The sequence below is a fragment of the Python bivittatus genome, unplaced genomic scaffold (assembly GCF_059951505.1).
Source record: "Python bivittatus isolate LINGU-HERP-01145 unplaced genomic scaffold, Pbiv_v1 ctg000080_np1212, whole genome shotgun sequence".
In the NCBI taxonomy this organism is placed as follows: domain Eukaryota; kingdom Metazoa; phylum Chordata; class Lepidosauria; order Squamata; family Pythonidae; genus Python; species Python bivittatus.
Window position 1 is genome coordinate 52,673,547 of NW_028277035.1, and position 576,716 is coordinate 53,250,262.

A 576,716-nucleotide genomic window follows, 5' to 3' on the forward strand; every position below is an offset into this window, starting at 1 on the left:
CAATTACTGATACTGGAATGTCTGAGTTTTCTCCTGGCTGTCTTCCTGCCAAACAAAGCCTTTAACTCAAGAGTGTCCCACCGTCCAGCATCTGAATCTCCATACACACAGCACAGTCTGTTCTCCTGGCCTTTCCACACACTCACAAGCCATTCCAGGTTTTTCCTCCTGGTCTTCCTCCTTGTCCCAGGGCTGGAATCTCCGGATTTGGCAGGTTGGGTCATTCCTCCACTCCACTCCAGTTAACTTGGTGGTGCCCTCTCCAGCAGCATGTCCTGCAGCATCTGAAATATACACCACCACCACTCCTTTCTCTGTTTTCCCTTTCTTTATATTCTGCATCTAAGGCATGTACATGCTACCTTACAGGTGCATTCTAGCATTTCCCCCATTTTCTGCTTACATGATCTTGGTCTTGTGCTGAATCATCTCCCTTCCCTAAAAAAATCCATGACCCATGGATCCAACTGCTTTCCTCCAGCTGAGCATTTCACCCTGTCACATCGTGCACTACACATACCTCCTGTCGGTGGGATGCTGGTGAGAATATAATGGCTTACTAGGTAGATTCTAGAGATTGTAGTTTGCATGGAATTGACAGCCAGCATGGGCAGTGGTGATAATTATAAAGGATCCATCTGTTAATGACCATGAATTAATGAATGAAATGAAAGAAAAAAATAGGTGTGCTGTGTGTCAATGAAACTAGAGAAGAATGCAATCTGAAAGAAGATTGCCTAATCTTATGGAGTAGATCAATATATCCAGGAAATGAATAAGTTTAATTATGAGTTAAAAAGCTAAAATAGGTAAGAAAATATTAATTGGTATTGTCTTATATTGTTACGGGTGGGTATGAAAATGGGAATTTATAAATTGATGTGTTATGCTCTAGTGAATGGTGATGAGGGACTAGGGATGAGTTTGGGAAAAATTTATCCAATACTCTGAATGAATGTGAGAGGCAAGAAAAAAATATTTTGCTAGATGGCATGAATGGATGGGTAGAAGCAAGGCTAGAAACCAGAAAAAGTTGTTATACAATTCAAGGACTGAATAATTAATGAGAATGATGAGATACTTTGGTGAGTATCTGCTTAAAAAAGGTCTGTTTCAAATGATTTCAGCGTAAGTCTATTCAATCACACAGATGCCAATAAATACACATCTAAAAGCATGATTGATTTGATTATGATGAAAGAATGAGAATTAGTGAAGGATACAAGGCTGATGATAGATTCTGAATGTAGGATAGACCATTTCTTGATAGCATCAAGAGTAGAGGAAGAGGAAGAAAAGGAAAGTGAAAGTAGAATGCCTGCCAAAAGAGTGCAGAGCCTTGTATGAAAAAGTGGTAGAACATAGATCAGTCCCCCAAAAGAATGAATGGGAAGCTGACATAAGGAAAAAGGATGTGGAAGCTGCTTGGAACAGAGTGAAAAGAATTGTGTTTCAGAGCGCCAAAGAAGTGTGTAATGGAAAGCATGAAAAAAGATGGGTGGTGGAACTATCAAGTGAAAGAGACTAGTGAGGAAAAGTTGGCATATAAAAATGTTTGCAGTAAAAAGATTAGAGAAAGATTTACTGTTTAATGTCTATATAGAGAAAAAGACAATTGCAAAAACGTAGACAATGAGAGCAAGGATTAAGAGGGCAGAAGAAAGCTATTTGAACAGTAATAAAACATTGCTTTAGATGTAGGTGAAAGGGGCTGAACAAGGAGTCTGCAACAGAGTGAGCAGAATTACAAATAAGTTATGAAATTCTGCAAGATGAAACTGATAGGGAATGCTGAAATAGTATTTTAGAGATTTTGAATGGGAATGAGAGTCAGTTTGATCTAGTGTTTAAGGCACTGGACTAGGAACAGGGAAACCTGAATTCTACTTCTGCCTTAGGCACAAAGCCAGCTTGGTGATTTTGGGCCAGTCACTCACTCGGAAACAGGCAATGGCAAACCACTTCTGAAAATGTTGCCTATAAAACTGCATGGATGTGTCCCTTAGTTACAAGGAGTTAAGTCTGACTTGAAGATAAAAAAGGGAGCAAGGGGAATGATAATGTTATGGAAAGAATGGAATTGAATGTTACAAATGTTAATGTCCAAGAAAAAAAGTGATTAAAATGAACTCATAAGTGCTATGAAAGTGTTGAGGAATGCCAAGGCTGCAGGAATCACTATAACTGAGAAACTTTTAAATACAAATGAAGTTTGTTTCCAGAGTGGCTGTGCAGCTTGTTAACATTGGTGTGAAGATTATGTCTGTACCTGACAGTTGCCAGAATACTGCTTTGGTTTCCCCATACAAGGGACATTAGCTGGAGCAAATGCAAAAAAGTGTGGGACGATGTGTGTGCTAAGTGTGCCAGGAAAGGTGTCTGGCAGAATTCTGACTGAAAGGGTACAGTGGGAGACAATGAGTGAAGCATGGCTTTGTGCCAGGCAGAGGGTGTAAGAACGTTTTTCTTTCTCTCTAGCAGGTCACTGAGAACTGTTTGAATCTGAAAAAGAAAGGTTTTGTACATTTCTTGGTTTAGAAAAAGTGCATAATAAAGTTAGTAGCCTTAAGTTATGGAATGTTGTGTGGTAAGAGCAGTACATCATGGAAGAAAAACATGAGAATCAATGTAAGGGATTAAGAAATAGCCATGTGAGTGAGTGCTGGGTGAAAATGGATGTGTGAGCAAGTGTTTCTGCCCTTTCTGTTCTGTGGAGGTGAGAGTTGGGTAGGTCAAGAGAAACATAAAAGAAAGTTGAATGAAGTGGGGATAGGTATGGGAAAAACGAGACAGGATCAAGAATGAATGGGGGCTGAATTAATGTGGTTTGTATCCAAAAGTGAGTGGTCTATGAGAAAGAAGGCAGTTTGGTCAAACAGAGGCAAAGAAGGCAGTTTGAACTGCAAAACAAATACAAGAAGGAACAGGAATTGGTTGAAGAGGAAGGGGGAAACCTGAGAAAAATTAGGTTGGATGGAATTAATGATATCCTCCCAAAAGGAGAGCTGAAAAATTTAAGGAACAAAAATCCAGGTAAAATTAATAGATTATAAACGTAACGTGTGAAAATACCTTCCAATCATCAGAAGAACTCAAGCTGAAAAAAATGATGAGGGAAGAAAATTTTGAGCAAGTGCTCAACATCATCTTAAAGCTGAAGTCATATTTAATTTTTAGATTCCATTATTGTTCTTTCTACACTTTGCATTAGTCAACTGGAATAGTGTGTTCATTTATTATATTGCCCATTTAGTATTACAAAACATTTGTTTTTCCCACTTTTATTATGAACTTCAAATAAAGATGAAATACAGAGCCTTCGTTAGTATGCCTGTTAAAAAATCAAACTGTCTAATTAGGGAGAAGCATTAAGCAAGTCTGGGGTTCATTCCAGACCATCAGAAATGGCTGTAGTAGAACTACAGTTTGTCTAGTCTGGTCCAGTACCTGAGTCTTGAGTAGGATTACATAAACTGGAGAATAGTAAACATACAGGAAAAAAACACAAATTATACTTTCCTTTTTTGTTTCTTTTTTAGCAGTATGGGATGTCTTTATTATGTTCTCAGACCAGACAAGCATCATTATAACTAAATTACTGAACTATGTGTAAAAATAGTACCTTTTGATTGTTTGGAGATAAAATGTGTTGATTTTGCAGCTACAAAGCCAGGGGCATCTTCAGGGGGCAATAAAAAAGGCCAAGGTGGTGGCCACCACCTTTTGATCAAAGCCCTGACCCTTTTATTTGTGCATAATTGGGGCCCCAGTTACGCTGCTTTTTACACACCCCAGACACCCCTGAATAATGCCCCTTATGGCAAGGGTATGTTGGGGATACAGATGGGGGGCATCGCTAAAGCAGGAAGGGAGTGACTCAAGAAGCAGAAGAGGCTGTGGACACCCCTCTTCTCTGTTCTTTGCTCCATGTCTCTTTCAGATGCCCTTTGCACAGACTGCAAGGAAGATCCAAATAGCCCCCACCAGCTATCTGATCTGCAAGCTGAAGGAAAACAGCTTTTTTCACAGTCCTGCTTTTGTTGCTGTTCTCTCCTGCTGTGCTATGTTTTTTTCTCTGTCCTTCATTCCTTTCATCTTGGAGCAAATTCAAACTGTTTCTCATTTGTCCCCCTCCTTCCCTCCCTCCCTTTTGCCTTTACAACAATCATCTGTTGTAATGTTTCCTCCCACACTGGACTGGAAACACTGCAGCTCCTTCCCGCTTCAATCACCTAACCCCCAAATGCCAACTTCAACCCCTCACTCTACACACACCTTCTAGCCTAAGGTAGCCTGATAACAGTCTAATCTCAGGGGCTTTTTAAGAAGGATAACAAGACGTGAACTAAGTTGATTCCTCTTGCTGCCTTCACCACCATCAACAAATGGTTGCTGGGTCCTGCCATCTGTGAAGGGCATCTCATTCTCAAATCTTAGCTGCCCTAATCCCTGTTCCTCCTTCCCTGATGAAAAATTGAACCAGTGAGAGCCTTTCCACTAGTCACTAACATTTCTTGTAAGATGCAACACCACTTTTATAAAACTAAGTGTTCCCCCAACTGTATTTGCATCCTCAAAATCCATGCACTGATGCACACCAACCAGTGTCCCTCATCTCTTCCAGCAGAAATGGCAAAAGTGAAAGAATAGATGGGGGGTGAGGGGAAAGGAAGGGATAATTACGCTGGGGAGGGAGAACAAACTTGGATGGGAGTGAAAAGGGAAATGGGAATGGGAAAGCAAAACAAGTGTGTTTGCCCTCAGTGTTGACAGGGTATGTGCAATGAAACAGAAGAGGAGGAGGAGCTACTGCCATCCCTTCTGCCTCACTGAGAGTAAGAATGCTAAAAAAATGAATTGTGGTCCAGGCTGGAGAAGATTCTGCCCCCAGGAACTTGAGATGCACTTTTCTAGAATCCTCCCTCTTTGGTGCCTCCCTTCAACGGCACCTGCTCTCTTGGTTTTCAGCAGAGGCAGGAGATGCTGTAGATCACTGAAAGTGAGTGATTACAGCCTATTCAGCAAGCCTTGAATAGCACAGGAGGAGGGGGAGGGTTACAGGGGTGGGTGGAAAGTTTGCTGGAAATATGTGTTTGAGGGGAGGTGAAGATGGGATTGTTTTAGAGCTGAGTTGGGGATGGATGGATAGGGAAGGAAGGATGGACAGACGGACAACAGAGTTTGCTTTGCTGTCAACTTTTGCTTCAAAGTCTTTGCAACCACAAATCTTAGAAGGTTTTTTTATATATATAAAACACTACCGCAGCTTCCGCTCTGAACTGTTTTCGTACCAACAGTTTAACTGATTTTATTTATGAAATTCAAATGGGAAAACTGCTGTGGAAATTAAGAGAGAAAAGTTGGAACAGGATCTAGCTACAATCTGAAGGACTATTTGTCTAGTCTGGCAGCAAGAAGAATTAGAGGGGGATCAGATTACCATCAGCAATTTATTTATGGAGGAAATGCTGATAAATCCGTTTTCCTTCCTGTACAATGTACCCACCTAATTACTTTGAATTGCTAGATTCTCAGCTTCTGTTACAAAAAGAAAAAAGAAAAAAATCTTTTTAACCAGTGTCTCACCACACTGGGAGGGAGATTTAGAAGATTCTGACCCGTGATCTTTGATACCACTAAGAAACCAGTCTGCTTAACCAGAAAAGAGAAGCTGACTGATTTAGAAATGAGCCTCACTGAAGTTACTGGGGCTTATTTGGAATAGGTAGGGTATTACCAAATTCATAAGCAAAACTGTAATAAAAATATACTTCTTTCTTTTATACAGCTGTGTTCACACAACATACTTACCTTGTTATTTAATTAATCCACATCTCAGTCTGCACAATATATTGGGCATCCTATCACACACACTATTTCTCCAGAATAGCTGAGTTTTCAAAAGTTTCTGGAAAGCCCAAACTATTTCTAAGGAGAGGCTGTTCCACTACATAAGTGCTGCCGCATAGATCCTCTTGCTGTCAGAAGGCAGAGCCCATCGATCTGCACAGAATGAGCCGTAACAGTCACAGCATTGTTTAGGTTAATCCCACGAATAGAATGTGAGGATCCATGGGATGCCATGCTTTTTACGTTCATTTATGTCATGAATTATATGTGAGAAAGCTTTAGCTGTCATGGAATCATTAAAGTAAGAATGAAGAAGGCACAATTCTTGAGTATGTTCCATTGGATCAGGGGTTTCAGAAAATGGGAACGATTTTGGAAAGTTACTCTTCAACAGCATATTATCTGTTAAATACATTGAATCTCTATAATCGAAAAAGGACTTGTGCTGAATTCTCTGCCTTCTTACATGCATGAAGCTGTTTCCAGCTAAAATGGCAAACAGAATAATGTAGACAGTAACAGGTGTCAGTTCTGCCCTTAGCAGCATTCTTCTCAAATAGATCACTGTAGGTCAGATGCAAAGAAATTTAACTGGAGGAGAAGCTCTCAACTTCCACTGATCTTTGAGAGCTCTTCTAACTGTAGGTTTACCTGTTTTGGCAGAAGTCAGAATATGTGCACAGTTCTCCCAATGCAGGTACTCTTTCTGCAAAGTGCACATTACTAAATCAGGCATCATACTAATACAATACCAACAACAAAAACCATGCCAGTCCATCCATTCAAAAAAACTAGTTTAATCTGAGAGCAGAATGGGATGCCAGTCATGCTTCAAACAATCCAGGAAATTGAAATATATAATTAAATCGTCAAATTCTGTTCAACATAAACTCTGAATCTTGTACTTCCTGATAGATTTACAGCTCACAATTCTTACACCCTGTTTGCAATAATCCTTCAGGGCAATCTTGGGCTGGAAGAATATCATGTCCAGGCAGAAATCCAAGAGGAGCAACTTCCCCAGTCAGGTGAAAGAGATGCCGCTGATATAATTTTGCCTAACATATATGTACTTCCCCCAAATTCCACCTACTATGTAACTGTGCAGGCAGAAATCTAACATTTTCACAATCTGACTATAATCACTTGCCGCAGATATACCTGATGAATTTCTGACAAGTGCACGCTGACAGAATACACATTATTCTCAAACTAACAGCCGAATCTCTGCCTAAGTTTCCTTAACAAAAGAGGTGGTATATGTGGCACCAGTTTTCTTGCATGAGTGAGTGGATTAAAATATATGATGTGATGAGTTAATCTATGTAAGTCCAAAGAAAGGGACAAAATTAACAGAAGAGATTGCAGGTGTGCTGTTTCATGTGAAGTATTACTGGGACCCCCTATTTGCTCAGGCAGAGATATGCTTCCAGTTTCAACCGTGGCCCAGCTTTCTACTTTTTCACTGACTCCCGAGCACAGTGGCTTCAGTCCGGCAAGCTTGAAGGCAATGCTAGGAGACGGAGTGGTGCGACTTGCCGTGATATATCCAGAGAGACTCACTTTGATTAAAGATGTCCAGAATTGCACGGTGGGAAACATATTTGATCTCTCTCAAGAGATAAATCTCTTTTTAGTTGCCTGCCAGTATTTTATGTACAGAGATGTGAAATCCCACAACAGGGTTTGGAATGGTGTGTTTTATTCCATTAGCTAAAGTTATTGGGCAGGCAATTATTCCTGCTTTCCTCATTCTGCAGTGGATTTCCCTGTGGCTCTGCAGAGCTCTGTACCTTTAAGAGCATTCTGAGTCCTGAATAGGATGTGATCAAGGAAGTGCTACGTATTTCCCCATTAATGCTATTTTGAGCAGCACATACAGCAGCCTTCAGCACATCTTCCAATATGGAGTAAGTTTTGTTGTTTAGTGAAAATGACTAGTGTTATGAAAGGAAAAAAGAGGAGTTCAGAGAGGAGGGACTGGCTAAAACCTTATGTTGGTGACAAAAAAAAAACCTTCGCTCATTCTGTATTTCCTTTTAAGTAAAAAGGAGTGAACGTTACACCGTTCTAAATACGGCAGTTGTAGAACCTATGCTATAATTTGGTCATATTTGTTTAACTCTTAGCCAAACAGAGTCCATATAAACACACATTTTGAACAGTCACATATTTTGAACAAAATAACTATTCAAAAAGAACAGCCATTACATCTGTATACAGTTTGTTTGTATCCACTGAACACGGAAGGCAAACATATTAATGACCAGAATGGAAACAATGACTCAGTAATTAGCAACTTTGCTTTCCAAACATTCCACCCAAAACTATTTTTACTGAAGGTTGATGTTAATTAAAATCCAGAAGCTTCTGAAGCTGTAAGAGGGAATCTCTGTTCTTCAGTTTAGAATTACTGTTAGTTAAAGACTACAACTTTTGAGCTGTTCTGTGTTGTGCTTATTTTCAGCTGAAAAGTTTTCAATAAGAAATGGCCTAGCTGAACTAAATAAATCTAAATTAATATGTCCTAAAATTTGTCATCTGAGCTTCTGATTTTGATCTCATTATCAGAGTGCTTCAGAATTTTTGAATGGTGTTTTAAACTTGCTGTATTGTTACAGATGACCTAATGTATTATTGTATTTCCTGCTACACACCTTTCCTTCCCTCTGCAGCTTCTCAGTTCTGGTCTGTAAAGGCCATGTAGAAGTTTTCTCATGAGTTGTTCATTTTTCTGCATTTAATCAAGCATAGGACATCATGGAGGGAGCAAACTACCAAAGAGTTTACACAATAAAGGACACTCACACATTCCTCAGGTCCTTGTAACTAAGAAAGTGCAAGAATCAACATTTCAGTGGTTAGAATTTCTTATATTCTTATATAACAAGCTTTTTTTTAAAAAAAATCAAAGACTTTGATGGGAGTACAGTATATCAAGGGTAAGATGTAGACCCTTTTCCCTAATCAGGTTGACATATCTCAGATTAAGAAATAATTGTTATTTAGTCATTAAGTCGTGTCCGACTCTTCGTGACCCCATGAACCATATTGCGCCAGGCCTTCCTGTCCTTCACTGCCTCCCTGAGTTGGCTCAGTTTCATGCTCATTGCTTCAGTGATGCTATCTAACCATCTCATCCTCTGCCGTCCTCTTCTCCTTTTGCCTTCAATCTTTCCCAGCATCAGGGTCTTTTTCAAAGACTCCTCTCTTCGTATTAGGTGACCAAAGTATCTGAGCTTGAGCTTCATTATCAGTCCTTCCAATGAGCAATCAGGGTTGATTTCCTTTAAGATTGACTGGTTTGACCTCCTAGCAGTTCAGGGGACTCTCAAGAGTCTTCTCCAGCACCACAGTTCAAAGGCATCAATTCTTCGGCGCTCCGCCTTCTTTATGGTCCAGCTCTCACAGCCATACATTACTACTGGAAAAACCATAGCTTTGACTATGCGGATCTTTGTCGGCAAGGTGACGTCTCTGCTTTTTAATATGCTATCTAGGCTTGCCATGGCTTTCCTCCCAAGGAGCAAGCGTCTTTTAATTTCATGGCTGCAGTCTCCATCTGCGGTGATCTTGGAGCCCAAATAAATGAAGTCTGTTACTGCTTCCATTTCTACCCCTTCTATTTGCCAGGAATTGATGGGTCCAGATACCATGATGTTAGTTTTTTTAATGTTGAGTTTCAAGCCAGCTTTCGCACTCTCCTCTTTCACCCTCATCAAGAGGCTCTTTAGTTCTTCTTCACTTTCTGCCATTAGGGTGGTATCGTCTGCATATCTGAGGTTGTTGATGATTCCCCCTGCAATCTTAGCTAACTACTGGAGTACTAACTATGCCCATAGTATTTGATGCAACTGAGGACTTCATAGCCACCGTAATAGCCATGTTATTGTCAGGACATCTCTGGAAGCTGATTTTTTAACCAAGCAGGAGGTCAGTTATCCATAGGGTTGACATCTGGTCTTTTCCCATGATCAGATAGTTTTAAGTAGAGTTGACTTACAGTGCCACACTCTGCAAAGATGGGGACCCATTAAAAAGCAGTCCCCAGAAATGAATCTATTTTAATTTACTAGATTTTTCTCTAGTAAATTAAACCTAACACCTATCAGGATTACTCATCTTTCTTCTCCACTTTGATTAAACCAATCATTCCTCCCCCTAAACTAAAATTAGGGAAACCCAACAATTATGCAACAGTTTACATGGGTTTTTTGTTTTGTTTTGTTGCAGTGGCACCAGAGAGGCTAGCCACAATTTGAGGCTAGGGTTTGTTTTGTTACTGTGTTGTTGAAGCTGTGTGGAGGTTGTGTTTGTTGGGGGAATCTTAGAGGGTCTCCATTGCTGCAGGAATTCTTGACTGGTTGGGAAGACATTTGTGGAAGATGCTGGAGATGGAGGACTACATCTAGGTCTAGAAGGTTGGAGTTCAGTCACTGACCTAGAAGGACTTGGGGGCTGGACAAGGAAGTGCAATGGAGCAGGCAGGCTGAGGAGTCAGTGACAGAGATGCAGCAGCAACAGCAGCACCAATCTGTTGTTCGGAGGTGTAGAAGAGGTTTTGTGCAGAGTTAGAGGCCCTGCCAGTCAGCTGCTCAGTGACACCAAGGAGACTTTGTGCAGAGCTCCTAATGTAGCCAATCAGTGACAGGAACTCAGCATTGGGTAGCTGATGTGGAGCTGGCAGAGATCTTTGGCCTGTGAATGATGACAACAAATAAGACGCAACTGTTCTCTTGGGGGTGGTATCTTTCTTTTCAAATTCAGCAGCAACCTGAACAGTTTCAATCTTGGTGTTCTGGAGGATTTGGGGATTCAGGATGGTGAGTAGCAATGGGAGTGGAATTGGGCTGCCTGTAGAGTTGGAGACTGGCCTGAATCTATGACTGCCATGGAGCCAGTTACCCTGGGCAGCAGCCGTCTTGTCCTTCACATATGTTACCTCTTTGGGGCAGGGTGATGGAGCAGACAGTAGTATGTTTTGATGGTGATGGACAGGAGACCCAGCAAAGGATTGAGCCACTTGCAAGGAAGGCATTTTCGATTACTTAAATCAATTCCACATTTCAGCTCCCAAGGTTCTTCCCCTATGCCCAGTTATCAAACCCTCAGAGGCTCTGATCTCCAGCTGCCACTACTGGATGCCAGGTTAGCTTATAATAAGCCTCCTTCATCCATAATGTAATTGTAGGTAAGAAGGCCAACCTAGCAAGTATAACCAAGTCCTGGCTGGGTGTAGAGGTGGTGACTCCTCACCCAGGGAGGTTCCCTCCTGGGTTCTGAATATGGTATCAGCTGCAACTCCAGCACAGAGACAGGAGTATGGTCATTATCAGCAAGGAAACTCGTGGCTTTCAGGAGTGCTGCATTGCAGATCATTGGCTACTATTCCAGTCCAACTACTGTAGTGGCTTCTCTGCCAGAGCTCCCTGTCTCTGCAACTGTGTTGGTGGTAGAATTTCCTAAACTGATGGTTTTGGAAGATTTCAACTTGCCTTCCCTCATTGTCAGAGGCAGCATCAGAGTTCACAGCCACCATGGCATCCAGGTCATTTGAGGGCCTGACCCTCAGAGTGGTCACATGTTGGATTTGGTGGTTGTTGTTGTTGTTGTTTTCCTGGATATGAGGGATACTAGCATAGGCCCCTTGTCATGGTCAGATCACTCTCTGACTGCACTGGTGTTCTGAGCCAGGAGGTAGGACCTATTTGATCTGCCCCAGGCACCTAATAGTCCCTATTGATTCCAGAGGAAGCTTGGAATTATTCCTGAGGCTCTGGAATACAGTTCAACTGAGGGCTTAGTCACCACTTGGAATGAGAGGATGACAGTGGTCTTGGATCAGATTCTGCCTGCGTGGCCTCTCCCTGCTTATGGTTCCTAGACAGCCTCCTGGTTTTCAGAGCTGCTCTGGGAGATGAAGCAGCAGAAGACTGCGACCAGAGGAAGATGAGGAGCAAATACACCTAAACATGGATAAGAGTTCTTAATAATGGATTAAGATGGGGGAATTAGTGAGGTGGCTCCCTTATTTTTAACATCCTTTTTTTCTCTGTTTTATTTTGCTTTTTATATTTTTAATGTATTTATTTATTGTTTTTAGCTTTGTTGTATGCCGCCCAGAGTTGCCTGTGGTGAGATGGGCAGCTATATAAATTGGATTAATTAATTAATTAATTAATTAATTAAAAAAAAAAGAGCTACCCCCATGGCAATAAGAACAGCCAAAAGTGTTCCCTCCCCCCCCCCCCCCCGCTCTTACTGTATTTGCAGATTACCATCAAGTGGCTCTGCTGGGCAGAGGGTGGCTGGATGAATAACTACAGGGCCACTGGGAGGCATACTTTAGACATCTATTAATAAAATTGCTTGGATCTGCTCTGAGCTGGACACCAGCTGTGCGAGCTCAATAGAGTTGACCAATGCACAGTTCTGCCTGATTGGTGAGTTTGTTTATTAAATGGCCATAGACCACAGGAGAAGAAAAGAAAGCAGGATTTACAATAATTAAAAGAAGTAAGAAACAGAAAAGCTGCAGCATTTAGAGCACAACAAAAGTCAAACTCAGCAAAGAGTTGTGTTTATTACACAGATGGCCTGAACTGGGGGAGGCTGGAACAAGGCAGTCAACAGTTGTGGAAGAAAGAGGTAAGAGGAAAGACCCGGGCTTGCTGCTTGTAGAGTAAAACCACTGGTTTCTAATGGCCATAGCTATAACTTGGAATGTTGTGACCTTCTTAGATGTTTTGGTGCAGTAATGTTGCAGCAGCTGATCTATAACTGCTGATCATGATTCCAGATGGGGACGCTTGCTATACATGGATCCATGAAATCACAGTGCCAGGTGTGATGTAAGGAGCAGTCTAGCAAAATGTGTGTCATAGATGTGACCTTGCTGTCTGAGCACATGCAAAAATGATCCTGATACAGATGATTGTGATACCTACCATTGAGAGCATAGGGTCAAATTGAGCCAATATGAATGTCCTTCTATGCAGAGCATAAAGGATAGGATAAAAATATCTAGGTATCCAAAAAGGAGCACAGACAAACTCATGTTAGTGGAGATGTGCCATCTAATGGGAGACAGGAAGTGTACCTCCTCTCTTGTGGTACCTGCCCTGTGGAACACCACACCCCTGAGGTTCAGATGGATCTGGCTTTGCCAGCCTTTCACAACATGTTAAGGACCTGACTCCTCCCACAAGCACTGGGCCCAGGTATTGGGCCAGCCTGTTTGGTTGTGGTACCTGGTGTTTGTTGGTTTTTGCTCTAGGTGCATGTTTGTTTTTAATAGTTTCAAAACAATTAATTGTTCAATACTATGTTTACTGTATTGATTGTTAGCTGCCCAGAGTCATATATAGATTGGTGGCCATAAAAATCTAATAAATAAATAAATAAATAAATAAAATCATTTATAACAGATATGGAGGAAAGTATATGTTAAATAAGACTCATAATGAATCTGAATCCGCTAATTGTTGAATGTACACAACAGGTGTACATTGAAAAAGGCAGACTACATTTTTCTTCATATTAGCACATGCCATATTAGCACATGGGACAGACATATACAACTTCTTTTCCAACCAAGAATTATACTTCATCTTTGACTAGTATGTTGTCAGCACACTACAAAACCTGGGTAGGGTTAGGACACTCAAGTATTACATACAGTATGATTTAATTTATTTTAGTTAAATAACACTAAATTAATATAATAGATGAATATGTATCCTCATATACAGGTAGTCCCTGGGTTAAGAACGCCAAGTTTAAGGGTGACCCATAAGTAGGAATGAAGCCTGTTGTAGCAAAATTTGAGCTAAATACACAATAATTTGAGTTAATTACACAATGGTTCAAGTTCATTATACAATATTACTTATACAGTATTACACAATAATAATGTTCTGGCTTACATACAAATTCGACTTAAAGACAGACCGTGGGAACGGAACTCGTTCTTAAACTGGGGACTTACCAGTACTTGTTTCCCTTTTCTAAAAATTAAAATTAACTTGCCGTCAGCTTTTCAAGGGCTTTTGGTGGCTGCCTGGGGCCTCTGAATTTGCTCTTCTGTGCTAGAAGCAATGCAAATTGGAGGCGATAAATGTCCCTTGACAGCATCTGGACAGCCCCTGGATTCTGCAGGAAACCTAACATCCTGATTCATTTCTTGTTTGGCAAATGGGCAGCAGGCTTTTTTTATAATAGAGCGTACTTCTGCTGGTTGTATTTTTTAAAGCCAACAGCTTAAGCATACAGCTTGGAATTTGTTATATTAATGTCACCCTAGTTCATATTTCCAGTCTCTAAAAGGAATTTGCTGTTTCCCCACTAAGGATTATTCTGCTTCCTTGAATTTCTCTGGTTGTGAGAATCAAACATAACCTGTTAGATAAGATATGTGTCTAATGACATTTTCAATCTTGATTGAACATAACTTCCAGTTGTTTTGAACATGGAATAATAAATGTGTTGTATAATGTGTTTCTTTTTAAAATATTAAAGCATAAACAGCTTGATTCTCAAATGTGTTGTTCTTCTTTAGGTGGACTATTGTAATATTCCAGGTTGCAGTTTTCAGCTTGTTTGTTGTGACTACTGTCATCTGCCTAATCTGGTCACAGTGCTGTGTGGATTGTAAAATACTGCAGCAGAAGTCACCACGGTGTAAGTATCCTCTTTGGTTTTTTCTTCCTTTATTCTACTCAGAGGATGAGTGTCCCTGTCAAATGAAAACACAGACAAGTTTCTAATGATCCAGAACCTCATGCAGAATTAATAGGGGGAATAACGGTTTGCTTACTTGTACAGCTGAGTAAACTCTGTTCACGTTGCCTTTAAAATTGCAGCCTAGTGCAGGTATACTGTAGTTTAAACATTAGCCGGGGGTGGGTGGGATTCTCTGACTCTGATCCTGGAGGAGGAAAAGGAACAAGCCAATGGAGCTGGAAGCTTATTAGGAGGGAAATACGGGACAGAATTAGGTGATAAAAGGAAAAAAAAAAAAGGAAATGGTGGCCTGCTGGGAATGAATTTAGGAGTTCGCTGCCAAAAAAAACAGTGAATGTTTTTTGTTGATTATTCTCTCAAGGTATATTTTAGATCCATATATAACGAATGTTATGAGGAAGTAATGTCCTACAAATGGTTTCCCTATAATGTGAAGACTTTAATTAATTGATTGATGATGTACCATCAAGTCACTGTTGACTCTTAGCTGCCACATCGGTAGATTTTCTCCATGACAATCTGTTCCTACCCTGGTCCATCAGGTCTTCCAAAGGTGCCCCCATCGCCACTGTAACTGAGTCCATCCACCTGGCTGCTGGTCATCCTCTTCTTCTTATTCTTTCCACCCTTTCTAGCATCAGAGCCTTCTCCAGAGAGCTAAGTCTTCACATAACATGTCCGAAGTAAGATAATTTGAGCCTAGGAGAAAAAAAGGTCAAACATTTGTTGTTTTCTGTAGAACATATATTTTCTGGGGAAAAAATACTATATAATTGGGGCTTTATTATTCACACTTGAAAAATGTTACATGGGAAAATAGATGTTCAAGTCTCCTAAGTTGGAAAAAAAAAAAAAAGGACAAAATTACAATGTATTGTTGAAGGCTTTCACGGCTGGCATATGATGGCTGGTGTGGGTCTTCCGGGCTGTGTGGCCGTGTTCTGGAAGTTTTGTTTCCTAATGTTTCGCCAGCACCTGTGACCGGCATCTTCAGAGTGCATCATACCAGGATAAAAGAACACGAAAGACACTGCAGACTACAGCAACCAGAAAAATCTGCAGTAGCTGAACATGCTCTCAAGCACACTGGACACAAAATCCTATTTGAAAACACAGAGATACTGGACAACACCAACAGCCACTATACCAGGCTATATCAGGAAGCCATTGAGATTCACAAACACCAGCACAGTTTCAATAAAAAAGAGGAGAGTCTAAAAATCAACAAAACCTGGCTACCAATCCTGAAAAATACAGCCTGCAAAAGGTCAACGAACTTAGCTCAACCACCAGGACATGTGAACAGTTCACACAATGAACTTGCTAATCACCCCCAGCAGCCCCTCGTTAACAATTCATCAGAAGAAAAAACCCTGCCTAATCCCCAGGAAGATACACGCAGATTCTGACACTAAAACAAGCAGCCACTCAGTAACTCAACCCTCCCCACACACACCCAATCCCCCCCTTTCCCCCCCCCCCAGATCTCTATAAATACCTACAAAAGGGTCACATCACCCTGGGCACAGAGAGAACTGCTCCTGTCTGTGCTCCTGCACTCTGAAGATGCCGGTCACAGGTGCTGGCGAAACGTTAGGAAACAAAACTTCCAGAACACGGCCACACAGCCCAGAAGACCCACACCAGCCGACAAAATTACAGTTTGCTCAAAACTATCGTGCTCCACTCTTTATCTTAAACTAGAATATGATTTTTTCACAATGAAGCCTTAGATGTTTGTGACATGGTAATTAATAGGCTACTGTGGGAAAAATTCTCCCTAGAGTTCTTTAGTAACAGGGTTCAGACACACTTGTTCATTAAAGCATAAATGTAAGCTGCCCAGAGTCACCATGTGTGAGTTGGGCGGCCATATAAATTTAATAAATACAAATAAAAATAAATAAATAATTTATCGATGGTATTGGAGGCAGCTGAACCAAAAGCATAGAAGGGGTGGGGATAGAAGCGCTCTATATGGACATGCTAATTACAGTATACGTGTGATTAACATAGCTTGATCATTGATTGGATCTCATGTGTTTAGTGTGGTCAGTGAAGGTGGAACTATGAGGTAATAAGATGGTATTACAAAGACAGTGATTTATGGAGTTAGATAAAGGTTGTGTTCTTGGAATAAGAATTAATATTGGCATAAGACTTTGCTAGCTTTTATCTCTGAGTAGCCTTGCTTTCCAGCACTGTTTTATCTCCTAACATTTTTTTTAGGCCTAAATATTTCTATTTTTCTTGGGAAAGTCCTGTAGATTTGAGGCAGGGAACAATTGTCTTGCCCTTACTAACGCCATATTTTCTACTACACTCTCATTCCATGCCTTTCTCCTGATATTTTACCTTTCTCCTGATATTTTAAAACAGCCTTGGTTCTGAAATTTACATTTTGTCAACCCTTGATTATTTTTTTAAAATGGCATCCAAACAGAGAATTAGAAGCTTTTAGTTAAATGTCCCCATGGCTAAACAAAATTATAAACCACTCTCCAAAGTTTATTGATTCCACTATTTAATAAGGTGGGGTCTTATCACTGGACCCAGTTTAAATCAGTTGCATGATCTCATATGATGCAAGCTTGGTTTTCTCTATTGTTACTTAGCTCTGAAGGTTGTGATTTAATATAATTTAAACATCCTTTCCCCTTCATGGATCACTGCCTTGTCGTGGCGAAGGGGCTTCCGTAACTCAGTGAAGCCATGAGCTATACCGTGCAGGGCCACCCAAGACGGACAGGTCATGACAGAGAGTTCTGACAAAATGTGGTCCACTGGAGAAGGAAATGGCAACCCACTCCAGTATCCTTGCCAAGAAAACCCCATGGACAATGTTAGAAGGCTAAAAGATATGATGCCGGAAGATGAGCCCCTCAGGTCGGAAGGTGTCCAATATGCTACTGGGGAAGAGCGGAGGGCATTTCCAAGTAGCTCCAGAAAGAGTGAAGCGGCTGGGCCAAAGCCGAAAGGACGTTCAGCTGTGGATGTATCTGGAAGCGAAAAGAAGGTCCGATGCTGTAAAGAACAATATTGTATAGGCACCTGGAATGTAAGATCTATGAACCAAGGCAAGCTGGATGTGGTCAAACATGAGATGACAAGATTGAACATCGACATCTTGGGAATCAGCGAACTGAAATGGACGGGAATGGGTGAATTTAATTCGGGTGACCATTATATCTACTACTGTGGGCAAGAAACCCTTAGAAGAAATGGAGTTGCACTCATAGTCAATAAGAGAGTGGGAAAGGCAGTAATGGGGTACAACCTCAAAAACGACAGAATGATCTCAGTGCGTATCCAAGGCAAACCATTCAATATCACAGTCATCCAAGTCTATGCCCCAACCACTGATGCTGAAGAAGCTGAAGTTGACCGCTTCTATGAAGACCTACAACACCTTCTAGAACTAGCACCAAAAAAAACCGTCCTTTTCATCATAGGGGATTGGAATGCTAAAGTAGGAAGTCAAGGAGTAATCGGAATAACAGGCAAGTTTGGCCTTGGAGTACAAAATGAAGCAGGGCAAAGGCTAATAGAGTTCTGTCAAGAGAACAAGCTAGTCATAGCAAACACTCTTTTCCAACAACACAAGAGACGACTCTACACATGGACATCACCAGATGGTCAATACCGAAACCAGATTGATTATATACTTTGCAGCCAAAGATGGAGAAGCTCTATACAGACAGCAAAAACAAGACCAGGAGCTGACTGTGGCTCAGATCATGAGCTTCTTACTGCAAAATTTAGGCTTAAATTGAAGAATGTAAGGAAAACCACTAGACCACTCAGGTATGACTTAGATCATATTCCTTGTGAGTACACAGTGAAGGTGATGAATAGATTTAGAGGATTAGATTTGGTAGACAGAGTGCCTGAAGAACTATGGACGGAGGTCCGTAACATTGTACGGGAGGCAGCAACTAAAACCATCCCAAAGAAAAAGAAATGCAAGAAATCATGTCTGATGAGGCTTTACAAATAGCTGTGGAAAGAAGGAATGCGAAAAGCAAGGGTGAAAGGGAAAGATATAAGCAACTGAATGCAGATTTCCAGAGAATAGCAAGGAGAGATAAGAAGGCCTTCTTAAATGAACAATGCAAAGAAATTGAGGAAAACAATAGAATGGGGAAGACTAGAGATCTCTACAAGAAAATTGGAGATATGAAAGGAACGTTTAGTGCAAAGATGGGCATGATAAAGGACAAAAAGGCAGGGACCTAACAGAAGCAGAAGAGATTAAGAAGAGGTGGCAAGAATACACAGAAGGACTATACAAGAAAGATCTTAATGTCCCTGATGTCCACGCTGGTGTGATCACTGACCTTGAGCCAGACATCCTAGAGAGTGAAGTCAAGTGGGCCTTAGGAAGCATTGCTAACAACAAAGCTAGTGGAGATGACAGTATTCCAGCTGAGTTCTTTAAAATACTAAAAGATGATGGTGTTAAAGTGCTGCACTCAATATGCCAGCAAGTTTGGAAAACGCAACAGTGGCCACGGGATTGGAAAAGGTCAGTTTATGTTCCAATTCCAAAGAAGGGCAACGCCAAAGAATGCTCAAACTATCGCACAATTGCACTCATTTCACATGCTAGCAAGGTTATGCTCAAAATCCTACAAGCTAGGCTTCAGCAATACATGAACCGAGAACTACCGGATGTACAAGCTGGGTTTCGAAGAGGCAGAGGAACTAGAGATCAAATCGCCAACATTCGCTGGATCATGGAGAAAGCACGAGAGTTCCAGAAAAATATCTACTTCTGCTTCATTGACTATGCAAAAGCCTTTGATTGTGTGGATCACAACAAACTGTGGCAAATTCTTAAAGAGATGGGAGTACCAGACCACCTTACCTGTCTCCTGAGAAATCTGTATGCGGGCCAAGAAGCAACAGTTAGAACTGGTCATGGAACAACCGATTGGTTCAAAATAGGAAAAGGTGTACGACAAGGCTGTATACTGTCACCCTGCTTATTTAACCTATATGCAGAGTACATCATGAGAAATGCCAGGCTGGAAGAATCACAAGCCGGAATCAAGATTGCAGGGAGAATCATCAACAACCTCAGATATGCGGACGATACCACCCTAATGGCAGAAAGTGAAGAAGAACTAAAGAGCCTCTTGATGAGGGTGAAAGAGGAGAGTGCAAAAGCTGGCTTGAAACTCAACATTAAAAAAACTAAGATCATGGCATCTGGACCCATCAATTCCTGGCAAATAGAAGGGGTAGAAATGGAAGCAGTAACAGACTTCATTTATTTGGGCTCCAAGATCACCGCAGACGGAGACTGCAGCCATGAAATTAAAAGACGCTTGCTCCTTGGGAGGAAAGCTATGGCAAGCCTAGATAGCATATTAAAAAGCAGAGACGTCACCTTGCCGACAAAGATCCGCATAGTCAAAGCTATGGTTTTTCCAGTAGTAATGTATGGCTGTGAGAGCTGGACCATAAAAAAGGCGGAGCGCCGAAGAATTGATGCCTTTGAACTGCGGTGCTGGAGAAGACTCTTGAGAGTCCCCTGGACTGCTAGGAGGTCAAACCAGTCAATCTTAAAGGAAATCAACCCTGATTGCTCATTGGAAGGATCGATAATGAAGCTCAAGCTCAGATATTTTGGTCACCTAATGCGAAGAGAGATCTCTTTGGAGAAGACCCTGATGCTGGGAAAGATTGAAGGCAAAAGGAGAAGAGGACGGCAGAGGATGAGATGGTTAGATAGCATCACTGAAGCAATGAGCATGAAACTGAGCCAACTCAGGGAGGCAGTGAAGGACCGGAAGGCCTGGCGCAATATGGTTCATGGGGTCACGAAGAGTCGGACACGACTTAACGACTAAACAACAACAACAACAACAAAACATCCTTTATTTAGAAGCACCATAATTTTTATTTACTTAGTATCTCTTCAGATATTTGGTTAAAGTATTTGGGAAGATACCAGATATGATTTGGAACTTAACAGATTTTTTTACTGACAACCACTATTTCTACATGTAGATCTTAGGAGCCATTCACTAGGAGTTAATGTTAGTTTTCTGAGTAATAACTCAAATGGAAATTGTACAGTAATGGAAAATCAGCTCTCATTAAACAAGTCTTGGGTTAGCATACCAGATTTAGATCAGCCTCAACTACCCTAAGCTGTTTCCTTAAGTCAGTGTTGTCCAGACTTGGCCACTTTAAGATGAGTGGACTTCAACTCCCAGAATTCCCCAGCCAGTTGTTAGATCATTTCTGTTTTACTTGGTTTTTGTTCTTGTTTTTATGCTGATCCTTGACCAAAATATAGAATTGCTTGCTTGCTTGCCTGGCCCCAGAATCTGGCAAAGAGCATTGTCAAAGTCATATTCAGATGTTCTAAAATCCAAAGTATGAATACTTCCTCCAATTATAGTCCTTCTGCCCCACAACTTTGCCTTACTGACAAACAAGTTCTAAAATAGATATTGCAAACCACATTAGGAAACTGAATCGCACAAGGTTTCTGATAACCCAGAGCAATCTCAACCAGATAAACAAGGTTGCAATTTGACTTTAGACTGTCCCCATCAACACATCATACCATCAACAGGGAGAGACTGGGTTGGAAGGAGCTGAATGTCTCTGTTGCACTTGGCTGCTTAGAAATTCATGATGCCAACATAAGATAAGGCTTCAGAAATGGACATATTGCACTGTTAAAACAGTGCTTGACTGAAATTGGGTTTCAAATTTCATTGTAAGTAAATATGTGGAGGAGAATGCAGGCCACTGACAAGTGAGAACTCCTTTGGAAAGGAGGTGCTTCTAGCATTTCTGTATAAATTGGGAAGGAAAATGCCAAAACACTTCCCATGAGACTCTGTGCTGTTTTACTTGTGCATTACATTTGGTGTGCTTGCATGTTAAACCAATATATGTATTAGTAGAAAAGTAAACAGATATTAATAGCTATTCCTTCCCACATTGATTGCACCCTGGGTCCTTCTTTTCTTTATAGCTGTTATGGCCACAGCTTCAGCTCCTGCTGTGGGGCAGGGGCTCCACCCTGGGACAAGACAGCTACAGGGAATTGCAGTCTACTCAAGACAAGAACCTCGGCTATATTCTGGTGCAGAACCCCCTGGAGAACCACCACCCTACCACGAAATAGGGGCGGGTGAAGGAAACTACACCGTACCAGCAAGTATGACAACGAATGACTGTTCCCAGCCCTTTCATTCCTTCAGTAAATCTTCAGGTCCCACAACAGCTTGGTGGTAAGTGTAAGGATTATTTGAGTTTTTAATAGTAGTTAGGTTTTTGGTTTAGTACATGCTTATATCTAAGTGCAGTAAACAGTTTTAAACAGTTGGCCTATGAACTATCCATCAGGTGTAGTCCTGGGCAAAAACTACTGCTTAAGAAATAGGCATCAGTGCTATACATTTGCTGAATGTTGATGCATTTAAAAAGACAAACATACTTTATTAAAATGATACTGTTTAACAGTATGTTAAGATCTTATGCTTAACATATTGTTCTTACATTCCCTTGTTACAACTAAGTTTACAAATGTGCCCTGGGCTGACTCCTCAACTCAGGGTCCCAGATCAGAGAAGATGAACCTCAACTCAATCTCAAAGAAGTGCATATATATTCAGCAGCAACCTATAACAAGCATTCCAAAATTCTTCCTCCCATCAGTGTATGTCCACTAAACAAGTACTGATAACAGCAAATCTGAGTTGGACCCCACCCCTCGTGACAATGTTTGTGATCAAATTAAAAATTATAATGGACGTGATTAATCTTGAACACATCCAGTAAAAATGATTCTTTTTGATGAACAGAAGATAACGGCAGGATGCTTGCCAGAATGCTAGAAGAAAGAAAACACAGGAACCCGTTTTTTTTTTAAAAGATGCAAGTTACAAAAAGGATTAATAAAGAATGAAAAAGGGGGGATAAAATTTACCTTTAGCAGGCTAGAATATAGCTAGAGCACGTATACGATCAAATCCAAACACAGCCAGAAGCTTTACTTAAGGCTGGAAGGAATGGTGCGTCATCAAAGCTGGCCCAAGCGTAGTCAAGCTGTGCTCAGAATAGGAGCCTTTTCCAGAAGAATATAAGGGCATTGAGGACAAGCACAAGGGATAAAGGAAATAAAACTTTTAACAAATCCCTACATCCAAATTTAAATAGCCCAAAAGGAACAGGAAGATTTGAACAGAAACCAAACCACAAGGTTCAAAATTTATACTTCCATAGGGACAAAAGGTAGAGCTAGTGCTGAACAAAAAGGAAGTTACTAAAATACTTTGCAGAGATGCAAGGTTTCAAGCTAGAATATCCATACTAGGGCCCAGGCCTTTACTTCAACTTTTAATCAGGGAACCTTCAACTGCATTCGACTACGACTATTCAATGGTAACAGATGGTGGGGATTGCAATCTGACATCTCAAGAGCCAGATTCTACTTTTCCCTGATTTAAATTGTACAAGTTTATCTTGTAGTTCTTAAGATACTGATACAAGTGCTGAACAAAAGAGAGTTATGAAACTAATACTTAATTTTCCCCTATTAAATCAGAGTCTGGAGACACTTTGAGGCCATATAATGTGGTTGAGTGGTCTTGGGAAAGCATATAATTAATGGATTGGCCCATCACACTATCCATGCTTGCTTGCTTTAAACATGGCTTATCAAATCAGAAATAAAGCAGTTTCTAAAGGCATCAAGAGGCCCTTCTCCCTTAATTACCTTTTAAAAGTATTTTGTCCTTGCATGTCCAGCTGCGGGAGTGAAACTGAGGTTCATAATGGATCCTTGGATTGGTCTGGTACAAAATCTGAGTTCTGAGGAATTAGCATTTGTTCTTATTTATGGAATTCTTAGCACCAAGTAGTTTTTCATTACTCTTTCCAGATATGAAAACAGAGATGGAACCTCGTACCATGTGATCTGCAGCTGGATTTAACATATGATTTGTGGTTTGCTGAGGTTGGATCCCTCTGTTCCAGTGTAGCTGTTTTGGACAGGTTACCTGAAGAGCTCCTTTCAGTTTGATGAGAGGGTCTAAAATTACTATCTTTTCCCAGACATAACATTACATCAGCCTTAGTGTGTCAGTGTGGCCATGGGTTCTTTGGCAGCGGGATGAGAGATGGTGGAAGCTTTTATGATTCTTTTACTACGTACAGCAATTAGGAACTTCCATTTACAAACATGTCACTTTCTCCCTGCTCTTTCTGAGGGCTATTTACCAACAACCCCCTGCTCCATTGCTAATCTACCAGCTCCCCCTGCCCCATTTCTTCTCCTCCCACCTCCTTCAGTTTCCCCATTGAGAGAGATAGGAAGGGAATTGTGTACTGTTGTGGAGTGTGCTCAGCATGTCTTGCATTCTTGGATCTTGTTAGCTGGCCCTCTGAATAGACATTGCATGATGCACCTTCTCCCTCTGGGTCTTCTCCCCAGCCCCTCCTGGTCTGGGACTTCTCCAAAGACTCCAAGTGTCTGTCTGCTTCAAGCCATCACCCTCCTTCCCATTTGCTTTGGGTTTGGGGTGTAGTTCATCCTATCTGGGATTTTGCTTCTCTTCTGCCAGGGGAAGCCTCCCATTGTCTTCTTCACCCTCTACTCCCTCCAGCAGCCAAGAAACTGCAACCACACAAACGAACACTCCCAAAGACTTACTATCATGTTTCTCTCCAGCCAAAACTTCTAACGCAATCTCTCCAACAGCATGTTCTGCAACACTTGCTAAAATGTGGCTGTGCATCTCTCCTGCATCTCTTTCAGGTCAGATAGGCAGCATGTCCCCCAGCAACTAAGGAGGTGGGTCCCCCCCGCCCCTATATACAAGGCTTGACCAATGGAAAAGCTGTCTACATCTGCCCCACGGAGTCCTATCAGCCAGGTCAGCTCATCAGCCCTTGTGGCAGCATAGTTGCACTCCAAGGCCCTATCTGAGCAACTACTTCTGTTCTTCTACTTCTGCTGACTCACACCAGCACCCAAGGCAGGCCACTAAAACCAATATGCCACATAGTGATACTGAACTTTGAACAAACATGGCATTCGAACTGAAGTCTTTTCTTACCACACAGAATCTTTGACTCTGTCTATTGCACAAGCTTATGTTACAGAGATGCTGACATATTCACGCTGGCGCAATCATAATGCCAGTAAGTTGCTGGTCAGTGATTTCCTGGATTCTGCTGCTAGGTAATTAAAGTATATTCTTAATTATTTTAATTAAGGCAAATCCTATCCTCCAGTTTCACTGAGAACTGCACAGCATGAAATATTAAATGTTTGATGATCTTTAAAATGCATACACACATACATATTCAAATGGCTCTCCACTGTGGAATGTCTTCTTAAATTGCTATTCTTAAATTTGTCTAAGAGGGTGTGGAGTAGAGATACCCTTTTCCTTTGGAGTTCCTTAAATGTATTGCATATTGCAGGGGAAAAAAAGATGGCTCAGTTGAACTTTTTTTCCCTAACCCTCAAGGAATGAAAATGGATGGAAATCTTTAAAAAGGGAAGGGAATGCTGTTGGAGTATTCATGCTGTAGAAATGAAATGGTTCCTTAGAAGTGGAACCACTTCCCAGAGTGGGAATCATGGATAGATCATTCAATACCTTAAATTCTAGCAGAAAGGAATGGCTCTAATAAGTAGCACAAACATTACCACAGCTTGGCTGTGGATGACTGGAGTCATAGAACCACCAAACTTGAAACAGCTAACTTGCATGGTAAAAAGTCCTGGGGACTTCATGGACACATCAGTGTTGTCTTCTTGGCAACATTACAGAAACAATCTGCCATTGCCTTTTCCTGATTTTTTAAAAACTTCCCTGTCTAATCTTTAGCTCTAAGATTGCCTCATGGTTTCCCACACAAATACTAATCCGGTCTAATCCTGTTTAGCATTTCAGTATCAGCCAAGTATTGCTAAGCGGTACTCTTCAACTACAGTATGTCATCTACACCATACTACAGTAATGCAAAATAAGAGGCTCTGAAAATTAATATTATGAGGTATATTTCCTCCCATTGAGGCTAAATATACAGCAGAGGGAAGACTAATGAAAGAAGTTGGTTATTGGTTTTAGAGGAAAAATAAACTTTTGATTATTAAGCTCTGCATTTCTTTCTTAAGAAGTGAATGCTGAAATTATGGTATTGTACTACTGTGATACATAAACCACTCTTCCAGAATAAAGCTGCTTCAGCATGTTTTGACTTCATTCCACTTCTAAGGAACCATTTCATTTCTACAGCAAGGAACCCTAATCCTTGCATGGTATTTGATATATTTGAATTAAGGATTAAAAATTTCCTGCTGAGGATAGAAATGAACTGCAATCCTCCAAAAATGACAGAATGGAAACAGAAGAGATAGGATGTTAACTGTAACTACCCGTCACAGCAAAAAATATTCACCATTTATCATTTCTTTCACAGTAAACAACAGATTACAAATACTTAATACCTTGGTCTTCTAGCCTTTCATCAATAGTATTTATAGAGATCTATTCAGAAACAAGCACAAATGATTTCCGTTTTACCCACTGTGTATTCAGTATAAAAATTTGGATATGAAATTGTGTTTTCAAAAACACGAGCATTTTTCTGTAACTGGACCAGTGAAATATACTTTAAAATATCCATGTTGATTAAAACACATTATAAATTTTAAAGAAATCAGATTCATCAAGTTCCTACTTGGAGACTTAATGAGAATAATATTCCTGATACTCACCTATCTCTAACCCTAATTGTAAATAACTCTTCAGGCACACAAATAAAGGTCTGTAGATATTTTTAAGATCACATTCTTCAGGAATTAATGTTTTATTACCCTACACTGGGCAGGAACTTTATTCAGTACAAAAGTAATATATTGGTTGTGTTATAGTTTCTGGTAATTAATATTTGAACATTTTATGCATTGAATTGTAAATTTTAAAAAGTGCATTGAATTAAATTTGAAAAGTAGTCTTTTCTGGAAAGTAAACAGATATATTATTGAAAGAAGATTATCTGCAATCCATTTCCTGGTCACTGACTTCTGGCTCCAAAGGATACAGTTCATCCAGTACAAGTTCTGAAAGAATGCACATAGATTGTATTAGTATAAGATTTTTTTTAAGTATATTTATTCAACACTATCTATATTAAAATACTATAGAGTCAAATTCCTGTTCATCATGCATGCTGAGTAACAATTGAAAGCTTAGCATAGCTGATAATCAGGGTAGGCAACTTGGTGACTTCAAGACTACAACTCCCTGGAATTCTTTGCTGGCTAGGCTTGATGAGAATTAAACAGGCAACATACTCTCTCCTGATTATATATATTTGTGAAAAAGAATGGGCAAAAAAAAAAAAGTACATCTTTGCACACTGAAAATACTAATGTACTGAAAACACATTTTATCATTTATAAGTTGCAGAGACAATCTTCTATATTCATAGACTGCAGATACTTAATAAAGAATAAAAATGTTATTTCCCAAGACTTATTCAGTTCGTAACACTTTTATTTACAAAGTGAAGATAGATATGAGAAACAACTCCAGAACTTTCCTTATTGGCACTGTTCAGATGATAGGAAGATTTATAGCTCAACAGTAGCGCATACTGCTTGTATAAAGTAGGCTCCAAGTTCCATGCCTGGCATCTCCATGGCGGTGGAAGATTCCTGTCTAAACCCCATGAGACCTGTGGTCAGCCTCAGGACAACAATGAATTAGGCCAAGAGTGGGCAACGTTCCACAAATCAGCGGCTGCATTCAACGTTTTTGAGGACTGAAGTTTGCAGTGTATGACACCATGCTGGAGGGTGATGCAAAATGGGTGGAGCCAGGGCTTTTTACCGTATAAGTTAATGAACCTGATGAACCTAAATAACTGATGGAAATTTAATTGTTACATGTATGAAATATACTTTTGCCACTGCAGGCAAGGAAGAATTAATTGATGGTAGCTGATAAAAATGGGACACGATATCTTGAGTAGGCAGAAAAAGGGTTTAAAAGAGAAATATAAAAGTTTCCTGTCTGAGAAGTGAGCACTTGAGTTTTCTCTTTAAAGTTATCAAAAGTAGTTTTCCTAAGACAGAAAAAGGAGCTAAACCCCCTGAAGTTATAAAATAGCTGATCTAATCTTGGAAGGAAAAGATTGGAGGGAAAGAAAGTCTAAATATCCCAAGAATAAGTTAATTTTACAATAATAATAATATTGCAGAGAACTAAGTGGGGGTGAAACTGTTCAATTAAAATAAATAATTTCTAATCCACAGGGATAACTAAGAAAGACCTTGTAATCATATTCCCTTTTTTTGAAAGACTTGAAGTTATTACTATCATCTTATTTGTCTGGACCTCTATTATGTTTAATGAAATCTGCTTGTTTTGGAAACCCCGACAGGATTCTGATTAATACGCTCACATCTACTTCCCTTGCTACCAGTGAAACTAAGAAACTATTCAGCAGGCGAGGTTTCAGGCAGACAGAGGTGGGTCTCAGCAGTGATGCTTAGCAGTGGGAATTCTACTGAAGGAAGAGCTTGACTCAAAGGATGAAAAAAAAATCTGTACCTTGGATTGCAATAGGAAGTTTGGGAGATTTGTTTTTAATTATAGCAAACTTGCTTTAAGGTTTGGGCTACAGCATTTGTGCATTTTTCACTTCAAAATGGGAGGACACTGTCACCAATTTTCAGCAATTGGGACTTGAAGGCTACAGAAAAGGTCTACCACTAGAGTTTGAGGGTGCCATCCCTGAGCTGGATAATTCAATCATCTCACTTGAAGAAGGCAATCTTCTGTGTCTACCAACAGGGAATGCATACAACCCAACAATAGTCTATAAGGGGGACTTTTACCAGTCAGAAGAGTATTTCCTTCCAAATAGATACAACTCTGTACTAAATACAAATAGTAGTAGTAGCAGCAGTAATAGTAATAGGTAGATAAAAATGCCAAATCCAGTCTAAACAACTGGCTGACTGTGCAACCAACAATAATAATCAGTATTAACAAGTAATGTTTGACACAACTACCTTTAGGAAATTCTCTAAAATATTCCCAATGTTTGGGGGCCAGTGCACATTTCTGGAATTTAGAGAGGATGTTATAGGTGCATTCACAAAAGGGTGCCATGGTCACAAAACACCAACTGACCCAGAGGCAAAATAGCAAAATGCTCCTTACAAAACATTCTTGAAAACAAAGATGGTGTTGGAAAATAGCACTTTGCAGCATGCAAACTTCCTATCTATTTTTTAAAAATTCAAAGAGGGCAGAATGCCAGGTGAGTGCTAGACAATAAGATCACCTTACAGCTCAATTACAGTGATGCTAGAACTCTTTAAAAAGCTATGAGCACACCAGTAAGAAACAAAATATGATCTATAGGAATTTAGGAAGAATCAACATTCAGTAAAATACATCTTTTATGATTCTTGAGCCTCACAGTGGTTCATGATATCTCAATTAATACATTTGAAGTACTAGTCCCAGGAAAGAATATGGCCCTCAAAAATTGGTTCTGACTTTTCTAATTTGATGCCAGTCGTTGTTGACAGCATTTGATTAGTTAAAAGCAGTCCCACATGTCTTATTATATGAAATTTGTGAATCAATTAAATTTGAATATAAACATAATATACATTCATGACAAATCAGACAATGCAGTTGCAAACTGTAGAAGCAGCAATGACAGTGGACACAAACAGCATATGTTCTGTTTGCATAGTTCTGCATCTGTTGCCTTTCTCTGCTATATTACAACAGATAGAGAAAATGAAAGCATGCATTTCTGAGTAATCATGTGCTGGACCAGGTTGCAGGTCACTTTAACATTGGTATCCACATGTTTAATGCAGGAAGTCTCACCTTCACAAGCTTTTAAATGTTGTCCTTTTCTGAGGACTGCTGTAACACCAGGCAAGACACAATCATATTGATGGAGCACTTCCAGGCAATGTTCATGGAAAAGTCTATCTTTCTGAGAGAGACTATGCAAAAGCAAAACAGCTTCCCGCAAAAACTGTACAACTTGCTTTTCGTGTACATCGAACACAGTTCCTTCCATTTTTCTGATCATAAGCCATTGCCTATGTAACATCACTATCAGGGCTTTCACCACCTGCAAGAAAACAGTATACAGTTCTCATACAGATTGGGGTGTGTATTGTTACATTTATAACTCTTCTGTTTTGGAAATTGTACCATTGTAATTCAGACATATGAGATTCTTATTAGAGGAGCAATCTTTGGAGATCCAAAAGCATATTTGAACAATATTCCCTGACTATAACATTGTGCTGATAACACATCAGAGACATGCTGATTTTTCAGGTGAAAAAAGCATTTGATATTATTTTATAATAAATAACTAAGATCATAAATGTAATCTTTTACGGCTTACCTCAGAACTGCACCGACAATCCGTTCCCACAAGCAAAACAGAGGGTCTACAACACTGTACACACTTGGTCAGAAAGCGAACAGTCTAAGAAAAATTAACACAAAAGATTTTAAAAATGTTATTTTAAAAGATAGGCAATATAGTACCAAGATATAGGGATGGCCCTGCCCCCTTCTGGCCCAAAACCCACTAAACAAATGCCTTTAATGTTTGGAATAACAGCTGCAATAGGAAGGAAGGAAGGGAGGGGAGGGAGGGAGGGAGGGAGATGTTCTTTCAAGTAAATGTCCAGAGTATCAGACTTTTAAATTCAGTTTAATCCCTCATACTAGCATAACTAATATATTTTAATTACATTTCTCTGATATGCCAACTTGGTTCCAGTTAAGTTCAGAAAGAAAAGCCAGGGCTGTATCATACATAGCCCTTTAAAAACACCACACACACACACACAAAGCTGAAGCCATAGCTCAGATGTCTTTGGTGGCTTAGAAACTAGGTAGTCTTTGAGTTACAACTGCAATTGGGACCAGGATTGCCATCATTAAGCAATGCAGTCATAAAGCACAATGTCACTTGACCGCATTGCTTAGCAATCCAGGCAATCCCAGTTGTCGTGTTGCTAAGTAGGAGGTGGAGGGAATCCCAGGTAAGGAGCGCAGGAGTGCTACAGGGGGTGGAGGAGGCCCTGGGAGGCCCAGCTCAGGCAGCGTGTGAGTCAGAGGAAGGGTGTTTGATGTGGCATGAGCTCCGAAAGGCCAGACAATGAAGGCACAGGGTGTGTGCAATTGCAGGGAGGCTGGAGAAAGAGGGTGCAGGGTGCCTGCAATCGCACATGCATGCGTGTGTGTAATCACAGGGAGGCAAGAGACAGAGGGCACTGGGGTGCACATGAGCATGTGTGCAAGTACAGGGAGGCGAGAAGAGGGCACAGAGTGCATGTGAGTGCAGGGTGCCTGAGGAAAGAGGACGTGGGGTGTGTGCGATTGCAGAAGGCCAAGGAAAGAGAGTGTGGGGTACATGTATGTGATCGCAGGGAGACCATGGAAAGAGGGCACAAGGGTGCAGGGAGGTTGTGGAAAGAGGGTACAGGTGTGCGTGTGCAAGCACAGAGAGGCCACGGAAAGAGGGCACGGGATGTGTGTGCGTAAAGGGAAGAAGGAGGGCATGGTGTGTGTGAGTGAAGAAAGGCAGGGGGGAGGGGGGAGACTTACCACAGCGACTTGCGACCTTCCTTGTTGGCTTCCCATTAAATTTGCTTGGGGGAAGCTGGCAGGGAAAGTCGCAAATGGTGAACATATGACCGCGGGACGCTGCAACTGGTTGTAAGTCCCTTCGTTCAGCATCCATGTACCTTCAAACAGTCACTGAACAAACAGGAATGGTCGTAACTCAAGACTATCTGTACAAATATGTGGCTTTCAGCTGGAAGGCAGGATTAAGATAAACTTGTATTTTTATTATATGGTTAATCAAAATGCTCATATTCTCAAATCCAAAATGCATTTAATGTCTCCTATTCAAAGGCCTGTTGTATTTTTACCTTTACACATGCACAGAATACATTTTTTACCTCTTGTTCTAACTGCAGCCAAAGCCTCTCAGATGCTAATTTATCAGGGCGTGTTGTGATGTACATATATAATGCCAAGAGAAGGCAAGTTTCTGTGAAAAGAATTAAGTACGACATTTCAGCATTATTAATCATGTGACTGCAATGTCTTATAACAACAAAGTTTTTTTGAATACAGTGTGCACCTTATGTTCTGTATGTCAAAAATTAAATATTAAAAATTATGGTTTCAATTCATTTCAAAGTGGATGCTAAGACAGGACAAATGGTTAAGGGAAATCTACAGAAGAGGGAAACATTAAATTAATAAATTCAAGATGGTGCCCTCCAGATGTTTGGAAACAACTTCTATATTCCTTGCCACTGGCAGTGCTGGCTGAGGGTTAAGTTGCCTACTCCTACCATAAAGCACATTTGAAATAAACAGTTTCAGGCAGGGTTCCCACAATTTCATTTAGCTGACTGTGCCTGTCTACTCCTTTTCTTCCTCACCCCACTCAAATGTGTCATTTGCTCAAAGATGAAACTATGGCCTAGGAGGAGTTGGGTTGCACCAAAGGTCCTGCACCACAGTAAACAGTGTGTGCAGAAATTATAACTCTCTTGGCTGTCTTGTGGTGAGTACATGAACACTTCAGCACTTTCAGGTTCCATATTTTGTTTTTCTCCCAGAGGGACTGAAAGCAAGATAATTTGCTTGGTCTCCTACATCAGTTGTGCTTCCTGGCCTAAGAACATAGCAAAGTGTTCCAGTTGATGGAACTAGATGTTACCATACCAGAAGAGTCTTTGACTGCAGTATGCAATTGCAAAATATTTGTTCAATTTTTACAAGTTTAAGGAAAATAAAACATAAACCAGGCAACAAAATATAGACTCTCCTCCTGCAACTTCCTATGTGGTTGAAAGGTGAACAGTAATTCCTTCCAAGCTAATAGGTTGCCAGAACCATCTCTAAAACTACTACGTTACACAGGACGATGCATGCAACCAGTCACAGAGACCCTAACTGTTGATAAATGTCAAAGGATTTTAAAATAAACATGAGAACTGCAGAAATCTTCAGGTAAACAACACCAACACTTTAGAACCACATTTTAAAACACCCAACTGGCTTACCTTATGAATTCAATGTTTTACTAAAGCAATAGGATGGCTAAGATGTTCTCTTTCTTACCTGAACATGAACAAAACTGAGCAGCCAGCTCCTGGTGCTCAGCAAGTAAACTTAACATCCTAACAGTAAGATGGATAGCAGACAAGGGGGTTTCTGAAGATATGCACCGAAGCAGGATCTGCGACTGGCTATTGAATAAGCACTGAAAACTTTATAGAAAAACATATGAAAATAGCATTCAGAGTCTGATTTTTTCAAGCAATTTATCAATACTGAGCATTCAAAATTAACTGTGCAGAGAAGAGAAATGAAGCACTTCAGATCCAAAGAAGACAAGATGCTTCATGAGATGTGGGTCACACACCATACCTCTTGGCCCTGCCTTAAATCAGCTGTTTTTCCTGGACTCACACAAGGTGCTTCAGCATTGATGTGCTATCAGCATAATTTTGCCATGAAATATTTCAGAATAATGCTTAGAAAATACAGAACAGCCTGAGTGACTTCCAGATGTGTTAGCTTTGATTCCCTGAGTTCTCAGCAATGGAGACCTTGGCTGGCCAATTTGTAGAGTTGAAGCCACACATCTGGAGGATGTCCAGATTGGGAAAGGCTGTCTTAGAACCCAGACAAAACAATCAACCTGTATGTTTTTAATTAACTGGGCTATATCATATGAGAATACCATGAAACAAACAATTATTTGAAAATAAAAGTGGGGTTAAATTCAAGCTGTACTTTTACCTTATTAGTAAGTCAACTGTTGACTTTTCAGCTAATTTCACCAAAACTTTGAGGCACTGATTTGTGATATGGCATCTTTGGCATCCTGCTGTCGTTACACACAAGGTTAAAAGTTGCAGCAGCTTTTTAAACAAAGGATGCTGGGATTTGTCTGAACTGGCAACCACTAATTCTGGGAGGGTTTCCTGAAGATTAGCTGTATCCTGTTTACCACAAGCAACATTCTCATTCTTCTCCAAAATGTCTACAGCTCCTGGATTACAATCTGCTTTCATATCGTGGGACAGAAGTGTATAAATAACTTCCCAGCTATAGAATACCAAATAGTAAAGAATGCCCAGTGACACGAGTGCATACTCTTCAAGAGTGGATAAAGCTTCCTCTGCACTTGAAGCTGCACTTGAGGACGTTCTGGAGGAGCAGGCAGTTTGGTTTCCAGAAGAAATGCTTCCAGTCTTCATCATTAACAAGAGGGCTTGGCTATATGCACCAATGTGAAGTTCCAGAAGGGGAAGAAGGTGTACCGCTCCAGGAATTTTATAGCATTTAGGGTGGGGTACTTCTCTCCTGTTTGGTTGTCCTTCCAATGAGCCTTCATCTACAGCAATCAAATTCAATCCAGTTAAGGCAAGTTTTTGAGCAGTTCTCAATGAAGTCTCACCTTCCTGAGGGCTTGCAACCTCCTTACTGAAGTTTTGTGTAGGTCCTCTAAGCAAACAAGAGGAAAAAAATCAGTATTGTTTGTGATGCCGTGGGTATCTTCTGAAACTATGAACACATATTACGCTCCAGACAAATGGGCTCAAGGAGAAAGAATCATCACTGCCACTTCTTGCAAAGCAAATTAAGAACATACTGTTATAAGGGGAGTTTTTCTTAATTTAACGTTCTTCCTCATACAGAAACTGCTGTAAATTAGTCTCAACATAAGCATCTTGGTTTGTTGCTGCCTATGGCAGAGTGAGAGAAAAAAACATGTCTTTAATTTGTAAAATACATTAAGGATATAATTATATCCTTCATTAACATTAACTAGAAAGGATTTCTTACAAATTCATCTGGATGAGGAGATCTGATAAATATGCTATGGTTAAAATCAATAGGGCAAAGATATAAAAGATACAAAATGTTACGCCAATATAAGACCACCGGTGGCACACTTTAATCAGTGGAGAGGCCAAAAATGAATGGATATTTGTCAAGACTTACTCTGAGTATTAAATTCCCTAAACTCCTGTATCTGACTATGATGCTAGAATAAAGTTCCACTGAGGGGAAAAAGTTTAACATTTCTCAGTAGAGTAAGATCAGGCTTACTTTCTAGATTCACACAATCAAATTATCTAAAAACAATGATTGAAAGGAAACCTCCCTTCGCTGTCCCAAAATGTCAACTCATCTGCTTCAGCAATCTGATTTCTACCTCTGCTTCAGACATGTGAACAATTATTAATGGCAAACATACACACTGAAAGAAGCAGACGGCACAGCAGGCCCAGACCAGGCTTCAGTGTTACTGCTAAGAATGTTGCAGATTCCTAATGATGATCCTGGAGCAATTGGTTGCTTCATCAGTGCATTTAGTAAAAGGGAACCTGCAACAATAGATAAATCCAGGCTGAAGACATACACTGAAGCAGGATACTTAGTGTGTTAAACAGCTGAACGATAACATGCCTTGCTTGTTTTTAGCTTAATGCATTATTATTTAGCTTTATTTATTTATTTACTTATTTATCAAACTTATCCCTGCCCATCTCCCCCCAGAGGGGGACTCTGGGCGGCTTACAACAGATTAAAACAATAAATAAATATATAGTGAAAATTTATAATAAAACACATTTACACAAAATAAAAGGAAGAGGAGAAATCCAGGAGGCTGATGGAAGCAACACCAGGCCTCTAGGGGGCTAGCCAACCCCATATCTGATGACCTCCCTCCCCACCCCAGGCCAGATGGCAGAGCCAGGTCTTCAAGTCCCTCCGAAAGGCTGGGAGTGAGGGGGCCTGTCTCACCTCCAGGGGCAAGATGTTCCAAAAGGTGGGGGCTACAGAAGAGAAGGCCCGCCTTCTGGACCCCGCTAGTCGGAGTTCTTTTGCCAAGGGGGTCCGGAGCATGCCCTCTCTGTGTGATCCGGTGGGACGAATTGAAATCGTGGGGGAGAGGCAGTCCCTCAGGTAGCCTGGCCCCATGCCATGTAGGGCTTTAAAGGTAATAACCAACACCTTGAATTGGACCCGGAAGCAAACCGGTACCCAATGCAGCTCACAGAGCAATGGTGTTATATGGGTCCTTCTTCGGACCCCAAAAACAGCTCGCGTGGCTGCATTCTGGACCAGCTGAAGCTTCCAGATACTCCTCAAGGCTAGCCCCATGTAGAGTGCATTGGAGTAGTCTATCTAGGAGATAACAAGGGCATGAGTGACCGTTCGAAGGGCATCCTGATCCAGGAAAGGGCGTAACTGGCCACAACCCGGAGCTGTACAAAAGCCCTCCTGGCCATGGCTGTCACCTGCTCTTTGAGCAGGAGCTGAGTCCAAGAGGACCCCCAAATTACGCACTGGGTCTGTCTGGGGCAGTGCTACCCCATCCAGCACCAACAATGACAACATCCCGGATACAGAGGAGCCATTAACCCACAGCCACTCTGTCTTACCAGGGTTCAGCTGGAGCCTGTTGTTCCCCATCCAGACCCTCACAGCCTCCAGGCACCGTGAGAGGGCAGTCACGGCATCACTTACCTCAACGGGGATGGAGATATATAATTGAATATCATCAGCATACTGATGATACCTCATCCCATGATGACGGATGATCTCACCCAGCAGTTTCATGTAGATGTTGAAAAGGAGTGGAGAGAGAACCGAACCCGGCGGCACCCCACAGAGGAAGGGCCAAGGATGGGACCTCTCGCTCCCTATCACCACTGACTGGGACCGGCCCCGAAGAAAGGAGATGAACCAGCACAAAACTGTGCTGCCCACCCCCAAGTCCCTGAGCTGTCCCAATAGGATACTGTGGTTGACGGTATCGAAAGCCGCTGAGAGATCAAGGAGAGCAAGGATGGTCGCACTTCCACCATTCCGCTCCCGCCAGAGATCATCCATAAGTGCGACCAATGCCGTTTCCATTCCATAACCGGGCCTGAAACCTGACTGATAAGGGTCCAGATAATCCATTTCCTCCAGAACCCTTTGGAGCTGTGATGCCACCACTTTCTCAACCACCTTCCCCAAAAAGGGGAGGTGGGAGACTGGACGGAAATTGTCCAGTATGGTAGGATCCAGGGAGGGCTTCTTGAGGAGGGGGTGCACCAACGCCTCTTTAAAGGGTGCTGGAAACACTCCCTCCTGCAAGGATGTATTAACTATCGCCTGGATCCAACCGCATGTTACCTCCCGAGCTGCTTTCACCAGCCAGGAAGGACATGGGTCCAGATGACAAGTGGTGGTCCTCCCAGTCTGGAGGATCCTGTCCACTTCCTCAGGAACAACAGGATCAAACCGTTCCCAGATAACTGGGCAAGAATGATCCCCTGGCATCTCCCCAGACCCTGCGCCACGCTCGGAGTACTTGGAACGAATCCAAGCGATTTTATTCTGCAGGTGCTCTGAGAATTCCTCCATGCGGCCCTGCGAATGAATCTCCAGATCCCCCTTACTGAGGAGGGTTCTAGTGATCTCAAACAGGGTCGCCGGGCGGCACTCTGCGGACGCAATAAGGCCGGAGGAGTATTGGCGCTTTGCCACTCTTATCGCCACAATGTAGGCCTTAATAGGGGCTCTAACATTATGCAAGAACCAGGCTGCTACTTCTGCAATAAACCATGATTAAAATCCTGGCTTAGAGTAGTAAGTGAACATAACCATTATATATTCAGTAGCTTTATATAAATTCCTTATAGCAAAGTATTCCCCTACCTCCCCACCATAACCCAAGCTAATGTACTTTCTTCTTTTGCATTTACTTAACAAGAAAGAGCAACAAAGATTTAGGGAATAATACTTGGTACGTTTTATAGTCATATTCACTATACTGTATAGTGAAGAAATAGTGTATGCTTTAAAGTTGTGGCATTTGGTTTGGGGGGGGAGAAAGAACAAATATGTATAGCTTGTTTTCAGAACACAGTGCTTGTGAAAAGAAGCAGGTTCAGACACTGTTCACACCCATTTTTTGGATGTTAGGTGAAACATTTACAAAATGCCAAGTGAAAGGCAGGAAAGATCCTAGACTTAACATTACCTTACACAGAATAAGCAAGACTATTACATTGAGAAAAAGAACAATTAGATAGTTAATTTTAATAACCATTTTTGGAATAAGATTGCTAATATTTATAGCTGCAGTACTGTCCTAACTAATAAATGTACTCTGAGCTATTTAACCCTAACTGAAAATTCAAAATCAAATTATTTCAAAATTTTGGTTTTTTTTCCATTTCTGATTTCATCCTTTAGAAGACCGAGTAGGGACCGGTCAAGCAGACATTTATTAACCAACCCTAAGAGATAATTGAGAGCCAGTTTGGTGTAATGGTTAAGAATAGTAGTGGCTAGAAAACAGGAGACTGGAAGTTCCAGTTTCGCCTGGGCACAAAGCCAGCTGGGTGACTCTGGGTCAATCACTCTCTCTCAACCCTGGGAAGACGACAAAGATAAACCACTTCTGAAAAACCATGCCAAGGAAACTGCAGGGATTTGTCCAGGCACTCTTCAAGAATCAGACAAGATTGAATGGATTAAAATAAAAAAGATGATTATGCCAGGGTATCATCCTAAAACCTATATAGTTGGTAACTAGAACAATCTTGGACAACTTAGTTGAAACTATACATCAACAGAAATATAATGTTAATATAGCCAGAAGCTGTGATTTTAATACTAAGCTAAACCTGTTAACATTTAAAGTTAAGGTGATGTTATTTTTTTTTGTTTTGTTTTCTAATGCAGGTTTCTAATCCTAATAAATAAATAAACAACCATGAGTTCTCTTAGTTGAATTTACCTTGTCTCTGAGGACAGCTGAAACTTGTTTCTTGTTTCACAGGCTCAGTTTCAAGGGCAGATATCTTGCTGTCTGGATGGAAAAATTTAATAAATCAAGTAGCAAGATAAACATAGTTTTTATTTTAGTCTACTCTAGATTGCTGTTCTATCACAATGCAATCAGTTCTGGGGATTGACTTAATTGATACAGGTTTGAAATGCATTTTGCAACTTCAGAAAATAAACAGGGCAAGTTTATTTTCTGAGGTTATTTTCCCCAAATTTCAACACTTTTTTATTACACAAAGCACTGCAACTACTACATTTCAGAACCATACATATGATGGCCGCAATTAAGAGAATCCAGTTGTACATTCACGTAGAGCAGTAATGGAATCTCAGATGCTATGATAGAGGCCTTTTTAGAGAAAGACCAGACAACTGCTTCACATCTTCCCTCAATGCCTATGCAGACTATGCTGGACCCTATTCACTGAAATCCACCAATATTTGTATTTTCCTAAATGAGGCAGAGTTAGATACAGTGAAATCTTGATTTAATGGACCAGCTGGGGAAAGGAATATCTGCTATTCCCAACTGTTCATTAAATTAGAGGGTACATCATACACAGTGATGTCATTACACAAATTATATCAATTGTATAATGACACCATTACACAATTGACATAAAATGATGTGAATACCACAGGAATTTTGTCCCCTGCATTAATGCTGTCAAGCCCCACACAGCTGGGCAAGATCAAGGAAGCAAGCACTATATAGATTACAGTAAGCTATTGCTAATGGTATTCTTGGTTAAATACAGAATCTTGGAATTCCCCTGTAAGAGGAATTTTCCAACCTCATCAGTTAGTTATGATGAATTCTCTTTGAATAATTTGAAACATTTATTCTTTGATTTCTTTCTCCTTGGGTTAAATTGTTATTTATGAGATAAGTGTAAACTGACTCGCTGACTATCTCTTGATTGTTTCTGTCTGCTCTCTCTCCCATTTCTTTCCCAGTCCTCCTACAGTCTCTCACAGAGATATGCTAAATTGAGGTTTACTGTTCTACCATTACAAGATGTACAAAGGTCAAATACAGTTTACCAAAAATCTACCTACCATTATTTTGCTGAGGAGCTTGGATGTGGAATTGAGTCCTGGAGCAAGATGGTATTGGTAATATCTCAGATCCAAAAGACTCTTCTGTGGGATAACTTTTTTTTTCAATCTGAGTGCATCTTTCAATTTTCACAGGATTAGAAGAACTTTTCTTAGGACTAAAAAGTAAAAATAAAGTCAGAATTAACTGCACAGAGGCATTTTACTTTGAAACTTCAAAGTTTTTTTCCCAAAAATATTTAGTTAAAATTTTTGGGGGAATTATACTTCCTAATGAATGAATCTGAATCACCATTTTAGACATTCATGATGGAGTAAATACAAGGCGACTCTTTCATGTCAGCTTATCCTCTAAGCATAAAAAGACCAATCTGTGAATTCAACCACTAGAAAACTAGTCTCTAAGGAGTTTATTCTATGTGTTCAATTACAGTATTTGCTCTATAGCTTGTAAAAGAAGCAGTTCTGCAATTCATTATTTTCAGCTATAAAGGGGTGGAAAGCAAATTTTTCAGTAACCAAATTTCCTGAAACACATTTAATCTTATTTTATACCTGGCATATGAAACAGGTATCACAGGTTTAATCCTTTCACAATTCAAAATCTTTGTTCTCAGCTCATTCATTTCAGCGTCTCTGAACTGTAGCTCAGATTGCAGTGACTGTAACTAAAAGAGCAAAGAATCAGACATTTTAAATTCCATTGAGCACAGAAAAAAATATGCAACCATGAAACAAACCTGTAACTCTTTTCTCAATTTCACTTATATTTTTGCTCCATTCAGTTACATCAGAATCAATACCAATAGTTTATTCATCAAAACAGTGAAAAGGTATTTGTAATATTCTGCCATTCTGAAAAAGTGCAACGGCAGCAGAAAATGGGCCACGATTCCCAGGCAAACCCTAAGCAGCATTTACAAACAGTATAAGTTTAAGTTTGTCTCTTAAAAGCATAAGTCTTTGTTGTGCTTCACACATACACATACAATTCCAAAAAAGAGACAGAGTGGCAACAATTATTATGGCAATATAAGTAAAAATATTGTGTAAATTATTCATATTCAACGTAACAGTATTGAGTGTTTGTACAATCACCATGCTCTAAACTCCAAGAGGATCAAGGATGCTTGAGAGAAGATGTACTAATAGCTTCACAAGTGTGGTAAGACATTTGGCTTATCTTTTAGATTTCTGTATTTAGAAGGCTTAACTAATTCTTAAATCTTTCCTTATCCATTAACATGCCATTCAGGGCAATTAACTTTCTAAAAGCTAACATTTTACATGAAACACATATATAATTAAAGGAAAAGTAGGTTGTGTAAATATATTACTTAGTTTTTTAAAAAAACCACACGCATGCGCGCACACACGCACACACACACACACAATCAGGCTGTATTCCTGTGGTTGCTGGAAATCTCCCAGAGAACCATCACCTTTAGGACATTTCCCTCTAGGAGGCCTGAGACAGAACAAGAACACTGACATCAGAGAAAGAAATCTGACTTCTAAAATCCCCCCTGCAGAGTCTCTGGATAACATTAGCATTGACAGAGCCAAAAGGAGGAACTCTGGGCTTGGACAAGGGGCATTACAGTAAGGAACATGGATCCAAATTCCTTCTGGACATATGATGAGCCTCTCAGATTGGCACGTAATCTATGCCAGGCTCTAGTGCTTGTGCAGAATAATTTCCCTCCATTGGTTTCAATTGAAGAGTTGCTTTTTAATAAATACATGAAAAAATAAGAACAGAGTGGAAATAAAACATCAAACAGTGTTTCACTTGCACAATTTTTTTTTCAACGTGCCTTTGAGTTAGTCTTGACTCCTGGCAACTGCTTGGATAAGTCCCTGCAGTTTTCTTAGGAACATTGTCAGAAACAGCTTGCCGTTGCCTGCTTCCTAGGGCTGAGAGAGAAGGACTGGCCCAAAGCCACCAGGTGAGGCTACAACTCATGGTCTTCTGGTTTCTGGCCTGATGCTTTTATGCACTATGCCAGACTGGTTCTCACTTGTCCTTTTACCATTGGAAAAAGCAGTTTGTCTGCCATTGCTTGCCAGCAAATAGGCTGGTAAAATTATTCTGCTTGATTTTTTTCAACAAGTATCTATGATTATAGGTCATTCCAAAAAGGGGAGAAAAAAGAGTTTTAACAAAGGACTTCTTAGACCTCAGACGTTTTAATGCAGGTAGTATTGATTATTCATTAAACAATACCTTTCTGGAGAATTCCTTTTCTTTTTCACTCAAACACTGAGCTTTCTCTCTTTCTAGTAGTATGTATGATTTCCGCTGGTCCTCCACAGTAGATTCCATCTGCTGCATTGAATCCCGCAAAATTTTTATTTCTCCATTTTTAATAAGGATTTCATCCTCCATTTCCTTCAACTGCAAATTCACAATAATTCAAACATTAATGTAATTAACCTATTTACAGATGACATGCTAATTTTTACTCAAAATCATAATAGAGATATAACTCAACTGCAAGTTGAATTCAGTTTTTTTCTGCAATAGTAACTTAGAAGTTAATTTTGATAAACTGCTACATTACTCAATTCTGACAAAGGAATCACAGAATTTACCAAATTTCATACCAATCCAGATGAATTTGGGTATTTACAAATAATTATTACAAAAGGTTGAGATCAATTTAAGAAATGCAATTATGACTTCTTTAAGCATAAGATTAAAATAGAAAAACTTATGGCAATAGTTTTAATTATTATTGTTTGGTAGAATAACTGCATTAAAAAGACTATTCTCCCTAAAATGTCCTTTTATTTCAAACATATCAAAGCCCTACTACTTTATTTCATACACGGCAACCAACCTTTTCTTCATTTATAAAACTATAAATAAATTAGAATTACAAAAATCATACAATATAAACAGAAGTGTTGTGAAGGATTAGGAATACTAAATTTGAAACATTGTTTTGATACCCTCCAATTAAGACAATTAATTTATACAATCAGGAATTCAATTAATTGCAACAGGTACAGATTAAATTAGCACCCTATTTCCATCCTGGGCAATATGATTTCTCTCTGACAACTTACAATTTCAAATTGATATTTAAGAGAACAGAAGCTTGGAAAAGATCATTTTTGGCTCCTGGTTTCTTTTCCCATTCTTTGTTAATTCTTTTCTTAAGCATAAGGATAATTTGATTAATACAAGGAATGGAAATATAGAGAATTTTACAGAAGGAGAGACTTGATTATTAAATGTAATTTTGTGACTAGAATATATTGTGGAAGAGGATTGGTTACAAATCCTGACTTGATTTTAAATGAGTCTTTCAATCACTGTTTCTTATGCTAAGTATATCTTATCAATCACAACTGTTAAAACATTTGTAGAGTGCACATCTCTTCATTTTTATATAAATCTCTTATATGACACACAGCATGTTCTGTTGAAAGTCTCAAAAACTACCAATAGAATCTGATAAACACTGATAAAGAGTTTATAATTTAGAATCTTGATAAACGCTAGAATCCTTTGTGGCACAGAATTCATTTCAGCAAGTCATATCATGAACTCTTTTCAGTAAGTCAGTCATAGAATTCATTTCAGCAAGTCAAGCAAGTCATATTATCAAGAAAACCTATAGCTGGTACTGGACTCTGTTGAAATTACTGTATTTAACAGGGCTATGCAATGTTTTAGATTTAATTCCAAAAAAAATGCTTCAGAGTGCAAATGTAGCCCTTGTCTGCAGCTCTTTAAAGCAGCTGTAGTTTCTTGGAATGATGTGACAATTGCAGAGGGCAGCCACACAATCTCAAGAAAAAACATGGCTACTTTAAAGGGTTTAAAGCTCATTCTGTGCATTCTAAAACACTTTTAAAAAATATTTACAAAGTGCTACAGCTTTATTATACAAGTTATAACTATTTGTGATTGTGTTACTAGAACTGTAAGCAAATTGGTATGTGTTACTATATTTGGTATAATGCCCAATTAATCCTTTTTTTAATTAAAAGGTTTTGAGGAATTTGTGAAAATCACCTGTCTTTCACTATGAATCCTGCTAATGCAATGATTCTCAAACTTCATGGCACTACAACTCCCTAAATACACCACCTCCATGTATTACAGCAGCTCTATGTGCTTGCACAGGTAAAATGAGGAGCAAAGCCCAGAACAAGTTCTTGGCAGTGCTCTCATTTTGCTAGGGCAAGGCTGACCAAGTTTTAAAAAATTAGTAACTCCCTTTTCTCTCCCGGAAGGGTCCTGACCCAAAGTTTGGGAAGACATGGCTCTGCCACCATGCCTGGGGAGTCCAACAACGGTGGGGAGCTTTTCAATGGCTGTATTGAGCTAATGTAGAATGAATTCTGCTGATGATCATGATTTTCTGTTTTTTAAATTGATTATGGACAGTTTTTATATGTTTGTATGTTGGTTTTTAACTTGCTTTTATTGGAATTGTTTATACCTGTTGCGAGCCACCCAGAGTCTCTTAGATGAGATAGGCGGCCATACAAATCAAATAAATAATAATAATCCCTTACACTAGTTTATTGTCCATATCTCCTAATTTATATAAAATTATCCATCATAAGCAATGGATTTAATTCAGGTTGTTACTATATTCATTACCGCAACAATGAAAAGCTAAATTAATATTTGAGGTTTTTAAACTATGGAAGATTGCTTTCACTGAAAAATCAATAGAACAAAAACAGCTTTGAAAAATCCTGCAACTGAGGATGAAAAGCACAATCTTCAAATCAAGTTCAATTCCTGGTAATTTCATGGCAATAAGTTTGCCACTGTCTTCTACTGGGATTTTTTTTTTTCAATTTCTAAGTCTAGCCTACACCCCTGAAATTCCTTGGAGTTCTGCCTTCCAAATATTAACCAGGCCCAACCCTGCTCAGCTCCCAAGCCTAAAAAATTGGCAAGTGCTGCCAACTGTTGAGGCATTCATTAAAATCTGGTCTTAATTTCTTCCTTATATTAACAATATTTTTCCTAATAGATTACATCTGATTATTATTTTGGACAGAACTAACAAACAGGGATTTTTAAACTGTATTTTACATCACAGATATATAGTGCAGCTGTGCACAATATCAAAATTATTTTAAAGTGCTTTGGACTTTGCATGAGCACACGACCCCTCTGCTGTTCATTAAAACAGCCCCTTTTCTTCAACCTCTCGTGATTTATGTATGTTGGAGTGTTTGTGTACACGCACACAGATATATTATTTTCTTTTCTAATTGTCCTTTTTTCTTTTTAACTATGTAAGCTGTTCAGTCATTTGGCAGTTAGACACCCTTCCAAATCTAATGAATGCACAAAAGAAAGAACGTTGTGTGTGCGCGTGTGCACATATGTGCACTTGTGGTTTATCTTCCTTTTAAAACTGTGCATATTTTCATTACTTCTATGTTTAGGTTACAATCCTATATACAGTTAGCTCAAGAATAAGTTCCACTGAATTCTATGAAGCTTTCTCCTGAATAGCACGTATATTACATGGTCAAGAACACAAGAGAAGCTGCATCAAAAGCTTGTTTCAGGACAAGAACGTAATCCCTGATACATTCCAAAAAGCATGGTTGAGTTATATCCAAAGCTCGCCTTTTTCATGGCTTCCTTGTATTGTGCTTGGACCGTTTCAAGTTTAAATCTTCCTTTAAGTTTCATTTCTTCTATGCTACTTCCTGTAAATAGAAATTAATCTGTTAATGAGATTTTAGTAAGGGGCTAGGTCAATTTTTTAGTCTGTTTTTTGGCAATAGTGGGAATAGGAAATTCCCAATGGTGTGAATAGGAATGGAAGGCTTACAACTGCTTGCATCAGAATCTTTAAAAAACTCCCCCCAACCCCCCAAGTTGCTATTTTAGGATCAATTTCAAATGGTTTTTCAGGAGAGTTAAAATTAGGGATGCAAACAGTTTGTTTCTTAAGGACCTCCTACTCCCACCTCACCCTTATAATCCTTATAAAGTGCCAAAAAGACATTGTAATCAGACTGAGAAAAGGTAATTCTGGTCTGATTTGGAGTGGGAATCAGAGCAGTTAAGTGTTCCCACTACCATTCCCAATCTTAAGCTTGAAGAAAAAAATCACAGTGCCAAATTGTGGTTATTTTGGTGTCAAAATTCAGCAATATGGTCTCAGAGTGGTGATGGGAAATTATATGTGGCTAATAGATTGCCCATTCGTACCTTAAAAAAAATACATTTCTTATAAACATTGAGTTTTCATATGTAGGAATTAAAACTGTAATTTTAGACCGAAGACAAATAGGCAAATACCAAAAGCAGACAATCATATGTTCTGCCATGTTTGTATCTTCTTGCTAACAAAGTGGAAGACATTTTTAATGGCATATAATTCCATGATATCTTGTCATTGGTGCATGTTTTTTTTTACTGATTGTTTGCTAATAAAAGATTGATAAGTGACAAGCACAAGTCTGCATTTATGCATATAGTAAAAACACTGTTCCTTCACATAATATTATTTTTTACTATGTTATCCAACACGGAAATGTAGGAGAGAAGGAAAATAGAAATGAACTAAATTAATTTACCAGAAGATAAAAGTGGATTTGTTGCAATTTCTTTCTACATATCTATATACTTGCTTCATATCAATCCACTGCCCCTTACTGATCACTGTATTTATTGTCTACATACCAAATTGGCCTAATGATTTTGTCTCAGTTGTCAGAGTAATATCCCATTGGTCAGACGTTTTGAACTGATTGGTGCTATTTGGCAAGACAGACAGCTTAATATTTTGCTCTGTTTTCGACAAATTTGTTTCTGAAGAAACATCTGGGGTCAATGCCTGGGAAGCAATAATGTCTATCTCCTTCAAGTCATCTGCTGTAAAATCATCATTATCCCCAAATGGATCTTCCATTCCTTTACACTTCGGTGAAACAACACTTTTGTATCGCTTGTTTGGTGGGAAGCCATCACTGTGATTTCCAATATTATTATGGCCTATAGACCTCTGGAGAGATGAAGATGAAGAAGTAATTTTTGTCTGATCAACATCATATAGTTTGGAGCTGTTTCTCTTCTTATTTCCAAAGAAGTTATTCACTGACATTTTCTATAACATGGGCCTGGCAAATAGACAGAATAATATAAAATAGTTTAGAGCTCAAGCAAATGTTAATAATGAAGGGGCAGAAGATATCAGCAGAGTGACATAAACAAACTATATTAGGGTCTCATTCACATATTTCCTAGGGTCAGATTACTTAAAACCCAAGGTCATGCATATTTACCATGTGCACACAAGTAGAACTTCAAGAAGTTTATTTGTAGGTCCAATGATTTGCCCATAAAGGCAATTAAAGAAAAATCCAACAATTTAAACAGAATTATATTCAGGCCACAATCCTATACATGTTTACCTGGGAATAAGTCCAACTGAACTCAGGAGAGCTTATTTCTGAGTAGATATGCACAGGACTGCACTTTAAGCCATCTGCATTCCAGAGAAAAGCTGTAAAACAAAATTGATAGACAAACTTCTTAGAGCAGTGGTTCCCAAAATAAAGGATTTGGATTTAATATGGCACATTAGTGCAGCTTTTCTCAACTGAGGTTTCATGGAACCCTAGGATTCCATGAGAAGTCACTAGGGATTCCACAAGCAATGATGATTTGGGAAAAAAAATGTTTTTGAACTCTGTGCACTGTAGATATAATAATTTTTATGCATGGGGTCCCTGAGACTTGAATATTATCCTCCAGAATAAAAAAATTGAGAAAGACTGCTCTAGTGTGTAGGCAAGACACAAAAAAAGATCTTTAGGCACTTCATACTTCAATCCTTTACTGAAAAATAACTCCACCAAGTTCAGTAGTATTCACTGTAGAATGAGAATATTCTTAAAAGATGAACTATTGCAGCATTATTTTCATATGTAACAAGCTATTTATTCAGATGCCAATTCTAGACTTTCTGTTGCTCAAGTAATGTCGGTTTTAGTTTTCCAGTTATTAAATCTCACAATCTTAGGCTTTATATTAAAATCACCTTATTGTCACGTTTTTCCCTCTATCTTAGGTTCCCACTTACATGAATAGTCCTTCAGCCCCTTGAAGCTTTTACCTACATAAATAGCCCACCCTAACCTCCAAAAATATGTCTGCAAAATGAATTTATATTTATAGTTAACTGATCATTAACTTAAGCCCGACTTAATAAGTTACTGAGTTTTCTGGGCTCTTATGCCACACTGAACCATAAACTAGCCACAGCGGCTGGATTCGCTCACCCACTGGTTGGTTATTTTATGGTTCACTGTGCCTGAGAACACGGACATCCCATCCTACCATTTTTCACTTCACCCGGGTATCTAACTTGCATACTCGGTTTTTCTTATTACGGAAAAACGAGATAAAGTGGAAGCGACGAAGGAAATGGTTTGGAGAGAAAACAGGGTTACCTCCTCCACTGTGAAAAGAAATTAGAAACAGGCGGAACGCGGAAATCCCCCTTCGTGCATCAGAGAAGGCGCGCCGAGGGTCACGTTCCCTGCTGCAGCGCGGCGACGGCTTCCACTTCCCCTGCAGCTCTGCATCCTACCCGCCCTTGTCCTTCCGTCTCGTCTCGTCCTCAGCACTTCCGCAACATCGAGACCGACTGGCTAGGAAAGCGAGGCAGCCGGGCTTCAACGAACAGCACCGCCTGAAAGAGGAAAATAGACCGCTGGAGCGTGTCCTCCCGAACAGCGCGCCTGATAGCCGCCACGCCCCCAACCCCCAGCGACCAATCGCTAGCTGGCTTCCGACCAATGACAGCACGTTTGGCTCGTTCTACCAATGGTGTTAAGATCCGATCGGCTTTCCGGAAAAGTAACGTAAGTCGCCGCGCGACAGAAACGCGGCAGCGTCAGAGCGTGAAACACCGAAGAAGCGGAAAAAGGAGGCGGCAGTGGGCAGATTTTCTTTCGTGGGTTTATTTCCAAATAGTTTGTCTTCATTATTATTCATCTTTGCCTACTTTCTGGGTGGGGTGGTAAAAATGACAACGTCGAAATCCAGGCCTTTAAGGTGCAGCCACTAAATTCCCGCCTTCCACAATAAAATGAAAAGGAGCAGCCACAAAGTCAAAAGTTCTCCGGATCTGAAAGGGAGAGATTAAGATGGAAATACAGTTTGATTGCTATTTACTGTTTGTGTCTACACAGTAGCTTCCTGTCTAAATACTGTAATAAAATCACAGTACAGCACTGCAAAAATGTACAATCAATGAGAAAAATAAATGATAAACTAGGAGCAGTCAAATCCACAGGTTTTTGGCATTCTTAAAAAGGGAAACACATACTATTTAAATTGATATGGCCCCTCTCTTACCATGATTGTAGGTGGATAACAGTCAATTTAACAAGTCAACAATAATTTAAAACAACAGACCACACTCAGAGCATGTCTTCAACACCAAGATAGGCTGGCCCAATAGCCTGGCCCAAATGCCCAGGACAAGAACAAGGTCTTCAATGTCTTATGAAAAGCCAACAGTGAGGGCTGTCTGAATCTGCAGGGTCTGTTATTTCATAGGGCAGGCCCTGCAATAGAGAAGGCTGGTTTTCATTAGAAGACATTGTTTAATACAGGGGACCTGGAGCCTATCCTATCAGATCTTATGGGACAAACAGAAATGGTTGGAAACAGGCAATCCTGCAGATAACATAGCTCTATGCCACAATCGGCTTTTTAGGTAATGATCACCACTTTGAATAGCACCCAGAAGACCACTGGGAGCCAGAGGAGCTCACAAAATAGAAGTGTTACATGGGTATACCAAGGCACATCCATAACTACCCACGCCACTAAAACTTCCAAGTTGTCTTCAAGGGCAGCCTATGTTGAGCACACTGCATTAATTCAGATGGGAGTGACCAAAGAAGAGTGACAGTGAGTAAAGCTGCCTAATCTAGGAATTGGCACACAAGATGGAGCTGTGCAAAGACCTCCTATTCATGGATGCTCCTCAAGGAACAGCTGAGTCTACGAGCCCCCCTCCCAATTTGTGGACCACCTGTTTCCTGGGAAGTGCTATCCCATTCAGAAACAAAGATATTAAGTCCTAAGATCTATGAGGATCCATGAGAGCATCCATATGCTATCCCTGCTTAAATAGTTTTCTCACTGGCTATGTTTGCATAAGACAATCAGGTATGATGAAGCTATGTTCATGTCACACACCTATCCATAGTTAACTGAACCATGCTTTATTTAATTTTCTAGATGCACACAACACTCTGAACCATAAGCTAACTTTCAAAGATGATTGGATAGTTTGTGATTCAGTGTGTTATGCAAATGCAGCAAGTCCAAAACCTGTAGTGTAATCATTTCCAGGACTAACCCTCCACCTGGAGCATGCAAGGTTTATTAGTGGATGGCCAGCATAACTATGGCTTATCTGAGTTTCAGATTATCTGAAACTAGAGGTGAAATATGAGGATAGCCCTCTTGTCTAGTCTCTGGCTACACTAAATGGCAGTTTTTCATAATATATTGTCAGGATCTGCGCAAGCTAGAACCTTCGATTGCTTTTTATTTAGTTTTCACAATGTATATTAAATGGTTAATAGTAAAATGGTAATTGCAAACCGCTTGCTTGACCTGCCATTGAAGTTAGAAGGAAGGGGGGGAGAGAATGCCAGGTGCTGTTATCTTTACACAGGCATCTCCAAGGCCAAGCGTTGTGAGAACCGGAGCAAGGCCGAAGAATTTCAAGCGGGAAAAGAGAAGAACAAGGGGGGGGGAGAGTTTGGGCTTAAAAAGGAAGGGTTTTGCTTTGTAGAATTAGACTCAACAAACTATAGCTGCTGTGCATTTCTCCCAATAAAGAAATCTTTGATGGAACTGTTTGGTCTCCAGAGGATTTACTGAACTTTGGGAATGAGTGTGCAGACTCTGACATTTTGTTGAGTCTCACCATTCCTAGCGAGGGATTTACCCGGGGGAAAATCCCACTGTGGAAGTCCCTCTCAACAAAAGCCCAGGATGAAGGAAGAGATTCTTGAACTTGGAGCAGAAGGGGGGTGCGAAGAGGAGGAAGAACCCCTAACAGCCACCTATGCGCGCCTTCCTCCACCCCGCGACCCCGAGCGGCATATAACCAAGATATGGAGCCTGGAAGAGTTGTTCGGGGGACCATCGTTCCTGGAGATGGGTCCCGAAGAGCGTTGGGCTCTAATTACGGGGAGAGTAGAATCCACCCGCATGGGAGCCATAGAGGAGGGCATGAGCATGCTGCAAGCTGAGAACAGCATGATACGAAATGAATTGAGAGGTCTGAGTGAGATAATAAGGCGTTCAGGTATGTTCCGGGGCCCCAAGGCAGAGGGGGAGTGCGGAGAAGAGAGGGTGGAGGAGACGCAGCCAGCCACCTCCCCTCCTCCCGCGGCGATAGCTCCAACCGCTCCGGCAGCCCAGGGGCCTCCACCTGCTCAAGCCGCGCGGGTTGTGCGCCTCCCGGCCGCCCGACGACGGCTCGCCCCACCTCAAGGCAACCAAGACGCCCTCCTAAAACGCTGGGGGTTAACCGAAAAATTTAACGAAGAACGGAGTGAATTGCCTAACTTCATGGCCCAAGTGACAATGTGCATGGAGCAAATGGGCCACCTATTCGCCTCCGACCGAGAGCGCGTGATTTACGTTTGCAGGGCGCTTTCCGGGAAGGCAGGGGAGTGGCTGATCGAAATGCGCGAAGCCCAAGCACCCGAACTGCACCACCTCGGCCGGTTTCTAGCAGCCCTACGGAGGAGATTTGGGGACCCGGGAGCAGTCACGAGGGCTCACTCCCAATTAGCGAAAGTGAGGCAAGGATCTCGCAGCGTCGGAGACTACGCTTTGGAGTTCCGGAGCATCGCGGGGAAGTTACTCGAATGGCCGGAACAGTTTAAAATCACCTGCTTCCAGCAAGGTATGCGACGCGACCTGTGGCAACTATGCTACGCGCGAGCAAGCCCACGTACCCTTGACGGATGGATCGAGCATGCCGCGGAGATGGAAGCCAATTGGATGGCTGTGGATCCGGAGTTCAGGCGGAAGTTCAGCGGTTCTGCGCAGGGGCCTCGGAAACCACCAGCGAGAGACGAGAAATTTCCTAGAGCGGCAAAGCAACGCGTCTGTTTTCGTGCGGAGAGCCGGGGCATTTCGCGCCAGCCTGCACCAAGTGATGCCTGCGCGTGCGCGGGAGCCGCGGAAAACCTCCGGAACGGCTCAGAAACCTACCGGCAGTAAAGGGAAGAAGGGAACCGCGGCTGGGGGAACGGGGTCACTGTTCCCAGATCTCATCCTTTATGAAGAAGGCTTGGTGGGGAAGGAGCAGAAAACCTCAAACGGCAAGCTCCTGACAAAATGGCGGGCGCGACGGACGACGAGGACGACGATTCCGATGAGGACGAGGGGGTTTTCTTCCGAATGTGAAACCATTCGTTTTGTTGAAGGGCGGCATGTCAGGATCTGCGCAAGCTAGAACCTTCGATTGCTTTTTATTTAGTTTTCACAATGTAAAATGGTTAATAGTAAAATGCTAATTACAAACCGCTTGCTTGACCTGCCATTGAAGTTAGAAGGAAGGGGGGGAGAGAATGCCAGGTGCTGTTATCTTTACACAGGCATCTCCAAGGCCATGCGCTGTGAGAACCGGAGCAAGGCCGAAGAATTTCAAGTGGGAAAAGAGAAGAACAAGGGGGGGGGAGTTTGGGCTTAAAAAGGAAGGGTTTTGCTTTGTAGAATTACTCAACAAACTATAGCTACTGTGCATTTCTCCCAATAAAGAAATCTTTGATGGAACTGTTTGGTCTCCAGAGGATTTACTGAACTTTGGGAATGAGTGTGCAGCCTCTGACATATATTATGGCTGACCCAGGGTAGGTAACATGATATCCCTGATACTAATGAGCCCATTCACCTACTTTAAAAAAAATTTAAAAAGATAAATGGAGAAGTAGTATACTACATACAAAGTATTAATCTTTATAGGTAAAGTTAAAATCTCTCTTGTTAAGCTCTACTGGTGACTTCGTGGACACATTCTTGTAATTTTCTTAGCAACAGTACAGGATATCAGGCCTTTTTCCATTTTTTTAAACTTCCTCACCTATAGCCCTGCATGTCCAGTCTCCTGTTTAAACACTAAGTACTGTAGGTAAAAATCTACTTAATTTTTTGAGATCATCTGAGGTTGTCTAGATGCTGCCATCTACCTGGGCATCAGCCTCAAGGATCCTGTTTATATTTACACTTCCAAGCTACCACATAGGTCTCATAAACATTCTAAAAAAAGAAAAATGGGAAATTAAGGTGGGGGTGGGGTAAGCATCGTCATCAATTTGTCTTTTGGTAAGTTGATGTTTTGTGATTAGCCATCACCACTCTGGCAGCCATTCTGTGCAAAAAAAGTAGCCACTCTTCTAAAAAGATTGCTTTCCCTGACAGTCAAAAAACATTTGTTTGGCAAACTTGGCTAATATTGACAAACTTATAGTCCTTGAAATGTATTTCTCACACGCACTAGCAAAAGCCCACTTAATTCCCTCTAGTTAAGTGCCTAAAGGAGAATTATTGAACTCTCTCTAGCCCTATATCTTAATCTAGGACAACAGATAATTGTCTACATCTGGTGCCTGTGTGCAGTAAGAAACAAAGATAAATGATTAACTTTCTAGTGATAACGATAGAAAATACCCATACTTCCCAGGCCATAAATGTATTGCTATGCTGCCGTTCAAAGGTATAAACATAAATGTGGAAAATAAGCCTATGCCCAACCAGACAGTAGATCAGATAGCACAAAGGTGAGGAACCCATGGCCTAGACACTGCTGAATTACAAACCAGCTGTCAACCAACGTGACCAAAAGTGAGGGATAAGAACTGTACTTCAATAATATCAGGATTGTCAGAGATTTGCTACTCCTAACAGCATGAGATGCTTTGATCTTTAGAGGAAGGATACTTGAAACCACTGGACAACTCCTGGCCTTTCTCAATAGCACATCTTGCTGAATGTAGTTTGGGTTTTATGCAACAAGGCACTTTTTACATTCTCAGATATCAGAAAAGGATTTGATTAAACACATGAAACAATGATACAGCTTGCTAAAAGCTTTTTATTTGAGACTTTATTGAAACCTGCCATCTCTTATTTCATTCAAATCTCAGCTCTGCACAACTAATAGGGCCATAGAGAAGTGAAGCTCCCTCAGTAATATTTTCAGTCCCCATGTGTTTTATCATTTATTTACATGCATTAAAAGCCTTGTTCTTTCAAATGCCACAGCCTTGCATGAAATTGTGCAAAGTTCTCATTCAACATCAGAATAAGCACCACACAGAAGTGCTATACAACTGATACTAATGCAAGGCATATTTCTGAATCACACCTCTTTTCATCTCCCCTGGAATAGGAGATGATGTACAGCAGCCCAAATAAAGTTGCTACCCTTGATAAAAGCATGTGTATATCTAGCTTCCTTACACTACACAGCAGTAACATTCGACTAGTTTATTAATAGTACAAACCAAAGGACTGCCCAATAATGTTACTCCAAAAGTACGCAATACATTTCCTGAGTGGTAAATGTGTCCACAAACCTTGGAAAAATCATTTACAGATCTATTACCTTTATACCAACATATTATTTGTGGATACGATTACCTTGCCTAACACCACTGAACTTTTAATTCAAAAGTTTATATGAGCAATAATCTTTTGTTACGGCTTCCTTGGATTTTCAAGATGCACTACAGTCCTAGTGACAGGAGTGGCAATCAGGCTAAGAAATGTATTACTGTAGATTTATATCCCACTTTTTGTACAGGAGCTCTAGGGGATGTACAGAGAGCTCCTATTTTTTTCCCAAAACAACAATCCTGTGAGGTAGGTTGGGGTGAGAGTGACTAGCCCAAAGTCACCTGGGGAGCTTCCGCGGCTGAAGGTGGACTAGAACCTGGGTCTCCTTGCGTCTACTCCAATACCTTAACCCCTCCACCGCATTGTCTGATTAGATTTTTACTCCGCCCTTCCGCAAGATGTTCAAGGTGGCATTTCTGGCGCAGTAGTCCTGTGACACATCCAGCTCTCGCCACATATTTCAACTACATGGTCACCCGATTGCACCACCTTGCCCACAGTTTCCCAGGTGAGCAAACTCCTACCCCATTTCCTGTGTGCTTTTGCGAAAACGCATCACGCGCTTTTACAACCAACTCCGGGCTGCCTCGCCGGCTAGGAGACGTAACGCTCCCCCTCCTCCGCTCACCAGCCTGTAAACACCTCCGCCTCCGAACTCTTCTACTTTCCGCGCGGAGGAAAGCGCCCGTCTTCTGCCCCAGCACCTCCCTCCCGCGCTGACGCAGAGAACAAACAATCAGTGGGCCCTTGGGTCCCGCCCCTCTCTAACTTTCCGCGCGGGGAGAATAGGAGACAGCGGCTTCCTTTTCTCCGACCCGGCCAATCACGAGACGGCGTGTCATTTCTCACCCAATCGGAAGACGCGGTTTCGCGTCCTCCAGACGGAACCCCAGTTTCTGTGAGGTAGCCGCCTGCCCTCGCCTCCATTGGCTGTTGCTGGTCACGCCCCCCGTGTGTGGAGGCGGAGGGGACGGCCGCCCGTCTTCTGTGTCCCCGATCTGTTTACTCCTCGCGCTCGGCTCCCCAGCGGCGGCTGAGTGGGTGGCGGCGGCGGCGGCGGCAGCAGCAGCTGAGCCGGCGGCGCCGATCGGCAGCTGTGTCACCCCTCCCTTCCCCGCAACATCTGCCGCCTTCGCCGTTCCGCAGCCCGCAGAGAGAGCGAGAGAGCGAGAGTTGCCTGGGGAGAGCCATGAAGACGGAGATCTCCACGGCCGCGGGCTTCATCACCCGCCTCCTCAGGACGCCCGGCGGCATCGACGACGAGGAGCTGCGTTGCTTCAGCGAGTCCCTCCAGGAGGCACTCCGAGGTGAGGCGGCGGCGAGAGACGTCTCTGCCTCCGCGCCGCCGCCGCCGCCGGGACGAGCAAGCCAGAGCCCGGCGCCCCTCAGCTGCCTGGCGCCGTTGCGCGGCAGCCCGCGCCGCCGCCTGCCCAAAGAGGACGTCCGTCTGTCCGTCCCGTCCCGTCCCGTCCCGTCCGCGGCGCGACAGCAGCCTCCCGCGGCGCCTGTGCCGGGCTCCAAGTTCCCCGGGTCCCGCCACCTCCTGCCCCCCGCCGGGCATCCCTTCCTGGCCCGCGCGCCGCTCGCCCGTTCCCGGTCGGCGCCCCTGCGTCCCTGGAGCAGCTTCGGGCCCCCTCCGCGCTCGGCTGCCCCAGCCCACCCACCGTTGGGCGGCGGGACCTCCTGCTCGGCGTCGGACTTGGCCGAACGGCTCCTCCTGGTCGACGGGGGTCGTTCTCCTTGCAGTCCCCACCCCCACCCCGTCCCTGCTTGCGGTCCCCGGCCGGGGGGGAGCCCGGTTCGGCTCGTTCTGGAGCGCCCGAGGGCCGGCTGCGCAGGCTGTAACCCTTCTCCCGTTTTTCCTTTGTTCCTGTTTGCAGACCATTATAAGCACCACTGGTTCCCCCTGATGCCCTCCAAAGGCTCTGGGTACCGCTGCATTAGGATCAATCACAAGATGGACCCCTTGATAGGCAAGGCAGCAGGCATGATTGGACTAAGCCATGAGAGACTCTTCCAGCTCCTGCCCAGCGAACTAACTCTCTGGGTTGACCCGTTTGAGGTGTCCTATCGTATAGGAGAAGATGGGTCTATCTGCGTCCTCTACGAAGGCCCTGAGCCAGCCATGAAGAATGCCAAAGCTCTGGAGAGCAGAAGCAGCTGTAAAGAGGAGTGGAGAATTGGCAGAGCCAGCCCTTCCAAGAACTACAACATGATGACAGTTTCCAGTTAAAAAAAAAAAAACATTCCCTGTACAATGATGTATGTATGTATCCCACTTTGATAATGAAGTTAGATGATGTAATTGATATGTTGATTTTCACCCCATAGTCATTAAAGTTGTAGTAGTACTGCCAAACTCTTTGTTTTGTGGCCAAGGGCTAATGTATAAAAACAGTTCTTTTACATGTTTTCTGGATTGTATACTGTAAATGAAATTGTACAGTCAATGCAATTGTTTTACAGATTTATATTTTGGAAAAAAATCCTTGGCTATTTGTAATAAAAATGAAATTAATTTCATTTATTTTTTATTTTTATAATGACTTTTACTTTACAATAGTGTTCCTCCATCATCGCTGCATTTCTTGAGCAATAACGTAGGGATGGACATAAGAAAGAAAACAGGGATAGGGAGGTGGGTGGGCACTAGATACTCCAATCAATAGGATTTTTTAAACTTACCCAATAACTTGGCTGTACATACCATTCGGGGATGTAAATACTGCTGTGCAAAACAAGTATGATTTGATTAAGTATCCAGAATACTTTTTAAAGTTTCCCAAAATTTGTCAGCCATGGAATTTGAAAATTGTAGAAGTGTGCTCAATGGTTTATTCCTGCCTCTTCAGTCAAATATCTTTTTAACATAGCTTTATACTAAAAATATCCAATATATATTTGTTAAATTTAACAATTATTCAAGCCTTCAGAATATAATTGTGAATGCTTTCTTGGGATTAAATAGTCTAACAGTTTGTTTTGATCCAAAATGTCTAATTTGGATTTATTTATTAAATATATCTCTATCTTTCCCAATTCAAAAGACTCAGCAGCTTATATGAATGGAATTATGTTCCATTCATGTCAGTTAGAAGTATTCTCAAAGTAGTTGTGATTTCACTTTAAATATGTCAATTTGATAACACATTTTAACCAATATTTAAATCTATTTACCTACTGTCTCTGGGATATTTAAAAATGTTTGCTACTGATCTTTTCAAAATTAAATTTAAAAAGAGCCTCACATTCAGTGTTTTAGAATCCAAAAAGCTATTAAAAACTCTCCTAAGGCTTGTCATACCAAGTAGAGTTCTGTTTTGTATGTAATGAATGAGAGCATTGTAGGTTGTTAACCTCTAGTGTATCTTACTAAATGTCACATTAACAAGGCCCGGACAGATTCAAAGTGACACATAGAATGGATTGAAAGAAGGGGATCACAACTGTTTTAAAATTTAGTAAATACAACCCATATTTACAACTGAGATTTCTAATAAAAACAGTTTAATAAGCTGTATAACATTTTAAAATATGAATTTTAATATATTAACGTTATTTTAATTTTAAAATATATTGAGAATATAGTTTGCTTTTGAAAGCAGCTGTTTAATTTACAGGGAATAAGCTTGTTTCACTTCTCTTTTGGTCAGTGCAACTCAGGAGTATTTTATACTCCAAATCCTGGTAAGTTCTTAGGAAATTAAGAAAGTTCAAGTTTTTGAAAAAGATTATGTGCCATTGGCTGAGTGTCGACTTTAGCCACCACAGAGATAGACCCTGTCTAAGATGATCTGGCCCTTCAGGCCCTCCAACAGGGCACCCATCATTGCTGTAGTTGAATCTATTCACCTACGTCATATAGATCATACATAAACAATTATATTTTCAAGGATAAAAATCCACTCCCCAAAAATTCTCTGCTTGGAATCCAGAACCATATAAAATCCCAGAACTAAACTGTCCCAGAGAAAGGATTTTATATAAAGAGGGGAAAACTACAAAGTACTACTTTTCTGTACAGTAATATAAACCAGGTGGGTGGAGATGAATCTAAATTGTCAGCATTGTATATTCTTTGTGCTTAGAAGAATACTGCTTTTTCCTTTCCTCTTCCTTCCCCCTCCCCCCACAAGCAATTACTGTATATTGTTCCAAAACTGGGAGTTAAGAGAACGTGTATTAGCTACTAAATCATTTAAAGTATTCACAAAGATGTTTGGAAGATAAAAGGTTATTATCAACAACATTTGTTTGAATGTCTTGATGTGTGTTCTTAGCGCGCCAGTAACATGCATGCCAAAGAGCTCTGTAAATAAACCACTGAAATACAGACTTCTGAAAACTAGCCTGCTAAGGGGCTAGCAGTATTATTGTGCTGGCCATGGAGAAAGGGAATGCCTGTCAAGCTGGAAAATGCAGGCTAGTAGCCTCTTAGCAGGCTAGTTGAAAAAAAAAAAGGCTGTTTGTCAAGTTGAGGGAGGAGGGATGCATAGACCCATTAATTTCTCTCTTGCCAGTCAGCTTGGTTTTCATGCTGGCTATGGAGGACACTTGGAACAAACTTCAGTTCACACAGTGAAATGCAGTCCCTAGTCTCCCATAGGCTACCAGGTGAGTTGTTTAATATAAGTCTATGGAGAGATTTTATATGCTAATCATATATTGTATATACTAGGTATTTTGGCCCTATTGATTTTTTTTATTAAACTAAGTCATAACAGTTAATTTTATTTGATTTCTAAAATGTAATTTCTGAGCCACAGTATATTATTATTCATACTGATGCAGAATTCTGCATATTTAAAATGCTATTTGACCCCTTATATGTGTAATATAGAATTCAAACGTACTTATCCTGTGGCATGTTTGCTGACCTATTTCTCAGTAACCCCTCTTGAACTATGACATCTACTTCTGAACAAACTTGGATGTATAGGTTTCTATTATCAATTTTATGGTGCAAAAATGATTTTGCCACTGTAATTTCACATGTAACTGCAATAAAAGAATTCTTGGGCATTTGGAGACATAGATTTAAACAATGTATTAGTGCTGAACTGTACGCTAAAAATAAAAAGACTATTCAGTAAGAAACACATGGCACATTAAATCTACTTCTCATAATCATGCTTAATGTACACATGATGTATGTAACATGATGAACATTGTGTGAAAAAGGAAATGGTAGATTAGAGCCCAAAGCGTTCTAAATAAGTTACTTGGGGTTCAGCTTCCCTCTTTTCTCTGCCATGCTCCACATGCCCCAGATCAACTTCAGAGTGAGTAGGAAAAGAACTATAAAAGATTGTATTCTGTAGTGTAAAATCTACATTCAAAATTGGAGGCTATTTTCCTTTTAATAGACTTTTTGAAAGTATGAGCAAAGGAGGAAACCTCCACAGGTCAGAGGCAGTGATCCAATGTTAAGCCCAAAGGAGGAAAAAAGGTGTACCTGGAAGCCAGATGTATTCAGTTAAAGAAACATACTTAATTATTTTGCATCCTTCCACATGGGGTATTTCACATCAGGTATTCCCAGCGTGGTTGATAACAAATTAAAATCACAGTATAAATGGTACCTATATCAAAACTATAATTAAAACTGCAGTATACAAACAGTAAAAGTAATAATCAAGCAAATTCATTAAAAATCACCATGTAGTGTTAAAATGTCTGGAAGAATAAAAAGCTTTTGGCTTGGTGTAGAGAAACAGCACAGCAATTGGGTCGACATGCCAAGATCTGTATGCAAGGGGAGTGAATGACTGCTCCTCAGCCAGGAGGGCGCACACAGCAGGGCCCCCAAGGATGACCTAATGCAGTATTTTTCAACCTTGGCAACTTTAAGATGTGTGGACTTCCAGAATTCCCCAGCCTGGAATTGAAGTCCACACATCTTAAAGTTGCCAAGGTTGAAAAACACTGACCTAAAGGAAAGGAAGCTGGTCTTCCCTAGCCATAGAGGGCTGGCTGGTTAATATCTGCACCTTAAATTAGAATTGGGAAGGAATGGGAACCAGTGATTATTGTCTAGAACTGGGATAATACAACTATGCTTGTCAGCCCCGCAGCATAGGCCAGACCTGAAAATCAACTCCACAGGAAGACTAGAATTCTCCTTTATTGGGATTGGCTGTAAGAACAAAATCTTGCAAGTCTGATGGTGCTTTTTCTCCCCTTCCTGTTATGCCCAGCGAACCAGGGAGAGGCCATCCCAAGTCTTTTCTTAATACTATCTCTGTTCTCAGAACATAGGGAATGTTTCTGTCCTTTTTGCTTATATAAGTATTTGCTTCAAGGCCACCTCTCTAGCTCTCTGCAAAGCTCAGGGCAATATTCTTGTTGCACCAGTTTGTACTGAAATGTCTAGGCCATTTTCAAGAACAACTCCAGTATAATATAAAACTTATGTTGATAAGCAGATAAGATTATGTAAATGTCAAGGCTTTTATAAGATATACATGAAGCTTGACTAAAAATAAATAAAATACAAGTATTGGGGAGTGTCACAATACAGTTAGAGGTTATGTGCCATTATTCAGGTTAGCAGCCCGTTATCAGTTATAAATGACTAATTTACAGTAAAATGTCCCCCAGGATAGTTTTTAATGCACTTGGAAGAGCTCCCTGGAAAAAAATTCTATTGATAAAAAAACAAATGTACTCCTACATGAAAAATTACAGGATTTATCTCCATATTGTAGTATTTTGTTTTATGGAAATAGGTTTATCTCTGGATTATTCTTCCTGTGGCAATTCATGACCATCTAACAAGTTTTCCTCCTCCCATGCTATTATTCTACAAAATAGGTAGCTGAAAATTACCGGAGACTTCTACCTCCATTCATTCCCAGTTTAAAGAGTAACCAGAGATATCTAGTAACTAATGGGTTTTTCCTGGATATGGAGGTCATCTTAGACTTCTGAATCATCATTAGAATCCATGGTCTGCTGCAATTGGAGGTCTGACTGGTCAGAATATGAATCAGAGCTTTTCTTGTCATGGTGTCAAGAGGCAGCCCAGTTGGTTCCCTATTAATGACAAAGTGTTAAGACCTTTTCCCTCCCCTCCACTGCTGTTTTATAGTTCACTATCCTATAAAGTTTTTCTCTATTCTATTTAATATTATTTTGTCACTGAAGGTAAGTTGTGGATAGTTTAATTTATGCTATGTGGTTCTTTGGCTTGAAAAACAACTTAAATGTGCATTCAATAAGTAGCCAACCAATGTTTTAATCAGCCTCACCCAATTTGGCTTTCTCCAGATGTATTAGGACTGTACAAATGGGAATTCTGGGAGATGCTATCCCCAAACAACTGCAGGGTGTCATATATGGAAAGGGTAGTTAAAAGAATCCTTAGGTACAAGAACTGGTAACTTCCTTAGCAGGAAAATGGCAATTTGAGGATTCTTCAAATGTACATGCAGATAAAAACCTGAGAGTCTTGCTGGATCTGACTATCTAGTACAACATTCCAGCTGCAAAACTACTGATATCACATACTTGCTAAAGCTAGAATTATCAGACCGGAGTTGCAAAAAGTTGGTGAACCACTGGCTAGCATAAATTACATGTTTCTGTGCCTCCTTGTTGCCATCTAGTGTTCCACTGGTTTTTTGTAGCCCTAAAAGCTACATTTGGTTACTTCATAATTTCATCTCATTGTTGTCACTTTCTTCTGTCACTTTACATGGCATCAGAAAGTTTATAGATATAGGAGTATATTAATGAAAAGCCAATTCTGGGGTATATTTCCAGGACAAAAAATTAAAATCAAACAATTCACTTGAACACTAAGGGACAAAAATTAAATTAAATGGAAGGTATCAAGAACAGTGGACCATAAACACATTCCTGAGGCCTTCTGTTAGGAGCTTGGAGTATAATTTTTGTATGTGGAAAAAAATATCTTACTGATTTGGCATTATTTCTTTCCACCACAACCAAAGACTAAAGGGGAGGGAGATTAGAAGCTATAAACAAATATTACAAATACCCAAAACACCTAAAAGTGTCTTTTTTGAAGGGTCAGTACTGGTCTTTCAAAAGATAACACTTTAGAAATGTTTACATCTGATTCATATAAAGGAAGCGCGTAAGTGGCACTGCCTTGGCAGTATATGTGTGGAAACTTCCCTTACATGAAGCTTCCCCTGAGGTTTTCTTGCAACTTGTTGGCATCAGTGAAGGGGACATTTAGAAAAGATTTTTGTTATTGCTGCTTTTGTTTATTCCTTCCTCTTCTTTCCATCACATTGGAGTTTCTATTACTGGGATATTTTCCTGACGTTAAGTTTACTACATGGACAGGAGAATTCTTGTCTCTCTTACTTTCAGGAAGCCCTTTGCCCAGCTCCCCTGGTATACTAGTTATGGCTGTACCTGAAGCAGGAAGACCTTGCTACAGTGACTCATGTCTGGACTATTGCAGTGCACTCTACATGGGACTGTCTTTGAAGATCACTCAGAAACTGCAACTGGTCCAGGATGTGTTGGCCCATGTATTGGTGGGTGATTGATACTATGACCATGTGATAGTAATTCTGTAGCCTCTCCACTGACTACCAATACATTTCTGGGTACAATTCAAAGTGCTGGTTTTAACCTATATGACTTGGCACCTGGGCATCTTTGGGACTATCTCTTCCAACCAAATTTGAACCATCCAAGGCATCTCTCCTGGGAGATACTCTTAGTAGTGCCCCATTTCAGCTAGTAAGCGGTCTGAGGCCTAAAGGCATTGTTTCTGTGTGATGGTTCCAGTCCCTTAGAATTGCTTCCTGTTGTACACAAAATTGCGCTCATTATTAATAGTCTTCTAGAGGCTAATTAAAACTGAATTATTCTGGCGGGATTAGGAATGAATTGTGACAGCGTTAGGGATGTATTATGACATTTTAATGTTAATTTAATTTAATTTGAACTTCAATTTATTGTGAAGTTGTTATTGTATTTTATAATTGTTATGAACCACCAAGAGCCATAAAATGAGATGGCATATTAATTAAGTGATCATACATCTCCATACTTGTGAGGACTGATATGAATCATTGTCCAGTATCTCTAGAAAATACCAGATTAGGGAAGTCTGCATTAATGAGAAAAGTGGCTTCAGTCATTTGTCATTGTGAGCAACTTTGTGTTTATTAAAACAAAGGCAGAGGCATATTGTGAATCAGATATTATGTGTTACTTAACATTTTTTTAAACTGAAGGGAAACAAAAAAATCCGGGTTGGACAGGGAGAAAGGAGAAAGATATTTCTGGCAAATGCCCCATCTCCAGTGAGCAAGTGCAGTATTAAGATTTAGGAAGTTTTGGCAAACTAAATACTTAGTTTATGCCAAGCACATAAGATCTCATTTGCACAAAGGCAAAAAAAAAAAAAAAGAGTATTTGCCAGTCTCACTTTGAAAATATAAAAGCAAGCAAGGGCTTGCTTCATTTAACACATTTTAGCCTGGGGAAAAGTACTGTGAAATTGAAACTTCTTCCTTCAGGACGGCGCCATAGAGCTCCTTATGTTAAAATATCCAGACATCAGAATAGTTTTTTCCCTCGTGCCATTGCTTTGCTGAATACCATGTGATCTTTTTTTTGCTCTTATCCAAACGCACCGTTGATTTTGCTGTTATCACCGAAGATAAATTCCTTGTGTATGTTTTATACTTGGCCATTAAAGTATTGGTAAAAGCTAGCTCACTGTTTGGGACTTTCAGTTACTCCTAAGCTATTTTTTTTCCTTTTCAGCAGACCGAAGTAACTTCCCATATTTAATCCATCTGTTAAAAGTATGGCTGGAAAACTCCTTCCTTCCTTCCTTCCTTCCTTCCTTCCTTCCTTCCTTCCTTCCATCCTTCCTTCCTTCCTTCCTTCCTTCCTTCCTTCCTTCCTTCCTTCCTTCCTTCCTTCCTTCCTTCTTAAAATTATAGCAAAACATGCCCACAAGTAGTGTTACAAATAGATTTGCATAAATCACATAATCTTCTCTGCAATTTAAACAACAATCTGGATCACATCCATAAGTGATACAGTTCACATTTATCATGAACTTGTACACTTATAGTGAAACTATTGTCTGTAGTTCTAATGCAGCTATAAGAACAGTCCATCCATCTTGCAAGCCTCAAGTGAAATCAAGTCCTTCATCTACTCCACCCCTTCATACAGGAGACTACGTGGGGGATAATAGGACCTTCTTCCCTATTGTTTGCTGCTCAGAGCAGCAGAGTTCAGCATCTGATCAACTGCTAATCAGACACAAGGGCCTTTGCCTCTCTGGAGCTGCAGGTAAATAGGGATGATGAGGCATGGGCAATGCGTCTTGGAGGTCAGTTTTTCAGAGATGTTACATGCTAGGGATTTCTCTTATTTTTTCTTAGCTTTTTAATTAACTATATATATAAAAAAAGAATTCTCAAGATTATAAAAGAAGAAAGAAAAGCTAAAAAAAGAAACAAAAACAAACAGGACCTATATTTACAGATATACAAATATCAAAAAATTGAAGCCATGATTCATTATAGTCATCCAGAACTAATCTATATTAATCACTTCTGCAAACCACTGAATAGTTGGAGTTGTATATTTGCCTTTTCAATGCTAAAGAGTAAGTCTTTCGGCTATAAGTCCATTTTCTTTGTCCAGATGCCAACTCCCATGTGATAAACTTCAAAGAAGTATAAACATCTGAAAATATTAAATCTCAAAGTTGAGTTAATGCATATCATTACTTCTTACCCAAATGGAACAATAAATTTAAACAAAGCATTAATTTCACTGCATCTCCAACAACATAAATGCAATGAGATCATTTCTAAAATATTATTTCTTATTGAAAAGGATATATTCTAAAGATCTATTGTAATTTTTGTTTTTTTTAAATGGTGCCATTTGAAATAAATTTATCTTGGGTAATGCATTCATTTTATTGTCGCCAGAGATCCTAGCCAGGAAAGTTTTAAGCTTTTTCACCTTTTATTTCTTTCCATCATTTATCATAATTGTTTTGAAATATGGCTTTATTGCATCTTGTCAAGTAAAGTCCTAAATGCTTCATTGGATCTTTTGCTATATCACAGCCAGTCTCTTTTGTTCACAAAAGTTTCTTCCTCAGAAGTTAAATCCTTTGCTATTATCTTTGTTTTCTTTTCACTGATTTTGTATCCAGAAAAGCAACCAACATCTTTGATTAGTTTCATCAACTGCCGTATGGAGTTTCTTGGTTTCATAATTGTTAATACTGCATAATATTTCATCTTATATTTGTATCCCTCCCCTTAAATTTTGATCCCAATTATCTGTTTTTATTTTTTTCAGATCTTGTTGGCCAAGACTTCCAGAATGATTATAAATAGTAAAGGGGCAACCCTTGCCTTGTGCCTTTGCTAACTGAAATTGAAAAGTTTGCGGGGAGTGTTACATTCACTGCAATCTTTGCTATTTGCTGTTGATATATGCTCACCACTCCAAGTTTTGAATTCTTCTCCAGGATTCATTTTAAGACCTCAAATAAAAGCTTCATTCCAAATTGTCAAAGGCTTTTTTCACATCTAAAAATATTACTGCTGCCTTTTTCTTAATATTGATGCATTCTAGTGCATTTATGATAAATCTGCTATTATCTTTAATTTTCTTTTTTAGAAATGTTTGATCTGTGTATATAATTTCAGAAATACACTTCCTCATATGTTCAGCTAGCATAGTGGTAATTATCTTGTAACTGATATTTAGTAAAGAAATTGGTCTATATGACTGAGGTTTGCTAGGCACTACCAGAGCTACTGGTAACATGGCTACTTTCATCTGATATTAATCTGGTTTTCTGCTCAAAGTTATGAGAAAATACATGAGGGTCACTATCATAAGTGATTCCTGGTGAAAAATAGGTAGAGAAAAGAGAGAAAAACAGAATTAAAAATTCCCTGTGAAGGCACTGAAAGAACATTTTCATGTCAACATGCAGACTGTCATCCAGTAGGATAATTTTCTATGATCTACTTGACAGTATGATCATCTGCCATTTGAAAAGTAATCAAATACAGGTCTTCATGTCAGCAAGCTGTCTGATATTATTAGAAACTGGAATCACCTTGCTATTTTAATAAATATGCATATTGTGCCAATACAAAATCAAAAGTTTAGGTTGTGAAATAACTGCAGCTCTATGGGAGCTGTGCCTGTTATCCAAAGGCTTCCAACGTGAGAGTGGTCAGAATTCACAGTCATGCCATTGAGCCGACTATAAAATAAGTCTAAAAGGGAGGAAAGTTTTTGTTTGTCTTTAGTACCACTGCACCCTGGCATTACTTTTAATGAAAAACAGCACTCAAAAGTTGTTAGTGTATTGGATCCCAATATGAGTCATGCTAAGTAAGCTTATTGGGACCCAAAAATTAGTCAGGGATTCGGAAGTCTCCAAAGTTCCTGGGAGGGAGAGAGACTTCAAAGTCAAACTGATCACCTGGCCTTGAGTAGCCAGGTCCTGGATCCTGCACCCTGTTCTCATGCACAGACAGGGTCTTAACCAGTCATAGATTTAGCAGTCCCCTAGTCTTGATTGGCCATGCACTTGCATGCTGGTCCCAAGCCTGGATAAATGGTGAGGGCTGAGGTAAGACCTGGTGACCTACCTTGTAAAAACCTTGCCAAGAAAATTTTATGGAAAGGCTCTCAAATTAATCAGATTTGGTGCCCAATGGTAGGACCCCCAGGTCAGAAGGTATCCAACAAGCTACTGGGGAAGAGCAAGGACCTGCGGTGAGGCATTAATGATGCGCTTGGGGCAAATCCAGCAGGAATCCCAGTTGCTGATGCAGCCATTGGTGAAAGCAAGGGGCTGTGCTCCACAAAGACACATTGGATAGCAAAGTGGAATGTCCGAGGAATAAGCCAGGGTGAATTGGATATCATCAAATGGGAGATGACCAGGTTGAAAATCAACCTCCTTGGCGTCAGTGAGCTACACTGGATGGACAATGGCTGTTTCCAGTCTGAGGAATTCACTATCTATTACTCGGGACATGACACCAGGAAAATGAATTTATCACAAACAAGAAACCCAAGCAGTGGAAAGTTTCTCAGTTAATGATTGCATTATGACCATCCAAATCTGTGCCATGCCCCTCAAAATCACAGTTGTCTAAGTCTATGCCCCAATGACTGATGTAGTAGAGCTTGAAATAGAGGGTTTCTATGCCAGCATCGAAAAAACTCTGAAGCAAGTGCCCAAAAAAGACACTGTTTACATACTGGGTGATTTCAATGCAAAAGTTGGCAGCCAAGCAGAAACAGACATCACTGACAGCTTTGGATTTGGGGAGAGGAATGATGCAGGCAATCGTTTGGTTCAATTTTGCCATGAAAATCGTTTTTGAATCATGAATACCTGTGTTCTAACAGCACAAGTGTCACTTATACACTTGGACCACACCAAATAAACTGCACTGAAATCATGTGCTATATAGCTATTGATGGTCCAGTTCAATGCTTACTGTCAAGACATATCCGGATGCTGATTGTGGTTCAGATCATGAATTGCTGATGGCTAAGATCAGAGCCAAATTATGCAGCATCAAAAAGACAGCACCACCAAAGAAGTTTGACATCACCAAAATCCCTTCCAGTATGTAATGGAGGTGAAAAATAGGTTTGAACTGCTGGACTGCTGAGAAGATGTCCAACGAACTGTGGCAGAAAATTCAATCAACCATCATTGAAACAGCAGTCGAACACGTACCATACAGAAGTCAGAGAAAACGTGCAAGTGGATCTCAGATGAAACCATCAGAATAGCCTAACGAAGAAAGGCAGCCAAAGCAGCAGGCAAATGGGAGGAAGCAAGGAGACTGAATGCAGATTTCCAAAGAGCAGCAAGGAAAGACAACAAAGTTTACTGGGACCAGCACTGAAAGCAGCTAGAAGAGGACTGCATGAAAGGCCATACCAGGAATGCATTTGCGCAAATCAAAAGGATTTGAACACCATTTACTGCTCATAAAAGCATCATCAAAAACAAGCAAGGGAAAGAACTGTCTGACCAACAAGGTGTTAAGAACAGGTGGGGAGAATATGCAGAAGAGCTGTATGCCAGCAACAAAGAGGCCCAGCCTTCTCAGGATGTGAGGAAAGGGTAGCAGAAATAGAACCAGGCATCCTTCAGGAAGAAGTTGTGTGGGCAATGAGCCAACTGTCAAACAAGGCCCCAGGTGTTGATACCATCCCTGCAGAATTGCTGAGGCCTGTACCTCCCACAACCATCACAGCCTGTGCCAGAAAATTTGGGAAATGAACACATGGCCACAGGATTGGAAATGATCAGTGTTCATTCCATTGCCAGTGGAATTCGATTGCTCTAATTATTGCACAATTGCCCTCATCCCTCATGCTAGCAAGATTCTCCTTAACAACATACAACAATGTCTGGGACCAACCATCAAAAGGGAATTACCGGATGTTCAAGCTGGCTTCAGAAAGGCTCATGGAACTCATGACCATATTGGAAATCTACACTGGATCATGGAAAAATCTCAAGAATATCAAAAGAACATCTACATCTGCTTTATTGACTACAAGAAAGCCTTTGATTTTGTTGATCATGACAAGCTATGGAGAGCCCTAGAAGATCTAGGGGTACAAACATATCTGGTCAAGTTGGTGCCACTGTACATAGTGTACATTGTATATACTGTACACAAATCAGGAAGCTACTGTGCAAACACCATATGGAGTCACTGATTCGTTCAAGATAGAGAAAGGAGTACGGCAAGGTTGCATTCTTTCTTATTCAACCTGTATGTTGAAGTGATCATGAGGAAGCTGGAACTTGAAGAATCAAAAATTGGAGTAAAGATTGGAGGAAGGAACATCAACAGTCTTTGATATGCTGACAAGACAACTCTCCTTTCAGAAACCAAAGAAGGCCTGAAACATCTGATCAAAAGGATTAAAGAAGAAAGCGAGAATTTGGCCTCTTCCTGAACATCAAAAAGACCAAGCTCATGACCACTGCAAGGAATGGAAATGTCAGAATAACTATTGACGGTGAAGAGATTGAATGCATGCAAGAATTCACTTTCCTAGGATCACAGATTGATCAAAGCAGTGAATGCAGTCCAGAAATAAAGTGTCAAATTGCACTGGGTTGCACAGCAATGATGAGCATGAAGCAAGTATGGAAAAGCAAGGACATCAGCCTGGCAACTAAATGCAGATTAGTCTGCACTATCGTGTTTCCCATAGCTACCTATGGTTGCAAAAGTTGGAGAATGAAAAAACTTTGCAAGAAGAAAATCGACTTGTTCGAGCTGTGGTGTTGGAGAAGGCTCCTGTCCATTCCTTGGTCAGCAAAGATGACGAACAAGCAAGTACTGGAGTGTATAAAACCAGACATATCGCTGGAGGGCAAAATCACAAAATTCTGGCTTACTTATTTCAGCCATGTCATGTGATCAAACTCACTGGAAAAAGCAGTTATGCTCGGAATGGTCGGTGGTAAAAGGAAACAAAGCTGCCCAAAAACATGGTTGCTACACACCATCAAAGCTGACACCAAAATGACTAAAAGAAGCCATACAAGATCGCAAAATGTGGAGAGTGCTGGTCCATAGAATCACCGAGAATCGGACATGACTGAATGGAAAGCATCACCATCAGTCATCACTGGCAACTAAGAATTGAAAAAAGGTGACAACGGTGTGTGTGTGTGTGTGTGTGTGTGTATCTCCCTTCTCATGAAACAAGATGATGGATCCTGCTCATGTCACTAGTTTGTTTCTATTTTTCTTAATCCCAGCCCCTGCAAAGCTCAATGGTCAATGAGTGCTAGACAAAAACTCAGCCCTCCCCTCCAAATCAGTGCTGCAGACTCAGATTTGGTGTGGGCATTCCTCCTGGGATTGCTCTGGTGATCTCATTGTTACATGGCATCCATGGTAGCTATGGCAACCTACAGGCCCAAGAAGGAAAAGATGGATGCATTTAGAGTCCTACAATTGCCCATTGTGGCTGGTGTTCGGGAGGCAGCCTGTGAGCCAGAGGGTGGGGTTGGGTGTGGCTCATGCACAGGGAGAAAAGAAGCAAATGGGCCAAAAGTGAGGGGAGGGGCTAAACTCTTAACCCCACTCTCAGGGGGTGGGGCTGCAGTATGGAAGAAAGGTGTAGGAGGGAACCCCACGAAAGCAGCATTGGCTCTTGTGCCCCACAGCTTGACGGGGCATCACCGGCTTTTCCCGCACCCTCTTCCAAGCTGGATGAGGTGACAAGACTCACACCATCTGCTCTCCCCCCTGCCACCCACCCAGGAGGCTCCAGCACTATCTCTGTCTGGCAAAAAAAGTCTAGCACTGAAAGCAGAAATCTACATAGTCTGGGAAGTGGTGCCTGTAAAGAGCAGCAGCAAAGAGCCAGCAAAAGCAACTTGTGTTGCCAAAATTTTGGGCGTCTGCAAAAGAAGGGGCTCTCAAAATTGACCTGAGGGACCTTAGTGAGCTTAGCAAGTAGAGGGAAGAGGTAGCATTATCAGGCCTTCGAGGTAATCCAGTCAGGAAACCAAAACCATGAGTACTAACATTACCTTATTGTAAAGTTACAGTAACAGAATCTTGCAAATCTGAAAGCACTTGCCCCCTCCCCTGCCATTACTTTCCAGAGAACCAGGGAGGGTCCCTTCTGAGACACTTTCTCTCCCCCCTCCCTTCTATGGGCTGAAATACCACTTGTCTGACTGTTGCCCTGGATGCGGCTCTTCCTCCTGTCTCCTGAAGTTATTTTTGCAGCCCATGTCAAGCATTGACCATCCTCCAGTGGTCCAACTGGTTAGCCAAGATCTTGGTTGGCCTCAGCCTCTTGAGGTACAGGATCCTCAAGAATGGAGGATTTCAGTTGTGCTCCATTTGGTCCTTCCTGGATTAGGATCCAGTTTCCATCTGGCTCATCAAAGTGGCAAATGTACCAGTGGGACAAACACCTCTTAAAATACTTACTGGAGCCTTTGTTGAAAACTGAAACTAAAGATTTGTCTCTCACAATCCAACTCTACTACAACAGACTTCTCTAAGAAGAAATACCATGGGCACAACAGGAAAAAACAAAAGGACTTTGAGTTTCTTAATTTTAATTATTTATATACATTTGCATATTGCTTCAGCTGTATCAGAAATTACAACATGTTTCAATTTGCTCTGTTAAGTCTTGTCCTCCATTTTTGGGGTTCCTTGAACACTTCAGGTGGCCACTTAGGGGATGTGCTTGTATTATTTGCTAAATACACTGAATAAAGAGTTTTTGTTTTTAAAAGAGTTATACTTGATTGAAAAAAATAACAAAACCCAACTTAAGATATGAACAGAAATTTTTGGGACTAAGTGATTAAATTTGATATGCAAATTAATATGCAAATATCTTGTTTTGGGACCTTGAAATCTGGTAGCCCTAACTACTTATCTATGACTATGTTCAGTGCCTCCTACCATTATTTTTCCCCAAATTGGTGAAATGGGAGGATGGAGAAAAAAAAACATGCTGCCAAACAGAGAGAGAGAGGGGGTGGGGGGAAGAGAAAGAAAGTACTGGGTAGGGAATCCCAGTATGAATGCTTTGGACAATTAGTTCCTGGTGAATTTTCTTCCCCTTGTGGCTGATTTTGTGACAATGCAACCTTTTAGCTCCTGTGCAACTGAGTGGTTCAAAATCTCCCAGAAGTCTCCATTTTTAGTTTTGGGTCACCCACATCCCAGAAAAAGCCGGATAGGTTACAAAAGTCATTGAATCTGCTGATTGTTACGTACTGCTTGCACATAATCCTGGAAGGCAAGACCGAGATATATTTACTTAAGCCTTGTAAACACAGTTCATAAAATGTGGAAAAGTTTGGCTTAAACAAACATTAAGGAAATAATCTGAGGCTGCTTCCAAATAGATAGTTGTGGAAAATATTTGGTAGTTCCATAAGGTAGAAAAAATGAAAGAAGAAACAATGTAAAGTGAGAGAAGGCACACAGTGGGACCCGGCTTAAAAATGCAAATATAATGAGAGTATAAACTGAGTAGTTATCATTAAGAAAGGCAGAATAGAATTCTGGAGATAAATGTGTGTAACAAAATTATTGTGGCTAAATAAGGTTGATGAAATTTTCTGAATAATATCTGAGTTTCTCACAACCTCTGTATTTAATGTGGATTTGCAAACTTTAGTAGCAGCACTAAACCTATTATTAAAGCTACCTCATTAGTGTAACCCAAAGCCTCTTGTGATTTCCATCCTTCTATTTTTCCTCTGTGTTTGTTTTTAATTCAGTGCATCTGTTCATGGACTGATGAAATATTGCTGAAAACAGCACGGAGCCCAGTTCTGTTCCACAGCTGTTGTGTTGAACAATTGTTCTGTTGAATGGAACTTCCCCCACTTTGTGCTTTGCTACACTAAATACATTTGAAGAACTCTATACTTCACTAGCCCAATGACCTTAATAAAAGTACTTATACAAGTGATAACTTTATTTCATTCAATTTACTTGTATTTTAGGGTATTCTGAAAAATGTAAATAGCACAGGGTTGATATTCATCATGTCAATAAATTTCCACTCATGACAGAGCTTCCTCTTCCATCTCTGCAAACTCCTGCAGTCTCAGATCTGCTCTGAAGTATCCTCCAACATTTGAGAGCAGATTAGGAGGGCACATGATAGGTTTTAGAGACAAAATGAATAATTTCTAGTGATGGATAGTAGTCTGTTGGTGAAACATCACCATTTATCTTCTCAGAAGAATGAAACAGAAGATTCCTCTTTCTTTAGTTTCATGAGCAAAAGACAAACATGAAGGATTTAGGTTATATTACATCTTATTATCCGTATGTGTTCCATTTTTACACAAAGAAAAAATTACTATTTTCATTTCTTTAATTTAGGTGTCAAGTGATACTGAGAATGAGGAATGGGAAAAAATAACTGGCTAATATCACTCATAACATCAAAGCCATATGACACTTTTCAATCATATTTGTGTAATTATATTGAACTTGTACATTGAATACCACCATCTTCTAGCCAGAACCCAGTACCATAGGAGTTCAGAACAAAAATGGATTTTACAAAAAGGAATCTAGCATTTGTTTTATAATGATACTGATACTGATGCAGTATGCCGTTATTTATTCCCTGGGGCTTATATGCCACATTGGGGTCAAAGACTCTGAGCACATACAGACTTTCTCACAGTAAGGAGTCTAGAAACAAAGCAGCACGATACAATTAAATTACAAATTCAGTCACTCTGGCGCTCAAGGAACATTCAAAATTACAAACAGAAAAAAAAAAGCCATAACTAGAGGAATCTACTTCTCAAAGCCATTTCACCTCCCAAGGCTCTCTAGGACAGCCATGTCTTAATGGCTTTCCTAAAAGGAAAGAAAGGGCAGAGAGGAGTCCAATTTCAGAGGTCTTCTGTTCCAAAGAAGCAGGGCTGTCAGTGAGAAGGCTTGTCTCCATGTTCCCTTAAGACTGTCATCTTAAATCCTTCTAAATCCTAAATCCTAAACCATGTTCCCTAAAGATTGTCATCTTAAATCCTTCTAAATTCTAAACCATGCGAGCTAAATTATGGAAATGATAGGGAAATTAAAGAAAAAAAAAGTTTCTTTTATTATAGAAGATCTAGCTATCGATCTGCCTTTGTTTACCTACATCTATTTTCCACTTAACAATAGTGCTTGTTGACTCTTTCTTCTTCCACAGGAATCTTATGTAATAACATGAACTGATGCAGTATGCTGTAAACTGTGTTGCCACATATAAGAAATCGTCATACACAAAAATTTAAGATAAACATGCTTAAAAACCTTTAAGAAAAATACTACTTCAAACTGCCCTATATGTTTGTACTTTGGTTAGGGGAATAACCCAAATGAAGAAACATGAAAGATTTTAGTCTATGCAGCACACAGAAATTAAATCAATTTAAAGAAAAAAAAATTTGGCAAAATGAACAGCAAGATTCAGGCAGTGAGAATTATGTCACAGCAAGGGGTGCCAGTATTTGGAAATTACTGGTCTTTGTGGATTATCTTTGATTGCCAACTGACAGGAATCCTTTTTGTTAATAGCATTTTGAAAGATGGTGGTAAATCAAAAAGCAATCAAATTTCCAAGATTCAGGCTGGTTGGGAGAAACTGTTTTTTGCCACCTTTATATAATGAATTGAAGGGAATGAGTGCTAATTTCTTTGAAGATGACAATAATTACTATTTAATTTGTTCCTGATGAAGAGCAATTCTCTGGTTTATTTGTGATGTGTTCTTGTGATAAAATAAAACAGTTCATTTTGCTACTATACCTTTTATTGTTTTGAAGGAAGTAGATTTTTTTTTTTATCCTATGACATTCTCTGCTTTTCTTGTTAAATTCACCTGCAAAAAATCAGCAACTGTATAATCTTAGGTTCTCTATATATTTATGTCAACCTTTGTTTTGTAAATTGTTTCCTTTTGTCTGAGTGATGTTTAGAGACAGCATTTGATCTCTTTAGGAACTGATATTTATTTATTTAAATTTATTGGCCACCCAACTGTAGGGGACTCTTATGTGTGTTGCTGTGAGGTCGGGAAGAGGGGATGGAGGTAGTGCAAACATTGTTTGGAACCTCTCAAGATTAAATACAAATAATACTTGGACTTTTGTGTTTATGTGTGTTTGCTTTCCAATGTAAAGTTTTCATGTAACATATAGAATGGTCAGGTAATGGCTCCAGAGAGATAGTTATGTTAATGTGTTGCAACAAAAGCAAAATGTGGGGCATCTTGAAGAATAATAATATGTTTATTGTGGCACAGGCTTCAGTTCATCACAACATGGACTATTATACTAGATGGATGGGTAGATGGATAGAGTATTTGTGGGGAGGATATAAGCAGTAAAGTTAATGGGAAATAAAAAGCAAAAATGCAGATGGTGACGTTTACATCTATGTAAAATCATGATGTTGTGATGATGTGGCCAAAGGGGAAGGGGACGGCAGAGGATGAGATGGTTAGATAGCATCACCGAAGCAATGAACATGAAACTGAGCAAAGTCAGGGAGGCAGTGAAGGACAGGAGGGCCTGGCGCAATATGGTTCATGGGGTCACGAAGAGTCGGACACGACTTAACGACTGAACAACAGCAACAAAATCGTGATGTCACAGGAAATGGCAGCAGTTAAGCAACCTGAATCAGATCTAGGTAGTATTTGGAAAGGAGACCACCAGGACATCCCAGAACTGTAGGCTAGTCTAGAAAGCTGAAAAAAACATCCTAAAGGAGTTGTACAAAATAAAGGTGGGATATAAATTTAATTAAGAAATATCCATATTGCTGCCAAGAAAATTTCAGGAATGTGTCCATATGGTCACCAGAGCTGCCATATGCTCTTGAAAATCATTATAATTACAGTTTACAAAAGCAGTTGCTGGAGATAGCACAGATATTCTGACACTGATAAACTAATTCATACCTATAACATGGTTAAAAACAAAGCCTATTGTTGGAGACATCTGAGATCAAAAAGAAAAAATAAAGATCATCTTCCCACATAACTGCCTCACTTATAGATAAAACTATACTGGCTTTCTTTCCTACAAATAGATACCTCTTTACAAGTAAATTAGACTGAGTTCAGTTGTGACCTACTCTTGGGTAAATATGTATAACTAAAATCGCCATCAGGGCAAATTCATTTTCTGGTGACAGATTTATGTTGTTTTCTTGGCAAGCAAGAACATAGACATGGTTGCTATTGTTTTTTTCTGGGAAATATGTGTAAGACCAGTTGTATGTAAGAACAGAGAAACAATCCCGTAGCTTTTAGAAAAGAGCCAGTTTTGTAGGATTTACTTATTATTGATTAGATTTGTATCCTGCCTTTCTTCCAGGAATCCAAGATGCCATAGACTGTACTCCCTCCTTGAATTTTTCTTTACAACCACTACCCTGTGAGGTAGACTTAGCCAAGAGGGAATAAGTGGCTCAAGGTCACCCTGTGAATTTTCATGGCTGAGGATGGATTTTAACAGGTCCTAATTGAACACTGTAACTACTACTCTACACGAATGTAGTAATAATAATAGATGTAGCACTATTGTGTGTCCTCAAAACATTCAAAATTGGTCTTGTGGACTGTGCTTGTGATGTACGGATAAAATGTACTATATAAAAATGTGGCCCTTAGCTAATATGATGTACGTGGTGCTGGCTAAGGGCCAGATTTTTATACTGTACATTTTAAAAACTGCCTCTTCCTCCAGAATGCATAGTTCCTCTTTAATTCCTTTTTAAAAAAATAAATTTATTACACTTTAAAAGATTACATTTAACATTTCTTTAAAACATTGCAGATTAATATGCATATATCTGGGAGGGAAGGAGGGAGGGAGGGACTATATACTTTCAAGGTTTCCTACATAGTCAAGAACCCCAATACCTTTGCTCATCCTGCTGCTCGTGTAGATACCAGGAGCTGATTGTTGAGGATGCAGATCTTTCTCCATTCACTGAGCAGAGATGCCCATGATTTGTACCAGGTGAAGGACCAAGGAGGTGGTAATTCAACAAAGGCTCAAAGGAAAAGATGGATTTATCAGGGCTAGCTCTTCTTCCCCTTCTTATATCTTTGGTCGCTCACTCTTATGGGACTTCTTTCTTTCCTTCCTTTCTCCAGAATAGACATGTCATGATAACATTCCTAGCAGCTAAGCTTCCAAGCTCTGGCCTCAGGGAGCTGTGAAATGAAGGAAGATGTGGGATGTCATAATATATTATAGAGACCAAAAATATAGGTTGGGCTAGAATGAAAGTTCCATGACAGGTATGGGTTTCTTGCAGGCCTCTTCCTTGTGGGAATGGGTTTGTTAGTAGAATTCCCCTCTTTCCTTGAAACAGGAGCTGGAACTGGATCCTGACAATGTTGACACATGTGTGAGTGTGTATACGTGTGCAGGTATAGCAAGGGATGGTACTGTACAAACAGGGCTCTCGTCTCAGTATTTTTGGTCTCTATCATTTACTGTGTTTTTAATGTAACTATTCCATTTTTATCTGTGAATCTAAAAAAAATACTCAAGACAATGTGTATGTATTTTAATGCCTCTTTTTCTCTCAAACTACTATTTAAACCTGCATTTTCTCTCTCTCTGTAAATAGAAGCTTTTTTTATAACAGTTAAAGAAGATTCAAATCTAGTGGGGCACTTTAATTTTTGATTTCCATGTAATGTAAAGAAATGTGAATTCAGTTACCATATTGATACAATAATTAGGATATATTTTCTCAGATATTGATACAGCGGTACCTCTAGTTACAAACTTAATCCGTTCCGTGACTCTGGTTGCAACTCGAGTTGGTCGCAACTTGAGGTAAATTTTCCCATAAGGTTCAATGTAAATACGGTTAATCCATTCCGCCCTCCAAATTTGGTCGCACCATGAGGCAAATTTCCCCATAAGGTTCATTGTAAATACATACGGTTAAATAGTTCTGAAACATATGCATTTTATTTTTAAACCACAAAAACATGAAAATAGTCGAGATGGTCGACTTCACCATCTTGTACTCCAAGACCAGATCAGTCACACCAATACCACGATCGTGCTTTTCTATAATGTCCTTCTTAAGTTCGATCGTCACTTTTTTCTTCAAAGCCTTATTCTTGCCAAGCCTGCTCTGCATTTTCTTTAGAGCCATGCTGACAAGCACACCAAACACCTTCCAAACGCCACAAAACACACCACAAGCCTCACCGAACGTCTCCTTGCTACCGCGATCTCGCCCACAGGGAGCCGCGACCGCGTGGCAGCAGGGAAAATGGCCGCGGATCCGGTTCGTAACTCGAGGCAGAGTTTGCAAGTCAAGGTAAATTTTTGGGGCCGGAGCTGGTCGTATCTCGAAAAATTCGTAAGGAGGGGCGTTCATAACTCGAGGTACCACTGTATATTTAAACACCTGATATTCTAACATTCAGTTATTAGAATAGGTAGGAATAACAGAACCAAAAGGTACAGCTAATGCATTGAACTAGGGAACTACTGACCCCAAAGGCTAAACTGAACTAAACAGTTGATGCTGTTTGCAGACTTTCTATAAACTTGGGGCTGGGTGGGCCTCCTTTTGGAATTAATTCCCCAGTATCAAGGCTCATAACAAGAATGCTTGGCTAGTTTCCTTTCCAGATATTATCTGGGACAAACAGTATTATTAACGCAATGGACAAAGTTGACTTCGAAGGCACATTTGGGAAAGAGCATGCCGATTATATTCCTTTTAAAACTTTGAGGCTTGGGTCAATGGAATTTCCTGTCCTGTTCAGCAAAGTTCTCAGACAGGCTTCATACTGAGGGAGCAATGGATTTAACCAGGGCCACCAAATTAAACCCTCCAGACTATGTAGTACTCAGTTGCTTCGTTCCCATGGAGTAGACTGACACCACTGCTAAAAAGAAACGGTCCCCAAAACTTAATGCCATAACAATTATAACAAAATCTCTAAGGTGCCCCAAAACTCTTTTAACTGAGAGGTTACTATCTCTAGAAAGCTTTGAGAGGTGAAATATATAAGTTATAATAGGAACTCAGCATTCTTGTAGCCAGTAGATGGTGCTTTTTTTTTTTTAACATAAAATCGATGCCAGAGAAAGGTATTGAAAATATTTATTCCATTTGGAAAAAATGTCCTCATGGTTTATAGTTTCAGTCAGTGGTTTTCAACTAGTAATCTAGGTGGGGCATGGGGTAACTTACAGAAACTTAATTCTTTCAAAATTACTATAAATGATTAAGTATAATAGCAGAATGCCTATAAAGATATACATGTTCTGTATGAACTGATATAATTAAATTAATTTATAAATTAATTTATAATATATTAAATTAATTAAAATGAACTGTATAATTCTTTTATACATTTACTTACAGGAATCACAATAGAGTTGGGTGGTCTATAAATTGAATAGATGCAAGAATTCTGGAAAACTCAAAAACTTGCATATTTTTTGTACTATAAGTGGGTCCTTATAAAGGCATTACCTAACTACAAACTACAAATCTTGGGAATTCTCCGCCCCTTCCCTAAGACCAATACAGCTATCGTTGTTGTTTTTTTTAGGCAAAATATATAGTAGTACCTGTTGCTGGAGTGCTGTTTGATCAACCTATGCTGTATAACATTCTAAGCAACCTTGAAACATTAAACTCTATAGACATTTTATTCCTAAAACCAGGGCACATACTGTGGGAGGGAATAATGACCAGATTGAAATAGTGAACAAACAATAATTAAGATCAAAATCTAGAAGTAATCATAAATAGATCTCTCTTGCTGGAATGAATCACAAAATTGCATAGAAACATGCATAAAGGTTGCTGTTGATAATTAAAAGAAAGCTACTTTGGGAGGGAAGGAGTTTAATCTGAGAAACAAGAAGCAATAAAAACAGAATGCCGGTTACCATTTAGTCAGAGACTCAAGAAAAATGCATGGCATGGGGCTGGGTTATTTGAGGGACCGCCTCTTCCCGATTACATCTGCCAATCCCATCAGGTCTGGCAGAGAAGGCATGCCGCAGGTCCCGCCTGTCAGGAAATTACATTTGATGGGTCTCAGGAGGTGGTTCTTCTCTGCCATGGTGCCCGCTTTGTGGAATCTTCTCCCCCTGGAAGTGAGGTTAGCTCCATCCCTCTTAACATTCCGCAAGTCCTTCAAGACCTGGCTGTGTGATCAGGCCTGGGGGTCCCAGGGGACTGGGGAGATTTTGCGACTGTTCCTTTACTGTGGTTAACATTATCCTCTCTTGTTCCATGTGCTTTTTTATAGTTTTTATAGTTTTAATAATGACTGTTTATATGTATTTATTGTTTTTCTTTTTTAATTGAGTGTTGTTCACTGCCCAGAGTCGCTTTTTTGTGAGATGGGCAGCTATACAAATATGATAAATAAATAAAAAATAAATAAAATAAAAAAAGGAAGCATCTCCAGAGGACTTTGAGTGGGTTAAGATACATGAAGAGAATGATGATGTTTCTGGGACAAGTAGGGGAAACCATAGAGGAGATCTTTATCCATATACATTACAGAATTCTCTGTTTAAAAACAATACAAGAAGGTGATGAACAGGCTAGGGTAGGGATGACAGGACAGATGAATATCCATTTATACTAACCCATGTCAATCTAATTACATAGTGGAAAGAGAGGAGACTATAGCTTCACGAAGTAAAACATTCAGACAACAGATCAGAAAGATGCAATTCTGAGCTGAAACAACATGTGAGGGGTAGGCTAATTTTCAAAAGGGCTATCTTAGAGCTGTCTAAAATGGGGCTGTGGTGTGACAATGGGATCTATTCCACAGAAGAGATGCAGACTTGTTGGATGTTACAACCTCTCAATCTTGTAGCTTTACTGCTACAGTTCCTCTCCTGAAATCAGGCTGGAAGAAAACCATCTGAGAAGTGGGGAAGAACTAGAGAAGGAAAAGATTACTGTCAGGAGCAGCATTTAACCCTACTCTGCATACAAAGTCTCATATAAACATTGAAATAACCCTGGTCGAATTACATGTCAACGATGTGAACAGAAAGCTGGCACAGCCCTTACACTATACAAAGTTAAGCAGGGCATTTTGAATGCACACTATTTTTATGGGGATTTGTTTAGAGCTTCAAAACAAGGGAACTGCAAATATGGCAGATACAGATGTTTGAATGCCCTTTTCAGTCACTACTCTGTAACATCTCCTTTGGCAAAAAATAGCAAATTCCAAACATTTCCTGTAGCCAACTAAGGGCCTTTTTCTTTATGACTTTATTTCATGGCTGACTGTTTCAGATGGGGTTTCTCCTATCCCATGCAGTTTGGGAGAAGTGATATCGTTGTTCGGCAAGGTAGACAATGGAGTTGGAGGGGAATTACAAGGGATGTGGCAGTGCTTTCATTGTCTTCTGAAAGTGCTCAGGGATGACTTTCACTATGTATATGCTAAAACATAAATCAATATTCTATATTGATTTGTCTTGCTTATAGGGTCTATAAGCCAAATATATAATGAATATAAGCAGCAAATATGGTAAATAAAATATCACCCTTGGTAAGCATTGTACTAACCTTAAATACAAGGACAAGGACATTCTAGTTGCAACCTTTATTATGAAAACCCATAATAGGGCTCCTCTTGGAAACAAATAATGTATTTGTAGACTTAGGCTTTGTGATGCTTCTGTGCAACTGAATTCTCCAGAGATGTTTATTGCTATATTATGAAATTCTTTCAGATATGAAACTACAGACCTAATAATATATTGTTCCTCAGTTGCTGATTAGCTAAACTGAAGATTTCAGCTTATCAAAATGAATCCTTTAATCACCTTAAGGTTTAATGGTCATAGTACAAAAGAGACCCAAAGACCTTGGGTGGGATTATTTATCCTAGGAATCTTCTTAAGGTTTCTGTTTACTCTCCTTAATGCAAATTGGAATGTATTGCTGTAAGAAACATTGTTGTATGATGATTCCATAAAACCATATAAATAAATAGATTTAAAACAAATGTCTAACTTATGGACAAGGATGCACAACATATTTTGTGTTGCTAAAAACCCGAAGAAAATCTATGTGGTTGCTAAGAGTGGACACTGACTTAATGGTACATAATAAAAAAACCCTGAAGTTTAAGTACCTTAAACAATTTATTTTCCCTGGTCACAGAAATGCAATATCCTTAGTCCCATTTTCCCCTATATTGCCCACAACAGTCTGGACAAACATTTCACATGTTACTGAAGTTAGACTGTGCAAATCAGGAAAACATGTAATTACATAAAAAGAACTCTGCTGGATCAGATCCTAGACCTAACGTTTTGTTTCTACAATAGACAAGACAATGCCCATGGAAAGTTGCTGGATATGAGTGCTTGTTTTCTGGCAACTCACATTAAAAGGTTAGAAGAATGTAATGGAAGAAACACCCAGTTATCATGTCTTGTAGCCGCTGATAATCTATGTTCCACTGATTTATTTACCACCCCTCCCTTTTAAAACTATTCAAATGGTGTCAACCTTTACATTTTGCAGTAGGGAATGCCAAAGTTTAGCTATACGTTATTTAAAGAAATACTTTCTTTTCAATGTTCTGAGTTTTTTCCATTCAGATCAATTAGATGACTTGGGGTTAGTATTAGGGAGAAAAATATCTTCCTATCTAGTGTGTTCATGTCAGGCACAAATGTAAAAAGTTTGATGATGATCTCTTTTACTAGCCTTTTTTTTAATTAAAAATTTCAAGCACTGCAAACTTTCCTTATATGGATTAGTTTCAATTTCTCAATCATTTCAGTTGCCATCTTCTATATCTTTTTTCTGCAGTATCTTTTTTGAGATGCGCTAATTTGAATTGTACACACTATTTCCAGTATAGTTGCACCACAGAATTTTATTAAAACATTATTGGGAATTTTATTATAGATTTATTTTTCAATTTTCTCCACCCAAGAATTCCCCCTTTTCAGAAAAGCTAAATCCTGAGTCATTTCATATGTAATGTATGTAATTTCTTGGAATCCAATCTTTGAAGAAACACATCTAAGAAATCATAAAGGAAGAGCAGTACTGTATAACGTATTCTTGCAATAGTTTTGGTAACAGGTCGAACTTCTGCCCGGCCTATTACTGTTACACAAAACCACAGAGACCCATGAATGATTTAGGAATAGTTCTTCTATTATATCAGGCCTCTTTCCTTTGGTCAGTTGATCAGACTTCCAATTTTTACTTCCAATTCTGAGCTATTAGTGACAATCATAAAATAAGGTTTCTAGATGTGAGTGAATGAACTTCCTTTCTGTCTACTGAGACTTGAACCTTTGAACTACTGTGTGGCATTTTATATAAAAGGTGAAAGAGTTTGAAACCCATGTTATCTAACCTCAGTAGTGACATTCAAAGTACTGGACTGGCATTACTGCATTACAGATTACAAAACTAAGCACAGCCTTACAGAACTAACTAAAATACCACTTTTCAGTGGAATGATCCCAGCCCCTATTAACTTTTCAATAGCGGCATTCTTTTCTAAACTTTCTGGTCATTTGCTTCTACATTCAGTGAGAATATTTGTTTGATGGAAATGTGTATACTGAAGTTAATTTTTAAGAAATTTGCATAGTACAATCCAAAGAATCTACAGAAACAGTAAATGTGATTTTGGAAGTTTGGCATCTTACTAGGTATAGGTAAAAGCCCAAATCCTTTAATTTGAATTAAAACTCAAGTTTTATATGACTCAGTGTTAGTTGTATGAAATTTAAAGTCTCAATATGTACTTGAGAAATGTAGGGAGGTCTAGCTATTCCTTCTTTTCACAAATTAATAAGGAGCAAACATGTATAAGGAACTCTTATAGCTTATCATAAAGATTTTTAATAATGATAACAAATGCTGGAAGGCACAATTTTGGTCAGAGGAGCATTATAGGAGTGTTTAATCTTTTCTTGCTAAGTTTCAAAACCTCAAATACAAAAGAGCAAACAACCTGCAGGTAGAAACCTACTTATAATCTCCATTTAATGAACCTAATATTGCTGATGCATTCTGTTGACACTACATGGTATTCCATTTTGATGCAGTGTTTTGTTTTCCAAATTTTAATATTTTACATGAAAATACAATATGCACAATGAAAATGTTTTGTAAAACCTGAGGAATCTATATTCTGATGTAAATACTGATTGACTATTTGGCAATACTGGGAGTAAGGCAAAATTCTGATAAAACCATTTGGGATCAAAGAGACTGAGATTTCAAGAGTTGTGGTGATTTATGATTTAGCAAGTCCAAGATGAATGTTCTACAGAGTTCTACAAGCATTTAGTACAGTATTTGGATCAAAGCCTGTTCACTGGGTGCTAAGTAGAAAGGATTTGGGGCTGTAAGGCAATCATCCATTTCCAAGCAGTAAAGATAAATAGAAAATAGGACTAATCTCAGGTAGGGCTTTGCTTATCCACTGTGGGATCCACAAAATTGCCACTGGAATTTTATACATTGGGTCCAATTTAGAATTAGTATTGCCTGCCAGGGTGTCTCAGTTGTCCCCACTTTTCCTACCAGTATATCATAAATAATACAGATTCTAGTGCCACACTCCACCTGCACCCTCCCTCTCTATTTTTGCACCAAAGTAGTCCTATGAAATTGCTTTGTGTTTTCTGTTGCTTAAGGAAGGGGGAAGTAGCAGAGAAAACTTCTGGAAATTGTTTGATTTACAACAATAACAATGCTGAAACCTTGGAAAATCTTAAATATTTTTCCAACCCTAAAAAAAGATTAATGTTCTCATGCATTTCATATACACTCCCACAGATGACATTAGATTGAGGACCCATCCTTAATTCTTATTCACTTCCTCAAATATTCAAAATATCTCACTGCATTCCTTTTAAACAATATGATCTAAACTGTGAATTTTGCTGTTTGCTGGAGCTGTTATTTTTAGGGATATATTGCAAAGTAGCTCATTACATTGAGTACATATTTTATTACAACATGTTGAATTATAATCACAAGGTCCAGCATGTTTTGGAAATAACTATCTGTATTAAAAATGGAAACATATTGTGAGTGCATTGACAAAATACCCCAAATATCCAAACTCAACTTGTGAGAAAGGCAGAATTTACAGAATTAAACTCTGGTTCTTCAATTGAAAACAAAGGAAAAAATACATTTATTCTTTTCATGTTATTTTTGAGTCCAATTAAATTTATACAGATTTGTAGCTTGCATCTCCCTTTCAGAAAGAAAATGTCAATTTTGTATGTTTTGTTACTTATATTGGAATTTCCCACTTTTGATATTTAAAACTAGGGTTCAAGCCATTTTCTGAAGAGTTGCCTCATGACAGTGTTTTGGAAGCCAGTCAATTCACATATAAAGACTGTGTACAGCTGCCTTAGAAATCTGTAATGCATCAAGCAGTGCTGCAATTTCTTATATCAATCACACAGCATTACTGTGATCACCCACAAGATTCCCATGAGTGGCTAAGTCATATGTCTACAGGATATATTTTTTATTGCTACAGTAACCATACACTTGTTATTGATATAATAATATGGTTATTGTAAAGTACAGCCTCCTCTGTTACCACTTTTATAAATCCATCCAAACCCCATTAAGTGATAATAAGAGAAGGATGCTATGGTGATGGACTACCTTCAGGTGCACTCAGGTGCATTTTTACTCAGAATTCAACCAAATTGAGATACCCCAAAGAAGTAGCCTGCCACCTGAATTTGGAATAATCCAACAGCCCACTTGTTTTTGTTTTACCTGTATTCCTTTAAGAAAACAGTCAGACCTTACATAAAGCAGTCATTTGAAACTGCATATACCAGGGTTTGTACTTTCTAGTACAGGTGGTCCTTGGTTAACAACCACTTGTTTAATGATCATGCAAACTTACAACAGCACTGAATGAGTGGTACTTACAACCAGTCCTTAAAGTTTTGGCTGTTGCAGCACCCCCACAGTAATGTGATTGCGATCTGGGCTCTCAGCAACTTGCCCGGATTTCTGACCGTTGCAGTGTCCCATGCTCATGTAATTGTGATTTGCAACCTTCCCTGCCAGCTTCCCACAAGCAAAGTTAATGGTCATGTGAGGTCTTCGTTTAATGATCTGCAGTGATTTGCTTAACAATGGTAACCGGGGACTGCTGGAACTGCTGTCACTAAGTGGTGCAGTCACGTGATGTTGCACTTTATGACCACATTGCTTAGCAACAGAAATTCTGGTCCTAATTACCATTATTAAATAGGACTACCTGTATAGTGAAACTCATTTAGTGAACCCTGATTTAGCAAATTCTGGAAACTGACAAACTATATCTGGACATCATCTCAAACAACAAAGTCCATTGTAACGGAAGTAAACTGAATGATTCACATAAATTAATATGTTTTGAATAATTATATGCAACTGGCACAATTCACATAATTTGCCTTGATTTACATCAAAGTGTAATTACTCAAATAGCATAAATTGATGCAAATTGTATCATTTGCCTAATTACACAAATGACCTAAAATGGTTGAAATGATGTACAGTGAGATTTTAACCCATTTCTTTTTTTTTATAATAATTTGTATTGAAGTTTAAAGATACAAAGATAAAAAACCAATATGAGTGCTGAGAAAACTAATATAAGTGCAAAAACTAATACTAGTGCAGAGAAAAAAAGAAAAAAATAATAAGAAAAAAGAAGAGTTATATAAAGAAATGACTTCCCCTTCATCAAAACAAGTACAAACAATTTCAGTAACTTATCAACTTCTCTGATATTTCAACAAAATATCTCTTCTTCCTATATCTCATCTCTTATCTATAAACAAATTTTAAAGCCTCGTCATTCTGTCCTAATCAGCTAAAGAGTTACCAGAATTAACAACATATATATTTTAACCTTAATCAAGTAAACCAGTTTTATATTCCTTTCCTTTCCTTTTAACACAGTAACTTATCACTTTCTCTAAAAATACAGCGAAAGATCTATTCTTCCCATATCTTGTCTCTTATCTATAAACAAATCTTTAAAGCCTTGTTATTTGGCCCTAGTCAAGAAAAGTCCATTAAGAGCTATCAGAAACAATTTTAACCTTGATCAAATAAACCAACTTTGTATTCCTTCCATTTACTTTTAAGAATATTGATCTTTAATCCCTTTAAATAACATGCCAAAAGTTGATTTCTTTTCATTTTTCTCTTTATCTTTTCTCAGAAACTCCTTCATAAATTTAACATGTTTTTCTTGTATATCCAAGATAAGAAAGTTGTCCAAGTCACTCTTCTGATTTATTATATGTCCCTTTTAGTTATTAAGACATCAGCTGGTTTAATTTGTAAATCCAGTGTAACATCCTTTTCCGTATCATTCTTTTCCCATATCATTCTGTATCATTCTTGTAGCCTGACATTTTTAAATCCACTTTCAGATCCACATTCAAATCAGCCTGAGTCTCTGTTTTATCCAGTAAAATCTGTTACTCTTCTATAACCTCTTTTGAATCCATTTTATAGTAGCAGACAATCTTAAGAGTAATTTCTGAGTGCATTCTTCCCAAATACCCTTGAATTCTTCCAAAGTCAGATTATTTGGCTTCATTCTGTATTAATGGGTCTCTTCTCCTTTAGTTATAATCTTTAGGGTTTTTTTGTTCCCTCTGGTGTCCAACCTTCAAAGTCCCCTCTTATCATTTTTTTTCTAATCAACATTTTCTCATGGGAAGGTTTCTTACACTTAGTTTCAAAATCTTTATATTGTTTAAATAAAATTTTAAACAATCCATAGGAATGATTCTTGTAATAAGTTTCAAAATCTTATTTCAAATCCCTCTGGCTCCTTAGTCTGTTTATAACTTTCCAAAATCAACATTCTAATCACCCTTCTGCTGTTTATTCAAAAATAAGAATTTTTTAAAGTTCTTACATTTGCATAAAATTTCTTTTATCAAGGATAGAAGGAATCTCACCCAGTGTAATGAAACTTGCCTTTTTGAAGGTTCTTAATATTGAAAAATTTGTTAACAAGCAATTTTCAGAAGTGATTAAGAAAGGAAACATGCAAACCAGTGTCCTTTTGAAGGCTCCAAACTGTGGCTTAGGCAGAGATGGTTTTCTCTCAGCTCCCAGAGCTCTAAAACCTGCTAGAGACTGCTATCTAATAGTCTTCTCGTGGGGATCCACTGTATGGAGCCCTTGTGGGCAATCCTGGTCCTCTTCTTCCTCCGGAGAGGAATTGATCCATTAGCCAGCTCCTTGTTCTGCCATGGTTGTTGGCTCTGTTCTCATGGAGCCATCTTCAGTCCACCGTTGCTTCCCTGGAAGTCTGGATTTTAACAAATGTTTCAATATGATGGAACCCCCTCCCCCAATGAACTGTTACACTGAACTTTCACTGCATGCAAATAATTTATTAAATAATGCAAAAGCCAGTTTCTTTTAGCAATGATGTCATATCTGAGCTGTTTTGAACTGTTTCAACATTTTTTTTTCTCATTTTCCATTCCAGGAAGTGAGTCATAGCAAGGGATAGATGTGTAGCATAAAGCAAAGGGCAATTGTTGGGAAATATTTAACTTAAAATAAATAAAGCACTTGGAATTCATGTCTAGCAAACTGCAGCAATATTTTGGCCCAGGACCAATGCCTGAAGAAGTTTAACTGTGTAGTTGTTCAGGAAAAAAAATTAAATGCACTGCTGAAGAATATGGCAAAAAAGTTACAACCAGCTGGTTTCTTCCCAATTATGGTTATAATGATTGAGTAAACCCACTAGTGACTTTTGCCAGCTGCTCTCTTTTGGCTCTTCTTGCCAATAACAGTAGTGCAACAAATCAAGCAGTCAAGGACATGTATTTGCTTAAAATTCTGATTTGGTAGAAGAGAAAGATGCTAACATTTGTTGCTTCAATGGAAGGTTATATAAATCAGGTTAAATGTTCCCAGATTTGTTTGTTCATATTGACAAGTCACGTGGAACAATAGGGCAGAACACACTAGCCTGCTTATTTAGAATAATCCTGAATTATGGAGAAGGTTAGCTTAATACGACTTGTAACTTAGGCCCCTATGAACAACCATATCTGAAGCCCAATTATTTTCATTATGGGATTGAAGGGTATGAATTAAACCAATATATAGCAGGACTTAGTCCTTTCATGCAGGATTACATGTCATTTCTTTATTTTGCCCAAATATAAATAATTGTAGGTAGTTATTAGAGGTATGCTTTGTAATACCAGTAAAGATATCTTTAACAACCAAATGTGCCATTTGTTTAAAAATTATGTCATCATATATTCTAGTAGTGAATCCAAAATTACGTGGGTAATCTATGTTACCCATAACATTGAACATATTATCATCATTATTTTGTTTTTTAATTATGAAAATGGCTGTTTTCCTCATGTTTAAAACCACAAGATAATATCAATTGAAGTTACAGCTTTTCACAGCAAAAAACATGTTTTAAAGTAGTCTTTCACCAAAATTTTTAAATAATTCCTGTCTGAAGTCTAGGCACAACTATTTGGATTTTGCCTCTTATATCCAACATATGACTTGCTCCATTGTTGATCTGAAATCCATTTCCTTTAAATTACAGAGCTATTCCAGTGCAGAGTTTAAACCTGAGGACAAACAAGGTTTAGTATTTTACTGATCTGTAAGCTACTCTGAGAGCCTTTTTAGCTGAGGAATGAAGAAAAAATGTTAATAACAACAACAATAACAATAATAGCTTGGGCAAGCCCATCATTGTATTTTTTTCTGACATGACTGAAGCTATGTGGTTTTAGTTTGATTGCCTTTGGGTGCCATTCTGCTATTATCATGTTATTATTGTTTTGCTATTATTTATTCTAGTTCTGTGGGCTTCTAATCTTAAATTGACTGCCCGGAGTTACAATTGTGAGATGGGCAGCTATATAAATCACCTTGATGGATTGGACCCCTGGCCCATCTTGTCCAGCAGTCTGTTCTCACAGTGACCAACCAATTGCACAAGGAAGCCCGCTAGTCTCCCAGCAGATGGCCTTCCGAGGCAGTCACACAACCCAGCCAAGCCAGTAGCCAGCACCACGTGTCTTTATTTACACCAAAGAGAAACGTTTTCAGGACAAACATTTTACCCAACTCTTATCTAGATTAAGGAGGAACGATAGCTTGAGGCTTCTGGCACGCACACCAGATATTCTACTGTTGCCATCACACTTTTCTTAAATAGATTGGACCAGTGTAGACTACAGGTGGAGACCTCACATTTGAATGTTCATCTCTGGAAAAAGCATTTTTTTCTGCAAAAACAATAACAGCGCACTGAAGGTTTATACTAAAATGCTGTTCTTTTGTTTTGCAGCAAGTAAAGACAGCGTCCACTCTTCCCTCTCAAAATTTGATTTCATGTTATTGTATCCATCACCCTCGCCAGCAATGGAGCGGGGAAACAATTCTGCTAACATTTTCCAGAACTGCTATCGAAACAGATCATGTGTGTCTTGATGGACAAAATGCAAGACTCTATATAAGATACTTTCACATAGTGCTACCGCTGTAAAGTCTTGTGTATTAAGTCAGTTCTCAAGGGCTTGGGATTATTTATGCAGGTTAAATGCTTTTTAAAATCTGTCGTTACATTCTCTAAACCTTTAGAAAGGGGCAAAATAATATGAGCAGCATTATATAGCAATTTATACTTGCCTATTCAGAAGTAAATTCCACTGAGCCTTAAATTCTGTCCCGTGTCAATCTTCACTGCTGATTTTATTTACGTTGACTATATCATCCTATGACTTAAGAATAAAAATATGAATATCTGAAGTTAATGAAGAGAACAATCATTACCCTTTCCAAAGTAATTGCATCGTTTAAAGTAATCCAGCTTCTCGTATACATTAGCGCAATATTCTTGTGCGCATACTCAGTAAAGCTGGTGTAGCCTTCTCTTTTTTCCAGGACTGTGGATGGCGTTTATTACCGGCCATATTCTTTCGACCACGGCAGCGGAAGCTTCAGCCCTCATTAAAGATGGCTAGCCAAGGAAGTCCCACCCCTTATTCCTTGCACTATTATCGTGGGTTGGTGACCTCCACTTGCCCGATGGCGGAAGGTGGAACTTCCTGTTCTGACCCGGGCGGCAGCTTAGTGTGTGTTGAAAAACTACTGAGTGGTTGACTCGTGAATGACGATCAGAGAATCGGAAAAGGTGCTCTCATTGCTATTTGGGCTTGTGGGCGGGCGTAGGAAGGCGATAAAAGCCGCGGTTGTAGCCGAGGTGAAGAAGAAGAAGAAAGAGAGAGAGAGAGGAGAGGAGAGGAACGGAACGGAACGGAACCCGCCCGGAAACCGTAAGGAAGGTGCCATTGACCGGAGGATGGAAGCGGAGAAGATGGATGAGAATGAATGGCGATACCACGGGGAGGGCAACAAGAGCCTCGTCGTCTCCCACAGACAGGTAACGCCGCTGAGGGGGCCCGCGCGCTGCCCACTGTTCACCTCGCGCCTGTCTCGAGACCGCGGCCAACGGCTCTCTGGTCTCGGGTAGCGCTCCGCCCCCCTCCCCCCCGCGCGGCTCCGTCTCTGCTGCGGCCGGCGGCCCCGCAGTCACGCTAGCGGCCCGGGAGGAGGAAGTCGTCTTCTTCGTCGGATCTCCGGCCCCCCCGGGCCGGAGAAAGCATTCCTCCTGCTCCCCTCAGACCGGCCGGGTGCCTTTCCGCTGCTCTCCCCGTTCGGCTGGTGGGAACAGTGGGAAGTCGCCGGAGAATCTCCTGCCGCCCCGCTCTCACACCCTGGAAACGAATTTCTGCCTCTTTCCACGCTCTTGCAAACTCTGCAGTCTGGTTTTTTTGCAATAATTCAATTCTGCTTTCCGTAAATATAGATACTGAAAGTTAGTGTTGGAATCCAGAGTAGAAGCAAGATTGGAAACGATCAGAGAAAGCAAACTGTCATCAGTTTGGGAAAGCATGCCTTGGGTCCCCCTGAGACACAGAGGAACCGCTGCGTGCCTGATCGAGATTAAAACATTTTACTCCACCCATATCTTGAATGTGAAGTTGTAGTTTAGCATAAATTGAGAGTCCTTAATCATTCTTACCGGAATTCTTCTTGTAAGAATTCCTAAAAGTTGGTGCAGGAAGGGAAGCAGGTTGAGAGCAAGTCCTTTAAAGCTGAATGCGAAGTGCCTGAGTCATACTTTTAAAGCAATTGCATTTGACATCACAAGCTAAGTATGTGGGAAAGCAAGCCGTGATGTCCTAGGAGGGTCATGGCAGAATTCAAGAAGCCTGATATGTTTGGGTCAAGGTTCCTCTATCCAAAAATATTCAGAGAAATATGAAATAATTCAGAAATACTGAAAAGTAAATGTAATGCATAGGCCCCCGTTGGAAGCTTCTGAGAGCTGTCATGTGATTGTTTTATCTTTTGGCATCTTCTACTTTCTCTTTTAAGAAGAAATATACTGTAGAGGTTAAAGTTTTGGGTTTAAACAGGCATTTTGTATTCTGTTGAACTACAAAGAATGCTGCATGACTTCAACACATTATTATGTCTCAGATTAAGAGGTAAATGATTTCTTAAATGAGGAGTTAACCAATAAATAATTTGTATTAAATAATCCCTGCATTCTTTTAATTGTTTATTTTCTTCAAAGTAGACATTCTCTGGGACAATATGTAGAACATGGCTTTTGGAATTCTTTCCAACTCTGTTATCAGCAGTCATCTGTAGTTCCTTCTGTGTTACAATGTCTCTCTGTGGTCCCCTCATGTTACATCTGTGTGGGTTGTACAGTATATATGTGTGCATTGGGAAACATGGGGCAGGCTGCAAAGGCTATGTTCATGTGACTGGGAAGGAGGAGGGAAGGACTTAGAATAGCAAAGTCACCAACATTTGGAGCCATTGCCCAACTGCCTCTCCCTTAGGCTTGCATTGAGGGAATTTTCTGGAATTTTTTCTCTGTAGAAAAGATCAGTCCAATTTTTGAACCTGATCTTTGTTTTGCTGGCTTCCCTTCATACAACAAATTGGGTTCTGCTTAGATTTTGGAGGGTTATTGTGTGGGTGTACAGACAGAAGCTTTGCCCTATACAAAATTTCTTTCCAACATTCTTTTGAGTTACAAAGAATAAAAATATGTTATGCCATTATGATAACTTCTTTCTCATTGGGAACCACATTACAATGTTATCAATTTTTTTCAAGCTTTGGAGGAGGCAAGGTAAAAACATACGCGGTAAAGTTCAACATTATATCCAATTGTGGTTTGTAAAGCTTAGCCAAAGTTTATTGTATTGCATGAACCAATATCTAACAAATCTTCCTGAGGGAAACTCTTGTGATAAAAACATAGTTCAAGTAATTTGGGTTGCTCTTATTTCAAAGCCATCCCCAAAAGTGGCTATTTGTAATAGCTCCTTGAAATTCTTAACATGGATTGGGAAGGAAATCATATAAACAGTGGTTTATCTACTGTATACATCTGGAAGATGCATCATGACAACTAATAATTAATGTTAAGTCTGGATCAACCAATATCCAGCATTTAGTATTGGTACTTTTCTAGGCACAAAATAGTTTTGTTGATATGTGAATGGGCCTCTGTGGAATAGTAGAAAATAATAATACTTAGAGAAGAGTATTTTACAAAGTAATTTGTATTAATTGGTACCAAATAGCAAAAAAAGAAAAGAAGAAAAGAAACAAAAACAAAAACAAAACTCAAGAGTATAGAGAGTTTGCATTGTATGTCCTAAATGCCTTATGCTGATTCTGTTCTTTTCTTTGTAGCAGAGGTTGAACATGCATACTGAAAAGTTCAGAGCAGGTTCTGCTGCTTTTTTTTCTTAATGTTTAAAGTTTATTAACTTAACAAATGCCATTTCCTCCCAAGTGTGTATTTAACTTATATAATTTAGGAGCAGTGCTAAATGTTCAGAATCAAATTGCACTCTTCTCTGTTCCAAGCACTGGGATAAGTTGGATATGAGATTTATAACTGTCTGTAATGCCAGGTACTAGCTTTTAATATCTAAATGCAACTGTTTTTACTTTTAGTTATCCACAGTTTTAGCTACAAGAATGTACCTTTACATTGCAATTCATCTTTATCAAACACCTCTTTAGACAATGGTGGTTTTGGTTGCTGCAACGTGGTAGGGCCAAGCATGAAATGGGAGATGTGTTTTATTTGAAACAAAATGTTGCATCTCAAAAGGTTTGTTGAATGGGTTTGGATTGGCCACACTCCAATGGGATAAAGCTGAAACCAGTTTGGGTTACTGAGTGTTTTAGTTATGGGAAGCCTCTTGGACTGCAGAAATGCAGATGGCTGCTAGTTGATAGAAAAGAGATATAGAAAATCTTTAACTCATTCCTGCCATTTAGAAGTAGTTGTCTGGATTTTTGCAGCCTAGATCTGGTAGCTTATCCCTAGCCTATCTTGAACTCAGAGTACAACAATAATTTGTAATGGGTGATATAAATATTCTAATTGAAAGGAATCTAAGGAGAGGGGTTACTAGTAATCTGGCTTTGTGTTTTTGATGCATCACAAACATTAACCATTTCCTCCAGAGTATATTACATTAAATGTGTGTAGTCCATTAAGAGGTTATTTTAAACATGATTGAAAATAAAACTTTCTATGTCATCTGTTCCAAAACTTAAACTAGCTAATTATCAGAAACATGGACTATCTCCCTCCCTCCAAATATTAAAATGTTTACCTGCACATCAGTTGTATCAAACACTTTTGATATTACTTTCAGTGCTTCATTTGTTTTTTTTCAGCATCCATGCACATTAATTCACCCACATGAAGTCCAGAATTATATGGATTACATCAAGCTTACTTAGATCACACTCTGATCTAGTCGCTTGCTGACTGGAGCAAGTCATGTTCTGATAGGTTTCTGGCTCATATCATCTGAAAGCTGCATACTGGATAAAATTTACTTGCCTATATTCAGTCTAAAAGAAAAGGGATTTATTTTGTCCAATTTTATTTTTATCAATAGCAGCCTATAGTCCAAATTAAATAATGATGTTAATTCTGCAAATTTTTTTTACATTCCAGCATTGCATAGTACTACGTTTCTTGAAATTTCCTCCAAACCGAAATAAGGTGAGTTATTATGATTGTTGTTTGTTGTTGTTTTGCTAAAGAGAGACCGTGCTTATTTTACATTTTCTCCCAAAGAAAGAGAATTCTGTCCAACTGCACAGTCCATTGCTTATAGTTTTTAAAAGAAATACTTTAAAAAGTTTTTTTATATTCTGACTTTCTAGATGAAAACATAAAATCAACAGCAATTTGATTAAAATATAAGCTTAAATCTAAGGACAACAACATTGGTTCATCTTTTTAACCAATTAGTAAATTACATTTTTCAATAAATTATTTGTACATAACAATGAGATACTGATAAAGGTATCTTTTTTGATGGTCCTTAACAAAAGGCACTGCATAATATTTACATCAAATATAGCTTCCACATTTCTAGAAATATTATTTCACAGTAATCAGTTCAAATGGTTTCACCAAGGAACCATTTTTAAACCATTGATATATAACTTATATTATTAGGAAAAGGCCATATGTTTAATCTATAAAAGAAACAACCCATCATCTTTTGGCAGTCCTATGTATATCTGCTTCTGGTAAAACAACAAACATTCATAATTTGTAAATATGGAGCTCAACTCTGCCTTACAAATATGCCTGGGGATAAGATCTGCTGATCTCAGTGTGAATATTATTATTATTATTATTATTATTATTATTATTATTATTATTATTATTATTCATATCCTGCCTGACTCCCAGTGACTCTGGGTGGTTTATAAATTGTTTAAAAAAACCCATTAAAACAAGAAAACAACACAAAACAAAAAAGAACAAAGAACAAAGAGGACAAAAATAACAATCCCAGATGGAAAAAAGAAAAAAAAGACAAGGGGATTTCAATCACACTAGCCAAGGGCCTGGGCGAAGAGCCAGGTCAGGCTCTTGATTAATTTAGATTACAAATATTGAATATTAAAAAATCCAGATGTTGGAGCATAGCCAATTCTAGATTCAAATATAATTCCATTGTGTTTTTGCATATATTAGCATACTCAACATATTAGTTTCTCTCATAGCTCATGCCCAATATACCCAGACTTGGAAACCTTACCATAGCAAATTAAATAGTAATTGTTTCTTGAGTGGTGATAAAAAACTTCCTCTGAATTTCCTTTGAATTCTTAGCTATATATTAAAATGCATTAGTTATAGTTATTAATGTTGTGAGAAAAAGCACAGCACCTGTATTCATTGAGTAATTAAACAAACATGGCTTTACCTTGCAGCCTTGCAGTACTATTGTATGATAAAGGATAATATCACAAATAGATGAAATGATAATAATTTGAAATAATTATTGATAAATAATTGAAATAATAATATACAGCCCAACTCTCAATTACTCTTGGTGGCTCACAATAATCAAACAAAGAAATTACAATCAAATCAATGAAACATAAAATATAAAGATAAAAGATGGCAAGCATGATGAAGTGAGGGGTCTCACTCTTCAGTATGTTTAATTAGAGATGGGAATAATGCAAACAATTTGCGACCTTTTAAAAATTAATAAGATATGGAGGTTAAGCACATAGAATATCCTAAAGCATAGGATGATTGCTAAGTACTTAAATTTTTTACATGAGGACAGTGCAAAAAATAGAAGCTATAGAAAGAAGAGGAGAGGAGGAAAGAATCCACTGAGGAAGCAGAATCTTGCTCACCTGATGTTGGATTTTGCCCTCTATAAAGGGACTCATGGGTAAAGAAGAAATGAGATGGCTTCAGTTTACCAATCTAGAATTATGTTTAATTGCTCTGTTTCAAAGTTCACTTCTTCATATACTTGGTTCTTTATGCATGTTCCATTTATAAAACCTGTAATGAAGTTCAAAAGGAATTTTAATTTCATTATTTTATGTTAAGATTCTAAACAAATAAAATTGTTCAGGCCAGTACTGGATTCCTTAGATATGCATATTTAATTTCTGACCCGTAGGCAAGAATGCTGCTTAATATTCAGTAGCAGAGTTAACTGCAATATACTATGGAATGGGACTCTTCGAGTCTGATATTTGGTTGGGGTGCTTCTTCATGGAAAAGTTAGTATTACCCATTTCTTAAGCTAGCAGAAAACTATATCCCCCCAACATAAGGTTAATACTAGAAGAGTTAATGGTGACTTTAAGCTGACTTGGTTAGTTAAGCTGACTTTGGATGAGAGAAAGGAATTGTCATGAGGACAGTGCAAAATAAAAAGGTGCTGGGCCATGTCTGTACTAGGTTAAGTACAAGTGGGGAAATGCTCTTAGTTTCCCCAGCCAGATATCCAATGGCAGTGACATTTAAGAAGCCAAGGTACTGCTCCTGTGCTGCTTTGTCTCTGGTTTCCTTCATCCTAATTTATGTTTAGATTCTTAGTTAATTGAGTGGGAGTAATTGGCCCCGTTATTTTCTAGGCAGGGACTTGATTTTACATTAATTTCTGAACACAGTATGGAAGGCCACATCTTGATTTTGTGCTTATTTTGCTATTTTCTTGATAGGAAAGGTCTTTTGTGGCCTGATGCGCTACTAAATTTATCTAAGCACGCAGTTGCCCTGAACGAACTGTAACTTTCCAGAAGAGGTGGACTGACAATGTATTCAGTGAAATGCTGAGTACTGATGAATGTACTGTTTGTCTTGGTGGATGCTATTGTCTCTGTAGGCATGGATGGGTACAAATATGAATCTGACTTTCCCCTTACATTCATTTCAGAAAAGAATAGTCTCTCTATTTCTAATGTTATCCTAACCTCTTACTGTTATAATTGCAAGTGTTTTGATAAAAGGTATCATATCAGACTTCATAAATATAGTTTGAGATTGTAATATTTGAAAACGTGATGTAAGCTGATAGAAGCAGTATAAAGCTCATGATGCTGAGACAACAAACATCTTTAAAAAGAGGAGCAGAAATAGATATTCTTTTTGGAATACTCACAGTACTGAATAATGAAAATTGGCGTATTTTTATTTTTTGTTCAATTTATTCCTCAGTTCTATAGAATGATGATGATTCTTTTGATTGAGATTTAGTGGGTTTTGAGTTCTTGTTGAGTCCTTATTCTAAATTTCTTTAAGAAAAATGAAGCAATTATTTATGTACATTGAGCTTCAGAACCTACTGCATATTATGCATTCACATTTAACTTAGACAAACAAAAATCTGCTAGTATGACATTGGCTTCTGTCTATAAAACCTCAAAATACATTTATATTTTGAAGGTTTGCAGAATATGAAAGTTTCTTCCAAAGCCTGTTTAAAATTAGGTTTGAATTATTAGTCATGTAATACATTTATATTCCTTTAATTAATCATTTCAATAAAGTTGCCTATTTATTTTATTTGTTTATTTATTTAATTATTTATTGGATTTCTCCCCCCCCATCTCCCCCACAATAGGGGACTCTGGGCGACTTACAAAGACATTAAAACTATAAATATATATAAAATACATACTATATATACAATTAAAACAATGCTAAAAAAGGAAAAAATCCAAGAAGATGGAAAATCGGGTTGGGGACAGCCGGCCACTATGGGGCTAGCCATCTCCCTGCTTGAGATATTCTCTCCCCACTCCAGGCCAAGTGACAGAGCCAGGTCTTCAAGATCCTTCGGAAGGCCAGGAGTGAGGGGGCCAATCGCACCTCCGGGGGCAGAATGTTCCAAAGAGCGGGGGCTACTGCAGAGAAGGCCTGTCTTCTGGACCTCGCTAGACGGAGTTCTTTTACTGAGAGGGTCCAAAGCATGCCCTCTCTGTGTGAACGGGTGGGATGGGTTGAAGTCATAGGGGAGAGGCGGTCCCTTAGGTAACCTGGTCCCATACCATGTAGGGCTTTAAAGGTAATAACCAACAACTTGAATTGGACCCAGAAGCAAACTGGTATCCAATGCAGCTCGCGGAGCAATGGTGTTACATGGGCCCTTCTCGGGGCTCCAAAAATAGCCCGCGCAGCCGCATTCTGGACCAGCTGTAGCTTCCGGATACTCTTCAAGGGTAGCCCCATGTAGAGTGCATTGCAGTAGTCTATCTGGGAGATAACAAGGGCATGAGTGACTGTTCGAAGGGCATCCCGATCCAGGAAAGGGCGTAACTGATGCACAACCTGAGCGTATAGGTAGATTCTATAAGTATTATTGCATTTAAGTAAAATCTCTTTCAGGTTCACCTTCTGGTGATTTCATGGACATATCCATGTTTTTTGGCAGCAATATGGAAGTGGTTTGGCATTGCCTTCATTTGTGAATTTTTTCCAACTTTCCCATCAAGCCTTCAGCCTGGTATTCTCTTGATGTCTTCCTTTGAAATACTAACTAGGGCCAGTCGTGCTTAGCTTCTGAGCCCAGGCAAGTTCGATGAGGTGTTGCCATCTTCTGAGACATTATTTCTTGGTTAATTAGCCAATCAAACATGTTCTCTGCCAAGTAAATAAAGCATTTTCATTCTGAGTATTGCCCTTCCAGAGGAGCTGCTTTACAGTATTTCTGTTCCTTCTTATATTGCATTATCTTCTTGCTATACCTACCATGCTAATCCTATACCAGAAAGAGACTTTGTTCACTTTGACTCTTGTGTTTTTTATCTAAGGATGTCTGAGAATACATTAACTCTCCAGAGGCTAGGCCTGATCGTTACCAAGATAGAAGAGTTTATTTTTATAAGATGAATAGCTATTATTTTTGCTTGCTTAAAGAATAAATATTTCAGAGCTGGACATGTACAAATTTTAGTTTAGATAATTAAAGAACATTATAAAAATAGTTACCCAAATAGGAAGAGTAGATGGAGCTTTCTGATATATAGGAAAGGATTTCTGGAGACATCCAGAAGCTAGTCTGCTGAATCAGTTAATATAGTTGTATTCAGAGTAGGGCTATACAAAATGTTCCATGCACAGATTGGTCCATGCACAGAATGGGTAGTTCTGGGCAATCAGTGTCCAGAAAGAAACTTACGTTTCATATGGACATAGTCCTAGAACATGTATGTGGCAGGCAGAAGTATTCTGAAATAAGGACAGTAAGAAAAAAGATGTTAGAGGTTGTACACAACATACAGCAACTAGGTGGAGGTAAAGGAAAGAAAGGAGTGGTAAGATTGAGGGAAGAATGGGTGGGTGGATGTGATGGGTACATGCAGCAGTAGTGGGCGCACCAGCAGTGTGCAACTAAGGGGAGGTAAGAGAAAAGAAGGCATGGAAATACCAGGTGAGGGATGGGCAGCCAGATGGCTATGGTGCCCTTGAATTCAAGTGCATCAGTGGCAACAGTGGCACACAGCAAAAGGAAATGTAAGGGGCAGGTCCACAGGCCTTGCAGAGGAAGAGATGAGAGAATGGTGAGATGCAGAAGCCTTTTCCTTCTCACCTGGTAAGAGTCTTCTAGATTTGCCTTGGCCAAAACCCAGAACAGTTCCAGGTTCCACTTCAGCTAGACAGTAACCCCACTTGGAATGGTCCAGCTGAACCACCTGGTCATAGTGTTCCATGCATAGAAGAAAACACATTTTTCATTTAATGTTTGTTCCTAGTTTGGAGTTGATATTACTGAAATGTTAAAGAAAGCACTTCAGGAATTAATAATTTGCAAGAGTTTTAAAAAGTGCTCATTAAACCGTAATGCTGATCTAACAATACATGCTGTTAGCTTTTTAAAAATACACCAGCAGAGAAGCTGCAGATTTATTTTGCTTTTTCATTGAAACTTAACTAATTTTTTTACATCTTATTTGCTGTTTCTTATTCCTTTCTTCTTTTATAAATCAGTGATATCTTTGTTTCCTTTGGTTATCATTGTTACCAAATTGCTACACATATAGATTTTTAAGGATTTATTAGTTGTATACTCAAATTATCAGAAAATGGTCTCTCTCGCACTGAACAGCAGCTAATTGATATGTAAATAATAATTGCAGCATGTTGATTATGTGAGTCTAAAATATGTGTGTTAAAAGGAAATACAACTTGGGAGAAAACCAGTCATGGTGGTGATGTTGGCTAAAGGTGTGAATGATATTAAAAATAAATATATTCCCATTTTCAGATAAGGAAAGACAGAGTGATATAAATTTATATTTTGTTTGCCAATCAATTCAAGGAGTTGTGTTCTCTGCATATTTGAAATAACCTTCTTATACATAAAATGACAATTCCTTGATCCAGATTAGTTAGAATTTCTACCTGTTACTGTTGCATATTTTGTTTCACTAATTATTCATATTTGGTTTTTAGACACCAGAAGAAATTGCTCATCATCTTCAGAACATAGTGTATTTTGGCAAACACATCATGAAGCATTTTTTTGGGGAGAAGTATGTTCATCATGGGGTAATTATTATTTTCTTGTTTTTTTAAATAGAGCTTTTTTGCAGTGTTTTATAGCCTCACCTGGTTAGTTTGGTTTGGACACAAAGAAAAAGGATGGAAGAAAACCTTTTATATTTAACCTGTATTCAGATCACATACATAGAAGATAGAGCAGTGGGCAAAACTTCTGTTGTACACATTCAGAATAGTTGCACTAAACTTAACAGTTTAGTGGAGTAGCAAGAGGAAGAGCACAGGCTGCGCGTGAGTCACGGAAGGCCGATGGAGGCTGCACGTGGGTGGGTGCTGCAGTCACAGGATTGCCATTTGTGACTTTACCTGCTGGCTTCCCACAAACTCAATGGGGAAGCCAGCAGGGAAGATCAAATATCGCTCCAGTAAGTCACTTCCACCTGCAGCACCCACCCACACGCAGCCTCCACTGGCCTTCTGTGACTTGCGCGCAGCCTGTGCCATCCCTCCTTTGGCCGTCCCTCCACCTCCCCATCCCCCATCCCCCCCCCAGCACCTCCACGCTCCTTACCTGGGACTTCTGCCTCTTCCCGCTTAATGAGCTGCGCCTCTTGGGGTTACGATGGCAAGTGGGACTGCCCTGGATTGCTCTCGCTAAGCGATGTGGTCACGTGACATTGCACTTTATGACTGCATTGCTTAGCAACACCAATCCTGGTCCCAACTGCCAGCATAACCCGAGGACTACCTGTACTCACTAGAACAGGGGTTGGCAACCTATGGCCTGCAAGTCCAGTGTCCATATGAAATCATCCAGCCCGTAGTCCCAAAAAGAAATATATCCAACCTGCCCATGTGAGAGAGGGAGAGAGCAGCTGTCTGTTTGGCTGCTCTTGTGAGCACTCACTGCCTCCTTGGGTGGCCATTTTGGCAACAGCTTCACTACTGCCTTGGCATGGGCAGCCTCACTTCGTGCATGCTAGAGTAGCCCAGTCATGATGCAAATTAGGCGTGGATTCCTTTGGCTGGATCATAGGGCATTTTTGGTATTAGGCCCTAGGTGAAAACTGAACATTCAGGCTCAGGGCTGAATTCAAGAGCCTAGCAGATTTGCAAATCTGAATCTTCAAGGAGGGAATAACCCCATGGAGCACAAATTGATCCAGCTTCCCACACTTCCTTATTTGTCTTTGATTCGGAGCATGTTTTTCTTTTTTCCAGATTAAAGTTCAGTTTGTTTCTCCAATTCATTATTGACATCAGATCACAAATCGACTCTATCCAACATATAAAAAATATTCCTGACAGTGTTATAGAGTTGATTTCAATCCTTCATCAAAAAGGCCTTTGTTTGTTAAACACTGTTGAATAAAAAAAAATACAGAAAGCATATTTAAAGTTCACATTTGCTTAAAAAGACAACCCCCTGTGCCACTTCTAGAAAAGGGAGTTGAATATGGGGGCCACCTCCTCTAATCTTATCCTTCAATTGGAATGTTGAATTCTGTAGATTCATGTTTTAGTGCTGCTTGCTCTTGACTAATAAACTTTAAGGAGCTAAATATTTTTTTAATTTTGTTTGTTTTTGAAATTGTGACCACATATATATTTAGCAATGAGGGATGGGTGGCAGTTGAGAGAAAGGTATAATCATGTTTAGTTATAGTAACAGTTGGAATTAGGAATTATTATCCCAAAAGTTAGTAGATATTACTAGGAGTTTTATATAACTGAAGAGTCTTTGTATTCCTTTTCTAGCGAGAATTGTTATTCAAAGCTGACTTTTTCATAGAATTTTAAGGCAGTATCCTCCTCTTCTCTCAACATTATCTCACCTTTTCACCCCCAAATTCCTGAAGGTGTGTTTAGCTCAGCAATCAAACACCTTTACTTGAAAAAAGTGTTTCCTTGCTATGGATATATGTAGCAATTTCTTCTGTAAAAATATTTTATCACATAGTTCTTAATTATTTTACTGGGCTTATAGGCAGCTCCAATTATGAGTGGTGTTTGTCCCAATCTCTGTTAATTGGTTAAAAACAATACAATAAAAAGAAGTTAGTTATACAAGTAGTCCTTGTTTAGCAACTGCAATTGCTTCTGGCAAAGTGGTGGCTAAGTGACACGGTTGCTAAGCAAACCACATGCCAGAGAGAGAGAGAGAGAGAAAGACGCTGTGAAGCTCACTGGTTCCTGCCATCTCATTTAGATAAAGTTCTCTCATGCAGCAATGCCAGCGTTACTCTCTCTGGCATGTGTTGTTGTCACCTGCAAAAATTGGGGCGTAAGCACACACATTGGTCAGAAAATGTTTTTTCTTTACTACTGTTTACTACCATTTATTACTATCATATTTGCGAATGGTTGCTATCTGGGGCAGTTGCTAAACGAGGACTACCTGTATTGTACAGCCTACATATAGCAATGGGAACACTTATCAGAGTACAGTAATAAAAAATTCTAAAAATCTCTTTAACCTTTTTAGGAAGTTGTCCAGCTACCTTTGGACTTTGTGAAACAGCTTTGCTTAAAGATTCAGTCAGAGAGGCCAGGTAAGAAATTAAAAGAACGGTATGGCTACTTGAACATAAAATTGAAATGGTATTTTCTGAAACCTATTTTAAAAAGTCTGTTAGATCCCTTGCACAACTGCCTGGAAGGTAAAGTCTTCAAGCTAAACTCAACTCATTTGCAAGTTGATTCAGTTTTCTTGGCAAGAGTACAGAAGTGGTTTGCCCTTGTCTTCTAGGTTTTTTTCCAATTTCCCAATCTAGCTTATCACCCTGTAATTCCCTTGCAGTCTTCCATATAAGGTTTATTGCTACCTGTGAGAGCACTGGTAAGGGTAACAAAATTAGCTTCATGTAGATTGTAACCACATGATTCTTGTCTTGTCCTTAGCCCAAATATTTTTTAATGGTATAATTACATAGTATGAAAAAACAGATCTTGTTTATGAAATTAAGTGTTCAGTTATTAGAATAAACATTGGTGTTGCCTTTGGTAATCTTTTCCTGCAATGGAAGTAAACATTTCAGAACTGTATATATTACCTTCTAAGACTCAGCTCTTGAGTCCCTCCAAAAATTGCTAACAAATTTTAGTTTAGTTTTTTGTGCTGGATGGAACAATAACATTAATTATATGTACTGTAATTTTAATTCAGTACAAATTAAATTATGCCAAGTTTAGTTTTTGTTCTTGTTAAATTTTTGGAATTTGCCCCTGTAATGCCACTTAGCTGCCATGTATGGTTCCTGAAAAAGCTTGTGCAGCTTGACTTATGTGCCTGTCTTGAATATATTAGCTTCTCTTTTCTCCTGCTGTCCCATGTTCAATTGGATTTTCCGTTGATATTGAGTGTTGAACACCTTAACTTGGACACAAATACTTTATCATAATTATGAATATATATTTTCACATCCCTCAGGCATGTCTCTCTTCTTTTAAAGTTTTCAGGTGGTTTCTCTGGAAAGTTAGTCAGGACAATAAAACAAGTTAGGCCTTCAAATTGGTAAAGAATACATTTCCTTTTTCAGAATAACTTATTTATTTGTTAAATTTATATTTCACCCATCTCCCTCAGAGAGAAAAGAGAAAAAAGTAGCAATATAATGGCATATTGTTTAGTGCTAAAGCTGGTTCTGCTTCTTTGGTTGCAAAATAATAAAACAAAAAACCCACAGGCCTAGCTGCAGCAGGAAGCACATCTCGTAAGTATTTCACAGTCAGGTCAAAATCTCAGTTTCTTTAGTTAATGGAGCGTAATTTATTTGTGCCTATTATATTTCTTGGATGAATAATTCACATCACTTTTGGGCCCCCATTGTGTTTTGCACTATATATGGCATAGGTAATTTGTTTGTGTGTTTTTACATTAACTAGATACTTTTCTCCAGCATAGTATAAACCAAAGTAAAGACTTTCGTGGCTTGAGTTTGGTTGCTAGTAATTAAAAAAGCATGTCCATGTTGGTGGTTTGGTATCAGTATGGAAGTGGCCTACCACTGCCTTCTTTCTGATATTTTTTTTTCAGTTTTGCCTAGATGTAGGATTTCCCAGTCTTCTGTCCCAGGATTAATCAGGGCTGACTCGATTAATCATTTAAGTTTTTACAAATCACCCAAGGTCGATTAGAAGATACTCATTTACTTTTGAAACAGGATGATAATTCAAGTCTTTTTGACACCTAATCTACCTACCATGCTGCCAAGCTTCATGTGATGATTCAGGGTCCAAAGTAAATTTTAAGATCTTGTATTTTGCAAATAACTACTTCAGAGAATTTTTCAGCACAATTGCTGCATAGATGTTGGTGCACTTGTATAATTGAACGAAACCATATCCTATTATTTTGGGAAACATTTCCTTTTCCCCCCCAAGACTGTATATAATTTTTATTGAAGATTTTTACGTGAATAAAAGACAAATATGAAAACATAAATAAAGAAAAATTAAGAAACACGAAGAGATAAAAGAAAAATTGTGAAAAACAATACAGATAAAGAAGAAAAGAAAAAAAAAGCAACTTCCAGTCTTCATTGCAGCAGTTACAAATGAACTTATTATCCCTCCTCCCTCTCTAAGATTACATTGCATAGTTTCCCTTTATCCCATATCCAGCACTTTTTAATCTACAAATCCAAAAGTTCATTTTTTTTCCGTTTTCAGCAAAAAGTCCATAAAGGGTTTCCAGTCCTTTATAAAGTACTTAGTTTTATCCCTGATCAAACAGATCAATTCTGTCATCTATGTGAACCCTGCCATCTTCACAGTCCATTCCTCTGTTACTTCTGGGAAACATTTCAGACATGCATTTTAAACTGTAATAACATGCTTTGGGTAAAATGCAATTTGTATTCTACTTAGGAATGCATTTGATTGAAATGTGTTTTTGGCACTTTTAGGAAGGCAATAATAAAAGTTATTAGTCTCCTGTATTGAATAGCATGGAAAGTTTATGTGTGTCAAGCACAATAGTATGTCCTGTGTTTGTATTCCACCCTTCCTTCCTTGAAAGAGTTTAGAGCAGGACTTACATTCTCACAACTGCTCCTGTGAGTCTGTGCTCCTTTGGTAATATTGAAACCCCGTAATGACACCACTCAACCCCATAGGGTTTTTTCTCAGATTAAAAACACTGGCATGCCAGGGGTTTATTGCTTTGTAGTTATTGTAGAACTATCAAGAGAGGAATGACATTTGCCGTATCTTCTAAAAATCTCTGTCAGTTAATGTATTATGCTTTTATTCTGTATGTACCTATCATGAGCCTGGATGTCTGTGTATTCCTAGTTTGAGCCTGATTCCTTGTAGGGATTTGACTGATTATAGAAAATGGTGATAAAGAGAGGAATTCTGTTAGTATAAATGGCAGGGCGGGCACGACAGCCATTCACATTAACTACATGAGGAAGTAATGATTTATTTGTAGTACTGATAAAGTTGGAGTATTAAACATGGGTGCAAGCAGTTATTTCTCCTTTTTCTTTAGAATCACGCTGTGATAAAGATATGGACACTCTTAGTGGTTATGCTTTGTGCCTTCCTAATCTCACTAGGCTGCATTCTGTTGAACATCGCCCCAAACTTTGCATAGAAATTAAGGTGAGTACATCAGGAGTTCCATACAATATCCATACTTTGTATTCATATTGTAGCTATTATGCCACTTTAATTTTATTAGCTGAATGGACTAAATGCTAAACAGTGTAGAAATATAATTTTAACATTGAAAATATGATTATTAATGGTATATCTCCATTACAGGAAGTAGCTATAAAAGATGAAATGGTATTTTATAACTTATTTAAAATCATAGAAACTTTTGAAGCTCATTTTAATCAGGCAGAAATATTTAGAGTAGAATGATAATATAGGTCATTTTGTATACCCATCTTGTTGGCTACCTCTCATGAAGAATCAAACAATGCTACTCAAGTGATTTTGTTCCAGTATTTCTCCTTAATCACGTCAAATACATTAATAAATGACCTTTCTTTTTTTTGGGCACTGATGCAGATTTGAATATTTGAAAATTTGAAATCTGAGCAAGTGAAAAATGTTACAGCATTTAGATTTATGCCAAATAATTAGGTCAATACTTTTGGGGATATATCAGAAGTTTTGTAACAAACGTAAGAGAAATATTTCTGCTGTTTGCGTGTATTAGGGCTGGAAAGTCTGTGCATTGCTTTTCATAAGACCTTGCAGAAAGGTTGGAAGACCCTGAAGGCCTTATTAGATATGGAGGGGGGAGGGGGATTGGTATTACTTCTAAATACAAAGTGAAGATGTCCTAATTTTTAAAATGCATTTATTCCTGCAGCCAAAATGTGGATTCCTCCCCTTTTCCAGCCATGTTTCACAAGAGATAAAATATAAAGTTTGTCGTTACTGCATGCACCAGCATCTAAAGGTAATGCACAACTTAACTGAATTGTAAGCTTTTGATAGCAGAGTGATATTTAGCACACCTGATCATTTATTCATAAGGCAAAACTCACTCCTTTTTTAGTTGTGAGGGCCATTTTGTTTTTGCTAATCATGAAAGTGGAGGGAAGTGCTTTTATTGGGAAAAGTGAGAAGAAGGAGAAAGATGGAAACTGGAACTTTCTTAAATTGAGAGAGCAAGGAAACAAAAGGCACTAGTGGAAGTGTCTGGAGATGTTGATGAACTCCCAGCTTGAACAGTTCCAGAAACTGAGTTAACTGCAAATTTGTTTGAGAAATAAATGAATGTATATTTGGGACTTGGCCTTGAACTCCTATGTTTTGTTTGTCAACAGATAGCAAAAGGAAAGTGGAAACATCTAAGTAAATACTGTCCTCTAGATCTATTCTCAGGGTAAGAAAGTGTATCTCAAATTTTATGTATCTTTTCTTTACTAAGCTCTTACTGTTACTAGTGCTACTTCTTTTGAACAGTTCTGCTATGCCAAATGTTACATCTATGTGAAATCTAACAACTATGCTCCTAACTTGAAAAGTTTCAGTCTGTTAATCAGTTCTGAGCTGCATGATAAACACTCTTAAGGATATGGAAAGAAGCTAGTAAAGTGCTAGTAGGAAGAATAGTTGGAACAATTTTCAGGAAAAAAATGTGGAAAATGTGACAAATGACTTCTAAGTAGAAGTATGAAGTTTCTTGAGGATTAGAGTGGGGAATAGTTCCAGTTATAAGGTCATAGAGTTAGAAATAAAATACAGACAGGTTTGAGACTAGATCAGAGAGAGCAAGTGTATTTTAATGACTGATTGGTTGCACTTCATTTTAAATATTCATGTTAATTTTTTTTTTAATTTTAGAAATAAACAGCGAATGCATTTTGCCTTGAGAAATCTATTATATGAAGCACAGAATAACTTAAAAATATTTAAGGTAAGGGGCACTGAATGTTTCAAGGAGGCTTTTGTTCCTCATCCTGCCTATTTCACTTTGGTATTTTTTTGCTAGTGTGCTTAATCAGGTAGCAGTTCCTGGAGGTCCTAGCTGCCATCTCTATGATTTAAATAAAACAATCAATGCTTCGCCTACTGGGCAAATTACTTATAGTGATGTTGTTTGAAATACTCCTTTTCTTTTTTTTATTTTCTGAAGTTAATTCAGGAATGTGTTTAATGAACATGATTTGGAAGTTGAAAGTAGAAAAATTCTTTAGAAGAGGAATAGTGAATGTAGGTCTGCAAATTTGGACAGAAGTATAAAAAATAATGATGAATCTGGTTGAGAATTATTAAGCTCATTTAAGAAAGCATACAATAGTTAGAAGCTATAGTGAGCACACATTTTGGAAGTCTGTATGCCCCCTTGTGACAGTCTCAAATTAAAGTTGAGCAGGAACCAGTTACATCAGGTTGCCATTTCTGCAATCCTTCAGAAGACATAAATGTCAGAGATGCTAGGCTTCTTATTTATTTATTTTTTTTACAAAGAGGTGCTGGAAGAAACTAATTTACTTAGCAACATAGCTTATTACATAGGCCCTTTAAACTGGTAAGAATTCATAAAATCTGAGTGGTTACATGGACTTCAAGTGTTTGAAGTCCAGCATTTAAATACAAGAGCTGAGATTGATTACTGGCATAACCAGCCCCTCTTTTCATCCCAGCTGCTCCTGTCTTCCCACTACCATTTGTGTGACCCATTAGGGTTGATATGCTGGCCTAGCTGCCATTATCTTCACTCTTGCTATGGAAGGCTGGGGTCTATAAAGTGCTGATTTGCTTCTTTGATGGAGCAGTTCCCTCCTGTCAATTTTTTCAAGGTTTGGAGGGCCCTGCTTCATCCTCCTTTCTCCTTCCTTCCCTCTTCCAGATCAGTTTCAGTCCCCCAGCTTCTGTGCTGTTCTTCAACCAGCTATGCTAGTAGTTCATATCTGATAGTGAATGAATGCCTGATGAACATCAGTCTCCACTTCAGCTCAAATTATTGCTGGCTGGCACTCCATTCCTCCTCTTCCACAAGCAGGATGAAATCAAGGTAGCAATCTCTAGCATTTGCAGACCTACATGCACATTCAGAAGGGTTGTTTCATTCCATTTTTGGTTGATTTCAGACTGCTGTGCTCTTAATTAAGTATTTCTTCTCGTCTGTAAATTACATCTTAATTTATATATTTAATATTTTGTTAAAATACAAAGCGGTTTGTTTTTAATTTAATGTTTGATATAAGTATCTTTTTTGAAGAACTGTATATTGCCCTTTTCTCAAGGAGCACAGATTGTTTGCCAGGAGACCTAGATTGGATAAATCAGGTTTGCTGACTTACAGCTGAAGAAGCAGAGGCTGTGATTTGGAGGAAGAAATATATAGAGGCCTTGGTAGCTGTTCTCTGCTATGATTAGGGAAGAAAGAAGCATGGGGAAAGCAGTGAATTGGGCAGGGTCTTAAAATCTCCTCTCTGCTTGCTGCTTTCATTTTCCAAATCATGTATTTCTCCTGCTATATACCCTTTTAGCCTTTTGGAAGGCCATTAAAACCTGCTGAGATAGGATTGTACAGATAGAAAGTATGGAATGAGGGCAACTGGAGGGTGCTGTGGGGCATCCCAAGGGGAAGATTAAGGCACAGGTTTTATTGTTTTACTGTTTTGCTGTTTTATGATTGCTTTATAGTTATTGGTTTTATTGTTGTTGTGAGCTGCCCAGAGTTGCTTAAGATGGGCAGCCAAATAAATCTTTTAAATAAATAAATAAATAAATTTGTTTTGACGATCTAGTACTTACGTAGGGATCTGCTGTTTATCACTGAGTAAAATCTTGGTGAGGTAGTTTCCAGCTAAGAATTACTTACTGTCAGTTTTCCAGTTGCAAAATGCATAATCATGCACTGATTATAACTCAGATTGTACTAACATGCATATATAGCCATCACAGTATTCCCTTTCAGGATAGCAACATTATCAAAGTACAGAAAAAGGACAAGAAGTAGTAAGCGAAAGAAGGCAGGAGAGAAGAAAAAGAGAAGGAGTCTAACTAAACCTAGTTTACATCAACACCATTCACTTTACCTGTCCATTCCTTTCTATCCTTGCAATCCATCCTTGCTTCCACCATGCCCAAACATTAAGTCATATATTGGCTTTAGCTCTTTAAATTTCTCACCTGTCTTTGAGGATCTCATCAACTTTATTCAACCAGGATTTTCTCAGTCTTCCCCACCTCTCAACCATTTCCCTCATTTCTTTCATAAATATGTTTTGAGATTTGATCCTCATTCATTCTCTCTTCAACATACAGTGGTACCTCGGGTTACGAATGCCTCTGTTAACGAACTTTTCAGGTTACGACCAGCTCCGGCCGCAAAAATTTACCTCGGTTTGCGAACTCCGCCTTGGGGTACGAACAGGATACGCAGCCATTTTCCCTCCCATGACATAGTCCGCGGCCATTTTCCTGCCCCTGACACGTGGTCCGTGGCCATTTTCTGCCCCTGACACGTGGTCTGCGGCCATTTTTCCACCCCTGACACGTGGTCCGCGGCCATTTTCCGCCCCTGACACATGGTCATAGGGAGGGGGACTCTCCCTCCAAGCAATAGCCGCCTCCCTGTCCTCCACACCAGAACGGATTAACGGTAATTACATTGCACCTTATGGGGAAATTTCCTTCGGGGTGCGACCAGAATCACGGAACGAATTAAGTTCATAAACCGAGGTTCCACTGTACTTCTTTTATACTAGTTACTCACTTCTGTGCTCAATTTACAATCATAATCCACTCTTAATATTATCTCTTACTGTTTACTACACATAATTCCATTCCCATTGTATTCAACTTAGTTTTAAAGTTTCTTTTGACATATACAACTCTCACTTCCCTGTTTTGAGGCAGGTGGATGCTCTTATATACAGAAATATTAATGTTCACTAAACATTAATTCCATACAGTCTTCCTTTGCACCAGCATTTGCATGTCTTACTATTGCTCCATCTATTTTCCTATCTTTAGTAGCTATACAAATTCATCTTCTTGCTTTTATTATCATTTATATAACTTCCAATCATTCACTGTATTTTCTTTGGTTTTTGATATATTAATTTTCAGCTCCATACCCCTTGAAGCACTGTCTAGCATTCTCTACAATCAGTAATAATTCTCAATCAGGTCCATTATTAATTTTTTTTATACTTCTGTCCAAATTTGTAGACCTACATTCACTGTTCCTCTTGCATAGAATTTTTCTTTCAATTTCTACATCAAATTCATTAACTATATTCCTGAATTAACTTCACTCTTCATTTTCTCTGACTTTTTAAATTTTAACTTTTTTGTGGTGTTCCGCGGACCACGTGTCAGGGGTGGAAAATGGCCGCGGACCACGTGTCAGGGGCGGAAAATGGCCGCGGACCACGTGTCAGGGGAGGAATTTCCTTGGAATTACCCTTTTCTGTGCATGCCCATTATATAATACCTTTCATCATTCTACCATTCTACCATTCGTTTTCATACTTCTGCAGCACTCTGTGACATAGTTCTTTTCACTCTCTTCCAGTTTCCTCTGTCCTTACATTTAGTTGCCATTCATTCTGTTCAGTAATCTGTCTTCTAATACTTCTTCATACACATCTCATACTTTCTCTTCCTATAGTTCTATGTTCACCTAATTTCTTTCATCTTTTTTGTTTCCCTTTACTTCTATGCTATTTTTTCTCCAAGTTCCATTCTTGACAATATTAGAAAACTATTTGCACATATTCAGAACCTTTTATTACTCAGCTCAGGTATCCTTTACTGTCTTTCATCTTAAATAATTGAATCAATCTTTTCTCTTGGACCACATTCATTCAGAATTTTGCACAGCTTTCCCCAAAACTGGTGCCATCGTTCACTGAAATGTAACTGTGACCCATTTATGAATTTATATCTTCATATATACCCACAACAATCTTGATGATGAAATATATTTTAGCCTTTTCATTCATAATTAAACCTATACCTTCACTTCAGTGGATATTATTCGTCAATCCTGTGTAAGTAAAAATAAATAAGTAAGTAAGTAAATAAATCCTTCTCCCCAAAATCAGACCTCCTTCATTCAGATCTATTATCTTTATATCTTTCTCCTTTCATGTAGTTTCATGGGCACACAACATACCTGTTTTTTTCCCCCTTTTGTTTCCTTCATTAATTTATGTACTCTACCATTTATTCTTCTTACATTCTGAGTTGCAATTTTCCATATACCAGGTCATCACCCATAGATATCACCTCCACTGCTCTTCATGGCTTTGTTCAGCCAAGGCTTTCAGACAGAGAAGGTGTAATCTACTTACCAGCCAGAGTTGCTATGCAGCATATTCTGCTAATGGTAAGGACAGGACCAGGCAGCTTTTTCACATATTGGCCAATATGCCATAAATTCAAGAAAATCCTGGTTTTACCCCAAAATAAACTCATGCTATTCTGTGCAAACTAGGGTCTCTAATTTAGAGACTATCTGGAAGCCAACGTACTGTTCTCTGCATCCCACCTATGAAGTACAGGGGGTATAACCAGAAGGTACAATTGGGATACAACCAAAATTGGAATGATTTTTGTTACTATTTTAAAGATATTAATTAACTTCTTTTCTGTTACAGAATGGTGAACTAATTTATGGTTGCAAAGATAATGAGGATTCTCTCTCTGATTTGAATGAACTTGCTTGCCATCTGAAACCTTTTTTCTTTCCTTCAAATGGCCTGGTCAGTGGGCCTCATTGTACAAGGACGATTCTGAAAGAATTGATCCATGTAATAACAACGATTCTACTGAATAATACAGATACCTGCAAAGCAGGTGATTTGAAGACAGTTCCCAGCTCACAAGGAAGATGCTATTGTGAAGCCAGTGCTTTCAGTAAAGAGCTAGTACGGAATGGTAAGAATTGTTTTGCTTCATTTGCCATCTGGAAATCAGATGCCGCTCTTCAGTAATTGGGCAGTGCCTTGAGCTGCAAGATATCTGTCATTCTGGCCTCTTCACATCCCAAAATATACTATCTAAAATTTGCTTTGCTTTCAGTTTTAATATAGAATTTACCCTACCCTGTATGTATTGGTTTAGGACCCCAAAAACTGTATTTTTAAAAAAGCATTAACTAGTCACTCTAAGGATGGCTGAGCTACCTTCAGAGAGAAGGGAATCAAGTACAAAACTATTAATAGTTGTTTGTCTGACTGTTCTCATGATTAACCTGAACTACTGATAAATATCTAATGAGAATAAGCCAATTGCCTTTTTGCAAAAATGACATTTTTTGCATTTTGTATGGTGTGAAATAAGCTACCCACCCTCCTAGTGCTGTCTGTAGTTAGATTTCCCTTCTAGTTTTTGTTGTTGTTGCTACCTCAGGTTTTGAGTTATGTATTAAGCACTACATTGTGACATAAATCTGCAACATGAAGGAAATATCATTTTTCAAGAAGTTAATGTATATGCCAGTGTAGAAAACCTAAAATGTATTCTAGGTATCTACTTTTCCATGCCAGAAGCACTTAAATTATTGGTTTCTGTCAACCCAGAATATTTGCTTTATAGCTACGGTTAACAAAGCTGTATTAATTATAAAACTATAATATGAAAGAGATAATTCCACTGTGTAAAATGTACTTTCATATACAGATTAGTTAAAACAAACAGTCTGTTTTGCTAATTACTCTTTCTCCTGAATAATCGTGGGGAAAAATTGAGCAGATAGAAAATAATTAAGTATTTTTCTAGGAATATTTTCCATAAATTCTGAACAAATTTAGACCATGTTTTAAAATATGCTATTTAGGATCATTTTCATAGACCTTCCTCTCGTATAGGGAAAGAACAATACAAATCTGATGTCACAGTTTCTCCTTCTGAAAAGTTCTTTCATAGAAGAGCAGTGGCTTCTTTGTTCCCATTTTTGAAATCTGTGTTTATGTAGTAGAAGGATCACACCTAAATTCTCTCCTATTTTTATGTCCCCTGCTATTTGTGATCAGAGAGATTGGTATATCTATTGTAAAAGCTGTTTGAAACTTGTTCTTCTTTTTAGCTAAAAATAAAGTAGAGACCTCTGGCTTGCCAAAGGGATGTCTTCTCTACAAAACACTTCAGGCTCAAATGCTGGATACACTGGATATAGAAGGTGTTTATCCTTTATACAACAGAGTAGAGCAATACTTGGAAGAGTTTCCCAAAGAGAGGTAAGTGATATTAGGTTTCAGATCAGCAAATTGGTATGGTCAGAGGAGACCTAAGAACATAGCACCTCTTAAAAACAATGGCGACTTAACCCCTCACATTCCTAGAGTATGACTTTAGACTTGCAGAGATAGTATGGACCTATCACCTGACTCCAAACTATTCTATCCAACTATATCGCCAATTATATAGTATCCAACTATGCTATCTCTGGTAAGTCTAGAAGTTGTATCCTAGAACTGGGAAATTATACAGCACCTAGTATTTTGTCATAATAATGAGGATCTGATTTTTCTCTCTCTATAGGCAAAGGAAAAAAAAGGAAATCAGTAGTTTCTATCACAAAATAGCTTTTTTGCAGACACATCTGAGTCAACTGTTTAAATGTAAAGTCCTGGGAAAAAACTAGAAAATTTAGCAAACTTTTTTGTGGGGTGTCTCCCTCCTTCAATATTAGTATCAGAAAAAGTGTCAGAGAAAGACTGCAATGTGTTTATAATTCTAATTGATTTTAAGAATGGAGGCTTCTGCATTCTTGAAGAAAATTATAGCTATCTGGTTTTTTTCATATGCAGTCACTGGAGAATGAAAACAATTCTTGCTATTTATAAAAAAATTATTTTTTACATGCTCAAATCATATAGGCAATATGCCTGAACTTTAGGGAAAATGGGGATGACAATGAATCTAGCGTAGGAAGAATATTTGTTTCTAATCATTGGTAACTTTCCAAACCATATTGAGCGAACATCACAGTACAAACTCTTTCTACTTTTTTAAAATTGCATTTTTGTCTCCCTTGCTTATATACTTTATTTATTTTGTTCAAATATTACATTACATATAATTTGGTGCAAATTTATTTATTTATTTAGGATAAGGCCACCCAACTCCCAGTGACTCCAGTGGTGTACAGATTAAAACAAAGTAGCCCAAGTATACTTTTCAAAGATAATTTAGAACCTCTTGGAATGGAACTGTGGCACATATATTTTACACAATACATATTTTGCTTATAGTATCAATAGTCATAAGTTGTACAGTTCTGAGGAGCCAAAAACATTCATAAACAAGGGAGAGGCATTGGCTTAAGGAAACCCCAAAATATAGAGAAGAAATATATTAAGAAAAAAAATCTGATGGAGGGTTCTTCTCCCCCAAGTAGCCCACTGAGACCTGAGGGTATTCAGTGCACATGGAATGTTAGCTTACCATTAAATGTGGGAAGTAGAGTACCTGGGGGGTAAGAACATTGAACTTTGGAAAACAGCATGGCAGGAACCTCTATTGAGGGCATTCAACACTGCAGATATTCCTTTGCAGCCCTCACTTGTCACTGCAAAACCAAAGGCTAAATACTTATTTTGGAGAGTTCTTATTTTGCAATGTTGCTTTCTTGACTGTCTCATGTAATTTTAGGCAGCAGTCACTAGAGGGGACAATATCCTCACTTGTTACACTTGAGTTGTCAGATCTGAGTTAAACAAATAGCAAATGAAACAAATTTGTTGCAGTTGTTTCATGGTACAGAAATGTGATTGACTTTCAATTCTGTGATTCTGCATTTTACTTTATTTTCTGAATGTATTCCTTTTTTCTAGGAACGTGTTACAGATTGATGGGCCTTATAATGAATCATTCTATGAGAAGTTATTAGATCTCTCAAGTGAGGATGATGGAACAGTAGCATATGCATTGACAAAGGTACCTCATATCAATCATATATGTGCATTTTGTACATTTACAATTGTATGTGCAAAAGCATTAAGGTCTTGCTAAAGACACAGGAAGATTAAAATGTAGTGTAGTGGAATTACTATAGTTAGTAGCATATATTGTCCTTTGGAAAGTAGGAAACCACACAGGATATCTAGTTACACCATCACCTGTCTATTAACACCAGTTACCCTCTTTAACAAAATACTGTATGATAAGGAGGAAGAAATTAAAACAATACCTAGGCATGTACTCTTGGCTTTGTATTTGTGTGTAATATTTTTATTTTCATTTATAATTTAACCCAGTCCTCTGGATAGCTTTTACTGCATTTACTTACAAATATTGTGCACTGGAATATTTGGAATAGAAATACATTTAACAAACCTCTATTCACAGGAAGCAACATACAGAACCCTTTGCATATAAAACCAGACTTTTTCTCCACCTAGTCAGTTTTTCCTAACTGAACTTACATTGTAATTTTCATGTAACTCTTAAATAGGGAAATAGAAATTCATATATTTCATATATATTTATATATATGAATGAGATAGCTTTTCAGTTCTTGTTGCCTGATAGATGACTATAGATTTGATTTCTGTTACAGGTTCAGCAGTATAGAGTTGCAATGACGGCAAAGGACTGTTCCATTATGATTGTGCTTTCACCTTGTCAACAAGATGAATGGTAATATCTAAATATTTAATATAAATATTTTGTAAAACCCCCCCAAAAACCCCCCAACATTTTTCTATTTTAGTCTGTGAACCAGTCTCTTAAATTTGAGGATGGCAAGCATTTATTAACTGCTTCTAAAACAAGAATGGGAATGCTTCTTTCCCAAACTTCCCATTTCCAGGGATAGTTGAATTTCCCTCCAGGGAGCAAAGTGACTTCTTAACGTCCCTCTTTAGTGATGCTGTGAAGCTTCCAGACAGTTAAATTTGTTCCCCCTTAGCTTTTTCAGGTGGGAAATGTAATGGGTGTGATGCCTCTGTTTTGAAAGAGCTGCTAACATCCAATCATTCCTGGGAATCTTGTGAGGTTTAGCAGTCTTGAGAATGACGGCCATTTAAAAAAAAAAAAATAGAGCATAATGGATGCTCTGGTACTTGATGGGTGCAGTGTTTTCGATCACCTCGTATCTTAAGAGTTGCACTGTGGAAAGATGAGTTCTCCTCAAAAACTTTTTGTCTGATACCTGAACAAAAAGTGTCGCTATGCTTAGGAGCTTCTCATGATGAAATGTCTAATTTTGTATGCAATGGAGAGTTTCACTTAAAGGCTATGACATACATATGTGTATGTTTTATTTCTCTCTGTGTGTAATAATCTGAACAAAACAGAGAAGAAATATAAAATAGAAAACTTTCCACAAAGGTTTGTGTGCACGTTTACAACTGACTTAAACATGATTAATCACATTATTGAAAATTAAGTTTATTTTTTCATTCATTCATTCATTCATTCATTCATTCATTCATTCATTCATTCATTCATTCATTCATGTACTGCTTCATTTGAAGAGGCTATAAGTGGTGTACCAAAAGAGCAAGAGTAAAACAATAGCACAAATGCTGTAAACATTCATAAGAATCGAGCCATTTGTCTATCAGAGCCAATGAAACCAGAATCAATCAACCTCCAAGAGCATTCTGAAACAGATAAGCTTCATCAAGCTTTCTGAAGGCCGTGAGAGTAGGAGCCACCCTTGCCTTGGGAGGGGAAGAGCCCTCACAGGGAGTGCCTCTTTTCATGCCCCTTCCTGTTGAGCTTCATGGTAGGTGGGGACCTTTAGTAGATATTGTCTGCCATTTGGACTGGGTGGGCAGAATCTATCTGGAAAAGATTGATTCATAAATACCCTAGTCTTGAGCCATTTGTAGCTTTATACTTGGAACACCCTACTAGCCAATGCAGCTTTCACAGCAGCGGTGTTATACGGCAGGAGTGAGATGTGTTTGTTTTTTCAATCTAGTTTGTATTATTGCTGGTAAATTTTAAAGTCCAGACATTCAAAATGTGGGAAGTACCTCTGGAATTGTGGTTAGCAGCCAAATTGCTTTCTAATCATTAACTGTATGTTTTCAAACTGCTAAATTTGAGAAGCACATATGAGTAGGAAAGTTGTATGACAGTAACAGAGATAGCCTCTTTACTTTCCAAAATATCTTAGAAACAATTAATTCCAGCAACATGAGAAGTTCCAAGATATAATTTCAATAGTAGATTAAAAGTTATATACCAGTTTATGTTTCTGGGTTCATAAATATCTAGATCTTTATTCAAGTTTAGGATCTAGGTGCATTTATTAAAAAGAACAGGAATAACTTCCTTTATTCCTGGGTTATAAGTGACAAAATAAGCTTTGTGAAAATTGTTACTTGAAGATAAACATGTAGCTAATCTCTCAGTGTAGTTTATTCACAAAGCAGTACTGGTGATATAATAATTTAAGGAAGTTTGAAATAAACAGAGGTAAAAACTAGTGGGAAAATGATAATCATGATCAACCAAATTCTTTTTGCACCACGTTTTGGATTGGAAAAGCTGTATTTTACTTAAGACCACAAGTACTTTAAAAATGCAATGTCAGCTGTAGCTTGTCGCCATTAGGGTATAGGTAGAGTTTTCATATATAGAGGATGAACAGTAAAAGTTAAATGACTTTTTTTCCTCCCGGACAGCAAATAATAAATATTGTTCTTATTTCAATTTCAGCTCTGAACAGAGGTCAGTGGTTCTAACATCAAAATCAAGATTCACCTTTTCAGTGTCTGTCTTGGATCTAGACCTGAAGCCATATGAAAGCATTCGTCATCAATATAAGCTTGATGGGAAGGTAGTGAACTATTATCTGAAGAGGACGCAAGCCAAAGACGACTCAGTGATGTCAAACCTCTTAAAAGAAAATGAAGACTGCACGCTAGTCCTCCATAAAATGTAACTGGCTAAATATTTATTTAACACAGAGGAAAATTAAGTTATGTTTTTTTTTTTATTATTTTCAGTTGTGCTTTCAATTTATATGCCTTTCAGAAACACAAAAAAACTGAAACTGTCTTGAAGAATACATTTACTGTAAGAGAGACACGTACTATTAAAGTAGTTTGAATGAAATGACTATTCTATGAACAATGGAAGAGAATTTGATTGTTCAAATGCAGAAAACCAGCATCCTCATTAAAATTCTAGATGCAGCTATAACCATATGTGAATTACTAAGTATCACTTGTTCAAAATAAATGTGATCAGATCAAATTCTAAACAATTCTTGAGCTAAACAGATTCTTAATGCTTCTTAGACTGTGTCTTGCATATGTATTATCTCTTATCTTCAAAGTGATATTATGGAGTTCTCAGAATTGCTCAAAACTTATTAAAAAGATTTAATGAAAAATCCCCCTTTCTTGAATAATGATAAAAACAATGAACGCAAATTAGCTCCCTTATTAAACAAGAGGTGACTTTAGAAATTGCATAATTTAACTGTAAACAAACAATTGCTATTACAATTAACTGTTAACAATTAACAAATTAACAATTTTTAGCTGCATATGCCTCATTCATATTTAGATCCTTTCCAGTATCAAACCATTCTGAGGCTTCAATGGGAAACAACTTGAGAAGTTAAAAATTGAATTGAATTTTCTCTGGGTGATAGTTTTTCTATCTGCATTTTTGCTTAGCTCCTTTTTAGACCTTCAACAGCAGCTGTTTGTTTTTCTAGGGCTTACAAGTTCAGTAGCAATTGGGTGTTTTATCCTGAACTCAACATTATTAAGGCATTAAAAGTTCTCAGCAAAGAGCCATTTTTCTCTCTCTCTCTTTGCAGGGGTTGTTGGGATCTTTTACCACACATTGCACACAAAACTAGAAAGTAGTGTGATATGCCTTAGAGTTTGCTGAGGAAGGCTTAAATTCTCCTTGCTGTGCTGCACGGTGGCAATAAGGGTGACTTGAAGTGACACTGACATGTCATTTTCTAATGCTGGCTGTGTAATTGGACCTCTGAATTCAGAATTTGTGAATCTATGGAATTACTTATAGGTTTATTGTAAAACAGGAAGAGAAATTCTAGATTGTCTTAATGGCAAAAGTTAAATGTTAATGTCAGTAGACAAAGGATTCTTACGTGCTGTGAGAGAATTCAAACCAAAGCTGCATCAGCTATTCAGAAATTGCTGGATTGGAGCCAAAGGTGTCTTGCACCAGAGGAGCTGTACAACATAGGCTCTCTGAATCATGTCAGTGATGTGGATTCCTGCAGATGTGATTTTGGTGCGCTTTGCAGTGGGGAAGAAGAGTCGAAGAATCTCTTTCCCCTCCCCCTCTCCCCCCTTTTGTAAGAATAAGTTCTGCAATTGCTTCTTTGAATCTTACCACCTTTTACAGCCTGGGCATTTAGTGGCATAATCTTATCTTTTGATTTTCATGTATCATCACTGAAATATTTATCTGTCTGAAAGTATTCCTAAAGATCTGTAATGATACTTTGTGTGGATTCCAGTTCATCTGCTATTATAACGTTAAGTATAATGTCAATATTTTATGAGTGTCTCTCATGAATTCTGCTCCTAGATCCATTAATTCCAAAAAAAGAAAAGAATCTGTATCTTGTGATATTTATTCAGCTTAATTCTAAGGTTTTGTCCTCCTGAGAGAGACTCTGGGCTGCAAGTCAGAGGATGTCAAGGGCATAGTTCTAGAATGTGATTTGAATCTAGTAAATATGTAATGAACAATTAAATGAACATAACTCTTAAACTTATTGGTAACTGTGAATCTTGCTAAACTTGTTCAAAAATACTTTATTGAAATATGCTCAATTATAATACAAAGCATCTTCCAGAAGGGCTACCATTCTTAAAGCAAATAAGTAACTAGAGGTGTGCAAAGCATTTCAAATTTCAAAATGTTTTGTATACCCTAAGTAATACTAGGAAATGATACAAACAGCTGTGCAGCATTGGGCATTTGATTTGGAGAAGTATCACCTGCAATAGGCAATCAGCAATAGGTCAGATTCTGCATTTAGGAAATATTTACATGGCAAGCTAAGCTAAAAATCTTGCTTAGTGCTATTTTGCTCACTGTACTGTGCAGGTCTCCTGTGGCATTCCATGTGTGAATCCAAAACTTGCTTCCAGAAAGCAGAATTTGTAATCTTGAGTAGAAATCCTAGTTTTGGCAAACCTAAGATAGTAACCATTTTAGGTTGGGCTGATATGATAAGCTGCTAAGCTTACTTAAAGCTGCATTGGCAGGTGTAAAATGATGGTGAGTGCTTATTAACCAAGCTTTTTAACTTAGATTGTTGCATCTTACTGTCTATAACTAGGAAGGCATGTGATGAAAATGTTGGTTGAGGTGCTCAGTTTGAGTCTTCACCTTTGAAAACTGATGTAAACTTTGCTTTTTCTAAAAAACTTACAGCACTTTAAAAGAACAGTGAGAACTTTACATAGCTACTTATATACTTGAGTTGCATTTTAAAAAGTTGATCCTGGGAGATCTAAATATGGAAAGTGAATACTGGAATATTTGGGCAAGTTATATGCAGATCAATGCCATCATTTTTGCCCTTTTCTGTACTCAGTCTTCTTGGAGCATGTGGTTAATAAACTGCAGCTTATGCTTTGTAAATTAAAATGTCTCAATTCTGTTTTATGAGAGAGGTATGATAAACCTGGTTTGCCTTCAATCACTGATTGTGGAAGAAGTAGTAGGTGTGCTACCGTATGATGTTTCTGTAGCTTAATTTTGATTGTCATCAAACTGTTCTGTATCATTATTATTCTAGAATCACTGTTACATATACAGCTGTGAACTGAAACTGCCACTTTTTTTAGACTTGAATTTATCAGGCTGATCTGAGGAGGTTCTAGGAGTTGATTTAGAAGGGGAAAAACCACTTTGATTCAGAAAGTTAATTTTTTAATGAAATGCATTTTACTTGTATCTGATTTGACATTTTGTATTTAAATAGCTGTATTTATTTGTCATGACAATTTATATATATGTGCCATAATTGTACAGATAGCATGTTTTATGGGTATGGTTTCTAAATGGAAAATAACTTAATGTTTATATTCAATAAAATGATAGATGCGTAACTGGTTTTCCTGGCACTCATTTGCCTTTGGAAATTGAACGGATCACAGTTTCAATGGAGGCCTGTATCCCAACCACATGCAATAGGCTTCGGAAGCAGCATGGAGCATCAGATGCAAATCTGTCAGCTATGGCACCTATCAGAGGAGAAGAAACAGAGAGTTAAAACTGATTTCAAGTACAAATAGTCTAGGCTTGGAATTTTAAACAGCTGCTTTCTTCCCTGGCAGCAATTGGTGTCAGAAACTTGTTTTTTGAAAAAAGTCTAATTGCTGCACAGAACTGAGAGGATGCAGAGAGGTGTACTTCCCTTTAACTGAGATTCCTCATGAAAATTGCCATCTCTGGCCTGACAAGAATAAAATGTTCAGCCCGCTGGGACTGTGTTGTATCTTTTTGCATGTTTTCAGTGTCTCCAAAAGAGACTGCTGAGTGGCAGTCAACAAGATAAACATAGAAGATTGTCAAAGTGAAAACAAAGCTGAAGGAAATGGTTGTGACAAAGGGAAATACAAATTTTTACCTTGTAGTGGTATTTTGTTCAGAAGATCCAAGATTGGTGTAATGGTTCCTTTTTCATCTACCTGTATCTTCCAAACAATCATTAATTCAAATCTATAAAAGTCAGAAAACATAGTTAAAGCAAGAGTGCATATAGATAGGGACATACTCTCACTGGCAAAATAGAGAGAATGTACCTGTATCAAAGCCTTTATTTTAAATGCTGGAACATCTCATGCAAAGACGGTTTGGGGCTCATAATACAAAACACTGTTTTGAATTTCTGAGCTTGGTACAGTCTTCTGGAGGATGAAACCTAGAAAACTCTTGAAAACGCAGAGTTCCTCATTTAGCTTTTGTGCAGCCATATTGGCTGCTTCTGGTTTCCCTTGTTATTCTTTCCGACCCAAGAAAATGTTGGAAAGAAGCTATGCAAAGGAGATTGGGTGTCAGCACAAAAACTCTTTGAAACTGAACAGAACTGGGCCAAATTTGGGGGTGGGGTGGGGGGACAGAAGTCAACAAAAGGAAGAAGTTCAAAAATGGGCCAAATGATCCCAGGGGCTGTGTAGAAAAACACTTCCCCCCAATTCCTCCCATGGGAGAGGCAGTTGGACAGGGGCTCAGAATGTTGCTATCTACTTTTATTCCCACCCGCTGGTCATGTGACCCAGAGTAACACAAAAGCAGCTTACCCCGGACTTCCTAATGCTCACATACCCACAATATGGGTCCCGCTGGTAAAGGAAAAAAATCCAGAAGCCATGCTCCGCATGCTTTCCCTGCCTTGTTTTTGTATTGGAATTGTCTCATTTTGCTTTTAGTTTCACCTTGTTTAGAACTCCCACCTATCTTGAGCTCCTTTTCCCATTCGCTTTTCCTGCCATGGAATTATTTCTTTGAGTTTATTAAAATTGTTTATTAAATCCAACATATAGTGTTTCCAACTGCATGATATCAAATCAAGGATATCTGCTACTCTTATTGCAGTCTTTCACGCTTTAAAGGAGAAATCAGGAATTTCTGGAAGGACCACACTTGGCAAAAATTTCCTCGCAGATGGTGCGGTATTTAAAGTCCATCATCATTATTATTTCAGGCCTCTTTGAAGGATCTGCAAGTTGTATTTAGAGAGCAGCTTCTACATCTGCAAGGTTGGGTGGACAGTAGTAGACACCAACAGTGTTGCTTTTATTCTTTCTTCCACTTATTTTAAACCAGATGATCTCCATGGTATTATCAAGTTCACTGATTTGGATTTTTTTAGATAGTGCGGAGATTTTTGTATATGCAGTGCATTTCTGTTTCTGTTGTGTTGATTTCTTTTGAACATTTTTAAAAAGTGTATTTGTTTTTTTAAATAATTTATTCAAAAATGTTTATTTTGTTTTGGGAGAGGTTTATCTTGAATTTTTTTTTTCTTTTAGGGGAAAAATAATGTGCTTTCCCCCATAAGCTATGGCTTTTCAGTATTTTAAGGTATATTATGAGTTGATTAATATGATATCTGAAAAGTGCTTGTGCTTCTGTATGGCTTGGGAGAGAACCTAGTTCTCAGCAAGGTTCACAATTGTTCTTGCTTCCCTTAAGTACATTGCTTTAATATCCTTAGGGTCTTTGAATGAGAAAAATATGGCTATAGCTAAGCTATTATACCTCTGCACCACCAGCTTCTATGGATATCTGCTACCACTGATCAACATGAATCAGTTAAGTTGCCTTACCCAGGAAGTTGAGTGCTTCTTAAGATCATGTAATCTCCATATAAACCTTCAGGAAGTACTACAATATCAGGATACTTATTCTATTAAAATTAAAAAAAGAAATGATGTAATCTATTCAGTAGTCTAATATAAATAGGATACTACAAAAATATCAATTTTTATAAGACATGTAACTAATTTGTTTATGTGAAATTTAACCTCTTATGTAAATATTTGACAGCCTTATCATAAATATTTCAAAGCAGGTCATAGTAAGATGTTTGGTTTTTTTGGTTAGCAACACTGGAACAAAGATGTCAATGATGCCATCTCAGAATAACTGAAATAGGTCCGATAACACTGTCACTTGACTTCTGCTAATACTGGTCGGGGGAGCTGGTTGTAGAGATGAATAATAGATGAGATTTTATTGGTGCTTCAAAGTTGATGAAAGAGAATAATCTACCTGTAACTTTGTGATAATAAATAAATGACCACTCACTTTCCAGTTATTGACTGACTGATTATGTGCCATCATGTAGTTGATTCTTAGCGAACACATAGGTAGATTTTCTCTTTTCCAGTTAACATTAATAGGCTACCTTTTGGCTGATGGGCACATCTGGAATTTTAAAAGGATAGCCTGGACTCTCACAAAAAAGTGCCATAGAATGACTTGCGGATTCCCCAAATGGCTGGAATCTTCTCACAAAATACCCCCTTTCCAGAAAACCAACACTTTTAGTCCCTTAGACATTCTCTATTACCTGAAGCTTACTACTTTTGTTCCTAAGAAAGTGGTACACATCTCTAAATGAAGTGTGGAGTTCTTGGTGTTCTCTGAGCTTGGTTGTTTGCGTGCAGATGTTTCATTACCCAATCAGGTAATATCATCAGTGAGACTGAGTCTGGGGTTTTCTGCCTGTTTACATGCAGTAGCTTGCCCTGGTAGTTTTTGTGGGAGTGTAGTTTCTACCTTGTTGGTTCCTTGATTAGAGTATTGTTTTCTGCTTTGTTTGTCTGGTGCTGATCCCTGCTTATCTGAGTGTTGGCTGCTGGAGAGGATGTGTTGTAGTCTTCTTGTTTCCCTCCTAGGTTTTTTATTGTCTCTTTTGAATGGTGTGTAAATGCGGTTTATCTCTATGTAATGATGATGTTACCTAGTTGGGTAATGAAACATCTGCAAGCAAACAACCGAGCTCAGAGAGCACCAAGGACTCTACAGTTCAACCCTGAGCTACAGATATGCTCTTCTATTGGATCTAAATGAAATGCTATATTGCAGCCATTTACCATTTTTATTTTTTTAGAATGTATGTTGAATCTGTAAGTAATAGGAATGATTAGAAATCAGGGTGATGATAGAGATGCTGATGCTTTGCAGAATGTTAGGTTCCTGTGCCTATTTATTTATTTGCATTTTATTAAAATAATTGAAAGGAAAAGACAAATGTTACAAAGAAAGTATTCACAAACATATTTTTGTCCAGAGGTGCTAAGTCACCTGTCCCTATTCTCACCCAGTTCAAATAAGGCACAAGACTCAACTGTTCAGTTTGTCCAAAGGGCACCCACTGGAATGCCCTTGAAGATACTTTGCTATAGAAAACCTTCATCACAGTGAAATATCCCAGAAAAGGGAGAACAAAAAAGAGGAGGGTAGATCAAATCAACCTAAATGATGCAGCTAGAATTTTTAGGTGAATATTCATTTTTATATAGCATGCAATCTTATACTCTTTACTTTTCTTGCTTCCTACATATTTTAAACAATATATTACATTATTACTTGTTTTTACTTTATTTAAAATATTTTTATCCTTCTATTTCATTTGAAATTACTTTTCAAAAATTGTAAAAATCACAGAATATATTAGGGAGGGAGGGAGGGAGGCACTGAACCCTACTTTTTGTAGCTAATCCAATTTATCAAGCAAGCTCATTCAATCTCATTCAGATTTGCAGAATGATACCATCTTTAACTTTGCACCATATAAAGGTTGTGTTAGTTTCTATACCTAAAGAATTCATTGAAATATACCATTTGACAGGGGTGCCTACACTTTTACATACAACTATAAGTTCTTCACCCATAACTTTTATGCTTTAGTTATTTAGGTGCTAGGTTTAACTCTAAACACACATAGCAAACCTCAGTGATGATTTAGCTTAGCTTGGTACATTATGTCAAGGATAGAGAATCAGATGCAGATAAATTATTTAGCATGCTTTAGTTTGATTCTGAAAATGCAAGGGATATACGAGAGGATGTTATAGAGATTCTTCAGTTTCAGACCTGACATGCATAAAAAATACAGCAGAAATACACATTTTCTCAAATTTATGTTCCACTTCCTGTAATTGTTTCCAACAAAATTTGAGATAAATTTTAACACTGCATGGTTGATGTAATCACTATGCAAGCTATTAAATGATAAATGTTTGACACTGAAACTTTTGTAATTACTTTACTAAGTTTAGATGGTGCTTTCGGTATTTGGAGTAGAAGCTGTCTCATAATAAAACAATCTGATGGTATGCAGACTATTTTATCAAGTCTCCATTTAAATTCTTTAGGGTGGAACTCCCCAAGAAAGAATTTAAAAAGGAGCAGGCAATTGATAATGGTTTCATACTGGATTCCACTATCTGCTTTAAGAAGTGTCTCAGATATTTAATTAGATGGTAAAAAAAAAATTGAAAGGAAAAGTTAATGAAGGAATGAGCAATTTCTTTTCCAATGGTCAGCAAATGAGTCAGGAAAGAAAGATAAAGGTTAGCTAGAGATATTTCCCCAATGTTTCTAGTTTCTTTACAGATTGTATTATAATAAGCTCCTTTCCAAAATGGAAATAACTGGACAGGGAAAGCACAATGACCCAAAGGAAAGGGTGGGATGTTACCCTGAATGATAATTCAGATGAGGTCCACAGGTCATAAATACAGATCAACTTTCATTTTTAAGATAATTGTTTACTTTGGGTGACATCTACAACTTCAAGTTGCTCAGTATTTTCCTCAGACCAAGGGCATTGATTTTTCAATTCAAAAAAAAAAAGGCTAATGCATTCATAAAACATTTCCCAGTAACAACTTAGAAATGTGTGCTGTGGGTCACTGTAGTTGTGAGTAGCCCTGAATAGAAAATAGGATCATGTTATGATTTCCCTGTGCAAATGGAAAATACTTTATAGACTCATAATGTAAAAATATCATTCATCACTGCATATTTTTATATCTGCAAGAGACTACGAAATGTCTTCAATCCATAGTGCCCAGAAAAGGGACGAAGCTTTTCAGTAACAGAAAACACAACTTTCAGCCGGACCAATTTTGGGTCTTACCTAACTGCACGAAGGCTGTGAGATTTGATGCTGCTGCCACATCCAAGAGGGAACCTGGTCTTTTACAAGGAACTTTCTCTCAGGTTCAGCTTATTTCATCCCTAACCTGATGACATTCTCCTTTCCACATTAGTTGTTGGCATGCTACATTTCAAAAAACACAATGAGCAAGTTTTGACCTGTGTACATAGATTTGTTTGGGTTACAAGAGTAGTAGTAGAGCTGGGTGCGAATTCCCTAACACAGGTGTTCACAAAAATGCGGGTCACAATTCTGGGGAAGGCTGTGAGCAATTTAGTGTTAAATCAGTTAAAAAGAAATTGCTGCAAACATGGGGGTTCAGCTTGGATTTTGAGTATTACTAAATTTCCAAATGGCTTTTCTACATGCTTAGTTTTTATAGTTGAAACATAACGGTTCTATGAGCTGCCAACAACATTGCACTGTTTAAATTAGATTTATTTTATAGAATGTGTTTTAAAATGACATTTTAGTAATGGCAGTTCCTATCTATTTTACAAAATTTTAAATTATCCACTAAAATGCATTCTTATATCAACAAGGTAGATCATTTTTATTTGGTTATTTGGTATTTTATTTGGTTTCATTAAAGCAGAATTTATTCCTGGATTAGAGTTTTTAATGCAACTAAAATGAACAAAACTCTCATTTCTGCACAAAAAAATTCTACACTGAAAGTGAAAACTTCACATATGAAAGTAAAAGTGACAATTCTTGATTGTGTGACAAATTATTATTGGATATAGGCAACCACTTAACATCACCTGTTGAGCTTGAAATTTTAGAAAAAGTTGTGTATTATGAATCTATAGCAGAAGTATATATGTCAGTGAACACTAATTCTATCCATTAGTTTAAATTTCTAGTCTCTGAGAGTGGAAAAGATTTTGTTGGATGGTAAGATAAAAGCTAAAGGTGATCAGAGTAAGCCCAAATCAGGTGTATGATAAAAGTTACGTATCTTCTGGCAATATATAAACACTACCCCCCCCGCCCCCCGCAAATCCTTCGTTTTATTTAGGGGAGGTTCATACACATTCATTTATCATATTAGGGAGTCAACAATATTGCAAAATCTAAGAATTCCTGTCCTAACAGCAAAAACATGTTACATATTTTCCGTGCATGACACTAGTTCTTAGTCTCTCTTCAGGAGATCATAGCAACTGAAGAGTACAGGAGTATCAGGGTAATCTGTGAAGGCTGTATATTGTTATGCCATTTGTCCACATAATATTTCTCATTGTTGAGATGTATTACAATTGACTAATCATTACTTTTTGTTAATTTCATTTATTAGGCTCTGATTATTAAGCTTGTGAGTTCATCTACCTATGACACCTGTCAAACCTGGTCCCTGTTTCTCTTGATCAGTTTCCTCAGACACACAACTCAGTTCAGACATAATGGCTTTGGGAGATGCTTAGATACCTTCTGATTATGAGTTTTGGGTCTAGCTCTCAGTTTTTCTATTTCATTTCCACCTGATATGAATGAGTGAATGATAAAGATGGTCAACTATAATGACTGTTGTTTTAGATGTATGAACATTTTACCTCTTCCAGAAAAAAGTGGGAAGTAATTTGAGATTGTTGTAGGATCTGAATCCAAAAAAAGTTTCTACTGAATGTTCTGTCACAACAGGGGTACAGGAAGAAAGCTTGGGGGCTGCTCTGGGAACTTAAGTAGAGTAACTCAAACGGGGATACTAGTGAAAATAAAGAGGTTTCTATTGGGTATCCCAAAGGCTGAAACTGAGTTTTGGTAGTTAGATCATAATTCTTATAATCTTGCTATGAAGAGAGAAGATGGCCATAAGTCAATATTAAAGAATATTTGAGCTAGTGGTATACAAAGCAATCCAATAACTATTTAATATTCAAACCTTCAATCAATAGTCTATAGGCTAACACAGATTCTTAAGCAGTTAATACCTAAAGGCTAACATAAATTGTCAGTGAACACATCTTAACAAGCTTGGCATCAGGATATCTCCAGGATTGCCTGCTCCAACCAGAATCAGCCCAACATATTAGATCTTGTAGGAAACAGCTGCTTGTGATCTCATATTTCTAGGAGGTAAGGGGAGTGAAATTAGAAGGCACTGCTTTTCTGTAGTACCATCAATGCTCTGGAATGGCCTCCCTATGAAGATCAGATTCATGCTTTTTGGAGAGCATTCTCTTGATTTCAATGGACTGTGCCTCATTCATTCATTCATTCATTCATTCATTCATTCATTCATCCATCCATCCATCCATCCATCCATCCATCCATCCATCCATCCATCCATCCATCCATCCATCTCTCCATTCTCCCCTGCTGTTTCTAGGGTTTTATGAAGTACTGTTTTAAGATTGTACCATAGATATTTTAATTTTTTATTATATTGCATATGCTGTAAACTGCCAAGGGACACTGGGATTGTGGCAAGGTACAAGTTTAATGAATGGATGGATGGATGGATGAATGAATAACAACATGAAGGAAAGGGCATGCAGCATGGCAGCTGATGCATTATAGTAATTGCAAGAGGGCAAAAGACAACCAGATAGCAAGTTCTGAGAAAGAAGGAAGCTGGCAATGGAACTGAGAAGCTTTTGGGTTTAATGGAGCATAGCCAGAATTCAGCTGTAGACAGGAAAGCAATAAAATAAAATCAAAAATGTAAAAAAGAGATTAAATACACTGCAGTGCTTCTGATTAAGGCAAGAGGTTTCAAGAAGACTAAAAACTACAAGGCTTCCAAACACACACAGAAGACTGCAGGCTTAAAGATATAGGACTCCCACACAAACATGCCGAGACATGCTAACGGAGACATTTGCTATGAGCACAGCTTAGCTTGGAAAAGGGTATGGAAACAGAAGGTTAGGTTCTGGCAAGAACAAGAAGCAAGAATTTCTGGATAAAGGAGGGAAGGAAGGCAGGAAGAACAATCTGTTCTGGCAGTGCCAGCTTGCCCTCTTGTCATAAGATGCTACCTAAGCAGGAAGGGGAATCCCAAGCAAAACAAGGGAGCCAGAACACAGAACATCGACTTTTCTCTCTCTCTGAATCTCCTTTTTATAGGGGAGGGAGGCAAAGGATTGTTGGTTCAGGAGTACCCGTCCCCTGTGTCTGATTTGGCTAAAGTCTTTGAGGAAACAGAGCAAGTTAAGCAAGTTCTTAAGCAAGTTCTTGATCTTGCTAAGATTTTTCAGGCTCTATCTTTTTTTTTTACCAAAAAAGCTCCCAAGAAGGCCAGTAGATCAGGGCAAGCCAGCTGCCAGATCTCTCATGGTTTTACAAAGATCCCAGTCAGCAATTTGAATGAGAAGACACTGAAAGGGCATTTGCATAACTTTGGGCACTCACATAAAGTAGCTTGCATGGAAAGCTCAGTGCTGGGTCAGTTTAATATTTGATTCCCCAATTCCTGCTGGAATTTGCTGCCCCAAGGGGTCACACAAGAGGGCTTTAAGGCATCCGCTTTTCTGCCAGCCTAGGGTCCCTTTACTAGCCAAACCAACCTGGTGAATAAAGGTGCCAATGTTTGATATAAGGATAGGGCCTTGGTGTAAACAGCATTTGCCCTTATTTCTTGACCAGAGCGTTGAAGCTGCACAAGCACCATGTCAATTAGGGGGTTAGCTAAGGCAAAGTGAAGCCTTATTGCAGAAGAGAGTAAGAGATGAGTAGTGATTATATCTAGAGTATACAAATGATCACTTGGTAGCTAGTCACATTTCATTCAGTAAACACCAGCAGAATAGGCAGAAAGCAGGATGTGAGTAAGAATCCTATCAAAATGTTAAGTCCTGACTGAGTCATTGTGTGTAGCAATGCACACAGACCTCCAACCTAGAATAATTATATATTATTATATGAATAATGTCATTTCTAATTACTTCTATTGACATTTATAATACAGTGGACTGGGTGAATACTTTCATTTAATTTAGAGCCAGGTTAAATGGAATATTATCGGGAGCTCAATTTTAAAAACAGAACCATGAACGCTCCAATAGCCCTTAAAATATGTTGCCTAACTTGAGTATCAAAGTATTAAATAGTCAACATTTTTTTTTAAAGTAAGGAAATTCAATCAGCTTCTGTGATTGCAACAAAGTAGCAATTAAAGGGAAGGCAACAGATTCCTCCTGCTCTTAGGCTGGGTTAAAAAATAGCATGTTATAGACACCATATTTATTCTTGGTGTAGTTGAGGAAATGGAAAGTATGCTTGACTAGGCCAACATGTTATATCACTTGGAAATTCATTATTTTTCCAGAACCTGTAGCAAGCTAAGAATTTAAATAGATGTTCCTCAGATTTTAGAAACATTAAGTCATTGCCATGTCTGGAATTTTTTTTTTTTTTTTGGAAGCCTCTCATAAGCAGTCACCCAAGAAACATGCCAAAGCTAGTGTGCTGGGAGCAAGGATACATCCATTTTGGTTTCTTCTTGTCAACTAAAGCATTTTTCCTCGCTTATGTCTTTTTTTTTCTTCATGCAGTTTATATAATGTATAATATGTTTTGGAACATAGTTAATGGGCTAATCACATACTAATTGGATAGCCCAGAGTCTTAAATATTTTCTTTAGTTTCCAGATGCATGAAATGTTTGCAACTTGTTGATTACAACAAGCAAACAATTCAGAACAAACCAGTGCAACAAAGACTAACATCGTACTAGCATAGCTTACTGTAATGTTGAACATCAAAGATAAGCAAGTAATTACAGGAGTGGTGATACTGGGAAGTTTGCAACACTATTCAACTCATATAAAGAAGAACAGAGAAAAACTTATGGCTGAAATCCGCAGCTAGTAATCTTCTATTCAATTTTATAAACAGTAAAAGGAAACACTACCCATAGAAATAAAACTTCTATAGCAGCCAAGACAACTGAATGCGGGTAGTGAAGATGGGCCCCCAAGTTCAGATTGTCTTTCCAGCAAAGCTGGCTGCAAACCAAAAAACCCATGACCACAATTCAACACAGGGTAACGTCGTCCCATTATTCCGGTAGCCTTGCATATCTCAAGCTCCCAGTTACAGACTGTGACCAGTAGCAAATTCCCTTGGCTCATGTATGTCCTGAGCATAGAAAAACAGCTAATCAGAGCACAAGAGCTCTCTCTAAGTGGGGATGAGTGATGAAGATTTCCCAATGCCTACATTGGCCGCTCTAAATATATGAGAAGCTTAATGGGTGCTTCAAGTAATGCCCTTTTATTGTAACTTATTTGCAGTGTATTATTTGCAGTGCAAATCCTATTACCATCATAATTAGAAACAGGTTTCCTAACTTGCTGGACTTCAATTCTCATATCCCAGGAATTACGGGTGTTGAAGTTTAATACATCTGGAAGCTACAAGCCTGTGTTACAGATTAGAACCAAAGCAAAGATGTTTGAAATTTGACTACATAAACTGCACACCACAATTTTCTGTTTCACGTGTCGCAATGAATGGAGCTACTGAATCAGCAATAGAGAGGAGGAAAGAAATAGCAGAAGAAAAATGTCTGTGTGTTTTGTTGCTGGAAAAAGTGATGGGTTAAGTCTTAAACCTCAAAGGTTTTTAAATGAAAATCAGCTGAACAAAGAATGTAAATTAAAAAACACGGATGTTACAGCTAAAATGCAATTAACATAGTCAGCAATTTTACATAAGATAGACTCAGATATTGTTTACTATACAGCACACGGAAAATATTAATGCAGAATCTCTACCATCACCTTCAACATTTTTACAAGCTACAAAAAGAAACAGATATTGACACACTTTCTTTAATGGCATTGAAGAAAAGGCATTCTGGAACTTGGTGTGTTGAGTGCTTTTTCCTCAACTTTGAAACATAGTGTTAGTAATAGGTTAACTTAATATCATATAGCAGTGGTGTCCATAGGAAGGGTCAGAAAAGTCAAGATGGCATGTGTCACCAAAGCCCTGCTCTTTTAACATGCATTACACACTAAAAAGGGGTAGGGCTTCAGCTGTGTGGTTACAATTGCCAGCTTGGCTTTTTTGATGCCCTCCCCATGCAGACATCCCTGCCTTATCAAGAGAGATAAGTAAGCCTAGAAGCTCAAGTCACCACAGCCAGGACTTTCTCAAGCTTTCCAATAACAATCTGTAATAGAAAAGAGGTGGGCCTTATTGAAATGGATTAATAGAATCAATCTGATTATGCAATCATACAGGTTTAATTAAGTTTGTTTTTAATGGACTGTCCTGTATCTAGTTCTCTTATATAAAAAAATTAGGAAATCCTGTTCTCATATTTCTTAGTTTTATTTTACAAATAATTAGATCACTATAAGTTGATTATACAAATTCGGGTGGGCAAAGTCCACATTACTTTTCCTGCAGCCCATAGAGCTCCCACTGTCCATATCTGCTGCAAATGGGCAGAACAGTTCATTGATAATTGGAGAAGGGTTATATAAACAGGTATAGAACCCCCAAATTAATTCCAAAATCCAACCTGACCTATATGTGTGATGTGGCACCACCCACCTTGAAGTCCTCAGGCCCTCATGTTAATTGCGGCAAGACACAGCTCTGCTACAAGATCAGGAGAGGAAGTTACAGATCCAAATTGTAACAATCTGTTATTAAGTAACTAGAACCTGACACAACCTCTGCATGGTACAAAGATGAACATGGCAACCTGTATTTTAGAAAGTAATATCCCACAGTCGATGAAGAAATGCAGCTGAAAAGAAGTTGGATATTTCAGCAAGAGAGCAATCTGGAACACAGCTTCAAATCAACAATGACTATTTACAGGAAAGAAAGAGACATGTTTTGGAATGGGCTTCAAGAGTCCCCAGAGTTGAATATTATTGAAAATCTGTAGGTAGATCTTAAGCATGCAGGGCACGCAAGGACACCTGACAAATTTCTGAACTAGAAGAAATTTTCTGCAAGGCTAAGTGGGAAAAATTCCAAAAGCAAGAATAGAAAGCTCCTTAGCTGGCTACAGGATACATTTGGAATCTGTTATTTCTGCCAAAAAGATATTACAAAGTAATGGCTGAAAGAGTGTTCTAAATTCTGCTCCTGCCATATTCACTGTTTTCTGATTTTGAACTGTAAAAATTGGCACATAAATAGTAAATATGCATCAAAATTGCAGAAATACTGTACGTTATGTTTAACTTTGTACCATGTTCAGCTTGTGTAAGTTACCATTCACTTAGGGAAGCATGGAAATATAAAATCTGACCAGGGTGCCATGCTTATTACAATAATAAAGATAGCAACTCTTTCAAAAGAAGCCCAAGTAAGATATGCTAAATATCTTAGACCTGTTTTGACACTATTTGTGAACAACAGACAAAAACAACACAACTGAAAGAAAAAATATTGCTCCTTTTTTCCAGTATTCTCAACTAAATTTCAGTGTGTGATGACAGAATATTGTTTAGCAACCTGCTATGAAACTTCTCTAGAAAATGTTTATGTGCATGTTCCTAATAATAACTTACTGGAACTGAAGAACCTTTTTAAAATGAAATTTTATGGTCTGTTTTCTAAAAACAACAAAGGTAGCCTGCCCTATTTTATTTAAAGCTTTGTACAACTGCAAGGGCTGAAAATTAAGATTTCACAAGAAACAGTATTGTTCTACAGTACTTTATTTCAAGTAACACATTCATCATACACACACACACATATTGTAAGTTATGTAGTTAGAAAAAAAAATACTCACATGAAGAATGTATGAAGGAAGAACAGATGGAGCTCAAAGGATTATAGCCTAAAGGCTCTTAGGTAAGTAAATAATCTACTCTCTACCTCTTCCTTTTTCTATTCATAAATTAAGGGTTAAAACAAATTTTGTCACCAAGCAAATATGTTTTTGGTTTTAAGGGATTACAAGAGAAAAATGCAACGCCGAGCCAAATAGGCCACCTTAGATTTCAAGATAAACCACCGGTTGCAAACACAGATTGAACACCAACAAGTTTTTAAACTCCCCTAAATTCAGAATTGGGGTGCAATCTAAGAAACACACACTCAGCTTTGCTTCAGGAAAGAGCTGTGGTGTAAAACTGCAGTAGATTTAGAGCTTAGTAAAAATTTTTTGCATGCAATTAATATTTTCACTTAATGCTGTTTACAAAGATCAGCCTATGAAGTAAGGTCTACAAATCTAGCATCAGTTCTGTACAATTAACACATTTTATAATATGCAATACTGACTGCATGGCAATACACACTTGGTGGCTATTAATCACTCAGAACATAGGATACAAAGCATTCATATATGTACTTTCAGACACCCTGTTTCCTATACTGTGAGCATAATCTGACTTGCCAACATCATTTTGCGAAGAAGCATATATGTATTGGAAAAGTTTTACAACGCTGGTAGATCTTTTCTTATTGTTAAACAAATGTTGGATTGGAAGGCACTACTTTCTTAAAACTTGTTTGAAGTATCTAAGTGTAGATGAATGCCACTGCACTTTTGAATATCACATGTAAGAAAATACAATCACATCTACTTTAAAAAGAGTTTCAGTAAAGTAATGATTTCAGAACCTCACTTTCTTGTTAGAACCTGCCTTTATGGAAACAGATATCTTGTGAAAAGCTAACCAACCTAACACTAAAGATATTGTCACAAAACGGTGAGACTTTTAGAACTGAGCAGGTTCTCAGGAATGCAATCCACTTCCTTTTCGTTCCAAAGATGACTCTGATAAGATTGTTTCCTTACTGCTGTTTTATCAAGTCTATATAAATCAGTTCCAACTCCTCCTACCCCATTTTTAAAAATCTCTTTAAGTTTCACACCAAGAGAAATAAGATAGAAAGTAGAATGTAATCAAATAAGGTACATTCATTTTGAAAACACATATCTATGAAGGCAAGGAGAAGAGTCCATTTTGACATCAAAGATGTTGAGCTTCTTTCTTTTTTCTCCATAAATGTGAATCATCTGCATTCAGACAGAAAATTGCACAGTTCACTTCAGAAGTACATCAATCCATATGTTTTCAGTTTATTTCACATAGGCCAAGGAATATTGTTTGCAAGCTTAAAAATAGTGTCTGTAAAATTACTACTCCACTTGTCTTGCCTAAATTAGTAAGAATTAAATAACGTCTTGTTCATCGATGAAATACAACCAAGACATGATTCACAGCAAGCTGAAATATATATCACCTTCTCCAGTATAAACAGATGCCTTACTACTTCAGAAATCATACTAATTTTGAAATGTAAAATATACTATTTTCATAATATTGTTTAAATAGTATGAACACAATGCTATAATAGAATTCTTGAAGCTCAAATGACATACTATTATAAACCTTAGAGAAGCATTTTTAATAGTTTTCTCAAACTCTATAATGTATTGTATAAGGGAATAAAACTTAAAGGTGAAATAAAACCAATGTTGACACTGTCAACATGCTACAAAAAGTGCAGTACAAGATCATAAACTAAGAATTGTGCTAGACTTGTCCTCCTTTCTGTAGAGAATTATGAGCAATGTAATGATGTGTGGATCTTCAACCATGAGCCATTTTGTCAAATCAGCTTAGGGAAACCAGTACAAGAATGTGGAATTAATGCAAAGAGGGTTTAAGCCAGTCAGACATTTCTGTTCTCTTCCAGAGAGGAGGAGGAGGAGGGGGAGGAGGAGGAGGAGGAGGAGGAGGATCATCATCTGACACAGAGCCTGATCTGGGTGACAAGTTTTTGCTAAGAGGCCAGCAATTTTACTTTTGAGTTAAGAACATATGGATGGGTGCCATCAGGACTGTGATTTGTTATGATGTAATCTTTCAAGATGTCCTAAAATATATTTTCTCTTTATCTCAATGTGCTTTAGTTGCTACTCTTTCCCTAACTATATGTCCTGTATCTTCTGTAGTAAAAGCAGATGCAGAGAATTCATATCTTCCTTGAGGCTCCTTTTCATTCCTTTATCTTCTAAAGGTCCAACCACTTTCTGGCTGTTTCCTGCTTCAGATATATTTAAACAAGATCTTATTGTATCCCTTTGTATACCCATCTTAAGTGGCCACCACGTAAGATTATATGTAAGATGGCAACCTTTCTGGTTGGTTCCAAGACCATCTATTGTAAGACACAATCACTTAGGATGTCCATCTCATTCCAGCCATTTTTCTCCATGACTTAAATGAATCTCAGATTCTTTCATTAAAATTAACGTTGTTAATTTTGTTGCTATTTATGATAACAAGGAAAGGCAGAGTCCAGTTAGGGTGAAGAGTGAGTAACTGAGAAATGTGGCTCCAGGAAATTTGTCGGTAAACACAGAGAAAAATTGGCACAAACAGAAGTGGTTGTGCAGGAAAAAAAAAGACTAATGGAGATATCTACCCAGAGTACTATATATATGCTAAATAACCCATTGATAGAAGAGTAGGCAGCATTGTTAAGCAAGGGAAAAAACTATTCTGGTGAAGTAAAATCAGGATTAACATAGAAAGTGTTAACAAAACAAAAAACAAAAGTTACAAATGTAAACAAAACGATGTAATTCTCTTACTTTAAATTCAGAGAAACAACATGTCATTTCTGCATGTTAGTAAATGTAAGTAAAATATTATAATACAGCCTTCTTCCCTATTTTTTTTTCTTTTCATCCAATCAGCTCCAGAAGACCATAAAATCCATACAGAACCCTTAAAGGGTGTTAATGAGGGGATTTATATGAATGCATAATGGAGATTCACATGTGGAGTTGACAGTAGTGACATTTTGATTCACTAACACACCTTGTCTTGTCTACCACATGAGCAGCTTCTATGAAAACTTCTAAGAATCCTTTGTATGTGAGGGTGGTTTTTGTTATAAAAGTATTTGTATTTAACATTTCAGGTACTTCTTAATGTTCCAGAAAGTTGGGAGGACAGAAAACAAGAAATGGAACTAAATGTACACTTCCATTAGTGGAAGCTGTTTCCACCAAAAAAGGATTCTACTTTCCTCATCCCCAGATCTCTTCAAGAGAGTCCTCCAATCCTCTTGTGCATATTGAGGTGTGTAGAGGATTGCAAGGGTGATGTGATCCTGGAGTCCATTATAAGAATTTTAGGGTTTTTTAAAGTAATAAATGCAGAAAATACAGCAAAGATAGAAAATGATTCACAGAGAAACTGTACAAAGTTCATAAAATAATACTTTAAGCATAAGCAGAGCTTATGGAATGCTAGTAACAGACAGGATACTTTACCACAACTTGAAGTCCAGGAACAAAAAGAACAGTACAATTATGTGGCTTAGGGGTAAGTATGTGTATAAGAAGAATAGAAATTATAAGAGAGAGGGAACAGACTAATTTTCATTGTAATTAAACTGGTTCCAGATTTCTTCAATCTTAACCACATTTTTTGGAAGAAAGATCTCTGCATTAACAACACACATATATAAACAGGATTCAAATCCAGCATGTTCCTCTTTCAGCAGTATCATTTCACCACATTGGGTTTGAGATAAAATTATGGCTTGCTCCAGATAATTTGTTAGTCTTAGGAAGAGTAAACCATTTCTAACATCCTTCCAAATCAGAGTATAATGGGTAGAACAGCATCTGTTGTGAAGATATCAGGATCACCTGGATCATAAAGCAATCCAGATCCAAAGTGTGTTACAGTATAGGATATTTTATTACATATAGATTTATACATACATACACATACATACTGAAATTCATATAGATTTCTAAGTCTCACTTGTCATTTAGCACCTGGTGAAATGGGTTCAATGACTCAGTTGCAATAAAAATGATTTTGCATTATTCAAAATGTATTTAAAGGCCAAAATCAAGGTCTGGAGTATTAAAAACACAGAATCAGAATGTATAAACCTTGCACTTAATTTGGATGAGAAGCAAGAGGGCCAAAATGCCTCATGCTGCAGATTGTAGTAGCTGTAGGTTCTCATTTTCTGGGGTCAGAAGAAGAGGAAATACAGTCTTGCTGACACAACCTAAGAACGAGTGTTACATGTGGCAAAAGAGTATCCTTTTTACTGTATGTGTGTCTTTGGATCTTTAAGTAGAGTTGGACCTGATTAGTATTTGGGTGGGAGACCACCAGGAAACCCCAGGTGGCTCAGAGAGTCCTCTCCAACTATGACTGCCCCTGGACTACAGCTGTCATTGCTCCCAATCATCATAGTTACCATGGATCCTGGCCTTGCCAATGTAATCCAGAATTGTAATATGACAAATCTGGAAAGGAACGGGTTGGAGAGGATGGCCTATCATTTCTAAGCCCGGTTTTTTCAACCAGCCCTTTTGTGACATGCTTTCCCTGACCTATTTATTCAATATTTTACAAAGAGAATATACATTTTTATTCTATAGAGTACTTGTGGATAGTTAAGATGTATTGCTAGAATTTATCATTTTTCCCTGGTGTGATTTGTTATTGTATTTATCATTAATTTCTATGTGAACAGTTTCAGGCAATTTTACTCAGGAGAAAAGGTAGTGGATAACTATAAAGGGTAATAATTGAATACAAAGTTTGATGAAAATTATTTGTTTGTGACACAAATACTTACATTAAAATGCTACAAATGTTCTCCTTTGAATGTATAATACTATACAGTCTTGAAATAAAAAATACTGAAACAGTTAAGAATATTTTGTGGTGAATATTTTGGTCTGCTATATTATTAATCTCCTTCCATTCCCAAGGGACTGACACAGAGCAATTTTTAAAAGCCATCTGGAATTTTCCTTTTATCCACAAAATTATTTTCCAATTTAAAGAGCAACAATGATGATCCTATGTTAGATAATATGTTTTCTTTCTTTTAAAAAATGGTACCAAACCTCTGACTTCACTAAAAATAGTGAAGTAGATAGCTCACTAATCTTTGGACCATATACAGAAACCAAGGATTTAATCAAACAACAGAAAAGCAATTTAATGCTATTGATTTCAATTAGAAAGTGAGTTTCAACATCCCAGTAAAAAACTAAAAGCTAGTAAGTGAATCTCTCTACTGTGTTGTCTAATTATTATTATTTTTTTAATCCGTTCAATTGTGTCTGATTCTTGGAGACTGCCTGGACAAGTCTCTGCAGTTTTCTTGGCAAGGTTTTTGAGAAGTGGTTTGCCATTGTCTCCTTCTTAGGGCTGAGAGAGAGTGACTGGCCCAAGGTCACCCAGCTGGCTTTGTGCCTAGGCAGGACTAGAACTCATGGTCTCCCGGTTTCTAGTCTGATGCCTTCATCACTACACCAAACTGGCTCTCTTTTTAGATATTATATATTAGTATTAGATATTAGATAATATCTAATGATATGATCTTGTTCCTATATCAAATTTGCCTCCACATTTGTGCAGCCAACTTTCTTTCTCATTTCTAGTGTGTTGTCAGGTTTTCTATGAAGAAAAATAAACAAATTCTTGTTGTTCATTATGCTGAGGCTGTATCACTGGAAAGTAACCCTGATTGCTGTGAATATGACTTGAGCACCAATTTCTGGAACATATCTAGGTCAGTTTTTGAGATCATTTTTCATATTTGAAATGAAGAAGTAATCAGAAATTCAAGTTAGTGTGAAGTTATTGGCTTTGGGGATCATAAGGAGGTTGACAATTTGACAGTGCAGCTACTCCTTCAAAACACAGATGAAAAAAAGACAAGAAAGCTTTGAACGCACATAGACTTTTCTTCTGCAGTTATGTCACATTTTTCAATCCAAATCCACATTTATAACATAAGCAACTACTCATGTGAGCCCATACCATACATGAATCATGTTAAATCCCCATCAACACGACTGGAGATATTGAGAGTTAGGATGCTAATTCAGGCAGCCAAACTGTATGAAAGGATTATTAGCTGGCAAGAACAAAAAGATATGCCTAGAATTAATTTGGTCCCAATGATACAGAAAGTAGGTACGTTTGCATGTGTAGCAGCAATGTTGGTTAGAGGTGACGCAAGTTATTACCAACATTTCCAGTGGGTGCAGGCTGGGAAAAGCTTCTATATCGTTAGGGTGGGAAACATACCACATCTGAAGAGTGTATGGATACAGTATCTGTTTCAAAAGTTCACTGGTGTTAACATGCCAAAAGGTGGTTCAATTATGAGTGACCATAAAATATTTTGCATATATTTGGACTCTTCTAGATTTCTTTTTATTCAAAGAAACTTAGCCTGTAGAAAACGTTTAATGTTCAAGGAGTATGTCTAGAGCTTTGATGAGAAACACTTTCCAAACTCTTCCCCCGTAACCTTTTGATCTCATAATTGATACTTGTGCCTCAAGTAGCAATTGTAGTTTATTTTGCCACAGTAGAAAAATGTGTCACAATTGGAATGTGAACTCAAATCTCCTCTTTTTAAATAAGAAGAGATTTCAGTTTGATACTATCTTCAGATTTTAAAACATGCCAGCTCAAGATGGTAACAGGATCTACTACACAAATACGCCTCTGAAAAACTGAACAAAAATCCTCTTGACTCAGTTAAACTGCATGTAAACTGAATAATAACAAAACCAGTCATGCTGACCTATTAATCCACAAGGAAATATAAGATTAAGTATTAACTGTGTTTAGTATTTCCTTTCAACATAGGAAAAAACAACATTTTGACCAAGTTTTTTTAAAAATTGGTGAATCATTATTTATGTTTTGATCCTATGACATATTAAGCAATATAGAGTGGGAGATCCCAGGGCTCAGGAATGTCACTTAACTGTTAGTTCAGAATGAGAAAAAAATTCATGGGTGGTTAGCCTAAAACGTGTGTGTGCGTGTGTATGTGTGTTGTTATTGCATTTGTATTGTGGTGCACTGGGGAAGCTACTGGCTCTTCTTTTAATATCCTCTAATGGTCAACACCATAGCACCCACCACATCCATACACATTCTATTCTGATGGGATAGTCACCACCACCATCTCCCATATATGCACAAAAAAAGGGGTGCAAGTAAAGCACTCTGGGAGGAAGGAATGACAGAACAGGAGATCATTACTAGGAGCCATGCTAGGACACAACACATCCACCCAAAGCTTTTTAGTTAAGTGTCTTCATGAGAGACTAATGTTGAGGTCTCTCTCTCTCTCTCTCTCTCTCTTGTTTCCTGGATGGGAAGCTGTAAACAGAATTCTATCCAGTGCTAGTCAAGTGTTTTATGGTTGGCCAATGTTGTTACAGGATTATTAATATGAAGGACAAGACTGCCTGCTGGAAATAATGGAAGCAATTCCTCTCCAGCCCTTCACTCTGTCCAGTCACACTTATCCTCTGAATGTTCATACATGACTCACTCATGTTTATCTTGAGATGGGCAGCTATATACATTCAAACAATATAAATACAGTAAATGAATAGCTTTAAAACAGACCTAAAAAGGGTGGAAGACTTTATCACTGTTGTTTCATCTCTTGTTGGAGAAAACCCCAAACTAGAACAGCTTCTGACTGGCAAGCGGGGGTTAGGTACACGGCCAGGAATCCTATAAGCTTACTATCATGAAGGGAAAAAGTGACCTAAATATTTGTTAAAAAAATTATGTTATCAGGATTTTGTGAGAGATCTTGAAATCAAACTAAAGTGGCATTAGGGTATATTTAAGAGAATATCCTGCTGCTACTGTTACTGACTCAGGCCTTCCTTCAAAACAGCACCCTTAGACTGAAGAAGTGATTCTTGACTCTAGAAACCTGCTACTATTCTGCCAGGAGTCGTTTCAGAGGTATTTTTCTAGGTTCCCTATGAACTTCTTTTCTCTTCCAGCTGTTCATTCTTTAGTACAGGAGTTATGAACCTGAATCCTGGGTTGTCTATAGCAGAACAGCAAGTAATTTCTAGTTTGGATACCTATATTTATATGACCAGCATCAAGGTAGACTGAAAGCTTTCAGTGGGAATTTAAATGGCTGAAAGTGTACAAGATTGTCATAGATCCAAAGCTTGTAAGATTTTACACATTTGTGTGATTTCAGCCGTTTAATTTTTTCAAAATGAATGTTTATATCATTTTGGGATCCCACAGATCTAAAGGAATCCCATCTGTCATGGTCTCCACACTGCTGAATTTCTGCTTATGTGGTATTCCCCAGTAGCTTAAGATTTTATTTTATTTTATATTTATCACATTTATATAAGATGAATTGTCGGGAAGCACTGATGAATTCCTAGAACAGCCTTTCTCAGCTGGGGTTCCAGGAGAGGTTGCTAGGGGTTCTGTGAGAGATCATGATTGGAAAAACCCCCCACAATTTTTTGAACTTTGTGTGCTGCACAATGCTAGAGCTTGCAGTAGTGGGGATTGTTACATGCCATGACTCAGCTGCTGGTCTGCCTCTTTGCTTGTGTTGTAAACACTGCAAAACATGGTTAGAATGTGAAGTTTTCATATTTTTTGCTATTTATGTAGGGTTCCCTGAGATCTGAAAATTATTTCAGGAGTTTCTCCAGGGTAAAAAGGTTGGGAAAGGCTGTCTTATTTTAGTGTTTAATTTAGGAAAGGAAAACTTTTTTTCTTCCTACCATTAAGTACACAATTTCACTCCCAAAGGATTCTGGGTTGATTTTATTTCTATCCCTCCTCCTCATCAGATGCAGCCTCAGCAGCAAGATCTTCCAAGCAAAATAAAGACTGCTTGTCCAAAACAAATCCCATACAAGGAATAAAAACAGTAATTCAGGAACTTCTATAGTTAATCTAGGCTAAACTATGCCTATTCATTTAGTCCAGGCACTCACATAATAGTTTACTTCATATTGCCCAATTTAATACTTTTATAAACAGCTTCTCCTAAACCAGAGATATACAACTTCTATTGGCTCAAAGGTCACACATTATTATTTATTATGGTTGGTCACACAATCAGCCAGATATTTAGACTGCATTTGGCATTTTTATCCATCTATCGAGTCCTTCACAAGGACCTGGGATAGGCAGATGTTGTTTGATGGTGTTAAAGGTATCACTGCAAGATATGAGCTGTTCCAAGTAAAGCTGCCTTTCCAACTGACTGATGGTGATTTTGTCAATGCCGATGGTCTTCAAGTGCTACTCCAGATGTTTTGGGATTGCACCTCAGGCACCTATAACTATTGGTATTATCTTTGCTTTCTTTTGCCATAGCTGTTCTACTTCTATTTGGAGGTCTTTATATTTTGTGATTTTCTCCAGTTCTTTCTCTTCTATTCTGCTGTCTCCAGGTATTGCAATGTCTACTATCCACACTTTTTTGTCTTTCTTATCAACAATTGTTAAATCTGGGGTGTTGAGTGGCAAGTGCTTGTCTGTCTGAATTGTAAAGTCCCAGAACACTTTAGCTTCTACATTTTCTATTACTTTGTCTGTTTTGTGGCCCCACAGTTCTAACCTGCAGGCAAATGGTCTTGCAGATATTCCAATGCACATTGTTGCTACTTTGTCATGCTGTTGTTTGTAGTCAGTTTGTGCGATCTTCTTGTAGCAGCTAACTAGGCTTCTGCTGCTGCTTCTGATTATTATTATTAGATTTATTATAGCTGCCCACTCTAAAAGACTCTGGGTAGCTTACAACTTATCAAATATACAATTAAAACAATTTAAAATATAACATAACAGCCCAGACAAGAAAACAGCCATAACAGTAAAACACACACACACAGAGGAGGGGGTCTACTCCAACAAGGCCTGAGAAGAGAGCCAGGTCTTAAGGGCCTTCTGGAACCCCAGGAGAGCGGGTGCCACATGTATTTCTTGGGGGGGGGAGTGCTATTCCAGATGGCAGGGGCTATGACAAAGAAGGCACACTTCCTTGGTCCCACAAGATGACAAAGTTTAATTGAGAGGACCTGGAGCACACCCATTCTTCCTGAACATACTGGGTGGGCAAAAACAACTAGAGATAGGTAGTCCTGGAGATAACCAGGCCCTATGCTGTGAAGGCCTTATAGGTGACAACAAGCACCTTGAATTGCACCCAGAAGCCAACTGGCACCAATGCAGCTCATGTAGCAGCAATGTCATATGGGTATAATGAGAAGTGCCCATTACTACTCATACCACTGCATTTTGGACCAGCTGTAGCTTCCAAACAGTCTTCAAGGGTAACCCCATGTAGAGCACATAGCAATAGTCTGGATGCAAGGTGATAAGGTGTAACTGTCTGAAAGGCCTCATGGCCAAGGAAAGTGCACAACTGGCACACAAGATGAACCTGTGCAAAGGCCCTCCTGGCCACAGCTGCCACTTGCTCATCGAACACCAGTTGTGAGTCCAGGAGTACCCCCAAGCTGTGCAGCAGTCCTAGATGGGGAAGTAAAACTCCATCCAAGACTAACAGTGAAAATCTCCCTGAGCAAGGGGCCACAGCCATTCAGTCTTGTTAGGATTGAGCTGAAGTCTGTTCCTCCTCATCCAGATCCAAACAGCCTCCAGACACTGGGCCTGTGTATTGGTAGCTTTGCCTGTGGAGCCTGGGGTTGAGATGCCCACTTGGGTATTATCCACATACTAATGATACCAAACCCCAAACTGACAGAAATCCCACCCATTCATGTAGTTATTAAACAGGAACAGGGAGAACATAGAGCCCTGAGACACTACTCACATGAAGGGCTGTGGGCGTAATCTCTCCCTTCCTGTCAACACCAACTAGAAACTACCACTATGGAAGGAGGCAAATCCCTGCAAAACAGTGACCCTCACTCCTAACTTCTGCAACCAGTCTGGAAGGAAACCATGCATCCAGACTATTGCTATGTGCTCTACATGGGGTTACCCTTGAAGACTGTTTGGAAGCTACAGCTGGTCCAAAATGCAGTGGTATGAGTAGTAATGGGCACTTCTCATTATACCCATATGACATTGCTGCTACATGAGCTGCATTGGTGCCAGTTGGCTTCTGGGTGCAATTCAGTGGTATTGAAAGCCAGTGAGAAATCAAGGAGCACAAGGATGGATGCATCACCCCCCACGTGGCTCTGCCAAAGGTCACTGACAAGTGTGACCAGCGTTGTCTCCATACTATATCCTGGTGTGAAACCTGACTGAAATGGGTCCAGATAATCCATTTTTCTCTGCAGCTGCCTCTGTATATAATCCAAGATCCTCTGTAGCTGCCATTGGACCACCTTCTCCATGAAGGGAAGATTGGAAACTGGATGGCAATTGTCCAGGATGGAGGGGTCTAATAATGGCCTCTTGAGAAGGGCACACCATCGTGTCCTTCAAGTCTGGAGGGACCACCCACTTCCTCAAAGAGGACAATACCATCATATCACCTTAACCCTAACCCACCCTTGTCAGTTCCCAGGCCACTGTGACAACCCAGGAGGGACCAGGATGGAACAAATAGGTGGGTAAACTGACAGTTTAGAGGACTTTGTCCATTTCATCCAGTTCTGTGAAGTCCATTGGATGTCACAGAAGTGAACTCAGCCCAGCTAACCTCACAAGATTATGTCCTGGGCAGATTGCTTGGACTTGCACAGAGTCAAACTCCAAGGAAATCCAAGCATGTTAACACCATACCTCCAAAGTGTAGGAGATGATTTCAAGAGTTTTAAAGACTAAAATGGGAATTTGAAAAATCTGCAAGAGTAATATATAGTATATATATCACCTCCATTGAAGACATCTGTTTTTAATAGAATGCCTTTCAATGTTTGTTTTTTTCTCAGAATCTTCCTATATTTTTGGTTATAAAGACATTAGAGACCATTCATTATACAAAGAATGCAACTTTAGGGCTCATATTTGTAGTTTACTGTGCCAAGCCACTTCTTATTGGTGCAGTTTGCTGACTCTTATAAAATGAAATCACTTTGGTTTGTGCTCCCTGTAGAGACTGCAACATCTTTTTTCTTTTGGCTAAAAAAGTCTTCCTTTTCTTCTACATTTAAAGAATATTTCTTTATAATCCACCATTGTTTCATGACAATTTACCATTTGGCTGTATTAATCTTAGCTTCCAATGCTAGAGATGAAAATGTCATGTTGACTGGAATGTGATTACAAATACGTGACATAATTTTTAGCCTGCTATTAGCAGTTTCCTCTCCACACTGCACTAATTTGGCAGATTTACTGCAGTATAATAGCAATATTGGGAGAGATCAAAATACATGTCTTCCCCCCACCCCAAAAAATAGGTCTACTTGGCTTCACAGCATTATGTTTGGATAGTTTTTCATCCACTGGTTTAGTAAATGGTGCAGTTTTACAGAGAGCTTTCTGTTGATTCTGCACCTGCTTGACTAGCTTTTGATCAAAGAATCATAATCTATACTGGCTTATGTGTGTATGCTTTGAAGAAGAACAAGTACTGAGCTGGCTGTTAAGCCTATATGTTATTCACTGGCTTCTGACCCTTCATTATCTGATGGAAATCATTTTGCCAGAACTGTCTGTCAATAACTTCTCTAAGTTCTTGTAAGCTCATGCCTAGGTCATCAATGATAGCATCTTGTCTTCTGTCTGCTTTTTGTTTCCTTTCCATTTGTTTCAGACATCAAGGTCTCCAACGACTCCTGTGCTCACATTATGTGCTCAAAATATTTAAGCATCATCTGTTGACATAATCTTAGGTTTTTTGTTTTTGTTTTTTTAATGTTGACCAGCAGACCAGCTTTTGCACTATATCCTTTCATCTTCAAGAAGGCTGTTTAAAATCTTCCTTGCCTCCAGTGGTCAAAATTAGAATATCTGAAATAGCTGATGTTTCTCCTGGCAATTCTAATTCCAGTTCCTACTTCTTCTAGACCAGCATCTCTCATAATATGTTTTGCATATAAGTTAGATAAATAAGGGGACAGTACACAACCTTGGCAAACTCCTTTCCCAATTTTGAACATTTAGAGTTGTTGTATATTCTTTTCTAATGATTGTTTCTGGTCAACATACAAATTCCTCAATAGGCAAGTGAGCTGGCCTAGTACACCCTGTTTTCAATCCACAATTTGTTGTGGTATAGTCAGATGCATTTTGTGGAACTCCCTTGTCTTTTCCATTATCCATCAGAGGTTCACAATGTGATTTTGATTGCCTCTGCCTCTTCTGAATCCAGCTTCCACATTGGATGGTTCTTGTATTATATACTATTGAAGTTTAGATTGAAAAATCTTGAACATTACTAACATTACTAACATGCGGAATATTTGGTATTTTGAACATACTTTTGTTCCTTAAAATACCACCTCCATCTTCAATAGGCAAATGCAATAGTGCAAAAACCTCATAAACTCTTAATCGCTATAATCATAATTTATCAGTGTAACGATGATGAAGAGAATGAGAATTATAATGACACAAGGATACCAAATATAGATTACATGGAAGACACTTCCTGAATGATCTAAATAATTCTTGTTATTGAAAAACTGCTGGCTCTCTGCTTGAGTGTATTTTGTTGCTGTATGATTGTATAGACGTTTATATCCTGCCTCTTTCCCTTCCTGCCAAGTTGGCTCAGAATTACCATTTTGTTTCCATTTTTCTCTGGACAAGGCAGCCTGAGAGAAACTGTTGAACTGCCAGGAGCAAAAGGCTGTTGTAATTCATGTACCTCGGCTACTGAGCATTCCTTTACCAATTAAATTGATGGGCACTTCCCTTACAGATAACAGATTTTGCACTGTGGACCAGTTATGAGTCACCATCCTGCTTGTAAGCACACTGGGGAAACCTTTCAGTTGGCCAATCCACAGCTCTGGCAGGAAAGATAATCGATTGCAAAGCATTACTACTCATCCAGTAACTCTTGTGATTACAATGTCAAGACTGTGCATAATCTACCTCTTCTGTCTTTAGGAGGTTCGTGGATGTTAAACAAATATATAAGCCATCCCATTAATTTGAATTTCTTTTCACTGTTTTTTTCCTTGTCTTGATTTATCTTGAGCACAATCTAGAGTTGTTATTTTTCTCTGAAGTCTCCTAAAACTGTTCAACTGCCACTGAGATAGAGTGAGGGCTTTTTTTTGGTTCCTTTTTCAAACACAGCAGTCTGATTTCAGCCTTGTTCCTCAAGGCATGAGGAAAAGGCAAGGTCTCTATATCTTTTCTAAAACGTTAAGAAAAGCCTCAGCACATAACGCAACCATGCATTGAGGCCTTCCAGTATGTTCTCCACCTTTTTTTCCTGTTCAGTGATGGTCAGTGAAGATACAAATGACACCTAACCAGTTGAGATTTCATTGTCACCACGGTAACCATGTACACTGCCATGGAAATTACTCAGTGTGTAGTCAGGTAAAATTGCATTGTTTAGATAACAGAAGATGGAGGACCAGCTTGAAAACTCCAAACTGCACTTGTGCTGGATGTCACAGTGTTTCTTAAAGACCTACAAGAAGAAAAGGAGAGCTTTCCTTCTTCCCCTTCCTCCTAATTGTTTTATGCTGAATAATTTTTCCACACATGAAGTTAAAAAAAAACTTTTTTTTTTTACTTACATGTATTGTTACATAATCTCCTTGTTGTGGGGATCCTCTCCTTTATTATTCTTTCTATTCTGCTGTTCCCACTACATCCCTTTGAGTTTTTAGATTTTTTTAGGGCTTTCAAATAATGAAATTGGGTGGAATGTGGAGAAGATATAGGATAATATAGTGAGTGACAGAGATGACCTTGAAGAAACTAGACAGAGGCAATGATTGGAAAAACATGTGTTAAGTCTGGGAAACAGAGAGCCTGAGAAAGAAGCTCAGACTGACTCTTCCCTATTTCACCTGAGTATGAGAGAGAGACAGAGAGAGAAGAAAACTCAGACTTTCAAGATCCTGTTACTGTAACCTGTATCACTAAATGATACTTCTAGTCAGACTTGGGGGATCTGTTTTCTAACTTGGCCTACCTTGAAGTACTGACAGATGACATAGATACTTGGATAACATAGGGAAAAATGGACTTCTATTAAATGACTAAAAACATGAGTTTTAAAAGAGGTTCAATTATCTCTACAGCTCTGTAATTATTAGCTCACTCTGCCCCTCAAATCATTCCTAACCCTTCTTCTCTGACAGGAGAACATATTCACAGGCTAGGACTCCAAGCTAACCTCAGGCCTGTCCTTCCCCCTGCACCCCTCTCTCTGGGCCCTTCCTCCTGCTGCCATATAACCTGGGAGGAGGTACTGTACTCACTGCTGCTATTTTTCTGATGGGCGGTTTTGCCACCCAGTCATCATATTCATGGACCAAATAAGCTACCTTCCATAAAATTGTCACAACTGTTTGGCACAAGTAATTCACCTAAGGCTCACTTTTGTTCCTTGTGATCCTTTAATCTGGAACCTAGTCCCATTTCCCAGACTCTTGCTTTTTACTTTAATCCACAGACTGTTACGCAGGAAAAAAAAATTACTTTCTATTTCTCTAATGCCATTTTCCAGGCTATATTTGGTACATGCAACTTCATTTAACTCTTGAACGTTAAGTCTGCTCAGGATTATTAGCCAAACATGAATGAGCATATCAAACACTCCCCAAATAAAGCACATTATAACCTGTATAAGGTTTGGGGTAATAACAGTTCATCTAAGATGTTACTGGTTTTCAAGTTTTATACAACTCTTACAGTATATTGAATGATGTGGCTTCAAACTAAAGTGTTCTCAAAGTTTTATGATGTATATAAAGCACTCCTTGGGAAACTTAGTAGATTCAAAGAACCATGAAGCTGTGAGTCTCTTTGGAAGCACAAGCCAAAGAATGAAGGAATAAACCCCTGAGACAAAAAGAAAATGTGTGGCAATGCACATTTTCCTTTCGGCTAGCAAGCCATGGCCTGTTCCTCACAACTATCTAAGTATATTATTTCAGCACTCAGTCAGCATTTAATGTATAAATAACCAAATAAAAATGTGTCAGCCTGTGCATAATTTCTTTTATGAAATCAGCCCCAAATTCTGACATATGAGAGGGTGGTGGGGAGGGAGAGCGATTATTAGGATAAATTGCCACTAAATTCTATCTTTAAGAAAGAAATGGCTTTTGAAAGTGTTTTTTTTTCTTGGAAGCATAGAGAAGCATACAATTTCTAACATACAATAAACCTCCACTGACTAAATGTGTGGAAAATGAACAGAATGGATTAAATTGTCTTGCAAATGCCCAAGTTTTTTTTAAAGTAATCCTGTTTATTTTGGTTCTGAAAATATCCTGCGTAACGAGAGCTCCCATTCGTGCCTTGTCAGCCTAAGGACCAAAAGTATTGTGCTGCTTTTCATTTTCTTGAAGGGAAGATTGTATAGCTGAAGTAGCAGAAATTCTGCACACACCAGGACAGAACAGTGCCTTCTCTTCAGGGAAAGGAACTATTTAAGGAGGCATCTAATATGTTTCCTTCCTTACTGCCTCTTTCATTTGAAATATAGCAGCAGATTCTTTTGTTTTCTTTTCTGCAGCTGGAGTTTAAATGACACCAAACAGAATCTACTATTAGATTAGATTACCAGGTAACGTATTCCATCTACATATTAAATTACTACTTAAAATATGAGAGATTGACTATCAATATATTTGTGTGTGTGTGTGTGTGTGTGTGTGTGTGTGTGTGTTAGAGAACAAATGTAAAATGTATTTGCAGAAAGTATACTGTATTTAATTTCATGAAGTTTAACTAATATGAATAAAACCAATTAAAACCAATTGGCATAAAAGTAATAAAAAGCATTATTCACAAAGTTTTATGAAAAATATTAACATATTGACAATTCCTTAACAGTAGCTTATAAGGCTATACTCATAGCTATGAAAGTACAATGGCATGAGATAATGAATAAAAATATTATATTGTTAACAATCAACTTCTTTTTCCCAAATGCATTTGGAAAAATTCTCTTTCTACTGTTTGGAGAGTAATCCATTAGAATATGGATTTAATGGAATAATTTGAGATGACAGATTATCTGAATAAATCAATCATTTCCCCTGCCCTTTCTCAAAACAGAATTCTTAAGGACAGACTGTAAACATAATGCAGTTACCTGAAAAAATAGATTATCCCTCTCTCCTATTACATTCAGTGTGTGGCATGCAATGTGCAGAATATACTCATGCAGTGTGTGGCTCCGCCAGATGATACTTCCTTAATGCAGTCCAAGAGGAAGCAACCTCTTGTTCAATGTATATCCACCCATTATTGGTCACCCATCCCTCTTTCCTGAACATAAAGACTGATTCAGTGGATCCAGATGTCTTTTTCTTCATGGTCCAGAAATAGCAATTGTTATTGCCATGCTCATTGCTTTCACCAGGAGTATGTGATGGACATGCAGCATTTGTCGGGAGCTTGTTTTGTTCTTCTTATACCTTATACAGAAGGCAAGCTTTAGACCAGACCCCATAAAGGGCATCTACCCTGTATTTTTTAGGATTTAAAAAATCTTTTGGAAGCTGTGTCCAAATCCAGTAAGGGAACAACAAACATGCTTTTGTATGAAGCCATAAAACAAGAGAGAGTATGTAGAGATCTTCTTTACAGCAGTGGATGTAGGCAGTGTCTGTATTCTTCTGTGTAATGGAATGTGTTGCAACTCTATGGGTGTTTGTGCACTATTTCTCCCAAGGACTAATCAGGGTGGGTATATATGTGCAGCCTGTGTGTGTGTATATTTTTGCTCTCTCCTCATATTGTACATGCATATGCGCACAGGACGGCATGGGATGGGCTCCATATGCTCGTGACTGAGTCACATGATCAAGAAAAAGGGGGGAGGGGTGGAACAATCAGCAACATACCAGCTGATTGCCTAATTTCCTCTCCCGTAGGGATGCACTGGGGGAATTTTTCTGGACTTATTTTCTGTAATCCCTCAGCCTGATCCAGCTCGCATTTTATTTTGCTGGTTTCTTCCACCATTCCAAATTTTGCTCTGTTCTGTGTTTGAAGAATTATCCTGCTGATAGCCAGAGAGACAGAGTTCCAAGTCCTTTTACTTAATTGCTTTCCAACATTTCCTTGGGTTGGTAAGAATAAAAACCACCAAAATTTTCCCTGAAGAAAACGTCTGCTAGTCATTTTTAATATATTGACAGGGTAGCATGGTTATATCGCCTGTATTCTGTTACATTGCTTTACTATAAAGTGATAAACAGAGTATTAACAGCCTTATGTTATTAATAATTCCCAACATGTGACCTAAAATAAGAGCCATCTTCATAAAAAAAGATTAGTGAGCTCCCAAAGATTGGTAGATGAGAATTCTGTTTCAACTGATTATGAAATAAAGCCAAAGAACTTGTATTTGTAGATGACAGTGTGACATTCACAAAGGATAAACTTGCAGCAATAGGTCACTTATTAATCTCACCAGATTAAATTCAGAGAAATCAAATATCTAAATTATTTAACTATTAGTTGTAATAATTAATTTCCACAATCTTTCTGATCATTCATTAATTGTGGATTGTGCTTGTCTCCAGAAGGATTGCAGCTATTGTAATAGGTTGATAAAATGAAGTTCAAACATTATTTATCCTATTTATTTTATATACTTACATGAACCTTTCCAAGAAAAAAAGAGACTTCTACATTTACTTGATAGTTATAATTTATAATTAATCTTTTCCCTCTGGATACACACAAGACCCTAACCACTGTCCCCTCTGACATGCTTGATAAAACAAAGTATTTTAGGGAATGTTAGCAATCATACTCCTAACTATAATCAGGTTAATATTTCATTCCATATCTTCACAGGATATACTTTAGATGTTTGCAATAAATGTTTGTTCAGATAAATAGGGCACTGCACTAATATTTCTAGTTATCATAATTCAGATTGGAGCTGTGTTAAACTGTATTTTTCCCCCCACTAATCAATATGGTTCAGAGCAGATGGCTCACATCTGGATCAAACTGCTGTTCGAAAGTTGGTGTCTTGTCCTCCCACAGACCTGCAGTGGTAAAAATGAGATTCCTTCCCCTCCAAAAGTATTTGCTTTCTTGTGACTTTTCTTTGGAAATGGGTACATTGCTTTATCTAGCTTATACACAGAAGATTCCCATCCCTTTGTAATTTTAAATAAAAAACAAATAGTCATTGGCCTTGTCTTAGACTTAATAGGACCTTGTTAAAAATGAAAAGTGCATTATTTTTTATTAACACAATATTCTAACCTCTTTAATCTTCAAATGATCTTTTACTTCTTTTTTGTGCAGCACTCCGGGGAACAATGCAAAAAACAGCCCTAGTCTATTATCTTCTGCTTGTTTATCTGTGCATTGCTCTTGCCCAGAATAAACGCAATGGGATGCCCGGAAGAGCAAGACGAAGAATAATCTATAGAAGATTACGAAAGGACCCTTTAGGAAATCACAGATTAAACAAGCAGTCACAAATTAGACCTCCAATCTCTAGTACTCCACTAATGAGCATTCCACTTACAAATATGGATGGAGATATTACTGGAGTATTTAACTCTCTTACCCATTTGGATGGTCAAGAATCTAATTACAATATTTTGCCAGGTAAGCAGGGAAAAGTGACTTTTTATATTTCTAAATCATCCATGTAAAAGAGAAAACTATTCCAAATATATGAATTCTTCTCACTTAAGTTCATGTATCATATATGATTTTCATCCACTGTAGAGAAATACCAGAAGTCTAGTAGTGGATTCAATGCTCTTCATCTAAATACATGTTCCTTAGAAAAAGATTTTACTTATTATTATTTGTTCTATTTCCTCCAAATTCATACTGTGTTGATTCACAATATGAGATCTCAATAACCTAAAACTTAAAACATACACAAGCATGATTAAATCAAAAATACTTAGGGAAATTAAAATGCTAATGTGTAGACCAAACATTTTTCTATTACCAGGTCAGGTCAAAATGTACAGCTACATGACAACGATTAAGGTAATGAGTCAATTAATACGATCTTTCAAATACTGTAAAACAAAGGAACATCAGCCTCAGGTGATTTTTTTTCCAAACCAGATAACAATGTACAAGTATTAGCACTGTAACAACTTTATTATCAGAGCACATGGAATTGGATGAATCAGTGAGTCAGCATTATTTAGATGTTGCAGGTTTAGAACTGAAATTGTCCTAGTGATTGAACAATTCTTGTAATTGACATTTTCACTCTCAATGGATGTGCAAACTGATTCTGTGAATGTATGTTCCAAAGTGTTCTCATTATTTTTAATGCACTGAAACCATCCTTTCAACTTTGTTCAACCCCATGCCACAGAAGAGATGGAAAGCATTTTTATTTCTATCAATTTCAGCTGACCTGAATCAAGGCACCAGAAATAGACTATTGTAAAAGAAATTCATACCTGAGAATTCAGAATGAGAAATTCAGAGAGTTAAGATATTAGTGATGTTTTCAGTTGAAAAGCATTTACAGACTTATACATTATAGAGCTCAGAACACAAACAGTATCTCTACTACTTCCTATGATGAAATACGTTAAATCCATAATATGTTAAGTCTCTCTATGCTAATATGATACATTTCGTAAGCTAAGTCCAACGTTACATTAGCAGATACCTCAATTGTGGTTCTTAAAATGAGAGTTTTCTCAGTGCAGCCCATTATACCTTGCAAAACTCTTCTGGAAAGTTCCATAGCCCTCTGAAACACATCTGAGTGATACTGGCACATGGGGAGAGAAAGATACATTTGATCTTCCAATGCTGTTCATTCTATCAGTACAGATACACAATTAGATGAAACTCTATATCTAATTCTCTAATGTATTCAAAACTAAAATGTTTGGGGCAGCAACAATTGGCTTAGCCATGTACCCTGAAAACATGGCATAGACATATTTGGAATAAATCAGTATAGTTTCATTAATACAATATATAAACTGTAAGTAGAGGTGAAAGCAGGGCTTCTACTGATTTCATTGTAATAAACATTCACACTGTAATATGCAGCAGCAATCTTTTGAACATGTTGCTATTGAACATCTAAGTCCAAACATTTAAATACCAACTCATGTAATATAATTGTATTATAAATTGATAAGGACTTACTAATGGAAGTAGAGATGCCTGTGATTTATCTAGTTCTGATCACACCAGAAATGAAATAATATCATAGTCAGCCTGGCTGAGAAAACTTTTTATGGCAAATAGTTATTTTAGAAAACAGTATATATCAGAAACTAGACTATCTATAAACCTGGCACATATATTTTCCAAATCAATTATTCCTCTGTTTCAGGGTGAACACAATAAATTCAATAAATAATCTCAAAGTGAAATTACATAGAAAAGGCAGGTAATAAAGTAATTTTTATAAAAGGCTAATTAGAATACCAAGAAGTATTATTATAGTTCATTTTTAATAGTCTGTCTAAAGCTGTTCATTTGTAAGCATTTTTTTTCACATTAAAGGAAATATGCTGGTATATATACCATGCCTTCTGTATGAAGTATTTTAGATCTCCCTCTCAGGAATCATCAACCATAATGAAGCAATATGTAGTTTCCTCATTTTCCCCTTGATTCTTTTCTTTTTATCTGGAATTTTACCCAAAGGTTGAACTAAAACCACTAAACTCAAATTAGTTGGAGCCCAGTATTGAAACTGCACCATATTTCTGAAGCTGAAAGCAATGAGGTATCTGCCAAGGATTTCAACCACAAGGTATTTTTTAGTCTAGTATTTAGAATAATTGCAAGCAAAGATCACATTTGGAAAAGAGCCTACTTATCTCTAGCTTTACAGTCAATCAAATGTTCAGTTAGGATGGCCATATATTTTAGAAGCTGTTTTACAAGATTTTTATATCTTCATTTTCTAAATTATGTTCCAAGTATCATATGATATATATTGATATATGTAGTGAGCATATGACAAGTAAGTCATTCAGTCACTGAATGACTGAAAGATATCAAGTTGTATAATCACCTTTTTTAAACTTGTGATGAGAATTCTTTGAAGTGAGTTTGAATCTGGGTCTCTGCAGATCTAATCTGGCAATCTAATTGTTACATCATCAACATCTCATGTGGAATAATATTCTGTTGCATCACCACTGTCTGACATTGAATTAAATAATAAGTAAGCACTTACACCAACATTTAGAGTAAATTTTATAGTTATCATTATTTTTAAATTTAGATTTACATTTTAAAAACTGCTTTTGGCTTCCATTTCTCAGGAAAAGAAGGACGGTGCTTTGCAAATGGAATGATTATGTTTGATAAAGCTGTGTGGTCTCCTAAACCCTGCGTTACATGCCTCTGCTCAAAAGGAAAGGTGTTCTGTGATGAAACTTCATGCAATCCTGTGACATGTCACAAACCTATGATACCCGAAGGGGAATGTTGCCCTGCGTGTATGGAGAGTGGTACAGTATATTAATCTTTTATATACATTAAGTGTCATAGGCACATGACATACATTTTGGTGTATATTAATTTCTTACATACATCAAACAGTATGGACACAAGCACATTTCAGCATATGCCTTCAATTATAGGCAAATGCTACAAGGCAATGAAAAGGGAAATAATTCAATAACCCTTGAAACATTATTTCCCAACTTACCTTCTAAGTTCACATCTAGCAGCCATTAAATAAAAGGCACAAAAATTGACATATTTTTACACAATTACATTTGAAAGCTGTAGCACTTAATTATATCTTACAATTCTGGGATAAGAAGTTCATTATGTAATTGCTAGCACTACCCACGACAAGGACAATCAGCTGCAATCTTGATAGTCCCTTGCTCTTAAGAGTACGGTATTCACTGAATTACATTACTCAGAATATAACTGGAAAGGTGTGTTTAGATATTATCTAAACTTTTGGAAAATATTATTTCTTATTCACAACTTTGTTTACTAGCTGCTATTGTTGTTATGGAACACATGCTTTATACTGAGTTCAGAACAAAATAGACTGACTCAAAAAGTCTATTGGAACATTACAAGTTGGTTGAATTCCCAGAGGAAATTTTTTTTGAAACTATTTTAGTAATGGGAAACAATGGAGACTTGTGACAAACTCTATACTCCCTTGCTTTTTACCAGGACACACAGGTAAGTGGAGTTGCTGTCCATGCTAACAGCTACTCGAGGGCATATTCTGTGTGTGTGTGTGTGCGTACAGAGATTAAGGAAGGTGATCTTGACAGAAATATGCAAGAACCATCACCTGGCAGAAGGGGCTAAAACATTTTTTAAGTCCTGAGAAATGAGATAGTATTTTGAAGTGGCTCAGACAGACGCCCGCTCGATTAACTGCAGTATAAGAAGAGCACAACACAGTCAGAGCTGCCAGATTCTGTTCTTATAGCCCATCTTAATAAGGGTAGTTTTAGCTCTCCTGGGGAGTTGATTTCCTTGTCTGGTCTACTTAGTGGCGGGGAAGGGGAGGAGGGAAGGAGGGGCTTTGATTGCACAGTTGTGCTTGCCATCTTGATATTTTTAACTTCACCCGTTGACGCCTCTGCAATGACTAGTCTGTTATATGTTTTTGAAAATATTAAAATATCTGTGTAAGATAAAATTGAAGCAGCAATTGAATTTGTTTTCAGAAAAGGCCCACACAGGTTTTCAAGGAAAAGAGTCTTTCAGTTCCTTAAATTAACTTTTATCAGACATATAGCCAACATAGTAACACAGGGCAAAAAGAACTAATCTTTCTTATTAACATCCTTTCAGTTATTGCATACTTATCAGCTAGCACAACTTAGTAGCAGCAGGATACACTAATGCTGTTCCTGTAAAACAACATAAGAAGCAGCCCAATCAGTCAGACTACTTGCTATTTTCTACTATTTTCAACAAGTAACTAAATTCAGTTTGCACCCTTATTGTAATGCCTATAACTCTTGCATTAATAAGTATAGTTTTATGGTACAGCAACACACCAAATCAAACATGGCATGTAAAACTTTCTGAAAAGCTCACATGACAAAGCACGCAATCACATACATTCAGATCTGAATCAATAAAATTCAGCACAGGACAGGAGAAAAGAAAGCAGAGCTGACTTACTGCTAATCCTAAAGCAAGTCTTTAATCTTGCCATTTTGGAAACTTTACAATAGGCACAAAACCATACACAGATTCAGTCTAATCCGAGCCTTAATTAAAGCTGAAACTGGCAGAGCCTTGATGTTTTCAAATGTAGCCTGAAGCTCAGAACTAACAGCTCAACAAACTAATCACAACAACACTGTACTAGTATCTTTGCATTAGCATGACTTTAACAGTTTTGGTAAAAGTTGTTTTATGAAGCACAATAATGCACATACTCACATATCTTTGCATTGTCTGTCTGCAAAATAATGTACACGCAGGGTATCCTCTCACATGAACTCTAACATCCATAGCAAATAATTTTATAAAAACATCAGTAATTTACCAGCCATGCCTCTGCTGTGAGTAGCCTTCTTGTTCAGCCAGGTGTTTTACAGCTGCTTTCCTCTAAATAATCTACTCCCCTATCACTCCACCCAATCAAACTGATAGCAGCACGGACATAACTTAACTGGCTGATTTTTTTTTTAAAAAAGCAACCCAATGACAAAGCATTCAGAACAGTCAGAATGTTTGAAGCAACACTGTTTGAAAGTTTTATTTAATGTGCTTTGTTTCAACTTTTAAATACAACTAGTGAAATAGACATGTTGTAGAAAACTCTTATTAGCAGTTTTTGAGTCAGAATACTTTGAAATCAATGTGTTTTGCACATCTATATTATATCTTAACATGTTACACCTGTTTAAAAAACAAACAAACTTAAAAATCTGGAATTTTTACGAGAATTTTTATTAGAATCCAATCCATAAATTTTCTTTGTGTGAAATATATTTGAACAAGGAAAATAATTAAATAATGCTTATAGGACTAACAAATTAGGACTTTAATATTTAATTGAGTTTAAATAGAATCACTGGTTCACATATTCTCTCTTCTCTCTCTCTCAACATAAATATAGATATAAGTACATTCAATAAAATAGGTTTATTGGATGTACCCATAAAACCACAGAAAACAAATTAGTTCAATTAAACTTCTAAAATTTCTGATCTTGTATACAATATTGTTTGTATGCAATATTGATTTGGATAAATTTTCAGCAATGATAACAATAGGCATAACCTCAGATACATCTTTATTGACACTTACTATAAAAATGGCATTACTGTCCTGTGTTAAATGAGCATTAACTCTTCTTTTTGGTTTTTTTATATTCAGTACCAAGTACAATTTCTCAAGGTGACATAGCTGAAGTTTCTGGTGATTCTCCTGGGCCAAATGATCCCAGTGAACCAGTCTTGCATGATATACAGACTCAGGATCCAATGCAAAAGACAGGGGAAATACTTGAAAAACATGTTCATATAAAAAATAAAGCAAAAAGGAAAAAGAAGAGAATAAAAAGCCACAAACCAAGGAGAAGACATGAGCATATCAATGATCAAATGGAACAAGAGGAAACCAGATCAGAGGAAGAAAAAAGAAGAGCTTATGAAGAAGAAGAGCTAAGAATTGAAAAAGAAATGAAAAAAAGAGAGCAAGAACAAGAGCCAGAGCCAGAGCCAGAGCCAGAGCCAGAGCCAGAGCCAGAGCCAGAGCCAGAGCCAGAGCCAGAACAACAACAAGAAGAAAATGAACAAGAGAAGGAAGAAAGTGAAGAGGAGGAAGATGTATTGCGTGGAGATGTATTCAGAGTGCCCCCGCATTTCCCAATTCCTGAGCCTTCTCCTGAAATTCCTCCTTTACCAACCGGATGCTCTATTTTGGAAAATACAGTAAGCTGCATTAACACCAAACTCAAACATATACCGATAATCATGGATGAAGAGCTTACAAGCATAGAGCTTGAAGGTAAGGATTTTTTTTTAATGCATTGAATGTATTTTAAAACCACTCTTCATCCAAATGAAACCCAGAACTGTGTTCAAAGGCATTGATATAATTAACCATGACAATATAAACACAGTAAGTGGAGCATCAAGGACAGAATAAATAAGAAGCAACTAGAATTCTACAGGCAGAGGCATAATTATTATTTTAAAACAGGTTATCTTTTGAAGAGAGTTGAAAAGACTTCTCCTTTGTATGTAGCATATTACTGTAAAGGCAAGCATTGGGGAAGATCTTGAGAAATTAACCTATTCATTCTCCAGATTTCAAATGTTGCACCTGATAAAACAGTCATGCTTTTTGTAGCTGCATTTTCCTACTCTGAAAACTGGGAAAGAGAAAGAGAAGGGATCAGTTTTATTTCCTGTAGTGTTATATTAAATTTTTAATTTTGTTTGCTGTTTAACGAAGAGGCAATATAAATCCTCACTAAAAAAATTCCCAATATAAAAAAATTATCACTGCCTTTCCTTGCGTTAGGCTTCTTGAACTGTGAATTTAACTAAATCTATTTAAAAAGGAAATGGTCAACAATTAGAGATAAAATTCTTAACTTTTCTGTTACTAATTTGTATCTTTCTTTTCCCCAGGGAATGACATCACTGAAATTCCAGATGCAGCTTTCAACGGGATGCCTAATTTGGAGATAATTGATCTTCGAAAAAACAAAATCACATCATCTGGCATTGGTCCACAGGCATTTAAAGTAAGAAAAATCTACACACACACACTAAGTAACAATACAAAGACTTTGTGCCTAAGGTAGGACTAGAATTCACAGTCTCCTGGTTGCTAGCCTGGTGTCTTAACAACAGTACCAAACTGGCTCTAATTTACATTAGTTAAAAACAGTAAGAACATCAAAATGTCCCTGTACTTTAAATGGTGTACTACTGCCTTTTTGCTTATTATGGATTGAATAATCTTTGATTCATCAAGCTTTTTCACTTTAGAATTTTTTAGTCATAAAATCCCATATAATTTTCCTGAAGCCTTTTGAAATTATTTTTCATAATCTTTAAGGTATATATCGGATTACACATTTTTGCTTTCTTTGCTATCATGAATTCAAGAGGAGATAGCCACTTTCACTTCAACGTTCTGGCCACCTGCACTTTATCAGCCAGTTCTTTCTGTTGGTCAAGATTAAATCTAGAGAGGAAATCTCCTTGTTCTTTATTCTACTTTCTGACATAGGAATTTGTCAGCATTGCAGAATATGCCCCAGCTCAAAATAATGGTTGCTCCATTTTTAACAGAGTTAGACCTCCAACTGATGTCAGGATAGTACTGTTCTATGTATTGGATACATCATCCCTATCCACCAAATTGTTTCCTCCACGGTGCAGAATAGAAGGATAACCTGGTGTCCTACTTTCCATCTCTATTCTGCTACTGTTATGTACATAAAAGTGTTAAAGCTGGAATAGCCAAAGGTCACTCCTTTTGGAGTTTTCCATGCTAATTAGCCACAGTATTGTTTCTAGTGGGTCTGGGAACCCTATAGATATAGATATATGGAGAGGTAAAGTAAAATGGTTGCCTGTTGTTCATGTCTCTGTCTCTCTGCTTTTGCCTGCCTTTTGTCAATTAACTTTCTTGATGTTTGCTGATGCTTAATAAATAAACATCAAGCTATACTGTTGGCTACTTGTATTGAGTAGCATGTGTGCTTGCTCTAATCTGGCTATAGGAAATGATTGGGAGTGTGCTGAGTGCAAACTACACTGGAAATTACTTCCAGTAATTTTCCAACAAAAGTAGTATGGGTGTAGCAGGGAGTTATAGCTAAACCTCAGCACCAAGAGCACCCCAGTCATAAAACATCCCAATTTATTTCCAGGTGCTTGGTCAAGCATCCAGCTGAACCAGCATTCAGAGGCTACATATTGTGGGTATTTATTAGGACTTAAAATATCCTAATAGAAGAGTATTTTTTCACGCCTTCAAAGCTATCATAAAGTTTTTGGAAATGGCAGTGACATTGGAATCAGACCATCTCATGCTTGAAGATGGGAAAAAAATACACTCCTGGAACATGAAGATGGAAGTGCTATTTGAAAAGCTGGACCTCTTTGGAGATATCATGTCCAGAAAAAGCCCAAGCCAGAACTTGGATAAAAACAGATTGATTGCTTAAGTCTGAAATCATACTGAGGTTGAATGTGACCACCTGTAAGTTGATTCAAAAGTGTGCTTCAGAAAAGGAGATCCATGACAAACCAAGAGAGACGTATACTCAGGAATGAGCAATAATACTTCAGTGTTCAGGAAACTTGTAAATCTGAAATGATCAGGAAATGGAAGTTGAATGGAACATGTGTCAGAATATCTCTGTATTTAGAAGACACTGATGTGAACCTTTCATACATTTTAATCAAGGAACTGTTATTGATATCATTACTAAAAAATTATATAGTATTGTTAATCAAACTTCATGATAAATTTCCTCTGGGAATGTAATTGTCAAACTGGAGGCATACCAGTATGATCTGAATGATGCAACTGAAAGGAATTCTCTAAACAAGATAAAAGGGAGAAATGTAGTCTGTCATTACTGTAATAGAAAGGGACATATTCAAAGAGAATGCAGACTTCACAGAACTAAGACCCAGACAGCAGAAGGATAATGAAATCAAATATCTTAAATGAAAAGTCAAGCTTGCACAGGGATTGCAGAAATAACAAAGTACAAAGAAAGAGTATTTATGTTAGCAAATAAAGGCTTTCTTGAAACTGGACAGGATTCCAAATTTGAAAAGAAAACTGTTTTGCTGGATAGTCAATATATCTGCAACAAAGATGTGTTTATAAACCGTGAAAAATCTTATCAAGGAAAAGTTAATTTAGCAAATAGAATGCTGATGAATGTATGTGGAAAAACAATATTAAAATGAAATGCCTAATAAATTATAATGAAAACAGGAATTTATTTCAAGAAGCATATAATGTATCTGATGTAATTTGGATGTAAATTACATAAATCTGTGTTATTTTATGCATTGTAGTTGTAAAATTGTGCTTAAAAATGGACTTTGTACTGTTACAAAGGGACACTAAGTAATGTTAATGGGAAAGCACAATGAAGCTAATTTGCTGCTAATGTGTGCAACCTAAAGCAAAAAAAGTAGCAGGATGCATGCATAACGATAATCTTGCAAAATGACAGAGATTTGATATGAGTGTGTTATTAAGAAAATAAAGAATGATGATTTAGCAATTCAGCTGAATGTTTGTCCTTGCGAGAAGCAAAGGGAATCACAATGTGACTACTATATAAAGGCAAAGAGAAAAAGGAACAATTTTGCCGTGCTTGAATTCAAACAGCCAGCCAGTGATCAGAAATTATTTTTTCAGACATTTATGGTCCATGCTAATCAGAACAAAGGGCGGGAAAAACTATTTTATAACATTCATAGACTATTACTCAAAATATATCTGCATCTAATTTTTAATCAGAAAGCAAAGCATAGTCTAAAAAACTAAATATTGCAAAACATGAGCTTTAAACAGGGAATCCTGAGCCATGCTTATAGACAAGAGTTAAAAATGGAAGACACACATACATTCTTCTGTTATGATTATTTAATTGTAGGAGTAGAGAACAAAAGAGACAGCTTGGAGATAGTGAACAATTTAAAAAAAGAAGTGGAAGCAAAACATTTTGCAGATATTAGGCTCTGTCCTGGAACCGAAATATAAAACAACAAAAGTAGAAGGTAGTTGATCAACCAAAAACAAAAAATAGTATATCTAACAAAGTTTATAGGTCTCAGTGAGGCAAAAGACTCAAGTACACCAATGGAAGTTGGAGACCTGAATGAAGGAGGAAACCAGAATGAGTTGGCAAGTAATAAGCAGTACAGGACAGCTGTGAGAAAGCCTACCTTGCATCTGTGAGGAGATCTGTTACAGCCAAAGAAACTGGATTGCTATCTAGAAAGGTCAACAAGCCAACACAGAGGACTGGACATCAGTAAAAAAGATTAGGCAGACACTTAACAGGAATGATGGACTTTAAAACTGTCTGTAAGTAACTATCCAAAACTTATTGGATATACAGATTAGAACTGAGCAGGAGATAAACTGACAGGAAATCAACTACAGGATACATATTTTTTACTGGAGGTGCATTATTTACCTGCTGCAGCATGAAACAAAGGATAGCAGCCCTAACATCGGCAGAAGCTGAATCCTGTGCTGTGGAAAAAACATGCAGGGAACATATGTGGCTGCACAAATGATTGCTAGACTTCAAAATAAAAGAACCAATCCCAACCACGTTATTTGAGGACAGCATGAGAAATGCAGACACAAAGCAGTCTAAACCTGAAAAGAAATACATGGATGTTGAACTGCACTATGTGAAGGACGTGCAAAAAAAGGGGCAGATAAAACTGAAGAATTGCCCGACTGATGAAATGATGGCAGCTGTGCTTACCAAGGACCTGCCCAGAGCCTGCTTCCTCAGGCTGGGAGAAGTGCTGGGACTCAATACATGAAACAACGCATCTGGTAGAGTTCAGTGCACAGAGCTGATGCAGAAGGGAATGCTGGCTACATCATACCTCTGCACCAGACTCTTTCCTTCCTGGTGCAGAACAGAGGACGGATCACTTGGGGTGCTGCTTCCCATCGTTATTCTGTCCTTGTTAGGTACGCAAAAGGTTGAAGCTGGAATAACCAAAGGCCACTCCCTTTGGGTCTGTCCATGCTAAGCACACCCAATATTGTTTCCAGTGGCTCTGGAAAGTTGATACAGAGATAGAGATAGAGATGGAGATAACGTGAATTGTCACCTGCTGTTCATGTCTCTCCCTGCTATTGTCTGTCTTTTGTCTGTTTTTTGCCAGTTATTTTTCTTAATGTTTGCTGATGTCTAATAAATAAATATCAAGCTATGGCTTTTGCTAGCTGTACTGAGTACTGAGTGTGCTTGCTCTGGTTTGGGTATAGAGATTGCTTGGGGGTGTGCTGGGTGCAAATTAAACTGGAAATTACCCACAATAATTTTCCAATGAGAGCCAGTTTGGTGCAGTGGTTAAGGCACCAGGCTAGAAACCAGGAACCTGGGAACCTGTCTTGCCTTGGGCCCGAAGTCAGCTGGGTGATTTTGGGCCACTCACTCTCTTTCAGCCCTAGGAAGAAGGCAAGGGCAAACCACTTCCAAAAATGTTGTAGTGATTCAAAGGCACACATACACACAAGCATTCGTCCCTAACTTTCTGCTGAGTTTATTCCTTTCAAAACACATGAGAATGTACTTACCACCCAATATTTGGATTTCTTCCCAATTTCCCATATTCCATTATTTTAATAAATTTATTTTGCTGTGGTAGTTTTCCATGTTAATGTTGCATGATACTAATACCTTTTTAAAATATTTTTATTTTATTATACACATTTTCAAAACCATCTGTCTCAAAACTCCAGCCAGTGTTATACATCGTTAATTTCAGCATTTAAATTACTACGTTGCTGTGTTTTATTTCGGCATGTATTGGAGGTTCTTTGGCCACTGAATCTATTGTCTCCAGAGAGCTGCAGCAGCACCACACGCTGCCCATGTTCTTTGGACTATTAACTTAGCTAGTGTAGATTAATACAGCAGAGGTTTTCAAAATGAGTATTTTCTTTTAATACAGAACTTGAAGAATCTGCAACGTTTATATATGGATGGAAATGCACTCGTTCATATTCCAAATGCTTTACCATCAACTTTGGAAGAACTTAAAATAAATGAAAACGAAATACATGCAATTAATGAAGATAGCTTTCAAGGTATTTTAAAAAATATTAACTGAAATCATGACCATCATGAGAGCTTTTAACTTCACGGCAAGCAAAACTGAGATCATTGATTTTGTGGGAAACAACTTTTTTTTTCCCACTTAGGTTCTACAAATTAGAATTACTTCTAACACTCCTGTGACACACTGTTATGCTTAGGCCCAATCAAAAATTATAAGAGTGCTGCAAACTGAGAATCACAGTATATGAGTCAGACCTTCCACGTCGTGATAGACACCATGAAAGTCATTGTCAGGAAGCCTTTTTTCTATCAATACAATGAATTCCTAGGAGCAGTAGAGGGTGCATCACATTGACCCTTTTTAAACATGGGAATTGCACCTAAGTCTTATGCTACAGTGCTATAGACTTGTGTTCAAAGTGGGATTTCCCAATGTAGCTACCTCTGGCAACTACATACCTACAAGAGCCAGCTAACCCGTTACCCCAGTAATACCTATTACTGCCCCTCAAATATAGAGTCACTGCTTGAGGCCTCATTCAGTTATTATTGGATGACTTACGGTCTCCTACTCCCTAGATTTTCAGTGTTTTGGTAATTATGGTGATGACTTCACACTTCAGCTGCCAATTCTGTTGCCATATCCTGTTGATCACTGTTGTGTGGTGCATAAGGAATACAGCAGGAATTAAAACTAAATGGTGCAGTATGTAATTAAGAAAAGTGTTCTCCCATCTGTTAAATGACAGATCCTAGTTTCCTATAGAAGACCAGGTTCAGTAGCTTACTGTTTGTTATATATTAAAATTGTTTCTGATCAGTATTAGCAAATTTAATAAGACCTTATATCACATAGACTCAGGTTTAAATTTTGTATTGGAGAAAATTTGTTTTGGATATAACTATACATTTCCTCCTGACAATATTTGATTGATTGATTGATTGATTGATTATGTGCCATCAAGTCATTTTTGACCCCTAGCAACCACATACATAGATTTTCTCCATGTCAATATTTATCTCTCAATAATTCTGTTTTGCAAGTACTTTGAATGATGTTGTTGGGTCACAGCTGCAATTATCAACAGTTACTAGCATTATATTACTCGTACCCTTTGTAATTTTGAAGTTAGTTCTAGATTATATTTTTTACTACTTATTATGATCCAACACATTTCTCCCACATTTCAAAATTTTATTACATGTCATCCAATAGTCTCTTAAATGGGATCCATATTCACTTACTTGTCAGGTGATCTCAAATCATTCAGTGGGTCATATATATCTTATTTTTGACAATGTGACCTGGATAGCTGTGACAGAAATGTGTGTGTGTGTACACACCTTGGTTACATATTAGCCTAAAATACTACTCTTAGCTGAGGATGATACATAATACATTAACACTTTACTGAACTTAATTTAAACTTTTTTTTATTTCTAAAGGTTTAAAGAAGTTGCTGACTCTGGAATTAGAGAGCAACAAACTTAGTGAAGCAAATGTCAGCCCTTTAGCTTTTCAGCCTTTGAAGAGCTTGTCATATTTGCGCCTTGGGCGAAATCAGTTTAGGACTATTCCACAAGGTCTTCCCCATTCTATTGAGGTAAAATCATTTTAAAAATTTTAAATCATTCATTTCCTTTATTTTGTAATGTTTAAATCTCTGTTCAGGGGATAATTATAGATTAGTAATGATCAATTAAGTTCACAGACCATTTGGCATGTTAAGTGTAGCACACATTCAGGATAATGTTTCTTCCTCTTTCAATTATAACTTATATCTCTTTTGCAACTTTGTATAAAAATAGAGAACAGCATTTTGGTAGCTGGAATCAGTTTTAAATCATAAATAATAGATTTCAAAGAACTGTTTTAAGGTTTAATATACCAAAACATATGATTCCATATATTTATTTTTTCTACCATGTGTTTAAGTAGGAACTATACCTTGACAATAACCAGATTGAAGAAATTACAGAAATATGCTTTAATCATACCAAAAGCATGAACACAATTGTTCTAAGGTACAATAAATTAGAAGAAAGCAGAATAGCCCCATTGGCATGGATCAATCATGAGTAAGTACAAATTATACCTTTTCCTGTCAGCAATATTTACAGTAGCTAATATAAAAATAAAGAACATTAAAAATTGAACTGTGTAGAGGGCAAGTTTTCCACAACTGCATTGGAGTTCATGATTTTTTGGTTAGTAGTTTGTCTTCCACCTGTGGTATAGTATGAGAGAAGGGGAATACGGTTTTCTCACTTTGAGATAAGTTTTGGAACAGACAAGCAGAGAAAGATGCATCAGTGGGCAGGATGAAAATCACCTTCAGTGCCTGCTCCAGTTGATATATACCATAAGTAGCAGAGGGAGGTCCAAAGTATTTTTCATCATATTTCACTGGGTTTTAAAACAAAAATGACAGCAGCAAGTCTTTTCACTATTTTCCCTTTGTCATAATCTAATAAGATATGAAAGGTAAATGGTTTCGACCAGACATTTTCAAACAAGGAGTCTGTAGAGGGACCTTTTCCCCCTGAGAAATTGAAGAAAGGAACACCTCTGTGTATAACAGGACTTTAAGGAGGGGTTTGATTTTTGTTTCATATTGTACTAAGTTTTAGGGATGTGTGAAACTGACCATTACAGGAATGGAACATTCTGGAGAACTCCAATATGTTTCATTCCTTCTCTAGAGAATACCTACCTGGCAATTTCCCAGAAGTTAGAACATATATGGAACTTCATGAACCATTTCCAATTTGGAGGAATAACTTCCAGAAAATTGCCAAAACACCTCTGTAATAGCCAGATCAGTGTGGTCCAGAGGAGGATGGAACTTTCATGGGATTTTTGGAATAATGCCTGGAACAGTAGGTTTTGCACTTCCCTACTAAACTTCCTGTAAGTCTCTGTAACAGCCCTTGTCATCTGTAGAGCCCAGAACATTTATCTCTTCTTTGCTCTAGAATTAGCAGAAAACTTGGGTCAGAAACAGTTTCCAGAAAGAACACACAGAAACACCATGAAAAATAAAAATAAGAAAAGTTTTAAAAGGTTGTATGCATGAACAGTGAACTTATTGACAAGCTGAGAAACAAGCTGAGAATTGTATAAGAAATTGAAGTAGGGACTCATAACTAAGAAGGAGTAGAAATTGGAAGTGTTAGTTAGTGGGGATGGTGTCAGAAAAGCTAAAGCTCAGATTGCAATGAGACCAGTGAGGAATGCAAAATGTAAGGAAAATCATTGCTTGAACTATGTCCCTAGTAAAAGAAGAGACAAGGAGGCTTTTAGTTTATTGCACAAGGAGAGCTGCTTATCACTTTCTTTGCATCTGTCTTTTCTCAGAAGAAAGCTTCCTAATATGATTGAGGAAAGGGGGGAAAGCAACCATGGCTCAGGATGATAACTATATAGTTAATAACTACCAAAGTTATAGTTAATACCAACAGAACAAATTCAGATCTGCAGTTCCAAACAATTTACATCTCAGGTGTTGAAGAAGCTGGCAGAAGTGGTCTCAAAACTATTGACAGTAACCTTTGAAATGTTTTTTGAGAAGTGATAAGGTGCTGGAAGAGTAGAGCAAAGTAAACATAGTTCCAGTATTCAGAAAGAATAAGACCTGGGAAATATAGACCAGTTAGCTTATTGTCTGAACTGGTTTCTCTTCAGATCAAGTCTTATAAATGAAACCAATTTCTTTTTATGACATAGTGACTAGTAAGGTACATCAAGGGAATGTACCTTAATCTCAGTAAAACATTTAACAAAAACTCTCATGATATCTGTTTAGACAAGATAGATAAATGTGTACTACAAGGTACTGCAGTCCTCTGGATTTGCAACTGGTTGAACAGAAAACTACTGCACACTCTGGAGTCGGTTGTCCCATTCTGGAGAGTACACCATAAAGGGGGCATGGAGAATCTGGAACAGGTTTGAGAAGAGCTAAGGATAAGGAGCCTGAAAGCTAATACCTATTAGAAACAGTTAAAGAAACCATACATCTTTAGCCTGCAAAAGAGAATATTCAGGAGAAATACGATAATGATCTGTAAGTACCTAAAAAGGTGTCACTGCAAGAGAACAGACTTGTTCTCTGTTGATACTGAGGACAGGACAAGAAACAACAGGTTAACATTAAAAGAAAGGAGATTCAGGCTGTATATTATGAGGAATTTCCTGATGGCAAGAACTGTTAAGCAGTGGAATAGTCTACCTAGAAAAGTGATGAGTTCCTCTTATTGAAATTCTCCAAATGCCCTTGTCAAAGATGGTTTAAGGGACTGAAGCACTGAATGAAAACTCATAAGATTCCCCCCCCCCCCCGCCACAGCTCACACATTCTATATATCTGTGAACTAACAGGCAGTCAATATAGCATCCTGACAATTGTGTATCTATCATCAAAAAACCATAATCTTTTAAAAATGTAGAATTAAAATGCTATCCAAACCTGATTTTTGTTGGATTTTCCCAACTGAACATATTTGTTCAGTTTAATTAAAACAAAAGTAAGCATTTGAAGCACCTTCCTCCTAAATGACAAAAAAATGAACCCTCATCATTTGAATATTATCCTTTAGCTCAAACACTGAATCAGTATAATCAAGTTACATTATATTACTTCAGCAGAGTTGTCATGAAATAACTGAAGGAGGAAAATTAAGAAGCCAGTTCTTAATAAATACTTCCATGATTCTTTTTTTTTTTCCCCCTTACGTAGCTCTGAATCTGCTAGTCCCTGAATACTGGCAATTGTTAGAAATAATTTTACAACAATGATGGGAAAAGAGTAGGTGGTACAAAAAGTTCTCTTTAGGGAGTTGAGAGGTTTATTAAAAACAAATGGCTGGCATTTCTCTTTTTGCAGTCCTACCTCTGTATTAAATAGTGCAGAATCTGTTGCAGAACCGCAAAGTTCCAGATTTTTGAGGCATGAAATAATTACACTAGCACCATCATGAGATAGAGTCACTGTTCTTCCTTATTGTTTCATCACTGTAAGTAGGTCTTTTAGGCTAGAAAGCTGCATGCTAATTCTCTCTTTCTGGAAGGTGAAAAATGCAACAAAATGAAAAAAACCCTTCATTTTTGAATCTAGGTCTTGGGGAATCTCTAGAGCTAAGCCCTTCTGAATGTGCTGCCAGTTTACATCCTTTGAAATACTGTGGGTCACTAGTCTCTTTCTCTGCGAAGAGTACATACAGGGTTTTCAGTAGTGTCCAAACAATTTTCCTGCTAAACAGATATTATCCTTTCCTTTGGGTAAACTAAAAGGCAGAGGAAGGTTCAAGCATACTCCCACTTTTTACATAAATCTTAATCTGAAAGTTCATTGATCGTTGTCCAGGGCCTACTGCCTAGATAGCTATAACTGTCCTAAAGTTCTACTGACTTCGTAACTGGCTAATAGCCTTCAACAATAAGAAAGCTGGGTGGAACAGTGGTGGACAAACATCTGCTGTAAGCATTTGCATCATAAAAATATCTCTCAAATCATTTTTAGTTATTGTGGTTACACATTTAACTAAGCAAACTTGTTCAACAAACAAGAAACAGATCATAGTCAACCCTGGTTCTTGTATGACAATGAACCATAAATGTAGCTTTTGTTTCTTGACTTAGTAGAATGTGAAATCTCCCACTTGGCTTACTACCATGTATGACCCAGGCCACAGTGGCTTGTGGAACAAAACATGGTGTCAAAAATTTCTGGTTTGATATTATACATTAGCCAGACCTTAATCCTGCAGAATAATTATACTGTTTGCTTGCTTTCTTTTAAAAAAACTGTTCCTTCCTTAAATTTCTGTGAATTTATTAGAGACTTGGGTAGATAAAAAACAAAACAAAACAGAAATAACCAGAAAACAACAGACAAACCATATCTCTTCATTCAGACAACATACTAAGCTACAGCTGCAGTCAGTAAGTCAGGAAAACCCATCTCCACATTCTACTATGACAAAAAACCACATTATGCCCTAGAGCAGTATTATGTGAATCAGCAACATGAACTCAGCCACGCAGTTTGAACAGATGAGACTGCATGCTTCAATACGCCTAACCTTTTGCTTTAGAATGTCTGTTATCTTGCTCTTTTAACTTTTGTGTACTTTTGTCTTTATGTAGGAACTTGGAATCTATTGATCTTTCTTACAATAAGTTGTATCAGGTTCCCTCCTACTTGCCAAAGTCATTAGTACATCTTGTACTTATAGGGAACCAGATTGACAGAATTCCAGGATTTGTATTTGGACATATGAGACCAGGGCTGGAATATCTCTATCTTTCATTTAATAAACTTGATGATAATGGGATAGACCCTGTGTCATTCTATGGAGCATACCACTCTCTCAGAGAAATGTTTTTAGATCATAATCAGTTGAAGTCTGTGCCACGTGGAATTGCAGAAATGAAAACATTAAATTTTCTAAGGCTCAACAACAACAAGATCAGGTAATTAAGCATTTTTAGAAGTTAATTTTAAATACAGCAATTTGGGAAAGCATAAGATTAAATGTATTAATGTCTTGTTCTACATTTTCATAAAGTGTGTATCAATTTATAAAATTCTACTTTGATTCTTTGAACATGAAGAATTAGTTCTTGTTAATCCAATCAGATGATAGAGGAAAATGTTGGCAATCTTTTTAAAAATGGTGCAAAATCTCTTAGGACTTCAGCAACCTCAACTCCAAGTTCTCCCACAAGAATAGTTCTTGCATGTGATCTTATTATAGAACACCAAAATCCTTCAAGAGTTGGCAATCTTGCCAGATTTATCCCTTTCTTTAAAAAAATAAACATTCTGAATGCCAAATAATGGTGTCATATATACTCTAGTATCCATGTGTGTCATGTTACTACTCCCTGATATAGGTTGCATTGAAAAACGACTATATGGTAGGCACTAAGTTATTATTCAATAGGAAAACAGTTGACTATATCTAGGCTGAATATTGTATGTACTCTGAGGTGCTACCTGGCTCCTTAGTGGCCAGCTTAGAAGCTACTGATAATTTAGTTCTAGTGGGAAAATATTGTTACCAAAATACTCAGAAAAGAGTGCCAGATTTGTTTAAAGGTTTCCGATTTCCGTTCTTCCAGGAATAGACTGGGATGGAATTTGATTGCCAACAAAGACAATTTAATCATTTGAGCATGAAAAAAAATAAAAATGTCCAAATACACTGAAAATATCCCAGGACTACATTTAAAGATAGCACAGTTAAAAGGCCAAACATAGCCAAATCTGAATAAACACCACATGACACGATGTTCTACCACATAAAAAGCTAAAAGTGAGTTTATGAGTGAACTTGACTCCTGATTGCTACAAAGATACATATATATCCTACAGCAAATATTAAAAGCAACAGCTAAGTATGCTTTGTGCAGTATCTTCCTGCATCAACAGTCCTAAAACTGAACCCAGCGAAGGACTGCCAGTGGATTTATTTCACTATAGCTGATGGGAAACATAGCAGTAGCAAAAAAATATACAAGAAGTTTCCAAATATATCCTGTTATTCTCCAGACATAATGCTGACCTAGATGGGCCTTGGTTTAGCCTGGCTGGAAAGGTTCATCTTTGTATCCCATTATGAACAACATATTTACATGGTAGATTCTTCAATCTAACTTTTCCTTAACTCTCTAAAGCTTGACTAACATTTAATTCTTTATACATTTAATCATCAACATTTAATCAGTGAGAATGTACTGCTACTAGAGTAAGCATTTCTGCAATCATTATTGGGGGAATGGGTGGCTCCCTGGTATGGTGAAGGAAAACCTCCTCGCTGATCAGGTGTGAGACCGAATGACTGATTTGCCATTTTTTGAATCCTGTATAAGGCACAAGCCAACTAGCGCAGAGTAAAGCACACTTTCCTGTTAGCTTTTTTGGCTGTCCATTAAGGTTTCTATCTTGAAAATTATCTGGAAGGACAGATGAAATTTCCTAGCAAAATATAATAATTACCCTTGTTTCACTAATTCTGGTATGGTTTTACAGAACTGTCCCTCCAGAGCGAATCTGTAGATCCAGGTTAAATAATGAGGAGGAAAATGATGACAGTGACGAGGAAGAAGACTATGAAGATTCACAGTTAGAACATCTTCATCTTGAGCACAACTATATTAATACAAGGAACCTTTCACCCTATGCTTTTTCATGTGTAAGATCATATTCTAGTGTGATTCTGAAACCTCAGAAGATTAAATAAAATGTTTTGTAATACAAATGTATTTTATATGTAAATAATACAGTTCGAATATTTCTTCTTCACCAGCAATTAATATGTCATAAAAAGTATCTGAATACTACTATTTCTTAATAATAATAATAATAATAATAATAATAATAATAATAATAATAATATTTATGGCTAATGAAGAATGAGAGGTAAGAGTATGAATGTCTCCAAGAAACTGGTAGCATACTACAGGTAAGATGCTATATCCTAATATGCATATAAATATAAATGTTTTAACAAAGCACAATAAAGCTGGAATTTATTGAATTCCGAATTAACTTTAAACAGTTGATTTAATCAAGACAGTTCTCAGTACAATGGATTATAATATTTCACATCCTTCGAAAAGTGCAATTACATTTTTAAAAATTCCCAAAATATGTCAAAATTAAGATGTCATGGTAACAGAAAATATATGTCCTGTTAATATGAAGACTGTTCATCATACTACATTTAAGAAAAACCTGGCTTCTTTCCTACTATTGCAAAATGCAGTCATCCTAGCCATGCGACATCCCAGACATCATCCAAGAATTTTTAGGAAAAAAATTCTGTACTGCAGTCAATGTAATTATATGTTCTAATGCTTGAGAAATCCATTAAGCATCATCTGGAATCCTAAAACCACATACATTCTTTATTTGCTATATGATTATCGTTTCTCATTTGGACAGAATTTGTTGAAATGTGTGATTAAAAATACAGTACTAACATTTCAGCAACCATTAACCAAGAATAGTTTTATAAAAATTAAAAAATGAAAGTTGCACATACCCATCAGAATAAAAATGAATTAATTACTGAGACACTCATACCTGAAGACATGCCAATTATTGCAATAAATATGTGATTGTATTTGTCCTTATAAAAAAGGCTAGCCTAATATCTTTGGAAGCTAGATTGCCTGAAGGCAGGGTACAAATTGTCAGGAATGTTTTTACTATACTTTCTTCCAAGCGCAACTGCTCTTTACTATACCCAAAGTCTTTAGGGTTAATATGTCAGTTGTAGACAATTTCACAAGCTTGTTTACAGTAAAAACAAACAAAAACAGAAAAGCAGACTTAGTAACTGTACGATTTTAAAAAGTATGCAAAGTTTTAAAAATTCTGAATGAATACAGCTATTTTGAGGAAAAGGAAACAAATAGTCTGACCTCTGCTTCATAGAGCTCAGCACTGCCTCCAAAGTTTTAAGAAAGGTCTGAGCCTCTGGGGCTCCAGCTTTCCTAGAAATACTAAGATTGAACCTAGGGCTCTCTTTGTGCTAAGCATGTGACCTATTTCTGAACTATGGCCACTACCACTGTTCGATGCTTCCTGCTGATCATCTATTGCAATCTTAACTGGCTTTTATTACAAAGTGATTTAAGCCTATTTCTGTGCCTATTTCTTCTTTTTTTTCCGTTTTGCAACCATAGGTGATGTAACAGGTCTTTATGTCCAACAGTGGCTAGACCACTGTTATCAGATAACTGAAATGGCAGACACTGATGATGACACTGAAGGTGCTATAGATGGACAACTATCAGAATCTTGTGTTTTGAGGATGGAGCCACCTAGCAGAATAAGTCAATGCAGTTAGTGTACCAGCTATTTGTTTCATGTTACTAAGGAGATGTATTGATCAAAACAGGGCTATGAAAAGAATACCTGTCTTAGTTAACTTCATTTATTTATTTGTTTGTTCATATAAACCACTTCAATCATCCAAGCACCTCTAGGTGAATTTACATAAAATTACCTATATTTTAACTAAATTAGGTAATTGAATGTAATAACTCACCTAGAGTTGCTTGGATGCTATTAAATTAACTATGTTTTATTCAAAAATAACAATTCCAATAGTAACTTGAGAAGTCCATACAAAACCTATGTCCAGAGAAGATAGAGTCTTTAAGGGAAAAGATGCAGAGTGACATCATATACCTTATTTATTATCCTGAAAATCCTGCATGTTCTTTTCAGCATCTTCAAAGCAGGAGTGATTCTCATAATGGTGCTTACAAAACAGTTCTGCGTACTCACAACCAGCTAAATATGAAAGCAAAAGTAGTTTCTATCCATTTGAGGCCACAAGAGAAGTGATTACTAAATCATAACATGCATCACAATACCTAATTCTACAAAGATCCAAAATATCCTAAGCAGAATCCCTTTTTAAATGTGATAGTTATACTATACACATTTAAAAACTATACTATAGTTTTTTTCATGAATGTATAGATGAGATTAAAGAAAAATCTGCAAAAGTGGTTTTGAAAAAATGCTAGTGAACAAATACAGATTTTTTAAAAAAAAATCTATGTTTTATTTATTTTACTTACATTAAAAAATGATATCCTCTTTTTCTAATGCATACACATTACTCAGGTGGCTAGGGTTTTTTAAAATTTTAAAATAGTATATATTTTTATTGGCAGCACTATAAAGTGCCTGGTTATACATATGGGGTTATCCTTACAGATGGTTTGAAAAACAGAAAGCAGTGGGCATCAGTACAGTACATTCCATGACTGAAAGATCTAAGTTGAAAGATCTAATGATCTGGGGGCGGGGGGGGGGGAGCAGACCCTGCACCTGCGGGAAAAACGCTAGGATGAAAAAAGAAAATAGGAACACAACATGAAAAGACAAAGACTAAGCACAGAGCTCAGAAACTGCACCTAGTGGCTCTGCTGGCTTCTATTTTGCATGTTTGCATATACAATTATAACCGATAATTCTCCATCCAAAATAAAAATACTGCAAATCTGGTAAAGGAAAAAATCATGTTCACTAAATTACAATGATAATTTTCATATCTCATAACCAGTTATTCAAATTCATAGGGAACAATTAGATGGGTTATTTTGTAAATATTATTACATTACATCATAAAGTCAATTATGAATACTTCTATTTTCATAAATAGAAATAGATCTTCTATTTTCAGTAAGAAAGCAAACACCCAAAATAGTATTATTTCTTTTTTAGAATCTGTAAGAATCTGGGGGTCAACTACCCCATGTAATTCTCAAGCTGATGGTTAAGTGGAGAGAATGAATGAAACTCTGAGAACCACATTAAAAAAGTATGCCAGCCAAGACCCAAAGCACTAGGATAAGCGGTTGCCCTATCTGATGTTTACATATACGTAGGTACCACAGGCATCAACAGGATTCAGTCATTTCTTTGTAGTGTAGTGTATGGTAGATGACCTTGAGGGATATTGGATGTACAGTAATTAAGGTAAGTTGGAGCAAAGAAGCAGATGCCCTAGGAATTTAGGGAACTGAAACAAGCCCTAAGTGTTCTTCTCTCTTGACTCTGCCTTTAAGGGAATTTGCCAGTACTCTTTGTGAGATCTAAGGTTGACATGTATTTGGCTCTACTTAATAGATTTACCAAATCATCTATATGAGGCATAGAGTAGCTATCCAATTATTTGCCTATGTCATATCAGCACAAAATCATATTTTACATTAGGTTTAGGAGCCAATAAAATAGGAGAACACCACTCACTATGATGGCTATAATTTCCAGTTTCAACATCTTATCTACCTCTCTCGTCAAGGTGGCTTTCAAACATTCTGGTACGCTATAGAGTCTTTTCCTAATGCGGAGAGATTCTTCTGTGTGAATAGACTCATGTCTATCCAGCGCTCAGTAAGATCAGTAGTACCAGGCCTTTAGTGAATACCTCTTGAAAGATTTTTAGAAACTCCTTTAAATCTTATTTCTGGAGTGGAATTAACTCAGGATTCACATGCACTTCTCTTTTTTCCTGTCTTCCCCTCTTATAATGTTCTAGGGGCTTTTTGGTTGGATTCTGTGAAATCACCAAGATAGAGTTGGGTTCTTGAACATACGATTTTCAAAAAATGTTCACATGTTATATTTTTGTGTTTCCCCCACCTAGAGTCAGTAGGAATTAGGTGGTAGCTAAATTTAAATAAATAAACAAGCAAGCAAGCTATTTGGTTTGCACAGAGCTTCTACTACCTTCCTGATAGAGGAAAGTGGTGTGAGGTTTACTTAGACAACATTGTTATTTACAGCCAAACGTGGGAAGATCATCTAAAGCATTTGAGAAAAGTGACAAGTCTCCAAAAGGCTGCCCAAGCAGTAAATCCAACAAAACAGGTTATAAAGAAATAAAATATTTAGGTTTTCTGATAGGGAATGAAGAGATAAAATTAAATAAAAGAAAATATTAGCTCTAAAAGAAGTCAAGGCTCCAAATACAAAGAAGGAAGTTAAATCTTTTTTTGGACTAGTGTGGTATTATAACTGGTTTATTCCCCATTTTCCATCCACACTCAAGCTTTGACAGATCTTACCCAGAAGGCGGAACAAACAATACTGCTGTTGGTTATATTATGTATATTATATTACATATTTTATTTGTTTTTATCTATTTTACTGTAAGCTGCCCAGAGTCACGTATGTGAGATGGGTGGCTATATAAATCAAATAAAAAAATAGAAAAATTGACACCAGAATGTCAATAAACCTTCAAGGACTTGAAAGAAGCTTTGTGTCAAGGCCTCATCCTAAAAGGGCCAGACTATGAAAAGGCTTCCATCATATAAATTATGCTTGAATTTGGTGCAGCCTTAATACAGATTTATGGGGATGGAGATAATCCAGTGGCATACATAGACAAGAAACTGTTCTCACAAGAAGCTAACTACACTACGATTGAAAAGGAAGTGTTGGCCTTGAAATGGGCCATAGATGTACTCAAAGTATATTTATGGGGCTGAGAGTTTACAGTTGTAATGGATGACCCAGCCGCTTGTCTAGATACAGTAGATGAAAAACAGTAATCCCTGAATTACAATTATAAGTCTTTACAAACCTACATGTTCACCATACAACAGAGAGCAGAGAAACAAAACATTCTTTCAGACTTTTTATCCTGTCAGGAACAGATACAGAAATCTCTAGTGAGCATGGTCTGACAAGAGTGTAAAGAAAGGATCTCATCTCTTAAAAGAAGGGAAGGATGTGGAGCCTCCCAGATTGAGCAGGCATTTCTCCTTCCCATCTGGAATCCAGAGTTTCAGTGCTGCCTAGGGAAGTGGGTTAAAATAGCCCCACCTTCTCCTTAATTGGAGAGAAAGCCCCTTAAATGGACCAGAAAGCCAGCATGTGTGTGGCTGTAGCAGAAGAGGACTTCAGACAGGAAGACTACAGAGAAGCAGGGAAAAGTCTCCAGTTCAAAGGCAAGTAACTCAGCAGCAGTCCCAGGAAGACAAAAGCCTTGGCACTGCAAGACCGGCTGAGACAGAGCCAAAAGATGGGGGGAAAGAGCCCAAATAGCGTCTGCAAAGAAGTGACTGAAGCAAGCCCATTGTATGCAGCAGCTCAAGCGCAGTGTTTTACAAACCAGCTCCCGGAAGAGAAGATTGTGAGTGTTGGGGAGGAGAGAAAAGCCCCATATGCAAGTCAACAGAGAAGGTGTGAAAAGGACTTTCTAATGTACATGGACTGAGTTTGGCTACAAGAGCTGAAGACTTGGGGAAATAAATACTCAAAGAGCTAGGAAATAATTTTAAAGGAAAATATAGAGCAAAATAACACAGGCATGGAGATAGAAGTAGTTATAAACTTATAGTAATGGGACGCTAGATTAAGATAGGTAATAAAAAATTAAGTAGGAAATAGGCATAAACATAGAACTTCTGTCTCTGTGTATGTGTGTGAGAGAGATTGAGATTGGTTGTCTAATATTTAGTACATGAGAATCAATGTGAGGCAACCTTCTCTAAGAGTATGGGAAAGTGGCAATAGAAGAAATGTTTTCTCATTAGGAAGCTATGCAACTCAATTATTTTTTTGAGGCATTGTAAATGCCCTCATTTACAAGAATGACATGAAAGTTTTCAACAAGTTAAGAGAAATATCTTCTATACACTGTATTGAAAGGTTCAACTTTCCCAGAAGACATTAACAATTATTTATTGAAGCAGTATGCCATCATAAGATCTTATAAGGGTCAGAACATTCCATGTGAAATTACATCAAATTTTCCCTATGCTTGTTACAAAACTAAAAATTATAGCTCAGGGACTATAAAGATGATAGATTATTCCCAAGGATACGTTTCTCTGCAAAATGTAGTCAGGATATTTGTAGAGCTGTAGTACACCTTTGCAAGCAATGTGGGCTATGCCGTTTTCATTACTATATAAATCCAGTTGAGGCTTTTGATGGCTTTTAAAAAATATTACACATTGTGGGCTTCTTGGAAACAACCGACTGGCTGCTGTCAGAAATTGGATATTGAACTAGATGGCATTTGGCCTGATACAACATAATTTTTAAAAACTGTTTAATTCACAGAAAGCACTCCTTTTAATCTGCCAACTAATACTTTGCATTAAGAGGCAGTATATCTAATTATCAAAGACCACTGACTGAAGCAGAATACTGAAGAAAAGCACCCTTTGTGTTATACAGCAAGGCAATCCCAATTACTTATGTAAGTATTGGTTACTGGGGCTGCATGGACCTGAAGTACAGAGAAGACTGGCTAATTACAGCCTCAAAGAGGTTTGAGTTGGAGTCAAAGAGGCTTGGTTTTATTTTCCTTTTTAAAAAAACAGAACAAAACAATATAGGGTTGCTGAATAATGGCCTGAACTGTGTATCAGACAAACTCTGTACAAATGATAAGGATAGAAGTGAATATGTATGCGCCATTTTGATCTACAGTTTCATTACCCATGGTTTTGTGCATCTGTAGTTGCTATACGCAGACCACACCTTGTTATTCATGGGAAAGGGGGCTGCATATCCACAATTCATTTTCTGGCGTGTGGTTTCATTGGCAGACTTTTGGAGTGTTCTGCATTTTACACACCACAAAATGGGACATAGGCTTTTGCACTTGTGTAACTTGTTCAAGCTCTCATTATTTGTGGATATGTTATTTTCAGTTGTTAACCTGGAACAGAACGCCTATCAATAACAAGAGCTACCTGTATGTATTTACAAATGGCATTACAAATAGTGAAAGATCAAAAATAACCACAGAGCTGAAATTAATTCTCCATAACCACGCAACATAACAATGTCCTACTGAGTAAAAGAAGCTAGACTGAACTAAAGCCAAAGCAAATTGCTAAAAGACTATGTCATGTATTAAAGCATTTGGCCTATTTCCCAAAACAGAAGTTTGGGGCTTTCAAGTTATAATACAGTCACAAACAATTGAAAAAATGTTTTGTACAGTGTTCATACAGAAGCATGCCTTAATAAATGGAATGCTAATATAACTTGAGTGTTTAAAGAAAAAGAATGAAAAAAAAATTCTCAAGAGTCTCTTGACTATACATTGGTATTTTTATACAAAGACAGGTTGACTATTTATGAAGCCAGGACTGAGCACTGGGTCTGCAGGCTGTTTCTTGTCACCTTACAGGCCAGTTTTGACATACAGATCTTTTTCACTAGAGATCCCTGAAAAAAGAGTTCTTTCCTTTAATTAATCAGTTTGATAAGCCAAGACAGGTATACTTAATACTTCTTCCCAAATTTATGAATCAAATATTTTAAAGTGGTGTTGATCTTCTAACATTGTTAGAAAAATTACATTTAGCTTAAATTACGTACAATTAGAATCAAAATTCTTGTACCTGCCCCAATGATAAGCTGGTTAGTACTTATAAAGGAGACAATGAGGAATACCAGAGCTGCAATTTAGATTAAGAAGCTGAAAAGGCATCTTGAAAGAAGATAATGCCAACTAATTTCCATATTCTTGCCAAGAAACTTCACAAGAGTACAAGTACCAAGAAAATTACCAGGAGCTGAGCTTGACTTGAAGGAGAAATTAATTTACCATTATAGAAGCAAACATGGATTTTAATGTAGTGTTCCTTCTTCATAAGTCTGTTGTACCCTGCTTCATCTGTGAAATTTAAAAATCTGCACCAAAATTATTTAAAAACACATTTTTAGGAATTTCCTCTCAATTTACCTATTTTTGAATGGATTTTGCCCCAAGTACAAATTTTTAATGCATTCTAAGATACGTATTTTAATTTTTTGGTACCTTATTTAATCTAAGAATTACACTGCAAAATCTGGAGTAAGAAATCTGAAGGATAACTGTCTTTTGATCTGCAGTTACTCCAAAAATCAAGTTCGTTATTCTATTATGCAGACAGACCAACATCCCTGAACAACCCTACCTGGAATAAAATGTTTCAGTGTATCTTCTTCAGGGCATGAACATCTACAACACAGACAAGAACCAACCACTGCTCTTCTTTGCCTATCTCTGCATTTTCCTTTGCCCTTGCTCTCGATGCTCTGGAAAGCCCAGAACATGCTCATGACTTTAAAGACAATACCAATGGCAATTATGTCACAAACTTTTTTTGCCATGAGGTGAGGGTTTACTACTCTGAAAGAACACCCCCAAAGCATTAACTGACTAGTTCATGAGATTTAAGACTGTATGTTTTTAATTACACTGATGGCACAGTTAAGATAATCAGGATAAAGGAATCACGTTATGTCTTTTCAAGTAAAAAAGTTAATGTGGATATCCTAACTTCTTTTGTGTTGTCTGAAAATGTAACGTGATGGTCCTACCATTCATATGCAAAGGATCGTATTTAGTTGATGTATTTTTGGAAAGGCATTTCTGAAAAATTGTTACGCAACCCAATGGGCATTCTTTCCCTGTTTGACAACCACAATCTCCTTAGCAGAGTTTTTAAAATAAATGTTTATTTTTTTTCTGTTACTATACAAACCTCTCTATCCTGTCTTTCTAATACATATGCATCACTCATAGCCGGTTTATTGAAATATTTCCAGACACACCTCATAAAGAAAAAACAAAAAACCAAGAAACTCCTTCAAGTAGTTTTCTGGCTTCAGTATGGAAACAATTGCTCCCTGCCTTCTTCTTGGATGCTTTCTCAGCTTCTACAGCCTTGGATTAGCTGTGGTTGCCCTCCAAGTACTAACTACATCTGACCCTGCTTAGCTTTTAGGGATCAGCCAAGGTTAACTAGGAACTGCCACTAGCTAGTCACTTAAACAGTATCACTATTAGGATCAGCTATCAGATTGCTTTGGATAGACAGTACATTTCTAAATGTTATACAAGAAAATGTATGTTATAGATTGTTTCATAAGGTGTGTACTTGTACATCAGAAATTGACTTCAATGAACCATCCAGGGTTTGCACTGGCTTTGTGCCATCCATTATTCAGGTTCAGATTTAACCACATCTTTTGCTAAGACGTCTAGAGTTAGCTAGAAGTTTTGGCTCAGATACAGGCAGTGATGAAAAACACATGAGCAATAGCAAGTTTTCTTAGCATTATTCTTCAGTGCTCAGATAGACTAATCCACAGAAGGAGTTTATTCAAGTATTACTCAGGGTGCCAGGAAGAACAGGACCTTTAAAGGGATTTTTAACCCCTTTAAAATATTTACTGTTCATTTTATAGGCTCAATCTGTCTTTTATACATTATGAAGTGGAAATAATTTCCTCAGGTGGAATACTGTTTTTTTGAAGGACTTGACAAATTTGCAAGGTAGGTGTTTTTTAAAAAAAACTTTTTATTAATGCATCAGTGTTCTAATGAAGTAATATTCTTTTGTTATTATTAATGATGTATTTTAAATACTGTTCAATGTTTTACAGCATATATTACAACATAATGCACTGTAATTTAATTGCTTTTATCCTGTGAACAGAAAAATATAAAATAATGTTTTTGAACAGATCTAGTAAAGGACAGTAATTTTTATGAGAGAAAAAGCATATAATAATTTTATGCTTGATGGACTCAGTTGCAATCTTATATGTGTTTATTCAGAATTCAGACCTACTGAATTCAAGAGAACTTTCTGCCAAGTAAGTGTACTGCAGACTCAATATTTGTATTTAGCCATATTTTCAGCAATTCACAGTCACCCCCCTTTGGAGTACCCTAAGGGATGAAAGAGAATGGGGGTCAGCACAGAATGCCTCCCCTATTCTATCAGTAGAGTCCTCTACTGTATAAAAAACAGAAAAGTAGAACTGGATTGAACTTCCTGTAATTAGCATTTAGAAATTAGCCAGTAGACGAAGAAATAATATGTATTACAAATCATTGTGTTTATCATTATTCTGTTTGGACTGTTTGATTAGGTCAAACAAAAATGTTGTGTATCTAATGAAAACCATTTAGGCTGCAATCCTATAATACCTGGGGATGCCATTGAACTCAATCAGACTTACTTCTGAATATACATAAGGTAACACTAGCAGACAATCCATCATATTTCATGTATATTTCATGTTATTTGCTTTATAAAGATTCTATGTTCAGTTTACTTTGCACATATAAATCTGTGGCTTCACAAATATTCATGCTTTTAAAGTAAGGGTATATGAGTATTACCTGGCAAAACTAGACAGAAAAGCATTCTGCCTTATGCTCTATGCATATGCATTCTCTAACATTTCAAATTAAGCAACTCAGCTCTCTGATGTGAACTTAATAAAGTATCAACATTATTTCTGGCCAAGCTGGCAGCCTGAATCAAAGCATTTTCTCTTCCTTTAAAATAGTGATTTGCTTTGCCAAAACAAAATTTCGGAAACTTTTATCCAGACAGCCAATGAATTTAATTGGAATACTTTTCTTATTATTAAGATAGTATGTTAAAATTACATTTTAATAAGATGCAGAAATTCTAACCTGAGCTTAGGTAAAGTTTAATATTATTCAAAATCACCAATGATTTACTTCAAAACAGGGCCTTATTCCTTAAAATATTGGCAACTGTTAATATTCTAATGGTTTGTTGGATAGAAAAGACCACCATACATACATTATTTTATAATACTGAACGTACATTTTGAGACAGTTTAAGAATAATCTTTTTTTAAAAAGTTAAGCAACCTGGTGTCCTTCAGTTATTTGGAACTAGGGCGGGCAGAGTCAAGCGTAAGCACCTAGATTGAACTAGTCTACTCATGAGGAAGCCATGCTTTGCTCTATTCCTCTGCTGAACATATAGTCATGGGCAAACTTGAGTTTGTATTAAAGTTATATATGAAATGTATCTAATACAAATGAAAAGATGCTAACGTAGCAGTGTCTTCAGTGATTTGGAAGGGAAGGGGCTGGGAGTGTCACTATGGGTCAGAGAGGGTGCCAAGATAACTTAACAGAGAAACAGTTGTTAAAAGGGAGCTTTGGTCATGGCAGCAGATACCACAGCAGACGTGTCAGCCTTAAAACTGCCACAACAGTTTTTGTTGTGGTTACAGACCATGATATGGTAGTCATTTCCCTTAATCAGTTAATTCTAAACTATGCAGTGTAACAATATACACATCCTTAGGGGGCAGGGCAAAGACAGTTCATGAAAAGGTACTGAGAGTTTCAGCAGCTCACAGAATTTTTCCCTGTCTGCTTTCATTTTAGTGGCTCAATGAAATTCAGGATTTTATTGGATAATTTAATACTTCCAAACAACAATGTAATGCAATTTTTTGTCAGCAGAACAGATGCAGCATCCTGTAACAGCATAAAGAAATGCCTAGATCCAGCTATTAAGCTGCTCTTCTAGAATTCCCTTTTAAAATGCTATCCATGATTTAAGATATGCACAGCTAGGACACTGATAAGGCATCTAGTACATTAGAGAAGTTAAGCATCTAGAGTTTTACAAAATGCAATTTTTCTCTAAGAACTCATATGTGCACACTCATACACACTTTAATTAGGAGGCCAAGCCAAAGTATAGAGAACGCAGAATTATACTGCTTATCAAGTTATAGAGAATTTAATATAATCTCTTCTGTTCCAAAAATCATACCACCAATCTTCTACTATGTATCTTAAATAACTACATCTTATTTATTTTCCACCTTAATTTAATGCACATATTCAGATTACTGAGAGATCATAGGTGTTGGACTATTATGCATTCATTTTATCTTCATCTCTTATGAGTTGGATGAAGTATTTCCTCTACTCCATGACTTTATTTAACTGCATTTCCACATTGTCCAATAACTGAGGCTCTCCAGTTTTGCACAAAATAGCCAGATGGAATGCATCTTAGATCCCTGAAGGAACTAGCTGTGGTCTAAGTATAATGTATTGATAAATTCTGGAGAATGGCAAAATGCCAGGTTACTGGAATAGACAAATATTCCTATTTTGGAAAAGGTGGGAACTGAGGATGTAGAAAAACCACAGACCAATCAGTCTAACACTGATACATGGAAAGATTCTAGAGCAGCTCATAAAGAGATGGATCTACAAGCACCTTAAAAGCAACGTAGTATTTACCAGAAGACAGCATGGATTTTTCAAAAACAAGTCTTGCCAGGCTAACACCTCATTTTAATAAAGTGTGGGAATGCTGCAGGCACACTTTATTTTCTTGCAAACTCTGCCAGAAAAAAGGAGGAGGAAAACTGTAGCTATAATGACTTTTTTCAGATTTAACTCTTTCCAATTATATCATAGAACTATATTCTGCTTTTGGTACCCTGCAGACTAAACTATGTCAGTAGATTATGTTCTGGGAGAACTGCTGGGAGGAATGATTATGATTTGCAACCGGGACTCCATTCAATTATCTTTCAACTGTGTGCTTCTTTACACACAGAACAGACTGGACTCTGAGTCAGATAGGAACTGCTATAAGTTTTTCTAAACTTTTCCAACCCAACTCAGTAGCCCTAGTTTCCTTCCAAGCTACAACATTTCATTTCTAAAGGCCAAACGGATAATTTTGGCAATAGAGACTGACTACTCTGCAACAATCAAACCCTTTATATCAAAAGTTCAAATTTCTAAGAAAAAACTAGTGTTCCATATAATTCCAGAAATAAAACATTTAAACCAACATAGTTGTTCAAATGAAATCTCAACAGATGAATTAATATTTATATTCTAGACATTTATGTGTGGCAACTTTTTAATCTTTCTGAAATTACAAGATCAATGATGGTATTTTTCTGTTTGGCACTCATTTATTGTATTTTGTTCTAGGGATGTGCATTCTGCAAATATGAAGGAATATATACTTCTGCTTCTTGTGGCTTTGGGTTCTGCTAAGCCTTTCCAAAAGCCTTCATACTTCACCTTTAAGAACATAATGCTCATGGATATGGAAGACCTGGATGATGATGACGACGATGATGATGACAATGATGATAAGGATGAGAATTCCCTTTTTCCTACCAGAGCACCCTTAATACCATTTGACATATTTCCAGTATGTCCCTTTGGATGTCAGTGTTACTTAAGAGTTGTTCACTGTTCTGATTTAGGTAAGGATAATTTTCATTTAAAGCCATACCTATGCAACACACTGGTGATGTAGAAATTTGTAGTTAGCTTTTCTTAGCTTCCTAAGAAGAAAGTCCAGAGATGCACTGACACCATTTCAATGCCCACCTTAAGCTTTAAGGATTTTCCCATCAATTGATCTTGAATGGGAGCTGTAATTGGCCTACTGACTTAAGGAGATCCAAAATGGGCAACCTCCCCTTTTGCTGTCTGGAGTCAACAAAAATGGCAATTTTGTAACACTCCAGAAAGCTAGCTTTGATGATTTGACAGAATTACAGCTCCTTTACCTCTGACAGGGTACATTATCTGTGGGAGAGTATACTGCTGATTTTCAGTTGTTAGCTCAAAATATGGACTGGAATGAAAAAAGCTTAACTGACCAGTTTAAATGGGACAAATTCATTCATCAGGGAACCCCAGCAACTTTACTGTATCAATCCAAGTCTGCTTGGGTATTGACAGGAGACTCAAAGAATTATGCAGAGAATGAATGGGAGAGCAGGCCCCACATAGTTGGGCAAAATCAAGGAAGCAAGAATTACACAGATTTCAGTAAGGTATTTGCAATGTTTAAATAAAGACTGTTGGAAAATATGAGAGAAATTTTTCACTCCCATTTACTGCATAGTGAGTTAAGTAAGGCGAGATCTCTTTGAATGATTCTTCTCAGGATTCTTGTCACCTGAATTAAGTTGCCATTTATGAGATAAGCTGTTACCTGAATTAAGTTGCCATTTATGAGATAAGCTGTCAACTGTTACTTCTATCTATTGACTATGGCTACTCTTCCATTACTTTCTCAGCCTCCCCACAATCTCTCATAGTGCCAGTACACGCAAGGTCTATGCTTATATTATGGGAAATCTTTGCATGGAAGTGCTCTCTCTGACAAAACATCAGTTAAATGTTATAGTTGGGGTGGATGGGGGGGTGGGAATTTTACAAGCAGATGACCCAAGTATTAATTGGGAAGTTATTTAGTCCCAAACTTTTAGACTTCAGAGGCTAGAACACTCAGAAATTAAGGCAAGCACACTTTGCAATTTAGTCACTCCTGTTACTCTACAAATCCATACAGGCCTTGAATACAGCTGCAGGCCTTGATAGCTTCTGGTTCTAGAAGGAATTGAATATGACCATCTGATGCATATAAATATAATGCTGCATATAAATATAATCACTCATTTTGTCAACCCCCCTATGAAATAATAGAAACTGCTCTGCACAAAGTAAAAATTCAGAACTTTTGTCAAGAGTTGTTGACAAAGAAATGGAGGAGATGGAAGTTCTTCCTTCCTAGTACCTGCATCAGAATAATAAGAGAATGAAATTCCAAAAAGGGGGCAGCCTCTCAACTTGGAAATTACCCCCCTCCTGAAATCCACAGAGAAGGGGTAGGAGGGGTAGAGACTTTTGAAAGGTTGGAAATTTTGTCAGCTCCAGCCAGTAAACAGATACAAATGGAAGGAGAGACACAATGCCTTCCAGTTTCTCATGACCAGGGAGAAATGCTCCTGACATCTCAAGTGCAAGGATGGAGGGAAAGGAGAATAAAGAAAGGGAGATGGTGTGAAGGTTGAATCTGGAAGGCTGGAAGAGCCTCAGAGCAGATAAGATGGTTATGTGAACTTGATGCCCTCCAAATTCCAATGTAAGAAAATAGCAATAAAAAATCTATTGCCATAAATGGCCAAAAGAAAGAGACCTGGAATTAAAGTCTGGGGCTGATACCCACATCCAGAGCTATATTCCTTTATTGTGTAGCGGCTGATCATCTTAGTAGAAATAACTTCATGTTTGCAATAAAGCTCTTATTTAACCATGGTGACTACTTAAAGATTCTGCTGTTCGCTAGTTAATTAAAGGGAAAAAAAAAAACCTGAAATAAGGTAATGGCAAACCATTGTTGCCAAGAAAACTACAAAGATACATATCCATTATGTCACCAGGAGTCAAGCTTGACTTAAAAAAAAGATGCTACCTTTAATGTTTTGTTTTACAGTTTGTCTTTTTAATGAATTAATTAATTTTAATTATCTATGTGGTATTTTTTAATTGTTCATGGGTTTTTGGTTTTAATTGTGAGCTGCCCAGAGTCACCCGTTGGGGGTGATGGGCAGCATACACATTAAACAAACAAACAAACAAATGTACAAAATGATCTTCTAGGTGAATGATTACATACATTTGAAGCTGAGAAACAACTTTTTTTCATAGAGATCAGTTATTTTATTCTGTAAAGTTACTACTGAGATCTTTCTATAGTACTTTATATGTTATATATAGAACATAGAAACGCAGAAGTAATTCATAAAATAGTTAATTTCTAAAACAATGTCAATATTGAATGGAGCTAATACATGATTAACATGATAAACAAATAATTTATCTGGATTCTATAATCTACCTGTAATTTACCTTTAATTGAAGCTCTCCATGCAGACTTGTGAAAAGGTTTGTGTAATTTATGATTTTACAATGGCCTACCATTTCTATATTTTAAATCAATATCTTCAAATTATTTCATTTTTTCTGAAGCTTACCAACATGCCACTAAAGACTAACATTACATGTCACATAATCCTTGATATGGGTATACACAGATTTAATAGTCTGCTCCATGTGTACTTCGGAGAATTCAATTAAAAAAAAATACTATACAGCTGCATATATGAATGGGCAAAATGCCTGTGTGCGCGCGTGCATCTTAAGTGCTGCAAGATGCTGAGTGTTGGGAACCCCTTCATAGGGCAAGAAGAAGTAAAGCTAGAAGAACAAATGTGGGATTCTCAATGCTTGGGAATTTAGGAAAGGATGTTTTGACACCACTCTTATTTTTATGAATATGTCACTGCACATCTTGTTCTTCTTAAACACTGTTCTTAAGAACCCTCTGAACAAAAGGCCATCAAGAAATGGGAGAAATTAGCTTTTTATAGTAATAATAATTTTTTAGACTTTGATGTATTTTCTATGCCTTGTAATTGACCGTACCCCACCCTCCTTATGCTGGTCTTTGACCATAATAAAGGTTTGACTTGAAGAAAGGGGAGAATGTTTATTATTATTATTTGCAAATTAAAAACACAAGAACATTATTTTTATCTTTTGGAAGACGAGTTAGAAAATGTGTTGTGCTCATTAAACAAACAAACCATCTAAACCTTCAAAAATAAGTTTTTGATAGACAACAGAATTACCTATTCCTCACTGCTTTATTTACTTAAAAATATTAATTATTTGGAAATTAAATTTTGCAAACAAATTGATTACTTGATACAGCATTGTCACTTATTGCTGATTATGTGCCATCAAGTTGTTTTCAACTCCTAGTAACCACATAGATAGATGTCACTTATTAAGAAATGAAAAAGAGCATTTGACTTTACTGTAATGACAAAAACATGGGATATCTATGTGTTTTTGTCCATGTAGATATATACCTGATGGATCCTATTGGTTTTCAGAGGGTGTTTGGGGATTTTTCCAGCTCTCTGATGGAGCCTTCTGTTCAGGCCCTGGTAAGTGGCTGATATCAGACAGTGAACCAGGCAGGCACTGGATGCTATTGCCACTGAGCAGCCTGTTTCTGGAGTCCAATCATGGATGGCACCTTGGTTTACCAAAGTCAGCTGGGAGGTGAAGTGCCACAAACAATACCTGGAGGCCACTGGAGGAAGCCCAGAAGTGAATCTAACCAAGCATGGATATGTGCCCATGTTCAGGTGTACTTGTGGTGATAGGAGAGGTGAAGCATACCTACTTCTCCTCTTGTAGACAGAGTCATTGGTGGTGACTCAGGCATTGCCTTGTCCTGTTATCTGGTACTTCTTTTGGTTTGTGATCTCCAAGGAAGTGGATAGATGTGTTTCGGTTGCCTTCTACCACCTTGCCCCTCCCAGCTTGTATAGGAAGCAGACAGGAGAAGTGACCATTTGAGTCCAGGAAATTGTGGGACTAGGAGCTTCTGGCAGTCTTGATATGATGTAATGTGCCTCAAGTATCCTTAGACCCAATGGTGTTAGAGAATTACTGATCAGTCGTCAACCTTCCCTTTTTTAGGGAAAGTTGTTAAGATGCTAGGGGTGGATCAACTTTGCAGCTCCTAAAGAAAATGAATTATCTGGATCTTTTTCAGTCAGGGTTTAGGCCTGGTTTTGGGACAGAGATACTGTTGGTCAATCTTCTAGATGACCTACTGTGTATTGTGACTTGGATGGGGAAAGTGTGCCTTTCCTGGCCTTATTAGACCTCAGCAGCTTTTGATACCATCAACCATGGTATCCTTTTGGACTGCCTGCGAGGGTTGGAGATAGGAGTGTTGTTTTACAATGGTTCCACTCCTTCCTTAGTGGGCAGTTCCAATCTATGTTGGTGGGAGAGGTTGGCCCAGTGGCCCAATTTGTGGAATGCCACAGGGGTTGGTCCTGTCTCCTCTGCTTTTTAACATCTATATGAAGTCAGTGGGGGAAGTTGTCTGTAGTGAATAAACAAGACATTTTCCAACCGTTTAGGGAGGGGTATTCCCAACTGTGCATTGCCACCCAGCCTGTGGGAGAGATGCTGTTGCTAACCTTTTCTGGTGCCTAGAGGCTGTCAGGTTCTGGATGGGAAAGAACAGACTGAAGTTGAACCCTGCCAAGTTTGGGTTGCTGTTGATACATCAAGGTCCTCTGTCGCAGTCAGACTTACTCCTTGACAGGCAGGCACTACCTATCAGGGAGCAGGTTCATAACTTGGAGGTGCTTTTGGGCTCCAGAGTGGTCTATGCCCAGCTTCAGCTGGTGTGCCAGTTCTGCAACAAAGACAGGAGGTCCTAGCTACTGTAACTCATGCTCTTATCACCACCCAGTTAGACTACTGTAATGGACTCTACTTGGGACTTCACTTAAAGAGTATTCAGAAGCTACAGTTAGTTCAAAATGAAGCAGCTGCATCTTTTGGCCTCTCAGCATTGGGAGCACATTACACCATTTTTTGGACCTTGCATAGTTTGCCAGTTGTTTTCTGGGTCCAATTTAAGGTGCTAGTGCTGCCTTATAAAGCCCTTTATGGCTTATCACCTGGGTACCTTCAGGACTACCTACTTCTGTCAGTATCAGCCTGATCAGTTAGAGCTACCTGAAAGAAACTAATGAAAATTATACACTTTCAAGAGGCTTGGCAGTGCTTCTTTGTAGAGAGCCAACATTGTGAAACAGCCTGACCATGGAGATCTGACTGGGTCTCTCTTTGTTGGCCTTTTGGAAGCTCTTGAAGACCAAATTATTTCAGACAGCTTTCCCCTGATGTGAATGTTACCATCTTTATTTCATTTGTAATTTATGATTTTTACTTTTAATGGTTTTTGTAGCTGTATTATTTTTACTGTGGATGTTTTAATCCGTATGTGTTCTATATGAGGCACCAAGAGTCTCCTTTGCTTGCAGTGCACAGAAATACGTTTAATAAATAAATATTAAAATTTATTTCTTATTTTTATTATAAATAGGCTTGACTTCCGTACCAAGGAATATTCCATTAGATACTCGTATGATAGATCTTCAAAACAACAAAATAAAAGAGATCAAGGAAAATGATTTTAAAGGACTCTCATCACTATACGTAAGCTTATTTTCTGAACTTCCTCTCAGGACACTCTATCATGCTTTATTTTGATGTATAAAAGCTGAGTAATAGCATAAAAGTCATACAAATCAATGTTCAAACAGATAAATAAAAATAATTCTTTTGGAAAATTGGTTGTTATTTGATCTATATTAATCACATTTTCAAAATTGATCAATGTGTGATCATTTTATCAATCTACAGTGAAACCATAAAAGAAAATCTTATATGTAATATTAGAATTAAGTCCTATTTTCCTTTGGAAGTCTTGAGTGACTCCCTTTCCATGTTACTTGTGCTTTCTTCAATTTCATGTTGGAGCTTTCTGGCTTGCAAAAGTTTGAATACTTAAAAAAAACAAAAACAAAAATAATACATTCCCATTTGAAGAATATCATATTCGCCTTTTAAGCGAGAGCGTGAAAATAAAACCAGTGCTTAACTTTATGTTCCTATTTTGTATAGGCCCTTGCCTTGAACAACAACAAAATAACAAAGATCCATCCCAAAGCTTTTCAGTCAACAAAGAAGCTGCGGCGCCTCTACTTGTCCCATAATCATTTAACTCAGATCCCAGAAAATCTGCCAAGAAGTTTAGCTGAGATAAGAATTCATGACAATAAAGTTAAAAAGATTCATAAAGACATATTTAAGGGAATGAAATCTTTACATGTTTTAGGTAAGTATATCATTTATTCAAAATTGCTGGATAATAGCGGGGTGGGGGGGACAAGTTACTCTGTGAACCCCCCAGAGTTGCCAGGAGATGGGAGGTATACAAATTGAATGAATGAATGAATGAATGAATGAATGAATGAATGAATAATCCATCCATCCATCCATCCATCCATCCATCCATCCATCCATCCATCCATCCATCCATCCATTACAGTAGAAATTTAGATTGAACAAGCTAAAATGAAAAAAGGTCAGAGCAGTAATGCTTGTTGGTGGATAGTAATAGAACTATCTGCATGCTGAAGGATGCAAATGTATAAATAAGCATGACAGCTATGTGATTTAGGATTTACAAATTATTTGTGAATACACACACACACACACATATATATATATATATAATTCAGACCATTAACACAATAAAAATCAGCAGCTTCATTATAATATTCTCTGTAATAAGTTAAAAGTTTCATTTGTTTATATAGCCTCACTATAATATTCTCTAGATTAAATGCTTAATTTGTTTCTATCTGATTACCTACCTACCTACCAATTTTCCACAGTATATATTTGGCAATTTATTCTTGTAGCTTTTGTTGAAATGTTCCCAGGTTCAAATTACCATGCAGAATTTTGCTTGCAATCTTCATGACATTTTCTGTTGAAAGCTGAAATGTCATTGCTCAGACAGAAGAGTTACTGGATTCTGACACATGAGTTTATAGTTTAGTAAAAGAATCACTCAAACCTAAGGTAGACTACATCACACAGCACGGATGTGGACACAAACCAACAGTTCTGTAACATTACAACAGCAAGTCTTGCCTCCTCATTTCGAAATTCCTCAAAACCTCCTTTTTTGTGAAACAATGTTCTATTTTGCAAGGATTATGTAGGTTTAACATTTTTATGGGAGAGTGCAGTTTGTAATTTTTATTTAAAGGTGAATAGCAGGTACTGAGCTGCTTCTATCACCAAAACAATGTGACCTTGGGACAAAAGAAGGCAAACAAGCTAATCTGCTTCAGACATAACACAAAGCCATACTTCAATGAGTTTGGGTCTTAATTGTGATATATGTAATTTACAGTTTGCTTGCCATGGTTTCTATTTTTTCAGACTACACGAAGCCAAAAACAAATGAAACACACATATAAAGGAAGCACTCCTTTAAAAGAATTAATGCTATCTTTTTCTAGTTAAAACTTCACAGGTAGAACATACATTCCTATTTGTGCTGCAGAGCTTAAACAGAACAGCTGCCTCCTGGAATTGAGAGAAAACAGATCATCATTTGTTTACTAGAACTGAATATGTGGAAAATTCTTGTTTGGTAATAGCCTACGTAGAAACAGACTTGAGAACCCAAGTCATTCTGACTGCTAGTCACCAACTAGCAGTCAGAAGACATGATGAAAACTCCTTAATCTCACAACACGTGGACAGACTTAACCATAGTTTCAACTGGGAAACTGTCAGCATCTTAGGGCAAGCTAAATCCAAAAATGCAAGGGAATTCCTGGAAGCTTGGTACTCAGACAAGGCAGCCATCAACAGGCACATAGAGATAAACAACGTCTATGCACTATTCAAAAGAGACAATAAAAAGGAAAACAAAAGACCAGAACATCTCCTCACCAGCAATCATCACCCAGATAAGCAGAGATTAGCACCAAGATTATCACCAGATCTACAATCAAACAGTGAACAATACCCTAATCAAGGAACTACCAGAAGGGGGAAAATGAAACAAAACAAAACCCCCACTAACAATGGAAGGACATGCCACTGTATATAAACAGAGAGCAAACCCCATTCCATTCTAGCACTGAAGATGTTACCTAGCCGGGTAACGAAACGTTTGCAAGAAAACAACCAAGCTCAGAGAACACCAAGGATGCCACAATGTTTGTTTTTGAAAGGGTGAAGTGCACCAACATTTCATCATTTTTAGAAGTTTTGACATATATGATTTTAGTTTATCACATGTGTGTATTCCTCCAAAAATGAATCTGTTCAAGAATTTATGTCATATGACACAGTTTACTTTGTAAATTAGAGGTGCTGGGAAGGAAGTTTCTTGCACCTACTTACAAAGAAGCCATTTTCCTTTATTTGTATAAAGATTAACAGGTGATTTTAAAGGATAAATCATGGCACTCTTTTATTGGAGTTTTAAAAGTTCTGATGGGGGGTGGGAGAATTTGAAAAACTATAGCCCCTGTACCTCCAACTAATAGAATGTGCTGTCTTTCTGCAGAGATGAGTGCAAATCCTCTTGATAATGACGGGATAGAACCTGGGGCTTTTGAAGGTGTGGCAGTCTATCACATAAGGATTGCAGAAGCAAAATTAACATCTATACCAAAAGGTATAACCTATTTTATTTTTAAAAAATGTATTTAACATTTTATCATAAACTATGTTCCAAATTTGATATTAATATGTTGTTTCAGTTAAAACAACATAATCGACTTGTTTAAACAACACGTTGTAAGAATTCAATAATGTCTCTTTCTGAAAGTGTGATCCAGAAGCTTGGGAGCACATCAATGACCATTCTTGGAAGGAAAAAATACCTATGCAACTGAGCAAACAATAAAAGTAACAAACCACCCAATCCAGATTTAAAGCACCCATGTTATTGAAAAATCACTGTCCAATGGTTGAGGATCAAGCTATGCAATACATGCGATCAAGGCAAATAAACAAGCCGTGCAATTCATTTTCCTGACAGACACCAAAGAAAAGCACATCGTTTTATGCTAGAACCCAGACTTGAAATAATGCTTGCTGGATCTGGAGGCAACATTAAGCCTAAGCAGTAAGCCAAATGGCAAGTTATTTGTAGAAGTGCTCATCTTAAACTTGCTGAGCACTGTGCCACAAGGAGAAATACGTGCCATGCCTTTTTAGAGTCTGTCATTCCTATTCAAGAAGTACAGGTAATACTCTCCTTTTGAGATGTGCACTCCAACAAATTGGATTTGATAACGAAGGCAGGATAGCCAGCACTGAGTGACTTTCTAAGCATCAACATCTATGGTGGTCAATAAAAAGACTTCATGGGAGCAGCAGTTAAAGAAAGTATGGTCCCTAATCCACATAGTTATTAAGATGGCAAATCACTATGAGATTACCCTAACCATTTTTTTGACAACCTTCCAGGAACTTTCAAACACTGAAAAAAGTAGTTTCCTGTCAAATGGTAAAAACAACTTGCCAAGGCTTCAGAAGTACTTATTTCCCATTTCAGCAAATATTTTTCTTCCTAATTAAATAATCAACTGTAAAAGTACAAAATATTTTCATAACATCTCAAAAAAGAAAACTTAAAACTGATATTTATTCAAATGTCAATTTTCACTATATTCTGTGTGACTTGATGCTATTAAATATGTGGAGGATTGCAGGGAAAGGGATTGCAATAACATTCAGTGTTTCCTAACCTTCATAATTTCAGGATGAGCTGAGAATGTTTATGAATCTGCAGGTTTTCAAGGATGGGAAACTGGTATAATCAAAGTTATAGTGCAGCCCTATATATAAATGGTCAAGAAATCTTATTGAGCCATAGATGTATAAATCTATTCACTTCAAGGGGCTCCTCTAATTCTGTGCTTAACCTAATATAGAAAAAAGTATTAAAGCTTGAGGTCAATGTAACAGTAACAATCTCAGTTAAAATAGGGTTTTCTACCCAGGAAAAAAATTAGTTCCCTCACCTGTGTAAAAAAGTAAGTTAATCTATTTTGGGTAATAAGCTGTTTTGCAAATGAACCTCATAGACTTACATGAATGAACGTTTGTGACCAATTTATGAATCCAATAAACAGCAATGCACATATACTAGAAAAATATAGGTAGAACTGGAAACCGACAAGAAGAAACTGTTCTTTGGCATTTCATAATAATGTTGCCAAAATGAAACACACTGGAAAGCTAATATTTTCTTAGACCATAATGGAAACCAAAGGCATGCTTTTGCTCATAGTATAACAAGAAAACAGACACATGAATATAATGAGCAGTAAGATTTTAAAATTTATAAGTTAATGCCTCCATCTCTTTAATTTTATGTGGTGGTGTATTTGTTAGTTTTAAGATGCCACAAGATTCTGTTGTGCATGCTGGCCAACAGATCTAAAATAGCAAATGTTCCTTATATTTAACTTGGAAAACAATTTCTCAGATCAACATGAGAATAGCATAACGAGAATACTGTTACACTTACCATTTTCCATAACCTATGCTGGTTTGGGTTTGTTCTGCATAACCTATGAGTTTTAGCAGTCATAAAAGTTGTTACTGCGATTTCCTTTGAAAAAGTCATATATGTGGCACTACTTTTCACAAATTGTAATGGGGGAAGGAGATATTGCCACCAACTGCTTACAGATTGCATTCAATTTACAGATCTCTTTTCCAGATTTTAGGAAGTACCAGTTGAAACCTGAAAACCTAAACTTTATAATGAAAATAAAGAAGTAGGTAGGCCAATACTTTACTTTGGCATAAGGTGATATTCTATAGTGACATGTAGTGGGACACCTGCACATATGGGATGTCATAACCTTCCTGCTTGTGAATGAAGCAGCCCAGAGGATGTGGACTTGTCCTGATGCAGCAATATATGCAGTTTTAATTCCTGTAATGAGTATTTGTACAAGATAAGCATCATTGCTCAGTGGGACTACACATTCCTATCACAATGATAGCTGCCATAAAAATATTTGCTAGTTCCACATTTAATCTCCACATCTCTAATAATGCATTAATACTGAATTTTTTAATGTTTACCTTAAGCAAGAGACATATTTCCCTTTTTAATAGGGTTGCCATCTAGTCTACTGGAACTTCACCTAGATGACAACAAAATCTCTGCAATTGAACTTGAAGATTTCATTCGATATAAAAATCTTCAGAGGTAAAACTTATGCTTTGGAGTGAGGTACCACTAGTATACCGATAACATTTAGCACTACTGATCCTGTCTGTAGGAGTAGCAATGAGAAAGCAGTCAATTTCTCTGACTGTTGCCTAAGTTCAGTAATGTTATATGAAGGAACATGTTGAAATGAAATCCTCACAGAGACACTATTGTTATATAGAAAACCAGAGTCTGTGCCCAGAAATCAGCTTGTTCTAGGAGGTGGTTGCACTTTTTACCCCAGTGGTCTCTGCAGATTGCATCAGCTGTTGAAGGGCATTTGCCCAACTATTTCTAAGGCAAACTGCAACTTTTCTTATGCTATGGTTTGATCATGGTTAACCAATTGCAATATTCTACAGAAGCCAGAACATGTAGAAGAGTGTCTTGAAACTTCAACTGGTACAAAAATATGGCAGCTAAGCTACTAACCAGTGCACAAAAGTGGAATATTATTTCCATGTTGAAAGACTTGCACTGATTGCCATTTGTTTTTAAACACAGTCCAGTGTTTTTTGTTTGATCATAACTGACTTAGGGCTTGTATCAACTGACTTATATCAATATTACCATGTTTAAGCATTAATATCTGCAGGAAGACACACTGTTCAGAAGTGTGGGGATAGAGGAGAAAGCTTTTTCCTGCTTTACTCCCCACAAAGGGAATGCATTTCCTTGGGAGGTGCATTTAGCTTTCAGGAAAGAATTTAAGATCTTCCTCTTCACTCTTTTAAGTTGACTACTTAAAAGGGTGATGAAGAAGGTGAATAAGAAGGATGAAGAGGAAGTTGATTACTAATAATTTGTTTTATTTGCTTTTAATTATTTGCATTTTATTTTAATGTTTTAGGTGCACTGAATGCCTTCTGGACAGAAAAGCAGGATGATTAAATAATAAAATTTAAAAATTGTTGATAGTATAACAATTCAATATTTGATGCAATAATTTGTAACAATAATTCCTTAGCATCATATTAACTTATTAAGAGCACTTTCATTCATTCCTATTCCTTTGAGGTCTCCAGTTTCCTTTGATTTACATAAATACATTTCAACAATATACTGTATTGTTGAAGACAGGTACTGATTTTTTTGAACCTAACAGGAGTCAGGATGACCTTTATTCTGAACCAGGCCAGGTCTTGGGAACAAGGATACTCCTGTTCCTAAACAGATGTATTGAGGTGTTTTGGCTGTGTCGATAAATAATAGATGGAGAGAATAAAGTCAAAAAACAGAATGGCCTCCAAGACACCTGGAAAAAGGATGCAGGTAGTCCCCAGTTTAAGAATGAGTTCCATTCCCAAGATGTGTCCTTAAGTCAAATTTGTATGTAAGCTGGAATAGTATTATTTAATAATATTGTATAAGTAGTATTGTGTAATGAAATTGAGCCATTATGCATTTAATTCGAATCATAGTGTATTTAACTTGAATTTTGCTACAAGCTCTGTTCTTAACTATGGGTCATCCTCAAACCAGGTGTTCTTAACCCAGGGACTACCTGTACATATGGCCTCCACTATGTATACCTTACGTTAAATTAAATTGCATTAAAGGAGGTAAGATAACATTAAAAGAACATGAGAGGTGCTAGTAGAAAGTTAAAGAAGAGATGCAAATAACGGGCAATTTGAAAAGTTATATTTAGCAGTATTCTGACAGTCCAGTAGAATATATTGGAAAGCAGTTCTTGAGAAAACATTTTTGAAAATGTAGTGCTGAAATACACTTTAAATAGTTTAAGCAGTTTTCAAGTTTTGTTATAAAACATACTGTCTGAACTGTTTCCATTTCTTAATTTACCACTAGGTTGGGTTTGGGAAACAACAGAATCAAAGATGTGGAAAATGGAAGTCTTGCTAATATCCCAAATGTTAGAGAAATCCATCTAGAAAAGAACAAACTGAAAAAAGTACCTTCTGGTCTTCCAAATCTAAAATACCTACAGGTAATATACAACTTAATAGGCTCTGCATATTTTGCTCTAAGGAAGTGGCCAAGTTCTTAACAATATCCATGGCTAGCAGAAGTCAATTGGGACCTCATTTTCATTACTAGTTGTTTCAGTTCTAGACTAAATACTTCTATACTAAATACTAAATTTTGTATTGGTTTGTATTCTGTTGAGCTGGGCCCATTGATTGCTAGCATATCTGGCAAATACCAAACTTGCGGTGGTAATTCTAAAGATATTGTATGGTGATTACTGAAATTTCTTTTCGTCCTCTCATAGGTTGTCTTCCTTCATTCGAATAGTATTTCAAACGTGGGAGTGAATGATTTTTGTCCAACAGAAGGAAGGCTGAAGAAAACATTATATAGTGGTATAAGCTTATTCAAGAATCCTGTTAAATACTGGGATATCCAACCAGCAACTTTTCGTTGTGTACTAAATAGAAATAGTGTGCAGATTGCAAATTACAAAAAATAAAATAGTACAGGCAAAGTATCATTGAAATAGTATTATTAAAATCAGCATTGCAATACTTGAAACTTCTGAAATCTGTAAATTACATTGCCCAATTTCTTTACAAAATAAAGTTATACAAGATTTAATAAATTAGAAACATAACATCCCATTAAATTCCTTCAATTTATTTCTCTGTATTTTCAAATTGTGTAATGTTGCCTTTTTTGTAAGAGAAAATAATGTTATGTTTTAAAACAATTTTCAGGGGATTAAACTAATTAGTTATGTGCTGGAAAGAACTATATAAATATTTATCATAGCTCAAGAGAAAAAATTTTGAGCATTTAACAAAAGTAAACCTAACTGGCTAAAAAAAGTTCTAAAGGGTGCTTTATTATTAATCTGATAATCTAATTCATTATGAGACTAGATCATAAAATTGAAAGACAAACTTAATATCATGCCCTTTAGCATCAAAGCCTTTAATATTTATTCATGTGGTGAAACTGTACACTACTTTTATATCAAAAATATATGTATGCTGAATATTAACCATGTCAAAGTATTTTTAAAAGAAAAATGAATATATTCTCTACAGAGAGCACAAATATACAACTTTGTTGTTCCTGTATAGGTTAGTCCAATTAGGATAGAGTTTAAAGATCTGAGATCAGAAAAGTATTATATTTTGTGGTAAAATGAAAACTTTTAGGCAATTAGGGATCCTAATCATGTGCAGCATTTCTTGCTCATAAAGATGAGAGAGAGAGAGTGGTCACTGCATGCATTACAGCCAATGGGAGTCATAGACTGTCATAAGTAAATCCATTTAAATTAATTGAAAATTTAGTTAAAAGAATTTAATTTACTTTCCCATAAGCAGTTAGAGAGATTCTGGCTAGCCTGCCTTTCACATGTGTTCTCACTTGGTACAGACAATATACTTTCATGGCTAATTTAAGACCACTTTTCAGTGTGTTGTCTCTTATTATTAATGCTGGATCCAAATCCTTGTATATTACTGCTTTAGTACTGTAACTCGGCTGAATCCAACCTGCATGTATACAAACTATTTTGTTATGGTTGATTAACTGATGATAGTACTGTATAAAAATAGCTATCTACTTCTATATTTAATGTAGATGCATTATTCATTTAAGTTAAGAGAACAGAAAAAACTTTCAGTTGTTTCATTAAACACGCTGAATTGAAATCTTGTACTACTGTCATGCTGCTGTTTCTTTTGTTTAAAATAAATATTCATAGTATAAATCCACACGTAAGACTGGATCTTAACACTTCGTTGATGGGAACATTCTTTCAGTGGATTTTCCATTTCCCTTATTGACTCTGGTACCATTAAAAACTCTGTTTTGGAGGTCTGGGGTCAATGAATACAGAAAGGGAGAAGACAATGACATAAGAAGTTTCAGGAGAAAAAACACAGTATGGATGAAAGGAGGACTTCCATTCAGAGAGGAAAATTATTATTAACTTTACTGTGTGTTTTTTTAATAATCTTTATTTAGACCAGTTCAAACAAGTTCACTAGGTCTACATTCCTAATAAGAATGACTAAGATCATTAAGGTTTTGTCGAAGGCTTTCACGGCCGGCATACGATGGCTGGTGTGGGTCTTCTGGGCTGTGTGGCCGTGTTCTGGAAGTTTTGTTTCCTAACGTTTCGCCAGCACCTGTGACCGGCATCTTCAGAGTGCAGGAGCACAGACAGGAGCAGTTCTCTCTGTGCCCAGGATGATGTGACCCTTTTTTGGGTATTTATAGAGATCTGAGGGGGGGGGAAGGGGGGGATTGGGTGTGTGTGGGGGGGGTTTGAGTTACTGAGTGGCTGCTTGTTTTGGTGTCAGAATCTGCATGTAACTTCCTGGGGATTAGGCAGGGTTTTTTCTTCTATTGAATTGTTAATGAGGGGCTGCTGGGGGTGATTAGCAAGTTCATTGTGTGAACTGTTCACATGTCCTGGTGGTTGAGCTGAGTTCGTTGACCTTTTGCAGGCTGTATTTTTCAGGATTGGTAGCCAGGTTTTGTTGATTTTTAGACTCTCCTCTTTTTTATTGAAACTGTGCTGGTGTTTGTGAATCTCAATGGCTCAATGGCTTGTGGTCCCGATGTATACTTGCCCGCAACTGCATGGTATTTACCACAAAACGCAGCATCCATACCAGGATAAAAGAACACGAAAGACACTGCAGACTACAGCAACCAGAAAAATCTGCAGTAGCTGAACATGCTTTCAAGCACACTGGACACAAAATCCTATTTGAAAACACAGAGATACTGGACAACACCAACAGCCACTATACCAGGCTATATCAGGAAGCCATTGAGATTCACAAACACCAGCACAGTTTCAATAAAAAAGAGGAGAGTCTAAAAATCAACAAAACCTGGCTACCAATCCTGAAAAATACAGCCTGCAAAAGGTCAACGAACTCAGCTCAACCACCAGAACATGTGAACAATTTACACAATGAACTTGCTAATCACCCCCAGCAGCCCCTCGTTAACAATTCAATAGAAGAAAAAACCCTGCCTAATCCCCAGGAAGATACACACAGATTCTGACACCAAAACAAGCAGCCACTCAGTAACCCAAACCCCCCACACACACACCCAATCCCCCCTCCCCCCCCCAGATCTCTATAAATACCCACAAAAGGGTCACATCACCCTGGGCACAGAGAGAACTGCTCCTGTCTGTGCTCCTGCACTCTGAAGATGCCGGTCACAGGTGCTGGCAAAACGTTAGGAAACAAAACTTCCAGAACACGGCCACACAGCCCAGAAGACCCACACCTGCCATCATTAAGGTTGTTTCATTGATTGGAAAAGATCGCTGTATATACCTATACCAAAGAAGGAGATACAAGTTACTGACCCATTCCAGGAATTTTTCACAGAAGCAAAGGTCATCTTACAGATAAGAATAAAACCCTACATGCTAGCTGAACAAGCTGGTTTCAGAAGAGGCAGAGGAACATGAGATCAATAGGGAGAGCAAGAGAATAGTATGAGGAGGTTTTCCTTTGTTTTATTAAGTATGGTATGGATCACGACAGAATGTGAAACATATTAAGGGTAATAGATGTGCTATACCACCTGATTATTCTTCTAACAAACTTTTGCAATGAGTAAGTTACAATAAGAATTGAACTTGAAACAGAATGATTCAGAATAGGTAGGGGAATGAGACAAAGATACATTCATCCTCATATATGTTTACATTTGCTCCATAAGAATGGAAGAATTATAAAGAATTTGAGGTGGTGACAGGTGAAACAATGATATGCAGATGAGCTCACTGCAAAGGTGAACATAGAAAATGAAAAATTCGGGTTAATGATAAATATTAATAAGAGAAAAGTAACATTTTAGTAAGCTTGCATTTGATTCCAAAGAAGTGAGGGTAGTATATAGTTTTATATTCTTGAGGTCACGAATAAATAAATATGAACAGGGTGTTTGGAAAAGCAAAGAGGAGAGTAATGCTAGGGAGGAACACCATGATAAACTTATACCCGGTCATGAAGGATGAGGCCATTTCAGTAAAAACAAAGATTTAAAAATAGTCTGTGTATAGAGTAAGAGAAAAAAGGCAGGCTGTGCAGCTGTGAAAGAGCAAGAGAAAAAAGACAGGCAGATAGGTATGAGGTACAGATCTAGAGATGGTTAATGACTGAACCCTTGAGGCAATGATCAGCAAACAGAAGCTCAGTTAATTTGGGCATGCAATGTTAGGGGACAATGGACTAGGGGAAAAAATAATTTTGCATACAGTTTCTTTGCCTATTGATCTGATCTCTTCCATCCCTATTGAACAGGCACAAGTACTTTTGTTGTTTTTTCAGACTCACCACTCTTTTGACACCCAACGTTGTGTTTGTCATTAAATCATGTGTCACATCACTCTGTAGAGTGCTACATACAGCTCTATCTCTCTGCCCACTCTGTCATTTTGGTATAAATACATAGTTCATGCCCTAATCACTTTCTGGGTTGATTGTAGCTAAACTATCCACGTTTTGTTACCCTATTCTGAATTCATAAAATAACTAAGTTGGAAAGGGCCATTTTTTGGACATTGAGTCTAAATTCCTGCTCAATGCAGGAATCCAAATTAAAGCATTCCAGACAGAAGGCTGTTTAACCTCTGTGTAAACGTATCAGTTGAAGGGGAACCAAACACCTGTGTAATTGGTTCTGCTGTTCAATTGATCCTAATGATTCTTCTTAAATTCTTAAACTATTTCCTTATTTGTTCCAGTTTCTAATGAAACGGTAAACTTGTTTTTCTCCTACTTACCATACAATTACTTTATTATTTTATTATTGCATTTATAGCCCACTTTAAGGTTCTCTTCCCACTTTATTCCTGGATCTATTAAAAATAGCTGTGGGTAATAGCCATGATAGCTAAACGGAACCTGAAGTTTCAGATGTGGCATTCCTCAGATTCCAGGTGGGAGTGATAGCAAGGGAAATACTGCTGTCTTAAGGAATATCTTGTAGAAGGTAAAAGAAGAGATACAAAAGACACTCTGCTGCCCAATATTAAAAACAAAACCAACCAACCAACCAACCAAAACAAACTAAGATAAGATCAATTGGCAATGCTAACTCAGTGCAAATAGGTAAAGAAAGAATAACAGATTGGACCCTCCGAGGCTCAAACTTTCACAGAGAAGGTGACTACAACTACAAAATAAAAACATGTCTGCTGTTTGGGAGAAAGATTATGACAGGCTTAGACAAAATATTAAAGAGCAAAGACATCACACTGATGTCAACACAAAAGCTGAACAACACAAAACAAGTGCCTTTGAGTTGTGGGGCTGAAAAAAATGTTGAGAATAACTTGAAACAGAAGAAAAGAAGAACAAATAATTCAACTATATGAAGTAAAACTAGACTGCTCACTGGAAATACTAACACTGAAACTTAAATATTTTGGACACATAATATAAAGAACACATATTAGGAGTTTTTTTTAAAAAAAGGTATTAAGTACAATATACTGTAAAAAATTAGAAATAGTGGGGTGTTCTCCAAATGTTTGGGATTGCAATTTCCACAGCCTGTGCTATTGGCTATACTGACTAGGCTGATGGGACTGCAAAACAAAGGGTGCCAAGTTGCCTGTCCTTATGAAGGAGGGCTAATTACAATAGCATAGCAAGTTAACTAAACAGGTGTTCATCCCCAGAAAAGAAAGCATTGATAATAATAAAGGTTGAAAGGTCATTATAAAAGATGACATCAGTGATACATAAATTATTTTTATACTATAGGTTTAAAATATCTAACAATTAATTTTTGTATGTACATTACTCCTACAGAACTTTGATTCTTGGTAAAATCAAGAGTTTTAACAATGCAATTCAACATTTATATTTTAAGTATACTTGTATTTATTTATCCATCCATCCATCTAATTTATATGGTTGCCCATCTCAGCAAGTGACTCTGGGTGGCAAATAGAATTAAAATAAAATAAAACAATAACAAACATTATAAAAATTAAAAATACAGGCAGCTGAGAAATAGTAACCCAAATCACTAACACAACCAAGAAGAGGACCCTTGCACACACTTGGGGCCCCAGGCCCAGGCCTTTAGGGCCTTATGAAAGGCCAGCAGAGTTAGGGCCATTCTGATTTCTGAAAGGAGAATGTTCCATAAGGTGGGCACTACAGCAGAAAAGGCATGCCTTCTAGGTCCCGCAAACTGGCATTCTTTGGCCAATGGGACCTGAAGAATGCCCATCCTGCCTGACCAGATTGGATGGGTAGAAATAACTGGGGAGAGATGGTGTCTCAAGTAACATGGTCCTAAGCCATGAAGGGCTTTAAAGGTGACAACCAACACCTTGAATTGCACCTGGAAGCACACTGGCAACCAATGCAGCTCACAGAGTCATGGTGTTACATGCGCTATTTACTACCCAGGTTGCCACATTCTGCACCTATTGAAGCTTCCAAATGCTCTTCAAAGGCAGTCCCATGTAGAGTGTGTTGCAGTAATCCAGATGAGAGGTCACAAGGGCATAAGTGACAGTGAGCAGGGCCTCCCAGTCCAGGAATGGGTGTAGCTGGTGCATAATTCAAAGGTATACAAAGGCCCTCCTAGCCTCGGCTGCCACCTGCCCTTTGAGAAGGAGCCATGAGACCCCCACATTACGCACCAGATCTGTCTGAGGTAGTGCCACCCCATCCAGGACCAAAGTTGAAAGGTCCCCAGCACCAGAAGGTCCAAACACCCAAAGCCACTCAGTTTTGCTTGGGTTGAGCCAAAGACTGTTGCACCCCCACAGCCTCCAGACACTGGGATAGGATGTCCATGGCATCGCACAGATGGCCTGGGGTAGAGATATAAAGCTGGGTACCTTCAACATATTGGTGATACCTCATCCCAAACCACTGGATGACTTCATCCAGTAGCCTCATGTAGTTGTTAAAGAGGCGGGGAGAAAGGACCAAACCCAGCGGCACCCCACAAAGTAGGGGCTGAGGACTGGACCCCTCCCCCCATCAACATTGACTGGAACTGGCATGTGTCATATTTGCAATTACAATTTAAGTAATATCACAAGAAACTTGGTTGTTTGCTTATACATTTTAATGAATAAAGGTGGCTTATTTATATCAATATATTTTGTAATCAAGAAAAATGGAAAGATTTATGATTGGTGCAAAATATATCAGCTGCACTGGTTGCAATTGCTTTTGGGGCTCAGTGGAAGAGATTTCAGCAAGCCTTGCCTGTCTAGTTATTAAGCCAAGGAGGCCCCCTTGAGGACATTTATTACTTAAACAGGCTAGGTTGTAAAGTGAACCAGGTTGTTTTTTTTCTTTTGAGTTGTTTCCAAACTCAGGAATGGATTTCCTCCAAAATTACCCCTGGCCCTCATTTTCTCTACTATTAGAAAAGGTATTAAGTCACAATTTTTTTCATTTGATCTTCCCAAATTCTGCGTTTAATTTTTCTACTACTGACATTTGTAGTTTATTGTATTTTTAAATATGAATCTAAAATCACTAGTTAACAGAAATGTTAAAAATTATTATTATATTTACCCAACAAAAATACAAGTCCCTCCCCCAATAATTATCTATAAATTGGGGGAAAGGTTTCCATCATACATTAACTAAGAACAGAGAAACTATTGAAAAGAAGCAAATGATGAATGGATAGGGGTGCCAATGGCTGTAGACAACATTGCCCAGAATTGTGAATGCCTTTGAAGATTAGCCTGTATAGTAAGCCATTGCTTGGGAATGGTTCCTTGCATGATGAACATAATCCTTTTTAAAATAAAGTCTAACCAGTTTTCTCTTTTCTTCCATATCTAATTACCTCTTTCCTTTGTCTTATCGCCAACTTTGTTCCCCTTTCTTGCCTATTTCTTCCTCTTTTTTTACAGTTTCTCCTGTATGCGCACTAATTTAATATGTTTCTGTTTGTGAGGGAGAATAATTGTTATATGCAGAAGGGGGAATCAAATAACTTTAATCACTGGGTATATTATTTTATAGGCAATTAATTCTACTTAGCAGTTTTTGATTCAAGTAATATACTTTTGGACTAGCTCTGTTTTTAGGGGAGAATGTAATTTCTAGCAGGGATCTAAGCAGACAAATGTATACAGCCATACATTTCAATATTCAACTATATAATATGCATATGTTGGGAGGAGGGGAAAAATTTCTTCAGATTTGGTTTTATCTGAAGTTGTCAATCAGATTGTCAAAATGAAGCTCGGCATGGCACTTTTGTCAGTTCCCTCCCCCCTTCTGGATAAATATATTGTATTTATTTTTGGATGATGATGATGATATTATTGTATTCTGGATAAAAATCATTGCAGATATTGATTTTGTGTTTGTCAAGATGCATTTCTTTTTTTAAAAAATTGCACCCACTATATTTCTGTGTTCCAACAACATATCTATAGAGCTAAATAAATTTGATTTATGGATTTATAATTAACTTTATTTATTCTAATATGATTGCATTTTTTTTTCTCAGAACCTGTATTCCTGCCCTGTCATATCATACACACCAATTCCTATAGTCTGCTAACCAGGATGCACATTCTTCAAAGACAATAAATATCCTTAGATCACTTTCTAAAAATAGGTCAGTAAGCCAAAATCCAACAGGCAGGTTCAGCCCTTGGTACACACTATCTACATATGCACAAACTTCATTTCCTTCTGGTATGTGTATGTGAGGTAGAGAGAGGTCTCTACTTTCTTTTATAAATTGCTATTCTGTTTTAAGATGTTCCTCCCACCTATAGCACACCTCCTTGTCCTTTATTTGTTTTTTTCTTGGTTTTAGCATCTTGCAAGTCAGCATAGCTAACACATAAACAAGAGAACTGTTATACACAGTGTGTATTAATTTTAAAATGAATATATTCCAGATAAGGTTTTCTTTTGTCATCCTTCTTACCTGAGTGAATACAACACAGCATGGCATACTTCAGACATATCAAAAGTATCTCTCATATCCAGTACTTCTTTGTCCACAGTTACATTAACCATCAGGAGGCACTACATGACTGGTTTCATTCTTATTAGGAATTGTCAGACATACACAGCCAGATCTTGTTCTGTGGGGACAAGGGAAGGTGGACTCTATATACCATTCCAATAGATTTTACAGCCATTCCTGGCTAGCTCCTAAGGCTAATGCACTTTATATTGTCATCTAAACTGCAAAGGTCTATAAGTTCAATTCCCAATAAATCTGACTTTGTACATCTGACAATTCCTAATAAGGATGAACCTGGTCATGTACTGCCTCACAGTAGTCAATGTAATTGAAAACACCTACAGAATATATACTGTGTAAAAACAGAAAAAGTCATGTAAAACCTTGTATTTGGGACATGACATAATGCAACATCTGTATCTCCCTCTCTCTCAGAGGTTAAGGGAAGGTGGACTCCATATACTATTCTGATAGATTCTTCGACCATATATCTTGTAAATTCCCACAGTAAGGTAACTGTACTCTTTTCTAGATGTAGTTCTTTCATGTAATAGCATCACCTAACTAAAGAATAGTTACAGTGACATTCTTGCTCTTGTAAAGATACAGTACAGTTTTAAAAGAAATCAATATATATTTTACCTAATATCTCAGTACTGATTAAAACACACACAATCCCTTCACCCCTATGGGTGAAATCTTGGCCCTCTACCAGAGGCCTGGGAGTTTGAGGATTCTGTGTAGTACCTTAGCTGTTCCTAGCACTGCACTCTTCTGGACAGAAAGCTCTGATCTTGTTCCTGGGATCTGTTGGAGCCACTCTCCCAGGTTAGGAGTCACGACCCTGAGTGCTCCCACCACCACTGGGACCACTTTGGCCTTGACTTTCCACATTCTCTCTAACTCCTCCTTCAGACCCTGGTATTTCTCCAGCTTCTCATACACCTTCTTCCTGATGTTGTTGTCACTTGGCACTGCTACATCTATCACCACCACTTCTTCTGCTCCTTGTCTATTACCACAATGTCTGGTTGATTGGCCAGTATCTGCCTGTCTGCCTGGATCTGGAACTCCCACAGGAACTTAGCCCTGTTATTCTCCACGACCTTCTGTGGAATCTCCCATCTGGACTTGGAAGGGTCTAGACCATACACTGTGCAGATGCTCCTGGACACAATGCCAGCTACTTGGTTGTGCTGTTCAGTGTATGCTGTTCCTGCCTGCATCTTACACCCTGCCACTATGTGTTGCACTGTCTCTGAGGCTTCTCTGCACAGTCTGCACCTTGGTCCTGTTTAGCGTGATAGACCGCTGCTTCTATGGATCTGGTGTTTAGTGCCTATTCTTGTGCTGCTCTGATCAGTGCCTCAGTGCTGTTTTTTAGTCCAACCCTTTCTGGCCACTGGTAGAATTTCCCAGTGTCAGCCACCACAGCTATCTGTCGAAGGTAGATCCCATGCAGAGTCTAGTCTTGCTATGGCAATTCCTCTGCTTGAACTTCCTTCCACATCTGCTGCTGCCTCAAGCATTCTCTCAGCAGTTCAACTTTGGGTGCCATCTTACTGATGTACTCTTGGGTGCTCTGGGTTTCATCCAGGACAGTGGCTTTGACACTCACAAGACCGTGCCTCCCCTTTTTCTGGCTGGTGTACAGTTTCTGGGTGTTGGACTTGGGGTGGAAACCTCCGTACATTGTGAGGAGCTTCTGGGTCTTCACATTAGCAGCCTCTATGTCCTCCTTTGGCAGTTCATTATATTGGCAGGGTATTTGATGACTGGCAGGGTGTACTTGTTGATGGCGTGGATCTTATTCTTCCCATTTTACTGGCTCTTCAGGACCTGTCTTATCCTTTGGTGGCACTTGGATGTTGCTGTCTTCCTTGCCTCCTCATTGTGGTTTCCATGTGACTGTGAGATACCAAGGTATATAAATATATATAAATATATAAATATTATTATAAATATACTTATATATACTTATATATATATAAATATAAATAGCTGGTCTGTATGTCTGCTATGTGGCCTGCTGGTAGTTCCACCCCATCAGTCTTAACTACCTTCCCTCTCTTTACTACCATCCAGCCACACTTCTCCAGTCCAAATGACATCCCAATGTCCTCACTATACATCCATGTCAGGTGGATCAGCGAGTCGATGTCTCGTTAACTCTTACCATACAGCTTGATGTCATCCATGTAGAGGAGGTGGCTGATGGTAGTTCCACTCTTGAACTTGTATCCGTATCCAGTCTTTGTGATTATCTGGCTGAGGGGGTTTAAGCCTATGTAGGAGACAGTGCATTACCTTGGTATATGTCACACTTGATGGCCACTTGTCCTGATCCTGCTCAGCACACACATATACACACACATATACACACACACACACACACACACACAGAAGTTTGCTTGCCTTTGTACTTTTAAGCAACACTTATGCATAATACAGACAAGTTCCCAACAAGTCCCAGAGTCTATGAAGCCTGCCTTGAAATAGGATTTAACAAACAGCGAAACAGGAGGAGAGTCGTTGAATGCAGTCCAAGGTCAAAACAGGAATTGTCGGTCATCAGCCAGTCCGGGTCTAGGTGTCACAGGAGATAGGTTCTAAGGCACACGATACGGAGCTGGGTAACCAGACGGTTGTTGTTACCAGAGAGGCACTAGCTTGCTGAGCCTCTTTTAAGGTAGCCGCCCTGGTGTTATTTCTGAGGGTGAGGCTCCCTTCTCGCAAGTAATCTTGCTGAGCGTCATTGCTGAGCAATTTTTTCTGCGCACCTCTGCCTCATTATCGGAGAGTGGGGCTGTCTGTCTCTGTTGTTCACTGCCCTGCCCCACCTCCTCCGGCTGCTCAGCCGGCTGTCCATCTGGTGCCTCTGACTGCACCGGCTCTTCTTCTGTTTGTATCTCTGGAAGAGCCTGCTCCTCAGATTCTGGCTCTGAGTTGGAGCTCCCCATGACACCACTTGTGGGAGCTATTTTGAGTTGACTTCCAATGTTGTCTTCCACAGTCCCACTGAATTCTTGAGGAAGGTCCCTAGTGTCCTGTTGACTTTGTATAGTGCCAGGCATTCACAGATCCACATGTGTGGCATTGAGTCGTAGGCTTTTCTGTAGTCAATCCAGGCTGTGCTCAGATTGGTCTGTCTAGACCTTGAGTCTCAGGTGAATGCTCTATCTATGAGCAATTGGTGTTTTGAGCTGTGGTCCTATAGCTTGGCAGCTATGATGCCTGAAAGGACTTTCCATGTTGTGGGGAGGCACGTTATTGGCTGGTAGTTGGGTGGTGCTATTCTCTTGTGGGGGTCTTTCATGATCAGTGCTGTCCTTCCTTGTATTAGCCAGTCTGGGTGGGAGACTGCTGCTAGCAGCTAGTTCATCTGTGTTGCTAGGCGTTCATGCACTGCTGTTAGTTTCTTTAGCCAGTAGGCATAGATCATGTCTGGGCCAGGTGCTGTCCAGCTCTTCATGTTCTTGAGCTGCTATTGGATGTCTGCTACTGTGATGGAGACCAGTTCCTGTTTTGGTAGATTGCTGTGGTCTGCTTTCAGGTCCTGCAGCCACTTTGCACTGGTGTTATGTGTCTTCTCTTTCTCCCTTATGTTCTTTCAGTACTGTTCAGTTTCTGCCATTTGTGGCTCTGCTGTTACTGTGTTGTTGTACTGCAGCTGGGAGTACACCTTGGATGGTTCTTTGGAGAACAGGATATTTATCTTCTTGGCCTCTGCTTCTCTAGTATATCTCCTTAACCTGGTAGCCAGTGCTGTGAGCCTTTGTTTAGCAGGTTCTAGAGCTTCAGATGAGTCAGCCCCTTGCATTTTTTCAGTAGCTGAGTTTTATCCTTAATCTCCACACCCTTCTCCACCAGCTGACTAACTTCTCTCCAAGTTGACTTGATCTTAGCCTCCAACCTCATTTTCTGGGGTGGGGGTAGGGGTAGGTACTGCTGTTTTTCTTGAATATGTAGCCAAGCACCTCCAGGATTACAGAGTCTGTAGTGTATACCAGTTCATTGGTTTGAGTTTATGGTGGTGGTAGGGATTGTTGTGAGGGCTCTATTAGCATCTTCTAGCATACTATATCTGATGGTACTTCTCCACTGAGCCTTGGTAATCAGTCTTGAGGGTTGACTGTAGCTAGTTTATCCATGATCTTATGCCTCATATCAGCTGCTGTGCTCTGTAATGGAGGGGTGGCAGTGACGTTCCAGCTTCAGATGTTGGCTGTACATCCAGTTGTTCTTCCAGGTCTTCTTGAGTCCAGGTTGTAATGTGTAATTGGTCTATCTCAAGTTATGAGAGCAGCTTCCTCTTCACTATATTGAAGTGTTGGGTAACTAGCTGCTTCTCACTTAGTGTGGATGTAGGTCTTCTATCCATCCATAGTTCCCTCATACGTTTCATATGCCTTCTCTCATTAGGTATACTGTTGTAACAGCATTCCATCAGTTCCAGGTTCTCTTATCTTATCCATGTATGGATATATCATTGCTCTAGGAATGACTGGTAATAAATAGAAATATCACATTTTAGTCCTCAAAAGTGGTTTAGAGTGGCTGGGTTCATTTTAACAAATCTATTCCTGCTGCTCTGCTGTTTTTTAAAAAAATGGAGAATTGATTACTGACTAAATGTTTGCTGTGGTTCAACATAGAGATGCATAAGACATATTGCCTGAAAGCACCTTTCATTTTGTTAATCACCTGGCTACTAGCATATCTGCTTTGCACAAATGGTCTACTGCCCCAGACTTGGAGATAAAGAAGTACATAATATTGCCATGAGTATTCAACATGTAACTTACTTTTTCTACCTTAAGGGCTCCACTTTGCCATCTCAGCTCCAGAGAAAGTGGTGTGAATGGCTAGATATTGCTGCTTGTTGTATTAATCTGACAACTGAGGGGCTATCTGTGGGTGTTCAGGAAAAAAATGTCCAAACTTTTTGGGAAGAGGTATCTATTATTAGGGCCCAGAGATTAGGTGTTAATCCAGGCTGCAAAGTATGAGAAAAAAATCTGTTTAACTAGAAATTGTGCTTTATTGTATTTGTGGAAATGTTTTGTTGAGATTAGCAAAGCAGTGTTAGGAGATAACAAGCAACTTTTGGATCAGAAAATTACTGGTTTGCCTGTCCCTCTTCTATAGGAAAGAATGCGCTTATATAAATTGAGATACAGTTTGGAAGCCAAGAGATTTTATACAGTCCTTGTGTGATATATAATCTCTCTAAAATTACCCTCCCCTGCAAAGGCAGGGAAAATGATAGGATGAACAAAGTACCATGATTATCATGATCATGATCACTGATCCCAGAGCAACACACATTCCAACATAGAATCATAGAAGATTAGCACTAGAAGGGATGTTGGAAATCATACAGACTGATCTGCAGGCTGATGCTGGAATCCGCTGCTAAAGCATCCCAGCAGATGGGTATCCAGCTTCTGTTTAAATGCTTCTACTGAAGGAGAGTCCACCATTTCCCTCAGTAGTCTGCTTCATTGTTGTACAGCTCCTATCATTAGGAAATTTGTCCTGATATCCACCAGCACCTTCTTCCTTGTATTTTAAACTATTTTTGGTCCTGTATTTTTCTCTCTTCTTTTTGTTATCAAGTGACACCAAAGGATGGCAGTATAATCCTATTGTATCAAAAGCTTTTTAAAAAGTGAAAAGAATGGACTGTAGATAATTTTTAACAAGATGGGAGCTACTTCATATGCACACACACACAAACATATATATTGGGTTATTTCAAAATGGGCGGCATATAAATTTAATAAATAAATAAGCTTACGTGTTTAGAATAAATCTGGATTCTGAAGTGGACCCTGGCTGATATGAAGACTCTTCTGATACTTCTGTCACCCTCACATTCTGTACAGCAGTGGCTGAAGAGTTTGGTAACTAGATGCCAGGAATTTGCTCTACTTCTAAATATATTTATTATGGAACAAGGCTTCCTGAATATAGTGGGACTAATCCAGAGAAAATACACATAGCATTATGCTGTCATCTGCACAGAATGTGTGTTCATGAAAGTTCTGATGAATAAAAACATTTTATTAAAGTGCCAAACACTACCAACTTCCCATGAAGTAACAGATAAAATTTAACTCTATAGTTAAATACATAAGTATCTGAAGATACCCAATTATACATCTCTGCCCCTGGCAAATTAAGTGATGCTGTGGATATCTTATCCTGGGGTCTGGAGGCTGGGAGGATCTGGATGGGGAACAAGAAGCTTCAGCTGAACCCTGGCAAGACTGAGTGGTTTTGGGTTTGGGGGCTTGCCAGTTCCAGGACTATGCCATTTTTCATGCTGGATGGGGTTGCACTGCCCCAGACACACCCGGGGTACAATTTGGGGGTCCTCCTGGACACACAACTCCTGTTCAAAGAGCAGGTGGCAGTTGTGGCTAGGAGGGCCTTTACACAGCTTGTGCACCAGTTGTGCCTGTTCCTGGATTGGGAACTGTCCTGCCCTGCTCACAGTCACTCATACCCTAGTCACCTCCCAATTGGATTACTGTAATAGGCTGCCCTTGAAGAGTATCCAGAAGCTTCAGCGGGTGCAAAATGCAGTGGTGCAGACAGTTATGTGTGCTTCTAGAACAGCTTGTTACACTTCTGCTCCGCAAGCTGCATTGGTTGCCAGTCTGCTTCCGGGTCCAATTCAAGGTGCTGGTTTTGATCTTTAAAGCCCTTCATGGCATGGGGCTAAATTATGGAACATTCTTCCCCCCAAAATGAGGTCATATCCATCCCTACTTATTTTCCAGAAGTCCCTCAAGACTTGGCTATGTCATCTGGCCTGGGGATCTCAGGGGACCAGTGAAATCTTGAGGTGGCTCCCTTGCTGATCTAAACTCTTGTGTGTTTTATGCCTTTTTTTACTTTTGATATGTTTATTGTTTTTATATTTTTTGCTGTACACAGTTCAGAGTAACTTCTTGTGAGATGGGTACCCATATGCATTTGATAAATGTATTTATTTTTATTTATTATTAAATTTATATGCTGCCCATCTCCCCCAGATAAATAAATAAGTTCAAAATTATCCAGCTTTGGGGGGCCTCTAGCATAGATTTTTAAATCTGAAAAGATGCCATAAGCACCATCACAAACTGAATGTTCTTGGCTAGTCCCAAAATGACTGCAGGGAGAATAGTGCTGTCTAATCACAAAGAACATGTGACTTTCATAAGCTACTGTAAGCAGAATCTGAGTTTAAGCCTCAGATATCAAATGCTTTGACTGTTATGGATATTTTTGTTAGCTGTTTTGTAAACTACTATGAGTCTGTATTGCTTTACCAGTATACAAGTAAAATGAATAAGTGGGTGGGTGGGTGGATGGATGGATGAATAAAATGTACTTGTTGCATCCCTATTTTGCAGAATACAAACTGGATCACCAGACTCATGTCCATCCTTTTACACCCAGAATCATCAAGCAATGCACATGACTGAATTCTTTGGCATGACTTCTATCATTCCATGAGGAGAGAAAAAAATCGTATGGCTCTGATCGAGCCATATGTTGACTGAAACAGTGATACTCTGTTGATGTTTCATTTGCTAAGAATAAAGTATCCTTTAAGAAGCAGAACACAAGTGTTTATTGGTTTCTATCAAAGCTTCCTCCATTCTCAGTAGGTCAACCAGCAGCAAGGTGGATGGGTTCAGTCACAGTGGTGATGGGTGCACTGTTGGGAGACTTGAAAGAACAGGTTAGGGATAGATCGTCATGGAGAAAATCTATCTACATGATCACTAGGAGATGAAAACAACTTGATGGCAGATAATCAATCTATCAATCAACCCAGACATTTTATGGGGCAGTTATTGTTGTTTTGCCTTTGAGTCAGTGTTGACTCTGGGCGACTGCCTGGACAAGTCCCTGCAGTTTTCTTGGCAAGATTTCAGAAGTGGTTTGCTATTGTCTGTTTCCTAGGGCTGAGAGAGAGTGACTGGCCCAAGTCACCCAGCTGTCTATGTGCCTAAGGTGGGACTAGAACTCACAGTCTCCCAGTTTCTAGCTTGATGCCTTAACCATTACACCAAACTGGCCCTCTTTAAGGGGCAGACTTAAAGCATTTTGGTTTGTCCTGGTAGCTACTGAAAAGGTTACATTCATCACCTCATTTCTCCCTTAGAGCAGATGTTTTGGGATTTTACCTGTGATACCACACTGAATTTCAGAGGTATTTGAAGCAAGGTTCCTCTTAGGATCTAAGCAGGGACATCAGCCTAATCTCATTGCTTTCTCAAACCTTTCCATTTCCAGGTCAGGGCATGGATGGATGGATAGATGGACAGAGAACAACAGGAATTGGAAGGAAACCGTAATAGGAATTTCCCAGCCTTAGTTATAGTGAGGCAATGAATGCAGAGTCTTTTTGAAATGCTTTTTCCCACCTCTCTCAGCAGCTGCACTTAGTTGCCTCTTTTGAGATAATCAGAAGGCCTGAACCTTAGCCTTCTCACAATATCTCCTAGGTGAGGGAGTACTGGCCCAAAGTTAAACAGAGAACTTCCTGGTAGAGGGTAGACTTGAACCTTAGTCCAAAATCTTAACCATATAATAATATGTGCTATCTTTCTGTTTTTATGCTGCTTTTAAAATATTCTTGGCCACCCAAACTCATGAATTTGAGATTGGGGGGGGGGGGGCATAAAAATTGAAACAAACAAAGAAACAAACAGCCTCTATATTACAATAATAATAAAAAAAAACTGCTCTTGACAGTGCCAAAGTGAAAACCTACTTTGGGAATGTGATAAAAGCACACATGCTAAAGAAATATCAATTTATTTTCCCTACCACATAACTTTATCAGCATATCATTCATAGAGAAGTACAAATTTCTCAATGGCCAGAGAACAACATCAACATTTGCTGCTCAGTAAATGTGGGGTTAATTTCTAATTGCACTGCTAACTAATGCTTCTCAGCTAATCAGATTGCTCTGAAAGGACTGTGTCCTATAATATTATTCCTAATAAACAAGAGAAGTGCCAAAAGAAGTAAAGCCAAAACAGAGCAAGTGAATAGCATGATTTTCTTTTTAGAATCTTTGCCCCTCACTAATTCTTGTACCAAAAGAGGCCAAGGGGGTTTAGTGTGCTCCATTTATTTATTATTTACTAGATTTATAAGGCTGCTCAATTCAAACAATGTGACTCTGGGTGGTGTACAACAGAGAAATAAACAATAAACCAGAAAAAAACCCCAAATAACATAAAGCAAACACATTATATAAATATAAAAAGCAAAATCTAAAATGGCAACCAAGCACAATTTTAAAAAACAATAAAAATGATATACTGAGCATAAGTTAAAGAGAAATCAGAAAAACAGAAAGGGAATAGAGTATCCTGAACTCTGAACAAAGTTCATTTTATGAGACAAAAATATATTCAATGTTTTAGTCGTACAGTTGTGTACTGTTTCAACGATGAAAATGTGTGTTCTGTGTGTTCTTTGTGTGTGTACGTATACATGTATATGTGCATGTGTGTGTGTGTGTATTTATGTGCTTGTGTACGTATGTATATATATGCCTTTGAGTCACTATTGACTCCTGGTGACTGCCTGGACAAGTCCGTGCAGTTTTCTTGGCAAGATTTTTCTGAAGTGGTTTGCCATTGCCTCCTTCCTAGGGCTGAGAGAGAAAGACTGGCCCAAGGTCACCCAGTTCGCCTTGTGTGTGTGTATCTTCATCTCAGAAATTACTGTTGATGGAGTGGAGCACAATCATATTAAACTGAGCAGTTTTTTGCAACAGTGTTCTCTTTTGTAAGCTGCTATGTAAATCAATAAACTGCTACAATACAGGTAGTCCTTGCTTAATAACCACAATAGGGACTGGAACCTGGTTGTTAAGTGGGGCAGTTGTTAAGCAAATCGGACCCGATGTTACGACTTTTGTGATGGTTGTTAAGGAAATCACTGTGGTCATTAAGCAGTCATTAAGTGAATCCAGTTTGTCCAATTGTCTTTGCTTGTCAGAAGCCCCCTGGGAAGGTCACAAATGGCGATCATGTGACCCTGGGACTCTGCAAGTGAGAGCTGGTTGCCAAGTGCCCAGATTGTGATTGCATGACTACGGGGGTTCTGGGACTGTTGTAACTTTGAACACCGGTCATATGTCATTTTTTAGCACCACTGTAACTTCAAATGGTCACTAAACAAATGGTTGTTAAGCAAGGGCTACCTGTAAATTCTTGGGGATCCTTTACAGTGTTAAAGCTTGGCACAGCAGAAGCTACTCCATCCAGACAAAAGCATGGGATTGTTTTTTAACAGCTTTAGAGTATATTCAACATACACACAGCATACATCTTACATTCTTCTCACAGATCTAACTCTTCCTGCTTATTGACCAAACAAGGCAAAAGGTAATGGAATTTCTAAGGAAAGAGCTCTTTGTCCATAAGTTTTGTTGATTTTCAACTCTTTAAAATTCACACTCCCTTTGCTCCTTTTAATTCTACTGGTCCCTAAAATAATATCTCTATTTCCAGGTTGCCCAATTTTGTGCCACCATTTGTGCCATTTGTCTTGCCTATGATTGAAAAGTAGTAAAAATTTTGGTGATTGCCACTGTTATCTATATTATTGTTACTTTATTAATTATTTTATGTAATTTTATTGTATTTTGTCTATTTTTTAGTTTTATTAATCATAGGTTTATGTATTTTATTGTAGTGTTTTCTTGCCTAAAGGTTGTAATAATAAAGGTTTTTTAAAATTGTATTATATTTTCCCCATCTTTGTACCTTAGAATTATATTCTGGGTTCATGACTTTAAATCAACTACTATGTAACGAGTATTTTAAGGATTTTTCCTGACTTCAAATTGAATTTGGTCTTCCTAATTCGCAACAATGGAGGTATCTTCAGCTTAAGCATGTTCTAACGGATCAATATGGATGAGATGCTTTGGCTGTCTCAAAGGCACCCAAGTTACTTTCTTACTTGATGGAATCCATGATAGAAATAAAACCTGTAATATATCTCTCTCAAAAGCTCAAGGATATTTTTAAAGTATACATTTCTGGGATATTTCAGACATGGACTGGAATTTCCAATAAAGCCACATCAATGGCTTCATCTCCTTAAAAAATGTTAAAATGGTATCTACAGATTTGAGATTAAGGATGATTCATCAAAAAAGATATTTAGGGCATATTAGACTCCCCAAAGAATGTATCTGAAAAGATGGACATCAGATTTTTTATGTTGGATGTGTAAAAAATTTGAAGGCTCACTGACCCATGTGATATGGTCAAGTGATCATTTAGTATCTTTTTGGGATAGTGAATGCATATTACAGATTTATGGGAGAATCTTTAAATGTTAAATGTAATGTTGAATTATATACCCATCCTAACACTTAAAGTATAAGAGCTCATCCACTCCAATCACATTTAAATCACTTATTTTAGGAGACAAACATATGCTCAACAGAGTTTCAGAGTTTTGTAATTCTTTTAACAATGACAATATTTTTTGCAACAGTGATTTATTCTGAAAGCAGCTACATAACTCAGTAATCCTCCAGTAGTATCACTTTGTCATTTCCTTGACCACTGGAGCTTCTACTGCGCAAAGAAAAAAAATGCATTTTTAAAAATGCAAGAGTATAAAGACTGACAGATTGTCCACTATGTTCTAGATTTAAGTTATTTACAGTCTCAGACCAATAAAACACAAATAGAGAATTTAAGATACTGAACAAAAAAACCACCTTGAAACAATTAATGAGAAGAGGATATCACGTATAGCTATTGCAAGAAATCTGGCAATCTTTGCAGTGGTTGTCCAAGTTAGGTCTTGCAAAAGAAAAATTGTAATTTCTTGATGAGAAAGACAACTAAACTTTCTGATAATTGGCTTATGAGTGCCAGATGCCATGGGTGGTACAATAGGTAGTGTAGCAATACATGGGTTACTGACTCTACCTCTGTATCTGAACAGAAACACATATGATTGTTGTATGGAAGACTAGTACATTTGCCGAGCAAGGGCATCTGAAGTTGAGTATGGGACATGGAGTGTGGCTTTCAGAAACTTAGACTGAACAGCTTCTAAAGTAGGGGCATCCTTATAAATATAGAATTGTGTACCATATAACAAGACCAGGGCCTTTGCTTTATACAGTTTTTTTTTTTTGGCTGCAAGAACATAATTATTGCCATGATGACTAGCATATTTTAAGATTTCATTAGAAACTTTTTAGAGCTCTAAGTGAAAGCTTGCTCAGTTGGTTGTTTTGGTGGGTGGAGGGGTGGAAGTAGATGCCTAGGTACTTGGAAATCTTTGACCTGATCAATCGTTCTACAGAACTGAACCTGTAGGCATTCCAGACCTGTTATTTAAATCTTTTAAAGATAATAAATACATCTTAAATTCCTCCCCTAAATTGGGAGTTAGCTCTATCATCACTCAAATAATTTAAATGGAGACAGAAACAGCCATGTAAGTCATTGGATTCAATCACCTGCTGAAATTTAAAGCACTCCCAACAGAGGGCTGTCTAGCCTCTATGCACTGGAGGGAAGTTCACCACATTTCCGGATAATTGCTTCCATCATTAAACTGCTCCTACTGTTAAGGAAGTTATCTATCAAAACATAGATAAAGTTACTCTGGAAAGATTTGTACTTGATAAATCCACTCTGAGTTCTGGCAATTATTGCATTGTTTTCAAGGTACCTATAGACTGATCGTTCAAAATAAATTCATGAGTATTTTCTATCAATTTCAGTGATCCTGCTCCTACCCAGCGGAACATACACTTCTATGTGGAACACCTACTTCCTTTCAAAATAGGAACTGAGAAATTTCACTTTTCTTTCTTACCTGTTAGCATTCTGCCAACTTTATTGAGCAGCTGGTGCTGTTTTTTTTTTTTTTTTAATATCTAAAAAAAGCCCTTTCTGTTTTTCTTTCCAACTCAACAGAATATTGAAAAGTAATTATATAAAAAGGCTTGGCATTTTGTCTGCCCATCACCAGAATAACTACCATAAAACTAAATTGAACGGGACAAAAATTAGTGTGGCAGAAAATTTAAAATTAGAAAAATTAGTGTGATTCAGTTACTTGAAGTTTTTTCTTCTCTAGGCTAAATACATGCAACACTTCTTCCTGTTTCTCATAAGTTGTTCCTTACAGGTCCCTTATCATTCTGGCTGCTGTCCTCTGGACACACTCCAGTTTCTCAAGAACTGGATGTAATATTCTAGGTGTGATCTGTCCAAAGCAGAACAGACAAAATAATAACTTTTCTTGGTCTTAATGCTATACTTTTTTTGACCTAACACAGGACTGCATATTTTTTTGCAGCAGCATCACATCATTCACTTGTGTTCACCTTGTGATCCACCAAGACAAAGAGATCCTTTTTGCATGTACTGCTGCCCAGTATGGTTCTCTCCCCATTTTATACTCATAACTTTAATTTTTCCTACCCAAATGTAGGATACTGCATTTGTCCCTGTTGAAATCTGTATTGCTGCTTTCTGCTCATTGTTCCAGCTGGTCAAGATCCTCCTGAATTTTGATTCTGTCCTCTTAGATCTTTACTATCTGTCTTACCTTTGGGTCATCTGCAAATTTGATGATTATATTTTCTAACATCTCATCTAAGGGGTGGTTACTTCAATCCTCCCTTTCAGATTTTCTTGCCAGTTGATAGATCTTTTTTGTTTGCAGTATTTCAGCAGAGGTGGAACACAGGTTCTCTAACATAAAATTGCTCTGCAGGTCCTGCACTTCTATCCACATGCTTCCCAGGAACAAGGAATTCTGTAGATAGGGGTAGTCCAGTTAATAGCAGAAACTAAAAGGCCCTAGCATACTTAGCACACTTTAAAAGAATGTTCAGTCCTCTGAATTCCAACATATCTTTTGCATTTTGGAGTTGCAATCTGATTAGCAATCTCCATGTACAAAAAATGTGGACAATTAGGAGAAAAATGATAATATAGATTTACAATTAATATCTTTAAGATGACATGGTATCACTTAGAAAGTTATATGCTACATCCAATTTTTGTTTAAGATCCGATTATATAATTGTGACCACTGTCACTATCACATGCTCTGACATACCCCAAATCTGTTTGGGGGAGATAGACACCAGACAATTGCAGAGTGAAGCATGCAATAAGGAATTTGCTCTAATGAAAGTGCATCAATAATGGAATTACAGCAATGAATCTAGCAATAAATAATATATAATGAAATAATAAATCAAATTATAGGAAAGGGATTCTTATGTCGATCTCCACATGCTAGAGAATTATAACTATTTGCAGCCTTCAACACTGGCTCCTTGACTCCATCTCTTAGGAGCTATTGTTCAGCAGCATTTGGAAGGAAAATGTTTTTATCTCTTCCTTAGGTTAATTTAATAGGGCTCAAAAATTCACATATGACCTTTTTAAAAAGATAATGCAATGTCTTTTTTAGTCAAAATTCTTGAATGTTCTTATTATGAATTTATACAATTTGATATAGGTACGAGAACTGGCTGTCAGATGGTCACAAGTAAATAGACAGCCAGTTTGGTCTAGTGGTTAAGGCACAAAGCTAGAAACCAGGAGACTGTGAGTTCTAGTTCCACCTTAGGCATAAAAGCCAGCTGGGTGACTTTGGGCCAGTCACTTTCTCTCAGCCCAACTCACCTCACAGGGTTGTTGTTGTGGGGAAAATAGGAGGAAGAAGGAGTATTAGGTATGTTCACCGCCTTGAGTTATTATAAAAATAATAAAGGCGGGATAAAAAACCTAAAAAAAAAAAAGAATGATATCAGATCATCTGCCACCAATACAGGTAGTCCTTGCACTGGCAACTCAGTCACTAAGTGATGCAGTCATAAAGCGCGGCATCACATGACCACGCCAACTTACAGTATAACAGCAATTGCGGCAGTTCCAGTTGCCATTGTTAGGTGAATCCCAGGGATTGACTCTGCTTGTTGGAAGCCAGCAGTGAAGATTGCAAAAGGCGATCCCATGACCATGGGATGCTGCAACATCATAATTGTGAGCCAGCTGCCATGTGCTAGAATCACAATCATGTGACTGTGGGGATGCTGCAATGGCTTTAACTATGAGGACCCGTCAAAAGTCCCCCTTGTTCAGCACAGTTGTAACTTCAAACAGTGGCTGAACGAGTGGTCATTCAACAAGGACTACTTGTAAAAGAGACAGGTGAAAGAGGTGTTCCCTCCCAAAACAGACTGTCTTTTAGCACGTTACATCACACAAGCAAGATAAAGATGCAAGAATCTGAATTTAGATTTCACTATAAATAGAGCCCACATTTGGTACACCGCAGTTGCTGCAATTCTTTGTAATGTCTCCTTTAGCTTTTCTACAATAAACCAATTTATTTGCGCTTTTGTGTATCGGAAATCTATCCTTAAAGATATATTTTTTTTTTGCATAGGTAGTCAAGGGAAGTCTGATAGCAGGGAAGGAATAGAAGGCACATAGACCACAGCCCTATTTGGGCTTCCTCACATCTTCTCTGAAGGAGGAAGAAACCGGGTAATCAAGATCAGGAAGAGGCATCTTTGCAGTGATTCCACTTGCACATCATAAAAGGTAATCATGTTTCAGCTATTCCACAGCTCCCTCGATGGGGGAAAATGCAGGTCAGCCAACCTTATTTTCTCAATTAAGGTGGCAATTTTGAGTAAAGGATCCCAGTTCCTCCCTGCATGAAGAATTAGACAATCATACAGGATAAGATATTAGCTTTAAGATGCATGTCATGACATCTCATCTACTCAGACAAGTGCAGGAGTTGGATCCAGCCTCCAACTCCAGACAGACCTAGTTCCCACCAAAGGGTCAAACTATTCCCAGGCTGGGTTGTTGGGAGATCTATGCCTAGCCAGAATGACTGGCATCTCTCTCTCTCAAACACATACAAAAGAGCTTTTCAAGACCATTTTCTTAGCTGATCCATGTACACCATGAGGTGACTTTTATCTGCTCAGTGTGGTCTTCTATAAAGCTGTGTTTTACAATGCTGGGGTGAGAAAAATGACCCACTTATGTTTCCTTCAATATTGGGGGGCGGGGGGGAAAGGCTATTTTTAGAAAGCTACTGAATACTGAAAGAGGTGAAACAAGCTTTTCCCCATGCCCTAGATGTAGCAATGGAAACAGGCTTATTGTGACTCTTACTTCTGAGTGGAAGAAAGAAGCAGGAGATGGAAAAGAAACCCTAGAACTGTTTGGCTTATGGCCAGGTATTCTCATGCCTGATAAAAAATTGCTTGTTATTTTATTTATTTATTTATTTAATTGATATGGTTGTCCATTTACCAAAAGGAACTCAGCATTGATAAGACGAGGTAGTACACAAACGTCAGCTGATAAAGAGCATAGTTAACAGGGCTGCTTTGTGAAGTACCTCTCTGAGTCCTTTGTGTGAAATTGACCAAATCAATAATGGACCCACAGGGTGAACCAGTGAGGTGGCTCCATTATTATTAGCATCCCTTCACCTACTATTTCTTTGTCTTAGCTTTATTTTTTATAGTTTTTAATGTTTTTAATAATAGTAATGATAACTCTTTTCGATATTTATTAATTGTTTTAGCTTTGTTGTATGCCTCCCAGTCACTTGTGAGATGGGCAGCTATATAAATTGGACAAACAAACAAATGGTTCAAAGGTGTTCCAATGTCATCTGAGCATGCTGGTACCTGTACAGATGGTAGTTCTGATGGCATGTGGCCACCAACAGCAGACAAAACCCAAAGTAAATTATTTTGGGCTGAGCTAAGTAAATGGAGAATCATTTAAAATTGTCTAAATAGAGTGAACTTAGAACAGTGGAAACTGTTCAAACTACAAACAACTGATCAGCAGGACCAGGACTAAAACCTATAGATTAGCCTGCCTAAAGCTGCAATCCAGTACTCACTCATCAGAAAATAAGTTCAACTGATTTCAGTGATGTTCACATCTGAGTGTTGGAGTGTGTATGAAACTGCACAACATAGGGAGAAATCATTTTAAGATTTTTTCATACTTTTCTAATTTATGCAAATATTAACTGTTCTCATTCAAAGTTTAAATTGAAGTCTGAGTAATATTTTACTAGAAAATCAATAGAAGGGATATCAGGTATGCTGACTGTCAAATTCTGGAGCAGATTATTGAAAGCATTTTCATACTTATTTCTATCTGTATTACATACACATTGCTAAAAACTAAAGTTACTCAATGAAAATAGACTGAGAACATTTTTTGCACTCATTCCTATTCAGTAAAGTTTGAATCTGTTTTTTATTTGTTTCTGGAGAGACTTGAGGTCTGAGAACAAAGCTGCTAACAGGAAACATATGGAAAAGTTCTACAGTAAGTGAACAACTGACTTCAACTCCAAATGCCACGTATCACATTCCAGTGTCTCAAACAATCTGGGGAAAAGCTTGTAGCATTTACCTTACAAATTCAATCATACAAGAGTCCGGTTGCTATATGAATTTTAAAAGGTTAGTAAATATAAACAAGGGGAAAAAAATAAACAGACTGCTAAACTGATATAGCTAAAAAGATTATTCGGATATTAAATTAACTAGGTGGCCACTATAATCTTAAAAATTCTTTCATACAACTATCTCAACAGCATATGTTGCCAGGGGAGAAATTTGCTCTAGTTTGTTTATAAAATGAGAACATTTTAGTACAGATGTAAGTTAAGAGTCATTAACCATACAATTGCTGGGCGCTACTCTTCCCTGGACTTTATCTGACACATTAACAACAGAATGCATGTTTTAGAACCCTTCAACAGCACGTATAGAGTTTACAATAAAATATGACAACTTCTGATTTAGTACTGCAAATGTTCAGTACTAAAAAATGAGGTCACAAATATTGGTTTGCTTCATACCCAGCCAATTTGGTGTTCACTGCCCTTATGAAGGACAAGTATTAAGTTTGTATTTGTGACATTATCCCATGTCTAAGGAATGTTCAGAATCCTCAATGGCCAAGAGCAATAGAAAGAGCAAACTTCTGCCTTCTTTTTTTTCTCTCAGGAGCAGGACTCTGCTAGAGATGTTCTAGTTTTCTGGTTTTCTTAGATTCAGAAAAAAAAACTTTATTAGAATGAGAATTCTCTCAAAAATGAAAGTAATAAAAACTTCTAGTATGGACAGAAAGGATGATTACTTTAATAAAAGTTCCAGAAAAAGGTGCATAGTTAATGAAGAATTTCAATTTCAGCTACCAAAGCAGAGTTGTGAAATACTGGGAACACATACACAGTGAAATATTTGTTTGCAACGCACCTGATTTTTCTCAAATAGGATAATCCAGAGGTTTTAATTAGTTTTCTTCATGAATATAACATAAAGAATGTATTAGTTCAATTTAAATGAGTGAATTTAATTAGCAAAGAATTTAATTTGTTTAATTAAAACTAGTGAATTTAAAGAGCTTTTCAAGTTATTCTGTTTAGAAAAAATGAACGGTAAGCAACTGATTATGACCTTTAATTTATAAAAATGTTCTGATTACATGCTTGATGTTTCAATTCACTTTTATTCAGTCAAACATGCTGAATTATTGTTTTCCATTTTCTTATTCTCCCACCATATGCAGGAATGCCAGCAGTCATAACAGAACTGGTCTCTTTATCCTTTACCAAGAAAAACGATCACATTTCTTTTTGAATTTGCCAGTCTTACTACAAATTATGACACTGAGAAATTCTACAACAGTTCAGATCGTAACAAACACAAAGCTAAGTCTGGCAAACATGCCTCCCTACTTTTTCTGCAGTTAGTGTGAGGGCGCAGTTTATATTAACCCTAGTCATCTTCCCCTCCTAACAGAAGAATTTGGACAAATGCTCTTTAAGTTTGCTCCCCATGGCTAAACTATCCCAGAAATATTCATCAACAAACAACAAATCCTTCAGAGCTGACTTACTGCCAAGTCTTGCATTCTCTCTCCTTTTGTGGCTGTTTTCTTGCCTGTTATATCCTAGGCTATACAGCATATATACAGAGAGATACAAAATGTTTTGACTTTGAAATATTCTGACATCAAAGTACTCATTTTGAGTGTTTTATTCCAGGCAGTAAAGAAAACTTGGTCTTTCAGGAGGCATTTTCAGTATTCCAACTGTTTGAAACACTGCAACTGGGCCTTGTTTTGCAACATGTGACTGGACTTTTCCCCAAAGCCTTTTCCAGCCTAGAAGTTCAATACAACTCATGTCCCTACTGCTACTGGGATGACGTGGGAGTAGAGGAAAGAAGTAATTAAGCACGTGGCCAGATAGAAGAAGACTGCTTGCAGCTGCATAATTGTCAAATTGCCTAAGTTACTCTTTACAAAAAAAACAAAAAAACAAAAACCTTTCACATGGGTGGATGGGTGAGTTATATGATGGTTGTGCTTATCTTTTTCTGCAGAAAGCTCATTCAATAGTGTTTGGATTTGCACATACACTAGTTTACTTGACATACAATCATTGCTAAAGCTGCTGATGTTATATAAATGTAAACAAATAACAGAAAGAAACAGTTAATAGAAAGTTGATTTGTTGAACTTTTTATATGAATGTGCACTCTATGCAGGCACTGAAATGTTTGCTTGTCTCTGCAACAAGTAGCTATTTCTATGTACAAGCAAAATAATTAGGAAAAAACAACATAGTTACTTTTGTATGGCTTGCACCTGGAAGGCAGGTGTTGGGCGGGCAGAACCCCAAGCAGTGCTTCATTAAAAGAATTAAGATGAGCTGTTTTTTTGTCCTACAATATGTTGGTTGAGGGTTTATTTTTAAACTGCCCAGAGTCTTTGGGACTTCAGGAGGGATATAAATTTAATAACAACAACAAGAATATCGAAGTAATGTAATAAAAACATGAACAGACTGCTGGCAAGGAAAAGCATTACACGATCAATTTCTACAAAAGATCAGGGGGGAAGTGGATAAAGAAAAAACCTGGTAATGGCTTACAACTGGAACATTAAAAAAACTGTGATGTGATGTGTATCTATGAAGAGGAGGGTGATGTGAGAGATCAAGGCTATCAGGAAGAAGGGGGTGTATTCCAGGAGGGGAAAGAAGACAAAAGACAACACAACCTGCAGAGGGAGTGTGGGAAGTGAAAGAGGTTCAGGATAGCCACCCCCTAGAATCTCCCAGGGTATATCCACTAGTTGATGTAGTATAGATTTAGCTTGGCAAGATTCTGTCTTTAAGGTATGAGCAAATAAAGGAGCTGGACTGGACTTTCACCGTTGTTTTTCGGCTGGGCCTAACAGAAACTGAAGGCTTGATTTTGGCTGCTCAAGAGCAAACTATGCGAACTAATCCAATCAAGGCCAGACTTGAAAAATCATCAAATGATTCACAGTACAGATTGTATCAAAATCCAAAGAAAGTATCAAAATCTGTAAATCAAAGTTGAAAGATTATGGCATAAAGCGGCAGTGGTGGTCCCAGTGGTTATTGGCACACTGGGTGCCATACCAAAAAGTCTAGGACGACACTTAGAAAATCTGCACATTGATAAAATTTTCATCTGTCAATCAGAAAAGGCCACATTGCTTGGATCCGCATATATACTACACCAGTACATTATGATATCCTAGGTTCTCGGGAAGAACTTGATGTGAATGAAGGCCAATACCAGCTAAAGAACTGGCAGCTGTGATTTCACGTTGATGTGTATATAATTTTAAATTAAATTAATTAAATTATTAATAATTGAAGAAAGAGACAGAAGGGCTAATTCTGGCTGCACAAAACCAAGCCTTAAGAACAAATGCATATAAAGCCAGAATTGAGAAGACAGCAACAGACAGCAAATGCCATCTCTGCAAAGAAGCTGAAGTAACAGTGCACCACCTAGTTAGCTGTTGCAAGATTGCACAGACTGATTACAAACAATGGCATGACAAAGTAGCAACAACGGTGCATTAAAATATGTGCAAGAAATACCACTTGCCTGCAAGCAAGAACTGGTGGGACCACAAAATAGACAAAGCGAACTGCAACAGACCCCGGCACGGCACACTGAGCTCCAGGCCCAGCGGGCCCAGCAAGCCCCGGACGCAGCATACCCAACCCCAGGTCCAGTAGGCACAGCAGGCCCTCAAGTGGCACAGCAAGTCCTAGGGGCCCCTGGAGCAGCGCTGCAAGTTCCAATGACGCCAGGGCTACATGTCGTGCCTTAGTGAGCCCCAGAGCAACACGGCAAACTCCAGGGATGTGGGAACTTACAGATGGCTGGAATCCTGGGAGCTTGGTGGTTTGGTGCAAGGACGCTGGGTGGGTTGGGGGGGCTGAGGCTGTAGTGGACTTGTAGTCTGGCTGTGGAGGAAGATCGTTTGGCTCCGGAGGAAAAGCCGGACAGGGAGCAGCCGGACAGCATACGAAGCCAACAGCCCTTGGTTTTAAGACTAGTGAACTGGGGATTAAGAATCTAACCACCCCCATTTAACGCCCCCCAGGGCCAGTGGAGAACCACGGGGTCCCTCCAGTGTGAGTCTGGGACTCCCTCCTGGGAGTGAGAGTCTGGGAGGGAGTCTGGGAATGCATGAGGATACCAGGATCCACCTTCTGGGTGGGAGACAGGAGGTGTGAGGGAGTGAGTGGGATGCCCACCCTGCTGACTAGTGAGAGAGGTCGTGGAGGGTGGCAGAGGGTGTGTGTAAGTGTAAAGTTCGGTGGCGGGTGGCTCCTGGCGGCGCTGAGAGCATGAGCTGGTGTGCCAGGGTGACCCTCTCTCATCTGTGAGTGTTTGGGTATGAATGAGGATGACTTGTTGGAAGGAGGGACCCTTGCCCCGGATTAGGGACCCCGGAGGTCCAGGATTGGGGGTATTTGGGCCCGGAACCCCTGGGGACTATGCAGTGGCCTACACTATTGAGGTGATGACGGGTAGGGGACGATATGGCGGGAGCTGGAGGGCGGGCCATCTTTGGGGAAGATGCCCCTGGCGTGGGTTACCGGTGGTGTGTTCCGGCCCTCCTGGTTCATTCCCAGGCCTGTTCAGCAGGTTCATAGGGGCCCTGGCCTTTGGCTGCTGCTGCTTAATGCCAGGTCAGTTAACAAGGCCCCCCTCATATGTGACTTGATCACTGAGGAGGGGGCAGACCTGGCATGCATTACCGAGACCTGGCTGGGGCCCGAGGGGGGGGTGCCCCTCTCGGAAATGTGCCCAGCTGAGTTCACAGTGTGGCACCAGCTGAGATGCCAGGGCAGGGGAGGAGGGGTGGCTGTTGTGATCTGGGAATCTCTAGTGGCCTTCAGGGGCATTGCTCTACAAGTTTCTGGCTGTGAGACATTGTTCTTTAGGTTGGGTTCCCGTGAACAGTTGGGAATTCTGCTCTTGTACCAGCCTCCCTGCTGCGTGGCAGCCTCCCTGCCTGAGCTGCTGGAGGCCATCTTGAGGCTGGTGGTGGAGTTCCCCAGGCTTATGGTTCTGGGGGACTTCAACCTGCCGTCCCTGGGGCGGTCTTCGGATGCGACTCGGGAGTTCATGGCTGCCATGGGCCTGTCTCAAATTGTGCGGGACACAACCCGAGACAGTGGCCACATGCCGGATTTGGTTTCTTGTCGGAGCAATGGCAAAGTGATCTGAGGGGAGATTTACAACTTTCCCCGTTGTCATGGTCAGATCACGTGCTGGTGACCCTGAATTTCCCCTATATCACCCCCTTCCACAGGGAGGCAGGACCCATGCGATTGGTCTGCCCCTGGTGCCTGATGGACCCATCAGGGTTTCAGAGGGAGCTGGGGGATATTCCCATGGATCTGCTGCATGGTCCAGTGGAGGCCTTGGCTACTGCCTGGAATAGGGAGGCAGCCAGGGCCTTGGACAGGATCACGCCTATGTGACCTCTCTTGCCACATTGGCCCTGACACTCCCCGTGGTTTACGGAGGAGTTGAGGGTGCTGAAGAGGGTCAAGAGTTGTCTAGAGCGCTGCTGGAGGAAGACAAAGACCGAATCCGACCAAACACAGGTTAGAGCCACTATCAAGGCCTACATTGTGGCAATAAGAGCTGCAAAGTGCCAATACTTCTCCACCTTATGTCCGCAGAATGCCGCCTGGTGGCCCTGTTCAGGATGACTAGGTCCCTCCTTGGCAAGGGGGATGTGGGGGTTCATTTGCGGAGCTGTGCAGAGGAATTTTCGGAGCATCTGCAGGACAAAGTCGCTTGGATTCGTTCCAAGTTAGACTCCGAGCGTGGGGCAGGATCTGGGAAGATACCGGGGGACCGTTCTTACCCAGTTATCTGGGAACAGTTTGATCCTGTTGCTCCTGAGGAAGTAGACAGGATCCTGGGGACTGTGAGGGCCACCACTTGTCATCTGGACTCATGGCCCTCCTGGCTGGTGAAAGCAGCTCGGGAGGTGACATGTGGTTGGATCCATGCAATGGTTACTACATCCTTGCAGGAGGGAGTGTTTCCAGCTGCCTTTCAGGAGGCATTGGTGCACTCCCTCCTCAAGAAACCCTCCCTGGATCCTACTGTATTGGACAATTTTCATCCTGTCTCCCACCTCACCTTTTTGGGGACGGTGGTTAGAAAGTGGTGGCATCATAGCTCCAAAGGGTTCTGGAGGAAACGGATTATCTGGATCCCTTCCAGTCAGGTTTCAAGCCCGGTTATGGAAAAGAAACGGCATTGGTCGCACTTATGATCTCTGGCGGGAGCGGGATGGTGGAAGTGCGACCATCCTTGCTCTCCTTGATCTCTCAGCGGCTTTCGATACCATCGACCACGGTATCCTGTTGTGACGACTCAGGGAATTGGGGGTGGGTGGCACAATATTGTGCTGGTTCACCTCCTTTCTTCAGGGCCAATCCCAATCGGTGGTGACAGGGAGCGAGAGGTCCCATCCTCGGCCCCTCCTTTGTGGGGTGCCGCAGAGTTCGATTCTCTCTCCGCTCCTTTTCATATCTACATGAAACCCCTGGGTGAGATCATCCACCACCATGGGATGAGGTACCATCAGTATGCTGATGATACACAATTATATATCTCCGTCTCAGGTGAAATAAGCGATGCCATGACTGCCCTTTTGCGGTGCCTGGAGGCTGTAAGGGTCTGGATGGGGAACAACAGGCTTCGGCTGAACCCTGGTAAGACGGAGCGGCTGTGGGTTAATGGGTCCTCTGTATCTGGGACTTTGTCATCTTTGGTGCTGAATGGGGTAGCACTGCCCCAGACAGACCCAGTGTGTAATTTGGGGGTCCTCCTAAACTCACGGCTCCTGCTTGAAGAGCAGGTGGCAGCCGTGGCAAAGAGGGCCTTTGCATAATTTCGGGTTGTGCATCAGTTATGCCCTTTCCTGGATCGGGATGCCCTTTGAACAGTCACTCATGCCCTTGTTATCTCCCAGATAGACTACTGCAATGCGCTCTACATGGGGCTACCCTTGAAGAGTAGCTGGAAGCTACAGCTGGTCCAGAATGCAGCTGTGCAGGCTATTTTTGGAGCCCCGAGGGCCCATGTAACGCCACTGCTCCACGAGCTGCATTGGGTACCAGTTTGCTTCCAGGTCCAATTCAAGGTGTTGGTTATCACCTTTAAAGCCCTATATGGCATGGGACCAGGTTACATAAGGGACTGCCTCTCCCCCATGACTTCAACCCGTCCCACCCAATCACACAGAGAGGGCACGCTTCAGACCCCCTCAGTAAAAGAACTCCAATTAGCAGGGTCCAGAAGGTGGGCCTTCTCTGCGGTAGTCCCCGCTCTTTGGAACATTCTGCCCCTGGAGGTGTGATTGGCCCCCTCACTCCTGGCCTTCCAAAGGGCTTTGAAGACCTGGTTCTGTCACTTGGCCTGGGTGGGGAGGGAATACTTCAAGCGTGGGGATGGCTAGCCCCATAGAGGCCTGCTGTCTTCAGCCCCAGATTCTTCATCTTGGACTTTCCTTTTCCTTTTTCTAGTAATGTTTTTTAAATTTTGATGTTTTATATATTTATATATATTTATGGTTTTAATGTTGTGTGAGTTGCCCAGAGTCCCCCATTGGGGGGAGATGGGCAGGAGAGAAATTTAATAAATTAATAAAATAAATAAATAAATAAAGTAATAGAAAATGAAAAGCTAAAGTGCTCTGGGACTTTAGAATTCAAACAGACAAGCATCTGCCATACAACACCCCAGACTTAACAATTGTTGATAAGAAAGACAAAAATCTGGATAGTGGACACTGCAATACCTGAAGACAGCAGAATAGAAGAGAAAGAACTGGAGAAAATCACAAAATATAAAGACCTGCAAATAGAAGTAGAATGACTGTGGGAAAAGAAAGCAAAGTTAGTACCAATAGTAATAGGTGCCTTGAATACAATTCCAAAACATCTGGAGCACCACTTGAACACCATTGGCATTGAGAAAACCACCATTAGTCAATTGCAAAAGGCAGCTTTACTTGGAACAGCTTACATCCTGCAACAATACCTTTAATATTATTAAACAACATGTGCCTATCCTAGGTCCTTGGAAAGGACTTGATAGGTGGATAAAAATGACAAATCCAGCCTAAACTGGTTGACTGTGCAACCAACCATAATAAATATTTTTAATCTGGTGAAACGGTTTTCTACTGTTTCCTATATTATTTTATTATCTTCATAAATATAGTAAAAATTATGCCCTTGGTTGAAGGGCAAATTGGCTGATATATATCAATCAGGATGGAGTATTGTCCTACCTACTTTCACAGTTCCGGGGTTAAAATAAGTGAGCAGTAGCAGTTTCCTATGACCCAAACATTTCAAATATTTCAAGTTTTATTTCAATAGAGCACAGGCAACTTGAAACATTTCAGCTGTGTATTTAAAGTAGGGTTGTTCTGTTCCACCCTTGAAACACACATGTTTTGTTTCATACATTATAACCTGCCTGTTCCTTAGTAAAAAAAATTTCCCCTAAAAGAAGATTTGATGGTATGCTTAGAAGCAAACCATATCTTTGTACAGGTATGTTTCTCCTGAAAATCACTCCAATTACTTAGTAAAAGCAATAAGATCAAGATATTGGATATACCATTAGTTAGGAGAAAAACTAATTATTTATGGTGATAATTGTGATAGTTATAGTGATCTGATTGAACTACGAAAGAAGAAGGTAACTGGAAGCATAAGCAGAGTAGCTCCTCTCCTCCGGGTTGCTGTCTTTTATTTATTCTATTTGTTCGTTTCCAACATTTACTACTCATTATACATAGAATGAATAATCAATTATTCTACATAGAATAAACAATCAAAAGCAGTAATTAGTTACATGGAGCTGAAGCTAAAGCAGACATTGCAAAATTTTAAAATGTGGCATGTATTAAGATGTTAAATTATTTAAACACATGCAGCAAAGATACACAGTTATTTAAGGATCTGAAAACATAAAAAGGGATGGTCAAGAACTGAAAAGGTATGAAAGGAGAATCTGGGTAAGGTATTTCATCAATGGAAGGACTATCCTGGCATGATACTTGGAACAAGGCCTCTGATGGTAATCTCATCATGGCCCATGTAGAATATATAAACTCTGTGGCCATAAGCCATGAAGGCCTTTATATGTCAAAACATGACCTGTATGTTCATATGTAATGTATACAATTAACAAAATGAATCATAGTACCACAAAAAAATTACAATGAATTAGAAAGTTGGTATAAAGCACAGACATTACAAAGGTGAGTTGAAAGGGGAAAAATCATCCATGGTATTCATAGGAAGAAGGACTGGATGGACATATGAATCTTCAATATAGATCTAAAAGACCTCATAGGAGATGGCTCCAATATTAGGGGAGGTGGAGAACATTTCAAAGAACAGATTGCAACTCAGAAAGGATTCTTCAAGTAATACTGTAGTGCAAGCAGTAAGTTTCTGTTAATGACCTGCTCTGTTTCTCCATTCCATTACTTAAAAGTAGGTATAACAGGTTGACTAGCATTGGCTGCTAGGAATTCCCTTGAAACATTTAAAAATCTACTGGATGCCATAAGTCACTGGGGTTGGATCATTTTAGTGGGTCTTCCACACCTGCAGGAGAGGATAAATATTATTCTGTATTTTAAACTTAATATAATCATAGGACTCATTTCTAATTAAATACCCTAGTGGTTAAAAGTCCTTAATTTCCTGGTTTCTCTTCAGTGGTACTCAACATACAATACATTCTAACAATTAAAGGGGAAAGTTAATTGGACACGGATCACTAAATCTGGGCTTGTCTCTACCTATATGGAGTTTCATAATCTAATATCCAGAACCATATGAAGCCCCTCAAAGCTTTATGTATTGACCCCAAAGCTGCTTTGAAAGTTGCTGATAAATTACAATGTAATGTGACATGAAGGGATTTTTTTAAATACATGGGAGAATAATTATATTGTTTTAAATGATATAACTAAATTTGAATTTAAAGTTAATAAGTTTTGTTTTCAACTTTCCACACCAACCTCTTCACCCAATTTTTGGAATATAGCCTTCACAAGCCACTGAGAGGTCAACTGTGGCCTTGAGTCATAAAATGAGAATGCAACCTGTTGTATCAAAACAAGTTGAGCAGCAACAACCTGGACAGATCTACTAACCTCCCTGTTTCATCTGGATTAGCTTCATTTATTAGTCCTGATCCATTAACTTCTTGTCTTAGTTTATTAAAAAGCTAGGCTTCATGAGAAGTCAGTGGAAATCACAACAAAGTACAGAAGATGAAAAACCCAGCTTGTATGCGGCCACAGGCCCCATGTGAAAATACCGCAGTAACGTAGATTTTGTTCCTATTCAGCAACACCATTTCATCTGCTCAGTGTCATCCAGAGGAGCTTTCCCAGGTGGTTAGCACATTAATGAATCCTAGCTGAATCAGACTGTCCATCCAAAGATAAAACCGCCAAGATTCTACTGTGGTGTACAGAAATTTTCCAACATGAACTGTAATTAATATAGAGTACAAGCCAGAAGAGTATTTATTTTCTTTTTATTGTGTGTGTTTGGTTAAATATCAGTTTGTTTCTCTCCAATATTGACAGAGTGCTCAGTGAGGTATAAGTCGATGCATGTGCCTTAGCATTGTGTGCATCACAGTTGGTGTAACAAAATACTGGGCTCATTTGGCAAATACAACAACATTGCTTTCAGCAGAAGTTATGCCAGCTCTACTATATGAAGAGGTAATTAGTTCCCTCCCTAACATGTGTCAAAGTCATCCTCTGCATCATTTCCCATATCTCCTTTTGATAAGATTTGCTTGTTATCTTATAATTTAGCTCCAGAATTTCTTAGTTTCTTCCATAAGTCTTTTCTAATTGACTATCTATAGGTCCCAATAAAAAGAGTTCTGGTTTCATCTCAATATTAGTCTTCAAAATTCTCTGTATCATCATATGTATTTGTTTCCTTTTTTTTTTTTTTGCTTTTTCACAAGTCCATCATGCATCGTAAAATGTCCCTTCAGGTTTTTCACATTTCCAACATTGAAGTACCTTTATATGTCTTAGATAATTTCTCTGGTGTCATATACCAATGGTACATCATTTTGTAAAAGTTCTCTCTTAAATTATAACACAGTGTGAATTTCAGTCCCTTTGCCCACATTTTCTCCCATTGATCTATCTGTATATTGCAACCAAAATTCCATTTTACCATGCAATCTTTAACTTGTTCCTGTTCTGTTTCAAATTTCAAAAGTTTATACATTTTTGCAATCACATATTCATTATTGGTTCACAACTCATTTTCAAATTATGTCTTAACTTGTTCAATCTAAATAATACAAACTTTTAATTCCTTTCCCCCTTTTTTCCCAGTTTTGTCAGAGACACATTTCAGCCTGAGTGAAAAACTTTACCTGAAGAATTAGAAGGGAATTACTTTGTTGAATATTGTTAAGCACCTCAGCAGTGTTTCATACAATAAATAGTGGATTGTATTGTATAACTCGAGATTGGAGCCACTTAGAAGATATGAACAGAACTTGCGAGTAAGCTGCACTCTCACTAGGACACTATGCAAACTTGTCATATCATCTCCCTGTTTCTCTATTTTATTTATGAGACCAATTTCACCAATGAATCTACCCCCATGGGAGTTGCATGGTACATAAATACTAGTAAATAAATAAATTCAAAACTGTCAAATGAAAAACTATGTAACTATAACCGTATATCAATTTAATTTTGAGTAAACTTCACTGACCTTAAAGAGTATTATTTTTTATAGGATAAAATAGTAATATGTTTACTATTCTCAGTCATCCAGGTGAAATTGTCTGGAGGTTGAGTCATGGCAACTGGACTTCTTTTCTTTTTGGTTAGAAACAGTATATCAGAGGAAGCTAATAAAGGACTTGAGTTCTCAGGTATCTAAGCTGGGAGAATTTCTAAGCTGTTTCCTTGTTCTGCTCTAATTAGTACTGATGGCAGATGTATGACACTAAAGTCAGATGAAGGAAATGGATGATGATGATGATGATGATGATGATGATGAGCCACCATTGATATAATGGATCTTAGTTTAGCAGATTTGGAAACAATGGACAAAGCCTGCATCTGGAATCACTTCAAAATAGTCCAAATTTATTTCTTTATTTATAGAAAAAAATAAAACAAGGGAAAAAAGATGACAAAAACTGGGCAACAACAAGAAACAAACCCACACTATCCAGAAGGGAGCTTCAGTACCCTCGCCAAAGGCTTGGGTTGAACAGTCAGGTCTTCAAGGCTCTCCAAAACACCAGCAAGGGGGAACCTCATTCCTGAGGACAAGCACTGCAACAGAGAAAGTACACTCCAGGGTCCCAATAGATGGCATTGTTTAATTAGTGGAACCCGGAGCATGCCAACCTTTCCAGATTGAATCAGTTGGGCAGATACTATGGGAGATAGACGGCCCCACAAGTAACCAGCACTATGCCATGTAGGGCTTTATAGGTAACAAGCAACACCTTGAAGAGTAATGTAGTATATGCAATCCAGTGCAGTGAGGAGTGTTCAGAGCTGTACACTGGAGAAACCTTTACACAAGAGGATGGCCCAGCACAGGAGGAGCAACAACACAGGACCAGAATCAGCAGTTTACCTTCATCTAAAGGAAAAAGGACACTCATTTGAAGACAATAATGTTCACATTTTGGACAGAGAAGATAGGTGGTTTGAGAGAGGAGTGAAGGAATCCATTTATGCCAAAGTGGGAAATCCACCTGAGGTGGAGGCCTCAGACACAACTTGTCTCCCATTTTCCATGCTGCCCTTTCATCAGTCCCCTGAAGAACAGTTCAAAAGTTCACCAGGAAGGCAACACTTAACATCCCCTTGGGGATGAGTGAGGGAATAGGAGTAAGACATCTACATCTCAAAGACTCTAATATCACATCTCCTATTGTCCCTTCAGCAAGCCCATCATGTTAGTAAGAAACACAGCCACCCTGGAAGACTTTTAATGGGGTCCTCCTCAACCAACTTTTTAGACTGAAGAAGCTGCTTGGACAAGTAACAAAACGTCTTTCACCAAAAAGAAAAGAAGTCCAGTTGCCATAAAATAGTAAATTAACCACACCAAAAATCCTGAGATTAGATCCAGATAATTCATTCACATATGCTACTGAAATACTCCTGGTATTGTTCTAGTCTGCTTTAAAAGGTGGTTCTCCTCCTTCCTAAAGTAGCAGTTCCAGTTGGTGGGATATGGGGGAAAGATTGAAATCCCAGACTCCTCAGCTGTGGGATGCTACAATGTCTGATGCTCTCTCCAGTCCTGTTCATGAAGGTTCTGGGTGAGGTCAACTGTTCATATGGCATTAAGTATTATCAGTGTGCTGATGATACTCAACCGTACATCTTGACCATAGACTAAACAGGTGATGCTGTTGAACGCTATCTGGAGGACTCTGGATGGGGAGGGACAATTTGAGGCTTAATCCCAGAAAGACAGTGTACACCAAAGATGGTGAGTTTGAAAGCCACCTGATTCCAGAGAGATGCCATCTATAGTTCTAGTCAGGGTCAGGCTCTCTTATATTGAACTCGTTTGTACCTCTAGAAATGACAGCTCTTGCTCAAGGAGCAGGTAGCAGCTGTGGCCAGAAGGGCTTTTGCACAGCATAATCTGTTGTGTCAGTTATGGCACCTCCTAGAACAGAAGGCTGTACTCACAGTTACTGAGGCTTTAGTTACTCAGTTGCACTACTGCAATGCATTCTTCGTAGAGCTGCCCCTGAAGACCATTTGGAAGCTGATCCAGAATGTAGCAGCTCAAATAATCATAGTGCTCCTCATTGTGCCCATATAACGCTGCTGCTTTGGGAGCTACAGTGGCTACCAGTTGGCTTCAGGAAGCAACTCAAGATGCTACTTGTCATCTTTAAAATCCTTCACAGTTCAGGGCCTGAATATCTATGAGTCTGGACGCTCCCAATAACATCTGCCCACCTTAAGTAGGATAAGCTCTCTCTAAGTCCCATCACTCAGGGACTGTGGAAACATGCTTTCTCTATTGCTGCCCCCCTCTTTGGTATAGCAGCTCCTGGGACATTCAGATTGCCTCTTCCCTTTTGGCATCCACAAAGTCTATTAAAATTTGGCTAAAAAGGCCATGGGGGTGGAGCAATTTGTTCTCTCTAGCAATGGAAGCTGTTTTAACTATAGCAGGGTTAACTGTGATTTATTCCTAGGGTCTTATATATGTGATTTTATCAGTTGTATTTTATATGGTTTGTATCCTGCTTTTGTTTTTATTTATTTGTTTTTATTCTGAATTATGGATGGGGAATTATACACCACTCAAGTCAACTCTGATTGGAACAGCCTATACACCTGGGATGGATAGATGGACGGACAGACAGACAGACGTAAAAAGTTAATCATGACTAACTTAACATCCAGCTCTGAAATTAATGAGATTAGAGCTGCAAGGCTAAACATACTTTACTTATTAGGAAATAAGGTTTACTTAGTGTTTGAAAAGTATACATAGAATTACACTGTCAACACAATTATGTTAGCTGTTACTTGTGTTTTCACAAAATAAGCTCATACACTCAGTGACTCAGTTAAGTTCAGTTGTTACAACTAACAAGAAACAGAAAAAAAGTTCATGCTTGTTTGTAAGAGCTACAAAACTCAACAATCAGAATGTCAAATATTTAACCATTTAAAATACTAACATGAAATGCCCTTGCAAAAGATTGGATGCTAATATATTTTCACTGGACTTTCATGGAGTAAACAAATTCAATGAACGTAAGAACTGGCACTGACAAGAAAACAAATATAGTTTGATGGTCAGTGCTAAAAATAATCTTTAGCCATCCCCTCCAATGAAGGAAATTCCTACCACACCTCAAACCAAAAATTAGAGAAAGAGAGTTAAGCCACATATTTTCACCAGAGTAAAATTATACCCTTACTCATATAATCTATTCTGTTCAACAAGGAATACTTCATTCTCCAGAACCTTTTGCAGAAAAATTATACTTCATGAAATGCTTATATGTACAAGACAACACCTATCTTGAGGGCATCACCTTCTAGACTCCCTGGCATATTCATTGGCAGAAAACCACCAAACAATTTTCAGGTAGGAAATTATTTGTTTTTAAAACTTCTATTAACTTTGTGGTAATGTGCCTTTGATTACTATATAAATATATTTCAAACCAATTTATCTACTATTGTTATTTAATTTTACTCTTAGTAATATCATACAACTTTGAACTAAAAGGACATACCTTATAATAAATATAAATCCTTTATAAATTAGTCTGATTTATGCATGAAGTAAAAACATTGTATGGAGACTTCTTAAGAGACTCCTGATTATTCTGCATAGGTTTGGTAAAAAACAGATTATTGGACAACAGTAAAATTACTGTTTTCTGCAAGTACTGCAAATTTCCTAAGAATTAGCTACAGTTGAATCCTATCTTGCCCTGTTCCAGCACTAACATAGCTTTGAATCTGCTGCCTAGCTGCTTTGGTGTAGCACTACAGCAGGATATTTTTCCAGTTCTCTTAAGCCACTATTCCAGGAAGCCTGCCTATTGCTCAGCTGCATCCAGAACAGACTTTGGAGAGGACAAGAATATATTTCAGAAGGTGAAGTATACAGGAACAGAGCTGACTGCCTTGCTTTGCTCATCTAATACAAGATACTGCTTTAGTTATGGAGATGCAGGCTTGTCTGCATTACTATCCATTGAAGGAGCAGACATCAAGCTATTACCCTGTTATTCAGGACTCAACTTCATCTAGTGGTTTATATTTAGATCTAATGGTTCATATTCTTAAATTAAACTAATGTTACACTTTTCCAGTTCTTTTAATGCAATTGGTAAAGCATTTCATTTTTTTGAAAATCAGTTCAAGCTCAAAAGATAGTAAAGCAAAATGAAAAATTCTTCTAGAGATATTCAAAGCTGATAACGTGGCCAAATCTAGATACTGAAAACATGAGGCATGAGGAAACTGATTTGGACATGAGGGAGTGTGTGGGTGGGTAGTGTTTTTGGTAGCAATGCTGGTGAAAAAAGTGTACTTATCTTCTTGCTTTAGAGAAGCTATGCTGAAAAGTAAGCATTAATTTTCTTAATAATTTTAGGAAAGGTGATTAAAATGAATTAAACAAAGAAAAAAACATAGGAAGAAAAGGAAAACATTCCAGGAAAAATATTTCCTGTCTCCCAGGATACATGAAATACATGTTATAGACTTTTATAATAAAAGGTATAGAGACTGTTCTGATTTACGTATATGAAAGAGTTCCCTAATACCTCTATTACAGAAAATTGCAAGGAACAGAATTTATCCAAAAGCTACAAAAGTGAATGTTTATAAATTAATATATCTATGTCTCAATTAATTTCCTAATTTATATTCTGCTTAGAAACTTTTGCTCTTGCTTTTTTATTATTTGAGCAAATAATAGTGGGCATTTGCTTGAATAGAAAACAAACCTACTTTCTTATCTGAATTAGAAAGAAATTATTACCTGTTTAGATTATTTTTCCATGTTTCTTGTATTGATTTACTTTTGTAAATCAATACTTTTGTATTGATTTAGCATCTAAGAGTTGAACACTGGGAGGGAATAAAGACTTATTTTTTGTATATAAGCAAGAGCTTGTGCTATTTGATATTGAAGTTAACTGTTTGATATCATATTTACAGAATTTCAGCTTGTACATATTGATCTTGACTTGACATTTACTGATTTATAGAACACAATCTTGCATAATATTTAGTCCTTTAACTATGCTAGCTGTTTTGCCCATCATTATGCATTCTCTCTTCCTAAGTTAACTAATTTTTTACTCAATTTATGAGACTAAAAAGTAATATTTCTACTGTCAAGGGCAGTTACATTGCAATAGTTCCATTTCAATTTATATTATAGGATAGTAATAACTTATTTTGAATGGAAGGACAGCTAAAAGAAAATACAATTTCCCTGACTTCTGGAGCCTCTGCATTCTTATGCTTAAATAAATTACTAATACTTTAAAAATAGTGTTGTTCATGAATGTTGTAATCCAAAATCAGCGATGAGGAAAACAACATAGAGAGTGCAAGGATTGACAAGTATAACACAAGTTGTATGAATAAATGCATATCTTTAAATGTATTAATGCAATATTTTGGAGCAATAGTGCATATGATTGAAGTTCCTATATATTAACCTATGGGGTTAAAAAAAATCCCAAAACAACAGAGAAGAATTCTGAAGAAATTAAGCCTTTATAATGGTGAAGAGAAATGATCATTTCAACCAAGAGGTGGAGATATCATAAAGACTGTTTTAACTGAATTGTGAATTCTGGCAAAGTGTGATATTTTTGCCCAATTTTGAGAATAAGTGCCAAAATGCAAAGTGGGCCACGCTACAACGGTACGAAACTAAACATCAGACTCTACAATCTAGAAAAATTGGAAAGCATGTCAAGCAACTTTAACTTCACTATTTCAAAAAGTGAAAACAATAAATCACTGATTTTGTCTGACGTGGCTTCGACTCTGTTTTTTATCTTTGTACACTATATTATTAAAATATTTTGTTGCTTTTGCTGAATATTATATCATTCTTCATTAAACATTGTTTACATAAAAGAAAAGCATTCCCAAGGCAACATGGCAAATTATATAAAGTTCAGCTGTCTTGTTTTTTGCTTTTATGTTACCTCCTCTTGCTAACCAGTATTCCACCAAAAACTCTAATTGTAAATATTCAAAATATATAAAATCAAATTCAAACCTGTATCAGTTACTACTTTCTTCAACTTATGTTTCTTTACAACTTGATGTTTTACTACCAATGGTTTGTTTAATCTCTGCTGTTCCTGTATAAATTAATCTGATTCACCTCATTTATTACTTAATTTTAGTCATCTCAGTATTAACAGCATATTTCTCTTGTTTTAAACCAATAAACTCTTCTTACATGCCATCTTTTCTTTAGCTTCATTTTCTTCAAGTCTTCTTGAAGTTGCTATTTTGGTATTGTTATATATTTAGTGTAATATTTGCAATTAGCATAGCTGCGTTTTTTAAAATTGCTGGGCCCTGATCTTTGAGCACTGATAATACCTAGGAAAGGAAGCTAAATAGATAAATCTTTCTTTTGGTCTCTTCTTAATTACTAGATGCCTCTCTCGTATTCCAGTTTAAATGCTGCATTTCTACAGCCTTGCCTCTAAAGTCTTGGCTCCAAACTTTTCCTAGGATCTCCACAAACTTGTATTTCTAGTCTTCATTTCAGCTCATATATCTACTTTGCCTAGAATCCACATGAGATTTAAATGCCAAATTTTTAGATTATGAAAATATGTTCTTCAAAAAAGAAAAAAATTGGATTCTCTGAAGTGAAATTTGCTATTAGGAACCCTGAGGCTACCTCAGTATTGTGCAGCCTCTTCTCCAAGATATGAGGGACAGCAGGGGTGAGGCAGCTTGGAAAACTTGCAGTGTTCTTTGCAGAATAAGTTGACTGGATACACCTAAACATGAATTCCAGGATTGTGGCAAGTCATAAGGATATAACCTAAGGAATTGTCTGTCCCAATATTTTGGATTTTTCTTTTTTGCTGGCAGTTCTCAAGGATGTGGACAAATTGTGTAGAGAAATAAAGGCTTACTCAATTCTTGCCCTCCTGGCTGATTAAATAAGCAAGGATGGGAGCAGCCCAATGGTTAAGGAGAACACCAGTGCCTACTTGTTTGTGGGGTATGTTCCTCCTGCCTAAAGAATGACATTATAAGATCCCTACTAAAGAAAACTTTTCTTGACTTGGGTGATTTATAGGTCAATCTCAAATATTCTATTTCTGGGATAGGAGACTAGTAAGACAAAAATTACTCTTATTTCAGAAGGATGCTGAGCACCAGAATCAGAGGGTGCAAGTTCAGTTATCTGCTAACCATTGACTTTTGTTTTTAAAAGAGCACTACTACTTGTATATAAGGAATTTCATAAGCACCAGTCTGATGGTCTGTTCTGAACTTGGGTGAGACTCTGAGAACAAAAAATATCTATTCGCTAGAAGCCCAGAGTTGGATGATAACTAAGAGGTCATAAAATCCAACCCGTTGCACATTGCAGGATTCATTAACCATCCCCAATAGATGACTATCTAGCCTCTATTTGAAAATCCCTAGTGAAGGGGAAGAAATCACTCCATAAGTGGTATTCCACTGATTGACAGCTCTTACTGCATATTGGTATGTGGGAAAGACCTTGGGAGATTGGGCAAAGAGACTCTGCCATGGGAATGGTCAGATAAGAGGCAGCATAGCCCACAACTGGATAGTGGGTGGGGCAAGAGGCTCAGAAAAGACCTCTCTACTTTCTTGGGTTGTAAAGGAGATGGGAGGGGAGGATTGTACTTTCAGACTTGCAAGATTTTGTCAATGTAGCTTTACAATAAAATAGAATTAGCTCATTTGGTTGTGATTCCTATCTGGTTTACCCTGTGAGTGTTATGCTCAAAATCCTACAAGCTAGGCTTCAGCAGTACGTGAACTGAGAACTACCGGATGTACAAGCTGGGTTTCAAAGAGGCTGAGGAACTAGAGATCAAATTGCCAACATTCGCTGGATCATGGAGAAAGCACGAGAATTCCAGAAAAACATCTACTTCTGCTTCATTGACTATGCAAAAGCCTTCGATTGTGTTGATCACAACAAACTCTGGCAAATTCTTAAAGAGATGGGGGTACCAGACCACCTTACCTGTCTCCTGAGAAATCTGTATGCGGGCCAAGAAGCAACAGTTAGAACCAGTCACGGAACAACCGATTGGTTCAAAATAGGGAAAGGAGTACGACAAGGCTGTATACTGTCACCCTGCTTATTTAACCTATATGCAGAGTACATCATGAGAAATGCCAGGTTGGAAGAATCACAAGCCGGAATTAAGATTGCAGGGAGAAACATCAACAACCTCAGATATGCAGATGATACCACCCTAATGGCAGAAAGTGAAGAAGAACTAAAGGGCCTCTTGATGAGTGTGAAGGAGGAGAGTGCGAAAGCTGGCTTGAAACTCAACATTAAAAAAACTAAGATCATGGCATCTGGACCCATCAATTCCTGGCAAATAGAAGGGGTAGAAATGGAAGCAGTAACAGACTTCATTTATTTGGGCTCCAAGATCACCGCAGATGGAGACTGCAGCCATGAAATTAAAAGACGCTTGCTCCTTGGGAGGAAAGCTATGGCAAACCTAGATAGCATATTAAAAAGCAGAGACGTCACCTTGCCGACAAAGATCCGCATAGTCAAAGCTATGGTTTTTCCAGTAGTAATATATGGCTGTGAGAGCTGGACCATAAAGAAGGCTGAGCGCCGAAGAATTGATGCCTTTGAACTGTTGTGCTGGAGAAGACTCTTAAGAGTCCCCTGGACTGCTAGGAGGTCAAACCAGTCAATCTTAAAGGAAATCAACCCTGATTGCTCATTGGAAGGACTGATAATGAAGCTCAAGCTCAGATACTTTGGTCACCTAATGCGAAGAGAGGAGTCTTTGGAAAAGACCCTGATGCTGGGAAAGATTGAAGGCAAAAGGAGAAGAGGATGGCAAAGGATGAGATGGTTAGACAGCATCACTGAAGCAATGAGCATGAAACTGAGCAAACTCAGGGAGGCAGTGAAGGACAGGAAGGCCTGGCGCAAGATGGTTCATGGGGTCACGAAGAGTCGGACACGACTTAACAACAACTCTACAATGTGACAGCCCTTCACATATTTGGAGACAGCTATCGTGTCCCCTCTCAACCTCTCTCTTGCAAGCTAATCATACCTAGGTCTTTGAACCTTCCTTGTAAGACTTGGTTTCCTGTCCTTTCACTATCTTGGTAGCACTTCTCTGGACTTGCTCCAGTTTTATTGATATCTTTTTAAAACCGGGGTGTGCAGAACTGAGCACAATACTCCAAGTGAGGTCTGATCAAGGCACAGTAGAGCAGGATAAATTACTTCCTGCTATCTGTACTCTAAAGTTCACTTGATGCTCTTCAAGATGCCATTGGCCTTCTTTGTAGCTGCATTACACTGTTGGAACATGTTGAGCTTATTATCCACTAGTACACCCAAGTCCTTCTCATATATGCTGCTCTTGAGTCAGATTTCCCCCTCCTGTATATGTTTGTGTTTTTCTTACCTAGATGCATGACTTTACATTTCTCTTTGTTAAATTTCATTCTTTGTTTCAACTCACTGTGCTAACCTGTTGAAGTCTTTCTGAAACTTTTCCTGTCCTCCCAAGTATTACCCATCTCTCCTAGCTTCGTATTGTCTGCAAATTTGGTAAGCATTCCCTTGACTCTCTCATCCATATTATTTATAAAAATGTTGAACAGCAACAGGCCCAGGACAGAGCCCCTATGGCACCCCACTTGAGATGTCTCTCCAGACAGATTTGATACCATTTATAACTACTCCTTGAGTATGATCCTTGAGCCAATTATGGATCCACCTAACTGTCCTCAAACTCATATTTAACCATTTTGACAATAAGGATGCTATGAGAGACTTAGCTAAAAGCCTTGCTGAAGTCAAGATATACTATATCCACTGCACTTCCCCAATTCACCAAACTAGTATCTCTATCATAAAAGGAGATCAAGTTAGTCTGGCATGACTTGTTCAGCATATATCCATGTTGGCTCTTGTTAATTAATCAACTCCTATCTTAAGTGCTCACAGATACTAGTCTTCTGTCACCTACTTAGCTGTCAGTTTCTTTGCTGGACTCTGGGTTTGAGCCCTTGGATTTCCTTTCGGCTTTATTTTCATTGACCAGATAAAGCTTTCTCCTAGATAAAATAGCTTACCTTATATCCTACAAGCTGAAGAATAAATGGGGTGATGAACCCTGAGTCACAAGTAGAAACAAGAAGAACTCTTTACAAGTCTATATATTTCTCTTAGTTATGTATTGTATTTCTTATCTGAGAGAACAGACTTTGTATTATCTTTATATTGCATCTTTTGTAAAGCCCAGCCAGAGAGGGGTTACATCAACTTAGTTTAGAATGCCAACAAGGTACAAAATTCTTCTGTGACAACCATATCTCTATTTTCTTTTATTTTCTTTCTATTGTTACCACCAAATAAAGCTTGGATTATGTTTTTCCTGTACATTGCTCAGTATTGTTTTTTTCATTTTGTAATTTAAGTGGATACAAAAATCAGTGCACAGAATAATATCATACATAAAATCCTTTAAACCATATAGTAGAAGAAAAATCTTGCAATCTACTTCCTGATTTACTTAAGTTTTTGTGTATTTCTGTTAAACACAGAAAATTAGATCTACAAAAAAATGCACATGTCTACTAGATGGCAGCACAGAAATATAGAATACTGTAAATCTTTACTTCCATCTAGTGGTTGTCCAGATTTTTTTTTTTTGGACTATAAATATAGCCTGACAGGAAGTACTTTATAAAACTTTACTATTATTAGAACAATATACTTTAAAACTTCAGCCATTTTTCATTGGCAAAGAAATTCCAAAGGACACATAGTATTCAGTGTCTTATTGTGCTAACACAAATGTTTATAATATGAAATATAACAGTTTATGCTATTAAGTTGAACACTCATATTGGAGAACTTTAACTGAAAGAAGAGGTTAAAACAGACAATGGGAAAATATATTTACAGAGTCCTAAAATAAGTTAAATATGAAGGCTGTATGCATTATCTTCTGCATGTCACTAAGCACTAACAAATCTTTTCAATGCTACAGTATTTAACTAAGTCTACTGAATGTTGTACGTATTCAAATTGTGTACAAATGGAAAAAGAATTTTAATTCCAAGCTTAGAATGATTTTAAATCTTAAATATGTAGAAGTGTTAAGTTCTAGACAAAACAAAGACAACACTGTTCTGCTAACTGCATAAATACCAGTATTTCCAGTATTATCATCTTTTTTAATGTCAACATATTTAATCTTGTTTTCTTCTTTCTGCAGGATACAATATGCAGAAAATGAATGTGGCAAAACCAATCCAACTGTTAACTATTTTTCTTCTTTTTGAAGTATCAGTATTTGGCCAATATGACAGTGATGATTTTGAGGATGAATATGAACGTGAAGTGGATAGTGAATATCCATCTATTTTTCATCAGATTCCTCATGTAGAATATAACATTCCTTACGCCACCATACCTGTCGAGTGTGCCAAAGAATGCTTTTGTCCACCTACTTTCCCAGTATCCATGTACTGTGATCATCGCAAGCTTCTGACAATACCAAACATTCCTGCTCACATCCAGCACCTTTATCTGCAGCATAATGAGATTGAAGCAGTGCCTCTGGAATCCTTTGTTAATGCTACAGCTTTGAGAGAAATTGATCTCAGCCACAACAAAATCAAGTCTCATAAGATTGACAATGGTGTATTTGCCAAATTTGCACACCTCAGGCAACTTCATTTACATCATAATGAGTTAGAAGAAATTCCATTCCCTTTACCCAGAAGCTTAGAACGGTTGATCCTGGGTTTCAATCAAATTTCCAAGTCACACAGCAAAGCCTTAGAAGGTTTAATGCATTTAACAATGCTTGACCTCTGCAATAACTGTCTTGAGGATTCCCAGCTCAAAGGAATAGGCTTTTCAAGCATGAGAAACCTAATGCAGATTAACCTCTGCAACAACAAACTAGAGTCTATGCTTCCAGATCTACCACCTTCAATTATGTATCTTTCACTTGAAAATAACTCAATTTCTTTCATTCCAGATAATTACTTCCACAATCTTCCAAATCTTACTGCTCTGAGAATGTCACACAATAATCTCCAAGAAATTCCGTATAATGCTTTTATTTTTTCTAATCTTCTGGAACTTAATCTTGGACATAACAAATTGAAACAAATATTCTATATTCCAAGAAGCCTACAACATTTATACTTAGAAGATAATGAAATAGAAGGTTAGTTTAATTGCTTTTATAAATGTAGTTTTTCTAACATTTACCTTTGCTTGAAATATATTTTATACACTGTAAAATGTGTATTAGTTTTTAAAAGGTTCTTATGCTAAAACACATATGGCACTAAATTAGTTAACAATCATATGGTATTTTAACTAGAGTATCAGACATGGGATAGGAGCATCAGATAAGATTTTAACTGAGGGTTTGAGAAATTGTGGCCATATTTTACTAAATACAGTATAATAGGAGCTGTGACCCAATATATTTCCTATGTTGCAGTTAGCCTTCTGGTTAAAATCCCCTCACCCCTATGGGTGGTATGCATCTTCCTAAATCTTGGGTCCTCTACCAGAGGCTTGGAAGTTTGAGGGCTCTGCGGAGTAACTTAGCTGATCCTAGCACTGCACTCTTCTGGACAGAGAGCTCTGATCTTGTTTCTGGGATCTGTTGGAGCCACTCTCCCAGCTCAGGAGTCACAGCCCCAAGTGCTCCTATTATCACTGGGACCGCTTTGGCCTTTATACATATATAACTGGCAAAGAAAGGAAGATGAGAAGGAGGGATTATCTGCCTTATTCATCTAAAAATTGTATCCTGACATTTGAAAAAAGATATATATGCAAATCTATATCTTCCAATATCAACAAACCCTAAAGTAGGATTTGTTGTGCAAAACAAGATAGATACAGATAGATACAGGCATACAGTTTATACTGTATTTAGTAAAATATGGCCACAATTTCTCAAACCCTCAGTTAAAATCTTATCTGATGCTGTTTTTTGTCCCATATCAATGATTGAGGAACCTAGCTTAATGAAGTAGTAGACATCCTCATTAAGATTACTAATATTAGTGTTTTATATATAGTATAATAAATATAGTAATACTGATAAAGTAAACCCCCAATTTAACAGACCATGTGATGGAAAGGGAGTATCCATTTACTTCATTTGCATCAATTTATATCATCATTGGGAGGCCCTTCAGAAAGTCACTCACACTCTGGTCACCTCATGGCTTGACTACTGCAATGTGTTCTACACGGAGCTGCACTGAAAAACTACCTGGAAGCTTCTATTGGTCCAGAATGCAGTGGCACAGTCAGTGATGGGCATGCCTCGGCATGCCAATATAAAACCCGTTTCATGAGCTGCACTGGTTGCCAGTTTGCATCTGGGTGTGATTCAAGATGTTGTTATCTATAAAGCCCTACATGGCATAGTGCTGGTTACTTGTAGGGCCGTCTATCTCCCATAGTATCTGCCCAACTGATTCAATCTGGAAAGGTTGGCATGCTCTGGGTTCCACTGATTAAACAATGCCATCTATTGGGACCCTGGAGTGTACTTTCTCTGTTGCAGTGCTTGTCCTCAGGAATTAAGTTCCCCCCTGCTGATGTTTTGGAGAGCCTTGAAGACCTGACTGTTCAACCCAAGCCTTTGGCGAGGGTACTGAAGCTCCCTTCTAGATAGTGTAGGTTTGTTTCTTATTGTTGCCCAGTTTTTGTCATCTTTTTTCCCTTGTTTTATTTTTTTCTATAAATAAAGAAATACATCTGGACTATTTTGAAGTGATTCCAGATGCAGGCTTTGTCCATTGTTTCCAAATCTGCTAAACTAAGATCCATTATATCAATGGTACATCATCAACATCATCATCATCATCATCATCATCATCATCATCATCATCATCATCATCATCCATTTCCTTCATCTGACTTTAGTGTCATACATCTGCCATCAGTACTAATTAGAGCAGAACAAGGAAACAGCTTAGAAATTCTCCCAGCTTAGATACCTGAGAACTCAAGTCCTTTATTAGCTTCCTCTGATATACTGGGTGAACCTTCCCCTGAAGTATCATAGTTATATACAGATACATAATTCTACCTTTCTACCTACAGGCATTATTACCATACAGTCTATGGTAGATTCACCTCACCTTCATTCACCTCCAATGAAGCTCATGTTTTGACAGGCACAGGCTGAAAAAGTCATATTCAGCCAGAATAGCACTTATTATGGCTTCTTCTCTAGAAAAATTTCATCAGGATACCTCCTTAATTTTTTTTTTTAAATACACATTATTCAAGTTAAATACAGACTTCTATTGAACATGCACAATCCTTTCAATCCCTCCTTGCTGCTGGCATATGTTATCAAGTAGGGAACATAGATAGGAATCCTCCTTATATAGGTATTGAACCTTCAGAGTCACTTTTCTAAAAAACTATTTTTAATATAAATATGATAAACATCTGTAAACAATTTGTTTTATAGAAAATTCTTAAATTGCAAGTCATGCGCTTTCTTTTGAATTAAATAGGGGTGCAAACTAGTTCTGCAAAGTTAGATGAATTAATCAAAAGAGCTTTACATTAATTAAAAAGGTGCATTACACAGGCATTAAAAAGAGGGCCAAGTGGGGGGAAATGATGACACACATATTATGATGTCATTGTGCAAATGATGTGATTTACATACTTGTATCAAAAGTCACACATTGTGTGCAATGACATTGTAACACATGTAACATCATTTTAATGTCTTTATGGCTTGTAATGGACTCTTAAATCTTTGAAATACTACATCTTTAATAGATTTTTTTTTCTTCCACAGAAGATAACCTCTTCTAAGAAAATGCCTGTAACAATATTTGAGCATTTAAAACCTTTCAATTATAATTGCTTTAACTTTTAGCAATTTCCATATAATTTCAAAATTATCTCTGTCAAAAGTTCTTCTAGATTCACCCATAAGTCAGAATGATAAGAGGTAGACATTTGTAGGGAATATAAACATTTTAACATCAATGTCTCAGAAGTTCAGTCCTATTTGCTCCTGTAAGATACAGTTGAACCAGGAATCATTTGTTAAATAAGAGATGGAAGAAAACTGAACATCTTAAGAAAAACTGATTAAAAATCGTTCATTATTTTACATTAAAACTCCTAGAGAATTAGATGCCAAAAAGCACAAGTACATATAAAAACTACAAATTATATAATATACACCTGCAATCTCTATACACTATATACCGCTCTATTATCTCTCTATATAATATATACCTCTCTATCATCTATACACTATATACTATACAGAGGTTTTATTACATTCACTAGAGCTTTACCTTACCTTACCTTTAACATACCACCAGGTAAATGGATTTAGGATTTCAGCTCAGCATTATTAATGCTAAAAATTTATTTCACTTTAACACTTCAAATACTAATGTTTAGGATAAGATTAAATAAGAAAAGTAATACCTACAATGAAAAAATTGAAAAAATCAGTTTCAGTTTAAGTAAGTAAACAATGATAGAAAATTTCTGGTTATCAGTTTTGCTCTCATAATAGGAAAACAGTATTTTGGAATATTCGGCAAGAACATCTCTACTTTAACAAACATTGTTTTTGTCTTTTTACAGTCATGAACGTTACTTTAATGTGTCCCACTATTGATCCGCTGAACCTCAGTCATTTAACGTATATACGAGTGGACCAAAACAAGCTTACAGCTCCAATAAGCACCTATGCATTCTTCTGCTTTCCACATGTACGGAGCATTTATTATGGAGAACAAAAAATTAGCAAAGATCAACAAACCCAATTGAGAACCCCTGTGTTCCGAAGATTTCTAACTCCAGAAGAATATGAAGAAGCAGAAGATGTTCATGAAGAACAAGATGAAAATCATGATCACGAATCCAGAGGAAGTGACAATGACAACTACCTTGATCCTTACTTCTATTAATAATTTTAAGAGGTAGTAAAACTAACAAACAAAAAAATAATGCCAACTATAAAAGAAAACAGAATTAACTGGAAAATGCAGTAAATCATCTGAAGCCAATCAATATATTTTGTAGCATGTAGAAACTATTTTTATATAGCAAATCTCAATAGCCATCGAAATAGTATTTCTCAGATTTTCAAACTATTAATAGCAGACTATGAAAATATTTTAAATATCATAGAAACATTTAGGTGAATAAAACAAATGCCATGACAATTTTGCTGGTATAATGTTGGTATGATAATGATAATGTCTAAATCCTGATATATTTGAAATTGCAATGACATGCTAAAGTTATCTAAAATACATGTTATTTTTAGTTTGAATACATTTTCGAAGTTACAGTTTAGTCAGAATCCCAGTTAGATTTGCAGCAAAACCATTAGTAGGTTTAAAAGTCTCTCCATATTTCAGTTGTCAGGCATTTGACCATTTTATGGTGTATGTATGTAGGGATGTGTGTGTAACATAAAATCCATATAGTAATACCTTTTGCCAAAATTCACATTTTGCCACTTCATAAATATTAAATTATTTAGGAGATATCCATTGACTCAGAAGAATATACTGAAGTAATACTCAAGTGAAACAGCTGGCTAGTAGGAATTAGTTCACTTAAAAACCACAAAACAATTTGAATCCAAAGATATATTAATAATATCAATAATAAAAGGATCAACGATCTTCTCAGTTGACAGGACTCCAAAAAATAAAAATGAAAACTGACTAAAATCTTAAGACATCATCAGATTTCACACAATCTTACTAACCTTACTCCTGAGATTTAAGATTTGCTATCTCTCTTGAGAAATAATCCATAATTCATCCTGCTGTATACCATTTCAGGAGATTTTGGTCCATCACGCCATCTTTTTGCCCACAGGCATTACTGACCTTTTCAGGTCCTGCAAAACCATTGTGGATATCATGAGCACTTTGCCACAAGTCCAACTGCTCACTCTGGCTATAATGTTTCAAGTACATTTAATAAGTAACTTATGTTTGTTACAGAATATAAAATATATCTAGGATGCAGTCTACATCAACTAAACTATCAACAAACAACATGCAAATACACACATATTGCAACACAGGGAAAAATCAACAGACTTGGCTTATATTCACTTCAGGCTATTAAAAGTGTTATTTTAAAAAAATACATGGTATTTTTAATCTCACTTTTATTTCACCTTCATATATGGATTTTAATCAGATAGATAACAACAAATATTTAAACATATATTGTGTTTAGAAAGTTATAAGATGTTACAAATAAATTAATATATGATTCAAGAACATAGATTTTTTTTCTAGCAAATTATGTTGCCTCTATATTAAATTGAGATAACAATAAACACTGGTGCACGAAAAAGATAGAATTTAATTTTGGTAATCTTTATTTTCCTTTTCTAAATACTAAACATAATTTTTGTGATCTTGTTTTGAAATGCTTAAGAAACCATACTAGTTCATAAAAATGACTAACATTTAACAGATATTCTGTATTCTTAAAGATTACGTATAATGTGCTAGCATTCCACAGAAATAAATAATCAGCTTCTTTTCTGTTTATTGTTTTATAAAGCTATGAATTGAAAACTGAACATATCCTTTTGGGAACACTTCAGAAGACTGATGTAAGAGCTAACAGCAAAAGCCATTTAGAAAAATTGGATTACATAATTGTACTTATAGAGATATATACAATATTAAATCATCTGACTAAGTATCTCTGATAATACATGCCATAAGTTGTAGATTTTGATTTAATGAGGATGCTATCAATAAATTTTGTTAACTACAGTTGTGTTGTTTTAAGAGCTTAGCTAAATTAGCTAGTATATTTGAGGGAACATCTTGGTTCTAAATGTAAGGTTTACCCCGTTCAGCTCCAATGAAACTCTTGTGACACGCAGGTTCAGCAAAGAAGTTTACTAGAGTGTAAGGTAGGTACAGACAAAGCCAGGGTTGGCTTGGCATAACTTACATGGTGTTTTATAGTTTCCCCGTTCCCATGCTTTACCCCGTTGCCTAGTTACCAATTACCCGCAGTAATCCCCCCTCGCCCAAATGGCAGATTCAGTCCGGTTCTTTTGTCTTCTTGATTGCCGTCTATTGTTTGTGTGGTTGTTGCCTTTGTTGGGTTTTCCTGTTGTGCATAAAGCCAGGAGTTCTTAATTGCGCGCTGATCGCTGCGCTTCCGAGCCACTGCGCTTCCCTTTGTCTGCAGCGCTCGAAGGAAGCTGGTGGTGATACAATGTATCCGCTCTCGGCCAGAGTTAATTGCCGCCACCTGTTGCCCATTAACTTGCGGTTTGGCTAACTTCCCCTTTTTTGCTGCCTGCGCCGGTGAAATTGACTAGGTGAAACTGAGCAGCGGCATTTGCTGTGCCGTGCCGGCTGAATCTGACACTAAAGATATAGTCATTTTTGTTTTGAAACAAATATATGAGATATAACATATATGCCTATAAATTATACCTATAAATCAAGACTTTTAATTTTCAGCCTGCAGATAATTTTCAAGATGAAGCAATATTTATACTTTATCTATCAATTGATTTTAATGTTCTGTCATTTCTATCCTAGCAGTTACCAAAAGAAAAAAAAACTTTCTTATTCCATAGTAAGTATTATCTTCATCAAAAGTAAAGAGTAAAAGCAAATTTTCAGCAAGTAGAATATCATATTATCTGATAATCTCTAAAGTCCCCTACTGGATTTGTAATCAACTGAATCAAATGTGGATCAATATCTTTTATGTTCCACATCCTCTCCAACATTTAAGAATAGAGAACAGAACATATGGTCATTCATTTCCAGTAAATGAAAACCTCATTGTTATCAGGCAACATGCACGGCTCATGGTTGATTCCTCTGTAGTGACACTATTCCATATGCAGGATATTTGAACAGTTGAAGTAGAATTTTAGTTTTTAGCAAATACATGTAATTAATGTATCTACAGTCTATAAAAAAGGCAGTATTTTCATAAACAAGTAATGTTTAAGTAATCCCAGCAAAGGTTAGATATTTTCTAAGTACTAATTTAGTTAGTTGCAACTGCACAATTTCTTTCATTCATTTGTTCACTGAATGTACAGTATGGTGAAAAATCAAAGAAAACACATATTCTATAGAAAACAATAAATCTCCTTAATAATTTAAGGAACTGGAAATGGTAGCAAACAACCACCACCACCACCACCTTAGAGGGCTAATATAAATAACCAAACCATACTCATCTAAGTATGATTCAAACCCAGCACCTTCTGAGAGTATTTGCAACTGAGCACAATTTATCAACTTTCATAGAAACGCTGATAAACCGATCTGCTAGCAGAAAGTGCATGACCTCTATTTCAGGCCAACCTGTGCAAAGACAGGGGCTCTGAATATGAGAAGTTACTGAAAATCCCTTTCAACACCTCTGAGAATATGGCATTAAATTTTGCTAGTATTGACACTTTACTACATGAGGTGGAGAGTATGTTAAAAAAAATATAATGGCAAATAGTCTACAGTATTGCAGAGGACCCCTAGTTGGAAGCTTTGGAACTACAGTATCATTCTAACTCTTTCTGTGACTTCCAACATAACTTTCTCTGGTCCAAGTGTTAACAGAGACTGGATTAAGAGTCTGCAACAGGAGAAATTTCAGTGAGAATTAGATCAGGGACTCACAGCAGAACACTTGCTTCATCCTCTACATCCAATGTCAAATTCTCATGTGAGTCTCCACAGAAGCCCAACCAGTACCAGCCAAAGAAATATGTTCAGTAGAGTGAAAATACATTCAGTACAAAGTGAAAATATGTTCAGTACAGAGTGAATTATTTCTAAACCATTATATCTGTAGATAAGCAAAACTATGCACACATTGCTTAGCACCTTGGCTAAAAATGTGCAACTGCTGCAACTAATGAATCTAATTATAGTATTAGAGGCCTTTTCAGCATACATTGTATCCTCTCAAATTTGTGGTTTATAACAGATGGAAAATTAAAAGTGGATTCCTAAATATCTGAAACCCTTCTGCTTTATAATGGAATAGTATGAGCAGCCTGTTCACTGTGAACCAGCAAAGCCCTTCTGGGATACTCCTTTATACAATGAATAAAAGAACAAATTGAAGCAAAACAAAGGCAAAGGATGGAATAATGTCATTGCAAAGATGTAATTGTTATTGGTTTTCTTCCCCAACCAGCAATTCAAGGTGATGTTATCACCTATAAAGCTCTACAAGGCACAGGACTGGGTTATTTGCAGGATGGGCCCTCACAATGATATCTCCCAGTCTCATTCACTATATTGGATAGGCACACTTTGGGTCCCTGCCCTGAAACAATGCCACCCAAAGGAACCCAGGAAGCATGCTTTTTCCATGGCAGTCTCTGCCCTGTGAAATGATCTACCCACCCTCTTCCAATGTTGAAAGCCTTCAGAAAGCCTTTAATAACCTGACTATTTCCCCAGATATTGGGGCTGGGATGAACATGATTGTTTGCCTTTTCATTAAAAAATGTTCTTATTTTCTTGGCTGTTGTAGGTCACCCAGAGCTGCAGTGTACAAGCTGGGCAGCCATATAAATTATTTAAATAAACAAACAAAACAGAACAAGTTCATATACTGTCTCAATTCTGTACACTAATAGTGACTAAAATCCAAAATTAGGTTTATTCATGTGGAGTACACACCTCTGAATGAAGTGTTGCTTATTAACTCATTCCGTAGAAGACATGCTAAAGATTAGAAGATGGATAGTCTCGAAGTAATAGGCCCTAGGCTAAGAGCGCATCGATTTAAATAGATGGAAGCTACATTTGTTATGTACTGTGACTCCTGATCTCCCAAACTTCAGAAGAAAATTTCAGGAGGAAAGGAAATATGGCTTGCAATAGGGAAGATGGGATGGGAATTTTCCTTCCCTGAATACTGGCTTGGAAGCAACTGTGTTTATTTCCATTCTTCCAGACTTCAGATCTGGATGAAAGGACAACATAAAAAAGAAGAGGGCTATATTCAGTAACCACTGAATTTATTAAACAGAAGACAGAATAAATGACAGAACTCTAAAAAAAAAAAAAAATTCATATGCACCGATAGTCAAAATCAACAAAAGACCAAAAACATTTTTGCATAATGTGGATTGATTTCAGTTTTGCATTTAACAACACTCTCGGTCAGCACAGTGAATGGAGAGAACACAGTTATGTTAAACATGGATCAAGATGCAAATGAGCACAGATTGTAAACCAACAGATGTGCTGAAATCCAAAGAATCCAATTCCAACTGAGATGGTATTCCAGAGCGAACAGCTGGTTTCTGAACTCTGACTTTTGTGGAGCAATAAGCAGTGTACAACTGAAAACCTTCAGGATAGTTGTTGTTTTAAAAAGCTCTCTAAAGTTAAGAAATAAAAATCTCAGCTGATATTTTTAGCGGAACTGTCAAACAGAAAGATGTAACAAAAATCAATAAATAAAAAATTACATTCTTCAACATTAAATGTTCCTTGTACATCCAGTTCCTGTTTATCTTCACTGCTTATGTATAAAATAGTGAATGTTCTGAAATAATATTTCATATCAGGACATCTCAAAGATTTTCACTGAAATCCTTTATAATGCAAACCTGCTTCTCCTAAAAATTATACATTCAATGAGTATTTTTCACTGTTTTCTGTAATGATCTATTAAGGTTGGAATGCTGGCCAGTCTTCCAAAAAGTTAAAGTAATTAACTCCGACACTGCTGAAGAAAGACCTCAAGATAGTGAATGGAAAATAGTGCCCACCAACTCATGTTTAAAGGTTTATGCTGCAAACTTAAACGTTTTGCAACTTTTTCCTGCACAAAAAAATTGGAATGCTTATGCTTTATCTGAAACAGAAGTCAGTTTCTTTGTTTCTCATTAAATGCTAGACTAAATGAAAAGCATATGACTTTGCTAAAGCCTTTATTGCATGAAACTGCAGTTGCTTTAGTAAATGCTTTCGACAATGAGCAACTAGATTAACATATCTTAAACTGGATTTGTTCCATATCGTAGCAGAACAATACTGATTTATCATGTAACATTTTACACATAAGCCTGCATGCTGACACAGCTCTCTTTACCCGACACTGCATCTAAAGTCTATCTATCTTTGAAGCTGCATCATTTCAGTTTCTTGAAAATAATCCATAACTCTACTCTTCTCTGGCCATTTGGAATTAATGCACAGAGAACTATATTGCAAACAGACACACAAGAGATCTCAATCAGCAAAACGGTAGGTGTTGTTTTCCAATAAATTATCTCAATGTATACCAAATGGTTACAGGTTACTGTAAAAGTATTTTGATCGCATAATACGTTATCTGGAAACTGTAATCAGTATACCGTTCTTGAACTGTGTGTGCTTTATATTTAAAATATGCATTTTTTATTCATTTTATATACATTTCAATTCCTACTTTCCTGGAAAACGTAGATCTTTAAGAGAATTCAAAATATTATTTTCACTCCAGGGCTGGGTTTAGCTTGGCTCTACTTTTTAACTATTTCTTCACTGTATGTATCAGATCGCAAAATATGGGGTTTCAATTACCTCTAATCAGCATGCAAACTCACCAAGTATCTGAATCTGAAACAATATCAAGTATATATTTTTTTGTTATACTGTACAGTATCAATTTTTTAAACAATAGAAGGATTTAAATGAAGAATACTAAGAGTTAAATCATCTTTCTACATTCCCTGAGCATTAGAAAATTGCTGCCAGCTACTCTTCTAGGGCTTTAAATATTGTTCTGACAGATTGCTTTTCTTGTTTCCAGTTACAAAGAATCATTCTCCTTAGTTCTTTCAACAAAACTCAAGTCTGATCTCCTGAAATGAAGACTTCACAGAAATTTTATCTCTTCTGTTTTTTTATGCCCTTGGTGAAGTTAGCACCACCTAATCAACAACACTCAGCACTTTTTCATGAAATATTCCAGCAAGGTTATGAAGATGCATTATTTCAGGAAGATTATGAAGACAATCCACAGGACGGGGTAAAAAATAAGGTAGTTTACAAGTTCTATATTCCTTTTTCCACTCTGCCAGTGTATGAGTTAGCCAAGTATGCATGTTTCATGGCTAAATATAATAAAAAAAGAAAAAAGTAATGCAGGGAGATGCAAAAATAAGAGCATAATACATATATACTATTGTTTTATTTTATATGCTTTATTCCTTTATCCTTTACCCTAATCCAAACCCTATGCTTGTAGAAATATGTAATATGGCCATGAGCTCAGCTTAAATTTGTCTCAATCCACTATAATTATTGCTTTGTTCCTAACATACACAGTTATAATGGTATGTGTCACTGCAAGGAATGATCAATGTTCACTTGTACACCAAACATTCAGTTTGGTCTCCTGAGAGTCATAATTGACTTACCTGGGAGACCTGCTGCTATTAACTAATTTTTTGGCCTCAGAAAGTCATAGACTAATTCCCCAACCACATATAGGAAATATATTTAATAATGAACTACTTTATGTGAGGCAAATTAAAATAAATGCATAGTAGGTATATTACATGAATAACATACTGCTGCAATGTGATCTTCACTTATTCAGACTGAAACAGAATATTGTACTGTTCGCAAGCTGCATTAACTCAACTGCCTTTGGATAAGAATAAATAGACTAGTTAACACTGAATTAACCACACAATAGTCTAATCCTAACCAACAGGATTATGTTATCTACCCATTCACAATACACCCAGGTGGAATTCTACAGTGTAATGAGCCCATATAATGATGCTGAGCCAATACCAAGAAGAAATAATAGATAGAATTTATACTGTGTGGCAGAACATGTTCATTTGAAACACATAACAATAAGAAAATGATATATATTTGCAACAGCATTTTCAAATTAATTTTCTGAAGAGAAAGCAGTTTAATGATTATATATACCCAAATAGCTTTTACTGTTCATTCCTTGAGAATACCTATTTGCTATCATTAATCTAAAAAAGTAAAAACATTAATAAATCACTGCCATAGCTTTTCACAGTAATACAACTCTTTTTTGGTGGGGGGGGAGGTGCCTTCAAGTCAGTGCTGACTCCTGGCGACTCCCTGGACTAGTCCCTGCAGTTTTCTTGGCAAGATTTTCAGAAGTGGTTTGCCACTGCCTCCTTCCTAGGGCTCAGAGTGACTGGCCGAAGGTCACCCAGCTGGCTTTGTGCCTGAAGTGGGACTAGAACTCAAGATCTCCCAGATTCTAGCCAGGTGCCTTAACCACTACACCAGAGTGGCTCTGTTACAATTTTACAGCTCTAATAATTACTCTGACCTACGAGAGCATATATTGTGTGCTTTCACAAGATGCCTGCCATGATAAACATGCCCAATTCCAAAATCCGTTTTGGCAAGCTTATGAGGTTGCTTCTTGCCATTCCAGCTTATCTTTAGTTCTTCTGAGAAACAGGGCCACATTTTCAAACCAAACACTGTATTGTAGTCACCCACCATTTTTATTTTCTAAGAATGTCTATGGAGTCCATAGGTAAGATTAAACATAAAGATGAGGCTAGAGACTCATCGGCAAAATGGCTTTTCTATTAAATGAACAAAAATGATACCTGAAGCAAACCAAAAGCTTACTGAATTCATCATTCTTTTATCAGAATGCTTGTGGAGAAGCCCATAAACAAAACTGGGATACAGTAAACCCTATGGTTTAGCGGACTTTGAATTTAATGGACAAAAGTTTTGACCAAATCCAGACAATAATGGACTGTACTCCAGACAACAGACAAAATCTGTTTAGCATATCAGTACCCTTCCTCTCAAAAGGGAAGTTCACAGTTGAACAAGATATAGTGGGTTCATGGGATCTGATTCAATTTACAGCACACAATTCATTTTTTTGTGATTTTCTTTTCTTTTCTTAGTAACATCAAAGTTAAGCATTTATTTTCCATGCCTGGAAAATAACTTAGGCACTATAATTGCATCCCCCATCCCCCTTTGAAAAGCAACAGGAAAAGACATTGAACAAGCTTGACTTACTACATCTAGCTAAAATTAAGTTAATTCTCTTTCTACTGAATACGTATGCAAATTACAATGTTGCCTCTAGGTATATGTATGAACGATTATTTCCACACACTTTATTCTTTTTCCTACATAAGAGTTAACTAAGGGACAATCATGCTGACTAGCTTTATGTCTCACTTAGGCCGATGAACTGACGGGCAGTTTGACCAAAGCTTTAGTTGCGGCCTGGGATAGGCATCTTGGATTGGATTGCTCCTTTGTGGCCTCTCACTGTACGTCAATTCCAAGGTGCACCTTGGTTTTCCAAGGAGCTCCAGGAGATGAAACGTCAGGAGAGTTGCCTCAAGTGCAAGTAAGAGGCCCTATTAGGGATTATATAATGGAGGTAAGGGCAGCCAAAGACACTTAATTTTCCCCTCCTAGCACGTCTGCAGATGGCCATCTGGCAACCCTGTTTAAGATGATTCATTCAGTGCTGAGGAATGAGCTTCAGGACTATCTGCAGGGCTGCAGTGAGGAATATTCTAGCTACCTGAGGGATAAAATCACTTGGATTCATTCAAAGTTGGACTCTGACTGGGCAAGACCTGTTGAAGTGCATTTGGCAGTCTTGTGGGTTTAGACCGGATGACTTTGAGCCTGTGACTGTTGGGATGGTGACCCCACTCACCTGTTTATTAGATCTTTATTCCTCCTGGCATGTGAAAGTGCTTGGGAGGTGACCTGTGATTGATTCTATGTGGTAGTGTCATCCTCCTTGAGGAAGAGGGTTTCCTGCCAGCCTTGAATAGGTAATGTGCACCTCATACTCAAGAAGTCATAATTGGATCCAACATTTCTGGACAAATTTTGCCCAGGCTCGAACCTTTCCTTTCTAGTGGTTGGACTGAGACTCCAGAAGGTCCTGGAGGAAACAGATTATTTGGACTCTTTTCACTTAGACTGGAGCATAGTAAAGAGACAGCATTGATTGTGCTTGTGCATTACTTCTGGGATGGAGGTGGTGTCATCTGTAAATCTGATGAGCAACACTTGTCTAAGTAATTTATGAAAATGCTGAAGAGCACTGAGCCCAGGACAGAATGCTAAGATACTCCACTGCATACCTCCCTCCATTTAATTGTTCAAGCTCCAATTTAATTGATATGCTTACAGAGTATGGTTCCTAGCATGTGTTTTTAAAGATTCTTTTCTTCTTTTTCTAAATTCTACAGTGTGATTCTCTCATTTCCCCCCCCCAAGTGCTATTGTGTTACACATATGTTTTAAATGTATTGAAGCCTATTCTCATATTAGGCATTTGTGTATTTGAAAAAAAAAATGTATCTTTTGTTGTTGATCAATGTACTGTGAGTCATCTAATAATACTACTCCCCACTATTTGAACTGTTTTCCTGAAACTAGTCAGTGTAATGGAATTCTCTGAGCCTGGCAATGTAATGATATTTCCAAAATATTGTAGGAAAAATAAATCAGATGGACATTCCTTTTACACCTTCTAAACAGGTAGCAACCTTCCCCTTGAGTCAAGGGTCTGAAAGATCAAAAGTTTCAAGGAGGCCCTGCCTTAATATACTGACTGATAAATGAGGGCTAAAGTAGACATATCCGATTTCCAAGATTCTATAACCTAATCACTTTTTCCTTGCAATAAAGCTCACTACAGAGATTCTGAGAATTTAGCTTTCTTGGTTGTAAGCACTCTTAGGGACCTGGCAGTGATACTGCTACCAATGCATGATCAAAAATTGTAATTGGTCAAATACTACATTTGTTCCTTAACTAATCATGCACAGGATACTAAGAAATGGTCTAGTCATGAACACGTGCCATACAAAGTAGGTAAGAAAGTATATTTTTGCTTGTTTGAATTTAACCTGTTACCAAGTTTCAACTAAATTAAATTACTAGATGCAAGCTTGAAAAACATTCCAGCTCTGGGATTTTTTTTAAACTAGGAACTGGACTTCTTTTCTTTTGGTTTGATACATTTCGCTGCTTGTCCAAGCACCTTCAGTCTGGATAGTTGGTTAGGGGGGACCCCATAAATGTCTTCCAGAGTGGCTGCGTTTCTCACTAACATGATGGGCTTGTTGAAGGGACAGTAGGAGATGTGATTAGTAGAGTCTTTGGGATGTGGATGTCTTGCTCCTAATCCCTCACTCATCCCAAGTGGGTCATTAAGTGCTGCCTCCCTGGTGAACTTGTGAAGTGGTCTTAATCTTCCTGGGGACTGATGAAAGAGCAGCATGAAAAATGGGAGACAAGTTGTGTCTGAGACCTCCACCTCTATTGAGGGAAGTATTTTCCACTTTGGCCTAAATGGATTCCTTCACTCCTCTCTCAAACCACCTGGTTAAAATTATATAGTGTAAATTAAAAATCTAAAATTTCTTTTTCAACTCTAAAATTAAAAGATGTCTTAATTAAAATCATTACCCCTCTAGCAAATTTTGAATTTCCACTTATATAAAGCTGCACCACTTATTAGTTTTTCCACTATAATGCTTGCGATATGTAGTAGTATGAAAGCTAAAATGTATTCAGGCAGCTAAGGATTTTTTCTTCAGTTATACACAGAGTCCCTAGGTTAGGACGCCCAGGTTATAGACAAGCCATAGTTAAGAATGGAGCCTATTGTAGTAAAATTCAAGTTAAATACACAATGGTTCGATTTCATTACACAATACTACTTATATAGCATTATACAATAATACTCTTCTGGTTTACATATAAATTTGACTTAAGGACAGACCTTGGGAATGGACTTGTTCTTAAACTGGGGACTACCTGTATTACAAAAACATATCTAATTCAGCTAAATGTTGTTTAAAATCAGGATAGCAAGTTATGATTTGATCCTGCAAAGTATTTTCAAATAATGGCTATACATTAACTCTCAACCCCAAGGGTTGACAACTCTTATCTTGCAAGACAAATTCCAATCTACTTGGAAACAGCAAATGGGGGATAAAGTTCAGAAATTATATTTTGCACCAGAAGCACATCTGACACTGGCACAAGAGCAGGCTATCACAACTCTTAGGCAAAGGATCCTTGATACAGAATTGAAAGCCGAATACGGCACAATACCAGCTGGAATGCTATTGGGACGCATGAGATTTGTTTCAAGCTAACTCGGTATCTTAATAAGTTCACAGTTAATTGGTTTCTTAGGGCCTTCACACTCCTGCGCTTTGACCTCCTGCCATCAGCTATATTGGAAGGCAAGTAAAAAAAAAAAAAACCAATGCAGAAAGTCATTGTTCCTTGGTTGGTTAGGAACAATGACTCATATATTACTCAACTGCAACTTCTATAGAGAGACATCAGCTTCCCCTTATTAGGCCATTCCACAGATGTCCAGATGAATTTTATGGAAAACTCCTTCTGGCAGATAAAGACCCTAAAACAAAAAAAAGCCATTGCTAAATTTGCATTTGCAACTTGCAGAACCTGTGCTTTACTAATGGCAATTAATTTTGGATTGATTACTGGTTATATTGGGTAGACTAGAATATTGTGTTAGAACATTAGAATGCTGCATGGTTCTGATTTTATTGTATTTTTTCCTTTTCTCCTCTTTACATTATTTTTATTTTGCTATGTTTGGTGGGTCTGATATAATTACAACCATCCATCCATCCATCCATCCATCCATCCATCCATCCATCCATCCATCCATCCTCAGTGCAAACTATCTCATGGAAACTCACCTAAGAAGGATGAGTTAAGTTTACAACAGAATTTTCTACATTGTTTTCAACCATTCGGCAAAATGTTAAGACAAGTATATTTTTACTGACATGTAAAGACTTCATTACCATTATAGCTGAAAATTATTGTATTATTATCAGCTGTACTACATACATTGTATATTATATGTTATATATGTTATATGTTATATATTTAAAAGGAAGGCAACACTTTCATCGTTTTCAATGAAAATAAAGTACAAATGCAGAGAGATGATGCAAAACGTGCAGAGGGAGCAACAAATTATACAGGTATGTTTTTCAAGCTTATAATAAACAGAACAAATCCCAAAGCATGACAGTATTAGGGTTAGCAACATTATTAAGCATATCTGTTGTCTTAAACAAGTAAGAACTATTTACTTAAGCAATCAAGCAGCAATTAAATGGATGTTATACCAGTTCTATACAGGGATTCTAGGTTTTCAGTAAACACTTAAAAAATGTAAAGTGCAATGACATTCTCACAGATACCACAGAGTTATATGTTAAGACTTCCAAACACAAGTTCTGTCAGAAATTATAATTAGAAGCCTGAACCTCAGGTAAACATCCCCTCTCCTTTTGACAGTCAGACTTTTAATGTTGAGCTCATGAAGCAGCATTTGCTACACAGATAGTTCCCGGGTTAAGAACACCCGGGTTACAGGCAATCCATAATTAAGAACAGAGCCTATCATAGCAAAATTCGAGTTAAATACACAATGTTTTGAGTTAAATACACAATGGTTCAAGCTAATTACACAATACTGCTTATACAGTATTATACAATACTGTCCCAGCTTACATACAAGTTTGACTTAAGGACAGAACTTGGGAATGGAACTCATTCTTAAACTGAGGACTACCTGTGTATGCAAGCTGTATGTTGCTGCACTGCAATGACTATGGAATTTCAACGTCAGTTAAAAGGCAAACCATGGATAACTTCAGCCACTGATTCAGCAGATAACGGGGGAAGAGTTACAATCAGAATTCCTCTAAAATACATACAGATCTATATAAATAGTTTTTATGTCTTCTACCAAGAAAACCTACAATATACAGCTACCCTGCAATATATATATATTGCAGATTATGGCCCATAACATTCAGTGAAGAACATTCTGCAGTGGATTGATTTTTCCTTTTTTATTTATATAAAAAATTCCCCTCTCACCCCTACGGGTGGTACGTGTCTTCCTCAATCGTGGGTCCTCTACCAGAGGCCTGGGAGTTTGAGGGTTCTGCGCAGTATCTTAGCTGTTCCTAGCATACACACACACACACACACACACACACACACACACGCGTGCGCACGTGCACATGCATGCAAAAATCAATCCACTGCAGAATGAAGGTTCTTCACTGATTGTTATGGGACACACACACACACACACACACACACAAATCAATCCACTGCAGAATGAAGGTTCTTCACTGAATGTTATGGGCCATAATCTACCATACTAGTCCAGTCCTGATTAGTAAACAGATGAAGACATCTCATCTATCATATCACCTGTCACCCTCCCAGGCTAGGAAAGGTAACAGCTTTGCCACTACAACAGGACTATATCTAAAGACACTGGATGAGGTTTCCACTAGCACAGTATGAATTTCCATTTTTTTCACCATCTTGCTATTCTCACATGGCATTGCATGGAAATTCACTGTCCAAAATTGCTCTAGAGCCTAGAGGGTCCAGCAACTATTCTGAACTATTTTGCAAAGAGTAGAGGAAAAATAAAATCTGATCTACCAGCAACTTTTAACACTGGCAGATTGATCCAGTTGGATATAACTTTTAGATTGCTTTATTTTACAGAGAACCAACATATTGAGAGAGAGACAGAGAGAGAGAGAGAGGAATGAATATGTGTATATGTGTGATATGTGCGTCTATTGCTCATTTGAAAAGTTAAGCAGGGAGATCACTAGGACATATCATTTGTATATGCTAGACTGAAATAAAAAAAGAAAATCCTGGATGAAAGCAATAGGAACCACATTATTGCCAAGAAAACTACATGGACTGTGTGTATCATAAAAAGATCAGGAGTTAAACATGTTTTTCTGCAAATCTGAATGCATACTTTCTCTTTATATGCAGTTTTTTATAGATTCAAAATAAGAAAACAATGACTAAGGCAGGTGCAGAAATTTAGCCATTCTTCCAGTGGATTTGGTGCTACTTTTTTTTACTGTAAAGTTGTTAATAAGGCCCCAAAATGTGATTGACTTGTAAGGCTTACAATTATCCAGGAAAAGATGAATGATGAACAACATTCTGACCCTTGTAATCTTCAAACTTGTAATTATTGTTCTGTATACTTTCAATAATTAGCTGTTGGGGCATTTGAAAATGAAGATAATTCACTCTTACAATGCAGAGGAAGGCTATAAAAAAATTCTATAACACTTCCATTTCAACAGTGAGAAACATGGAAGTTATATGGAATTACTGTAGTCAAGGGAAGATCTGGCCCATCAGGAAAAAACTAACTTCCAGAAAATTGGTCATATTTGTAAAACAGAACCTGCAGATCACTGCAAAAAAACTGCTGAAGAGTTTAGCTGATTTTGGAATAGTCCACAATACAGTGTTGCTTATACAATAATTTTCTGCATGGAGAAGTTTTTAGAAGGAAACTTTCTCTGAACTTATCACAAAAGTCATCCTCTAAAATATGCAAAAGAAAACCTCTACAAGTTTAAAGGATGTTGGAACAAATTGTCCTGGACTGATAAAACAAACACTGAACCACTGTACCACAACTACACAAGATTTATTTGGAGAAAAAAAGGGTGAATCCATTGAAGAACAGAACACCTTGTCAACCATTTAGCAACAGGATGACTCCTATGATTTGGGAGGCAGCTAGTGGCACAGGAAATACTAAATACAGAAAACATTATGAAGCAGTTATTTCTGCCAAAAGAAATGTTATAAGGTACTGGCAGGAAGGCTTTCCAAATTTCTGTACCTGCCATATTCAACTGTTTTCTTATATTGTACCTCTAAGCAACAGCACATAAATATTAAGCATGCATTTACGTTTGTAGACAGATGTTAACAAAGATAAAAATGTTTAACTTTGTAGCAAGTAAAGGTTGTGCCAGTTTCTCTTCACTTAAGGACTCACTGAAGCGTACAATCTGACTGGAGGTGTCAAAACATCTGCATTCAGTTCTATATTCCAAGCAATTTTTATATTTACTGTGTATACGCTTTTTTCCCCAAAGGACAGAGCTGTCAGAAGGCATTATATGCATCTGTAACCAAAAAAACGCCAAAAGGATGTTTGCATAACCTAGATTCTGCAAAAAAGTATGGAATATAATTTAATTATAAACTGTTGATACTTTCATCAGGCTTCTACTTAAACTGAAACAACATTATATACTTTCAGAATTGGCTACTTGTCTACTATGTGTTTGTTTAACTGGTTCAGTTTACTGCGAAGAAACAGATATTGAAGCTATCCCTGCTCTGCCAAAGGAAACAGGCTACCTTTATGCACGATTCAATAAAATCAAGAAGGTGAAAGTATCTGATTTTGCTGAAATTCGTAAGTATACCATAAAAATAATTTCTTTCTTGGAAATACCATAATCAATCATTGGAAATACACTTTGGTTATCATTCAGTTACCTGTATTTTCTGGACCACTAGACATTACAGAAAGTAATAACAGTTTTTTCAGAGAAAATTAATTTTAGTGGCCAAATTAATTCAAAAGTCAAATTGATGTTTGTTGTATATACTGACTTCTGAAAATTATTTTAATCTATAATAATACTTTAAAACACTCCAAACTGCTGATGATTATATTCCTTTGGAGGTGATTGGTGAAGGGACGGGGTGGGAGTTTACAGGTCAAGGGCAGATGAAGCTCCAGAAAGTAGCATCCAGGACGAGATGCAAAATAGGTGAAATGATTCATGATGTCTCTTTCTAAATTGCCATTTTTCATTCTTCTCTCCATGTTGGATGTTAAGACAGATCATTCTTACCAGAATCCAGATTATTTATGTTTACAGGTTATGACTGCAGTTGAGACCAGGATTTCCATTGCCAAGCGATGCATTCGTAAAGCGCAACGTCATGTAGCCGCATTGCTTAGCAATGGCAATCCCTGCAGTCCCAGTTGTCATCGTAACACCAAGACATGAGGGTTGTTAAATGGGAAGAGGTGGGAGTCCCAGGTAAGAAACACAGGGGTGCCATGGGGGTGGGTGGGGGAATGCCGGCACAGGCTGTGCACAAGCTGGGGGAGGCCAGGGAGGGCTGGTACAGGCTGCGCACAAGTTGGGGGAGGTCCTGGAAGAAAAGGTGGAAGTGACTTACCAGAGTGATTTGTGACCTTCCCTGCTGGCTTTTCCAGTGACTTTGCTTGTGGGAAGTTGCAGTGAAGGTTGCAAATGGCAGTCATGTGACTGTGGCTCCCTGCAACATTGTAATCACGAGCTGGTATCCAAGTGCCCTGATCGCAATCACATGCCCGCGGGGGTGCTGCAATGCTCAGAACTTTGAGGACTGGTTGTACGTCCATTTTTTCAGCATCGCCATAACTCTGAATGGTCACTGAATGAATGGACATAAGCCAAGGACTACCTGTATATGCCTTTAGAATTTAGGCAAAAGATTGAAGTTAGGTTGACGATTGCAAGTGGCCCATTGCAACTCTTGATCTAAAAGAAGCACAAATTAAGCAGACTAAATTCCTGTTTCCTGTGTGAATCAGCACTGTGCAGTTGCTGAGAGCTGGAACACCTTGCTGGCCCTTCTCTTAGATAGTCACAATTGGCATTAAGCAGCACATCAGAGAAAGACCACAGGGAAAAAGGATTTTTTAAAAAGGTTTGTCACTAGTGAAATTCATAGCCCAAAGCTTGAAGAGCCTTCTAAGGTTTTTGTTTCATGTGGTCTAGAGCCATCAACTGGAGGGTACCTTTAAAAGGGAGAACACATGCTTTTGCTCCTATATGCTCCCTCTAATTGTAAACACAGTGGTTAACTGCTGACAGGATTAAGAAACAAAGGGGAATTACTGAAAAACAAGACAGAAGTATTAACTCCATATTCCCCCAAGTTAAAAAAAAAAAGGTGTAGCAATGCCCTCTCCTTCCAGAAATCAAGAGTGATCACCAGGAGCCACAGAATTGGAAAATAAAAATGGCAATCTGGGAATGCAGAGGAAGTGCAAGTAAATTTACCTGAGACTTACCATTTGTATCCTGGAGGAGGACATGGCCAACAAGCTTATATCAAAATCGAGAGGATTGATATTCACTTTTATTTCAGATCTCAATTGTTCTATAGTTTTGTTTAAAAAATATCACTACTTTTCTAATTATTTACAGTTGTTGGTGTTGTTTTTGTAAAGGAGGAAATTTTCAGTGCCTGTGCTGGAAAAGTCATCTACCTTTCAGGCAGAATCCAGAGAAACCATCTCAACCATACATGTAGAATTGAGTTCTGTTCTCTACTTGGCCAGTCCAGCACATTCTATAGCATGCCTTTAAGCAGTAAATGCCTGTAAAAAGGATATTTTAACTGTAATATTGTTTATTTTTAAGCCACCCTAAGAAGAATTGATTTGACTGGAAATGCAATTCAAGATATTGAAGATGGAGCCTTTGGAAAGCTACTACTACTAGAAGAACTTTCATTGGCTGATAATCGGCTTGCCAAGCTCCCCGTTTTGCCACCCAAACTAACTTCACTGAATGTAAATAACAATAAAATTAAAAACAGAGGAATTAAAGCAAACGCTTTCAAGGTAAAATAATTTATTATGTACGATCACTACTAAATGAAGCCAGTCTGAATTATTTTTTAAAAAAAGCCACTTAGAGACAATTTTATTTCATTTTTAAAAGAAAATTTGGAATGTATCGAAACTAGTAAGTGCTAAAAGAGTCCTTTTCATTTTTGGACTAATATATTAGCATGATTACCATTCTATGAATTAAATGTTAAGCTTGCTGAATTGACTGACTTGTGCTGAAGGGAGCCCCTTTTGTGGATCATTACCTTATAGCAGTGAAGGAGCTTGTCCATCCCCATGATTACAGAACTACAAAAAGCATTTGGGAGAACAAAAGCACAATCCTTTATGTGTTTACATGGAAGTAAATCCCACTGAGTTCAACAGGTCTTACTTTTAAGTAAGAAAATGTACTGATATACAATATTATAATTTTACTTTAAGCCTTCAAACAATACTGCAAAATTACAGTTGGAAAATAATGCTGTGTAGGCATAAAAAGTAGGTTTGCAATAAACACAAAAATATTATTAGCACTCTTGCATGTCTGTACTTATCTCAAGTACTGATTACTTAGGTCTTGAGGTAGAAGTAAACAATTTAGATGCTGAATACCATTCCATAATCTTGTGTGATAGCAAAGGAACAGAAAAAAAGCTGTTTTTTATTCCTAAAGTTTTGGTGTGATTATTATATCTCAAGATTCTACATCTCTTGAGAGACTAGTGATTTTGTGAAATTTCAACAGTTATTTTTACATTTTTATATTCTTTTAAATTAATTTTGAGGTTCTGTGTGTACCATATAAAGATTTTGTGAGTCCTCTGCTGTATATCCAGATTGATGTCTATTTCTCAATATTGGCCAGCATTTTTTTTTTAAAAAGCAATTTTCCTTTAAGGTTATAGTTCTTAAAAAGAAGCCTGCCATGGTATCTTGCTTTAATTCTCCAAACAGTATTTAAAAACAAATTGTAATAGCATATAAGATTGCAGAAGAAAAATCCTTCCGGAATTTCCTGTCATTTTAGATAACTAAAATAGTTCATTATCCCAGCCTTAAGTTACTTCACTTAGCAACCTCATTGTTTTCATTCTATACTATTCTCTTCTCTTCTCACATTTCTGATTTTCAAACTTATTTTTCTGAAAGTGTCTTTCACCTCTTCCAAAATTTAATGTGAAAATATCCCTGAACTACTGCAATTTTACCTTGCCTACAGTTTCTATATTTGCCTCTCACTCCTCTTAGTAATTAGTAATGGATGATATCTAAGGCTGTTCACAAAAATGTGTTTTGTTTCAAGCTTGGAATAAAACAGCTCCACTTGAAGTATTCCATGATCAATCAGAGATCCCTAAACAGTTCATGTTGTTCCAATCTTACCAGAAGTGTTACAGTACTGTTGTGATCATTCTGGGACTATTCTGAACACAAAATGGTTCTGTCTATCCTGTCTATCTAGCTGATTTCCTCACATTTTAAAGTTCTTTTTAATTAATGTTGAGGTTCCATATGCACTTTATAAGGATGTTGTAAGATCCTGTCTCTAAAAATCCCTTATTTTTCCATATTCTTCTTCCATTGCTTCTCTAAGGACAGAGGGAAGCTCTACCCCCCCCCCTCAAAACTGTTGAAGTGGTGGGGGAATATCCTTTGTGTTTGGAGTCTTTATAGGGAGGAACTTATTAGCTGTCTTTCTTAAAAGCAACAAGAAATTAAGGAGGCTAACACCCTGTGCCATCACATGAGCATAGTCAGAAGTGAACTGGTAGGGACGAATTAGCATGCTGGAATAGTGCTCCAAATGACTCAATGGGCCAACATTTACGATTATTACTTCTGGGCATCTAATCTGGCTCTACATATCTGTTAGTTCATTTTGTGTGGGCTTAATTACAGAACATAGGACTACTCCTCATTACAATTTAAGAGGGGGGTTCAAAAATATAATTTTTCAATTAGACCTTTCAGAATTTATTTTTTAATTTTATTTTAGAAAGGATTTTATCATTGTACCATCAGAATATATTTTTATAAATCTCCCAGAGCTTTTTGGATTGTGTAGCAGATAAACTGGCAAAACAAATAATTAAAAGAAATAAGAATGCAGCTATACTATATAATGTTTATGCATGGAATGCATTTCACGTCCATATTTATACAGGATCAAGCAGATTAGTCTTGACCCAATTTAACTGCTAAACAATACAGTAGTATTTAGGAAATAACTTTTTTAAAATGAGTATGTGATTATTAATCTTTAATAATTTTTGAGTAATTATTCCAGTCTCTCTCTATATATATGTATTTATGGTAGATGAATTTGGGTATGCCTATGAATTGATTTTAAACAATTACTGTTTAAATGTTTACCTATTTTTACTGCTTCTAAAATATTATCTTCTTCTTTTCACAGAAGTTGACAAAGTTGTCCTATCTCTACCTAGCACAGAATGCACTGGAGTCTGTTCCTCTTAATTTGCCGGAAAGCCTACGTATTCTGCATCTTCAGGTTTCTCAACTCTTTTTTTCTTTTTTTTGCTGTTGCCCAAACATTACTACTACAAGCTTAGTGCTTTAAAATATATTCCCAATATCTGAGAAAAGCTTGCATGATATCATTCATTATTGTAGTTTTGCAATGTGCTGCAGTGAAAAAGTGGCAAAAATACATATGACAGCACTTAGAAAATTATCATACTGATTTGCCTAACTGACGTTAAAGGTTATGATATAAGCACATTGTCACACACTACTATAGTAATTACAATATATGGATGAAAAATGCTGGAGAAAGCTATGCAAACTTCATTTCAAATAACTGAAAATGCCCTAAAAACAGACATTCTTAGAATTATATTTGTGAAACTTATTTATTGCTAAACCGAGGAAGAATATCAAAATTCCCATATCCATGTTAAATGCAGCGCTAATTAGGTTCCTGAATCTTCTTGGAGAAAATGTAAAATAGAACTTACGAGTATAGTAATTAACCAGATACTTCCTCGGAATCAGAGACCACAATTCTATCCACCTTCACCTGGGAGTAACTTCTCTTGACACAATGAACTTTACTTCTGAGTAAACTTTCAAAACAATTCTAGCAACTTTCTTTCCTAAAGGCCACTTTAAAAAGTTGAATACTTTAAGGGAAAAATGAAAAACGCTGGCAAAGAGCTCATAACATCAGCTCCTTCAGAGGCTTCTGATGAGCCTGAAATTCTGTTTTTCAGTGTTTATTCATTTTATTTTTGTTTTGTTTTGGTACTTCATAAAATGCAAAGAAAAAAAGGAGTATAGAAATACAGTAGATAATTCATGCAGTGCACAACAGATTTGGTTAATACTAAATAACCTGTTCAGCAGGGAACATTTGTCTCTGGTAAGATACAAATTTTCATGAACTGACATATCAGTGGAGGAGACCCAGCTATAATTTTTGCTAGTTGGTAGCTTCATAAAAATTTGACTTACTATAAACCAATAAACTTTTAGATTACATGATTTGAAGAAATATTGCATAGGAAGAGCTACTAAGATGTTATTAATTCATGAAAGCTGTTTGAGGAAATAATGCTAGCATACATTCCTGTATGCTTTGCAAAAAATATTACAGAAATATTAATAATATCTGAATAAAAGAAAAAAAAAAAACAAAATTTCAAAGGGGATGTTTGGATTTTTTAAACCCATTGTTTGATTTACAGTTCAACAACATAACCAGCATTACAGACGAAACCTTCTGCAAAGGAAACAATCAGACCCGTTATGTTCGTCAGCGCATGGATGAGATCAGAATGGAAGGCAACCCAGTCATCTTGGGAAAGTACCCCAATGCTTTTATTTGCTTGAAGACTTTGCCTATAGGCCAATACTTTTAGTTACTAACAAAACTGAAACACGTAAAAATTAGATAAAGATTACTGTTATATCACTGTTTAAACATGTCTTCATATTAATTTCCTCTGATATATATTCAGAACTGTTAGTGGTAATGATGTATTCCTTAATTTGGTGATATTGCACCTTCAGATTTAAAAAGCCTGAACATTTTTACTTCCAGACTATAGACTCAAGTATGAAACCAGGAAAAGGCATTGACTCCTTTTGAGTAATCAGATTACAAAATGAATTAAAAATTGGTTTTAAGACATTACTGTTATGAGGGTAGATGCATTCTTTTAGGGGACCAGTGTAATTTGATTTGATTAAGGAAGTACTGTAAATAGGCTATACAATACTTTGGATTGAAAGAGGAAAAGGTGCTTCAGAACACATACTGTGTGTGAACACATATAAGACCTCTTGCAATGCTTTAAATTAAATCCATTTTTCTCAGGATCATGCTGTGGCTGTGGAGGGCAGCCATGTGATCCTGGGAAAAGACCTAGCTGTTTTAATAAATTGCTGACAGGTGCTACATGAGCATCCCTGCACAGCCCAAACTATCTTTTCCCCTTCGAATCCAAGTGCTGTACATAATGGGAAAATACAGGGAATATGGGGCAACAGGTAGAGCAAGCCTTTCATACTTTCTTAGCCAGTGCAGCACACAGTCTGGATAGGAAGGGCAAACAATTCTTAGACAGCTTTCCAAATGCTAGATTTTGACATGATTGGGATTGCTGAAAGAACAGACAAGGTTATGGGTTCATGCTGCTGACAGGCACAACTATTTATGCAGGAAAGAACCAATGTAATACAGAGGGATATAGGCCAAAATTGCAACACAGATTATTTAAACCGAACAGCCCTCCCCAGTTCAACTTCTGATATTGATGAAAGAAGATAAATCATTTTCAAATACATTAGCAACCTATTCTAATCTTATTGGCAAATGCTATTTATTAGCTTGGCAAAACAACAGCAAATGAAATCAAAAATTAATCATGCTGTTTCAGTCTGATCTGTACATTACAATTATTGGAATAAAACTATTCAATAAAGAGAAATGCAATGTGTTCTAGTTTAAATTTTCTAATATATTTTAAGGATATCAAAAAAGTAACCCAAACTTATTAAAAGTGTTTATCACGCTGATCAAAATGAAAGGAAAAAAACACAGATCAATTTATGCTATAGCATGGAGAATTTCACTTAAATGTTAGCCATTTAACATAGTATTAATAGTATTAAGCTGTTTAGGAAAGTTGTGAACTGGGGGCAGAAATATCCATCAGAAGGATAGACTGACATGTGTTTAGAAAGTTTAGGCTAGGGGTACAAAACTGCAGCTTTGGAACCACATGGGACTGGCCTGCATCCCATTTGTGGACCCCAGAATAGGGTCTTTTTGTGTATTGGGGGTGAGTACAGAAGTTTAAAAAAGTAAAAAGACGACTTAAACCTTAAAGATTATACACTCCTAACTTAGCTTTAGTGAGTTTGTGGAAATTTGTCTCCAACCAACCATTGTGGCATGGTATTTGCAATATGAATAGGTAACATTTTTGAAATCTTTGTTGTATTTAAAGCATGTTCACTTAACCAACATCATCTTACAATTTTGGTGTGATATCTGGATTGTAATCAACTGAATTAACTCATAAAAGTCAGCTTGGCTGATTTCAACACAGTGGTCAAATAATTTGTATGCATGTATCAGATGAAGGCTTTTTCAGAAACACCATCAGTAAGTCTTATTTGCACTCATTCTCATTCTTTGCATATGTTTAAGACAGATATATTATTTCTGAGTTAATTATTCACCAATATTGAAGACTATTTTACAGCTATGAGCCTTTGCTGTAAGTATACTCTTTTAGCAATTTGACATATCAGACTTCAAGTATATGGTGAATGTATATGATGTGAAACCTTTACAGAGATTTCTGACTGATTTTAGTCTGCACGTGCTTCCTGTTGTCTAGAATTCTCCGTGCCTAATAAACAAATAATTATAAAGAAAAAAAAGTCTTACTATTCTTTTGTAGGTGTCTTGACTTAGCATAGCCAGGTAAAATGATAAATCCCTATAGTTTCCCCATTTCTCCCACCCCCTACCTCAAACAACATTTGAGTGAATCCATCTGTTTGAATTCTTCCTACAGTCAGCGGGATAAAGCTACAGTTTAAGCTTCTTCCTTCCTGCCTTCATTCAGACTGAAATCACATGATTTGCCACTCTTCCTACTGCACTTTCTATGGGCATTTTGGGGATATTCTTATATTAATCACTCCCTGATGATTCCAAACAGCAATTGTATACTCTTGAGAAAACCATGGATAACCAAGAAAATAAATAAATGGATCATAGAACAAATCAATCCAGAGTTCTCACTCAAGGCACAAATGACCAGACTCATATTATCATATTTTGGACACATTATGCAAAGATCTAACTCTCTTGAGAAGTCTGTAATTCTGGGAAAGATGGAAGGAAAGACAAGAAGAGTACAATGAGCAATAAGGTGGATGGACTTGATTACAGCAGTGATGGGGGTACCGTTGGAATACTTGACAGGCCAAGTTGGTGACAGATCATTCTGGAGAAGGTCTATTTATGTGGCTAAGAGTCAACACCAACCTGATGGCACATAATCACATTTTTATTTAGGCAAACTAAATCTGACAGAGACAGGGTAGCTACAAATGTCTACACCCCAATGATCTCATGTTTAGGCAGCAATCATGTGTTCTATATACAGATACCTCTCCACATGATCTGAAAATTGAACTCGGTTATTAATATATTAACACTTCTGCTGATGCAACTAAACTGGCTCCTAATTAGCTACTGAGTCTAGTTCCAGAGTGTGTTTTTGACATATAAGGCCCTAAACCACTTGGGACCAGAATGCCTGAGAGAGTGCCTATGCAGTTACAGAACTGATCTGTAATCATTAAATGATCTGCAATCATTAAATCTTTAAAATTATCAGAAGTCCTGCTGTGTGTGCCGAGATTGACAGAGTCATCTTGTGTTACTCAAGGGAGGGCCTTTCTCTGTGGTGGCAACTACACTCAGAATGTTCTTCCTCCTGAAATTCATAAGGCATCTACTATTTAAGTGCAGTGGCAGTATCATAGCCAATGAGGTTTATCTGAGGTGTGATTATTGCTAACTTCTCTATATGAGTGAATCAATGAATTATTGATTCAATTTTTACTTAGTGAGATACATGAATACAGGTCTGGTTGGCATCTGTCCTGCAATCCCTTTATAAGGCTATAAAGATTCAGCTTTTTCCATAAAATTTCTGGGATCTTGCTGCTATTAAAATATGTTGATGCCACTGTTGTATTTTGTGATTGCTATTTTATTGTTACATTATGTTATTTTATAGATTATTATTTTACACTTAGATTTTATTACTTGGTTATTTTAAATTGTTTTGTACAATGCCCAGAGTTGATCTAATGATGGTAGTCCAGCTATATAATAAATAAATATGATAACATAATTTCTAAAATTGTGGGATTGCCCAAAATATCATTTCATAGTCTTCAATGCTACATTGGCTGAGACAAACTTCCGGCCATTTGTTTTTAACACAGTTCTCAGGCTAATGACACAATATTCAATCTGATGCTTGGTATAGTTACTGGAAGAGAAAAAAATCACACTTCTACTCCAGGAAATCATAAACAGTATAATTTTGAAGTATTGCAATCTCTATAAACATATAACCTAATGATTATAAATATATTTCTGATGAATCCACAACTCATAATTTCAAAAAGGTACATTAAACCAATGCATCGCTATGCATTCATTTAACTGCATTGATTAATGCAACAACAAAACTAATGTTTCAAAAGCACTACCTTAAAATGAGCGAAAGTACGTTTCCGATGTTCACAACATTCAGAGATACAAGTGAGACTTCTGAAGAACAGCAAGAGATTCCCATCTTCTTCAACCCTAGAATGCATTAATACACACACACACACACATATACGTATGTATATTATTTTTTTGCATGAATAGCTTTTGTCCACATTATTTTTCTAAGATCTTGAATGCAGAAAAAAGTGGCACAAACTATTAGTCTGAAACATTTTTGCTTAATTAAATTGCTGAACAGTCTCATTAAGTTGTGAATATTCTATTTAGAATCATTTATTATTTTAATAAATCTTGATAATTGAGGCCTAGTTTGAATATATTAATATTTATTTATTTACTCAGTTTAGCTCTAATTTATTTACATGTACGTCCAACCTGAGCAGGCTAACCAACCAGTATTACAAGGTCTGAAATTAAGCTTTTTGAAAGATTCCATTCCTCAGTGCACTTGACATCAGATGCTACAGACCAGAAACTAGCAAACAAAAGGGCTCAAACAATTCCATTCTCACAGTGGCACTTTAGAAAATGTACCGTATTTTTCTGTCTATAAGACGATACTTTTTTTCTAAAATCATTACACTAAAAATTGAAAGTCGTCTTATGCAAGGAAGTCAGCCGAGGAGAGAACTGCGCGGTTGCGAAACTGCCCATACTTTGTCTCTGCAAACAGGCTTCCTCCAATCATGAGCCTTATGTAACTGACGTCAGCTGATGCTGGACAAACCAATTGGAACACATCCCGTTGGAGGTGGAGAGTGTGTAGGGAGTGCACAGATGCGACAGGGACCAGTAATGTCAGAGCATTCCGAGCCCATAAAGATGTCGGAAAATAAAAAAACAAATAAGCGAATGTCTTACTCTGCAAAATTCAAACTGAATGTAATCAGTTATGCAAAAGAGCATGGAAACAGAGCTGCAGAGAGACAGTTTGGACCTCCTCCCACTGAGTGTATCATGTAAATGTTACCTAATTACTAAATAAAAATGTGTTCTGCTTTATCTTTAAAATATTGATTTCTTAATTTTGGGTTGGAAAAGTGGGGGTTGTCTTATACATGGGGGCGTCTTATTAACGGAAAAATACAGTATTTGCTCCCATCATTTCATCCCAATATCTCTTTTCCCTTCCAGACTTGTCACTTACAAGCAGTCCACAGCAATAATAACAACAGCAACAACAACAATACTCTACACATATCTAATATGAGCAGTATATATTAGCTCTTAAAAAGCTAAATCCACAGTTAAAGAGACATTCAATTTTACCTCCCCAATTTTACCATCCACTCCCTTCCCCAAAAGGAACAGTATTTGTTAAGCAAATACTGATTTTGGCCTCTTCAAGAGACAATTGTTAAAACAAAGTATTACTTAGCATGATATTTTAATCAGGTCTGTGATTGGATTTACATACCATGCTAAGTATGGTTTACTAATAAACCACAATTATTGGTTTTATAAAATCAAACAAGCCACATTTTGCCTTAATGCATGCTGTATAATTGCCTAGACATGTTCTTTTCTGAAAGGCAATAAACAATACTGTTCTCTCCCTGATTTACTGAAACACTGAACGCCTGACCTTTAAAAAGACGCAGAAAAAGTTTGTATTGCGTTTTAGCAATATGTATATTTAAGCATTACCTACTCCAGGCCTAAGGTTAAAAAAGCAGGTAGCAATTAATGCGTATTATCTTTAAAAAGCAGTGAAAAAGAAGGTAGATGTGTTCAGTAACTCAAAACCAGTATAACTGAATTGCTAATACAGTGGTACCTCGGGTCATGAACTTAATTCGTTCTGCGACTGGTTGCGACCCGAATTGGTTGCGACCCGAATCAAATTTTCCCATAAGGTTCAATGTAAATATGGTTAATTCGTTCTGATCCCTCCGAATTTGTTTGCCAACCGATTTTGGTTGCGATCCGAATCAAATTTTCCCATAAGGTTCAATGTAATTACGGTTAATCCGTCCTGAACCATATGTATTTTTTTTTTAAAACCACAAAAATATGACACAAAGTACAGTACGAAGAGAGAGAACGCTAACCTTGCTCGACGCGACTTCTGGCGTGGAGGACAGGAAGGTGGGTGGGGAGGTGGTTATTGCTTGGAGGGAGAGTCCCCCTCCCTACAGAAAGCCACGACCACATGTCACGGCAGGGAAAATGGCCACGGATCCTGTTCGTCACCCGATCCGGCGTTCGCGAACGGAAGCAAAATTTTGCGAACGGTGCTGTTCGTGACCCGAATTGGTCGTGAACAGAAGCGTTCGTGACCCGAGGTACCACTGTATTAAAAGTGCTTTGGAGATGTGGCACCTTTTCCTTCCAAATTACTGCAAGAACAAGTGTTCCAGAGCATTGTAAGATCAGTGTGAAGCCACTGTACCAAAAATTTAACAAAAGAAAAACCAAATGCTTGAGTATTAAAGCAAAAATAGGGTAAGAAAGTGTGTTTGCAACACCTTAGGGAGAAGGCAGGAGAGAAGAAGGCATCACAGAGAAATATGATTTCAGTTACAAATATACAGTATAACCCTACCATGAAAGACCTTGTTAACACAGTCCTGCTAGGTAAGATTTGCTTAATCTTTAACTCCTGTTAAAAGCTGAAGGAAAGGAAGAAGAGGGGAATAATGAAGAATTTAAGGAACAAAAGAGATAAGTAGATGGCATGATAAATGCCTAAAGAAGACTGGTATGAGCCAACTGTGAATCTACTCTTCAGCTGGCTTCTCATCATGGACCACTATGAAGAAATCTTAGCTGACACTGAATGGATGAAAGTTCAGTGGTTGTCTCAAAAAAAGGAGGAGGAGGAGGAGGAGGAGGAGGAGGAGGATGATTGCAGGCAGTATATTCCTGAAAAGGTCAAGTAGGTGTTTCCGATTCTGTTGGTTTTTGGTTTTTTGCATTGTAATTTTTTTTTGTATGCTGCCCAGAGTCCTAGCTTTATAAATCTTTTAAATAAATAAATAACTGCCACAGCTTTTGGGTTCATGCAAGAAATTTGAATTTGTGTTGCTCCTAATAATATATTTCCCTTATGATTATTCCCCACCTACCCACCCCTGTAGCAACATGTTCAATAATCTTACCTTGAAACAAGCTTGCTTAAATCACAATACGTGTCACATGCTATTATAATGTTAAGGTCAGTTACTATAGCTGAAACATTTCTGTTCATCTGGAAAAAAAAGTTTAATTATTAGTAAAAAGTGAAGAGCAAATCAAATTTATATATAAATCTGTCAACTAGTCACAACTTACTTAATATTTAATAGCAAATATTAAGAGAAACTTCAAATGAATTTGAGATTTAAATGCTCCCCAAAACAACTGTCGATTGGTGAAGTACGATCAGGTTGATTATGACATAGCAGCAAAGAGCTTCTGGATGTATACTCAGGTTTGTGCATTCCTTTGATCTAAGATCTTTACAAAGCAAACTTTTAAAAATGTGTAGAAGGGATAAACTGATTCCCCAGTTCCCAGTAATAAATCCAAATGATTGTTTCATAGACAGCTTATATTCTATGTGGTACCCGATATCTCCAATTATAGACAGGTAGTGCATTTAAGGAGCGCCAGATACTAGAATGGACTAGATGGACATCTTCATATTTCATATGGACCCAATATTGGGGGGGGGGGGAGAGAAAAGAAACCACAAATTGCATATTAAATCTAGCTTTACATGCAGAACTAGTACGCATATGGATGTTAAGTCATTGTTTATTAAATCTTTATTTACTAAATGAATTCCAACTCAATAAGCCAAAAATACACATTTTTCAAGCACCTGAAGGCACATTAAAACTCACACTCCCAAAAGCAGGTGTTAAAGAATGCACAATTAGCTGACTTGCTGGTGTCCTTAAAGTATGTAATGTATAAAAGGGTTAGGGTCCATGAATACCAGTATTGGGATAATTAAAGGCATTAACTGTGCAAGATTGTTATGTAGTGCCATTAGATGCTGTTGTCAAGGCCAGAGATTCAGCCTGCAAATATTTCAGATCCTGTCTGTGAAAGCATTTGTGTGTCCTCGTTTAGCAACTGCAATTGGGACTGGTGCCTTAGTCATTAAATGAAGCGGTTGTTACATGAAAATCATGTGACCGTGACTGCACTTACGATTTTACTTCACTTTCCCTTGCTTTACAGCAGGGTTCCTCAACCTTGCTGTATGGCTGGCTGGGGAATTCTGGGAGTTGAAGTCCACCCATCTTAAAGTTGCTAAGGTTGAGGAACCCTGCTTTACAGCATCAGGATACAACCTGGGAAGGTTTCAGGAACTCAACTCAAGAGAAAGCTGGGTAAAAGAACAAATCTTATAGCTCTTTTTTCCCCACTTCCCTGTCCTTTGGAATGCTCACTTCGGCACTGAGATAATTAGCAAGAAGAGAATTAATGTTTGCATTTACATTCATTGGAGATGAAGGGATTACAAGAGAGTAAGCAGGCACACAATGAGGAATGCACATTGAAAGGAATGCACTAGTGCTATGATTGTAGGCATATGACCATGTTTTGCGGGGGGGGGGGTTGGTTGCCATAGTATTTTCTTCTTTTTTAAATTTTTTTTTATTATTAAGAGTTCATTGTGAATTTATAATGGAATATATTGGAATCCATATTTAGATATTTTGCATAGTCTCATGTTTAATTTTCCAGAGTTTATTTTTATGGAATATGTATTAAATTCAAACAGGGTCATATTTTATTATTTCATTAAAAATATGACAGAATATGGCATTTGCAAAGAATTGCATTTAATATTTAGATTTAAAAATATTTTAATCTATTTATGAATCCAGCAAGTTTAGTAGTCATTGCCATACTTGTATTGTCATGCTTCTAATTACCAGACAACATCAAGAGAAGGCAACTGACTCAGGATCATTGTTGCTAAAATCAATCTTATTAAGAAGGTATTGTGGACTCTGTCAGAAAACTCCTCTTGTCCACACGGTTTACTTGTTGTTTGGTAAAGGAAAAACTTAAGCCTAGTGAGTGTCATTTGCTCTCCATACACAGGATCACCTTTGCAGGACATGTCTTAGGTTCAAAATCCTTGTACTAAGCTATAAATAATCAAAATAAACTATCTTTTAGAACCACAATGACTGAATTTACAGCATACTAAACCAAAAGCAAAGATGATATTTTTATTCTCACAGTAAACTTCTGCTGTGTGAAAGTGTTCCTGTGTGCTCAGAGAAGCAAAACTTACCAATGGTACAATATTTTAGATAAACTATAGATATTTGAATATAATAGTTTATATCCAGATGTCATCTTATGACTGAAGGATCAAATAACCAAGAAAGGACAATTTAATTCGTTTTATATAGGTATCTTCAAAGCAGTTCAGAGCTTTTATAATATACTTCTATTCCATTCCAAAGATTTTAAAAATTAAAGCAGTGAAACCAAATGGATCCTTTAGAAAAAAAACGGCAACAAAACAAAAAGAAATACAAAACATTTCAAAATACCAAGACTTTTGATAGATGTTTATGTACTCTGGGTACATACTGGAGCTGTGCAGTGCTTCAGATTCAAAGGAAAATGGGTGTTGGAGTACAAGTGTGCAAACAATTTCTATTGGCAACTCCTTAAACCAAACACATTTTTTCTTGGGATCATGCTGCCACTATGGAAGGCAGCTGCGCAATCCTAAGACACACAGCTGCCTTAAGAAGTTGCCAACAGATATTATATGAGCCTCTTGGGTATTCTGAAGCATCTTTTCCCCTTCAGATGTGAAACACTGCATAGTCCTGATACACGTGCATATGCTATGGGGAGACAGAAAGTAATAAACCCCAATGCTACAGGAATGTGAATACTGCATGAAGGTGATCTTCAGCTCAATAGTTATATGTACACAGCTGGTTCTGAAGGATATGATCCCATAACAACATTCAGATAGACAAATCCCCTTGAAAAATTAGATTTGGGAATGTTTTTGGAAACAAGGGCTTATTATTTAAGATATTTTCAGAAGTGATAAATTAGATATCTTCAGAACCCAAACTAATGTATATATGCAATACACACACACACATACACAGCATTTTCCTTTAGTGCGCACTTGAAAAATGCTAGCAAGCAATATACTCAGTAAACAACTTCTACCAAGGGACTGATAGGGAGAATAATCAGCACTAAGGCATACATCCAAAAATGGAGCAAAAGAATCCATGCACTTCCATAATATAAATGCTTGCTCCTTCAGCCATTTCATACATTATAAAAGAGACAAAATGAATTCTTAATCATACCAACAACTTAACATAAATAGTGGAACTTGGCTTCCTCCAGGAGCAATACGCAGCTTCTGAACCTCATCTTTCTCACTATTAGCAAGAACCAACATTCCTTATCCAGGAATAAGGCCTATTCTGTTTAATGTAAATTATCAAAAAGCACCTAGTTGTCAAGGCACTTCCAAATATTATTTCTGAAGTCTGTTTCCCAAGTACAGAAGAAAAACTGGCTCTTCTCTTTCACCACTGTTTGAAATTGCATAAGCTGTTTTGTATTCTGAAACTTTTGAACACAAAATCTGAAAATACTTCAGCAAGTTCCTTTTAGACCACAAGATTTATAAATAATCAATTTGAGCACAATCATTGTCAGTAATAACACACATCATGTTTGTTAAGTTGTGGGGGTGGAGGTTACTTTAAGAGAAGCATGCCTGCTCTTGGTATCTTATTGTAAGTGATAAAATTCTATTTCCATACAAGTGTTGCATACCACAGATTACCATTACCATAATCATAATGGCCGAGATAGCTTATGATGTGAGAAATATTAATATTTCATAAACTTACTATAACCAAAAAAAAAGCTGTCTATGCCTTGTGAGACTTTTCAATAAAGGAATTATAAATGATTTGACACTTATGAAGAAAAATTGTAATGTAAGAGCCATTACCAATTTATAGAACCCATTTTTAGAAGATAATGTATATTTTTATGAAAATTAACAATTCTTCATCAAAAAGACAAATTCATAGGATGTATAATTTAATATTAATTTTATGCTGTCATAGATTAAAAATAATGCCACCTACTGGCAATTTAGATTTCTTTACAATGGTTTAGCCCTTGCTTGTTTATCAATTTAACTTGTTTCTGAGAAATCAAGCATAATGTTGCATTGCTAACTGAAGAAAGGATTATCAGAACTTATTTTTGTGTGTGTTTCCAAAACAAACAAACAGAAGAATACATTCAAGTTCTAAATTTTGGCAAAATTGTATCTATTTAATTTTATCAGAATGCATTCTTGTGCAGAACTTCAGGATCCTCTGCAGACATCCCTTTGTCTCCATTTCTTCTCCTTTAACTTTTTCCAGTAAAGATGACTGTTCTAAAAATTATAGTTAAAAAAACTAGGAAATTAATCGCCTTATTTTCCTCTTTCTTCTTCATCTCTTTATCCTACTATGTTGTGTCTTTAACTGTATAAAGATTTGTCTTATATTAATCCTATATGAGGGGGGACCCCCCCCCCAAAAAACAGAATTATCTTCTGGAGGGCGGGCCCCTTGTAGTACAGGCTTCCTCAGCTAGGTGAGTGTTCTAGGAACCCGTCTGCCTCAGTGTACCAACTGAGTTGTTGTGAAGGGCTGCGTTTGGCTTCAGTGAGTTTTTTTTAGAGACTCTTTCAACGCGTTTGCCTATTTCATGATGGGTGATTCGTGCCCTGCTTTCTCACGCCTGAACAAAGAGACAATCACTTGACTGCATGCCGTGCTTTGAAGGAGCAGTTGGAGGCTGAGCCTGATTTTTTTTCAAAAGTCATAACCAGAGATGAATCTTGGTGCTACAACCCGGAAACGAAACAGCAATCCAGCCAATGGAAAACTGCCACATCCCCACAACCCAAAAAAGCACAAGTGAAATCGAACGTGAAAACAATGATCACCTGTTTCTTTGATGTGAGAGGGATTGTGCCCTTGGAATTTGTTCCTCTGGGTGAAATGGTCAACAAAAGTTTTTATCTGGAAGTTTTGAGAAGGTTGCATCGCGATTTGCGGAAGAAACGTCCTGAGTTGTGGCAAACAGGTGACTGGTTCTTCCACCATGACAACGCACCTGCATACATCGCGCTGAGTGTTCAGCAGTTTTTGACCAAAAACGGCATGACCCTTATTCCCCACCCTCCCTATTCACCCGATCTTGCCCTGTGCGACTTTTTCTTGTTTCCCCGGATGAAAATAGTCCTCAAAGGGAAACATCTTGCCAATGTGGAGCAGGTGAAAGAAACAACAGCAGAAGCACTAAAAGGCATCAAAATCAATGAGTTCAAAACCTGTTTTGAGCAGTGGAAAAACATCTCGATAGGTGTATTGTGTCAAACAGAGAGTACTTTGAAGGTGACTAAAGTTTGAACATGTAAAAATAAATACATGATTTTTTATAAATAAATTCCGGGGTTTTTTGCCCCCCCGGTATATGTAGGATTAATTCTCAAATATAATTAAAATACAATGTTTGAAATAAAGTAACATGTTTCTGTTACACACAAAACTTATACTTATCAGTACAGAAAAGTTATATTTTAATACATATTCATCAGCATGAAATTATTAGGCTTTTCAGAAAAATAAATAAATGTACCAAAATTACACTGACAACCACCACGGATGCTTTCAAAAGAAATCTCACAAATTCAATTTGTTTATGCTAGTTTTTGAAGCTTAGTAAAATACTCTAGCTTATTTTAAAAACATATTCCATTACCTGACTTTCTTCCATGAGTTTAAATTCCAACTGAAATGAGATTGGCTGACAATTTCCTGACAGCCTATAACTTTGAATAGTTTTAGATCCATCTATAATAAAGAGATAATAAAATATATACATTACAGTCATTAGCTGTTTAATTCTTCTGTCATATGTAATCCCTATTAATACATAAAATTTAAAAGCTAACCATATTTAATATAAGATACATAGCCAGTTCATTAATGCAGCAGTCTGTCTTAAATACAAATAGGCAGTGTGATGCTTATGGGCACCAGTATGGCTGGACGGGCTTCCTCCAAGTTTGCTATATCTGACTTTTTTTTAAAAAAAAGATTCTTTTAATTAAAAAAATGGGAAATTAGCCAGCTGCAAACTATAGCCTCCAGCAACTTTATTTTATAAAGTGCCTCTGGCATTTTAGACAATGAAAATGACACATAGCTCGACTCCATTACTTTGTTTGGAAACATGCCTGCTTGCTGAAAAAAAGACAAAAAGACTGGTAGAGAATACCTTGGGTGGCTATAGGAAGAGAGCAGCCTCACAGATTTGCCTTCTGTAAATGTAACTGGCCACACCTACCGTTGGCTATTTTATGAATAGGTTAGTTCCCTTTGGCAACTGTGCTCTCAAAAGTCCAAATACAGATAGTCCCCTACTTGTGAACTTTCATGTTGCGAACTTTCACCAATACGAACAAGATGGACCCGGAAGTCAGAACTGGAAGTCAGACTGGAAGTTGGACCCTGCACGCTGCAAACTAACCCTTTCCCACCTTCTCCCGCCTTCCGTTTGCAACTGAGGTTTGCATTGGAGTCGGAGTTTCCAGAAAGGGTTAGTTTACGCTGTTTACGCTGTAACCTGTTCGTAAGTAGGGGACTAACTGTATGTCTGCCTGACAAAAAAGATACAAACATAGCTTGGCTTTAAATATTCTGTTTTCTGGGAAAGGTGATTAAGCTGGTGGTGGCCTCAAAACTCCATAGCCATTTCAGTAATACTGATTAACTGCACCCATTTCAATTGGACTTTTGGCTGAAGTATGGTACAGAACTTGCTTTCATCACCTTGGTGGATGAAACTGGTTAGGGGAATGCAACCCAGCCTGCCTCTTTGCAGTTTTTGATACCACTGACCATGTTATCATTCTGGATCATCTGTCAAGGCTGGGGTTTGGGGAGGTTTAATTGTTCTTCTCAGGCTTGGGTGGGGCTGGAAGACTACTGTTCAATCCATGGTATCTCAATATTTCACCTTGTTCCCTGTGCTGTTCAATATCTAATGAAACTGTTCAAGTATAATAATAATATAAAATTTATATGCTGCCCAACTCTCAGCTACTCTGAGCGGTTATGTCTTCCAGAGGTTTGGAATGGGATGACAACCAACTCTATTACTCCTTCTTATCCAACTCCAATAAAACAATTGGTAACCTGGAATATTGGTATGGATTAGTTTGTGGCTAGAAAATTCCAACCTAATTTAGTGGACTCTTCTGAATGGGAGAGCAAGAAAGTGCAAAGAACAGTTGAGAACAAATCTGCACTACTGCTCCTGCTCACTTAGAAACTGTTGTGTTTGGCACCCTTTAAGATAAGGATGAACACAGATAGCTATACCTTTCTGGTATTCCAGGAAATCATGTAAGTTTCCTTGGAACCATATTTATTATTTATGAATGAAATTTATGTACCACCTCAATCCAAATTAGTTGGCAATGACCAGAAACATAGTTCAGAATTTATATCTGAGGATGTCTCAAACTTTTTATGCTCTCCTGCATTGCTGCTCTCTCAGAAGAAGGGACTTGGATTTCTTTGATCTCTAGTCCTCATAGTGTCCACTGATGACAAGTGCTTGCTTACACTCTCTGCATTCCTGCTCTCCACCACGAAGACTCCATTGCGTAAAGCTGGAATCTTCCAAATGATAACTGAGGTGTGTCAAATATTATTAAAGTTCGATAATGGGCTGGATGATGGAAAACACATTGAAAATAAATTCAGAAAGGAAAGAGATACTGCTGGTAAACAGAAAACTGGACTTGGGGGCTGTGCTTCAGCCTGTTTTGGATAGGATGCATTCTCTCTGAAACAAAATGATCATGGTCTGGAGAGTTTCTTGAACCCTTTATGAATTCACAAGTGGCAGCTGCGGCAAAGATAATGTGTTCCCACAGCTATATTTAGTACACCAGTTGCAAGCTTTTGGATTTGGAAATAAACACCCGTACTTTGTTTATATTACTGCAATGCCTTCAGTAACCATGAACAAGAATCAGGATGTTACACTAGTGTACAACATAGCAATAATGCTGCTAACCAGTGCAAGGTACTGGTATCATATGACCTTGCTGCCAATTGCTTTCCAGGCAGAGGCAACAGTAAGCCAACCTTGGCTGATCTCTAAAAGGACTAAGCTAGATCAGACCTGCTTAGTACTTGGATAGGAAATCTCAGGATTATAGGCTGGACTGGGAAGTTGAAAACATTTTCCAGGAGGCAATGACAAAGCATTTCCATTCTGTCACCAAAAAATGTGCTGCTATAACCACCAGGAGTTAAGCTACACTTTAGACAATATTTACCTTTATGGACCATTAAAACAACTGGGGCCTAACTATCTAAGAGACTCCCTTACTGTCATGAACTTGTTAAAATCTGCACAAGAGCCTTATCTATCTAACTTTCTGTATAACAATCACAATTGGAATATGGAGGAGAATTTGGCTTCCCCATAAGAGATGTGATCTTAAAATAAAAGAAAAAAGTATATGAAAGAAGTTGATGACTATTAAGAATGGGGCAGAGAATGAAGCAAATCTAACTAATATCTCCTAAAGAACTGAAGCCTATGCAAAAAACAAAAACAAAACAAAATTAAGTTTGTTGTTGTTGTTTAGTCGTTAAGTCATGTCCGACTCTTCGTGACCCCATGAACCATATTGCGCCAGGCCTTCCTGTCCTAAATTAAGTTTAAAGTAACAAAAAAGGAATAGCTCTTTATATAATGCTTTTTTAACATATGGAAATTGTAGCTAAATGAAATATATATACTAAAACTCTTTTTAAAAGGATTAATCAAATTAATAAAAACAGCAATATCTACCTACATCAATTAAAATTAAACTTCCTCAATTAAAAAAGCACAAATTTCTGCTTCATTTATATGCATTTCCCCTTCCCCACAGATTAGAAACAACTGCATCAGTTTTAGATTAGTATGTTATCTGAATCCAGAATTATAGTTATTTAATTAGGGTTTATTAAAACAAGTCAGCTTTCAACAAACCATAGTTGAGATTGTTTAGATTTGGAAACCATAACAAACTGTGGTTCATCTAAAGTAGAAGTGAATATTTCTATCCTCCTCATAATCATGGCATCAAAAAGGTGTCTCTTGCTATACCTTGTCTCATGACACTGAAACATGACTTAGCATTACATGAAAACAAGGCTAATATCTCTTTAACTATTTGGGACAAATAACTATTGACAGCTTTCACTAATATGTGAGCATTCTAGAATTTGTCAAGCTATTCTTGAATATTATAATAGTTTTGGGGATACTTTTGATATAATGAAGGTTTTTTTTTTAAAATTCAGAGAATGTCCTAATCAACTTCAGACAATTTTAGTCCTATTTTGTGACTATGAAATGCAAGTAGATATGTAGTAATTGTCATGATTTCTGAGCTAATACTTTGATAAGCCAGTTTGATCCTATTTGGTTGACAGAAATAACCAAATTTGAATTGTCTTAGCTAGTGAATAGTAGCTAATAATTTTAATATTAATTATTAAAATACAGCAATAGCAATATTTGAGATATATTAGAAATACAGTGTTGAACCAGAACAATGTATGAAGTGTGAAAAAAGTATATAAATAACATAATAATTGTTAAAATACCTACTTTTTCCTGCAAGTTTCCGGGAATAATGTGTAAAGAAAATGCCTGTAAGTTTCATTAGAAATGAGAGATCAGCTTCTAACAAGTTGAGTTGAGTTTCCTGATCTGGAGAAGATTCAGATTGTTTCAGTTCTTCTTCAGGCTCTTTTCTAAGTAATTTCCTACAGTAAAGAAATATTTTATGAGCTAGAGCTAAATGAGAAAACTCTAATACATTGGCACAGAAATTAGGTTTATGAACAAGCGATTTTATTTTTCCACAGTCTTTTTACCTGTGTGAGAAGGCCAAAGAAATTTAGAACACTGATGGGTCTAGAACTGAACAAGTGATGTCATCTACCTATAACAGGTAGATGGAGCACCCATGTATCTTACAGCTCTTGCAATGTCCTGAAGAGTGCAACAATTATTCTCTTTATATATTTTTGAGAGTTCTAATTGAGATACTTGAGGCCAAAGGTCTTGCAAAATTCCTATGTGGAATATAATTAATTCATCTATCAATTTTACCACATGAGATTACTCAATCCAAATTTTTGAGGATATTAATGCAGGTGTACCAAACGTGGCTCTCTGAGGATTTAATTAAGGTTGAGACAAGGGAATGCTCTATTAAAATTCTTACTAAAGCTGTTTTAACCCATAAGATCTGGTCCCTCTAAATATTGGTTCTCAGAGAGCTTGAAGTTGAATAAAAATGTGTGCACTATGAATTTTCTCCCATAGTGATTCAGGAAACCAACTAAGTAGTATCAAATCATTAGGTATTTTGGTCAACTTACTGTACCTAAATATCACAGAACTCTTATGCCACTTATGCTTTAATATTTAATGTTCTCGAGGACAGATTTAAGAAGACTCCTTAGCCTTTGGGGATGGAACACTCCAATTGCTGGCCTACCTTTTTGTGATTGCAAGCCAAATATGTGGTAGCACCGCCCTTGTGGAACAGCATTCCCCCCAGAGATCCAGATGGTACTGATCCAATTGGCCTTTTTTGTAAGGCTCTGAAGACCTTGCTGTTTCCTCAGGCATTTGGGTCAGGAGGTTAGGCTAGTCATATTGTTGATGATGTGTTTTTATGATTGGAAGGTGTCACTTAACGTGGGGCACCATGGGTTATCGTTTTAATTGTTGGGTTTTAATCTTTGTACGCTGCCCAAAGACACTGCTGCGAGATGGGTAGCCATATAAATTATTTAAATAAATAAATAAACAAAAATTACCTACATAGTCTCCATTATTTCTGCATCAGTGTATGCCATTGATTGATGTTGACTGTGTTCATATTCTTCTGTTAACGTTTTAATTTCTTCTTCCAAAGATTTAATTTCATCTTCACAAGCCTGAAGTTCATTGCTATTCATTTCTCACACACTAATCTTCCTAGAGAGAAAAAACAAATAATATAAATACAGCAGTTAGGCAGGGTTTTTTCCCCCTCCTAGAGCACTTTTCTAACTTAAAAATTACAATTTGTATACATTAGTCCACTGAAAATAAAGAAGCATTATTATTTGCTTTCTTGGAAGATGTTGTGATAAGCTATCCTGAAAATATCACTAAAATTATAACAACATCACTCTAAAGATCTTAGCAAATCATTCATTTGGGTATTAAAATATGAACTGTGTAATACTTCATGCACCTAAGTAAGTTGTCAGAAGCAAAAAGGTGATTCAAATAAAATACAACTAAAGATGGTGTTGGCGTATCTGAAGCAAATTTAGGACATGCATGTTGTATTTGTCTGCTCACATTCATTTTCAGAAGCCTAAAAATTTTACCGGCATATATACGTACGTACATACATACATACATATTTACAGCTATATGATCCAGAGTATTACAACCCTAATTCAATACGGCGGGTCTGTGTTTGCTGGACAGCAGCTTCCAACTCCACGACTGCCAGTTTTGACAGGAGACGGACTTTCAAAAACAGACCGAGTTGTGAAGCCAGTAATCTGTCACCTAGGTCTGTGGATCCTCCCTAAGAAACAGTTGGGAGTTTGGGGCTGAGGGAAAAAAGCGAGGAAGGGGGAAACATCCCGAGAGATCTCTGTACCGTGTGAAGAAAGTCCTGGAAGCAAAACAATCCGCAGCGGAATATGCTCAGAAACTACCTTGCCCGCACTAGACGCCGCCGGTCGCGCGTCCTCCGCCTCTCCGAAACCCGCCGACCAAAGTACCCGAGAATCACCCAGCCGCGCTCTGCGCCTGCGTCGCTTCGAATGAGCCGCCAAAGAAAGGCGTCTCGGGCGCCACCATTGTCCAGAACACAGGGGGGAGAAGTGGAGACGGAGAAAGACAAGAGAGGCTTCGACATAGAACCAGTTGTAGGTATCCCCCTTCCTGGGTCACTTAAAGTTATATTTCATACTATTCCGCAGCAAAAGATTTCTGCAGCGGAGAAGAATGTGCCTACAAACCCCTTCCTCCACTCCATCTCTCCCGCTGTATTTTCATCCGATAGTTCGATCCAACTGTGCCTCAAAAAACGCATCCGACTAGGAAACGGAGAACATAGAGCTTCAAAAATGTTGAAGAGTGATTTATCATCTGAACTTCCGCTTAAAAATACAAAGCCGCTCAGAGACCCATGCGGTTAGACTTGGGCGGGGAAGCGTATCGCGCCTGACTGAACTTAATCGCCGCTGTCAATCCGCAGTTCAAAGACGCAAAAAGTCTTGTGTCTTTTTAAGGAGAAATCCAAGACTAATAGAAACGTCCACTACGATACGTTAAGCCAATGTTTCTCGACCTTGGAAACTTTAATATAGGTGGACTTCAACTCCCAGAATTCCCCAGCCAGCATGGCGGAAGCGGGGTGAGGGGGAAAAGTAAACCACGAGCAACAGTTGTGCCCACGCTGGGCGCCGCGCTGGGTCGCGAATCGTTCGGAGGTGGCGTATCTCGAAGCGCGGGGTCGCTTAACGGTGGCTGGACGTGGCTTTCTTCTCGCCAGTAAGTCCGATGCGTTTAGTGGCGAGTTACAATGCGGGCTGATGCCCGATTCCCATCGTAGTGTTCAGACGTCGCTCCACCGAGCAAATGCAAGGCAACATTACCAGATCTGAAAAGCAAAAATCCGGGCGACCTCTAGATAGCGGCAGCGGGAGCATGCCCTATTTCTTTGCTGTGCTACCACCTCAGAGTCGTCCGGATCTTTGCAGCCCGATACGATGCAACGTAGATATTTGCAGACTTTTAAATTTAAAAGGTGGGCTTTTAAATGGCCTGAGTGGGGCCATTGCAGCTTATAAAAGCAGCATCAGCAGCTGTGGGGGCTGCTCTCGTCTGTCTGGTTGAGGCTCAGTAGAGCCTCAGAAACTCTTGGTGTGTCCTGTATGATGATACCAAAACTTGAAGGGCTCTCTTGATAAGATACGCCTCAGAGCAGGCTGGATGACTTCTGCTAAAATGTTAAACTGTTGAAGTTCTGAATGGGTTGAGCTAATTACTCTCTCTAGAATTCTGCTTCATTACTAGGATGCTTTTTCCCCCCGCTTTCTGCAAATGATCATCAAAAACTGTTCTTTTAACGTCCCACCCTCCCTCTCCTTAGCTTGAATTGTGGCTATCCTTTGTGTATACTTCTCCTCTTCCATGTTTTCTTCCCATTATTTTAACTTGAGTTCCAAAACCTATATATATTTAGCTGGAAACAGTCCATTTGAAGCATCCTGAAGGCTCAGAGGGATATTTGTGGGCTGTGCTGAACAATGATTTAGTCATCCAATACAGGCAATAGCAGGAGAGGAGCTGGTATTTCTTGTCTCCTACCCTCTTATGACTGGAAGCAGGTCCCTAGCTTGCCACTATTGCAAGTCAGGGATTTGTGTTAACAACATTACTGTAGTGAATTGCTAAGGCAAAGCCTATGTTTTTGGTGGTGTTTTAGCTCGTTTAACCAGAATTTGGGTTCATTCATAACAGTAAACTGGAAATCTGTTGCATTCAAGCAATATTGAATGTTGGGGTTTTTTCTCTTCCTGGTCACACATAGGAGCAGTGGACAAGCCTGGCATTTTGTTCAAGGTTCTTTCTGTTCATATATGTAGCACTGAATTATGGGTAATTGTTATGTGAAAAAGTGATAGAACAGGGCTAGGTCATCAATAATAAGTTGTTTATAATACAGAGCTTCTGTTCTCATGGTTTACAGACAGCTAAGGGTTAGAGAATCATCATAACAACAAACATTAAAGTGGGGATCTTATAAAACTATGAACTGGACTGTCCTGATGGTATTTTGTATCACAGCAATCCTTAACATTGTTCAAAATATTTTTTTGTTATGCATTTGTCATTTTACAGAAAAGTTGTAGTTGAAAGGACAATGGTAACCTTGGACATTTGTTGAATTTTTGAATATGGAACAAATCTCACTCGTAAGGCGACTATACATTGGAGGACTTGGCCATTCAGTTTCTGAAGATGAACTGTGTGAAAGGTTTAGCAAGTTTGGAAATGTTACAGATACGGAAATCATTAGCCGGAAGGATGAACATGGTAATACTTTAAAATTGCTTAAAAATAATTTCATCTGTTTTGTAATGGCAAAATCAAGAATAAGCTCTGTTGATCAGGTATACTACTAAGGAAACTTACATTCAATGCTGTTAATTTCTTATTTCTGCTTTCCTTTTGGCAATGATTATTTATTTATTTTAAAAATGCAAATATCATTGTTTTTGGGAATAATCAGATTGTTATACTTGAACAGGGAAACCTATCAAGACATTTGCATACCTCAACATCCTCCTTTCAGAAAAAGAACTTAAAAAATGTAAGTATACAAACTGTGAATGCTTTTCTTGGTCCTTGTGAATGTACCAAAATTGGCCCTTGTACCAAAATTGGTTAATTACAGTGGTACCTCGGGATACGAACTTAATCCGTTCCGTGACTCTGGGCGTATCCCGAGTTGGTCGTAACCCGAAGGAAATTTCCCCATAGGGTTCAATGTAAATCCGGTTAATCCGTTCCGCCCTCTGAATTTGGTCGCACCCCGAGGCAAATTTCCCCATAGGGTTCAATGTAAATCCGGTTAATCCGTTCCGCCCTCCGCCCGAATTTGGTCGCAACCCGAGGCAATTTCCCATAAGGTTCAATGTAATTACCGTTAATCCGTTCTGGCGTCCACGGACCACACGGAAAGCGGCCGGGCGCGGCGTGGTGCGGCGCGAAAATGGCCGGGTGCAGCGCGGCGCGGCATGAAAACGGCCCGGCGCGGCGCGAAAACGGCCCGGCGTGGCGCGGCGCGGCGCGAAAACGGCCCGGCGCGGCCCGGCGCGAAAACGGCCCGGCGCGGCCCGGCACGAAAACAGCCCGGCGCGGCGCGAAAACGGCCGCGGACCACGCGGCAGGGCCGGAAAAACAGCCGCGGACCACGTGGCACGGGCGGAAAAATGGCCGCGGACCACATGGCACGGGCAGAAAATGGCCGCGGACCACGTGGCACGGGCGGAAAATGGCTCGTACCCCGAGGCGGAGTTCGCAAACCGAGGTAAAATTTTGGGGCCAGAGCTGGTCCTAACCCGAAAAATTCGCAAGCAGAGGCGTTCGTATCCCGAGGTATCACTGTATACTGAAATCTGGACAGGAGAAGTCTGATGAAGTTCACAACTGTTTATTTTTAGTTGGTTGTTGAACTCCTAATCAGTATGTTATTTATCTTTAGTTTTAGTACAGGTCACCCTTAAACACTTCTGTCTTCATGTATATCCTAATGATAAGGGCAGAGCAATGTCATACACATATCTTTGAAATAACCCTCTAATACACTCCCACCATCTCCACTCATTTAACTGCATGCATTCTTATGTGATCGTGTTCCACCCAACTCCTTACTGATGCATTCTCTGTTGGTATCAGCCTTCCAAGCCTGCTGTAAGCATTTGTCCTTTAACATCTGAAGCATCTTCTTCTTCCTTTCTGTTGACTGGGTTTTCATGCTGAGCATTCTCCTTTCCCATTATCTAATCAAGAGAAAATTTCCTATGAGGCTGAATCTAGCACCATATTTCCCAAATGGCTGTTTGCTGTACCACACTGGCGCTTGCTCCTCTCTTTGAGACATCCTAGAATTTGTGGTTTGTAATGTCTTAATAATGGGCAGATTAACCATTTTTTTGGTATTTATTTTTTGTCTTTAAAGGTATATCTGTTTTAAATAAGACGAAATGGAAAGGTGGGACGCTACAAATCGAATTAGCAAAAGAGAGCTTTTTACACAGGTAGTACTTAGCATATTGTATACAGTTTCTGGTGAAAACCATTGAGTTCTGCATACATGTGAACAAATATATAGATTTTCACAGAAAGATATAATTTCATCTGTATAAATAAATCAGAGTGGAATCCAATTATATGTTTCCATTAGTGGCAGGAAACAGGATGGAGGCAGGTCACTCCCAGCCATCCTACATTCATCTCAAGATGTATTCTTGAGTATCCCTCAGTCCTTTGGAACAGATTTGGAGGGATCACATAGAACTGAAGAATGGAAGAGGAGACCTGCTTCTCTAGTTAAAGTTCTCAGTGTGGTATTAGATTCTACAATGGATTTTAACAAAAGTTTAGAAAAATATAGTGGATGCTATATGAGTGGCATCGGAGATATTTAGTGTGAGAATTACTTCTCACACAGGCAGTGAAAAAAACAATAGCAGATCTGTCTGCTGCAAAACAAAGGACTGATGCAGAGTCTAGCCTGCTCAAAACTGGGTGTCAATCAGCCAGTTACACAGAGTGGGAAAGAGAAGGAGGTGACAGGTGAATATTGCTACTCTCTGTAGAACTTGTTTGTGAAACGTAGCAGTTGCTGAAATTCTTTGGTTTTAACTTACTAATTATGTATAGGAAATTCTTGGATTTCTTGTGAGCTTGCCTAACTGGAACCACTAAGCTGGGTAAAACCTGACAGTTTGTAACATAGACTGGGATCATTAATTTGTGTGGAAGGAAGGAATTTGCATGAAATGAAGCTTGCAAGATTACAATAGAAAGAAGAGTCCATGTGCAAAATACAGTTAATAGGAAATTATTTACTTTGAATTGAGAATAAGTGATCTTTCTGCTTTCCACTTGCAGAATTAAACTCGCACTTCGGTCCCAAAGAAATCCATCTATTTTTAGGAACCTCATTTAGAGGATGGGTGATGGGAGAAAACTTGATTGTGAATTGACACTGCTGATATCGTTACAATTATGGTTGACAGAAGCTCTTGGTAATTTTTGCAGATACAGAGTTATCAGCCAGTAGGTCCTGATCTACCTTCTATCCACTCCTAAGATATGTTGTAATATTGTAAAGTAGAAGGAATTACCATGCAAATATGAAATAACTTTTCACTCATTTTTTTCTCTTTCTCACTGTGTTTTATCAGTGCTAAACTGCAATCATGTTCTGTTATGCAGACTGGCACGGGAGCGCCAAGAGGCGAGTATGAAGAAGCAAAAAACAGATTATAATGGTATGACAGATATTCAAGAATCTCTGAAGAAATCTGGAATTGTAGATTTCCATGTGAAAGCAGTACCAGGAACAGAAATACCAAATCATAAGGTATGGTAAATATAAAGAAGAGAAGTGCTATCAATTGTTCACTAATACTAGTGGGCTAAATTCCAGATGTTATTGCGTAGTTCATAAAAATAAATATTTAAAGCTGCTACACTGCTTAAATGCTTTCTTTTTGTAAAGTTGTTTTGTAAAAGTTGTTGCAAACATTTCCAAAAATAATACATATTTTATTTGTTTTAATAGGACTGGGTGGTTAGTAAATTTGGCAGAGTTTTACCTATCCTTCACCTAAAAGATCAACACAAAAGCAAAATATCCTTTTCTGCAAGCTTTTACTACCCCAATTCTTAATATTCTCGAAATAATAGCATTTCAGGAGTACTAGCTTGCTGCCTGTGTAAGAAAAAATACCAGTTGAAATATCTGTTCACTGGCAATGGAAATTTATAAGAACACAGTCAGTAGTTCTGTTGGGCTTCACTCCACAGACAAGAATTAATCATTTAGGTTTACCATGAAGCTGATAAGAAATCCAAGGACTACAGATAAATAATATTTATTGAAAAAGTAGGAAGTCACATCAAAGAATTTCAGAACTGCTGTGATTCAAGAACAAGTCCTGTAGAAAGAGGCAATACTCTAAATCTCTGGCATTTCCTTCTCCTTTTCACCCAAGATCATGGGCTGCTTAGTCCCCTTCTTTGGATTGTCCATTCATCCTTTGTTTTTGAAACGATCAGATTTGATAACATGTTGTTTTTCAATGACTGAAGACTAATTCTCATATTTTAATATTGAAATTTTCCCAACTTAAAAAAAAATCTTTATTACTTAGACTATCATGGAATATCTTTGTCCTCCATGAACATTTTTAATCATGTGCACTCAAAAAATTTAGCTTTTGGATGCACTTTAATGAGCATGGCTTATTGTTCTTTTAACACCATTAGGTGATGTTGTCAATGGCTATCATGTCCTAAATGATATTTGGACAGCCTAAATATGGTTCACTGCAGTTCTGCCACAGCTGAAAGCACGCTCAAACATGCCATGAAATGGTGGGTTTTATTAGACTTTATTTCTGAATTGTATCGTTTATTGTTTTTGTTAGCATTTATCCAGCATGGCTGTGGGCCTGCTTGTTTTTGCACTGTGCTCACCTGGTTCTTACAGCAAAACTGTCAGTGCATGATCCAGTGAGAGGTTTGGTTTATCAGCCAGTTTGTTGCAGAGCCTGACACTGAATTGGACTGAGAAGGAGTGACTGGCCAAAGATCACCAATCAGGCTTCCATGCATAAGGGAGGACTAGAATTCAGGTCTTCTGCGTCTAGTCCAGCACCTTAACCACTGTACTGCAGTGGCTTTCTTTTCTATCAGAGAGATAACAACATAATAATATATCAAAATCTTACTAACTTCAAGCAGACTGCCTTTTTTTATATAGCCGCTTTCCTTTTTGGATACAGCAAGGTATGTTATTTGTAGGATTTAAAGTAAATGGTCTGTCTTTTATTTTTTTTAAATCTCTCTAGAATTTCTGAACTTTTACTTGTAGAGTGGTATTTAGATTTTCCTTAATTCAAAAATTAACATAATGAAATATGACCCTTCCAAATATTGCCACAACCTTAAAAAACTAGATCAAGATCTTATAGATACAGTTCCCATTTCGCAGCTTACTTGGCATCTGGAAGAAGCTGACAGTAGTATGAGTAAGAAACGACAAGGACAATTCTCTGAAGCTAAGAAGCCACCAAAAAAGAAAATGAAAATACAGAACAGTGACAGCCTAAGCAAAGTTGAATCAAATCCAGGAAATGTGGTCCCTACAAAACTAATTCAAAACTCTAACTCCAAGAAGCAACATAATCAGCACCCTTCAGGTCAAAAGCTTAAAACGGAAGCCATATCCTCTAGGCATATAAACAGCCTGTGTGATGATGAAACGGATTCAGAAGAAATAATCAGAGCTGTAGAAGCAAGAGAGGAAAAAAAGTACAAAGATGATTCTAATATTGAACATGAAGATAATATGGAGGTTGTTGGTGATGACTTTAAGCTGAAATACAGTACTCATTGGTCTTTACAGAAAGCACACAAGCATATATCCCAAACATGCAATGGACTGAAAAGGCCTGCAGAAAATGAATCTGATTATGATTCAGCTGACACTGATGAAATTATAGCTGTGACTAAATTGTCTGATAAAAAAGAGAGAATTGAAGCTCTAGAAGGCTCTCAGGAAACAGAAGAGCAGAAGGGTGGCCAACCAAAGAGAGCCATCTCTGCTGCAAGTTCTCCATCTTCTGATTCAAAAGGGTCTAAAGCAGGAGGAGGAAAAAGAGCAGAGTCTGAAAAACCATCAGATCCCCAAGCTGCTTTCGACAGATGCAGATCTGAAAGTGAGGAGAACTCAGATTCATGTTTGGACACAAGTGAGTCTGAATGGGATGACGATTATGAATCCATGATGCAGAGTGGCTGCCGATTAGATCTTACCTTAGAAGATTTAGAGAAATTAGCTGATGAAAATAATGAGGATTCAAAGGAAGATAATGAAATCATTCAAAGAGCCACTGAACCCCAAACTAATCACTGCCCAGTTAATAAAACTGATACTACCCTAAAGACACCCACAATTACCACCACTCCCAAAAAATGTATTTGCCCTGAAGAAATACTTTCTGCCATTTTAAAAGAAGGGCGTTCTGACAAAGATGATTTGAAACAAAAACAGGCAAAAGCGAATATTCAGCCTTTCAAGGGATTGAGGTCACTTATTGGAGCACTGCCTGAGAGTGAGTTGGATGTGCATGTGGGTGAAAAGGACCACGCTTCTTTTGAACTTGAACTGGAGTCTCTGAAAAGTGTTACAGAAGTGAGACGCTCAAGCTCTGCAAGTAAGAAACTCAACTCCAAACCACTTTGCTTGAAAGACTTGGACTTGGGCATTCACAAAGGAAGTCTTCCTGGAAACTCAGGTGAGACTTCTAACCACCTCCCGTACAGTATTGAAAAGGCAGAGAAAAGAAACCATGATGTGAGTATTATACCTGAAAGTGAACCTGCCAAACGTGGGAAGTCTGTTTCTAAGGGACCAACAACTTCCAATCTGGTACAGGATAAAGACTTAAATGGCTGTCTGAAAAATGAAGAAGGCTGCTCAGGTTCTTCCAGAAGAACAAAGAAATCAGAGAAGATGGGAAACCAACTTCAGGACAATGAGAAAAGATTGGCAGCCCTACAAGAGAGACAGAAAGAATGGGAGCTCCAGAAAGTAATTATTCAGGGAGCTTTGACTAGCCAGGTAGTTTTGTTTTATTTACCTATGTGTTTCATTTAATTTGGATTGACTAATGCTGGGAGGAATTGTACAGTACTTACATAACTTGGAACTTAAATGAATAGTAGTATAGAAATATTTTTATAAATATATGTATGTGAAATAATTTTTATGGTTCATCATAACAACCTGAATTTAAGAGTAAACAGGTTATAAGTAAAATCTATTATAATAAATAGGGTTTAGTTTCAATAATGCTGCATTCCTATGCAGCATATTTTAAATAGAAACTTAAATACATTTGTTAGAGAGGAAATGTGATTGAACATAGTGGCAGCATTTGGACATCATCAAAGCCAAGATAAAGGCTTAACATGGAGTGCACTTTCTATCTATTCTATTCTATGCAGATAGAAAGATAGATGCAGATAGAAAGTGCACTCTGTCAATCAGCACAGGTAGAAAACAGCCTTTTGTGGTTGTTTTATTCTTAGCAAATCATTCAGTTGCAAGATACTTCTTTCTGTGGAAGTGAGAGTTGTTACAAAATTGAATAGAAAAGTGAGTGACCGATATGAAAGAAGTTGAGATGGTTTAGTTGAGATATAGAAAGAATGAACGAGGATTGACTCATAAAAGAAATTTATGAAGGAAGAGTGAATGAATGGAGAGGATGGTGAAGATTTGAGAAATGTGTGGTTCCATGGAATTAATTAATGAGATCTTTGAAAAGAAAGAAACAAGAAATTTAAAGAACAAAAGGCATCATACAAAACAGATTTGATAGAAGCAAAGATAGGCATGTGGAGAGGTGTGAATAATTTTGGTATAAAGTAGATTTAGCTATATGTTCTCTCTTTATCTTATGCCTTTGATTTCTTTGTCCTACTATTTCTTATTCCACTTCTGCATTTATGTTGCTTCCCAAAGGGAATAGAATAATGAGTATGTATGAGCCTTATATACCATGTCTAATGAATTTGACCCTGATCCACAAAAAAATATACTATTCTTGTTTTTTAAGATGCCACAAGATCCTTTGTTAATGGGTGCATCTCTGTTTCTTTTCCTTTATCGGTATTATATCATTTATGTCCCTAATAATCTCTAGTTAATTTTTAATGTAATTTTAGCAAATTCAGTCAACAAATAAACAGAAGCACATCGTGTTTGATTCAGATAGTGAAAATGAAGTACAAGAGCATGCTAAAGAAGAGTCTTCAGGAAAGATCCTAGTAAAGGTGAGCGAACTAAAAGGGAATTTATTCTATCCCTAGAGATTACCTTCACATCTCCAAGAATCTCCTCTGTAACTAATGGTGGAGAAAAAAAATTGCATACACCCACCTATTTTAAATTATCGTTGCCACCAAAAATACAGTCAGACCAACTCAAAAGAAAGGGGTAGAAAAAACCAAAGCTAAGCAATTAAAACAGGTACTATAGAAGAGCAGAGGCTGGGCTACCAAAAGACACAAGCAAATATAATAAGATAACTTAATCCAGATTTTTAACAAAATGTAGTCCCAAATGCCACTGCTGTTACTATTTTAATAACAAGTCTTTCTCCCAAGTTGGGGTGAAAAAGTTCTGCAACATTCCATTGAATTAAATCAGAAATTACTTGAGTCTTCCTTTAAAATGCAACAGAAAAGTTCTGTTCGTTTCTGCCAACAATTCAGGAGCTGACAAGCAGGTACCTTCTATCTCAATCACCATTATCATGCAATTTATGGTGGAAGCTTGCACCTTTGGTAAAGGAAGGAGGAAAAGATGTTTGCGGAGGGGGGGAGGAAACTCTCCTCACCTCTTATCTTGCCTCTTTGTCACCCCCTCCCTGCATACTAACTAGTGGAATGCTTGCTAAAACATTTGGTGTTACTTCAAGAATGAGCTGGTTCAAATGAAATGTGTGTGTTACTGTGCCCAAGGAATTCATCCCCAAAACTTCTGGGAAGCTGTTTGAGAGCAGTGATGAAGAATTTGACACTGCAGATGAAGAAAATGATCGGTTCAAAATCAAACCTCAGTTTGAGGGCAAAGCTGGAGAGAAGGTTAGTACACTTGTTTAGTGTATTATTTTCATGGCTTCTTATATATCTGGAGGTATTTATCTCCAGGTAGAAGACTTGCAATCCATATACTTTGGTGTTTAAGCCAGGTGCGTGCAATCTGTGGCTCTCCAAATGTTCCTAATATACAGTTTTATCCAGCGTGCAAACATCTGGAAGGCCACAAGTTCCTATCTCTAAGCTCCAGATATAAATCTTGTTCATTTCATCAGTTTTTACCTTACATGACGGTAGCATTTTTCTATAAGCCAATACATCTCTGGCAATGAATAGTTTTTCTGTCCCTTGATTTCTCTTTATGTTACAGTGACCATATTTTCTTTGGAAAAAATGAAGGACAAACCTGAAAAAGGGGCAAATCTGAAAGAGGTTCATAAGGATAAAAAAAAAAAATTACTTGTTTACGTTTATAACTTTGCTTTGCAAAGGAAAATTCAAGAGCAAAACCAAGAAAAAACTTTACAATAATGCATATTCTGATAAAAATATCTAAAAATCAAACAGTATATGAAAATTTATTTTAAAAAGACAATTCAGATTCCACATTTTTCACATGAATGTGGAAGACTGCATTAATTGGTAGCATTTGTATGGTAAAAGTTAAATGACCAAAATAAATGACAAAAGTGAGTTTTTGAAAAATAAATCTAAAGGTAATAGATTTATCTAAAGGAAATAGATTTCAGATTTAATAGTAATCTGAAATTACTGTCCTTTATAATAAAAGACGAATGGTCACTGTGCTTTACATACATTGCTTAGTCTTTTGGGAACTCAGCTGTTGTACTTTATTTTAATCTGTTCCCTAAAATTAATTGTACTCCTACAGCTTTATCTTTTCTACTCCATCTAGAACCTGTTGATCCATTCTTACTCAGGATTATTCCTAATTAAATTATGTTCTATATGTTGTATTTAAGTTGTCTGTGTGAGCCAGAGTAGGCAATGTATATGTCAGGTTCAGCCCAAAGAACTCCACGAGACAGTACAGTTACAGTTCTATTGCATTTATTAGCTTCCACCTACGAGACAGAATCTTGCCAGACTGAATCTAAACTTCTCAAGCCAGCAAGCAAACACTGTGAATTCCTTAGGGTGGTGCCAGTCTCATCCTCTTCACCTTCCCACGCTCATTCTGGGGGCTAAGCAAATGCTTATCTCCCCGAGCACGGCCTTCGCCATACCATTCCATTACAGTATATCTCCCAGTGTATTATGCCAGTCTGCTGGCCATGCAGGGTGGAGCCTGCTGGACTGTAGTCCAGAATATGAGTGCTGTTAGCTTTGTTACCCCTCATATATGTCCTGTGGTTTTTTATGGCTGTCTTGATTGATAATTTGCCACATGAATAATCTTGATCAGCATTCACCATATAATAATGTCAAGGAGCCATTATTGAAGGTTGAATGACTATCTGAACTAGGCAAGAAAGAATACAACCCCTCTGTTACTGTTCTTGTTGCAGCTTATGCATTTACAGTCACGCTTTGGCACAGATGAAAGATTTCGTATGGATGCTCGTTTCCTTGAAAGTGATAGTGATCAGGAAGGTAAGAGATTGTCAGCCTTACCAGGTAGACCAGACAGGAAACAAGACCAGATAAGCTAATTCTACTTTGTTGTAAAGCTATATTAACAGAATCTTGCAAGTCTGAAAGTACAATTCTCCCGCCATCTCCTTTACAGCCTGAGAAACTAGGGAGGGTCCCTCCTGGGCCTCTTGCCCTGCCCACTATCCAGTTGCGGGCTATGCTGCCCCTTATCTGACTGTTCCCTAGGCAACATGTCTTTGCCCCATCTCCCAAAGTTTTTCCCACATACCATTATAGATATACCCACCTGTTGGTTGCCAATAGAACGCTTGCAAGACTTCGTTACAATAAACTTTTTCCTATAATTCTGTTGAGTATTTGTTACCCAGTATTTCACTTGTATGGATCAAAAAGTCCTTCAGAAACATTTTGCCCATGACTGTAACAAGGTACAGGGTGGAAAGAGGAGTAACATATGTTTCCATTGAAAAATATTTTTTTCCCTGAAAAATCACTAAGTGTATTAGTATACATACATCTACACATTCTTTACAGTTTGTACTTAAGAGGGACTAACTCAAAATATAAAAGAGTATTTCACAGAATCTCTTAAAAATATCTTCTCCTGTAAACTGGGAATAATGAAAAATGCTTGAAAGCATTTACCTGGATATATGTCTTAAATTATATGTATTAGGCTATGGATTATAGCTTTGGAAGGTGATCTGAGACCTTCTAGTTGTTTTTGGATGACACCTCCTATAATGCCATGCTCTCTGGAGAGCCAGTGGTTAAGGTGCTGGCCTAGAAACCAGGAGATGGTGAGTTCTAGGCCTCCCTTAGCCATGAAAGCCAGCTGGGTGACTTTGAACCACAATCTCTCAGCCCAACCCCCCTCACAGGGTTGTTGTGGTGGGGAAAATAGAAGGCTGGAGTATTAGGTATGTTCACCACCTTGACTTGACATACATACATACATACATATAATAAATAGGCAGGATAAAAATCTAATAACAACAATAATAATGATACATAAATGGATGATGATTATTGAGGACCTATCTTTGATATGAAAAATAGGCATTTTAAATTAAACCTAACCAAAGTATGAAGAAAATATATCCAGAGGGGAAAAATTGGTTTACTTCTTCATGTTACAAAAAAGTTACAGTGAGAATCAGACTTCCATGCATTCACTCTCTCCTTTCTTGACCATAGGTAATGGAGAAATTGTGGCTAATCTTAATGAAAGAAGGTACTTTTAGACCATGAAATATAGTTTAATCAACAGAGACAAATTTGGAGCTGCTTCTCAGTCTGAATCTGCTTTGCACCCAGATTCATAAGGTTGTACGTTGTCCTGACACAAGCAGACTGTTAAGACTGGGCAGGGGCTATAATTATTACTTTATACTTACAAGCAAACCACAGTTTACACAATCAGTATCAATCCATTATGTATCTTAACTTACTAAGTAAAGACTCCTTCAAGTTGTGCTTGGTTCCAGGTGATTACAGGGATCCACCCATGCACTTTTCTGGTAACAATATAGAGGTCAAATTCTAATCTTTATTTTGGTCATAGGTCAGTATAAATAACATCAATAATAGTTACAACCATTTCAGGAATAACAATGAAACCAATGAAATAGTAAAAAATACCTAAAAGGTAGCATTACCAACACAATACTATAATATTAAAGCACTAAGTTCTTTATGTAAGAATTGTTAATATTAAGACTAAAACTATAAACTAAGATGAAAAATATAGCATATAAAATAGATGGCAAAATGATTAAAATCAAACTACAATAATATGCGTATGTAAAACCCAAAAAGTGGTTTGCCATTTCTTTCTTTCTGGATATTCTTTCAGCTTCCCATTCTAACCTACAGCCCTGCTGTTTTTTTGGTCTCTAATCCAAGTACTCACTGCGCCCTGACCTGCTCAACTTTAGAGCTAGCATAGATCCATGTGTTAAAATAACGTGTGATTTGATGCTGAATGCAGTTGGTATCAGTTCTGTGCAGTCAGTGACTAAGTCCATTCCATTTTTTTCCTGTTAGAGAAATCAAAGAAGTCAGTAACAGAGGAAGAAGAGGAACTTGCTTTAGAAAAAAAGAAGAATCTTGAGATCTTGAAAAGTTTTCTACATATCGGTATAGAACCTCCCAAACATAGGAAGCTGACTGCAGATGCCAAGAAATTCAGGTATGGAAGGTCTTATTTAAATAAGACTAAGGTCTTATTTAAATTTGTACAAATTATCATTATTCTTGTAGCATTCCCCTAAATTAAACACTAATTTAACATAGAAATCTAGCATAGCAGGCAAACCTTTTTTGGAAGTTTGGAAACTCTGAACCTAAGATGGTGAAGTATCATAAAGCATGCATTTATGGCCAGTCCTGGAGCTGTCTCTCAATTTAGAAATGTTGCGCCTTTTAACTGGTTTTCTGGGATACCATTATGCATTAGAAATACATAGTGCAATAGCAAGAGCTCCTAATATTAAAGGAGCTTTAACATTAGGAGCTCTTGCTCAAGGCTGTTTTTAGCAAAGACTTTAATGACTATCACTCTGAAGATTAAGGGTGCATATTGTGCTTATTTGCAGACTAGAAGTCTGGGTGCAGGGCTTGTTTCTTTGGCCCCAGTGTATTATTTACTTATGAATTGTTAATTTTATAGGGTTTCTTCCTCTTATATATGTATTGCACGTATGTATGTATTAATGGTGTGCTGCATTTAAAATTTTTGTGACTTGCTCTTGGATCGTAAATAAACAAAAAAATAAACTGCCTCCTTTGGATATTAACAAGTTTTAAAAAATCAACAGATTTGGATTTGACGGTATATGTACATCTTGTTAAAACCAAGAATACTCTAAACTGTGTTCTTACTGTGTCAGCAGACTTTCATCCAGCAGCACTGTAGTTTTGGGATAATAATGGTAGAAAAAATATTCCTGTGGGTTGTTGTGACATGTTTGTGTGATTCTTCACAGATAAAATTGGTCACATTAACCCCAACTTAGATGCTCTTTATACAGTTTTACAAGATGACTTGGGTAGAGGTCCGGACCCAGTTCTGGATGCTTTGAAAGTCTGGATGGGTCAAAACAAAGTGATAGTAAATTTCCACAAGATAGGCTGGCTAATCTTTAGCCAGTAATTAGCTCTGGATGGGGTTGTAGTTCTCCTGAAGAAGCAGATCTGTGATTGGAAGTCCCTTCTGGATGTACGATTCCTGCTAAAGCAGCAGGTAAGTATTACTGCCAGGGGACCTTTGCCCCACTTCATCTAGTGCAGTAATTGCAGGACTCCCTGGACTAGGATTCTCTTACAGCAGTGACCTTGGAGTTGGTGCCGAATGCAGTGGCTAGACTACATGGTAGAGGGGAGTCATTTTAGTAACATTACATCAGCACTCTGGTTCCTGCACTGGCAGCTGCTAAGCTTGCAGATCCAGTTCAAGGTGATAGATAGATAGATAGATAGATAGATAGATAGATAGATAGATAGATAGATAGATAGATAGATAGATATCCCTACATAAGTCAGCACCAGTGTACCTGCAGGGCCACGTCTCCTACCATATTCAGCCTTCCTGGGTGCTCACCTGAGAGGAGCTGCTAAGGGTCTCCACTCCTCATGAGCTGACAGGAGGAGGGACCTGGTGAGCAGGCCTTTCAAGTGTGGGGAGCTTCCACTTTATTTGGTGTTGCATGGTGGTTGCAACCACCCTGTTCAACTGAAATTTTGGTATGGATGGTGGATTTTTTTAAAAGTCTGATTTGAAGTTATTTATTATTTAGTATTGTAGGATTTTGTACTGTAAACATCCTGAGTCCTTGGAAATAGGGTGACATAGAAACATTGGTATAAATAGTTAAATAATTATAATCCTTTCTAATCTTATAATCAATATCACGTGAAAGCTTATTATTCCCTGACATTTACAGAAAAACACATCCCCAGCTGATTGTGAGCAAAGATAGCATAGCATTGTTAACTAAGGCTACAATCCTAAACCCATTTTTGTTAGACCAAGCCCATTCAACTCAATGAGCTTACTTCTGAGCAGAAATGTAGATTGCTGTGTAGATTTTGTTCAACATTATTTGACATTTTATTGATATATATACAGTTTGCCTCATCATACTGAGAAATGTTGTCATAGAATGAAATTTTTCTCCCTCAGAATTTTTATGATGATATCTAAATTTATTTAAGGGTACTTAATTCTTATTCTTATTCTTATTATTTATAGAGATATGAATACCTTACGCTACGACCCTACAAGGCAAGATCATGCAGTGTTTGAAAAAAAGCCAGAAAATACTGAAATAGAGAGGTAACGATTCCTTCAGTAGCTGGTTGTGAGAACTATGCTGTCCTTTGGTTGAGCAGTTTACTGTTTCAACTCTGTGACAGTTTAGATTCAAATGCTTATTTTATTCAGCAAATGACTGGAGGTTGGAGTTTTTAATCAAGAGTTGGAATGAGAAAATGAGAGAAAGAGAAGTTTCAGAGGAAAGTTGTAATTTCAGAATGTCTCTTGATTGTCAGTTGGGAGTTCCAAAGGGGATGGACTCCTCTTTTGAGAAGTCATATTGGTCATCCATCAGATGTTGAAATTAAGTGCTGTGCTTTTTTTGAACTGGGTTATAACCCAGTGCAAGTATTGCACTATGTGAAAAGATAACCAAAGTTAGTGAGGCAATTGTGTTACAGTTTCCGATTTATATATTGAATCTATTAACAAAAATGGATTGTGGAAGCTCCTGTATTTATATTTCTTTGTTGTAAGCTTCTGACATAATTCAAAGTATTTGTATAAAATGTTATATTTGATCTGTCAAATATTAGCAATTAACACATTCTTATTTACCTCAAATAGTAAAGCTAAAAAGAAGAAGAAGAAAGAGGAAGCTCAGAAACTGCCTGAGGTGTCTAAAGATACGTTTTACAATGTTGCCGTGGACTTGAAAGAAGCACTTGGATCTACAAAACACGATGAGAAAACAGAAATAATACCATGGGACCAGCATGATGATGCTGAACAAGCCCCTTCAACCAATATATCAAAATTCAGTGCTGGAAAACAAGAAGAAAACAGTGGTTTTACATTTTCCTTTTTTGGCACTGAAGTGGCGAGTTCACCAATTAAAGAAGGTATCTTTGCATATTCTAAACCATAGTTTCAATATTTCCAACTCATGTTTTTGCATTAAGACCCTTTGAGACTTGATCGCTGTATTGCAATTTAAGTAGGTTTTTTCTTTATACATTTTAAAAGGACATAGAGTGATTTCATTTTGATGACATAGATGAACAGGAACATATTATACCAATACTGTACTACCCGCACTGGTTGCTAGGCTTAGTGGATGGAAATGATCCATAATATTCTAAATTTGCTCATATCTAAAAGTTGCTTCCATCTTTTATTTCTTTAAGAACTTTAATATTATCCAGAAATATTATAAACATACAAGGACTATCAGGAATATACCCTCAGCAGCTTTTCCATGGTTTTTAATGTGTGGTATCAGATTGAAGCTATTGGTGGCTACATATTACCTTCCAGTATTTGAAGCCATATGACAAGTTGCTTGGGAACACAAGATGGGGGAACTAATATATTTAAATCTGACTTGAAGGTTTCCCAGAGCTATCTTTGAGAATACAACCCTGAACAACCTGCCATGTGAAATTATGAATTCTTCATTGGAGGTCTTTAGTAAGAGGCTGGAATGTCATCTGTCAGAGACACTTCAGTAGATCCTGCTCTGAGGAGGGGGTCGGACCAGGTGACTTACCAGGTCACAACCAACTCTGTAATTCTAATTAGACCTGTCAGTGGGATTCAGCACAACATCACTTAGTTGTTAAGGTTTATGAAATTGTATGTTCTAGGCAGCTAGAGAATAGACTTATTAGCATATTGATGTCAGGTTCAGCCCAAGAACAACAATGAGGCAATCCAATGCAGCTCGTTTCCTTTATTAGCTTGCATCTAATAGACAGAATCTTGCCAGACTCAACCTATGCTAAAGCAACTAATGGCTACAGTATACCCTGTGAGACTCTAGGGAGGGGCCAGCCTCATCCTCTTCGTTTTCCCACACTCTTGCTGCGGGCTGAGGAGGCGCTTGCCCTGGAATGTCTCTCCCCCCTCCTGACAACCTTGAAATTCCATTCCAGAATCTTCCCCACTCATGCCATACATTACAATTGATTATTCTTAACCAACAATATCCTAAGCCAGGTTTTGCACACCTAGAGTCCAATATGTAAAAAATTAATATGTAATAACCTGGAAATTAATGATTTCACTTTGCAATGCTATCCTGCTTTACAAGAAGTATTTTCTATATTGGGGTTCTTTCTACATAATGCTTTTGTATACTGAAAAGGGTTGGGTCTTTTTTTTTTCTTTCCTTTTTGTAGATCCCTACGTAGTTGAAATACTAAAGCCTTCACGGGTTGCCTGGCAAGAAGATCCACGTTTTCAAGATAGTAGTTCAGAAGACGAGGAGCCAGAAGTAGCTGAAAGACAAGATGTCAAAGAAAGGTAAATTATACTTTTGAAGTCTTCATAGAACATTAGAAGGATGGACCTCAAATTTAACACAGTGAGTCAAGTACACATTCTCTAGGACAGCGTTTCTCAACCTTGGCAAGTTTAAGATGGGTGGACTTCAACTCCCAGAATTCCCCATCCAGCAAGAACTGCTCTAGGATGATCAGCTGCCAAATGCCCCCCCCAAATGAAGCCAATTATTTTGATTGTATATTTTCATTAGCAGCAGCCAGAAAGCCTTAAACTAACATTGGGTGATTTCCCCCTCCCATTGCATTCTCCATATCATACCCCATGCTTTTCCTGAAGATTATATGGGACTGCACAAGAAAGAGGATGGGGCAGAAAACTCCAATGTCTGTGTGGCCTTGCATTCCCTCACAATGTATGAGTAAAGCTGCTAAATATCTACCTTGTAAATGCAGTCAGTTGGCATTACTTTATGTGTCTTGCTGTTGAAAAAACCAACATGATTATCTCCTGATCATTTCTGACAGTCTGAATTCTTCAGATTTTTAATGCAGACAAATATAAGACACCAAATAGTTTGTAATTTAATCATCTCTGAAATAAAAATATATGCTTCTTCCTCACAATGAATATATTGTTCAGGCTTGAAAAAGCAGTTTTTTCTCTTTGTTTTGGAAGATAATACTCTCATTCCTTTTGCAGTTCTCCAGCTGAACCACATTCAGATATTAGATTTTTCTTCTTCTCTCAAGATGATGACAGATTAAAAGGTGAAAATCAGAAAAATTCTTCTTAAATATGTTGGTTACCAATATGCTTACCCTTCAGATTTATTCTTAAAATGTGAACACCAAAGTTATTTCATGTCAGAGGCTCATTAAGTCTTGTTTTGTTGTGGGTTCAATACACATGGTTTCTGTAAGCTTTTCTACATTTTTGGACAGTTTTAAAGCTGGAGTTCAGATTGCTGTTGGGAAATATGAACTATTTTAGTTGCAAGAGAAGTCTGGCTTAAGAACAATTAAAACTAAGATGTGATTTAAAAAAAACTTTTATCTGGAACAATAGTTGCAGTTTCCTAGAAAGATGGTATTAGGTGATAGTAGGCTGTGATTTCTCCAATCTTGTAATATATTGTATTGCAGCAACCAACAGTTTTTAAAAAATCAAGTACAATCTTAGGAGCATCCTGTGGCTGATAGTGCCTTATGATTTTGCCTCTATCAGTGGCACTGGAAGGGTAAAGTTTTCTATCCGCCTCTCCCAAGTGCTTCCAAACTCTGCCTCAAAGAATTGGGGAACCCTTTGAAGCAAATGTTGAGGAGAGAGAAGAATATAAGGATAAGAAGAAGAGGGTATATTTCTCTTGTAAAAAAGAGAAATATTCGTGCAAACCTTAGGTTTCAAGCTGTGTTAAGCCTGATGGTCAGTGAATTTTATGTATGCCATTTCTTGTAGCTGAGAGGATGAAAGCAGATGATGGCAACAGCAGGACAGAAAACACCATCAAACCTTAAGCTACCAAAACACAACTGTGTCATCTAGGCAACCCCTGAGACCTTGGCTTAGCAGGGATCTTCTTCTTCTTCTTACTTCTTTCTTGTTCACAGGGCAGGCAGATTACAAATAGAAAAGGCTTAAACTTTTCTTCATTCCTTTCCTAGAGGGCCCCAAGCTCTTCTATAAAGCTTCAGATCTTGATGAAGAAACAGAGGATTGGGAAAGCAGGCGCCAAATATTACTTGAGGTACGTGGTTAAAGGTATTCCTGATATTTGGGCCAGAGCTGTTTTGCACAGCCAGGAAGTCCAGGGTTTGTCATTAAAACGGCAATGCTGCTAGTCTTAAAAAGCGAAGGAAAAAGTCAATCATTCTTGCAAGCTGGCTCATGCAATTCAGACTAATTGCATAGAATTAAAATATACAATTTAACTATATTCCTTTACTTTGTATTAACTTAAATTAAAATGAGTATTCTATGGGTCCAGTTTTGTTTTATTGCAGTAATTACCAAGACATATTTACATGTATCATACCTATCACTTTATAATATAAGCATTATGCAGAGTACATAAAAGGAGTAAGAAATAGTAAGCCAAAGAAATTAAAGGTGTGACATAAAAAAAAGATTAAGAAATGTAGCTTAGTTTAAACCAGTGTTTGGCAACTTTAAGATGTGTGGACTTCAACTCCCAGAATTCCCCAGTCAGCTTTATAGAAGTTGCCAAGTTTGAAAAACACTGGTTTAAACCAATATCATTCAGTCTAATTCTCTATACCTTTCTATCTTGCAAAAAATCCTTGCTTCCACAAAGTTAGCACACTGTTGCATAGATTGCCTTTTGTTCATTAACCTTCTTCCTTTTTCAGCATCTTATCAATTTCATCTAGCTATGACTCCTCCTTCATATATTTGTTCTGTAATTCGGTTCTCATTCATTCTCTGTATATGGCCAAACCATCTCCATGTCATTCTTTCAAAATGGTTATTTATTTTTGCATTCACTCTGCATTCATTTTTTACCTTGTCTCCTCTACCACCTGCATTTCTGAAGTTTCCAAATCTTACTGCATTCAATTTAAAATTATATTTTTCCATACCCAATTCTCAGTTCTGTATAACAAAGTCAGCAAAAGCATGTACTTATACACAGACATTTTACTCTATTTCAGCAGACATTCTTTCAGCCCACTTAGCACTCTAATCCTAATCAGCATTTACACTTCTGTAATTCTGTAATTTCTCCAGTTTCTATTTTTCACAAACAATCAACAAAAGTATACAAATTCTCCATGTTGCATCGTACAATCTAGCATTTGCAGCAAATCATTTGTATTATTGTATTATTGATCAACAACCTAGCATCGTCTGAATAAGAACATAAATATATATCTCAACTAACCCACCTCTAACATCACCACAGGTGTTCCTGATAAATTTATCAATAAATACATTAAACAATCAAAGGAACATCACGTATCTTTGTCTTATTTCCTGCTCAGTATTGAGCCATTCACTAAGCATCGCATTTATTCTTATGTCTCTCCCATATACCACTCTTATTGCATTCAGAAACAAATTTGAAATCTGTATCATTGCCCATTCCATAATTCAAGCTACTCATATACCTATTGAATAGTAATTGTGAAAAGATGAAGAGTAACTGTTGAAAAGCAGAGTCAAAAGTCTTTTTCAGATATAGTCTTGATCTTTAGTTGAATTCTATCTTATCAGAATCAAACAAGTGTGCTGGTGCATGACAGCCAATAACTCCTGCTTGGTTCATCCTGCCCAGTGAAGTTGAACAGGTTTGCAAGTTTCTGGCTGTGGTTCATTTAGTATTACTTTTGATCCAGGATCCTGGCAAACCAAAGTCACAATCTAAGATTCATTCCACTTTCCATATCATTCTTTGCATAATATTCATTTGTCAGTATGTCCTCTAGTTCCGCTTTGAAACCCAACTGGTAAGAAAGCTGCATTATGCCCATGTTGATTCGCTGTGAAGTATTGCTAGGAGAAGAAGAAGCTGATTTCTATCCACATTTTCAAAAACTTGCTATCCATAGTATTGCGGAGCTGCTTAGATGCTAAAGCTGAAATGCTAATTAAATGATTTATAATACTGAATCTCTCATAACTACATTAAATTTTCAACATTTTCAGGATTGTCGGAAGAAACATAAAGATGCAAGAAGGAAAGTTAAAGCAAAACATTAACTATAACAGTTCTGCTAAGGAAGGATGATTCAGAAAGTTGAATATACTCAGACTGAATCCTGGGATAATGGAAGCCGTTGAGAAAACACATCTACAGATAACTTGGAAGTATAAATTGGTGCTGAATAAACAACTTTGTGAAATCAGAGAATAGATTTGTAATTCTGAAGTTTCCAATGCTTACATTTGCATTATCCAGTATGAACATAAAATATACTAAAATTCTAGATTATGATAGGCAATCGACTTCACAATTAGCACTTATGCTTATTACCTGTCTTTTATAATCCTCATGTCATGTATATTTTGAAAGAAGACATTTAGGATTTCATATGCATGCAGGTTCTATGCCACCAAAAAGCAATATTTGATGGTCATTAGTATAAATTGATCTCTTTTCTAGCAAAAACTAGGTAAACAAGTGAGGCAAGGATCAAATATAGAGAGAATGAGTGAATATTAAATTTGTATAAATCAAGTGCAATTAAAGTGATAAAAGGCAGGCAGTTTTTGTGTACATAATTACCCAAATATATTTAACCTATCAAATGTATTCAGTTTAAATTGTACAAAATGGTTTGTTACTATTTATGTTAATATGAAATTATTTTTGTACCTTGAAAGATTGAATCCAGGTCACTGGGAAAGGAGAAGTTGAAAAAGTTAGATTCCTGGAAGTTCCTTTCATAAGCATAATGGTGCCCATAATACATCCCTTGATGATTTTCATATAGCAAAAGTTAGATCATTGAAAAATAAGACTGTAAATTGCATTGTTTCTATTTAAAATGGTATCAAAAACAGAATATGTAAATAACTGAACATCTTTATGGAATACAAATGATATTTCTGAATTTTAATCTCATTATGGAATTTTGCTTTTGGATAGAGAATCGTCAAGCATTGTAGATTTCTTTTCCTCCAAATAGCATCACACATATAAATTGTGGGGTCCTTGGGGCTCTCTGCGCTTGATTGTTTTCTTGCAGACGTTTCGTTACCCGGCTAGGTAACATCTTCAGTGCTAGATATAAATTGCCGTGTCTTTGCTTACTGGTATAGTAATGCTGGTGTGCCTTCTGATGTGATTAAAGGCTTCAGTAAAGGAGCGATCCCAGGTACAGGAGAAGGAAGGTTGAAGTGAAATATTTGAAGAAATGTACTTGAACAGGGAGGCTATAGTTTTTGAACTGCTTAAACTGCTTAGAAAATAATGGGTTTCCTTATTAGTTATATTAATCAATTATTAATAATTAGCTGATTTCACTTCACCAAAAGGAAGTGAAATCCAGGAATCAATCATTAAGTTTAAAAACATAGGATTAATAAATGCTAAATTTTCAGAAACCAAAGCTTGTTACATGATCTTTGGTAGGTAATTCATTGTTTTTTCACCTATTATTCTGAAGGTTTAATCTAGATATAAATACAGCAGGCCCACCGTTCAAATCATTAGTTAAATTCCACCCCCTACCCCCCATCATAACTCGTAGTGTACAGGGTGGATTTGAAGGAGGGTGGGGATGAAAGGAAAACAGTTAGAGGGGCAGGAAAATGTTTGAAACTTTCAGAATTTCAGTTCCTCAGTGGAACAATTGCCATCTGGCTGGGTTTGCAAGCCACACTAAGCCATAATTCATTTCAACATAATATAGTGACTAAACCACAGCAGCTGAGTTCACACAACATGCTTTGTAAAATCAAACAAACTGTCTTATGGCTTGATATGCTGCATAAACTCAGTTATTCCATAAACAATGGTTACAGTAAATCATGACTTTATGTGATATAGATATCAAGGCTATAACTGCACCAGCCAGTATCTAAGGCAGCTTACTTTATCTGATCCAATTAAGGCTGAAAAAAAAAGATGATTTTTGTCTCCTCTAATGTGTTGTTTTTAAAGGCCCTCTCTGGCTTGATACATGTTTCCAGAACTGAATGGAAGTCTTTGCCATGGCTGATACTTTCCATGCTCATCTCTAATTGTTTTCAACATAATCAGATAGCAAATTGTTCTATATTCCTTCAAGAATTACAAAGACCTGACAGTAAAAGTTTTAAATGGTTTCTCTTACAAGATTTTATCTACCTTACTGCAGATGTGTAGAAAGAATCTTGATGCAGTTCTGGATAATACAAGCACTACCCAGGAAATAATTGGCTATTGCTTAGCACAGAAAAAAGGTTTCTATTGGGTGCTGATACTCCTCATCCAAATCATTTAAGATATATGACAATATATCATCTCCTCATTTTTATTCCTGCTTCAGTGCTGTTGGGTAAATTAGACTGCAGATCGCTGGGTTGGGCAAGCCTCTTAAAAGCTGGTAGTTCTTAATGAAGATTACAATATGAGTCCATCTCATGTTACAGCACTGGCCATTTTAGCTTCTTTTATCTACCACCATAATTCAGGGAAAAAGGAAATATGACAGAACAAAAAGATAGAATTAAGAGGCATTTTTAGGCTTTTATTTCTCCCAGCTACTAGATAATGCTGAACAATTTGGCTTTGATGGATTTTGGGGCTAATTCATTACACAAAAGTAAACTCTGGTTGGCTTTGCTAATGCAAAGACTGTTTCTCTTTACTGCTGTTCTCTTTCTTGTTTGGAAGTCCATGTGTTTTGCTGAAGGCAAGAGACAAATCTGGGTTACTGTCAATCATTGTTTTTAGAAATGGAAATCAGCCATTGGTTCATTGTCCTGGAATGCTAGGCGTGAATGCTTGCCACATCTACTCTGTTGGCTAATACCTTCAACGGCTGCAAATCACAAACTATCCTCGCGTGTTGTGCAAACACAGCCAGTGAGGTTAGCTTATGGTTCAGTGCCAGTGGAATTGAGTAATCCATATTCAGTTAACCACAGCAAAGTGTCAGGTGAATGCACCAGTCTACAGTAGTCTTACTCTATCCTTTGAAGCTGCTTGTTGAGTTTTCTGGGTTTTTTGGTAGCCCCTTCATCTTTCCAACCCATAGAAATGTCGGGGAAAAAATTATGTAAAGGGGATTAGGACTCTGTCCATCAGTGTATCTGTCAGCTGGATAATTCCCCCCAAACTGAACCAAAAGTGACCAAATTTGGTTGTGGGGAAGAAACTGGCAAAAGAAAGATGAGTGTTCAGAAAGGGGCCAGGCAGACCAGGGCTGCAAAGAAAAAAAATCCAAAGTAATTCCTCCAGTGGGAGAAGCAGTTGGGGAGTTGGTGCCTGCCATTCTTAAGTCCCCCTCCTGATGACATGACCCAGGACAGAGGGTATAGCCTATCCTGTGCTTTCCACAGGAAAGGGGTAGGAAAAAAATCCGAGAGCTATGCTCTGCAAGCTTTCCGTACCTTGTTTTTCGGGTTGGTGGTGTTCTTTGCACCCCCTAGCCTCTTGAATTCTGGAGAGCTCAAAGGCTCACATTATGTTTTGTGGCATTTTGATACATTTTAATTCCCATCCCCAACTCGTCCATGCAATTATTGTTGTTTTGTACTGCCTTTAATTTATAAAAGATCTGTTTGGGCTAGTGTCCTGATATGGAGAAAGTCAAAGAAATCATTATGAGGCTCTTTGCTTAACATGCAACTCTTCCTCCTCCTCCTCTTGATTTAGTAAATTTACAGTATATGCTGCCTGACTCCCAGTGACTCCAGGTGATTTACAAATAGTTAAAAAGATTTAAAAACAAGGAAACAACAATAACAACAAAAGTAAATAATAAAGATGGCAAAAATGACAAAACCGGATGGGAACAAAGAAAAAATCCCCACAATTGAAAGGGGGCTTCAGTCACCCTCTCCAAAGGCCTGGTCTTCCGGGCCCTTCGAAACACCAGTAGGGTGGGAGCCATTCGAATCTCTGGGGGCACCTCATTCCAGAGGGCAGGCGCTGGTCCACAGAAGGCACACTTCCAGGGTCCTGACAGACTGCCTTAATTGTGCCAACCTGAAGTGTGCCAACCCTGCCAGATTGGATCAGCTGGGCAGGTGGTCCCTCAAGTAACCAGGCCCTATGCCACATAGTACCTTGAAAAAAAAGTATTTTTTTATTTACTGATGCTGAACACAATAAAATAGCTGGTTAAAAATATTTATTCCATGGTCTTCTAGCATCCCACAACCTGATAACCTCCAAATTTGTCAGCATTGTAACTCCCAGAATTTCCTAGCCATACTGGCCATCGCTCTATACACCACCACAATGGATTTGGAATGAAACAAACACAATGTGCCTTAACTGCAGACTGTCAGCTTTAATTTGAGGGTATGTACATCCAACTCAGGTGAACGGTGTAGGAATTACAACAGTTTGCATATGTGCCTCCCGCTTGGTAAGGGACCAAAAGTAATGGGACAATTGGCTTCTCAGCTGTTCCATGGCCAGGTATGTGATATCCCCTCAGTACCCCAATTACAATGTGCAGATAAAAGGCCCAGAGTTAATTTCAAGTGTGCTATTTGCATGTGGAATCTGTTGCTGTCAACTCTCAAGATGAGATCCAAAGAGCTGTCACTATCAGTGAAGCAAGCCATCATGAGGCTGAAGAAACAAAACAAACCCATCAGAGAGATAGCAAGAACATTAGGCGTGGCCAAAACAATGTTTGGAACATTCTCAAAAAGAAGGAACGCACCGGTGAGCTCAGCAACACCAAAAGACCCGGGAGACAATGGAAAACAACTGTGGTGGATGACCGAAGAATTCGTTCCCTGGTGAGGAAAACACCCTTCACAACAGTTGGCCAGATCAAGAACACTCTCCAGGAGGTAGGTGTATGTGTGTCAAAGTCAACAATCAAAAGAAGACTTCACCAGAGTGAATACAGAGGGTTCACCACAAGATGTAAACCATTGGTGAGCCTCAAAAACAGGAAGGCCAGATTAGAGTTTGCCAAACGACATCTAAAAACGCCTTCACAGTTCTGGAACAACATCCTATGGACAGATGAGACCAAGATCAACTTATACCAGAGTGATGGGAAGAGAAGAGTATGGAGAAGGAAAGGAACTGCTCATGATCCTAAGCATACCACCTCATCAGTGAAGCATGGTGGTGGTAGTGTCATGGCGTGGACATGTATGGCTGCCAATGGAACTGGTTCTCTTGTATTTATTGATGATGTGACTGCTGACAAAAGCAGCAGGATAAATTCTGCAGTGTTTCGGGCAATATTATCTGCTCACATTCAGCCAAATGCTGCAGAACTCATTGGACGGCGCTTCACAGTACAGATGGACAGTGACCCAAAGCATACTGCAAAAGCAACCAAAGAGTTTTTGAAGGGACAGAAGTGGAATGTTATGCAATGGCCAAGTCAATCACCTGACCTGAATCCCATTGAGCATGCATTTCACTTGCTGAAGACAAAACTGAAGGGAAAATGCCCCAAGAACAAGCAGGAACTGAAGACAGTTGCAGTAGAGGCCTGGCAGAGCATCACCAGGGATGAAACCCAGCATCTGGTGATGTCTATGCGTTCCAGACTTCAGGCTGTGATTGACTGCAACGGATTTGCAACCAAGTATTAAAAAGGGAAAGTTTGATGTATGATTATTATTCTGTCCCATTACTTTTGGTCCCTTAACAAGTGGGAGGCACATATGCAAACTGTTGTAATTCCTACACCGTTCACCTGAGTTGGATGTACATACCCTCAAATTAAAGCTGACAGTCTGCAGTTAAAGCACATTGTGTTTGTTTCATTCCAAATCCATTGTGATGGTGTATAGAGCCAAAGATGTTAGAATTGTGTCGATGTCCCAATATTTCTGGACCTGACTGTATCTTTCTGAACGTATTGAATTATATAAATGAAGAAAATGTTGCCAAAGGCTGTACTTAGTCAACTGGAAAATTGTCCTCCAGAATTACCAAATTAGTTTTGTTCTTTGCCCTTTGCAAGTGTAAAATTGGAAGTCAGTGAGGATGAAAAAAGTGCTAGCAATAGCAAAAGTAAAAATGCTACTTCCTTTTTTAAGGGCATGCCTGCTGTGCGTGCACACACGTGCACACACAGAGTCAGAATTCTTTGCTTTCTGTTGCATAATTAGAGGGTGGTTGTTTCAAAGTCAACATATTGCTCCAAAAATTGGTTGATCTATGCTCCATTTTAGAAGGCAATTGTTTTTAAAGCATGCTGGTTTTCCACTCTAGTATTTATGATCTGCCCATCTCCAGCAGGGGTCAGCTTCAGTCACCATTGGTCTATCAACTCATCCTAAAACTCTTACTACAAAGTCATGTTATAACTATTAACCCTTGAAACAGAGTTCTCTAGTGTTGTTGTTGTAAACTTTATACAACGAAATTAAATGCCATCCCCAGCGCACCTTATATATATAAAAGCCATAAAATAAAAACACACATCCTTCGCATTCTATTCACCATTGCACAACCCCTGATGTTACATTAATATTGCACTATACAGTCGAGTTCAATATAGTTGCAACTCTGGGATAAAAGCTATTTTTCAACCTATTTGTCCTTGATTTTATTATCCTGTGTTGACCACCCTGGCTGGGAGTAATGCAGGTTGACACCAACAGAGTCAGAGAGCACCAGATTGGGGAATAGTACTCTGGAGCGGCACGCGTTCTACATTGCAAGCCTTAAAATTCGAGGAATACCGTTGGCTTCCTTCCAGATCAGTGTTTCTCAACCTCCCCGACTTTAAGAAAAGTGGACTTCAACTCCCAGAATTCCCCAGCCAGCATTCTGGGATTTGAAGCCACGCGTGTTAAAGTTGCTCAAGTTGAGAAACGCTGTTCCAGAGGAACAGCATTAAGCATCGTGAGTCTGTGCTGCCTCGTGGCCATCGGGATTCTGGACCTGTTTCTTACAGGGAGTATTCAAAATAAACAGAAGAAGGGCAAAGAGTGCGGAAGACAGCGAGGTGTTCCCTTCCTGCCTGTGCACCAGCGAGGCTGAAATACTGGATTGGAAGACGCCTGACCAGCCCAACGCGGAGCAAAGCGCCAGGGCTGCGTCCCTGCTCCGAAACTCCCCCCCCCCCCCCCCCGCTGGCCCAAGCCGGCGCTCCGCCCTACGAGTCGAGCTATAAGCCCAGGGAAAAGCAGCGGCATTTTCTAGCCTCCGGTGGCTAAAAGAGGGAAGCCGAATCGTCCCGCCACGGGGCACGCGCGGAGGAGGAGGAGGAGGAGGAGGAGGAGGAGGGGCCTCCTCTCCACGCTGGCTATTGGCCCGAACGCGCCACGCCTCGCTGCTTTCGGGCGACGGCCCTGGGCTTGCGACTGAGGCCTGGCGGGTGGCCAGCTGGAGCGCGGCTTGTTTTCCTCCCAGGGAAAAGGAAAGGCGATCCGGGTGGAAACGGGGTGGCCTGGCACCGCCTCCGGAGCCCGGTCCGCTGCTCTGGCTGGAGCGGAGAAAGAGCAGTGGCCAAACGCCTTCGCTGTCCTGTACCCAGAGCTTCGTTTTTTAAGGAAGAGCGAGGATATTTTCTGCCTTCCCTTGACGTCAGCGTTTCCCAGCCGGCTTCTCTCTCCAATACGAGGGATTAATAGTAAAATCACCCCTAGCGACTACTTTCCTCCGTTGTCCTGGCAGTGTCACCATCGTGGTTTGCCATTGCTCTCTTTCAGGACATTCTACCAACTTCAGTCTAGTTGCGGGCTTCTCAACCTTAGCGACTTTAAGATATGTGGACTTCAACTCCCAGAATTCTGGCTGGCTGGGGAATTCTGGGAGTTGAAATCCATGCTGCTTAAAGTTGCCAAAGGTTGAGAAAAACTGGTGTAGCCTTCAAAGGCACTGCATGCACCATAGTTCATGCAGGAAGAGGATTGTAGTAATTGCAATTAAATTCCTAACTAGAAGTTGACCAGGTTGGACAAGGCCTCTAGTAGACATTTAAAAATTAACTATTCTTGTATGTTGTTGTTAAGTAACTTGAGTTGAGGAAAAGTGTAAACTTGATCTCTAAACCACATTTCCTTGCCAGGATGGTCAATCTTTTGTTGTTTATAGGAGTGGAAAATGGGGAGCAATTTTTATGGAAAATTACCTGTTAATTCTCGCAACATTCCTTGTGACATCTGAAGAAGAGACAGAATATTTCCAGTCAGAAATGATTCGGTCATCTTTTCCTTCTCCCAAATACTTCCTTTCTTGTTTTTAATTTTGAAAACATTTAATTACGAAGTACAAAGTTTTACATTTTCCAGTTATCTTAATTGAATTACATTTACAATTTTTCAATTGTCTTAATGGTCGTGATACTGTTTTAATTGTTGCTGGTTGTACGCTGCCCAGAGTCACATGAGATGGGCGGCCATATATATTTGCTAAATTATGTAAAATAAAATAATTTTACAAAATATTTGTGCAAATTAAAGATATATAAAGAAAAGAATTGAAACAAGAATAAAAAGATACAATCAAGTTAATATTTCCAAAATGCATAAGGAAATAAATAATTATAAAGTAAACATATTGTCATGAAGTATATCATTCAAATAATTTCTGAATGGATATCATTTTGCTATTAATTTGTTTAAACGCTCTTTTAACTTCTTGAAAAAATAATTGTGAAATACCTATCTCCATCACAAAAATTAATGGTTAGCTATTAGAAATTTCTTTGTGTTTATTTCCAGCAGAGAACAATCCAAGTTTTTGATGCTGTTAAAAGGTTTGCCACTAAAATTTTACTATATATTTCTTCTTTTGGATTTATGAACATAGAGATGGCCTAAAAATCTATCTACAGTAAACCCTCAATTTAATATATTATGAGAAGGGGTGTCTATTAAATCAGAACGTCTGTTAATTCCAAATGGGATATCATGCATGAGTATTTTACATATTTTATGGATACATAAAATGGTGGAAGGGATTTTATATAGTGTATGGAAGCATATAGTGCATGGAAATATTTTCTCTGTTGCATTCAAAGCCTGCTAAACCAGTGTACATTAAATCAGGGCTTTACTATGCATTCATCGATACCTGCCAAGCTACTCCTTTTGTGGTAAACAGTGTTATGCAAAGTGCAAAAAAGGAGTAGAAAAATGGTGAGCCAAACGCATGAGGTATGAAAAAGAAAAGATACCAGTACCATTTACTATCTCTCTCTCCATGTCTTTCTCTCTTTGCAAACTCTGTTCATCATATCCATGCATTCAATCATACGTTGCCTTCAGTACTTTAGGCTTATTACTTCTCTTTAAGGATCTAACCAGACCCATCTAACCATGACTTTCCCTTCCTCTTGACCCATTCACTCTTCCTCCAGATATTTGTTTTGCAGTTCAGTCCTCATTTATTTTCTTTTTATGACCAAACTATCATAACATACTTCTTTCATGCTGGTTACTCATCTGTGATTCAATCCATATTAAATTACGAAAGTTCTGTTTTACTGACTGATATATTAATATTTTTTAAGAGCCAGGTTGGTGTAGTGGTTAAGGCCTCAGGCTAGAAATTAGGAGACTATGAGTTCTAGTCCCGACTAGGCACAAAGCCAGCTGGGTGACCTTGGGCCAGTCACTTTCTCTCAGCCCTAGGAAGGAGACAATGGCAAACCACTTCTGAAAATCCTTGCCAAAAAAACTGCAGGGATTTTTCCAGGCAGTGTCCAAGAACTGGACACGATTGAACAGAGATAGATAGATAGATAGATAGATAGATAGATAGATAGATAGATAGATAGATAGAACGAACGAACGAACGAACGAACGAGGTTGGTGTAGTGGTTAAGGCATCATGCTAGAAACGAGATAATGAGTGCTAGTCCCACTTAGATATGAAAGCGAGCTGGCTGACCTTGGGCCAGTTGCTCTCTCTCAGCCCTAGGAAATAGGCAATGGCAAACCACTTCTGAAAAACCTTGCCAAGAAAACTGCAGGGGCTGGTCCAGGCAATCACCAGGAGAAAGACTGACTCGAAGGCGCACACATATCATTAATGTTTGAGAAGGTCACTCTGCTTGTCTTCCAAGCTTCAAAATGATACTCTAAATAATGTTTTAATTAAGCTGTTTTTAATTTTTTATTTCTTGCTTTCTCCTATTTCTCTGGGATGATAATGGTTATTTTGCTTTGACCTTTATATTTTATTGTAAGCCGATTCACACATGCCAGTGCAGCCAACAAATGCTGTAATATTACTGAGCTAGGAAGGTAGGCCTTTCACTTAGACCAAGCATCCAAGATCATACAACAGCAAAGAGCAACCAAAAAAAAGGGGGGAGGACTTTCCCTCAAATGTTGCCAGGGAGCAAAATTGGCAATGAGCTGTCATGCCAAGATTCCGAAGATGGCTGTCTGAGCTGTGCAAATACCCTGAAGGGAAAACCCACTGCAAATGTGCAGGATATACACAGAGGCAGCTTAGCAGCTCATCTAAAGGGATTGTTATCATCTAAAAACTGGGAAGTAACTATTGATCTCCACTGATCTCCACCAGCTTAGCAGAAGCTCAGAATTTGGAATTCATCTGATTTAAAAAGCTGACAGCAAAGAGACTTGGGAGATTTTTTTGCTGAAGGAAACCTTTTATTTGCAGGACACTGTTAAAGAAGCAGAAAATGTACTGTTTTGCAAGTGGTCTCATACATAAGGTGGCTTATTTTCACACCATTTTCACGCTTTGCATTATCTCCTAGATAATTAGAATATAGATAATGCCAAAATACAAAAATGGCATTTGAATTATAGTTAATGACTGATGTGCTAAGTACTGTATCAGTAAGAGTGACAAGAATGAACAGATTCTGTCTAGAGGTAGTCCTTGGGGTAAGAATGCCCAGTTTATGGATGACCCATAGTTAAGAACAGAGCCTGTTGTGGCAAAATTTGAGTTAAATACACAATTTCTCTAGTTAAATACACAATGGTTTGAGTTCATTACACAATACTACTTATACGGTATTACACAATAACACTGTTCCAGCTTACATACAAATTCGACTTAAGGGCAGACCTTGGGAACAGAACTCATTCTTCTGCCTGTACTTATTGTCATCTCACTGGAACAGTACTAGTGCAACTCATCATCTACCCCAATCTAAAGCACACTTTTGCTGCAGCTCCTTGAAAGTGAACAAAAAATATCTGGCAATACATTCAAGATGTAGACTATGTTGAATGATCTTGGAGAAAACGAGCATATGGTGTTCTTTCTTCACTGAGAGAAACAGATGTCCATTTAAATAAATGTATACATTAACATTTCAGCTTAATCATAAAAAAGAACATCCTTAATCAAGCCACTATCTTTCAGATTTAGACCCTTCTCGCTTTCTCATATATAATACAATGATAATAATATTGGCATACTTTCAGAAGTTGAGCATGTGAAGCTCCTTGGTCATTTAAAGTAAAAGAGTTTTACAAGTTGCCACCACTGGGTATTATCACATTTCAGTAAAGCACATTGGAATTATTCAAAGTTATGTTCTGCTTTCAAATAGTGCATTTTTTTGGAACATGCACCCAGGGGCAGAGTCTTACAATACAGATAGTCCCTGGTTTAAGAATGCCTGGGTTACAGACAACCCATAGTTAAGAATGGAGTCTATTGTAGCAAAATTTGAGTTAAATACACAATGGTTTGAGTTCATTTCACAATACTACTTATACAGTATTATACAATAATACTGTTCTAGCTTACATACAAATTCAACTTAAGGACAGATCTTGGGAACAGAACTCATTCTTAAACTGTACTGTGGAGTCCTTGGAGTTCTCTGAGCTTGGTTGTTTTCTTGCAAACGTTTTGTTACCTGGCTAGGTAACATCTTCAGTGCTATTATGGAATGGGGTTTGCTCTCTGTTTACATACAGTGGCTTGTCCTGCCAGTGTTGGTGGGGGTGGGGGTGGGGGTTTTGTTTTGTTTTATTTTTTCTCTCTGATACTGTAGTTCCTTGATTAGGATATTGTTTACTGCTTGAAATTCGCTTCTATTACTATCTGTACTGTATCTGCACTGTTGGCCAATCCAGTACACAAATTCCATACTGCAACAAATAAATGTAGCTAAATGTTTATGGTTAATTTGTACATGCTCTAGGATCCTAGAAGAGTTTATTTAAGAAGATACCAAAGCATTTATTTTCCCCTCTATCATCTCATACTAACAGTCCTTGTTCACCTACTTGAATTTCTCAAAGAGCTTTGCAGGAAGCTTAGTTCCTTAAAATGTTAAAAATTAAACCACCAGTGGAAACTGAAGTCATTGGCTGTAAAAGACACAGACGTGTTGGCCTTGAGAATTAAAAGCATTTCATAACAATCTCTAAATAATATTTTAAAAACTCTACTTAGTGGAAGGGGAAATAAAGTATTTGTTTGCCTGCAGCAACCATATAATGGTTTAAAAAGAGTATACAAATCAGCTAAGATTTGGTTTGATTTTGAGATTTGAAGATGATTAAATCTAAATTTTAGATTCTACTTTGGAAGGCAGCAACATTTGATTTGAACTGAATCAAGATTCAACTGGATAAAAAAAATCAGATGGTAGGCTGTAAAAGGGAAGCATTTGAGAACGTGAAATATGCAAAAAAAAAAAAAAAGCTTGCAGTGCATAGCCTCCAAACAGTCCACGAAAGAGCCTATAGAGAATTAGTGCTCTTCCAAATTGCAGAAAGTGCCCTACTGCAACTTAAAAAAAAAAACTTGTTTAAAACTATTTTAAAATATTGTAATGAGGATAGATCAGACAGCAGTTATGTTCTGTCAATACCAGGGTAAAGAAATATAAAAGGAAAAGAACCCTCTGTCCTACCCAGTTGGTACAAATTTCTTGTAAGGGTCATCCCGGAGAACAGATACTGTTAGCTTTAGCTTTATTTATTTTTTTAAATCCAGAATCTAAAGGTAGATAGGATTACCAGAAATCTGCAAAAGGAGGACATGCCCTCCTTTTTGTCCTCATGTACTATGTCTAGGAGCATAGTCTTAAAATCAAATATTGTCCCACTTTTTGTGTATCTACAACCTATCTCTTCCTGAGCAGCAGCACTAAGCTCAGACCTTAATTAGTTAATTAGAACCTTCAGGCCCACCTTCCTGCTGCTTGAAATTGACAAGATCTTAATCAGTTACATGCTGAAGGCTTTCTGCTTCTTGACCGGCTGTGGCACATGCCTGTGATTGAAAAACCAGTCTTTCTGATGCTGGAAAAGTAATTTCATATGCATGTAGGCCTAAGTGGGTTTCTTTGTTTTTTTTTGCAGTTTTTCACTGTAATTTTTGTTGCAGATGCTAAGAAAGTTCAATGGTTAGTGTGTCTTCCTTTCCCCCCATTTGTCTTCCTTTCCAACTTTCCACGTCCTCTTTTGCCTGTTCAGGTATCTGGCAACCCTAATCTCAGGTCAACATCTTGAACTGTCATGAGGTGAAAGCAACTCCAATCATTCCCCCTATCATTGATCTGCCACTCCATTCATTGTACTTGGCAGGTCTTGGCAACAGAAGAGATCCATACATGTTACTGTCTCTTATGAAATAACAACAGTGTATGTTTCATTTGTCTGGAAATTGCACCTGCCCAGTATTTGGCTGTGTGGGTGGAAAGGGGTGTTTCCATGGGGTGCAACATCATTATGGGTGAAAAGCTGAATGGTTGCTTTCTGAGCCCAAGAGAAGGTGCCCTCTATGATCTCTAAAGCTTTCTGCAGCTTAGGCCCAATTACTTGCAGAGTTACTTACTCCTGTACAGTGTACTCTGCATGGTGAGATCTCTAGTTATTGCTATATTTATTATATTGCTATACCACCACAATTCCAAATAACTCCCAGTGGTTTACATAATAAAATCTACAGATGTACACAATTGATACAAACTCAAATATTCTGGCAAGTAGATTTTTCTGGTTGGCTGGAAAAGAATCAGACAACACCACTATTGCATTACTCAGGCTACTCCTGTTGAAATTAGGTTTGCAAATATGAGGCTGTAAGATTGGTTTAACAAAGCAGTGGAACATCATTTGTTGAACGTTTGTTGTCTGTCTCCCTAGCATATATGAAAATATAGGACTTTTTAAAATTACAAAGGAAACAACAGGAATGTATTCAGGCTTACAGGATTCAATAACCTTCTCCCACATGCATGTCATTTTCAAAAGGCAGTGTGGATTTGGAAAAAAGGAAGCCCCCTCTCTTTTCAAGGGCACTGCTGAGTGGCACACAGCTTGTGTCACGAGTGCTCGCTGACTTCTGTTAGTATATTGTTGATAACAGCAGTCTCCCTTGGCCCTTTTTCCCAATTTTTAAAATAATGATCAAGCATTTTTTTTCTTTTCAGAAGGAGTTTGATCTGTTGGTTGCTTTAGAAACAGGCAAAACAAGAGAACTTTATAGGGCTTAACATAAAAGCTTCATAGCTTCAAGGCTTTTCTCCTACTACTGGGCCTGAATATATTGGTGTGTGAGTGTGTGTGTGTGTGTCTGTGTCTTGTCTGTGTTCATTCTCTCTAAACAAATCTGTAAAGCAAATATTTAAACACTTTAAGGAAACAGCAAATTGCAACTGGTTTAACATTATGGAGAAACTAGAAAGCAGCACAGTGCAGAACATTGTGGCAGAAAACCAACATAACCACTAGCCTACTAGAAATTTTGTTACAATTACATCCTGCAGAGTCTAAACTTGTCCTGAAGAATCAACTTTCCCAGTTTTTTTTCCAGAAGCAAGTGGAAATATCTGAGGCGCGAATTTCCTCTTTAGTCTTAGTCATGTTGATTGTAAGCACACACCCATTCAACCAAACAGTTCAGTGCATTATGTATGCCAGAAGGCCCTTTTTCCACCCCTTGAATAATTGAAAGGAAGAAAGGAAGCTGTACACTCTGGTGAAAACATGTCTGTATTCAAATGGGAGAAACTTGAAATGGGCAGTTTGGAATGGATAACTGATAGTGAAAGGGTTAAGCTGTTTACTCTCCAATATATTTTCCCAACAGAAAGCAATTACAGTTTGCAGTTGTTAAGCAATCAGGGATGTAACATAAGCTTCTATATCAAATCCACCCTTCTGCAATTTTTTTTTTCTTCAGCTGCAGAACAGACATAAGCTGCCATCCTTTGAGTCTAGTATGAGTAGGGGTGGAGGAGAGAAACAACTGTTTAGTTCACATGCTGTATTAAGCCACTGTTTTGCTAACCATGGCTTGTTGAAAAGCCACAATGGCTGCATGCACACATAATTGTGGGTTCTGCCCATGCATCTTGCCTGTGGCCTATTTAGCTATGAAGACCTACCCTTGCTGAAGCACCTATAAGCAAGATCTCAGAGCTTCACATTATGAAAAGCCATGGTTTAACAGAATAAAGGGGATGGGTTTGCATAACACTGCAGCTTTATGCGCCATGTGAACCCAAGATCTCTTTCTCTCGCAAAGAAGAGGAGGAGGAGCAGCTGCATAAATATTTACCTCTTTATTGTTAGAAAGAATCCCTCATTGGCTTTGGTAGTTAGACATGTTGCCTGATTGGTGAAGGAAGAATCAACCAAGAGCTTCTTGAAAAGTGAGATTCGGCTGTAGCCCTGGAGAAGCTGACATGACTCAGCTTGCAGAAAACCGCCTCAGTCTTGTGATAAGTAAATGCACACAAATAGTTTGCCTTGTACTGATAACATCACTGGGAATTGACTGAAATGGCCTCTGCATAGTGGCATATGCACCAGGCAAAGGTGAACAGCCATTGGAATGGCATCAAATTGTGCAGACCTTCTGTATCTTTTTCTATCAAAGGGATGTGAACAGCACTGACTGAATATCTGGCACCACCAGGCAAAATCGTAAAAAGCAACACCAGTACAATTTGGATTCCTGTAAACAGTTTGTCATAGCACTGGTCTTAATGTAACTGCTTGGTTTGAAAAGTAGAGTCTGGAAGTACTTAAAAGCAAACTCCTGGGAAGTGATTTTATTTTTTATTTTTTCAATATAAAGTATAACTTAAAGTATAGTATATATAAGGAGAAAAAATCAAGATGATTGCTAGACAGTGGTAAAAAGTTAGGGTTTCTGTATCTCTTTGCTGCCATCTAATGAGAATCTAGGTTTTTGCAGCAAAGATCTGGCAGCCTTAATGTAACATTGGTTACCTAATATTACTGTAACTGATTAACCACACCTTACTTTGGGTATACCTAACAGTGTTTTGCTAGTGGCTTTGGACCTTGCTGATATGAACTCTGGATAAAATCTTGACTGCACTACTGTCTGCTGTAAGTATTCTGCACTGTTTTTTGCCCCTGGATTTTTAAACAAACTTCTCAGCACCTAACCATGGTGTAAATATGCCCTGGCAACATCCTTTTTTCGGGTGCCCCCTCTCCGCACATAGCAGTAATCTTGTCCACAGCTTATGCATGAGATAATAGTGTTTCCCTCCTTATTCTGAAATCATCCAAGAACATCCTCAAGATGCAACAAAATGGCTTTTTCAACTATTATCGTGGAAGAAAGTTAGGTGATTGGCAGTCAGTGGATAAAGGCAAGGGAAACAGGATAGGGATCAGAATGGAGACAGTGACTATACTATACCAAATAGTTTACTGTCAACTAAAGAATGGATGGACAGTATGATGGCCAAATCCACATTGACCTAATTGGGACTGGCAAATCTGTTGCTAAACAAAGCAGTCATTAAGTGAAACATCACATGACCGCCTTACTTAGTGACAGCAGTTCTGGCAGTCCTGGTTGTGGTCATTAGGCAAATCACCCACAGTCATTAAGTGAGACATTAACATCGCGACTTGTAATCCCTTGCTGGCTTCCCCATTGACTTTGCTTGTCGGAAACCAGCTTGGAAGGTCACAAATGGTGATCACATGACCGTGGGACACTACAACAATCATAAATGCACAATGGTTGCCAAGTGCTCAAATTGTGATCACGTGACCACAGGGACGCTGTGACGGTCATGGGTGCAAGGACTGGCTGTAAGTCACTTTTTTCAGTGCCATTGTAACTTCAAACAGTTGCTAAACAAATCCTTGTCATTAAGCAAGGACTACCTGTAGTCACTGTGCCATGCTTCCTTCCCATTCTGGAGTTGGTAGGAAGTCATGTTGCCCTAAACCTTGCTGCCCCCACTGTGTACATTGCCACACATCCAGAATGCATCTGTGCTGCTGTCCATATTACTTTAACACCCAGCACTCTTAAGAGCTGCGATTGGCTGTTTCCCAAGCTGACATTCCAGCCCTGCCCAGCATTATCCATCATGCAGAAAGACTCCTCCAATTAGCATGCCCAAAGCTCTGGTTATCCCATGCGCTCCATTTTTTTTTACTGTTAGAATGTTGACTGGATGAACTTTTAAAAATTATTATTCCTTGAAACTGTGGTCAGCTGGTCAACTGATCAATCAACCACTAGGTGACAGCAAAGATGTAGAGGGTCTGAAACTCTTATCTGCCATCTACAGTAGTTGTCACCCTGAAGAAACTGGACTACCAAGGACTATTTATAAAAGATAACTCCATTTTAGTTCAGCTTGTTGGTCTCTTCAATGGCATTATCTTACTTCCAGAGAGGTGTGTGAATTCCTTACTTAAAGTACTATCTAGCAGTCCTTAGCTGCCAGAACATTATATATACATAAAATTTGATGACTTCACTGCTGATTCCTATCCTGGTGAGGACATGATGCCAGCAACTAGCGGATTCCCTTGGGTGCTTCTCTGGAAGTCACCAGCTAGTGAGAAAACATCCATCAATTGCTGTCTTTAACACAGGTGGGGGCTAGGGAAGGAAGTGAGTTTTGACATCTGTATTTTTTGATATTACATAGTTCATTCAAAGGGAGCCAAACTATCAGTGGATAGTCAGGCTGTTTCTGAACCTGGGTTTGGTATTGTTCCAGAATAATACTAAAACCAAGTTCAAATGCAGCCCAGCAACAGCTGAGAAGCATGGGGAGGGTTGTGCCCTGAAGCATCAGAGAAAATTGGCTCTCTCTTCCTCTTCACTATGCAGATCCTGCCAACCACCATTGCTAGTCACAATGGCCCTGGCAGACAATCTCAGGGACCAGACGGGAGGGGATACCTGCACAAACCTAAAGCAGCCAATTGATGCAGGATTCATGTCAACCCCTAGGAATCGTCTGACTCCGCCATCAGCAGAGTGGTGGGTGAAGCATGTCAGGTTGCATCCATAGCAAAACCTCTGTCAGGATATGAGGAAAAGGACTACCTCAACAGTTGTATGGCAGAGGTGACTTAAGGCTGCTTCAGGCACTGGACAGTGAACAGATGAAGGCAGCAGAAAAAAAGAGGTTGCCATGACAAGTTTGTGCCATAGTGAGAAGCAAGTCAGGAAAGGCTCTAAGATTAATAATTCAGCCCTAAGGATAACGTATGGGTGTAACAGCTAGACGCTGAGAAAGTAGGAGAGAAAGACAACAGCTTAAAGTATAGATTTTGAGATGGTGACTAAGGAACCATGAACTATAAGAAGAAACAATCAATCAGTCCTAGAAGTAGCAAAGACTGACTCTTCCCCAGAGGGGATGCTGAGCCAATATTTTGGGCCTGTGAGAAAATGATGTATTAGGGAAAAAAACAGTTATGCCTGGCAAGGTTGAAGGCAGTAAAAAAAGAAGGTGACAGACAAGATGGATGGACAGTTTTCGGATATCACTGGAAAGTACCAGAAAAAGCTGTGGATTATCCCAACGATAGGTTGAAATGGAGAATATTTTCCATATAGTCCTCAAGAGCCCATTACAATGGCACTTAATTCATGAATTCACTTGGTCTTACTCCCAAGTTAAAGTCCTAAACAAAACTGGAGGAGGAACCATTTCATGAAATCCTTTTCCTCAGATCATTAATTTGGATTAATTATTCTTTCCAAGCTGCCTCGAGTCTGTCCTAATTAAGGCAGGGGTAACTCACATAATTAAATATTAAATAATATAATATTAAATTAAAATTAAATAAATAATATTAATTAACATAATTAAATAAATAATGAGCAAACTGAGGGAGGCAGTGAAGGACAGGAAGGCCTGGCGCAATATGGTTCATGGGGTCACGAAGAGTCGGACACGACTTAATGACTGAACAACAACAACAACAAACTCACATAATACATAAATAAATAAATAAAATAAAAATTAATCTGCTTTATTATTATTATTATCATAAAGCACTTTTGGTTGATAACGCAAAACAATGGAAAAGTGCTTTTAATAAAGTTTTTGTTTTTGTTTTTGTTTTAAAAAGCAATCTTGACAGTAGAGAACATTCTAGTTTTTAGAATATATCAGGCAAAAGAAAGATGGGATCCCAAACGTTCAATTAGGAAGATCTTCTAGCAAGGATCTTCTAATGATTTTCTCTTTCTTTTCATGTCCCACTAATGTTACTTTATGGTATATATTTTTTTAAGTCCAAGAACATTACCATTTTAATTTTCACCTTTGATAGAAGTGCCTAGCTAGATTAAGAGCGGCAAAAAAGTGCCTATTATCACAAAATGATCTCTTGGAAATAGTAGGCTGCTAAACAAGCCATACTACCAGCTGTTTTGGCTGAGTGTCTGAATTTCAAGGTTAGAAGACCTGGCTTTTTGGTCTGCCTCAGTAAGTTTCCGTTGGTCAAGAGAGTAAAACAGCAGCTTGCTGCTTGAGGGCAATTCACAGGGAAGAAACAGAATGCTCTGCTACTGTATTGATCAAACCTTCAAATAAATACATGCTGCGGCTTCTTGCACACAGCTTTGTAACCCCCCCTCCCCCAATTCTATTTTCCTAGTAGGTCTGGAAGGGCTCCTTCTTCAAATGGTGCTGAAATCACTATAAGCTCATGTTTTAGGCTCCTGGTTACCATCCTAGTAGTAAGCATACTTTGGAATCCTGAAATTTATATGAGAAGATTTACAGTTCTATCAACACAAGTGAAGCCGGTAATATTGTAGTTTTATTTTACTAATATGTACTTGCACATACTGCAGGAATAAAGCAAGATGCAGTATTGGAGTGCCCAAATATTTATATACTCAGCTAAGGTCATTTCCCTACTAGGGGAAGTGTCTTTAGTGTCTTCAGTCATTGTTGATAATGTGAAGCCTGTCCTCATTACTGTTATTTTGGCATGAGAATGGCTGGATGATTCTGGAAGAGGCTGTAGTCCAATAGCTTGTTGGAATAAGAGGATTAGTTTACAAAATAATATGGAGAAAGTTTCTCAGTTCCTCATCAAGCACCCTGTTTGGAATCCACTAGGGGAGGGGCACAAAAAGTGTGGTCCGGGAGCTATATATGACCCACCAATATACCTTTTGTAGCTCCATTGTCCAGTAGAGTAGCTGGGGGGAGTCCAGGGATGTTTCAGCTCTTTGAAACCCTGGATTTTCCACAAATCTGGCCCCTGGCCCCACACATTTTTGAAGTGCAGTCCTTGATATGGTGCCTCAAACCCAGTGTGGTCCTTAAAAGTCAAAGGAAATTATGCATTAGTTTGTTGGTTAATATTATACCCATTTCTTTCAATACTTTTTGGAGGGCAGTGGGCTAAGATGATAAAATGGAATATTAGCTTAGCTGACTATCTCTTTTTTTAAAGTTATAGAAGCAACTGATGTAGCCAGACACATTCGGCCAAACTCATTCCCAACTCCTCCACCAACTTCAGAGCCTCCTCCCTGCCTACAGATGGTGAGGGTAGGGTTTATGAGCATGCTTGCCCCTTCACAACGTTTTAAAGCTGTGCATGTACAGGATGAAGAGAAACACCCCCCCACCCCGCGCAACTCTGTTTCACTCCTTCCTTTATACAAATGCTTACAAAAACCAGGACGAGAGAGAGCTTAATGGGATGTTTGACCCCCAAGCAATATAGGAATCTCAAGCTACTAAATCAAATCAAATCTTTATTACAGTCATAGACCAGCATAAGGAGGGTGAGGTACAGTCATTAAAAACCATAGAGGATACATCAGAGTAAAAATAAAAATCTAAAAAAATTATGAAAAGCTAGAAGATATAAAAAAATATATGAATTAAAAACAAAGTATATATAGAAAACAATCTAAAATAATCTAAAGGAAGGGGGAGGAGCATTAGATGTGTGTAGGGGAGCATAAAAGATTAGCATATAGAAGACTGTATCTATGAAGTTACAGAGCACTCTTATATGGTGAACTAGGTGCTCATTAAATTTATTAAGCAAATAGCCACCCATCTCACCAAAAGCAACTTTGGGCAGCGTACAACTATCAGATAAAAAACAAATATAAAAACATGAAAAATATTTTAAATATAAAAAACATTTAAATTAAATCTAGTTTATAGCACAGGTCATTATCAAGCTAATAATAAATTCTGCCTTAAACCTGGTAACCTGCTCAAAGGGAAGGGTGAAGTAGAAGACAGTGGGCTGTGCTGTATTTGCACACTTCTTCATATTTTTTACTTATTATTACTCATCAATGCAGCCAACCTGTTGTGATAATGATAAGGCCCTAGTCTTCAACACAGTGTGGGCATAGGCCCATCCTTTCATAGCTCCTTTTTTAAACAGCACATGTGTTTTGGCCCAGCCTATCACTACAATTCTTCTTTTACACATAGGATTGCCCTGCCAGTCACATTTATTAGATTAACGTCATTAAGCTGCTGAATAAAGTATGGAATATTGAACAGAGGAGTGATCTGTTTACTCAGCAATGCTCTATTAACCATTTCTTAGGATGATAAGATAACTGGGGTTAAGCCATAGTGTTAGCACAGAGGAAGTTTCTAGTTTTTACTACATCCTTTCATTTTAATTTCTGTACAGAAGAGCAGAAATATCAAGATGGTGAGCATGCCACGAAAGCAAGCTGTAATAATAGAATTTCTGTCTCAAGTATGGATTATTAAAATATATTTTCCTGTCTTCTTTCTTGCAGTTTTCTTTAATTCCCCTCTCGCTGCTAGGCTATTTGTACTTGCATTTCTCAAACACACATTCCTTTCCCTGGCAATTTCCAGGATGTAGGGACAGCCCATGCAGATTTTCTCCCTCTCCCCCCCACCAGCTTATTCTGTCTTACTAACCATCCAGGATAGCTAATGTATAATAGCTGAGATCTCTACTCTTAATTTCATTCTATCGTTACCTGATTTATCTGCCTTTTATGCCCTTCCTTCACAAATGCTTTCAGTTGAAATCTGGAGTTGACCAAATGACCACACTAAATGATCTGTATGATTGACAAACCACAGTAGCAGGGTTCATATAGCACAATAAGCCCAAACCAAATAAATTTCATCATGAGCACACAGTTTTCACACATGATGAAAAAACAACAACACACATTTAACATCTGTTCACCCTCCCCCCAACATTCTCACAAGAGCTGCTGCAAAGCTTCATGGAGCATCACTCCCCCAAAGAACAATTTTTTTAAAATTGTCTCTCCACCTAACAGATGAAAGCAAATGCATCTGCTTGTGAGTTGCTCCTTCCCTTTGCTTGCCTACTGAAGAAATTGCTTCCTGCCAGCTTCCCATCTCTGCAAGCACTTCTCTGTCCCCATCCCACCCCCGGATCTTCTGGATCAGTCCCAGAAAATACTTTCAAAACTTCCTGGTGAATAAAAAAAAGAAGTTTCAAAACTTCCAAAAGGAAAGTCTGCATTCTCTTCATGGATGCAGCTAGGCAGTTGGCTTAGCAACCATTTAGAAGTGGTTTGCTGCTGTTCCTTGATTGTTTGGTCTAGAGGTAACATCTCTGTTGGGAATGGCCTGTGTCCCAGACGGGTCACTCTGTGGCTGTAGAGTTTGAGGTGATTGATAAGAATATCCAGTCATTGTTGTTACACTTGAAATTGGGGGGTGGGAGGTGATTTTAATCTGCGGACCAATCTGGGAAATGTCTTCTCTCATTTTTGCCTTTGCCAGATGGAGTGGTATGGTGGGCAGGAAATGAGTAATTTCCCCTCCTTTCTTAATGCTGTGTTCAGAAAAGTAGGCATTTAAAGAAATACACACCGCGTCCACTCAACAGCCACCCTCCACACCAGTCAGTTCAGTTGTATGGACTTTGTTTGCCTCACTGCCCTATGGTTTCTTGCCAGCCTCCCAAAACTTGAACAGAAGGGCTGAAGGAACTTCACACAATCTCCGTCATTCTACAGTCAAAGACAAGGGCTGGAAGTCCATCCATCTTTTTCAAGAGCTTCTCTCCTTGGAACCATTTCTAACAGGAGGAGGTTGACAAACATGCGTCCACTGGCATGAGTGCTAACTCAGCACACATTACCTCCCTGAACTATCTGTTGTTGTCATAACCACAAACCAAAAATGGCAGAACTATGGAAATGTATCTGCAGTTTTATTTTTAAGAACCAGTGGCACAATAATGTCTTAGAAGCAGTCCTTCCCAAGTTTTTGGTTTAATTTTTATTTTATTCTTGATCTATTGTCCTTTACAGTATTCTGCTTCCCCCCCCCCCCCCAATCCTTGATATTCCCTTCAGCAACTGCACTAAATGTGTGATTTCTTGGCTTTGCTCAGTTGCAATGATTGAATAATTTCCCCTCAAAAGTTAAATGCTGCTACAAAAAACATTCTCAATTTCCTCTAGTGTGCCAAAGAGATGATCAGCTGCAAGATTTTAACTTTCCACAAAGCTGATGAATGCAACCTTGCCTGTCCTCTGTAGCTTCAGTTGGGCTGGCACTCTTGTGAAGAGCTGGCATGGCATGCTCCCCCTTCTGACTTTCCAATCTAATGAATAGTCCTGGGATCTCCCATCCAAGTATTACCCAGGTCCAACCATTCTTAACTTTTCCAGGACCAAAGTTGGGTAGATATTGTCACCTCTTGCTCTCAGAGCACTTCTTGGCCTTATATTCTTTGAGGTGCTCTTTTCTGTAAAGTAGGAGAGCCAAGTTCATCACTGGGCTTTAAGCTGTAGAAAAGGAGAAGCCAAAGTGGTCGGACCAGTTCTTCCTGTCGCCTCTAGCTATAAACTGCAGCTCAAGCATAACCCTGTGTTGTAAGTTCCTGCCCAGCACCATTAGGAAACATGAAAGTGCCCTCCCTCTATTGGCAGCCAGATTGGAAATGTTGGTGTGTGTGTGTGTGTGTGTGTGTGTGTTTAATACTGCTATCAGTAGCAGTTTATTGAATAATAGATGTCACCTGGTTAATGCTGGTGCTGGAATAGTGTAATTCCTGGAAGGGTTCAGCACTGCTATTGTTTTTTATTTTTATTTTTTAACCACAGATACAGGATTGCACCATTAATTTGGTCTTGATGTAATGTGGCATATGAACCAGCCATGGAGATTTGTAAGCCATATGGCTTATCATATTTTGTGAGCCACCCAACTGCATGTATTTCAACAAAAATGGTTAAGCAAATCCTGACCCTATGTGAAACTAACCTTGTTCCAATTACAAAATGCACAGACACATAGGAATTGCCTCTGATAAGTTGTGTCTATATTTCTCCCTAACAAACTGTGAATGGAAGTAAAGATGATTCCCTGGCAAAGTGGATTTTAGAATGGGAGCAGTTCTTTGGAATAGTACATCTCCGGGGAAGTTTTCCGGTGGGGGAGGAGGAAAAGGAGGTATATCACACCCTCTTTATGTGCTACATCTCACCACATCTCTCTGAAAGCTTCAAGAGGACTCAGGTTTACTCTGGAACCATTTGTGAACTTTGGTCTTACTTCGGATGAATTCCAAATCTGCTTAAAGCTGCCCGGTTCCAGCCGAGGGAGGAATATCCTAGGTTGAGAGAACTTGCTTTGAAACTTCTGTGCAATTCTGCAGCCTGTTACTTTGCTTAATACAGTTAATACCACCTAAACCACTGTCTCTCAACCTTGGCCCCTGGAAGATGTGTGGACTCCAACTCCCAGAATTCCCCAGCCAGCATGGCTGGCTGGGGAATTCTGGGAGTTGGAGTCCACACATCTTCCAGGGGCCAAGGTTGAGAAACACTGACCTAAACTATTCTGCTTGCCCTTCTATGTCAATAGAAATAATTGGTGAGCTGCCTTTAAGGCTTGTCATTAGGTTTTCAAGATATTTCCTCTAAGCAATGCATTCTGCAGAGTTTAAAGACTGCAGTCCAAATCATATATATCTGGGGATAACCCCATTGGATCCAGGAGTCTTTCACACTGAACATATGTCAGATTCACTACTTTCACTCCATAGATCAGCAGCTGTGGTCTGATCTATGGAAATGAGGAATAACTAATAGTTATATAGATATCCCCGTAAAACAGAATCATTCCCTACTCTATATTTGTCATTTTGCCCCTTTTTTCTGTGGTGTAACTTTATATAAAAGCATGTTAGACCTGTAATGCAGACCTGTATGATTAGCTCATACAGCAGACGAAAGGAGTGCATTTTAAAAATGCAAATGAGTTACAAGCTGTTATGACTGATGTAATAGAAATATCCTTATTACTATGTAGGGCTGCTAGATGAAGTGTTAGCTAACTGATACATATTAAAGAGTATGTTCTTTCCCCCCATATCTACTTGTCAGCAACTTCAAAGATTAACAACAAACCTTTATTACGGCCTTTAGGCCAGAAAACGCTACAGTACATAGAAATGCATAAACCTAAAATTGTACATAGGAGTAAAAAGTAGGCATGAAATGCAAAAAATAACATAACTGTATTAATATAATAAAAATATTATTATATCACTGCTAGCACTAGTCTTCAGTTGTAGCTGGGACGAACAGGACAGAGGCACACAATCTGGCAGCCTGGGAAGATACGTCAGAGTCCCGGTCAGGTAGAAGATGCAACAAATATGCTTCATGCTCTCTGAAGATGCTACCTAGCCGGGTAATGAAACGTTTGCAAGAAAAGAACCAAGCTCAGAGAACCCCAAGGACTCCACAGTTCATGCCCTCTGCCTGGGTATTTCTTTAAAGTGGGATTGATGAATGTCATCCAAGATTCCCTGTAAAGAGAGCAACAGAGGAGCTCAGGGACTCCACAGAGCTGTCCCCACACAGGCATCTGTGCTGTTGTAGAGGGAGGTATTCAGAATGCCCACAGAGGACTGCAGGGGGTAGCGTGTCCAACCTGGCCAAGGTAAAGGAAGGCCCAGTCAAATTTCAGAGTTAAAATGGAGGAGAGATAGGATGATGGTATGTGCCCATTTGAAAAAAAAAATCCATGGACTGTGGGGTTGGATACTAGCCTTAGACTGGCTTGGAAATCAATATCCCAGATATGGTCCTTACGATGATTCTTGGCATTTTCAAACTCTTATGGGCAGAGAGTTTCCAAAGAGAGACCTAAAGAGCAGAGTTTGCTATTCTTGTTAGCCGGGTTGATTTGAAATGATCTGTGAGAACTAGAGGGGCCAGACCCACAGGGAAAAAAATAATTTTAACCAGAAATTAATGGGATAGTACCAGGGTTAAGGCATCCATGGAAACCAAACCTGGCTCTAACCGTAAGGCAGCATTCTTGATGCATCTCAGAACTGCAAGGATATATCTTATAAACTTGGACTGGGAAGCTTCCAGGATATCAAATTTAAAGCTGTGGGAATACAATGCTCCCTTTGAATGAAAAAATCTCAAGACAGCTAAGGAGCTACATTGAGCAACACTGGTCCAATGGGAGAAATGTGTGCTCCAAGATAAGGAGGCCTGGAACTGCACCCCAAGATATTTACAAGTACGCATCTGCTACTTTGGGGTCCTGTTCATTTGCCATCTAGGCATCCTATAGTTGTGTTGTGCAAAAATTAATCCTTTAGTTTTTTGATAATTTATTGCAAGTTGTCCTTTTAGGCAAAAGGAAGCCAATGCCCTCAATCCCCTTCTTATTCCTACCTGGCAGACAGACAAAATTACTACGTCATCTGCAAATAGGAAAGCTGGAAGTGCACAATCTGCTAACATTCTGGGAACAGCTCCAGAAAGCAGCTCCCAGGGGGAACATCTGATTCTCAATGAGGTGTCAGTATAAAGATAATAAGGAACAGTCTTGAATCCATCAAGGACCACTGTAGTTTTCCCCATAGCCTTTCCCTTGAAATCAAATCAAAAGCAGTTTTGAAATCCACAAAAGCTACCAAGAGGGTGCCTTTAGGCAGTAAGGTGTATTTTTCAGTTAAATGGTGCAGGACCAGACAGCGGTCTAAGGTTGAACCACCCCTCTAAATCCTGCCTGCTCCTCAGCAAGGATATTTTTACTTTGGACCCAATCCAATAGCTTTAAGTAAAGGTATTTTGCATATAGCTTGTTTATTGTATTAAGCAAGCTGCTAGGTCTGTAACTGGCAGGGTCAAGTCTATTTCCTTTATTCTTATAGAAAAGGACGACTATGGCCTCATTCCACTTGGATAGAAAATGTGCTGTGCTGTTAATATAAATAAATAAAGCAGCCAGCATTGGAGCCCACCAATCTATTTTCCTTTAGTAATTCTGGAGGGATGAAATGTGTGGTTTAAAGTGAAATAGAAGGGCCAGGGCCATCCTGGCACATGGCTCCAACATACCTGTAGTCCAAGATCTGTAAAGCTATTACCTCAGTATTGGTTGAAGATGCTTTTTTTCCCAGAAGATGAAGTTTACACAAGGATACAGTTATCAGTTAATAATCTGGAAACTGTGATCAAATCAGTTCCAGTACAAGTCTTCCATGTGAAAAGAAAGAAGGAAGGAAGGACCCATAAAAATCCAAGATAATGATGTCAGTAAGGCTCAGAAGGACAAAAGTCCAGTACCTATAATAACTTGACACTTTAAGGATTTGTTTCAAATGAATATAGTGTTTATTTGTATGTGCTTATATCTAAGCACAAGATAAAACATTTTTGCATATAATCCTTCAAATGAATGCACATAATTTAACAGTGATTCAGTTTTGTAGACTTTTTAATAACTACTGTACTTTATTTTTATTTATTAGATTCATGTTGCACTTGGCTGCTCTCATGGAAATTTCCTTTTGTTTTATCCTATAACAACACTGGGAGGTAGGCTGAACTCAGAGAGAATGAGGATTGACCCCAAATCACCCAGTAAGTTTTCATGGCTAAGAATGGATTTGAATCTGGGTCTCTCCATTCCTATTCCATCTTAACCACCACACAACACTGGATCTCTATATAAAATGACGAATTATTACGTAGTGTCAGCATAATCCCACTTCATTTATAAATGTTACTAATTTTTTTCATGCTTTTCTTTGCCAACCTCTGAGACTGCAATCTGTCCTTTTGAGAATGCAATGTATAACAGTAGGAACAGAAACACAAGGAGTCTTGTGGCACCTTAAAGACTAAAAATAACTGTTAATGTTTAAGGTTCTATGAAATTCTTTGTTGTTTTTCCTCCCAAAGACTTACGTAACTATTCCTCTGGAGACAATATTAAATTAACACTATTTTAAATCAATTTTAAATTTAACAGTAAATCAGAACAAACTATAAATACGCAATGCAAGCAGTATGTATAATAAACTCTTTTAAAGTTAAAAGGTAAGTGAACTTTAAAAAGTTCTACTCCTCTTTATGGAAGGAAGGAAAGTAGGGTGCTTCATGACAGTGTTGTCCAAACTTGGCCACTTTAAGATGAGTGGACTGGGGAATTCTGGGAGTTGAAGTCCACTCATCTTAAAGTGGCCAAGTTTGGACAACACTGCTTCATGATATCATAAGAATAGATTAATTGTGATAAAAGTCAGGAGTGGGGAATCTCCAGATACTGATGAACCGCAGTTGCCAGCGTCCAGGCTGACTAGGATTCAGGAGCATCTGCAGGTGGAGTCAAAGGTCAAAATGGCACCCATGCCTTCATGACTGAAGTCCTGCTCCTTGATTAGGTATGCCATGCATGCAACATCTGTCACAGGTTCCCCAACCATTTAGGGTTCCTTGATTTGATGCCAGGAATTTCACCTGGGTGTTTCAGTTAAAAAAACCTAGACGGTGTATTTTCTGTTCCAGAAAAGAGGGATCAGCCTTTCCTTGTTTTCCTCTTCAGAGAGGAGTTCTGGTATTTGATGTGTGCAAGAATAGAAGTCATTATAAGTGAGCTCAATAAGTAAAATGTTGGTAATTGCAGTTGTTAAACTGGACACTTTTATCTAACTAAGCATTCTGAGTTGGTTGCTACATGCGTGGACTCCCCTCTTAATAAAAATATTTGGCATCTTAAAATAAACAGAATAAGCAAAATACTTTTCTGTTTTATTTAGGCTCCTAATGCTATAATAAAACAGTAATATAAAGACTAACAATGTACCTAAGAGGATACCTATGATAGTAGGTGGAAAATGCAGAAATCCTTTGGAGACTAAATAAATAATCTGTTGAAAACTAAGTTCAAGTTCCTTTTCATGTTACTGTACTGTACATTTTATAATGTATGCTACAATTCTTCAATTGTACCATCTTTCAGCAGCAACTTCAATAAAAGGGAGAGTATGGAGATTTAGTTGTAATGCACAGCAGATTACTTTCAATGTTATCTTTCACCCAGGAAAAAATAACCAGAACAATCATAGAAATGATTGAATACTGAAAAGGAGTCACTATTTCAGAATACTGAAAAGGAGTCCTAATTGCCACAAAAATCCTGTTGAACTACCATTGATGAGAAAGCAAATGAAAATTTAACAGTAGAATGCAAACTGCTATAAATAAGGCAATCAGCTTTATAAAGGCGTGCTTCATTATCATTGAATTTCACAATTCTATTTGCTACTATTTGTAAAAGGGTAGGAACAAGCTGAATTTAGCATTCTTTATAGTACAATATTAGAGGTGAGCATGCAGACCAAATGCTGTATCAAACAGATAACATGACATTTTATACTGATTGATTACAAACAAAACAAATTTTTACATTACACAGGTCTTTCCAAACTAACCTTTTTTCTTATTTACTCAGCAATGAATTGGACTGTGTTCAGGAAAATCTGCTCCCACATAAACGTGCACTGAATTCCATCTTGAATCAGGCAGTGATGGAAGGCTTTGAACAAGTTATTCAATAGATTATTTACTAAGAAGAATGAAAAATAAGAATGATATGAAAAAGAAAGTTTATTGGATATATGCTGATTTAGAAAAAGTATCTAGGCTTGGATTATGGAGTGTTTTGTTCAAATATAGAGTTGATGGTTGGTTGTTGGCTGCAATAAGAGCAGAACATGATCAAAATGCACCACGTGTGGCTAGCCTGGGGAGATATGGTGGGAAACTGCTGCTCGCAGGGAAGGCAGCCTTGGTGTTTGGCACTGATGTCATATTATAGTCCCCTGTGCTCAGCCCTGAGTTTCATCACTGGGGCTTTGGTGATCCCTCATAATCACAGATGAGAGAGCAGGCCAGGCATGAATTATCGAGATCTGACTGGTTGGGGGGGGGTGGTCCTCTCTTAGAAATGTGCCTACTTGGGGTTTGGGTGTGGCATCAGCCAAGACTTTGGAGCATTAGAGAGGATGTAGCTAGTGGTGGCTCTGGTGGCTTCCAGGGATGTTACTCTGCAGATAACTGGATGGGAGCTCCTGTTTGAGATGTTAGACCATAGGGATCATGTGAGGTTGCTGCTTGTGTACCAGCCTCCCTACTAGCAGCCACTGCCCTGCCTGACTCAGTGGTTTATGGTGCACATGTACCCTTGTCTGGAGATATTTATTTTCTTACTTACTCCTTACTTTACAGACTGATGTACTATAATCAGAATCAACTCCCATTAGGCTGCCAAGTTGTTGGCTGAGAATGGAAATGATTTGTGGTGAATGTTAAGCAGATTGCATGATGCAATGAGGAATAGGGATCTGACAATTAATATATGAAAGATTAAGGTAGTTGTATTTGATAGGGAAGTGGAGTGGACAACAGCAAGTTAAAGATAAATGACAAAAAACTAGAGCAAGTAGATGAAACTAGTAGAATGTTTACTAAAGATGGGAAAATATTTGGAGAAATCTTAAGACATGCAAATGCTGATACAAAGATAGTGGGTAGTGTGGGGAATGAACATGTACAGTATTGAAAGAAGCAAAATTGGTAATGTATACAAGCGTACTTTTTCTCACAGTTATATGGAAATGAGCGTTAGTATGTCAAGAGATACATAAAAACATTTTGTGCAGTGGAAATGAGATACTAAGGTAATGCATATGATAATCCAAGGAGAAGTAAGATCAAGAATGAACATATGATGAAGAATATGGATTGAATTCAAAGATGAGGAACCAGTGTGAAAGTATGTTGAGAGGTGATTTGGTCATATAAACAAAATGAATGAGGACTGAATAGTTAAGTTAATATATTGTTAGGCTTCACCCAGATCAGTACTGGAATTAAAAGAGTTGCAAGCAGAAAATCAAGGATATAGTTCTGATAACTGCAGATACTAGAAATGCCTTTGACAATAACAACAACATTGCCTACTACAAACCTTGGCATTCAATCCCTACTTACAGTACTGTGCAAAAATTTAGGCAGGTGTGAAAAAATGCTGTAAAGTAAGAATGCTTTCAAAAATATGTACTGTAATTGTTTATGTTTATCAATTTACAAAATGCCAAGTGAGGAAACAGAAGAGAAATCCAAATCAAATCAATATTTGGTGTGACTACCCTTTGGCTTCAAACCAGCATCAGTTCTTACACTTTGTACACTTGCAGAAAGTCAGAGATCTTGTAGGATTAGAGTCAGGTGTATGATTAACCAAGTATACCAAGCAGGTGCTAATGATCATCAATATCATATGTAGGTTGAAACACAGTCATTAACTGAAACAGAAACAGCTGTGTAAGAGGCTTAAAACTGGGTGAGGAACAGCCAAACTCTGCTACTAAGGTGAAGTTGTGGAAGACAGTTTCATGTTATAAGTCATACACCATGGGAAGACTGAGCATAGCAACAAGACACAAGGTAGTTATACTGCATCAGCAAGATCTCTCCCTGGCAAAAATTTCAAAGTAGACTGCGGTTTCAAGATCTACTGTTCAAGCTCTTTTGAAGAAGCACAAAGAAATGGGCAATGTTGACCATAGATGCAGTGGTTGGGCAAGGAAACTTAATACAGCAGATGGAAGACACATCATGCTTACTTCCCTTCAACACTGGAAGATGTCCAGCAGTGTCATCAGCACAGAATTGATGGAAACCAGTGGGACCCAGGTACACCCATCTACTGTCTGGAGAAGTCTGGCCAGAAATGGTCTTCATGGAAGAATTGTGGCCAAAAAAACCATACCTCTGATGTGGAAACAAGCCTAAATGACTCAACTCTGCATGAAAACATAGGAACTGGGGTGCAGAAAAATGGCAGCAGGTGCTCTGGACTGATGAGTGAAAATTTGAAGTATTTGGCTGTAGCAGGAGGCAGTTTGTTCACCAAAGGGCTGGAGAACGGTACAAGAATGAGTGTCTGTAGGCAACAGAGAAGCATGGTGGAAGTTCCTTGCAAGTTTGGGGCTGCATTTCTGCAAATGGAGTTGGAGATTTGGTCAGGATCAATGGTGTCCTCATTGCTGAGAAATACAGGCAGATACTTATCCATCATGCCATTCCATGAGGTGTGTGATTGGCGTTAAATTTATTCTGCAGCAGGACAATGACCCCAAACATACAACCAATGTCATTAAGAACTATCTTCAGCTATCCAGGATCCTGGAGATGATGGTTTGGCCCCCACAGAGCCCTGATCTCAATGTCATCGAGTCTGTCTGGGATTACATGAAGAGACAGAAGGATTTGAGGCAGCCTACATCCACAGATCTGTGGTTAGTTCTCCAAGATGTTTGGAAAAACCTACCTGCTGAGTTCCTTCAAAAACTGTGTGCAAGTGTACCTAGAAGAATTGATGCTGCTTTGAAGGCAAAGAGTGGTCACACCAAATATTGATTTGATTTGGGTTTTTCTTCTGTTTGCTCACTTTGCATTTTATAAATTGATAAACATAAACAATTACAGTATATATTTTTGAAAGCATTCTTACTTTACAGCATTTTTTCACACCTGCCTAGAACTTTTGCCCAGTCCTGTATATCAGCCCCTGATGAAAATCCTACATGTCTTTCCTCTGCTCTTATGCCCTAACAGAGTGAGAGCTGCTCATTTCTCAGTAAGAGCATTGTTTTTGTAACAAAGATATTACAGTAGTCTCAGGCCTTTTGCTTCTGACTTTCCGAGCTCCAGCCCACACACGTATGAAGGAAGACGAAAGAGATCAAGAAGAACAGGAAGTTGTGGTAGAATGGACTTGATGAGATCCTCAAAATAAAGAGGTGAGAAGTTGAAAGAACAAAAGGCAACGCAGTTGCCTATAGTTGTGGTAGAAGGAAGGACGGCTTGAGAGAGAGAGAGGAATAGTGTTGGTTTCGGCTAGGTTTACATGTATTTTCTTATCTCAATACTTTTAATTTCTTTTGGTTATTATTTCTTAGTCCCTTTCTGTGCTTTACATAACACCGCTTAACCCAAAAGGAAAGAGTGTGCTTGTATATATGTACTAAGCAATTACAGTTTTTAAAGGTTAATATATTTACACAATTTTCTCTGAGGAGTTAATTAATATTATATGTACTGTATCTTAATACTGATATATTGAACCCTCCCATTGATTCGCTTTTTACTTTTATTTTTTCTATTTGGAAACCCTCTGCTCTGTTTTTTTAAATGTAGGAGTCATTTGCAGGTAGTAGCCCTTTGGTTGTAATGTATAAAATCATTAAATCTTTCTGACTCTTCATATATAGGGCCCATTCTTAACACCAAAGGCAACTGAAATGTAATAATGGAAAGAAATGGAGGATAACCAGTGTGGCTGGAAAGGGATGTTAAGAATCCTGAAAGAGCGAACATCTTGTGGTATAACATAAAGATAAAATAAGCACCAAGTTCACTGTGTTTTGTTTGCGCTGAAGTGCCACTTAAGCACATCTGCTACTGTAATGAGAAACTATTAAACTGAACAGCTATGGTTAATGAAGATGAGGCAATTAAAGAAATGGAAAGTACCTCTTACATTCATGGCAAACACAAACCACTGTAAAGACCCTGTTTTCTTCTCCCATGGCAAAGGCCACAATGGGTTATAGAAAAGAGCAATTAAACAATAGAATTTCCTTTAAAATGCATTTTGGATGTCATTTGTGTTACATTATATGTACACAGCTTGCTTGATTAAAATATATATATTGGAAAAGTGGATGGATTAATAGACTGAAAGCCATTTCTGTGTACCAGGTTCTGGCAGGTTGGGTAATTCTCTTTTTCAATAAATTTCCGTAGGCACTAGACTGATATCTATGTATTCACAAATTCATGTTAAAACAGCTCCAGCTAAATGACAACAGCTTATGCTTTGGCATGAATCCAACTTATGCTATTATTTTGAAAGCCATGATGTACAAGAGGAGAAATAGGGAGTACATTTCCAAGTCTTTTTTCAGAGCAGGAGAGATAATGACTTGGGGGCATCTGCAGGGAGAGGGTCAAAACAGTCAGGATGGCAGTCACAAATGTGTGATCAACTCCCACCCCTTTTTATGTGTATTGCAACATGTAAAAAGGGGTGGGGCTTTGATTGCGTGAATGTATCTGCCATCTTGCTTTTTTTGACCCCCTTCCTGCAGACACTCTTGGATGATGTCATTTATAAATCACTTGGAAGGGGGATGTTGTGCATGGATGCTGTATACAAAATGTGGCAGGACTTCAATCACACTGCTGCCATCTTGACTGTTTTAACTGCCCCTGCAGACGCCCTGCTCCTGAGTAACTGACAGACCCTTATTGCTCTGGAAGCAAATGAGGTCATAAGAAGGTTTGCATCCCCTGTTAGGGGATGGAGAAATTTTCCAGGATTCCCATCTAAAGTTTGGCTCAGTTTTCAAAATAAGCACTCAATCCAAACTTTTCATTCAAGGCAGCAAAGCTAGACAAATCCATCCCAGGTCAAGAGTTAATCCAATATTTTGTGTTTTTTCATTTTCTGGAGTATGTCTTGACCCTTATCTTCATGGAAAAACAGGGGATCCTAAGAGGAGACAGATATTCTGACCTCAGGCCACTTTTAAAATGTCCTGGACGTTCAGAGCTGACTCCCAAATAGTCCTGGATATTCAGAGCTAACTCCCAAGCAGCTTTATTTGTAAAATTAATTGTGAGTTTCCACGTTTTTTGTGTCTGTGTGCCTTTGAGTCAGCATTGACTTCTGGCGACTGCCTAGACAAGTCCCTGCAGTTTTCTTAGCAAGGTTTTTTGGAAGTGGTTTGCCTTTGCCTTCTTCTTCCTAGAGTTGAGAGAGAGAGAGACTGGCCCAAGGCCAGCCAGCTGGCTTTATGTCTAAAGTGGAACTACAACTCAGTCTCCTGGGTTCTAGCCTGATGCCTTAACCACTACACCAAACTAGCGGTTTATTTATTTTGTCTGCTTTTTTTAAATGGGGATTTATTCAGTATGGTAGGTTGTTTGAATATAAAAGTATTGCAGGACGAAAATTTTATTTATTTATTTATTTATTTATTTATTTATTTATTTATTATTAAATTTGTATGCCACCCATCTCCCCCAATGGGTGACTCTGGGCGGCTACACAATATAGCCATTTTGTACAAAATGTACAAAAATATAGAAATTTATTTATTTATTTATTTGTTGGATTTCTCCCCCGCCCATCTCTCCCACAATAGGGGACTCTGGGCGACTTACAAAAAACATTAAAACTATAAATATATATAAAATACATAGTACATCCAGAATTAAGAACAATACTAAAAAAGGAAAATCCAAGAGGATGGAAAATCAGGCTGCGGACCGCTGGCCACTATGGAAATACAGCTGGCCGTATAGAAATACATATCTTGGCCTGTGATCATGGATTTTCCTTGCAGTTGTGGCTGTGAGGACTATTCCAGTTCAAAATACACTGGTAGGATATCTAATAAAACCTCAGCAAAGTTTAATGCCATAAAGTATGTGATAACTCCTGTTACTGGCAAGCAACCTGTATATTTCAGTGAAAAATATCAGTAACTTCAGACCCATTTGTAAAGTACACCAGGTACGGAAAATGCAAAATTATGATGAGGAGGTGAAGAGTTATTTTCTTAAATGCATATTAGGTGCAACAAATGTGTTTCTGTGCTTTCTTGTGATTCTATTTCTTTTTTTAAGCTGACTTCCATTTGAGTTGACATTCTGTCTTCAGAGTCAAACTAATGGCATGCGTGCAGTTAACATAATTTGTTTTTGTCATGTAAACAATAGTTGGAGAAAACAGCATCAAGACCTCAAAGTCCCCTGTGAAAATAGGTCGCTTCAAAGCTGCTATTTAGCTAGGAAAGGAAGCCTCTACTCTCTTCTGTTGCATTGATGTTCGCGCCTGTTTCTTCCTGTTGGAAGGTCTTCTTTGTGCTATTATTCCTCATAACCTTTTCTCTCCTCTATAAAATATAAAAATTTATACACAATGGCCTCCCTGCAAATAATACATGTGAAAGGTCTCTAAAAGTCAGTTTAGTCAGTTTAAATGGCAGTAAAATGTGTATGCCTTATATGCAGCTCAGGTATTAGGTCTATGAAATTGCATACTTTACATGAACTAAAGTTATAAAAAATTATTCTGCTAAAAAGTGTTTGACAAATATTTATGTTTCCTAGAGCATAATTTGCTTAAATTGGCTAGGAGTAAAACTTTTGGCCACAGAAGGAAGGACAAAGGAAATTTTTAAATAGATTTTTAAAACTAAGAAGTTTCATATGCTTTACTCCCGGTTCAAAAAGTTGTATTAGGGAAAATACAGCCAGGCTCACAAAATTCAGCTTATGTCCACATACTGCAATAAGTCCTGCAAAGTCACGGCCCTCTAAAAATAGATGAGTTAAAGATCCTGTCCTAGATGATGGAAGTGTTGTGGTATGTACTATGTGCAGACCACTGCATTTTGCACAAGGGAGCAAAGGTCTGTCTACGTTAGCCATTTCAAAGTAATAACAAGGTACAAAATTCATCTGTAAGGACTGACATACAATACCAATGCTTCTCGGCCTTAAGATTGTCACTGTGTTGTAAATGGATTGGACAAATCATGGGATAATGTTTCACTTTAAGCATTTTGCATTAGGAAGAAGTCACATCACATTAGGTCTATATCGTCTGTTTCTGCAAAGGATTTTTCAAAACAGATTGCAAAGCATTAAAATAATTAGAGCCATGATCAAGCTCAATTCAAAAAGAAAAAGGGAAGAAAGAAGAAAGGGAAACATGTTTGAAAGAATTGGGCAATTCGTTTAGATTATCACATTTCTTGGGGAGGGGGAATAATATATAATATAATATAATATAATATAATATAATATAATATAATTATAATATAATATAATATAATATAATATAATATAATATAATATAATAGTAACAATATTGTGGAAACCAGTGTTGCCTTCCCATTGTTCACTCTGAGTCCTATTGGAGGAAAAAGAACAAACTTTTTGGAATGCCCTCCCGGATAACTCTGCTTGCCAGATATTCCAGGTAAGGTTTAAGATACTAGAAACTAAAAAACTTTCTAAGAAAGATTCATGGCCAGATAAATGGAAACAAAATATGTTCTGACTGGAATGAATGTTGCCACCATTCACTGAAACAAGTGGCTAGCTTCTGAGCCATCTGTTTGAATATTAAGTGAAGCAAAATCCCTAAGGGAAAACATTAATATATGTTCCTTTTCTTTCTTTTTTCTTTTTTTGCATACAGTTGAGCAATTGGCTGCTCTGACAAAGGAAATAATGAGATGAGTTTAAATTCTCGAATGATGACAATACCTTATTAGCTCTATTCAGGAGCTATTCCTAAATAGGTGCAGCAACACATAGGCAACATTGTGCCATGTCCTTGCACCATTCACAAAATCCTTGTTTGTACATGCCCAGCCTCCAACATCTTTGGCCTTCCTGTTTTCTGGGTAATCATTAGTGCATCACATATAGAAGCTCACTGCCATGCAGAAGCCCCATCAAAAGCCTTCTATAGCTGTGATGAGTGTTGATGGGAACCATGCCTCCAGGGTGGTTCTCAGCAGTACGTTACAGCAGTGGAATTGAGCTGATGCTTGATAGCGACCATTGGGAGGTTGAAATGGAGTATCTTTCATCTAAGGAAGTCACAGATAGGTCTCTTGGACAGCCTGTACAACTGGAAACCAAGCTTTCTTGGGCACCATGGAATTACTAGAATACACCATGGAATTAGCAGAATACTGTGATCAAATGCATCCTGTGGAAAACTTTAATAATTATTGGAATGGGGGAAATGCATACTGTGCTTGTTCATCTCAGTCATGGAGAAATGCATCACCTAGAGAAACTGAGTAATGTTTTGCTTTGCTGCATAAAGGTGCCATTGCATAAAGGTGCTATAGAAAACAGTCTGTTGTGGATGTCCCTCAACTGCTGGGAAATGTCTTGAACCATGGTAAGATGAAGTATTTACTTGTAAGATATTGTATGCTGCTGGCAAAAGACAACTGCGGGTGTATTGTTGGAACCCACAAATACACTGCTACAGAACAGATGCTCCAAGCAATGTACAAATTCCAAAGTTGCAGAGGTTGCAAGAACAGGGTATCTACCATGCTTTTTATATAATGGACCAATAGTACTGCAAGAGAGACTCAAATCTCTCAGAGCCTTGAAAAGCAGAAGTTCCAGATAGCTGATACAATATGATCTCTCAGCTGATGTCCATTAGCCCTGAACAGTATGATATCCAAATGTCACTACATACTATGAATAATTATTTAGTTAGGAGCCAGACTTGCAACTGAAAAGCTGATATTTGACACCATGGTCAAGAGTTCAAAGGCCCTATGATGAGGAAGAAATGTCCTTGCCATCCTTGAATCTAGATGGGCTCCTTCAATGCACAGTAAGAAGAGTTCAGAGATTATTTCACCCTGCTGAACAAGTTTTCAGGAGCTGGGCATGGTGGAAAAAAAAAAGTTTGAGGTGGGGGCCACTAATAGCCAGTTGTTCATGTAGGGCATAATAAGACTATAAAGCAGATAAATATGTGTAATGATCACTGCCATGAATTTAATAAATGCTCAAAAGGTGCAAAGTGTCTGCACAATAGAGTTATCGCTTGTGCTATGATCAAACTGCTATGTGAAAATAGCAATCTTGAGGACCTACTCAGGGAAAACCAATCCCTCAGTGGAATAAGTGTAAGAGCAACCATCTTGAACTTTTACGTACATTCAGCTGTATTTGTTGAGCTCACAACAATCCAGTTAAACAGATTTTGTGAGACAGCAAAATATCACAAAGAGAAACGGATTCAGACCTGGGATGTTGAATTGGGTTCAATCACCTCCTTGAAGAGTAAGACAGTGACTTCGTCCAACTGTGGGGGACAAATAATATTCTATCCTTATATAATTGATGCTGAAATGCATGTTAGGCAAAGCAGGCAAACTGAAATTGCTTGATGACCTTGGAGAGGAAGGAGACAGATAACAAAGCCCAGGTTGTTGTCTTTTCTGTGGTGGGAGGGGAGTCAATATATGGATACAATAAAGGACACTGTTTATGTTAGAAGGTGCTAGTATCAGTAGAAAGGATGGGTTTGGAATGTCCTTAGAAGAGCAGAATGTAGAGGCACCGGGTCAGCCTGTAGTAAGGTTACCCAGTGTAGTTGTTATCAGATCTTACATACCTGCAATAAATGACATGTTATAATTTACACTGCTTTTGTAAGTCTTGTGTATCATTTCCAGAGGTATAACCTGTAACCTTGTGGGCTTTAGGGCTCTTCTGTGTTCCTTTGACAAGGGGCCCAGTGATCACTGTACTTGTACATGCAAATAAAAGATACTTTCTTGCCTCTATCTCCAGATGCTTTGGTTCCTTATTTAAGTGGCCATTTTTTTCCACAACACAACAATGGTCAAGTTGCTTGGGAAGGATTCATGTAAAATATGCTTTTTACTTGCCTGATTTGGTGAGCCCTTCTTTGACTCAAATCTTGCACAGCATATTAACACATAGGAATGTATCATGATACTCCCATGGGTCTTGATTATAGCAGGCTGGGGATATATGACAGAACTTGTCAGCCCTTCAAGGTAGACCAGACTAGGAAACTAAAGTCATGTAGACCAATACTACTTTTATTGTAAAGTTATAGTAACAGAATCTTGCAAGTCTGAATGTGGTTCCCCCCTTCCATCCTTTATCTTCATGTGACCTAGGGAAGTGCTTGTCTGAGGCATTTGTATACATTACAGTTCTGCTCTGGACTCAGATTTCTTTTATTTGACTGTTGCCTTGGCAGTGGCTCTTCCTCTTGTCCTTCAAGGCCATTCCCTCTTCCTTCTACAGGACTACTGCAGGACCCTGTATGTGGAGCTGACTTTTGGAGACAATTCAGAAGCTAACACAAAATGCCTATCCTGCCCATGTAGAATTACATCAAATTTAAAGTCTCTGTGCTAGTTATCAGTAGGCTTCTGGATTAACTTCAAAGTGCTGGTCTCATGAGGCATATCTCACAGATTATTAACTAAAAAGAAATTTAGTGTAAAAGACTTGTTGGAAATAATGTCAATTTTGCCACTAATTCTAATAGGAGATGACTAATGTTGCCATTCAATTATAATGTAAAATTAGGAAATGTGCAATTTAGGCAATGTGAGGAAATGTGAGGAGAACTAAAAGTACTCCTGTCTGTATGTTAGCTAATATTGCTCTTAGTTTAAACCAACTTCATTCAGCTTGGTGTACTTGGATTGCACTACTGTACATGACAGCTCACAGAATTTCCAGTTAATATGGCCACAGTTGTTTGGAAGTTCTATTGGGTTGTGTAATCCAATCTATCCTGATGGCTTAGCTTGAGGAAAACTGCTGCAGACAAACCTGGAATGGTCATGCTTAGTAGGATTAGTAGGATTAGTCATAAAGGCATTATGAGAGGCAACTCGGTGTAGTGGTTAAAGGCACCAGGCTAGAAAGCAGGAGACAGAAAGGCACAAAGCCAGTCCCTCTCTCTCAGCCCTAGGAAGAAGGCAACTGCAAGCCACTTCTGAAAAAATGTTGCCAAGAAAACTTCATGGATCACCCAGGTCACCTGGAATCAAGACTGATATGACAAAGAAATATCTGATGAAAAAGAAAGTTACATATGCATAGAAAGAGGCCCAAACTGCTTTATCTTATTTATAATTATTGAAACTACTTGTTTATTAATTTAGCAATTTATTGCCACCCTGCTTTTTTTTTAGATCTCAGGTTTGCATGCAGCTCTTGAGAAATAATAATAATGTTAATGACAAGCCTGAGCAAGCGAACAGAAAAGAATTCCTTCCCACACAAGACTTCCCAAGCTTTCTCCAGTGGTTTAATTAATTAATGATTTAAGACCATTGCAGCAATTCCTCCTTTTTTATTTCCCAGTTAGAGCGATGGGTCTTTCAGACGATTGGAGAGCTACTTGCTTTATTCTAACAGGAACTGATAAAGTGGTTGATTATCAAGTTAAATCTATCTTGAGTTTGTAAATGAGTGGATGTCTGATTTCCAGTTCATAAAAAATTACATGTGCAGAGACCTTGTACAATGTGCTTACTCTTGCTGAAGAAGTCACATTAAAATGCAAATTTGCACTGATTGTTACCTAGTGCAACCAATGTCTGTCAGAAATACAATTCCAAGTTTTGTAGGGTTCCTGGATCTTGATGCCAATTAGGTCCTACATTTGGTTGCATTTTATTAGAACTAAGCTTTTGGTCTACCCTCAGTCATAGAAACTCATTAGGTGACTGGACTTTGGGTCAGTTTCTCAGCAAATCCTACCTCATAAGATTTTTTGTTGTAGGGATAAAGTGAAAGAAGATCCCAGTGTAAGCCCCCTTGATCTCCTAGAAGAATGGCTTGGTGTAAATTTAATATATAAGTGTGTGTGTGTGTGTGTGTGTGTATACTGTATATGCATAAGATTTTTCAGGGCTGAATCTATCTCATGGGATGTGTAATATTGCACAGCATTACTAGGGAAATTATTATTCTCAACTCCTCCTAATAAGCACACATTTGTTTGATATTATTTGTAAACCACTATTAGCAACAAGCAACATTAGATGTTAAGTGAGAAGTCCTGAAACATGTCCAGATTGAAACTTGAAAAATGGCTCAAAGATAGGTTAAGCAATCTCAGTTCAGTTGGCATATATACAAGAGAGCCTGAGGGATAAAAGGGCTTGGACTACGTAGTGGGAAGACCCAAGTTCCAGTCCCCCCTTTGCCATGGAGGCTCACTGGGTGACTTTGAGCTGGTCAATCTCTGAGCCCATGCTAATTCACAGAATTCTTGTTCTGGAGAAAAAGAGGAGGAGCCACTGCTGTGTGCATTGTCTTGGGCTCCTGGAGAGAAGCAGGATGTAAAGCAAATCAATGAATCAATATAAATAAGAAGAAATACTAGAACATTTCAAAACTGTGGGAAGAGTTTTTGGAATTGTACATAGACTACATCAGTGTTTCTGAACCTTGGCAGCTTGAAGATGCATGGACTTCAACTTCCATGATGGCTAGGGAATTCTGGGAGTCCAGGTCCATGCATCTTCAAGTTGCCAAGGTGGACTAGATGATACTTGGACTATACCTTATGGGATATGGTGTTTTTTATTTACAAAATTAGGAAGAGTTTTCTGTTTCAATATAATTTTTTTCTTTTCATGTTCATTTACCTGCTATATTTATTTTGTATCATGTGCAGGAAATGTTTAAAAGTATGTGGAGGTTGCTTACCCTAACACTAGATGATCCTTGGTGACTGCATTAACTGTCATTCACACCTCATATTGTGGAGTCCTTGGTGCTCTCTGAGCTTGGTTGTTTGCTTGCAGATGTTTCATTACCCAGCTAGGTAACATCATCAGTGCTGGTGAGTGTGGGGTTTGCTCCGTTTATATACAGTAGCTTGCCCTGCCAGTGTTGGTGGGAGTGTGGTTTTCTCCTTGGTAATTTCTTGATTAGGGTATTGTTTTCTGTTTGATTGCTTGTCTGGTGTTAATCCCTGCTTGTCTGGGTGTTGGCTGCTGGAGGGGATGTGTTCCAGTCTGTTGTTTCCTTCTTAGCTTTTTGTTGTCTCTTTTGAATGGTGTGTAAATATCGTTTATTTCTGTGTCTATCAGTGGCTGATTTGTCTGAGTGCCAAGCTTCCGGGAATTCCCTAGTGTTTTTGGATATGGTTTGGTCTAGGATGCTCAGTTCCCCAGTTCTCTTCTATTGACACCTCATGTTATTAGCTTAGATTGCCCTGAAGAAACAAGTCACAAAAACTCAATTTCAGAGTCAATGGCTTCACCATTTCTTTGCTGCTGCTTGCCAATCTCATTTGCCTGCCTGTCATATAGCAGGAAATTATGCAGTGCCAGAGAAACTGAGGGAAAGCTTCTCTGGAAGACCATAAAGTAGAGAGGTTGCATTAATTTTAGTAAGATTTGTAAGAACTGTTTAATTTTTTTTTACCCTTCCTTGCTCCAGTTCCAGAACTTGCTAACACCTTTACTTGCATATTTTGGCAGACAGTCCTATTTCTTATTTTTCATTCCTATCACCTCCCCTGTTTATAAAAAAATTAAAACATTTCTCATATAGATATTGCAAAACTAACTTCAACTGAAAAATATATTCTGCACTGAAAACTAAACTAGGTATCAGGAGTAGATTTATTTCACTGCTACATGTCCAAGTGTTTGCTAATATGTGTTTATTGTTGATAATTTGTCTTTTATTTTTTCCTCTAGTGTTCAGAGCTGGGTCTTGGCATGCTGGTTTGCTTTTGTCCATTCCATTTTATCAACAGCGCTTAGCACAAACCATGGTTAGAAACATGGCCAAATATAGTAAGGATATTTCTAACCTGAACTGGATCACTTATCTAGCAGAACATGTATCATAAGCAATTTGGTACATATTGTTTTAAGCAGGCTAGGATTTCCTATCCATCACTGTCCTTACCCACTCCAGTCCATTGCCTTGAGTCAATGGCACCATTTGCTTTCTTCTTGTATCTTCAATATTAATCCTTTTACACCAAGCCCTCATATGCCCAATTTCCAGTATATAATTCCTTCAATTCACAGAATGAACCTTGCAGCATTGGCAAGTCTCTCCTACATTTTTATAGTTCTTAAAAAAAATGTTTCAATCTCCAGCCATGGATTTTCCCACAGAAAATAAAGATCACAAAACATTCACAGCTGATTTGCTTTTATTTTTTTTTTACAGTCATTATTATAGAATTTGCATATCAAATGACCTGGCCTCATTTGACAAAAATGCAAAGAGGTAGCAGGCAAGTATTTTAACTGCCCCAGTAGAGCCTTTTTCTATCATTACTCCCCAATTCAAGCGTTTGGGAGTTAAAAGGTAAATGGCATATAGTTGCATTTTTCCTGATTATCTTAAAAAACCCAGACCAATAATAAAGACCATAATAGATTTAAATTGCTTCTTTTAACTTAATACATCAAATGTTGCTGTTTAAAAGGAAACAAATGCACCTGCTCCAAGTGTAGCATTAAATTATGAATTCATAATGGGCGAAATACACAAAATCTGAGCTTCAGTATAATATTCTCTCCATCCTACCCTCCTTTTCAAAATGTAAAATAAATTTAAAAAATTTATTGGCTGGAATCATATCCTACCTTTCATTCAGGAGTTCACGTATTTGGCCACAATATATTTTTTTGAGAAGATAGTGGCAACTCGTTGCAGAAATGTAACAGAACTGGCATCAATCATAATTAATTCTACTTAATCATTTTCAGCAACTAACCGTATCCCGCATGTATTAACAGCAGTATTATTGTGCCTTCACAGGGATAGGAGACATGGAAGATCAAAGAACTCTCAACATGTGGCAAATGGGGTGGGTGGGTTCCTTTTTATTAACTAGCTGGTAGGACCATAAGACAATCCTTATCATGTATTTACACAGAAGCTGTCATCTCACCATTGGTACCTTCCCCTTTCTCCCACTTCGGATGCAAAGCAAATTCAAGGGGGCGTTTTTAAAATCCAGCAGGAGTCAGCCCTACAGACTCACTCTCCCCGATGGCTTTCAGTTCCCCAAATCCATTCGGACCGAGGGATTAAGGGCAAAGTAAGAACATTACACGTGATTCACCCCCCTCCCCGCCCTCCTCTTTCAGAAAAACACAGGTGGGTCAGGCGATCGTGCTACAAAACTCGTGGAAGTCTCTCTCCATGAATATCTCGCTCTCAATGACGTCGTCCTCGGAGGGGAAATACTGCAGGCTCTCCTCTTGGAGGACGCCGGCCTCCACGCAGCCTCCGAAGAAGCGCAGTCCCGGCGCCTGCTTGGGGAGGCCGGCGGGGAACGGGGAGAGCGGCAAGGCGGGCGGCGACGGCGACGGCGACTCCTCCGCGCCCGGGCAGTCCATCAGCGCCCCGCGCGCGTTCTCCAGCACGCCCAAGTACGAGTCCATGTCAAGCGGGTCCATCTCGCAGTCCGAGCCGCCGCTTTCGGTGCCCACCGAGTCGGAGCGGAGGTGCATCAGCTGGTACTTCTCACGCATCAGGAACTGGTTGGTGTTGCGAGGCGCCCGCATGCCCATCATGTTGACGGGGCGGAGGGAGAGCAGCACCCTGGACCGGGTGGGTCGATAGCAGCGGGACCAAGCCTCGGTTTCTTGCCGCTTCTGCTGCTGGTGGGAGCAGTACTGGCGGCAGTGCGCCCGGGCGAAGCTGGGGTTCCTGCCCCGCCTCCTGGGGTGCCCGCCGGGCCGCCCCCGGCCGCCCCCGAAGACCTTCTTGGGCTGCTGCTGCTGCTGCCCGTCCTTCAGCTGTTGCGCGCGGTGGTACGCCCCTTCCGGCACCCCTCGCGCTCTCCTAAGCGGGGTGGGCTCCCAGCGGCGGCTGCCGAGGGCTCCTTGGCCACACATGAGCAGCTCTTCCCTTCTCAGCATAGCAAGGGCTCGCTGCTCACATACTCCGGGCAGCCCGCACTGGACAGCTGTCACAGGACCCCGATGCCAACCTTCCGAACTTTTTCCGCGCTGTCCTACCTTCCTTCCTTCCTTCCTTCCTTCCTTCCTTCTCCGGGTTTGCTTCGCGGGAGCTTAGAGCCCCTTGGACAAAATCCCCACAGCCAGCGGGCCTCCACCTGTCTCCTTCTACCTTTTCACAATCCGCTCCGATTTTTTCTTGACCAAGGCTTTTTTACAGCGCATAGCCTGACGGAGAGGCAGCTTGATCAGCTTCAGGCTGCCTGATGCCGAGGGCAGGCTCTCCCCTCTCCTTGCGGTTTTATTACTCAGGTCCCAAACCCTATTTGCAAGAATTGGCTTAAAATGGGGTTTGCGCCCAGGACACGGGGGGAAGGGGAGAACAGAGAGAAGAAAAGAGCAAAACGTCACTGAATTGTGCCTGTCCACTGCTCCGCACTTCCCATCCCAGCAACTCCTGTTTGTGACTGTTTAACACGCGGCCTCGCCCACTTATATATACGATTGGGATAAACCATTATTGGTTACTGAGGAGGGGCGCGCCGTTTGCTCTAAAATCAAATCTTTTTCCATTCCTGGAGCCGAATAAAAAAGCAAATAACCCAGATCATACCAACGGAAGCTCTAGGTACTATGAAGGCAGCTGCAAGCTCTCTTTCCTAGATCTGGGTTGGTGTCATATATTGGTTTGAGCGCATCGTCAGGGAAGTGATTTTTGCTGGAGGTCCTATTCACAAATCGCCTTTACGGCCGCGCTTCTTCCTGAAAGCTATTCTTTTCAGCTCTCTTCCGCCACTTACTTAACCGACGGTGGAAGCACAAACAAGTACTGTACTGTAGAGTGGGTGGGTAACGTGGCTCAGAGCGGATCGCGCTCGGCCAGGGCAGAGAGATGGGCTCCCCGAAAGTTCACCAGTTCAGCCCAGCAGCGGAGAAGTAGCGGGGGGAAGGGGCGAGCCGGAGAGCCTCGTCTTTGAGACGAGACAGATGGTTCGCTATGCCAGTGACTTTCAGGGGCAGGACCTTGAGCCCGACCTTATGGCTCCCTTAGCTCCCAGTTCCAATAAGAGGTATCTCCTCCTCGCCTCTTACTCTCGTGCGAGGAACCCCAGGAAGGGTTGGGGGGACGGCTGCGACGTCCCGTCTCCTTGCTACGAAGCAAAAATGGTGGCTTGTATTTCTTCGTGGTAGACATATTTGCTGGACTGTTTTCATCCAAACCTCGATCCTATGGACATGGACGCGCAGCCAGCCCCTTTTATTTCAGCACCCCTCACGTTTAAATAGGGCTAAGATGGCGCCATTCTCAGTTTAAGGGACGAAAGGCAACGACCTTCCCAAACATGGCTTATCCAGACGCGGTCTCCCCAGATGTTTGCCTGTTTTTTCTTTCCAACAACATGTAGGCTTTCCCATTGTCGTTTACAAGCTCGATCCATAGGATCGCAGAATCCTGTGCCCTAAAGCAGAGTAAGCCTGCAGTCTATGCGATGGGATTCCCCCCCCCCCCCGCTCCGTAAAAACAAATTGTTACGTTGCAAGACTCGGGACTGACATTTTGGGGGTCGTCCAGTCGCATTTAAAGGACAGAAATATGCTTCGCTGCTCTCCCCTCCCTGGTTAGACAGGGGTGTGTTTTTTTTAAAGATCGCGTGTCGTCCTCAGATCCGTGCAATGGCGCTGGCAGCGAAGGCCTCCGGAGTAAGAAGCTGCGTTCAGATTAGGGCCGGGTGAGCCCGAGGGGACGTGCGCCTCGTCTGGTGTGTCCGCGGCCCGTGTTTGTAATCATCACGTGGCTCCCTCCTTGCACACACCCACCCCGAAAAGAGGAGTAAACAAACTGGGAGCTCGCAGGAGATTCCAGCGTTAGGGCGGCGGAGCGGGCTCTGCTTTCCTTCCTGCTGCTATTCCGCGCTGCTGCTTGGAGGTTTAAACACGGCATTTCCCCTCACCCCGCAGGGACTTCATTTGCACATTCTACTCGAATTCTTCCAAAATATTTTTTAAAAAATTAATTATATTAATTACAGTGTTGCTGAGTGTGCTGTTAACTGGCTCGGCTGTTTTAGGATCATACTGTAGTGATGATAGTGGTTTTTTGAAGGAGGAGTTTTTGGGGCGGACGGCGGGATAGAGAAAGAAGAATAAACGTTTTCCTCAGTCTGATTTCCTCCTTCCAATTCATTATTTTTTTAAAACAAATGTAGAAACAAATACATTAACAAATGTAACATTAAATGTACATCTCCCCTTTTTTGTACAGTAACTCAAGGTGGCATACATAGTGCTCTCTCTTCCTATTTTTCTTCACAACAACATGAATATGCACTCTGGTCAACATTAACAGTAAAGCATCTTTGCCTTTCTTTTTTCAGACAAATAACTATAATAACTGAAACACTGATATATATTTAATAATATTAAATAACTTTAAAAATGAAGTTTTAAATTGACTTACTCCTCTTGAAATTGCCTGTATTTTGTATACCATTAATTACATTATAAGCTCTTTCACAATGATGCAGAACATAGGTTCCTTATGAGCTTTGAAGCAAGCATAACGTTAGGCATGACAGCAACTTCTAGCTGCCTTGAGAAGAAATGAATGTCCAAAGAATCCCTTTAATTTTTTTCATTCATTGGTTCAATTTATATGGCTGTCCAATTGACATGCAACTCAGAGCACTGTAGGCAGTTAAAAGCACCCAAAGAGAACCTACACATTAAACGTATTAAAACATATTGCTCCAGAGACAATCCGAACAACTAAAATCTCCTGACCCAGTGCCTGGGGGAATAGCCAGGTCTTCAGGTCTTTGGAAGGCAGGCAGGCAGAGTTGGGACCAACTGGATCTCATGGAGAATGCTATTCCATAGAGCAGGTATGGCGACAAAGAAATGTTTCTTGGGTCTCACCAGATACCTGTATGTTTTTATACAGTAATAGTGACCAGTAGTGACAGATCCTTTAATGCCTATTTCTAGGTAGTCCAAATAGCATCATCTGTACATACTGTAAGTGAGGGAAGTTGAGAAAAACTCAAGGATTGCAAAAGTGAAAAAAGGGGGAAGCACCTTCTCAAAATAGCTGAATGAAAACTCACTACATAAGAAGATAGATAAAAGGAAATACTAATAATACTAATAATAGCAGCAGCAGCAGCAGCCACCAATTGGGTGTAGTGGTTAAGGTGCTGGGCTAAAAACCAGGAGACAGTGAGTTCTACTCCTCCCTTAGACATGAAAGCTGCTGAATGACATTGGTCCAGTCACTTTCTCTCAGCCCAACCCCCCTCACAGGGTTGTTGTTGTGGGGAAATGGGAAGTAGCAAAATAAGTACGTTTGCCACCTTGAATTATATAGGCAGGATAAAAAAACTAATGAATAATAATACTAATAATAACATCGAGATTGGTAGAGGCAGCATGAGGGACTCATTAGCCAAAAAACTGAATGGATTTTGCCCCTATAACAAAATGCTTTATGGATGCTATGATAAGGTTATTCGTATAGAAGGTTAAGCATATCAAGGTCTTTAAGTACCCAATTACTTAACTGTCGTGGAAGATTCAAAGCCCCAATTGCTGTGTCTGATATGTATTAAAAATTATGAAGATTGTGGTTATGCCTTAGTATTTGGTGCTAAAAATAACAACTGTCAGAGAAAGTAAACTACAAAGAAAGCAACATGGGGTAATGTCAATTTTGCACCAGGTGACTGATGATCAATCAACACTTTGCATGTGTGAATGGGCCGTCATATAAATAACTTACCACTTCAATCACACTCTTTGTCAATAGCTAGTTCGCACAAACATCTGCTTGTAAATCAAGTTAAAAAAAAATCAAATGTGAGAGCCAGCTCTTAGTTACAAAGGGAAGAAGCTTTATGCACACAAAAAAGGTATACCCCATTTGCCTTGAATACTGGTATTCAGTGAATGTTTCAGGACTAAACCTTGAAGTCAGACCTAGCAGTAATTCAGGGCTGCTTTGCATCACAGAAACTTGGGATCATCTTCAGAGGGTCTATTCTGAGTGACCTCCCATGCCAAGGGGTAGCAAAAGGCAAGAAGTGGGCCTTTTCAGTGGTAGTACCCACACATATGGCTGGTACTGCCTTTGCCTTTTGGCTGCCAGGAGAAGATATTTTTATTCTTCTTGGCACTAAGAAATTAATGTGTTCTTTTTAAACATATTTGCTGCTTAGAAACTTTTTAACTTCTCTGGCTCCTGATTTATTTAATTATTTTAGAGGAATACATCTTGTGTACTGTACTTGTGCAGATGTTTTTTTTTTTTTTTAGTAATATTAATGTGTTTTACGTTTCCCTGAAGAAATCTGGTTTTGAAGGGATGCATACAAATGTTAAACATACATGGTGATATGATATGAGCAAAGATTTCACTACTTGCCCTGTATATTTGGATCAACTTTGTAAGATTTGCTGTTCAAATAGATGGCATTCTCTTGATAATACAATTTTCCATAGTAGTCTTGTATAATTTTTTTCTTGTCCTCATTACCAAAGCAGATCTGTCCTTCTTCATTTATCAATTGATTAATCCTTTTTGATTCTCTCTCTTTTCTCAGTTTATAGGCTAGCCATCTACCTGGTTTATTTGCATCTTCAAAGTAATTCTGTTTAGCACTTCTAATTTTTTGTGCCAGTTCCTCCTTTTCCATTAATCCCATTTTATGTTTAATTAGATCCATTTTCGCTTTAATATCTTTTTTTTGCGGGGATTTCTGTAACTCTTCTTCCAATTTTTTATGATCATTCTCCAGTAGTTTAAAAGTCTTTTTCTGCGTTATGTTTCTTTTCCTTGTATAATCAATTATTAAACCTCTTGTATAAGCCTTCATTGTATCCCAAAGATTCTGTAATGATGTATCCTCTTTTTATTTTCATTAAAAAATAAGGTAAGTTCTTTCTCTATTTTTTGTTTGAAATCTTTTTCTTTTAGTATCCTATTATTTAAAGTCCATCTAAATCTCTTCCGTTGTCCTTTCCAAATAACTACCATTGGGTTGTGGTCGGCCCAAGTACTTGTTTGTATTTCAATTTCTCGAATGTTAGCAAATAAGTCCGCTGACATCCATATCATGTCAATTCTAGACCAAGATGTATGTCTGTCTGAATAAAAAGTATATTGTTTATTTGCTGGATTTCTTTCTCTCCATGCATCTTTCAAGTCTATTTCTTCTATCATTCGAAGGAAGGATTTTGGCAATGTCTTCCTAGTTCTCTTTGTCGATTTCTGTGTTTTATAGTCCAATTGATCATTCATTATTCCATTAAAATCTCCCATCATACAGATGTTAACATAGTCCAATTCAGCTATTTTCATATGTAATTTCCTATAAAATTCTTCTTGATTGTCATTGGGAGCATAAATTGCAATTAAAAGAATTTTAACATTATTATCTATTATTTCAACCATCAAAATCCTTCCATCATCATCCGCATAGATTTGTTCTGCTGGCATTGTATCTCTAATATATAGGACCACTCCTCTTTTTTACATTGTGTCAAGGAAGTAAATAATTTACCCAGTTTTTTTTGCTGCAACAAATATTCGTGTTGTTTTTTGATATGTACTTCTTGCAGACAAATTATATCAAACTTTAACTTCTCTAATTTATGAAATACTTTCCTTCTTTTAATAGCCAGATTAAGTCCATTTATATTGATCGTAATCAATTTTCTTTCCTCCATGTTAGGCTTTATACGAGGGTTTAATTGCTCTAGTAGATCTTACTTCTCGTTGTTCTCTGGGAACACCATCTCCCCCACTTTCTTCTTTTTCTTTTCCAGTTGCTGCTGCACCTTCTTCTTGAAACTCAATTAACGATTCTTCCTTTTGTGTGTCTTCTTCTTTTCCTTTAAAGAATTCTGAATAGAATAGCTCTGCTTTTTGGACTGTATCAACTCTTTGTCTTTGTTCCTGCCAAGTGAACTGAAGACCTTCTGGAATCAACCATCTGTAATTTACTCCTCTTCTAAGTAGCTCTTTAGTCAGGAATGAATATTGCCTTCTTATATCTCTTACTTTTCTTGGCACCTGCTTCAGAACTACGATTTCTTTATCTTTGTACTTTAGTGTTTTCTCTCTTGCCACCTGGAGTATCTGTGCCTTAATAGTTTTTTTAGTAAATCTTATGTGTACTTCTCTTGGTAGTTTATTTCTCATTGCGTATCTCGTATAGACACGAAAAATTTCATCCATCCCATCTGACATCTTCTCTGTGGTTATCTCCAATGCTTCTGCCAGTATTGTATTATCAAGAGAATGTACAAGAAGAAGAAGTAAGACAATATTTACAGAAAGCGAAATTGCCTCAGATACCTAAAGACATTGAAATAATGTTAGAGGGGAATATAACTATGATGGAATTAACAGAAGCTCTAAAAAAGCAGAATGTCGGGAAAGCCCCGGGTCCAGATGGACTGCCAGTGGAATTTTACAAAACCTTCCAGGACATATTGAGCCTTCAACTATTGGAAGTTATGAATGAGGTTATGACAAAGAAGAGGATACCCCAAACATGGACTGAAGCATATATTACACTTATACCAAAGGAGGACGCTGACCCACAACAGGTTAAAAATTATAGACCTATATCCTTATTAAATTCAGATTATAAAATTTTTGCTTCAATATTGGCAGAAAGACTAAAAAGATATTTGAATAACTTTATCCATGTTGATCAAAACGGATTTTTGCCAAAGAGACAAATTAAAGACAACATGAGAGTAATTCTCGACACATTGGAATACTATGAGGCACATCCTGAAAAGCAAATGGCCTTGATATTTTTAGATGCACAAAAAGCCTTTGACAACGTGAATTGGCGATTTATGCTACTGCAATTGGAACAAATGGGCTTTGGTAGAAAATTTACCCAAGCCATTGAAACAATATATCACAAGCAGACTGCAAAAATTATGATAAATGGAGATTTAACAGAACAGATAGTCATAACAAAAGGGACGAGACAAGGTTGTCCACTATCGCCCTTGTTGTTTGTCTTAACATTAGAAGTGTTGAACAGGAATATAAGAGAAGAGAAAGAAATAAAAGGAATGAAGATCAAAAAGGAAGAGTACAAATTGCAAGCCTTTGCAGATGACCTAGTATTTATACTAGAGGACCCACTGGAAACAGCACCTAAATTAATTGAAAAGATAGAAGAATATGGAAAAGTAGCAGGATTAAAAATAAACAAAGATAAAACAAAGATATTAACAAAGAATATGTTAGCAAGGCAAAAGAAAGAATTGGAAGAAGTCTTGGAAATACAGGTCACAAACAGGGTTAAATACCTAGGGATATATATTACACCAAGATGTAGTACATTGAAGGAGGATAATTATGTTAAACTTAAACGACAGATTGCAATAGATCTGACAAAATGGGAGAATTTACAATTATCAATGATTGGGAGAATATCCACTATTAAGATGAATATATTGCCTAGGATCTTATATCTATTCCAGACAATTCCAATTCGTTTAGGGAAAGAGTTTTTTGATGATTTAAATAAAATTGTATTGAAATATATCTGGCAGGGTAAAAAGGCAAGAATAAAGCTTAAATTACTACAAGATGCAAGAGTAAGAGGTGGGTTTGCCTTGCCTAACTGGGAATTATACTATCAGGCGACAAATCTGATGTGGGTAAAGGACTGGATAACTTTAAGAAATAATAGACTATTGACCTTAGAGGGACATGACCTGTTGTTGGGCTGGCATGCTTTCTTATGGTATAAGGGAACGAAAACACAGGGCTACTTTAGAAGGCATTATATTCGAGAGGCATTGTTTTTAAACTGGGAGAAGACAAGAAGACAATATTATTTAAAAGTTCCACGATGGATATCCACTATTGAAGCCTTTTCTTATTCAATAACATATAAAAAGGAACAAACAGTTAGATATACTGAGATATTGAATGAAAAGGGTGAACTTAAAACTATGCAAGCGTTGGAAGAACAAGGTATAAAAATGAACTGGTTCTCATATTTGCAAATACAATCTAGATTCGATAAAGATTTTAAAGCAGAAGGTATTTATGATGAGCTGACTGTTTTAGACAAAATTTTGATGGGTACTGATGAAAAGGTGATTAAAAAACTTTATGGACATTTACTAGAATTTAAGATGGAGGAAGAGCAGGTTAAAGATACAATGATCGCATGGGGGAAAAATTTTGGATACGGAATTGATTTAGAGAAGTGGCAAAAATTATGGTCTCAAAACTATAAAATGACAATGTCAACTGCATATAAAGAAAATCTGTATAAGATGTTTTATAGGTGGCATTTACCTCCAGCAAGGATTGCGAGAATGTACAAGAACAAGTCTGATAAATGTTGGAAGTGTCATCAGAAGCCCGGTACATATTACCATATGTGGTGGACATGCCCAGAAGCTAAAAGATATTGGATTAAAATCCACACATGGTTGGAAAAAATGATAAAACAACATATAGATTTTAAACCAGAGATATTCCTATTAGGAATTATACCTGAAACATATAGTAAAGAACTGAAATATTTGATTGTAAATGTTCTGACAGCGGCTAGAATTGTATTTGCTAAAAATTGGAAAAATGAAAAAGTACCTATGCAGGAGGAAGTCATTAAGAAAATTATGGAATGTGCAGAGATGAGTAAATTAACATTTGAAATTAGAGAGCAAGAAGATAAACAATTCTATATGATATGGGATTTGTTTTATCAATGGTTGGATGAAAAGATATAGTAATGTAATAGATCAGCAAATTATATAATAGAAACTTGACAAACTGATATAAATTACTATATATATATATATATATAATCAATGGATAAAAATGATATAAATCCTATTATGAAAGCTGGTGTTATAGACTAGTAACAAAGGAATAATAATTGATAATTGATAAATATATAAATATGTGTTAGATAGATGACATGAGATTTTATATAAATGATGAGTGAAGATTATGAAAGGATGGCACAAATGATTGGTAACTGGCTGACACACGGTTTAAAATGGAAGATGGTTTTTTTTATGCTTTTTATGTTATTGTTTGTTTGTGTTTGTTGTAAAAAATAAAAAATTTATTAAAAAAAAAAATAGATGGCATTCAATTGTCATGCCTCATTTTCTAAGGCATATCCACATTAGAATTCTGGAAAACATTTTCATGTTTGGGTAACTTGACCAAAATATACTATGATTTAGAAGCAGAGTGTTTAATCTTAAACTTAATGCATTCTTGGATCCAAATATTGTACTAGTACAATCCATTATTGTACATCACAAAGATGCTATTTTTGTTCTTTTTTAAAAAGTTACTTGTTCTGACATCAACATTATGATGAGGAACAAGTAGCATTCCTGCTGGGAAAAAATAGGACTTAATCTGTGACAGGGCTTTTTCGTAAAAACACTTTTTAGTTGAATTCCTGAGATGTAAGCAACAAGAAATATGCATAAGAGCATGTTCAAACTGCTTTTTATATTGCTCATCATGGAACAGACACACCCTATGAATTAAGGAATATGTTTTTTAGAACCAAGGACAAATTTCAAGCAACCTTGACCTCTGTGTGACACTTTTTGCAAGTTTAAGTTCAGGGAATTTCAGGAGATTTCTTTTCAGTTTCAATATACAACCCCACTCTCCTTATTGTTATGCTTAAAATTATCACTTGAATCGTGGTGTCATTGTTGGAAGACTAGTGTTCTTATTGTGAGAATTTGGGGAATCTTTAGATTTACTGGTTAACATGCTACTTATTTCTGTATATTACAGTTGCTTGTATACCATGTAGTCCGTAGACGCAAGATGGTTTACAACATTTGAACAAGCAAAATATCCTACAACTACCAACGTTGTCAGTTTCGGCAGCAGCCCTGGCGGTGAGAGCACCGGCTACGGCGGTGGGATGGCAGCGATGAGAGCACCAGGGGCAAGGCTGAGGTGGACCCGACTGCGGCGGTGGAGCAGAGGCCAGAGTCCGAGGGCCCACAGTACCTGAAACCCATAGAGACATTAGGACCTTGGGGTCTAGGCTTTAGCCCCTAACGTGGCAAGGGGGCTTCCCTTACCCCCAGAGAAGAGGCCGGGGGGACTGGAGTAGCTGTGGGGTCCATTGGTGAGGGGTGTGTGGATGTTGGATGAATGTGCTTCCCTCTGCCCGGGTGTGAGGCGGGAAGAGAGTAGGAGTGGATGTGGCCCTCTTCTCACCAGCTAGTGAGAGAGGCCAGTTGGGAGAGGGAGTGTGTTAGGGAAGGGGAACTTGGGGTGACTAAGCCCCTGTTGGTGCTGAGAGCAGATAGCTGAAGTGCCACAGGGCCCCATTCCCCCCCCCCCAATATTCCTCGCCCTGTATGGTTTGTGGTATGGCAGGCCCCTTAGGTCATAGGCCAGGAGGGTGGGTGGAGTATCACCTTGGGTGATTCAGGGCAGGTATTCAGGTGGTGACAGGCACGGGACGTTATGACGGGAGCCAGAGAGCAGGCCGTTCCAGGGAAAGACGCTCCCGATGAGTTATACTGGTGGCGTATTCCGGCCCTCTGGGCTCAAGCCCAGACCCTGGTCAGCAGGCCTTCAGAGGCCCAGGCTTTCAGCTACGGCTGATGAATGCCAGGTCGGTCAATAATAAGGCCCCCCTTATTCACAGCCTTATTGGGGAGGAGCAGGCTAACTTGGCATGCATTACTGAGACCTGGCTGACACCAGAAGCAGGTGTTGCCCTTTCAGAATTGTGTCCAGCCGGGTTTAGGGTTTGGCAGGGGAGGGGGTGTGGCAGTGGTCATCTGGGAATCTCTGCTGGCCTTCAAGGGCTCTGCTGCACAAATTGCTGGATGTGAGAACCTGTTCCTGAGGTTGGGCACATGGGGGATCAGTTGGGATTGTTGCTTCTGTACCAGCCTCCCTGCTGCATAGCAACCTGAGCTGCTGGAGGCCATCTTGGGGTTGGCAGTGGAGTTCCCCAGACTTATGGTCTTGGGGGGACTTTAATTTGCTGTCCCTGGGCTGGCCTTGGAGGCGGCTCAGGAGTTCATGGCTACCATGGCGGCCATGGGCCCATCCCAGGTCATCTATGGCCCGACAGTGGTCACACTCCAGACACGTTGGAGCAGTGGCAGCATGATCTGGTGGGGGATTTGATATTATCCCCTCTGTCATGGTCAGACCACTCCCTGGTGGCTTTGAGTTTCTCCTATGCTGCCCCCCTCCACAGGGAGGTGGGACCTATTCGAACGGTCCACCCCTGGCGACTGATGGACGGCATACAAATTTAATAAATAAATAAAAATAAATAAACCATAAGCATTCCATTAAAAATACAAACTTCTAAAAACTCGCAAACCCCATGACACCATATGATGTGGCTTAGCTTTTTCCAGAACATGCATTCATATTAAGCTCTTCAGAGATACTGCCACAACTTCCTGCTTCTTGAACTAATATCAGCTAATATTTTCAGCACCTTTTGTCAGGAAGCAGGAATTGTATATGGGTACAATTCACATATTCACACACTGCAATTCTCTATAGATGTGTGTGGGTGAAGAGAACTTTCTGCATTATGGTACTGTAGTGGTGTGCTGAATTAGTTCTAGGTTACCAGAATATAGAAAACATAGTGGAGTATTTCAAATAGTGCACATTTGCTATCAAGCAAGTATTCTTCTGTCTGCAAAAGTATGATAATTAGCTATATTATCATAACTAGTCAGTGCATTTGGGAGTTATATTCAATTTAAAATTCTGCAACACACATATATAAAAAATGAAACTATTTGTATTATTGATCTTTAGATAATGGTTTTTGAACTACATTGCTTGAAAGTGCTTCTGGGAATGTATAAAGTTCATTTTAAAATTAGTGGGTGTCTAGGAAAAAACATAGAACAATCACAGCTCTGCCTATAATTTGTATAGAATGTAAAGATTATTATTAGAAATAATGGAACTAGTTAATTCTACATATCTCCAGAAATTTTAAAAACCTTAAAGTTTAAGTGCTAGATATTTTTGAGAAAGGAAAAAGTAATTACCAATTGCTTGAAAATACATTCAAAACCAAGCTGAAATGAATATAAAACCTACCTACTCATCACACTCTTTTCTTTTGGGGTAAGCAATATTTGCAAAGTGCAGAAAAAGAGTGAGAAGTACTGCACAAAGACATAAGAAAAGGAAATATAAATCTAGTTTACGCCTACAGTATATCATTTACTACACTCTCCATACTGTTTTGTCCTTGCGAATATCTCCCTTTTTCAGGTTTGTGTAAATTCCATCCAACTATAACTTTCTTATATGTTTCTCCTAATATAATCAACTCACTTCCACGTAACAGAGTGGGGAGAAATATGGACAATCACGTAGAGTGACTGTAGCTTCTTTTGATGCACATTCATTTCTTGCAACATACTACAGTCTTCAAGCAATTGTTCCTGTTTTCTCTGACACACAGTCATGTGAAAAAGTACACCCCATTGAAATTTTTGACTTTTTCATTATATTTCAATATACAGATATTTGATTTTCATTTCAACAATACTGATAAAGGGGATATAACAAATATCATGCACCACTTAAATGTTGTAGTCCATTGTGTAATTTGAATAAATGTAATGCAAATATCGTATGTGGAAAATAAAAGTACACCCCTGCATTTATCACTATTTCAAATACTGAACAGAATCCAGTGTACTAGATCAGGTGCAAATGATTAGAACATTGTTAGGATTCAGGAGGAACCTGTCTTATTTAAACCTGAGAAATTTTGTTTGATTTGCTCTTTGTTGTTGAAAGTATCACCAAGCCTAGATCAGAATAGGTCTCTGAGGCCTTCAGAGAGGAGGTTACAGATGCTTATGAGTCTGGGAGGGGGTTTAAAAAGATCACCAAACAATTGAACATCAATTATTCTACTGTCCGGAAGATCATCTACAAGTGGAGAAGATTTGAAACAACTGCCAACTTTCCCTGGTCAGGCCACCCCAGCAAATTCAGCCCGAGATCAGAATGCAAGATGCTGAAAGAAGAATGCTAGAATTTCATCATGTCACCTACAGGTAGCTCTCACCACTATTGATGTCGAAGTGCATGAGTCTACCATTAACAAGAAGCTGCACAAATTAGTTCTACATGGGAGGTGTGCCAGGACAAAACCTTTGCTGTCCAGAAAGAACATCAAGACAAGACTAAAGTGCTCATGAACAGCTAGGCAAAGACCAGGACTTTTGGAACAATGTGCTCTGGCTAGATAAGGCAAAGATAGAGTTATTTGGCCACAGTATCAGAAGACACGTTTGGTAAAAAACAAAGACAGCATTTCACCAGAAGAGTCTGATACTAACTGTAAAGCATGGTGGTGAAAATGTTATGGTTTGGGGCTGTTTGGCTGCATCAGGGCTTAGGCAGCTCACCATCATAGAATCCATGATGAATTCTTCACTGTACCAGAGGATGCCTGAGGATAATGTGAGACCATCTGTCAGAAGATTGAAGCTCAACCAAAAGTGGACCTTACAACATGACAATGATGCTAAACATTCTAGTAACTCCACCAAGGAATGAAATGAAGGGAAGGGAAGAAGAGAAGAGAAGAGAAGAGAAGAGAAGAGAAGAGAAGAGAAGAGAAGAGAAGAGAAGAGAAGAGAAGAGAAGAGAAAAAAAAGAAAGGGTTCTGGACTAGGCAAGTCAAAGGCCAGAATTAAATCCCGTTGAGATGCTGTAAGGCGACTTGAAATGGGCTGTGCCTGTAAGAAAGCCTTCAAACATTGCATAGCTGAAAAAATTCTGCATGGAGAAATGGGAAAAAATTATTCCCAGGCAATGTAGACAGTAGACAGTTGCAAGAAACATCTACTTGAGGTTGTTTCTGCCAGATGGTGCAATACCAGGTATTAGAGCCAGGGGTATATTTTTTTCCACAGAAGGGAAGGCTATCTGTTAATTTTTTGTTGAATAAATGATTGCAAAGTAAATTTTTCATAGTTTTTTGTTTAATTACATCACCTTTATATATTGTTTGATTGAAGGTAAAATATTGAAATGTCCACACATCTTAGAAAAAAACTTTACATGGGATGTACTTATTTTTCACATGACTGTAACTGCCTTAGTCTTTATTATATTAATTTTCAGATTTATACTTCTCTATACATCATATAGTCTGTCATTTGCTATAAGTCATTTAAGTTCTGAACCAATAACATGGCATTATTTCCATGTAAAAGTACATGCACATGTTCAACCACACATGTCTAAGTATTCCTTATACATTAAAGGACTAAGGGGACATCACACATCCTTATCTTATTCCCTGCTCAATGTTGAAGTATTTACAAAGCATTGCCTTTATTCTCATGCATACTTTGCTTCCATGTTATTATTTGATTGATTAAACACACACACAAAACTCCAATCTCACAACTCTGGGTAGTGTACAAAAATTTTAACAGCAATCTTAATATACAGTCACAACAAGGAAAAAATTCCTTCCCCCTAACTGGACCATATCATACAACTATCACCATAAAATCACACCTTTAGTCAGATTTGTTACATCTTTCCTCTTTAATAAGCTTCTTTTTCTTCCATTGCATTTAATAAGCCATGCTCTATCATGACTCCTTTCATTCTAAGTCAGAATTTTTTATATACTATGCTTGTCATCAGATGGGCTCATATTGACCTCCATCCCTCATCATGGCTTTGGGCAATTAAAGTTTTTGCATCCTGAGTGTGTCAATACACTGCGTATACCTCCTAACTGGTAACACATGGACAACATTTTTGTTTCCTTGAAAGGTAGTCACTGGATTAGAGATCTTAGCTTGCAACAATAGTGTCAATATGCATAAGATAAAAATGGCTTCTTGTGGAACTTGTGGCATGATGGTCAACGTTTTTCAAATCTGACAGCTACCCTTACCATTAGCATGGAGTGCTACAAGTGGTATGGGTATCATTATATTTGGTAACCTACTTTACTCCTTTCTTCTCTTACTAAAAAGCAAATAGATAGCAAATACAGAGAAGGCTAAAGAAGAGAGATTAAGTTCGAGTTGAATGACTTTTCCCTGAAAATATTGCCCTCTGCTGGTTTCTCTTTTCTATTTAAAACAGACATATTTTAATCACTGTTATACTTCAGAATGCCTTCAGGTTTAATCAATTTTATTGGAAGATGACAAAATAATTTATGAAACTTTGAAAATGCTAAATTAATGAACTTTCTATTAACACCAACACCTTTTCCCATGTTTTGGCTTGTTAACAATGTTGCATTAAAGTGTTTCTATGTTTCATTCATGCTCTAAAATGCTACTACAGGTAATCCTCCGGTTACAACAGCAGTTGGGACCAGGAACTATATCACTAAGCAACGTGGTCATAAACTGTGATGTCACATGACTGCATCACTTAGCAACAGCAATTCCAGCAGGCCGTTGCCATCATTAAATGAGGACCAGGCAAGTTGTTAAGGGAGGACCTCACATGATTGCAATTTTTGAAATCATGATCACATTTCAGGTTGCAGGCGCACACACACACATGCAGACACAGTTGCTAAGGAGCTGAGATTTTACTACAGTTAAGCAGATAAGATCGTAAGTCAAGGACTTTGCAAAGAGTGTTTGCCTGAATAATTCCATTTCAAATCCAAGTAGCAAGAGAATGGTCTAAATATGTTCCAGGAGTCACAGAGACCTGAATCAGGTAGTCAGACAGCCCAAGAGTCAGGGATTCAAGAACAAGAGTGATGAGCTAGAATTCTGAATGGTTGATTCCAGCAAAGGGTGAGGGTAAATCGGCTACATAAATCTATCTGCAGACAGCTGGCTGCAATTGCTCAGGCTTCACCCTTTGCCTAGCAAGGAGCCTCGTTGAGTAGTGTTGCTCTGCTCACCACTGCATGCATCAAGACCTGGGGCTTGGAGGTTGTGCCTCATCATCCAGCTGATCAGGAGATACCTGTGGTTGATCAGCCTCAAATGAATCATGGCTTGATGATTCCTAAGGCTGACATTCCTGAGGCTGAAGAAACTTCATCAGAGTCAGAATCAGATTCTGAATCGTGGCTCATGACAGTGGGGATGCTGTGACAGCTGGAACTCTGAGGATCCATTGTAAGTCCCCTCATTCAGTGCCATTATAGCTTTGAACAGTCACTGAATGAATGGTCGTAACCCAAGGACTACCTGTGCACTGTTTTTGTTAAGGTGTATTGAATGGTATCCTATCCTAAAGTGGTGAATCTAAGATCCAGATTCAGGTGCTTATTGGAATATACATTTGGAGTTTATGCAGTTGAATCTACCGTTACTAGGGCAGTGTTTTTCAACCTTGTCAGTTTTAAGATGTGTGGACTTCAACTTCCAGAATTATTGACTATATTTAACAACAACAACAAAAATCCCCCAAATCAAGGTTCGAAGTGTCACTAATGTTTGCAAAGGCAACTTCTGGTGAAAGTTGAAAATCCTGGTGGGGAGTGTGTTATAAATGTTTTAATTGTTTGTACTTCAGTTGTCAGTAGTACATACCAAATTCTTTGCTATTCAGGTGCACTGAATGGCAAGGAAGTTGCAAATTATCTCACTGAAGAAAATATTTTTCTATGAATTCAAAGCAAGATATTTCAAAGTGAATTTCACTCAGATTGTCCATCTTAGGTCTGAATTACATAAATGGAAGACTCCGAGGAATGTAAGTTTATTTTCATTTCAAATGGTTTTGTACAGATTTTTTCAGTGGTGTCTTGATAATTATTATATATATTATAGGTACCCATGGAGACATTTAATGTACCAATTGTGCCATCAAGTCAGGTTGACCCTTAGCAATCACAAAGATAGATTTTCTCCAGAATGATCTGTCCTCAACCTGATCCTTCATGTCTTCCAATGGTGTATCCATCACTACTGTAGTCACATCCATCTACCTTGCTGGTTATCCTCTTCTTCTCTTTCCTTCCACCTTTCCCAGTATTAGCATCTTGTCCAGAAAATTAGGGTTCACATAAGGCATCTGAAGTATGATAATTTGAGCCTGGTCATTTGTGCCTCAAGTGAGAACTCTGGGTTGATTTGTTTGATGATTCATCTGTTTGTTTTCTTAGCTAAATTACTCATGTGGATGTTATTTAAGAAGAAAAACAATGTGCTTGTTATTTAATAAAAATGGCATTGATTCCATCTTTACTCCCTCCACCCACTTGTATAAATCCACCCCTCCCCCAAAGCAGAGTGCACCACTGCACTTTTATCAGAAAGACTGGAAATTAACATTTGGAAGGCCTTTTCTGTAATGAAGCAGCTTTCAATATTTCCAAAGACTTCCTGTTTCCAACTGTGCTCTTACATTGTGTGCAAAATGATAATTTCCTTTATTTATCAATCAGAAAGTGGAGAATGAAGTAGATGTCTTTCCACCCCCATCTCCTTCTACCAAGAGATGTCTTCAAACCTGTAGAATTAAACTAAAAACAGGCACTACCAAGAAATACAGATGACTTCATGCTGTTTTAGTCTGTATGTTATCTGTGCTGTGCCTCAAGTGTGTGGACTGAATGAACTGCGAGCACAATTGTTTCAGGGTTGCACCACTCATGACTCAAACTTTGCTGCTTGCACGAGGTTGCTAACAATGATTAAAAAATTGTGTTTTATATTCAGTGACTCCCCTTGTATTTATGACATCACTGCTTGAACAATACATTTACATACCTGGCATTTTTAAGTATATTGCCAAGTTTCTCTTGAGATTATTCTTCTGAGATCTTAGACACCTAATATTTATTTTTAAGTCATTTGCAAGGCAAGAAGTGTCTTCCTTTTTTTTTTTATTGAATCAGTTCTACCACAGATTAAAACAGGCAAAAATTGCATCAAAAAATTAAAGTTTAGCATGGCACAGCACTTGCACCATTGGCCTGTGGGGTATAGTAGTTAAGGGATTAGACTTGGTGACACAGCTAAAGCATTACAGCTGGGTAGCAATCTGAATTTGAAGGAAGAAAGGGAATATGGAGCACTTGGATATACTCACATAGCACCTTAAAACAGGTTATATCTTTTCCTGCAGCAGCCTGGGAAAAGCCATATTTAACAAACATCTGCTGGTAGGTCTATGTTTGCCCAAATATGCTCCAAATCACCATTAAAATGCTAATCACTGCCCATCTATATTAAACACCCTTTTCCCATTTTTTGAAGGAAAGACAAAAGTTGTGCTCTTTTTTACCCTATCATGTTTGAATTGTGACGATTGTGTTTGAAACAAAAACATGTTGTTTGAACAGCTAAATGTTTTGAAAATATTGCAAATGGAATACAGCCTCTAATGATTAGATTACTTCCTTAGGGCAAATGGAGATCAGGAAGTACTAAGATAAATAAGTTTATGGCAAGCAGGTAATACAGTCAAATGTTAATACTGTAAGTATGAGTGACAGTGGCAAATGGCAGCTCTTCAGAATATACCCTCGATTGGTAGTCCCATATGTGTGCAAGCACACATGGAAAAAGCTCTAAGGTGACAGTGTAATAGACACATATCCTGTAATGCACAGCTTACTTTTAAACCTTTTAATAGGTTACCTGTCCTTGATAAGAGTATAGGAATGTTTGCAACAACAATCAGCACAGACGTAGGGCAAGGAGAGAGAGATAAACTCTGAAGTTTATTTTGGACCAAAGCCAAGTGCCAATATAAATTACTCTGCTTGCTTCAGCAAGTAAGTAAAATAAGATTATCAAGTATTTCTCTGGTTTGGGATAAATTAGTTTAGAAGAAATCAGGAAAAGTAGCAAATGTATCCAGCAAAAACTTGGCTTAAAGAGTGGCAGATAAATTATAAAAATAAGAGGCTAGATTCATTTTTTTAAATTGACGAGGTTCCTACTTCATGCTGACAGTTAAATTCTCTACAATATTGTTTGCATTCCCTATCCAATTAGCGTTATATTCCAGCCAAGAGAATTTTCGTTTTTGCTAAACCTCGGTACAGTACTTAAAAAAAAAAAAGAGCCTTTATAGCTAGAAGTAAATACTGGCACTATGTAAAGGAGACACTGAATCACAAAGTAGTCGAACCACATTTTTGTCCGTGTACTGTGCAAGCACAGCTTGTTTCACTAGCTTATGATTCAAGGTAATGTGAGCCTAAAACTGGGTTAATTGAAAAAACTATAGTTAAGAACCTTAGATCAGTGTGTGATGCAATGAGTTTCTTTACCCAGGTAGTCACGTTGAAGGAAAGATAAAAACTCTGTTCATCTGATTGTGTTTGAAACACAAATGTTTTTTGAATAGGTAAATATTTTGAAAATTTGTTGCGAAGGGAAATACTGCTATAATGATCACTTCCCATATGGCACTTCCATATGGGAAATACAGCCTATAATGATCACTTCCATATGGCAAAATAGTGTTATTTTCTTTACCGGATTATGTTTTATTGTGCAACTTGGAATAGCGTTACCTTCTCTGAATACCAATATGAAAAATGTTTATGTTATATTCATCGTTCTCCGGCGGGGTACAAGTATGTTTTTTTTTTCCTCTTGGGGACAGTTAGGATAAATCTCAGCATTTAAGACTTATCCATGCATCTCTAGCGATCAGGATTGTGAAATGACGTCATCGAAGCCGGCCCCTCCCCTCCCAGCAAAGAACGCTGGGAACGTTTCCGTGTTCCACATCGGTTTCATTTGCCGCATTCCTCGCCGCTTTAAAGCGCCGTCCAGCAGACGCATCTCTGCTGCGTCTTCTTCAATGTAAACTGGTTTTCCTCGGCGAGTAAAATGGACGGAGCGGCCGACGACTTCAGCCATGCGCACCACCGCCGGCGTTGATTTCCATCCCCTTGGCTAAGAGTTTCAGTTGCTGGGGCACTCCCCTGCCCAATCCGGGGCCGTCTTATTTGCAGCCTATGATCAGAGAGATTGGAGCGGCTGCGGGTGAATAGGTGTGGATTTCTTTTTCGACTTCCTGTCATACTTTCTCTTGCTCTTACGTTGCATCATTTCTAGCCGGTCGGTTGCTGCAGCTGCTGGGCCTACGGGCAGGTGAGGAGAGTGGTGTCTACTGGAGGAGCATTTGGGGAACTGGAGAGGGGGAGGGAGGGACGGACGGAGGTTGTCTTTTTCATTATTTGTATCGTCTGTTAAGTGAGTCAGACGGCTCTTGTCGCAGTGTAGGGTGAAAGCTGTGCTGGTGGGGATTGTACTATGGGCGCTGTCCGAGTTTCTAGAGGAATTCTAGTGCTCTTTCATACAGTTGAAGAAAGGTTGACATTTCATTCATTATTGGGAATCCAAACTTGGATCAACTCCTAACTCTGTAGTAATGCTGATTGGAAATTATGGGAATTAAATTTTGATACATCAGATTGGGCAAAAGCACTGCAAGTGTTAATAGATACACACACGCTGACACACACACACAGAGTGTGAGTTCTAGGTTACTAGTATTAAGCTGACGTGCAGTGATCCATACATTTTGTCTTGTTTAGTAGACAGACACTATTTGCAGTCACTGCTGGTTGGTCCCCTAACCTGAATCTTCTGGTGTGTATAGAAAACCTGGAGGAGAGATGATTATTTTCTTACAGCAAGCTTTGGAGCAAGAAGAATCTGTGGAAATATGCTACTATGAAAACCAAATTTTTGCTACTATGAAAATCAAATTGTGCATGCCAAAGGGCTTGAAAGTAGTTGGTCTTTTGCACCCAAAGATCTTTGTCCCCAGAGTTTATGGGGGATTCATGTGGAACAGGATTGGGGAGAAAGATCACTGCTTTCAATGAATATTAAGCAGTGCACAAGGCAGTTAAGAATAAAATACAAGTTGACTTCTAGATTAGATATCTTAATCAAACCCTTAACTTTGGTAATTACAGATTGATCAAAATAGCAATTGAGGTACCATAATGTGTTTTTCCTTTGGTTTTTATTGCCCCATCATATGTGTTTTCTTACTGAACAAACTAGTTCTTACAGTTGTGAAAGCTGTATATGTGTGTAGTGTTATGTACAGTTTGTATGTTGGAGGAGTTCCCAGAGTCTGGGAAAGAGAATGGCAGTATATAAAATATTACATCTGCAGAATATCTGCATATTCTTCCTTTTTCAGGAAAATGGATAGCTACCTCCTCACTACATCAATGGGTAGTTAGCAAAAGATCAAAAAAGCTCCACCCTAACAAATTAAGAGATAAATTGAATACTAAAGTAATCATCCAGTTGCCATGATTTCTGTCATGTAATTCTTTCTCCCTTTCCAAATATCAAGAATCTTCTTTTTGGTTGTGAGTTACTACTAAGGTCTTACAAAAATGTATTTATCAAATTTATATTTATATTTACCTCTACATTGAACTGATTCTGTGTGTGTGTGTGTGTGTTAGTTAAACTATGTGCCCTGTGGTTCCTGAAAGCTGTTGTCTCAATACAGTGTTTCAGTTGATAGAAATGGGCCAAAAATAATACTCTGGCATATGCATGGAGCCTGATATTTTAGCAGCCTCCATAGCCCGGTCATTGTTACATTGCATTACTGTTACAGGTGCAATTCTTTACTGTGGCAAGAACAGTGCTTGAAGAATCATTTAGAGTTGTGCCTGTGTGTGTTTGGTTTTTCCCTTTCTTTTTTCAGGAAAGGAAAAAAAAATCCTATCAATAAGCAACATGGGGATATTTGAGATCAAACCAGTATATCTAAAACCTATAATGAAGGGCTACTGTGGGAAGAATGGCTGCATCATGTTTGCTTTGGTGTGCAGTGCTAAAGCCATTGCAAATGTGCAGGTGTGCTTTGGTATGCCAAATGGTTGCATCTGCTTGGTCTTTCTCCTTCCGATGGTGATAGATAAATAAAACAGGAAATTTTCATTGCTGGTTTGTGGTATGTTTAGCATTAAACCTGAATCCCTGGCTTATTTGTTTTGTAAGGAGATGGAATATGAAGTCAGCCTTTGGCCTTTGCTTCCAATTTCAGGCATGTTTGAAAGCGACAGGTCTGGAATCTTAGTTTGCATGAAATATTTAAAAAATAAGTGCTTAAGATTTCCTGATTTTATTTAGTGCTGAAATGTATAGCTGGCACCTGGACTTGTTTTTACTGTAAGGGGCCACGATGTAAAAGTGGATGGGCCTAGCTAATTTTTAGCACAAGCTGTGGTGCCAAATAGCTGGAGAACAGTCTGAGTACTCATGTGGGGGAAGCTATGGCAGTTTTATTTGGCCATATATGCTGTTATTTGAACGTGTTGGTGCTAAACGGTGGCAAATCACATCAGCATGGAGCTCCAGAACTGTATAGAATCATTAGGTGGGCTGATTGTGACTTGCGTTCCTACTGACTAGACAAGCCAAGTTGGAGTGTTTATGAAGCATGTGCCGGTATACTTGTTCATTCTGATTAGACAAGCCAAGTTGGAGTGATTATGTAGCATGTGCCAGTATACTTGTTCATTCATATTAAGTCCAGATTCTGAATGGAATGGTGCACATTTACAATTCTGGCTTTGTATTACATGCAGATAGATTGCCAGCAGAGTCTTTGTAACAGATATCTAGCGTTGTTGTCTCAAGTACCCAAGCTTTTTTGCTTATAATATTTAATCAGAAAGCTATTAACTGCTAGCTGTATGTTAGCTCATTTTCCCCACTTTGGGAATTGCAGTCCTAAACACTAAGGAGAAGGATAATAGACGGAATAGTCAGTAATTAATTCTAGATATGGTAGGACTTATTTCTGACTAGACATAGAGGTGTACTTTAGTACTCTTGGGATACTACAGCTGTGGTACAGTAATTTGAAATACACTTCTGAATTATTGCCAAATTACTTGCTGACATGCAGCAATCTGAGACATCTTAACTTTTTGAGTATTGCTTTGTTTTGTATAGGAAGACGATGATTCAGCAAGTCGCAGAGAACATTAACTTTCCAGAAGAAGAAGAGAAGATACTGCAGCTTTGGAACACACTTAATTGTTTCCAAGAATGTCTCAAACAGTCCAAAAATAGACCTAGGTAAGATAGTACATCTCTAAGATTTCCATAATTCCTATAAGTAGATAACAGCCGATATCTTTACTCATAAGTCTTTTCTTTTGAAGGTTGACATCTGAGTTTGTGTGATACAACAGCTCAAATATAATTTTTTGGCTCTCAAATTAAAAATCTAAATGCTTCTTTGAAATAACAATCAGAAGGCTGAAGTGCAATATGTTAAAATATTTCTATATTTTTCATATGCAAGAAAGATGTGTGCTTCTAAATATGTGCTATGCATTTCTTTTCTGTGTCATAGGTTTACCTTCTACGATGGACCTCCATTTGCCACAGGGCTTCCGCATTATGGTCACATACTTGCAGGAACCATTAAAGACATAGTAACTAGATTTGCTCATCAGAGTGGGTTTCATGTCGACAGAAGATTTGGTTGGGATTGCCATGGTTTGCCTGTGGTATGTTTAATTAATTAATTAATTTATTAAATTTATCTCCCCCTAATGGAGGACTCTGGGTAGCTTACAACTCATTAAAACAATAAATAAAAATACAATTACATAAAACCTAAAAGCTTTATAAAACAATTACTAAAGAAGAAAAAGTCCAGGAGGCTGATGGTTCAGAGCAGCAAACGCTAGGGCTCTAAGGGGCTAGCCAACCCCACACCTGATGTCTTCCTTCCTTCCTTAATATCTTCCTTTGTGTCTATATATTATTGTTTTGGTGATTAGCTGTCTACTGATTCCAGCTTTGCAAATACACCGATGGAGATCACTGATTTGAATTGTTTTAATCACAAAAAGGACAATTTTTAATTGTTTTGATGCCAGTTCAATTTCTGTAAAAATAGCAATGGCAATCCTGCAAACTGGATCCAGTTCGATCAGAGTCTGAGTTCCTTATTCAGTTTATTATTTGATAGGTTGGAAAAAATAAATCTTTTAAAGGACTTCTTTGAATTTGTTTACAATTAGTGCTTCAATTTATGTCTCAAAAAAATAACTTATTTTTATATTATTATTAAAAGTTTTAATTTCAATAGTAAAAGATAATGCAAACTAAAGAAAAGAAAAAGGTGCAAAAAAAGAAAAAGAAAAAAAAACCCTAAGAAAGCAACTTTCCAATCTCATTACAAGGATAAACAATTTCACAATCTCTTCACCTCTTATCTAATAGATATAAAAGTCTTCATCCCATAACTCATCTCTTGACTATAAGCAAATCCAATAAGTAACGTCTTCTCCAATCCAGGTGTCAGTAAAAAGTCCAAACAGAGCCCTAAAATAGTAACATTGATTAACATATATAAAGCTCAACATTCCACATCTCAACTCTTAGCTGTAAGCAAGTCCACATTAGAAGGCATAAAGTGCTCCCGGTATCCAAACGTAATCAAAAGACTAACGTTTAACATGACAACAGGAAATTGTTCCAATTGCTCTCTTGGATTGTCATTTTTACTTCCTTCTTAATTTTTAAAGCTTCATCCATTTTTTTTTTTTTTATGTCTGGTGACAAATTCTTATTCGTGTTGATCTCGTGGTAGTTCGTTGCATATATTTTTCTATAACATCCACTTCTGGGAACAGACTGTTCCCAAGAAGATACAACATAGCTGACATTGATTCAAGTTCCTGATGCAGTTCCTCAAAAATATCTCTGAACGCCATTATAAGTTACTTGTCTTGCTATGTCTCCAATGTCAAAAACAGTTTTTCTTTTCCACAAAAATAAATTTATTCTTTAAAATTAATTTCAAAGTCTTAATATTCAAAATCCAGTATTCCAACATTTTCTGAGCCTTTAATCTGTTTAAAAGTTTCTATAGCCCAAATCTTGTCTTGCTTTTTGCTGTTTATTTTAAATTCTTAAAGATTATAAAGATACATCTTCATTTTCTTATATTAAGGATTGAAGGCACTCACTTGGTGTTTCCAGCTTGCTTCCAGTCATTTTGAAGGTTTCTAACTTCTTTAAAGCAGTTAATAGGCAATTTCTGAAAGTGGTTAGCAAGGGAAGTGCGAACTTAGTGTACTTTGAAAAGGCTTTGTTTGCAGCTGGAGCAATTCCCTTGGCTCCTGGTTCTCCCACCCTCCAGAAAGTGCTGCTTTGCAGTCTCTCATGAGAAACAATTGTATGGAGCATAGCTTGGGTGATCTTGTGTCCTCTCTTTGTCCAGAGAGGGTCAGAGGGACTGATATGCTCATTGGCTCCCTATTCTTGGCTGCAAATGTTTTTGCAGAGCTGACTTCAGTTTGCCATTCTTCCCCGGAAGCCCTCAAATAAAAAATAACTTCTGAAGGATCAGTGACATCCAATGCTTTGTAACTGAGCTTTTATTACCTTAGTATTACTTTCCTTTGCTCTCCTCCCTACTATGCCCACCCCTTACTATCTGCTCTTGAGACTTTACCAACTTTCTGACTATATTTGGGGTATACTGTGGGGGTTGACCAGAACTTCAGGGATCGGTCATAAGTACCACTTATTCAGCGCTGTTGTAACTTCAAACAGTCGCTGAACGAGTGGTCCTTAACTGGGGACTACCTGTCTTCTAGCTCCCCCGTCTTAACTTAAGAGCCAGGGTGTTCCTGGAACAGGAGGCACTCATTTCCTTGTCTTCTCTTGATTGGATTACTGTAATTCAGTTTACATGAGACTGCCTTTGAAGACCACTCAGAAACTTCAGCTGATGCAGAATGGGGCTGCCCATCTGATACTGAGTCAGATCTGTTATTGCCATATTGCATCTCTTTTACAGGAATTGCATTGGTTAATAGTTTGCTTCTTAGCCTACATACTCCAGTTAGGGTTGTTATGAATAAAACACTGTATGGCTTGGGACCTGAATATCTTCAAGTCTGCCTATTCCAGATAGAATTTGCCACCTGATACATACAGAGAATGGCTTCTGGTTACCTCTTTTTGGGACATCTGATGAGAGGGTACCCAGAAGCAGGCTCCCTTTGTAGGAAGACCTTCTCTCATTCTGGAAGGCCTCTGAAGATTCAGTGGAATGACTGCTATGTGAATAAGATACTGCATGTTGAATGTTGTATTGTGGGTTGATGTACCATTACATCTATGGTACTAGGTTGATTTTTTTAGTGTTACAGTATATTGTTTTAGCATTATATACTGCAATATATTACAGTATATTGTTGACCATATGCAACTTTAGAATTAATCAGATTGAAGCAATATAAAAATCTTTGTTAATAAATGAAGTACAAAATATTTTTGAAGGATCATATTTAATAATCTGGAAACTGTTAATATATAAACACCCATTTCAGGACATTGTTGGTTAGTCTTTTATAAAAGCTGTGTACCATGTGGCCTGTGTGTTTATGGTTTGTTTTTGCAAAATGTAGTAAAAACTTTCTGTTTATACTTACTGAGTTATGCTCTCTGTCTGTCTGTCTATCAGATTTATATCTTGTCTTTCATTCAAGAAGTCATGTTTTTGGTTTCCTTAGGAGTATGAAATTGACAAAGCACTAGGCATCAGAGGACCAGAAGATGTTGCAAAAATGGGGATTGCAGAATATAATAGCAACTGTCGAGGAATTGTTATGAGATATTCCCAAGAATGGAAAGTAAGTAAAATATATTGTGGTTTTGTGATACAGGCTTATTTTGTTCTTTATCACATTTTTAGGTGCTTATTAGCTGATTCAAAAAAGTTATTTTAGGCATGGTTGAAGATTGTTGGGTTATTAATGTTAAATAGGAGACCAATTGCTTTTGTAGTGCTACTTGCTTTCAAAAGTGGCTAACCATAAGTTGCTGAATTGTAAAATATTTGCACACACACACATACACTCACATAAACCAAACCCCCCTGGATGCATAGAATTAGCCAGTTGTTAAAAATCCACGTTCATTTTCAATGAGTTGTGATTGTTGTGTATTAATTATTATGGCATCAGAATACCATTTGTAATAGTTTCAGTGGGATAGGAGCACTGGGCACCTTTCTGCTCCTCTCTCAAGAATTATGCTGCAGTGTAACATGGTTCTGCAAACTCTGCATATCTTGTGGAATTTATTTTTGTACATTTCAAAACAAAGTTGGTTCCTGAAAATATTTTTATTTTGCCACCAAAGAAAATTGGTTCCCGCATTTTCTCTTTAACAGAAACAAAAAAAGTAATTAATCATGCTATGTCCGTTGAGCTATGATTTGTGTTACATTTAATGTCTCTTCAGGTCAGTGTTACAAGACTGGGACGGTGGATTGATTTTGACAATGATTATAAAACTCTTTATCCAGAATTCATGGAGTCTGTCTGGTGAGTATCCTTTGATATATTGAACTGTTTATTGTGGTGTTTATGTGTCTCTTAAAGCCAAATTCCTCCATCAGCCATGTTCTGGGACCTGTTGCTTGATGGCTTCTCCTTTAAGGGGAGTAGGATTAGCAGCAACAGTCCTGTGAATCCAGATAATTGGGCAATAATAGGAGGAGAGGTTGTTTTCCCTAAACCTTGTTTACATATTTCTCAGAAGTGGCATAGTGGGAAATGGGAGGTCTTTTGTCTCATCCAGCAGGACTGTTCTTATGTATTTCTTGTGCACAAAGACCAATAGACTATTCTTCCTATTTTTTAAGTCTAAAAAGCAATTACATAATACACAGGTAAAGAAATTGGTATAACTGCTGTGATAATAAATAAAAATTATGGATATCAATTAGAATGGCATAATCAGCAGCCTTGTCTTTTGCCATTGGGAGAAAATTGGATATATGCAGTGCCTTTTTACTAATGAAATGTTTTATACATCCCTACTTTTTAAGACTGAGATGCCTGGGGACAGAATGGTCATTATGAGCCACCTGCCACCATTCTTATTATTGCATCTTATGTTAATACAATTCTCTCTCTCTCTCTGTCTCTGTCTATTGACTTCAATGACCCAGTGAGAAAGTTATTTCCCATATTATTTTAGTAATCTTTGAACATATATACTTTATGGTAGGTTAAGTTTTATACAGATCTTCCAAGTACTGATGCTAATGCTGGGAGCTTTTGGTACTACTTGGCTTTTTCACATTGTACAACCAACCAGAAATGGGAAATAAAGGTATAGGATGGCTGAATGAGCAACCTTTAAGTGGCAGCTGTGTTGGAATGTTTGTTTCATGTCCTTTAGCCAGAAAGCTTCTCAGAGTATTTCTGTAAAATAGCATGACACAGAAGAAAAAAGGATGGGAAGGTAGAAAATGTAGGCATCCTTTTTTGATTTTAATTATATAGTTCTTGTAAGGAATAGCTGTGATGGAAAGAGAGGGCTTATTCCAAAGCAATTCTTGGCCAGCCTCCAAAAAATAGCCTAGTGACCAATCCCGGAATGACTGCAGTGGATTTGAAAGTAGTGGGTCTCCCAGATTTTTTGTGTTTGATCTTGTGATGGATTTCTTTTTAGAATTGGTTGTAAGATGATTTGAGCATGTCATAAAAGGAAATGCAAATAAAAGTATTCAGTGTAAGGCTAACATTTAACGGTTGAATGATAGGAAATATATTGAAATCTTGAAATGTGCCCCAAATTTTGGAAAGGATTAGTAGTAGTAGAAGTGTTGTGTGCTTTTGTTAACCATTTGAAAAAGATACTGCATGCTTTCTCGCACCAACTGAATGAAATAGTGTCATTTGATATTTAAATTTGTGAAGTACTTAAACAGAATGCTGGTTGAATTTTGACATAATAAGAGGACTGTGTAAAAACTATGTAAAAACCCAGATGATGTAGTAAGCAACTCTTGTCATTAGAGGATAATGCAACAGTGTGAAAATTGAGTAGAAAAATGTCTGATGAATTTGAATATTAGCTTGATGGTTTGTCAGACTCTGAATTAAATTAATTCATCATTAACCTTCTGTAGTTAAACTTGTGTGCCTCTCCTATGACTGAGAGGTCAAACTCAGCTTCCTGGAAGAAGGTAGTGGCAGAAATTCCAGATTGTTGCTAAGATAACTACACAGACAGGAGCACTGTGCTTGTGCTTAAATATCTGCTGCTATCAGCTGATGAAACTACTTTTAAACTGGAGGAACATGGAAAAGCTGATGTATAACGTGGTTGTTTTTGTTTAGTTACTTCTGACTCTTTTGCCAGGATTGTCTGTCAGTAGCTGCTTCTTTGAGTTCTTGCAGGTTTATAGTTGTGTCATCACTGATAGTATCTAGCCAGCATTGGATGTTAGCATTGTGATCTCTGGTGCTTCTGGCTCTTCTGAATTCAGATGGTACATCTGATTGTTGTTGTTGTTTAGTCGTTAAGTCGTGTCCGACTCTTCGTGACCCCATGAACCATATTGCGCCAGGCCTTCCTGTCCTTCACTGCCTCCCTGAGTTTGCTCAGTTTCATGCTCATTGCTTCAGTGATGCTATCTAACCATCTCATCCTCTGCCGTCCTCTTCTCCTTTTGCCTTCAATCTTTCCCAGCATCAGGGTCTTCTCCAAAGAGATCTCTCTTCGCATTAGGTGGCCAAAATATCTGAGCTTGAGCTTCATTATCGATCCTTCCAATGAGCAATCAGGGTTGATTTCCTTTAAGATTGACTGGTTTGACCTCCTAGCAGTCCAGGGGACTCTCAAGAGTCTTCTCCAGCACCACAGTTCAAAGGCATCAATTCTTCGGCGCTCAGCCTTTTTTATGGTCCAGCTCTCACAGCCATACATTACTACTGGAAAAACCATAGCTTTGACTATGCGGATCTTTGTCGGCAAGGTGACGTCTCTGCTTTTTAATATGCTATCTAGGCTTGCCATAGCTTTCCTCCCAAGGAGCAAGCGTCTTTTAATTTCATGGCTGCAGTCTCCATCTGCGGTGATCTTGGAGCCCAAATAAATGAAGTCTGTTACTGCTTCCATTTCTACCCCTTCTATTTGCCAGGAATTGATGGGTCCAGATGCCATGATCTTAGTTTTTTTAATGTTGAGTTTCAAGCCAGCTTTCGCACTCTCCTCCTTCACACTCATCAAGAGGCCCTTTAGTTCTTCTTCACTTTCTGCCATTAGGGTGGTATCGTCCGCATATCTGAGGTTGTTGATGATTCTCCCTGCAATCTTAATTCCGGCTTGTGATTCTTCCAGCCTGGCATTTCTCATGATGTACTCTGCATATAGGTTAAATAAGCAGGGTGACAGTATACAGCCTTGTCGTACACCTTTCCCTATTTTGAACCAATTGGTTGTTCCATGACCGGTTCTAACTGTTGCTTCTTGGCCCGCATACAGATTTCTCAGGAGACAGGTAAGGTGGTCTGGTATTCCCATCTCTTTAAGAATTTGCCATAGTTTGTTGTGATCCACACAATCAAAGGCTTTTGCATAGTCAATGAAGCAGAAGTAGATATTTTTCTGGAACTCTCGTGCTTTCTCCATGATCCAGCGAATGTTGGCGATTTGATCTCTAGTTCCTCTGCCTCTTCGAAACCCAGCTTGTACATCCGGTAGTTCTCGGTTCATGTATTGCTGAAGCCTAGCTTGTAGGATTTTGAGCATAACCTTGCTAACATGTGAAATGAGTGCAATTGTGTGATAGTTTGAGCATTCTTTGGTGTTGCCCTTCTTTGGAATTGGAACGTAAACTGACCTTTTCCAATCCCGTGGCCACTGTTGCGTTTTCCAAACTTGCTGGCATATTGAGTGCAGCACTTTAACACCATCATCTTTTAGTATTTTAAATAACTCAGCTGGAATACTGTCATCTCCACTAGCTTTGTTGTTAGCAATGCTTCCTAAGGCCCACTTGACTTCACTCTCTAGGATGTCTGGCTCAAGGTCATTGATCACACCAGCGTGGACATCAGGGACATTAAGATCTTTCTTGCATAGTTCTTCTGTGTATTCTTGCCACCTCTTCTTAATCTCTTCTGCTTCTGTTAGGTCCCTGCCTTTTTGTCCTTTATCATGCCCATCTTTGCACTAAACATTCCTTTCATATCTCCAATTTTCTTGTAGAGATCTCTAGTCTTCCCCATTCTATTGTTTTCCTCAATTTCTTTGCATTGTTCATTTAAGAAGGCCTTCTTATCTCTCCTGGCTATTCTCTGGAAATCTGCATTCAGTTGCTTATATCTTTCCCTTTCACCCTTGCTTTTTGCATTCCTTCTTTCCACAGCTATTTGTAAAGCCTCATCAGACAGCCATTTTGCTTTCTTGCATTTCTTTTTCTTTGGGATGGTTTTAGTTGCTGCCTCCCGTACAATGTTACGGACCTCCGTCCATAGTTCTTCAGGCACTCTGTCTACCAAATCTAATCCTCTAAATCTATTCATCACCTTCACTGTGTACTCACAAGGAATATGATCTAAGTCATACCTGAGTGGTCTAGTGGTTTTCCCTACATTCTTCAATTTAAGCCTAAATTTTGCAGTAAGAAGCTCATGATCTGAGCCACAGTCAGCTCCTGGTCTTGTTTTTGCTGTCTGTATAGAGCTTCTCCATCTTTGGCTGCAAAGTATATAATCAATCTGGTTTCGGTATTGACCATCTGGTGATGTCCATGTGTAGAGTCGTCTCTTGTGTTGTTGGAAAAGAGTGTTTGCTATGACTAGCTTGTTCTCTTGACAGAACTCTATTAGCCTTTGCCCTGCTTCATTTTGTACTCCAAGGCCAAATTTGCCTGTTATTCCGATTACTCCTTGACTTCCTACTTTAGCATTCCAATCCCCTATGATGAAAAGGACATCTTTTTGGTGCCAGTTCTAGAAGGTGTTGTAAGTCTTCATAGAAGTGGTCAACTTCAGCTTCTTCAGCATCAGTGGTTGGGGCATAGACTTGGATGACTGTGATATTGAATGGTTTGCCTTGGATACGCACTGAGATCATTCTGTCGTTTTTGAGGTTGTACCCCATTACTGCCTTTCCCACTCTCTTATTCACTATGAGTGCAATTCCATTTCTTCTAAGGGTTTCTTGCCCACAGTAGTAGATATAATGGTCACCCGAATTAAATTCACCCATTCCCGTCCATTTCAGTTCGCTGATTCCCAAGATGTCGACGTTCAATCTTGTCATCTCATGTTTGACCACATCCAGCTTGCCTTGGTTCATAGATCTTACATTCCAGGTACCTATATAATATTGTTCTTTACAGCATCGGACCTTCTTTTCGCTTCCAGATACATCCACAGCTGAACGTCCTTTCGGCTTTGGCCCAGCCGCTTCACTCTTTCTGGAGCTATTTGGAATTGCCCTCCGCTCTTCCCCAGTAGCATATTGGACACCTTCCGACCTGAGGGGCTCATCTTCCGGCGTCATATCTTTTAGCCTTTTAACATTGTCCATGGGGTTTTCTTGGCAAGGATACTGGAGTGGGTTGCCATTTCCTTCTCCAGTGGACCACATTTTGTCAGAACTCTCTGTCATGACCTGTCCGTCTTGGGTGGCCCTGCACGGTATAGCTCATGGCTTCACTGAGTTACGCAAGCCCCTTCGCCACGACAAGGCAGTGATCCATGAAGGGGGGTACATCTGATAGTTCTTATTTATTGTATTGTTGAGGTCTGGATTGCAAAATCTTGAGCATTACCTTACTAGCTTGTAAAATAAGTGCAATTTTGCAGTACTTTGAGCATTCCTTATTACTTTCCTTTTTTATTGGAAACCTTGGCCACTGCTATCTTTTCCATACTTGCTTAGAAATCATAAGTAGCACCTTAACTTAAAACAGTTCTACTGATATTTCATCAACTCCTGCAGCTTTGTTATTAGAAATATTTCCTAGGGTCCATCAACTTCTCTTTCCAGAATATCTGGCTCCAGTTCCATGATCAAATGTGATCATCAATTTTGGAATTGTTTTTGTGCAGTTCTTTGATACCTTCTGTTATATCTTTTTCCAGTAAATTTTTATCTTCTTTATATTGAGCCCTCTTTGCACAAAGTTTTCCTTGATTTGAGTAGTTTTCTTACATGCTTTTTCTGTTTGATTGTTACGCTGTACATTGTAGTTGCTGTTATTTAGCAAGGAAAAAGCAGTAAAATATCAAGCTGGAGATTTCCCAAGTAGCACTGGTTTACAATTAACAGTTTGGCATGAAAATGCAATCATACTATATGTAATATACATATTGAGATCTATTTATTTAGTTATGTATATTGCCTGCTTAAGATAGCCAGTTTGGTGTAGTGGTTAAGGCATTAGATTAGAAACCAGGAAACTGGGAGTTCTAGTCCTGCCTTAGACATGAAGCCAGCTGGGGGACCTTGGGCCAGTCATTCTCTCTAAGCCCTAGGAAATCATGAACTTGAAATCAACAGCCATATACAGGTGGTCCTCACTTAACAACCACTAATTCAGTGACTGAACTTGTGACAGCACTGAACAAGTGATACTTAGGACCAGTCTTTGAAGTTCTGGCTGTTGCAGCATCCCTGCGGTCATGTGATCGTGTTCTGGGCACTCAGTCCCCAGCTCATGATTATGACGTTGCAGTGTCCCATGGTCATGTGGTTGCCATTTGTGATCTTCTTTGCTGGTTTCCTATAGGCAAAGTCAGTGGGAAAGCTGTCAGGAGATTGCAGATGGTGACCATGGGATGTCCTTGCTTAATGACCTGCAATGGTTCACTTAATGATGGCAACAGGAAGTGCTGGAACTGCTGTTGCTAAGTGACATGGTCACATGACATGCTTTATGACTGCATCGCTTAGTGACAAAAATTCCAGTCCCAATTGCTCTAGCTGAGGACTACCTGTAAATTGAAATAATAAATAAATAAATAAATAAATAAATAAGGCAATGGCAAACTGCTTCCAAAATTGTTGCCAAGAAAGCTGTAGGCACTAGTCTAGACAGTCACCTGGAGTAAACATTGACTCAAAGGCACAAATACCTATATATCTACTGTGTGTGTGGGTATGTGTGCGTGCGTGCCTTCAAATCAGTGTTGACTCCTCGCAACTCCTTGACGTCCCTGCAGTTTTCTTGGCAAGATTTCGGAAGTGGTTTGCCTTTGCCTTCTTTTTCCTAGGCTGAGAGAGAGTGACTGGCCCAAGGTCACCCAGCTGGCTTTGTGCCTAAGGCGGGACTAGAACTGACAGTCTCCGGGTTTCTAGCCTGATGCCTTAACCAGTATACCAAACTGGCTCTCATATCTCTTTCTCTGTCTCTGCTTCTTGCTTAGAAAAAGGACTCTTGAAATGTTAGGCAATAGTCTGCTTGTTTTTGCAAATCTGACATTATTCTAATGCTATTACAAGTGAATATTACAAGTGAGTTAAAATGTTAAAATAGTTGCAGAAAGTTGGGGTGGAACTTCATTTTCTTGTACTTGGAGAAAATTCCACAAGAGGGAATAGTTGATTTAAATTTAGCTTAGTACATTGCTAAGCGTTCAGTCTGCAAGTGTCCCATTATATTTTGCCTTTTTTCCCTCTCTAGTAGCCATTTATTCTTTGGAAAAGGGATATAAAATCACCTTCATATTTCATAAATGTATATTGGAATATGCTGATTGTATTGCTTTGGAAATGTAATTTACTGCTGCAGAATGTGATTAACAAAAGATGAAACAACTAACTGTGCATTTAGGGGGCAGCATTTTAAATGCAAATAGCATTAAGCAGTAGGAGGCTGATCATTATCAGGATTACAACAGGCATGGAAAGGGAATTTAATTTCCCCTGCTATGGTCCTAAGGAAAAAAAAATTCCCATGAAGCCACAATTTCAATTTGGAGGATCTCTGTTTTCTTTGGGATTGTACCAGGAGAGGAAACAGTTGAATTACCTTTCTGTGGTTGGCAGTCATAATAATTATCAGCCCTGTCTATTAAATAAAATCTGAATAATAAATGCAAAGAATATTTAATCTTATGTTCATTAAAAGTGGTTTATGTGGCTTCTTTTGTTATTGTTGGGTTCATTTTTATGTGTGCCAGCAATAAAAGCCATGTTTCCAGCTTACCTCAGATAGTTTCAAACTGGAGGCCCATTAACTGTGTGCTCTGCTGCCTTAAAACTTGGCCAGGCTATCTTTACCATTAATTCATTCTAGGATGGCTGCAGAGGGCAGGTGGGAATATGCTTTTCTACTTAGGAAGAACAAGCCAAAAGAAGGAAAGGTAACAGAAAACAAAGTGTAAGGATGAGATGAAAATTGAGAAATGGATAGCAAAGCAGCAGCTCTGCAAAGGGATGTGGTAGGACTCATGGCGAGGTATGAGGAAAATTGGATAGTCAGGGACGTGATAGCACTCCCATCCAAAGTTACAGAATTAGCCAGGATGAATGAGGAAAAGCTTTTATGTTTGAGAACAACAGTGGCCTTTTTTTGTAGGATAACAGAACCAACATAAAAACAACCCCCCTTCCTGACTAGAGCAGCAGTCATGTCATTATAAGATGAGAAATGTTCCTGTGATATCTTGTTCATAGTACTCGTGCTTTCATACAGTATAAGATGATATTTGAAAATTAAGATATCCAACTTGTTATATCCTATTTTTTCTCCAGAAGTTCCAGGTGGCATACATAGCACTCCTTCCTCTTGGTTTTTCCCCATAACAACCTTGTGAGATAGTTTGGGCTGAGAGAGGGTGCCTGCTCCAAAGTAGTCCAGGGAGCTTCCATGGCAGAGGATGGACCTGAACCAGTTGTTTCCCTGTTCCTAGTCCAGTGCCTTCACCACTACACCACACTGGCTCTTCTGTTATACAGCCAATATCATGATTGTTCTTTCTGGGGGTCCGGAAGATACATTTTTCAAGATATGATATTAAATTGAAAGATGCAGTTTTTAAGAAAATCATCATATTAAATCTGTTGAGGAGGAAACCTGCTTGGAAGAGATTATAAGTTTGCTTTCTACATGTTCTCTATTATTTCTTTTAAGCTGACAAGTCTCATTCTGTTTTTGAATACTTCAATTGTGTTGTTTTCGTAGGTGGGTTTTCAAACAGCTATATGACAAAGGATTGGTATACCGAGGAGTTAAAGTCATGCCTTTCTCAACTGCATGTAATACACCCCTTTCCAACTTTGAGTCTCACCAGAATTATAAGGTACAGTGCCTTATATCTTGAATGGAACTGTGTAGTAGCAAAGTCACATATAAGTTTGAAAACATTCAATAGCCTTGTATTCTAGAAGCTGACATCAAACATATAGGTTTGAGCCCAAGGGAGAACAGATATCTGTATTTCAGATGTTTAAGATTCTGCATCAAATTGTTAGGGATCTAGGATTTTGTTTGGGCCATAGCACTCCTAACCTGTACTATAAGGTTACTGTAAGTCCATGAAGATACTGTAAGTGGTCTCTGGGATGAGAAAAATAAATAAAATTAAATAAAAAATGTTTAAATAACCACATTTCATCAGGCAGGAAGTTAAAATCTTGTGATATTTTTAATCTAATAAGATTTCAGCAATTTAAAAAACTATAATTTTTATTCAGTTGTGGGGTCCCATAGATACCATTGGGAAAGTCATGTGTGCCATGTTGCTCAGAGGATTGTGTTTGGTACCACCTATTTTATGTAGGAATTCTCAAAAGTTGTTGATGAAAATATAACTATCCACATAAAGGAAAAGCTTAGGAATTGTGGGCCTAATGTGTAATATGATTTGTATGGGGCTGGGCTTGATGACTGTTTCAAAGCTATTGCTTTTTTAAAAACATAACAGCCTGTTTCCAGTTTAGTATATAGCATATGAAAAATATTCCACACTATTCCTTTCTCTAGTGGTGCAGTAAATTTTTCTCCTAAGTGTCTCATTTGATGCAAGGCCTTTACATTTTCCCATATTCTGAATTCTGGCTTCTCAATCAATTGCTTTTATTTCTTTTTTTCATTATGTTATATCTTGTATTAGATTTTTATTGTGAATCAACCTTAGAACCATCAATTAAATAAGAAGTTAAAAGTATGGATAGCAGTCTTCTGTGTGAGAATCAGTGTCCCTGTGGACAACTCCCATGATGCCTCTCTTGACTTTTTCTTAAAAAAAAATTAAATTAAAAAAATTAAATGGGAATCTGACATATTCAAACCAAAGTGCCAATGTCTAGCTTCATCTTTATTTAAAATGATGCCTCAGGGTTCCATACATGCCCCAGAGGCATTATTAGAGAACGTTATTAGAATGATGTGGCCAACTGATTTGTTCAGAAGTATGCCCATCTATGAAGAAAGAAAGATAAATATAAGTTGAGCAGAGGGAACATACTGAGAAGCTAGAACAGGTGCTGGGGAAACAAGCTTTGCAACTTTTATTGTTTTGTGAGAGGCTACGCCTGTCATGACAGCCATTTTGTGAATTTGAACTGTCCTCTCATGGTAGTTGTATATAGCTACCTTTCTTCAGATGGAAGTCATCTACAAATACTCATAACATGCATTTAAATTCCATACAGATGGTCCCTGCTTAGTGACCACTCTTTCAGTGACCATTTGAATTTACAATGGCGCTGAGTGATACTAATGACCAGTCCTTGAGGTTCCGGCTGTCATAGTGTCCCCGTGGTTGCATGATCACCATTTGCGACCTTCTTTGCTGGCTTCCTCCAAGCAAAGTCAATGGGGAAGCTGGCAGGAGGTCACAAATGACCACATGATGTCCTCATTTAACAACTGTGGTGGTTAGCTTTACAACAGCAACTGGGAAGTGCTGGAACTGCTGTTGCTAAGTGACACAACCACATGACCTCATGCTTTGCAAACATGTCGCTTAGCAACGGAAATTCTAGTCCCAATTGCTGTAGTTAACCAGGGACTACCTGTATATGGCAAATGATCCTTGGATTTTTTTTTTTTTTAATATATATATATATATATATAAAAAAAAATAAATTGAAGGTCCATAATTTATAATATGCTTCATCCAGGGTTTTGATATTGACTGAAATCTGTTTTGGTAACAACTTGTGTAATAAGGCCTTACAGTTCATTTTCACTGGCTGCTCTTTAATATTTAAATTCCTTTTCCAGATATGCTTGTGGAGTTCCAAGACTAAACAGGTTACAAAAATGCTCTTAAAACCTCAGTCATGTCAGCTTTTAATGGCTAAAGGTTACTAGGACCTTCTGAGAGTATATTTGCAATTTTTCATTCCTTTTTTAATTTTGAACTTTTTAAAAAATAATAAACTGTTTGTCAACTGCTCCTTCAAAGGAGATTTTCTTAAAGTTGTAGTTAGTTAGTTGTAGTAAGTAGTAGTAGTTAGAAGTCCTGAGTTCAAAGGATATGGTTAACTGAACAAAATATATCTGAAAATAACATTGCATTTCTCTTCTATATGGAGATCAATATACATTGTGGACTTGGTGTAGAAAAAAGGTCTCCCTGTTGCATTACAGGTAGTCCTCAGGTTATGATGACAATTGGGACCAGGATTGCCATTGCTAAGTGATGCAGTTGTAAAGTGTGATGTCACATGACTGCATCGTTTAGTGAGGGCAATCCCAGCAGTCTGGGTTGCCATCGTAACCCCAAGACACAAGGGTCATTAAGCAGGAAGCGGTGGGAGTCCCAGGTAAGGAGCGGGGGGGGGCCACGGGGGTAGAGGAGGCTGGGGGAAGGCTTCAGAGGCCTGGCAGAGCATAATTACTGGGAGGCTGCAGGATGGGTGGCTTAGCAGGGCTCAGGAAGACTGTGAGGTGGATGGTGCGGTGTGAGTACAAGAAGGCTGCAGGGTGGATGGCACAGTAGGGTGCAAGTGCAATGAGGCCTTGGGGTGGATGGTGCAGTGCGAGCGTAGGGTGGCTAGGGGGACTTACCAGAATGTCTTGCGACCTTCCCTGCTTGCTTCTCCTTGACTTTGCTTATGGGAAGCTTGGGGGGGAAGGTTGTAAATGGTGATCGTGTGACTGCAGGATGCTGCAACCATATAAAGGCAAGCTGGTTGCCAAGCACCCAGATTGTGATTACATGACAGCAGGGTGCTGTAGCTGGTGGAACTTCAAGGAGCAGTTGTATGTACCACTTGTTCAGTGCTGTTGTGACTTCGAATGATCACTGAACAAGTGGTTGGTAAGTGAGGACTACCTGTATACTGGCCAAAGTTTGTTTAATCATATCAGATTTCCTGTGAACTGATCTGGTATGTTTCAAGTGCTTGGACTGAATATCTTAAACATATTTTTTCAGTTAATTTTGGGAGAAAAATGGAATCTTTTATTTGCTTTAAAAAGCAAAAGCTTAATTTATAAATGTGTGAGAAGTTCCTCTGGGGAAATGGTACAGACCATAAACAAGCAAAGTTTTTGGCTCCCTTATCTTGAAGGGGAGGATTTAATAAAAGGGCCTTCCAAACAAAACTCAGGATATCTACCTGCTGTATTTTCTAAATATTATCTGTGTATCTATATGCATCTTGTTCTGTGGATTTTCTTTGGGTTTATTCTTATAGGTTATCTTTCTTTATATGCTTCTATACATTTCTAAATAATTTTAATTTTATAATGTATTAATTCAGTGTATACAGCTGCCCACTTGACATGTGACTCAAGGTGGCATATACCATTAAAAGCAACAAATGGCAACCCCCAAAATATGTCTGTATGAGTGATATTTTTTAAAAAATGGAAAAATACAGTGGTACCTCGGGATACGAACTTAATCCGTTCCGTGACTCTGGGCGTATCCCGAGTTGGTCGTAACCCGAAGGAAATTTCCCCATAGGGTTCAATGTAAATCCGGTTAATCCGTTCTGCCCTCTGAATTTGGTCGCACCCCGAGGCAAATTTCCCCATAGGGTTCAGTGTAAATCCGGTTAATCCGTTCCGCCCTCCGCCCGAATTTGGTCGCAACCCGAGGCAATTTCCCATAAGGTTCAATGTAATTACCGTTAATCCGTTCTGGCGTCCACGGACCACACGGAAAGCGGCCGGGCGCGGCGTGGTGCGGCGCGAAAATGGCCGGGTGCAGCGCGGCGCGGTGCGAAAACGGCCCGGCGCGGCGCGAAAACAGCCCGGCGCGGCGCGAAAACGGCCGCGGACCACGCGGCAGGGCCGGAAAAACAGCCGCGGACCACGTGGCACGGGCGGAAAAATGGCCGCGGACCACGTGGCACGGGCAGAAAATGGCCGCGGACCACGTGGCACGGGCGGAAAATGGCTCGTACCCCGAGGCGGAGTTCGCAAACCGAGGTAAAATTTTGGGGCCAGAGCTGGTCGTAACCCGAAAAATTCGCAAGCAGAGGCGTTCGTATCCCGAGGTATCACTGTATATCACTCCAGAGACTATGGGTGCCAGGCTCTGCTTCTCTGCTCATTTGGGGGTTACTTGCAGTTTTGACCCAGCTCTTTTTTCCTATGTGTCTACGCTGCATGCTGGCTCTGGTCCCATCACTTAGCAAGCTGGATTTGTCCTGGGGATCTTTTACTTCACTCAGCTCTCACCAGCAACGTTTGCCCACAAAGGTTGATGCTCTCCTTCTCTTCCAACACACCGAAACATGCAACATCTTTTGATGCACCCACCTCCAGGTGTAGAAGGCTTTTCTTGTAATAACTGGAAAACAGGCAGAGTCCGGCAAATTCAGCAAGTCCTGGACGGAAAGAAAAGAAAAAGGGAAGAAAAGGCTCACCCTGACTGCTCTATGATATAGCAAAATGAGTTATTCAACAAGCTTGTGATGTCTTTGACCTTCCCAAAATGAGATATTCAATGCCTTCCCAGTATTCTCTGAAAATGGTTTTGTCTGAATACAATGTGCACAAATAATCATTGTCTTGTTTTGACACAAAGTGTGTGTTCTTGAAACTGGCTTATTTTAGAAGGAGACATGCAAAGAAAAAAATACCGTAACTTATAGATATGCTACAAAGGTAGCATTCATTTTGCAGTAAGGTATGTCCAAAAATGTTCAGCAAAGATGCCCAGCTATTGTCGTTGCTCCTTAAATCAATCAAGGCGGCTGGCAGCATACAGCATTGCTGGGAAGTCAATGCAATTGGAAATCATTATGTAACAACCAGAAAAGTGTGTTGGTGTCTTGGTTGTTGGTTTTGGCCTGAGCTCATAGAATGCCTACACTCTGGAGGAAGTCCTCAACTCTGCCATAAATAGCTTCAGTCTCAAATAGAATTACTCAAGTTAACCTGACAAAATTCAAAGGAGAAAAGGACTTCTTCATTTTTTAATGTGTAGAATGAGGAATTTCAGCAGATACCGCTCGTCATGCAAGCAACACCTCTTTTTCAGAAACCATTGCAACTGCAGAAGTTGAAGTCATAATGTAACTTGCTTGCCCTTCCCTTAGTGTGATGTGTGAATACAGTGATTATGGCTTGTTCAGTAAGTGTTTAAAACAAGCCATGGCTTAGTACAACATTTCACTGTTGCAACCAAATGCATCTTCTCCTGGGATAGCATAGTAACTGCAGTTTACAAGCCTGAGAAAAGTCTCAGCCACTTAAAGGAGTCACAGATAAATGATAGATTTGCATCCTGCATGCAGTGAAACATGTCTTGCCTTTGCAGAGCTCTAGTGTTTATATTTTGGCCCCAATTAAGATCTGATGGGGTGCTGGACAGATACAATTCTTTGGCCAAATTATTTTCTCTGCCACAAATTTACCTGTTGGCACTGGTACAGAGATTTTAATTTGAAGAATTTTTAATTCTTGTGAGTAAATAGACATTAAATCATATTTTTAGGAGAAACATACTTGATTTCTAAGTGCCACGTTGAGTCAAGAACAGAAAACACATGCAGTTTGCAAAAGGAGAATGTTGTTTTTGTAATGAACTTATTCACTTATTTATACATTTATATGCCACCTACTTCAAAACACTTGAGTTGGTTTACAGTGTAAGAAAGGAAAAAAATTCAAATATAGAAATAAAGAACTAACATATGATACAACTAATTACCAAAATCTGTAAGGAAGTCCTACCACACGAGACTGCAAATCTCTGGAAGACATACTATTCTGACTAATTGCTAACGTGTGGCAAGAAATGGGAAAGGAGAGTTACTTAATTCTTTTGTTGATCTATAATATGATTTATGGGATAGAAAAGCTGGTGGATTTACAGCTAAAGTTGGGAATTTTTAAAAATAAAGAGAAAATGCATGACAGAAATGTATTAGAAAAAGGAGTAGACCTTCAAAGCAAGAGTTTTGGGTATGATTAGATCTTGGTGTATGGCATCTATCTATATTCATTTTTTAGATGGGTTTTTGGGTTTTATGCTCTCAGTGACATTTCAGGATTTCAGAGAACATTTTCCAAATCCCAACTCTAATTGCTAGGAATCCTACAATAGAAGGAAGAATTTACATGGCTATTTGAACAACAGTGGATCAATCTTTGGATTCAAGACTACACACAGTAATTACTTGCAAAATCTATTTTAGATACATAGGAATAGTCACTGATTTTGAAACTACACGTTGGTTATTCCATAGATTTCTTGGGTGTTTTAGTTTTTTGTTGTGGATAAGATTTAAATCAGTGCAGACTTCTGTGGCTGTAGGTTACATTATTTTTTTGCTTCCAATTTGAAAATCCTCTCTCAATTTGCATAATTAACATGGAAGTTTTTTTTATTTTACCATGGGACCATCCATCAGTTTAACACACTTTTAAAATATTTGTTTGCTTTGATATGAGTTATGAATAGTCATAAATAATGCAAATATTGATTATAACAATACCTTTTTCTTAATTATTTTCTGAAGTGTAAAATAAGTTTTTTTTTTTTTCTGTTTAACTTCACCTTTTCCACATTTTTATATTGAAGGATGTTCAAGATCCCTCAGTCATTGTTACCTTCCCATTGGAAGATGATGAAAGTATATCTCTTGTTGCTTGGACAACAACTCCGTGGACTCTGCCTAGCAACTTGGCCCTCTGTGTTAATCCAGATTTGCAGTATGTGAAGGTGAAAGGCAAGTGTAAAACATGAGATAGCATACAGTTAATGTGTTCTTCTAATAAATACAAACTGTGTCTTTATTTGGAAAAATATCCTACTTAGTTCATTGGATCTTGATCATCAAGTTAGAGGATATAGGATTCTAGATATTAAGGACAGTAGTTAAACAATCCAATCATTTTATTATAGAGGTGCAGAACTTTGAAATATCTTGCATTTGAAACCCAGAATAGAGTTGTTTCAAGTTTGAAATGTACTGTTCCAACCTTACCAGAAGCGTTCAGATGGTGTGCTGACCATTCTGGAAGTTTTTCAAACTGGAAACAGCCCTGTTTCTAATTTGAGACAGGTGTTTCAAGCTTGAAATATGGTTGTTTTGAGCTTGGAACATCTCTGGAATGATTGGAACAGCACTGGAATATTTCTGATAGTATTGCTATTTAAATCTCCTGATTTTAAAATGTTTTTCATCCCTTCTTTCATGAATGGCTAAATTCCATGAATGAATGGGTTTACTGTCTGGCAGGAGGAAAGGCTGTTTATAGGCATATGAACAAGTGGCTAACTTCAAAGCTGACTGACTTTATATATTTGTTCTATCACCTTCATTTAACACCCTTTCTCCCAGGAAATTCTAGCTGGTGCCATAATAAACCTTAAGGAAGGTAGAAAATTGAGAGATAACAATGGTTATATAAAGTGGTTTCCTTCCATGCCTTCTGATTAACCTATTCATGATGATTCAGATGGCATTGTAATGATACAAGCCTGACTACTTGTAGGGAGCAAACAACTTTGACCTCTTGTCAAGTATAGTTGTCTTTTGTCCACTAATGCTGTGAGCAAAATAGTGAACAGGTGATACTTAACTTGAGCCCAACATTTTCCTTTGCTAAATACTGCAATTCATTTTTAGGGGCCAGGCAACTGCTTGGAAATTATGGATCAGGAATAAGCAGAATAGACTAAACCTCCCATAATCAGGTTTAGAATGCATTGAACTGTGGAGTCTAGACATATGAGTGATGATGACACAAACTTTTGAATTGCAAAAAAGAGAAGAAGTGCCAGAAATTTGAGGACCAACATTTGTTTTATAGAAATTAAGATCCATTGAAAGCATTTCACTTCGTGAACTCTCAGGTTGACTAAGCTTAACGCCACTCTCCTGTTCTTTTATCCTTGGGGGAAGTGCCACTGATTTCTGTAGATAGAAGCACCTAGTCAACCTTGGGTGATCTTGAAAACTAAGCAGAGTCTAATCTGGTTAATATTTGGATGAGAGACCATCAGCAGAACAGAATGGGATGTCTAAAAATATTTCAGAGGAAACTTAGCAGATCACTTCTGTACTGTTGCCAGTAAGTGCCTATATGAATTGAGCTTGACTCAAAGGAAACTAAACTTAGAATACAGTAAGCCAGTCTCAAGGAATTATTAAAAAATTACTCAGTGCTAGATCCTCAGATCAGCTGTTAAAATTATCTTTGCTTTCCTGAGATGGCATCTGATATTCTCTTGTCCTACTTTTACTTGCTTGCTGCTTCTATCCACCAATAATCTTGCCTTCCCAGCTGGCAGCTCTTTATTCATCCTACATCAAGCATTCCTTAGAAGTGTTAACGTATTTTCAGTTTGTTTAAAGCAGTGTTTTTCAAACATGCTGGCTGGGGAATTCTGGGAGTTGAAGTCTACACGTCTTAAAGTTGCCAAGTTTGAAAAACACTGGTTTAGAGGGAACAGTTTTGCTGATAAATACGTGCTCAGTGATTTCAGTGAACTGCTCTGAAAATTCTGAGTGCTGCTCTGCCTTAAATTCTGTCCAGAAGCTCTGTGAAAGAAGGAACCAACAAAGGCTCAACCCTGGTTAATGAGAACAAGAACCCTGGTCAGTAAGAGTCTATAGGACAAGAGCCACCAACCAAAACCTCATGTACTGCAGGCATGCAGAGAAAGCCATTGTTATGGTTCATCAAGTCAGAGGTCATGGCTGGTTTGTATACCTGCCCTAAATCATGGTTTTTGATTAAGGAATAGCCAATAAATCAATCACAGCTTTTAATATCATACTCAATCACAGTAGCATTTCTTTACCAAAATTGGCTGTGTTGACAATAATTATGCAAATGTATACCAAAGCATGGGCTACTTTTTGGCAAGAAATCCAAATTTGAAAACATAGTTTGAAGGTGTTTTATTTATTTATTGACTCATTTTAACCATGACGTATTGAAATATCTTGGCTTATTTCTGCTTTGCTTTTGTCCTCCTCCCAACCATCTTCTTAGTTCACAGAAGTGAAGGACAAGGGTAGCTAAAAATAAAGCAAAACAAACTAGGAGTTGTCTGAATGAGCATGATTAGCTTATATTTTTTTAGCCATACCTGAAATAGAATGAAGATAAATCCTTGCTTAAAGTTAAATATGAACATAGCCCTAGTGTCTGTATTTACACTTCAATTTGTATTGTCAATCTGAGATTTAATAGTATTCCCATTAAGATTAACTTTGCATATTTATATTTATTTCTGTTCTAGCGCAGAAACTGAATATTAACATGATTTTTTTTTCAGACCAGAATACTGGAAAAATTTTCATATTGATGGAAGCTAGATTAGCATCCCTCTACAAATCTGAAAGTGAATATGAAGTACTTGACAGGCAAGTCAATGGATTATTGCGTGCTTTTAAAATCCTGTAATTTAGAAATAATTGCTATGGAAAAGGCAAGGAAAGCAAAAAGTAATGATTTACCTAGTCTGTGGTATGATGTATGAAAGTACTTGTATGTACTGCATTCTCTCAAAGGGTTTGGTATTCAGGACTGAGGATTGCACTAACTTGAAAGTTTCATCTGTAGCAAAGCATTCACTTTATGCAGCTGCTGTCAATCATGATAAAGTTTGAAAACAGAATAGGGACTGTAGTGTCTGCTGCAGCAGTTAAAGTTGCTGCTTTCGTCAAATCCTGACCCTTGTACATGTGGATCAAATTGCAGTGCTGTGACACTGTTTTTGTCATTCTGAACCACCTTCTCTCCTCCCCCCCCCCCCATCAGATGCTGTTGAATAGGGCAGAAGGGATCTACAGCTTTCATTCTATCTTCAATAATTCTCTTGTGGATCTGTCTTCTTGTCTTTGGAGCATTTTTTTTTTTTAATGAAGGAGTCTGAGGTACTATCCATTAAACCAAAGTGAAGCTCCCCTGCTTGTAAAGAATGAAAGATGCACTATTTTGCTTTTCCTTCCCAGTTATGTTAAAGCTATTGAGTATACATATACATCAGACCAAATAATAATATTTTGCAGCCATTATAATTGTTTATCAAGCTGTTAACTACCAACTTTGTGGGATAGTTTCTTACAGTATGGATCTTACTCATGCTGTTCCTTTGCTCTTCTTGATGCAGTTTTCTCTGACATTTACAAGACAAAACTAGGATATGTTCTAATTTAAAAACAAACAAAGGAGGGCTTAAAAGAATAAAAGGACCTATGCATCAAAAATAGCCTCCTCAAGTCGTCTGCTACAAGTGCTCAGTTCATATGTAATTGTTTGGATTTCACAAATATCTAAATCTGAGCTAAAGAGCAGTTATTTTAGTTTAAATACATAATTATTTAAGCTAAATTTATAATAAATAAATTTATATTATAAATTTATGATACATATATTTTAAGTAAGAAACTATATAGTTTAATTTTTCCATGAGCTTTCAGTAAATTTTATGAATTGATAAGTATTTTGTGTCCTGTTGCTTCAGTGATTAGGCTTTAATTTTATTGAATTTAATTGTATCTATCAAGATATATATGTATGTATACATATATAAATGTTTATTTTATTGTAATTTTTATTGTCTGCTGGTTTTGGTGTTCTCTTTTGGCAGAAAAGCATTCATAAATATTGCAAAGAATTAAAAGTTATAAACTATAACTAATCTGAGAAACTGTATTTCAGGTTTACTGGTGTTACACTAAAAGGGAAGAAATACAAGCCTCTTTTCAATTATTTTATTAAGGTAAAATACTTTAATGGTTAATCATTTGCTATTTCCAGTCTCATAGCTAAATATCTAAAAAGTGTCCATATTGGAAAAAAAACCTAGAACTACATTTTGCATTTGGCAGCAAGGGAGGGAGCAATGGAGAAATCAGGATCTTAATATTCTATGATGTTTTCATATCTTTTCTTAATGTTCTTTTCTATATTTTGAAAACTCCTGTATTTTTCTTCCAGTGCAGAGAAAACGGTGCCTTTTCTGTAGTGACTGACAGCTATGTGAAGGAAGAAGAAGGTACAGGGGTTGTACATCAAGCTCCTTACTTTGGTGCTGTAAGTTTAGAACCGCTGATGACTTTATTGTAGCTCTCATTCTGGTACTTCTTTATTGAGATTCAGGATCTCTTTTTGAACTACTAATTTCTTACATTTTCTGTCTGACTCTGTTCTATCTGGTACTTATACTGTAGAAAAAGAGTCCATATTTATCTTAGCTAAAAGAAAAGGACAAAAGATACATGCTTATACAGTCAGGTCCAGAAATATTGGGACATCGACACAATTCTAACATCTTTGGCTCTATACACCACCACAATGGATTTGGAATGAAACAAACACAATGTGCTTTAACTGCAGACTGTCAGCTTTAATTTGAGGGTATGTACATCCAACTCAGGTGAACGGTGTAGGAATTACAAGAGTTTGCATATGTGCCTCCCACTTGTTAAGGGACCAAAAGTAATGGGACAGAATAATAATCATACATCAAACTTTCCCTTTTTAATACTTGGTTGCAAATCCGTTGCAGTCAATCACAGCCTGAAGCCTGGAACGCATAGACATCACCAGACGCTGGGTTTCATCCCTGGTGATGCTCTGCCAGGCCTCTACTGCAACTGTCTTCAGTTCCTGCTTGTTCTTGGGGCATTTTCCCTTCAGTTTTGTCTTCAGCAAGTGAAATGCATGCTCAATGGGATTCAGGTCAGGTGATTGACTTGGCCATTGCATAACATTCCACTTCTGTCCCTTCAAAAACTCTTTGGTTGCTTTTGCAGTATGCTTTGGGTCACTGTCCATCTGTACTGTGAAGCGGCGTCCAATGAGTTCTGCAGCATTTGGCTGAATGTGAGCAGATAATATTGCCCGAAACACTGCAGAATTCATCCTGCTGCTTTTGTCAGCAGTCACATCATCAATAAAAACAAGAGAACCAGTTCCATTGGCAGCCATACATGCCCACGCCATGACACTACCACCACCATGCTTCACTGATGAGGTGGTATGCTTAGGATCATGAGCAGTTCCTTTCCTTCTCCATACTCTTCTCTTCCCATCACTCTGGTACAAGTTGATCTTGGTCTCATCTGTCCATAGGATGTTGCTCCAGAACTGTGAAGGCTTTTTTAGATGTCGTTTGGCAAACTCTAATCTGGCCTTCCTGTTTTTGAGGCTCACCAATGGTTTACATCTTGTGGTGAACCCTCTGTATTCACTCTGGTGAAGTCTTCTTTTGATTGTTGACTTTGACACACATACACCTACCTCCTGGAGAGTGTTCTTGATCTGGCCAACTGTTGTGAAGGGTGTTTTCTTCACCAGGGAAAGGATTCTTCGGCCATCCACCACAGTTGTTTTCCATTGTCTCCCGGGTCTTTTGGTGTTGCTGAGCTCACTGGTGCGTTCCTTCTTTTTGAGAATGTTCCAAACAGTTGTTTTGGCCACGCCTAATGTTCTTGCTATCTCTCTGATGGGTTTGTTTTGTTTCTTCAGCCTAATGATGGCTTGCTTCACTGATAATGACAGCTCTTTGGATCTCATCTTGAGGGTTGACAGCAACAGATTCCAAATGCAAATAGCACACTTGAAATGAACTCTGGGCCTTTTATCTGCACATTGTAATTGGGGTACTGAGGGAATATCATACGCCTGGCCATGGAACAGCTGAGAAGCCAATTGTCCCATTACTTTTGGTCCCTTAACAAGTGGGAGGCACATATGCAAACTGTTGTAATTCCTACACCGTTCACCTGAGTTGGATGTACATACCCTCAAATTAAAGCTGACAGTCTGCAGTTAAGGCACATTGTGTTTGTTTCATTCCAAATCCATTGTGGTGGTGTATAGAGCCAAAGATGTTAGAATTGTGTCAATGTCCCAATATTTCTGGACCTGACTGTATCTCATTGAGACTCAGCCTCCTTTGAGAATGATTGTGGTTGGGACTTTCATTGTGGGTGACTCAGGATCAATTCCCTGTTGATTACAAGAAGACATCCAGCAATGGGTTGTGTAAAATAAGAGGGTGGATCATATTATGACAAGAGTTTTATCAACAGAGAACCACTTGCATTTGGACTGATCTCCTAAATTCAGAAATAAATGTGTCTATTTTGTACTCTTCCCAAGCCCTGCTGTGTGTGCCTCATCATGGTGGGAGGGTGCTCCTGGGACGGATGAGTGAAGAACACTAGGAATGGATGCCAAGAGTATGTATTCCCAGCAGGTTCACCCAAGGTGTGAAGTTATACTAGCTGCCCAGCTAAAGCAAGCAGGCACCTATATTGGGCAGCAGTGATATAGAAAAATGCTGGAGGTGGATGATACTTTAGTGACAATGGCAAAAGCATCCATTCTTACTGCATGGGAGAAGGCAATGGTAAACCACTCCTGTACTTTTGGTAAAACAGTATGGATAGAAATATAAAATGATTGATGGAAAAAGATGAGCATGGTTTTAAAATTGGAGGAAGAAACAACAGTAATCTGTGCTATGCTGATGACATTGCTCTGACAGCCAAAAATGCAAAGGATCTGTAAGCTCTAGTAATAAAGGTCATGGAGTACAGTGAAGAAATGTAATATAAAGAAGACTAAACTAATGACAACAGATACAACAACCAGCCTTGGAATTGACAATGAAGATACTGAAGTGGTAGATAGTTTCTGCTTTTTAGGGTCGACCATCAACAGTAAAAGAATAAGCAGTCAAGAAATACACTGCAGACTAGCATTTGGTACAGTAGCCATGAAGGCCTTGGAAAAGATACTCAAATGCTGTGATGTGGCTATACCTACCCACATCAGAATAGTACAGGCAGTGGTATCCCCTGTAACAACAGGGAAGAAGCAAACGTTAGACATTGAATAAGCAGGATAGAAACAGTATTGACACTTTTGAAATTTGGTTTTGGAGAAAGCTCTTGAGAATACTATGGACAACCAAGAAAACAAATGGCTCATTGAACAAATCAATCCAGAGTTCTCACTTCAGGCACAAATGACCAGATTCAAATTATCCTACTTCAGACACATGCAAAAACCTAGCTCTCTAAAGAAGGCTGTAATGCTGGGAAAGGTGGAAGGAAAGAGAAGAAGAGGACAACCAGCAGCAAGGTGGATGGACTCGGTTGCAGTGGCAATGGGTGCACAGTTGGAATATCTGAAGGGCCATGTTAGAGACAGATCATCAGAAAATGTATGTGGTTGCTAAGAATCAACACCTACTTGAAGACATATAATCAGTCAATCAGTTTTGTACTACCTGCTACAGATGTCGGGTGGATTTTTGATGGAATGGCATTTGCACAGAATTGTGTAGAAATGGCTGTTGTCCTGATGTGTATTTTCAAATATAATGGTCAGATGCTATACTCTGTGCTTTACATATGCATGCCAAGAAGGGCAAAATGCATGGGACATCTAGAAAGGATGTTTCTTGTTCTCTTGGCACATAGAAAGCTGTCTTAAAAAAATGTTAATTTATCTAGTTTTACCACTGAGCAACAAAAAAAGCCCTGCTCCTTAATTAGTGCTAGGAACCCAGCTCAGCCTTGTTGTTATTAACCCATTCCAGAATTTAGGAAGTTGAACATCATGAAAATCTCAGGACCACTCTATACATTCTTTGGATAACTATGATGTTTTTACATAGTAAGCTAAACCCAAGCAAATCATAAAATGTCTCAGTGTATTATGTTCAACCAGTTGTGGCTCTGTCAAAAAAACTTGATTAAATAAAGTGTAAATTGCACTGTGAAGATAAACCCAGTTAGTATTTGATTCATAACAATATAACCTTGAATGGAAGTGCTTTTCTTTTATGGTAGGGTACAGGAATGGAAACTTTATTTGTGTTGATAACTTACTGGCACATCCAAGTGCACCTGAAAGTGGTGAATGTGCATGTTGAATCAGTTCTCAGTATGATTAAATAATATATAGAAAACTTTTGCAAAATACCTTTTAGTTCTGCAATGTGAAGAAAATACTTCTCATGATAGTATTGGAGAATTTAGTTAGCACCCTGAAGTACAAAAGTCTACCTCAAAAACCAAAAGACAAGAGTCTCAAGTTATTTTGTGTTTCTTTACTCTTATAGGATGATTACAGAGTCTGCATGGATTTTAATATTATTCAGAAGGATTCAGTGCCAGTTTGTCCTGTTGATGCTTCAGGCTGTTTCACAACAGAAGTGACAGACTTTGCTGGACAGTACGTCAAGGTTAGTTGTCCTGAACAAGCTTGGAATTCTGCTTGAAAGAGTATTCTGGAACTGAACATGTAGCTGTCTCAACCTTCCCTCCTTCTGTCTCTCCCCCCACCCCCAATTTTAATCCTTAGCGTCACTTGTGAGAATGGTAGAAAAATCACTGTCCATTTTTTCCAGTTGTTATTATAATCATCTGTGCTATATTCTGTGTTTTCATATTTTGGATTCATTTCCTAGTTCCAGTACAGATGAAAGGCAGTCTCCTGCTCTTGAGACAAGCTACCAGATCCATCTGCTATGCAATAATAGCTTCATAAATGACTCTTTACATTCACCGAATTTGCACATAACGTTTGTTTTTGGCCTAGTGGGTGTTTAAATTCATTCATGATGATGTTATTGACTTTATTTAACCTAAAACATGTAGCATGATGTGTGAACTCAAGCACTGTTTGAGGAAATAGTTGAATGAGGTATAGTTCAGTTTACCTGCCTTCAAGAACTTGAATCATAGCTGTAAAGCATCTGTTTTCAGAATTTTGTTTTTTACATAGTACTGCTTTTCAGTAAGTCCCAGATACATTGTGTATTATAGTAGAAATAGCTATCAGTTTACAAACTGCTTTTTCTCTCTAAAATACTTTGGCTTAATGTTACCTTAACATAACTTGCTTTGTTAGGATGCTGATAAAAATATAATCAAAGCTCTAAAAGAACAAGGAAGATTGGTCCATATCAGCACTTTCAAGCACAGCTATCCTTTCTGCTGGAGGTAAGAAGTTTTAATTCAACATTAGTTTAAAATGGGCTTCCTGCCTAATCACACAGTTTTGAAAAAGTTATCCTTTATTCTTATTCAGAAGTTAAAAATAATTTGTATTCAAATACCTATGCATATCTGAAAGTAGAATACTGTTATTGGTGTGCATGAAATGGAAAGTGTGTTTTGTCTGTCTGTCTGTCTGTCTTTTTGTGCCTTTGAGTTGTATTGACTCCTGGTGACTCCCTGGACAAGTCCCTGCCATTTTCTTGGCAAGGTTTTTCAGAAATGGTTTGCCATTGCTTGCTCCCCAGGGCTGAGAAAGAGTGCCTTGCCCAAGGTCACCCAGCTGGCTTTGTGCCTAAGGTGGGACTAGAACTCATGGTCTCCAGGTTTCCAGCCTGATGCCTTAACCACTACACCAAACTGGCTCTCTTCAGTTTTATCTCAGACTGGAAGCAAAATATTGCATTTCAGAAATGTCAACCTATTCAGGGCCAGCCATAATCTAGACAGAGGAAAACCTGGAATGATTTGTCTCTTCTTGGTTCAGCTGAAACAAAACATGAAATGGTTTTGGAATTCTCATTTCCCATGGGAAACAGAACCTTGGCTGCAAAAATCTGGATAATCACAGGACAGCAGCAGAGGTAAAAAAAATTAATACTTTCCAGCCATTTAATGGTCATCTGGAGTTTTACAGCCAATTGATTTTAGCAGCTGGAGATGGGGGACCATTGAATAAACCAGAGATCATGTAAATTGTATTCAAAGAACATCATCCAAACATACAGTTATGTAGGTCTTTTTATAACTTTATACATTTAATGTTAGATCCTTTAAAAAAAATAAAGCTGCTCTAGGTCTAAAGATTATGTATACTGTTGGGTTCTCACCTTGTTTCAGCTTTCAAAATATGTATCTAAACTTTCTGAATTTAGTGGCATAAAAAGATTATAATGAGATCCAGGTGAATAGAGCAGAGACACCATCACCACCTGCAAACTAAACACACAGATACAAAAAGAAGGAAATCAAGATTTTTGCAGCCCAAATCTGGTAGTGTTAACTGTTGTTCTTGCACTACAGCAACCAGGGAGATATAGATATGCTGATGAAAGGAATGTGAGGGGAGGACAGATAGGCTGGCTCTGTGTTTCTGATCTCTAACACAAGAGGCAACCTTTTCAGTCAGTTACCTTCTCCAGGGCATGAGGGCTTCTTGGCAGAAAATATTACATTAATTCCAGTCCATTAAAGGGTAACTTTAATAAATGGTAAATGGTAAAAATAAAAGAAACTTCCTCTTCTAAATCTATGTTCTCTATGCTTTAAACTTAACCTTGCAGAGAGTCAGGAATATGCTGTCTCCCTCCATCATAGTATTTAAAGATATTTCATTTTATCCTGGTTGGCAGCCAAAAAAAGAATTGCAATTTCTTCCTCCTGGTAGAATTAAAAAAAAAAAAAAAAAAGCTGCTCTGCCTAAGAGAGAAGAGGTCCTCCTGCAAAAATAAAAAAAAATCTTTTCCTTCATGGCTCCCAGCATTTATGTTCTAAATGTAAATTGCATGTACATCCTCAATACTCAGTGGCATACCGAGCAAAACTCAGTCATGAGTCATGCATGCTCTCTTGCTGATCAAAACAACTCTTCTGTTTCTACTTGCATTGCTAAAGAAAACTGCAGCAAATAGAACAAGGTCAAAAACCAACAAGGTCCAACATGCCTGTGTAGCACAATGTACCATAGACTACAACAGTGCACCGACCAAGCTCAGCAGGACAACCAGTATAGTCTTTTGCATTTTTAAATTTACTCTGATTCCTCCACAAACAGAAGAGCACAATGTACATAATGAAAAAAGATGAACAATGATGCCAAAGTTAAACACCACCGTTGTCACAGTACTTACTGTATTAATGATGGCTTGGTCAGTTTAGGTGTGCATGAGGTACTCTGTGCCTCTGAAGGTTACCCAAGCACCACATGGTTTCCTGAATCTCAGCATCAAAAGGAAACAAGACCATGCAGAGTACACATGAACTGCACAAATATACCAACAGACTAACCAAATTAACAGGCTGGTACTTTTGCAATTCCATCACTTGCGTGCATACACACAAACCTTTAATGTAATGTTGCTGCCCTCAGGCCTCCTATTTAACATTGACATGAAATTTCTGGGTGAGGTCATCTGTTGGCATGGGGTCAAGTACCATCAGCATACATCTCAGTCCTGGCTGCCCAAGTGATGCTGTTGAGGCATTTTTCCCCAGTGTCTGGGGGTCTTTCCCCAGACTCTATGGGTCTGGATGGGGAAGAACAGGCTTTGACTCAATCCTGACAATGCTGTTTAGCTGTGGGTTTTAATGTCGCCCCCCAATGATCTCCCATCATTGACTCTGAATGGGGTAACACTCCCCCAGGGAGAGTTGGTGTGCAATTTGGGGGTTCTCCTGGATATGTGGTTCCTGTTCACAACAGCTGTGGCCAGGAGAGCATTTGTATAATTACATCTTGTGAGCTAGTTTTGCCTAGATAGAGGTACTGTTTCCACCCATTCTATGTGGGGCTGTCCTTGAAGAGCATTTGGAAGCTTCAGCTGTCCAGAATGCAGTGGCATGTGCATTATTGGGCATTCTGTGAGTTGTATTGGCTTCCAGTAGGGTTCTGGGTGCACTTCACAGTGCTGGTTGTCACGGGTGCACTTCAGTGGCTCCACATGGCATGGGAACAGATTACTTATGGGACTGTCTTTCCCTGATAGTGTCTGCCTGTTCTACCAGATCAGGCAGAGTGGGCATGTTGCAGATCCCATCAGGGAAGTTGTATTACCTGGTGGGTCCTAGGAAGTGTGCCTTCTGTATCATGGCACCTATTCTGTGGAACAGCCTTCCCCCTGAGATATGGATAGCCCCAACCCTGCTGGCCTTCCCAAAGACCGTGAAGACCTGGGCTTTTCCCCAGGCACTGGGGCCAGGGTGCTGATGGCGTTCTGATGTGGGTGCAGGTATATCTGTTATGTTGCTAGTGAGATATTTAAGTATATTTTTAGGGTATTTGGTATTTTTTATGTAACAGGTTATAATTTTGTTCTATTTTTATCTGTTCACTGCCCAGAATGCCTTTGATGGATGGGCGTCGATACAAATATGCTAAATAAATAAATGCTTGCCTTGGAGGTGGTGGGCACTGCTGGTGAATCTGTGTCACCATTGCCACTGTGTGCCACAGACTGAGATCCAAGGGGGACTGCTTGCCCTCAATTCTTGGACTGCTAACAGAGGGGAATGGTCTGACTGCCTGAAGTGTCAATATGTCAATTTTCTGCTTGTTTACCATTTCCTCTCCCCAGCACTGGCCCTTTCTATTATCCGCTAGGCAGACACAAAATGGTGATTAAAATGACTGCAGAGTCTATGCTGTTATGGGGGAGGTTTGAACATTCTTTGCTGATAGGATAGAATGCAAAACTAAAACTTTCACTAATGAGGAAATGAATCAGAATGATAGGAAAGAATATGGGTACCTCTAACTCATTCCAGACTTAGCTTCTTTATTCATATTTTTTTTTTCTCTGCAAGTCTCATTCTTTTGCCTGCAAGGTTTACTGCTTCTGCCTCTAGTATGCCAGTTTCATTAGTCAACAAACAAAAGGTTCAGAATTATTCATGACACAAGAGACAACTTAAGAGCTTTTTGTCATTCATGCCCATGTTGTAATAACATGTAGTAATGTGAATGAGACTGAAGATGGGCAGTAATGAGCAAGACAGGAAGATGTGGAGAACATGTGCTCTGTTTGTTTATGTGTTTTAATCAAGTCAGCTGTAGCTAAATACATTTGTCTGCAAGATACAAACAACACATGAGTGATGTTTCTAAGTTTGGTATAATGAATCTAACTCATAGATAAAGCTAAAAGAGCATCTGATCATGTGCTAAATATATAAGCAATTTAGTTAGATTTGGCTGCAAGAGATACAGTAACATTCCACTTAAAATCACTTGGAGTCCATCCATTAACTTGTAGATGGAAACCAAAGATGGTCATTCAAACTTTGCAGGATAACTTTGAAGAGATACTTTGTTCTCTCTATTCAATTTCTTTCAGGTCAGATACTCCTCTGATATACAAAGCAGTTCCAAGTTGGTTTGTTCGTGTGGAGCACATGGTGGACAAGTTGTTGGAAAACAATTCTCAGTGTTACTGGTACTGTAATCTCTCTCTCTTTTGTTTAACAATGAATTGCATAAATATCTAGTTAACTCTTAACTCTGGTTGCCTTCAGATGCCTTTTTAAAGATGCATTGACAATGCTTCATATGGTAAACTCACAAAATCAGATGTCATCCTTTGGTCTTTAGCTCGTGTTTTATCTCCTTTTCATCTTATTTTTATGTGTTAATTAGTATAATGTGCTTTTAGCCATAAAAATCTATAACAGAAGGTGCTGGTGTTTCATCGTGCTTCACTCTTTTATGCTTTGAAGATAGTTCTGTGTTGACAGTGGTGCTCATTGCTTTCTCCCACCCCCATATTCTCCTGAGTGTGCATTTAATTGTTCTTTAGCAAGAATTCCATAATTTTAAAAGGGTTTAAGAGCTGCATTTTGGCACTGGTTCTCTGTCTTGTCTCTGTCATTTTAACTTTCCCATTTAGATTAGAAATAATGTTTTTCTGTATCTGTACAGAGTTAATCTATCAACTTGCATGATTTATTTTTAAAAAATATTCAGGTATGACAAAACTGATTCTGAGGAAGGGAAAGAGATGCATTAATCAATAGGTAAAGTTTAGCACATAAAGGCCAACCTGCTGCTCTTCAAAGATGGTTCCTGTGAGAGATTGTGGGGAGACTAGAAAGAGACTGGACATATTTAGCTCCACCCAGTTCTGTAATATCACCTTCCAGTTGGAGTAACAAGAAATCTTGATAAAATTGCCCATTACTGATCTAGTACTTCTGAGTTAAAGCAGCAATTGGTTAAGCAAACATGGGACAGACTTTTTTCTTATGTTTCTTTGGGCATCAGTGATAGGAATTCCTGCTGCATCATATCCTTTCCATTTGGAGTTTAATACTGCTGTGCTCTTTGCAGCAAATTTTGATGTTCACACAACTTCTACTCTTTGTTGCTCTAACTTTTTGTTGAAGCAGATTGCTTTGCTGCAGAACTTCTTATGCTGAATATGATGGGCTCAAAAGTGCTTCTAAGAATATTAGTTAGGCAGTTCATATTCTAGTGAATGCTTGAATAGTTCTAGGATGTTACAGATATTCCCAAAGGTACATAGGCATTTGACATGTCTGAAATCAGTCTTGATTAGAGAAGGATTCAGAATGAGGTTCAGGACCAGATTACATCTGGAACACTGCAAACCACTTCCTGTACTGGAAGATTCATGTTCTGGAAAATAAGGAACCACCCCCGAAAAGGCCAAATTGGAACAATGTGGGAGAAAAATAAAATGTTCTAGGGAATGTTGGAACATTCTGAGTCTGGAATTAGGAATTTTGCACACAACTAACCAGTATTCCTGCATTAAGTTGATAGGAACTTTTTTTCTCCAAAATGTTTATACTTTCACCTCTTGCATCCTGTGGAACTGTATAAAATTGCTGCCTTTCACTGTTTTTTTACATGCCAGGCAGTGGCATGGGAATATGGCATGTGTATATTGCCAAGTGAACTTGATCCTTGTCTTCTCTGAATTTTGTCCAGTTGAATTCTTGACCTGGGAAAGTCCAGTAGGATGCCTTTTGGCAGTCTTTGTAAAAGTAATCTTTCCTTGTTTTGACATTCATAATACAATGAAAACAAAGGCACGTACTAGTTATCAAGAATGTGAGAAATAAATATATGAAATAGTCTTACTGAACAGAGCTTGTTCACTGATACCTTGCTGTTCAACCCTTATAGCATAATGCTTGCTTTGGGTCTGGAAAGGCAACTAATGCAAGGGGATCTTTTTTTTCTTCTTCTTAATGCTTCATGATGTCAGGGAAGAAGAGTTGTTTTTTTTTTTTTTAATCTACAGGTTTATCTGTTGATGAGGGTAGTATCTTGTAATGATAGAAATATTTTATTGAGCTAAATTTAAAAAGGTCTTTTGTGTCAGATTCCACAATTGCTGCCAGGGCTACTCACTGGCTTATGGTAAGCAGAGGAATGACTGAGATTTCTAAAGAGTCTATAGAAAGTAAAGCCTTTTATACTTATTACTGTAGTGATAATATGCTAACAGGAAAAATAATAGTACTAAATTATTTATCTTGTACGTTAATTGGCATCTATACCATGCTTTAAGGTTTAAAACTATTCTGTGATAGCAAATGATATTTCTGCAAGTAATCAAGGCCTTAATTAACTGGCATCTAATATTTTTATGAGATATATTTACACATAAAGTTTACATGTATATGGTTATGATTTGGGGTCAAAGACAAATTTTGACAGTCTAATATGCTATTTTCTGATGTGTTTTATGTTTACACATTCATTTTGGATGTGTATATATTGAGACTTGGACTAAATGTCATCAAAATTGTTGAGGATGCTCAACATGTCTACAGTTTTATCCACTTTGGTACCATGTAAAAGTACAAGGCCACTGCCTGATAATTCAGTCAAGGCTCTTGAGGAATTTGCAGTGTTCTAAATATAAAAATTCCGGAGGAGCAAATGCCTTCCAGATTCTGTCAGCCTTTGGAATTTATCGTGATGCTTGCACTGCCTACAGAATAATTGCTGATTGTTAGAATGTAATGTCTCTTAGGAATCCTTTTTATTCCTTATAGGTGTTTTCTCTGATGAACTAGATTTAATGTAATTTGATACATTTTATAACATAATTGAATTGCTAATGAGTTTTTAATGAAATAACTTAATACTAATGTATTTTTGAACTGACATATTTTAAGATCTAGGAATAGCTGATCTTAAACTGTGACAAACAATCCTGCTGATCATTTAAAAATGAATAAGCAAATGAAAGTTCTAGTAATAGGCTACTGCAACACCATAAAATTTCTTTTTTAAATATTAGTTTTCACCCTACATTATGTTTAGGAATTTACTAACTGAAATCAAGATTCCAATTAACTACAAGTAGTCCCTGGGTTAAGAACGCCTGGGTTACAGATGACCCATAGTTAAGAATAGAGCCTATTGTAGCAAAATTTGAGTTAAATACACAATGATTCAAGTTAAATACACAGTGGTTCAAGTTCATTACACAATACTACTTATGCAGTATTATACAATAATACTGTTCCAGCTTACATAAAAATTCAACTTAAGGACAGTCCTTGGGAAGGGAACTCGTTCTTAAACTGGGGACTACCTGTATCTAACTTGAAGGAACAAAATGCAACTAGTCTGAAATGTCAAGTTAAATAGAATTGTCACACAGCAAGAATCAAAATCCATTTTTGTGAATATAAACAATCTGAGTAAAACGATTTGGAATGTATAAAAGGAGAAGTGACATACAAATATTTTAAATAAATACAGTATTTATTTTATAAATGACATACCTATGACCTGTTTCCCTCATCCATAAGAGCAACTGTGCCTATAATTCTAAGATGTTGTAGAGAGTATAGAGGATGACCTTGATGGAGAGAGGGAAGATCTGTTACCAAGGCAACAAACAGATAAACTTGGCTTAAGCCCATACAAAGATAGAAATTTACAAAACACCTAAGACTGGCACCCCCTAATTCACATGAAGATGCAAGAGGGAGGAGGGGAAGTGCATTCAGACTTGTAAGGTTCCATTACTATAACCGTTCTAATAAAAGTAATTTTAGGTCTATGCAGCATCTTGTTTCTTGATCTGGTCTACCTTGAAGGGCTGACAGATTCCCAATGTGATACCCATGGGGTCTGAGATATATGTAAATAACCAACAGTATATCTGTCCCATCTCATTTTTAAAAGCTGCTTGTAATACTTGTTTTTAAGTAAAGCAATCATGCTCCAAAGCAAAGTGTCAGTCTCCAATATTTTTCTTTCCAAGAATGCCTGTGGGCTGATAGGTATTCTTAGAAAACAAAAATGGCAACTGGTGACAACTTGCTCCTTTGCTTGGGATTGTTCCTGTCTTCCCAGAAAATAGAAGCTAAGCATAAGTTGAGGGACCAAAAGGGACGGGGCACTTACTCATCAGATGACTTGCTGATTAATGGGTGTTTTTCCACTGGCCCCACTGTCCATGACAATCATTTGGTGAAAGGGGAAGCTTCCCCAATGGTACCTGTTTTGGAGACCTGCTACAATATGTTTTCTGCTTCCCAGATGTGCCCATTATCTGAGAGGGGTTGGAGTTCTGAACTCTGATTTGTCCAAGCTGGGGTTCCTAAGCTTTTTGCCAACACACCTCCCTTTAGTGTAATCTTAAAGTACATACCTTCCCTAAAAATCCAAACACCAAAATGAACAAAAATGAACAAGGAAAACAATACAATGAATTTTGGGAAAAGTGGATTTATTGTAACAATGTACAACTAAAAGATTCTTCACACCTCCCTGGACTCATCTCATTTCCCATCTCACAGTTTGGGAAACCCTGGTCCAAAGCAAGTTGTGAGTAGTGTGTTGGTTAATAGGGATCCCACCAACTGAGTGCAGTTGAGCTGGACAGGTTTTATGGTCCAATAATTTAGAAATGATTATGTTTTCCCAAATGAACATCTTGCAAACAAGCCACAACAAAACTGTGGAGTCCTTGGGGTTCTCTGAGCTTGGTTGTTTTCTTGCAGACGTTTCATTACCTGGCTAGGTAACATCTTCAGTGCTAGAAGGGAGTGGGGTTTGCTTTCTGTTTATACGGTAGCTTGCCCTGTCAGTGTCGGTGGGGGTGTTGTTTTTTCCTTGGTAGTTCCTTGATTAGGGTATCGTTACTACTTGATTGTTTGTCTGGTGTTAATCCTAGTGTTAATCTCTGTATATCTGGGAGTTGATTGCTGGCGAGGAGGTGTTCTGGTCTTTTGTTTCCTTTTAATTGTCTCTTTTGAATAGTGTGTAGATGTTGTTTATGTGCCTGTTGATGGCTGACTTGTCTGAATACCAAGTTTCCAGGAATTCCCTCGTGTTTTTGGATTTAGCTTGGTCTAAGATGCTGACAGTTTCCCAGTTGAAACTATGGTTAAGTCTGTCCATGTGTTGTGAGATTAAGGGGTTTTCATCATGTCTTCTGACTGCTAGTTGGTGTTCATGGATGTGCTCTGCTAGCCTTCTGCCTGTCTATCCTACATAGTGGTTGTTACAGTCTTTACACTGTATGTTGTAGATGACTCCTGTTTTTTCTTCTTGGGCTACTGGATCTTTTGATTTACTTAAGATATTTTGGAGGACTTTAATTGGTTTGTGTGCTACAGGGCTTTAGTTGGTTGGTGTAACAAAATGTCTGCAAGAAAGCAACAAAGCTCAGAGAACCCCAAGGACTCCACAGTTCAACCCTGAGCTACATATATTCTCTTTTATTGGCATAACAAGACTGTAAAACTAGATGGCAGTATATACTGGAGTAAATAATTGCTTTTTAAAAGTATCTCCTGGTAGGACATAAAACCAGAAATGCACATAAATTCCTTATATGTGTCCCTGCAGGGCAAAGCAACTTGCAAGATTTGTGTAGTAAATACAAGTCCCCTTTTAAATCTGTTTTTGTTATTTGGTTATGGTTAAGAATAAAGTATACTGACCATAATTATTCAGTAAAGTAAAAAAAAAAATTGTATTCTAAAGATAAGAGCATATAGAACTTTTGCCAAGATACAAATAAGTATAAAAGGGGGAAAGTGACTCTAATGAAGGTGGCAGAAGCCCAATTTGTTTTTTCTGTTATGTTACCCCCCCACCCCACCCCCCCAATATCCCTGTTAGGTCCTTAACTTAGAATTTCCTTTGAGATTTCAAATCTTTCCTGTGGAATAGCCATTACTATTTAACATTACTTTACGGTCAGTCAAGATCTTTGATTAACCATTGAAAAAATTGAGGCATTAGAGAGAGAAAAATAAACATTCTGGCATGCATTAAGAATCTTGCATCGAGGCCACTGAGTGAGTTACAGAACAAGGTCATGTTCACCCTTGAGCAGCCCAATGGATGGCTAAGATGTGGAAATACCACAAACACTGGGGTAGGGATGATGCTCCTGATGGGCCAGTGTTAAGTAAGGTTGGTAGAAATATAAGTCTTCATGGCTAAGATGCTGGAGGAGATTTCATTAGGACTGGGAGAGAAGATTTCTCCTGACAGTTAACTATGGTTAAATGAGCAGAGAAATATCAGCCAACCCTGGTAAAGAGTATATACATAACAGTGCATAAAAAAGAATCTTTTTTAAAACAATTAGGGTTCCTGATTTCGTAAGAGAGAAGCGGTTTGGCAACTGGTTGAGAGATGCACGGGATTGGGCTATTTCACGAAATCGTTATTGGGGAACACCCATTCCGTTGTGGGTCAGTGATGATTTTGAAGAGGTATGTAAGAAAAAGCTATACAAGAATGAACTTTATATGATCTGTGTGTCATCCTTATGAACTAAATAACTTGATAGGAGCCTACTTTATATTTCTTGCTCGTGTTCAGAGATGACTTTTTATTAGCCTAGATTGTATGGCCTTGAAGGATCCATTTTATAAAGATTGGCGACACAGGAGCAAACTCCCTCCTATAGCTGGCTTTTTTTGGTGCTTAATTTCTGAGCCTTGTCTGAGAATAGGCTCACCTGCAACAGATTCAACAGCCATAGGACCCTTCTGCATGTAAGAGCTTAGCCTTTGTCAGTACAGACTGTCAAATATAGTCCTTGTTGTTAAAAGGATACAGTATTTGATTTTGAAAAATGTTGTTTTCATATTTAAACACACTTTTAAAACATGCTGGTTATACCCATGACATCAGTTCCTATTTTGCAATTACTGCTTCTACTTTAAATTTAGAGAAGTGTTTATTATCAAAACAAATCAATAAATATGCAATATATTGAATGTTGACAGGTGGTTTGTATTGGGTCTGTAGCAGAACTGGAAGAACTGTCGGGAGTAAAAATTACTGATCTCCACAGAGAAAGGTTAGTGATTATAGTAGAAGCAAGTAAAGCTCCATTACAGCTTATCACTTGTCCATGTTGAATTGTTATTTTAAAAAAACCCACAACCTTAATTATGGAACACATATGGGCAACCAGGCTCGTCCTTTTATCAGTTTCTCCTGCCATTGCAATGATGGATGTGCTGGTGGAGAGAGTGTTTGAGAAGAATCTTCCTTATGCCCTCTCTTGTTCAATGAATAAGAATTCATGGGGAGAGGGACAGGATTAAAGGCTTTCTCCCCCTGCCCAGAGATTATGATTGTACTGCTTCCTTGCTGCTAATTACAGTCTTCCAGGTATTGGGAGTGCTGCTATCACTAGAGAAAAAAACAGTCATAATATCAGTGGAGGAGAGATGGAAGCTTTAATTTCCCTTTCCATAGCTTTTCCCTGCATTATGGGAGGAGGAAGCAGCTCTTGTCTACCCCCATGGTAATCCTGATAATGGAGGATGGGGGGAAGTAAGTTTACAGATTCCACTAGCAATTGTATGCTGTGATCTCAGCTACCAGACCTTCCTCTTATGTAGTCCTTGTTACTAACTGTTCAGAGAGGACAATATGGCTTTCCCCCCAAAAAGATTGCCTGCTCATGTTTTAGATCCTACAGTTTGGCCAAGTCAATATTAGCTGGGATATAATAATTAGCTGCTGCAGTCGTGGATTCCTTTATTGGGCAGTGGATGAGACTAGATCATCTGTAAAGTGCCTTCCAAACCCTTGCAGTCTATGATTCTATAACTTAGAAAAAAATTGCTTATGACACTTCAAGTTATTGCCAGTCTACAACACTCACATTAAGTCTGCTGCTACCTTCTAATAAATTCTAATGAGTAGAATGAGAGAAACAGAGTTGCACTTAAAAGTGAATGTTGGTATGGGGCTTTGGCTATTTTTCTGCCAAAAACCACTCCAGTCTGTATAGCAATATCTTGATGGTGGACCACTGTAATAATTTTTCTTGGAAGACTGATTCTGGATTGAGTTGAATTGTGTAAGATTGCATAGGGGAGCAGTTCTCATGTAATTTAAAAGGAGATGATTCAGTGAAAAACAGTTTATTTTTAGTATTAATGAGCTAGCATTCATTCATTCATTCATTCATTCATTCATTCATTCATTCATTCATTCATTCATTCAATTTCTATGGCCGCCCATCTCAAACAAGTGCTACTACTAGCATAGTACCTTTCAGCAGTCATTCCTGTTCAAGGCTCACAAGCAGGAATGAATTAGTGTGTTGGTTCTAAGTGCTTTATTAGCTTAGCTGTAGATCAGTTCAGTGTGGAAACAGAGATAACATTCAGGCTGAAGATTGTAAATAAGGCTGAGGCATCCATGCAATAAAAGTTATGTTAGAGAATTCTTGCCTCCAGACTAGAGCAGAGAGTAAGTCAGTATGTGAACTTACTGTGGGAGATAAAGCCTGGAAGTCTGGAATTTCAGAAGCTGAACTAGAATGCAGTCTAAGGGTTGAAAGCTAGTGATAAATCCACACCCCAGAAAGTCAGGAGGAACTAGGAACTTGAAGCTAGCAGAATACAGATCAGGAAATGAGGGAATTGTTTCTGACAAAGAGCAGGCCTTAGAGATGTCTTCCTACTGCAAGAGGCCCTGGCCTTGATGGATTAAAGGAGCTGATGCCTTCTCCTCTTAAGGAGTCACACAAACTCCACTGCTCAGCTCTTTTCAAGAGCCATCTTGCTTTAGGGATGACTCTGAGAAAGTGTGCCTTGTTTCTCCATTATTTATTAAACTTAAATACACCGATTTCAATGAATTGATTCACAGCAGTTTTCAATAAAAAACATCTGCAATATGAACCATACAACATCTATGGTAACTGAAACAATAAAGCCAACCAGAACTGATGGTATGTATACACTAGGGAAAAACCTTATGGGAAAGCTCTATCTTTAGCTTTTTCCTGAATGTTGGCTGGCAGGGAGGGGAGGCAAGGCTGCTGTCAATGAAGAGGCTGTTCCATGAAGTCAGTGCTGCAGCAGAAAAGCAGCAGCAGCAGCTGACAACAGCCCCCCGCAAACTGTTCAGAATTGGAGTATCAGCAGCAGTTTCTCTTGAGATTATGTTCTTGGTCAGGAGAATTCTGACTGGAGAATGTGATCCTGGAGATATCTACTGTATGTGTCAAGCCATGAAGGGCTTTATAAGTTACATCTGGACCAATTATAGTTTCTGAGTAATCTTCAGTGATGGCCCGATGTAGAGTGCATTGCAGTTTCATAGTGATACTATCAGAGTCAGTATCCCTCTGTGCCAAGCCAAACTCATCAGTCATGGTAACTACCTCAGGTGACTGCCTGCCTGATTGGTCCTCAGTTATTGGCTGAAAATCCATTAGGTTCTCTTCTCCAGGTTCAGAGTCTGAGGTGTCCATAACATCCAGCTCAAGACTTCATATTTGGCTAAAGTGAAAGCTTATAATCTTGAGTTGTCTAATTAGGTGTGTTTTTTTGAAAATACGAAAGTGCATTTTAGTAAACAGAGAATTGCCAGCCATCTCATTTACAGAGTTAATAAAGGCATCCTCAAGTTTTGCTTGAGTCCTGGGGATTATGTCCCACTTTTCATGGGAGCCATCGAATGGTGTCTGCCATTTCCTGCTTTTGGGATTTTTTTCAGTTGCCGAATCTTAGTCTATAGCTCTGGTATTTCCTGGTAGTTTTCTACTGAACTGTTAACCAGGTCTGACCCTGCTTTGCCTCTAACTTCAGAGAAACTTCACCAAGGTTAGGGACACTTGTTAGTTTCTACTTCTGAAATAAATATTCAGTGTCTGTTACTGGATTTTTTTTCTCTTTAGTGTTGATCACATAACTATCCCTTCACGCTGTGGCAAAGGTGTCTTACATCGTGTTTCAGAAGTGTTTGACTGCTGGTTTGAAAGTGGGAGTATGCCTTATGCCCAAGTCCATTATCCATTTGAGAATAAGAGAGAATTTGAAGATGCTTTTCCTGCTGATTTCATAGCTGAAGGCATTGACCAAACCAGAGGATGGTAATAGTTTTATTATTTATTCTATGCAAGATTTTATAAATGTAGTAGTGTGTTGAGAATTCTGATCTTCAGATAGCACTGCATTTATCCAAAAGGAAGATCCTGAATCTAAGACAACACTTTCAAAAGGAAGCATGAATGATAACAACAACATAATGTACACAAACCAAAATCCTATACGTTGCTTTTAGTGCCAGCAAATTCCATCTGAAAGCAATCCTTAACATTTCCCCCAATCAGTGTGTCTTTGTGACACACTTGTATATGTATGGATAACTGTATTATGTATATGTACATATACCTGCCTGAAATCACAGTTCCAAAAAGGCCAAGGGTAGGACAAAAATAATAAATATTAATTGTATTAGTAACTATGTATTAATATTAATTGCTTGTAAAATAAAATAATATATAAAATGAATTGGTTCCACATCTGGTTTTATCAACCTTCCTGTCTCATTTGAAAATACACTATAACATACTTAGAAGCACTTGGAAACAGAAAAGTACATACCCCCCTTTCTCCTTCCAGCAGAAGCAGGAACAGAGAAGAAAATGAAAACGTGATTAGTTGCACTGATAGAGAAATGGGGAAAATATAATTGAAGATTGGTGGGGGGTAGATAAGAAGACAAGGAATGAAAGAAAAAAGAGATGTCCTGCTCAGGTTATTACAAGGGTTAAATTTAATCAGGCGAGCAGCAAGAATTAACCTCACCCCTCTCAAGTTGGCTGGTGACACTGACACCCTGGCTAGATGGCTTGGACTACTTGCATTTCCCACTAATTTGCTTCTTTGAAAAAGCATCTTCTATTCTGAGCAAAAGTAGGACAACCCACTTCATTCACAGTAATATGGTGGGTGGGAATTGTTTATTTATTTATACAATTTATAGGCTGCCTGACTCCCAATGGGCAGCTTACAATTAAAAGTATAAAAGTATAAAATGCAAAACACAAAAAAGAATCATGAATGCCCCCCACACCAATATATAACCAAAGAAATCCAGCAGGGTCTCAACCTCACTTTCCCCCAGAGTCAGGAGAATAGCCAGGTCTTTACTAGCTTCCTGTGTGGCATCAAGATGGAAGCCATCTTGGATCTCTGGGTAAATATCATTTCAGAGGGCAGGCAGGCCCTGGGCAGAGAAGGCAGCCTTCCTGAGTCCCGCAAGATGGGTAGAAACAGTAGTTTAAATATAGTTAAATATAAATATTTAAATATCATTTATAGTGAGAACTCAACTAACAAATGTTTCTCATATATATATATATTACACACACACACACACACACACACACATATATACTGGAAGCCAGTAATTGGAAAATGATAATGTTTCATACACACACACACACACACAACCACACACACACATATATACTGGAAGCCAGTAATTGGAAGATGATAATACCAGTTGATACTTGCCCAAGATTCTGTAAGAAGAATATAATTTTGGACAATAAAGAGTTGGATTCTTAATATCTCCATGCTTTCAAATGTACTAGAAGGAATTAGGTTGGTTTCATTAAAAATTGTAAGCATATAAAGAATGAAAGTATATTATTTTAGCAACCACCAGCCTAGAATCAGCTAGTATCACTTTTTTCCCCAGGTTTTATACTTTGCTGGTGTTATCTTCAGCCCTCTTTGGAAAGCCTCCTTTCAAAAATGTAATTGTAAATGGCCTAGTTCTTGCCAGGCAAGTATAATATTAATATTTTGCTTCTTATTAAATTTCTGCTGCATGTGTTGAAAGTTTTTATGTGGGTGATCCTTGATGTCATAAAATATGTATGAATTGGGCTTCTTAGAATAAAGTAATGGTTCCTTCAGGAGGGAGTCAGGTTTAACTATAATTTCAGAGTGGGTAAAATAAAAAGGCTTTGGTAATGAGACCTAACCATGGATTTGAAATATTAAATGTGTATTGCCAAAGTTATGGTTGTATTTTGTATCTGTATTTTGCAGCACATTATCAAGCTTTTTAAATGTAAATGCTTCCTATCTTTTGTCATACAAATGTTGAACAGATTTCTCATGGATAGTTGAGTTAATGTGAAAACTGCCAGAAAGGTATGCTTTGTTATCGTTCCTGTGTTTAATTCCTTCTAGTGATGGGCAAAAGATGAGCAAACGAAAGAAGAATTACCCAGATCCAACAAAAATTGTAAACTCTTATGGGGCTGATGCACTGAGGTACGAACGTGCTGGTATTCTCTTCCTGTTCTCATTCATTTCTGCTAGTCTCTGATGCCCTCAGGATGTATTGGGCTAGCATGGCTATCAGCCATGTTGGCTGGCAGTAGTGAGAATTATAGTTCTTTATATTTCAAAAAGAGGAGCTTCGGGAAGGTTGGCTAAGGAACATTCAGCCAACGCTTGGTTTTCAACAGCTTGTCCTATTTGCTGCTGCTCATGCACTGGTAATATATAAGTATCTTTCAAATGCGTGAACATGAAAATAAATTTTAAAATGTCAGAAAAAGACTATAATGAGAAAGGTGCTATGGCACAATGCATTCTTATTCTGGTTTATGAGCTGGTTCAGTTTATTTGGTTGTTTCATACAAATGTCTCACCTGGGCATAATGGAATAACACCATCCCTTAGAACATAATTTTAAACCTATGTTTCCTACTTCCACCTTTTTTAAAAGCATTTAAGCAATCCTAGGCAAGCTGTTAGAACATATTTTTAAATAAGTAGATAAGTGTTTGTTAGTTATTAACTTTAAATAGGAAATAGGGCAAGTATTAACAGACCCCATTCATACAATGTGCTTAATCAGAGAAGTTAGTATAGTATTAATCCCAGATAACCCAGAAGAGTTAGTTTTAGCCCAAAAGAGCCGCAAGAGTTTTGAGATCTAAACCAACCTTGTTTTATCAATCATACCATGCAAATAACTTACCTGAGGGTGGTTGTTGATGATGATGATGATGATGATGATGATGATGATGATGATGATTTATTAAACTTGTATGCCACCTGGCTCACAACAATCAAGGAGATTACAATGTAGTCAATAAAAGATGACAAGTGTGACAGACCAGGTGGAATGAAGTGAGGGGTCTCACTCTTCCTTGCCAAAGACCTGCGTGAAGAGCCAGGACTTCACGGCTTTTGTAAACAACAGCAGACTGGGGCCCATCTGGATCTTGTGGGGGACCTCATTCCAGAGGGCAGGCACTGCTACAGAGTAGGTGCACTTCCGGGTTCTGATGGATGATATTGTTTAATTGAAGGAACTTGGAGCATGCCAACCCTGCAATATCAAAATAGATAAAGTCTTAGAAGGGCTCTGCAAAAGTGAGGCTTTTCTAGGAACACCATCTCTTTTTAATCCCCCCCCCCCATCCTCGTCCCCCCCTGCAGAGGCAAAATGGTAGAGATGGGTAAATACCTGACTTTGGTGTATGGTGAGGGTGAGCCAATCACATAACCATGGATTAAATTTGTTCTTGTTTTGTTTAAAAACAAGAAAGAGAGAGAGAGAGAGGAAATAAGTTTACAGTAGATGGAATGTTGGGGAAAAAAATACATATAGTTAACTTGGGGATTGTAGATTATGTGCTGCTGGTGCACAAGGATGAATCAGTTGACTAGATAAGGGATAGCTGGGTCAGCTCTGTCACGTGAACACGACTAGTAAGTTTATTGAGCATCTTCTGAATCACTGGTATGACTGGTGTATCTTCAGCCATTAAGAACATTTTGGGTTGGTTTGTTTTTTTGACTCTTGGCTAAAAGTTGTTTTTATGGTAATCTTGCATAATTATGCTAAATGGGAATTCTGGGAGTGTGCCTGGAAAGCATCCAAGTTGGGCAAAGCTGCTGCATGAAAGCAGGAAAAAAATATTTGAAATGAATCATTGCTCATTGAGTTGAGAACAAAGTCCTTTACAAATGTGTTCCTAAAGTTGCATTCAGCAGACAAAATTAGAAATAGGATAGTAATTAATAAAATATCTTAAAAGTACATTAGGCTGATCTATGAATGCTAATGTTCTTTTATGTAGCTAAGATTTGTGAGGAAGGCTTGCAATTACATTAATACCACTTAATAGGGCTGCTGTTTTAATAGGGTAAGTTGTATGTTAACAATGTTGCTAAGCAACATCAATATATTTTCCCTGGGTACGAGTTAAAGATTTGTCAGAATTTTGAGGTACACGTGTTTAAAGGGGCTGCTGAATATTCTTACCAGAACAAGTTTCCTCTAAATTTCTATTTGCTGCTGTAGGTTGTACCTTATCAATTCTCCAGTAGTAAGAGCAGAAAACCTAAGATTTAAAGAGGAAGGTGTTAGAGATGTGCTCAAAGATGTCTTCCTACCCTGGTATAATGCGTATCGTTTCCTGATTCAGAATGTTGTCATTCTGCAACTCAAGGTACAAAGCTTTCAGATATTGCCAGTGGTTTTTTGCTGTTATTATGTTGCATTTTTAAAAATGCAGTTGTTGGTCATACAGTATGCTATCAGCTTGTGTATTCTTTAATGATGATGATGGTGATGTTTTATTAAATTCATATGCCACCTGGCTCCCAGTGACTCTGGGCAGTTTTCACTGACTTAATCTGATCAAAGTACACTCAAAATGCATCAGTGCAATTTTAAAATTAAATGGAATTGTAGCGTATTTTTGCATTTATCGGAGCCCTTGTCACAAAGATTAGAATATCAGATTTGGTGTAGGGATGCACTTGGGCCTGGAACTATTGCTCTTAATATCGTTCTGTTCCATTTTAAACATTTAATGGCAGATGCTAAGGCTGGGTTTCTCAGAGTAGGGTGCCTGTGGACATCTCTGTTGGGGCTTAGAAGGCTTCTTGTGCAAATTTTGAAAAATATTTAATAAAAATGTTAGAAGTTACAGAGCAGAGCACCAGTCCCCAATGCCATCTTTACGTCCAAGAATAGCTCTGGGCTGTGCACATAAATTAAATAACCATAAAGGCTAGTTAGAAGAGGAAAAAGCAGTAAAGAATTACAGAATCAATGAATGTATTTTTGATGGTCCTGAAAAGTCACCTAGTCCATCACTCTCCTCACTGAATTGTAGGAGAGAGATGTTGGAGTGGATCTGTGCATCTGATGAAGTGAGATGCAGCTCATGAAAGCTTATTCCTTTGAATAAAATTTGTTAGTTGGAAAAGATGCTACCAGAACACATGTGAGCAACCATATAAATAATGGAAGTACACCTGAGAGCAGAAAATCAGAGGTAGTACTTTGGATTTAAAAGTAGTTCATTGGGCTCCTTAAGAGTATGGCTCTGAAATAATTGCTTTTAGGCTGTAATCCTATGCACAGATATAAGGAAATATTGTAGGATTTGGATTTAAACTTACCTGGATCCTAGATTGGTTAAATATAATAATATACCAAGGTCTTCAGAAGCTTCTGAAACTAAGTGATCCAAATTCTGATGGCAGAAACTTTTGTGTATCTACTGAATCCAAACCCCTTTCTTTCCTTGTCAAAGTCCTAGATTGAGCACCGTACTTCTGCCATCTTTGAATTATCATAGCTTTATATTATCTTCTATTGTAACCAGTGAGATAAATTAAAAAAACTGTCATGAAAGAAAATCACTGCCACCATGAATTTCCTATCAAGCTGGGATAAGCCAATAAGACTTGCAAATGGCAAATTGCCCCTTGTCCCACCAGTATCATAAGCATGTGTCTTCTGCTTCTGGGATCAGTCTTTGGAATTGATATGTGCGTTAATATGGTAATAGATATGCAGTTAATTGTTATGATAGTGTGTCTGATTTGTAGAATTTCAGTAATAGCAACAATAACAAAAAGAACATGTTGATAACATTATAGAATGCTTACATCTAAATGAATATAATTAAATATTGATTTCTCTGTCTCTCTTTGAGAACTTGGTTGAAGATTCCTGGTTAAATGAATGTTTGTGTCTGTCACACTTAAGATTTAATCTGTGCTCTCAGCAACTATTGCATTTCACAAAATTCATTGGGCAGAGAAACTGGCAGATGGGTTATTAGGTAGGGAAAACTTTATCACAGATACAGTTATACTCTCAAATACACGATATTGCCTGTGGGAAATTGATCATTTGAAGGGCTTGTAATTATACACCTCTTATGATATCTGAGTTTTCAAAATCACTTTGGAGACCTTGTGATAAAGGCAGCAGACTTCAAAAAGTAGTAATGAAAATTGCTTTACTTTTTTAGCAGTCACCTTTACAGGGAGATCTTCAAAGTTTTATAATTAATCAGCTATTTCTGAGGCTCCCCAGGCCCTGTTCACAATACAGCAACTCAGTTTGCCCTAATATTTTACTTTTTTTTTCTTTTGTTAAATCACTGAGCTACATTTTGGTGCCAAAATATTGGTCTTATTATAGTTGTGCTCATTGCCTAGAAAATGTATTTGCATAACTCAGGTGCTTTGGCGATTATGCCAATAAAATAATTTATTTATGAATAAATTGTATAATGGGAGCTAAGTCCAAATGAAAGGTCCTTAAATGAGAAACTTGAAAGCATCTATTTCTTATAAAACTAGTTTTAAAAGTCTCCAACCTTATTAACGCAATTGAAACTAATATGATATCCTTGCCAAGCTATTTGAACTGATGATACTATATAGTACAGAAAGTTTTTATTCTCTTAGCATAGCATGATGGTATAGTTGTTAAGGTGACCAGGACTTTAGAGTGGCATTCAAAGGAGATCTGTTATAAATAAACAGGATATCTGCAGTTGTTTGCATATTAGGAGAACTTCTCCTAAGAATGGTGACATTTACAACTGGCTCCACATGAATTGCAAGAATCGGGAGTTGTGTTTTCATTTATATTGCTGGAAACATCTGTACCAGCTTTGAACCCCTTGGCTAAGATCAAAAAAGTTCTAGTTAAGAACATCTTCCATGCAACGAATCTATAATCCTTGTTTTCTTTTTTGTATCCATGTTCATAGAAAGATGGAAAGGAATTCCTTTACAATGAGAATGCAGTTAAAGAAAGCAACAACATCATGGATAGATGGATTCTTTCCTTCACACAATCACTGATTCAGTTCTTCAGAACTGAAATGGCGGGTATGTACGTTTTCTCAATGTTCAAGTGTCAAATTAGCCTTGTGGTGGTCTGCCTAGCATATCTGTGCATGTTCAGTCTGATTAGGCCTCAGATTATACAGGTTTGTTGAATGTTTGATGAAATTGGTCAGCTTTTTATGCAACTTGAGAGAAAGAAAATGAAATTTATCATCATTACAGAGAGTTGCTTTGCCAGTTACTGACGTGTGTTGCTTTTAAAAAATCTTTTGCTGCCATAATAGTTACAATACAGTTCCCCTTGGGAGCTTAGCCATTGTTTTCCTCCAAATGCACCTAGTTCAGAGGGTTGGGAGATGATTGTACAAATTACATCATTTTCATTGCTGCCATTTCCCTCCCCCCAACACAAAGTATCTCATTTTAGTATGTGTAATTTTAGTACCTTGCTTTTATCTTTAGTTACCGAGTATATTTATTTTTAAATATTAGCTGCCTTGAGTGTTCAGTGGAAACTGAATAAATACAGTAGCAAAATAAAAAGATGAGGACAAAGTATTAGTTGCTACTGCTAAAAATAAATATTTTACATGCAAAAATCTTACTGATTAAAGCTCTAACAGTGAGGTGTGTGCGTGTGTGCGTGCACGTATGTGTATCTATATGTATGTTTATATTTTCATCCCTTCATTGCAACATAGTTATCAATAAAGAAAAGGCAAATACTTTGATTTTGACAGGAACTCAGGGGAGCATCTTCCCAGAGACTGCTGGCTTGATGGAAACGGTGCCCTACAAATGAATCCCCCGTGTATTATGGCTCCCCCTTACTCTCCAATGTAGACTTTATTCCTATTCTTCCATTACTGACCTTAAGCAAAAATTAGCTTTGTATGTGTACCCATATCAATTGTGGTTGTTGTTAATGCAAGTTTGAATCCGGGATTGAAAGTGGATTTGCAAACTTAAATTAAGAGATTTGCTACCTATATCTTTAATTTTTTGTACAGTATTGTTGTAGTATAAACCAAATTCTTTAACTCTCAAATGTTCTGTGAGAAAAGGAGTCTGAAATGAAAAGAGACTATTATACATTTTTTTCCCCTTTAATTTCCAGCCTACAGACTGTATACAGTAGTTCCTCGATTGGTTAAGTTTGTAGACATTCTAACCAACTGGTATGTCAGAATGAATCGTAGGAGGTTAAAGGTAGGTTAATTTTTTTCCAATGTATATATTCATGACGTTTATTTATTTCAGTTGCTTTTATGCTGCTTCAGTTAAAAAAATAATAAATCTAAGTGGCTTAAATGATAGTTGCTTTTGATGGAATTCATATTTTATTAAAAGTGATTGCTATTTTGCTTAAAACATGTGAACAAATTAAAAATGAAAATGTCTAACTACTGTTCTGTCTCTAAATGGGTAGGGTGAGAATGGAACAGAAGATTGCATTATGGCCTTAGAAACCTTATTCAGTGTTCTCTACTCCATGTGCAGACTTATGGTGAGAAAATATTATAATCTTCATTAATTCTAATATTAGCTTAGATAGAGGTGGTTGTAGCCAAAGCTGTATATATACAATGATTTTGAAGGGGTACAGTTTGTGATTATAGGACCAAATTCAGTTTTCTAAGAATTTTAATTTTTTAAAAATGCACTCTTCCTAACTAGAGCGTTAGTAAAAATTTCCTTTTTGCAGTCAGGTCAATAACATTCAATATAGATAATTCTGAAGGTGATAATTGCATTTGTAGTATTCTTTAATGCATATGGGCAGATTTGATTGCCAGTTTGTTGATAATGCACCCTTTCCTTAAAATTGAGTTTTATTTAAACAATATGAATGATAATAATACTAGTACTTCTACATTTCAGTCTAAATAAGCTATGCTAAAAGGAAACTAAAGAAGGGAAGAGAAGAGAAGAGAAGAGAAGGGCAAAAGAAATGGTTATGTCAGAACTCACTGGAGAATAAGAAAAAATTGCATTCTTACTGCTAATATCCAGCAGGAGAAGCAGCAGTTGTGCAAAAGATTTCTGAGAGGGGGAGGTTTTACTGTAATTTTCTCTTCCCTTTTAGTGGGAATGTAGCTGTTATGGTATATGTGTGTGTAAGTGTGGGGTAACCCTAGACACCAGCACTTACTACTTGTGTGGCAACTGAAGGCCTCTGCAGGAAATATTGTGGCTCTCCAACTTAAAGTGGAGGTTAGAGGACCAGTCCTCCTCTAATATATCTTAGCTGATATAAAACACAATAAATGTGCATCCTGTTCTCGCTGATTTCTCAGGATAATTGCTAATCCTGTAGAGAACCAGTTACTGCCAGCTAAGCTATCACAGCTTGTGTTCTCATGTTGTTGATTAGATTGCTTTATGTTACATTGAAAATTGGAGTCCAGCCGCTGGATGGAAGAAAGATAATGTATCTCCAGCTGTCTTATAGTTTGTGATGGAGGAAAGCAGATGAATAAAGTACACTTTTGATTGCTGGCAGGACTCTCTTCTTTCCATTGTGTAAATTCTGTTAGTATTTAACGTAGAAACAGGACGTAGATGAGGTTCAACAACCATCTCAGTAAAATTTATAATCAATCAAGAACTTAGAATATGCAACATCATGCAAGATAAGACAACATTGTCATTTCAGGCACCGTATACTCCATTTATTACCGAACTAATGTACCAGAATTTGAAGACTCTTATTGATCCAGCTTGTGTTCAGGAGAAGAATACTGATAGCATTCACTACCTCATGCTTCCTCAAGTTAGGTGAGCAACTTTGTAATTATCAACTTGGTTTAGCGTTTTGTACTGTTGGAATTCTGTGCATTTGTCTATATGACTGTAGTTTCTCCAGATCGTTCACTTCTTTATGAATCAAAGTTATATATGCTTCTTCCCATGTTTGTGGCATCACCTTTATCTCTATGATTTCATTCATTCTTTTTGTCAGCGGTTCTAGTCTTTCTGTTCTACTTCTCTTATTTTCCCTTCCTGTTGTGCTTTGGCTGATGTATTCCTTTTTCTGTTTTGCTGCAAGTTTTATAAAAAGTCCTCTTATGTAAGCTTTGCTTGTCTCTCAAACTCAAAAATTCCTAGTGGTCTCTTTGTTTAGAAAAAGAAATTAATTCCTCTTTGTATTTCTGTAGCATGCTTTCCTGAAGTACCAACCTATCATTCATCTTCCATCTAAAGTGTAACTTTTCTCCAAGAAACCATGTTATTAAGATTGGATGGTGATCAGCAGATGTCATAGGAAGGATCTGTACTTCTTTGATAGATGGTGTTATGGCCTTAGAGACCCAACACATATCAGTTATGGAGTATGATTTGTGTCTTTCTGAAAAAAAAAAGTATAATCACTCCCTTTTGTATTTTATAGCTGCCATGTGTCTGTCAGTGTCAGCTCATCCATATATTGAAAGACTTTTAGCGGATGATTTATCTAGATTTGAATCTAATACTCCATTCTCCGTTCATGTCTCCTGGTATTTCTCCCTCCTCTGCTTCTATGAGCATTTGAAAAAATATTTTTAAATCGTCTTTTGTTTTTGGTAGGAGCATAAATGGGAGCTAATGTTATGATGTTGTCTTCTTTTCTAAGTTTCAGGATTAAGAGTTTTCCTGTTTTGTCTTTAAACTGGTCCATTACTTCCCAAGCTGGTGATTTAAGATAGATTTGCAATTCCATTTTTCTTAGTCTTTCCTGTGTCTAGTTTTGTCCTATTTTTTTCTGTTTTAACAAATAGGCATGACCTATTTCTGTATATGTTTCTTGTAAACAAACAGTATCAGCATTTTGTTTTTTTTTAATTTATTGAAAAATCCCTTTTCATTTATTTGGTGAATTTAATCCATTTACATTCATTGAAATCAATGTTGTCTCCATTTCAGTTTGCTGCTGTATCTAATTTCCCTTCTTTATCTACCATGTCCATTTTGGAAGTGGAACATTCCTTATCCAAGAGGTTCTGAGCAGCTAATGCTTAAAGCAAGGAGGCGGCTTCTGAAATTGACTTTATGGGTTACCCTTTTAGTATCCAAGAAGACTTCTAGCACAAATGGGATTTTTCATCTGTATCTTAATTCTTTAGTTCTTTATATGGCTGTTGGGGATGCAGATTCTTTCTTCTTCTTCTTTTTTGGCATTCCTGGAGACACATCTTGGAATATTTGAATTTGCTTCCCTCCTATAACCCCAGGTGTCGCTATCTGTTATTTTAAAATGCCAACTCTCATTCTTTTGTGTAAAAAACTTACTAGAAATCCCAAGGTGTTCTTTGCTTTATGATTACTTTGAATTTATCCCCAAAATACAACTTCATCTGTCTCATATGCTGGGGATATGGAGACTATGCCAGGTGAGGGCTCCCTAGAAGATAATGATGGCAGTGAGAACTACCAGACTACTACCCTGTAGACCAGGATATGCAGAAAGCTTCTGGGAGAGGAAGTGTGAGACCTTCACCTTATGAGCTCAGTTCTGCCACTTCAGATCCAAAATTAGACTTTCGTTAGAACCATTCTGGTTGTAAAATTTCTATGCTGCTGTACTTCATTGTGTTCTCTAAAATAGCCAGAATTCTGGCTGATTTATTGGGTAAAAAGATAATATTATACTATTAGAGAAAACTGAACCTTGATGAAGCATTTACGAAAGCATATGAGGCAACATGTTGAAGGAGAGAAAGGGTTAAATGATAATAAAGCAATAAGAGGTAAAAGGTTGTTCCCTTGAAAATATCCCATTCTTGTAGAGCATGATCCTTGCTGGCTGGGGAATTCTGGGAGTTGAAGTCCACCCATCTGAAAGCTGCCAAGGTTGAGGAACACTGCTATAGAAGATCTCTTGCTTCTTCTTTGTTTTGTTTTCCTTAGCATATTCTGATCATGCTGCATTGTGGCTATCTCGAAAAATTGCCTGACACCTGGATGCTTGTTTCATTAATATGGTTGGCAAAAAGGATTTGCTTGACTTTGGATGTCTCTCATTATTGCTTGTGCTATTTGTTTTTTCTATTTTGAGAGCTTTATACCTCTGAGTCATTAATGAAGGCTGCTAAAGGAATTTCTCAAGATAATAAAAAGGATGTTATTGAGAAGAAAAATCTCTTCTAACAGTGATGTGGATTTTTAAAGCATAAAATATGGCTTTGAAATATGGTATAATGTATATTAGAAAGCTCTATGGTTATTTACAGGGCTGTCAGTTAATTTGTAGAGTTCCAGTTGCCTTCTTAGTTTTTTCAATTAATGATGCCTAAGATTATTACCATTTGTGAAAGTAATTTGAAAAAATACTGTGCATTGACTTCCTTTGTAGTTGACTTGACTTGTTTTCAATAGAGAATTTGTAATAAAGCAGGGTTTCTCCCTCCTCTAAAGTTTATAACAATGATTGAGTCTGTATATTAGGAATGAACATCCCATTTCTCCTCATCTCCACATTTAATAATGACTTGGCTGTAAAGGAGCCAAACTGGCAAGTCTTGGTCATGAGTGTGTGAACCTTTGTTTTTCTCCTGGGAAGTCTTTAGTTTGCTGTTTATTTTTTTCTGTGTTATTTGAATGGGAATGTGTCCAATTTCTGGCAATTGCTTGTTGGATGTATATATTTGGAAATGAATGATCTTATATTTAGTGTTTTTGGTTGTATTGCTGTAATGTTTGGTCATAATAGTGTTAATGTTACTTCTTCAGTTTGTCTATACCATTTTAATCCCATATGTTCATGGTTCAAATAGTTAAATAATAGTTCAGTCCTGGGAGAGCACTTCTGAGGCAAGAAGACATTTCTTTCACAGCATGTGAAAAGGAGCTCTCTGTAGGCAAAAAAGGAGGCCCTCTGTTTCTGGTCAGGGAGCGGCAATTCCATGTTCTCTGACAGGAGCTGGAAAAGATTGTGCCAGCAGATTCCAAATCACTAAAAGATATGCCAGCCTTTGAGGTGATGTAGTTTATCCTCTGTTATAGTCAATGGGAAGATCTGTAGAATATACCCATCCATGACAGGAGAGAAAAAAAAGGATTAAGCTTCTGCTTATGAGTTAGCAGCCAGCAACAACCGTGATACCCTTTTACAAAAATATGATCCAGAGTGCTGTTTTTGGAACTCTGCATGTATTGAGTAAAAATACGTGTTTGCTCTTTCAATCTAGAGAAGACCTGATTGACAAAAACATAGAAAGCGCGGTTTCTCGGATGCAGTCTGTTATCGAGCTGGGACGGGTAATCAGAGATAGGAAAACCATTCCAGTAAAGGTAAGATGTTCTTTATTTTCTTTTACATAATTCTTCTATAACTACTTATTGACTTTGTCAGAGAAACACAGAAGCAAATCAATGAGCTCCAGAAAGTAGACTATAAAGAAATACATTAAATAGCCAAAATGGCACTTTGCAGTGCTTTGCAGTTTTCTTCTTTGGGACTGATGTTCTTGAATTTGATTTTAGTATCCATTGAAAGAGGTGGTGGTTATCCATCAGGATTCTCAGGCACTGGAAGATATCAGGTCCTTGGAAAAGTACATACTTGAGGTAAGATGAACAAGCGTATCAAAAACTCTCTTTTATATTCAGACAGTTTGCCAAATCAAGAAGCACAAGAGGTCATAATGATCGTTCACATGCAAAAATAGCAATAGTATTGTTGTAGTTACTCAGCCACTGTTAAATGCTTGTCTGTATAGGTAGTCCTCAGTTTAAGAATGAGTTCCCTTCTCAAAGTCTGTCCTTAAATCAAATTTGTATGTAAGCTGGAATTGTATAATACTGCGTAAGTAGTATTGTGTAATGAACTCGAACCATTGTGTGTTTAATTTGAATCATTGTGTATTTAACTCAGATTTTGCTACAGTAAGCTCTGTTCTTAACTATGGGTTGCCTGTAACCCAGGTATTCTTAACCTGGGGACTACCTGTATTGCATAAAATGCTAGAAGACCAGCTTTAAATAGATTCATTATAATTAAAGAATTATCTAAATGTATGCAGAAAATCCAACATGACAAATTTTATCTGTTGAAAGGATTGCTGGATCAAAGGAGGAATGGGTCCCATAAGACTCTATCCCTTCACAAATTTAATTAATCAGTCGTAACCTAACTTTGCCTAGAATAACATAGGTGGTAAAAAACAGGAAAAATGTCTTAGGAATGCCTTGCAAATATTGATTGAGGAGCAATTAACAATGTTGGCTAGAAACTTAGTACAACATGAACCCAATTTAGAATTTCCCTCTCCAAAGACAATGGATTAAAAATAATCCTAGTTATAATAGAATAACATATCTCATGGGAAGAACCATTGTCTATAACAGTATTGTTGAAAGACTTACTGTAACTGATTGCTAATTTTCTATCAGTCCAGGTTTAAGATTCTGGTATTAATCTATGAAGCCCTAAACAGTTTGAAAACAACAATACCTGAGATAATTCCTTTTCCCAAATAAATCACCCTGACTGTTCTGATCTTCCTCAAAGGTCCTGATGGTTATACTATATGCTGTAGTTCTGTTGTTATACTATATGCTGTTTTAGAAGGAAAATTCAGGAAAATCCCTTATGATATTCGATACTGCCCCTGTGGTACAGGTGCCATTGAAACCACAGTCCATGTTCTTTTGTCTTGTCAGTATTATAGGGACATTCGCTTTCAGCTGATTACCCCTCTTTTATTTAAATTCTCCGGGCATTCCGATACTTTTTACTTGCATTATTATCAAGACAAATCTATTTCTTTAAAAGCTGCAAAATTTTGCTACATAATGTGTAAGCTTCGCCTGCAAATGGTTGCTAATAGTTATTGATGAAAGGGGTAATATTGTTGTCTGTTTTATTGTATGTATTTTTATTGGTCAATGATATGAAATAAATATGATGATGATGATGCTGTAGTTCTTAATTTGACATTGATCAGGAAGAGGGCCTTTTCAGTTAGTTCTAGATCTTACTAGTACTTAGGTCCACAATAAAAACATTCTTATTCATGGTGACATTTGAGATAGTGCTAGCAAATACATTTTGGTCATTATATTATATTTTATTTTATTTATGGCATCTTATCTATGCTAATTACTGTATTTTGTTTTTAAATGAATTTTTACTATTGTACAATTGCTGGAGATGCTCTGATGTATAGGAATTATATACAGTGGTGTTTAAAAGTTTGGGAACCCTTTTGAATTTTCAATATTTCTGCATAAATATGACCTAAAATGTTGTTTGTTTTCCACACAGGTCCTAAAACTAGTTCAAGAGAACCCAACTAAACAAATGACTCAAAAACATTGTACATGTTTTACGTTGTTCATTTATGTATTGAGGAAAGTGATCCAAAGCTACTTATTTGTGTGTGGCAAAAGTATGTGAACTTCTATGTGCTTTTGGTCATTGTCTTGCTGCATGACCCACTTTCTCTTGAGCTTCAGTTCATGGACAGATACCCTGACATTTTCCTGTAGAATTTGCTGGTGCAGTTCCAGAATTCATAGTCCCATCAATGATGGCAAACCTTCCTGGTCCAGAGGCAGCAAAGCAGGCCCAAACGATGATACTGCCACCATGTTTCACAGGTGGGATAAGGTTCTTAATGCTCAAATGCAGTGTTTGCCTTTCAGCAAACCTAACACTTTTCATTCAAACCCCAAAGCTCTATTTTAGTCTCATCCATCCACAGAACATTCTTGCAATAGTCTTCTGGCTTATCCATGTGGTCTTTTGCAAACTGCAGACAGGCAGCAACGTTATTTTTGGAGAGTAGTGGCTTTGTCCCTGGGATTCTTTGAGACCTCCTGGAGTATTTACATGCTTTGCTATTGGTATGATCTTGGTTGGTTGACCACTCAGCAGTAGTGTTGAATTGCCTATATTTGTATGTTTGCTTGCTTGTTTGTTTTTTATTTAATTTATCTCCACCCATCTCCCCCTAATGGGGGACTCTGGGTGGCTCATATGTTCCATTAAAATGATAAATACATATAAAATTACAAAAGACGTATATGATCTGCCTGACAGTGGACTGGTGGAGTCCAAACCCTTTGGAAATGGTTTTGTAACTACTTCTAGTCTGGTAAGCATTGACAATTGTTTTTTGAAGGTCCTCAGAAATCTCCTTTGTTTGAACCATGAAGCATTTCCACATATCTGTGTTGTGAAGACCAGACTTTGGTAGTGGATATGCAGAATTCTGTTCTTTAAATAATTCAGTACCTCCCACCCTCACACATGATTGTCATCCCATTGATTGAAACACCTGACTCTTAATTTCCCCTTGAAATGAACTGATAATTCTAGAGGTTTGCATACTTCTGCCACACACAGTTATATAGCTTTAGATCATTTTCCTCAATAAGTAAATGAACAAGTATCATGTTTTGGACTCATTTGTTTAATTGGGCTCTCTTTATTTAGTTTTTGAACTTGTGTGGAGAAGAGATCACATTTTAGGTCATATTTATGTGGAAATATTGAAAATTCAAAAGGGTTCACAAGCTTTTAAATACCATTGTAAATGTGTGTGTGTGTGTGTGTGTGTGTGTGTGTGTGTGTATATATATATATATATATATATATATGAAAAAAATATATACTAGAGCTATTTAAATCCCTCTCCCATAATTTTCTGTTGTTTGTTTTTTAAAAAAAATCTTACTGGCTAAGTATATAATATTCTGAGTTATATTTCTCAGTTGATACAACATAAGATGCTATTTTAATCAGCTAAAATACTGTGGTCTTACTTTTTATGGGTCCACGCCAACCTGTTGATCTTTGTAGAACTGTAGATGTTTCCCAATTTGTGATGAGCACAATTTGTTTGGAAGCAAAGGGCTTCCAATGTGAGCCATCCTCACATATATTGAGGAAAAAAAGGATCTTGTACTATTTGCAGTTTAGCATGTTACAGGTAGTCCTCACTTAACGACCATTCATTTAGCAACTGAATTTACAATGGTGCTAAAAAAGGCTACTTACAACCAGCACCCAAAGTTATGACACCCCTGCGGACATGTGATCGCGATCTGGGTGCTTGGCAATCAGCTTGCACATATGACAATTGCAGCATCCTGGGGTCAAGTGATCGCCATTTGCAACCTTCCCAGCCAGCTTCTCGTAAACAAAATCAATGGGGAGCTGTTTGATTCACTTAACGACCATGGTGATTTGCTTAACGACCACCACAAAAAGGGTCATAAAATCTGGTCTGGTCACATGATGATTTGCTTAATGACTGCATTGCTTAGTGACCTAAATTCTGGTCCCAGTTGTGGTTGTTAATTGTGGTATATCCCTGCTATAGAGTACAATAGGAGAGTACAAGGATTAAGCTAGCAAGCCAAAATAAATTCTGAAGTTGATGTATTATGTATGATAACAACATGTATACTTTGACCTCCTTTTTCAGAGTTACATATTTATTAAAGGGAGTCTGGTAGCACCATTTCAGACTAACAACTGTAAATAAAAGGCAAATTTGTTAGACTGAAAAGGTACTTCCAGATTCCTTTTGATTTTTGGCTACCACAGACTAATATGGTTCTCCTACAATATTTATGAGGCTTGGGCATGCTTTGAAAATAATTTGAAGGAATGCTTTGGGGTTTGCATGAGCAAAAGACCTCTCTGGTTTTCATTAAGGGAGCCTCTCTTTTTTCACACTTCTGCAGGAGTTGCATTCACGTCAATGAATAGACTCTCTACCTTTTTTCTGGCTCACATAGAAAACTGAAAAAACAGAGGCTGCCTTAATGAAGAGAAGGGATGTACTGTGCTTATGCAATGTCTCAGGCTCTTTTTCCGAATCATTTTTGAAGCATGCATGGCCCTAGGGTGTATAAATGCAGATCATGAGCATTTTCTGTTTCAGAATACTACAATATATTTTTCAGAAGTTCTGCAGAGATTTAAAGGGATACATTAGCTAAATGTGTTGCTGAGTTTTATTTTTCAAACGATTCTTTAATATTCTTTCTAACCCCTTTCATTTAAGGACTTTTAGTTTGGTGTTATATAACTTGAAGGAGAATTGCAATTGATAGTCTGAGTTTCCCTTGAGAATCTAAACTACAATATGTTTATCCCTTTGGAATATGTCTGATGGGAATATAAGATGAACTATTTATTTGTTGTCCATTGACATGCTTTTCATTCTAAGGCCAATTTTGCTTTCATAATTGATTAAAGTGTAAATGAAGTAAAAAAAAAATAGTATGTGGAATCTCCTATCCAAGAAATAAATGAAATGGGAAAAAACGGCTGAAATGTTGTGTGGTTTAAGCTAAGCATTGTTCCAAATCTTTGCTTATAAACTGATGTTCTACTTTGGAAAGTAAACCAATTGGAACCTTTATCTGCTTTAGAAATTTGAATGTAGTCTGCCAGACAGATTGGCCCTTGTGTGGCTTTGTGTATCAGATTCTTAAAGCTCATAAAAATAATAGACTCTCTGTAATATTGTTTATATATTTGCTTGTCCAGACAGATCTCTTAGACTTTCTAAGAGCAGCGACATTTATAGCAGAACTATGATAGAACAGCTTTGGGATGCAAAATAGGAAATGCAGTATATTTTAATAGACCAGCTCCATTTGTAATTGTATGCATCACCTCCGTTTCACTAGGCTGAATTAAGTTATGTTATAATATTGTATATAAATAAATATTTTATATATAATTAATTACATCTTAGCTATAGAAGACTCAGTTCACCCCAGAGGGATGAATAGGATATGCTAAGGTTGATTCCGGAAGTTATATGGAACTGGAAGTTTGGGAGTAGGAATACATCAGAATGTTTGGATAATATTATGGTGAAAGTCGTTCTTATATTGAATAGATTGAGACATTCTTTCCTTCCTTAAATATAATCACACAATCTTAGAGTTACACACGCACACAAATCTATGCAGTAGACAACGGTTTGATACTCTTTTGGTGTCTTTTCTAACATTTGTTGCAATTGGCAAATCATAATAATTTATTGTTCTTTGTTCTTTTTATTTCCTTGGGGTGTGTGTGCATGTATTTTAAATATGAAGGAACTTAATGTCCGCAAAGTGACTTTATCAACTGATAAGGATAAGTATGGAATCCATTTGAGAGCAGAACCTGATCACATGGTGCTTGGGAAGCGACTTAAAGGTGCCTTTAAATCTGTAATGGCTGCTATCAAAGAATTGCCAAGTGAGCTGTTGGAAGTATTTCAGAAGACAGGTTGGTAACCATTCAGCATTGTTATAAAAGTGTGATGTGGCTGAATTTGGAAGCAGAAGAATTTTCATGTTTGGATTGCAAACCAACCCATTTAGCTTCTTGAATATATTATAACCTACTAATAGACTGGGGGTATTTAAAAGCTATTTCTTTCTATGTCAGAACTTGGCTGGCCTCCCAGGCTTTGGAGTGGGGCACTTGTGGAGCCCCTCTCGTTTGTGTTTTATGTTATAGGGAGAGTGTTTGTAAACTGGCCAAAGTCATTCTGGAGTCAGGCAGCCTCTAAACCCCATAAATAAATAAATGCCAAATGTTTATAGATTATAAATGTATTGGAAAATAATTGCAAAGAGGGCAATAGTTAAATTAATCAATGAAAACCAGAAAATGTCAAGGGATTATTTAAATTGTCAGCAGTCGAATTTGTTTTTTATATTTTTTGTACTTTTGTAAAAGTACTTTTTGTTTTTTTTATATGATGCACAATTTGATATAGTTAATTAAGCTCAGCTCCTTTTAACTGCATGGATAAGTGCTTCTTATCCTGCCCCTTATAGTAATGTGTAGTTCTTTCATTCTCATTATCTCTATTCACCTTATCCAGTGTCTTTTCTTTCTTCTCTTTCTATCAATCTTGCCAAGCAAAGTAATCTTTAATAGTTCAGAACTTGGAATACTTTGCTTTAAATGTAAAACTAAAGTGCTAGAAATAATCATTAAACATTATAGCTTCTCTGGTCTTGCCTTGGGATCAATACAGTGAATTCTAATTTTTAATTTTGCCATATATCAAGTCAAATATCACCATCCTCAAAGATAGCATGACAGAGCCAAGATCCTCTCTTGTGTCTCTGGATTTTGGGGATCACCATCCAAGCTCAAGACCATTTTGGAGCAAGCCTACTGTCACAAGCACTGTTGGCCTTTCTCTTTCCCTATAAAACATACTTTATGAATAGAACAGGAATTGTCTTACGTAAAGCATCATTATTGTAAAGTGTAAAGGACGCTTGCTCCTTGGGAGGAAAGCTATGGCAAGCCTAGATAGCATATTAAAAAGCAGAGACGTCACCTTGCCGACAAAGATCCGCATAGTCAAAGCTATGGTTTTTCCAGTAGTAATGTATGGCTGTGAGAGCTGGACCATAAAAAAGGCCGAGCGCCGAAGAATTGATGCCTTTGAACTGTGGTGCTGGAGAAGACTCTTGAGAGTCCCCTGGACTGCTAGGAGGTCAAACCAGTCAATCTTAAAGGAAATCAACCCTGATTGCTCATTGGAAGGGTCGATAATGAAGCTCAAGCTCAGATATTTTGGCCACCTAATGCGAAGAGAGATCTCTTTGGAGAAGACCCTGATGCTGGGAAAGATTGAAGGCAAAAGGAGAAGAGGACGGCAGAGGATGAGATGGTTAGATAGCATCACTGAAGCAATGAGCATGAAACTGAGCAAACTCAGGGAGGCAGTGAAGGACAGGAAGGCCTGGCGCAATATGGTTCATGGGGTCACGAAGAGTCGGACACGACTAAACAACAACAACAAAGCATCAGGCTCGAGAAGCTATGCAAATGTATACAGTAGCATCCAGGGTACTGAAAACCATAGGATCCATTTCGTGGGTCTAAGGCTCTCCAAGCAAGTCTGTCCAAGTTTCAGGATCTCAGCAAAAATATATGTATATGTGTAAATTTGCTATCCCCAACTGCTAAAACAGAAGTGGTTAAGGTTCTTAATTTTAAAAAATGAATGGAGAGAGCCTGCAAATTGTTAGTACTTTCAACAAACAAAATTCTAAAAGGAGAAATGCACAAAATAGAAATGTCCAAACATAGGAGTGCAAAGGCATGCTAAGTTAAGCAGGCATTGTTAAAAAGAATTTAAGAATAATTTGCCTCATAAATGTAAGCTTAAACACAAACATAAACCTAATGCTCTGGATTTTGAAATTAATGTAATTGATTTTCCAGTAGTCTGAATGAGGTCTGTCTAATGCTGATTAAAACAAAGTGTTTGGGTGAAAAAAGGTGAAAAATTTATTAGAGGGATAAACACAAAGTCAGAGAGACATATTGACATGTATGTTTATCTTTCAAATGAAAGAGAGAACAATTCAAGATACCCAAACATACCAAAACAGAATTTTCTTGTTTAAATGAATTAGGCACAATTGTTGTAGAAGGGCATGAACTGCATGAGGAAGATCTCCGTTTGATGTATACCTTTGACCAGACTGGAGGAGGATATGCCCAGTTTGAAGCACATTCTGATTCTCAGGTATTGATTATAAAAGGTGGTGAATTCACACACTCATTTTGTTAACACCAGTTCTTGCAAATTGTCTCTTAAGTTGTAGTGTGAAATCCATTTTGGAATAGTTGACTTAAGATAACAGCAAGAAAACCTGCACTGGTTATATGTTGGACTTGGAGCAGGCAAATTCCCTATCACATTGTATGGATTCTTGATTATATTGTTCTTTTAATAGCAGTTGCAGGAATACAAAAATGAGGCTCATCCCATGTAGTTCTAAGGTAGAGAGGAAGGGTAGTACTGGAAAATGACTAAAACTAAGAAAAATGTTGTATCATACTTTTTTTTGGTATCAATAGTATGATGGGGGAAGTTGTGGAAGTTCTTTTTGTCTAAGAGGCAGTCTGCCCAGATAAGTGTCCTGCTCCAGAACTACAAGGCATGTAGTCTCTACAGTTTTTATTAGTCTTACTGTCCACATCATAGTGAAAAGAGACATCTGTGTAGCATGCACTTATTTCTGCTGCTCCTTTGGAGAAAAATGGGTGCTACTACAGTGTCAAAACAATGAAATTAAAAATACAAATAGTTATTCACTTGCTAAAGAGACTTTCTAGGGCAAGTACTAAAGAGAAGGGGAGACACAGAGAAACAAATAGAGAATAAAATGTAGCAAGAAATAGGTTCAGAAATAAACATGTTAACCAATATCATAGCATGCCTTTTGGTCAGGGAGGGGCACATTTTTGGGGCTTTGCCTTTGATTACATGTTGGGGATCTCACTCCAAAATGTAAGTAGAAAATTTTTTAGATACTTTGCTCTTTAGTACCATAATTTTGAACTGGGTCCAGCAACAAAATTGATGAAACACTGTCATAACATGATTCTTTTAACTAGCCCAAACCTGGTAGCTATATTTTAACCCAAAAAGAGAAGGAGTCTTTGAAATTTTAGAAACATTTTCAAAGATACTACAAAGTACTGAACATGGATCTAATTAGGTATGTGCAAAACTAGCCATTTTTCCTTGGGACCATATTAGTCCAGGCATTTTCCAGAAGTAATCTAGAGGAGAGTCTGATTTTGCTGGAGATGTAACCCTTTTAAAGAGCAATGAAGAGTGAATACAGGTAGACCTCGCTTAATGACTGTTTGTTTAACGATGGTCTAGAGTTATGATGGCCTTGGGGAAAGTGCTTTATGACCCCTGTGGTCACGTGATTGTGATTTGCGACCTTTTAATAATGGTCATTAAGTGAATCACCACAGTTGTTAGGTGAATTATGTGGTCGTTAAATGAATTCCGGCAAAAAAGTCCATTGGGGAAGCTGGATTTGTTTAACGACCATGTGATTCACTTAACGACTGCAGTGATTCACTTAACAACTGTCATAAAAAAGTCAAAATCAACTCTGATTCACTTAATGACCAAATCACTTAGCGGCCTAAATTCTGGTCCCTATTATGATCGGATAGCAAGGACTACCTGTAATGAATAACTAGCTATAATTTACTAAATTAGCTATAATTTATTAAAACTACATCCTTTCAATAATAGTAACTTAGATATAAATGTTGAGTTTTGTTCATTTTTTTGCTTTATTTATCACCAGGTTTTAGTTCTCCTAGATGTTACTCCTGATCAGTCTATGGTTGATGAAGGTGTTGCACGTGAAGTAATAAATCGCATCCAAAAACTTCGAAAAAAGGTGAATATACTGGGGAGTATAGCAGATAAAGAAACTTCTCCTAAAAAATTGTCTGTGGAGTCATATTGTTTTCATTGTTAGTGAAGCAATATACTTTATGACTAAACTGCCCCCCCCCCTCCAAATTTATATCTTAGAGGGGACATTTGGGCTATGGAACTCCACCTCCTGCTTTGTGCAGGGATCCAAATTAAAACATCTCTGTCTAGCCTCCACTTGAATACATCCAGTGAAGAGGATCCCACCACCTTCTTCTCTGGGTAATTGGTTCCATTGCCAAATTGCTCTTACTTCTTGGAAGTCTTTCTAACATTCAACCAGATTCTATCTTCCCATAGCTTAAATTCATTATTCTTTATTCAACATTCTGAGATCACAGAGAACAGGTCTAGATCATGTCCCTGTATGACTTTGTTTCAGGTCCTTGAAAAATACTATCATATTCTCCCTTAGTTTTCTCCAGTTTTAATATTCCCACTTACTTCAGTGTTTCTTCAAAAGACTTAGTTTCTGATTGCTCTTTTCTGAACTTATCCAGTTCCTCTGAATCCTCCTCTGAGTAAGGTTGCTCAGAATTGGACAATACTCTTAGCGAGGGCTGATCAATGCACATAAATGCCACTGTTACTTCCTGGGCTTTGGAAGTTATACTGATATGAAAACACTGTATGTAATCCAAAAAAATACCCAAAGCTTGGGCATTCTGGAATAAATTGTTATTTTTATTGCTTTCTTTCTCTTTTGCCCTTTGGAACATCATCCCCCTGGAGAGCAGACTTGTCCCGACCCTGTTGGCCTTTCGAAAAGCCTTAAAGCCTCAGTTCTGACATCAGGCTTGTGGGTCAAGAAGTTGGGCTGAGCCAGTCCATGGGCTATGTTAATTGTGATTGATGGGTCTGTTTTTACCCCAGCTGCTGTTTTATGTGTGTTGTTTTAATTTCTGCTTTTTTCTGCTTGTATATTTTTAACCCTGTTAACTACCCAGAGTCATGAACGTAAGATGAGTGGTCATATAAATTGAAATAATAAATAAGTCTCCCTTTCCTAAATCGTTTCCTGAACATTTATTTGGCACTAATTGTTTAAGATACATATCAAAGCTATTTGCATACATAGATTGATTTATACTAATCTTGGCCTTTTAAAACCTTAGCCTTAGACTTTTAAATCAGGAGTGAAATTTTATAAAAATGCAGCAAATAATAGTAAATTTGAGGACCACCAGATGTTGTTGAGCTAGAACTCCCAGCATCCTAAACCATTGGCCATTGAGGACTAAAGGTTGCCTACCCTGATTTTAATTGTAATCCTGCATGCAGCAACTGTTCTTAAGTAAATTTGGTAACACTTATGGAGTTACTTGGACCAAAAGTATTAATGAGTGTTAATGTGTAAAACATAAACTGTCTAAGTAATTAGTTAATGTTTGGGATTTTTGAGATTCCCAAAGCTAATTAAAAAAATAACTGAATTTGAATGACAAAATATAAATAAGGTACTATCTGCCACAAATACTATAGATTGAGTTGAATTTCTTTGCTGTAAGCACTGAAACAAAGGCCTGATCCCTTCTGTGTCATGGCATGAGTGTCTGCTTAAATGCATAAATGCTGTTCACAGTTGAAGGTACTGGGTACAACTATGCTTGATATTACTTGTGTCTGAATCAAAAAGTGAAATGTAAATCATGTTAAAGATTGAAAAGATTGGTTTAGAAGAATATTACCTAGAATAGTTTGGTCCAGGTATCCTGCTATGCTGATTAATGTTGCTTATGATCAAGCCAGCCACCTTGAAATTAACTGGGAAGATCACTGGTAAAGTAAAAGTTGAAGGAACATTAAGCAGCGAATACTTCCTTAAACTTCAGAAACCCACAGCTTGCTAATTGTCTTCTATGATAATAACCCTACATTTTGCTTGTTCCCTTGTAAAAACATATATAACTATTGCTAAATCAGCTGTAATGCTGGAAGAAATCAAACCATTAGGTGGATTGTAACAACAGCATGGCTATGAAGGGAGAGAAGAAGTCAATACTTCAAATATCAAAGGAATGTGTTGAAGGGAAATATCTTTGTGCTTGGTGGGGTGGGAGCGCATCATGAACAGATGGCGATAAAAGGAGCGAATAGAACAGAGGAGAAAAATTGAACATGACATAGGTAATTGTGCGTGAAGGTGACTTCTCTCATTGTTTTAAGATGACAACCTCTATAAATAAGAGTAACCTCTACACACAAAGTAAATACAACACACCCAAATAAGTTTCATTAGTTTTGTTAATACTTGAATGTGAAATTTATTTATCAACCATTTCATTTCATTTCATTTCATTAAATGGTTTTTCCTGTGAAGGTCAATGGTACATGGCAAAACATTTATTTTTAACTAGCGAAGGGTGAGTGTGTTATGTGAATGGGGAGGCCTGATTAGAAAGAAAACTTGTGGCAATTTATGCATTTAGATATTTTGCTTCGTAAATCACACAGATAGGCACAGCTTCGTTGGGGTACTTTTAATACATTATTTTTTTCTGTTAATAGTGACAGAGAATTTGTTACAAAAATTAACTGTAAGGTAATATCTGATACTCACCAGTGTTGCCGATTTTATTTCAGCGTAACCTCGTTCCTACAGATGAGGTTACAGTATATTATCGGGCATCGCCAGAAGGCGATTATCTTGATACCGTTATTAAGGAGCATGCAGATTTTATTTTTGCCACAATAAAAGCTACGTTGAAGCCGTATCCAGTACCTCCCTCAGAAGAAGTACTTATTCCAGAAAAAACCCAGGTGCGTACAGATATAAACTTCTGCAGAATATTCACCTTGCCAATAACCTAAATAAGGTTTGTTGGACTAGACTGTGCTCATATTGTATAACAAACTTTAGATTCAACTTAATAAAAATTAAGTTACATGCTACAGTTGTAGAAACCCGTTTTAAAAGATCATGAGATATTCAGCTACAATAGCTAGTAATATTTAGAATAATTGTATGTTAAATCAGGTATATTCCCATGTGAATTTTAGTTTTACACCTTGACATGCTGGTCTTATACGATATGAATTCAGGCTGTTCTGAATGTCTTCATTTTTGTAGATTTGGTGTTACCAGCCAGACTGTATGCATTAGAATTGCAGAGTTACAAATACAGTCATTCTTATGACAAGATTAGGTTCATAACAATCTAAACAATTGTTAGAAGATACATTATAAAACCATCAAAAGATAAATAATTCAGTAATGGTTTCTTTCTCCCCAGTGGTTTTAAACAGTTTGCCCACTTTTGAAATGAGTCTATCAAGCGGTAGGCTGACTTTTAAAACAGGATTTGACAACCATTTCTAAAGCTGTCATTAATAGGCCTTTATGTATAGATGTCAGTTAATTTGAATTTAGTGCATTCAGCCTGAAACTGTGTACAGGTAGTCCTCGGTTAACAACCATTTGTTCAGCGACTGTTCGAAATTACGACGGTGCTGAAAAAATGGACTTACGACCAATGCCTGAAGTTACAGCCATTGCAGCTCCCCTGTGGTCATGTGATCAAAATTTGGGGGCTTGGCAGTCCGCCTGCACTTAAGAACGCAGGGGCGCTGCAACTCCCCCCAGCCACCTATCTTCCCCCCATCTATGCCCTTTTGGCCACCCTGCACCCTGCCTTGTGGCAAGCCTCAGCAAGTGGCAGCATTCATTCGCTGCCCCCAAGCGGCAGCATTTGCTCGTGCCTCACCACTCATTTGCTCCCCTGCTGCCTTCTCTCCCAGTTCTCCGCACCAACCTTTCTCCTTTTGCGCCCAGCTGCTGCGGCTGAAGCAGAAGTGCCTGGCTCCATTTGCTGTCTTCTTTTCAGACTCAGCTTCTCTGGCGAACACATGGCTCCCTGAGCCTTCCACTTCAGTAGCATTGCCTTTTTAAAACATTTCTTCCCAAATGGGATGAAACAATAGAATCTCTTCCCTCAATGGAATTCAGCAAACGCTGCCACTTGAGGGGAGTGAATGAATGGTGGGGTGTGAGCAAATGCTGCCACTTGCTGAGGCTTGCTACCCTGCAAGTAGGGTGCAGGGTGGCCAAAAGGGCATTGGGGGGGAGATAGGCAGGTCAGGGGAGTTGGCTCGGGGCTTGGAGAGACCAAGCCTGGAATGGGTTGGCTTGGGGTAGGTACTCAGTGACCCATGATTCTCAGTTAACGACCACAACGGGGAGAGATGGGATTGTGGTCACTAAGCGATGGGGTCATGTGATGTCTCACTTTACAACTACATTGATTAGCAACCAAAATTCCTGTCTCAGTTGTGGTCGTTAACCGAGGACTATCTGTATAAAGGAGAAGGTATGATAAAATTCCACTGGAGAGAGAAGAGAGTGGAAACTTAAGACTGATTAAAAGCTCAGAAGACAGAAAAAAATCCTTAAGGAAATGAACGTTTCTAGTTCATTTACTGGTTTAGAAGGTGCAAAGGATGTGTTTTTAATATGCTAGATATTAGCTCTAGTAAATACTCTGCCCAGTTATTTTTATAAGATGTTAATACTCAGCTACTGCCACTGTGGTTCCTGTATTTCCAAATTGTAATAGCTTTGGAGAGGAAAGAGTGGATATGTCTTGTCTTAGAAGAATAATTTAGAAGATGTAACTGCTGTTTGTTTAGTTGAAGGGATCAGAACTGGAAATTACAATAGCCAAAGGAGCTGTACATCATTGTACTGAGCCAGCATGTGCTTATGTCACTCTGAACATCTGCATTAATGGTAAAGAGCAAGGTACGTCTGTATTAAATTACCTTTTGATTTGCCATCCTCTCCTTCTAACCACTGCTGCAAAACATGTTGAGACTGTGTTGGTGTAGCTAGAACCGTTTGCACTACTTGTAAAATTACTAACTGAAATGGATGCAGCTAGTAGTTGAACATGACTGTGGAAAATATAGTATACGGTCTTTGCCGTACCAAGTTGGTTTTGGAGGATCTTGAAAAACTAAGAAGGATCAGACTTAGTTAGGATTTGCATGGGAGATCATTAGGAAATCCCAGGGCTCTACACTAAATGGGGAACTCAACAAAACTTCCTGAAAGAAGGCAGTGGCAAACCATTTCTATGCTATTAGTAAGAAAACTATGTGGATATGTTCAAAAAGTAACCAGACATCAAACAGCATTATCTGAGGGCCTGTGGGAGAAATATGTAACGAGTTTGTGTGACAGATGGCAATGAAAATTACATCATTCTCAATTCCATATTTTCAGGAATTAGCCATATTGCACCTAATATGGTTTACTTTAGACCTGACACTGACTTGGCACTACTCTTTGGTTCCTTGAAATAAGGTTTACAGATCTTTGGATCCTAATCTACATTTGAAGTATTTGAACTTTTTTTTTTTTTTAAGGCTTAGGAACATATTTAAAATTTGAATTATTTGGGTCATTGTGGCTGGTTACTTACTATAAAATTTTAAAAAGGAAGATTACTTTTTATTTTTGATTGATATAATTAAGAAGTAGCTGCTTAACTGATTCAGAATAAGAAGAAAGAATTGTGACCTTTGGTTAGTACTGAGTAAATATTTCGGATATAAATACAGTAGACTTGATAGAAGTATGCATCATATTCACTCAAATCCAGAGTTGAATTGGATTGCTTTTAACATATTATTTGATTCTGTATGGTGAAACGAGATCGTATGAGTCAGTCTGATCTGAAACTGAGATATCACAAGTTATTCAGTGCCTCCAAGGGGTGGAGAATGGCAAGACAGGAATTTTCATTTCTCTGTAAAATACCAGAATGAGGAAGAGAATGTGGGTTGAGTGGAGTTACTAAAAAGTCTTCCTTTTAATCTCAGGGAATAGTATATTAGGAATCATCAGTTCGTTCTTTGGGAGAAAGCTGCTGAGTCCTTTGCTAGCTAATGACATTTAATTCTGTCTAAAAACAAGCCGGGAGTCACATATCTTTATTTTTAAATCCAACTTTACAGGAAGCTTACTCCCAACTCTTTTGCGCCTAGCCTTCAGTAATTTAAAAGGCTCTTTACCAATAGGTTCCTCTATGCTCTGTGTTCCTTGTAAAGTATGGAAAATAAATTGGAAGAACTAGAAATCCCAATTCAATTGTGATTTGATAGGCATGAGTGAAACCTGCTGGGATAATACTCATGATTGGCACATAACACTGGAAGGAGGGGTACCAGACCAAAGATAGTTTCCAGAAACTGTAGGAACTACGTGAGAAATTTTGAAGCTTAGAATGAGTTGAAGCTTGTAAGAGATACATAATTTCATTCTGGTCTGTTAAGTTGTAATAAGGGTACAGCTGTTTATGGATTTTCCTTGCTGGTTATGGAGAGATAAGGAAATTTCAGTCCTGAGTCTTATGAGTTTGTGCCAGTGTGCTCAGCCAAGTCAAACTGAGCTATTTTCTGAAGTGCCAAATTCATAGAATTATAGAGTTGAAGGAGCCCTTTAGGTGGAATTTGCTCAGTACAGGAATCAGATGACAGATGACTAGACAGATGACTAGCACTAGCACTGATGATGTAATTTAATGAAACGTCTGCAAGCAAACAACCAAGCTCAAAGAGCACCAAGGACTCCACAGATGACTGTCCAGCTTCTGTTAATCACATCCAGTGAAGGGCAGTCCAATCAGAATCTTGTTTCCTGTAATAATAAATCTGTTATTCTGTGTCCTATACTCTGGAATGATGGAAAATAGGTCTTCTTCTTCTTGGTGACTTCATTTCGTGTATTCAATGAGTACTGTCATATTTTCTCTCTGTCCTCTATTCAAGGCTGAATATTTGTTCAGTCTCTCCACACAAGACTTATTTTCTAGTCCCCTCATCAGACATATTCCAGTTTGTCTGAATCCTTTTAAAAATGTGGTATCCCAAACTAGGCACAATATTATATAATTCATAATTTGAATTATGACTAAATGGAATGGAATTTAGGGACTGTACTTCTGTTGATGCACTCTAAAATCATAATTCCATTTTTTTAAAGCCAGATCACACTGCTGACTCATACTCTGTAATGAATTACTATTCCAAGATCATTTTCATGAACATTATTGTCAAGTGAAGTACTCCTGAATTGATTCCTGTGTCTTTGATTTCTTTTCCCTAAGTGAAAAGCTTTGCGTTTGGCTTTTTTCTCTAATATATTATAATTGTTTTGAATTTTATTTCTTTATATTAACTGTCCCACCCAATTTATGCCCTCTGCAAATTTGATTACTATTTACTCCAAGTGATGAGTAAATATGTCAAAGAATGCAGGGCCAAGACCAAACCTTGTGGAACCCCTCTCAATACCTCCTGCAATCCAGGGAGGAGTTATTAAAGGGCATTCTTTGGCTACAAGTTTCAAGCCAGCCACCTAATTCTCATGGCATCCTGCCCACATTAACCTGCTTATTAATCAGAATATTATGAAGTATTTTATCAGATGCTTTGATGGAATCAAAGGGCCCAAATAGAGCTAAATAGTTACATTGCTACAAACACCTATTGTTAACCAATGAAGAAAACAAAATCAGATTATGAGTATTACTGATATATACTTCTCTCTCTAGATGGTATGGTGTTGCTGGAAAATCCGAAGGGAGACAATAAATTAGACTTCACCAAACTTGTTAATACTATTGCATGCATTTTTGGTCTTGAAAAATCAAAAGTAGCAGTTTATAATGGAAAACAAGGTAAGTGGTGTTTCAGAATGGTAGATACATTACCAGAATGTGACATATTTTTTAAAAAAACTTGCAAGTAAGTCTGTTTCACAACTTGCTTTTTACGAAGTCTCTGACAAAAATATACACTGTTGAAATAGAGTTATATGCTTTAAAAAACCTATTCTGCTAGTTGTTTTCACGATAAATTTGGTGCATATCAGGTAGAATGCCTTTTAGAGTACCATCTGTCTATTTACTGCTTCTACCCAAAAAGAAAATGACCTTGAATTTAAGATAAATTTCCTCCCCCACAAAAGAAAGATTAAACAGAAAAGCCTAATTTGCCTCCATTTCTATACTCTCTGTCAATCTAACAGAACTCTTTTGTCTTAATTTACTTTTTACATAAATTGAATCTATCTGTTCAATCAATGCAAAAAAATACATTATGAGGGCATTTCAAATTTTGATAGCATCGGAATGCATGTTTACCGCTATCATTCTGGTGTTGTCTCTTGGGTAGATTTCATTTTGTACTGGTGGCAAAAAACATTTTGTGTTGAGCCTCTTCATTGATTTAATGTTGGCACTATTTTTTCTATTCAAATCAATCTTTTTCCCAGCAACTCTATCATCATATAGTACAGAGTTTCTCAACCTTGGCCACTTTAAGTTGTGTGGACTTCAACTCCCAGAATTCCCCAGCCAGCCATGGCTGGCTGGGGAATTCTGGGAGTTGAAGTCCACACATCTTAAAGTGGCCAAGGTTGAGAAACACTGATATAGCAAATCAGATTGCCTTTGATGACAGACAAAGCGCAAACTGAAAATAGTGCCTCGTTGTCTTATATAAACATGGCAAAGACTAGGGGTTTTGTTTTTTTTTTTGGCTGCCAACAATTTTGGATTATCTGACTTTTTTAAAAAAAGCAGTCTGTTGCTCACAATCTAGGTTTCTGCAGATAAATGTAGGGCACAGGAAACATGACAGTTAATAAACTCTCTTGAAGTTTTACGACTTGTGTCAGCTTACAACAACAATGTAAACAAATTAAAACAAGAATGGCCATGCCAAATGGGAAAGGGGGGGGGGAACCACAATTCATTTTATCAGCTTGATGTTACTATCCTTGGTTTGCAGGAGAAAAACAGATATACTACACAAAAATCTTGTTTGTGTTTTGCCCAAATTGTCTTTAGTTGTATTGCTTGCTATTGGCTTAAAATTGCATAGTGTGGTTACATTTCAAGTGAGGAACAGGGAATTTACATGAACAATATGCTTACTGTTCACAGAGCAAAACATTTGAACCTGCCCTTATCACCATATAACAATGAGTGATAGCATTGGTGAGGTTCATCTCTGGTCCTCTCAGCATGTTAAGCTGAAAATTCAGTCATTTAACCTGTATTGAAGCTAATATTTTAATTTATTTGTTTATATGGTCTTGCCTGACTATAATAAGTAGGACCAGAATATTTACTAATCTTAAAATGTGTTTTTCTTCATGATTCTAAACAATTGTAGAAAGGTGTTTAAGAGCTTGCAATTTCTTTAAAAATGTTGTGTGCTTTTAAATCTACACAATTCAGGAAACACTTTTTAACATTTATATTCGCTTATTTAATAAATCCTAACATTTATAAACTGTAATAAGAAGTGAAACATTATTTTTTCTTCTACATTCTTCCAGTCTGTTACCACAAAACAAGGTTGTCCATTGTCTAATGGCCAATTACTGAATCACAGGTAGTCCTCATTTAGCGACCACAGTTGGGACTGGCAATTGGTTGTTAAGCAAAGCGGTTGCTAAGTGAAACATCACACTTTTACTTCAATTTTCCTTTGCTTTACAAACGTGTGAGGGTCATAAATGCAGGCATTGGTTGCAAAGTTACTTTTTCATCACTGCCATAACTGCGAACAATTGCTCTCTGAGGCAGTTGCTAAATGAGGACTACCTGTATTAAAACAGCCGCTGTGGTATGATCTACAGCTGGCGTGGCAATACCAAGATGCAAGATGCCACATCAGCTGGGAAGGTGACTTCTTTACTGACCATGCTGATGTTGCCTGTCTCTTGAAAATAGATAGCAGTGTCATCTCTGCATTGTGACATCTGCAGTGGAATAAGATTGGTATCATAAGGAAGCTGTCTTCTACCACCAAAAAAGGGGTCCAGGCAATTCAGACAAAAGGTCTTTCTGTCCATTTCCCATTTTTTAAAAAAATATTTATTTTTACTTTGTGCTCACAATATAAAGAACAAATACAATAAGATGAATAAAAATATGGTAAGGGACATGAACAAAATGGCAATTCTGGAATAACTAATAGCAAAACATAGGCGACGTATGTCAAACAGATCTAACAAGGGGTTTCACCACTTTACCCCAAAACCAGGTCTGTAAGGCCTTCCAGAATGCCATCAGGGTAGGAGCAGTCGGAATCTCATGGCAACCTCATTTCAGAGGGTAGGCAGTATGTTAGGGAAGATGTGCTTCCTGGGTCCCGAAATATAATATTGTTTGATTGAGGGGGCCTGGAGTGCACCCACTTTGTCAACTCTTACTGGCTGGGCAAGGAGACAGGCAGTCCCTTGGATAATTAGGCCCCATGCTATGTAGCATTTTATAGGTGATCACCACCATCTTGAATCACACCTGGAAGCATATGGGAAGCCAATACAACTCATGAAGCAGAGGAAGCATGTGGGCATGCCAAAGCAGGTCCACCACAGCCTGTACTGCATCATTCTGGATTGGTTGCTGCTTCCAAGTGCCCTTCACATAAAGCACATTGCAGTAGTCAATCTGTGAGGTGACAAGGGTACAACTGACTATCTGGAGGGTTGCCCAATCCAGGAAGGGGCACAACTAGCACACCAGATGGAGCAATGCAAAAGCCCTCTTGGCCACAGCTGCTCTTCCAGCAGGAGCTTCATGTCCAAGAGGAGTCCCAGTGTATCATCCCTGAATAGGGAAGTGTAACCCCATTCAGGAGTAAGGATGGAAGATTCCCCAGACCTAAGGGATTTGTAATGAAAAAATGACTCTGGGCAATGAACAATATTAAAGTACAAGATAAAAACAGCTGTTACCAGAAAATGATAGTGACATAGAAGAATCAAAATACCCCACTTAGGTAAGAGCATTCTAGAAGCCCCCATCATTCAATTCAGCCCAGGGTCTGGGAGAACAACCAGGTTTTAAGGGCTTTTTAAAATAAGGATTGCGGCCATAGGAATCTCAGGGGGAATGCTGTGCCAGAGGACAGGAGCAGCAACAAAGAAGGCATCTTCTTGAGTCCTATCAGATTACACTGTTTTAATGATGGGACCCAGAGCATGCCAAATCTTTCAGATCAAATAGGATGGGCAGGTACTATGGGAGATAAATAGTACCTAAGCCCTATGGTATGAAGGGCTTTAAGGTGATAACTAGCACCTTGAAGCCTATTGTTGTGGCTCCCAAAGTACAGGTATTATGTGAGCATGTCATCGAGTGCCCATAATTGCCTGGGCTGCTGTTTTCTGGATCAGCTGCAGCTTTCAAGTGGTCTTCAAGGGCAGCACCATAAAGAGTGCATTGCAATTATCCACATGTGAGGTGACAAAAGTGTGAGTGTCTGGGCAAAAGGCATCGGTGCAAAAAAGGGTGCAGTTCATGCAAAAGTTGAATCTGCATGAAGGCCTTCTTGGCTACAGCTGCCAACCTGCTCCTCAAACAAGAGTTGTAAGTCCCTGAAGACCCCTAAATTGTGTACCAGTCGTGAGCAGATTAGGACTAAAGATGGATGATCTCCAGATCCAGGGTGTCCTAATCACAGCCACTTGATCTTATCAGAATTGAGCTTGAGCCTGCTTTTCCCCATTTGCAATCTCACACTAGGACAGCTCATTGAAGGCTTCGCTTAGTCAGCTCAGGGTTGAGATGTACAGCTGGGTATTATCATATACTAGTGATATCTGACCCTGAACCAATCCATGATCTCAGCCGGTGGCTTCATGAAAGTGTTAAAGAGAAGGGGGATGAGTGGTGAGACTTGTGGCACCCTGTGTGACAGGGTGTTTGAGTCAATCTCCCCACCCCCAGTACTTTTGAAAGTACAGTGCTTTCCAAAGCTAACCCTTGCAGATAGTCCAGGATGACACTATGGTTGTTGGTATCAAAGCCTGCTGAGAGATCAAGGAAAACCAGGCAGTCACACTATCCTGTCCTGGCTCTGCCAAAGGTCATCAAAAAACTTGACCAATGCCATCTCAGTGCTTTGTCCTGGTTTGTAGTGGTCTGAAACCTGATTGAAAGAAGCTGCAGTCTGGCCACTTTCTCAACAATCTTTCCTAAAAAGGAAACATTGGACATTGGATGAAAATCATTCAAATCTGTTGGGTCCAGCAACAGTTTCTTGAGAAGGAGGTGCATCATTGCCTACTTCAGGGTTGTTGGGTCCACCCCCTCCCTCAAAGAAGCTGATACTACAGCATGGACTCAAAAGATTCTACCTCCTGAGAAACTTTAACAAGCCAGACAAGGATCTAATAGGATCTAATAAACAAGTGATTGGGTTAGCATTCATGATGATCCTGTCCACTTCCTCACAAGTCACAGGTACAAACATGTAGAGGGTAGAGGGAATGAAGCTCTTCCTCTTTGAAGGACAGGAGGATCAGCTGCTACCAAGGCAACAGTCAGATAAGAGCCTGAACCCAGGCCAGGAAAATAACATGAGCAAACATCTCAGGCTCCTCTAATTCACATGAAGATAAAGGGAGGGAGGGGGAAGAGCATTCAGACTTAGAAGATTCTGTTACTATAGCTTTACAATGACCTACATGGCATTGGTTTCCTAATCTGGTCTACCTTAAAGGACTGATAAAACTCTTCTGAGCTAACCAGGCCAGACCATGCTTCAGTTACTTTGATAGGACTACCCCAGTCAGAGTCAAACTTTGAGCGAAACTGAGTGACTAGAATATTCTTTCCCACAGATGGTCTTGAGACGTGTCCTTCTCCAGCAAGGAATAAGTCACCTTAAAAAAGGGCTGTTGGGCAGCTATCAATGAACACAAGAAGAGTGGGAAAAGTTACTGTATTTTGCAGCTCTTCTTGCCATGATAAGTAAGAGCCCCTAATGTGGGTTCTTACTCATGCCCAGCTAGATTCATTCTGTCTCCCTCCAATGGCGCTCTAGGTGTTTCCTCTGGCATTTCACCCTGAGTTCCTCTGGGATCAACACACAATGAGAAGCCACAGAAAGCGATCTGGCCTAAGGCCTCTGCCAGCTGCTCATTCCAGCAGTGGCTAAGCAAAACTGCTTCCCAGGTCCTCAGGAAAAACTTCAAGTTCCCTCTGAAAACCCTGCTGGATCCATCAGTTGCCTGGGGCGGAGTGATCTAATTTCCCCCAGCGGCTGACCAGATGCCTAGATGGATGAAAGGAATAGTCCTTTTCCACTAATATTCAAAGACATAGTGGCTATGATCATAGAGAAGACATAAACTTACCATAACTGGAGGTAATCGATAATATTACCATTTGTAGCATTATGTACAATAAGCAGTACTAGGGACAGTTTGGGACAAACAAATGCTTTCTAATCCAGTCTGTAGTCATAGGTATCAATGTAGAACAATGTTTCTCAACCTTGGCAACTTTAAGATGTGTGGACTTCAACTCTCATAATTCTCCAGCTAGCATGCGGTCTAGGGAATTCTGGGAGTTGAAGTTCATGCATCTTAAAGTTGCCAAGGTTGAGAAATGTTGATAAAGAGATACTCAGACCAGTCCAGTACTATGAGATACAAATCTTCACTGTTCATGTTTCTAGCTTGGATGTAAGTGTTCAAGAAACTTACTCTAGAAGGGAAAGGTCAGTTCATGTGCTCAGCTTAAGGGTATTGCTTAAAGGTTTGTTTCTAACAACCTTTTTTTTTCTTTCCAGAACTAAAAAAACAAACAGATTTGCTGAGTCTTAGTGGAAAGAAGCTTCATGTAACCGCAGGGTCACTGCCAGTCATAAAAGATCTCAATGACTTCTTATGTCAGTATATCAATTTACAACTAGTGAATGCGAAACCACAAGGTATGTCACGTAAAATGCTCATTGTCTGATAATAGATCATTTTATTAACATTTGAAATCTTGGACCTTTTTTGAAGTCTAGTTCAACGTATTCGTGTCTTGAATGTAGTTTTTTGGCTTCAGTGGCTGAGGCTACACATGACTGAGCATCATGTTACTGATCACAACTATACCAATTAACCATCGTGTTAAGGAAATATCTTTCATCTTACTCTGTTAATAGAAGAAATGCAAAAGCTGTTTATATGACAGGTGTTCATTTTTTAAAAACTTTAGTTAATGTCTGAAATAATTACACTAAGGTCTTACACATAATTAGTGTTTAACCAAAACCTGACTGGGCCTTAGAGAGGTTGTTCCTCTCTCGGAACTCTGCCCATCTGGGTTTCAAGTTTGGCATCAGCTGAGACCCCAGGTAAGGGCAGTGTTTGTGGCTGTCGTCATCTGTGAGTCCTCCATTACCAGAGGCTCTGCTTTGCAGATAACTGGTGTGAGGTGCTCTGACTGAAGTTGGACCCTAAGGAACAGTTGGGAGTGCTGCTGGCAGACCACCCTCTCTGCTGCCCAGGGCCAGCTGGAGTCAGGTGGAATCCAAAAGGAAGGGAGGAATAGTACCTCTTGCTGAGTCCAGTAGGGCTTAATCCAACAGATATAAACATGGGACTGCTTTGTAAGGCAGCAGTAAAATAAATCTAACCCTATAGGATACAAGGCAAATTAAGTTGGGGAGTTGTAGGTATTCTGGTAAAAATTAAAACAGTTCCATTTTCTCCAGAGTGTCTGAATGGAATGGTGGGAACGCTTCTTATGGAAAACCCTATTGGTCAAAATGGATTAACATATCAAGGGCTTCTGCATGAAACAGGAAAAATGTTTGGACTCAGAAGCAGGAGGCTAAAATTGTTCTTGGATGAAGCGCTGACGAAAGGTAAGTACACAGACTCGAGAAAACAAATAACTCTGTTCTTAGTGTGTTAAATTATACCCTGCTTAACTTCTAAAACAGCATTCTAACTTAAGGTCAAACTACATTTTCTCTTTAATACGTAACATGTAACATGAGAGCCAGCTTGGTCTAGTGGTTAAGGCAACCAGGCTAGAAACGAGGAGACAGTGAGTTCTAGTTCCGCCTTGGCATGAAAGCTGGCTGTCTCTCAGTCACTCTCTCTCAGCCCAACTCACCTCACAGCGTTGTTGTTGTGGGGAAAATAGGAGGAGGAGGAAGGAATACTAGGTTTGTTTGTCGCCTTGAGTTACTTATAAAAAATAAGAAAGGTGGGATTAAAAAAATCTAAAAAAACCCTACAACAGCTTTTTTCCTACTTAAAAAATAAGACAGAATATTACTTAGAAGGGGATTGTACCATGTGATATAGAGACGTTTAACCCCATTCTACTTCCAGTGGATCCAATCTAGATTGAGGATTCCATTTTTCCTATTATAAACTGAAGGCACAGGAAACTTGTCAGGAGCAAAGCCCTCCCACATCCTGGAGTCCTGACCTGAATTGCACCCTCCCTATGCTCATTTTGAAACAGGGAGATGAGTTTAGGTAATTGCTGCTTGTTAAAGAGAGTATAGCTTTTGTCTTATTGATATGCTGAAATCCTCAGTGTGTGTGTGTGTTTTAACATAATATAAAATAAGGAGTCTCTAAACTAAAAAGGTCAATAATATATAATAATATTAACTTTATATAATTAGTATTGTTCTTTGGAGTTCTTAGTGCTCTCTGAGCTTGGTTGTTTGCTTGCAGATGTTAATATTACCCAACTAGGTAATATTATCAGTGTGAGTGAGTGCGGGGTTTACTCCCTATTTATATACAGTACCTTGCCCTGCCAGTGTTGGTGGGGATGTGGCTTTCTCCTTAGTATTCTTTGATTATGGTATTGTTTTCTGCTTGATTGTTTGTTTGGTGTTAATCCCTGCTTGTCTGGGTGTTGGCTGCTGGGGAGGATGTGTTCCAGGTTTTTTTGTTTCCTTCTTAGCTTTTTTATTGTCTCTTTTGAATGGTGTGTAAATATGATTTATCTCTGTGTGTCTGTTGATGACTGAATTGTCTGAATGCCAAGCTTCCAGGAATTCTATAGCATTTTTGGATTTAGCTTGGTCTAGGATGCTCACAGTTTCCAAGTTGAAACTATGGTTGAGTCTGTCTAAGCATTGTGAGATTAAGGAGTTTTCATTGTGTCTTCTGACTGCTAGTTGGTGTTCATGGATGTGCTCTGCTAATCTTCTGCCTGTCTGTCCTACATGTACATGCAGAACTGACAGGCAAAAGACTGTTCCTGTAATTCCTGGAAGCTTGGTCCTGTTAGTTCTGTTTCTATTCTATTAGTATTGTTCTGTTTGGTAATATTGCCAAAATATTAATAATTAAATTGTAATATTGCCCAGAGAAAAGAAAGGATTTGTGGAATTTTAAACACAGAACTGGCCTTAGAAGAAATAGTTAAGAAAATGCTTCTGTTCAGATTGTTGTTGCTATTATTGCCTTTTATTTTATTATGTTATCATTAAGACATATTAACTGAAAAACAAAGAAGATATTATAGACTCAGGTAAGGTTTCATCTAGTCCCAATGCAGTAAGGAGATTCTTATCAAACAAAGCCAGTGCTTAAAGCTGAAGCAGCATATTGGCTGCTTGATATATCTGAAAAAGATGTTGTTTTTGTCTTATACTACTTTAGTAATTGTAGTGTAGTAGTAATTTTATAATTTACCTGCTATTAAAATTAAACATGTTGCTAATATGGAATGATCAGTCATGAAAATGATTTAATACATGCTGCATTACATTATAAAAAGCTTTGTTTTGGTATTGCCTTAATTTCTGGGATTCCCGGGGACATAGAATTATTAATTTAGCATGTATGATCTGATTTAAATTAGATATATTAAAACCCAGTATTAAATTGGGAGAGGTTGGGAACACTAACAGTGATAGATACAACTTGTGATGAATTTCACTTGAATCCCTTCTTTAAATAGTTTCATAAAACATTTTTCATGAACTATAACAACTCGTATCAGAAATGTTCTGATAAATGAGGAAAATATTTATAGTATTGTGGATCGAATAATACTTATAAAGTGAAGAAATGGCAGATCAGTGATTTACAAAAATGATCATGACTAGCAACTATAGGTTCAGTCCTGGAAAATTCTGTTGCCACTATTTTAGCTATCAAGCAAAAAGTGAGAGATCACTTCCAGCCTTCCCCAGATATCAAACTTCATGAGTACCTTCTTACCCTGACTGCTCTGCACATCACAAGAACTTAGAGGGCAGATTGTCCAAGTATGAATAATTAACACAGAATCTTCTGGCATATTTTATTGAGATTGATGTGTGTGTGAAGAGATGGAACAAGTAGTAGGAAAGATAATTTCAGCACCATAATTGTTATTTATGTCTTTCTCCAAAGCCCAGCACAAAGGGAGCCTGAGCCTGCCCATAACCTACTTAAAGACTGGCCTAATTTTAGACACTCTTGCGTAGACGCATGCCGTTAAGTATATTTGTGGCATTGTCATTTTTGTGAATAGTTTGGACAGGAGATCTGTAACAACTGTAGCATCATTGATAATAAAAACAGTATCTTCCCTGAAAAAGTAATATGGTAGATGAGACGTAATAAGCAGTATTTAGGTCTCCTCTCCTCTCCTCTCCTCTCCTCTCCTCTCCTCTCCTCTCCTCTCCTCTCCTCTCCTCTCCTCTCCTCTCCTCTCCTCTCCTCTCCTCTCCTCTCCTCTCCTCTCCCTCTCTCCCTCTCTGGCTGAGTTTCCAAGAGTTATAAAATGATATTCGTGGTACAACATTTATTCTGGATTGATAAACATCTGCATTGCAAATGAGAGAAAAAATGGGGAAGACACAGCATTATATTGTGGATGGGAGGGGAGGGGGCCTTAACTCAAGAGTTGAATGCCCATATCCATCATATGATAATCTTGTGAATATATGTTATTCCAGGTTGAGGTTTAGCAACCCAGAAGCAAATTTAACAGGTGAAGTTTGCTTTAACAGAACATAATTTTGACATGTTTTATGTTGGGCTTGAGATAACTCAGAAGCTGCAGTTGGTTCAAAATCCAGCAGCCCAACATTGCCAAGAGGAAGTAGGTTCAGTAGTGTAACAACCTACACTGAGGTCATTGCACTGATTATACTTACGGAACCAATTTACCTTTATTTTTATATTTACCTTCTCAAGACCTGAGCAAATATTACTTCTTACCAATCGTGTCAGTTTTGATAGGAAGACTCACTTTATGCATGGAAAAATTGGTGGTCTCAGAAATTTGTTCCTGGCTCTTTTTTATGTTATAGGATAGAAGTAACTGTACTTCATAGCAGATAGATTTCTGTGTCATTGCTATCATAATAAAAGAAGCAGAATTATGTAATTTATCTGTTATAGATGCTGTGTCTACTCAATATGACAGAACTCATTAAAGCACAGTGAAATAAATGTCAACATGTCCAACTTTGCTTTATGAAGCAATTGCACATGTCCTGCAATGCAAATTATTTGTGTCCCTGAGAATTATAGGTCCCCCTTCCCCCCACTTTCCTGCATGCTAACCACAATTTTTGGAAGTACTTATATAAAAGCTAGTTTTACTTAACCACTGCAGTGGCTTTACATTCACTCAGTGTCAGCTAATTTCTTCAGTAAGCATTTTAATATCTGCATACTACAAACTCCAAATTAGCTGAAGAAAAAAACTGAATATAACTAGACATGGCACATTTTGTGTAGCTTTTTTAAAAAAAATAATGCATATTTACTGCATTATTTTTACAGTATTATTTTACATTATTTTATTTTAACTTACTGCAATTCTACATTTACACTACAAAACTGAGTTTACTTTTAACTGTTGAGATGTGATCCTTTTATGAAGAAGCTATCTTCTTTCATTCATTGCTGACTGTTAAAGAGAATCCAGTGTAAAATTAATCTTGCAATCTTAAGTGTGTTAGGCAGCAAACCTGCTAACATATAATAAGACTAGACAAGCATACATGAGCATACATGAGAGGAGCATACTTCTCTTCCCTCCCACCCCAAATCTGTTGATAATCTGCTGTGAATAGTGGGTGTATATAGCTATACCTGAGAGAAATAATGAATGTGTAAGGGGCCTTTTGAATATCTTTTAGCTGTGATTGTTTATAAAAGAGTAGGTTCTTCCATCTGTGGTTATGCTGCAGTACATGAACTTTGCATCAGTAATTCACAGAGGTTAAGATGAGACTTTCACTATTAGAATTAAGGGGAAAGTTCATTGTCTAAGATAGGATTAAACAAATTTATCTGCAATGCAGAGGAACAAGGTAATTGTATAGGCTTTAGGAGCTATTTGCCACAAACCTTTCTTACTGGCTTAGCTGTGTTTTGAATAGTGCCTGAAAATCAACTAGAAACTGGTCCAGGCATTGCAGGATAGGTGTAACGTACTCTCCTGAGCAAGTTTCCGTGCTGCCGCAATCTGGGTGAAACAGCCTTTCCAAAGGGGCTTCAGAAGAAGCTTCATTCAGAACTCATGGCAATAACAACATCCTGTGTTGTTTTTTATTCGTTTGGTAATAAAACATAGCCTGTCTGTTATCCAGAGAATTTTTATAATAGGTTAGAATCTGTAAAATAAGCAAGGTAACGCAGTAAAGCCAAATAATAAATAATAACATAATTTAGAACGTACAGTAATCATTTGCTAGTAATAAAGCTGGGGCTTCATTCCCAGACCAAGCTGGACTGTTATGTCAGCATTATTCAAGTACTTGCCATTCTCAAGGCTATGAAGGGAATGGCCCAAATGCTTGATCCAAAAAAGTGAAAATGACTATTATTTAAATCCTGGAGCGTAAACCCATATACCGACTTTGACTGCAGTAGGTAGATTTTCTGTTGTAGATGGCTTCATTCTTGTCTGCAAACCTTCTATGGTAAAACAGTTCCTGGTAAGGGGCTAGAAGATAAACAGAGACCAGATTTATAGCTGTGCAGGATACAAAGCTTGACAATTGTGATAACAGTGCTGAAAGACAGGCAATTAGGGGAGAAAAGGTGTGATCCAGTTATGGTTGCTTAATGCTGAATGTGAGAACAAAAGCTAGGTGTCAGATGGCAGATATTAATGCCGTGAGATAAGGACATTCTAAAGCTGGTGTGCATGGCAGAGAAGGCCCTCTGCTGGGTCCACATGTAAGGCAGCTCTCCCAGCTGTGGAATGCTGAGATACTCCCTTGCAGATCTTAATTATCCTGATATAACTAAGTCAGGTTCCAATAGAGGTGAATAGTCAGGTTACCTAACTAAGCCAATCTAAGATTGGGTCTCTTGATATAAGTAAGCCATGTATCTCAGGTATTAAATAGAACAATGAATAAAGCTATGTGCTGCCCACGTGTTGGTGACAAAGTCCTTCAGATGCTTCAGTCTCTCCCAGCAGTTGCATTTACTCTGATAAACCACATGGAGGGAAGGGAGGGCAGAATGTTATTTAGAAAAGAATCCACACGGTTACATACAAGGCATAATAAAAACAGAAGTACAGTGGTACCTCGGTTCACGAACTTAATTTGTTCCACAACTCTGGTCGTGAACTGAATTGGTCGTGAATTGAATCAAATTTTCCCATAAGGTTCAATGTAAATACGGTTAATCCGTTCTGACCCCTACGAATGTGGCCGCCAACCGATTTTGGTTGCCAACCAAATGTGGAGTTCGCGAATGGAAGCAAAATTTTGCGATCGGTGCTGTTCGTGAACCGAATTGTTTGTGAACAGAAGCGTTCGTGAACCGAGGTATTACTATATGGTTGCTAATGCTATTAATGCTCTTTCTTCTCTTTTTAGAGGTTACAGAGGAGACTTCCATGAAGTTCTTAAACACAAAGACTGTGTATGTTCATGTTACACCAACAACAGCTGAATGCTAATTGAATTCATTGTCGAGGGTGATGCAATGTGGGCTGATTTCCATGGAGAATCCCAGCTTGAATTTGGGATACCGTCACCAAGAATCCTCACGTTCTGTAAGATTAGCGCATGTGTAAAATGCTGCTTTAAGTTAAATATAGTGAATTTTCATGAAGTTATGTTATAAAAGCTATGCAGAGTAATAGTCTCAGAAATATGGAAGGATCTATGCAGTAAGAAACTGAGAGTACCTCAGTGTTGCTGTTCTCTATTTGTTCAGTATGGAAAGCCCATCTTTAGTTTTTCTTTCGAATGTTGATGGTCCTGCATTATTCAGATTATGTTACATTGACTTTAAACTGAATGAAACAAGAATAATTCAGCATTTGTTTAGTGTATCTAATGTCCCTCATTTTGAACAATAAATTACTTTATCTAGAAGGCTGTGGTGGTTTTGCTTTAATATACCAAAAAAGGAACGGGGGGCGGGGGGAAGCAAAGAAGGAGGAGGAGGAAATCAAAAGAAATAAACATATGCTCTATTATATGTTTCCATGACATAGATAGAGAGCCAATTCATAAACAGAAATCAGACACATCTCTTGACCAGGATGATAAATCTGGGGTCAGGCTGTCTTGTCATTGCTGAAGAGTAAACCTTTTTGATGCTTGATAAATCTATAATCCCTCATATAGTGATAAATTCTAAGCTTTTGATATATAATTCAGCTGTTCACATCTTTAAATCATATTGAACCATATTGAAACAACTTACAATCATATGTACATTAACCAAAATGGAACAATAGTGAGACATGCCTCTATCCTGAGTAAAAGATTTATCTGCTATATTCAAACTGAGATTATCTCAGAGTGTAAATTTATCCTATGAGTAATTATAACAAAATTATACTCTCATCCTAATATATTCCAAATGTGCCTTGTTTCTTTAATTAGGAAATAAAGTGAATCTGTAGCTAAAAATAGGGCCAGGCCCTTGCCCTGACGCCAAAGGGGTTTTGTAATTTTCTAATTGTGCAGATAATTTATTGACTTGATCACTTGAATTACATGTAAAGTGAAAATATATGCCCACTAACAGAGCTGAGACTTGGGAAAGTTAGATTAAAATCTAGGAGTTTGTTCTTCCCATAAAAAAGGCTTAATATCATTCTGCTACAAACAACTTAAAGGAATTAGCATAGGAATACTTCTATCAAATCTTAAATAAACAGTTATACCATTTATGTTTCCCACCAAATCAGTGGGATTTTTAATTAACTATGCCAATTTTAATCCGAGATTTAAAAATATGAATGTTTACAGCCACCAATAATAATAAAAAAGATTCCTTGATATAACTATTCTTAGATATTTAAAAGAATTCAAGTAATCATTGAAATCCCAATTGCTATAGATTTCCAAATAAGCATTAGAACCTATAGGAAGTAAAAGACTTAATCCTTTTAATTTAATAGCCTAATAAATTACAAAACTTGCCTAATAACAATATGTTTTGGTATTTTTGAGACACATTACAGGGCTGTTGTGAGACTAGAAACTGGGAGACTATGAATTCTAGTCCAACCTTAGGCATGAAGCCAGCTGGGTGACCTTGGGCCAGTCAGTCCCTCTCAGCCCTAGGAAGCAGGCAATGGCAAACCACTTTGAAAATCTTGCCAAAAAAACTGCAGGGACTTGTCTAGGCAATCACCAAGTGTCAACACTAACTCAAGATCATAAATAAATAAATTTTAAAAAAACTTGCACTATATCAATACATTTGGTATTTTTGAAAGACATCACAGGGCTGTTGTGAGACTGGAAAGGAAGCAGTGGAGGAATACAATTTAGGTGAGAAGAGGCAACACAGTTCAGATGATAGTGGGAAGAAAGTGTTTCAAAGAAACTCCACCTTAATTAACTTACTATAAGTCTGGCTGGGAATAGTAGAGTTTTCAAGATTATGTTTTTACCTCAAATCTGTGTGGTTCTTATTTGTTTGGCTTGCCAGCTTGCCAGATATTTTATCAGTAAGTATTCAGAAATGTCCTGTTTGTGTGATTAAACCAGCCAATAATTCCAATAGTTAAACATAAGAGGAGATAAAGGACATTGTTAATGAGTTCCATGAGTCATCTTGATAAATAAAGAGACCATCCCTTTTATAACAACCCTAAAGAAAGGAGAGTATCACATATTGATACAATTATTAAAAAGACTGGAAATCTGAACTTAGGTAACATTTATTTCGAAATTATCATTGAACTATATCAAAGGCTTTTTCTGATTCCATAGAAACAACCACCAGTGAGCTTTTTTTGAATGCATCAATTAGGTAATAATTAGTAGTAATAGAATACTATTAGACATTTGATTAGGACATTTTATAAAACCATATTGTGCAGGATATATGATAGAAGGTAATAAAACTACATGCCAAGCTGTTGTTGATACTTTTGCACCAACATTTAACAAGAAAATTAGATGGCAGCTTGCATACTGAGCAGGATCTTTCCAGCCTTCAATGTCATAGTTACGTAGGCCTCACTAAAAGAGGCTGGAAAAAACTTTATTTAAGAAGGCATTGTTAGAATTCCAATAGTCTTAAGATAAAACAGTATATCTCTTACAACATTAAGTGGGGTAATCACTTGGATTAATTTCTTCCTTGTTTACTACGGACTCAGTATTAAGTAACTGTAAGGGGAAAAAATGAGTGTGAATCATTAGATACTTTACTCTGGGTGTCAAGCCAACTCAGGGTTGGCTTGGGATCACAAATGTAAGGAGATTATCCCTAATTCCTTGCTTTCTCCTAGACAGAAAAACAGATTGTTCCATCTCCCCAGAAGCCTCAGAATTAACTGACTAGAATCACTAGGGATCTGGAAGAAATATCCAGAAATAATTGAAACATAGGAACATCCATTAGCTATCTGTTAGTTATCTCTGAAAGGATAGCTTAGAATATTTAGATGAAACATTCATTTTTCTTTTGACTTTGTGTGATGAAATCTACTATTTTTGTCTCTGTTTTACACAATTTGAAACCTTTTTACAGTCCAGAGGACTTCTGAGAGAGGATTTTGGCCGCTTTTTGTTTAGCTACTTGATAGGTTTTAAACAACTTTTGTGGAGATAGATCTGGAAAAATAATTACCTTTTCTACTTTCTATTCAAAGGTTCCTGCTTGGTGTGACTTATGTAGAATATGATCCCATATGATAGATCCCAGGAATCTCACAACAGTGGGACTAGGTTTTGAGCCAACTGGAAACAAGCCAACACAATAAGTGGCTTCAATTTTAAATTTATAGTCCAGCTGCTGAGATAAAATGTTATGTATAGTTTTTTCCATGAAAGTTGCTGTAGACTGATCTCACTCAGCAATGTAAGTAAGGTTTTGAAAACATAAATTATATCTGTTATAAAGATCCTGTAGGCAGTTCACTTCATTCTGAATTTGCTTACTTTCAAAACATTTACTGCATTAGCTGTTTAGCAGAGTTTGTGTTATATGACTGACTCACTAGGTTTTTGAGCTCCACCATTTTTTATCTAAATTACCAAATCCCTGATAACAGTCTTCAGATTTCTGATTCAAACTATTCATCAACATTTTTTTTTTAATGTTTTTTTTATTTTTACAACAAACACAAAACAAACATGAACAAACAAAAACATAAAAAGGCATAAAAAAGCATCTTCCATTTTATACCGTGTGTCAACCAGTTAAACTCGTTGGTGCCCCTTTCATAATCTTAAATTCTCATATCATCTATTCAAAAATATACTTGTATACTTATCAATTAACAATTATTAATCATTCATAGCTAATCTATAAAATCATATATTACAAAAAATTTTAACTTTCAATAGGATTAGTAATACATCTCCATCTATCTATTATATGTGTATATATATAATAATTAATATCAAATTTCTATTATAAAATTTCCTAATCTATTACATTACTATATTTTCTCATCTAATCATTAATAAAAACAAATCCCGTGTCATATAAAATTGCTTATCTTCTTACTCTAATTTCAAATCTCAATTTAACTCATCTCTGCACATTCCATAATTTTGAATAACTTCCTCCTGCATAAGTACTTTTTAATTTTTCCAATTCTTAAGAGTTACAATTCTAACCAATATCAGTTACAGTATCAATTACAATTCTAACCAAGTTACAGTTCTAACCAGATTTCACTACATGTTATACAATTTTTAACTATATATCTCAGATTTATACTTTATTCCAGCGCTTGCATAATTTTGAGTTCACCCTTTTCATTCAATGTCCCAAAATATCTGGCTGTTCATTCCTTTTTTCTATATTATTGGATAAGAGAAAGCAATAATAAGTGTCCTTTTGAACATTCTGCTTTTGGAAGCTTCTGTCAGTTCCATCATTGTTGTATTCCCCTGATTTTCTCTTTAAACATCTGCAATAGTTTCTTTCAATATTGTTTTACTTCTTCTTTTTGTACATTCTCTTAGTACGATTTTCCATTATAATCTTGTATAATCTTTTTCTCACCCTCAGTGCCAAGAACAAATCTGTCTCTCTTCATTTATCAGTTGATTAACCCTTTTAATTCTCAGTTTATAGGCCTCACAATAATTCCATTTAATGTTTCTGATTTCTTGTACTATTTCTTCCTTTTCCAATGATCCCGTTTTATGTTTAATTAAGTCCATTTTAGCTTTAATATCTTTTTTCTTTTTTTTTCTTTTTTTTGAGAGTTTCTGCAGCTCTTCTTCCAATTTTTTATAGTCATCCTCAATAGTTTAAAGATCTTTTTCTGCATTGTGTTTCTCGTATAGTCTATTATCTTGATAAACCTTCATTGAGTCAAAGGATTCTTTATCTTTGTTCTTGCCAAAAATAAGAGAAAAAAAGAAGCAAAAGGAGAGAAAAAAAAAAGAAGGAAAAATAAAAAGAAAAGGAAAAGAAGGAAAAGGCTAAGCCTCTTTAAAAAAAAAAATCCATCTGGGGGGGGAATAGAAAGCAAAGCAGAGCTTCTAGCAGAAAAAAGAGCTACTGCCACTAATCAAGGCTCTTGTGACTGGCTCAAACTTTCCATCTTAATGTTTTCAAAGTCGCTTTCAACTCCACTTTCTTGTTTATAGTTACGGATGGCACCTGTATAAACATGCACATCCCACTATCTTTTTAGAAAGCACAGGGTCTTTGAGCGTGCGTCACAATGAAAAAAAAAAGCACTAATTCGCGCCTCTAAATGGCAGTGCAACTTTCTTTCATTTACTTTCTCTTAACTCCACTTTCCCCATTTCAAAGTCAAAAAGATATAAATTTCTTATAACAATAAAAAAATCTTAGTAAAAAAAAAGGCTTAAAATATAAAGTTATTGAGTATTAAAAAGAGAAAGCCAATCCAGTTAAAAATATATTTTTTTTAAAAGAAAAACATCTTGTCAATTCCACTAAAAAGGGAAAGTTGAAAAGAAAAATTTTCTCCCCCTTCTTTTTTTTAATAGGGTTCAATCTCGCCGCTTAATCCACTTTTCTTCACTTTTAAAAATCTCTTTAAGTTACTTAAGGTGTTCTCTAAGAATAGTTAAATAGTAAAAGTCCATCTCACCCAGTTGACACCCTTCTCTTCCATCTTCCTTTGGAGCTGTCCCGGCTTTCGCAGCCTATTCATCAACATTTTTATCTGCATAAATCCAGCTATTCTAAAAGTTTGTATATCATGGGAAAGAGTTTACAAGGTAGAAAGAAACCCAGTTTGGCTGCTTTGCCAAAGCAGATCAGTAGGCTGTTCTCAACCAAGAGGGGGAGATACTTGTTTTCTCTGGCTTCTTAATTTCCGATTTTGATAAATTAATTAGGAGAGACATCTCTGCCTAGAATTTCAGGCAGAAAAAGTCTTAATGTTTACCAATTAGGCAATAAAGAATACAGGATAAAGATATCGCTTCCTAGCTCAGGAGTGATTCTAAATTCAGCATGTCACCATGTATAGAGAGCCACAGAGATTGCCTTGGGGAAACTAGGCAGAGACAACAGTTACATCAACAAAAGCATACTTTAAACTCAGGAAACAGCAAGAAATAAGAAATGAAAAATAAGCTCAGATTGACTTCTCCCTAATTCACTACAGCACAGAGGGAAGGAGGGGAAAATTCAGTCAGGCTTTCAACATTCTCTTACTATAACAGAAATCAATAAAATATAATTCCAGTCAGAATTGTGGAATCTGTTTCTTGGCCTGACCTACATCCATATATGGTGATCACTTTTAAAAATATTTTGAAGAATGTTCCATTACATATCTGAGGGAGAAGTGATTGTTGGACTAAATTAAAATAGGGCTAAAAGATTTCATAGAAATTGGTGCAGTGGTTCTTAAACTGTTTGACCTATTACCCCTTTTCCTGGTCTTGAATAATGTCATTTACCCCCAAAAACAAAAACAAGCCACCAGACTATGTTGTTTTGCACAAGCATCTCCCAAACTGGATCCTCGACTCACAAACAAGCAATTACAAATTGCTCCATTTCCCCCAGGATATGCCCAAAGTACCCCATTGGAGGTAATTACCCTGTTTAAGAACCACTGAGTCAGTGTGTGTTCATTACATTTACTTACTTTTTTCAAATACTTCCAGTTTGTGAAGAGCGAACAAAAGAAATAAATCTTCCCATGGATATCCTGACTTGGATGTCAAAATCATGAATAGATTACGATATATCATCCTTGTTACTATTTTTCAGCCTTTGCAACTTGAGGATGTGGAATGGCTTTTTGGAAAATGAGAAGAACTGCTGCATTTTGTGGTTGATAAAAGTTGCCAAAGGCCATCAGATATTTTGAATGTTTATGGTTATAAACTCATTCTTGAGAAATGGTGTGGCACTCTTGAAAAGCATAGTTGCGTCTTCTGTCAGCTGGGATGGGATGATCACTGTGGATTCGGGTCATCCATAAAAATATCACCCACCATCTAGTTTGCCATTTAGGGGCACTAAGGTGGAAAATGCTATCTCACCTCAGCTTCTGCCATCCCTAGGGAAGACTGACTGACTGAATCTTGGTTAGACTTTCTTCTACTCTAGATGTAGGAAGAACCTACCTTGACCCCCCTAGAAGGAATGACAGAGATTTCTCCAGGATTTCTCAATAGTTTTTGATATTGTCAACCTCAGAACTTTTCTATACTTTCTGGGGATTGAAGTTGGTAGGTCAGGCCATGGTTGAGTGATACCAGTCCCTTAACCAGTGGTGCAGAAAATAGCAGTCTCTAGACATAAAAGTGCCTTAATGGTGTCAGATTCCATGTGCTTTTTAACATTTACTTGGAAAGTATGGCATCGTTGTCAGAAAATTTGGGTTAAATGATTTCTATGTGTTGAAGAACTTCCCCAGCGCCTCTTGGTTTTCATCAGCAAAAGAAGTAGAGATAGAAGTGTGCATGGATGCATTTTCTTATTGCTTATGGACTAATATGCCTACCTAATGTTTATTTGGACTTTGTATTTCAAGATTTTTTTAAAAAATGCTTAATGAGTTTATTAAATTGCAGAGTTAATAAAACTGCAATCTTGTTTAGATAGAACATTTTCTCTACATAAAAATGGAAGTGTTTCATTTTCCAATGAAATCTTTTCCTGCAGATCAAGTGCGCTCAGGGTTATGATATTTATTAAGGCAAAACTGCTTCATGGCAGCCTTCATATTGTTCCTCTACAGAAAGTACATAAAGGCAATGTAAGAGAGCAATATTACTTTCTTCAAAATGAGCAGTGGAGCCTATGTTAATGATGTTTAAAGAGCCATTAAACCTAGGATTTTCAATTGCTGCATTAGCCATAGAGTGCTATTAACATGCAGAACTGTTGCACACTGAGCACGACTTCAAAGTATTGCTGGGTTGGAATGCCAGGGTTACCAGCAAAGGAAGAGAAGATAATCTGAAATGAGTTCCTGACTCAGAGTATGTATGATACTACTATGTTCCAAAAATAGGCTCTGCTGGATAGAATGAATACCTTAAATGGACCAAATCCCATCATCTTCCAATTTATGTTCAGTATAAAATAAATCCAAAATTGGCTTGCCAGTTTTTTACCCTAGATAAGTAGCTGCTATGCTCTGCAAATTAAAAAAAAAAAGCATCTGTTTCATTTTATTGTTTGTTTCCAAAGCCTTTCTCACTGAAACGTGGATTGAGAAAGACATCATTGTGTTTATTTCTAGATTTTTAGGAAATCTGAAAAAAAAGTAAGTGACACACATCTGAAATCAGAATGGCCTGAAGGAACCTTTTCTAATACAGCACGGAAACTCTTGCAAATCAGATTCTCATGGGGGTCTCTCCTGCTCTGTATTTCACAAGTAAAAAAATGCATAATGAGTTGATTAAATTGTAAAGTTAACAAAGCAGCAATTTTCCTTAAATGAAAAGTTTTATCCATATAAAAAACAGAGTTTCATTTGATGCAGTGTAAATAGTCAGAATGTTAAATCTGGAGCAAGGCTGGCCTCCCTGAGGTGGTTGATGGAGCAAGATGCTTCAGATGCCCTCAGCAGTTTGGACATTTTAGGTAGTTGTAGAATTGTTTAGTGTTAATTTCCATTTTTCAGATACAATTCAAAATACACCTAACTGTTGCCCTTTACTGATTGTATAAATTAAGAAATATTATATACATACATACTTTTTACATAACTTACAAATGATGTAGAACTTGGACAGAATCCCATTTAATGATTCAGTAGTAGAATTTGACACAGATCAGCAATAAAGTGTGTTCTCTTTTGCTTACAACTTACATTATTATCCTTGCATAGTTGACATTATAGTGGCTACATAGCAGTGATTTAGCACCTACTCAGGTATATGAATCTGTTACTTAGTAGTGAGATATACAAGGCAGGAATAGTGATCGTTGAGTTGAGAAGTTAGGAGAAAAAGAACAAGAACTCCCACAGTATGTGAATGTAGCTAAATTGAGAGGGAAAGGATTGCAAGTTTTAATAGATTTTGTAACTATGGATTGTAATTGCTGTGGAATATGATGACGTCTTCCCCTTCTATTTATTAAATATTTAAACATTGCTCTGCTGACAATACATAAGGCATCTTTAAAAACAGCAGAGAATAGAATAAAAAACCCATCTAAATTCCATTTTGCTGTCTGTTACTTTTTCTTCCTTGACCTTGAGATGATATTCCTCATTGAAGCATGTAGAAATGGCTGCTTGCTGCTTTTTTTATGGAAAGATATTGCTCTATTGCTTTGAGTTCTGTTAACAGCTCTTTGACCCTTTGCTTCAGGTAAGAGGTAGAATTAATAAAAGAAAAGAAATAATAACTGGAAAGAAACTGATCCCTGCCTACTACTTTTATCTGTGCTGCTTTAGCTATAATGCTACCCATTCCCTCCCCTCCCAGCCCCAGCTCAGTAATAGAATTAAACAGACCAGCAATTAAACAGGCTGTGAGGCTGTGTACTGCTATCTAAAGAAAGACGAGTAGAGCACCTTTTGTGAGATTTGAAAATAGAATTTAATGACTCCTCCAATTGTGTTTTCTCTGCAGACTTTCTTACCCTGGGACTAAACAGAGTAGGACCAGTAGATTTTAAAGGGGGTTAAAGAAAGACACATTATTTATAATGTTTAGTTAGAGATCTATGCAAAGGCAGATGTTGCAAACAGGGAAATTATCCTTAAAACTAGTTAGCATACCTGCTCCTTAGATAATTGGCTGTAAAATTCCTCACTCTCTCTGTAGTGCTTATATACATACACATATACATCATATACATATACATATACGGGATGTTTAGAAATGCTGGATTTTGAGACTTCCCAACACCTTTGATTGAAAGAATCAGTAAGTAGTTCAAGCCTATGTGCTGTGATGTGGTTTTCTATGCTCTAGGAATAAGTCTGTCATCGGTGTATAAAGCCCTGGTACACGTTCACCACTCAGGTAAGCACGTAGTCTCTATGGCTTGCCAAAAGCTATTGAAAGAAGAGGACAACCTGATTTTCTTAGGGAGAGAATTCCATAACATCTCCAGAAGGAGGTGAAGCACTTGTGTTTATGTGTAGTTGTCTATAGATAGATGAGATGCATCAAATGGGACTGGGCAATCCTATTCCATTGCTCCATTAAAAAGAAATGGATAGTATATCCAAGGTATACCCCTCAAGAACTGAACCAGCATTACTGCTACCATTCTTTCAGTGGCAGTTTGAAGTTGGGTTAGGGAAGTGATGAGGACCACACTGGACTCATTGAGGCTCCTTCTTCATGCAAAGTTCTGCTTTCTGGGCTAAACAGTCTGGTTTAAGTCACCTGACTCAGTCCACAATTTGTGTATAATTATGATGAAGGTATGATAGCAAGACAAATGCAACTGGGAATATATTTTTAAAATTAATGACTAATCAAGAAAGTATATTAGTCAACTTAAGCACCATATTACAAATTTGGGGATACTGCAAATCTGCAATTACAGCATGCAAAATTGGAGAACTTTTCCAAACCCAGGGAAAGTTTTATGGAAGTAGGAATTCCTCTTCCTTCTATTATGACAATAACAAAGGGTAGAAGATGTTAAGCCTACTAATACAATCATTTAACATTTTCCACAGCATAAATGAACAGTAGCTTCCCAGAAATGTAAAAAGCTTGCTGTCATAGTACATATAACCACAAATCCTTCAGCTTTTAGGGCTGGGAGTGAGGCAACTTCAAGATCATGGTCATTTCTTTTCAATGGTTTAGCAGAATAAGTATGGATTCATTTGCTAAGCTATTGTTTGCTTAACCTTGGTTTAGTGAACCCCCTACAACTGGCTGGGATCATGTAATTCCTATACCATAAACCATGGCTGGGTTTTTATAATAAGCTAAACCAAAAATTCAGTGTATGAATTCAGTCTAAGGCAGTGGTTCTTAAACTGTTTGATCCAATTACCCTTTCTCCCTGTCTTGAATAATGTCATCACCCCACAAAAAAACCCCCAGACTGTTCTTTTACAAAAGTATCTTGGCAGCAGCAGCAGTCCCAAACTAGATCCTTGATTCACAAACAAGCAATTACAAATTACTCCTTTACTCCCAGGATATGCCCAGTTTACACCCTTGGGGGTAATTTCCCCCAGTTTAAAAACCACTGGTCTAAGACAATGCTATAGCAAAGGTTTCTTTCTGAATGATACCAGAGAAATCAGGTGTGGTCACAAAAAAATAAGCACTTATTTGCTCCACCCTTGAAAGCACTTTTCCAAGCTGTTTTACAGTCTCAAAAGAACCATGGCTGACCTCTTCTTTGAAGCCCCTGAACTTGCTCAGAAAGAATCATGGGATACTTTACACATGTAATTCTCCTCTTAAAGAAGATGAGCGCTCTCTGAGATGAAATAAAATCTTTTCTGTGGATGCCCTACTATAATTGTCCTTCTCTTTAAAGATGAGGAGGGAGGCTAATGGCCTACTGGATCTAAAACTTTTTCCCCAGAACAATTCATCAGACACTATGATTGTTGGGACGTGTGATTAAAACTTTGCTTGTCTCCAGTGTTGTTCCTTATGCTGATTCTTTCTGCATGGCTCATTCTCAATGACTGATTCCTGCAGAGACTAGGGGTTTGGACTTGCTGGCCTATATAGTCTCTTCCATCCTTATTGTTCTGTGATAAATAGTAGGTTTTCCTGCTTTAAAAAAAGAAGTTGTGTCAGGATCTATGCAAGCCAGAACCTTCAATTGTTTTTTTATTGCTTTTACTTTTATTGCTAAGTATATATCTAGGGGTAAATAGTGGAATGGTGGGAATGTTATTTTAAACCGCTTGCTTGACCTGCCATAAAAAGGGGGGAGAGGAGGCCAGGTGCCGTTATCTTTATCTTGAAACAGACAACCAAGGCCAAGAGGTGTGAGAGCCGGGGCAAGGCGCAAAGAGTTTCAAGCAGGAAAGAAAAGCTAGAAAGGGGGGAATTTGGGCTTAAAAGGACAAGGGTTTGCTTTGTAGAATTAGACTCAACAAACTATGATGCTGTACGCTTCTCCTGAATAAAGAAATCTTTGATCGAACTCTTTGGACGCCAGAGGATTTACTGAACTTTGGGATTGAGTGTGCAGACTCTGACAAGTTGGCTGGTTAAGGCAGAATGTTGGGTTTCTCTCAGCTAACAAACCAAAACATAGCAGGAATAGGTTTTCTAGGATTTGGGAACTTAGATAAGTAGTTTTAGATGTAGCAAAATCATGAAGCCATTATAAAAGATTTCCAGTGATTGCCACGTATCAAATGTATCAAAGCTTTATTTAAAAGAATCGGTGTGTAAATTTCTTGCTCCTCTTTGTCCTGCCTGCTGTATCTAAAGAGCTAGAAGCAAATCTGCTTTGGGCAGAAGATACAGTTTCCATCTGTTCCTGTTTTGATAACAGCCTGATCTAGTATCAAGTTGTTTATTTTGACAGTGTGAGAAGTAATGTTCATACTGAGTAGCAGCGTGTGTGGGGAAAATTTCTGATTCACTCCCAAACATCTGCAGGCTGTGCTATATTGTGGCTAGTCTCCACTGCTCGGGACTAAGAGCCCTGGGCAAGATAGCTTAATGGCCCACTTCTCAGTAAGGTAGCCATCCATGTCCCAAACTGATCCATGATGGGTTGTGATGAATAATGCTCAAGATTTTGCAATGTAGTTTTCCAGAATACACAGAATGAGAAATACCTGATGTAAAGCTGTATACAGAGGAGGCAGGAAGACTCAGAACACATTGCTAACAGCTTTTGGGTAATGGAAAAGGCCCTGAGGCACCACAGTGAACTCATGGGGTGCCATAGGATATTTTAAATTTTTGAGGGAAAGACAGCAGTACTCAACATCTGTTGGACTCCATGCAAACTAGGGAAGCTGTGAAAAAAGTACTGAGACACTAAGGGCACCAGGAACTGAAAAAGTTTGAGAAGCTCTGTTCTAAACTCTTTTTAATAGTGTGCATTTCCCAGAATAGTTATGCAGTTATGCCACCTTACACATTTGGTAAATAAATAAAAGTAAATAAATAACAGCAACAATGGCAGCTTAAGCATTATGGCAGCTGATTGTTTTATCTAGGTATATACCTTAAAGGTTTTCATAATCCCCAAAACATTTGATAAACCAAGCCAACATTTTGCCCCTCCTATTGGAAAGGAATTGCCCCTCCTTTTATATTAGTCTTAATCATTTTCTCACTGAGCCTAAACACCCCTGCACAATTATTGCAGAGCTTCTACTGCTACAGAGCTTAAACTCCTGAGAATACCATAGACAGTCAAAATAACAGACCGATGGATCATTGAACAAATCAACACAGAGTTCTCACTAGAAGCACAAATGACCAGGCTCAAATTATCCTATTTTGGACACATTATGCAAAGACTCAGCTCTCTGGAAAATACTCTAATGCTAGGAAAGGTGGAAGGAAAGAGAAGCAGAGGACGACCAGCAACAAGTCATGGTGGAAATCAATTCAGTGTTACGAGTCCTGAAAGACCAGGCTAGGGAGAGATTGTCATGAAGAAAATCTGTGTGGTTGCTAGGAGTTGAAAATGACTTGTTGGCACATAATCAATCAATCAATCAATCAATCAATCAACTAAGTAGCTCCATCTCTGAAGAAACTGGAGTTCTGCTTAATAAGGAGCACCACAGTGGCAGAAGTCTTGCTCGGGCTGTTGCGAGAAGAATGCCCAAATCCTCTCTATTCCTTTTGGCTTTTGCTATACCTTTTGTTTCTTTATCATCTGCCTTGGTACCTCTAGCTTTCTGGAGTTTTGATCTAAAGGATAGTAGAGGACATTGTTTTCATGCAGTGGACATCATACTGAGCCTACACATTTTTGCAAAGGGGCACTAATGTGAATTTCAAAGAATAGCATAATTTGAAAGCTGTATACTCTCCATAGTTTGCTCCCATAGCTGGCTGGATCAGACCAAAACCTATCTGGTCCAGCATTTTTTTTCCACAGTGACCAAAGGTTGTCCCCAAGCAGGAGACAAGTGCAATAGTACACTCCTTGTGTTCCCCAAGCATTGAAAAGCATGATATCTTGGATACTGAGCTAATTGTAGCTATTAGGACTGGTAGTTTTAATCATGAATTTGACATCCCGTTTTAGAGCCATTCAAGTTGGCAGCCACTGGTACAACATATGCAAGTAAATGTCTTAGATTAATTAAGTTCTGTTTGAATGTTATCATTAGTGGATGCCTTGCTGTTCTTTACATGTTTTTAACACCCGCATGCTTTTGCTTGCTACTCAGTAGAGCAAAGTCATGCAGCAATCACAAGGAGAAATCCATTGGTGTCAGCAGGTGTTGGCTAATCTAGTCTGGATGAGTGCTGTGTCAACTGCTGTTGAAGGAAGTCTTAAAGAACTTCGTGAGTTTAGTTCTTTTCAAACCTTCAAAGTCCTAAACAGAGCAGCTTTATGGCCGGGTAGAGGTTCATGTTCTTTTTCAAAAAAATGGACTGGTGAACTAAACAGGAATGTTTGATACTTCTTTTTTCGCTCTCAATTTCTTCCATGTTATCTGCAAAATTAAAAAAAAAAAAGGTAGTTCAAATAGCACACTAAACCATAGGTTGCTTATTTGCAGAATAAACCATAATGGCTGGGTACAAACATTTTTTTTTGGTGCCTTCGAGTCATTGTTGACTCCTGGCAACTGCCTGGACTATTCCCTGCAATTTTCTTGGTAATCTTTTTGGAAGTGGTTTGCCATTGCCTGCTTTCTAGGGCTGGGAGAGGTTGACTGGCCCAAGATCACCCAGCTGGTACCATGCTTAAGGTGGGATTAAAACGTACTGCCTCCCAGTTTCTAGCCCAGTCTTAACCACTACAGCAAAACTAAATAAATGATATTGTTCAATAGCCTATGTTTAAACAATTATGTGTAAGCCCTATGTTGTGTAATTTGTCCTCACTCCTCTAAATTGGACCCTGAATTTAGCATAAAGTTTTGCCTTCTTAGACTTTGGAAGCATGGTCTTCCTGGGTTTCTGAAGCAGCCCTGCTGAGTTGGAGTTCACAGCTTGGAAGAGCCAGCCAGTTTCAGCTGATTATTTGAATCTAGAATCAAACAAAGAAGTGGTAGAGAAATACTCACCCTTAGAACTGTTTGAGTCCCCAGCTCCAGGAGGACTGTGGCTTCAGGAAGCCAAGGAGCACATTGAGCAAACCCAACCAAAGATCACTGACCAACCAATTGTTGATAGGAACCTGCTATCTAAATTCTTAAATTCTGCTTTTCTACCTAAAGCGAACTATATCATTACATTTTCCCCATTTCCCCTCACACACTCCCAACTCCATGCTTTTATTTCACTGAATCTAGAGTGTTACTCTCTAAACTCCATGCCTTTCTCCCACTGAATTCTATATGCTATTCTCTGAACTCCTTGAATTGGATATTGTGCTAAATTCTCATAGATTATTACTGATTCTTACAGGTAGTCCTCACTTAGTGACCACAATTGGGACTGGCAACTCAGTCATTAAGTGAAGCAGTCTCTAACTGAAACCATCATTGTGCTTATGATCTTACTTCAGCTTTCCTTTCATTTTTGTTGTTGTTGTTTAGTCATTAAGTCGTGTCCGACTCTTCGTGACCCCTTGAACCATATTGCGCCAGGCCTTCCTGTCCTTTCCTTTCATTTACAGACCTGCAAAGCTCATAAATGCGAGGACTGGTCGCAAAGTTACTTTTTCATCACTGTCATAACTGTGAATGGTTGCTGTCTGAGGCAGTTGCTAAATGAGGACTACCTGTATTTGATTGCTTTGATGTGTGTTAGCTTTAAATATTTTTGTGCTACATTCACCATACATTGTCAACTGACTGCTTTTATACCAAGCGTCTTAAATATTAGTTAATAAATTAATTGGTTATGAATTATGGTTTCATTTTTGGACTTCTGGAATGCACGAACCTGTTTAATAATCTGTAGTATAAAGATGTCAACAGAATGGGCCCCATGCCAAACAGCAATGTGTAATTCCAGCCAACAAGTGGAACTGATGAAAAGGTCCTATGGTGACAGGAAGAGCCTGACATACAGACTTGTTGAACTGTAATTCTTTCCACCTTGGAGAATTTTTGAGGAAAGAATTTCTCCTCATCTAAAGTTTTTCCAATTAGGAGCTTGGCAGCTGAGTAGCCACAGCAGTTGTTAAGCTGTACTGCAAGGAAGGAGTGCATTATTAACTACATGTGGTGCCTCTTCTAAAGGAAAATGTAGAATGTCACATGGTAGATATTTGTGAGTTAAATTTCTAAATATAGTATTATGCCTCCCAGAGTTTTACTAGATTAAATGGAAAAGGAGTGCTACAGAACAAACATGACCCTAGTTGGGAATAAGCATAGTTCAATGAAAATGGTCTTTGCAATGTCTTTACTCAAAGATAACCATCTTGTGGTCCTGGTTAGCTGAAGTATTTCTATCCTCGGTTCTGGGAGGGACAGAGGGTGAAGCTATGAAAAGGATAACACTGCCATACATCAGAAACATCTCAGAAACAGCTAACAGACTATTACAACCACACAGCATCACCATAGCACACTAACCAACTAAGGCCCTCCAGAACAAACCATAAGAAAAAGTAGCCCAAGAAGAAGAAACAGGAGTCATTTACAACATACAGTGTAAGGACTATAACAGCCACTATGTAGGACAGACAGGCAGAAGACTAGCAGAGAGCATCCACGAACACCAACTAGCAGTCAGAAGACTCCTTAATCTCACAACACTTGGACAGACTCAACCATAGTTTCAACTTGGAAACTGTGAGCATCCTAGACCAAGCTAAATCCTAAAATGCCATGGAATTCCTGGAAGCTTGGCATTCAGATAAATCAGCCATCAATAGACACATAAAGATAAACTACATTTACACACCTTTCAAAAGAGACAGTAAGAAAGCTAAGAGGGAAACAAAAAGTCCAGAACACATCCTCTCTAGCTGCCTACACCTAGATAAGTAGGGATTAACACCAGATGGACAATCAAGCAAAAACAATAATCAAGGAACTACCAAGGAGAAAACCACACCCTCACCAACACTGGCAGGGCAAACTACTGTATATAAACAGAGAGCAAACCCCACACACTCACTAGCACTGATGATGTTACCTAGTCGGGTAATGAAATGTCTGCAAGCAAACAACCAAGCTCAGAGAGCACCAAGGACTCCACAGTTCAACCCTGAGCTTCATATATTCTCTGCTATTGGTACCATATCATCATATTTGCCCTGAGTTTGACTGCCAATGCTTGATGATATTGGGATAAATTTGATGCTATTCAGTATAGGGATTACGCACACACCAAACAACCTGTTGTATAGTATGCAGAAAAAAAAGCCAATGAAGCAACATAATAAGAAGGCTATTAAAGTGCTTTTACAGCTGTGATGTAAAAATGGAATAATTACTGAGAAACTTCCCTGAAATCTTTCTTTATAAAATCATTACTTTTTGCAAAAGGTTAAGAAAGTGAAATGGATAAATAAGAAACCAACTTGAATATAGTGTTTCTAATTTTATTCTTCACCTGTTCTGTGATTGGAGAAGATGTGTCTCTAGTTATCTTAGGGTTTGTCCTCCATTAAAAGTGTTTACATAGCGAATATAATTATAGTGTTTATGTAACTGATGAAAGCTGTCTTATTTTAGTGTACTTTGGTTGCAATTAATCCCCATATTTCTCTGCTCAGGATCCTAATTAGTGGCGATGAGTGTCCACAGAAGACAAGAATAAAATTCGTTGTAAATGAATTAATATTCAAAACAGTATCTACATAGACCCAGGATTGATTGATCGATTGATTATATCTGTACCAACTGCAATCAGTAAGACTCTTGGCGTTTCCCAATACAACCATTAAAAGCAATGTAGTAAAATATAGTACAATTAAATTACAGGATAATAAAAATAACAACAACAACATGTGCTCCACACACCCAAACTCATGGTGTCATTTCATCCTCATCTTTAAAAAAAATTAGTTTTTTATTAGATATTTCAAAATCACAAGTTGATTTGCCATTATTCTACAGAGGGAATTGTTTGTGATTTCTGATAAGAACATAAAATGTCCTGACAGCTGTTACCATGTTCAAGGCCAATTTGGTATATTTTGTGAAAATATGAGGTTCAGTAATATTTAACAAAAAATGGCAGGTTGAAAGAACTCAACTTTTAGAATTTGTTTCATTCTATTAAAAAACAATTTCCCAAAATTGGAATTGGGCTTTGCAGCATTGCCACCAAATATGAAAAATTATCCAATCTGATCAACGTAATTCCAGCAATTTTTAGCAACAGCTTCTAAATGCTTGACCGGGACATTGGTAGCAAGCATCTCCTATACTAACCAGGGTAATCTCTCTCTCTCTCCAAACAGTGTTGAAAAATCAACCCATAACTTTTCTGTGCTGTTTTCTCTGAGGGAGATGTGCTGAGAGAGAGAGAGAGAGAGAGAGATTGGAGTTTCAGCATCCACAACAATTTGTATTTTCTGATTGATCCCAAGAACTAGAAAACAATGCTGTGTTTACTGTGTTGTAGAATTCCAGATGATGAGAGGCAGGCATGAGACAAATTAAGATGCTGCTCCTGTTTTCTTCTCTGCAGTTTTGCAGAACTAAGTAAAGCTTCTGTGCTTCTTCTCATCTCAGGTTGCTTTGGATGATCAGCACTGCAGAAGGTCATTATCATGGGAAGATCATTTCCATTGTTCGCTGATAGTTTTCTTTCACCAACTGCATAATGCTGAGGATCAAGTTACTATTGCTATGGCAGGCAATTGTATCTCTTCAGCAGATGAACTTAATAAAGCTTTCTGTAGGATCTGATTTTTTCATTGTTCAAATAAAGAACATGGTGAACAGAAAGTGCACTTTCTTAAATTAGTATAGTATGAGAGCCTGAAGATACTTAATCCCCACACACCAACTGACTCATGCAAGATGATATTTATTTTGATATTTTTCCCTTTCTTACCTAACTTCTCTTTACATAGCAAACTTGCACCTGTGTTTGGAAATCTTCAGAAACCAAGATCTTAAAGATTAGTTTAGAAAAGTCAGTATAATGAAGCTGAAAAAAATTAAAACTAGAACTGTCATGCACCTGAATCCTTAAATTTTCCATGCTACAAAATCCACCCTATATTTAAATTCTAATTCTTGTTATTAGTATTTCAACAGTTATTACATACCATTTAACAACTTTTTACCATTTAACTTTTAACCTTTCTGTGTTGCAAAGATAGGATGTGTGGCAGATATAAATTTAACATTCTAATAAGCTTGACTTCCTTTAAAAATGGATCTAGACATTATGATTGCCTCCAGTTGCTCTCCAGGCCAGGTTTGTGAGCTTCCCAAATGCACTGAGATGGCCCATGTGTTCCCAGAATGCTGGGCTAGATGGGCCTGTGGCCTAATGCAGCAGGGCCCCCGTTATGTTCGCAAGTGCCTATTGGAAAAATGGTTTGAAAGGAAATGGGCTCTAACTGGCAAAATCCTAGGAGCCACTAAATATAGTAATTACTAAATACAATAACCTGAGTTTTCGGTGATTTGCTAAATAAGTGTAAATTATAGATAGAAATAAAGCATGCACATTTATATATCGGTATGACACACAATCTGGAAATTTGTAAGCAAAACAGAAAGGAATTGACTTCTTGTCCCCAATACTTAGAAGCTCTTTAATTAGCTTTTTTCATCTATTCTCCTGTTTAATGCATTTAAACTTGTGATCATCGTAAAGCTTGTAATCATGGATTTTGTATTTATTGTGTAAAGTATTTTTAATGGAATTTAATATCAATAAATCTCATTCTTTTTTATTTCACCCATATTTTGCTCATTTTCTTCTGGATGGAGAAACCTCAACTATTGTAGGCTTTTCTTGTCAAGAAAATGCTCCAGAAATGTGGGAATAGTGCTTCTGTTTTTATCACTTAACTCTAGTTGCTATAAAATGGGTGACAAGGATTACTGCATCATTTTTAGAATGACAGCATGATGCAAATCGCATAAGTTGTATGATGATATCCATCCTCTGTCAAGTGATGTAAAATTATCATGAGGACATGCTCTTCCATTTACTGAACTTTCATAAATAATAGAGATCCTCTCCCTGCAGTTAGTCCATTAAACCAGGGTGGAATGACTTCCTCGGTGACAGAACACGTGACCTGTGTTTCAACTTGTCCTCTTGATGCTATTTTTTCTCAGCAATATGGATCTTATATGCTGACTGCTTTTGCTTATTTTATTTTTGCCTACCTGGCTGGGGAGATACCATGATCATTTTATCTTTGCATTTTATTTATTGAAACTGAGAAAACATTAATGAAGGGGAAAAAAACCCACCTGGGGAGGTGATACACACCCATAATGAAGGAGCAGTGCAAACGTTTTAAGCATTCATTCATTCATTTAATATTTCTACCGAGAAAGAGATTTGTACCAAGGGCGTCTATTTGGGAGAATGTTATAAGGTGATTAAGTAATAGGGATCTGATTTGAATAAATCTAGCCTTATTGTCGGGCTTGTACAAGCTCCTTGCTGTTGTACTGAATTTTAGGCAGAGCAATTTCCCAGCGTGGAACAGGCAAAGCAGACTGGGGAAGAAAGAGGGCAGATCCTTAAAGAAATGGGAGGGCCGGAAACAAGTGGTTATTTTTTTGTTTTTTAAAGAGCTGATTGTCCAGGAACAAAGGAGCAATGGTTTGAGCTAGGGCACATACTGTACACACTCAGAAAGCTGGATTAAACAAGCAAGAAAACTGGCCACAGTTTTAGATTGTAATGCAGGGCTAGAGATCTCCAAGTCTCCTTGGTGAGAATCAAGATTCCAAAGGCATATCCAAGTATTTTTTCTTGGCAATAATTCAAAAATTATTCATCAGTGCCTTCTTCTGGGATGTCTTTTTTCTTCTCAGTCTAGCCTAGTGTTTCTCAAGCTTGGCAACTTTAAGTTGTGTGGACTTCAATTCTGGGAGTTGAAGTCCACACATCTTAAAGTTGTCAAGGTTGAGAAACATTGGTCTAGTCTATATCTCTGGGATTTCTTACTCCTCTTCCACTTGACAACCAGATCCAATTCTGCTTAGCTTCTTAAGGATCCACCAAGGTTAGCTAGCTGGGTGATGCAGTGCTCTTGGTTGCTAAAAACACTTGGGCTTCCTCCCACAGTCATGAGGTGGGTCCATTCTGCTGAGGCTTGAATAGAGGGCATCGCACAGTACTATTTGTCCTGTAGCTGCTGAACAGTAGCTGCGTTGTTATACTATATAATGACACCACTGATACTTTGAATGTCATTTTTCATTCATTCCTAAGATTTAGAAACTTTTAATTTTCTTTTGTGCAGCAGTAGTGCATTGTGTTGAATTATCTACCATGAGTGCAAGATTTTTCACAGTGAACTCTGTTGCAACCAGCATTTGCAAGCCCCAAAGAACGTGATTGTTATTCTTCCCTTGGTGGGCCATTTTTATTCTGTTTTAAATTTTGTTTTTTCTATCCGTTCAATTGTGTCTGATTCTCGGAGACTGCCTGGACAAGTCCCTGCAGTTTTCTTGGCAAGGTTTTTCATTGTCTTTAACTATTAAAGGCTACTGAAAATGGTGTATGCAAGTGGGCAGACATAGATGTGGAAATTATAAATAAATAATCCTCAATTTTTCACTACTTAGTCTGTTTGTTTTTTTAAAACATAATTGCAGTTACTTTTTTTTTTTTGGCTAGTGTTTTTTCTCCTTTCTTTTCAAATTGCCTTGTTCTTACCTTCTAAAAGATTTCTTGGGTCCCACTGAGAAGGGAATTTATCAAAAGTTTTTCAGAAGTCCCAATATATGGTGACTACTGAATGCGGGAATGAATCTATGCAGCTACACTTCAGTTCAATCTGCCATTTTGTGGAATATGTGCATGTATACACACACTTCTTTCAAAAAATCTTACAGTACTGATGAGCCCAAAAATGTATTGTGGAGGCTATACAGCTATACGTTTTTTTCTCAGCAAGCCTTATTCTTTTATATGTGTGATCATTCTAATTTTGATTATTTTTAGCCTGATATGCTTGTAATTATTGTGCTCCAGTTCTGAATCCCCCTGGCTTCCTTCTACTTTCTAACTAGAAGGGTAGTTTCAAGATGTTCTGCTGTCTAGAGACAGTCCAAAAGGGAGTTGGTATAGAAAGAAGGTGTTCTTTCTGAACTCAATGGTTTCTGGGACTGTGGATGTTCTTCCATGACCTTAGGATGGCGGAAGAGCTCATGGGAAGGGATAAAAAGAGTCACATGCTCAACACATATAACAAATGAGCAGAGCTTCAATCACCCAGCGGCAGCCTCCATCTTGACTTTTTAGATTCTAACTATGAATGTCTTGGAAGATGGACTATTCAGCATGTCTTGTGATTTTTCTCATTGTGTGTGCAAAAAATTACCTTAATATATACAATTTTCAGCACTTGAGGTAGGCCAGGAAACAGATTTCACAAGGGCTACTGGAACTCTATTGTTGCATGGTATAATAACTGAATCTTGAAAGCCTGGAATAGTTTCTCTCTCCCCACTCTCATATCAAGGTGTGGTAATCTTGAGCTTCTCCCTCACTTGCTCCTCCCTTTTAGGCCTAAACTGGGGTTTACCTAATGGTTGTTGAATACCTTTTTCAAGGCCATCTCCATACTCCTGTACAACAATTGAATGAAATATTATGTGATTATAAAGTTGATATGCTTAACTGTTGGTAAATTTTAAATAAACTAGAACTAAGTAAATTTCATATGATATATTTATCACTATTTTACTTCAAATTCTATAGCAGGGCTCACTTTGAGCGTAACTTATTTGTAAAATATATGGTATATAAATGAGTCAACAATGACTACTTAATTTTATAAGAATGGCAAGATGATGACAAACATCATTATGACACAACTAATATTCTTCTAATTAAGACAAAGCACTGGGCTAATAATCAAAGGTCAAAGGTCAAGGTAACTTTATTACAGTGTTACATCAGCATACTGCATGAATATTAATTTATGCATGATCTTTTGCATAAAGGTCACAGATGTTATTGGGTTCTAGTAAAATAAATCAAGCTGTATTATACAAGATTGGTAAGTTTTCAATTTTAAAAAAAGTCTGTGATCATTTCTGATACATGAATGATAAGGGATGTTAAGCTAACTACAAGAAGGGTCAGATCAGAGGCCAAAAATATACTTTTATTACTAGCCAAGTCAATATTTTAAATCATCAATACCTAACTTTATTTTTAGTCCAACCAAATAATAAAGCTCCTTTATTAATTAGAACTTTAGAAAGATTTACAGCTATCACTCCTCCCACAACAATGTTTTCCTTACAGCAAATGCACCTGACATTTTAAAGGGTAAAACATAAAAAAGAGGTTGACATAATCAGTCTTGCATATTAAATGTAATCTTTTTAACATATTAGTTTAGAATTATGTAAACATAGTTTTAAAATACTGCAAAGCATTTGTCTAGCAGTAAACTGAAAAAAAAAATGAAAATAGCCCTATCGCTGCATAGGTACAATTTTCAGGATTCTTTTAAAATCTATATTAAAAGTTGATGCTCATTTCACTAGTTACTTTTTGAGATGACTTTTAAAATGATTTTTGGAGACTGAATTGGTTGTGCAGTTTAAAAAATGGAGGAAAGCTCCCATATTTAAACAGTAATTATGTTTAGTCCACTTTTGATCATGTATTTTGGTATTTTGTAACATTAGCATTTATTTATGTATATTTAGTTTGAGCTGATAAGGAGGCACACTTTAAACAGATGAAATTCATCACTTTCACATCAGAATTCTAGTATCACTCAAAAGTTTTGTGGGCTTCTGATATCCCAGACTTTAACATGTGTCTGAGACTTGTTGCTGCAAGTACGTTTAAGTGGTAAATTATGAGCATTATATTGGGAAGAGGTGGTGTTAAACCAAATATATTTTGTAATCACTTCCCTTCTTTCACTTTTAATGTCATTCAGCACATTTTAATCCCATTTTTCATATTATACTATAGTTTGCCTGCTGTTTCTTTCTGTTTCCCATTGCAACTTTGTGTCAGAATACTGTACATCATCACCTAGAACACACATCTGTACCACCTAAAGTGGTACATGTATACACTCAGAAAGCTGGATTAAACAAGCAAGAAAACTGGCCACAGTTTTAGACTGTAATGCAAGGCTAGAGATCTCCAAGTCTCCTTGGTGAGAATCAAGATTCCAAAGGCATTTCCAAGTATTTTTCTTGGCAATAATTCAAAAATTATTCATCAGTGTCTTCTTCTGGGATGTCTTTTGTCTTCTCAGTCTAGCCTTGCTGGCTAGAGAATTCTGGGAGTTGAAGTCCACACATCTTAAAGTTGCCAAGTTTGAAAAACACTGTTCTAGAAGATGATATCCCTTTAACTTTCCTTTTCAATTATTTCCCCTTCTCCTAGTCCATTTGTTTTTGGAGAACTTTTTCCTTTCAAAGTCAAATGGAACTGTGATAGATTTCCCTGGCAATTTTCCAATTATATAAAATTAAATTAAATTTCCCTTGGGTCAGTGTTTCCCATTAATTTAATAACAATCAAATATTGTGCTAGATCTTAAGCGCCACTGAGAATTAAGAAACAGGTGCAGTGGAATGTGATCATAATCAGCGATGAGGAGGAGGAGGAGGAGGAGCCAATGTTATATGGTAATAAAGGATTCAGAAAGAACAGAAGCAAGAATTATTTGGAGAAGACGACTACATCATGTCTTTGTACCTCTTTGAGCCTATTTTGAGCCACTGCTGTGTCTAGCCTGGCCTGACGTACTGTTAATAAAATGTGCCTACATTTAAGAGAAAAAGGGAACTTCTTGTTTCTCTCTTTCTCTTGCATTTTCCTCTTCTCAACATGTAGTTTAGATCAAAGTGAAGCTTTTCTCTCATGCATTTCTTAATAAATCTACCTTTTCCTCCACATATAATTAACATTTGTAAGTCCACTGATATCTGGGTCAACATACAGGTCAACAATATTATGGACATTTTGCTTTTGCAGTGGGATGCTCTGCAAATGAATTCTTCAGTATTCTTTCAGCATGTTAGAACACATCCTCTAAGAAGGGCTCCTGCTGAATTCAGTTCTCCATTTTTATGAGAAAAAGCAAAGGGCTTTTTGGGCTCTGCATATAGTGTTGCTACTGTAAGTTGTCTTCATTAATGCCGCTAGTGGAGAGTTTCAGGTTAGTTTATAAAGAACCAACCCCTGGTTTCCCTTTCCTTTAGGCAGCTCTGTACCAGATGTTCTTGTGGCCCAGTCATTTTGGGAACTTAGCCCTTTGAACTCTTCTTAAGACAAAAACACATTCTATTTTATAATAAGCTATCAATCCCTGAAACACTTCTGATGCCTCTCTGATTTCATTTGTCATTTCAACATCACCCTGAACCTTTCGTCTAAGTAACAGTAAGTATCTTCCAGCTTGTCCTTTTCCTGTCCTTGGCAGATCACCCCAGTATTGAGAGCAGAATTGGAACAGGAACAGTGGCACTGTGGTATCAATCTATGGGACTTATTCAATAAAGCTTTGTTAAACCATGACTTAAGGTTACTAACTAGACATGATTTTAGGTCTGCGAAAGAAGCAAACGGGTCTCCCCAGCAACCATGGGTTGCTTTCCGTCCTGTCGTGGCTTAGCTTCCTTCTGCTGCAGTGGGGTTGCATCTGATCCACTGCCCCCACTAAGGGACCTTTGTGTAAATGAGACAGGAATGTCAGTATTCCAACCCCCTTTCCACTGCTTCACAGGGGAATTAATGTTCTCTACCACCAAAGGGTGTGCAGTTCAACTGTGAAAAGCCCCATTAGCATTGGGCTTCGCGTGAAGGGAATAAGCCAGGGAAGTTACACTCTACGTGATATAGCTGAATCAGAGAAATGGGACTTTTTATTTTTGTTTGATCTTCAACAAAGAGATAGTCTTATGCTGCCATTGTTGATAAAATGAAGGACTATTTATCTTCTTACATAAAATTATTAACCATGTAAACTATCATGTCACTTTCTCCTTCTCCTACCCTTGTTCTTTGGGGATCAATGGCTCCTCAAACTGTTTCCTTGAATGCCTTGATTTCTTATACGTAACCCCTTCAAAAAGAGTAAAAAAGTGTTATGAAAGTGAGTTTAAATGGTACTTCCTATTCAGATCATACTGTATCTTCCTAAGATATTTAAAATGTTAATCAACTATCCCAAGTAGTTTTGCACCATATACTGCTGTATTTACATTTGTATTGCTTCAGTTTTATGAAAACAAAATTCTCCTTTCTAGTATCCTTTTCTAAAAGAAGTAAAAATTAAAGAGTATGTGGTGATATTCTGACACATTTGCCCATTACTGAGATATCTGTAAGTATCCTTGTTTCAACAGTCAGCTAGGGCATCATTTGATTATTCTAAATTTACATTCCACTGCAACTGTAATTAAAAAGAATATTAATCTGCATAAAATTCATCTACTATGAAGATGTTGATCCTTATAGCTGCAGAACATTACACAATTATGGGATAACTTTAATCAGTAACAAGATGTTAATCCATATTGATATAGGTCATTCAAATGATGTGAATGTGAAAACTTTGAAAGGGTTTAACCAATCAGTTAATATGTACGTTGCTTTATTCTGTTGCTAAGTGAAGCTGTCTTACTGTATGGGTAGAACGTTCTCCTCTGCAATAAATCAACTGTTTTCCTAATACAGTATCTGACACGAGTGCTACACAGCCAGAGTTCTGTTCCTTTCTTTTCTTGTCTTTTGTCATGGAATGCAGGCAGCCACTTCCAGCCCTTCTGTTTGTTTCTATCTCTCAGAGTTCCTAAAGGTTGTCTCTGCCCAATCTTTCAAAAATGTCACATAGAAGTGCTGTAAATGATATTCCTTTACAGCTGTAAACCATTCAGTTAAATGATCTACACCGCGGCAAATTCTTCACGGGAGAACTGGGTTAATTTTTTTTTGCAGGACCTCAGTAAGGGTTTATCAATTCTCCTCTACAGAACTATGCTGCCCAGCTAATTGTTACACTGAACCTGCAGATGGCTTCCTTTCTTATGGGGCTTTTCCATAAAAAAGAACACTCCTGTTGTTCTTGGGAGACAGGTCAAGGTAGAATGTATTTCCTCCCTAAATCAACTGCTGCCACTGTTCTTTCTCTCTCTAGCTTTGAAGCCAAAGGTATTTCGGGATTCCTGATAATCAGAAAATAATTTCCCAAGCCCAACAGTCACCAACGAAGAGATTACATACTATTATTTTATTTATTTATTTATATCATACTTCTATCCCATTGCAATCAAAGGGACTCACAGCAGCTGACAGTCTATATAACCAATTAAATTAAATTAAATTAAATTAAATTAAATTAAATTAAATTAAATTAATTGAGATTAAAACCAATCCCAACCATAATAGCAATAATCACAGTGACTATGTTAGCCCCCTATAAAACACAAAGTCACTAGAGACAGCAGAAACAAAGAAGATAAAACTAGCCTCACCTTATTAGGCTGACCAAGGATCCAAGCCAGGAAGATGTGTGGGATTGCAATTATTATTGCAATTTGTATTTATTTATTGAATTTATATCCTGCCTTTCATTCAGGAGCTCAGATCAGCAGACACTGTGCTTCCTCCTCTTATTTTTCCCCCATAGTGTCAACCCGGTGAAGTAGGCTGGGCTGAGAGAGACCAATTGGCCCAAAGTCACACAGGGAGTTCCCACGGCTGGAGGTAGACTAGAACCTGGGTCTCCCCCTTCTGTCCAACATTTAATCATTACACTACAATGGCTTTCATTCCTATGCGTTTTTAAGGGAATCAAGATAAACAAAGAATGAATTTAAAACATTGCCTGGCTTACACTTGGGAGAGATTCTAATGATAATTTCAGAAATTTGCATACAAAAGCAAAGTAAAGCATTTTTTTATATACCAGTAGAATGGTTACACCTTGGAATGGAACAAGTAACATTTTTTTTCCAGGACAGGAAAAATGCTGACAGGAACAAAACCATAGGGATAAAACCATGTAAAATCTCATGGTTAACAAATATTGCATGTGTTGAGATGTTATCTGAATTAGGAAATAACTGGTTCCATCCATCTCTTCTTCTCCCTACCCTTACTGGTTTGCAATGGAGCCTCAATCCTTTTACTCAAGTATTCATACATGCTTCATCAAGCACAATTAATCTGCTTCTGTTCTCTAGCTTCCTCCCCCTGCCCTTGCCAAGCATAGAAAATCTGTTACAGTGCTTATTCCCTCTCGAGTCCCTTTGATCCCACTAAGGGGACTGAATGCTCTTTGCAACCAGTAAAAGTGCAGTTATTCCAAGCTGCATTGCTGGCTTCTCATCACAAGGGGACCTCCTGCAAGAATAGAAGAAATTCAGGAGGTGCAGGACTTGGGCCTGACCCAGAGGAGATGCACAGGCTCAGCACCAGGACCCAGCATGACACTTGAGGCAGAAACTCAGGCTGAGTACAACAAAATAATTGGTTATCATGAACTAGACCAAACCAGCTAGATCACCATCCATGGATATAAGCTTTCATGGACCACTGTCCCTTCCTCACATGCATGGACTATCACCTTGAGTCTTGATTAATATCTGTTCATTTTTCATTTGAAAATAAAATTTGAATAAATGTAAATGTATTTGAATATGAACTGATCATCATTTTATTGCTCTGAAGCAGAAATCAATTAAATTTCTTCAATAAAAATGGGCTCCTGTCAGAAGAACTTCACTGAGTATATGGCTAATTCATTTCTATTATTTTAGTAAATTTTTTTAAAGTAAGGAAGCTACTTATTCAGGCATTTGTCATTGTTTTCTTCCAGGACAAGGACATTATGAAAAAGTACTAGAAGACAGATTCATCTCCCAACAGAATGAATGGAAAGTAGAAGTAAAGAAATAGAATGTGGAAGAAGCCGCTTGTTAGAGAATGAAGAGAATTATGTTACAAACCACCACAGAAGTATGTGGAGCTATGTTAATGGGAAATATGTGGTATGATGAAGTGAAAGAGGCTGTGAGTCAGGAGAAAAAAAACCCATATAGAATGATTGCTGCAAAACGGAGATAAAGAAAGTTATTGTATAATGTGAATTGAGAGGAAAAACAGTTACAAAGCACGTCATCCAAAAGAGCAAGGAAAGGTTAAGATTTAAAGAGGCAGAGAAAACATGGAGAGATTTCAATAGAAATAAAAGCTGGTTTGGAAGTGAGGGAAAACAAGGAGCATCTTGCAGAGTGAATGGAATTAAAAATAAAAGCGATGAAATGATTTGAGATGAAACTGAAATGAGAGAAAGCTGGAAGGACTATTTAGAGATTTGTATGGGAATGAGAGACGAACCAAAATGAATACTTACATTGGTTCAAGTCCAAGAAAACATTTGGAAAGGAAGTCATACATGCTGTGAGAATATTCAAAAGTGGTATAACTGGATGTCAGAAGTTCTTCTTAAACTGTACCCAATTTGATTGACCCAGACTCAAAGGATCCACCAAAAGCCCTGGACCCTTAGACAGGCTTGGATTTTTATGTCTCCCTAATAAGGGTTGGGGAGATGTTTTATTTTGAATACAAAAGTGAAATATACAAACGTATATGTGCAAGTTTTCTATTGCCCCTATTCTATATTCTGCCCTATTGCTATTTTTCCTATATTACTATGCTAATTGCTATTACAATAACAATTACTATTCAATTGCTATTACAGTAGTTCCTCTATACTATACTCTATTGCATAACTATTCTATAACAAAGTTTTCTTCTGAAAAACACTGTTCTGTCTTAATTCTTCTCTCTCTCTCTCTCTCTGGAATTTCTTTTTTGCTTCTCTGTTACTGGCCAGCATGTGGAGTACTTCCAACTTTGCATGTTGCGCTTTTATACTTGCGCTTTTCCTTGCTCTGCCTCTGTACTTCTTTTCCTCTGGACCATCCAGTTTCTGTGCAGGAAAAATGCCTTCTTTCACTTGGCCTGTGGCTGCGCTTCCAAAACACGTGCATCTCCTCTGTTCTCCTCCCCCACCTGTTTCAAAGTTGCAGCTTTGATAAGCAACTCCGCCGTGCTGACGCTGGGGAGAAGGCTGAAATAGGAGGGGAGGGAGGCAGCACAGATACCTGCAATTGTCCCTGCTCTTTCACACTGGATAAATGTTAAAATATGGATGAGATGTATTCTAAATTGCAGTGATCTCTTCACACCAGGTTATAAGCCTCCCCAGGTCTAACCTGGGGAATATCTGGGTCTTTTACAGGTGTTCAAGGAGTCTGGAAATCAGGGGCAAGGCATATTGTTTCTGAATGGTGATCTAACTGAGGGCTTGGTAATCATTGCAGAGTTTTAACTCACCCAACTTTCTTTTTTTAAAAAGTATGGAGCTATGTGGAAGGATGGATTAGCTCCTTTTAGGTTTTTTAAGATAAATTCCCTCAGGGCTAACAATTCTGGCTCCAAAAGGGAGTGGATGGAATCACCAGGAATCTTGATCCCTGGGATCAGGTTGATAGGGTAATCATAGGGATGATGGAGTAATAGCTGGTCTGCCTCTTGTTCTCTGAACATATCTTTGAAATCTGCATATTTGGGGGGTAAGCCTTGTACTACCTTCTCCTCTGCTTCTCTGCTAGGACCTCTGGAATAGAAACTGGAATATGTCCTTTGCAATGAAGGGATCTGAAGCTCAATTGCTGTTTAACCAATAATTTAAGATTGTGGGTTCCAAGCCATGCAATACCCAGATAGGTCATGGGGGGAACTGGGTAAGTCCTTTTTCACTGCTCCAGATGTCTATCAATACATAGGTAAAGACGGGTCAAGTCCTGTAATAGGAATGGGAGCTCCACCCTGGCTAATTTGTCCAGGATTTTATCTGCTAGGCCTGTCTGGAACTGATCTGTTAAAGCAACCTCATTTCAGCCTCAGTTTTGGGCCAGAATTTGAAAGTCATTTATATATTTTGCCACTGGGCAATGTCCTTGGTGTAACTTCCTGAGGTGGTGTTTGGTGGTTGTTCAGCAGCAGTAGCAGCAGTGGAACAGCTCATTTTGCAGATGGTCCACATAGACCAATAATGAAGCCAACTTTGATCTGGTCAGTGGAAAAATCTTCAAGGCAAAGGCTCATATAAAGATTGCCATGTTCCAGGAGTACTGGAAACTGGTCAAGGGATCAATTCCTTTTTTGGAAACAGTGACTGGATACTTATGACAGCGGAGGGGAAGGTGGTTGTAACTGCAAGGCATCAATTCTTGAGGTGGACTGGGAGAACCGAGTTCTCCATTATGCATTTCCAGCTTCGAGCCCTCCATCTTAGCCAGTGAGGCCAAAAGGAGAGCTTTCTAATTGGGGGAGGGGGTTGGAAACAATCTGTCCTATGCAAACAGAAAGTAAGGCAATTACAAGTCTGAGAGCTTTTATTAGCATGCTGTAAATCTTTCACTGGTAGCTGACACAGAGCTAAGAGCCAGTAATTTAAACAAAGACTTGGAAAGTTTAAAGAGAAACTGCTTGCCTTATAAATTATGCTAGGGCCACAAACTGCTAGTTTGAAGAGTTCAGAGGCAGGAATGCTGATGGGAATCTAAGACAATCTGTAGGCCAAACAAGAGAAGCCACTGTAAGAGCCAAAGTGAAGGTCTGATGGTAAGCAAGAGGGAGGATCTTGGATGTTACAGGAATACAAGTCAGTTGCAGGTGACTTGCTTCTAACAAGAGGAGTGGGGCTGGACCATGCCCTTATAGAGCTGGAGTTCCTGATTGTACTTAATTCCGGGAGCTAATGCCCTCTCCTCTCCAAGACCCATGTCAACCTCTCCTGTTTGGCAGCCTAATTTAGGGCTTGGTGTTTTCCCAAAACCAGGCTCTGACTGTTTATCATTGAATTGGTGACCAGCTGGAGTGAGTCAAACCTATCAATTCACAGGTGGCTGAGAACCTGCTGCTTTTTGACCTGCAAGCTGGGAGTCTTCTAGATTCTCCTCTTTGGCCTCAAAGTCAGAGGAGTTCATAACAACAGCTTGGACTTTAAGTCAGCCCTGTATTTAAATATTGAGACTTATTTAACTAATGAAAGGCCACTTAGGAAACAGGCCCAAAGACAGTTGTGAAGATCTATTCCCTCATTTGCTTCATACCATTTGCTCTGTTGCTCAGAGGTGCAAAGAGATGATACAGTCTCCAACATACATATTATTACTGACAAAATATTTCTAATTTTTTAACAATTATTTCTAGCACAATAAAGTTCCATGAAATAGATGTGAATGGCTGTAAACCTAGTGTTCTTCCAAAGATGACCCTATCTTTTCCTTCTGTGTGAAGTGAAGGCAAAAAAATTAATGCAAATGCATTGGCAGGTCAGTGGCAGTGAAGGCACTCATAGATTGTCTTCAAACTGCTATTGGGAAATTGAGGAAGTAGAAATGGTGGCATTTAGGAAGTATCTGCCTTCCTTGTGGCCATTGCATTCCCTTCAAAAACTTACCCAATTATTAAGAAAATTCTTGAACTTGAATTCTTGAACCAGAAGAGAAGAATTGTAGGACTTGTAGAAATACTATTTAATTCATACAAGGCTTTTCTGGAGCCATTATCCAAGATAATTAAGAGTTGCAAAACTAGTACAAAGTACTATGCTAAATGAAATACAGTATGCTACCTTAATTAAGAAACCAACTTTATTCTCAGCTCCCAGAACAATGAATGTGCATCCTTTTTGCTTGCAACTGGTAGTAGTTGTATTTTCTCAGGCTAGAACCATGATTTCCAGGCAATTGATGCTTCTGGGATTTTCCTGAGCCAGTGGTAATAATATTGAGTTAAATTAGAAAACCAATGTTGTCTTGTTTCCTTTCTTAGGATACGACTGCTGTCACATGATGACAGAAAGAAGAACTAATATTTCGCAAGGCTACCCTTCTCTGTTGGGTACAGTTGATTCAAAACTTTCAGCACACTGGGGTCTCTTAACTAGAAAATCATTTTGTAGGTGCTATTTCTGTATCACTTTTATTAGGATAAATTATTATTTTGTCTTCACTGTTATAATTGTGCTACAAATGTCTGCCAAACTGGATTACAGTTGTTTTCTTAATTAGTGCCTTCTAAGAGACATTATAGGAACAACAGACTGCCAGTACCAAGTGAAGCATATTCCCTTTTAACCTTTGAGTGCCTTCCAATAATCACATGATGAACAGCTGTCACAAATGAGCTTCTCCAGATGTTTCCACAAGAGACACACTCTTGAAATAACTAATAATGGCTATTGGCTAATTGGCTAATTATTGGCTAATTATTGGCTAGCTAATAATTTGGAGGAGGAATAGGTTGGCTCTTTTAATATAGAAAACTACTAATGTCTATGCTTTTTAAATGTAAGGATCCAATAGTATGAGTTAATTGACCATCTATTATAAAACAGCTAATTACTCATGGTTCTGAGTATCTTTCTTAATGTTTCTCTGGTTTTCATCCCTCTTTCTAATATTTTTAGTTCTGGGAAGGAAAGAACAAGGTGAAAAACGCCACATAACAATTAAGACCCTTTGCATAGGTCTTCAACAGTGCTGAACAGATACATATTAGAGGCATGCATTGGATTTGGGTGAATCTCATTTGAAAAAGTTGAAGGTCTTCCAGAATGAATCACAGATCCCCAAAGCAAATTTGGATCCTCTGGAAACTTTAAGAGTGAGTGGGGGAGAGGCACAGGGGCAATCTATATGTAGAAGTGTGTGTGTGTGTGTGTGTGTGTGTGTGTATATATATTTCAAATTTTTCCATAAATGAAAAATCTCAGGAGGAGGAGAAATGAAGGTAGGGAACATATTCAGGAGATTCCTTTTAGCTTCCAATATATCCCTTTCAGGAGGGATACAGAAAGAAAAGAATTGCTAGAAGATTATCCATATTTTTATTGCATTTTGTGACTGTGACAACTGTGACTCTGAAGATTCCAGACATGGCTTGCGAATGACTTTTTCCTGCTGTTTTCATCAACCTGCAGACTTTCTCTCTCTGCAATTTCATTAAGTCCCCAGAATTTTCTCTTTGGCTTCTGGAACAGAATGAGAGAATAAAGAACAATATTCCTCCTGTAGATGAAGCCTGCCACCAACCTATAACAGGAAGTTAAAGAAAGCAGGACTGGAACTGGGTGATTCATTATACATTTTGTACGGTGAGGCCAAGAACCATTACTGCAATCTCTGTTACAACTTTTTTGACCATTTATGGGCTAGTAATGAGCTAGGCTTTGTATCTGAAATATAAAACTATGAAGGATGCTCCCTCAATGCCAATTTACTGGAAGTAAGTACTCTCATATAATTGGGCTCTTCTAATGATCAGATGCTATTTATATTATGTAATCAGGTATGATGTTGCTAAAAATATGGGTCAAAGATACCCCCCAAAGTGGATTCTTGCAGGAAAGAGTGTTTTTGACAGATTTACAAAGTAAGTTTTTGGAGCTGCACCAAATACTAGCCTGACACTCCCTGTGTCCATCAGACATAAGGAACAGCAAAGAAAGTAGCAAATTGCTTCAAAAAGCTCCATGCTTATGTTGTTTACATTTTTCTACAGAAATATCATTCATCCATCTATTTTACAACCAAATTTCAACTTTAAGGTCTCCAGGATGATGCAAATAGAGTTTTGAAGGTCACAGACAACTAGAGCATATGAATTATCTATCCTATGACTTCTTTTCAAATAAATTACTAACAAGAAAATAAACAAAAATCCACATGGATTAAAACTGTTAAGTCATCAAGACAAGACAATCTCAACAAATGGAATTTTCTATAAAATATGTTTTTCTATTTGTAAATTCCCATATTTGCTAAAGTGTATATTCCCTCACTTATTGCAAAGACACTTTTTCATACCAATTAGTTTAGATTTTTCCATTACAATAAAATTAAAGTTCCTTTAAAATAAAATTAAAAACAATATATTAATATTTTTAACAATCATTGCACAAATGTTTTTAAAAATACATGTATGTATTCTAGCTTAAAGATCTACAACACTTTATAAAACAACCAAGGGATTTGTTTATGAACCATTTCCTACACATTCATAAAGTATTTAAGGAGTTGTTTTTTTCCTCTAGAGTTATGAATCATCTTATACTTCTGGAAAGCATAAAGCCCTTTTCCTAATGTAGATTTTTTTTTTCCATATCCACAAAACTTGCTAAAGGAAAAACCCAACCTAGCTATGAGTCAACGTTCAATACATTTCTTTAAAAACAAAAGAAAATAACTGCTTCTTTCCTAGGCTCTAGGCTGTATGGTGCCAGTTTTCTTTCTAGCAAATCACCACTTTTTCATACAAGTATTACGCTGGACATTTCCCCTGGCATGCTATTTCTGTGAAAGTTTTCTTGGGTGAATGCATAGTTCCTGAATCAGTGGTTTTTGATGCAAGATCATCAACTTTTGCATCAGGTTTAACAAATTGTCTCAATATGAAGCCACTTGCCAAGGAGATGCCAAATTTATTTTAGAAAGAAATCAATCAGTAATTTTAAATTCCTCTTTTTTCTCTCTTTGTCCCTCCCAGTTTATGACTAATTTCTCCAGCAAGTTACCATTTAAATTGTATGGGTCTCAGTTATACCAGATGGTAGGAAAAGTCCATCTTGCAGGCATAAGTTGAACTGATGCTATTTCAAGGTCATCAGCTGCAGTGAAAGTTGGTTCCAGTTCGATCTCCTGTGCCTTGCCTTGACACTGATTCAGAGGTGATAAAGAATGGAAAGGCAGGTCTATCAAATACAGGATTCCGGCAGAAGCAACTCTCACTGCCACACAGCAGCCTGCTTTATTAATGAAGGGCGTTTTCTTCCCAGAACTTCCCATTTTCCTCTGCAAAACAAAGAAAGAAAATGCATGCATGCAATGCAACCTTCTTAATAACAAATAATTAATACCAAAAAAAAGTTTTAAAACTTGTAACTGGTTTGTAGATATCCTTTGAAACGGCTAATTATGCCATATTTGTTGCATGATCAGTAATGGGATCAAAATGTGATCTGTACAGAGAGAAAATAGCTTCCAGATGAAGCAAGGCACTAAATATAATGGCAGTAGGTTAGGTGTATTAACTTTTAGTCACAATTAATCTAAACATTACAGTAGAGTAACCTGTGACCTCTCTCTCTGCCAGTTCCATTGGGACCAAATACTGTAAGTGGCTGAACAGGCTTAATAAGTTCAGATAAAAGCTGTAATTAATAACCAATGAAAACAATATATTAAAGAATATTTGAGGTTAGTGGCATACAAGACAGTCAAATAGTCACTTGGTTTTCAATGCAGTTGGCTGGCTAACACAGAGCACTTAAGAGTTAACAATCTAAAGGCTAACAAAGAGATTTTAAGTAGAGGCTTACACAGAGACCTTGGTCAAAGATTGATTGTAGGAAAAGTCAGAAAGCAAATGGATAAAGCAAACTTGAGAGGAGTGGTTTTGTAGGGATTGAGTCTGTGAGGAAATCTGAGGAGTCAATTTGTTTATGGATCAGTTCTAGGAAATCAGAGTGACCTGTCCTTGTCTGCTGACTTGGGGTGTGATGAAAGCCAGTTTAGCTCCTTTTGGGTAAAGAGGGGGGAGCAGGATTGCTCCATTGAGCTGGAACCCAATTCTCTTCTTTTGGATAAAGAAGAAAAGAGAGAGCAAGAGCCTCCCTGCAGACTCTAGAATGACCTACTGCTTTTAGAGACAATTTCTTTCCTGAGATACAGGCATTGCTAATTCAGGTATGTCTACCTCACGTGTCTGATTTGATTAATGCCTTTTCCTCCAGGCATGAACAAAGGGGACTCCCAACGCCATTCTTTATTTTCCAAAAATATTCCAGGAAAGGCCAATGAATCATTACATAGCTACTTCTACAGCTGTCATTATTTTACCAAACTGACAGTGTGAATGAGAAAGCATCAAGAGATGTTTGTATAACCTTTTATAGTCATGCAGCTATCTTGGAAGGTCAGTACTGGGGTCTCAAATATTCTTTAATATATTGTTTTCATTGGTTATTAATTATAGCTTTTGTTTGGATTTATTAAGCCTGTTTAACCACCTACAGTATTTGGTCGCAATGCAGCTGGCATAGAGGGAGATTCTGCCTTAGGAACCATGGAGATAAATTGGATTCTAAAGGGAGAACAATCTAGTTGCTGATATATCTATAGCATTATCTTACCCTCTTTCAACAAAACTTGTAAAAGGAACTCTGGAAGAATCTTGCTTTCAGTGGAAGTGTGGTGGTTAACAACTTGATACAGTGTTTCTGGGCTTTATAAAGACATTAAGGCCGAGCCAAATTAGGTACAATTTAGGAAGGGAATTTAGGGGGAAGCAACTCTGGTAACAATAAAATATAGTTTATTCTAGTTTACCATCCTTTGGGAATATTAATTATCCTATTTATTTCAGCTTCTTTTTACATCAATTGAGCTGTAATTTAATCAGTATTTTTTAAGCCATGGACCTGCATTTGCTTTTAAGTGTGTGTGTGTGTGTGTGTGCATGTGTGTGTACACGCACACACACCATAACAGAAAAGGTTCCGGATTTTATAGAATCACAAATTTTCCAGATGCAGCTCTAGAAGAGAACAATTATCATCCCCCCATTCCCTTAGATAGGTTTTGCTCCCAACATACACCCCTTCTACTCCGCAATAACCTTCTAAAGCAGTTTGGGGCAAACCAGTGATCATCCTTCCCTTTGCAGATCTCAAAATGCTGAGAAGTTGCAGAGAGCACCAGGAGTTCATCAGTGTTCCTCCAGCTGATCAATAGGAGACAGCAAAAAATGCCATTCAAATCAATTCTCTGCTGGCCCTGTGGTCATAAAGATGCTCTCACTCCATGCAAAGGAAAAAAAACAACAACGAATTGCTAGTGATAGAAATAACAATATTTATTATTATTATTAAAATTATATTATCTATTAAATTATATATATAATATAATAGTCATATATTAATAAAACATTTGGAGCACCACTTGAGGATCATTGGCATTGACAAAATCGCCATCACTCAATTGCAAAAGGCAACTTTACTTGGAACAGCTTACATCCTGCGACAATACCTTTAACATCTTCAAACAACATCTGCCTATCCCAGGTCCTTGGGAAGGACTTGATAGGTGAATAAAAAGGCCAATTACAGTCTAAACATCTGGCTGGCTGGGTGACCAACCATAATAATAATAAACAGCAAACAAGAAAAAAATAGTCAAACAGTGCACCACCAAAATGGAAGATCAGGTTGGAAAACAAGATCAGCATGCTAAGATCAGATGCCAGCAAGCTAGAACAGATGGAAGAAAAGAAGCTGCGGAACAAAAAAGACCAAAGAATACCTATTAAGAAATATCACCTAGAAACAAGGAAGATCAAGGAAGCACTGAAATAATAAAGCAGCAAATAACAGCCATAGCCAAGAACATCAGCAGATACAAAGCACAAATTGCATAGCATAGGCAGAATCTCCAATTTCAGTCAAATCAGAAATGTTTCTACCAACCCATCAATGGAGAGACTGCAATGAACCAGTCAACACCTGACAAAGAAGAAACAGTGCAGTTCTGGGCTCAGCTATGGGACAACCCAAAGAAAAACAACAAGAATGCACCTTGGATAAAGGAGGTAGATAAAAATAAAAAAGAAGCTGAAATGAAAGAACTTGTAATAAAAGCAGAAATGGTGGAGAAAAGGGCAAGGAAGATCAAGAATCGGTCAACACCAGGAGAAGATGAACTGCGTGGTTTTTGGTTGAAACATCTGACTGCTCTGCACCCGCTAATTGCCAAGCAGTTTAACAAAATACTGCAAAGAGGTGAAACTGAAGATTGGTTAACATCTGGAAAAACCAAAAAGGTTCCCTGCCACATGACTGGATAATCAAGTGCCTAGAAATAACAGGAGTCAGTAGAAACATCAGAAGCTTTGTGCAAAGATCAATGGCACAATGGAAGACACAGTTGCTGGTCAATGGCTATAGACTGGGAGAGGTTAACATCAAGAGAGGAATCTTTCAAGGAGACTCACTTATCACCACTTCTGTTTGTCACTGCATTGATTCCTCTGTCAACAATACTGAACAAGTGAGGCCATGGCTCTCAAACTTCAAAAACATCTGCCAGATTATCCCACCTCCTTTTCAGGGACAATCTGAAGCTATATGGAAAAACACCATCTGAAATGGAATCACTGCTCAACATTGTCCAGATATACAGCCAAGATATTACAATGGAGTTTGGACTGGACAAATGTTGTCACCCTTACCATCAACGGGAAAAATAATGAAAGGAGTTAAGATGCACTATGGAAATAACATCAAGAGTCTGGATGAAGAAGATCACTACAGATTCCTGGGCATCCTTCAGGCTGACAACATCAAGCACACTGAAGTCAAGGAGAAGGTTAGTAGTGAATACATTAGAAGACTGAAGAAGATCTTAAAGTTTAAACTCAGTGGCAGAAATACCATCAAGGTGATTAACACCTGGGCAATTCCAGTCATTAGATATACAGCTGGAATAGTGGACTGGACTCAAGCTGAACTAGAAGCCCAGGATAGGAAGACTAGAAAAATAATGACAATGAATCATGCCCTTCATCCATGCAGCGACGTTGACAGACTCTACTTACCAAGGAGCATAGATGGGTGTGGAATGTTGCAAGTATACCAGACAGCTGAAGAAGAAAAAAGGGCATTGGAAGAATATCTGAAGGACAGTGAAGAAGATGCACTGAAGCTAAGACATCATGAAGGCTTACTGAGTGTCAAAGAGACCAAACTGGCCTACAAGAAAGACCAAATGAAGACTAGAAAAGAGATATGGCAAGGCAAAGTATTACACAGCCAGTACACACACACACACACACACAGAGAGAGAGAGAAAATAGCAGGCAAAGCAGATAACAACAAGACCTGGCAATGGCTAAGAGAGGAAAGTTGAAGAAAGAGACAGAGGGGCTAATTCTGGCTCCACAAGACCAAGCCTCAAGAACAAATGCATATAAAGCCAGAATTGAGAAGTCAGCAACAGACAGCAAATACAAAGAAGCTGAAGAAACAGTGGACTACCTAGTTAGCTGCTGCAAGAAGATTGCACAGACTGACTACAAACAACGGCATGACAAAGTAGCAACAATGGTGTGTTGGAATATCTGCAATAAAGGCCATTTGCCTGCAAGCAAGAACTGGTGGGACCACAAAACAGACAAAGTAATAGAAAAGGAAGAAGCTAAAGTGCTCTGGGACTTTAGAATTCAGACAGACAAGCACCTGCCACACAACACTCTAGACTTAACAATTGTTGATAAGAAAGACAAAAAAGTCTGGATTGTGGACTTCGTAATACCTGGAGACAGCAGAATAGAAGAGAAAGAACTGAAGAAAATCACAAAATACAAAGACCTGCATATAGAAGTAGAACGACTATGGCAAAGAAAGCAAAGTTAATACCAGTAGTATTAGGCACCTTGGGTGCAATCCCAAAACATCTGGAGCACCACTTGAAAACCATCAGCATTGACAAATTCACCATCAGTCAATTGCAAAAGGCAGCTTTACTTGGAATAGCTTATATCCTGCAGCGATACCTTTAACACCATCAAACAACAACATCTGCCTATCCCAGGTCCTTGGGAAGGACTCAATAGGTGGATAAAAATGCCAAATCCAGTCTAAACCTCTGGCTGACTGTGTGATCAACTTTAATGATATGCATAAATATATTATGCTCTCTTTGATATGAAGCTGCATCCAGTGAAAGGTGATGACTTCCAGACTATCAGAAATTTAATACTAAAGAGCTAGTTTACTGCCATTCAAGGTGCTAGTTATTATCTTTAAATCACCACATGGCACAAGGCCTGATTATTTCCTCCAAAATGAATCTACCTGTTTGGTAAGATCAGGGAAATAAGGTCTGCTATGAGTCTCACCCTTAGTCTCACAGATGGGCCTTCTCCACTTGCCTTCATATCTATAGATTGCTACCTTCCTTATTAGTTTCCACAGGCATGTGAAAACGTGGGTCTGGGGAAATGTTATGTTTGGACTTGGCCCTAGTGGATGGTGCCATTATGGTTGATGAAATGGTTTTTATTTGTTGTTCTTAATACACATACATACTGACTTAAGTTGTTATCTCTTATCCCTTGCGTTCAGTGGACTATAACCCTATACTCATTTACCTGGGAGAAAATCCTGTTAAGCTGAACAGGACTTGCTTCTGACTAGATATGCATAGGTTGGTACTGTGAGTCAAGCAACAAAAAACTGAACCACCATTCGAATGTTTTCGTTTTACTCCTCCTAGATTACTGCCAGTATATGGTGGAAGGGCAGAATACAAATCTGCATTATAAATGAACAACATGAATATTTAAATATTTACTTAGAGAAAAATTGAATACAAGATAACAAGGTTGCACCCATTTAGCCCAACATATATTGCAGCCTAAGATGAATGAGAAAAGGGCATCCCTTCCTTTCCAGCCACAAAAGCTGATCAGAAGGGCAGCTGAATTTTTGTTTCAGTGCTGGCAGCAGGCAAGTCTAACCGGTAGTTTGTCCTCTCACATCTACCCCCTGAACCTCCTTCCACAGATTCTGTTGTCTGAGGAGGCCTTCATACTCTCTGGATGCAAAAAATGTCAGGCCTACAAATAATTCCTCCTCATAGTTTAGGCTTAGTTTTGTGACACCTAAGTATTCGGTAGTGGCAGATGCTGAACAACATTGCAGGCAGCAGATTAATACATGGGGCGGATTTAGACTCTCATATAAATCAAAGGAGATTAATGTTGGTCTTAAAAAAGTAGAGGGCAGCACAGCTAGAATTTTTCAGTTGGACTATCAATACAGTTCAACCCAGAGAAACCAAAAGATCTGTCATGGAGGCAATATATACAACATGTCACATTTCCTTCAATGAATAAAACATATTGTTGAGTAATAAACCATATAAGTTAGGTCATGCAAACATACTAGGGAAAATATAGAGAAGTCACTCTACAGGTACAAGAACTGAAATTCTCACTGACGCTTCATAAATTCTAGGCTTTCTCCATCCGTCTCTTCTGGTTTCTAAAACCATTCATCTTTTGTAATAATTGGAGGAGGATCATTGTTGAGTAAAACTAAACCAAAAAGCAAACAGAAAATAAAACTTTCTCTTAAATAATCCTGGGATAGCACACTTAAGAATTGCAACCATCTATTTAAGCCCAAATTACTATGAGCATCTAGTTAACCAGTGTGGTGTAATGGGGAAAGCACAGAGAGACCGAGCAGGCAGACTGAGGTTCAAGTCCACCTTCAGTCATGGAAGCTCATATGGTAAGTTTAGGCCAATCGCTCTTTCTCAGCCCAGACTACCCCACAGGATTGCTATGAAGATACAATCAAAACTGGGAGTACTAGTATGTAGGTCACCTTGAGTGTCTGGACGAAATATAGGATATAAATGTAATGAATAAATCAGTAAGCAAATGAATTGCAAAACAGAAAATATATCTGCTGTACATCTAAGATATTCAGCAATCCAGCTGTCTATCCTTGCCAGAGTGAGTGTTGCAATGTCCTTTGGTGATGGCGGTGAGCAATAGGATTATCTTGTATTTAGCTTCAGAGGACAGAATGCAGCTATAGGAAAAAACTGACCCCTTAATGCTTCTAGCTTAGGAGGAAAACTAGCACATGTCATTTTGATACTTTGCAGTTGAAACACTCAGTCCATCTGGAACCAGCATCCAGTATGGAACTGACGAGAGATCAGAGATGTTCCTGCCTTGTGCTGGGCTTCAGGGCCAAGCAAGGAACTCCATCTGCCCCCTTTTTCCAACTCTGGGGGAAATGTTGGTTTGTTTCTCATCTTGCAGGAAGATAGAACTGGTTTCCATGTCTACTCATCAGGAAGTTGGGAGGAATTGGGCTTAATAGGATTGGCTCAATTAACTTATTTCTCGGCTGCCTGTATTTTGAATTTTTATAATGTTTGTCATTGTTTTCATTCTATTTTAATTCTGTTCGCTGCCCAGAGTCACTTGTTGAGATGGGTGGCCATATAAATTGGATAAATAAATACATATAAATAAATAAACCAGACTTCTGTTTAGGTAAGAGTGAATGGGGTTGCCGCCTCAGCATCAGGGAGCCCAGGAACAGTTACTTTTGAATAATATGAATAGGATTGCACTCTGCATTGAATTTGAGGGCCTGGATCTAGATCATCTCAAATTGGATGATCAAATCATCTCATAACTATTCTGAGACTGAGGATATTTGTTTTCTTTATCAGCATTAACATGCAGCATAGCATTAGAAATCCTGAACTGACTTTTCTGTAAAAGTGAGAATATTTTAGTCCTAAGACTAAAAGACAAATAATCTGTAAATCTTATTGCAGCTGATGAAATCCTCAAAAACTAAGGGGAAAGGGGAACAAGGCTATCCAAAGTCAATATGTGGGTGCCTCATTTCTCAGCACAACAGCCAGTGCCTCTCTACATTAGGCCTTTGGCCAGTTCAGAATCAGCTCTGGTTCTGTCTGATCACACAATGTCTGCTGGTTTTGAGAGTTGAGGCATTTTGGGAGGGGTGGGTGGGTCTGTATTTGTGCACTGTGTTTTGGGTACATGTGGTGAAGACAAGCTGGTGTTTTCTTTGAAATACTACCTCTGCAGAGCCTGTGGCTGGTCCTTTGTTCCAAATTCTTGCTTTACCCTGATTCCTGGCTCCTGAGCTCTCTCCCTGCTGCCTCTGAGGCTCAACATCCTATTTCTGTACTGTTTAGGACATACCCCCTTTCCTCCATCCCTGCTGGTGACAAAACTATTGAAATGCAGTCATTTCACCATTGGAGCCTTTACAGGCTTGGAAATCCCCCCATGTTTAATGAACGGCTTCTATCACATAGAGAGCCAGTTTGATGTAGTGGTTAAGGTGCTCGCCAAGAAACCAGGAGGCTGTCAGTTCTAGGCCTCCCTTATACATGAAAGCTGGCTGGGTGACTTTGGCCAGTCACTTTCTCTCAGCCCAACTTGGTGGTTGTTGTGGGGAAAATAGGAGAAGGAAGGAGTATTAGGTATGTTCGTCACCTTGAGTTATATATTTAAAAAGTGGGATAAAATTATTGTTGGTCGTACAGTCAGCCAGATGTTTAGACTGGATTTGGCATTTTTATCCACCCATCGAGTCCTTCCCAAGGACCTGGGATAGAGAGATGCTGTTTGATGGTGTTAAAGATATCGTTACAGGATGTAAGATGTTCCAAGTAAAGCTGCCTTTTGCAATTGACTGATGGTGATTTTGTCAATGACAGTGGTCTTCACGTGGTGCTCCAGATGTTTTGGGATTGCACCCAAGGCGCCTATTACTATTGGTATTAACTTTGCTTTCTCTGCCATAGTCGTTCTACTTCTATATGCAGGTCTTTATATTTTGTGATTTTCTTCAGTTCTTTCTCTTCTATTCTGCTGTCTCCAGGTATTACAAAGTCCACAATCCAGACTTTTTTGTCTTATCAACAATTGTTAAGTCTGGGGTGTTGTGTGGCAGGTGCTTGTCTGTCTGAATTCTAAAGTCCCAGAGCACTTTAGCTTCTTCCTTTTCTATTACTTTGTCTGTTTTAACTAGATAAGATAATTCTACTTTATTGTGAGGCTACATTAACAGAATCTTGCAAGTCTGAAAGCCCAAAGCTGAAGCTTCTGGGTGATCTTCAAGGGCAGGCCCATATAAAACATGTTGTACCAATCAAGCTGTGAGGTGACCAGGGTGTGAGTCACTGTCTGAAGAGGCTCTCTATCTAGGAAAGTGTGTAACTGGTGCACCTGATGAAGTCGTGCAAAGGCCTTCCTGGCCACATTTGCCACCTGCTAATTGAGCAGGAGCTGTGAGTCCAGGAAGACCCTGGGTTGTGCACCACTCTTGAAGGGCTAACCATAGCACTAGTAGTAGCTTTAAAGACCATGTTTTTTGTTTATTTTTGTTGTCCTCTGTGATCACTGTAGCAGCGTTCTAACCTCTGACATTGAGAGGATGGGAGACAGGAAGCCAGTATGGTACTTACTGGCTCTCTGGTCTGCCATGAAGCCCGGGGGACACCTGGCATCTTTAGCCAGTTAGATGTGTGTGTGTGTGCGGGGGCACACAGAGAACCGAGAGAATGGAAGCAGAGCTAGCACAACATTTAACAGCTACAGAGGATGTGGAAGCTGTAGTTGTGATGGGGATGATCATGGCAGCTTTGGAACCCTGGAAGCCAACAGCGGCACTGAAATCTGAGGGCTGGAGGTTGGAGGTGTTCCCGGACTGATGGAGCTAGTGCCAGTGGAGAGACCAGGGTTGCACTTCTGGCATGGCTGCCAGGTCCATGGGGAACAATGGAAAGGTTTGCAGAGAGGACTGAGGGTCTGGGAGGGTGCTGCCAGCATTGTGGTCAGTGGAAGGTTGGCATGGTGGATTTTGTGGCCTTTGGTTCCTTGCCACCCCTCCCCCCCAGACATTTGCCATGGGGACTTGGCTGCCTGGGTCTTCTGGTCACGTGGGGGCTCCAGACATTACCCAGGGTTCTGAACAAATAAGGCCAAAGTGGACACACACTCTGATAAATTGGAGGCTGAAGGCTTCTTTGTGTGTTTGTAAGCATTTCTGAGTGTGAGAATCTGACCTGAGCAATGATTAATGAAGCAGGTTTTATAAATAAATGAGATTTATTTATCAGAAATACATTATAGGGATAGGCAAAGTCTAGCACTAGGAGGAGAGTCCAAGAGCGTATGCTTTGTGTGTATGTGCCTGGGAAGAAGGCAGAAGGAAATAACCTCAGATTAGAAATCTCTTAGACAAAGAGGGGGCACAGAATAAATCCTTAATTTTCTATCTACACCTACTGCCCCTTTATGGTCAGGAGATGCTGAAGAGTACAGTAAGTGCTTTTGGATGTGTACTTCCAACCATAAGAATATAAATAATACGATAATTTTTAAAAGGCAGCAAGATACATGACAGAATACCCAGTTACAATGCTTGCAGGAAAACAATGTTCACCTGACACTAAATGGATAGCAAAGTTGGGAGGGTGTGGCGCTGCTGGTGCACTATAACAAAAAAGGTCTTTCCCAATTACTGGCACATGTTATTTAGAAGGCACTTTGAAAAGGACAGTGCTTTACAGCAATCCAAATGAGACGATACTAGAGCATCACTCACCACGGCTCTCCTATCCTACGATGCCATCGTAACTATTAGGTACAGATATAACCATGGCCCTCCTATCTGGACATACAGTATATAATATTCACTATTAACAAGCACCCATCTGAAACTGGTGAAAGGTGCCATGAATATGTATTCTAAATTGTCCATAAGATTGCTGGTGCCTGAAATAGAAAAGCAACTTGCTCTGAAAGTTCTGGCACAAATTAACCTGTCTGGTTTGATGATTATTAATTTAGCAATTAATATATGCCTTCCAGAGCTCACTATTTTTATTAATTTTGGAGTAGAACTTTCCGGTTTAATTATCTCTTCATTATGGAGAAATTAATTGTCAATTGGTTAATGTATCTCCAATATGTTGAATCTGATTCCTCCTCCTGGGTCTTAGGAGCTCAAGTTCTTATCCTGATATGGTTGGTAGTTTGTGGCTCAGCGAGTTGTGCAAATACAGTTGGTAAATCTTGCAATTGAATCTGGATCTTCCCAATCCTTGCCTGGCAATGCCACCACTACATCAGTATTTCTCAAACTGTGCGTCTGGTTCATCTCTAGATCTCAGCCTTATGTAGAAGAGACCCTCCATGCTCCTCCTCATTTGTCTCACGCTGGATGCTGAAAGTGAACTGCAGGCATGAGTAGAAACAGATAAAAAGGTAGATGATTGATGAATATTCTGGTGAAAATAAATGTCCTCATTCTAAAATCATAGTAGGTTTCTTTCAGGGATAATTTAGTGAATGGCTGGCCTCAGTGATTTTAACCCTCTCAAGTGGGTCCAGGGGAAAATGTGTGAGAATCTCACAATCCTGGTTTTCATTTTCACATGGACAAATATAGAGGAAATAGTTAAATCTGGAGGTGGTCGATGAATCCCCAGTGATTTATAACACAGATTTAAAAAGTTTTCTCTTACTTTCCCACTTTGTTTGATTTGCTATGGTAGAGAGATGCCCACGGTCCTCTTGCTAGCCAAGAAAAAGTATTTGGCATTAGTAATGCTTCAGCAACTTTTTCTTGACATCCAAGTCTTGCTTTCGCCAGCACCACCATTTCTCCCTTGGTGGGAGGCGAAGCCGCATTCTCTCCCCTAAGTTTTTAAAGTTAGAAGTGTTTGAAATGATGTACAATGTGTGACCCTTTGCACACGCTCAGGGGCTTTCTCCTTATTTACGACTTCAAATGTCGTAAGTTTAACGTCGGACTGGGCATTGACAGAAGGCTGACCCCGGTAATCACCTTCTCAATTGCCCGCTCCATCTGCGACTTTCTCTCCCAACCTCTCCTTGCGGGGCCGGCAGGAGCAGGCATCTCCCAGGGAAGGCTCTCGGTTAGTGCTGCTGCTGCTCCCTCCCCCCCCCCCCCGTCCCCCTCCGGCCTTTCCACAGTCCCAGATTGGCAGGGGAATGCCAGGGCGCAGGAAGAGAGGTACAGCAGCAGGGGGAGAGCTTGGAGCAGCCGCCCAGAGCTCCGCGCGCGCGCTGGTGGAATCCCCGGCCGCGGCTGCTGCTCTTGTGGCTGCCGCCCCCTGTGAAGCAAAGAGCGGCTCTTCTTATCCTGCGGGGTGGCTGGCTGAGAGCTGCCACCGCCGCGCGCCCTCCTGCCTCAGCCAGTCCGCGCTCCCAGGGACGGCCTCGGCGGCGGGAGCTGTACTTCTGAGGCGCGCTTCCCTCAGCCGTCAGCCCAGGTAAGAGAACGGGAACTTCCCGCCCTGCGTCCAGCCCGCACGGAAAGGGGCCGTTGGTTATGGAGCTTGGAGGGGCGCGCGTCTGCGTGTGCGTCCGCCTCCACGGGGCCACTTTTGCCAAAGCGAGGAGGCAGCCGGCAGCCTCCGCCAGCCCTTGTAGCAGGTGGTTGCAGCTGGCGCCTCTGCTGCAGGTTTTTCTGGAAGGTGCCGCTGCCGCTGTCCGGAGGTGACCTTGAGCTGCTCTTTGCGGGGTTGGCGGCCGCGGGGCTGTGACGCTCGGAGGTGGCGCGTGCCGGGTGAAAGGCGCGGGGAGAGGTCTCGGGACCTGCTTTCTCCGGGGCAGGCGAGGCAAAGAGGTCCGAGGCTGGAGAGAGGCGAAGGACCAGGCAGCGTGCGGGGGCTGGGGAAGCAGGTCTGGGGGACCGTCCGAGGCTGTCCTTCCGAATCGGCTGGCCCGGAGGGTCTGCGGAAGACGCAGGTTTAGGAATAGGAGGCCGGCCTCGGCGCTGCCTAGGGATATATTCATGCCACCAGTCTTTCCCTCAGTTTCTGTATTCAAAACATACAAACGCATCCGAACATCCTGCGCTAAGGACAGATGACAGAGGCCTGTCATTTCATTGGGTGAAAGAAACGCTCTCCTTTTTTGCCCATCGAACTCTGGACGACAAGGATGAGAAGAAAAATCCTTCTTGGTGGTTCTACCACCAGCACAGCACTAGCTAAGTCAAGGCTGACCTTAATTTTAAGGATTCTTTGAACAAAATGTCCATATGTAACATCTTTCCTCATGGTTTTGTAGCTGATTGTGTAAAGTTTAAGATTATGTGTCAGTTCAGCAAAAAAGTCATTTTAGAAGATTAACCCCAGGAGCTGATTAAGCAGAGGTACAGTAAGTATGTGTGTATGCATATATATGTATATGCATATGTGTGTGTGTGTATGTATATATATATATAGAGAGAGAGAGAGCGCACACACATTTTTAAAAATAGTATTTTAAAGACTATTAAAGACTAATTTGATCTGACACTTTTCAGTGCTAGTAAGCAAATCAAGGGTGTAATTGTTACAAACTTATAAGGTCAAGGGCAAAGTAAAACTTTTTATGATTGCATGAGAGTCTGTTCCTAATTTCATAACACAATTCTATAGAACATATTGAAGAATATACATAAAGAATATCTATATATCTATATATACACCCCACCACACACACACACCATACACACACACAAAAGAAGCATTCACTTTTACAGTAGCAAAGTAGGCAACAATCTGTCACTGTAATAAAGTACTTTGCCCAAACTGGCTGTCTGCTAATGTGATTTGTAGCCAAACTCATCTCGAAGGCTCCAGAGGGTGGAATGCTTCTCTAGTGGACAGCATATTGGACTTTGATCAGGGTGACTACTTTCAAATCTCTCTTCAGAAGATGTAAATTAATCAGGTAGCCTTATCACTCATACATCACCTCTCTCAAAAGGACTTATGTGGATGTAGGAATACAGTTGTTCATATGAATGATTCTAAATTCCTGGGGAAGGTATATGAGATTAGATGTTTAAGCAGTTTTTAAGATACCTTATTGCCTAAGAATAAACCAGTCACTGAACTACATGTGAAATCCATATATTATCTCTCATTTTATGTATTTTATGTTTTTTAAAGTGTGGCCCAACATTTAAATTGTTGCTGAGTTTATAAACAAACAACATTTAACATTTACAGAAGCTGCACGACCAAATATTTCTCTTGGAAAACAACTGATTAGTTTCATGCTGTAGAAAATGTATAATAAAAAGAAGGGAGGGGGGAGAGGTAGAGCTGATATCTGAGTAATCTGCCAAAAGATGACTTACAAATAATTTCAAAACTAAAGCCATTATTTTTTCCTTATATGTATCATTTTTCAAAAAAAAAAAAACAGGTAGGTTTAGGTTTTCTTTTTAAGCACACTTCTACAATTTTAATATGGCAATCTTGAAACAGCACTGAGATTAGCAGTCTATTAAGAATTAAGTCCTATTTGATTCAATGAGACTTACTTCAAGGGAAGGGCATATTGGATTACTGCCCAGAATTAGATTTATAAAATGCTACATTTATTGAAATTCATTTTCAGTTTTACAACATTTTTCAAGCATACTTTCCCTCGATATGGTATGGGCCAGTCACACTCTCTCAGCTGTAGGAAGGAGGCAATGGTAAACCTTGCCAAGAAAATTGCAGGGACTTGCCCAGGTAGTCGCCAGGAGTCAAAAAACTGACTTGAAGGAAACCAAAAACAACAACAACAACAACAACACTCTCTCAAAAAAGAGAGCCAGGTTGGTGTACTGGTTAAGGCACCAGACTAGAAACCGGGAGACCATGAGTTTTAGTTTCGCTTAAGGCATGAAGCCAGCTGGGTGACCTTGGGCCAGTCACTCTCTCTCAGCCTTAGGAAAGAGGCAATGGCAAACCACTTCTGAAGTCTTGCCATGAAAGCTGCAGGGACTTGTCCAGGAGTCAAAAACTGACTTGAAGGCACACACACACACACAGACGGTATGAAAATCTGTTCTTCAACAAAAATAACTATCTTCTCCAGGCTATGTCCAATAGAGATGGTATATAGAATTACTACCATTTCTCTTTCTCCTCTAGATATTGAACAATTAGCCCTTTTGAATGCAGAACAGCTGATATTTTCTCCAATTTCAGTAGTATTCTGGATTGTTCAGAGAGATGACTAGAAATCATTTCCCCCCCCCAGAGAGATGAAATAAAAGCTGATTACAGATAATCAATTTACCACTTGGGTAACATGGAAAAGTTTTCTCATTTCTCCAGTGTGTTATATTGCTATACAACGAACTCTGACTTGTTTTGAACTATGCTGTGGTTACTATTCTGTGGTTGCTAATTACTCTCTAGGTTTGTTGCTATGATATACAGGTATTAATTTGTATTATCAATGCATGCATGGCTGCAGCATTCTATCAACCCTACTATTTCTTTCTTTGTTTAGAGAATAATATGGCTTATTTTACTCCCATAGTCTTAAAATTAAATCATACTGATAATACAGGGTATTCAAAAAGATTTTTTAGTTATACTGCTATGTTGCACATATGTTCATTCCCCTATTAGGAATTTTTAAACATAAAAGAGAAAGGGGTATCTCTAAAAGTTCACTTTAAATGAATCATGAATATAAGCCTTTCTTGCACAACACATGAATTAACATTATACCAGATGTATTACAATATCGTTTCTGGAAAGGAATAAAAAAACAAATTAAAGTATGAATAAAACACCAGTATTTTTAAAAAAACCCTATACATGAAAAACCAAGCATGTCTTTGACATGGTATTTAAAACTTAAACAAGAAATTCATGAGGGAAAAATGCATGGGAAAAATCTGTTTCTTAAAAAATTACTTTTGTCATGAAATTATGTAGCCTGGAGAAATATTCTTTTCAACAATAACATCAGAAATGGATCACTAATTCAAATGCTCATACAGATTTGAATGTGTGGCAGAATCCATTATTATACTTCTTAATTATTGCCAATAACATATTATTATATGGTCACATGTATTCTCCTTAAATAGTCATACATTTGAAAATATGATGAACTATCAACATTTGCAGTTGAGATTTTGATTTTGTAGGTTTTGTAGTTTTAGAGTTTCTAATATGGCCGAGCTTCTTGATGGCTTGGAAATTCACAAGAATGCTGGGTTGTGTCCTAATGAGATAAAGAACAATCAAGAGCCCAAAGACAGTAATATAGAACTAGATTTATTCTTAACAAAATAATATTTTTTTCAGCAATTATGTGGAACCAACTGATGCTTTAGGAAGATAAGCACAATCTGATGATCTAGCAACTAGCTTCACTGCTGCTTAATTAGGATTCTGCTTTTTTAGAGATCTTGGATATTTTTGAAACTTCAAGCTTTTCTGTAGAGAAGAGCCTCCAAAAGTGATAACAGTTTCCTAATCTAAGTCTTCAATTAGATAAGAAGTGTTAGGGCTACTAATTAAGGAATCTTGAATGTTCTCTTTGTTATGTAGGATTCATTTGACTGAGTTTATTCTAGACCGTTGCTCAATCCTTCCCCCTGGAAATATGACAAAATTCACTCAATTCAATAATTAAATATCAGAATTGCAGAATCAATATTAAAATCTATGTTCAAACTCTGCCTGTATTTAATATGTTGTAAAAATAATCATGATTTATTTGATGTAGCCAAATATTGTTTGCTATCTCATATCATTAATCAGAGTTTATTTTTATTTATTTATTTATTGGATTTCTCTCCCGCCCATCTCCCCTACAACAGGGGACTCTGGGCGGGTTACAAAGAAAATTATAAAGTGTTGACTACTATATGATAGATAGTGAATGCAGGTCAGTTGATAAAATAATCTGATATATTCCTCCCCCAGAAAAGTTGATGTTTTATGCTTGCCAGCTAGAAAATACTGAATTAGGATTGCAGAATTTCTTAGAAGGAAAATGCTAATATGAAATAATAAATATTATAAACATTACCATTTGTTTGAAAAAAAAAAAACCTTGGAGAACACAACATACACAATTAATTTTCTTTCATCTATTTTTTCTCTGAGTCTGTATTTTAGGGAGCTCAAATTTAATCAGGTTGGATCAAATTTATCAAGTTTGATCCTTCTTTAATATAATTATTTTCAAATGAGAATGCAAGTATGAAAATAATTTCACGTATGTTTCTGGAATTGAATTTTAGCTAATGATGAAGGATCAACATATATTTTATGTTCTGTTTTAATTACAATATACATTGTTCATCAGGATTATAGAGGTTTAGCTTAATTTAATTGCTTTGAAGATTCATTATAGCAACATTATGTTAACATGAAAAAGCCTGTTATAAATCAAGTGTTCATGTTAGTGAAAGTGTTAAATCACATTAATTTTTTTCTGTTATTTTTTATTACCCTACAGTAAATGCTTATTTTACAATGACTCTCATATGCAGCATGAATCATAAACCTTTCCATTCTAGAAATGGTGATAAAATGTTTTGCAGATTAGAGCACTTTATAGGCTGACGGAGTTATGAACAGTAAGTGATAAGTACATGTTAGGCTCACTCATATGATATTTATAAATATATTCAGATTTTCACATTGTTATTTCACATTTTCACATTCTATTCCACCAAATATTGCCAATTCTACAACCACTGTGAGTTAGCATTAGTTACCATTCAGAGATGTCAAGAACCCGAGAATGCAGCTGAACGGCATATACTTGCAAAGGAAAGGAAGTGATGAGGAGATAACTGATTAGTATAGCATTATAAAGATATTTTAATTTTCATGGTGAAAGGTTTTAACACCAAGCCCTTGTGTTTATCCATAGTTTGCTTAATTTTTAGTGAAATAAACCATAACTGCCTCAGTTTGCACAATACGCTGTGCTGTAAATAATAGTTTATAAACTATAATAGCTGCATTTTGTACAGCACACTAACCCAAAATCAAACAGATCACATTAAAGCCTAGGATAATATGTAAACACACTTTGTATCAGTCATAGAGCATGTTTTTAAAAGCAAACAAACTACAATATGACATAGCTATATTGTGGCCAGCCCAATTCATGTGATCTGTGAACCATGATTTATGGCTTAGAGGACTATGTGAACTGCATCAAAAGTGCAAAGTTAAGGGCTTTTTTAAAAAAAAATAGAAAACATGGCATTATTGATGGAAATCCTATTACTGCTGAATATATTTTGCAAAAGGATTGGTCACAAATTCCTACTTGGTTTCATGTGAATTAGATTCAGTAATTCTTTCATAAACTATGTGGAGCTCATCAGTTAACACTATTAACATCATTTAGAAAGCAAGGAAATCATGTCATTAGGCCCAGTGGCTTCAACCAACAGTATTAAAAAAATCTCTGGGAAGATATGAGATTTGTACTCTGTGAATCTCACTGGAATATTTGGTGGAATAGAATTCCTTTTAAAACTCTTTCAGAACTGTCCATGAAGGCATTCTGTAAGGAGATAACACTCTCAGCTGAAATTATGCTATAATTGTAAGCTTTCTAAGTTTTATTGGTAGGGTTAAAGCAAGTTGGTACATTTTTGGTGGTTAATGCCCAATTAATCAGATTCACAGTAATTCCTGCAGCTGGGTTTTTATCATATTTCTAAAGTCATATAAATAAGAATTTGATTCAACTCTTGTTGTGAGCCGACCCAGGAAAATCTTGCAACTTAAAATGCATCATTTAAAATATCATAAAAAGGTTAAATTCATTCAAATCTGGTTACCATTTATTACCTATATTTACAACATTTTCCTAATAGATTACCTTAGGAAAGAGGAGTATTTAATTACAATCAGCAGATGGGAATCTCACTCTGAAAAAAATAGATTTAAAACCTTCAAAAAGACTCCACCTGAATGAGCACACTAATAAAGGAGGCTGGAGAATTACCATCTCAGTTCTCAAGGTTCTGCACCCTAAACTCTAACCCTTGGCATTAAAACTCATTAAAGAAATCTGTGTAAATCTTACTTCCTTGAACATGTTTTGCAGTTAGGGGGAATGACAAATGTAAATTATTTAAAACTAAGTAGTTCTCCTCAAGATCCACAAAATGTATGTTTATGCATGCATTGTATGTGACCCAACCTATGATTTCAATAAATTTTAACTTAACCAACTGTAATTAACTTTATTTCATATTATTACTAAAATATATAACAATAATAGAATATGTGTATCTGTGTATGTGTTTGTGTGTGCACTTGTGCATAACAATAAATGGTTTTGCTATCCAGTTCAATGTTTACCTTGAGATACAATTACAGAATATTTAAAATGTAAGTTCTTATTGTTTTTAGGCTGTCACAGCTTTAAAAACCTAATGCCTTATATTAAGTTACATATATACAGAGTCTCATGCTATTTCCTTTCAGGATAAGTGGTGTTATGCAAAATTCAGAAAGAGAGCAGTGAGCAAAAGAAATGGGAGACAGTCAATATGAGAAAAGGAAATATAGCGAAAACTAGTTTATACTAATACTGTTCACTGTACCTTCTATACTATATCTGTGCAAACCATCCTTGCTTCTATCACGTCTATATAGTAATTCATGCATTGCTTTTTATTCCTTTATCCAGCTTTCTTGGTTCTTTTGAACATTTGTTTTGTGCTGGAATCAATCTTCCTTCCTTCCTTGAAGCCTCCAGCAGAGGGAATTGAATTAAAAATAAAAACGATGAAATGATTTGGGAAGAAGGTGAAATGAGGGAATGTTTGAAGGAATACTTTAGAAATTTGTATTGGAACAATAGCAATATGGCAAAAAGTAGCACTGAAATGTCCTGCCCCCCCCTCCCAAAAACCCTTTCTGGACAGAAGGTGTGAAGACCAGATTTTTAGTTTTTAGCAGGTCAGTGAGAAACGTGAGAGTGTGTGTGTGTTTGTGTGTGTGTGTGTGTGTATGGAGTCCTTGGGGTTCTCTGAGCTTGGTTGTTTTCTTGCAAATGTTTCTTGCAAATGTTTCGTTACCTGGCCAGGTAACATCTTCAGTGCACTGAACAGGGCTGAACAACAGGGTTGAACTGTGGAGTCTGTGGGGTTCTCTGAGCTTGGTTGTTTTCTTTCAAATGTTTCGTTACCCGGCTAGGTAACATCTTCAGTGCACTAGCCAGGTAACGAAACATTTGCAAGAAACATTTGCAAGAAAACAACTTGGGGTTCTCTGAGCTTGCTTGTTTTCTTGCAAATGTTTCGTTACCCGGCTAGGTAACATCTTCAGTGCACTTTCAGGTAATGAAACATTTGCAAGAAAACAGCCAAGCTCAGAGAACCCCAAGGACTCCACAGTTCAAACCTGAGCTACACATATTCTCTTCTATTGGTACATATACATATATAGTTTTTTGTATGTTAGTTGATTTAGAGATACATATAATAAAGTAAATGATTTTGAATTCTGAAAGTTTGGTTGCTGAATGTAATAAGAGTGGTATATAATGGTAGTAAAGCATGAATGAGAATAAATGGAATTTTTAATGATTCAACTTTGTATAGGTAGTCAGACTAGGATAATGGGATATTCCTTTAGTTACTTAATGTATTTATCAACAAATGTATACAGAATGCTTAGAGGTGTTTTGGTTGAAGATGTGAATATATGTTATTGGTTGAGAATGTTAGATGGACAGTATGATGCAATGAGGAGTATGAATCTGAAAATTTGAAAACCAAGTTGGTTGTTTTTAACAGGGGAAAGGAATAAATGATTGCAAATTATATATGAATAGAAAAAAGATACAACAAGCTGATAATAAGTATACTTTAGTAGAATGTTCACTGAGGATGAAGAAAATTTCAAGATTTAATGCTTTCATGCTATATTCCACATAACATCAACATATTTGTGTGTTAGATCTACACTTAATTATATAGTCTTTTGATTGATTTTGGTTTGGCATATATGAACTTAGCAACTCTGGTTTGTAAATGATAGCTTATGATTTAGAATTATGAGTAAACCAGGATAATATTGCTTGTTTGAAATAAATCATGGCTTTCTTCAAGCATGGATATGGATAAAAACCCAATCCCATACGTTAAGGCTAATCTAGCTACATCTTTAAATGATCATGAAATTATACTGATACAAATTAAAATATTATGGTACAAAAGTATAGAAATATTTGAAAATTTTTGAAGTACATATTCACTCCTACCAGAAGCACATAGCATGATTACAGAGTAGCTAAATTGCGTGTAGTCAACTGTTTGTTTACTGATGGGTTTTTATTCGACTCTTAATTCAATAAGATTCCAGAGTAGTTTGCAAGGCTCATGCATTTAGGCTTACAATCTAATGCTAAAAAAAGGGGAGAAGGAGCAAATTAGCAAACATGGGCAACACTTATAGAATTCTTATATCAATTTTACATTAATCTCAAGGAGAGAAGGAATTGTGGGTCTCTCTGTGGAGATGATGAACTCCATTCCCCCACCTCCCCTGGCCTCAAAGTTACTAATATCTTTCAAATATATTTGTTTAAGCATCATAGCACCCGATATTTACTGCCTTTATAATGTCTTGCAAGGAGTTTTGGTAATTTTGTTCCCAGTTTTTGTAGCTGTAGTAGTGTAATGAATATTTTGTTAAACCATCAAGAGCTGCTCTATAGTGCTGTATAGAAATGCAGAATAGCTTGGACATGTATTACGCTGAGAGCAGCCTTTAATTATGAAGTGAATAGGCTGTTCTTGACAAACTGGATGACAGAAATAATATCTCTCAGTTAGTAAGCTAGTTCTCACTAAAGCTATTTCAGTAACGCTAAAAGATTAATCTTGACCAGAGTTTGCACAGCACAACCTGTGAGGACACAGCTTGTTATAATGATTCCTCGTCCTTGACCTTCTTCTTGCCAACTGAAGATACGCTATTTATAAATTTCCAAACTTATATGAGGAAACAAATAAGCTTTAAAAAATAAATATTTAAACAATATTTATTTAAATTGACATTTTCTTTATCCTGAATCTGATAATGATAAATTGAAAAATGTTGCTCATGTATGGCTTTAGCCAGCTAGGGATAAGTACTTTTCATTCTGTAGAGCAAATACGTAGATGTTAATAAACACATTTTATTGATTTAACACATTTTAGTTATTTAACAAGTTTAAACTGTTTTAATTATGTTTTGATTTTGTTTTTGTTTATTTTACTTTTACCATTAATCATTTTTCAGGACCATCTTTAGTGAAATACAGGAGTATAAATTAAATACATTAACATTTTGTACTTCTTTATTATTAAATTCTTTTTAATTTAACTTATATATTGATTTAACTTATAATAGGAGCCTATTTTCAAAGATTTGGTATAAAAAGAATGATTTTATTCATCTAAGAAGGACAACAAATATCTGAGCCAAATGAATAAATGGACCTTCCCCAAAATGGGGGCACCCATAAAAGACAAACATTTAAAAACTTTTATTTTCCATTGACCTACAGAACTACTGCTCTGTGCATATACCTGTATGTATGACATCTCTGTCAGTTTTGTGGAATGTAGAAGGCTTTAAATGTCCCTTCAAGAGGAAGCAGGTGCTTACTAAATTAAAGCCCAAAGTTGATTTTTTTTTTTAACCAGAAACTCGTGCCCATCCAGAAGAAAAGGATCTAGGAGTTGGGTTCATCAAGTATATTGTAGAAGTTTAGTAATTTTGATTAACAAGTGCTCAGAATGTGTGATGGAGAAAGAAATAAGTGATCCAGAAGGGTATTTTTTAAAAAAATTTTTGGTGATCCAGCATTTTAGTAAATATATTGCATTATATTAGTAGATGTATTCATTATTATAGTCTTAAGGATTTTCCAGGTATAATAAATAGATGTTTTGAATATGTTTTACTCTGGCTGTGGATCAGATTATAGTTGAAGATTTTTATTAAGTATTGGATCTCTTGTTAGATCAGAATGCTAGCCCACCTCAGTTTTATATATGAAAGGTTTTGCAAGTTTATATGTCAGAATTTAGCATGGTGGATACAGAGAGAATTTACATACTTGGCAACAAACTTTTTTTTCCAATTCCATATCAGAATTGTTCTCAATTAAATTATTTTCTGTTATTTTGATTTCTGGTTGGACTGATTAAGACATGTAAGTACTATTGCTTTGCCTGATCATGCTCCTGTAACATTATCAATTACCACAAGACAAAGTCATCCATTTTTTTCTAAATGATATTTTAATATATAATTATGATATGTACTTTTTATAAAACAGATATAATAGGAATTTGAAGATTTTTTATAAATATTAAAAATGATATAACTTTTGATATAAATGAAAAATGTTTCCTTAGAATAACGATTCCCAGATAAGCAACAAATGAAACCCTAATTTATATAAATACCTATGAAAACATTAGAATCTATAAGGTTTATGAGAATTATTCCAGTTAATTGAATGACCTGATACATTGTCAAATTATTACACAATATCAATAACTTGATTTATCTCTGAATGTAAAATATATTTTACATATTTTTCTTATCCCATTGAATGGATAGGATAAGAAAAATATGTAAAAATCAACATTGTTTCAAGATTGATATATTTACTGAACGTTTACTGAAAGGTATTCCTGTGCCAATTTAAGTTTTAAGCAGATTGGTAAAATAGGAAGAACTTTTGTATGGAAAAGACAATCCCTTAGATTTTCTTTATCTAAATTATAATTTTCATATAATAATGGAAGTTTTCTTTTTCCTGACTTTCAACTCATTGATCACATATTTTGCCTTCAATTTATTTATAAATTGTGAGTGAACAAGACAATGAACTATTATGCGTGCAGTTATAAAGTTGTTATGTGATTCTTTGACATCATGGCAGAGGCTTAGCTCTGTTTTTAGTGATAGTTATATTGTGTTTCCTTCATTAAAGGCTGCAAGGCACATTTTGATTATGTTAGGATGGAAGTATAATTGTGACCTTCATTCACATGACAATTTTACACTCAGGGATAATCCCAGTTTGAAAATACAGCCCAAGCAAGATACAGTGGCTTTTTCTTAAGATTGCATCTCTAGGGTTGCACTTATTTGACTCCTGATGGGGTTACACTACCTCTGAAAGATCAACCATAAAACCTGTGTATTTTCCTGGAGTTATTTTTTATTTTTATTGGAAGAGAAGGTGGAGACTGTGGCCAGCTAAGTCTTTGCCCAGCTTCAGCTAATGTGGTAGTTACAGTTTTTCCTGGAATGGGAGGTGCTGAATGTAGTTACTCATGTTACCCACATATATTAATGTCCCTCCTTGTGGGGGAGTTGGGTGGTGATATAAATTATATATATATATATATATATATATATATATATATATATATATAAAAAAAAAAAAATTATAATAAAAAGGAGCTTTACTTAAAGTTGCCCTTAAAGTACATCCACAAACTTCAACTGATGCAGAGTACAGCTGTCCATGTGATAATGGGCCAATCCATTATTGCCATATTATGCTAATATCATGAGAGCTGCACTGGGTATCTACAATATATGACTCTGGGTGCAATTCAAGATGTTGGTTTTTACTATAAAGACTTGAGGTTTGAGGTATAGATACCTCCAAGATCATCAGGTAGAATCTGCCCTCCCAATGTATGCAAATGGAAGGGCCCTGTTGAGAGTTGTCTCCTACTAAGATATCTGGCAGAATGGGACCCAGAAGTGGGGAGTCCCTCTAAGAGCTCCCCTTCTCTGGAATAACTTGACCCTGAAAGCAAGAGTGGCCACTTCCCCCATAATTTTCTAGAAGCTCATTAAAACTTGACTTTTCCACAAGGCCTTCAGGGAATAGAAAAAATTGTGGTCTGAGAGAGATGTGGTACCATCTCTCTCAGACCACAACTAGTATCTGGCTAATTGTTTTATAGGTGGTATTGTGTGTGTGTGTGTGTGTGTGTGTGTGTGTATATATATATATATATATATATATATATATATATATATTGCTATATCTATTGCTGAACACTGCTTAGAACTATTGTGATTGAAGCTGTATAGAAGTTTTCTAATTAAATACATTAAAAAGGCTATTAATACTTTGGATTAATTGCCAATCAAGTTTTTAAACTCTTTGATTTATTGTAAGAGGAACTTTAATTACCTAAGATTACCATTTAATTTCACAATTTGGTCCAAATGCATTAGCTCCTGAATTATTGTCAGTATAGGAATGTGTTTTGGATTTTTCTAAGACACAATCGTTTTGTTTTTTAAATAAAGAGTATTGCTGAGGTGGATTCTCATTATTTGAAAGAACTGTGGAATAAAGAGCTGCAATATCCATATTATCAAACTAATAATAAGAGTTTTAAAGAATATCAAGTATATTTCTTATGACACTGATGACTAATTCAACAAAATATTTTTTTATGCCTACTGGCCACCCTATGGAATATTTAAAAAGAGTTGGTGGTCAACCTCCACTATGTTGGATTATAAAATGGATGCAATATGATATTAAATTGTCCCACTATTGCCCCATTTTGGTTTAATATTCATGCTTCTTAATAGGTGCTACAAAGACCTAGCAATATCTGTGGAGTTTGTGTATGTCAAAACAGGCAAGATGTCAGATGTATATTGCAATGCTAGGCTTCCCCTTTTGTACACCCATCAATTTTGCACACACGTACAAAATTGCACCTGGACATTGTCTGCCATATTGCCTGTTTTGATCAAACCACAAATACTGCTGCAAAGATCAATATGGTTTGAATATGTGAATGTACTCTTGAATTACATACCAAGATCCTGGAATTTATCACTATATTAAATCTTATGGATGTATTCATTAAGGGAGGGCAAGAAGAACAATTATTTTTCAATATAGGAAAGAGAGTGTGATCTTACATTTATAGTTTTGGGTTGCTGATATGTGCTTGCTTTCTCTCTGTGAACAGGATCTCTATAAAAGACAGCAATATTACTGAATCAAGATTTGATGATGTACTAAGGCTGGACAATTTTTTAATATGTAATATATTTTTTGTTTTTTTGCTTTTATTTCTCTTCTTCCTCCCTTTTTTCCTTTCTTTGAAGTGATATACAAAAATAAAAGTTTCCTAATGACTTTTTTATATTCACTGAGAAATCTGTTTTGCTCTTTCTTTTGAATATTAGACTGCAGTATCATATCATAAACTACTTTGGGTGAGACTGTGGCATGATGAGCTGCTATTGAACATATCAAAAGAAAAAGCTTTGGTGAATAAGAACTAGCAGCATGACCCCTTGATTCTTGACCCCTGATTTTAATGATATAGAGGGTGTTTTTTAATGGAAATTCTATTCATTTGCCTACATATGTGTATTTTCAAAAACCAAGCCCATGTTTCTTAAAAACTTAGTATGGTTTTTTTTTATTCCAGTGGAAGTTGAATGGACACCAATTAATGAAATATCAATTTATTAGTTCTATTAACTAATTAATTAAATTTGTTTAATTTATAGGCTGCCTGACTCCTAAATGACTCTGGGCAGCTTAACAACTAAAATACCAACTTATAGAATTATGTTTTTGAACATCTTGGGTCTTTTGATGATGTCTCTGACCAAAAAATTTAGAGAAGATAGAGTAAGTTATAAAGTAAAGTTTGCAAGTGAGACCAATTATTTAAGATGATGAAGACACAAGTAGATTATGAAGAGTTCCAATGAGATTTTCTCATTTTAAACAAAGAGATAATGAATGTGAAATGAAATCCAGTGTTATGAAGTGTAACATTGAGCAAAAAACCTCAGCTTTATTCCCAAACTTGTAACAATTAATCAGAAAAGAGATAATAGCATTCTCAGTTAGAATGTCAATTTATGTATTACCATAGAATTAAAAAGGTTTAGAAAATGCAATCAGAATAATCAGGGAGCTAGAGAACTTTTGCATGAACGCAGGCATGGAACTGGCAGGAAATCATACCTTCCTAAATTTTGCGGACCCCACATTGCATCCCTACTGCACATGTTGAATGGGCCTGTGTTGTGCTGCTGTCCGTATACCTTAAATTCAAGCTTAGTTCCCTCAGCTGAAATTCCAGCTTCTTCCAACTGGTATGCATAACACTCTGGTTATTTGTTCACATGTTGCCTTAAGCCATGGTTTAAGCCAGAGTTTGTTGAATAAACTATAATTAATGAGATTTGTACAGCATGCTAAGCCATCTCCAAACAACCACATTATGCTTCAGTATGATGTGTGAAACAAGCCATTATTTGCTTTTATGTAGCTTCTGTTAAAGGTAGTTAGAACATGCCAAGCTAGTGTCCCTACATTTTTTGTGTTTCTTCTTTTCTGGGGAAGAGTACCTAAATGTAGAACTTCACTTTTATTTCTGTTGAATGTTCCTGATTTTAGTCCACAAAACTCCAGTCTGTCAAAATTATTTTAAATCTTATTTCTGTATTTAGTGAAGTCCAACTTCATGTGATCTGCAAATTTGAGAAATATCCTCTGAACACTATCATTGAGTGAGTTATTTAAAAAAAATGGAATAGTAGAGGGCCAGAGACAGAGGCTTTAATATACCATCTTTCAAGTTTAGTAATTCCTTTTACCTCCTATACATAGGTACTCATCCTCTCTTGCATAGACTTGGAGGAAAAGAAGGGAAGTGTTTTGCCATTGTCCTCTTCCAGCGTGCCTTTTTCCCAGTCTAGGCTGCATTCCTGGACTTCCCAGATGATGTACTATCCAAGTAGTTTCCAAAGCTGGCCTTTTTTTCTAGATTAGCCAAAGTTGGCTAGGTGCTGCTACCTAGTTTACACAAAATTTTATGGTATCAGTTCTAAGATCACAGTTAGCTGGACATCAAGTCAGATGAGAACTTTTAAAAATGATAATGACGTAAAGAGATAATGCAGCATACAGGTAACAACATCTTCCAAGCCTGGTGTTTTTCAGACATATAATAATCACACTCAGTGAATAACAGAGAGTTGGTCCTCTGGCATATACTATTATAAGGACCTTAAAGGAATCTGCCAAGAGCACAATAATATGTACCTCTTTATTTAATTAAAAAAAATGGGTATATGCTTCCCATTGTAAAAATCCCCAAACACTTTACAATAGTGATCAAGAATCCATCAAATCTTACATTAATACTGAGCAGCCTCTACAACCTGGTTCTTTGGATAGTTTCTGTAGTTATTTTACTGTGATATACTCTCTTGGAAATTATCTTTCTTTCTTTCCTTCTGTATTGTCTGAGATTCTTTTACCAAGCTTCTCCTGTCAGATTCATGAATTCCCATACAAGGTTAAACATATCTAGGAACAATTTTCGTATTGCAGTTGCCTCCAACTGAAACAAGAATGGGGAAATAGTCCCCAAACTGCTGATGGAAAAGATCTGAATGGAATGGATCACAGATCCTTTCAAAAATAAGAGTCTGTGAGGGGTTATTCCATGAGATCCTATAGATTCATCTTGGTGCTAAGTACTTGGATGGAAAACAATGAAAAATGTTTAATTTTGCATAAAGTGATATCTGACATACACTAATATCTGCTGTAAGAATACAAGGACTGCCCAAATAAATAAAAAAACCTCTCTTTTAAAAAAATACAGGTAGTCCTCATTTAGTGGCTGCCTTGTTTAGCAACCATTTGCAGTTACAATGGTGATGAAAAAGTAACTTTGTGACCAATGTACTGTACATATTTATGACCTTTGCAGGTCTGTAAAGCAAAGGGAAGCTGAAGTAAGATCATAAACCCAGTTGCGGTTTCACTTAGCAACTACTTCGTGTGACAACCGAGTTGCTGGTCCCAACTGTGGTTGCTAAATGAGGACTACTTGTACATAAAATAATATTTGATTTGAAGTCTGATTTGCACAACTGCTGCAATTCCAGTACAAACCAAATGTTATTTTGCAAGAAGTAAATGATATAGAATTCAGTGGATTTTATTCCATGGGGTAAATGTGCTGTAAATAACCATTATGAAGACAGTGATATTTACTTCTGTGATAGCATAGTTAGGATTTGTGTTTTTCGTTGCTGTGAATATTTTATGTGTAAAAAATCAGTTATGTTAAGTGGACCTCTGAACTGTTTGCTACAGAGAGAAATTGTACTGAGAGGACACATTTAAGAAAAATTAGTACTTTATTTTATGTGATTAATTATATGAATCATTCATAGATATGCTATTGTGTGAATTATATGACTAAATGCATAAATGATAATTTGGCATACTAAACTTGAAGATTATTTTTATTTACTTCTTTATTTATTTGATGCCTTTGAGTCAATGTTTACTGCTGGCGACTGCTTGGACAGTCCCTGCAGTTTTCTTGGCAAGATTTTTCGGAAGTCGTTTGCCATTTCCTCCTTTCTAGAGCTGAGAGAGAGAGACTGGCTCAAGGTCACCCAGCTGGCTTTGTGCTTAAGGCAGGATTAGAACTCATGGTCTCCTGGTTTCTAGCCTGTTATCTTTAACCACTACACCAAGTTGGCCATCTAAACCTGAAGATAGTTGCACGTATTTCTTCACATCAGAATTCAAAATTAAAATGGAATGCAAAGAAGGACCAAAGCTGAACAGCATACAGAGATGTAATGCAGAAGGAAACATTTAACTTCCAGATAATGTATGAAAATGCAAGGGAATTAACTAAAGTCAAACATTCCTGCTTTTGAAGTATATAGAATAAAATAATTCTTGATCTCATTACAAAATGCAGTGCTATATCCGTTATCTTCATAAACTAAATAAAGGAAGATCATTCTAAATCATGCACAGCCATATCCAGGAAACAGGACATGGAGATCATTATTAATTAAGTTGTGCATGGAAAATGGCAACCCAACAATACTTTGAGCTTCTCTGTTTGTCATAACAAATATAAACAGTGTATATATGCCTATTTTAGCAGTAATGCTGGATAATGAGTACCGTATCCCTTGGTCCATTTGTAACCCATCAGCAAGGATCCCTTCATAAAAATAAAGATTTTTCAGTTCTAAATTAGGTTGCCTGAATAAGTCATTCTTAAATGTAGTTTTCTACTTCTGTATGGAGATAATCCCCAAGTATGGGCTATAGAGTTTAGGACAGAGGCTTGGAAATGGAACAAATTGATCATACCAAGTCTTCAGTCTCAAGTTATAATTTTTCACTTGCTCTCACTGGAAGATTTCAATGTTTTATTTATTTAGTTGTCTTTTAAATCTGTATCTATACTCTTCTGGCCAAGCCATCCTGCAGTAATCTACAACATTAAATGAACAATAACACTCTTTTTTTTAGACAAACTAATGTGAAGTCTGTGAACAGCTAAATTAGAAGATGGATGTTTCCATTAAGTAACATTTCTTTTTATAGAAAGCAACAGGAGCTATGCTTGCCATCAGAACTTCATCTCTACCAAGTCATATCAATGTAATATTTTTATTAATAGAACTCAATGCCTTTTCTTCTTAGAAAAAATATTATAAATCCAAACATTATTTTTCATTATTTGAAAAATTATTTCATCAGATATCCATAACTGTCTGGTTTAATAGTTCCACAGCCCTTTAACTAATCAGGCTTGCTTTTTAAAACATAGCGATCTTAGTATGAAAAAAATATTCATGTACATGTTTTTTTCTGGATGCTAGTCTTCAGACTGAGTGAAGGAATTTCAGTGCTATTTCTTGCCAATAAGTTTATAAAAAAAATGAGGGGGAGAACCTCAGTTTAGTTTTGAAGCAAGCAAAAATGTTTTGGTGAAATAGGATTAGCTCTTAAATCTCAAGAGAGCTTGTGGAGTCATGCAAAATAGAAAAGCGAGGTTTATCCTGCATAGAAACATAATCACATGAGTAAAATATTCAGACTTTCATTCATGTGATGCTTAGTTGTTGTTGGCAACAAATCTTTAAGGGGGAAAAAGTGCAGCAAATTTTATAGCCAAGAGTTCCACTTGCTTAGCATTTTATAGTGCATAAATGTAATCATTGTAGAGTGACAGGATAAACTTAAAGTGGAAACATGATACCAATGAATTTGATGTATGCTTTTTAAAAAAAAAATTGTCAAAAACATTAAAATGTGTAGTGTCAGGCCATAATTGTATCAGGTATACAATGTAGTAAGGGAAGAAATATTCATGTAACAAAAGGATGTTGCTATGGAACAATTTGAGATATAAATAAGAGTGGCTAGAATTTTCTAATTAATTTTCTCCATTTTATTTCCTGATTCTGTCATAAAAGTAACAATTATCTGCTAGCTGTATCTTAGTTAACATGGGCCTGTGGACACCTTTATTAGATACTGGATAATTCTTGACTTTCTAACTGGATAGTATTTTTAGATTTTCCAAACAGCCATAGGTACTAATAATAATCTAGCAATGAGTGAATACTAAAGTCATGCAAAATTAGAATCTTGGAAAAAAAGCAAATGCTACAAGTGTAATCTCTATGTTCCTATTCGGACGAGGAACATTTCTACATCAGTATACAACAGATATGAACAGATTTGATTCCAATGGCACCAATTATTCCTTTAGGTGAATTACTGTATTTTCTAATGCACGTTAGATACAACAATAGTGGTAACTATAGTATCTGTAGTTTTCCAAAATATATGCTTTCTTAAAAGGAAAAATAAAATAAAAATAGTAACTATTGAAGTAACTCAAACATTATACCTTTATACTCAGTACAGGCGTTTTCAAAATACTGTTAGAAAACCATGCACATTTGCTGCCTATTGCCATCTCTATCTATCTATCTATCTATCTATCTATCTATCTATCTATCTATCTATCTATCTATCTATCTATCATATTTATATAGCTGCCATCTCACAAAATGTGACTCTGGGCAGCTTACAATAAAAAATTACAAAATAGCAATATAAAAGACAATCAACAATTAAAACATTAATATGTAATTAAAAGGCATTATCCAATAATTATATCTTATCCAATAATAACAACAACAATAACAACTTTTAAAGATTAATAAGGAAACTGTGCTGAGCTATTTTTAAAAAAGAAAGGATGCATTCAGTAGAAATAATGGATATATAGGACACGAAGTACTGAATTTTTTAAGCGTGGAAGTATGCATTTTATATTTTATGAAGAAAGATCTAATATATTTGAAATGGATAACAACCACCAGAATAATGGTGACTATTCAGACTAGCAGATACATACTTTGTGTTGTAGAAGCCTGGGACTGAGGCAAAGAAAAAGCCATGCGGTTACGAGTTTGTGAAATTTTAGGGTCCGGTCATACATCTTTTAGCCAAAGCCAAGGCAGAAGTAGCGGCAAGCTATCAGACAGGGTCCTCCCAGAATAGTCTGTGGGTTACAAGCCTGAGAAATCCCCAAAAGTCAATCCAAAGGTCGAGCTGAAATTTTATTTACAGAGCAAGAGAGGGAAGCTAGAGCAACACTAATCAGGATGCAGAAAAATTATTTCCAGCAAGGGGAGGGATGACACTCTCATATTGCCAGAGTTCCTGGCTTTGTAAGTAAGAGAAGTGATGCTCCACTTCTTGAGATCTCTGCTCCTCAGCCTTTAACTGGTGGCATGATTTAGGGCTTGGCACCTTCCCAAGGTCAGGTTCTGACTCTTTACTATCTGAATCCACAGTAACTCATGCAGAGTCTAACTCATCACTCACAAGGGCTGACAATCTGTAAACTCATTAATTACTGTACAGACTAAGAATCTGCTAAGATTCTGTCCTCAGAATCAGAAGGGTTCATGCTATTCTCAAAGATACATAACTCTGCTTTCATCTAGTGGTCCTTGCATTGTTGCATCCCACACCTGGTAGCCCTGTTGGTGACTGGTGCAACGTTTAGCATATTTAGCAGACAAAGACTATTTGTAGGATTAAATATGACACAGTACCTATCAATTTGTTATTAAAATATTTGCAAGTATTTCAAAATCCATGGAATAACAGAACATTCAGCTTAATTGTAAAGTACTTTAAATAGATTATGTGGACAAGGCAGCATACAATATCTAATAAAGGTTCAGATTATAATTTGTCATCTGAAGTCACTGTGATTAACAAATAAAGTAGATTACACAGTTTATTTATTGATTTAATTACATTTATTGAGCAGTTTGAATTGATTTGTAGCATCTCAACTAGTACAAATAAGAGCATTTGGTTTTTTATGACTAGTTATTAAAAATTTGTATGTTGTCTTGAGTCACTTGTGATTTGGCATCTTATAAATCAATCAATTATTATTAATAATATTAACAATTATTATAATAGTATAACAATTAATTGGAAAGCTATATTTCTAATAATACAAGTTTCAGGGATGATAATCACATTTTGTTTTCAGCACAATAATAGAAGGATGTGATTTTGTGTCTGTCAGCAATAAATCTAAAATATCTTCAAAAATAATAAATATGTAATGGCAGAATTTTTAAAGAGTAAAATTTGGAAACCAACTGTTAAAAAAAGCCTTGGACTCACTCACTGATAGTAACTTATGGTACAACCTTATGGAAAGTCTTTCAAGATCTGTAGTGAAAGAGAAAAATCAGAATTTTTCAAAGAATGATATCTAAGCCAATGGATTCATATACAGAAATTGTCCAAGTATTGAAATAAGGCTGCATTTAATTTATCTGTATTTTTCTTCCTGTTTTCACAGCACATTCAGTGGGAAATTCCAGTTAAGATTATTAATACAATGCTATTAGAAAAAGTTAAAGTTGCAATTGTGAGATGGGCAGCTATAAATATTGATTAAATAAATAAATAATAAATTAAAGAAACTAGCACTTTACCATGTTAATTGATAAGCAAGTGTATTATGGAGCAAGTGCTTTGCCAGATACCCAAGTCCTAAGCCATAATAAAATATATTATGCTTTTTTAAAAAATTAATTTTAAAGATGGTCACTGAATAATTATGATATAAGTTAGTAAGGTTCTTATTTTCTTAGCCATGTGGCATTGCAAAATTATGATACAAAATTTATATCATGAAATTATTATATAAAATCTCAGAATACTGTGGAGGCCCTGTGGAGGTGGCAGGGCCTGGGGCTGGCTTATTTATTTGGGTGGAGTTTGATCCTGTTGGGCCTCAGGAAGTAGACAGGGTTCTTGTTCCAATAGAAGAGAATATACCTACAACATCTTCCAATAAAATGGATACCCACACAACTTCATCAAAAAGTACCTGACCACTCAACCTACTACTGCACAACCAACACAAGCTATGAAAAGGATAACACTGTTATACATCAAAGACATCTCAGAAATAACCAACAGACTATTACAACCACATGGCATCACTGTAGCACATAAACCAATTAAAGCCCTCCAAAACATCTTAAGTAAACCAAAAGAAATACCCTAATCAAGGAACTACCAAGGGAAAAAACCACACACCCCTCAACAGGGCAAGCTATTGTATATCAGAGAGCAAACCCCACACTCACTAACACTGATGTTATCTAGTCAAGTAATGAAACACCTGCAAGCAAATAATCAAGCTCAGAGAGCACCAAGGACTCCACAGGGTTCTTGTGGCTGTTAGCTCAGCTACCTTTGTATTAGAGCCATGTCCCTCCTAGTTGGTTAAGACTGGCTGGAAGAGAATATGTGGCTGCGTCTGGAAGTGGTTAATCCTCTTTGAAAGAGGGGGTTGTCTCTTGAGGTGGTGGTGCATCCCTCCTCAAGAGGACATTGCTGGACCCTACCATTCTGGACAATTTGTGTCTAGTCTCCATTGTTCTCTTTTTAGGGAAGGTTGTAGAAAAGGTGGTCGTACTGTAGCTTCAAAGGACCCTGGAAGAAGCAAATTATCTGGACCCCTTTCAGTCAGGGTTCAGGTCCAGGTATGGGACCAAAAGGGCATTGATTGTACTCCTAGATGATCTCTGGCGAGAGCAGGATGAGATAGTGCGTTCAACCTTGTTCTTCTTGACCTTTCAGCAGTCTTCGATATCGCTGATCATGGTATCCTTCTGAGTCAACTCTGGGAGTTGGGGGTGGGCAGCACTGCATTGTACTCATTCTCCTTCATCCAGTGTTGGTTCTAGTCAGTGTTGATGGGGGGGGGAGGTCTAGCCTGTGGCCCATCCTTTGTGTGGTGCCGCATGGCTATCTTCCCTCTTGCTTAACATCTACATGCTGCTGGATGAGATCATCTGATGGTTTGTGGTGAGGCATTGTGATGGAATGGACTTATGAAGGCCAGGCTCAGGGAGATAAGCGTGTTCTTAGCCCCCAGCAGGAGCATGGGAAGTTCAAGAAGATGAGGCTGGCACCTCCCTAAGGAATTCACGGTGTTGTGCCTGGCTGGCTTGGGAACTAGGGTTCAGTCTGGGGAGATTTTCTGTCTGGAGGTTCTAGCTAATAAATGCAACAGAACTGTATTTGCGTTGTCTTTTGGAGTTCTTTGGGCTGAACCTGACAGGTATCATCAGTATGCTGACGATACTTAGCTTTACATCTCCATCCCAGATTGTTTAAGTGATGCTGTAGAAGTTCTGTCTCAGTGCCTGGAGGCTGTGGGGGCCTGAATGGGGCTCAGCAGGCTTCAACATAACCCAAGGCTAAGTGGCTTTGTGTTTTTGGATCTCCTGGTTCTGGGAACCTTCCATCTTTGGTCCTGGATGGGGTGGCACTGTTCCAGACAGAGCTGGTGCACCATCTGAGAGTATTCCTGGACTTATGGCTCCTGCTTGAGGAGCAGGTGGCAGCTGTGGCTAGAAGAGTCTGTATATCTTCAGGTTATATGTCAGTTGTCAGTTCCTGGACTGGCAGGCCCTGCTCACAGTCATTCATGACCTCCAGAGTGGACTTCTGCAATGTGGTCTATGTGGGGCTGTCCTTGAAGAGTATTTGGATGCTTCAGCTGGTACGGAATGCAGTGGTATGGCCAGTTAATGGTGCCAGCTATTTGGTTCATGTGACACTACTGTATTGGTTTCCAGTATGGTTCTGGGTGCAATTCAAGATGCTGGTAGTCACTTTTAAAGCCCTTCATGGGTTGGGACTAGGTTACTTGCCAGATCCTGTCTTCTCAGTTGTTTTGACCCATCCTACCCAGTCTGGCAGGAGGAGCATGTTCCGGGCCCTGTCAGCTAAGGAGTGTCAGCAGAACCAGAAGGAGAACCTTTTCTGCTGTGGCACCTGCAATCTGGAATATCATTCCTCTGGAGATCAGACTGGCCCTGACCCTGCTGTCCTTCTGCAAGGCCCTGAAAACTTGGTTTTGTGCCCAAGCCTGGGATCCTGGATCTGTGTCGGAGCCCAACTCCTGTTTATGTTAATGGATGTTCTATGATTCTGACTGCTGCGTGCTTTTATTTTTTGTACTGTATGTGTTTTGTTTCGTTTTTATCTATTTTTATTGTAAGCCACCCAGAGTCACATATGTGAGATGGGTGGCAATATAAATTGATTAAATAAATAAATAAATAAATAAATAAATAACAAAAATAGCAATATCAAGGAGCCAACAGTAGTGTAGTGGTCAGGGTGTTGGAGTAGAGCCAAGGAAACCCAGGTTTAGCTCTGTCCTCAGCCATGGAAACTCACTAGGGACTTTGGGTCACTCCTGCCCTCTCAGTTCAAACTACCCCCTAGGATTGCTGTGGGAGGGAGGAGGGAGATTGTCCTGGGTTCCTAGAGGACAGGTCGAATATAAAAGTAACAAATGAGTAAATAAAAAATCCAGGTATTTAAATTATTTAGAATTAATTTTAACTAATGACTGTAGATATTTTGTGACTAGAAATTATTGAATAAATTAAGGGCTTCAGTACTGTTGGATTTAGAATGTGTAGTGCAAATATTGGAGCTGCCTTATGGAGTTTAGTTATAAAATATGTATGGCTGCTGGTTAATTATTATAGCAAATAATTTGGTTGGGCCTTATCATAAGAATTGTCATGCAATAAAAATATATTTTCATATTTCAGGATGTGCCAAACCATAAAAAAGCCTTAAACCTTAAAACCTCTCTCTTGCTCTCCCTCCTCTGCTTTTCTTAATTCCAGATATTTACATAAATGCCCTCACTACCATTCATATATATAAAATTCTCCTGGATTCTGCAGAAAATAGTTCTAAAAGATATTTAAAATAACAGCAGAACACCTGAAAGATATTTAACTGTTAGTTTTTCAGAAGGCTTGTTTTATGATTTATAGTTTAGGTAAGTGATATTGTTGACAGCATTAAGGTTGGCTATAAACAGATGAATTAGGAATCGCTACCCTTTATTTGGCTATAGTTTAAATCTGTCCAGATATAGGAGTAGCAGATTCATTTGCTTTCTGATCTGTAGCCTTCAGTTTATTAATATGTGAAGATCCAATATACTCCAGGGAAAATCTGTGATTCGTATCTTATACTTAAAGCACATGCCAGCAAAAATGAAATGAAGCTGTCATAAGCATAAGCTTCAGTGGGTGTTACTCATCTGCATATAGCATAATATCTCTAAGTGTTTGAATGAGGTTTCTGGGCATGCAGAGGTAATTTGTCATGCAAATGATCTCATTAGGGAAGCCATATTTTTAGAATATCAAAAAAAAGGCAAACATACTCCTTTTTTTTTGTCTAAATATTCATTTGCATGTTCAACTATTTGCCTTAAGGAGTACTGGAACCAGTTGAATTTCTTTATTGTTTCAGTGTCATTTGATTGTTTCTTTTGAAGAGATTGAACAATTCAGCCTAAATTTTGTAAAATACAGGCTTAGGATTCTATCTTTGTATACTAGTGTTATTTTCTTTCTCTCCCTTTCTATGCCTTTTCTGTTACTATGTCTGCATTGCATCACAGAATCTAAATGTCCTTATTAACTGCTTTCAAATTGCTTATAAAGCAGTGTTTCTCTTTTTAGTAAACAGTAGAGATTCACTATCCACATTAATACAAACAGAGATGCCACTGAAAATTTGATAAAAGCAGTCTTCAGCATTGAATGGGAACCTTCAAGATGATGGTTAAAGAATGTGCTTAAACTGTGCTTAAATGAAACTATATCAATAAAAGGATGAATATATGTCAGCCCCACTAGGTAGACTAGACTGGGAAATAAGGTTTCCAATAATAATAATAATAATAATAATAATAATAATAATAATAATAATAATATAAAAAATAAAAAAAATAACCTTCCACAGGAAGGTTAAAGCTGATTTTATTGAGATTGGCTACAATAACAGAACGTTGCAGGTCTAATTGTGCTGTACCTCCTCTTCCTTCTTATAGTTCAGTGAATTAGGGAAACATCTACTTAAGCCTCTCAGAATGTTCTCTCAACTTTCTGGACTTAAAAAATGCTTCAGCCCCTTTTGCCTAGGTAATGGTTCCTGCATATCTCCATCAAAGTCATTTTCCTTACTCTCTAAAATACATAACAATATCAGTCTTAAGCAAACTGTTTCACAAATAGATTATTCTGTTTCAATAGAATAACAAAAGTTTTGTCTATCCTCCTGATAATTTTAGCTTGCTTACCAAGTCAAATTTTAAATATTAAAATTTGTTTAATCTCCACTTTATTCATTGCCGAATGGGATAAACTTTACCAATACTGATTTTCAACAATACATAAGCATGCCATTTTCTTTTCATCCAGATAAAATAGGACATTGTATACACTCTAAATGTAATGAAAGCCAGTTTAATTTGCAAGAAAAAGAAACACATTTTTAAGAAGTATCCTGCTACATTAAGTGCGAGCTCTTCATGTCAGTCTTTTCCAAAGGTACAAAATCAACACTTCAAAGTCAAAGCAATAAACTCCTTAATTTCAAAGGGATTTATTTTCTAATTAATGTGCTTAGAATATCAGCCTTTTATACCTCTGTTCAGCACTTCTTTGGCACAAACAGCCTTGAACAATCTCAAGTATGCAACTGATGATGTCGCATCACTACCTAGGCTTATCTTTACAGCTGTCACTAGTGCAATTAGTAAGTTCCAGTGTTGCTGTATCAGCAAGAATTCATGGCTTTCTGATGCATTGCAGTGATGTATTTTTTGAAGATTGCCTGCAACTCCATTTCTTTCTATTTAGAGAAGTTGCTTTTCCACAGTGCTTGGTCCAAGATTCAATTTGAACTACAAAGCTCCCAGGCAGTTGAAACAATTTCGTAGGAGTGATGTCTATCAGAATATACTGTATGTCCAGTATAGTAAGATAATGGAAAAACTCTGATTTAAACCAGATGCCAATAGAAGAGAATGTATGTAGCTCAGGGTTGAACTGTGGAGTCCTTGGTGCTCTCTGAGCTTGGTTGTTTGCTTGCTGTGTTTCATTACCTGACTAGGTAATGACACCCAAATAAATAGGGATTAATGCCAGATAAAAAGTCAAGCAGAAAACAATACTCTAATCAAGGAACTACCAAGAAGAAAACCATACCTTCCAGAATTGTACTATTAGATGAATGAGTGCTGCATTTCACTCATTCATCTAATAGTATAAGAATGAAAAAGTAGCTTCTGCATAAATTTGTACCTAATTATAAATATTCTTCCCTATTCCTTTTACAGTTTCTTCCCAGCTGATTTTTGTAGATTATTATTATTAGTATAATTTACATATTTAGTTTATCTGCATATTATGAGAAGCAGGACAGCATGTATTTCTAATCTGTATTTTTTCTTTTCTTCCCAAATATTCTATTGAGCTTTAAAAAAAACACACAGAGAATAATGATGCACATTTATAGAGCTCAACCCCAAATATAATTGCAATTTACTAAGGGTAAACTACAGTTTAAAGCCTCTCATTTGGGAGGCAGCCTATCCTTAGCTCATTTTAAAATTGACTCAGTATTTATGAACATTCTTGGGAAGCACTGGAAAAAGTCACCTATTTCTTAAAGTACTTTTAACACAGGTGCCCTGCCAATGTTGCATCCACAGACCCTTTGGTAATGTCCATAAATAAATAAATAAATAAATTTATCTGCACTCAATTGTGACCAATTCTGCGGCGACTGCCTGGATGAGTCCCTGCACTTTTCAAGGCAAGGTGTTTCGGAAGTGGTTTGCCATTGTCTCCTTCCTAGAGCAGAGCCCAGCTGGCGAGCGCAGGAGGTGGGGTTTCCATTGCTTCGCGCCTTTTTTGGGCGTGTGCAGCTTCTGCATTACTGGCAACTGCTCATGTAAATTTTCGAGCTGCTGGGTTGACAGGAGCTGGGGAGGAAGCAGGAGCTCACTCTGCTGCGTGGAGCTGGGCTTGAACTGCTGAAGTGTTGACCATTTCTGGCCGGCAACTTTCAGCGTCATTAAGCCGCTGCGCCACCGCGTCCCCTATTATAAATATATTTACTGGTACCAATTATTCAAAAGCTATTTTTGGAGCCCCGAGAAGGGCCCATGTAACACCATTGCTCCACGAGCTGCATTGGGTACCAGTTTGCTTCCAGGTCCAATTCAAGGTGTTGGTTATTACCTTTAAAGCCCTACATGGCATGGGACCAGGGTACCTAAGGGACCACCTCTCCCCTATGACTTCAACCCATCCCACCCGGTCACCCAGAGAGGGCATGCTTCGGACCCCCTCAGTAAAAGAACTTCGTCTAGCGGGGTCCAGAAGGTGGGCCTTCTCTGTGGTAGCCTCCGCTCTTTGGAACATTCTGGCCCCGGAGGTGCGATTGGCCTCCTTACTCCTGACCTTCCGAAGGACCTTGAAGACCTGGTTCTGCCACTTGGCCTGGGGTGGGGAGGGAACATCTCAAGCAGGGAGATGGCTAGTCCCATAGTGGCCGGCTGTCCCCACCCTGATTCTCCATCTTCTTGGATTTTTTTTTGTTTCTAGTATTGTTTTAATTGTATATATGGTATGTATTTTATATATATTTATAATTTTAATGTCTTTGTAAGCCGCCCAGAGTCCCCCATTGTAGGGGAGATGGGGAGGAGAGAAATCCAATAAATAAATAAATAAATAAATAAATAAATAAATAAATAAAAAAGGACCTGTCCATTAAAGCAAGTATCTTTAAGACAGGGTTTGGGAATTAAATGGAATACCACAAACACTATCAAAATTCCAAAAAGAACTAAGGAGAGAAGATACTTACCAAACAAAAGGTTGGTTAGTTTGTGTGGTCTGTTCACATGATTCACAGCAATCAGTACACTTTATTGAGAACTGCACATATACAGTACTGCTACATTCTTTACTTTCTTGTGGTTTAATTGTATCTTCCAGTCAAAATCATATAAAATCCAATTGAAAATAGTATCTGGGTTTACACATCACACTGGATCATGATTCATTTTAACATGGCTTGTTGAACAAATCATAACTTGTTCAACAACCAATATTCATGCAATATTCTAAGCTAAAATCAAACAAGCAACAGCATGATGTGTGAACCATCCACAGCATTTATGACCTTTATCTGCTACTTATTTTATCATATGAAATAACATTATAAATGTCTGATATTTATTCCAATGGCATGCTTCATACAGTAACATTGGTATCTGTAGTTATAATTGGATGTAGTAGCAAACACACAGAATGTTGTTCTTATTGGATATTTGTTATTGGACGTCTTTTCGGATCTCTTAAAAAGTTATAAACTTTTACTTGTTGACAGGTCAATCCAAAATAATGTGTACCTTTGTACTACAAAAATAGTAATAAATAACACTACAGAGAAATCTGTAATATTATCATGTTTCATTTTAATTTGGATTAAACTTTTTGATCTTTGCATTTAACATTAAAGAATATTTCAAATCTCAATATCTGGTGAGAGAAAGAAATAAAAAGAATGAAAAACCTGAGCTTTGCATGTATTTAGGCTTGTTAAAGTATCTCAGCAGGTGGCAGCACCCAGCTGACCTTGAGTGGTCTCAGAAGTGAATATTGGATGGGAGACAGCCTGGGAATCCCAAGGTTGTAGGCTAGACTGGAAAATTGAAAAAAAATCCCAGAAAAAGGCAATGACAATCCACTTCCGCAATGTAGACAAGAAAATTATACAGATGTGTCCCGGAAGTCACCAGGAGTTGTGCTTGACACAGACACGACTTTAATGTAAGAATATAGGGGAAAAGCGAAAGACGATAGAAGTGTGAAGATAGTTCAAAGTTTCACACAAAAGATGGAAGATAATATATGAAAGAGAAGAGTCTGAAAGTTGCTGTGTTACTGGTACCTGTTTTTAAATTGCTTTGTTCTTTGAATGTAATAATAAATTATAAACAACTGAGACTAATGATAGGGTACTATTTATTAATTTAAAATATTTATAGTTCAGCCACTATCCAGGAATCTGATAGTGGCTTACAACCCATAAAAGCAAGATAAAACAGGAAAACATAGTAAAATAAATAATAAATTAGTTGAAACATATACTGTAATTTAGAATATACAATAATAAAGAACTTTAACAAAACTATTTAAGGAACAAACAGTGATCTGACTGTGCTTGCTCAATTCTGAACCTGAGAAGAAAAAGCCAGATGTTCACCAAGGCAGATAATTTTGGCATCAATTTAGCCCACACGGCAAAGGCCTTAAACCTTTAAGGGTCTTGAACACTATCACATCATTAAGTCTTGAAGTCTGACCACTAACAAATAGCCAGCCAGTACAGTTCTTTTTGGACCACTGTTGTAAAATCTCTGTCGCGTTTTCTGTTGCAGTTTCTGAGTTGTTTTCAAGGGCAGACCCACATGGATCATGTTAGTTAGGTGCCATCAGATTGACTTCTGATGACACTACAGACAAATACTCTCCTCTGTTGATAACTTGTGGCTATTAATAGGATATTTCAGAAATCATTTTGATCTGTTCATCCACCTTACTTTTACTTCTCCCACCCAACCCCTCAGTATAACAGTTTCTGCTTGCTGATTGTCACCTCAACAGAGCAATCAATCTTTATTTGGAGAGGAACGATTGATTTGTCTTGCAGTCCATGGTACTCTTAGTAACTGTTTCTAAATCCATAAACTTAAGTACCTATTTTCTTTCCCTCACTTTTTGTTTTTGTTTTGGCAGAAGCTGGCTTTCACAGATATACATTAGCATGAAAAGACTATTACTTTAGCTATTCTGATCTTCATTATCACAGAAATATCCTTATCCATCTTTACTTCTTCAGCAATGATTGTTAATTTACATACTGGTTGACATTACCCTTATCAATATTTCTAATTAGCCTGGATTCTTATCCTATATAGAATTTAAACAGTTACAGGGACAGCATGTATCCTTACCTCACTCCCTTTTCTAGTCCATACCACTCTGTTTTCTTGTTCATGGTAAAGATTCCCCTGCCACACTAATTAGTTTTAATATATTTACAAAGATCTTGCTACAGCAAATAAAGCAAAAGCAAGCTTCATCCTTGTATTTGTCTCTTATCTCTCCATTACTCACCTTATATTAGCCATCTGATTATGTGTTCCTTTTGGCTTTTCTGAAACCTGTCTGTTAATTTGGGATTTCTCTTTCCATACATGAATCTGTTGGGGTTTTTTTTTAAATAAAAAAACAGAAGCAAAAACTTTGCTTGTGTGAGGAATTAGTATCATGATTTGTTAATTTGCAAATTCACTTGCATCTGGTATAGGCATATATGCCAACTTTTTAAATCTGAATGCCACTGAGACGTGTTCCATATTTGTTTACATACAGTCATTTACATTTTAATTGCCTCTGGTCCTGTAGCTTTAAACATTTATTGTGCATTTTATCAGCACTCGGTTCTTTGCTATTTGGCAACTGACCTATTGCCTGTTGTACATCACTTTCTAATTTCTGCTTATATTTTCTTTGTAAAGATTTCTCTCTGTATCCCTTTTGTAAAAGGATTCAGTATAGTCTTCCATCTTCCTTTAACCTTGCCTCTATAGACCTCTTTGGTGATTGGATTAGTATTATCTTAGCTGTAAATTTCTGATTTTAAAAACATCTCTCATTTTCTTTCTTGTTATTTCCTCTATTTGCTGGTATTTATGATTAAAGTAACTTTCTTTTTTTAAAAATATTTTTATTAAAGTGTACATATGTATAATATATATGTGTATATATATTAATACAGAACTAAAAAACCCAGAAACAAAAAGAAAAAAAGGAAAGCAAGAAAGAAAAAGAGAAAGAAATATAAAAGATGACTTCTGCCTCCGTATATGTATTAACTGTAATTTAACACCTTCTCTAATATTACTAAAAAAAAAAAAAATCCTCTTCATCCCCTTTCTCATTCCTAAAAAAAACCCCTGAATTATAAAAAATATTCAACAATCAGTCTAATCAGCAAAAGCATTAAGAGTGCCAGTAATAATAAACTATATATTTTAAGCTTAAACAAATAGGTCTATTTTGCATTTTAGCTTCTAAGTTTTTTTCTGAGAAGTGAAACCTAAAACATCTCTCCCCTTAAGCATACAAAAGAACAATAATAATCACATATGTGTTTTAAACTAAACCAGATAAATCACTTTTACAGGTATAGATCATCGTCTTACAGTCCTGGTCAGAAAAAAGAAAATTCAATATTAACAATCCAAGATCAAGACATGGACAATTTAACCTTGATTTGATAAATCCATTTTCTCTTCTTTTTGAAAAGCACAGTCTTCATTTTCTTCTCCAAATAAAACCCCAAATAACAATCTCTTATCATTATCTTCTTATCTATTTTCAGAAAAGGTCTCAGAGACTTGGTATTTCCCTTCTGTATGTCCAAAATAGGATATTTCTCAAAGTCACTCTTCCAGTCCATTACAGCTTCTTTCTCCATATCATTCTCATAATCAAGCAACTTTGAGTCCATCTTCAGATCCACAGCATCTTTTTTCATATCTTCCATGTCTCTGGCATTTCTTTAAAGTCCATTTTAGAATCCTTATTCAAGTCGTCCTCCACTGCTATTTTATCCACTAAAATCTTTTCTTCTTTTACAGCCTCTGTTAGTCCCAATTTTACAAATAGTTCCTGGACACACTGATTCCAAAAAGCTAAACATTCTTCTTTGAAAGAAGGATACTCCTCCATTATGTTAAAAGAGAAATATTCTGTTAGTCTCCCTTCCCTCTGACCTTGAAAGCTCAGCCTTATCTTGTGTTTATTTTCAGAAGCAAAACTTTCCCAGGGCAGATTTTCTTGCAATTAAATCCAAATTCACTTACTGTATTTTCTTAAACATTTAAGACAATCCTTTAAAAAGCTGTTTCAAATCCATCTAGCCTCTTAAGTGTGCCCAATCAACATTCTTAATTCCCGTTCACTGTTTCCAAATGTTAAAATATTTCTTTTTGACCTTTAAACTTACTTTGGTCTTCTTTCTCCTAGGATAGTAGGAAATTCTCCTGGTGTAGAGCAACTTGTCTTTCAGGAGGTTTTTAATTGCCAAATAAATCACAAATAGGCAGTTTACGATGTTAGTTAAAAGAGGAAGTAAAGCAAATCTAGTGTCCTTTTGAAAGCTCTGCACCACGGCTTGGGCTCGGTGTTTACCTCGACTCCCAGAACACTCCACCTGATAGAGATTGCTAGACTGCAATCTCTTCGCAGGAAATCTCTGTAAGGAGTACCTGTGGGTGATCCTATCAATTTCTTTTATCTGGAGATGATTCCAAAGAGCTGGACTGAGGCCAGCTGCCCTAATTGCCGTGGGCATTGGCTCCACAAAGAATAGAGCTGTGTTCAATCGGCCATTTCTTCCCTGGAAGCCATGATTAAACTAACTTTCCTTCTCCTTTAGTTCTTAATGTTGAAAATCTGTATTCAGTCACCATAGAGTATTTTTTGTCACCCAAGGCTTTTATCCTGTCTTTCTTTAGTTATTCTGATAGGTTGTCTGAAAGCCATTTGGATTTTTTTTTCCCTTTGAGATTTTGGGAATATGTTTTCCTGCTTAAATTTAATGATTTCCCATACATCCTCAGGTTCACTTTCAGATTGTTTGTATTGAATCTGTACCTGTTTCACTGAACTTGTACTTTGAATGTATGTTCTCCAGGCTAAATTTTGCTGGCACACCTTTCTTTAATTTCTCCCATATATTTGTCCCAATAATTCATAGTCTGTTCCACAGTCTATAGCTGAAAGTATCCTGATTGACTGTATTGTACTTGTCAATGTAAGATTGTAAGATTACATACAACTCTGTAATCATTATTTAATTTTGATGGTGTTGTCCTCTATGCTGGCAAAAAAAAAAAAAAAGTTATTTTTGCAAAATGTTATTTATTGTATTATTGCCTTCCCCAGGTCTAAATCTTCCTATAATTTCAAGTTACTACATTTCTCTTCTCCAACTTTTGCATCCGATAATCCAGCAGTAGTACTTCTCTTTTCTTGATGTTCCATTTAGTACTTGCAGTTTACAAGAGGATGCCTCAATGTCTTCCATCACTGTCACTGTAATAAGTGCATATGCCTGAATAGCACTGATGTTTACTGGATCTTTGGATTATTATTTTTTAAATATATTTTTATGTCATTTGTTTTAAAATGGGTTACAAAGATGGAAATTGCATACCACTCAGAATTGGCTTCAACTGGAGCAGTTTTTAAGCCTAGCAAAATAAACAAACATGGAAGGAAAGATGGATTATACTTCCAAGTTTATATTTACCTGCATTAGCCATCAGTTATTCTCAGTTCAGTACAAGGCACTTAAAAAAAAAGAACAACAATAATACATTTGAGATTATTTATCATGGCCCTACCTATATAAACCCACTCTAGTTTTACCACTTTCTCTGTGATTGTGTCCCGATTATGAAACATTCTCTAAAAGAGGCAATACCTGACCTCAGTATTATATACTTTGGCAAGTAAACAATAAAAAAGTCTTAATAACAAATGCATTATGGCATTTTCTGAATAAGTTTATGTACACTAGAGGTTAGCTGGGAAGTTTGTTGATTTTGTTTTTATATTTCTCTATAAAGCTGTTTTGTGAATTTCTGTCCAACAAATTCAAACAGATAGAGATGTATTCTAAGCCTTGGCTGAAGAAAATGAATTATGTGGTTGTTATTCAGAGTCTCTTTAAATGTTTTTGTTGTTGTTGTTGAAAACTGTCATTTATTTTGATTGTATTCTCATAATGTTAAAATTTTAAGCTGTTTCAGTTAGTGAATAAAATATACTGACAGCTTTGAAATTTATACCACAGCTTTCTAATATAAAACCTGTTAAAAATCAAACATTAGGAGATTTACAAATAATGGCAGAAATTACAACAAAATTAAAAACCACCTCGCAGTAAAAAAGAGTATTATTAAAAAGTATACCAGTAACTTCAAAGTGCTGAAATAAATAAGCAAGTAAGTACAGTTACAGTTTACTTAATTTAACCTTTGTTTATAAATGAAATACCCTTTTCTTACCCACTTCATAAAAACATTTTATTTGTCCTTTGAAATTGCTGAATCATTTCAGACTCAAATTGTACGTGTATGCCCATCTAGCATCAAAGCTGCTTAAAGACTTTTCAGGTATCAGTGAAAATGGATGACTTCATGAAATTTTAACAAATGTGATACCTGAGATGCTTGCAGCTGGGAGTGATCATTTACCAGGCAATACTTCTAGGCATGTGTTGAATTTTTCGGTAATTAAAAATTCACAGATGTGTAAAGATATCTTGCAAAGGTTTAATTTTTATTTTTTCCTAGAAAGGGTTTAAAGACATTAACAAGTTTAAAAAAAATTCTAGTAGTTATCAAGTTTTTCCTTGGAAAATGTTTGCTTTCAGCATTTTTAAAAATATTCATCTTTTTATTATGATGAAATTTTCAATGATGATCATAAATTCATACAGTATTTTAATTTGTGCCCTTTTCAAAATGGAATGGTTGTTTATAAAAGTTTCAGGCAACACAGATGATTTTTTTTCTAAAAAAAGCAAGTCTTACTGACTCTAAAAGCATCTGTCAGTTTTAAACAATTGTGCCATTTTGTACTTTTGTGAAATGAATACCTCAGGTTTTGTTTACATCAGCAAGAGGAAAGTATGATTGTACTAATTTAATGCCCTGCAGAGGAAACAATATTGCAGAATTTTGAAATGTTGGCATATTGAGTTCTATTGCTGGGCTGAGTAACCTTGGGTATACTCACCTGGCCACTTTCTGTAGAAAGTGCATTCATTTTAGATGTATTAATATGTTGCAAAGAAAACTGCTTTCAATGTGTTTTATACTAGTGCAAGCAGTTTAAAATGTGAATAAATCCAAGAGCAAATTATTTTCCACAATAAATGTTAACATTGATACATTTTCTGTTATGATAATGATAATCTTCCTCCCAAAGAATTCCATAGCAGGGCATAAAAAGAACTATAACAAATATCAATGAAAATAATTAGATAAAGCCTTCTGTTCTAAAATAAGACCATAAGAACAAAGTTCATTTTAGTTTGAAAGCCGCAACATTATAGTGCAATACCTGAATAAATGTACTACCAATGCATATCTTCATAGCCAGAAGAAAATGAGCCATCGATTCTCATGGTGACTGTCTTCAAGGCATCTTGCAGTTTTCCCTTCCTGAAGACTGTATTGGATACAAACACATAATACAGAACTTAAATGTGAGCCTTGGATTTTAAAAAGTAATTTCCCTTTTCATGACTCAGGTGGTCAGAAGGTCAAAAAAGGTCACACTGAGTGTATCCTATAAATCTAGAGATGTGCTTTGTAGACAGTCTCACTCTGCTGATCTTGATTTCTAAAGAAATACTGTAGTAAGTCTTCTTTCTGGAACTGGAAATAATGAACCTGAACCTTAACTGAATTTGTGAGAGTTGCTGAATTCCAAGGAGCAGAGTCCGCTTAAGGATTTTTGGGGTCCAATTCAAAAGCAGTTTTGAAGTCCCCATAAATAACCCTAGATTAGCATTGCAAATAAAGTTGTTAAAATGATGTATTTACAATGAAATACCCCCATGTAGAGAGCCATGAAAATGTCCTTGGAGCAATATTCAGAAACTGTTTCATAAACAAAAAGGACAGAAGCATTCCTTAAGACCTGGGAAGGAAGATAATATTAAGAAAAGATTCAGGCTGGTTCGTCCCTGACTCACTGGGGTATAAAAGGGAGGGGAGGAAAAGCAAAATTAGACTTGTAAGATTCTGTTACTAGAGCCTGTTTTAATAAAGTATAGTTCTAGTCTACCTGTAGAGTTGGTTTCCTGATCTGATCATAGGGCTGAACTAAAAGTGACATATCTACATTGGATATAAAATCTACACTGGATGAAAGTATTTGTATTTTTAAAGAAATAAAAGTCTTCTCTTTCAGCAGACACATTTCCGTTGGCATTGTAGAAGGAGACCTGTGTTAGACTATGGTAGCCAAAAATCTGGAGCCCCTTTACTGGCTAACCAATTTTGTTGAAAGGTATAAGGTAGCTCACATCATCAGATGCCTGGCTTGGTTAAATTAATGGAGAGTTTGAAAGGAGGATGAGGCAAGGGAGAAGAAAAAATGGTGATTATGCAGATACAGGTTACAGGTGAGACAGATTACAAGTAGCTCATCAATTAGGAATCATTATTTGTTAAAAACCCATTGTGTTGATTAAAAGCTTCTGAGATAGCTGAAACCTGTTGATATATATGAGTTCAGCAGTCTCTTGCTCTATGATAGTGTAGTTTCACTGTTCTAAGATGGCAACTTTGAAATCTGTAATGGAATGTCCTGGGATATTAAAGTGCTCTGATATAACTTTTCCTTGTCTTGAGTCGTGATGTCAAATTGTATCCATTCTTTTTTGCAAAGTCTGACCTGTTTGCCCAATGTAGAATCCAGAGGGGCATTGCAGGCAGATGATGGCAAATATCACATTGGAGGAAGAACATATGAAGACACTTGAATCTTGTTGGGACCCATGATTGTACTGTTGGTGTAAATGTGGGGGCAATGTAGATATCTGGGTTTGTTACAGGGTCTGGTTTCCATGTTAGCATCAATGTCCTGTTGTTTCTTGTTGTTTGTGAGAAAGTGCTTCAGGATGGGTGGTTGTCTGTGTCCAAGTATGGATACGGTGCCTGAGAAAGTGCAGTGTCCTTATTCAGTATGGGGTGTAGCTTAATAATATGCTTGAATGGCTGGGGCTGTAAACCATAGGTGACAACCAGTAGTGTTCTGTTGTTCTCTTTCTGTGGTCTGTCTTTTTACAGGTCCTCTATGGGAATTTATCTGGTTCTATTGATTTGTCTATTAATCTCACTGGGTGGTTAGGTCATCTCCTGAATGCTGGTTTACTTCCATCAACTGAGTATCTCTGTCAAGTAGGTCTTAATAAATACAGTTGTAGTATAGAGCCTGGCTATAGATGACAGATTTGGTGGTGTGTTCTGGGTGTAATCTGGAAGCATGCAGGTATGCACTGTGATCTATAGGTTCCCCTGAGAAATAGAGAGAGAGAGAGAAACTGCTTTTATTTTATTTTTTAAAATGCTATTTTGTTTGCTTCTGTCCTCTATAGTTCTGAAAAACTGATGTAGCCAATTGTCTCTATTTCAGCCACGCAAGGAAAACAGAACATGAACATACATCACAATGAGAACTCTCCTACTTCTAGAATGGATAGGCAGAAACCATGGGAGATACACAGGCAGTGTTGGGCATGACTCAATATACCCATCTGACATCTCTGCTTCGCAAGCTATGCTGGTTGCCAGTGGGCTTCTAGATGCAATTCAAAGTGCTGGTTACCACCTATAAAGCCCTTCTTGGCATAGGGCAAGGTTATCTGTGTGACCACCCATCTCCCATCATTTCTGCCCATCCACTAAGACTGGGCAGAGTCAGTGTACTTGGATCCCCTCAATCAAACAATGCCATCTATCAGGACATAGGAAATATGCTTTCTTTGTTGTGGCACCTACCCTGAATGATATCCCCCCAGAGGTCCACGTCACTCTCACTTTGATGATGTTTGGAAGGCTCTAAAAACTTAGCTGTTCTTCCAGAGCTTGGAGTAGGGGGTTTGTGGAGCCCTGTGTTACTTTTTTGTTAGAGGGAGTGTGTTTGTCCAGATGCACAGGATTTCCTTGTAGTTTTTTTAAAATACTCTTTCTTATTGTTCTTATTTAATGTAAGCCACCGAGAGTCAAGTGGCCTCTAAATCTCAGAAATAAAATAAATACACTTTCAGCAAAAGTGCAAATATTATCTTTGCTTCCTTTCTTATAAATATACAACCCAGTTCCCACTGCCACCTCCAACTGTCCTTACAACTGGCCCATTTTATCACTTGCACATACTTTTCATGAGCATCCTATTAGCACTATAATGAGGCCAGACATAACACAGACCGAATAGAAATGGATGACAGAAAACAAAATGGCTCCACCGTTGTTCAATTCAATATTCTTCTACAGTAACTACATCCTACCAAGAGGCAAGTGAAAGAACTTGAGTCTATGCATGTGTAGCTGGGAAAAAGGACAGAAAGAAGTGACTTCATATGAGCAGTTTCTTAGACAAAGACCAGATAAACTGATACTTAAAGGGGGAAATTCAAAGTAAATCTACAACTCTCTATCTACACCCTACTGTGCCCTTGTGATCATGAGGTCATGAGATGCTGAAGTGTGAGGGAAATTGGATTTAAATCTCCAACAGGACTGCCAGGTGGGTAGGATCATATACTTCCTCTACATCCTTTACCAACAGCTGTCAGAGCAGCGTGCTTTTCTCTTATACTGCTCTATCTCTACAACAGTTAGCAATACTGCTTTTCATTGTCAAGTCCTGTTCCTCCACCACTGCTGGTCAAGTAAACTAACAACACTATCCACAATGCCATATTATACTTACTGTGTGTCCCTATAAATTTCTTTTGATAAATTGCAAGCCTATATTTCATTACAACATTTTTCAAAAGGCCCAGCACTTGCCACAGCCTGTTTGGACACCTGGCAATGAAATCTGCTTTCAGAAAATTGCATCTATCGCTGTGGTATTTCTTGGGATTTTTAAATAAAACTATAAAGTCACCTTCAATTTCTTTGCAAGTATAAAAATGGTGCCTTTTTTTTCACGTTTCCTGTAGATACTGCTCATAAGATTATACACTGAGATGATGCTAAATCACTTAGCTTTCAGTGTTTTCGTATAGTCTGAAACCATTTCACAACATAGCTAAGAAAAAAATTCTATCATATTACTTTCATTTTTCTTATTGCTAAAACATTTCCATATTATGCAGGGATATCTGCCCTTACCTAAGCTATAAAAATAACTTCTCTCAAGGGTTGCCAGCATTTCAACAATCTGTCAATGCTAGAATCAGAGCCAGTAATCTTGTCACAAAGAGCTGTAATAGTTCACAATGATCTACTTCAAAACAATCACAGAAGTCCTTCAGTTGTTCTGCTCTGCTAGCAGAAATGCTGAAATGGGCATATACCTAGAGAACTGCATCAGAATGAAGCTTTCCTGCACATAACTTGTTGCACTGTACAAAACATGAGCTAGACAATTTGCAGCAAACAAGCTTTGAGGGGTATTTTTAAAGTTTTTGCTAAATAATGTTGTGCTTTTCACAAGTAGCAGCAGCGCCTGCTGTGTATGCTGTAGGTTTATTCAGGCCGAAAATGGAAGTTTCAGACTTGTACTATAGTTGCTTTGCAATTGCATCAGAGGACTCCTGTCTGTCACTGTAAAAATATAAAAGCATATGCTGAACTCCCTTCTCAAAATAAATGTATCTCAAAAGCATGGAAAATGTTTTATTGCACTATTACAAAAGGCATCAGCTGCATGAGAAAAAACAACAGGCTGTTAGGTTTATGTAATCCAAATGCTTTGGGATGAATATGGTGCTAGAATATTTTTAGATTCCTGAATGTGTGACAGTGTACTTGTATACTTCTTAGTTGGTAGGATGCAGGCAACAGTATGTTGGGCTTTAAGATAGACACTAGGTAAGACATCCTAACTTGCACAGAATAATATAAAATTGGGCTTTGGTTGTATTTGGTGCATACGGGCCAAAATGTGCCAAAGCATTGTCCTTACCATTAACAAGGAATGATGCATGAGGCACAGGTAAGACTAAAGTTGATAACCTACTTTACCCTTTGTTATCTTCCTAGAAAATATTATAACTTGATTGATCAGAGCCATGATGGATGGTAGAGGGCAATATCTATGGGCTCATCTGGTGATCACATCCAAGCTTGCAACATGGAATGTATGAGGAGCAAATGGTGAAAACCACGACTTTACTAATAAAATTAAAGAAAATATATCTTGTGTCTGTGAAAGTAAGAGAAAAGGGAAGGATGTAATAGATATCAATAAAGGTGGTTTAACACTGTTATACTGGTAAATACATGCAAAGAAATACAGGTGTAGGCTAAGTTATAAATAAAGGGGCTGAAACAAATGTCAGAAAGTATTAATTGGTATCATATAGATTATTGTGAGTGCATATGAAAGTAGGGATCAATAGGTAGTGATAGTTGCATGTTACACTGCAGTGAGTTGTGATATGGGAGAACCACAAAGGAATGATTGATTGATTGATTGATTATGTGCCATCCAGCCGGTGTCATCTCTTAGCAACTACATAGATAGACTTTCTCCATGATGATCTGTCCCTAACCTAGTATTTCAGGTCTTCCAACAGTGCACTTATCACCATTGTAACTGAGCACTCTACCTTGCTGCTGGTCATCCTCTTCTCTTTCCTTCCACCCTTCCCAGCATTAGAGCCTTTTCCAGAGAGCTGGGTCTCTGCATAATGTGTCCAAAGTAGGGTAATTTGAGCCTGGTCATTTGTGCCTTGAATGAGAACTCTGATTTGTTTGATGTTCCACCTCTTTGTTTTCTTGGCTGTCTATGGAATTCTCAGGAGTCTTCTCCAACACCAAAGTTCAAAAGTATCAATACTTTTTCTATCCTTCTTCCTGTGAATTGTGATAATGGGAGAACCAGAGATGAGTTTGGGAAAAAAATTCTGAATGAATATGATTGAGAGAAAATTATTTTATTTAGTGACATATATAAATGTATAAAGTACAGATAAAGTGATTGGACCATTCAGATACTCAAGAACAAATGAGAATAGTGACAGCTTGGTGAATGTCTGCTTAGAAAAAGTTCTATTGGTTTCAGATATGACTGTGAGCTCAGCCACCTGCTCCTTAGATCCATGCCCCTCCTGTTTAGCTAAGGCTGCCCGGGGCAGTGGGGGAGTCATGTGGTTAATTCTCCTTTGAGACAGGGGGTTGTTTCTTTGCCCCTTAAGGAGGTGTTAGTTTGTCCTTTCCTCAAGAAGTCATTGCTGGATCCCACCATACTGGACAATTTTTGTACAGTATTGAACCTCCCTTTTTTAGGGAACATTGTGGAGAAGGTGATTGTGCAGCAGCTTCAGCAGGCTCTGGATGAAGTGGATTATCTGGACCCTTTTAGTCGGGATTCAGGCCTGGACATGGGACGGAGGCAGCATTGGTCGCACTTTTAGATGATCTCTGGAGGGAGTGGGACAGGGTTGTGCATCTGTCCTTGCTCTTCTTGACCTCTCGGTGGCCTTCGATACCATCTGTCAGCCTTGTGGGGAAGAAACATGACCAGATGAGCTAATTCTACTTTATTGTAAAGCTACATTGACAGAATCTTGCAAGTCTGAAAGTACGTTTCTCCCCCCATCTCTTTTACAGCCCAAGAAATTAGGGAGGGTCTTATCTGCAGGCTATGCTCTTATCTGACCGCTCCCTTGGCAGTGTCTCTTTGCCCAGTCTCCCAAGGTCATTCCCACATACCATTACACCATTGGCCATGGTATCCTTCTGGATCGACTCCATGGGCTGGGAGTGGGTAGCACAGTTTTGCGCTGGTTCATGTCCTTTCTGTGGGGCCGGTACCAGTCGGTGTTAATTGGGAGTGAGATGTCCCACCCTCAGCCCTCATTATGCGGGGTTCCTCAGGGCACTCTCTCCACTCCTATTTAACATCTACATGAAGCCTCTGGGTAAGATCATCCATCATCATGGGTAATATCATCAGTATGCTGATGATACTCAGTTATATATCTCTACCCAGGGCAAACTAAGTGATATGGTTGATGTCTTGTTGTGGTGCCTGGAGGCTGTAGGGGTTTGGATGGGGAACAACAAGCTTCAGCTAAACACTGGCAAGACTGAGTGGCTCTGGGTTTTTAGGTCTTCTGGTTCTGGGACTTTACCATCTTTGGTACTAGATGGGGTGGCACTGCCCAGTGCACAATCTGGGGTTTCTTCTAGACTCATGACTCCTGCTCAAGGAGCAGGTGGCAATCGTGGCTAGCAGGGCCTTTGCACAGCTTTGTATTATGCACCAGTTGCGCCCCCTTCTGGACCATGAGGCTCTACTCACAGTCACTTATGCCCTGGTCACTTCCAGAATGGATTACTGTAACAAGCTCTATATGGGGTTGCCTTTGAAGAGCATTTGGAAGCTTCAGCTGGTGCAGAATGCACAGACAGTTAGGTGTGCCCTTAGGAAGGTACACATTACACCTCTGTTCTGCGAGCTGCATTGGTTGCTAGTTTGCTTCTGGGTGCAATTCAAGGTGCTCGCTTTAACCTTTAAGGCCCTACATGGCATGGGACCAGGTTATTTGAGGGACTGCCTCTTCCCAATTACATCTACCCATCCCACCAGGTCAGGCAGGAGGCGTATGGTACAGGTCCCATCCCTAAAGGAGCTCCATCTGGTGGGGCCCAGGGAGTGTGCCCTTTCTGCTGTGGCCCCCTCCCTCTGGAACATCATTCCCCCCAAGGTGAGGTTAACTCCATCTCTGTTAGCCTTCTGGAAGGGCCTTAAAACATGGCTTTTTCACCAGCCTCAGGGATCCCAGGGAGAGTCTGCAAGGTGGCTGTATGAGATTAAGTGATGTTTGTTCTCCCACTTTCTTGGGTTTTATTTGTTTATTTTGTATGTGTGTGTGCGTGCGTGTATTATTGTTTTTAGATTATTATGGAGTTTTTAACTGTTGTTGTGTTGGTACGCTGCCCAGAGTCATGTGTTTGTGAGATGGACGGCTATATAAATATGGTAAAAATATATGTGATTTATGTATAAGTGTACTGATATATTCACAAGGCAAAGGAGTAAATATAAATCTAAAATTATGGTTGTTTGTGATGAAAAATTAAGAGAATTTCTATACAAGGTTGATGACACCATTTCCCGAAAGTGGATAATTTGGAGTGAGAGTAAAGCGAGGGAATGTTGAAATAGTATTTTAGAGATTTGTATGGGAATGATTAGAGAGACAGTTTGGTCTAGTGGATAAGGCATCAGGCTAGAGTCTGGGAGACTCATCTATACTTATTTCCTGAATTTTGCATAATGTTGGTTAACTAAAAGTGAATAATCTGATAGTATATACATATGCATTATGTTCCCACACAGAGCTTTTGCCTTTGTATTACCACATGGCAATGTGTTAGCAAGGTCAGAATCACTGAATATTTTACACCATGTTTACACCACAGTGTATACTTCTATAGGACTGATGATGTTTCATAGCATGACAGAAAAGTTCAGCAGCAGTTCTTTTATTGTCTTGAGGCATTGCAGAGGATTTGAAAAAAAGAAAAAGATGACAAAAGTGACGTAGCTGGACTTCAAATGTCATTGAATAGAACGCTTTCTTTTGTAGCTCATATCCAGAGGCTGCAGAATTCATGATGATCATCTTTCAGCTCTTTATTCTAAATGTGTGTTCTTTCAACATTTTGAATTAAATGAAGTTTTTCATTTTGGCTTTTGGATAAGCCAGCTAACCATTACCATTACTAGCAAAAATTGCCTTTGGGTCTCTGCGCAAAATTCTACAATGCACTTCTCCCTTTACATTCAACCTAATAAGCAGCACACTTTTCTCTGACATACACAGCTCCCCCTGTTTCTTTTCTCTGCCCCCGCTTTCATTCTCCCACATACTTTTCTCTCTTACACTTATACAATGTTTTGTTTTCTCCCTTTCCTTCCTCACTCCCCCCATGTGTGGCATTTGGGGCGTTTTTTTTTTTTTTTTACTAGCATGGCAGCATTAGCTATTGTGGTACAGTAACAAATTTCTTCTTCTTTCAACCCAATGGAATGTTGGAAACAAATTATGTAAATAGGTTTGGTATTCTATCTGTCCATCAGCAGATACATCTCTGGAAACTGAACAGAATGGGGCCAAATCTGGTGTTGGTGGAGAAGTCAGAAAATAAAGACTTTTTCTGGAGAAAAATATTCCAGAAAGAACTGCCCCAATACATCCCTGTGTCAGTGGCTCAGATGGTTGCTGACTGCTCTTTCCTGGCCATGTGACCTAGAGTGAATTGTGTGTGGCTCACCCTTCCCTTCCTAGGGTGTACATACACATAAAGATGCAATGTGACAGATGAGTGGGATCCCAGGCACAAATGCAGCTTATATGAATGGAACCAGATGAAACCCTCACTCATAAATAAACATCCCCCAGCCCCTATTAGATTTTCAAGGACATGTATGTAGACACACAGGTAACATGTATATACATACTCTGATTGGGAGCCTAGGGAAAAAGTACACACACATGCAAACAGATGCAACACATCATACAGAGGAAAATACAGATGTGTCCTATGGCTGCTACTGTTAAAGGGGATGGAAAAAAATTCTAGAAGCTGTGCACTGTAGGCTTTCCTTAAACACTTGCCTCATGGCTCAATCATTTGTTTTGCCTCACTTCCTTCTCACACTGATTGTTCTACTTCATTAACCATGCAGACCCCCTGGAGTTTAGGGTTACTACGTCAGGACTGCAAAAGTCCAGATGATCTCTAGATGGCAGCAAAACAGTTTTCTGCAGAGCAGAAGAAAAGTTGGACAAAAGGTTAATCTACCAGAGAGTGGAGGTGAATGGAAGGCAAACTCCAAACTGTCCAGCATAATTTAGGGTATCTGACTACCAGCAAGGGACTGTTGCAATGGGCAAAGTTTCTGGGAGGGAGTTGTGGTAAGAGCCCTGCTTAGAGATCCCCCACTTTTCCAGGGCCCAAATGCAGCTACATCTGCCGTGAACACCTTAAACAGGCCCTGCCAGAGAGATATTTGGTTGCTTAGACTCCTGCAGCACCTCCCATCATGGACTAGTTCAGTCAAGAGTGCATTTTATTCAAGCTAGTTTTTAAGTTCCACTTGCTCACATGGTTCCAGAATACTGCTGTTTATTGTTCTGTAGTCCACAGCAAGGACTGTGCCTTTGCCAGCTCCTTTTTGATCGGTTCAATTGCTCCATTAGATAAAGTAGTCCCTTTGTGCCCTATTTTTGGTCTCTCAGGAAGGATTCCTGTATCAGAATTGGAATGTCCTCAAATTTACATCTAAATCCCCTTGAAGTATGTTTGCTTGTTCTTTTTACTGCTGTTGTTTATATGTCATGTTTTTGCCAATTACTGTTTAACAATATGAGACAAGCTTTCACAATTTCCCAAAATTAGGACTATCAGATCTAGGCTGCAAATCTAGGACAAGTACTAGATAGAAGCAAAGAAAATCATCTTCACTGTCATCTAGAAGTCACCTGGATTTTTGCAGCCCAGCTACGGTACCTCTACCAAAAGCCATTTCTTTCTAACAGCTTCACTCTATCCAAGTCTGTACAGTATTCTGAAGCTTCCTTTCCTGCTTTACTCAAATTTTCTATACCCTCTTTCAATTTTGCTTAAAGCTTTTTTTTGCCCTGAAGGAGCCCTCCCCATTCTTGGTTATTCCAGGGAAACTAACGCAATCAAAAGCCTGAAATACCAAACACTAATCTTACCCTAAGCTTCTCCCTCTAGCCTCAGTTCTAAGATCATCTCTCTTCTGTTTCTATTGTGTACTGTTATCACTTATTTTGGATTCATTCAATTTTATTTTATTCTTTATGTCCTATTTTAATTGAATTGCTAATCTCTCCAACTAATCATCAGAATATACTGTAGTTTTGTTATTGCCCAAAGAAATTTCTTTAGTACTTCAATATTGTCTATGTTATATATGTCAATAAAACCCTTTTAACTGGAAGAAATTGTTCTATATTATTGTTAATATAACTTGGTTTAATTCACCAATCTATCCTTTCAGCAATATTTAAAGATCCTTTAGTGGATAGCTATTAGGAGGTATTTTAAAGCTTGCCTATGTTTCTAAGCATACCTGATAAGATATATTAAAGGAAAAAGGAGTCAGGGGCTTCTGTCTGGAAAAGGCTCTCTGGAGAAGGCTCTAATGCTGGGAAAGGTGGAAGGAAAGAGAAGAAGAGAACAACCAGCAGCAAGTCATGGTGGCAATCAATGTAGGGTTGGGAATCCTGAAAGACCAGGTTAGGGAGAGATCGTCATGGAGAAAATCTATCTATGTGGACACTAGGAGTTGAAGGCTTGCTAAATAGGGCTGACCTGGCTATCTTCTGAGTCTCTTTGCAGAGGGAAGCAATTGTCAGAAGAGTTTTTGTGCTGTTTTGTCCTGTCATGACATGAACAAGGTATTGTTGTTTCATGAGGCTGCTGTTGCACAGTGCGGGGATATCCAGATTACTTTTTGCCAGCATCTATGACAATATTTGTGTGCTCTAACCTTCCCTTCCCTTCTAGCTTCTTCCCATGGAAGCTAGCTCACCTTTCCCCCTTAGTTCTTCTAGCATAGCCACAGTGGGCCTTCTTAAGTATGCAGGCAGTTGGCAGCTATTGAAAAGTGGCTATTTATCATTTACATCAGACAGACTATGCTCATCCAGATTAGATTGTGCATTTAAATTAAGTGACAAGTACTGATTGTTGAATTAATATTCTTTTTGTAAGTGGAGGATGTATTTAATTGGAATTTGTTCTACAAAGTGAAACCTTTTTTCCTTGTGCGCTTTCATTTGACCTTCTAATACTCTGGAGGCTAATTTTAATATATCTCTTATGTAGGCCATTGCTTTTCTTTTCCAGTGATGAAAAATTCATATATATGATTTTAGGAAAGACTGAAAAGATTTTTCCGCCAATGAACTTATTTAATTTTATATTTGCATTATAGTCTTGAGTCTGTGCATATAATGACTCTACAGTTATCCATCTCAAAAGCATATGTTTTTATCATTTGGAAGGACATTTGTTAGATTATTTTTCATTCTGAATTATGATTTTTTGCTTGGATGGTTTCCATTGCTATAAGGTCACTGTCAGTGAGAAATAAATATTACCAAGCTATTTTTTCTGCATATTTGTGTTCATATTTCTTTGGCTGCAGCTGAGTTTAGCCTAATGTTCTCTGATAATATGGTGATTGCAAAGGCATTTATATATGTTAAAGGCATAATTGATTGACATATTTCCCAAAACGCATGTTAGAAATAGTTGTAGATGTGATGGTTTTTACTGTAGTATGAATGGTGACATGAGCTGTAATTAATAGCTACAATTGCCAAGCAGCAAGCATTATTTTAAGTTTATAAACAAATTCAGCGTGATTATTTGATTATCTCAAGTCAGGCTGCAATAAACTTCAGTGTAACTGAAGTATGACAGTGTTCTTACTGTACAAGTTGGTTCACATTTGATGTTATTTGGAAAAAAAAGCTGGGGAAGTGATAAATATGAGCAATGGGTAGGCATCAACAGCCTACTGAAATCTAAAATTGCCTGAAACAAAGACACTTTGTGAATAGGGGTCTGGGTGTAGAAAAAGAAGTTTTTGCAGAGTAAATTGATATGTAACATACAGAATGAGATGTACCAATGAGGTTCCGCAAATGATTTATTTTTTCAAAATCTTGGATGACATAAACCTGTGCAGGCCTTAAATGAGATGCAACCTAGTTCTAATCTTGTGATGACATTAGAAGTTAAGTATGGAATGTGCACTATTAATTTTAAGAATTTTGTTTGTATACAGTACGTTAAAGGATTGAGAAGTTTTTGTGAATGTACATCTGAGAAGCATATAGCAGCATGCCAAGAGCTTTGGTCTTAAATAGTTTAATTGCTTAAATAATTTAATCAGCAAAGTTGTTCCCCCACCAGCTAACCAATTTGTTGATTGCCAGAAATACTTTTTGAGCTTTCATAGTTAACTCTCTTATTTGATGACCCCAGCATGTGGAAGGTATTCACTTCCAATTTTCCAAAAAAAGTTGTAAACATCTGCAATTGCTTGTCCTCCAAGAAGGCTTCAATCTGGGGGAAAAAAAATCGAGGAAGTTACAGAAATTTTGAAGAATAACATGGTGAAATATAACAATGGACTATTCAAATGCCTTCCATTGTTTATAATAATGATTCATCTTCAAGATGTTAGCAATCCTATTGGAGACTGCAAAAATATGTAGCACATTTTAAACAGAAGATGACATGGCATCTCTTACAGTTTGTGCAGTCCTTGATGCTCTCTGAGCTTGGTTGTTTGCTTACAGACATTCTATTACCTAATTAGATAACACCATCAGTGCCTGAGAGACCTTGGAGAGCACCAACCATGAGCTACGTATACTCTCTCTTACCGTTTCTTGAATTTGCATATCATTAAGGAATTTGGAAAGATGTTCTGGTTCATCTTAGGAACTTCCCAGTTTTCATGGTTCTATAAAATAAGAAGATATCAAGATGTGTGAGCTACACAGATCACTATAAATCATATGATTTAAAAGCAATGCTACACCTAATTAATTTCTTGCAAATAAGTTGAGTAAACAAAAGAAAGGTGAAAGTTGTTGTATCGCTCCTGTCCTAAGAAAGCCAAGTAATTGATGTTAGTGAAATTAAAGATACCTTTACAAGTGTTTTATTATCTTAGGGGAATGCTGACAATGATAGTTAGCATTGGGTCCTTCAGTTACTCTTGTATTTACTAAAAATCTTTACAATGGATTGAACTCTATTCAACTCTGATTATGACAGAATATTCTCCACTATATTTGTGGCCACAGGCAAGTTTTGGGAGTGATGGCAAGTTGCATGGTACACAGACACTTCTTCTCCAGTGGAAGGCTGTTTCAGTTTGCCTGAGTCAGCACTTCTCTCACTGTACAATAGTAAGACAGGAAAAAAAAACATTTGGGGGAATCCTTAGCATGTATAAATACACTGCATATATTTCCTATTAAGGGGGATGTGGCAGCAGTATTTCGGCTGCTTTGGTTTTGTGGTGTACTGACCAAAATGTGCCCAAACTGATAGGTACTGACTGTACCATTAGCAGAGAAAGCTTCACGTGGCACAGGTATGATTAAGATTGGTAAGCTACAACTTCCGTATCTTACTAAAAAACATTATATGAAAACCTGATTTGATCAAAGCCACGATGAAGCTTAATAACTATGAGCCCATCTGGTGCTATGTTTGTAAGATAGCAACTTGAGATGTAAGAGGAGTAAATGATAAATGTCATATTTTAACAAATGACATTGAAAAAAAGAAAAATAAATATGTTGCATGTCAAAAATATGACAAAGCCTGAAATAGAATTGAATGAAAGTGGCCTGATCTGGCAGAGTGGAATTCACAAATACAACAGGGAGTGAGGGGTAATGATGAAGGCAAAGGCCTTATTCATTTGAGATTTTTGCATCAAAATATATTTTTCAACAAAATATTTGTTGGCCTTAGTATACTTCCCAAAGCCTCTTCTAGTTGTATAGCTTAATTTGTCCCAGATATTTTTTTCAAAAGTTATATAATATTAAAATATATCAGTGAAATATGTAATCCTAAATGAATGCATTGGGACGTGGTGGCGCAGCGGCTTAATGATGCTGGAAGTTGCCGGCCAGAAATGGTTGGCACTTCAGTGGTTTGAGCCCAAGCTCTGCGCAGCGGGGTGACTCCTGTCTTACGCCCTCAGCTCCTGCCCACCTAGCAGCTTGGAAGCGTAAGTGAGTAGATAAATAGGTACTCTCACCTCGGTGGAAGGAAAAAAATGCTGGTGGCGCCTTGCACGGGAAAACAGGAATTGGCTGGTGGTTGCTGGAAGCAACGCAATGGAAGAGACACGATTTCCCGCGACCGCCAGCTGGGCTTCACCCTAGGAAGGAGGCAATGGCAAACCACTTCCAAAAAAAACCTTGCCAGGAAAACTGCAGGGACTCGTCCAGGCAGTCTCCGTAGAATCAGTCATGATTGAAAAGCGGATGAAAAAAAAAAAAATGAACGCATTATAAGTTTTTACATTTATATATAAAAATATAACAAATTGCACTTAGTAATATTAGCAGTCCATTGTTTTTGGAATATGTTTTTCAAATGTCACCTATATAATAGTTTTTGATATATGATTTTATACTGGATATTACAATTCTGTCAATTAAATATACCATAGTGACAGCTTTTAGAATAGTCGTATTACTATCTTCCAGTAGTAATGTATGGCTGTGAGAGCTGGACCATAAAGAAGGCTGAGCGCCGAAGAATTGATGCCTTTGAACTGTGGTGCTGGAGAAGACTCTTGAGAGTCCCCTGGACTGCTAGGAGGTCAAACCAGTCAATCTTAAAGGAAATCAACCCTGATTGCTCATTGGAAGGATCGATAATGAAGTTCAAGCTCAGATACTTTGGTCACCTAATGCGAAGAGAGATCTCTTTGGAGAAGACCCTGATGCTGGGAAAGATTGAAGGCAAAAGGAGAAGAGGACGGCAGAGGATGAGATGGTTAGATAGCATCACTGAAGCAATGAGCATGAAACTGAGCAAACTCAGGGAGGCAGTGAAGGACAGGAAGGCCTGGTGCAATATGGTTCATGGGGTCACGAAGAGTCGGACACGACTTAACAACTAAACAACAATTACTATCTACTTTTGTGTGAATGTATGTATTTTATGTGCATGTGTAGATAGATAAACTTTGCATAATAATAATAAAAATAATAGTATATTAAACTTGGTTTCATATATATATAAGTAAATAAAAAATTAGCCAGAAGAATTAGTATATTGCTACATGATGATGTATGTTTTTCTCAAGCATGCAAAGTCCTCTGATTAATAAAAGCATTAAAGCCTTCAGACAGATTGTTATGGTCCACAGGAAGAGCAGCTTATTGATTTTGTTCTAGCCAATAAGCTAAAGAAGGCTAAAATTGCCTTTATAAAAGAGGGCTATATAATCATTAGTGTCAACTCCTTTTTTTGTGCCTTCAAGTCAGTCTTGACTCCTGACAACCACATGGACAACTTTCTACAGTTTTTGTGGCAACATTTTCAGAAGTGATTTGCTATTGCTTTCTTCCTAGATAATGACTGGCTCAAAGTCATC

The 576,716-nt window shown here is 37.9% G+C and overlaps 10 protein-coding genes, 3 long non-coding RNA genes, 1 other non-coding gene and 1 pseudogene across 32 annotated transcripts; 11 read left to right on the forward strand and 4 right to left on the reverse strand.

Annotated features, from left to right (window-relative positions):
• Positions 1–7,709: 7,709 nt before the first annotated feature.
• LOC148216702 (uncharacterized) lies at positions 7,710–23,637 on the forward strand. Its single transcript, XR_015794852.1, has 4 exons — positions 7,710–7,760; positions 14,408–14,529; positions 21,590–21,848; positions 23,501–23,637. It is a non-coding gene; the product is annotated as an uncharacterized LOC148216702 (long non-coding RNA).
• Positions 14,453–24,385, reverse strand: LOC148216703 (uncharacterized). Of its 2 annotated transcripts, none has more exons than XR_015794853.1 (4): positions 24,272–24,385; positions 15,056–15,291; positions 14,666–14,776; positions 14,453–14,584 (listed from the first exon to the last, which is right to left on the reverse strand). It is a non-coding gene; the product is annotated as an uncharacterized LOC148216703 (long non-coding RNA). The 2 variants fall into 2 exon arrangements; XR_015794854.1 differs by lacking the exon at positions 24,272–24,385 and adding an exon at positions 22,547–23,506.
• A 1,676-nt stretch (positions 24,386–26,061) lies between these two features.
• On the reverse strand, positions 26,062–54,914 carry ATRIP (ATR interacting protein). 8 transcript variants are annotated; one of them, XM_088134095.1, is made up of 17 exons: positions 51,567–51,657; positions 48,581–48,703; positions 48,024–48,265; positions 46,983–47,074; positions 46,252–46,688; positions 45,187–45,269; positions 41,803–41,973; positions 40,131–40,243; positions 39,576–39,733; positions 38,467–38,538; positions 34,924–35,053; positions 33,459–34,166; positions 32,775–32,923; positions 31,598–31,689; positions 30,025–30,108; positions 29,490–29,742; positions 26,062–26,695 (listed from the first exon to the last, which is right to left on the reverse strand). In XM_088134095.1, the coding sequence occupies exons 5-17, from the start codon at positions 46,670–46,672 to the stop codon at positions 26,628–26,630; spliced, it is 2,502 nt and encodes an 833-aa protein (XP_087990221.1). In that variant the 5' UTR covers positions 46,673–46,688; positions 46,983–47,074; positions 48,024–48,265; positions 48,581–48,703; positions 51,567–51,657; the 3' UTR covers positions 26,062–26,627. The 8 variants fall into 8 exon arrangements, with proteins under 8 accessions (XP_087990221.1, XP_087990220.1, XP_087990223.1 ...); XM_088134094.1 differs by having other exon boundaries at positions 48,398–48,703; XM_088134097.1 differs by lacking the exons at positions 48,581–48,703; positions 51,567–51,657 and adding an exon at positions 54,756–54,914.
• Positions 54,915–55,194: 280 nt separating this feature from the next.
• On the forward strand, positions 55,195–56,754 carry LOC148216704 (protein BTG1-like). The gene is made up of 2 exons (XM_088134100.1): positions 55,195–55,538; positions 56,112–56,754. The coding sequence occupies exons 1-2, from the start codon at positions 55,421–55,423 to the stop codon at positions 56,462–56,464; spliced, it is 471 nt and encodes a 156-aa protein (XP_087990226.1). The 5' UTR covers positions 55,195–55,420; the 3' UTR covers positions 56,465–56,754.
• Positions 56,755–71,386: 14,632 nt separating this feature from the next.
• On the reverse strand, positions 71,387–90,814 carry LOC112542988 (uncharacterized). Of its 3 annotated transcripts, XR_015794857.1 has the most exons (4): positions 90,513–90,814; positions 76,693–76,989; positions 74,571–74,643; positions 71,387–73,026 (listed from the first exon to the last, which is right to left on the reverse strand). It is a non-coding gene; the product is annotated as an uncharacterized LOC112542988 (long non-coding RNA). The 3 variants fall into 3 exon arrangements; XR_015794856.1 differs by having other exon boundaries at positions 71,387–74,643; XR_015794855.1 differs by having other exon boundaries at positions 74,571–76,989.
• A 116-nt stretch (positions 90,815–90,930) lies between these two features.
• On the forward strand, positions 90,931–121,509 carry IPPK (inositol-pentakisphosphate 2-kinase). The gene is made up of 13 exons (XM_007428663.4): positions 90,931–91,266; positions 94,894–94,941; positions 101,164–101,259; positions 103,697–103,763; positions 106,706–106,818; positions 107,540–107,629; positions 108,000–108,058; positions 108,520–108,592; positions 113,295–113,574; positions 114,725–114,875; positions 116,475–116,577; positions 117,200–117,279; positions 119,314–121,509. The coding sequence occupies exons 1-13, from the start codon at positions 90,994–90,996 to the stop codon at positions 119,537–119,539; spliced, it is 1,659 nt and encodes a 552-aa protein (XP_007428725.2). The 5' UTR covers positions 90,931–90,993; the 3' UTR covers positions 119,540–121,509.
• A 151-nt stretch (positions 121,510–121,660) lies between these two features.
• On the reverse strand, positions 121,661–298,290 carry CENPP (centromere protein P). 4 transcript variants are annotated; one of them, XM_025166916.2, is made up of 9 exons: positions 298,011–298,290; positions 297,115–297,270; positions 295,888–296,045; positions 291,967–292,058; positions 286,302–286,390; positions 283,179–283,275; positions 124,932–125,011; positions 123,230–123,321; positions 121,661–122,843 (listed from the first exon to the last, which is right to left on the reverse strand). In XM_025166916.2, exons 2-9 carry the CDS (start codon positions 297,249–297,251, stop codon positions 122,725–122,727), a joined length of 864 nt encoding a protein of 287 aa, XP_025022684.1. In that variant the 5' UTR covers positions 297,252–297,270; positions 298,011–298,290; the 3' UTR covers positions 121,661–122,724. The 4 variants fall into 4 exon arrangements, with proteins under 4 accessions (XP_025022684.1, XP_025022683.1, XP_087990227.1 ...); XM_025166915.2 differs by having other exon boundaries at positions 297,953–298,290; XM_088134101.1 differs by lacking the exon at positions 298,011–298,290 and adding an exon at positions 297,704–297,723.
• ECM2 (extracellular matrix protein 2) lies at positions 152,444–178,289 on the forward strand. The gene is made up of 10 exons (XM_007428661.3): positions 152,444–152,689; positions 155,398–155,706; positions 158,370–158,558; positions 161,422–162,054; positions 162,684–162,799; positions 167,739–167,874; positions 169,292–169,449; positions 169,785–169,924; positions 173,994–174,320; positions 175,882–178,289. The coding sequence occupies exons 2-10, from the start codon at positions 155,412–155,414 to the stop codon at positions 176,090–176,092; spliced, it is 2,205 nt and encodes a 734-aa protein (XP_007428723.2). The 5' UTR covers positions 152,444–152,689; positions 155,398–155,411; the 3' UTR covers positions 176,093–178,289.
• Positions 185,469–204,335, forward strand: ASPN (asporin). Of its 2 annotated transcripts, XM_025166914.2 has the most exons (9): positions 185,469–185,668; positions 186,271–186,377; positions 189,137–189,417; positions 194,931–195,043; positions 195,512–195,725; positions 197,985–198,095; positions 200,558–200,651; positions 202,467–202,605; positions 202,891–204,335. In XM_025166914.2, the coding sequence occupies exons 3-9, from the start codon at positions 189,156–189,158 to the stop codon at positions 203,086–203,088; spliced, it is 1,131 nt and encodes a 376-aa protein (XP_025022682.1). In that variant the 5' UTR covers positions 185,469–185,668; positions 186,271–186,377; positions 189,137–189,155; the 3' UTR covers positions 203,089–204,335. The 2 variants fall into 2 exon arrangements, with proteins under 2 accessions (XP_025022682.1, XP_007428722.1); XM_007428660.4 differs by lacking the exon at positions 186,271–186,377.
• Positions 243,954–258,704, forward strand: OMD (osteomodulin). Of its 4 annotated transcripts, XM_025166911.2 has the most exons (4): positions 245,137–245,187; positions 252,091–253,053; positions 256,485–256,822; positions 258,438–258,704. In XM_025166911.2, exons 1-3 carry the CDS (start codon positions 245,178–245,180, stop codon positions 256,808–256,810), a joined length of 1,299 nt encoding a protein of 432 aa, XP_025022679.1. In that variant the 5' UTR covers positions 245,137–245,177; the 3' UTR covers positions 256,811–256,822; positions 258,438–258,704. The 4 variants fall into 4 exon arrangements, with proteins under 4 accessions (XP_025022681.1, XP_007428720.1, XP_025022679.1 ...); XM_025166913.2 differs by lacking the exon at positions 245,137–245,187 and adding an exon at positions 243,954–244,196 and having other exon boundaries at positions 256,485–258,689; XM_007428658.4 differs by lacking the exon at positions 245,137–245,187 and adding an exon at positions 244,558–244,714 and having other exon boundaries at positions 256,485–258,688.
• Positions 262,930–281,324, forward strand: OGN (osteoglycin). The gene is made up of 7 exons (XM_007428655.4): positions 262,930–263,128; positions 263,676–263,906; positions 269,817–269,907; positions 273,048–273,206; positions 275,218–275,420; positions 277,828–277,923; positions 279,119–281,324. Exons 2-7 carry the CDS (start codon positions 263,733–263,735, stop codon positions 279,290–279,292), a joined length of 897 nt encoding a protein of 298 aa, XP_007428717.1. The 5' UTR covers positions 262,930–263,128; positions 263,676–263,732; the 3' UTR covers positions 279,293–281,324.
• On the forward strand, positions 282,415–282,534 carry LOC112540682 (U4 spliceosomal RNA; annotated as a pseudogene).
• Positions 298,291–298,590: 300 nt separating the features above from the next.
• Positions 298,591–321,438, forward strand: NOL8 (nucleolar protein 8). The gene is made up of 17 exons (XM_007428654.4): positions 298,591–298,851; positions 300,205–300,399; positions 300,614–300,676; positions 302,048–302,126; positions 303,310–303,457; positions 303,659–303,727; positions 305,009–306,724; positions 307,834–307,941; positions 308,632–308,754; positions 310,239–310,323; positions 312,373–312,517; positions 314,579–314,662; positions 315,209–315,483; positions 316,762–316,885; positions 317,567–317,634; positions 318,529–318,611; positions 320,531–321,438. The coding sequence occupies exons 2-17, from the start codon at positions 300,261–300,263 to the stop codon at positions 320,582–320,584; spliced, it is 3,363 nt and encodes a 1,120-aa protein (XP_007428716.1). The 5' UTR covers positions 298,591–298,851; positions 300,205–300,260; the 3' UTR covers positions 320,585–321,438.
• A 64,857-nt stretch (positions 321,439–386,295) lies between these two features.
• On the forward strand, positions 386,296–477,213 carry IARS1 (isoleucyl-tRNA synthetase 1). 2 transcript variants are annotated; one of them, XM_088134103.1, is made up of 34 exons: positions 386,296–386,653; positions 389,498–389,623; positions 389,904–390,060; positions 393,085–393,204; positions 393,818–393,900; positions 402,510–402,627; positions 409,318–409,465; positions 412,027–412,114; positions 413,415–413,475; positions 413,694–413,789; positions 417,835–417,957; positions 418,626–418,717; positions 422,824–422,922; positions 429,079–429,205; positions 429,725–429,798; positions 432,643–432,837; positions 434,454–434,540; positions 434,954–435,037; positions 437,085–437,232; positions 439,804–439,924; positions 441,000–441,091; positions 441,312–441,389; positions 442,539–442,660; positions 446,050–446,152; positions 446,345–446,428; positions 451,928–452,102; positions 454,262–454,374; positions 455,966–456,061; positions 458,683–458,859; positions 460,726–460,837; positions 463,653–463,778; positions 469,696–469,836; positions 470,611–470,763; positions 476,710–477,213. In XM_088134103.1, the coding sequence occupies exons 2-34, from the start codon at positions 389,505–389,507 to the stop codon at positions 476,790–476,792; spliced, it is 3,795 nt and encodes a 1,264-aa protein (XP_087990229.1). In that variant the 5' UTR covers positions 386,296–386,653; positions 389,498–389,504; the 3' UTR covers positions 476,793–477,213. The 2 variants fall into 2 exon arrangements, with proteins under 2 accessions (XP_087990229.1, XP_087990230.1); XM_088134104.1 differs by having other exon boundaries at positions 386,296–386,553.
• Positions 388,005–388,137, forward strand: LOC112543006 (small nucleolar RNA SNORA84). Its single transcript, XR_003086477.1, has one exon. It is a non-coding gene; the product is annotated as a small nucleolar RNA SNORA84 (small nucleolar RNA).
• Positions 477,214–576,716: the final 99,503 nt, after the last annotated feature.

Coding starts and splice junctions, on each gene's coding strand:
- IARS1 (XM_088134103.1), top strand. CDS start 389,505: ATGATTCAGCAAGTCGCAGAGAACATTAACTTTCCAGAAGAAGAAGAG. Junction 458,860..460,725: donor TTATTCCAGAAAAAACCCAG/GTGCGTACAGAT, acceptor CTGTTTGTTTAG/TTGAAGGGATCAGAACTGGA. Junction 469,837..470,610: donor AGTGAATGCGAAACCACAAG/GTATGTCACGTA, acceptor CATTTTCTCCAG/AGTGTCTGAATGGAATGGTG.
- ECM2 (XM_007428661.3), top strand. CDS start 155,412: ATGCAAAAAACAGCCCTAGTCTATTATCTTCTGCTTGTTTATCTGTGC. Junction 167,875..169,291: donor TAATGAAGATAGCTTTCAAG/GTATTTTAAAAA, acceptor TTATTTCTAAAG/GTTTAAAGAAGTTGCTGACT. Junction 174,321..175,881: donor CTCAACAACAACAAGATCAG/GTAATTAAGCAT, acceptor ATGGTTTTACAG/AACTGTCCCTCCAGAGCGAA.
- ATRIP (XM_088134097.1), bottom strand. CDS start 46,672: ATGTCAGTGAATAACTTCTTTGGAAATAAGAAGAGAAACAGCTCCAAA. Junction 39,734..40,130: donor ATACCTGTTTCATATGCCAG/GTATAAAATAAG, acceptor TTTACTTTTTAG/TCCTAAGAAAAGTTCTTCTA. Junction 30,109..31,597: donor GGCTGCAGTTAGAACAAGAG/GTAAAAAATGTA, acceptor AATTTTTCTTAG/ACTGTTCGCTTTCTGACCAA.
- LOC148216704 (XM_088134100.1), top strand. CDS start 55,421: ATGAAGACGGAGATCTCCACGGCCGCGGGCTTCATCACCCGCCTCCTC. Junction 55,539..56,111: donor CCTCCAGGAGGCACTCCGAG/GTGAGGCGGCGG, acceptor TCCTGTTTGCAG/ACCATTATAAGCACCACTGG.
- ASPN (XM_025166914.2), top strand. CDS start 189,156: ATGAAGGAATATATACTTCTGCTTCTTGTGGCTTTGGGTTCTGCTAAG. Junction 200,652..202,466: donor CGATATAAAAATCTTCAGAG/GTAAAACTTATG, acceptor ATTTACCACTAG/GTTGGGTTTGGGAAACAACA. Junction 202,606..202,890: donor CAAATCTAAAATACCTACAG/GTAATATACAAC, acceptor GTCCTCTCATAG/GTTGTCTTCCTTCATTCGAA.
- OMD (XM_025166911.2), top strand. Junction 253,054..256,484: donor AGAAGATAATGAAATAGAAG/GTTAGTTTAATT, acceptor GTCTTTTTACAG/TCATGAACGTTACTTTAATG.
- IPPK (XM_007428663.4), top strand. CDS start 90,994: ATGACGATCAGAGAATCGGAAAAGGTGCTCTCATTGCTATTTGGGCTT. Junction 91,267..94,893: donor TCGTCGTCTCCCACAGACAG/GTAACGCCGCTG, acceptor TTTACATTCCAG/CATTGCATAGTACTACGTTT. Junction 116,578..117,199: donor TAGCATATGCATTGACAAAG/GTACCTCATATC, acceptor TTTCTGTTACAG/GTTCAGCAGTATAGAGTTGC.
- NOL8 (XM_007428654.4), top strand. CDS start 300,261: ATGGAACAAATCTCACTCGTAAGGCGACTATACATTGGAGGACTTGGC. Junction 303,728..305,008: donor AAGATCAACACAAAAGCAAA/ATATCCTTTTCT, acceptor TCAAAAATTAAC/ATAATGAAATATGACCCTTC. Junction 307,942..308,631: donor CAGGAAAGATCCTAGTAAAG/GTGAGCGAACTA, acceptor ACTGTGCCCAAG/GAATTCATCCCCAAAACTTC.
- CENPP (XM_025166916.2), bottom strand. CDS start 297,251: ATGAATAGCAATGAACTTCAGGCTTGTGAAGATGAAATTAAATCTTTG. Junction 283,276..286,301: donor TTAAGCAAGCTTGTTTCAAG/GTAAGATTATTG, acceptor AATGCATTCTAG/GGTTGAAGAAGATGGGAATC. Junction 122,844..123,229: donor GAACAAAATACCACTACAAG/GTAAAAATTTGT, acceptor CTCCTCTGATAG/GTGCCATAGCTGACAGATTT.
- OGN (XM_007428655.4), top strand. CDS start 263,733: ATGAAGACTTCACAGAAATTTTATCTCTTCTGTTTTTTTATGCCCTTG. Junction 273,207..275,217: donor ATCTGATTTTGCTGAAATTC/GTAAGTATACCA, acceptor TTTATTTTTAAG/CCACCCTAAGAAGAATTGAT. Junction 277,924..279,118: donor TACGTATTCTGCATCTTCAG/GTTTCTCAACTC, acceptor TTTGATTTACAG/TTCAACAACATAACCAGCAT.